Below are 576,716 nucleotides of genomic sequence, written 5' to 3'. Positions count from 1 at the left end.
TGGAGATATTGGGCACCCCGGATGGCTCAGTGGTTTAGTGCCGCTTTCAGCCCAGGGTGTGATCCTGGAGACCCCAGATGGAGTCCCATGTCGGGCTCCCTGCATGGAGCCAGCTTCTCCCTCTGCCTGTGTCTCTGCCTTTCTTTCTCTGTGTCCCTCATGAATAAATAAATAAAATCTTATATAAAAAAAAAACCTGGAGATATTTTATTTTATGAATAAGGTTCAATAGATTCCATTCAACTAAATACAAAGAAATTTACAGTGGCTTTGTTCTCTTAATGAACATACATATAAAATATGTCATCTGAACTGTAAAATCTACTGGCCTAAAGTTAGCTAGCTGTCTGTCTGATTTTAACCCAGGTAAGAAATGTACAAAATGTGTTGGCTACTCGTCGGTGTGTATTGTTTCATAATGAATGAGTGATCTCTGTTGTTTTAGAGAATATATTGGCCAAAGTCCATGCAGCTATTATCAATTAGAGCATAAGGCATTCAGTCTATATTTCTTGTTTCCTAAGACTTAATCATCATAAATTTGTAAATACTTGGTGACCATAGGACTTTCTGTGAGGACTAAAAGAAGTAAAAAAAGAACCTTCTCCCACATAAGAAATGATCTAGTGGTGGACTCAAGAGAAAGAGTGAAAATACATATGAAAGAATGCAGAATGCACACTGAGGTCAACCAAGGACAATGGTCAGACTATTAAATGTGGTCTGTTCTGTTCAGACCTGGAATGTAGTGACCCTGCTTATAAAGGTGGACCAGATGCTAAGTACCAAATGATTCTAGGGCTGGTGAAATAAAGAGAGGCATTACCCAAAGAAGTTCATGAGTTCACTGGAAAAATGAGGAAGTAAAACTATTATCGTGAATGGCTGGGGTCATAGCCAGAACAGATAGAATGTGCTCCAAGACTAAGGATAAAAACATAATTGTGATGGGCTGGGAGAGAAGCCAGGCCTGAAGCCAAGGGATGAAAAAAATAAATGAGGGGAAAGGTAATAAAAAAGTTCGGTGATTGAGGAAGCCAGGTCTGTGAACAAAGCATGTGTACCAAGTCCTTTCCTTCATGCAGTGCCCAGGGAAAGCTCTCTAGGGCTCGAGTGGCCTTTAAGGGCACCACTCTGCCAAGCTACACTGAGCTAAATGTAATTGTGCTGCTTTTTCCTTTGAGTGGGTGCCTTTGTGTACTGTTCATAATTCTCAACAGCTCAATCTTCTTGGTTCCATTCTTGAACTTTCAGTATTCTTATCAACAGGAACATGCCCCTTCCCTCCCTAGCCTCTTAGCATGGTGTCCCAACATTTTTTGCTGATTTTTAATACTTGATTTACAAACAAAATATCCATCCCAAGCTCCCCCTTCACTACCCACCAAATCAAAAAGCCAAAAATGCAGTATTTCTGAGTCCAAGGAATGTCACAGTTGTCACCCAAAAATGAGGACAATAAGCATACCAATTACAACTCTTTATTTTGAACACAAGTCTGATATTCTTGAACTCATTCAACAAATATTTATCAAGTATCCTCAGATGGTTTCTGTTTTGGGTACATGCCTTGTATAATACCTGTAAGCCTTCTGGGATGTGTGTCCCTCTTCTGTGGCCTTTGGTTGGGAGAGAACACCAAGCTTTTGATTATCCACTTCATGCCAGCTCCCCAAAGGATGTGCTGCAGGCATAGGGTGTGACTTTACTGATTACTTGCTACTTGTGATCCTGCCATTTTTCATTAATGGATATATTTCCATAAAAAGTTAGCATTCTTGAAATGATATTTTGTAGCTCTACTATGTAGTCTTTTTTTCTAATCCCTGATATCAGAAGTTTTTATAACTGACTTTTGAGCTATCCTGCATTCCTTTTTGTTTTCTGGAAATGAATGTGGATTCATTAGTAGACGTTAGGCAAGGGTTACCTCATAAGTCATTTCTGGACTTTCAAGGTGAAATAATACTCCTTTAACAGAGTCTTAGAAAGAAAGAATATTCTTCTCTTCTTTCTTATTCGAAGAGACTCACACTATATTTCATTATTGGTAGAGATTATTTAGTACAGCTGTACTGACCTTCCAATGCACCAAGAATATATGTTCATGGGTATTGGCTCTAGAGCAGTGCCTCTCAGACTTGAACGTGCATATAAATTGCCTGGGGATCTTGTGAACACACAAATTCTTCTATTCAGTAGGTCATTGGATTTTAATGAATTTGTGCAGCTCAAGAAGTCCTTTCCTGAATCCTGAACCCATGGATTATCGGTGTTACCAGGAATTTGTTAGAAATGCTGACTTTTAGGTACCACACAGATTTACTTCATCAGAATCTGCATTTAAACAAGTTCTCAAATAATTTGTACATTAAAGTCTGAGAAACACCCTGAAAATCACACAGAATTAGCTATGTAGTGGCAAAAACAAAAGTACAATTACTGTATCCTCTCTGATTATATCTTTACTGTGACCTTCTCAGATTAATCTCTAAGGATGTATCGGAATATGATATCATTCATATCAAGAGAAGCATCCTGTCCATTCCTTTGTGTAATAAATTTTGAAACATTAATGTCATGTCTACTACATATAAATCTATATACCAATGGTTGCAAATTGGTGTGTAAGGACTAGAATGAAGATATGTTTTGTTGGTCATTTTGTTTGTCCTGCACATGATTTAAAGGCAGTGTTACTGGGCAGATTAATACCTATATTCTTACATAGAACTCACATCTTACATAGGTAGCACACAATTGTCCCCCAGACATTTGAGTTTGGGATCCTTTAGAGCAATAATTCTCAGTATAAATTGCATAGAACAGTAGTTTGAGAACAATAAGCAAGTATTATTTGAAAAAAAAATGTCTCTGTGATCCATTAGGGTTTGATAAACAGAGTGAAACAAAAATTTTTTTTGAAAGACATTGCGGAGGCTTTAAGTTATCGTGTATAATTTTAATCTTTGCTGCAACATTTCTCAAACTTATATAGTCATGGAACACTTTGTCACAGAGGATCTCAAAGGAGTAAAATTCTATAGAATGTACTTTAGGCCAGGGGTTTGCCAACTATACCCTACAGACCAAATTCATGCCATCACCCATTTTTGTACTGCCTATGAGCTACTTAGGCAGTTAAAAACCAAAGAAAAGGGGCGCCTGAGTGGCTCAGTTGGTTGTGTCCAACTCTTGATTTCAGCTCAGCTCATCTCAGGGTTGTGAGATCAAGCCCCATGTTAGGCTCTGAGCTTAGCATGGCATTTGCTGAAGATTCTCTCTCACTCCCTCTCTTTGCCCCTCTGTGCCTCCCTCTCTGGAAAAACCAAAACCAAAACCAAACCCAAAGAAGAATAATATTTCCTGACAAGTGAACATTATGTGAAATTCAGATTTCAGTTTTCATAACTAAAGTTTTTCTGGGAACAACCACATTCATTTACATATTGCCTATGGCTGTTTTAATGCTACAGTAGCAGAACTGAGCAGTTGAGACAGAAACCACATGTTCTGCAATGATGAAAATGTTTGCAACCTGGCCTTTTTTGCAAAAAATTTGCCAACACCTGCTTTAGATGCTGCTGCTAAAAGGACCTAACCTCTTCATCTATAACAGTACTATATTTTGTTGATGAGTACAGTTGTGCTAAAGATAACATTCCATGGCAAGTCAGTGTTTTCTCACAGACTTTAAAATCAATGTAGACATGTTAAATACCCATTTTATTTAATTCATTTTTATTTTTGAAAGAATTTATTTATTTATTTATTTATTATTTATTTATTTATTTACTTATTATTTATAGAGTGCAACTGACTGAAAAACCCAGGTTTTAAGAATATTAAGAATTTTAATAAATTAATATTTTTTCCCTTGAGATGCCTGGGTGGCTCTGTCAGTGAAGTGTCTGATTTTTGAGTACAGCTCAGGTTATGATCTCAGGACTGTGACATCTGGCCCCTCATCAGGTTGGGCTCTGCACTGGGTGTGGAGCCTGCTTAGGATTCTTTCTCCCTCTCCCTGTGCCACTCCACCCTGCTCACATGCTTTCTCTCCCTCCCTCTCTCTAAAAATATAAAATGAAATAAAATAAAATATTTTCCTGAGGATTGCCAGGAATAACTTTCATTTTAAAATATATGTAGAGTTTAGATTTGAGAGCAAATGTGCAATATCCAGTTATTACAAACTTTACTGAGTATATTTTCAACTTACTTCTCTATTATAGCAGTTGTCAAATTTTTTGATCTGAGGTACACTCTTTACACTCTTAAAAGTAACTGAGGATCTCAAAGTTCTTTTATTTTATTTATTTATTTTTTTTAAAGATTTCATTTTTTTATCAAAGTTCTTTTATGATCGTGATTCACATTCATCAATAATTATCAGCTTAAATAAATGAAAACTGAGAAATTTAAAAATATTCATTTATTACTCATTTAAGAGTTAATATAAATAGCGCATGCTTAATGGAAAATAAAAGTTATTTCCAAAGAGTGCCATTGTTTGATATAATTTTGTAAATGTCTGTTTTAATAGGAAACAACTAGATTCTTTTCTATTTCTACATTCCTCTGTTGTGATAGCATAAGCCATTAAGCCTCTGGAAAACTTCACTGTATACACGTAAAAAAAAATGGGAGTTAAAAAGGTAAATAATGTCTTGGAATTATTATGAAAGTACATTTGACATCAAGGACTCTCTGAAGAGGTCACAGGGGCATCTAGGGTTCTCTGTGCCACACTTTAAAAGCTGTTACTCTTTTGTAACTGAGAATGAACAATTAGTCATCAGGCACACACATGACACACATTTAATAAAGAGGTAGCACCTATGGCTTCAAATGGTTCCTCTATTGTAGCAGTGATCAACCTTTTTGATCTGAGGAACCCATTATACTTTAAAAGTTATTGAGAATCTCAATACCCTGCACACAGGTTTACAGTGGTATAAATTATTGATGATCTCCAATTGTAGTATGTTTCAAAGTTTGTATATGAGCAATCTGATTACTTGTTGAACTCAATTGACTTGTACTAATAGTATTTCAGAATCAGTCTATTTGAAGTGTTAATGATTGTGTATGAAAATGTATCCAGAGTCCAAACCTGGATGACAGGAAATGACTTTTCTTGCTGACTAGCACTACTGTTGCAACTTCTGTCCCTGCATTACTCCTCACCAGCCCGGGAAATTTAGAATTTCTTCAGCTCTGACCAACTACTGGGGCTCCCCTGGCCTGGGGCCAGAAGCAGGAACATGATGAAAATAAGGACTTGGGGTAGGTGATCAGAAAAATGATTTTTCTTCTAAGAAATGCAGGAATTTCTTAAGCATTTTTTATCCTATTGCTTTTGGGTTTTGGATCAAACCTTGTCTTCTTGTTTTCTACAAAGCAGAACTCAATCTTACTGTTTTCTCCATATCCTCCTGTATTTCTTAAGCCTCTCACAACTCAAATTAGCTTAAAGAAAAGATAATTTATTGGTTCACATAACTTAAAAGGTATGAAAGGTAGAGCTGACTTCAGACATAATTAGATGTCATCAGAATTTCTTTTCTCTTTATCTCTCAACTCTACTTTCTCTGTGTTGGCATCATTCCTACTTAAACTGGTCCTTTCCATGCATTGAAAAAGTACTGCCACTAGCATGCATAGTCTTTCTAGAAGGAAAGAGGAGAGAGACTTGCTTTGTTGCCAATGCTAACATCAGTCCCAGATTAAAGGCTGCTAATGGGCCAGCCCAGTTCACATTCCCATCCCTTAGTGGAAAACTGGAGTCAGATTCAAAGCTCCCCTCAAACCTCATGCAGTGGGATGGAGGAAGTGCTAAAGGGATTCAGGGGACATAGAAGGGATAAAGTGTGCCCTGCACTTCTTGCTATTAGATGAAAGCAAGGATATTTTGAAGTTTTCTGAGTATCTTTGCAGTTTTTCTTTAAGATATTTATTTATTGGGGAGAGAGAGAGAGAGAGAGAGAGAGAGAGAGAGAGAGAGAGGGCAGCAAGAGGAGCAGGAGAGGGAGAATCTCAAGGAGGCTCCAGGCTCAGCATGGAGGACCTAGGGCTCATTCTATGACCCTGAGATCATGACATGAGCAGAAATCAGGAGTTGGCTGCTTAATCAACTGAGCCACCCAGGTACCCCTCTTTTCAGTTTTTAAATTGTAATTATTAAATTGAGTTTATTCACTATCATAATTAATTGCTTTGAAGAAAACTGAGAAATAAGACACCAAATGATAGGTAAGATATAGATTTTGAAATATCTCTCTCTATTCCTAATCCAGTATTCCTCACCCTGGGCTAGGCATGGCTTCATACTCTGGAAAACATGTCCATTCTGTCTTGATCCTTCCTGAGACTGCTGCTCCCCTGTGTTCTCTCAATGCAGAAACCATTATACCTTTTTTATTGAGGGGAAAACTGAGACGCAGTAAGGCTAAATAATTTGTCCAAGGTCCTGTAAATGGTAGAACTGAATCCTTCTTATCCCAAGCTAGCTATCTTTCCACCATTGGTGTTACCTCTTTACTAAACATCTTGCTACCCAAACAGTCCTAAATGTATTTATTCCTTCACCAGATATTTATTGGTAGACACTGTTCTGGATGCTGAGGATATACAGTGAGCAAAATAGACAAGTCTTTGCTCTCAAGGACTTAATATCCCAGGAGGTAGACAGAAAATAAATGATGTCACATGGCAACAAATACTGGAGAGAAAGTGATGGGAAAAGTGTACTTTTTAATTAGTGTGATGAGGAGCAACATCTCTGAGGTTACACTTGAGCAGGGACCTGAATGAAGCCAGGAAGCATGCCAGAGGGATACTGGAAGGAGGGGCGTCCCAGACAAGAGAACAGGAAGAACAAAGGTTTTTGAGTGTCAGTGTTCTTGGCATGTTTGTAGGGAACAGCAAAGAGGCTAGGGGCCTGGAACTAATTTTGGGTAGGGGTGGGTGCAGTAGGGAATTAGGTCAGAGAGGTAGCCAAAGGACACTTTAATCCAGAAAGATCAGAGAGATGGAAATTGTTCAACTATAAATTATCCTTTTCTGGAAGAAAAAAAATTATCATATTAAGGTGTTTACCTTGAGAAGATGAAAGATGAGAATTCTTCATCATTTCTGCCACCAATAAGCAAGTATTCAAGTTTGTATGTTACATCTTCTTACTCTTTTATTCTTTCAGTCAACATTTATTGCTCACTCACTACATTCTAGATTCTTTTGTTTAAAAGATTTTATTTATTTATTCATGAGAGACACAGACAGAGACAGAGAGAGGCAGAGACACAGGCAGAGGGAGAAGCAGGCTCCCCCACTCCCACCCCGGGGAGCCTGATGCGGGACTCCATCCCAGGGCCCTGGGATCACGCCCTCAACTGAAGGCAGATGTTCAGCTGCTGAGCCACCCAGGTGTTCCTGCATTCTAGATTCTGAGCCATATGTTGAAGTTGTGGAAAAGGAAAAAGGTAGTTTTCAGTTCTCCAGGACCTATTGTATGCCATACACAACAAGAAAATGATCAGGCTAACAAGAGCATCTTGCATTGCTGTCCACACATTTTTTTTTTCTCTCCAGAAAGTGGTTTCCACAAGAACTAACTGGAAGCCTGCCATTTACTGACATGTTGCTACAAATTTTTAAATTAAATGCTCTACTAGCAACGGAACCAGCATGGTAATGGATCCAGCTTACTACTGTTTTAGAAAGGTTTAAAATCATTTAATTTCCATGTCACATTCATTAAAAATGCATGATGTCATGCACTCTGGGGAGCAATCTGTTTCATAATGTGAAGTAGGACCAACAAAACATGACTCAAAAAGGAAACGAAGGTGACAAGGTACAGAATAACATTAAGTGGTATACATACACCTATCATGAACTTTCCTGGGATTAAGTGACCTGACAGAGAACAGAGAGCTTAATGGAAACAAACCAGAGAAACAAACTACATTCCATTTGCTCCAGGGAGAGAGAGAGAGAGAAAGAGAGAGAGAAGCGTAAATTAGAATTAAATAAAGATAATGTTATATGCAGAAAACATTTTTAGCATTGGTTTCCTCTGTACTGAAATGAGGAAAACAGCATAAGGAAGGCCAAGTGAGGGGACTGCATAATGAGCCGTGGGATTAGAGAGGATGCAGGTCTGTGGAGTGGCCTCTGCCTCTGCAGTCAGAAGTGCTGCTAGCCAGCTGGCACCCACCCTGCCCAAGGCTCTTTCATGTGCCTAGATTTCAGAACAAGAGAGGAGGTTTGTGGATATGCTCTCTCCCCAATATCCACTCCTCTTCCCTTCCATCTCCTTCCAACTCGTTTACATTTGTACTCACATATTTCATGTGGGTCATGAAAGATGGTTATGTACTATGGCGGCAGAGTACTACATTACATTTTTAAGGGCAGAAAAGGGCTATATGTTAAGCTGCCAAGTCAGATCCTTGCCAAAGTGGCCCAAGCTAATGAGAAGGTTTGTAAATTACAGCTAAATGGATGAACTATAGAAAATCAGGAATACCATGGAGAGCTAGCAGATGGAATCACTGGGGGTCACTGGCTCTTTCACTGACATTTCTTCAGCATGATCTTAGATTAATTATTTGAGAATTTAAGCCTTTATGTATTAATGTCTTAAGAATGCCTTTAAATTTCAAGCTGGAACTAGGTCAGCTGTTCTTTAAGCTAAAGGACCCATCACAATGTTTTGTGTAATACAATTGGTCAATAAACGACAAAATAAATAGGTAGGCAAATGGCAAATTGTAGAAGTAAGAAATCAGGGCAATTTTATCATTTGGGTCTGGGTTCCTGCCCTGCCTCATCCCCACAGTGAGGAGATTTTGTTAAATTTACAATTTTCCACACATCATGGTATGATTTAATTTTAGCTGGTGCTAACATTGTGTCAGCTGATTCACTGACCAGTTAATAGAAATCAACTAGTTTTTTAAAATTGTTTTTTCCTTCTTTCTGAAGTTTTTCAAAGTTTTGCTTGCTATGTATTTGCATTGGAGTCAAACAACATAAAAAAATCAAAATCATAGCTCTTTGAGTCTTTGGACTATTTTCAAGGCATAAAACCTTTCATTTCAAAGACTTTCCCATTTTTGCAACTGAAAGCAAGTGACTTTAAGGATCCCTTGCAAAGAAATCCTTAGGAGTGCCTGGTCAGAAAATTAAAGCGGAAAAAGAATTAATTTCTTGGTTATAGTCCTTATAATTGGTTGATCAGAATAAGGCAAAAAACCAATTTCTTCTAATTGGCCCAAAACATATTTTTACACATATTCATTAAAAAGCACAAAACATTTTTGTGATGGAATGAGTTTGATGAAATGAATGTACTTTTTAAACTAAGTTATTTCTTTAATAAAGGTAATTAGAATGGACAGGAGAATAAAAAACATTTTAGTCTTAATTTAAAATTAATTTTAAATGCAGGTTATGGTAACTGCTTGGGATTTACTGCACATCAGTAGCAAAATTAGACATAAAGTTAATTCCTCTTTCCTCTTGTCTTCTTCTGCTATTTAGTTATGCTCATTCTTAAAAAGAAATGAACTAAATATCTGTTAAATATCTAATGTATATGGAGTTATGCTGTGGTATCTACATTCCTTATTTTCAACAAGTCGAATTGAAAAGAAAGAAAAACAACCTGTTAGGTTACTTGGTAAAATGCAGTTAGTAAAAGCTTTAGTATTGATTTTGTGTTATATATATATATTTTTAATTGGTTGTTTTTGTGGCACTCATTATAAGGAATTTGTGTGACTGGGAATTAGTGGTAAGAATGGAATAGACTAAAAGACAAGGGAATAGGGAATAAAAGGAAAAAGAAAGGAAAAAAGGACTATGTTTCTGCATGATATGTGGTGGAGCTCAGTACAAAATGCTGTGGGGTTCCCTCTAAGGTAGGGTTGCCTTCACCTGTTGGAGTCAGGAATGGCATCCACAAAGAAAATGCACCCAAAATGAGTCCTGAGTAAGGGATAAGAGGTTACTAGGAAGACCATGGTGAGGGTGGGGAGAATGTTACATGCAGGCAGCAGTACTTCAAGGCCCAGAAGTGAGTGAACAACTCACTGGAGGATGTGCAGGTAGCGTACTCAGCAAACGTGTTGAGGGTTATTGGAAGATATTGGCTATAAGGAAAGCTGTGCCAGATGAGCCCCTCATAGATCATGCCAGAGACTCTGGAATATAACTAGGTGGTATTAGAAGCCACTGAAGAGTTTTGTGTAGGATGTGGGAGTGAAGTATTTGTGGCATAATCTATTTCCCTTAGAGAGATCCCTTCTGAGGTTTTGTATAAGATTGAAGCAGGGCCATCCTGAAGATGAAGAAACCAATCCGTAAGTGTTAGTCAGCATAAGTTAGGTTATAATGTGGTAGCAAACAATGTCAGTTGTTTAGTGAATTTAAAGGGTAATTTCCACTCTTTCTATAGGCCCTACACAAATCAGTGGGGGCTTTGTTCTACAGTGTCATTCAGCGACCCTGGCTCCACCATGTGTCAGTTGCATCATCTGAGACACATGGCTTTTTTTGTTACCAAAACAGGGAAAAAGACAACTGCATGGTTGTGCAATGGCTTTTTTATGTTTGGGGTTGAAAATGACACGTGTCATTTCTTCCTGCAGTCATAACTAGTTACATGGTTCAGCTTAAGCATGGGAGGTTGGGAAAATGGGGGAAAGCAGATGGAATGCTTGCTGAGCACCATGGTCTCTGCCACAGTAAGTTCAGGTAAGTAGATGAAAGCTGCTGTGGGCTGAAGAAGAGGCAGGCAGCTGTGAGAGGTCTTAGGTTGTTAGAAACAACAAATGATGAGGTAATGTGGTGGGGAGTGAGAGAGACTGGCACAAATGACTATTGGGTAAACACTAGGTGGTGCCAATATACACAGTTTAGTGAGTAAAACGGGCAGAGGAGTAGGTGTAGGGTAGAGAGTGATAAGAGGGTTCCTATTGGCCAGTACTGGTGTCTAGAGAGCCTAATAAAAAATGTCTAATGGTAACTGCAGGTCTGGAGCTCAAAACAGAGCCAGGTCTAACTATTGATATTTATATGCAATCAGACAAGTACAGCAAGAGATTGAAAATATGCAGATGGATGATTTTTGTAGAGAGAACATAGAATGAGAAGAGGTGAGATCGAAAAATGTTGAATTGTTTATGCAATCTGGAACCACAGCCATCATCCTCAAATTGATTCAGGAAATAGAGGGTCAGAATGTCTGCTTACACAAGACTATAATTAACTGGGTTTTGATGTATGGTAGCAGAGGCTAGAAACACACTGAGAGATTTATTGAGTGAAATATTTATTTGACACCTAAGGAAATAAAGCAAGTGTTCTTCTGAACTCCTGCAGAGATTTACCTTAGATAGTAAAGAGCAACTTGACATAGATTATTAGACACTGGAGGAGTTTATCAAATGAAACAGGTGGAAACACTGATTTTACCTCTCAAATCTCTTTCTCTGGTGCACTGGCTTTCAAACTCTTTCTCAGAGGGGCTTCAGGTGCAACTGGAAGGGCTGCAGGATGTGAGGCAGGAGGCACAGAGGGCCTGTGCTCAACCAGCTCACCCAGCTCTGCCATTACTTGTTTCATATCATAAGACTTCACTTGCGAATCAAAACTTCGCACTACAAACAAACGGAAACAAAAACATTTGTCTCCTCATCTACAATATTAAGAAGCCTTAGTCCTAAGAGGCTTTTATCATTTCTTGGTTGGATTATTTTATTGTTCCTCCCATCGATTCCCCCTGTCTCATCCTCCCTTTATAACCCACCCCCTACACTGCTCCCAAAGTGACCATTCTCAGGCATAAATCCAATCCTGGCGCTTGCTTCAACAGGCATTTATTGACTTCCTATCCCCTTTAGTGTAATGCTAAACTTCATAGAATGGCACTTAGAAAGCCTTCGTGATTGGCTCGTTCTTGCCTTTCCCCAGCTCTTTTGGCAGGATGTGTCCGTCTGTTTCATGCGCGTCAACCATAACAAATGATTTGTACTTGCAGTGTCCTGGAGGTCAGGAATGCCTTCTGCTTAGCTAATTCAACTTTTTAGTTGCAGCTTCAGCACAACTTCCCTTTAGAAGTCTCCCTGACACCTGCTAGTCTGGGAGGAGTCTTCCTTTGACACCCTGCAGCAGCAAAATACTTCTCTGATAGTGCCTACCCCACATTATAGTATTAATGGATGTGTTGGTTGTCTCCTCACAAGCACCTTGGGGAAAGGGACTGGCTCATCAATTCAGTTCCCTCAGACCTTGGCCTTATACTTGGTTCTTGGCTTTATTATTAACAAGTTAATGAATACCCCTTTGTGGAGATTGTGAAAAGCAGTAGACTTCTATTTATTTGATTCATTTGAAAATATTTGGTCAATGAATCCAGACCAGAGGACATCTTAAGGTTTCATTTGTATTTTTTAAAATTCTTTTTTCTTGTTGTTTTTTATATCTTTAGAATTTAATAGTTCTTGTAAATATAAATTTTAAAATAACATTTTAGAATGTTCGGGAAGACTTTTTAGCTCTTTATATATGATAAAATATATCATAAAAATGTTATAAAACAAAAATTTGGATAGAAAGCTCTTCTTTAATGGAAAATATCACTGCAGTCTTCCTGTTTCAAATACCTTAAAGCATAGCTTTAGCAGCCCAGCCACACATGTAATAGCACCCATTTTCTGCAAGACGAAGTTGAAACTCCTTAGTCTGATACCCAGATCTTTAGTAGTCTGACACTAAATGACTTTTTCAACCACATTTCTCACTAATCCTTGACACAATTCTTTTTGGCCTCACTTAGATCTTTTTCCCCTTATATTTCTATTTATTCTACTTGATTCTTGTTGGATATTTTCAATCTGAAGAGTTATATCTTCTTATTTCTAGAATGTTCTCCATATTTACATCTTAGAATGTTGTCTGTCCACTCTTGGCTCACACCTTTGGACTTTCTGTGAGGCAGATATTAGAGTTTCTGTAATTCCTAACTTCTTTTTTTATATTCTCCATTGCTTTGTCTTTCTCCACCATGATACAGATATATTCTGTTCTATCTTTGAATTTAAGTATGACTTGTTTTCTGTATAATCTGCTGAAATAAAAAAAAATAATGACTATAATTTTGTCTTTTTAGAACTTGTTCTGTAACTTCCTGTTTTTATTTTACAGGTGCAAATTATTCCTTTGTATTTTAAACATCCTTTATTATAAACTCCCTTTCATATTGTTCTATTATTGCTAGTTCCTCATGTCCTGTGAATGTCTTTTTCATGTTGAGTGTTCTATTTTAGGGTTTTTGTTTGTGAGGTTTTTTTCAGAGAAAATTGTTTTTTCTAGAGACCCAGATAACCACTCTGGGGAGATTTCCACTGGTGTGTCTATCAGTACCTTCAAGAAATACTCATTTTGAATTATTTTTTGTGTTTGTTTTTTAGCCTGGTATTTTCAGAGTGCATTGGTAATGAGAACTCAGTTCCTATTCCCGTGGACAGCTTAGTCTTAGGGTTCTAATATTACTGGAAGACTTTTTTACTCACGGGGTGGGGCTCTTGGCTCATTTCCAGTGGCTACCTTGGATACACAGGCACAGAGATGTTCTGAATCCTTTGTGGTTTGTGCAGTGGGGAGTTTCTGCTGATTTTGTACAGAGAACCTAGTTCTGATTCCTGCTGTGTACACAGAGACCCACACATGTTGCCCTCCTATCCTAGGTCCCAGCTTTGAATGGCCATGAAGACAACAGGCTTTGAGACTGTAATCTCTCCTGCATTCTCCCTATATTTCTAGCATGTGGGTATTTCCTTCTTTTGCTTTTGAGTTCCACTATATCTTAAAATTTGAAAACACATGTTGTCTTTATTTCTATATGTTTGGAAATGTTGTGTTTAATTGACTGGAAAACTATCTACTACTTTTTAGTATCCAAATGTTTACTCTTTGGTTTCTATTGTTCTCTCCACTTTGAACAATCTCTCCAGTTACCTCTGCCTGTTGCAAATTTCTTCTAACCTTCCAGGATTTGAGGGCTTGCTAGAGGTAAACTCTTCCATGTTTTTTGCCCTCCAAGGACCAAATTAACCCCAAATTAGTTCCTTATTGGAACTCCTTTGGCATCCATTTGATACTTAATCATATTCAGTTAAAATTGTTTTCAGGCTATTATTTGTATTCTAGTGAGATTATAAAATTTTTGAGATTTAGAGCCTTTTCTTAAGCTTCTTGGATTTCTCCATAGTGATGTATACATATCTGGACATTCAAATAAATACTTCCTAGCGGAAGAATGATCGAAAGAAAACATATGCTAGAATTAATAATAATCTTACAGTATTTTATATTAAAATGTGTAATTTAGATTAAAATAAAAAAGGATCCAAGCCAGTCAGGAAAACAAATAAGATTTTTTTGAATTTCATTTTCTGTTTTCTGCTTACTCATTTTATTCTTGACTCATGAATTTATAAGGCCAGAGAAATTTCATATAAGGTCCTAGGTTACTGAAAGGGAACAGAAAATTTTATTTCAAGCAGTATAAAATTAATATGATAGATAAAATCTGAAAGGAATGTGTTTGTGCCAACAAAAGAAGCTTCCTTAAACCAGTGGGGGGAAATTGGCAACTTTTGTGGATATCTGTTTAGAATTTGGTCCTGAGTAAATGAACTAACAAGCAGTTGATTCTGAGTTACTTTCACAGGGAAATGTTTCTGAGTTCCAGTTCATAGGAGCTCAGGAAGGTATGGGATGCAAATTACATTCCAACGGGAAGCGGCCAATCAAGCCTTGAACACTTTTGAGGTCTTTGGCTTTGCCTGTGAACATGGGAACACCCAAGGGCACCTTCAAATTAGAAATAACACACTGTTCTAAAGAGTCCTGGATGTGTAATTTGGTAGAAATTTAAGGGATATCTTTTTATAGTAACAAAGTCTATAAAGAAAATAAAATTCAGGTAAGGTTAAGTCCTTTCCAGTCATAAGTGTATGTAAATGAACTTCACCTCTAAATTCAAATACTTTGGGCATTTCCCAACTGCCCCTCCCTCATACTTTGTTGGTAAAATACATGGTACAATATTTTAATTCCAGCCTGATCTTTATAACCTATTGGATGATATCACATCAATAAAAATAATAGCTAACATTTACTGTATAATTGCCTTATGTCATACTATATTCTTATACTTCACAAATATCTCATTTAGTAACTAAATAACTCTATGATGTGGCTATAATTATTATCTTCCATTTGCAGGTGGGAAAACTGAGATACAGAAGGATTCATTAACTTACCCATGTCACAAAGTAGGTAGTCTTCAACTACTTTGGAATTCTTACTGGTCTCCTATCCATGTCACTACTGTAGAAAACATATTCGATTAGGATTCTCTTGGAGAATTTATACTTTATTGTAATTAGAGGGAAAAACTGCAGTGTTGGTTAACTCATTACCACTTATTGCCATCTAAACTCAGCCCCTTCCTTTTGTGTCATTGTTTGATTATAAATTTCCTTCTAAGACTCTCTGGAAACTTCATTATCACCATGAATCTTGGTTTTAAAAGGATGGGTGCCAGCTACCATCTGAAAGTGGACCTATCTAACTTGGATTAAATGTGAATTAAAACCTAATTACTCCAAAATACATCATTATCTGGCCCATCATACCTGTGTACTTTATGCTTTCTTCACCCCACACTCTAATCCAACTTGTCTTCTTGAAAGCCCTGATAGACCCTCTTGTTGGCTCTCTGGGGGCAGGCTACAATTATGCTGTGTGCCACCTGGAGTCCATGTTTGTAATTTTTTTCCTTAGAGAGTTGTATGCTTTAACATTGACTGGCAAAGAAATGAAGTTTGGAAACTATGACTTCTGAAATGTTTGTATTTTAATATTTAGAGCAGATTTGTTTAAGGGAAGGATATGGTCAATGCTCTCTTTCCCTGTTTTTAATAAAGGCCTAGATATTGGATTTTATGTTTGTTTAAAACAATATTTTAAACACAGAGAATTTTGGATACAAAAAAAAAGAAATGAGGTTAACATAAGTAAGCTGTTTTAAATTAAATTATCTTAGCTACAGAATATATTACTGGAAAAGATTTTGAAAACTTCTCTAAAGTTCCTTAAATTTTTTTCACCTGTACTCCTTAAGATGGGATGGTGGAAGTGAGATGAACTCTGCTATTTTAAGCTTCCTTTTAGCTTTCTGTTGCTGTTATTTATAATTCTACTCCAAATGGAAAATATAGGCCTTTCTAACATTGTATTAAGGGAAGAAGTAACTTTCTGATCTCTATAAATCCAAATATGTGACTATACTGGAAAAATTAAGGATGTTGGTGCCACCAATGCTCTATTCAAACTCTTAGATAAAAGAAGCAGGATACTACATTTTATTAAAATTTCTCAACTTTTGATAAATTAGACTTACCTTAAAGAGCTTATAAAAGTACAGATTTCTGGGTTTTCACTTTCTACCCTCCCTTTCTGCCCTGAGATTCTAAGTTTAATTGCTTTGGATGAGCCTGATGCATTACATTTTATTGAATATATGTTTACCACACAGCCACTTTGGAAGACAGTGTGGCAGTTTCTTACAAAACTAAACATACCCCTGCCATAAGTTTCAACAATCACCCTCCTTGGTGTTTACCCAAAGGAGTTGACAGCTTACATCAAAGACAAAAGCTGCAGACAGATGTGTATAGCAGCTTTCTTCATAATTGACAAAACTTGGAACCAATCACAATGGCCTTTCAGAAGGTTAATGGGTAAATGAACTGGTATATCCAGGCAATGAAATATTACTCTACTAAAAAGAAATGAACTATCAAGCCATGACAAGGCATGGTGTAAACCTAAATGCCTATGACTAAGTGAAAGCAGCCAAGCTGGAAAGGTTACATTCTATATGGTTTGCCTTCTAGAATAGGCAAAACTGTGGCGACAGTAAAAAGATCAGTAGCTGCCAGGAGTGAGGATGGGTGTGGGTAGGGATGAATACGCAGAGCGCAGAAAATTTTTAGGCTAGTGAAAAATACTGTATACTGTATGATACCATAAAATAGGGACATATCATTATACCGTTGTCCAAACCGATAGAATGTACAATACTAAGAGTGAACCCTAATCTAAACTATGATCTTTGGGTAATAAGAACATGTCAATATAGATTTATCAACTGTAACAAATGTATCACCCTGGGTGGGTGATGGTGATAATGGGGAGCAGCTACAGGAGCAGGAGGCATATGGGAAATCTCTGTACCTTATCTTAGCTTTACTGTGAACCTAAAACTGCTCTGAAAAATAGTCTTAAAAAGTCTTGGGCAGTTTGGTTGTGTCCAGTTTCTCCATTATTACTAAGACAGCAGAGAATATCCCAGGTCTTATTTGATTTCTGCCCTAAGCCACGTTCCTAAGTTGGGTCTCTAGAGGAAGGTGTCACATTCAAGGCACCCTATACATTCAGTCCTGACTCTCACCTGGTAACCGTTCATCTCCTTCAGCCTGAGCTTCAGCTCATTCTTCAGCTCCGCTGGCTTCTAGGTCTGGTGCACATAGAACAGCTACATCCTTACCTCCTTCCTCTTGGTGTCATTCACAGCCTATGGAGAGAAGGAGCAGAGAAAGTGCTTGGTAACCAGCCAGGATGTGACTCTGACTTTAACCCCAGCCTCCAGTCCCATCTTCTGGGCCCAGAAAAAGCCACCTGCAAACCAGGGCAGTCTTGTTAGCTGAGAATAATTTGTACCAGAATAAAGAGCATTTTAAATGAACTTAATTTTTAAAAACATGGGACGAAATTTCATAGTAAACTGTAGATTAAAAAATGTGTTTGATTGGAGCTATACTTTATTTTATTTTATTTTTTTGGAGCTATACTTTAAAAAATGAAATTGAGCAGCACCTGGGTGGCTCAGTTGGTTAAGTGGCTGACTCTTGATTTTGGCTCAGGTCATGATCTCAAGGTTGTGAGATCAAGCCCTGCCTTAGGCTCTGTGCTGAGCGTGGAGCCTGCTTCGGATTCTCTCTCTCCTTCTTCCGCTTCATGTCCCAAGCATACATGTGCACATGCGTGTGCTCTGTCAAAAAATATACACATATGAAATGAAATTTAATTTTGCAAAGTTTCTTATATTTAAAATATGGGTTCTAACTGCAACTACACACTAATAATTTGAACAAAGCAGTAAGCATAATTCTTTTAAAATAGTATGACAGCGTAATCAACATCCTTCACTTCATGTTGGATTTCACAGCAGATAGAATCCTCTTTGTGCTATGAGGGCCTTAATTCATTTTTAAGAAATATTTTTATCTTAAAATCTTGTCTTCCTGATTTTTTTTTCTACAATTAACTGACCTAAGCCTGCCAGATCCTAAGTTGTCAGTGGCATTCAGTACATAAAATCCTGCATCTTCTGCAAGACATGCAACTTTTCTCTGTAATCCATTTATACTGGGCTAAATTTACATTGACTTGCCTGCAAAAATCAGCAAAAACAGACCTTCTCTATGTACTGACTTACTGACTCATAGTTAGGATTAGATTTTGATGTTAATGAGAAATGTTTGAAAGGAAACTGATCTTTTTAAGTAGTCAGTTCATAGTAAACATTCCATGACCAATGATCTTAATGGGTGGCAATCTTGGAAAGAGCTCTGTGGTGGGAGCCCACACATGACATTATTATTCAGCTTTGCAACTAGCTCTGTGATCTTGGACCACTTACTTGTTCCACAAATATGTATCTGGTACCTACCGATAGGTATAATAGTAGAGATATAAGATGTATACCCTTAGTTCTATATACAAAAATCTGCCCTAATGATGGAGGGAGAGAGAGAGAGAGAGAGAGAGGATCCCACATCAGTACCAAGGCAAAATAGGAAGCAGTGTCTCCCTGGAGGAGGAAAGGAATAAGCTGAGAGACCCAAAGGATAGGCACTAAATAGACTAAAGGCATTATGGTAGTCACTAGCTATATGAAACTACTGAACCCTAGAAAAAGGCTAGTCTTGGGGTGCCTGGGTGGCTTAGTCGGTTAAGCATCCAACTCTTGATTTTGAGTCAGATCATGATCTCAGGGTCCTGAGACCCACATTGGGTTCTGTGCTCAGCAGGGAGTCTGCTTAAAGATTCTCTGTTCTCTCCCTCTGCCTCTCCCTCCACTCTCTGTCTCTTTTTCTCTCTCTCCGAAATAAAGAAATAGGGGGGCACCTGGGTCAGTTGAGCATGGGACTCTTGATTTTGGCTCAGGTCATTGGGTTCCATGCTGGCTGTAGAAGCTGCTTGAAATTTTCTCTCTCTCTCTCTGCCTCTGCCCCACCCCTTACTTGCACATGCACTCTCTCTCAAATAAATAAATTTTTAAAAATCTTAAAATAAATAAATAATTCTTTAAAAAAAAAAGAAAAATGGGTAAGCTGAATTGATATATGCTACATTTCAAAGAATCAGTACCAAAAAAGGAATGTAAAATATCTCAATTTTTATATTGAATGTGATTAAAATGATAATACTTTATGTATCTTAAGTTGAATAAAATACATTATAAACATTTAAAAACTATATTTTTATGAGATATGAGATATAATGAAATATAATATAGTAAATATAATATATCTAAAATCTATCACTTTATTTACTTGCAGTTGAAGATCACTGCTCACAAAGGTCATTTATTTAGTTGTTTTGTAATGTCAGACAAATTCATGAGAAAGTAATGATGGGATATGAAGGATGAAAAATGAGAACTGCTCGTTCTCTTCAAAATTTCCATCATTATATGTATTTTCACAAGAATTATAAATAACTAAAGGTAATCATTTTGCCTAAAATTCCCAATCAAGTTTAAGAAACTTTTTGTCTGAATTTCCTAATTCTTAATGGGAGGTTGAATATTCAAATGGACAATGGGCAGACCATTATGAAAATGGAACTTTGATCCCAGTACTCTGGGATCACAACCTGAGCAGAAGGCAGATGCTTAACCAACTGAGCCACCCCGGCAGCCTTAGAGGTCTATATTTCTGATACTTTCTGAGAGTTTAATCAATAACATTGAAGTGGAGCAGAGGAAATGCTCTTCTGTAGACCATATGAAGCACTCTAAAACTGAATTCCAAATGCTCATTCTTGACATTACTCAAATAATGTGCACATTTAACATTCATGATGTACTCAAGGAGCAAAACCCAAGTCATAACAATGATAGATCCGCTTTGTTGATATTGCTTTAGTCTTAGAAGAAAAGGTTTTGAGGCAATTTCTTTCTAAAGGCATTACTGAGTACCTATTATTTTCAATTCATTGCACTTAGCAATGAACATAACAGAGATGCAGAAGCTCTCTTCTTTCTACCAATTCTTCAAAGGAAAGAGCATTTTCATTTTAATCAGGTGACATGATGCATTGCTAATTGTTCATGCCAATTCTCTGATCATTTGTAGTTGCAATATGGAGTCATAAAAGGAATCACAAAACCTTGTGACTTCACTTTTTCTCCAGTTTTATAAGATACCTGCTATAAATGCAAATTAACTTCAAGTAACTCCTGTCTTTTAAAAATCAGATGCGAACTAGTACTTCCCACAACTCTGATAATTGGAATTCTTCCATATGGATTATATAACTTCAGTAATTAAGCACATTCTCAGGACACCTGGGTGGCTCGGCGGTTGAACGTTTGCCTTCAGCTCAGGGCGTGATCCTGGTCCTGGGATCCAGTCCCACATCAGGCTCCCTGCATGGAGCCTGCTTCTCCCTCTGCTTGTGTCTCTGCCTTTCTCCGTGAGTCTCTCATGAATAAATAAATAAAATAAAATCTTTAAAAAAATTAAGTACATTCTCATCTAGAATCTGTATAAAAAAAGAAACTTGTAGATATTTGGGTGGGGGTGGATTAGTGCATATTAGCACATTTTCTATGTCAATTAACTACTTTTAATGTAAATTTAAAAGTTATCAGATAAACAGAAACATTGAAAAGAGTAAATTGAGAGCATTGTGGGAAGAAGAATAATCTAGTTGATAATTCAAATTAGGATGCCCTTTGGAATCATTTGGAAAGTTTTAAAAATGTACTGATGCCTGGGTCTAACCCCCAGTGATTCTGACTTAGTTGGTCTGTAGTATGGCACAAGCCAGGTGATGCTAATATGCAGCAAAATTTGAGAACCATTGGTCTAGAATCTAGAATCAAGTTTATTACTACTTCGGAGTCATGCCCCTCCTCCAGGGTTTTGGACCCTTTTCTGATTTCATAGGCTTATTAAACAGTTTTGTGATGTTAACTTCATTTCCCAAGTAGGTATTCCTTCTAGGAAGAGATAGTATTGAGGTGGGAGAGCTTGGCTCTTATCTCATGGAGTAGAAGAATGAATCTCATAAAGGAGAGTGAGTAAAGCAATAGAAGTTTTATTAAGTGAGGATACAGAGAAAGCTCTCAGGTGAGAGGGGTCTGGACAGGGTTGCTAGTGTAGGCCCCCATTGACAGTCTTTTATTTAAAACTGACCAGGGAGCCTGTGGCCTTATCATTTTTGTGATGTCCTGGTTTGAGTAAGGACTGGTGATACCATCTTTAACAGCTTCCTTTTGGATCTGGTTAGTCTTTGTTGGTCACAGGTGGCTGTCATTAAAAAAAATCTTCCCTACTCATACCTAGGGCAGGGTGGTCTGGTTTGTTCCCTTATCTCTGGTTTCCTTACATCTCAGCATTTTTGGGATTTTGTTTTGTGCATCTGATTTCATGGCTCCCTACCTATCTCTCCCTACTATTATAAATGATTAATTGATTTTAAAGTCAAATCAGGGTGTCCCTGATGGTTTAATGGTTTAATGGTTTAATGGTTTAATGGGTGGCTTAATGGTTGAGCATCTGCCTTCAGCTTAGGGCTTAACCCCAGGTCCCGGGATGGAGTCCCACATCACACTCCCCACAGGGAGCCTGCTTCTCCCTCTGTCTATGTCTCTGCCTCTCTCTCTCTGTCTCTCATGAATAAATAAATAAAATCTTTAAAAATAAATAAATAAATAAAGTCAAATCAGTCTTTGGTGAGTCCAAGCTGTGTAAAGTAGTGACCTCCTCTCCTATATCCCCACACCCAAGCTGATTGGCTTTGAATATACCTATGATCATCAAGATTCCAGACCTCCTGAGCTAGCAGGCCAACCCTAGTAACAGAAAAGATAACTGCCACACAAAGTCCATTCCACTTGTCAATCTGCTCCCCCCAAAGTACTACATGCTTATTTCTTACATCTGCTTGATCATGCCCATAGTTCTCAATCCTGGTTGTATATTAGAATCACCTGGGAGAAGGATGCCTGGGTGGCTCAGTCTGTTAAGCAACGGAATCTTTATTTCAGCTCAGGTCATGATCTCAGGGTCCTTATATTAATCGATCCCCTGGATTCCATTCTAAGCCTGGAGCCTGCTTAAGAGTCTCTCTTTCCTCCCCACCCCACCACTTAAAAAAAAGACATTAACAGGAAAAGCCAACATGTATAGTTTCTGAATATAAGGGAGATACCCAGGAAAACTGAATAACTTTCTGAAACATCTCTAGCTAAATAGAGAAACAAGATGTTGGGGGTTTGGGGTAGGAGGAAAGAACGCCAATTATGAAAGTTTGAGGAAATGGGTGGCAAGAAGCAAGGGTAATATTGTCATGCAGATTTATGTTGTTGCTTTCTGCACTGATAAATTCTAGAGATTTAGAGTCATCCTTTTGGTACTGAGAGGGAGACACCCTTATAAATGTAAATATTTCTTATAAAAGGATAACTTTTATTATTTTCAGAGCTTCTACAATGTCTGCTGTTTCTTGAAAATAATCAGCTTAAAACAATCCTTATACCAAGAAACATATTTTGGAATGGCAAACATTGAGAACCAGTGTCTTAAGGTGTAATAGTCTCATATATTTACCTAAAACATTTATAAATTTGTGGTGTGTTGTTTGTTTTAGCTGATATGCTTAAGCTGCAGAAATGTGGATATGTATATCTTTTTAAACTTTAAGCCAAGTTGGTTCGTTTGATGACAGATATTATTCAAATTCTAAAAATATATATATTAAATAAAACTGCCTGGTAATATACTTACATAGCCCTTACTTTGGCCAGGAGCTCTTCCAACCATTGTCAATATAAATTGACTTATTTACTCTTTCCCCATTTTAGAGATGAGGGAACTTACCCAAGAGCACACACTTCGGGTTAAAGCCAAGATTCAAATGAACCACTCTGGCTCCAGAGTCAGTAAGCTTAACCACGGTGACCAATGGGTGGGGTTGTTACAACTGCCAGATGCAATGAGGTAGGTAATGTTCTTACACTTCTGTTTTATAGGTAAAGAACTGAGGTACAGAGAAACTTTCCCAGGGCCCACACCTCATAAGTGGCAGAGTTGGAATTTAAATCAAGCAGCTTGACCTTAAAGTTCATGCTTTGTCAGTAATCTAGACTTCTTTCACAAATATTCAACTGATGCAGCTTTTCAGAAACTTATGTTACTATATATTAGAATTTGATATTTCAAGTTTCGTATGTGCTTCTGGGCTTATTCCTAATATTTTACCCAGGATTTTTACTCTCCTACTACTGCACTAGAGATGCCAGTTATAAAGGATGATACAGCTGCTTTATCAATTTTAGCTCATGGTCTCAAAATTTCCTTGATTCATGCATATATTTGGCACCATAAGTTCATCAAAGCTTCATGTAAAAAGAAAAAAAGATTCTCCATGCCCCTTCCTAAATCTTTGCCAGTTTGCATATCCAAAAATCCTTTAATTTCTTTTATTAGTTTGGTATGTCCTTAATTTAGTATTAAAAATCCAGATATCTCCCAGCTATTGGACATTTTCCATTTCAAACTTTTAGAAACAAATTATTCAGAATTTTACAGCAATAACTATGTAAATAGGACAAATACATCTCAGCCCTTGGCAAATGGCAAGTGGCCTTGAGAATTGAAACAGTTTCACACTGTGGATTTCCATCAATGTTGTAAATTTATTGAGCCTAGTCTGTAAAATGAACCAATTCTAGATTTTAAGAGATGAATTTAGAAGTTCCCTATTTCACATTTTAATGTGCAAACAGATCACCAAAGGCTTGCTCTTGTTAAAAAAATGCAAAAATCTGATTTGGGAGGCAAGGGATGAGATGCTGGGTTCCATATTTCTAGCAAGCTCTCAAGTGATGTCGATGCTGCTGGTCTGTGAACCACATTTTGAATATCAAGGATGCTGTGCTAGTAAAGTGGCTTTCTAAAGGAGGAAAACACAGCTTTGATCTGTTGCTAATTTCCATGATATAAATTTTCCCACAATGGCCAAGTTCCATATCATTGAAAACTAAGTTGGGAAGAGACATGCAGCATAATATATACAATAGGCTCTTGAGAGCAGGCATAAGGTCGCTTTAGCACTCCACTGGGTGTATGTGACTTTAAGCATACTCTATAACAAGATTCAAAATAGTAAGGATGCTGTTCCATTCTGCAAAGGTTAGGGAAACAAAGAATGTTATAGGGAAAATGACTAGAGATTAGTTAAAAAGTGTTAAGAATAGGTACAAAGTAATCTAGTTCCAAGGCTTTGGAGCATGTTTAAAGAGTTAAAATCCATATGGGGCCAATACTGGAGACCTTGACGAAGATTTGATGGTTATAATTTCACATGCATGGATCAGGAGAACATTCATAGAAAATGAAGTGGGGTAAGAACTGGCAAAATGTCTGATGCAAAGAAGGTGAGGGAAACTTTGGCATTCCTGAAGAGTTGGGAATAGGATCATTTTTACAGGGGCTGAACAAAGGCCTCCTGCTTTCACAAATGTTTTATTTTCTGACATGTTTGGAGAATAAAATATTCAGATTAATCAAACATTCAAGTTAACAGAGAGTTGACATAGGTAGCATAAAGAGATATCAATGCTTAAAGAACAGAATACAGCAAGTATACAGAACCTAATTTCTTTGTTCTATGGTGGAGAAAGGACTTCTAGAACTGTCGTTTCATAGAGCTATCACTTTGAGCACTTTTGGTCTCTAATCTGGTAGAGCTGGAGATGAAGCATGGGAAGTTCCATTCCCCGTGTGCTCTAACAAGATCATGTTCTCATCCCCTTTCCCAAGGCTGCAGTGTAAAGCATCCTAGGAAAACTTATCCCATAGACAGAACTTCTAATTGGGAGAAAGGCTGTCCTTTGCAATACATTGAGTCTTTAGGAGTCCAGGTTCAGCTTCCGCAAAATGAAGATAATAATAACTACCTCAGGGATGCCTGGGTGGCTTAGCGGTTGAATGTCTGTCTTTGGCTCAGGGCCTGATCCCAGGGTTCCAGGATCAAGTCCCGCCAAGGGGCTCCCCGTGAGGAGCCTGTTTCTCCCTCTGCCTGTGTGTCTGCCTCTCTCTCTGTCTCTCATGAATAAATAAATAAAATCTTTTAAAAAAATAATAACTACCTCGTATGGGTTTTGTGAGGATTAAATAAAATATGGTCAAGACACGTTGGTGCTCAATAAATATAAATTTCTACATTCCAAATAAGTGTGAGCTGTTTGAATGTCTACGAACTTCCTTGCTTCCCCAGCAGAGGGCTTTCCCCAGACCCTCTGACCCCTGCTTTAGTCAGCCAACCAAATGTTAAGAGTGCCTTCTTACATTTCTGAGAGCTGAATATGGATTTATTTTGAAAAAAAAATTCTTTTCTTTCCTGTGTCTTGGAATAAATGTGCTATTTCATTTTCTTAATTTGTACTCTGTTAAGAACCAGAAGAGGGAACTTAAGGTCAGTCAGTCTCTCAGGTTGAGAAACTCTTAAGCTATAAGCCCCAGAATCTTGTCTTTGTCTCTGATTTCAAATGGGCTTGTGGGGAAAAGTGATATAACCATGAGATCACTGTGTTCTTTTAGATGATTTCCTGTTTCCTGTGTATTTAAATACACAGGGAATAATCCCGCTATTAAAATGAGACCCTGTATGTGTGTATGGGCAGAAGTTCAATGAAAAAGGATGAAAAATATGCTTGCCGAATACCAGATGTAGAATGCATAAATCCTGTCAGAACAAGTGGGGAATAGCTTTATGGCTGATTTGCAAGAAACCTAAGGGAACAGGGAAGTCAGATAGGCATGTGTCAAACAGACTTATTTAAATCATCCACTTCCTCAGCAAAATAAAAGTTTGAGAGGGTTCTGTTTTCTTTTGTGGTTTGAAATTACAGCTGTAGCCTCAGAGGTCCTGCTTGATTGAGGGCTTCTAAGCAAAGAAGTTACGCTACCAAGTTCAGCCTCCCAACAACAGTGGGATCGCCCAGTGCCTCTAACTGAGGTCTCCAACCTTACCCTGTTTGTACTTTCTGTTCCTTGTCATCTTAGAAACAAATTGCAGTGCAGCTGACCACTGTTTCATGGCCCTCCAGCTTGTTATAGCTAAAAGCTTTTGCCCCTGGAAGAGAATGGTGCCCACTGGTTTATTTCTCAGACAGACCTCAGGTGACATCCTGTAGATCCAGAGCACAGCCCTTAGGCCTGCAGCCTTGGAAACTAGGCAACTCTTTCTTTCCCCAGCCTCATCCTGCTCACAGTTCTTATATTGTCAATGACCCTATATGCTACCAGTTTGTGTTGAGACAAACAAACCTGATTTAAAAACTAGTAACTTGTATGTGCTCGGTTATAAGATCTATACTAATTTGTAGTAAGAGATAAAACTAGACACCAGTCACTTTCCAGGTATGATTTCCTAACAGGTAAGTTTTTAGGAGGCCACCTAATAGTTTGGTAGGGTTTTGGTGTGAGTAGATGCAAAAGCAAAGGTGTTTAAGTATTAACCATCTTCTTTGAGATAGGGTAGCTCCCTAAATTGTTTTTCTTGGGACATTTCTATTTTAAGATATCCTGGTGAATACATTATTCTGCCATGACTATAGTCAGTAGAATAAAAAAAAAATATGGTGCTGTTAAAAGGCCATCGGCTTTGTAGTCAAACAGACTACAGGACTACAGTAAATAGGACCCAGGTCCAAATTATTCCAACTCTACTACTTATGAATGTGTCAACTTGAACATGTGACTATACCATTCTTGAGCCTCAGTTTCTAAATCTTCCTGTGGAGCATACATATTTAAAGGGCATTTATATAGAACCTAACACAGTTTCTGCTACTTTGGGAAACCCTAGAAAACTCCTAATGCTCACCATTTATCCATCCATTCATCCATGCATTATTTCACTAAATGCCATTTGAACACTTTTTTGTGCCAGCCACCGTTTCTCTTGGTAGAGCTACTAATAAGAGTAAAGTGTGAGCTTTGACCTTAGGAAATAGTCTCACTGATTAAAATGGAGGCATGTACGTATTTAAAGGCATGCATCAGGCACAAAGATGATACGAGGGAAAGTTCAGTTCTCTCTAGTTAGAGTGTGAAGTGTCCGGAAAGCATTAGACGAGGACATGATTCATAAGCTGAGCCTTGAAGACTGAGTGAATTTCCCAGCTAAATGAGGTAGGGTTGGGAAGGATGGCAATGATGGCAAGGTTGAGCATTTCACAAAGTACAGAGTATGCAAAAGCCAAGAGACAGAGAAGAGTATGGTACCTTTTGAGAATTACAAATCATTCTGTGTTTAAAAGCATAGGTCCTGGTGGGTATAGGTGGGTATGAATGGCAAGAAAGATGAGTCAGAACCTATCATCAGAGGCCTAAGGAGGCATGAAGAGGCATAATCTTTTTGTGCTGTGAACAGTTGTGAGCTATGGAAACTTTGTGAGCAGATGCGTGCAGGTCACTCTCCTGCTGATAAAACATTACTACAATAGAAGTGTTTATTAATTAGATATGTATAATTATTTTTTATCTCTTTTGATGATATTTGGAAACATGCCTCATGTGAGAAACAATAAAACAATCAAGTAACATGAAGACACGCTTTGGCTTTCAAAGTTTTTTTCCAGGGAGGTGGTGGTGGCAGTGGAGGGCTTACATTGTTCTGGGCTCTTGTTTCACTAATGCAACAATCTTGTTTAAAGAGAATGTGCACTGCTTATATTTACTTCTATCTTCTTTACCTTCCTCTTTATTTCAAAAATCCCTTTCTTTAGCAAAACATCAAAAGGACAATAGGGAAAATGACTAAATTTTTGTGCCCAGTCTCTATGTGGAAGGATCACAAGAGGCAGTTTGGGTTTGGGTAAATATTGAGGTAATGGGAATTATGTTGGGTACAAAGCATGCTGGCAACTCAGTCACAGAACTTTGTGATGGGTGGGGAGAAACCCAGATTTGGGCAGATTCAAGAGCTAGGATCCCTGGATTGCCTCAGAGACTGGGCCTCTACTATGTTGCATCTGAAAGCAGGATGTCAAGAGCATAAGCATAAGCATTAGAACCAGCCTGATAGGAGGGCAAAATGTCCGGGAGAAGAATACCAGTTATGCAGCAGTAGGCATAATCCTCTTGGTTTATGGAATCAGTTTCTAATCATGCAGGTAAGAGTTCAAAGCAAGATTGGTGGTCTTGCTAGCAAAATAGTATCTTAGACACAGAAACTAGGCGAGAGCCCCAAAAGCATGGTGGATGGAAGGGAGTAGCAGTTTGGTGGCTATATGAGTGCAGCCTCATCTCTGGCACTCTGAATAAGGGCTCTATTGGCTTAGGTATGATTTCAAATCATAATGGCAGGAACAAGGTTGCTAGCTTCCTTCTTCTGTCAGGTGAAACAGCAACTGAACCAAAAGCAAATTATGATGTGTGGGTCTCAGCAGAAATTACACCTGGGGAGCATTGTTTTCTAGTAGTAAAAGGACTGGAAAAAAAAAGGTCTGTCACAGGGAATGATTCTAAAGTTCCATGCTTTCCTGTATGTTTCAGAATGGCCCTTAGCAGTATGAAATACATTTCTGTCAGTTTTGAACTTTAGAAAAACTTCTATAATTTTTTAAAAGTGCAGTTCCATTGAGGGACAAAGAATTTTTCAGAGTTAATACTACCAAATCACAAGATGGGGCTGGAGATGGGGGTGGTAAGTGGGCTGTGTGTGTGTGTGTGTGAGAGTTGAGGGGGAGAGAGAGCCAGAGATAGAGAGAGACAGAGAAAGAAAGGGAGAGGGAGAGAGAGAACATGAAGGCTTTATAAGGTAAAGTGTTGAATGCTACATATCCTGTTGGCTGTGGACCCCAGAATATGTATGGTGAAATTTATTGGAACAAAATTTACATATTTATGAAAAGGATGCAGTTTAGAAAAAAAATAGCTAGTTATGCTAGCATCCTTTTTCTTTGTTGATGTTGCAATGTTATATAAACCCTGAATCTCCCACATTTCCAGCTCTTATCTAAAAGTATGTACCACCTGTGTTGGGAGGAAGAAGATGAATGAAACTGAGGAAGTAAATGGTAGGAAGTATCCTGAAAGAAACCAACTAGATATGTTCAAGTCAGCAGGTTCCAAGAAAAGTTAATGTAGCAATTTGAGAATTGTGTAAGGAAAGTTCTGACATATTTTTTCTCGCATGTTTTTCCCTCTTCCACCAGAACCTATAGTGATTACATCACTTCTCTTGACCTCTTCCTCTTCTCCAACTTGTTGCTTTAGAGGCTATGTGAGTTCATTGTCCCTGCAGGTGGAGCCAACAGAAAAGCAAGCAGTGATTTTGTGGTGAGCTTAGAGATATATCTATACTCTGGGAAGTTGTGGGGTGGAAGGTGGGGAGGGGCAAAGGATATATGTATTAGCTATCCATTGCTTCATTATAAATATACCAAGGGCAGACTGGGTGGTCAGTGGTTTAGCACCTGCCTTTGGCCTGGGGCGTGATCCTGGAATCCCGGGATCAAGTCCCACATCGGGCTCCCTGCGTGGAGCCTGCTCCTCCCTCTGCCTGTGTCTCTGCCTCTCTCTCTGTCTCTCAAGAATAAATAAATAAAATCTAAAATAAATAAATAAATAAATCAAAATTTAGTAGCTTAAAACAAACATTTAAAATCTCTCACAATCTGATAGTCAGGAATGCAAGAACAGTTTAGATTGATTATCAAAGGATTAGAAGATAAAGCTAATTAATTTTATATGCCATTTTTACAACTTATTAATTACTGCTGCTAGTTATTTAATTTCTGCCTTCTGCTTTTCATTTGTAAAATGGAGTAATTATTTGTCTTACAGGATTGTAGTGATGACTACGTGATTTAATAATTTGAAAGACTTAGAACAGTGCTTGGTACAGAGTGTTAGATATTATTTTTTTTCTTTGCAGTTTTATACCTTTATTTGACAATCAGTGGCTAGTTCTTATCCACATTAATTGTAGATTTTTGAAAGTTGTGACAAATACATAGGTTAAAATATATGGAGCTCATTTGGTGAATCTTCATCCAATGTCTTTTGGACAACCACACACAGATATGGTATGGAACATTCCTTATTCCTTTGGGCCAATCACCAAGCACTCTTGTGCTGTTAACACACATGATTTTACCGCATCTTTACAATATCACTGGAGGATAAGTATTATTACTATTTTCATGCAGCAGATGAAGTTTGGTAAGAGGTCATATTTACATAGCTAATAAGATTAAGAGTCAAGATTTTTTTTAATTTTTTTAAATTTTTTAATTTATTTATGATAGTCACACACACACAGAGAGAGAGAGGCAGAGACATAGGCAGAGGGAGAAGCAGGCTCCATACACTGGGAGTCCCACGTGGGATTCCATCCCGGGTCTCCAGGATGGTGCCCTGGGCCAAAGGCAGGCACTAGACTGCTGCGCCACCCAGGGTTCCCAAGAGTCAAGATTTAAACCCAGGTCTCTGTAATTCTGGAATAGAGATTGGCAAATTAAGAATGTTTTTACACTTTTAGCTGTTAAAGAAAATGGAATAGGGACGCCTGGGTGGCTCAGTGGTTGAGCATCTGCCTTTGGCTCAGGGCGTGATCCCGGAGTCTCAGGATCGAGTACCACATGAGGTTTCCCTCGAGGAGCCTGATTCTCCCTCTGTCTATGTCTCTGTCTTTCTTTCTGTGTCTCACATGAATAAATAAATAAAATATTTTTAAAAATAAAAAATAAATAAAATGGGATAGGGACCGTATGTGACTTTCAAAGTTCTAATATTTACATCTCGGCCTTTACACGTGTTTGCTGACTGATACTTTAGAGCCACTTTTCCTTCTATATTCTCAAACCAGCTTGCCTCCTGGAAATTGGATGCCTATTTTAACTGATAGAATAATTCACTTTTTCATTTACTCAACAGATATTTATTGACCATTGGATATGTGTGAGGCATCTATATAGATGCTCGGTCAGAAAAATAAATGACATACGGATATTGTATTAAGAAACTTATAGTAACAGGGAATTCAGAGAGAACATTGATAATTGTGGGACATTATAACAGATATTCTAGTACAATATCACAGGGTTTTGTGAAAGCATGTAGAAAGGACCATGAATATAGTATTCAGGGCTCAGATATGCCTCCTAGAAGAACTAATAGTTAAGATAAGTTCTGACATTTTAGTTTAAAAGTGTGTGTATTGGGTTGCCTGGGTTGCCCAATGGTTAGCATCTACCTTCTGCTCAGGGCGTGATCCCAGGGTCCTGGGATGAGTTCCACATCAGGTTCCCTGCAGGGAGCCTGCTTTTCCCCTTGCCTATGTTTCAGCTTCTCTGTGTCTCTCATGATAAATAAATAATTTTTTAAGTGGGTATATTGTATTCTAGATAAATGGAGCAGCAAAAGGTATAAAGGCCCAAAGACAAAAAAAAAAAAAAAAAAAAAAGAAAGAAAAAGAAAAGAAAAAGAAAAAGAAAGGTGAGAATTTGAGAAGCTACAGCTATGGTTGAAGTTTACTGTATAAGGGGAAAAGATAGAGGGGGTGCATGGCTGGAGATAAGACTAGACAGGAAGGCAGGGTTTGAAGCACAAATATCTTCCATATTATACTAAAGTTTTTGGCACTTACCTGGGATTATGAACATGGTCAGGCTAAGGGACTGTTGGAAACTTTAAGCAGGAAAGGTATATTTAAATTTGCATTTTGGAATGATCCTTCTAAAAGCAGCATGGAAAATTTAGTTGAGGGAGTCAAGAGTGAAGGCAGGGCTTATAACCAGGAGTAAAAGAGACTCAATTTACCCTCCTACCTTAATCAGCTGTAAAACTGAACAAAACATATAAAAGTAATTCTTTTCAGACATTGTATAATAGTCAGCAAAAGACTGAATCCTTAAGGAAGGGAAATAAGGTGAGTCCTACAATTGCATAGGATTCCTTCCTGGAGGCACATTCCACACTACAAAGAAGAGAGGGAGATTCCAAGAAGGGAACAGTTATTACATAATTGAAGAGATAGAGCTTGATGTATAGGAAATTTGAAATGTCTTTAAATGGTCATTCAAACGTCTTCAGAGTAAGGAAATACATAGAAAAAGAGTGCCAGAAATATACAAAGTCCCAGAAGTCTTTGAAAATATTAAGACATGCATAAATAAGGTGAAACTTTATAAGGTTTGAGCAAAGAACAACTAGGAGATTGTGAGTGGAACAGGCTTCCATAAGTCACACAAGCCTGGGAATCATTTGCATTATCACCAAATAAAATGGAGAGCTCTTATTGATCACTTGGGGTATGTTGTAAAGACTCCAGAAACTGCTATACTTTACTACTAGTTTGCATTATTCCTGAAGTAAATTTTCCTCTAGACTTCCCCAAACAAAACTTTTTTTTCCCCAAACAAAACTTAAAACAAGCCTCAAAAATATCTAAATATATATATATTAGGAATGAAAAAAATATCAGTGATAAATTATCTAAGTTTATTAGAGTCTTCACTATAAGAAGCTAGAAAAAGTAGAGAAATTAAGGACAGGAAAATAATAAAAAAGGTAAGAGAAGAAATTAAAAAATACAAAGCAAGCAATGAGAAAATTCATGAAGTTCTAAGCTGGGTCTTTGACAACATCAATAAAATTGATAAATATCTAGCTAAGTTGATGAAGGAAAAAAAGGGAAGACACAAATTACCAATGTCAGGAATTAAAGAGTAGACATCACTACAGATCCTATAGACTTTAACTGAATGATAAGGGAACATTATTTTAAAAATTTATGATAGCAAAAATATATTGTTGTGGTAAGTATCCAGTAGCCATTTGACAAAAGCCAGCATAACAACAACACAAACAAATAATTTATTAAGGAATTTCATGTGTCAGGTCCTGGTTTGGCAAGATAGAAACAAATGGAGACCAACCAAATGAGAAAAACAGACTATTTATTCAGAGCTAGCTATACCAAGGGAGTCAGCCACTGTCAATTGCATTTTTTTAAGGGGCAGAGGGGCAGATGGAGAGGGAGAGAGAATCTTAAGTAGGCTCCATCCCAGCACAGAGCCCAACATGGGGTTTGATCTCACAACCCTGAGGTCATGACCTAAATTGAAATCAAGAGTCAGATGCTTAACGTCTAAGCCATCCGGGTGCCCCACTGTCAATGGTTTTGGCAGATACTCAGTTACAGGCAGAGGAGTGGGAAATCATTATAGATGAACTATTGGGACTTCATCAAGATAAGAAGCTTTTGCACAGCAAAGGATACAGTCAACAAAACTAAAACACAACCTACAGAATGGGAGAAGATATTTGCAAATGACGTATCAGATAAAGGGCTAGTTTCCAAGATCTATAAAGAATTTATTAAACTCAACACCAAAGAAACAAACAATCCAATCATGAAATGGGCAAAAGACATGAACAGAAATCTCACAGAGGAAGACAAAGACATGGCCAACATGCACATGAGAAAATGCTCTGCATCACTTGCCATCAGGGAAATACAAATCAAAACCACAATGAGATACCACCTGACACCAGTGAGAATGGGGAAAATTAACAAAGCAGAAAACCACAAATGTTGGAGAGGATGCAGAGAAAAGGGAACCCTCTTACACTGTTGGTGGGAATGTGAAATGGTGCAGCCACTCTGGAAAACTGTGTGGAGGTTCCTCAAAGAGTTAAAAATAGACCTGCCCTAAGATCCAGCAATTGCACTGTTGGGGATTTACCCCAAAGATACAGATGCAATGAAACGCCGGGACACCTGCACCCCGATGTTTACGGCAGCAATGTCCACAATAGCCAAACTGTGGAAGGAGCCTCAGTGTCCATTGAAAGATGAATGAATAAAGAAGATGTGGTTTATGTATACAATGGAATATTACTCAGCCATTAGAAATGACAAATACCCACCATTTGCTTCAACGTGGATGGAACTGGAGGGTATTATGCTGAGTGAAATGAGACAATCAGAGAAGGACAAACATTATATGGTCTCATTCATTAGGGGAATATAAATAATAGTGAAAGGGAATAGAAGGGAAGGGAGAAGGAATGGGTAGGAAATGTCAGAAAGGGAGACAGAACATGAAGACTCCTAACTCTGGGAAACGAACTAGGGGTGGTGGAAGGGGAGGGGGGGGGTGGGGGTAAATGGGTGACGGGCACTGAGGGGGGCGCTTGACGGGATGAGCACTGGGTGTTATTCTGTATGTTGGCAAGTTGAACACCAATAAAAAATAAATTTATTATTAAAAAAAAGAAAAAAGATTTTGCTTCATGTCCATCCTAATTGGAAGCAGTAGCCCGGCTACCTAGAAGCAGAGTATCTATGTGATTGGTTAGGAGTGCAAGTTTGGCTTTCTCTGGTTGGTCCTAAGTTAGAAGTAGTGACAAAAATAAAGGAAACTGTCAGTTATTGATCAAGTCCTGTCCATTTGGGGCTGGTTGTGAAGTAATTGTTTAACTTCCTGGATTATTACTAAAAACTTCCTACAAGTCTGAATTATAGCAGGCTCACTTCCTGGACTATTTATTATAGATAAGGGGGTTGGTTTTATAGCCAGGTTGTGGGTCAAAGTTCTGTTTTTATATATGATATGGCCATCATCTATATATTCAGTCTCTCAGTAATAAATAATATAGAGACACACCCTTCAATCTGATAGTATAATGAAAACAGTGATTAATCATAACTGGGAGTATCTGAAGAGGCTTTATAGTGATGGCATATTTGAGATTAATCTTGAAGCCTAAGTAAAAGGAAGATGAAATGAAATTGCTACCTGAGATTACAACATTTTCAAAGAAACAAGCAGATAGGGTATGATGAGTTCAGGAAGCAGTGACCTTTTAAAGAAGCTTGAGCATAAGAGGGTGGGGGCAGAAGATGAGCTAGGAAAGAACTGTTGGAACCAAAGTGTAATGGACTTTGAATGCTGTCCTAAACATAATCTTATGGACTCCTGGGGAGAGAGGAATGCTTTCAAGCCATAGTTATAAAATTAGATTTCAGTTTAAGTAATTTATGTATATTTCTGTTTTAGTAATTTATGTATATTTTCTGAAATATATAGGGGGTATGTCAGAAAATATACATGGCGTATGTGTATTATATATATATATATATGGGGTATGTATATATACATGTACAGAAAATATACATGGGGTATGTCAGGAAACTGGAAGTTTGTACACAAGCTAGGATGATATTTTATAAATTGGAAGAAATGGCCGTGAAGACCTTCAGCTGGGCGGGGGCAGACGATGTGTATAGCAGAGGGTATATAGAGATGACCAGGGCAGCATCTTGGACACAGAAAGAGTGCTCCATAATTGCATATGTTTTTGAGTGAATAGATGGAATATCTAGGAAGTAGAATGGATTGGAGATTTGGTGAATGTTTGGATGTTAAAACCTAAGGATAGAAAAGACTCAAGAACTATTAAAGTTTTTAGCTTCAATGCTGATTATGCAGCAATGCCATGGGCCAAAGTATAAAAAATAGGGAGCATGACACTTTGTGGGTGAAGATGCCAAGTTCAACTTTAGACACGCCTTTATAAACTTGGATAGTTATTGGCAATGTGGTGTGGAGGCAGGGGTGGGGGGTTGGGTCACTGGTAGCACATTAAGGAGTAGTTGCAATCATATGAAGAGGTATAATTGGTCAGAAAGACCTTTGAAAGCTGGAGAAGGAGATCTAATTCTTGAATAAATACACTGATTTTCAAGTAGTAGATAGAAGAGGAGGTATTAGTATTTGTCAACTATAAACTGTCCTTGTGCTCCTTCTTTGGTATTTTCCCTTTCAATTGCTTTATGCCGTTTATCTTTTTGGAGGTAGGATGATGAACAGAGCACTTTTAAGAAAAACTGCAGAAATCAGTTTATGTGGAGTGTACAGAATTCTGAGGATCAAACTCTGAAGCATGGACCTCATGTGGGCAAATGGTCTGTGGCATGAAGGGACCTAAGTTGGAAACTAAGCTCTCTTAATTTATGTGCCCTTAACTGTATTACTTCTTTGAGCCACATATAAAGGTTAATTACTGCCACCTTAAGGAGTTTTATGGTTAAATGAGATAATTCTGTATAATAAATGTAAGGTGCCTACTGATACCTAGCACATAGTTTGTGCTCAATAAATAAAAGGTGCTATGACTATAAAAAGAGCTAGAAGAGTAACACTAGAGAAAAGTTGTAAGTATAATTTGTATTTTGTAAACCAAATTGTTTATATCGTAGAGATAATTATGGGGACTTAATTTTTAGCTCTTCACACTTAAGGAAGAAGTATTTTGCGAGGCACCTGAGTGGCTCAGCTGTTAAGCATCCAACTTGATTTCTGCTCAGGTCATGATCTCAGGGTCATGACTCCACATTCAGTGCAGAGTCTGCTTGAGATTCTCTCTTTCCCTCTCCTCTACACCTTCCCCTGCTCTCTCTCCCTTTTCAAGTAAATAAATAAACTTTTTTTCTTTTAAATAAAGAAGTATTTTGCTTCAATAAAATCAATTTTGCTCTTTCCAAAGAAGGATGAAAAAAAAAACCTTCCAAAATAACATTTTATTATTTCTTTGGTTCAATATATATATATATATACTTATCGTCACTCAAAATTACTCTTAGGATTATCTCTTAATATGGCACTTCTAGATAACAAGAATTTATTGGATGTCCATCATGTATCAGGTACTGTGCTGGGCATCAGAATACAAAGATGAATAAGGCTGCCTTTCTTGAGAAATTCATTCATTCAATAAAATATTTATTTACCACCTGCTAATGGGCATGTGCTTATTTGATGGTGGAAATGCAGCAGAGAATAAAAACACACAGAGACTCCGAGCTTTGGCAGGCTACATTTAAGTGAAGGGAGAGGCAAGAAAACAATAAGCAGGTAAAGAAAGAAGATAAATGTCCATGGCACTTAATAAAGAAAAGAATAAAGAATAATAGGTACAGAGTGACTGGAAGAGGCATGTATGGCCCAATGGTCTCTTTGGGGCTAGGGTGGGGTGAAGTGGAGGAACATGACAGCAATAATAAAAAAATTACTGGATTATGAATTATTGAATTATGAAAGCAACTATTACAGTAGTTGGGGACAAGGGAAATACAGACATAACAACAACAACAAAAAAAACAGTCCAGAGTGAGGGGGAAGCTATAAATGCTTTAGAAATAAATTACTTTGGAATAAAATTTTAGTCATTTTAGGGGCTTTTATATGTTCATGTCTCTCATTTTACCCTCATTCTTCAACTGGGGTTAAAACTTAAAAGAGGAAAAAAATCAGCTTTCTTAGATTCTCCCAAATATTCACTTTCAGTAAGCATCTTTTTAAAATTTTCTTAATTTAATTAAGGGGAGGGGGCTTGAACTCTTGACCCTGAGATCAAAGCCTGAGATTGAGTCGAATGCTCAACCAACCAGCTACCCAGGCACCCCCACTTTGGGTAAACATCTTGATTGCAAATTAAACTCAGGGATATTGGATATAATTTTTGTTATAAGTAATATTTTTATAATAGTGAATCTCCAATTAAATAGGTTTTCATAATGTGTCTTTAAAGTCAAAGCTGAAGATCTTTAAGTTTCTTCATTATCTAAATAGCATGTAGAATCAAAGGCAGTACTTAAAGTCATAGGGCTTTGGAATTAGAAAGGACCATTTTGTCTAAGTCACTCTTATTTTGCAGAAGGTGGGCTTGAAAGAAGGAAAGGAATGTAAAATAAAAGAAATTAAAAATGAAAAAAAGGGTAATTGGCAGAACAAGAACAGAAACCATGGTTTCTGGATCACTGGATCACCAAATCCAGTGACTATATTTCCAATTTTCTTATCCATTTAATAACCAAGTGCTTCCAATGTGCCAGGCACTATATTAGGCTCTGGGTACCTAGATAAGTAACAAGCTCATTGCAGGAAATTATTCTCTCATTACCTAGGACTTTGTAGATTGCCAAAAGTTGTCTCAAGTAAGCAAATTATAAGTTATAACCTCTCAAATAAAATAGGCACTACAGAAAATGCCAAATTGATACATGAAAACAAGTCCTTGAACATGCTTATTCTTTATCCATCTGCATTAAGATTTTTTAAACTGTATTTTAATAGAGAAGGCTTTTGTATTGAGTTTAAATCTAGACTCAGAAACTTATAGTTTCTGACCTAGGAAAAGTTGCTGAGCTTTAGTTTCTAGTGGCAAATCATGACAAAACTCGCCAGCGCAATGCTAGGAACATATATTAGAGACTCAATGAACATTTTCCTTTTATTTTGCTTTGTAATTTTATAATTTCTCACAAGAAGAAAATATGCATATAGAAAAGTATTTTCAAGATAGAACTGTAGGATCTGATTTATTAATTCATGCAGTGACCTTTACTGAAAATGACTTAATCTGACATTTAATTTTTTGCAAATATTATTACTCAGTTATTTGGGTTAATATGGTGATAAATAACTTTCTGTTATTGGAAACTGACTGTATTTGATTGGTTTATCTGAATTCCTAAACTTCTTTTAACTTTACCAAACATGGACTAATATTATTTGTATTTCATCACTATTATGACTGTAAAGGCCAAGTAATAGCAGAACAAAAATTACATTCTTCATGTATTTCTTTTCTCTTTTACACTTTCTTTTATGGCCACAGAATATACTAAAAATAAGAACATTGATTTAATTATCTATGAAGCATTAGGTAGACATTTGCAATAGAAAATCTATTTTTAGGGGCATGTGGGTGGCTCAGTTCATGATCTCAAGGCTGTGAGACTGAGCCCTGCATAGGGCTCCATGCTCTTGGGGCATCTGTTTGGGATTCTCTCCCTCTCCCTTTGCCCCTCCTCTGTTGGCTGGCTTGCTCTCTCTCTCAAATAAATAAACAAAATCTTTTAAAAAAAGAAAGGAAAGAAAATCTGGCTTTTGATCTTAGTTCTTATCCTTATTAAATATCTTATTTTATACAAATGACTATATTGTTAGGCTTCAGTAGTCTCCTCTATAACATGTGGATATTAACACCTACCGTAGGATTGATAGGAGAATTAAATGAATAATATCTCTAAAGCATAGTAACTGGCATGTAGAAAGTATTTAATAACTGTTTTCTATTTTTTTACATCTCATTAGGTATTTGCTTCCTAAACAACTTTGTTTGATCTCCAAGAGTTAATTGTTACCTTCTGTTGATGTAGTTAAACTTTGATGAACATTTGAGATCCTATCTATCATTTATCACCTGGACAATGAGTATAGAGTAAGATTCAAATATTGTCCAGATTCTACATTTTATTTTATTTATTTCTTAAAAGATTTTATTTATGTATTTGAGAGAGAGTGTGTGAGTGCATGCATACAAGTTAGGGCAAGGGACAGCAGGAGAAGCAGACTCCGCAAGGAACAGGGAGCCCAATATGGGGCTCAATCCTGGGACCCTGGGGTCATGACCCAAGCTGGAGGCCGCTGCTTAACCGACTGAGTCACCCAGATTCTATATTTTAGAGGCTGTCAATTAAGAATCCCCTTATCTGCCACAGATTTAATACTTTTAAATGCCACATACCTTATGAGTGTTTGGTTTCTCTAAGGAACAATAAATTAATGAAGTATAAACCTTGACCTCAAAAGGAACAAAAACCACAATAATTAGAACACACATGGAAAGAATGATGCATATACCTCTTTTTCTTTCCCTATTTACCCTCCCATTCCCACTCCTGAAACTCTTCCACTCTGCCCTCTGAAGTTCACAGTCACTCATAAAAAAGTATTTTCTATATTCTCAATCTTTCTCTAATGGAAGCTTAGCTCTCATCTGACATGGCTTCCTCCACAGGCTTCTCAAGAGCAAACTCTTTTCTCTCTATATCCCTGGCCCATTGATCTTAATGCTAAGGAAGATATCCATTTTGCTTCTCATTGCCACACTGTCCAATATGTCAGCCACTAGTCACAAGTGGCTATTTAAATTTAAATTCATTAAAATTAAATAATATTAAAAATTCAGTTCCTCAGTTCTACTAGCCACATTTTTTTAAAGATTTATTTATTTTTGTTTTAGAGAGAGGGAGAGGAAGGGCAGAGGGAGAGGGAAAGAATCCTCAAGTAGATTTCCCACTGAATGTGGAAGCTGACATGGGGCTTAATCCCAGAATCCTGAGATTATGACCTGCGTCGAAATCAAGAGTCTGATGTTTAACCAACTGAGCCACACAGGCACCCCAACTAGTCACATTTCAAGTGCTCAATAGCCACTTGTGGCTAGTGGTTACTATATGGACAGAACAGATATAGGACATTTTCATCAATGCACAAAGTTGTATGGAAGCACTATTCTAGATTATTCTTTTAGCTTCCTTTCCCAAATCCCTAGCTTTTAATTTTATCAGCCTGTTCCATGCACTGCTCTAACCTTGTGACAGTCATCTACATGTTATTCATTCTTTTTTTAGGAGGCAGCCCTAGACACTTTAAGACTCTACCTAAATGATCCTCCCCGTGTGGTGGCATCTCAATTTCTTGATCTCGTCTCCCCCAAATATTTTACTTTTTTTTTCTAATTTAGTGACCCTATTCCCATGGTCACACCCTAGAATTTATGATTACCTGTAACCTTCCACCCATAATATCAGCTTTCAACATCTCATTCTCTAATATTGCAACTCATTCTCCTTATTTCCCCCTCTTTAAACAGCTTAGATTTCATGGCTCATCATTACATCCATTCCTTGTACATACTGTCAAGTTTCTTGCCCTGCTCTCACATTATATTATTCACCTGGTAAAACTCTACCCTGGAAAAATTCAATTCTGCCTCTTCTGAACCTATATTCTCCAAGATGAATACAGCTGAGGAATAACTACAATCCTGTTGACCAGTCTCACTTTAAATTTATTCACTATTCTTGGTCAATATTCCTTATCCTTTTACTAAACTCCTTCCCCATCCTCGTCCTCAGCGGGTGGCCTTCCGTCGTCTCTTACCATTGTGAAATCAATCAGAAGAGAACTTTCATATTCATCCAATTAAGAAAGAAATCCCTCCCCTGATCTCATTTCTCCTCTTCAACTATCTGCTCATTCTCTTAACAGATAAACATTATAAAACTCTCTGTATTCTTTCTTCCTTTTAGCCATTCCACTTCTCTCTTTCTCTCTAGAACCATCTCCAAACAGGTTTTTGTCTCTATCTTCTTACTAAAATTTCTTTTATCACTGTCACCATGAATACCATATTGCTAAATCTAATGGTAGAGTCCCAGTTCTCATCTGACTTATCAGTAACATTTGCAAAGCTCATTACTTCCTGCTTTTAAAAATACTTTCTTTTACTTGGTGTCTCAGAAACCACTTTCTTTGGGGTTTCTCCTACATCACTGGCTACTTCTACTCTGTCTCCTGTGCTTGTTCCTTCTCATCTGTCTAACTTCTGAATGCTCTAACATCCTTTAGTTAGGTGTTAGTCTGTATAGGGCTTCCTTTTAAAATTTACATTACCCTTAGTAATTTCTTCCAGCCTCCTGGTTTTACATGCTATCTATACTCTCTCTCATCTTCAGAACCAAACCTTCTCTCAAGCCCCAACTTTTCTAATTACTTACTTAATATCCTCACTTGGCATTTTAAAATTAATGCATTGCAAACTGACTTTCAGATTTCCTTCACCAGATGTCAACCTGTTGCCATCTCTCTACCTTACTAAATGCTGACTCCATTTTTTCAGGCACTTGGGTAAAAACTTTTATCCTTGATCTATTTCTTATACCTGACATTTAATCTATAAGCAAATCTTTTTTCCATTTTCAAAATATATTGGAATCTTTTTTTTTTTTCACCACCTTCACTGCTTCCAGGTAGTTTAGCATCATCTCTCGCTTAGATGGAATAATAGGCACATAATCAGTCTCCTACTTCTATACTTACCATTGTACTGTCTATTCTCAAAAGAGCAGTCAGAGTGATGGTAGTAAAACATAAGTCAAATCATATGTATTTTCTCTGCCCCCAAATTCTCATCTGGTTTCCCATCGTTCTCAGAGTAAAAGTCAAAGTCTTTATCGTGGTGTAAAATGTTCCCTAGAGTCTGTCCACTTAAACTCTTTGGTTGTACCTCCTGTTATTCTGTAACTCATACTGGCCACTTGCCATTTCTCTCACACACCAGGCAAGCTCCTTTCTGAGGGCCTTTGTACTTGCTGCTTCTTCTGCCTAAAATTGTTTTCTGTCACATGGATGCCAAGCTTACTCCTTCACCATTTTCATTGAAGGTTTCCTGACGACTTTATGTGAAATCGCAAAGTTCTCTCCAACCCCCAGCATCTTCCAATTTCCTTCTTTTTTTCTACATATTTTTCCTATATCTATCTATCTATCTATCTATCTATCTATCATCTATCATCTATATTTTCCCACTGAAAGAAAATGGAGTTTTTTCCTTTGCTTTACTAAGTGCCTGAAACATAGTGTGTATATATATATATATATATATATATATATATATATATATTTCATAGTATATATATTTCATAGTATATATATTTCATAGTATATATATTTCATAGTATATATATTTCATTTCATATATATTTATGTAGTGAATGAGAAGTGTTTTCTTTTTTTTTTTTTTATTTTATGATAGTCACAGAGAGAGAGAGAGAGAGAGAGAGAGAGGCAGAGACATAGGCAGAGGGAGAAGTAGGCTCCATGCACCGGGAGCCTGATGTGGGATTCGATCCTGGGTCTCCAGGATCGCGCCCTGGGCCAAAGGCAGGCGCCAAACCGCTGCGCCACCCAGGGATCCCGAGAAGTGTTTTCTATAGAACTTGTACAATGTATTTTTCTTTTAAAAAATTGAGATGTTTTGTTTCTTTCTAAGTCTTTTTCTTTTCTCCTATTTTTTAGTTTCATTTTTGTTTGTATTTAAATTCTAGTTAGTTAATATATAGTGTAATATAAGTTTCAAGAGTACAATTTAATATTTACTGTGCCTATTTCTTTTTAAACTCATTTTAATTATTTAGACAATAATAATAGAGTTATAAAGGTCAAAAATGGAGTGGGAAGATATATTTAAAACCACCTGTTACACCCCAAAAGCAAACAAAGAGCATACAGAATTATTTTTACTAATGTCAAAAACAAACCATTCTGCTAAGAAGAAAGAGGAAAATCACCTGAGGCTAGAGAAGAAAAAGTACATTAGAGTGGGAGCTAAAGCTATGTGCCTAATGAATGGCAAGCCAGCACCAAATTAGGCAATAAGGTCTGGGGTTTCAGTGTCTGCTCAGGAGGAGGAGCTGAATGTATGCTGGAGGAAGTAAAGGGCCAGAGGGGAACCACCAGGGTAAAGCTGGGGGTGGAGTGTTATAAGGAGGGGATTGCTGAATTAAATCCACTCAATGAAGAGGAAGAATCACCATGGACTGAAGCCTGGCCCACATCGCTTATATGGGGTTCAAAATTGCACAATTTGTGTCGAGCAGAATCCCCAAGGCTCTAATTTAAGCCCAAGTTTGGAGCCATGAAACCCAGAGGGCCAGACTGTGGCCCATCAAAATCATGGTAGTGGTTGCCTCTAGGGAGAGGGAGGTGGGAGGGTTGTGGTCGAAAAGAACTTCAACTGTATCTGTAGTATTTGTTGGAGGGGAGAAAAGCAAATATGAGAAAATGTTACCAATTTGCAGTTGCTGTTGAAAACATGGGTGATTTTCTTTTATTCTATATATATTTTAGTCATTATTTTAATATACATTTTTAAGGATTTTATTTATGTGTTTCAGAGAGAGAAAGCAGGAGCAGGGGGAGGACAGAGGAAGAGGGAGAGCAGGCTCCCCGCTGAGCAGGGAGATTGCTATAGGGTTTGTCCCAGGACCCCAAGATCCTGACCTGAGCTGAAGACAGCCACTTAACTGACTGAGCCATACAGGTGCCCCAATATAGTGTTTTTAATATAATTAGTTTTAAAAGGAAAAAGTTTTAAAAGAAGTTGAATAGCTTCTCTAGCCTTTTTATGATGATTCTAGTGGCTTAGCTCTGTTTCTTATACATTTCATTTGGTAGCATCAGAAGTGATTAAAGGAAAGAGTGAATTCCAACTTACACATATTTTTCTGTTTCTTGTAGGTTGTAAAAGTACTATTATTAAAAAAGTTATTAAAAGTATTAAAAAGTACTCTTAGGATAAAAGTAAAAAAAAAAAAGTATCAAATCGAATTGTTTCTTTTGGTTCCCTTGATCAATTGTGATAGCCCCAACTTGGAAGGAACTCAAACCCACAGGACTTCCCATGCAATTCACATCATATGGCATTTATAGTGAATGAGAATTGAAGCCAAAAGAAGCACTTAAATAGCCCTGGATGTTTACCTATGATTGTCAAGTAGACTTTATGTTGGATGTGTGTTTGTGTGTGTGTGTGTGTGTGTGTGTGTATGTGTTGCTTTAAGTTAAAAATTTTGAATACTTAGTTCAAGAAGTAATCCAAAATTTGTTCTTACTTAATGAAAGTTGCTCAAGTGCAAATCTAGAACATTTATTTGCTCTAAATCTTCCTGAAAATTTCGATTAGATATAATAATCTGTGTTGTTAATCCATATTAATATTCTGTACAAAAGGCAATATGTTTCTGATAGCAAATGGCCTCTCTGCTAACACTTCTGCATGAAAAGAGTCTTACACTTTTTTGAATGCTAACTTGGAATAAGAGCAGCTTTATTATTCTGCCTCATATATTCAGCCTCTGTGTGCTTTCAGATGGGACTCCTTAAATCTCACCTTAAAAGAAAAGAAAAGACCTTCTGGTCTTCAGAAGAAAAGAGTATCTCCTTTGAGAAATAATTCTACACTCAAAGTGTCATTTTAAAAAATATGATTTGAATCATCCTGTTGCATCCCTGTTCATTTTTTGTTTTGGCTCATGGTATATTTGAAAGCTGCTAAATAGATCTTACTCAAATTTTCCAAAAACAATTCTTTATTGGAAAAAGACCAAGAATCAGAAACATAAATATTTGGACTCAAAAACGTTCTTTAACATTTTAAGAATTTGATGAAACTAGATGTTTAAAATAAATTTTTTCTTTTATGGATTGAACTAACTTTCCATTATACTTACTTGACATATAATACATGTTTTAAAATGTTTAATTTTTATAAATATGACCTGCTTGGATCTTACATCCAATCTTGGAACCTGTGACCTGGGATGACAGTATGACAATACTCCTATTACTCTATCACTTACTACATTAAAATTATGTGAACATTAATGCCTGCAGAGCACTTTGAGATATTCAGAATAAAAGAAGTTCATTAATTCCAGATTTGTGATCAAAGATGGGAATCTTTTAGAAGGGAATGACAATCAGGAAAGCCAGGAGATAGAATTAAAAGAAGCATTTTAACCAAGGGGTGATGAAGGAAGTTATGAAAGTAGAAACATAGAGAAAAAAATATAAACAAAGATCTGAATCCAACATGATCCCTAGCATAGTATACCCAGGAGTAGTAATAACAGCTGATAACATTTTAAAATTCATATTCTTACCTGTCATAATTATGCTTGAAAATCATGCAAGGTACTAATAATACAGTACCAGTGACAGGCTTGAGGTATATGCCATTCTTCTAGAAATTTCAAAGGAAGAGTGTATAGCTTTCATGAGCGGAGGATGAGGCATGTATGCTAGTTTTCAGGCTGCCACGATTAAGCAAGATGGTTATATTAATGAATAAAGGACTCAATTAGAAATGAGCCCTTTGAGAGGAATTAAATCACCTTAATGAATATAATTAACTTTTGCACTGAATTAATCAAGGTTGAACTCTAACCTATAACCCCAGATGACTTGCTTGAATTCTGTCTTTGTCTGAAAACCAAATTTTGGAGCTTAGTTTTCGCATGGATCCATTATCCTTGTGTTCCCAAAACTTATCTAGTCAGCAGGAATGACTAGCTTAACGAAAAGATACAGCTTGGTGGCCTCTACCCCAGACCATGAACTCACAATCTCTAAAGTGGACTTTGGGAATCTGGCTTCCTTTTGTACTCTCCAAGTGTTCAAGAACCCTTATATGATGGAGATATGCCTCAAATATCAAAAAAAAATTTTCAGAACTTTACATAATTTATTAACAGTTGATATCTGAAATAGTAATAAAATATATCAATTATTTTGTATGTGCTGTGTGCCAGATACTGACGTGAATTTTTTTTCCATATGCATATTAACATTTCTAGGGGTCATTATCCCCATTTTACAAACTAGAAGTTAAATAGCAGAGCAGGTCTGTTGCTTGCCCAAGGTCTTAGAGGAAGTAAGACGCAGAGCTGGGATTCTAACTCCAGAACTTGTGAGCCTTTTAAAACAGCATGGATGTAATTTCTGATTCTCCATACATTGTCCTGACCTTGTGTATTAGATTTGGTTCTGGCATATTTAGTTAAGAAGAGTTTCATATTTATTTACAAAAAGTTCCAAAAATGTTTGAGAAGAAACATGGTATGTTTTTAGGAAGCTGATATTAAAGAAAATGTCCCAGTGGTAGACTTCTTTCTCTTTGCCTGCTTTCTACTCTTGTTTGCATGCCGGCTAGGTTTTGGTCCATACCCAACAGGGCAGATGGCTGTAGGAGGTATATCCTGACTATGGGAGAGCAAGTTCACTATAGATAATAACCACTTGGCCTTTTCCACAACTATCTAGAGCTCTGAAAATTGGGAGGTTTGAGACTTTCCTAGTTTCTGGCCCATACCTTTAGGTTTCTAGCAGCTCATTCCATGTTTGTGGCCCATGAGCCATTCTTATGTAAAGTACCTGCAAATTTGATGTAATCTATGTTGTATTGCAATGAACCACAACCCAAGAATTTCCTACTGTGGGTCTCTTATACAAAGGCAATGCTATGATTAAAAATCCTATAGGGGAGATCCCTGGGTGGCTCAGAGGTTTGGTGCCTGCCTTCAGCCCAGGGCGTGATCCTGGAGTCCCGGGATTGAGTCCCACATCGGGCTCCCTGCATGGAGCCTGCTTCTCCCACTGCCTGTGTCTCTGCCTCTCTCTCTCTCTCTCATGAATAAATAAAATCTTAAAAATAAATAAATAAATAAATAAATAAATAAATAAATAAATAAATATTAAAAATCCTATAGGAAATAAATCAGGCTGCATAGAAGCAAAAAAATATACTCATCTTTTAAATATAAATGTGTTAAAATATTAAAGCAGAAAGGGAAATAAAAAAAAATTCAGGGAGCACCTGGGTGGCTTAGTTAATTAAACATCTGCCTTCAGCTCTGGCTGTGATCCCAGGGTCCTGGGATCGAGCCAGGCATCGGATTCCTTGCTCACAGGAGAGACTGCTTCTTCCTCTCTCTCTGCCTACCACTTCCCCTGCTTGTTCTCTCTCTCTGTCAAATAAATAAGATATTTAAAAAGAAAAAAAGGAAAAATTCAGGAACATTGAAATGAATGAATGATGTTTGCTCACAAAGGAAGGTATTGGGATCCCTGGGTGGTGCAGCGGTTTAGCGCCTGCCTTTGGCCCAGGGCGCAATCCTGGAGACCCGGGATCGAATCCCACGTCGGGCTCCCGGTGCATGGAGCCTGCTTCTCCCTCTGCCTATGTCTCTGCCTCTCTCTCTCTCTCTCTCTGTGTGACTATCATAAAAATTAAAAAAAAAAAAAAAAGAATCTATTTAAAAAAAAAAAAGGAAAGGCATTGTTCTGTTTGCATCAGGCTTTTGGTTCCTAGGATCATCCTGCATATATGTTGAACTTCATTCTTTCTATTTTTATCTTTCTGCTGCATGCTGTGCACCCAGTAGAGATGGACAATTATGTGCATTAGTTTGGAGAATGAAGATGCTTTTCTGGCAACCTGGCCGAGTGCTGGGAGAGCATCTTTCAGATTCACTTGTGCCACTCTTGAAGTAGTCAAACAAATTGCATACAAGCTGGGTGTTTACAGTTTGAGGCCACAGACAAGGGAAAATATTTTGACTAATGTGTGCTGACGTCAATGGCTTAAGTCCCAGTCAGTTGAAGTACTCTTGTTGCTTAACAAACGCCTTCCCACTTTGTAGTTCAGCTTAGGAAATGCTGACAGTTGTCTTATAGGTTGTATTGGAAAGCAAGACTCTATCATAGAAGCAAAAAGTCTTTCTGAGAATAAGCACATTGTGTGTGGTTAACTTACATATGTCTTTTATGCAAATGTGTGTATGTATTTAAATACTTATGGAATATTGATATCACAAATATCTATGTGAGAGAGGAACAAAAGTAGCATTTAGATTGTAGCCTGGCTGTGGGGCATATATAAAATAGAGATTCACTTGACCTGCCTCCAAGCTATCAGTGCAAAGTTTGTTTTTCATAGTCAAATTTTTGTATCAAATAAAAGTTCAGTATTTGGAAAGAATAAAGAACGCTCCTTTCTCTGGCCTTCTTCCACATCCTGAACTAGTCTTTGGTAATAGTTCGTCTCTAGGGATCTGTACTCTGGCATCATTTGAATTGTAGAGCAGAACAATTCTGCTTAAAATGCCCAAGAATAGAATGATAAAGTTGAAAATGTCAACATTTCAGAAATAGATGCAAACATTCACTTCTCCACACTCATAGTTAAAATTAGCAAAATAAATGAAAACCGTTGGTTTTCATTTTGTTTCTTTTCAAGAAACTTAACCACTGCATAGGGATGCAAAGATGTTTAGAGATACATTTATAGTACAAGTCAAATATGATAAAAAATATAAAAATATTTAAGAATATATAATAGGGATTACAGAAGATAAATACCTTATCTTAGGAAGGCTCCATTTCCATACATAGGGTGGATGAGGTACTCTAGAAACTTTCCAACAATATACTGGAAAGCTGGATAGAATATGAAAAATTTCTTCTTAAATGCACAGTTGGTCATGCAAGAAAGTAAGGTAACTTTCCACAGAGCAAAAAATTAAAGAGGAAGTTTGAAATTAGAACGATAAACTGACACTCAACATACTTTCCTATGCTGGGAAAATAAACCAGTCTCAGTAACCCCAAAGTCTTGGATTTTGGATGCATATATGTAAGCAGTCAAGACTTTAGGACTGTGCAAGGCAAAAGGTATCCCTGCAGAAAGCCAAAATCCTCCAAAATCTGTGTATTGAGTCAGCAAAATGGTGGATTGCCAAAACAAAAACATTTGGACTATTAATAAAGGCAAAAGAGAAAGAAACTTGTTTGTCTTCACATGGAGTATGCATGGGTGAAAATCCCCTTCTAAAATTTGGTAAGAACAGGCTTGTTCTTGTCAGGCAATTTGGAAACCCCAAATGGAGGCATTTACTTTAGGCAGTACTTAGCCGGTAGTGTCCCAAAGTTTCTGATAGAAAAACAAAATCTAACCAGTTCTTGAAGAAATACACCTACAATTTAGGCCTCCCAGGATTCATTCATATAGATAAAAGCCCATAAAAACATGACTTAGCAATACAAAGGCAAGCTTACCCAGAGAAACAACCAACCTTGAGCTTGTTTAGCAAAATTTGACTCCAAAGACTTTGGATATTGTATTTACCATGTCTAAAATATAAATGTGTTAAAATACTTTAGTAAAAGATATAGGGATTTAATAACATTAGAAAGGAAAATGGTATGATAAAAAAGACTGACATATGTAAGAACCAAATAGAACTTCTAGAAATTAAAAAAAATAATTATTATTGAAATTAATTCTCCACTGAGTAGGTTAAACAGATAAGATCTAGTTGAAGAGAGAATTAATGAAATGTAAGATCAATTTAAATAGTTTTTCCAGCATGCACCAGAAAGAAATGGAGACATAGAAACCTTGGAAGAGAGATTAAGGGACACAAAAAAAATAAAATAATTTGGTGCAATAAACACCTCAGTATTTCAGAAAGTGGGAATTTAGGACAGGCAATGAGAGACATTAATCCTCAATTTAGGAAGCAGAACAAATCCTAAGAGGACAAGCTAAAAGAAGTGCATATATCTAAAAGTCATATCATACTGAATTATTATGATAAATTATGCAGAATATCAGAAACAAAAATAAAATCTTAGGCAGTCGGAAAGATAAGATAGATTGGGGCACCTGGGTGGCTCAGTCAGTTAAGTACCTGACTCATGGATGTGGCTCAGGTCCTGATCTCAGATTCCTGATCTCAAGGTTGTGAGATTGAGCCCCATGTCAGACACTGTGCTCAGTATAGAGTCTGCTTACGACATTCTCTCCCTCTGCCCCTCCCCTGCACGCTCTTTCTTTAAAATTAATAAATAAGTCTTAAAAAAAAAAGGAAAGACAAGAGATTATTTATAAAAGATTGACAATTAGACCAAGACCTGACTTCTCAATAGCAATAATGGAAGCCAGAAAATTGTGTAAAAATATCTTTCAACTTTTGAAAAGAAAAAGCTATCACCTTATATTAGTATGTTCAGAAAACTAACTTTCAGAATTGAAGGGCTGTCTATGACATTTTCAGATAAACTCAAACTGAAAGTTTATTACTAACAACTTCTTATAATTAACGTTTCTCTGAAAGAGGAAAAATAATTCCAGAGGAAAAGTCTAAGATGCAAGAAGAGGAAACAAAGAAATCTTCTAAACTTGTGGCAAGGCTAAATAAACATGTTCTAAAATATATAATTTTGGAAGGTAAGAAAAAGACAAGATAACTATGGTAGGCAGAACCCTTGAAAATGCCCATGTCCTAATATTCGGAAATGTTACATTATATGGCAAAGGGAGATTTAGGTTGCAGAAAGGATTAAGGTTTCTGATCAGCTGACTTTAAAAGAGATTATCCTGGATTACCTCTGTGGCCTAATGTAATCAGAAAAGTTTTTAAAGGTGAAAGAGAAAAAAAAAAGAAAAAAAAATAAAGGTGAAAGAGAAGAGAGTCCGTTTTGAGATGTAACTGTAGATAAAGAGTGAGAGTAATGCAGGACTTGGCCAGCCATTTCTAGCTTTGAACACAGGAAAGAGCCATGCACCAAGGAATAAAGAAAGGGTGGCCTCTAGAAGCTGAAAAAAGCAAAGAAAGGAAAGCCATTCACAGCCTATAGAGGGGGGATACATGTCTGCTGAAATCTTGATTTTAGTCTGATGGGATCTGTGTCAGACTTAATGCTCTATAGAATTTAAATGATATGATTTTGAGTAGGCTGCTAAGCTTGGGATAATTTGTTACAACAGCAATAGAAAACTAATACAGATACCAATATGTAAAGGAAGGGAGTAAGGCATTTGAAGCTAAACTATTTTAAAATGTCCTTTTTTGGGAGGAAAGTAGAAATACTGATTAATTTACTTAATGAACTGTGCATATTACACTTTTGTGAACACCACTGAATGAATAGATAGGATATATAACTTTCTAACCACAGAAGGAAAAATGTAATAAAAAATTCTACGAATTCTAAGAGATTATTGATAGAGAAAACAAAAACAGAAAAAAAGATGAAATGGAAATTACAAAATAAGGTGGTAGAAATAATTTCAAGTGCATCAGTAGTGATAATAAGAATATAAATAGATCAAACTCATCAGCTAAAAATGATTGCCAAATTGAATGAAAATGTAGAGTCTAGCTATAGCTATTTACAAGTGATGTATCTAAAGCATAAACAAAAAGATTGAGAATAGGACTCCTGGGTGGCTCAGCAGTTGAGCATCTGCCTTCGGCTCAGGGTGGCTCAGGGCGTGATCCTGGGGTCCTGGGATCGAGTCCTGCATTGGGCTCCCCACAGGGAGTCTGCTTCTCTCTCTGCCTGTGTCTCATGAATAAATAAATAAAATCTTTAAAAAAAATTAAGAATAAAATTAAAGAAAAAAGCATACTTTGAAAATACTAATAAAAGCATGTTGTTGGTTAGCTATATTAAAATCAGATCAAGCATCTGAAGGTAAAAAATTATTAGGTTCAAAGAGAATCACCACATAATGATTAAAAATATAATCTAAATAAATACATGATCATTTCAAGCTTTTACATACCTAACAACAAACCCTTGGAACCTCCAAAGCAAGCCTTGGCAAATTTCAAAGAAAAATGAACAACTTCATCATCATACTAGGAAGTTTTAACAGATTTCTTAATGATTGATAATTCAAACAGTAAAATTAAGTAACTTGAACGACATAGTTAATAAGCTTGATTTCTAGAAAAGCCAATAGTCCCCAATAAGGCAATACATATTATTCTCAATCACATCTTAGATATTTATAAGATGTTATCATTTACTTTCATTAATAAATCATAATAAATATAAAAGATTATATTACAGAGACTTGATTACCTAATCAATCAAATTGATAATCAATAATGGAGACAAATAAACCTATTCATTTGGAAACAAAAATTTAAGAATTTGTAATTAATTTGTGAGTTAAAAAACAGATCATAATGGAATTTAAGAAACATTTAGAACTGTACATTGTTATACCGCTAAATTATAAAAATTTTGAGAGCTAGAGAACTAAATGATTGCACTGGAAAAGAAGAAAGGCTGAATATTAATGAGATAAACATTTAAATTAAGAAATTTTATGGCAGCCGGGTGGCTCAGCGGTTTAGCGCCATCTTCAGCCCAGGGCCTGATCCTGGAGACCCTGGATGGAGTCCCACGCCTGCTACCTGCATGGAGCCTGCTTCTCCCTCTGCCTGTGTCTCTGTCTCCCTCTTTCTCTCTTTAGTATTTTTCATAAATAAATTTAAAAATAAAAAACCTTAAAAAAAAGAAATTTTAAAAAGACCAATGGAAATTACCAGGAGAAGTTGAATTAATAAAGGTAAGAACAGAAACCAATTCAGTATGTGACAAAGAATTGGAAAACAACACCAAAGCTCTTTTTGTAAAAAAGACTGATAAACAGACAAAACTGCAATAAATTTGAGCAAAGGAAAAAAGAAATAGAAGGCACAAATAAACAATATTAAAAATAAAAAGTGCAACATAACTGCAGAAATAGCAAAGATTTACCCTCTCATAATATGATACAACCTTATGTCAATGTTTAAGAATTAGAAAAAAATCCCTAGAAAGATAAAATTACAAAATCGACACCAGTATAAATGAAAGACCTAAATGGAATTAAAATTAATATAGAAACTGAAATCGCTCATGCAACAGAGATTCACTGAATACTCACTAGGCTGTTTTCTTTCCCTAGAAATACACCTGCCTTCCAGTTAGGTTGGAGCCACAAGTCTGGTTTAAGCAGTGGAATAAGGACAAGAATGAGTATAATCACAAGACTGTCCTTCAAAATCTTTTTTTAAGGTTCTCCTGGCTTGCTTTCACTTGCAGCTAAAGAAATTTTAGATGGTGTGCCATGCAATAGAAAAAAATGGAAGAAAGCTATCCAGGATAGGTACTAGACCAACCTCCAACTGCTTACACTAATGCTGAATAGAAGAAACCTATGAGGGAAGCATTTGAAATTTAGAGAATATTTTGAATAGTTGTTGTTATAATCCCCTCCATTGCAAAACACACATCCCAGATAATTACACAGGCAACTTCTACCAAATGTCAAGGGACACCTAATTCCAATCTTACATAAGTTATTCTAGAGAATAGAAAGAGGAAAAAAGGCTAAAATAACCTTAATACCAATACTTGATGAAAACAGTATGAGAAAGGAATAAGATTTATGAAACAGAGAAATGCTACATGAAATATTTGCAAATTGAATTCAACAAAAATAGATTTGTATTGTATACATATGCAAAAAAATCATTCATCATTTAGCAAATACTTTTGAGCTAATATGTAACAAGCAGCAACATAACAATTTTAGATACATCCGAGAATAGACAAAGATTTCTACACTTACAAGCTTACATTCTAACAGAAGAAAATAAATGAGAAGCTGTAAAAAATAGAGTCCCTAGTATCATCCTTGAATGAGACAGCGTTTGTCTTAATGCTGCTCAAGATTGCCTTAGTTTTGTAAAACTACATCTTACTAATGACTCATACTGAGTTATTATTAAAGGGAGTTCCCCCTCCTTTGTTTGTTTTGAATGAACTGTTATCACACCTCTTTACAATTAACTTATTATGACATATGTTGGATATATAAAGCATCAAAAAAGAATAAAATAGTGAATACCCAGATATCCACCCTCAGCTTAAAAAAATAGAGCTGTACATTCAATTGGACCACTTGTGTACTCTTCTCTCTCTGATTATGTTTCCTTCCCTGCACAGAGAGCTACCACTAACCTAAGTTTGTTTCCATTTTTGCTATGTTTATATGTATTTTTAAGCATTAGAAAGTATTGTTTTATAGCCTATATAAATGTTTGTGGGATGTAACAAATATTTATCTAAAGGGTTTAGCATTAGATGGTAGATAAATCTGGAAAAGTGATTCACAAATTTGGCAAAACCAAAAACAAAGGAATAGCAACTCTTTACTGCTTACAAAAAACACACCAAAAACAAGAGGACTTTATATATTTAATTGAAATCACAACCATCATAATATAATAAACATAATAGCAATTACCTGCAGAGTGCCCACTCAGGCCAGCATCTTCTCTAAACCCTTTGTGTGGATTCTTTTATTTAATCTTCACAATGATATTTGTCTTCTTAATGACTTGCAAAAGAGGTTTTTTGTCTTTGTTTTTTGTTTTTTTTGTTTGTTTGTTTTTGTTTTGTTTTGTTTTGTTTTTTGCAAATTAGTGAATTCTAAATTGTAAAGATCATGTAAAGATTTGTAGGTTCCTAAGTATTTTATAATTCATTAGGATAAATGACATTATTGTCTTTAACATTTCATTTTCTGTTGTTGTTGCTGATTTTTATTGATGTAATGGATTTCTCAACTGATTTATACCGCCATCTATTGAACTCTCTAACTAATTGTATTAATTCTGGTAATTCTTTGATAATTCTTGGGTTTTCTAAGAATATAAGTATATTTTCTGTAAAACTGGAAGTTATCGTTCTTTATAATCTGTACATTTTTCTTCTTTATTCTTACTGGGATGACTAGTACCTCTAGTTAAACATTTTTTTTAAGATGTATTTATTTATTATTTGAGAGACAGAGAGTATGATGGGGAGGGGCAGAAGGAGTGGGAAAGAGAATCTCAAGCAGACTCTCTGCTGAATGCAGAGCCAGTTTCCAGGCTCCATATCACGACTCTGAGCTCATAACCTCAATGAAATCGAGAGGTTGGATGCTTAACTGACTGAGCCACCCAGACACCTCTCCAGTTAAACTTTTAGTAGAAACAATGATAAGTATATTAGTTTGCTGGGGCTGCCATAACAAAGTACCACAAACAGAGTGGCTTAAAGAACAGAAATTTATTATCTTACATTTCTGAATGTCAGAAGTCTGAAATCAAGGCATTGACAAGGTTGGTTGTAAACCAAGATTCCAGTCTTCTCCCTCGTTTACATATCTGTCTCCAAATTTCCCCTTTTGATAAGCATATCAGTCATATTGGATTAGGATCTACCCCAATGGGCTCATTTTATTTTTATGTTTATTTATTTATTTATTTATTTATTTATTTTTTAAGTAGAACCATGCCCAGAGTGAAGCCCACTGTGAGCCTTGAACTCACAACCCTGAGATCAAGACCTGAGCTGAGATCACAAGTCAGATGCTTAAGCAGCTGAGCCCCTCCACAGAGGGCCCCCTTGTGGACTCATCTTAACTTCCTTCTGTAGGGACCCTATCTCTATATAAGGTCACATTCTGAAGTGCTGTAGGTTAAAAGTTCAATATATGGACTTTGGAGGGAAGAAGGAAACAATTCAGCTCTTAATAGACAGTAGCCTTGTCTTATTCCTGATTTTAAAAGGAATATCAGTAACATTCAATTTTAAGTACATTTTAAAAATAAATGTTATCAGGTTAAGGAAGTTCCCTTTATTCTTTTATTTATTAAGGCTTTTCCCCCATACACATTCTTTTACTTCCACCTCAGAGCCAGAATGTGAAAGTGGGTCACGGGACTCTAGCACTCTTGAGATGACCACTATCCTAGGCTGGATCTCTATGTTAAACCCCTAGTTGACTAAAAATTAAGGTTCAAGAGATATTTACCTGGGAAATACCAATAAGAAGCAGTGGTAGCGTTTTGAATTTTAGACAAAACAATCGGAGAAGGACAAAAATTATAGTCTCATTCATTTGGGGAATATAAAAAATAGAGAAAGGGAATAAAGGGTAAAGGAGAAAAAATAAGTGGGAAATATCAGAAAGGGAGACAGAACATGAAAGACTCCTAACTCTGGGAAACGAACTAGGGGTGGTGGAAGGGGTGGGGGTGGGGGTGACTGGGTGGCGGGCACTGAGGTGGGCACTTGACGGGATGAGCACTGGGTGTTATTCTGTATGTTGACAAATTGAACACCAATGAATTCTAGACAAAATAAAATGAAAGTAAACAGCACTAAAATGAGATAGAGAGTAATTTTATCATATCAAGTTATGACTCAGAATGATATAAATTATGAACTGTAATTTAGCATCAGACTATTAAACAAGTAGAAATTGAGAGAAACAAAATTGTTCAGCAGATTCTAACATACCTGTCTCAACTTTTGGCAGATTCAATAGAATATAGAATAACAGGGCATTTGAATAATTAATAAGTTTATATGATATATTGTTTCTGCAAGGCATATAGAAGATTAGTACCATTAACATCACAAACAAGGGCAATTTTGTTTCTCAGTAGCATACTTCTTTGATTACTATAAATTTGTAATATATCTTGAAATGTACTGACTATATAAAGGCCACATCACTACCAATGAGAAGAGATAAGATTATTTTATAAATGATTCTGGGAAGTTGCCTTTTAGAAAAAAATCAAATTGGACTCTCAACTTACATTACAAAACAAAATTTATTCCAGAATTGTTTAAAGACTTTAATGCAACAAACAAACAAACAAAATACAAACGGCAACAAATATGAGTGGCAAATGGTTAAACATGATATGGCAACAGTTTTACAAATTGATAAACCAAATATCCCACTAAAAACATAGATAATTCAAATAAGAAACACAAAATCCATTAAATAGAAAGGATCTAAGCTCACTAGTAAGAAAAATATGCATACAAAGTTCTATTTTTTTCCTCTGTCAGTATAAGAAATATGAGTAATACTTTTAATTCAGACAAGATTATAGTAACGTGACTATTTCTCACATTGCTGCCAGAAGTAGAAATTGTGCATCATTTCTAGAAAGCAAGCTTTTAAAAAGTCATACTTTTGACTCACTGTGAATCCAGCCCAAAGAAACAATTAAAAAACTATACCAAGAATTATCCATAAGACCTTTTTAAATTTTTATTTATAAATGAAAACTAGGAATAAACCTCTATTTGCAATAATAGAACAGCTGATAAGTACATTATAAAATCACACAATGGAACTTTTAGACTACTATTTAGTAACACAGAAAAATATTTACAAAATAGCATTTAGGGGATCCCTGGGTGGCTCAGTGGTTTAGCGCCTGCCTCTGGCCCAGGGCGTGATCCTGGAGTCCAGGGATCGAGTCCCACATAGGGCTCCCTGTATGGAGCCTGCTTCTCCCTCTGCCTGTGTCTCTGTGTCTCTGTCTCTCTCTGTGTCTCTCATGAATAAATAAATAAAACCTTTAAAAAAAATAGCATTTAGTGGAAGAAAAGCAGGATACACCTGATTTCTATGGTATATACAGTAGAACCTTGGCATTTAAAAATGGAGCATTTGATTATTTAACATTTGCCTATTTGTGATGGATTTCTACGGTTTGTGACGAGTATTATATTTTCACCTGGAGAAACTGCATATGAGAGATTGCAAATTCTTTTCTAGTCAATGTTTGTTTATATGTCTCTATATCCATCAATTCACTTTTTTTTATAGGACTCTAGAAAGACAGTCCTAAATTCTTTGATATCAGCATACTCGACATATGTGACTATTTAACAGATTTTGTTTTTCCTCAGGTCATTATCACCCATACCCACCATCCCTTTTCCCCATCCTTTACCCAACTATTTATTGGATCCTACAGGATAGAGGTACATGTGCTGAGTTGGGTACAGAGCACTAGATTGACAGAACTTGTTATGAATGTAAGAGGCCTCTGATGGCATTGTGCCCCAGCACCAGGTCAGTAAGGATGTGGCTAGTTGGGCTATAGGCAGGCAGCTGTCCCTGTAGAGTACACTATTTTAAAGCACAGCAACAAGAGGAATAAAAGAACACTCCAAAGCTAAGATTTCTTTGACTCATTATTCCAAATTCATTGTGGTTAATAGATCTCAGACTTGTATCAGAAAAACTTGTATCCATTATTTATAAATAATTGATTTGGATGAAATTGAGGTCAGAAACACTTTGAATGCTGCATGAGTACACAATCCCTACCAGCTAGCTAGCCTCCCTAACCCCCTCCTCATCTTTCAGGCCTTACTGGAATGGCATTTCCTCCGAAGAGCTTCCCTGGACACCCAAGAAAAGTTATTTTCCCTTCTCACTCTCTCTCATAGCACCCTATTCTTTATCACAACACTGATTTGGAGATCAAACAAATTGCATTCAAACCCTGTCCCATGGTGTGACTCCAGGCAAAATATTTGACTCTGTAAGCTTCAGCTTTCTGGCCTATAATACCTATCCCAGAGGGAAATTGGTAAGAATACATGAGATCATTTATTTAAAGTACTTGATATGATTCGTGGTGCCTGGTAAGCATTTAAGCAATGTAATCCATTCCTATAATAAGAATTTATAAATATGGGTTTACATGCACACTTATTTGCTTAAAATATTATCTCCATAAAGGCTGGGGTAATGTCAACTTTATTTTCTATTTTATACTCTCTGCACCTAGCATACTACTTAGCATCCCAGATGATACAAAATAAATGAGAGAATGAATGAGCCATATTGGAATGAAACTGCTTTAAATCCTAGGACAAACCATTTGTGTAAGATGAAATATTTCTTGTTTTTGTTCATGAGTTTTCAGGTTCATCTCTTACATCTCTTATGTCTTCATTCAGATGCAAAATGTGCATAAAATGAAGAAAGGGCCAGACATATTGTGATTACTTTTAGTGGTTCCTGGCTTCTGCCACGGTGTCTTGGACAGACCTATTCTGGGAATTTGAAGCTGGGATAGATATTTGGTCTTATGAATTCTGTCCATTTATAAGAATGTAAAACATGGGTTTTCTGAAAAATGACCCTAGGAGACATTAGGACTGAATGACTAGGAGGCATTAAAACCAAAAGAGCAACTGAACATAAGATTAACATTGTTAAAGTAGGGGCATAGAATGCACTTAAATATTTCGTTTGTATTTTTTCTCATGATCAACTTAATATAAACTCATTTAGAAAATATAGGAAGAATACACATGTAAAGAGAAAGATAATAGCACAGATACCCCCCTACCCAGAACCAACTAGTGTTCATCTTTTGGCATATTAATTTGCTTTATGTCTAGAAAAAAAGATGTTTAGCACTGAGAAAGGCCTTAAGATTCACCTAAGGCTCACTCTAAGTCAGGTTTCCTGTCTCCCTGCCTGTCAACATTTATTTCTCAGCATCATAGGAAGTTGAATTTGTAAAGAGTTTGAACCCCCGCCCCTCAATTAGAACCTACTAGTGGTTGGTTACATAATTCAAAATCCTAACCACTTATAGCAAACCAAAGCAAACCAACCTAACATCCTGCTCATCCTGCCATGCACTTTATGCATCAAAGTGATCCATGAGAATTGCTGCCCAATTTATATTATGTCTAAAATAGTAAATCTTTAGGTTAAAGCACTGCAGACAAATTTAGCTATATTCCTTCCTACAATTACATGATATTTCATGAATAAGTAACAAATACTTTGATTAAAACCCAGTGTTTAATAGGTTGGCAATTGGGACAAGATGATTTTATAAGATGTAAGATAAAGTGATTGTGGTAAATAAGCATGAGTAATACAGGAAATTATCCCCTCCCCCCTAAAGAAATTATTCCCATACCAGTAGTGATTACAGGAGTAAAAAATTAAAAATGATATTTTAAGAAATAAATAACTAATGTTTTATAATAAAAATTGGTTAAATAAATAATTGCATTTTGATAAAATGCAATGATGTTAATGAATATTTGATAGCATGGAGATATAATCATATTTAAATCAAAAAGCTATAATAATATATGTGCAGTATAATTCTATCTGTGGAAAAAAATATTTTTACTCATAAAAGAGACTGGAAGGGTATACAAATGTTAAGCAGGTTTATCCGTGGGTGATGGGATCATGGTGATTTTACCATTCACATGGATTCACATGGGATTATTTGTGCTTTTTAATATTAATATTTTCTAAATTTTCAACAATGAATATATATTTCAATAGATTATCCTATCTAGATAACCTGATTTTTTAAAAAAAGATTTTATTTATTTATTCATGAGAGACACAGAGAGAGAGGCGGAGCTGTAGGCAGAGGGAGAAGCAGGCTCCCTGTGAGGAGCCTGATGTGGTACTCAGTCCCAGGACCTCAGGATAATGACCTGAGCCAAAGGCAGACACTCAACCACTTAGCCACCTAAGTGCCCAGATAATCTGATATTTTGAACTCAGATAAACCATCAGACATTCTTAACCTGGAGTACTTGGGCTCCATGGGTAGGTGTCAAAGCATTTGTTAACCCCTTGAAACATTCTGTACAATGTTACATATTACATGTGTGTTTGTGTATATATTGTTCTTAGAAGAGGATCCATATCTTTCACCAAATTCTCACACTGTTATGTGGCTCCCAAGGCCTAAAGAAAACTACTTTCCAGTAACCTGCTTTGTTTTTTTTTAAATATATTTTATTTATTTATTCATGAGAGACACAGAGAGAGGCAGAGACATAGACAGATGGAGAAGCAGGCTCCATGCCAGGAGCCTGATGTGGGACTTGATCCCGGGACTCCAGGATCACACCCTGAGCCAAAGGCAGATGCTCAACCACTGAGCCACCCAGGCATCCCTCAGTAACCTGTTCTAAATCCTGTTCAAAGTAGATGTCTCCACAATTCTCATTTCAGAGATGCTGAATTTATATCAATTCTTTGCATTAGCAGGCCTTTAACATTAAATTTTAGTCTTCTATGTACATTTGGAACACAACAGAATATTCATGGGAGTAAATAAAATTAGCATCTGCTCAAAACTAAAGCAGAAAAGCTAAGTTATTTACTGTGTGATAAGACCTGTATCATACTATCAAAATTCTTTAATATAGTATACCCTGACCCCTCTAAATATAAGAATAGAAATTTCATATTATAGGTAAATAGTGTAATTACTTGTTCATTTATAAGTCCTTTTCATTAAATGCATTTTGAAGTACTACCTATTAAGGAAGAATTGAACTGTGCTGTTTCTTGATCCTTATTTAAATAATTACATGACATAGATTTTTTACTCTGTAAGTCTTCAAATGGTCTTTAGCCAAAAGCAATAAAATCCTAAACTGATCTTTAGAAATGTATTTATATTTTCCTCTTGTGAATGGAGATAGGGAGGTACTCATAACTGCTTGTGCTTTTTGCTCATGGAAACTAATATCTTATAGGGCAATGCCAACATGACCAGCATACTTGAAATGCTAAAGAATGTTAGTTTGGTTTTTATTCAAAAATTAAGTTTCTTGAAATATTTTTTCTCTTTGTTCCTACTCTTTCATTTTGTTTTTTTGTTTTGTTTTGTTTTTTTTATTTTTTTTTTATTTTTTTTTTTACTCTTTCATTTTGGATAACTGTATACACAGACTCACATTTCTTTCATTCATTAACTGAAGTATTACACTCTGGCTACAAAAACTACGTCAAAAATACTAAGTTATAAGGAGAAAGAAGTGGATTCATTTTTAATTTATTACTCAATAAAATTGTTATTTCTCATTTGGAACAGATAGAGAATTTGTGGCTCTTTTGAAATACCAGCCTGCAGCCTTACTTCTGTCCAGAGAACAGTACAGGCTTTTTGAGTTTGGTCCTATAAAGTGTTTTGTTTATTTGCTTTTTAATTCCAGGGTTGATTTTGCAGTCTTTATATATACTGTTTAATGGTGAGCATTGAAAATTTGGCTCCATAGTCTTTGGGGAAGAAGACTTTTGGTGGTTCTCCTTTTTAAAAAGTTCTTTACAATCCACAGCAGCCAGTTTGCATTTTGAAGACTTTTGCCTGAAACTGTGACATTTTGTGGATTTTTGAACATTGCAATGTCCCTGTTACTAACCCCCTGATAGAGGATGGTGCTGCCATGCTGTAGCACACTTATTTCTTGCTTCTTTTTGGTGATTGACCCAGACCTATCACATACACTACTGGAGTTTTTCTTATAAATCTTTACCAATTAAAGATTAAGAATTCAGTTATAAATGATGTCTTTCTAAGAAGTAGTCCCTCAGGTCTAAAATTAGGATTATTATTAGAGTATTCTAATTGGGCCACTTACATAGGAATAGTAAGGCACAAACCAAGGATCTGATAACATATATCAGAACAAGATACCTCTGGAAATTTTCGGTGTTTGAAGGAATAATATTTAAGAGTAAAAATAGTTCAATTTTCCAACTTTTTTATTTTTATTTTTTTTCCAACTTTTTTATTTTTAACTTTTCCCTAAACTTTAAACTATTGAAAATCTGAAACACAGGGAATGAGAATCAATGGATGGGAGAAGGCATCTATTTGGTTAACATGTCCCATTATACATTAACTATAGTTTTCAACTATTGATGTTCAGTAGATACAAAATTATTATTATGCTCACAATAAAATGGAATCAATATCATGTTATAATCAGAACAAATATCAATAATCAGTATCTTAATATTAACAAAATTGTTATAATGTTCAATATCATGCAATATCATAAAAATCTTCAAATAGAAACCTCTTGTCTCTTTTTTATAGACTCATGAACCATGGAAATGAGGTTTTTATGATCTTCATGAATACTTTGTCCCTCCACATCCTGAATATCCCAGACTTTTCTAAGTGAATTCCATCTAACATGAGGATATTTATCCTTGATTTTCACAATCAGTTGATTTCCCAGGAACCACCATTTCTCCATAGTTTCAATACAGAGCACATGCCCAATCTTCATTCATTTTGTTAACACAATGACTTCAATACTAGTCTCGGTTTTTCTTCCAACTCTCTAGTCTTACCTCTATGATCTTTATAAAAACCAAGTTCCATTTCCATTCACTTTAGCTATTCTATTTATAATCATAACTTAAATCTCATCATTTAAAACTACTTTGCTGCTAATATCTCAAACTCTAACATTTCCCTTTTGCCCTACAAATTTTATTTTCCTGCTCCATCTATTTCCTCACTTCTACTAATCAATCAGTATCTCTCTTTCCTACTTCAGGTTCCCAATGATCCTCCCATCTTCTAGCTTAGTGCCTCTCAAACTTTAAAATATATCAGAATCACTTTTTAAAAAAGGCTGTGGACATCCTCCTGGAGTTTCTGGTTCCATTGGTCTGAGACAGGGCCTGGGAATTTGGATTTATAACAAGTTCCTGATGATGCTGATGCTGTCAGTCTGGGAACTCATTGAACCACTGTTCCTGTTCAGTAACAAAACTCTTTTTCTATTAGAGAAATAAGTGGCTAAGAATCAGAATACCAATACAGCATTTTTCACAGAGCTAGAACAAACACTCCTAAAACTTTTATGGAACCATAAAAGGCTCTGAATAGCTAAAGTAACCTTGAAAAAGCAAAGCAAAGCTGAATGCATCACAATTCTGGGCTTTAAGTTATATTTCAAAGCTGTAGTGATCAAGAGTATGGTAATAATGGCATGAAAATAGACACATAGATCAAGAGAACAGAATAGAAAACGCAGAAGTGAACCAACAACTATATATAGCCAATTAATCTTCAGCAAATCAGGAAAGAACATCCGATGGGAAAAAAGACAGTCTTCAAACAAGTGGCATTGGAAAATTGGACAGCAACATGCAAAAGAGTGAAATTGAGCCACTTTCTTATACCAAACACAAAAATAAATTCAAAATGGATTAAAGACCTAAATGTGAGACCTGAAACCATAAAAATCCTAGAGAAGAACACAGGCAGTAACCTTTTTGACATTGGCTCTAGCAACTTCTTTCCAGATATGTCTCCTGAGGCAAGGTAAATAAAAACTATTGAGACTTCATCAAACCAAAAAGCTTTTGCATAGTGAAGGAAACAATCAACAATAGTAAAAGTCAACTGACAGAATGGGAGAAGATACTTGCAAATAACATATCTGATAAAGGATTGGTATCCAAAATATAAAAGAACTTATAAAACTCAACACCCAAAAAACAAATAATTCAATTAAACATGAGCAGAAAACATGAATAAACATTTTTCCAAAGAAGACATACATTTTTCGAAAGAGGCCAATAGATACGTGAAAATATGCTCAACATCACTTATTATAAGGGAAATACAAATCAAAACTACAATGAGATATCACCTCACACCCGTCAGAATGGCTAAAATCAGCAACACAAGAAACATCATGTGTTGGCAAGGATGCAGAGAAAGGGGAACCCTCTTGCGCTGTTGGTGGGAATGCAAACTGATGCAGCCACTTTGGAAAAAAGTATGGAGGTTCCTTAAAAAGTTCAAAATAGAACTACCTGGGTGGCTCAGTCAGTTAAGTGTCTGACTCTTTATTTTAGCTCAGGTCATGATCTCACAGTTGTGAGATCAAACCCCAAGATGGGCTCCACACTGGGCATTGAACCTGCTTAAGATTCTTTCTCCCTCTCCCTCTCCCTCTGTCCCTCACTCACCTCCCTGTCTCTAAAAAACAAACAAATGAGAAACCAAAAACTGCCCTATGATTCAGCCATAAAAAAGAATGAAATCTTGCCATTTGGAATGATGTGCTTAGAGCTAGAGAATATTATGCTAAGTGAAATAAGTCAGTCAGAAAAAGACAAATATCATATGATTTCACTCAATTGTGGAGTTTAAGAAACAAAACAAATGAGCAAATGAGGGAAAAAAGAGAGAGAGGCAAATCAAGAAATAGTTATCTTAACTACAGAGAGTTGATAGTTACCAGAGGGGAGATGGGTGGGGGAATGAGTTAAATAGGTGATGGGGATTAAGGAGTGCACTTGTTAACTTGACTTACCTTTTTTGTGTTATATTATGGTCTCATTCTACTTTGGCTCATTTCTTTGTTACATTCTAATCAAACTAGGATAATCAACTATTTCTGAATGTTGTCTTTATTCCTGATGTTTTCTCTATCTGGGATTCCTTCCATTTTTATTCATTGAAATCCTATGATTTACAGCCCATATCATCTGTCTTATTTTCTTGGAAGTCTTTTCTCATTCGCTCTGATTTGTCGTAATCTCTTCTACTTTTAAATCTCCATAGATACTGTTTGACTTCTGCTACTCTCATTGCATTTGTATGTATCAATGATAAAATTTTATTTTTAAAACTAGAACAGAGAAGAAGAATGACAATTCCTAATGTTGGCAAGGGTGAGGGAAGGGAAAGTCTCAAACACCGTTGGTAGGAATTTTCAGAGTATAATTTGGCAACATGTATCAAAACCTTAAAAAAAAAACCTTAAAAAGTCTTTGCATAACAATTTCCATTTCTATTATTTTTTTTCCCTAAGGAAACAGCCAGAAATATATATATATATATAATTATAATTATATATATTATATATATAATATCATGTATTACAGCATTTTTTACAAAACAAAAACACATTATAAAAACCTAAGTGTCTAGCAATATAGTTTTAGTTCAGCAAAATTTGGAATATCATAACAGAAGAGAATAAAGCCAAAAGAATCTCTTAAAAGAATATTTATGTAAGAAAATATTCTCAGTATGAAAAAAAGACACAAAACAATTTTTCCAGTATAATGCCATTATTTCAGAGAGTAAATATTCTAGAAAACACATGTGTTTAAAAAACATCACAAAGTTATGGACCAAAATGTTAACGGTGTTGTGGGATTGTGACTGATATAAATTTTTTAAATGTTGTGTTTCCTATATTTTCCAAATTTTATATTTTTTTAGTGTAAGGAAAATTGATGCTAACATTTAAAATAGACTGTGTGGTATGCCACCCAGATTCTTCTTCCTCTCCCAGTGGTCTCATCTATTAGGACCTAAGCTGTCATATCCCTGCTACTCAAGGAGCTCTAGGCTGTTTGCTCCCAGCTGAAAGCTTCCACTCCAGCAATTGCCCTTCACTGAAAAAAAAAGCTGCCACTGAAGAGAGTTGCCTCTACCAAGGTCACACCCCCTTGGGAAAGTATGCTTGCAATGACTGTAGATGTAGGGCTCCGTGGCCTTCCTCCCTTGTCCCAGCCTGAGAGAATGCTACAGGATGATCCAGCACCAGAGCTCCCTGTGTACTTAGCCAAGGCCTTTGTTGAAACTGTTCTGTAGCCCACCTTTTCCCTCTGCCCATTCCTGCTTCCTTTGCTCCCTCCACAGCTGTCAATTCTGAGAGCACACCATAATTAACTTTCTAGTTGGAAATTTTCATTTCAGGGTCTTCTTTCTAGGGAAACCAACCTAGAACATCTACTACTGTTCAATGGAGGCTTTACATCTATTACTCCCTGAAAGTCTTGCAATAAGAATTTTTGGGTAATTAATAGCAATATTTTGCAAAAAGAGAAAAATATGTTCAAAATATTTATGTAATTTGTGCAAAGGCACACTGTTACTAAATGTCATGGCCAAATTGAAAGCAGGTATGTTTGGGTATATGGGGCACCTGGGTGGCTCAATTGATTAAGCCACAGACTTTTGGTTTCTACTCAGATCATGATCTCAGGGTTGAGAGATGCGGGTCTGGCCTCTAGCTCCATGCTCAGAGTGGAGTCGTCCTAAGATGCCTTTCTCTGCCTCTCTGGCTGGTGCCCCCTCTCTCAAATAAATAAATCGAAAGAAAGAAAAGAAGGAAAGAAAGAAAGAAAGAAAGAAAGAAAGAAAGAAAGAAAGAAAGAAAGAAAGAAAGGAAGAAGAAAAGAAAGTTTGGGTGTAAAGACCATGCTTTTTGCAGTAAGCCAAATAGCTCTTTCTAGTCAGCCTTATGTTTCCTTATTTTTGTGCTTTTCTTGTTCTCTCTGGTAGATGGTAAATTCTTTAGCTGCAGGGATTTTGTCTTATCTTTGAATCCCCTGTAGGGTATTTCATGGTACCTTGCACATAATAAGTGCTCCATGTTTGTGAAATTGACTTGAGCTAGTCAAAGTTTAAAATGTAATTTTACTATTGTGCCCTAAAAAATGGATTCCCTTGGAGGAAAAGAAAATGGTAAGATATAATTGTAATTCAATTTGTTTCATGAAATAATTTCCCATAAAAAAGTGATGCCAATGTTTTTCTCCTCCTTCCTCAGTATTAGATAACAAAATTCTATTTTCCAGAACTTTGCTTTTAATTACCAAAGTAAGGAAATCAGTGACGTGTAATACACTTAGGTTGAACTTTGCTGGCAAATATCAGTTTTTACCTTATATCTCTGATTCAGACTTCTATAAAATCTAAGTTCTTTGGGAATAGAATCTACTAAAAGTAGAGAAATGTAACAAGAAAATTAGCTTGTTTTTAACACAAAACTTGAAAGTGTATTAACAGAATTGAAATTTGGGTAGCTGCAGACAGAAATGTTTAGATGAGGTTTCTGTATGGCATCTATTAGAATTTGCAATTGCAAGTTAAATGTTTCTTAAAAAGAAAATCTGCCAGATTTCTTATTTTTAAAATACAAATGAAGTGAATGTATCAATGATAGATTAAGTTTTTAAGAATAGATAGTATTAGATCCAGGTTTTGGTTTGGAAAAATAAACTGCAAATGCACAGTAGAGAAAGTTTTCCTATTGAATAAAGATTCTTGTTCTTATATTACTAGAGAATCCATATGACAGGGTATTTCTAACACAAAATAAAAGTCAATTAAGTTAAACATCATTAATGCTGTAGGGCTTAGCAAAAATCATAATGAATCTATAGAGTGCATTATTGGTGACTGATGCAAAATATTTTATAAAAGTGACCAATACAGCAGCCTGGATACTCTACTAGTAGATTAAATACACAGCTACATAGGTGGGATGATTTCAGGTGCCATCACAACCATGAGCGGTTCAAACACTGTGAGCCCTAAATGCTACAATTGAGAATTTGTCATTTGATTGACTACTCATTTTCTATTAAGATACATATCTCCCTAAGAGGATAATACTTAGCCATTCTTTAGTATTTTAATTTAGATTTACTCTAGATGTTCTCTAAAAGTTTCCCAATAAATATAAGCAACCATTTCTAAGCCTAGAAAATCACTATATTGATTGTATTTTCCCCTGGACTCCAATTCTACCTTTAGAATAGAAATATTTTGGTCTTTGAAAAAACCTCCATACCCTTTTCCCCCATTATAAAGTGCCAATAGGGGCCAAAAGGGGCCTTCTGAATACATAAGTATTTATGTTGAAATGATTTATGAGCTATTATTTACTAACAAACTCCAAATGCTTTCAAAGAACCATAATTTGATTGCCCCCATTCTGTTCCCAGCCACACCCTGATAGCAACTTTCTTTCTAGCTCTAAAATGAGATTGATGTCTTCTTGAAAAAGCTTATAAATTTTGAAATATCCATTTTATTACATCAGTGGAAACTTCATAAATTAGTGGACCATTTAGACTAATAAATGTGTTCTTGTAAGATTGCAAATATCATCCGTCAAGAATAATTTTATAAATCACTTTACCATCGCATAAATTATTTTCAGCAATTGGTTTATCTGAATTCCTACCTGAGATAATCCACTGAAAAAATGAGGTTCTAAATTTGAGAGAAAGAGACCACAGAGGATTGGAAGGCACAAAGATGTGGGAAATTCTTAGGGTAGCATGAAAACTGGGACTGGACTTGAGAAAAAAACACAAAGTGGTGGCACATCAGCCTCTTGTTTCAAAATTTTGTCTAAGATGGGTTTTAATTAAGGTGAGAGAAATTCCAACATTTATCTCTTCTTGCTCTTTGCTCTCTACTTTTTTCTGCCCCTTCCTATCCTTACCCAAGACAAGTGCTTCTACCAATAGGAGACTTGAACTAAGCCTACTTTTACTAGAAATAAATCTAAATTACATTACCGGTTCACTGATTTTTGCAACCTGGCTCACAGTTATGGTACCCACTTTTGAGAAGAGATATCTTCACAAATCTGAACAACAAACACCTAGGAAATATTTTCAACAAATTGATTTCTAAGTTAGACTCATAGTTACAGACACCATTTTAACTGGAGAAAGTACCTACTAAAGTCAGCTGCCCATCAGATGATTTACATAATTGTCTCTACTGAGCAAGTAGAAAAGAATGGTGAGCTCATCCATTTTATAGGCAGAGCATCCCCATGGGGCAGGGTGGGCCAAGTAAAGAGGAAAATGTGAGCTGTAAATATTTAGTAATTATTTAGTGTATAAAAACTTTAGCCATGGAGATATTTTCTCAACTTAAAATTGTGTCTTTTATTGGAGTTTCAATGATGGGTATGCATTTGGGGATAAAAGGCACAAAATGTACAGACAGAAAATGAAATGAAACAAGGAAAACATGGCTCAACACACTCAGAAAAGCTACTTGTCAGCATTCTGTGAACTTTAAAAAGTATGTTTTCTTCATTGACCTTGGTGGCTCTTTCACCTTGTTCCCTTGTCAATATCCCCCCCCCCCAAAGAAACCCTCCTTTTATTTTTCTTAGAAGGTTATTTTTCCTAAGAGAATTCTGTACTTTATTTCCTCATTCCAGCATCTTTCTAGGGAGGATAGAGCATAAGAATGGTGAGTTTTTTTCTATACAAGTCATTAACAGTATTAGAACGACAGCAGATAAAGTCAGTGGGAGTCTTCCTTTATGATATGAACTCTGTCAAGGTCATGATTTCAGGCAAAGTCTATGGTTAGTGCAGAGAGGTTCAGAAACTTAACCATGACACTATGGAGCATATGGAAACTGAAACTTCCGAAGGAAACTTTCCACTTCAATATTTGGCAAAGGAAATGAGACTGAGACAAGAACAAGAATTAGATCATGACACATGTTACTTGGCAAAAGAGGAAGTCAAAGAAAATACAATAAAGAAAAGCCTAAGAGACAAAATGTTGGCGTCACTTTTGTACCTAGGACTCCTCTTCTTTTAACTGGCTTCCAACCTAGTTTTTTTTTTTATTCTTCTTACATTCTTACTGTCTTTATGTTCTTCTATACTTCATAGTTAATGAAACTTGTGTTGAAAGCCAGTTAGTTATCTGTTTTTCTAGGGAGTTCTTTCCCCAATTGTAGAGCTCTGTCTGATATTCTTGTTACTTTTCATATTCTTATTTAGTGTTTTTTGATTTAAGAAATTGACTAGTTTCCTAAGGCAGTCTATTGTCTTATTTCCAGTTTTCAACTGTGCTCAATTTTTGGATTATTCAAAAGAAGGAATATTTTGTTTCCTTGTTGGCGCTTTTCAAAGTATATATAACAAATATCTAAAAACACCAAAAACTAATGTAACATGTAACATATTAGCTTGGTAAATCTGTAAGTAAGAAACTGGAATGCAAAGTCACACTGCTGTAGAGGAGCAGAACTGAGTTTTGAACCCAGGTGTTCTTATTTCCCTCATGTTCATCTTGGAAAACATTTACTGAGAATATGATAGGTACAAAATACTGTAGCATGTACACTAATAGCTGTAACAGCCAACAAAGTATTTGAAATGATGAACATGACCATGATCAATGAAGGTGAAGCTAGTATGCCCTTTAATTTTTTTTTTTTTTTTCAGTTAAAAATGTTTGGGGGAATGCTTGTGTGGCTCAGCCAGTTAAGTGTCTGACTCTTGGTTTTGGCTCAGGTCATGATCTCAAGGTTGTGAAATTGGGCTCTAGGTTGGGGGCTTGGAGTATGCTTAAGATTCTCTCTCCCTCTCCCTCTCCTTCTGCCCCTCCCCCATGCTCATGCATACTCTTTCTCTCTCTCAAATAAATAAATAACATCCTAAAAAATTTTTTTCATTATATTTAGTGGGGAAAGAAGAATTCTGATATAAATCTCGGAAACCCATTTGAGGGAGAGAAGTTTTGAATTGCTCTTTGCAGTCTGAAAAGGATAGTGACAAGCAGAGACTGGGGAAGGACATTCAGATGGGATAGCATAAGTAGAGGTCTGGAGGCTGAGACTGTGGGTGGAATAGGGCTAAAAGGTGAGATTTCCCACATACTTAAGATTGAGGATGTAGGAAGAAGGCAGGATTTAGAAAGAGATACATGCAGAAACATAACCTGTAGCCAGATGGTGGAGAGCCTTGAATGCTAAACCAAAGAGACTTGGATTCATTTCATATGCAGCCTGGACCTAGTAAAGATTATTAGACATATGTTATGTATCGGATGAATTATAGAATGAGATCTCTTGCAGCAAATTGTAGGATTACCTGGAGAGGAGGAAAAACCTTCGGGGAAAGCAAACCAGTTAGGAAACAAGTGGGAGTCTTTTACCTAAGAGAAAATATCTCCAAAATAGGGTCAACAAGCTTTGGCCAGTGATTTATTAAGGCAACAAATGGGAAGGAGAAATAAGAGATAAGCTCACATTTTGTAGTCTGAATAGTGGAGAAGGTGCCTTTCTTATTGAGAGGGGACACAGGAGAAAAGGTTTGAAAAGAAAGATGTGTTAAGATCAGGAGTTTTTGTGAAAACGTGGAGCCTATAATAAATTTCCTACTTTTCAATTGTAATAATCAGCTCCACACAGTTTGGGTCTCTTTATTATATATATATGAAATATATAATATTTTTATTTATTTTTTAATTTCACCATAATTAATGCACAGTATTAATTCCAGGTCTAAGGGAACCCTGGGTGGTGCAGCGGTTTAGTGCCTGCCTTTGGCCCAGGGTGCGATCCTGGAGGCCTGGGATCGAATCCCACGTTGGGCTCCCGGTGCATGGAGCCTGCTTCTCCCTCTGCCTGTGTCTCTGCCTCTCTCTCTCTCTCTCTCTCTCTCTCTCTGTGTGACTATCATAAATAAATAAAAAACATTAAAAAAATAATTCCAGGTCTAAGATACAGTGATTCAACAATTCTGTACATTACTCAGTGTTCATCATGATAAGTGTACTTTTACTCCCCTTCACCCATTTTTTCCATCCACCCACTCACCACCCCTTGGGCAACCACTGGTTTGTTCTCTATATTTAAGAGTCTTTTTTTTTCTTTTTTTCCCTTGTTTGTTTTGTTTCTTAGATTCCACGTATGAATGGAATCATACGGTATTTGTGTTTCTCTGATTGACTTATTTCATTTAGCCTTATACCCTCTAGATCCATCCATTTATTGCAAATAGTAAGATTTCATTCTTTTTTATGGCTAATATTCCATATATATATTTATATATAATCTTTTCTGAGATATATAATATTATATATTGTATTATTATTATTATAGCCCATATTATATAAGCCTTCATAATGTTTGTGTGAACTGGAGCTTTGGCTACCTGCTTAGCATGTAAATTTGCTCATCATTATATCAGAAATCTCTATGATAATCCAGATCATCTTTTGCTGTTTTCATTGATCATTCCATCATTTCTAAAATACAAGCAATATTTCTGTCAGGTATTAACATAAATTTGAAATTATTAATAAGTAAGATCAATAGTTGGATGATTTTGAAGTGTAATAACATTCTAGTATAAAGAAGATATTTTTAGATATGAAAGTTATATTTTACTTTCACATTAATCTTATGGAAGATCTAGTAACAGTTGTCTATGCATCATATATTACATCAAAAACTTTGCAGTTCTAGATTTAATGCTTTCTAACAAATAGATCTTTTGATTATGCTAGCAATATTCTATTCAAATGCTTCAGGGGATTTTATTTCTACATGTATGTCTGTATATTTTTGTACTTTTAATCATTTTTAAACTGTTGTTAATCTTGGAACTTCCTAAGATCTGGTCCATATTTTTGACATCTTTAAAGGACATGGCACACCATTTACAGAGTACATTTTTCCTTTAAAAATTTGTGATACAAGTTTTATAGATGTATTGAGTTTATTTCTTCCTATCTTGGTTTAAAATTATCCTGTAATTTAAAGCATATTTAGAGTCACACATCCCCTCCTTACCTAAGCTCAGTGGATGCCTGCCGTGTTGCTTCTCACCACAGCAGAAGTCTAGGGTTTTAGTCTCTGGAGAGGACTCTGAACTCCAGGATGCCATGCACATACACTGGCCTTAACTCTAACCCTAAATCTGATCCTAACTCTACCCCTATCCACCAACCTCTAACTCTAACCATTACCATAGCCCTATCCCTAAACCTAACGACTTGGAGAGATCTCTGACACAAGGCACATACTCTCACCCTAACTCTAACTCCAACTCTAACCCTAGATGTGAGAAAGAGAGTTCCTGAACACTCAATCAGAAAAGCTGAGAAACAGCCTAATTATCCTGGAGAAGATTCAATAAAATAAAATAAAATTTTCCTGTATTTATGTTTATATATATTTAGCTTATGATAATTATGATGCATTTATAATGTGTGTCATAGATCTTTTTTGCCAATGAGTCTTCAATAAGTTATTCTGTAAAAGGAACTTCATTTTTATGTCCTTTAAGATGCTATCTATCTTTATGTGTCTAACCGATCAAAAAACTGAATCCAAGACAAAGGAACATTCTCCAGGAAATTAGTCAGATAATCCTGGCAATTGTTTTATAGATTGTATTATTGTGGAAATAATGTGCCGCTTTTTCCTACCGGGTCTTTAACCTGGCTCTTCTCTAAGCCCCAAAATTATGCATCCTGCCCCATTGACTTCAGGTTTGGCAATATACTTTGAGTCAGTGAAATATATGTAGAAGTAATATGATACATTTCCAAGCAGAATCCTAGGAGTAATTGCCTGGTTATACCATCATTTTTGTCCTCTCCTCTTCTAGAATAGCATATTATAGAGGGGCTATACCTTCTGCCTTGACCTCAAAATAAAGTACTCTTGGAGCAAAAGTGAATGAAATATAAACCTGTATTTTGGGGAGCAACTGAGATTTGCGGGTTATTTGTTAACTACCATATACACCTTAAACTGACTAATACAAATAACTTTCTACATCCTGATTCTTATTATCTATTCTTCATTTTGGTGCTGTTGTTTCCTTCTACATGTTTCCTATGTAAATATTAGTATGTTTTTATTAAAAGGTATAATACTATGAAATAATTATAAATGTCAAAAATCCTTATTTTGTTTCACAGTGTATTGTGAACATTAAGCCAGATTGCTAAATATATATTTGTGTCTTTACTGATTAAATATTGTCCTCTTGATAGAAGGTAGTATAGAGTAGTGGTTAAGGATATGATACATTCTACAGGACAAAATTTTCTGGGTTCAGGTCACTAGCTGTTTGACTAAAGTAAGATATTTAATTTATTTGTGATCTAACATAACAGACTTATTTGCCTCATGATACAGTAAACCAATCTCTTACAATTGAATAATTTTTCAGTGTTTTTCTAAAAACATGTTGAATAGCATCGCTGGCACCATCTTTTCCCTCATCCTCACTTCTGTTTTACCCCAGTTTCTCACAAACCAGATTATTTTAGTTTTGAAATATCTCTTTTATTTTTCCTTATATCTAGTATTACTGATACCAAATTATATGATCATTTAAATGTATGTAAAAGAGCATGAAGCATTTTATAAGATAACAACTACTCTTGACTTAATAAAAACTCAGGAAATGAGTGAAAAGGGAAGCATTACTAACCTCAGGAAGACTCTGGCAACATATCTCCTACTTGTGAAACATTAATGATATTTTCATTAAAGTAAATGATGGATCAAAGGTACCATCTGTTATGCCAGTACTACATCTAAGAAGCACCTCTTTTGGAAAATAGGTAAATTCAACTGTCTGAAATACCCTGAGCTGTGAATAAAATGGTCTTCAGAGGGTTCTCAGAACTCCCTCCTGATATACTCCATTTTGCCCTTTATACTATCACTTAACCACTATAATGCCTTTTTGACTATATGATAATACTAGTTAAGTGATCCATTTACATTTAATGCCCCAAATCTGACTAGCCATTAAGGATTTTCTATACACCAATAAGCATGTGTTGGCTTGGTTTCCCTACCCCAGATGAGGAGGCTGGATTAAGTGAGCCATGCAACAAGGTTCCCTTGGCCCTAGAACAAAAGCAGAATTGCCTCTTGCCTACAGCTATGGATGTGTGGATTGAGGGGAGAGGAGAGGCAGTATCGAACTGAATCCCAGAGATGGGTCCAATGGTGGAAGCCAGGGAACCATGCTTGGATGTTCTTTACCTCTGCAAAGGCCCAGAGTTGCTGCATCAGTTGAGAGGAACACCAGGTAAAGAATGAAGGAGAGAAGGAGGGTTGCTGGAGTTTGCTACTTGGCCGAGGGGAGTCCAATCCAAGGCCAGTTCTTTTACAGGGCAATTTCAAATTCACTCAGTAGCTTTTCTGTGATTTCAAATGTACATGCATCTCAGATATACTCAGTCTTTTTGATTCATTGCTTGCCCATATTAAAATATTACAGGGAATATGAGTGAACACCAGAAAAGGTAATTAAAGAAATATTTTAGCTACTCTGATGGATATTTTGAAAGCAGGAAGATAAACATGCATTACTAATCAACATTTTCAGAAGTGTTGCCAGTGGAAAGATATGAAATTCAAAACAAAAATGGGATACTATTTGATGAGTCAAAGTAGAAATATTTTCTTAAATGTTACTTTGTGTAAGCAGAGAAATGTTAAGCCTGGTACTGTCATACAAATAACTTTGGCCTCGAAAAGCCAGACAGGCTTTGAAGATTTGAAGATATGTTGACTAGTGCTACAGATCCCATCATCACCTACATGTAGATCTTAGCGCCGAATCTCAAGGCGGGATGCCCAGTAGAGAATTTCTGGAACATGTGTCCATTGGTGCTGCAGCGATATTTTGTTATGTAACTCAGCTGGCATGATCAAGCACAGAGCATGGAGGTTTGCAGAGCAACAGTTCTATGCTTCTATGCTATGAACACTCCACGTCATTCAACCAATCAATCTACAGATAGATACGGAGCATCTGACATATGGATGGGGACTGAACTCATGCAGGTTTGCCTAATATAATGTTTTAAAGAAAAACAAAAATATAGCTTTAGGTTTTGAGATTGGACTGCAGATGGTAGGAAGAAAAGAAAATTGTTGGGAAGACACAGAGTTACAAATAGGAATAATTAACTCAACTTCTAACTAAATTATAATCTTTATATGCAAGTAATGTAGGAAGTACTTCAGATTCAATATGTAGGAAGTATTTGAGATTCAATATTGTAGATAGAGATCATATAAGTTCAAATAAAAAGAGCAATGGTTTAATTCCTTTTATTATACAATCAAGGGTCATTCTACATTTGCAAGATACAAAGCAATTTTATACTTTACATGAATCTTTTTAAAGACAGAATTTGGCTTGACTCTGTGTGTAATGTGATATTTTACAGTTCTGTCTTTGAACAGAACTAAATTTCTTAGGTGGCATGTTTGACTTAACTATGAGTACATTTGTTATAACTCTAGGGATCTTTTCCAAATCATTTTTCTTTAGTTCTTGTATTGAAGGTTCCTGTAGACTCAAAGGCCTAAACTCAGTTTAACTCAGTTCATCAGAGCCAAGGGAAATCTGCCACTAATAACACAGTAAACACAGGGCACCAGAAGGGATTCTGGCTGAGAATATTCCTCCCATGGGGGAGGACAGAGTCTATATCAATTATGATGGCAACTGTTTGTGAAAAAGCAACACTTTTATAATGTTACCATTTTAAAAAAATCAAATTTCATAGCTGTCTACACATTCTGGATTATTTATAGGACAGAGAAGATTTAGTAAACAGCCATCTAATCCCAAATCATAAACATGTATCAAATAATTCTACAAATTTCTTAACTGCCTTCTACAAGTTTTTCTGATTTATCTTTGAATTTGTTGGAAACTCAATATTGGAAAGAAACAATGTCAGACATCTCTTTATTTTTACTGTCCTAGAATTGCAAAACTTAGCAAACAAAAGGTATGTTCCTATTGCCTCAACACATCATACTAAAAAAATCCACTGAGAAATTGCCTATCACTAAGGAAAATCTTCTGTTTTCTTTTGCTTTACTTTAGGTTTTAAAATGTACCCAGGAATTTGGGGATGTCTAGATGGCTCAATCGGTTAATTGTCTGTTTTTGGCTTGTGTCATGATTTCTCAGGATCCTGGGATTGAGCCAGGTGTCATGCTCTGCTCATCAGGGAGTCTGCTTCTTCCTCTCCCTCTCCCTCTGTTCTCTCTCTCAAATAAATACATAAAAATAAAATATACCCAGGATTTTAATTTTTTTCAGGTATGCTGAGGCCAACAGATCAGTGCATGATTGTCATTGAAAAGATAGTTTGAAATGCACAGTTCCAGGAAGGTTCTGTGGGCACACCACTCCAAATACCAAGGGAAGAACCAAGTCAGGAGGCGGAAGTGAGGGGAAAGAAAGTATGAATGAGAGACTTTGCTGTGGTTTTTGCAGGAAGGAATGGAAGAAGCAGAGTAAAGCAAGCTGAGCAAGTTTAGAATTGGGTAGTTTGAATAATTTTAGCTAAACCTGAGCTACCGGGGTGGTTCCTAGTTGTCTAGTACTTTCAACCTGGAGGTGATTTACAGCAAGAGGCACCGTGCCCCAAACCCCAGGATTCTAACACAAGGAAGCAGGTGGGGGTATAAACTTGGGATTGGTTGGTTTGTATATCAAAGATATGCTCAAGTGTGTTATCTCTAAGAATTAGCTAGTCCTGGGAGGGGCAGTCTTTCCCCAGTCAGCAAGGCCCCGATTCCAGAGAATCAAGGATACAGAACATAAGAAAACATAGCTAATCTACCTCATTATCAGAGCAATGAGTAACCTATTAGGAGCTTCATCCCTTGAAAAATCCATTGATTAATATAAATAGAAAGTAGGTGCTAAATTCATTAATATAGTGGGATTTTTTTATATATTTAATTTTCTACTCATTGTGCTCGGTATGTTTAAAAAATAGAAATTCAATCCAGACAAGCCTTACCTGTTCAAGAGATATTCTCCTTATGTCACCACATCTCTGTGTCTTTCCTATAATTAGAGTTCTTCTCAAAACCATCTTTCTGATGACATTTAGTCAGTTATGGGCTAGACAGGTGTATTTAAGATTGTACTTCATCTCTTGATACATAATACAAGAGGAAACCAGATAAAGTTTTGAGAAAATAAAAAGTAGTCCTAGAACAACTTTAGGTAGCAAAAGTTTATAATACAGTTGAGAATCTCTCTTAGCCATCTCTAGGATTTTAATCTTATAATTTCACTGGGCTCCTTATGGGTACAGTAAGTTTAATGAAATTATGTGTATGACCAAAAAGAAGCAATTCATTCCCTCAAAGCTAATTTTTTACTTATGGCCAATTACTTTTTTATTTTTTATTTTATTTTATTTTTTATTTTCATTTTAATATTAAAAATTTCTCCAGAATCTTATTGTTCTGTTTCTGCTATACAAATCTGTCTTTCATTGCTAGTTGCCTTAAATTATTATTATTATTATCAATGTATTTATTTTTTAGTGAGAGAGAGACATGCAAGTAGAGGGGTGGAGAGGGGCAGAGGGAGAGAGAGAATCTCAAGCAGGCTTCATGCCTAGCATGAGCCCCTGGGAGGTAGAACTAGATCCCTTTTTTTGCACTATAGAGTTTGAGAAAATGTTAAGTCTCAGAGTAACTTTGAACATTTTAGTCTGTTGATCTTACCAAAAGCCATAAATTAATATTTTTATTTATTAAAAATATTAAAAGTATTCATTCTTAATTTTTAGACTTAAAATTTTAGAACAAAATCAAACTAATTTGGGGGCAATTGGAATGCAAAATATTAAGAATGTTTACTAAATAGATGGTTATACAATTTCCATTAAATTTATATGTGAGTTACTCTCTCATGCAAGTCAGCTTTTTAAAAATGCTGCTTAGGGATCCCTGGGTGGCGCAGCGGTTTGGCGCCTGCCTTTGGCCCAGGGTGCGATCCTGGAGACCCGGGATCGAGTCCCACATCAGGCTCCCGGTGCATGGAGCCTGCTTCTCCCTCCGCCTGTGTCTCTGCCTCTCTCTCTCTCTCTGTGACTATCATAAATAAATAAAAAATTAAAAAAAAATTTTTTTTTAAATAAAAATGCTGCTTAAAGCAAAATAAATAAATACAACTCTGTAATTCTTTTCCTATAAAGGAAAGAGTAAACGTAAATGAAGTGATGCTTTGTGCATGTGTTTGTCCTAGCAATTTTAAAATGTCATTGTATTTTGTTCATGAATGCCTATTGAAGCTGTAAATGTAAATCCCATTTTTCTGGGGAGAAGCAGTTGTCCAGGAAGCACAATGTTATTTTGTCACATGTTCTGACATAAAACTCATCACTTTTTCCCCATAACACAGGTCATAAAAATATTCTATGATTTTATGCAGCCTACTAGTGAAATTATTTTTCTTAAACTTATATTTGCTAAAGGTGAGCCTTTGTCTTGGGCAAGTTCTGTTAGGAATGTGCAAACACAAAGTGCAACCACTTAAAATGTCTAAGATGATAACTATGCTTGTAAAATTTTCTTGTCCTAAAAAGGAACAGTTACCATTTAAAGTATGTATCTTGAGCATTCTCTCTTTAAAGACTATCATTAGACATTTTATCTTAGGTGCCAGGAGATTAGAGCTTTTAATGATCTTTTCGCCAAATCCTCATGTGTCAAAATCTGAATTTAGGCATATATTGGGAACATAAATTGGTATTTTTAGACAAAGCTATAACTGATCCTTTTAATACTAACAATCTAGATATTTTGCTGTGCAGTTTGGGTCTTACATTTATGCTGTAGTTGATAAACACCTACCTGAAATTCATCCAGGAGTATGTAAACAATTGAGAATATTATTAATATGAATAATAACACAGTTCCTTCCATAAGAATTCAATATCCACATTTTTCAAAGAGTTGTTGCCTAATATGGGCTAGAATCTCCTTATAGAGTGCTTTCAGCACAAACAAAACCAGCAGCTCTCAAGGATTTCACAGTCTAGTGAGAGAAAACTTTCCCCATTAAAATAGCATACTTTTTGAGTACCTACTATATGCCAGTTATTATCATGAGTACCTCTAAATTTGCTCACCTGATCCTCACAATAACTTGACTTTGACTAGGGTTTTCCATTCCCTCAAACGAGCTTGCTCCTTTGGTCCTTGGAAACTCCCATTTATCCTTCAGAATCTTGCTGAGATGGTTCCTCTTGCATCTCTACATGTTTATCTATTACATAAATCATGTTGAACTAGAATTTCATGTTAATCTGTCTCTAGTGCAATGGTAAGATGCTTTGAGGAACAGGATTTTTCCTGTTTTGTTCAAGTAATACCCCACATTAGTGCACTGGATGAACCACTCAAATCTTCAAAGTTTAGCCAGCTGATATATTTCATATCTGTTTTCATCCTTACTGGCAGCACCTGAGTTCAACATCTAAACACACATTTCCTTCTAGGAAGCTTCTCTGATGTCCCAGGCTGATAACGATTTGCCTTTGTCTGTATCTTTCTTAATGTTTATTGCAATCTTCTGAAGTCACTCTTTTTGCTCTCTGCCTCCTCCACCAGACAGTAGGTTAAGAGCTAAATCTCATTCGACTGTCTCTAACTGGATACTAACCAAAACCTGTGGGCGCTCTATGAGAGCTTATCAACCGAAATCTTTCTTCTTACTCTACTCTACTTTAAAAAAAAAAAAGATTTTATTTATTTATTCATGAGAGACACAGAATGAGAGAGAGGGGCAGAGACACAGGCAGAGGAAGAAGCAGGCTCCATGAAGGGAGCCCAATGTGGGACTTGATTCCGGGTCTCCAGGATCAGGCCCTGGGCTGAAGGTGGCGCTAAACCGCTGAGCCACCAGGGCTGCCCATACTCTACTTTTGAAAAATAATGTTATTGAGGTATAATTTATATACAATAAAATTCATACATTTTATATGAACAGATATTTACTTTCGACAAGTATATGCCTCTGTGTACCCATCACCCAAATCAAGATATAGACTATTTCCACATACCCAGAAAGTTTCTTCGTGCCTTTTTATACTGTATCCACTACCTTTTGCTCCAAAACCAAAGATTTCCTTACTATAGAATAGTTTTACCTATTCTAGGCGTTCACATAAGTGAAATCATACAATATATACTCTTTTGTGCCTGGCTTCTTTTTAAATTTTTTTAAAGATTTTATTTATTTATTCATGAGAGACACACAGAGAGAGGCAGAGACACAGGCAGAGGGAGAAGCAGGCTCCATGCAGGGAGCCTGATGCAGGACTTGATCCCAGGACCCAGGATCACGCCCTGAGCTGAAGGCAGTGCTAAACCGCTGATACCCCCAGGCACCCCTGCCTGGCTTCTTTCACTCATTTTAATACCTATGAGATTCATCTATGTTTTCATATGTGGAAGTAGGACTTTGTATTGCTGGGTAGTTTTTCATTGTGTGAATATACCATAGTTTCTTTAATCACTCACCTACTGAGGATGTTTGTGTTTTATCATTGTGTATTTTGTCTTAAAGTCTACTTTGTCTGATACTAATATAGCCACATTTTAACTACTTTGTGAAAAGAAAGCCAACTTCATCTTTAGTGTTTATGCAGTTACTTATCCTTTTTGGGATGCTGCATTCTCTCTTTTAGATCCAAGTTTTATTGGGATATATTTTCTTTTGGCCTTATAATCATCCTTCAGAATTTCTGGCTATGCAGTTGGCTGGTGGAAAATTTGCTCAGCTTTCATTTATCTGAAAACATCTTTATTTCATCCTGTTTTTTTTTTTTAAGATTTTATTTATTTATTTATGAGAGACAGAGACATAGGCAGAGGGAGAAGCAGGCTCCTCATAGGGAGCTGGATGCGGGACTCTATCGCAAAACCCCGGGATCATGCCCCCACGTCGAAGACAAGCCTCAACCACTGAGTCACCCAGGCGTCCCTATTTCATCCTGTTTTGAAGAAAAGTTTCCCAGATATTGAATTCTCTATTGGCAGTTTTTTTCTTTTGGAACTTTGAAGATGTAATTTCATTGTTTTATGGGCTCCATTTTTTCTTAATGAAAATATGCAATAAACCTATCTCTGTCCACATGTAATGTGTCCTTTTTCCTCTGGCAGCTTTATTGGATAGTAAGCCAATTATTATTAATTATTTACCATATTTTCCTTTAATTTTTGAACATATTTGTAAAAGCAGCTTTAACTTTTTTATCAAGTTCATTATCTTGTTAGTCTTGGGTTAATTTCTGTCGTCTGTTTTTTTTTTCCCCCTTGATTATGGGTTACTGTTTCTTTGTATACCTTAGGAATTGTTTATTGAACACTGGACATTAGAAAGAAGTAATACACCTTAGATATTCTAGATTCTGTTCTTTTTTCTATGAAGAATGTTCATTGTTATATTAAACAGGAATTCACTCATTTTGAACTCACATAGGGTTTGGTTTAATTCTAAGCCTGTTTTGATACAGGCCAGACCTCCTTCAGGAACCTGCAGAGGACATCCACATAGAATTCTAAGATATTTCTTTCTTTTCCAATGTCAAACTTCATAGATTCCACCACTTACGCTGTTTCATTTTCTTAATTTGACTTCCTTGATTCCTGATGGGTTATGCTAGGACCTGGTGTAACAATTAAGAAATTATCCCTTAAGCAGAGATCCAGGGAAATAATGGGGCTGAGCCACCCAGGTGCCCCGATAACTTTTCTTTTAAAAGGGAAAATAATGAAGGATGGGAACAAGAAGGTAACAAAATCTACATAACTTGACAAAAAAGAAGTCTTTTGGGAGAGGAAGAATTAATATTTTCAACCTATGGAGCAAGTCGGAATCAGGTAAATTTATCAAATAAGAGATCCTTGTAGGAATTGTGTGCTCCAGGACTGGTAAAAGTGATTTGTAATTAACAAATAAATTATGTGTAAGTAAATTTATATTTTTAAATTTCTTAAAAGTACATAAATTGGTTTGTTTCAAATAATTAGAAGATCTATTTAAACATTTAAGATATTCTCTCAAATATCATTTTGTGTATGCCCTGTGTGTGTCTGTGTGTGTGTGTAAAGACCTTATTCTACAAAGAATGAAAAGGTACTGTGTAAGCAAGCAAGTTGTGTTGGGATTTTCTCTTATCTAAGAATAATGGGCCAAATGTTAAAAATGTAAAAATCATGAATATCACCCCTATTCCTAGACTGTAGACTCTCCCTATTCTATAATAGTGAAATAGAATATAGAATCTCTTCTCATTGAAGAAATATGTGTTCAAAACTCTTTTGAAGTGGCAAGAAATCTTCCTCTTACAGCATCCCCCAAGAAAAGTTTGGTATTCTTTGGACATAAGGAGAATTATTTAAAATTTTCAAGACACATGAAAACTCATGTTAGGAACATACAGATTTAGAGTGTGCCAATGGAAGTAATTTTATATTTGGAAATATTATTTAGTCCCTTTAGTGTTTTTTTCCCTGGCAACACATGAAAGCTAATATTAATATTCAGGCAATTCCTTAGTGGTTGGATAGCTAGTAATCACACTCAGAATGTTCTAAGTAGAAAAAAGTTCTATAGAAAGTTATTCATTGTAAATATTTTATTAGGAAGTTTTATTGGAAAATAATAGCCAATACTTGTTTCATTTTTGCACAAAATATTTTCACATACACTATTGCAATGAATCAGCATGCCAGGATGAGATTTTGTGGACTCATTTTGCATACTAAAACTTAAGTTAAATTGTCCATGATCAAATAAATAGTAAGAGTCTGAGCCAGAAACCACAGGCAGGTTTTCTGACTCCAATAGATAGGAATTCCAATTGGCAAAACAAACATATAAATAAAAACATAATGCTAACTATTAGCATATTCTTTAAGATTCTTCTTTCAAGCAGTGGACATTTTGGCCAAGTGGGAAAAAATAGGGAGAAATTTTATTTGGCCATGAAAGAAATGAAACATATTTATAAAAATAATTATATAGAATTTCTATAATTAAAAATAGCTGAAATGAAAAATACTCTGGATGGGCTATATACAAGGCATATTTCATCAGTTTTCAAAAACCAGTAATGTAGAGACTATCTTAAACAGAAAGAGGAAAAAGATATATTACATATAGGGGAACAAAAATAAGAGTAATCATGGAATAGAATATAAACCAGAAAGCTGCAGAGTAATATCTTTAATGTAATGAAAGAAAAAAGAAAATTGTCAGCCTAGAATTCTACATCTAGTTAAAATGCCCTTATTAGGCAACATAAAAGCATTTTAACACAAACAAAAGCTGAGAGAATGTGACACTCTTCTTCAGGTTAAGGAAGTGATACCAGATGGAAACTTGTATCTATAGAAAGGAATGAACCTCAGAAATATAAATATGTAAATAAATAATACCTACTTCCCTTTTCTTGCCTCCTTTAAAATGCAATGGACTGTTTACATTAAAAATAATAAATCTGTATTAGAGGTTAAGGTATATGAAAATAATACTACAAAGGACAAGAGGATAGAAACAGAAATATATCTCACATGGAGGGGTATAATATTTGATAGTAGATCATGAAAATCAAAGGTTGAATATTGTAATCTCTTGAATAACCACCTAAAAAATAAAACAGTGAAGTAGAGCTAATAATCTAATACAGGATAAAATGAAATACTGAAAATATTCAATTAATTGAAAATAGAAGGAACAAAGAAAAATGGGACCTTTGGCTAATAACCACACTAAAAGATGGTTTTCATTCTTAGTCATCAGGAGAATGTAAATTTTTTAAAAGACTTTTTATTTATTTATTCACGAGAGATGCAGAGAGAGAAGCAGAGACATAGGCAGAGAGAGAAGCAGGCTCCTCACAGGAAGCCCGATGTAGGACTTGATCCCCAGACCCTGAGATCATGCCCTGAGCTGAAGGTAGATGCTTAACCACTGAGCCACCCACGTGTCCCAGGAGAACGTAAATTAATATCACAATGACATACCACCACACATCCCCTGGAATGGCTAAAATTTAGGGGAAAAAATATCAACACAGATGTTTAAGAGATATGGCACAATCAGAACTCTCATTCATTACTGGTCTAAGTGTAAATTTTTACAACCACCTTGGAGAACTCTGGTAGTCTGTTATAAAGCTAAATAAAACCTGCTATATGACCACGTCAAAGTATTTACCCAAAACTTCAGTCTACTAAATGACTTATTTGAGAATATTCATAGCACTTTATTTACAATAGCCAAACTGGAAACAACTCAAATGTCTATCATTAGGGAAATGGATAAAGATTTTCTGGTATATTCATACAATGAAATAATTGCAATAAAAGCAGCCAACTTTGATACATGCAATAACGTGGATGAATCTTGAAGTCATTACAGTGAACCAAAGAGCCCAGATTCAAGAGTCTGTCTTCTGTGATTCCACTTAAATATAATTCTACCACAAGCAAAACTAGAGTGATAGGAAGCCTACCAGTTTTATCCTGGGGCTGAGAAAAGGGAGGTATGGAATTGAGTGCAAAATAGCAGGAGGGAACCCGGTGGTGTGATGGACATGTTCCATAATTTGGTTTGAGTAGTGTTACATGAATGCTACATTTGTCAAATTCATCAAGTGACACATAAATGAGCACATTTTATTGATATAAAAATTATACTTCAATAAAGTTGATTTTAAAAAATCATAATACAATAGAATGTTTCATAATAAAAATGTGTATAAATTAATATTCTGTATTAGCTAATATTGTCATTTATTATTTGACTCTCAAACTGCCTATCTGGAAGAAATCTACATTTATCTGAGGCAGTTAGTATCTTTAACTTTCTCTTTCCCTAGCAGTCCCTCACCAAAATACTAATGAATAAATATCTTTCAAAGTTTCATGTTAGTTACAAGTAAAGTCACCACTTTCCCCAAGGGTCTTGGATAGTGACAGTTACATGTTGTTGGGCCCAAGATTACGTATCCGAGAAACCACCAAGGAGCCAACACCAATGCAAGTACACGAGGGTTTCTTAACAAGCTGGAGCTTGGGTCCAAGTATGCCCGACACAGCGGAGCAGGGACTTGGACCCCGAGGCTAAGAAGCATAGCAGTTTTATAGGGGCCAGTGGCCAATGAGATTGTAACACACACAGAAAGCTGCACAGTCATGTCTGTCTACACACAGGTGGCCAATTGAATTACAATTTACCCTATAGTGACCCTTTGAACTAGCCTATCACTCTGGTCAGAATTGGCGTGCAGGTTTGGTGAGCAAAAGGCAGGGTTTACATTCTTATGAGCCGGTTTCCAGTAAGGGTGTGCTCAGTGGCTTGACTAGGGTGGGAGAGTCTTAAGCAATAACCAGGTCTGTAGGGGTCATACAGGAGATGGCAGGTGTAGCACAAAATGGAGTTAGTCCTGCTCTGCTTGTCCAGGGATAGGGGATTTTTGTTAAATTCCTTGGGTCCCACAATGTGTGGCATGAAGAAATTGTACTTACAATTGTCAACTTGCAGCTTTTCAGACTGTTGACATTGCATGGAGAGATGGCAATGAAATTTGCTGGAATTTGCCTTCTTGAGATAAGTCTGATCAGCTTCATGGTATATAGTAAGTATCATAATTGTTTGGCAGCTGAGTTTGAAATAGGACAGATGTAATGAATCAGTGAGGTATCAACAAGGCACCTTGGTGGCTCAGTGGTTGAGTATCTGCCTTCAGCCTAGGTCGTGATCCCAGGGTCCTGGGATTGAGTCCCATCATCAGGCTCCCCTTTTAGGGAGCCTGCTTCTCCCTCTGCTTGTGTCTCTGCCTCTCTCTATGTCTCTCATGAATAAATAAATAAAATCTTTAAAAAAAATTAGTCAGGTATAAAGAGGTTGCCCACATTTAATTCTAAAGTAAATTTAAAAAAATCGAATAGATCATTTTGTTTGCATGTGACTCTCTAGAAGTAAACATAGTTTGTTGTTGTAGACAACAGAGAAATACTAAAGGACCTGTTTGTAAGTATTTCTTATTTCTGCCCTCTGGTTTTGATTACTAATTAAGGGCCACTGAGTCTCATTATTTCGCTTCATTCCTCTCATCTGTATCAACAGGAAGCATGGAAAGTAGTGACTGAATTCATGTTTGAGAACAATAAAAATGTTTAACAATAAAAATGTTTAATTCATACTTGACAACAGTAAAGGAGTTTAATTGAAACTTTTCTCATCGGCACCAAACAAACAAGCTATTAGACTTGTGATCAAAGAGTGAAATTTAATCATCAGAAATTTATTTTGTTCCCTTTCACAGGCACTAAGTAAGAGGTACCAAAGAACCAGAGGTCAGTTCATGTATTTTCCTTTCTCTACTAACTATTCAAGTCTCTGACCCCTAAAATAGGTAGTTGATTTTATTCCTGAAGGACTTTCACTTTTATAATTCCTTGACTACATGAAATTGTTATGTAGAGTAGAAGAAAAGTAATACCAAAAGTATTACCACTTATTGAGCATCCAAAAGTATTTTCCACCCAGCAATTGCACTGCTGGGGATTTACCCCAAAGATACAGATGCAATGAAACGTCGGGACACCTGCACCCCGATGTTTATAGCAGCAATGTCCACAATAGCCAAACTGTGGAAGGAGCCTCGGTGTCCATCGAAAGATGAATGAATAAAGAAGATGTGGTTTATGTATACAATGGAATATTCCTCAGCCATTAGAAATGACAAATACCCACCATTTGCTTCAACGTGGATGGAACTGGAGGGTATTATGCTGAGTGAAATGAGTCAATCGGAGAAGGACAAACATTATATGGTCTCATTCATTTGAGGAATATAAATAATAGTGAAAGGGAATAGAAGGGAAGGGAGAAGAAATGGGTAGGAAATATCATAAAGGGAGACAGAACATGAAGACTCCTAACTCTAGGAAACGAACTAGGGGTGGTGGAAGGGGAGGAGGGTGGAGGGTGGGGGTGAATGGGTGACGGGCACTGAAGGAGGCACTTGACGGGATGAGCACTGGGTGTTATTCTGTATGTTGGCAAATTGAACACCAATAGAAAATAAATTTATTATTAAAAAAAACCAAAAGTATTTTCCAATATGTACATTTGATGCAAATTTACTTAGAGAATTTATTACATTATCTGAACAAATTTTATTCAGACATTTTAAAATATAGGTAGATAGTTAATTTGAATATCTAAAATGTGATCCATGACATTGTAATCATTTAAAACTAAGTTGATACTGATTACATTTTAGGGAAAAGCTAGCATATAGTTATAATAATTTCCATTAATACCATTGAATCATAGAAGAGTATGAAAAACATAGGCATGTTACTTTTGTTTTTATTTCAGAGCATACTTCTATACCATTGAGTAAATAATAATCTTATGTTTCTTTGTGGTAATCAGAAAAAAATGCAGACTACTCTTATTTATGCTGATTTAATTGCCATATTTACATATTTCCTTTTGATTGGCTCATACATCTGTTCTTAATGTTTCTATGAAAATTATATTAAAACCACAAAGTCAAGGTTTTGATGAGTAGCTCAGAAGCAACCCAAATACAATATAAACATTAGAACATAATGCTTCTCATGGCTAGTGATGGGCAGGGCCATTTTTCATGGGGGCTGCAGAGCCAAAGAAGCCAAAAATTAGAAATATGTCAGCCTCCAAGGTTAAGATTTTTTTAAAAAGCTAAATGCTTCCAAATGTGCAAGTTTACCCAAAGTTACTTTGATTTTATTCTGTTCCTATACTAGGAGTAAAAGCTTCCAAAGATGGATTAACACTTTCTTGTGAAAATTCTAAATCATCTTAGGAAATACCAGATCAAAAATCCTGTTTAAAAATATGGAGTGGTAATGATAATCTTGCGTGTGAGGAACGCAAAAATAAAAAGGCATCTAGTGAGCTATTCAATGAACACATAACAAACAACATGTTAGAAATCACGAATATATATTTCACCATATTTTGAATCTAGACTCATTTGAGTGGAATGTATAAATTTAAGAACCATTGAACAAAGGAAAGGTGTAAATCAGAAATTATAGATAGTACTGATTGTTTAATCAAGAATATAAATTTGTCATTTGTCTTTTTTGCAGTGGCTCAAGTACTTGTCCCATGTGGACATGAAAATGTTGTCCGTTAGCTTCTTTGGCCTTTGCCTTCACATCACTAATATGTAGCAACTCATATCACTAATATGCAGCAACTCAACTAGTCAGGCACAACGGACTCAAATACCATTATTCTATTATCCTGAGATATGTAATCTAAATAAGAAAAATGAACCAGATGACATCTCAATGTCACTTTCAATGATAAGATTCTTGGTCATTATTGTTTGATTTTGTTTTGTTTCAATATTGAGACCAAATCATAAGGAATGTAAGCACCAAATAGACAGAAAATTTAATATTCAATAGGAAGGCATTACTCCCTAGTCATATTTCTTCCATTCCTCTTCTTCAATAAGTTAAATCAAGTAAGAAAAGATAAAAGGGAAATAAAAGTCTTTCTTTTTCAGTTCTAACTGCCTCTCTTTTCCTATTTAACACGAGCAGTATTAGATAACTGAAATTTTTCAAAAATTCATAAAGAAAGATGTAGTTGTATAAAATGGCTCCACCACTTTGGAGAACACTTTGGCTTAATAGCAAATATCTCCAAAACATTACATTGAGGGGGAGAAAAAAGTGGCAGGGGGATACACTTGGTATGATATCATTTTTATGGTTGAAAAACATTTGAAGTTACATCATTTTTTTACTGGATACATACAGATATAAGAATAAAAATATGCATGTAACAATAAACATGAAATCAGAAGTGTTTATATTAGGGGAAGGAGGAAAAAGAATAATATCCAGAGACAGATGGACACAAAAATATTTGATTATATTGGTAACATTAATTTATTCTTTTTACTAATTGTAGGTTTGGGGATGTGTATTACAGTACCCTTTGCCCTTTGGCATTTCTGAAATATTCCACTATAAAGTTTAAAGAAAGCAAGATTACTCAGCTTGACACTAAAAAAGTGATTTGTTTTTTTATGTGGAGCATGAGAACCAGCTATTTTCTGCTTCTATAAACAGAATTGGAAATTTAGGTTAAATATAAGGCTAACTTTCTCAGGTTAATGAATTCTTAAATATTACCATAGATTGCAAAGAAAGGTTTATGTGGCTCCTTTTGATCTTCTTAATAGACTGGGCTTTTATCTCTCTCCAGGAGCTTGGGTGGCCCTGGCTTAAAGTGGACTCATCACTTACTTCCATCTGACTTTTCACTTCTTACTATAAGATGGTAATAGTTTAAGATGAAGAAGGAGAGAAGGGAGGAAGGAACATTTATGAGCGTACATATCAGAGATTAGAGCCCCCAAAGTAGGCCAAATAATAAACATCACAGAGAAATAGTTTCTCCTTTCATTTTTGTCCTTTTTGATTAGAAACAATTTCTAAGCAAATCAGACATATCTTCAGTATCTTTTCATTCAATATTTTAAATTAATCTTTTATTTGTATAGGGAGTCTCCTGGGAAAGGACCTTTAAAATATCTCCAAATATTTAGCCCAATGATGGAGTCATTTGGGAAGGTCTTGATCTTCTGGTCTTTCATTTCATTTATTTTCTTTTTTTCTTTTTCTTTGGGTGGGGCATGTAAAAGGTGGTTTTATTAAAGCATAGGGACAGGACCCATGGGCAGAAAGAGTTGCTGCCCCGAGGTTGTTAGGGGTGGCTGGTTATACACTTGGGAGTTGGGGTAAGTAAGGAAAAGGGAAGTTTCAAAAGGATTTTCATAAGTTAAAGTAGACTCACAGGATACTGGAGGCTTTGCTATTGTCAAGTTAAGGTCTTTTTAACTTCTAGCAAAGCATTAACATGAAGATAGTTGGGAGCTTCCTGGAGGAACATTACACTCTGTCCACTTCAACTATCTGTCAGTGGGCAGCAGGTTAATAAGGACACTTAATTGTATCTACATTTCCTTCTGGAAGCTAGGTTATTGATAAAAATGCTTTGTTCTTGTAAATAACTAAGATGTTTGTAAACTGAGGGAGACTCATGTCTCCCATTTCTATGTCCAACTAAAATTGTTGCAGACCGTGCATGATCATTACTTCCTTTATTGAGATGAGATTTAACATGATCCTACATCTGGAAATGGGACATAGATTGGACTTTTTACATTATGGTGTTTCTGGATGAGGGATGATATTCACAGACTCCATTTTCTAACTGTAGAAAGAATGAAGTTTTCTTCAATACTATTTATTAGTTGTTAGTGTTTAAATTTATGCTTTGCTGTGACATTCCTGAAACACTGCCACTTCTGCTCCATGTGCAGAAATCAATCTGCATGTTTACATAAATGGAGTGAAATTTGGTTTATTTCTTTCCTCCTGAATATTCCTTTCCTAGGGCTGCTAGGGAACCAGTTAGAAAAAATAGGAATCATGAGTCTAAAGCTTTTTACATTGATCCCTTACATAGACACACTTCCCAGAAAATCACCTTTGTCAACTTTGATCAAGAAACAATGCAAAGTCCATGACTACCAGGATTTTTGTCTGTTTTGTTCACTACTATATGCCTGGTGCCTAGAATACTACCTGGTACAGAGGTGGCATTCAAGACATATTTGTTGACTGAGTGAATGGATTATGATCATGTTTTCATGCATGAATTCTTTTTACAGATTCCGGGAGATTTCCTTATTTCTATAAGTGTAAGGAGTTTAATAGATCTTTTTATTCTCACTAAATATAGCAAAAGTAGTTTTGGCCTCTCATTAATAAATGTTGGTAGAATAAGTGTTTAACCTAAATGTTTTGTGGTGAATTTTTTTTTAATGTTGGTGGAATTTGGAGAATCCAGGATTGCTTGTCATATAATTCCAGTTATTGCTACGGTAGTATGAATTGCCATTTACATATGTATTACACACATACACACACACACACACACACCTGCTAGGGAGGAAAATAACATATACCTCCAGAATGGTTTACTCATCTATAAAACCTAGCTAACAATATCCATCCTGGCTCACTCCAAAGGCTGTGGTAAAAATCAAGTGGGATTATAAATTCTAAAATATGTAATTTTCTTTTGAAAATTGTAAAATATCAAGTGCTAGTCACTGTAACATACATTTTTATGTAATTTCATTGGGAAAGAGTTGTAAATAATGAGTTCACAAACTTTATTTAAAAAATTAAGCAAATAAATTTAATCATAATTTTTTGTTTGCCTTTATCATCATATGTTTTAAAAAATGACCCATTTCAATTATAATTAAAGAGATAACAAGCTTAATTTTTGACACCCAATTTGAATTTACTATAAGATGGTAATAGTTTAAGATGAAGAAGGAGAGAAGGGAGAGTGTGTGTGTGTCTTATTCATACTATTAAACCTATTCCACAGGTTGAAATAATGATCTTCACAAATTAGTTAAAATGTTCAGAAAAAGTCTATATGTTCCAAAGCCTGTGTATTCAAGGATTGTCTACTTTACTAACAAATACATATTTCCCTACAATGCATTGTCATCACAGATAAATTAAATTTATGGCTGACATACTTCTCAACTTAAACATTTTGCCTGACTCATTAGGGCACAATATATGTCTCTATTTCTGACTAGAAAATATGGGCATAATAATTCTGTTCAGTAAGGCTGGAATTTAATTTAACCAATGTTAATTGTTCTCAGGACACACACACAAATTTGTATTTGCAGGAGAGTTATGTTATATATGTATATTTATATATTATATAATATATATGTATAAATATATATAGATTTGCATCAAAATATTAGGTTTTTAGCTATTTATTTTGTCAAAATACCATTTTTAAAAATTGTATTTATTTATTTATTCATGAGAGACACACACACACACACACAGAGAGAGAGAGAGAGAGAGAGGGGCAGAAACATAGGCAGAGGGAGAAGCAGACTTCTCACAGGGAACCCAATGTGGGACTCGACCCCTGACCCCAAGATCATGCTCTGAGCCCAAGGCAGATACTCAACTGCTGAGCCGCCCAGACGTCCCAAAATAACATATTTTGAAGAGTACCTATCACTCTGCTAACTAATGCTTAAATATTCATTAGTGGAAAATCCTGTATAGCCTGTGTTTTTGTATTTGCATTTTAAAGCAATAATATTTGGTTGCAAAATAACTCAAACTATGAAACTCCACTAAGTATTCTCATTAATACATCCTCATATTTTGGACATAATAAATATAGTTAATTCTAAAATCATCCCAGTGCTGTTAACATTTGTTGAGCATACAGAACTAGGATTGGGAACTACTGACTTCTGCAAGCACAAGATGAGAAATTTGCTTTAGAAAATCTGTCTTCTATTTCTTTATTCAACCTGAATCAAAAGTATGGTAGCAAGACAAAGATTTTTTTTTTCCCCCCTGTGGTGATTTCATTGCAATTTTAATGTTTTAAAACTGTCTGAAACAATTTCCCTTGAAATTAATATAAATTGGCAAATGTGTAAAAATCTCTACATGTTTTGTTTTTTCTCCTTCAGAGCACAGTATTTCACAGCAGTTGAGTTCTTGGAATTGTAAAAAGTATATAATTCTTTTTAAAACAGTAAAAACAGAAGACTGTGTATACAGAAATGGTTCTACTAAACCCATTAAGAAACAGCGTTACCTTTTTCTCAGAACTAATAAACAAACTAGCTGTGATTACAATTACTGGATGTAATCTTGGCAGATTTGAAGACAAATATTTTCCCAAAAGCATAGAAATAAGCATACCCAAATGTTTTCTTTCCAGCAGGAAAGAATGAAAAAAAGCTACATTCTGTAAACTTAAGTATACAGTGTTCAACTAGATTAATGTGTATTTCAGAAAATAATCTTGAAGTAATTTTTTTATTATTTAAAATAATTCACTTCCATAAGTTGAATTTATTTATATCTTTTTATTTGTTTATTAAACATTAAAAGATTTCACGTTAACATTACCACAAATATTTAGCCAAGAATGCCAGATGCTGATTATAGGTCTATGACAGAAAATGTGGCATATTTCCAATCAGATGCCTCTACTGTATCCAAAACAGAGCATTTAAAAATATAGTGCTTCTCTGCTAAAGGATGGTTAAATCCCTAAATGAGCATACTTGAGAGAATGCAATCTACACATTGTCTCATTGTAGCTAAAGCACTAGACCAGGACATTAACACAAAATGGAAAAGCAAGGATGTCTCTGGATGATGTGGCATTATTGAAGACAAGAGAGCCTGTAGTCATACATATACAAACTCAACTACAACTCACATGCAGTATAACAATAGCTAACAGTTTTGAGTACTTACTCTGTCTAGGCTAAGTGATTTACATAGACTAGCACATTTAATCCTCACAATCCTATAAACCAGGAACTATTCTTATCACCATGTTAGAGATAAAAGGAAAAAACTGTGGCACACGAGGTAGCCCCATTATATGTCCAAAGTCTTAAAAGCATTTTGAGTTCTGAGCCCATGATTTTACATCCCCGTGTTATGCAATGCTATCTCACATACATACATATTCTGATACAGAGACTAAAGATTCCAGCCAGACAATCCTAACATCAGATTAGGCATATATTACTCAGGAAGCAACACATCAAATGTGATATCACAAAGTTGATTGAGTGGCCTTTGTCATAACCCCCTTTTTGTCTTTTGCTTAATCATTACTGTGCCTAGAGCTGGCATTTATCACGTATTTACTTTTACCTTCGATAGATAAAACCCCATGACTTCGGAGTCAGTTCCACCAAAAGAGTATCTAAGCAGGAATAGAAAGGAGGAGGAAGTTGGAGGAGAGAGGAGTATCTCAGGTAGACCATAGACACAAAGGATCTTAGAGAGAGAACATGACTTTTTTTAAAAAAAAACATTTTCAATTGTTTACTCATGTTACCAAAAGAACTGCAATCTGATTGATTTAAAAATGGGCAGAGGATTCAAATAGACATTTTTCCAAAGAAGACACACAAATGGCCAAGAGACACATGAGAAGATGTTCAAGGTCACTAAACACTAGGGAAATACAAGTCAAAACCACAGTGAGGTAGTACCTTATACCAGTTAGAATGGTGAAAATTAAAATGACAAGAGATAACAAGTGTTGGTGAGAATGTGGAGTAAACAAAACTCTTGTGCACTGTTGGTGGGAGTGTAAATTGGTGCAGTCCTTGTGGAAAACAGTGTATGGAGATTCCTCAAAAAATTAAAAATAGAAGTACAATATAATCCAATTTTTACTACTGGGTATTTACCCAAACAAACAATACAAAAACATGAATTCAAAAAGATAATGCATCCCTATGTTTATAGTAGCATTATTTACAATAGCCAAGATATGGAAACAACCTGAGTCCATCAATAGATGAATAGACAAGGAAAATCATATATATATATGATTTTAATATATATATAAGTATTATGCAGCTATTAAAGGGGTGAGATCATATTATTTGAAACAATGTGGATGTACCTAGAAGGTACATTTAACTAAGTCATAGAACTCAGACTGAGTTATAACTTATAAAGACAAATACCATATGATTTCACACATAAGTGAAATCTAAAAAAAAAAAAGAAAGAAGAAGAATAAATAAACAGCAGAATTAGACCTATAAATACAGAGAACAAACTGATGGTTGTCAGAGGGAAAGAAGGATGGGGATTGGGCAAAATGATTGAAGGAGAGAGGGAGATAGAGACTTTCAGTTATGGAATGAATTAGTGACGGGAATAAAAGGCAGATCATAAGGAATGCAGTCAATGACACTGTAAGAGCAATGTAACAGGACAGATGGTAGCTACACTTGTGGTGAATATAGCATGATGTGTGAACTTGTCAGATCACTAAGTCATACGCCTAAAATTAATATATCATTGTAAGTCAACTATATTCAAAAAGATTCAACTCTTCTTGCAAAACAAAAGCAAAAAAAAAATGTACCAGACACACATATCAACATTTTTCTTCTATGACTTCAGCCTACTTCCACTCCACCAAAGGAGAAAAAAAACAATTCTATCTGACTGGATTCACAGAAAATGACAGCATAACATACTATAAGACGGAAGGAGGTATCATCTTCTCTGTGCCCAAATATTTCTTCTCTATTTCTTGTATGAGACAAGCAACCATCATTGAACATGCCATGAACCAAATCAAAATATATGTTAGCTTACACTAGAAATGGCAAATATAGTAAAACTTGGATTTTTCCAGCAATATTTTTCTGTAAGTAATGGATATGTCCATTGGATCACATAATGAGAGAAGTAGTTTAGTGAGCAAAATCTAACAGGTAAGCAGAGGCCAGATCATGTAGGACCATGGAAATCATGATAAGGATAGACCTTTTTAAAAATCAGCAAAAAAATCACCATTTCACAACCTCTTAACATAATGCACCAAGGTCACTTTTGTGCTATTTCTGCCAAAAATGTATAACCTGAGTTTATGAGGAAACATCAGACAATGCCAAAGTGGGAGACATCCTGCAAAATAAATGACCTATATTCTTCAGAAGTAGCAAGATCACTAGAGCCATAAAAGACTAAGAAACTGTATGAGATTAAAGGCACAAACAACTAAATGTAAATTGTGGTTCTGGTTTGGATCCTGGATCCATACCTTTGGTGGTTATATAAAAGAATGTGCTTGTTTTTAAGAAACAGAATGAAGTATTTAGGAGCAAAGTGTCATTATTTCTGTAAGTTATTCACAAGTCAGAAAAATTATGCACACATACACGTACATACATGATAAAGTTCTGGAATATAGGTGAGGTCTGGAGCTGACAACCAAGAAAGAATTCTTGAGACGCCTTTGGTGCAAAATGGTGGTTTTATTAAAGCACGGGAACAGGACTCGTGGGCAGGAATCGCTGCTGCCCCAGGCCTGTGAGGGGTGGCTGATTATATACTTGGGAGGTGGGAGGGGTTTGAAGATAGAGCACTCTGTAAGGAATTTTGGAACCAAGGTTTCCAGGACCTTGAGGGGGCTGGTTATTGTTGGGAAAAGGTCACTTATTACCATCTAATAAAACCTGAGTCATAAGACCCTTCAGATGTATATTGGTGGGCCATGTGCTTGGATGATTATTGCCAACATGTATCTCAGGGGTTTAGAAATAAATGGAAATTTCTAAAGGAATTTTTATACGTTAAAGTAGACTTTCAGGCTCCCAGAGATCAGGCTAAGGTTGCCTTTTGCCCTTAGCAAAGTATGAACACCAAGGCAGTTGAGCCTGTAGAGGAAGGTCCCTCTGCCTGTTTCAAGGACTTGTCAATGTGCTGCCCCAAGCTTGTGCCTTGTCCTCAGCTAGCCGTGTTCCCCCATCATAGAGAGAAAGCAATATGATAAAATATTAATTTGGGGAATCTGAGTGAAAGTATAAGAGAATTCTTTGTTTTACTTTTGTGATTTTTCTTAAGATTCATGCTATTTATTTCAACCTAAATTGAGACCATCTTTAACACTACTTGTGTGGAGTGTGTGTGTGCGTTATTTTATTTATATATATTAATTTTTGAAATAAAAATTGAAAGAAAAGTTAAAACACAGATTAAATTTTCCTTTCCATCCTAGTGTCTCAGTTTTAGTTTTCTCTTTGGATTTTTTTTCCCCTCTAGGTTCTCTGTTATACAACATGACTTCACTCCATATCCTTTCCACAGAACTGAGTTGCCCTTGAAAATTCTCACGAAATAAACAAATACAAATGCAATCAAATAACCCTAATATCCATGAAAGACATACAATAGATCCACATTTTACATTGAGGCTAAAATTGAACTTGAATACATTATAGTCAAAACTATCCTAGAACAACCTTTAAATATCCTATTAAGTAGGGGCTCATTGATTCATATAGTCATTCTTATGCACGGTAAATTTTGACAACCACTGAGCTGAACAAAAGGAACAAAATAAAAATTTACATATAAATGAGCATTCGGATAACTCTGCCCTTGATTATCAAATCGTGAGCAGTCTGCGGGTGGGGAAGGGGGTGAAAGAACGATTTTAAGTGGTTCTGCTTGCTGTGGAGTTGATTCCATTTGGTTTCATGTTAAGCCTCTAAAAACATAATATATGCAAGTAGATTTGTTTGTTGTCAGGATTAAACAGGAGTAGAACAAATAAATTGTACTTCCAACTATGATGAAGGAGCTGGTATCAGTAGGCCTTTCACCATTAGCAACTAGAAAATGAGAAAATATATATGAAATCACTGCTTTTAGACATTGAAAAGAAAAGCAGTGCAAAACTGCAATCCCCGAGGAAAGGGAATAAATGAGCTGTGCAATTATACCAGCTTCCTGCCTGGTGTCATGCTCTAGACTGCGGCTCAGGGACAGGGAGCCTAGACAGAGCACACTAGTCTCCCTGAGCCAAGGAAACACAGGTGAGAATGGAGAGCCAGTAAGGTAGTTGGGATTTGTAGGGCAAATTGCTGGAGAGACATGAGCTGTGCCGAGAAGGAATTCCAGAAATCTGAATAGGAATCCCCTTGAATCTTTGGCTGAATAGCAAGCAGTGTAGATGCAGGTTGAAATTCTGAAGTGAGACAAAGCATAATACTAGGAAAGAACACATCCTAAAGAGTTGAGGACTGAACTCCTACCGCTAGAGGAGCAGGAAGACCTTTGTGTTCTGACCTGCCACATGAAAGCAATGCAGATTCAATAGAGAAGGGCTATGCCTTAGGAGTAGGGTACATCCAGTTCCAAAGAAAAGGTGACCTTTGACCTACCCAAGCAACAGGGCTGGAAAGAAACTCTACCACAAGTAATTTGACTGTCTATGGGAACAAACCCCAGCACTCTAGTAAGAAAGTCAGTAATATCCAGATAGTCAACAATGAAGCATCTATAATGTCCAGTGTATAATAAAAAAAATTACCAAATATAGGGAAATGTGGCCCATAACCAAAATAAAAATTATTCAATAAAAGTAGATGCAGAAATAACATGGATGACAAAATTAGTAGACTGTGTCTTTATGAAAGCTATTTTAAAATACTCAAAGATTTAAAGGGGGAAAAAAGAAGATAAAAGAAAATGATAAATCTCAATAGGGAAATGAAAGCTCAATAAAAAAAGAATATATTACAGATAAAAAAATTGCAATATCAAAAATTAAAACTCAGAGTGCCTAGGTGACTCAGTTGGTTAAGCATCTGCCTTTAGCTCAGGTCTTGATCCTGGGGTCCCTGGATCAAGCCCCTTATCGGGCTCAGTGGGGAGTCTGCTTCTGCCTCTGCCTCTCCCACCACTTGTGTTCTCTGTCTCCCTGCTCACTCTCTCTCAAATAAATAAATAAATAAATAAATAAATAAATAAAATCTTTTTAAGAATACAAAATAAATAAATAAAACATGTAAACCCTTCTACAAGTCAGTGATAATAAGATGAACAACCCAATAAAAACAGATAAATTACTTGAATTGGTACTTCATAGAGAAAGATACATGCGTGTAAAATTAATTTTTTAAAAGATTTTATTTATTTATTCATGAGAGACACAGAGAGAGAGAGGCAGAGACACAGGCATAGGGAGGAGCAGACTCCATGCTGGAAGCCCGATGTGGGACTCGATTCCGGAACTCCAGGATCACGCCCTGGGCTGAAGGCAGGTGCTCAACCGCTGAGCTACCCAAGCATCCCGCATGTAAAATTATAAGTACATGAAAAAGTCCTCAGTTTCACTAATTTTCAGTGCAGTAAAATAAAACCACAGTAAGAAACAGGAGAGCTAGGTTTTGTTCTCACAGAGTCGAAGCATGAATCTCACAAAGGAGAGTGAGTAAAGTTTGTTAAGCAAGGATACAGAAAAAGCTCTAGGGAATGAGAGGGGTCCCAACAGGGTTGCCACTGGGGACTTATAGAGTTGGTCTTTTATTGAAAGCTAACCAGGGAACCTAAGTCCTCTTAACATCTCTATTGATACCACCATTGAGTAAGGACTCAGAGGATTGCTTTGAGTAAGGAGACATTAAAGTGATAACACTTTCAATTGCTTATTTCCTTTTTGGTGTCCTGGTAATCTTTGTTGGTCACAAGTAGCTATTATAACAAGACCCCACCTCTGACATCTAGGGTAGGATGGTCTAGTTTGTTTATCTGGTTTTCTTTCCATCTCCACATTTTTGAGATTTTTGTGAACCTGATTCTCTGGCCCCTTACCTATCTCTCCCTACCCTGACTGTCTCTTACTCAGTTAGACACCACAATGAACCCACTGAAATGGTTAAAATTAAAAAGATGGATAATACCAAATGTTGGAGGAGGTGTGGAGTAACTGAAATTTTTGTACATGCTGGTACATGCTGTACATGCTGTGGTATTGTTCCACAAGCCCCCCCAGTTCTGACCCCTGGCACACATATTATAGCTCCTTCTGCTGATTTAGATAGAGGGAAGAGGCATGGGGGCCACATCAAACTTCCAGGAGGAATCTTTCAAACTATTCTCCCCACTCCTTCTATATCCAAGATTCCACAGTGATCTCTGGGATGTGTTCGTCATGCCCTATAGCCTACACATGGAATCATTGAGGCACTGAACATATGGTGCTCCTCAGAGGTGCCAAGGTTGGCATGACATTTAAAGCTGTGCACTTTGACAACCAGTCCTGGAGGCCAAGGTGCATGCTATCCTCCATAATCTCCCACACATGCTTTACTCCCTCTCTGACTCCCAGAGACACCCTTCTTCTCCTCTTACGGGCACTTCCTTCCAGAAGACTCCTGTATGGTAACAGGGGTCAGGCAAGAAGTTTCTTAACATAAGGTGAATTTAGGATCCTGCTAAAGAAATTTTTTGAATGTCATTAAAAGTAAAACAGTAGGAGATAATGTTTAGCCAGCTTAATAAAGCACACTCTTCAACCATGTTTATAATTACCACTGAAGTATGAACCATATATATAAAAAAAATGGTAAAATGGTAAAATGGCATATAACCAGTTTGGAAATGAATCTAGCAGTTTCTCATAAATTTAGTCATATATCTGCCCTATGACCCAGCAATCATACATTTGGACACTTGCCCAAGATACATGTTTTCTTGTGTGTATACAAAAAGATGTACAAAAATGTTCCAAGCAGATTAATTCATAAATAACTAAAAACTAGAAATAATACAAATACCCACATACAGAAGAAAGGATAAAGGAACTGGCGTATATTTATACAACATATTGATAGTAGCTCACCAATAAAAAGACCTAACTACTCATATATGCAACAATATGAATAAACTTCAAAAAATTATGCTGAACAAAAGAAGCCAGACATGAATACATACTGTATGATTCTGGTAGTCAATGACTGAGGGTATCAGAATAGTAGTACCTCTGGGTGAAATCACTGGGCTCTTGTGATTGACTATGTACTCAAGGGTTAAAGTTACTAAAATCCGAAAACTCAAAACTATCCATAGGATATTATGCATAACTATTACTCAAGTTCACCTGCATGTCAAGTTAAACTGTCTCCTACCAGGCTGAATTCCTAATATATCAAAAAAATTTTCATCACTTGCAAAAAGCTAAGCAAATCCGGGGGAGTTATCTAGCATGAATTCTCATTTGTTGGGCAGCTTTATGTATAGTAAGATTCCTCTTGTGGTGGTTGTATATTTGCCACTGAGAATTGGATTCAGAGCCTATCTCATGTTCTGCTTCCCTGGGCTACAATGTCCACCTGGTCTGTGAGGGGCTGATAGTGCTGTCAAACCTCGCAATCACTCATACTGCCTACAGGTGTCTGTAATGTCTGTTGAATTCATTATGAATGAATGACTTTACCATACATTCATTAATCAATGAATGAAATTGACTCCTAGGACAATAAACAAAAATTGCAGTGCCCCAATTAATTATAGCTAGAGAAAGAAAACAAAACAAAAAACCTCCAATTTTTAAAAGAACAAAAACAAACACAAAAAAAGGCAAAAAGAGAAAAAAAGAAAAAGCAAATAAAAAACCAGAAAGAGAAACAAGATAATGAGAAGGAAAATGCACAACCACTGGCATGCTTTATGAAGCATATAATATCCCCTCAATCTCTATTATTACAAGATGCCTTTGAACACAAGTTGCACTGATTTTTTTTAAAACCCGTAACTCTGTTATTCACATTAAGAAACAATTTAAGTCTTTGGAACACACTGCTTTCATTCAGAAAATTCTCTCAACGGCACAGGAAAATTCTCTCAATAGCACAGATCTTTCTGCAAAAAATCAAGTTAATTAATAATCTAGTGAGTTAAAAATATATTTAAATCATAGCTTTATGTCCTCTTTTAAGCTGTCTAGAAAGCCATGTTTTTTGGAGGTGGCTACAGCTGTGAATTTTTTTAAATTCTTGATTCAAACATTTAAATTGTTTGTAATATTTGTATATCCTGTAGCTACTCCACACAGTAACATGGAGAATATTCTTACAGAATGCCTTCTGACCAAACTTATTATGAACTGGGTATTTGCTATTTTATTTTATTTTTTTTTAATTTTTTTAAAGATTTATTTTTTTAGCATATGTGCTGCCGAAATGAGCACAAAGATTTATTTTTAAAGATTTTATTTCTTTATTCATGAGAGACAGAGAGAGAGGCAGAGACACAGGCAGAGGGAGAAGCAGGCTCCCTGTGCAGAGCCTGGCGTAGGACTCCATCCCAGGACCCCGGGATTACCCATTTAGCCAAAGGCAGCCGCTCAACCACTGAGGCACCCAGGTGTCCCTATTTATTTTAGAGAGAGGGGGAGAGAGAGAGAGATCAGAGGGGCAGAGAGAATCTTTAAGCTGACTCCCCACTAAGCAAGGAGGCTGCCTGGAGGCTCGGTACTGTGACCCTGAGATCACCACCTGTGCCAAAATGAAGCGTCCAACACTCAACCAGCTGAACTACCCAAGAGCTCCGGGTATTTCTTATGACCAAAAAAAAAAAAAAAAAAAAAAAAAAATAGACTGAATTTACTAAGTGGGATATTTCCTTTAGGAAAAAGGATAAATCACTTTCTGAAGGTCCTTGGTCCTTGTTGGTTGTTGTTTTGTTTTTTCACTTTCCGACATCCCAATGACCCTGAAGTGTGGTCTTCTTTCTGTTTTGTTCTGTTACTCACATTTACAACTTTATCTGGTAGTTTTGCATTCATTTATAGATCCACTTAGCTATCGATGCTCATACCTTCTCCCTTCCATTTGTTCATGAATCTGTCAAATAGTTACTGAGTGTTTACTGTTGTAAATACTGGTGACACAGCTGTGAACGAGACAGATGTAGTCCCACTCCGATGGAGCGTAGAGCATCTTGTCACACAAACAATTATACAAATGATGACTTAATTACAAAGAGGACCAATGTCATGAAGAAAAACCTGGTCGCATATGGAAATGTCATTAATCAAGTTCTCATCTAACGCCAGGAATTAGTTTAAATTTTACAGGTCTGCTATTTTCAGGTCTAGTTACTTTGTGACAGCAGTGTCATTTTTTTAGTCCCAGACCATCTGCTGGTGTTGAACAGTACTATAATGATTTGATACTTTTGCCCAAAGTAGAAATAGTTTGTATTGTTTGGATTACAAATATTGCAATTTGACTTAAAATTTCATCTATCATTTTTTAGGTTGTTTTTCCAATAATTAAGTACAAAGTTAATTCTTATTTTCTGAATCAAAAAAAGTCCACAGATAAAATACATGGTTATTAAATGCTAATGACATCTTGAAAGATAAGAAGTTTTGACCTTCTGAAAATTGTGTTTATTCATTCTTTAGGAGAAACAATGAAAAAACTTAGTGCTTTATTGTGCAAGATGCTAGGGATTGATATCATTCTGCATTCTATAACAATTAAATAATCTAAATGTTTCCTTATCAAACAAAATATTATTCTACCAAGTTTTGTTTGATTCTTTTAGCTACAATCTTACCAGCAGTGCAATTGTTACTTAATTTGCTTGACATTATTGACTTAGTCATATAACTATATTGCTAACCTATAATGCTATATAGCTGATACTCCTTAATTCAAAATAATTTAATAAATAAATATCAGAAAACAAGATTTTATTTAAAAAACTGTCTCAAACACATGAATATTTTTCTTTACTTTCAATATCTTAGCAATTTCTACAGATCTATATATGGCAATGAACTGTCTTGCTACACCTTATCTGAACATTCAAAACAATGACAAATCTTGAATGTCATTGCTGAGTTATGCCTATATTAGTTGTTTTAAGTTGGATTTAATAGATTTCAACAATCATGTTCACTATATCACTATATCACTTATATAGTGATATTTGAGAGAAAGACCTAAAGCCAAAAGTAATCCCAATTTTGAAGTACCCCAATATAGAAATTTATTTTGGAAAACTTAATAATGGCATTATCTTTATGTTGTACATTTCCTAATTGAAGAAAAACTAGCTAAGCTTTTTCAAGAAAATAAGTTAGTCATTGTATTAGTCTAGTTGGGCCACTATAACAAAATATCATAGACTGGGTGACTTAAACAACAAAAATTTATTTGTTCATAGTCCTAGAGAACAGAAATCTAAGCTCAAGGTGCCAGTTAGTGTTGGTGTCTGGTGAAGACTCCCCCCTTGACTTGCAGACAGCCACTTTCTTGCTAGGTGCTGTTCTTTGGCATGTGTAGTTGGAGAGAGAGTGAGCTCTTTGATGGCTCTTCTTTTAAGTACACTAATCCTGTTGGATCAGGGTCCCACTCCTATGACCTTGTATACCGTTAATCACTTCCTTAAAGGTTCCATCTCCAAATATAGCCACACTGGGAGTTAGGGCTCCCATATGTAAATTTGGGTGGATAAACATTTAGCTCATAGTAGTCATGAAAATGTCAGTTTCAATTAACTCCAAAATCAGTAATGCATTGCTTTACTTAACAAGAATGAAGCAACTTTTGATTCTCAAAGCTGGGGTTCTCATCAGCAACCCAGATTTGGATCAAACAAATAATTTCATGTTCAAGATGTTATCTAAAAATGATAGAAACTGTATATCAGAATAATATATCAGCAGAAGCTTATCTTGTTAGCAGTACTTATAAAAAGATATTTTAGTATCTTTCAGTGCAATACCCAATATATTAGGGATTGTTATTAGAGGAGGTATAATGATGTGATAGCAATAAACCATATTGTAATAGATATACTTCACTCACTGCTCTGTAGGAAATAAAACAAAAAAAATAAATAAAACATTAGCACTGCATAAAAAATTAGCATTTCTGGGACACTTGGGTGGTTCAGTGGCTGAGCATCTGCCTTCGGCTCAGGTCATGATCCCAGGATCTGGTGATCAAGATCCCAGGATCTTGGGATCCCATGTCAGGCTCCCCAAGGATCCTGCTTCTCCTTCTGTCTATGTCTCTGCCTCTTTCTTTGTATCCCTCATGAATGAATAAATAAAAAATTTTTTAAATAATAAAAATTAGCACTTCCAAAATGAAGGAGTGATTTGAAGCAATGTTATAGATATAGCAAAATAAAACTTGTTAAACTAGGAAACACAGGATTTGGCATGAATAGGTTTAGGTTGCTAATCATTTCCACTTTCACTTTAGCTACAGAGCTCTGGCATATCTGCCATGGGATACATCGCTGAGGATGCAGAGCCTCAAAAAGTGATGTCTAAACATGGACAACTCAGATGTCCAAACATGGAAGACATAAACAAGCCTGAAAAATACTGTCCTCAAAGAAATTAGAACTACAAAGAGATGCTTTCCAAAGTTGAATTTCTATGGTGGAATAAGCACCTCATTCATGGAAATGGTAACTTCTTAGAATGGATACAAAAAAAAAAAAAAAAAGAGCACTGTGTACATCTGGATGGCTGCTTGGTTTTCAGTGCAAAAGTTCTGATGTTTTTTGTTTTTTTTTTAACCAAGAGATCAGAAAGATCCTTTCAGTTCTGATGGAGCACTCACCTGTTTGTGTGTGTGCACATTCTATGTGTAGCTCGGTTCTATAACCTGACACAGAGTCATAGAGCTCTCTTGGAAGGCAGGAAGACAAGAAAAGATAAAAAGAGGAGCCAAGGAGAATGCCTTCTGACAAGTAGAACATCAGTCAAGGTGCCATTCAGTGGGATTTTACAGGGCATGTTGGCACAGGGCCAAATTAGGTGGATAATTTAGGCATCAAAGGGACAAAAATCACATGGATAAAGTAGTTAAAGTTGAGTTTAAAGAATGAGACAAGATGCTTGCTGATGAAATATTTTCTGATAGGTAAAACATATTAAGAATTGGGGCTTTAGGGTTTTGTTTGTTTATTGATACCCATTGTGAGGTGAAGTGTTTCTCATGATTTAGATCACTAATCTGATAAAATGTTAGTGTTTGGCTTTTTTTGGTTTGTTTTTTATTTTTATTTATTTTTTCAAGATTTTATTTATTTATTCATGAGAGAGAGAGAGAGAGAGAGAGAGAGAGAGGCAGAGATATAGGCAGAGGGAGAAGCAGGCACCCTGTGGGGAACCCGATGTGGGACTCAATCCTAGAACCCTGGGATCACGACCTGAGCCGAAGGCAGATGCTCAACCACTGAGCCACCCAGGTGCCCCCTGGTTTGTTTTTTCAGTGAGGTAGATCTGGAAAAATGAGAGCTGCAGCAAAGCCATTAGCAATTTAGCACCCAAATATCAGTTTTTGAGTAAAAGAAATAAAGTTCTAAACTTTATTTAATTATTAACCAAATTGTAAGTTATAAGAATTTTATTATACATGAAAAAGTGTCTCATTTTTCCTGACCAGAAAGTCATAAAAGTGAATAAATCCAAAGGAGTCTTACAAAAATACTCACTCATACTGCTTGCATGTCATTTAACATAATTTATTTAAAATTTTAGAATAGTTAACCTGGTTATGGAATGTTGCAAAGTTTATAAGAAACTCAGTAGGAAAGATGAAACTCATAAAACAAGGCAGATGTAAAGCAGCCACCTACACCATGCTTGTCACATAATAGTTTCCCTCTAAAGATTTGTTGACACATTGAATACCTGGCTTGAAGGCCATAAAATAGCACAGCATAAATTTTTTATGAGGGTGCTTTGTAAATATCTTGCATTTATCTTCAAAATGTAGCTTTTGCTATATTCTGTGACTATTTTGTTATAGCTAACAGGTATGACCTTGAGTTATTAACTTTGCTTTGCTTTGCTTTCTATATTTTGTGTTAAATCTTTATAAGGAATAACATGAGAATATAATGTTTACATTTGGCATCCTCTAATTCCATCCTACATTCAGAGAGTGGAGAAAGAGCAACAGAAAATTTCATGTAGTATGTCTCAGCTCAAAGACAGAACTTGATTGAGTTCAGAACTATGCTGGGGGTTGGGGGACACCTGGATGGCTCAGTGGTTGAATGTCTGTCTTTGGCTCAGGTTGCAACCCCGAGGTCCTGGGATTGAGTCCCATATCAGGGTCCCCACAGGGAGTCTGCTTCTCCCTCTGTCTGTGTCTCTGCCTCTCTCTGTGTGTCTCATGAATAAATAAATAAATAAATAAATAAATAAATAAATAAATAAAATCTTTTTTTTAAAAAAAGAACTATGCTGGGGGATGACAGAAAGGTCAAAGCTGGGTGGGAGGACAAATGAGAAAGAAATGTAATAGATTTGTAGATCTTCATGAAGAAACCTATAAGACCTCAGGCTTTAGGTCATGACTCTACCACTCTACCTAAATGAGCCTCAGTTTCTTCATTTATAAAGTGGGGTTGATAATTTGAAGATTAGAAGCAATGTGATTAAGTTCTAAAATACAGTAGGGGCTCAAAAAAGGTTACCATTATTCCAAAAACTTTTAGTTACATAAAAATATAATAAATGTCATTCAGGAATCTTAGAAGATTCTAGGTAGATTATAGTCTAAACGCTACACCCAAAGCCTATCCATGAGGAAATGCAATGGGGCCAAGGAACGTTGGGAACTGTTGAGGTCTTTAGCATTAAGGGAACAGTGAGGAATGTTCTCCCACAGGATTTGAGGAGCTTGAGAGAAAACTCTTGCCCCCAGTGCTGAGACTCCGATCCAAACAGATGGTTCCCTAGACCTGTGATATCAGCACCCACTCAACTGATTCTCACCTCAGTTTAGCAAGTCACTGCTACCTTCAGGCAGCCTAGTCCAGACCCCGCCTATGTTTTGCACTTTGGGGGCACGCCTTTCCACTGGGAAAGTGTGGAGCTGGGAAGAGTAGAGTACAGAATGTAGAGGCAGGTTCTCAGCCCTCTAGCATGCTTATTCTCCCAGTCCCACCATACCTGGCTTTCCCCACCCCCAAACTCCTCCTCCATGGACTGCAGAGCTCCTGAGTTTGTTGAAAAGACTCAGTAAAGATTCTCATTATTGGTGCCCTAAATCCCTCTTTGGCTGGCAGCCATCCTCTAACTCTGTGGAGTTGGAACATTTGCAGTCTCCATCTAGATGATTAGTATAAACATGGAAATTTGGTTAGGTGCCTGCTCCACAGATTTAGGCAGGACCCTTACCAATGGGTCAAGCCCACATTTCCACCTCCAGCGGATACGTGTAATGCTTGCTCCCTAATTTAGAAAACCTGAACTTTTAGTTTAAGTGGTTTGGTGGTAGGGCTGGAGCTGACTCATGGGCAGCCTGCTCTGGAGTCCACATTCCTATTTGGCCAGACCACTTCCCCTGGGTTGCGGGGGGAGGGGAAATAGGGGGGATGGGGCTAGAAATGTAGGTTAGAGTTGGATAGTATCAAGTCTTAAAGCTAAAATAGGGAATCTTACCATGTAAGCAGTGGAAAATCAGAGAGGTGAAACAAAGAAGCTTTTGAGGAAAATTAATCTGTAGACAAAATGCAAGACTGGCTAGAAGGAAGAGATTGAAAGACAGAGGGAATGCCTAGGAGAATATTACCTTAATCCAGGTGTAGCAGTGTGGGGACTCAGCCTGGGACATAATATCAGGAATGAAAAAAAAAGTGTTAGATGTCGGTCAGGAAACATTGACACAACCTGGTGACAGATTGAAAGCAAAAGCAATGATTCTGGTTTTGAGACTACATAATAAGAAGAATTAGTCAAAACAAATACACAAACAACAACAAAACCCCCAAAGGTAACTAAGAAGTCAGTTAATAAATCATTTGGTCAGAACCAAAATTTTATATTCCTCAACTTAAATGTCCTCTTTGCTTGTTGTCTTCAGTTTAAACATTGTTGTTTACACTTTATACTAAAAGATCCTGATATGATTGTTTCTCTCATTTTACCATTTCTCAAATATATATTTACATATAGGCTTATTAATGGGCAGACTTGGTGTGCTTGCACTGTCCGCCATCTCTCTGCAAGTAAAAGCACAAAAAGGGATTCTGGAGATTAAAATTAAGAACAAGAATTCTCCTTTATGAACTCTTATTATGTATCCACCTCTGTGCCAAGTTTCTTATATGTTTTATCTATTAAATACCCATAACAACTCTATGAGATAGGTTTCTTTATTATTCCATTCTATAGGGAAGAAGGCAGAGGTTTGGAAGGGCATAGGAACTTACTCAAGGTCATAGAGCCCGAAGTGGTAAGGCCAACATTGTATCTTTTGACTGTCTCCTCCAGAGCCCACACTCTTAGCCACTATTGATCATGGTGTTTAATAACTGATTCTAAATTCATTTGAAAAAAATATTCTAACTGGGAGGAGAAATGAGGAAAATTCTGACATTCTTTTTCACACACTGGCTTATTTATGCTATAATTTACCTGTCAAATAGGAATGTTTCCATGGTTTTCTTTAAGACTTATATGTGATCTGAAGACCATTACCACAATTTAATGCACTAGAACATGGCTACAACATATTTCCAAGAAAGAGAATTTGGTATGATTGAGAAAGTATTGAACTCCATCCAATGATTCATTATTTTTAATCCAGGTAAACACAAAGTAATTTCAAGGTGTAAACTCATGAACAGAAAGAATGTCAGTGTATTACAGTATACCTCATAAAGAGGTCTGACTGTATAAACAGTAAACAACTGTTTTATGCCAAATTAATGAGAGAAGAGGTTAAAAAATGGGCACATAAATCAGAAATTGAAGTGTCTAGTGGTCAGTAATTTTAGTATGTTCATATTTTATTTGTCAGTACTCTCCCATAAGTGATTTTCAAATAAGCAAACACACATTAAAGGAGAAGCTAATTTGATTCATTTGCGAGGCAGAGTCAGTGAATTTCCTTATGCTGGACCTTTTTGCACTTTCAGTGGAACAAACAGTGCAATTTTATCCCTTCTGTTTTTAGAGCAGCAGCTGTAAAAGTAATTAATGGCTAAAGAAACTCCAGCACGTCCTGCAGAAGGCCATTCTGCATTCAGCACAAGCTGTGGACCCAAAGTGGCCACCTCTTGTGCTTCTGGACCCCAAGGAAGTATCCTGGTACATGCTGGAAGACTCCTGCCTCAATCTGAGAGTTTTCTCTGCACCCCCATTAATTTTGGCCGTTGACACCTGTAAGAAAAACTTGTGTCAATAGATGTTTTCATACTACTTCAAATGATGACTTTGGTGGATAGTCAAAATTCTTTTAACCTCCTCAAGTTGACAATGATGACCACAGACTTCCTATATGTAATGAGTAAAGAAATGAGAGCAGTCATACATTTTACATAAGTAAGTGCATTTCCCCCTGATATTTTTTCACTTCCTTTTTCATCTCTACTTTTTTCATTTTGTTCTCCACCTTTCTTCCAAATACATTTGTGTAAAAAACATGCCTGTGGTTAGGTAATGTCAGGTATAATGAGGAAGCCTGCCATGTGTTCCATCTGCATAGTCAGTGGACGCTATGTGGGATTGAAACCAGATGAGCTGGCTTCCAGGTCTTGGCAAGGCTCTTGCTACCTGTGATCTCAAGTAAATTGCTTGACCCTCTGGATTCTCAGTTTTCTGATCTAAGAAATAAGGATAACAATACTTGCCTGGTTTACTTCACAGTGTCCTTGAGAGGTAATCAGTGTGAAAGCGCTTTTAAAGTACGATGGTTAAATACAAACATAAGAAATGATGGTGTTGATTTTGACAGACAAGGCTTTCCATAACAGTGGTGAGACTGAAGAGTTAGCCTGGGATTCCTTTGTTCCATCTCACTGAGTCACCTAAAAACACTGAGGCAAGGACGTCAGACTGTATTGTCCCTGGTGGGCTGGGAGAACACGGGTTTTTCCCTCCTGTTTCTGCCCCAGAGCTGAGCCATTCTGTATCTCCAGAGGATGTTATTGATCTTAAGAATGGTCAGGAGGCTCCCTTCATTCTGCCCAGCTTTGCTGCTGCTCCTCTGAAATGTTCTGCAAAGTGATGTTAAATTGTTATGGCTGTTGCCCCACCCTTGGGAGAATGCCCAGGGGATGTGGACCGCCCCCAGGCAGCCCACAGGAAGCTGGACCAGAAAGTGCAGAGTCACCGTGCACCCAAGCGCCAGCGCGCAGATCTTTTCTCCACTACGTGCATTTTCAGTGCACCCTCTTGCAAATGCCCGATATTGGACATTTCAAGAAGTTGGGAAAATGTCCTGTTAAGTCTTTTACTCACCATTAAGAAGGTAAGATAACATGTATCCACCTGGAACTGGATAAAACTGGTAGAAATTATGACTGGACTGTAGACCTGTAACCTAAGGTTATTCTGACCATGGCCAAATAAAAACATTAAAAATTGAAAATGGCATTTAAGATATTTGTGAAGATTCATTTTAGGTTTATTTTTCCCCCCTCTCTTACCCAGACTTGAGTATAAGAAGAATTAAAGAATTTTATAAAAACAATAAGAATACATCTGCTAAACTGATAAATGTGCTCATTTCACAAAAATGTCTTAATTTTTATGTTGAACCTAAAACAACAGTTCTCAAACTTCTTGGTCTCAGGACCTTTTTAAATTCATAAATTATTTGGGACCCCAAAGGGCTTTTGTTTACAGGGATTATATCAATAAACTATTTACTGTATTAAAAGAAGTTTTTTTTTTTTAAATGTTTATTTATTTTTGATAGTCACACAGAGAGAGAGAGAGAGAGGCAGAGACACAGGCAGAGGGAGAAGCAGGCTCCATGCACCGGGAGCCCGACGTGGGATTCGATCCCGGGTCTCCAGGATCGCGCCCTGGGCCAAAGGCAGGCGCCAAACCGCTGCACCACCCAGGGATCCCTAAAAGAAGTTTTTAAAATATTTATTAATTCAAAGTTAATAGAAACAGGTTCATTACTTGTTAATATCAAAGCAATGGTGTCATATGTCATATAGTTACTAAAGACCTAAATTGTTAATTCATGAGGAAGTGAAAGGAAGAAAGGCAAATCACCTCTTAAAATTGCTTTTTGATAACCACTTAGAGAACTTACTCTCCAATATTTTGATTTCCAAAAAAAGTGTAAGGATCTACAGTATGTTATTTGAAATTTTTAAAAGTTAGTTTCACCAATCTGAAAAAAAAATACATTTGTATTGTTAAAATTGTGGGCAATGAGTTTGAATCCTCATCCTGCCACTTACTGCTTGAATGACATTAGACAAGATATTTAAGCTTTCCATACTCAGGGACCTCATCTGTAAAATAAAGATGGTAAAAATATACCTAGTTGTGATGAACAAATGACCTTATACATGTGTATGAGTCACAATTTCCCAGAGAAACAGAACCAATAGTATGTATATGTATATATGTGTGTATAAGTCTAAAGGTGTGTATATATACATACATATTATTATATCTTATAATATGATAAATTATATTTAATAAAAACATGTTATATAATAGATAGTAGATAAATATTTTATATTATATTATAAAAAATATATTTTATATCAGGGGAGAGAGGGAGGGAAAGAAAGAGGGAGAGAAACTTATTTTAAGGAATTGGCTCAATGATTATGGAGGCTAGAGAATCCAAAATCTGCAGGGTGTACCAATAAGCTAGAGACTGAGGGAAGAACCACTGATGAAGTTCAAGTTTGAAGGCCATCTGCATTGAGGTGGTCAGACTTTTGTTCTACTCAGTCCTTCAGCTGATGGGATGAAGCCCACTCATGTTATAAAGGATGCTATGTTATTCAAAGTCCACCCACTTAAGTGTTGATTTAAAAAAAATGAATTCAAAAAACTCTCCAGGGATATCCAGAATAGTGTTTGCTCATATATTTAGCTAAGTACCATAGCCAGCCTAGCTGATGCATAAAATTAACCATTACAGTATATTAAGCACTTTGTTTTCTTTTCCTTTGTTTTGTTCCTTAAATTCTACAAAAGAGTGAAATCGTATGGTATTTGTCTTTCTCTAACTTATTTCACTTAGCATAATACCCTCCAGGTCCATCCATATTGTTAAAAATGGCAAGATCTCATTCTTTTATATGGCTGAGTAAAATTCCATTGTGTGTGTGTGTGTGTGTGTGTGTGTGTGTGTGTGTGTATGCTGCTTCTTCTTTATCCATTAATCTGTGGATGGACACTTTGCTTCCATATCTTGACTGTTGTAAATAATGCTGCAATAAACATAGAGAGGCATATGTCTTTTCAAATTAGTGCTTTTGTTTTCTCTTGGTAAATACCCAGTAGTAGAATTATTGAAGCATATGGCATTTCTATTTTTAGTTTTTTGAGGAATCTCCATACTGCTTTCTACAGCGGCTGCCCCAATTTGCATTCCCACCAAGAGTGCGCAAAAGTTCCTTTTTCTGTACATCTCCTCCAACACTTGTTATTTCTTGACTTTTTTATTTTAGCTATTCTGACAGGTGTAAGAATGTGATTTTGATTTGCATTTTCTTGATAATTAGTAATGTTGAACATCTTTTCATATGCATGTTGGCCATTTGTATATCTTCTTTGGGAAAATGTCTATTCAGGTCCTCTGCCTATTTTTTAATTGGACTATTTGGAATTTTTTTTATTTGACTTGTGTAAGTTCTTTATCTATTTTGGACATTAACCCCTTATTGGGTATAGCATTTGCAAATATCTTCTCCACTCAGTACATTGCCATTATTTTGTTGTAGTCATAATATCTTACTCATGCTTTTGTTTCCATTGCCCATGGATACATACCTAGAAAAATGTTTCTATGGCCAATATCAAAGAAATTACTGCCTGTGTTCTCTTCTAGGAGTTTTATGGTTTTTGGTCTCACATTTGGGTGTTTAATCCATTTTGAGTTTATTTATGTGTATGGTGTTAGAAAGTAGTCCAGTTTTATTCTTTTATATGTTGCTGTCCAGTTTTCCCAGCACCATTTATTGAAGAGACAGTCTTATTCCCACTATATATCCTTGCCTCCTTTGCCATAGATCAACTGCCCATATAAACTTGGATATATTTCTGGGCTCTCTATTCTATTGATCTTTGTGTCTATTTTTGGGTCAGTACTATACTGTTTTGATTATTACAACTTTGTAGTATATCTTGAAATGTGGGATTGTGATACCTCCAGCTCTCTTCCTCTGTACTGTATGTTGTACTCTGAAAAGTGCCTGACATAAACAAACTCTCAACAGATGTTAGCTACTATATATTGTTAATATTGTGTTGAATGTATTGTTTGATTTTAGATACTGTAGCATGAAAAATAAAGTAATGCATTAAAAAATTTTGTAAAGAGATGAAAAACCAAACTCATATGAGAATATATTTTTATGTCAGTGTACAAGAGGATTCAGAAAAATTAATGATATAAATATAAGTAGCCCAGAAATAGTGCTTAATATACATAGTGATATATGATAAAAGTTGACATCATAAATCATTATGGAAGTTGACTCAATTATTCAGTAAGTAGTGTTTAAAAGTTATTTAATTATTTGTTTAAAAATCACTCTGTATCATCATTTTATTCCAAATGCAACACAAATTTCAGGATTGGTTCCTAGGATTTAGAAATGAGATGCTGAAAACACACACACACACACACACACACACAAATTCAAGAAATAATACAGATTCATCTATAGATAAATATTTAGCTTATTCCTCAGTAGGAAGGACTTCCTTAGCTTAGAAATCATTAAAGAAATTACAAAACATCAATATTGATTACATTTAAATTCCCAGTGTTAAAGATAACTGAGAAATATAATATAATATTATATAACATATAATAGTATATTTCAAATATGATGAGCTTGTACAAATTAAGAGCAGTCTAAGACTCCAGGAGAAAAAAATAGCAAAGGGATCATATAATACTCTTAGCTTCTTTGGAGTCAGATGGATGAAAGAAGTACAAGTTACTTATTATACTGGAAAGATATGTAGGATTCCTGGGAATGTGAAGTTAAAGGAAAAAAATACAGTCCATTTGGATCTCACAATCCAAAATAGATTGAACTGAATTGAAATAGAGGCTTGGCTCCAAAACCAATTATAACAATTGTTCAGTTGGTGAAGGTACTTCATAAAAACCAAACCTGATTAGATGTTTTGGTAACACGACATGGGTTAAAGAAGTTGATTTATGGGAACACATTTTGAAGATTTATAACACCAATAAATAAAAAGTGGATTTGTTCTAGACTTTCTATTGTGTTAACTCCTTTGCAGTGACTTATTTAAAATGTTTCTTTTTTTAATAATAATAAATTTATTTTTTATTGGTGTTCAATTTGCCAACATACAGAATAACACCCAGTGCTCATCCTGTCAAGTGTTTCAACCCTAATTCTCCCTTCCCCTGCTTTGTGTGAGATTTTATGGTCTCTCAACTATGGTCCTTTTCAGGACCATGATCCCATGACTGATGAAGACTCACCTACAATGCCATGCCTCTCAAAAGTGCACCACACACCCCTATGTCTCAACAACCACAGAGAAGAGCAATTGCCTTGTAGGATTAATTGGTACTTTTTAAAAAGTGTTTGAAGATGGAGCCAAATTCCTGTTTCCAGAAGATGACTTGAACAGGTTGACTCTTATCTCTGGTTGCTCCAGACCAGCATAAAAAAACTCTGGCTTGATTCATGGAGATTGGCTTAGGCTGCTGGGCAAAAGAGCCAAGTCTTGATCCTGATCATTGCATAAGAGCCTGTGTGTGGTCTCATAGAGAGAACACTTGGCCAGCAGTCAGGAAATCAGAGATCTGCTCCTGGTCCAGTTTTGAGGACAAGTGGCAGGGCCAGCTTTGTTGGACTCTACTGGGGCTTGCATGCCTCTAGCCTTCAAATTTCAGTACTCTTTAAAAAAGCAAGACCTTTGAATTCACACATCTTTGGGGTTGAATTTCCAATCAACTATTAGATTTACCTCTCTGGATCTCAATTTTCTCATTGATAAAATGGAGAAACAACTTATACCATGCCACCTAAATGCTGACTGAAAGAAATAATGTACATAGCATTGTACCATATAGATATGGCACTGTGCTTTCCTTATAATAATCTCTCTCAGATTATTCTCTCTCCTTCCTCTTAGAGATTATTTTACCACCTTGTTTCCTAACAAGCCCACTTTTAATTAATTTTCAGAAAAGATCATGTAAATCCAACTTGTGTATTATTGGCTAATAAGACATAATAAGTGCTCCTCCTCAAGTATACTGGCATTTTGGAAAGGAAAAATGAGAAATTATAGCTGTAATAATCCTATCAAGGCAGCAAGGGGAGATCAATAGGGATAGTGTCCAGAGATTCAGAAGAAACTATCCAGGAAATCTTAACATAAAACATTTTGACTCAATCTTTTGTTTTAAACCTTCTAAAATTTAAATTGCCAGTATTTTGAAATAGGTAGTATATAAAGATCATTATCAGTCACATCTTACTGTGGTTTAGCTTTTCAGATCCCTTTTCAGAAGGGAAAACTTTAATCTGCCTGTGTTAGGGGGAGTAGGATGCAGGTCATATAACCTGGATATTTAAGGAATTAAGAAAGAAAAGATAAAGGACAGAAAACCTTCACATAATTCATACTTATACCCAGAATTGTAAGATATTACTAGTATAAATACGTACTTTTGCATAAAGTGGTTAAAAATGTTAATGTATGGTATTTTTATTTACTATTCTTTATTTTGAAATTTTCCATTCAAAGGTACATTTCAAATAATAGTCTTTATCATCATTATGGTCTCCCAGTAATTGTAAATACCCAGAGAAAGTCACATGTTTCCTTCCTGTTGAACTGTTACTCTACAAATCATAGTATTTTCCTAGGATTTTTACTGTGTAAAATTTCATTGCAGTATTTGTGGTAAACTCTATTGTGTATGATATTACATGATAACAGCAATGCCTAGTGCCTAAAAGTTATAATGACCAGCTATTCTGTGGTCAGTAGGAGGAAATTATATAACATTAGTTGCCAATATGCTGTTAAGGGAAAAGTCTTCACATTGCTCCAGCCTACCTCCTGCCCCTGTCATTTACCACTAATAGTAGGTTTTGCAAATAGGTTGAGGGTAAGTGGCCCCTGGAGTACTATTCTCTGTACCCCCAAACCATGCCCAACCCTTCTGCTTGGTTATTTCCACTTGGTTATAAATCAGTGGTGGGCAAGTTTTCGTGTTTTTAATTCCCACGCATTTACTCTGTTCTATCACAATCTAGGTGTGTCTAGTACTCTCAATCTAGGCACTTTCATTATTTCTTTATTTATATAAAGCATTTTTTAAAAGAATAATTTGACCTAAGATACAGGTCATCTTGGACTTTCTTATCGTGTTTGTTTTGTTAGTGGTGTTTTTGTTATTTTCCTTTTTCAAGTATTTGCTATCTAAATTAAAAGGGACAGCAGCAATGGTCACTACTTCCATGTCTCCTTGAGCTTTACCTTTCACATTCACTTCCCTTTCACAAGTAATTGGCTTTCAAATAGGGTCTCTACTAATCTTCAGTGTAGGAGGCAGCCACTCATCCAGGGAGACCAGGCCCAGTCCCTCCATCAGCCTGTGCTGGCCACGTGCTTGCCCTGACCCTGTGTCTGGCTTGGGTTGCCCATGATTATGGCTCTTGCTGGCAGCTCAGTGGCCCATGGGTCAGAAAGCAGAAAAGGAATTTAGAATTACAGGGGGAAATGATGCTTAAAAAGGCAACAGTTTACTGATGTCTATTTTTTTTCCACTCTAAGATATTTTCATACAGTTTGTCCTCTATTTCCATCAAGTATGGTTGGTTGCACTTCTTAAGGAACTTTATTTCATTATGTAGTGAGTCTTGGGGAAATAATCCAAGAAGACTCTAAGAGAAAATATATCCATAGCTTTCTTCACTAAACATGGGACAGAACAGATATTGAGGATGTGAATTTTGAAAAATTTTTTTAAATATAAGGAATAATATATTTTGCTTAGTTAATATATTATTAAGCACATTATATTATTCCTTTAGTTCATATTAATCAGTCATTTATATTCATTTTGTGTGTTCCTCTGAGTAGCGAATTTCTTCATGTTCAATGCTTGAAAGGCTACAAAATGAACAGTGACAAAATAATTATGCCCATTGTTTTTATCACTACTTGATTTTTTTAAAAACAGCCAATAATTTATCTAGTTTATACAATACCACATGTAATTATTGGATCTGATATTTCCAATAATGAAAACTTTAAAACAGAAATTCTGTCCTTTACACTCTTCAAAGTGAATTCTTCATTACCTTCCCTTTCCTCAAATATCAAGTTTTATCAGTAGTAATGCATTTTCTTGTGTGTTTCTTACCCTACCAGGCTTCATCCAGTCAGATTCACACACCTGAGATGAACCCCAGGCCCCCCACAGCTATGAAATCATTCAGGAATGTAGACTTATAAGTAAGCAATTAAAGCAGGCTCTGGAGTCCTCTAAGGCATGTGGCAGTCATACTGGGCAACAGGTGATATATTTTCCATCATTCCTTCCCCTTGTCCCAGATATCTTCTCTTAAAATAGATAACATGTTTTATTCTACCAAGTGTGTGTGTGTGTGTGTGTGTATACATATACATATATATACACATATATATATATATATTACCTCTTCTTTCCTAGTGCTTTAATAGACATAGGCAGGGAATAAACAATAACTACATAAGAAATTTTAACTACTCATTATAATACACCACTGATTATATAATTTTGTAATATAATTCCTATTTAGGCTCCTGTGGACTTTGGATCCCCTATTTCTCCAGCCCTTCTTCCTTCACGCTTTATGATGACTATTTACTCTATTATCTTTTTTTTCCTTCAGGCTTTCAAAGTATTTCTGTGTGGTCATTATCAAAACTCTGCATCAGAGCCACTTGTGTACTTGTTCAAAATGTTCCTGATCCTCATTCTCCACTCTCTGCCAACTGAATTGGATTCTCTGAAAGAGGGACCTAGAAATATGCCTTTTGAACAAGTACCTCTCTTCTCCCCAGGTGGTTCTAATGCATGTGAAAGTTAGAAAACAGGTCTTCTAGCATCACCTGCAACACAGTTATCTTTCAGTTATGACTCTTTTTTTTTTTTTTTTTTGGTATTTTCTTCTTTTTTTAGTGTCAATTCCTCCATTTTCTTTTTTCCCCTATTTATTGACTTATTTTTTTATTTAGGTATTTCATCTTTTCTCCTCCAAATTTTTATTTAGATTTTCATTAGTTAACGTATAGTGTAATATTAGTTTCGGGTGTAGAATTTAGTGATTCATCACTTGTATACAATACTCAATGCTCATCACAAGTGCCCTCCCTAATACCCATCACCTACTTAAACCATCCCACCACCCACCTCCCTTCCAGAAACCCTCAGTTCTCTATAGTTAAGAGTCTGTTTTATGGTTTGTCTTTCTTTTTTCACCCCATGTTCATCTGTTTTGTTTCTTAAATGTCACGTATGAGTGAAATCATGTGGTATTTGTCCTTCTCTGACTGGCTTATTTTGCTTAGCACAAGACTCTTTAGCTCTACCCACATCATTGCAAATAGTAAGATTTCATTTTTTTTTTATGAAAGGATGCTCAACACCATTCACCATCAAGGAAATACAAATCAAAACTACAATGAGATACCATCTCACACTAGTCAGAATGAACAACACAACAAACAACAGGTGTTGGTGAGGATGTGGAAAAAGGGGAAACCTCTCACACTATTGGTGGAAATGCAAACTGGTGCACCCACTCTGGAAAACAGTATTGAGGTTCCTTATAAAGTTAAAAATAGAGCTACACTACAATCCAGCAATTGCTCTATGAGGTATTTACCCAAAGGATATAAAAGTACTGATTTGAAGGGATACATGAACCCTGATGTCTATAGCAACATTATCAACAATAGCCAAATTATAGAAAGAGGCCAAGTGTCCATTGACTGATAAATGGATAAAGAAGATGAGTACATATATTCTATGGAATATTACTCAGCCAATTCCTCCATTTTCAAGAGGATTTATGAGCCAGTATGAAGCAGTATTGCTTCATTCTGCCCACCAAATCTATATCTAGCCCTAGACTTTATCAATATCAACTTTCTGATTCAACAGAAAGATCCAGATCTATCCTTCGTCACTTAATACCATTTTATCTTATTTTTTAAAAAAATATTTTCTTTATTCATGGGAGACACACAGAGAGAGGCAGAGACATAGGCAGAGGAAGAAGCAGACTCTCTGCAGGGAGCCTGATGTGGGACTCAATCCAGAGATTCTGGGATCACACCCTGAGCTGAAGGCAGACTCAACCGCTGAGCCACCCAGGTGTCCCATTTAATACCATTTTAAAGAAGGTTTCCAGTATTCCATGGCTAGTATCACACCATTGGGTAGATCATTCTTTAGCATCATGAAGGTCTAAGTCATGTTGTGACATTAAGTTGGGCATAACTGAAATAACAAAAACAACAAAAACCCAATTCATACTTGCCAAGTTTCTCCTTTTCATGTCCATTTCTAAATTCTCCAGGCCATACAAGAGCTCTACATTCTGTCCTATGTCCCTTTCTCACTCTGACTTTCTGACACTCTCTTCATTCTTGTATTATTCATACATAGGAAACAGAATAGTGTCACACACGTGAACTGTATTCTATTAATTTAGTTATTATCATTATTAATACACTTTAAAACTATATGCAAGTAATATCTTGGGTAATAGAGCATATTAGAGATGAAATGTGATAGCCCAAAACCTATTTAATTGATTTATTGACATGCTTGTCCTATCCTCTGGAGCTCTCTGGGGACCCTGGCTTAGGCTTAACACCCTAGGTATACTTAGTTCTCACAGCTTAAGGAGGATTTCCCTGACCTTTTTCCAATGTTTTAACCCAAACCCTGAGGGCTTCTTAAAAGAGAGGACCAAACATTGTATGTCCTTGTGAGTGTTTTCAGTCTAGTATGGCTAACCTCCTTGAGATCATGAAAACATTTTTTTTTCTTTGATTCATTTTATCTAAATGTCTTGGACAGTTCCATAAATGGGTTTGCTGACAATAACTGTGAACGTGTTTTCTTTTAAACTATCTCTGATGAGTGTCTGATGGCTTTAGAAATAGAAGTTTTTGCATATTAGTATGCGGTGTTAAAACCTGAAGGTTAAATGGATGAGTCTGACTTTGAATGACCTTACTGTAGTAACGTGTGTGAAAAGTCTTATGTTCAACAAAAGTTTTATATTTGATAGGTTCACAAAAAGACTTTTACCACCCAGGGCAAGCTTTTGGAAGGACACAGGCTTATATTTCCATAGTGTCAATCCCAAGTCCATAAAGTTTCCAGATTTTCCGAAAGGATAGATCTATATTTTAGAGGTGTTGGGTAGGTGTAGCAGAAGGGTCATGGTTTATCATATGACAGGGCAAGACTCTTTGGTATCTGGCCTGACCAAAAGTAATTTTTTAAAATATTTTTTTTATTTATTCTTGAGAGACACACAGAGAGAGGCAGAGGGAGAAGCAGGCTCCCTACAGGGAACCCGATGTGGGACTCAGTCCCTGGACTCAGGATCATGCCCTGAGCTGAAGGCAGATGCTCAACCACTGAGCCACCAAGGCATCCCCCAAAAATAATTTTTGAAGGGGACCTCTCTTTGCCATGTCACTTTTCAGTTTTTTCTCAAAACTATCTTTAAAGATTGCACTTTGTAGGCAACAAAGTGGGCTGCCAGTGAGGAGACCCCAGACCCTGAGCTGACTTCTGGCAGAAGAACTCAGAAAAGGAACACAATGATCCCTTGATCTGAAAGAGTTGGTAGAAGAATTTAGAGAGTGACAAGAACTACTTTTACCTAGGACAATCATCTGAGAACAATGATTAAGCCCCTGTGGACCTCACACAGTGAAGTGTACTTAATATTTACTCAATATGGTTTTCAAAAATAAATCAGCGACTGAATGAGCAATTTTGTTTATGTTAAATATCTGACCAGGACATAGGGCTCTATTCCTGAGCCAGACCAGGAGAGGAGGTTCTCAATCTGAGTTAGCAGCCTCACAATATTCAGGGTCTTTAAATACCATCTTGAGTTTGACCAACAATTCCAGGAAGTAACTAGTAAACATTTCCCTGCCCCACCCAGCACATTAACCATGCCAAGGACAGTTTTGTGAAGCAGTGTTGACTACAACCCCCAACTTCAGGCAGTCAGTGGAGAAGCCTGCAGCTGAAGCCCCAGATTCATCTGAATATGAGCTAAGATACTAGCCAGGGCCTTGCCTGTCTTGCCCTTGAAAACATACCCAAGAAACAACTTGGTTAGGAATGCTGCCACTTGGAGATGGGAGTGGGCTTGGTCCCAGTCTGAATTGAAGCTTTTCCTTAATGAGACGAAGGCCCACATCTTGAGGATGGGAGTCTTCTCTTCAGGTTGACAGAACAGCATTCTCAGTGCACTGTCCTTACTGTCCTTACAGAATTGCCTTAGGCTGTTTGTGCTTGTGAAGAAAGACGAGTCTTAGCAGTGGTTGAGAAAAGAGGCCTTATACCATCTCAAAGTTTCTACAAGACAATTTTCCTGAGGACAAGACGAGAGAAATTGGAGAGCTAGGCCTATGGTCCTTGACTACATTCTTAGAAGTGGAATCCATTCTATAATTGATGACTATAAAACATCAATGTTATATATTCCAATGACAAAAAGTCACCTTTCTGAGGAGTTTGGGGCATTTGGGATACTTCTGCCATGTGTTAACATTCCTCCCCTTCTAGTCTATTATTTCCAGGCTTACATATCAATGAATGAGTTTATTATTTAAGGTTCCAGTTGAAGTGGGAAGGCAGGAATGTAAATGGGTAAGGGAGGTGAAGAGCAATCAACAGCTATATGATCCTTTGGGGGTTGGTAGGAGCTGGACCACAGAATGGAATGGGAAGTATTGAATGAAGCTCGATCTTGTACACATCAGTTACTGTGAGAGGAAGCCAGGAAGTAGACAGCTAGCATGTAGGCTATCAGAGAAACCAGGTCTGCTGAGAAGACATGTCTAAGAGAAAACTATTGCTTTACCAGAAGCTTTGACCAGAAATGGATGCTGAGGTGTCAATGTAAAACGTACATGGAATCATTGGAGAATCTGTGGAAAGATCAGAATGAAAGAGGAGATTTTGGGAAGCTCCTTTGAGAGCTGGGAGTAGGAAACAGTTGATTGGTATAGAGATTTTTAAAAACATCTATTACCCCTTTCAAGAATTACTAATAATTGGGGCTCCTGGGTGGCTCAGTGATTGAGCATCTGCCTTTGGCTCAGGTTGTGATCCCAGGGTCCTGGGATTGAGTCCTGCATCGGGGTGCCCACAGGGAGCCTGCTTTTCCCTCTGCCTATGTCTCTTCCCCTCTCTCTGCCTCTCTTTCCGTATCTCTCATGAATAATTTTTTTAAAAAAGAATGACTAATAACTATTATATGAGGCGATGCTTGTGAACCATGCCATAACAAGAGTTGAAGAAACTGCCTGCTCAAAAGTCAAATGTCTAAAGTAAATATAATTTTGGAAAGAAAATGTTTTTGGGATGTCTGGGTTGCTCAGTGGTTGAGCGTCTGTCTTTGGCCAGGGTGGTGATCACTGGGTGCTGGGATTGAGTCTCACATCAGGCTCCCCGTGGGGAGCCTGCTTCTCCCTTTGCCTCCCTTTGTCTCTGCCTCTCTCTGTGTGTCTCTCATGAACAAATAAATAAATAAAATCTTTTTTTTAAAAAAAGAAAGAAATAAAATGTATTTTATGAAGAAAATACAAAGTATGTGTGTGTTTTTTTAAAACATTTATGAAATTAGCACTCCTCATAGACCTTTTTTCCTCACACTGACTTATCATACTTAACTATTTAAAATTCAAAAAGAAATAGGTATATTTTTGTGTGTACAACTACCTAGAGTTGCATCTCTAAGTACTCTCCCCAATCCCTAACACACAAACACATGACTAATAACAGAGTTATTGTTTTGTAAAAGTTTGATGGTTTTCACTTCTTGGAAATTGGGTGTTACCAGTTTGTTCATTGCCTTTCTGGGAAATGAGGTCCACCTTCTATAGATGGAAATACTGTCAAAGTATCTTTTACATCGCTAAAAGGCTCAAGGGAGAAAATATATTTTATAACTGACAAAAGGTTAGAATCAGTCCTTAGTGCTTGCTTGGTAGTTTAAATTAAAACTTAAAACAGGGACACCTGGTGGCTCGGTGGTTGAGCAACTGCCTTCAGCTCAGGGCATGATCCCAGAGTCCTGGGATCGAGTACCACACAGGAAGCTTGCTTCTCCCTCTGCCTGTGTCTCTGCCTCTCTGTATTTTTTCATGAATAAATAAATAAAATCTTAAAAAAAAACTTTAAAACTTAAAAAAATCTTAAAACATATCTAGTGACCATGTTGTTCTAATTAAAATACATTAACACTAATTCTAATTTCCACTGTGAATAGCCATACAAATGTAGCTCATCAAAAGAAGAGTATACGGATTCCACATAAATGTTGTCACTATCACCGTTTTTATTTTAAGTGGAAGATGCAGAATATAAGTGCAAATAAGATGCTATTTCTACTTTCAGCATCAATCCTTCTCAACATCGATATTTTTTCTAGAAACCCTTGAAGGACTCCTGTGTTTCTCCATCACTCTCCACACCATTCCTAATTAGCTCCTCTGAAGGTTGACCGTTCATTTCTCCCCAGCCACATTGTGGTAACTGCAGAGGCTACCAGATTAAAGGATCCTGTCTCTTCTTTGGCCCCTAGGGCAACCTAGGCTCTCCTTTGGTGTGTTGAGCTTGAATCCAAATAGAGTACAAGAAAAATCCTCTCATGGCAGAAGCTGTGGAATGTAATTTTGGAAGGTATAGGCAGCCATATTGTCTGCCATACATGGAAAACTCCTCGACAGTGGAAAAGATTAAGATTGGCATCCAAAGAAGAGCAAGGACAGGACATGGAGGAATAGTCCTATCAATATACAAGCTCCTGGCTCCACTTCTTTCTCTGGATCACTGCCTTTCCTGAGATTTGGTTACTTCAACTTTCTTGAGTTACCTAAAACAATAAATGCCACTTGTCCTACATGAGTATTGCTTGGGTTATTAGTCATTTAAATAAGGAGTCCTGAATAGATAATTTGGCCAACTCCTTGGTGTGAATATGGAAACAAGTCTTGGGACAGATTATCTGAAGGAACAGTAATGAGAAACACCAATCCATAGCCACATGTATCCATGGCATGATGGATAAATGGGTTATCCCCTTGGCCACAACCCTCAAATAGGGACTTTAAAATATGTTGCAAATTCTTTGACATTAAACTCTTCTTTCATAAGATGGGATACAATTTACTCTCCATTTGAATATAGACCCAACACAGTGACTTGTTTCTAACAAGTAAAATATGGCAGAATTGATGTTACATGACTTCTGAGATTAGGTCTTAAAATGAATATTTTCCACCTCACTTTCTCTTTTGTGGATCACTTCCTCTGGGAGAATGTAGACTCCATATTATGTATACAATCAACCAGTCCTGAAAGAGGCCCACATGGAGAGGGACTGCTGCCCATACCTGGTACCAACCTGCCAGCCACAAAAACAACCCATCTTCAAAATGGATCCCTCAGTGCCAGTTAAACCCTCAGATAACTACAGCTCTGATCAATGTCTTGACTGCAACCCTCATAGGAGACCTTGTACCAGAGCCACCCAGAGGAGCCATTTCTGAATTCTTTCTGATCCCACAAAGATAATAAAATGTTAAAAAAAAAAGATAATAAAATGTTTATTGTTGTTTTAAGTCATTACAGATATGGAAAATTTGTTACACAGCAATGGATAACTAATACTATGTCTAAGATTGAAGAGAATTCTTCTGTAGGGGTGAGTAAATCAGCTTCAATAGTAAGTGATGACAGAAGATCCCAAAATAGGTAACCCAGTCATAGAAATAAGCGGAGGTCATAATTTAGAAGTTGGGTCTCCTTAAATTAGGGTTCCTGGTAGAAAAATACAAAAATAGATCACCTACTATAAAAAAAATAAAGATAAAAAATTTTTTTAAATGGTAGTTCAAATGCATAGTTTTAAGGTCAAATATATTTAGATCCAAATCTTGGCTCCATTAGTTTCTGTTTGAAGCTATTATTTGTCCATATTTTTTAGGGTAGTTTCAGGCTTACAAAAATGTTACAAAAATTATCAAGACTTTCAGTGGATCCTTAAGCTAGCTTCCCCAAATGTTAACCTTTTAGTATTAAAAAACTAGCATAAGAACATAGCATAGTAAAAATAGAGCAGAACAAATTAGAAAAAAACTGTCCTAATATCAAATCTATCAATCATTTTTCTCATGACTGACTGGAATCTCAATTTATATTCATAAAATGTATGTATATTGTGCCAACTTGTTCTGCTCCTTCTTCTTTTTCTTGGTTCTACTTTTCCAGGGCATCTGGGTCTTTTTCTTCCTGCTGTGTCAAATTATTCTTTCCCAATGCAAATTAATGTATCCAAGCTTATTTCTCTCTTCAAAAGATGCAAGCATGAGCAAAGAAATCAGGGTGAAATTTCTCAATCTTAGTTTCTCAATATTTTAGCAAACAAATTTCCAAAATGAATGATTCTTGTCCACCACACCCACACCAAGAATATTTGAGAAACTGATCGTGAATTTCTCAGAAAAATAATCACTTAAGTAAAGTGCAAGATATCACAAATTATCAATATATGTATCTTTTCAAGAAAATATTCCGTTTCGTCTTATGACACAAAGGAATCTGTTTTTCAGAACTTGAACTTAACTAATTAGAGCAGAAAAACGAATCAATTAAGCTAAATCCAGCCATATTTGTATGTTGGGTTGTGCAGCTATCTTTTCCATCCTGAATGTCTGCTCCATGAAGACAGGAGCTATGTATAACTCCGTTCTGGGTCCTCTGTATCTCACATAGTGCCTGGCATAGGAACTTTAATATGATAGAGAAGTTTCCTCAAAGTTTTACATTTTTCAGCAATTGATTCAAAAGTTGAATACACATTCTCTAAGATATCTATCTCAGAAAGGAAAAAAATTCTTTATAAAGAGTCACTGAATATTCATAAGTAAAGCTCAGCTGTCAGGTACATGAGCAGACTTTTCTACCAATATGACAATGGGACCCCTTGGTGGCCCAGGCCATCCCCAGAAGCTCTTATCCTTCCATGTTACCTGAAGGCCCTGCGATGCAGCTTATCCCTGGGTAGCTGCTCTTCACAGCTGACTGCAGATTAGAACCTAGGCCACATCCCTGGAATTGCTGCACCAAAGGGGAGTTAATGGCTCTCTCTCTACTTAAAACAGAAATTCATGCTAATTATTGAGGAGAAATAAAAAGCAAACAACAGACCTAGCGACATGACAGTCACGGTCCAAATTCAGTTTCCCGAATTTGTGACTGAGAAAGAGCTTCTCGCACCTCCCAGCCTCCATTCCTGCTTGCACTGCACTCTGCTTGGTGGGTTCCTACCTAGGTTTGCACAGTATGGAATCCTACCTAGGTTTGCAAGGTATGGAAGTGCATTCCTGCTTAGCGGGCATAGCACAAGGCAGCATCCACAAGGAATAACGGTTTCATAAATCGTTGTTGAAATAGTAAATGAATGAACCATTTGGCTACTTTTTTTACCCGTCTGGCTGGGGGTGGTTGCCATAAAAACACAATTAGAGTAAAGGAGTGAAGTGGGGGGTAGGGTGCTAGGGAATAAATGTAGTTGGGAGGGAGCAGAGAAGGAGACACAAGGCCAATCACTGACACTGTAAATGCAAAACCTTCTCAGTGGGAGTCTGACTTTCCCACATAGTAATTATGTGCCATATTGTGTACATCCTCCATAGCTTATTTCTCAAAACATATTTGTGGCTACATTTTTGCCTATGCTATTTTCATAAGATGTGTTCTACATAAATGGCCAAGAGCAGCCAAAAGAAAACCCACCGATTCCTGTTTTGTTTGTTTTTCTCTTTGCTAATAAAGGCAAGACTTAAGATAACTAAACTACCTTTCCTATGTAGAAGAGAATGATTTTATAAATTCTTCAGCTAGTCTCCAAGTAATTTGCTTTGACTTCAGTGGAGTTAAAAGCCCGAAGAACGGTTCTATTTTGTATGTGTGTGGTTACTGCTTTCTTGGCACTCATGGAGGATATTTTTGACTCTCTCTTTGCTGACATGAGCTATAGAGTGCAGTTAAGAAAACCTTCTGAGTGAAAACAAACAAAAACTCACCAGAACAAATTAGGGACAGGGGAACTTGGAAGGAGAGCAAGAGTTGTGAAACCATCAGAACATCAGGATTTAGGATGCTCCTTTAAAGTTTCTAGAATTTCTGAGAACACTCTTCGGGAAGTGTTTTGTTTTCACAGGAAAGTTGCTCCATGCCTGACAGATCAGAGAAGGCCGTTGCGTGAAGACTGGAGACTGTGAAAACATTTTCAGCAAAAGCCAATCTGGTAGCAAAAGTCTAAAAATTGTACTTTCACAGTGAGTGCTGTCAGAATATGCAAAACTTTCTTGTCCTTATCTATCATATGAAGTTAGAAATTATTTAAGGCAATTGACGCTTCTATTTCCTCCCCCTCCCCCCAAAAAATCCATTTTGCAGAGTTCTGGTGTATCAGTGCATGATTGTTTCAGATTATCGTTTCAGCTGCAATATGCTGTCATAGCAAAGCTTGCCTGATTTTTGTTCATTCATTAGGTAAGTCTTTACTGAACTCTTATCAAAGAAGATAGCCATGGCCAACTTAATTAAGAGGCAGATTTATTTTTTTAATTGAGATATAATTGACATGTATAACATTGTATTAGTTTTAGGTATACAACATAACGCCTTGATAATTGTTTATATTTCAAAATGACTACCACAGTAAGTTTAGTTAACATCCATCACCACACACAGAAACAATGTTTTTGCGTGTTGAGAACTTTTAAGGTCGACTCTCTTATCAACTTTCAAACATATAATAGAGTTTTGTTAACTATAGTCACCATGCTGGACATTACACTCCCAGATTTAAATTTTTATCCACTAACCATAGTGTAGAAACTTAATGAAGCCTGTGCAACTCTAATTCCACCATTAATTTGTATCTGAAAGAACAAGCGGGATATATTTTAGTGTATCAGATAACCTGAGTATTAGCCATTTAGAATATGAAATAGGACTTACAGAAGTTGCAAAGATTTCGAAGTCACAGAGGGACACAATCAGATGTGTGAAAGCATATCTCGTATTTCTGGATTAGCTGCATTTTTATGCATGTCAGGTGAAATATCAGAGGAAAAGGAAAAAGAATTTCAGCCATCAGTTTACATGAATAGCAGGGTTCAACCAATCTAAGTAGTCCCTGTCAGGCTGGGCCAGAATGTCCTTAGATAATCAAGTGTGGCTTTTTGGTACAGAATTATTATCCCAAAGGGGACCTGTTGAAACAAGCCCATTTGTGCTGTTGCACAGCACAACCTTTGGTGCTTTAACTTTCCCTTTCTTCCCTTAGAAGGCAGATCTGTGGCATACTGGAAAGGGCACATGCTTTGTGGCCAGCCATGTCTGGATTTGAGTCCTGTTCTGATGCATACCAGCCAGTGTGTGATTTGTGTGTGTTTCATAGCTTCTGAGCCTCTGATTTCTACTGCATAAATGAGCCTGGTGATGCTCACTTCATGGAGTGAAAGGAGCTTAGATAACACACTAGCCGCAGAGCCAGGGTTTAATTCCTACTGGCTAATATTTTTGCAGAGACATCAAGGCCATTTCTTGTTAACCAAATGAACCAATTGGCGTCATGAGCCAGAGATCCCTCAGCAACTGGTTAGCACTAATTATAAACTCTTTTAAAATTAGTACTATCAGCATATAGTTAGGCAGTTACTAGCCACTAATTCTTTCCCACTTTCACATTTCATAACGGTGGTCTGTTTAGAGCAATGATTGAAAAACAAAAAGAACTTCAGAATTTGTAAAGAAGCTTTATGTTGCTTTATTGGTTTCAGAAAAGGACAGTGAGTACTGTTCTAAGAAAAAAACACAGACACTTTTGAAAGTACTAGAAGTGCACTGAGTAGGGAAAGGGTAGAAACACAGGAAAAAAGTACATTATTTTAAAATACTTTTAAATCATATTAAAAGCCACATGCTAAGCTTTGTGGTTGGTTGGTTTTTTTTGTTTGTTTGTTTTGTTTTGTTTTGTTTTTTTTGTCACTGTTTGCCACTGAGTGACTGCCAGGGTTTGTCTTTTCATTTGGTCCATGGAGACCCAGCTCCTGCCATTTTGGGAGTGAGGTGCATTGAGCTCCCATCTGTTGGATTCATTCTACCTCTTAAACTTAGGTAGATAACAGATGAAATATTTTGTAATCTAAAGTAACTCAGTGGAAATTCTGGGTAAGCATGACACTTGAAGCCCCCATTATCTCTAGCTGCTTCCCTCAGGCCATAAACATGCTAAATTCATCCTGTCCTAAGGTAACTTGATGATGACTTGGCATCCCCACTCAGTTGCTGCTGCTGCAGCCAAGAGCATGTAATCCTCTCTGACTGTACCCATTTTCTCCACTCTTATTCATATTCAACCTTCTGAACTTCCTGCCACTCTCTTGAAATTGTCCCTATCCAGCTAGAGGAAGGTGCTGCTTGCTTGGGGCTCATCATAGACTTAAGAGAGGGGACCATCCCAGAGCCCCCCACAGGGGTCTACCTTCTTCGAAGCTGACATTAACGGAACAGCCCTCTGCAAGCCCCACCAGTGGTCCCGCCATTACCAACCTTTTCCGGTGGAGGTGGGAAGCAGCAGGAGTTGAAGTGAGCTAGGGGATGGGGGCAGGAGTCATCCAAAGGACAAACGACCCATACCTGGAAGTCACTAGTTGCCATGATCAAAAACAAACAAACAAACAAAAAAACAAAAAACAAAAAACAAAACCACTGGCCATTTGTCATCAAAGTCTGTATTTCTTCTCTGGAAATTCATTTGTATTTTAAATGCTCTATTTAAAATACAGATTTCTCTGGGGCACCTGGGTAGCTCAGTAGGTGAGCATCTGCTTTAGGCTCAGGTCATGATCCTGGGGTCCTGGGATCAAGTCACACATGAGGCTCCCTATGGGGAGCCTGCTTCTCCCTCTGCTTATGTCTCTACCTCTCTCTGTATCTTTCATGAATAAATAAATGAAATCTTAAAAGAAAATAAAAATAAATGCTCTAAATCTCAAATTACCTGAGTTCCTTAAAGGTACAATGATCATATTCTCTTAGTTTCAATGAACAGATAAATCTGTTTGCTTTATGATGGCACTTGGGTTTTCGTTTGAAAAATTCAGAGGAAGAGCCCCTCTGACTTTCGTTCACTTCCTAATTACACTAATTTTATTTGATTGATAGATTAGGCTCTGGGGGAAAGAGAAAGCAGGGGCAGAGAGGCCACAATGCAATCCCTTATTCTCAGCTCCAGACAGCACAGGAAATCCTCAATTAAATTGTACCACTTCCCTCAGCACTCAATAAAACACATGCATTATATTTAGTATCTTTCAACTCATTTATAATAATGATTTTATGTGAAATGGTGCAACAAACTCATTCCTTCTAGACCTTCTTTTTATTATTATTGCAAAATAATGCGTGCTTCTTGCAAAAAAAATCAAAAGCGGAGGGGAATAAATCATTAAAATTTAAAGTTTCCTTCTGTCTCCCTAAGGTTTTCATTAGAAAGCTTCCTGAAACAGTTGCTTTCAGTTTCAGGAGGTAGATAAGAGAACATCTCCTTACTCACAGCAAGGAAACTATGCATTTCATATTGTGCTGGGGCTTCTTCTTGACACTATGAGAAAGGAAATAAGATTCCTCTGGCCCACGTAGGACACAGATGCAGCAGCGCAGCATCTCAGAGAGGGAGGAAATCTGGCTGTGGGTATGCTATAGAATTTTTTCTTCTGATGCAAGGTCTGACTGAGAACAATGTCTGCCTTGTACATACCCTCTCAGGAAGGGTTGACTGGACCCTGACAATTAGTAGCTTGGCACATAGCATTCTGAATTGGTGGCCCAATAAGGATCTGGAATGGGTTTTCCTTCTACCTCCACGCCCTGGCCTGGGCTGCCATAACGTTACAAGAGGAAGAACCCTTTGCTCTGGAAGGAGCTATCCACGGCCAAGCGGCACACCACCTAGAGGCCTGGTTGGAGCATAGTCATAGGGACTTGATTCTGTGGTGAGCATCTGAAAAGAACCATCTCCACCTCCAGGACCTGCTCAGCCTACTGTGAAGGGACAGACCAGTCCCATCTAGTTCCAGTGTTCTCTACCCTGACCTGGATCTAGGTGTATGATTCTTCTAGGACTGTGGGTGTCCCTGACACTCTGTCACAGGCAAAGATAGCAAGGCCTTCGGTTCTGTCATCAGCTAGCCCTGGTTTGCAGGCTTAGCTGCCAGCATTAAGTCTGTTCCCGTCCAGGTAGAGAAAGAGAACTTTCAGAGAGACTTAGGACAAAAAAGAAAAAAAAATGCAGAGATTCAGGGTAAAACTCTCTTCAGAGGTGCTATTTAATTTAGATGAATATTCTCTCCCTCAAAATGACAGATTGAGTTTTGGAAGGGTAGGATCCCTGACAAATACACCCACTTCATACATTGTCAAAACAGTCTTAGAGATTGTGTTCTAAGAAAACATCATAATTCTGTTATTTTCCATATTTCCTTGGTTATGCTTTATGATGAAACTGGAAGAAACTGGTTGACAGGACACTATTTCTCAAAATTCTGTAATCCTGATGGTTTCTAGTTGGATTTCAAGTAAGTAAGAAGAAACCAGTAAACATCAGCATCCAGGTATTCTAATGATTGAATAAAACTTTTAGATGTCTGGTAAACTTTTTTATAAATTTTCTGGAAAAAAAAAGCTTTTTAATTTTAATGGCAGTTTTCGTGTCAGAAGGCTATTTGGCTACAAAATTTGCTCAACAATCATTGTTGCACTTATAAAGATAATATGTTAGAACTAAATATAATTTATACTAATGAGAGAAAATTTCCACTAATTTTAGGATATATTATATCTGCCTGATGACTTTTTAAGATATTTGAAATACCTTAATCGTCTTTATGGTTTCTTATACACCGAGAATATTTTATCTATCATCCAGATCATTGACATCAGGCCTAAGCTGCCCATAGTAAAAGGCAGGAGAAATTTATCCTCTTGAACCCCTTTTATTTCAAATGTACCTGTACAAAGTGAGTGCTCAATAAATAGTTGATAAATTGGAAGGGACCACTTAAACTGCCAAGAGTTTAAATAGTTTTACAATCTGACTTGTTGGGGACTTAATCTTTATACTTTGCTTTTTTGCATTTAGAGAGGAAATAGAAAAAAAGATATGCTATTTGGGGAAAGTAACATTTGAGTCTAAATCCTAGCTCCTAGCCATGTGAATTTGGACAAGTTCATGTACTCTCTGGGGCTCTATGTGCTTATCCGTTAAAGGCAGATAATGATACTTTCTCAGAGTCAGAGGGATTGGTTAAGATTCCATATGAAAGCACCAGCTCAGGTTCTAAGTGTGTAGCAAATGCCATTTCCTTCTTTTTACCTTTATGTGGTCTAATCAACCTGTCCTCTACAGGTGTTAACAAAAAATTATAACAAATATTGAAGCAGTATGTTCTTTCTCTTAAGTTACAATAGGAGGGTAACATAGATAGATTTATTCACTCATACATTCTCCAGCTCATCCATTCAGCCTTTTAACAAACACTGAGTACCTAAATCTGCCAATCACGGTGCAAAGCAATGAGGTTTACAAAGAAATAAGACATGAATGACCCCTCCTTCCAAGAGCTTTTCAGTTGCCCCCACTGCAGTTCATCTGCTTTCCAACTGAGGAGAGAAAGGAGAAATCGATCAAAGAGTTGGGGGGAAATAAAAAGGTAAAAACAAAGAGAAAAATTTGTTCTTTTTACATTCTTAAAAACTGGTGTAAAGGGACATCTAGGTTGCTCAGCGGTTGGGCGCCTGCCTTCGGCTCAGGTCATGAGGATCCAGGGTCCAGGATCAAGTCCTGCATCCGGCTCCCTGTGGGGAGGCTGCTTCTCCTTCTGCCTGTCTCTTTGTCTCTTTCTGCATGTCTCTCATGAATAAATAAATAAATCTTTAAAAAAAAGCTGAAGTAAAAATGAAGAATTTATAAATAACAATTATTATTATTGTAGAACAAATTATGCTGTGTAGAGTGTACCAGAGAAAATTGTGCTATTATCTTCTGTTTGTAAGAGTCAAACCGAAATTAAGTTAACCTTTGGTGTATGGAATGTACTCTGAAGTTTTCATTGAAGTGAATAATATTTTGCTGTTTGTCTCATCCTATTTTTCTGAACGTTTCTTTGACTTGTTCTTTTCTGAGTTGACATATAATTTACAGGCTATAATTTGTTGATATCATCTGATTCATAAACTCTCCCTTTTCAAAAAATGTTCCCATCATTGAGGTGAGTAGCATTATGTTCCTTTACACTTACTTGGTGTGCTACTTTTGAAGCCAGGATGTGCCCAGAGTGATGGCTTCTGTAGTTCCCTTTACACATTTTTACTATCTTTTGAGAATATCTCTTTCCCCAGCTTTAAATTTCAGATCAGGAACAAAGCCTGTGTCTTTTTGGGGGCATAACAGTAGTGCTGATGTACTACTGAACAAGAAATATTTGTTTTCACCTGACGTGGAAGGAAGGGGGAAGAGGTACTCATTAGAGTTGTTTCACAGTGTTGAGGAAGATAGGGTAAGCAAGATGGCTTCCCAGGACTCCTTTCTGTTCTTTCTACCACCCCTACAATGCAGGAAGGAGCTTGATTCTCACAGCTATCTGCAGGGAGGAATCTTTAGGCATTCTCACCTGTAGTTATCTGTCACTATTGGTAGCATGATTTTTTAACATGGAAATAGGTGTTTTTTTAATGGAAAAAAACCTTTTTATCTCAAACTTAAGTACATGATTTAGTGAGAGAAAAGAAAGTCTGATAAGGTCCAATAATTAATATTGTTGGTGCTAGATTCTATTCTTGACTCTAGTACAATCTAAGCTCATTTCTAAAGAACATTCTGTACCCAGCAGGTTACTCTTCTTTCCTGGAAAGCCATTAGAGTCCTGCCAGGCAGTCCCAACTGGCCACACTCAGAGCATGGGAGCTGAGAAATAGCCTTGGCACCATGCTCAAGGTCACAACCGCCAGCAGCTCTGACAGCCTCTGTAGAGCACTCATCTCTTTGCCATCTTCAGCTTTAGTCTCTTGGGTACCCATGCTCCAGCACCTCAGTGTCCTGCCATGGGGTCTTTGAACAAGGGCAGTCATATCTGGCTCCTCACCCAAGGGTATGAGATCTACTATCTCTTCTTAAGTTCAAAACAAGCAAATAGCTAAGATGAAAATATGTCAGAAATTAGCTTTAGTGTATCTGCTGCTCTTAGGCAAGTTTAGGCATTAAAAGAGAACATGCAAACCAACAAACAAGCAAAACATTAGGTAGAACAGTTTTCTCAATCATTTTTTTAGAATCAGGATCTTTTCCTTTTCGTTCATGGATACTACAGTGTTGCAAGATTTCATCTGCAAAGAAGACTGCATGCTACATTAATTAAGTTTGACTTCCTACTCAGGCTTCTCTTCATATCACATAAATATGTCCCCTTTTATTATAGTAATAAACATGTTTTCTGTTTTTATTATTTAAGGATGCAAGTAACAATCCACCAGAGCTTTAAGCAATACAAGGTGGTAAACGGATTTGCTAAGTTCTTGATGTTCCAACCAAAAATGAAGAGTTTTGACAATGTTGTTGGACTGTGAGGGCTTATCATTTTAATTTAGCTTTTTAAAGATGTAAAAAGAAAATTGCTCCAGGATTCTCACCCCTCTGCAATTACTGTTCTTACTGAACCCCAGTTTTCTGAACTTCTCAAGCTGGGTATCCCTGGTTAGAGTTTGTCAAAAATAGACTTAGGCTTTGACCTCCCCATTTCCTGTGGGTAGCTTCAGTTTCTGTGGGTTGATGTTCATGGAGCAGTCAAAATGATACAAACATGATGTTCTGTCCTCCTAAAAGAAGAGTTTTCTATCGCATGAGGTGTGCTAGGATTCTTACCGTACATAACGTCGGATGGAAAATGTAGGAGAAAAAGGGACCAGGAAGGTAAGGACCTGAGTTGAAAGAACGAGCAAAATTCAGTTCTCCTTATAGATTTTTTCACTCTAAGTGCCATTCATAGAGATTTGGTATCCATGGAGACGAGTGCAGGGCATGCTAAGGTTACATATTCTCTGCAGATACAGAAAGCTAGCTCTCCAATCTGATGCTACGTTTAGGAGTAGCAGAGGGAAAGCATTTAGGAAAAGTGTTGAATAATTAATTGAGCACCTAACATGTGCAGGGAACATGATTTGCAAAATGAAGATACAAAATATACAATGAATGAGGATAAATATGGAATCAATTATTTCCATGTAGGAGTCTCGGCAATCTTTAGCATTCTGGCTTTTCTTAAATTCATCAAATTACCTATAAAAATATGAGAAAATGGTCCTGCCATAAATTTACATTTCACCTGCTGCTTTGGGAGAAAATAAAATATTATCAAATATAAGCAGAAATTTCCCTGAAAGTTATTTTATAATTGAATGATAAACAAGGAAGCAAGGATTCCCAGAAACTGAAGAAGATCGTAACAGCCTTGTGTTGCAGGATAGTGACCAGAAATGAGGCAAAGCTGGGGAGAAGGGAAAATAATTGAGAGAAGCCAGCGTTCAACAGAATGACAATTTAATCAGAGGTGAAAGAGCTGTCACCACAGAGTGCGTTTGGAGGAAGAGAGAGTGAGGAACAGTCTGGAAAGAAGGACCCATTCAAGGAAGTTGATGTAGGTTATGACCAGGAATGGGAAGTTCATGGAGCTTGCTGTGAAAGTCAGAGAGGAAGCACCCCTTGGGATGATAGGAATTCACTGGGCTACAACTCTGCCTGAACTCAAGGATAAATCATAGAGAAGCCAGCTAGAAAGAACTCTGCTTTCTTAACTATCAGTGGAATTGGGCAAGAGCGTTCTGGCATAGAAGAATGCCGGAAGAATAAGCCTGGGTGTCTAGAGAATGAGGAAAATGAATTAAAAGCTTAACATTGTTCAAATTGCACTTAGGGAATGATATATACAGATCAATTTTATAACCTTTTAAGAAACTAGAAAGTTTCTGGCTCCTGGTGCTTATTTATTGGTCAGTCCATGTGTGAGATACGGGTGTTTCTTTAATCTCTAGCAAACATGGAGAAAGTGGTAAAGTCAGTATTGATTTGAGATCATGCAGCACAGAAAATGTGGGGTTGCTTGTGCCATGGCAACAAGCAGACATGGGAGATAATAGGGAGAAAAAAATTGACCACTCTAGAGAAAAATGTATCCATATTTTCAGTCTCTTGCTGAAATATGTCCCTAGCCATTTTTTTAAACCTAAGAAGGAAGAATATTTTCCTGTTGCCAAATATCTACCTCAATAAATAAAACTGCCCTACAAGGCATTTAAGAGGCTGTATGCACATGTCTGCATGTTCACATACTAAACATTTGAAATAAATTTCATGTTACAAAAATAATTTTACATGTGATTTATTTAACACTATTTGACTTAAACATTTTTTCCCTAAATTCTACTTAACACATCAGTTAAAACCAACATAGCAGATTCATACTGTGCCAGGCATCTGCACTTGCTCCTCTCTTGAGATAAATGTCCAAAGTTGTGATTGTGATGGTATGTCTGAAGAGGAAAGTCATTACATAGCTCTGGGGTCTTTTATAGAGGGATTCTGTAGTATATGTGGTAAATGCTTAGCCATATCTACATTGATGCAATAATTGTAAAAGTTGGCTATTGCGCCAACCGGGAAGCTGCCAGATACATACACTTGTTCTATTTCTTGTTTCTTAAGATTGGTTAAAGAAATTTAATGACATTGGGATAAGAGACCTGAGGTGAATTAAATCAGCCCCTCTTTAATAAAAGGATCTGTTTCTCAGGGAATATCTGACTTGCCATCATTAAGAGGCATCTCCTTCTCATTTCACTGTTTATATCCACATTGTATATACCAGTTCTGCATGTATCTTTGTTGTTCTCCTGTGGTTCCCCAAATAAACGTCAAGGTGGAGTTTCCTGCTGTTTGCAACCCTTCCTGAGACATAATTTCGTATAGCTCTTCTTTAATGCTAGGTGAAATATCTGCTCTACTGCCCTGACCACTCACATCTTTGTCCTTCTGCAAAATAACCTCATGCCTTGATCACTCAATAAAATATCCAACTTCTTTCCCCTGGGTTCACATAATCCAGATTCCCAATACAGTTTAAATGCTTTTGGCTTCCAGCATAGTTGTGTTGTTGTAAGGACGTCCTTACAGTCGTTTTGAATTACATCCTTTGACTCACATAATACTTCAGCCACTCCCATTTGCTTATCAATTTAGTCATTAATGGCTACAAACTGATGACTTACTGAATGTCGGGCACTGTGCTAGGTGCTGAGAACACATTACACAGCTAATTAGATCCAGTCTGCTTACTACCTACTGGTGGTATATCACTGACTTAAGAAAGGCATGTGTGTGCTTCCCCAAAATACAAGTAAAATATTTTCCTACTCCCTAGTTGGTTCCTCTAAGATAACATGTGAGTTGAGCCCTTGTTAATTGGAATTCAAGTTTTAAATGCCCTCATGCATGTAAATCTTATAAAAGTTATTAAGGAATCCTGTAAAGATAATAATCAAACTTTAATTTTTATTATGAATTTTAACTTTTGCAATGATAATTTTCTTAACATTGATCAATTTTACAATAACTCAAAAATTAAAGCATTTAAAAAGGCAAAAAACTAATCTTTGCAAATGGAATCTATTTTAAATGCACAAAGGGTCATTGTTATTTAAAAGAATCTTGATATAACATTGCAAAGGAAGTTAGCTATAAACTTATTTGTAATAAATTAAGATTTTTAAAGAAAGCAAAACCTTTAGCAATGTAAAAAAATTAATCGACAAAAAACCGGAACATAAATTAGAGGCACAAATACACATTGATATTATGAAAAGAAACACAGAAGCAATCCAACACACAAAACCCTTTACCTCTTATGTTCTAAAGAAGCAACTTTCCCCAGAGTCTTTGCCTTAGGATCTAAGCTCTAGTGTGTATTGGTCTGCTCTGGCTGCTGTAACAAAATGCCACAGATGGAGTGGCTTAAACAACAGAAATGAATTTCCTCTTAGTTCTGAAGGTTGGAAGCCCAAGATCGAGATGTCATAGGGTTGATTTTATTCTATGTCCTCTCTCCTCAGCTTGTAGATGAATGTTTTCTCCTTTTGTCTTCAGATGGTCTTCCCTTTGTACCCATTTGTGTCCTAATTTCTTCTTATAAGGACACAGGTTAAAAAAAAAAAAAAAAAGGACACGAGTTACATTGTATTAGTGCCCATGCTGCTGACCTCCCTTTAACTCAATCACCTCTTTAAAGGCCATTTCTCCAAATAAGGTCAGATTCCAAGGTACTGGGAAGTTAGGACTTCAACATATGATTTTGGGGACACACAATTCAGCCTATAACATGGCATGTCTCTAGATGAGAAAACTCCAGTGTGAAAGTAAATAGCCATTGGAGTCATGACGCAACCTTTTTTTTTTTCCTTCTATAAAAAAACATTCATGTGGCTTAGGTTATCAGATAACTGACATGTTCAGAATAGGCACTTACTAAAGATTTGCTATTGACATAATAACAGCTCCACCTTAGACAATAGAGAATAGAGGAATGGAAAATGGATCCACAAAATGGGTGGAAAATGAGTGAAGAATGAGGCTAGAAAATGCTGCTAAGGAGCTGCCTTCTAGAAGCTATGTGCACAGGGAGCTAGATGAAGAAGGTGGTAGCTGCAGAGAAAAGATTCCTGGTACCAGTGGGCTGATGGAGAGTCCAGTCACACATAAGAAAGGGAATTATCAGGGCACCTGGGTGACACAGTTGGTTAAGCACTTGACTCTTGATTTTTGGCTCAGGTCATGATCTCAGAGTTGTGAGATTGATTTCTGCATTGGGTTCTGTGATGATATGGAGACTGTTTAAGATTCTCTCTTTCCTTCTCCCTTTGTCCCCACTCTCTCCCTCTCAAATAAAATAAAATAAATTTTAAAAAGGAGGTAACCAAAGCTAAATTGTGATTCACAGATTTGCTCTGATGGATAATGGTTGATGATAGGCATTAAATGATAGAGTTTAGAGGGTTTTTTGCTTCTTGCCTCCAATTGTGCTTTCTATTTGATATTTTTGCTGTAATTCTAAGCTAAATTAGCACTTTGGAAACATGGTCTCCAAAGGTAGTCTGTTGATTTGGGAAACAGTTTTGCTGAAAGAAAATTAGTGGTAGAAGCAAAAGAGAAAATAATTTGAAATGGGAACTTTTAAATTCAGAGAAAGAAAATCCAATAGTAGGGCAAATATTTCTCTCTTGTCAAGATTTAAGTAATTCATTTGTAATGAACTGTGCTGCTGATGATATAAGCTTCCAGCTCATAATAGGCACTCAGTAAGTATCTGTAAATATCATTTACTTTATGCTTGACAAAAACTTTCCTATGAAGAAGTAAAAATTCCTTTTTAAAAATTTTTTTTTAAATTTTTATTTATTTATGATAGTCACAGAGAGATAGAGAGAGAGGCAGAGACACAGGCAGAGGGAGAAGCAGACTCCATGCACCGGGAGCCCGATGTGGGACTCGATCCCGGGTCCCCAGGATCGCGCCCTGGGCCAAAGGCAGGCGCCAAACCGCTGCGCCACCCAGGTGCTCTTATGCATTGTTATTCTATCACCAACAGGAAGGAGGACACAAATTGGCAGATGAGGTTATGGTGAAAAAGAAAGGAGAAGGTGGTATGATGAAATTTACATCAATTGACAGAAATGTGGAGATGATAGATGAGAAAGGGTAGCGCACCAGAGGGTCAGTGCAGGACTCTGGTGAGGAGAACACTAAGCTTGAGGGCTCTATACCAGCTGAGAAGGGCTGAGAGAGAGGGTAATAGCCTGCCCCAGACTCCATGGAGGTTGTTAGAGATTATATCCATCTTAACTTTCAAAAGAAAATTTCTAAATTTTAAAACTCTGTTTACCTTTCTTGAAAGAAAATTTTCCTTGAATTCTACATTTGTCCTTTTTTTTTTTTTTAAGAGAGATGGGGCAGGGGAGGAGAGGAACAATGGGAGATGGAGAGAGAAAATCCCAAGCAGGCTCCACACTCAGTGAAGGGCTCCACACAAGGCTCCATCTCACGACCCTGAGATCATGACCTGGGTAAGCAAGAGTTACTTGCTTAACCAACTTACCCACGCAGGTACCCCTCTTTGTCCATATTTTTAAAGGCTTCTCTTCATTTGTCTAGCCCCTTCAACATTGGTGTTCCTTTTGGCTTTTTTCCCCTGGCCTTCTCTGTTTTATAAATCTGATGGAGACTTATTTACTAATGTGTAGTAATGTATATGTGTTTATATAGGTTGAAAATACCTTTATTTATAATGTATTTGATCATACAGCAGACTCTAACTTTGGCATAAGATGTTCTATCAATGTTCTTTGTTGTGGCTTTGGCTTTTTAAAGGTCTTTCCTACTTTGAGGTCATTATATATCCAGACATTTTTTCTGGCCACTTTATAGTTTTGGCTTTTCATGTTCAAGTGTTTATATTTGTAATTGGATTTTGGAATGAATCTAAGTTTAACTTACTTGGATCAGACAAGGGAGGGAGGGCACATTGTCTACGACCATCTTCCTACTCCCAGGGTGTCAGATGAATCAGAAGTGAAGAACATGTGAGAATTTAGGAAATTTTGTGTGCTTACATGTTTGTCAAGAAGGACATTATGGACATTTGAGGCATTTGAGAAGGACACATGAGGACATTATGAGGCAATTGAGGAGACTAATGAAAATATTTACACAATCTCACAATTATAAAGTTTCCTTTCCCTCTCCATCTTGGGGAGCGATGATACTAGTAAATGTATGTGTGTTTTTTGCAGTTCACAGGGTATTAATATGTTGGAGTACTATGTAAATGTAAAGAAGTCATAAAAACATTTATTATGTTGGTATATAAAAAAATGGCTAGCCTTGTCCCCACCTAGTTTCTGAAGTAGTCCATTCCTTCTTCACTCACTCAAAACACCACCTTTATCATATGTTAAACTTGGTATACATGTTGATTCACTTTTAGGCTTTGTCTGTTATATTGATTTATTTTTCTATTTATTTACACCTACATCAATAACCTGATGTTTTAATTTCATAGCAGTTTAGCAGCTATAAAAGATTTTGTTTTGTTTTCCTCTCAGCAGATATAGCATTATTAACTATATTTTACATCTTGAAACACAATTTTCCTTAGATTCTATGGATACCACATCCTCCTTTCTTTTTATGTTGCCACTTTTTGTCCATATTTTTATAGGTTTCTCTTCCTTTGTCTAGCTCTTAAATATTGTGCTCCTTTTGGTTTCTTTTCAGATCCTTTTCTATTCTCATGCTAGGCACACTTTGAGTGATTCCATCAGTACATATGGCTTATTTCAACAGTATAATGGTACTCAAAACTGTTCTCCTGACCTACGTTTTTCTGCTGAGTTATATAACAACATATCCATCTTCACTTTGATATTGAGTTCCAAACTGAACTTATCATGTTCCCTGCCAAACCTAATTCAGTAAATGGCACCCATTTTCCATGGCTGAAACTTGAGTCTTGTCCTTGATTGTCTTGTTCCTTATTCTCATCCCATAGTAAGCCTTTCAGGTTTCACCTTCAAGCCATCAGCAAATCCAAACAACATTAAATCTTCTCATATCTCTCCATCCACATTACCATCACCCTCATCCAAGCTACTATACTTCCCTCCTGGACCTCCTGTCTCCAGACTTCCCTCACCTAATCTCTACATAATTGCCAAAGTCCTGTTTCAAAATATGAATTTCATCATGTCCTTTATTGTTTGAAAGTTTTCAGTATATCCCCATTTCTTTTAGAACACAGACCCAATTTCTTATATGACTAAAAAACCCCATACTGTCTTCACTTCTTTTATTTTTACTTTTTATTTATTTATTTGAGAGAAACAGAGAGTGTGCCTGCATACACGAGAGTGGGGAAAGGGCCAGAGGGAAAGAATCTCAAGCAGACTCCCCACTGAGTGCAGAGCTTGTCATGGGGCTGGATCTCAAGACCCTGAGATCATGACCTGAGCCAAAGTCAGATTGAGCCACCCAGGTGCCCCCTGTCTTTACTCCTTATCACTCCAGCCAAACTGAACTTGCTCGGGTCTCAGCAATACTCATCTTCACCTGTCCATGTTTGTGTCATTTCATCACACAATACTTTTGTCCCCTCCCTTTTTATTGGAGCAGCCTCTATTCATTTCAGGTATCCCTCCCTTTTACCAAAGTACCTTTTACTTATCCTTTAGAATTCATCTCAGATGTCATTATTTTCAGGAAGAAGCCTTTATTGAGTTAAAAATCTGGTGTTGGTTTTTCTCCCATATACTCCCAAATCACCCTGAACTTCCCCTATCACATTACTTACTCCATTGTATTGTAATCACATGTTTGTCTGTACTCAGCACTAGACCATTCAGCTCATAGGAATACACTACTGCTCATTTTAATTCCCTACTTGCAAACCTTTGATAATTCCTCATTCCCTAATGAGTAAAATTCAAATTTTAGATTGAACTTTCTATAATTTTTCACTACCATGTTGGTAGATCACTACCTACCATATGTTGAGTTCACAATATAGCACTCCCTTCCCATATTCTATACTCTCATATCCTTATACTTAACCTACAGGTCAGTCTCTCAACATAACATGTCTTCCGGGTTCGGGACAAATGGAATCTCAGACATTACGCAAAGTCTTCCCCTTGTGAGAAATAATCTCCCCTTTCTTTGAATTTCCATTATGTCTTTTCCATCTTTAGAGCCGTTATTGCATCTTTCCTCTTATTATTATTATAAAAACATGTATATTACCCTTAAAGCCAAGTATATGACTTTTAAAGGTAGAGATCACATTTGTTGATCCCTGTCAACCCCAGTAGTATGTTGAACATATATCACTGGGTTCTGCCAATAATTTATACTCAATAAGTACTCTTTGAACAAATTTAATATCTGTAAGATCACTGTGAAATTTATCTTTCTTGAGATGCAGCAGAAGAAGAATCATATTGTCTATTCCATTAATGGAGAAAATAGAGAGTTAAATTAAAAAGGAAAGAAAATGGCTAAGAGTGGTCATTTCTATGAGTCATGAGCTATTTAAAAAGGGAATTTGGGAAGAAAATGAAGATGCTGAAGTAAGGTGGCTTACTGGATTATTTTTATAACTAATAAATTGCAGAAAATGTGGTCACTTCAAATGTTATGCTTCAAAGAACACTCCAAAATCTATGTTAAACAATGGTGCCTCAGAAAACCAGTTAGTATTTTAAACACAGTAGTCTTAGATAAATATTACTGTGTTTGGTGGAGATGATCAGATAGATATAGGCACAGACCTAGATATATACTTAAAGCCTTTCAAGCTGCAAGTGGTGAAATATTTATATGAGGGAGAGGAGAGTTGACAGTCACCTCTAGGAAACATTGACATTGTATATTGAATTTGTTAGAACTCTTCCTGTTATAAGGAACAGAAAGCTAACTGAAATGATTGCAAGCAGAAAATGAGAATTCATGACTCAGGTAGCTGTATTAGTCCATTCAGTTGCATAACAAAGTATCATGTCTGGGTACCTAAACAATAGAAATTTATTTTCTCACAGTTCAGGAGATTGGAAGACCAAGATCAAAGTGCTAGCAGAGTTAGTTTTTGGTGAGAGCTCTCTTTGTGGCTTGCAGAAGCTGCCCTTTGGCTCTGTTCTCTCATGCTGGAGACAGAGCTCTGCTATCTCTTCCTCTCTAAGGGCATCAAACCTATTGGATTAGGTTTCCACCTTTATGACCTCATTTAACCTTAAGTACCTCCCTATAGGTCCTATCTCCAATTACAGCCATTTTGTGGATTAGGGCTTTAACATATGAACTGCTGTGTGTGCTGGGGGTAGGGTAGGAACAATTCAGTCCACACCACCGACTGTTGGAACTTGACTTCTGAGAGGCCACTATCTTGGCGGTGTGTATCTCCATGGCCACTCCTTTCTGGTCTCCTTTGCTAGATCATCCTCAATTTCCCAAAACCTAAATATTGGAAGATCCCAGAGTCTAGAATTTGAGTCTATTCTCATTCACTAAATGATGTCATGCCTTCCCATAGCTTTCAATAGCATTTAATTTGCCATTAGCTCCCCAGGATTATATCCAAACTGCCCATATATAACATTTCTCTTTGGATGTCTCATGGGTATTGTAAAGGTAACATGCTTTCTGGTATCACTTTAATTCATAACAACTAAACTCAAATAAGCCCCTAGTGCTCCAGGCCATCATATTATACTTCTGTGATGACCTGTGCTTTTATTCTTTTGGATGACTATTTCACATCGTCTCTCCTCAAACCTTCACCACTCTTTCCATCCTTTCTCTTAGCCAATAGTCCTAATTCCTACTTTACTGAGAAATCAGAAATCACAGAGAACTTTCACAATCTTGCACTTCCACCAATGGTGAGCAATACCTCTACTGTTTACTCTGCCTTCTCTTCTGTGGATGACTCTGTGGATCCAGAGTTCTGGATGACTCATCCATGCTGCTTTCTAAAGCCAATCACTGTATACTGGTGTTCCATCATTGCTGTAACAGACTAACACAAACTCTATTAGTTCATAGACCTGTAGGTGGCTTGGCTAGGCACTCTGTTTAGTCTGAAAAGGCTGAAAAGAAGGTGTCATCAGGGCTGTGTTTCTTTCTTGAGGTTCTAGGGAAGAATTCATTTCAAGTTGTTCTTTCAGGTTGTTGACAGAATCCAATTCCTCCCAACTGTGGAACTAAGGTGATTGTTCCTTGCTGCTAGCCAGCGGGGGACAGCCCTTAGCTCTCTCTCTGGTCCTTGCACAGGGTCCTACACCTGAGAACCAGTAACAGTGTGTGGAATACTTCTGATACTTGGAACTTCTCTAACTTCTTCTGCTACTTCTCTCTTCTGCTTCCAGCCAGAGAAAGTTCTCTGCTTTTAAGGGCTTGTGTGATTAGATTTAGTGCACCAGATAATTTAAGACAACCTCCTTCTTTTAAGATCCATCACCTCCATTATATCTGCAAAATACCCTTTTGTCATGTAATATAGCATACACACAGATTCCAGGGATTGGGCATCTTTGGAGAGCAATTCTGCCTATGACACACACTTCATGTGTTCCAACCATTTTCCCTCTCTCTTCTGCATCTTTCTTACTACCACATACAAAATGCTGACTTTTCTCCCATGTTAAAAAGACCTTCTTGACTCCACTCTCCCTTCCAATTAGTGCCCCATTTCTCTGCTCTCTGTGGGGAAAAACACCTTGAAAGAATTGGCTATACTACCTGTCCACACTTTTTCTCTTTATATTCTCTCTTGACCTTTCACCCTTTCTAGTACTGAACCTTATCTTGTCAAGTGCACAAATGATTACACATTCTAAATTCAAGGGTCAATTTTCAGTCTTCAACTAACTTTCATTTTACAAAACTGGCATTGAAAATTTCATTTGTCTTCCAAGATATCACTCTTGTGGGGTTTTTTCTCACCTCTTAGAGGTTGCTTCCCAGTCTCATCCACTGGTTCTTTCTCATATTCCTGACTACTTAATCTTGGACTGCCTGGGGCTTTTCCATCTGTACTCATTCCCTTGGTAATTTCATCCAGTCTCATGGCTTTAAATACCTTGAATATACATTGACTTCAAAATTCATATCTATAGCCCTGAACTGAACTCCAGGCTTATATATTTAAGAATCCCCTACTTCATATATCCTATTCAATCTTTTACTTTATTGTTATGATCCGACTCCTTTCAGAAAAATCTAAGTTTCACGAGGGCAAGGGCCTTTGTGTTTGTTTGTTTGTTTTCTCTACTTCATTTCCAGAACTTAAAATAGTACTTAGAACTTAAAAAAAGTAAATAGAACTTAAAATAGTAAAGTGCATGATCAATAAATATTTGCTGCTGTTGAATGAAGGCCCAGAACCACTTTTTATTTCAGCTCAAAACCAGGTCTTCTTCCAGTTACCGTCATATCAGTAAGTGGCAACTCTATTCTGGCTTGCTCAAGAGAGGATCCTGGGAGTTATACTTTTTTTCTTTTTTTTTTTAGATTTTATTTATTTATTTATAAGAGACACACAGAGAGAGAGAGAGAGAGAGAGAGAGGCAGAGACACAGGCAGAGGGAAAAGCAGGCTCCTTGGAGGGAGCCCGATGTGGGACTCTTGGGACTCGATCCTGGATCTCCAGGATCACGCCCTGGGCCGAATGTGGCACTAAACTGCTGAGCCACCCAGGCTCCCCCCCCCTCCCCCCGGGAGTTATTCTTGATTCCTTTCTTGCTCTTACATCCCACATCTTGAAATTCTGCTAATTCTATACGCATACACATACACACACACGTACACACCCTTCCAGACTGTGGCCCCCTCACCTTCCCCACCTTCACTCAACATCAAGCTATTATTGCAATGGCCTAATTATTGGTCTCTCTACTTCTACCCTTACTTTTCTAGAGTCTATCTTCCACATAGAAGAAAGAGGAAATTCCTTTAGAATTTATGTTGATTATAGGCACACCTTAGTTCAAAACAGTCTAATAGGTTTTCCATCTTAGAATAAAGTCTAAATACTTTAAGTGGACTGTAAGATACTTCCTGATCCTGCCCTAGACATATCTAAACCCATTTCTTCCTTTTGCTTACTCTCTTCCAGCCACTCTATTTCGCTTGTTCTTTGAATATGCCAAGCATTCACCTGTCTTGGGACTCTACACAGCTTCCTTTGCCTGGAATGCACAGATGATCTGCTTCTTCATTTCATTCTGGTCTCTGCTCCAAGTTGCCTTATCATAGTGCTTCTGTGATCATTATCACAGAATAGCAAGTACACACATACACACACACTACTTTTTGCCCTTTCCTTTATTTCAAAGCCCTATTACCAACGGATATTATATATTTACCTATTTTTATTGCCTATCTTCGTCCTTCCCCCAAATGTAAACTACATGAAGGCAGATACTATCTGTTTTGTTCGTTGCTGCATCTTCGACATCAAAGATGAACCCTGACAATTACAGGCTTATTTAACCCAACCACATAGGCTCTTAGAGAGATATAAATACTTCCTTTCTCAAAGAATCAGTATTAATATTTGAAAAAAGACTCTGGCCCTTCTTGAGTGATGTGCCTACCCCTAAAACATTTTTTGTGTCTAGTGCAATGGCAAAACCTAATTGGTCAGTCTGGATCGTATGCCCCTTTTTGGTCTCTTCTAGGGTGGGAGTTGAGGGGTGGGGAGTGGGGGTGAGGGAGGCTATGCAATCCATAGAGAAAAGAAAATTTCCGAAAGAAAAATAGAGGTTCTATTAGCAGAATGGGGCAGGGGGAGAAGGGAGAGAATATGGGGGAGGCAGAAACAACAGATGGCCACCACTGAGATTTTCCAGAGTAGGAAGAGAAATACAGGGATAAGCTGGGGCCCCTGGTATAAGAAGTATCCTTAAATAACTGTCCCTTCACACACTTTGAGAGAGGACATGCTGAAACCCCAGGTATGCCTGTATGGGATCAGTGTGCATTGCTTCTTGAATGACTCCCTGTAGGGAGTTGGAGGAAGGATCTCCCTAGCATGAATAATCCTGACACTTTACCACAGAAGCTGGAGGGAAGATAGAAAAATCAGGGATCAGCAGCAGAAACACGATTTCTGTTCTTCACTGCACATAATGTTGCTCACCAGCTCATTGGCAGAACTCTGCATCCATGACTATAAAGATCAACTAACAACTCATTTTAGGTAAGGTTGACAATGAGTTAGTTTGAAAATAAGCAACAGCTGGGAAGTGGGCATATGTACATAGACTCACATTTGGAAAAAAAAAAAAAGTAGAAATCCTGCCATTATTATTTAGCTTAAGGCTTTTTGTCTATGTTTGTTTGTTTTCCATACACCCAACCATAAGGTATTTTAAATGTTTAAAATTTATTCCTGAATATAGAAAATGTTTCCTGGGTTCTCCTGAGAGTGGGGTGCCCTGGCTAACCACAGGCACACACACGTTCTTCCCATAGTACAGTACTTTAAAATTAATAGCACATGCAGAGGAAAAACTAAACCCTTTGACGTCACTCTTGAAATGAGGAAACATAAACAGAAAAGGCTCCACTCCAGTAAGCTGCCAGAGTTGAAGCCGATTGGTCTCTGCTTTTCCTTGCCTGTGGCAACTGACAGCACCTCCCAGCCTAGCAGGCCGGCTGCCTGCCTGCTCCCCGAGCCAGTCGGTGGGTCTGGGCACTGCAGCAGGCTCGGCTCTGTCCCAGCGCTTGCCTGGGAGAAAAGTGGTGGACTCACCCAGAGAGAATCTTTCTCCCTTCTTTCTCTCTCAATCTCTCTGTGTGCTTTTGTGTTTCTTTCTTTTCTTTTTCTTTTTTCTTTTTTTTTTTTCTTGTTTTTACTTAATTATATTTCTAATCCTGGATGAAGTTGCTGGATTCTGCAGCACAAGTCTTCATGAACAAGCCGCACCGCTCAGAGATTTCACGGCATTCAAAGGTCACAGAACTGCCACTATGGTTAAATGTCTTGTTTAATGGTTGAGGTAGGTACAACAAATTTAAGCGGCAAGCTCATTTTTCTTGAGAGAACAGAATCACAGAGAGATGGCAGGAGTTTTATTTAAAATGAACCTGTACATATATATTTTTTGGTCTGTGATTGTTACTACAGCAACCAGCTTTTGAATTTCCTTCCTTTTTCTAAGCGAACTGACTAAACATTATCACTTACCCTGAATTAACCATTTCATTCCAACCAGCCTAATGAGAGACTCTGGGATTTTCACTGCACTTTGAGCCCTCATGGAGGAGGTCTCCTTTTTTTTTTTTTCTTTTTAAGTGAATGTAGTATTTCTTCTTCAGCATAAATCTTAGAGTTGGATCATTTTGCTTTTCTTTTCGGTGGAGGCAAAATAGGAAAATATTGGTACAGAGATTGGGGAGAGTTGCAGGACAGGGAAAAAGAAAATGAGTTTTTTTTTTTTTTTCCCTTAAGTTTGTCATGTTGGTTGATAGCAGACTTCAAGATGAAGACATTAGTAGGAAGAGAGGAATAAGGTGGTAGTAAAGTTGAAGGTAGAAAAAGGTAGAAAAATGAATTCCTGAGGAAAATGCATTTTATCATCTTGTTGCATTTTCAAAAAATATTCTGGACTTGGAAGTCAGCAGAGGAGGTGCAGGCACTGAGTTAGATGACCAATGGTTTAGAGCTATTATTTATAAAGGAAACTAAAAAGTTCTTTATTCACACTGTGAATTTGCTAATTATCTTTTCCTACAATAGTTAAAAGCTGAGTGAGATATTTAATTAGGGACTTTAGTGATTGAGCCTGGACTCTAATTAATCATCCATAGATTCTGTTCTTCATGTGCTTTAGCCAGAGTGACTGTTTAAGTAAACCTCTTTGCACCAGAAGGCAGGCAGATACAGTAAACACACTAAATGCTGCAGGAAGCAGGGCAAATAACACAGAGTTAATGCTGTTTTCAATGGCACATTATTATTGTGCATTGAGGGGGACCTCTGCTAAAAATCATTTCTGTCCAAAGAGTCCATTTTTGCAAAAGCAATTCAAGTAACACATGGTTAACATGGATTTCCTTATTATCCTACTCAAAGTTATGCAATAGCAAGTAAGACAGGATTATTTGAAACCATAACTCTGTTTCCAAAATTTCTTACTTGATTTTTTTTAAAGGATTTCTAGTCCCCCCCCCCCTCGAGAAATAGAGATTTTAAAAACGAGGTCACATTAGCAGAAATATTCAGCAAGGTATCAAGGATATAGTGCATTTCAAAGGGTTAACAAATTTAACTGCATAAGACTCTAATGTACTAAGTTAAGAACTGCAAAAATCTTAGCTCAAATGCAGAGGATGTGCTGAGAATGGACAATTGCTTTTCTGCAGCGCCTAGTGGGAAAACAAGGACTTTGTGTGTTGCAAATGCGGCTCCTCCATTTCCTCTGCTTTATCTAGTATTACCGGCTGGGGAAACAAAGATGGGTGTCAGTAGTTGCGTCTTGATTGACATTTTCTCTAATAAAATAAAGTCGCTTTTTGTTTCAAGTAGAAGCCCAAAGTTAACTAGTTGCAACTCCAAAGACTGGATATCCTCTTTATAAGGATTTTTACCTGACTCTGTAAGCTGTCCAATTTCAGACTAGTACTGACTCAGTTAAACAACAGGAGACAAAATCAGTGGTGACTATATGTCAGCAAATTAGCTGGGAGAAACTCTTTTTTGAATCAAGTTACTCAGGGTGAGAATGGAAAAATCCAGGATGTGTGAGGAGCAGACATCGACTTAGGGAAAATAATTGTACCAGTACATCTTTTGGTGCTTTACATGGTGTTCAGCACAAAGCTACTTATTGTCAGTTCTCAATAAATATCTGGTTAAAATGTTTGTGAGCATTTACTACCGTTCACATGTTGTAAATTGTTTAAATGATTTTAAAATATGGCATTTTCGACTGTCTTTGAAAAAAGCTTTTGGTGTTAGTCCAGCCTGATTTATAATCTAGAAATCAACACATCAATAGTACAGAGGAGGGCATTCCAAACGTTGACTTGTGTGATTTTCAGCCAAAGGACATCCTACTACAAACAGATGTAAAAGTAAATTGACCAGGTTTCCTCAAAGTGGGAATGTACCACGTTGAAAATGTGTCTGCCTAGTAATTAGTCTTCCAAAGTCTAATTTGTTATTAGCTGGGCTCAGAGCACAAGGGGAAGCTGCTTGTCAACTTACAGAACATAGTGTTGGAAGGGATTTTTTAAGCAGTAAACAAATCTCAAGCAAGATGAAGATGGCTCATTATATTAAAGAGAACTATCAAAATTAAGAATTAGGATAGATTTAAGAACATCTAAACGTAGCTAACAGGTATTCAAGTGTTCAACTCACACTGACTTTGGCGGGACAACTTATTGGGGAAAGTGATAACTAACTGGGGACCCTCAACGTACAGAATGCCTTAGTCAAAAACTCCACCGTCCTATGGTGGATACACATGTGGTACTTCGCACATGTATCCCAAAGTAGCCTACAGACAGGTGGGAATCCCTCCTCTAGGAGATACATCTGGCTGAGGAAGAAGTGATTTGGCATTTGGACATGCAATGAGGCTCTCTCTAATAGTGCTTTCTCAAGGTGGCATCTCCATGAACCCTAATGATGTGCCTTGGGGAGCACTTCCCTCATTCACTTAGGAGCAGCCTTGTGATTGGTACCATTGGCTTCTGCAAGCATCCTAGGTGGATTTGTTGACATACTAATTTTGATGCATGAGATGATGCATACTTGACATATTAGCAATCTATAAAGTGATTGATGTGGAAATTTGGGGGAGTAAGGGAAAAGGGTTGTAGAAACCCAAACTGACTATCTGCTATATACAGGTATTGTTAGAGATTTGAATACAGAGAGTGAAGTGTGTCAAAGTTGTAGTATGTAACCAAGGTATTTATACTTTCCCAAGAATCATTTAGGTATCTAAATGATTTAATTTGTACCTAGAAAGTGGCTGTATGGAATACAGTAAAAAGACCAACAGGCAGAGATGGGACCAGGGTGGGCATCGTCATACAGGTTCTGACTAGCTCGGTGACTCTGAGCTGCATGCTTACTCTTGACCTTGGTGTCATTATCTGTAAAGGAAACTGATTGTATTATGTTTCTAACAGTCCTTTTTAGATGAAACTTTTTATAGCGTTCTTCATTTGGAGTTTAAAAATAATATATATATATAAAAGTGAAAATATCAAACCTTTGTTCAAAAAACATCACCATGTGTTTTCAACGTCAAGTGAATGAACATAAAGATAGATAAGTAATGATTTTCACCTTTGGGATATTTATATTTTGTTTATACATATAAAGGAATAGCAGAGTCTGTGTAGAGAAATGGAAGAACAATGGAGAGTTTGGAGGGATCTGGCAATGAAGAAAAATGAAGCAGAGGCGCTTTGGGTGGCTCAGTCGGTTAAGCATTGTCTTTGGCTCAGGTTGTGATCCTGGGGTCCTGGGATCAAGCCTTATATTGGGCTCTCTGCTCAGTGAGGAGTCTGCTTCTCCCTTTCTCTCTCTGCCTGCCACTCCATCTGCTTGCTCTCTCTCTCTCTCTCTTGCTCTCTCTCTCCCTTTGTCAAATAAATAAATAAAATCTTTTTTTAAAAAGGGAAAAAAGAAAAATGAAACAGAACAGGTGACTATATGTAAACTGGAATTTAAGAAGAAAATTCAATTTCCTATCTATGTACTTATTTCTATTATTGTGATCTTTAGTATGATCAATTGAAAGCATTGACATTCTTCTGAACGAATACATGTAAAGATGGTCTTAAAAAAAATTTAACATTAAAGACAGCCAAAGTTTACCCCATTGGCTGAATTAAGTTACTACCCAGGCTGGAAATGGTAAATTAAATGAGTGAACTAAATCAATGGTGATGATTATGTCTTCTCTATCATCGCTTGAACTTGGAACCCTTAAGAGTCATAGAGAGCAGGAGTCCTTTGAGAACTTTAACAGAGCCTCAGATGCCAGCAGCCACTTGGTAGAAGCAAGGAATGGGTCACAAGCTATGATGGGCTTAAATATTGATGTAATGCGGGGGTGTTCTGGGAAATGACCTTACATGGTGGCTCAGGACTTCCACACATGACCCATGCGAGTCGGCACATCAAATCCTTTGATGGCTGCTTTGTACATTTATTTGCGTGTTGTATAGGAGTAAGGAAATAATAGCCTTAGCCAATATGCCAGTAAAGAAAGTTTATTTCATATACTGAACCTTCCTCCTTCCCTCTCTTCCTTGTCTCCTCCTTTTGTTACCTAGTATGGAAAAAATTAAGATTGGTAGTGAGATGTTGATGGAGTTTCCTTTTGTAAAATTTGGTGTAATGTTTGTTTTAGTTGGTAAATTCATACAAGATTTTTCTATTAAAATTCCTGCTCAAATTGTTTTTTTTATTAATACCTTTTGTGTTTTACATTGTCATAATTAACATATAAATAAGAAATACATAAAATATCTTTTCAATGCAATGAAATTTATCATTACCTACCCACTGCTTCAGACATAAAAAGGAAAGATTCTGTTCAAAAGAAGAGTTATACAAGACTTAAATATACTGAACAATATTTCAGAGTTTTAAGGTCTGAGAATATGGCTCCCTTTCCGTGGGATGGGAGGTCAGGTCCATGGTCAGTCTGGAGTTGGAGCTGTTTCCATGGGTCCAGGTGTAGACATGAGGAGTTAATATATGTCTGATTTGGTCAGAATTTGGTATCAAAAGATATCAAATGGTTGATTACTTACATATTCTTTGACTTTAGTAAATCTAAGAACATACCAAATTGTATTTATCTTTATATTGTTTATAATATTTAAAAAATTAGAAGCTTCCTGAACCCAATCATAGGTGAGTTGTTGAATATGCTACTTTAAATCTATGCAATAGAAAACCATATAGTTATTTAAAAGAATGTGCTAGATCCACATGCACAAATCCAGAATGATTTTTAAGATGTATTAAGTAAAAAAAAGTCCGCATTAACATTTCCACAACTATATATATATATACATATTCATATACATATGAATACATACACATATTCACAGGAATATATATTCATATAAATATACATATATAGGAACTAACAAAAATTTCTAGAAATTCAAATAAAAATCTTAACAATGGATGCTTCTGAAAGAAGTTGGAATATGGGATAGGTATAAGACTTACTTTTCACACATATACTTTAGGATTGTTCAATGTTTCTCTCCTTTAGTTTATTACCTCTACAATGGGGGAAATGACAGATATTTATTTATTATTGTGTGATATTTAAAGTTGAGAAAACAGAAAGTAAAAGAAAAGTTTTATTTTTAAAAGGCTTATTAGCTTCTTCCTTCAATTTTGTTGAGTTTTTTCTGTGTACCTTTGGCATGGTGAGGGAGGACAGCATGACCAGGAATAATAGTCCTGAAGTGAGGAGACAGGCCATCACTCCCGCTTAAGTAACTTTGGGCCAAACATCACTCTGAGTACCAGTTTCCTCGTGGACAAAACAAGGGGCTTAGTAAAGGTCAAAGCTCCTTCTAGCATTCACAGTTGTCTTAAGAATACTTTTTGGGGCAGCACAAGTGGCTCAGTGGTTTAGTGCCAACTTCAGCCTAGGGTGTGATCCTGGAGTCCCGGGATCGAGTCCCGCGTCAGGCTCCCTGCAAGGAGCCTGCTTTCTCCCTCTGCCTGTGTTTCTGCCTCTTTCTCTCCCTGTGTCTCTTATGAATAAATAAACAAAATCTTAAAAAAAAAAGAAAACTTTTTGGCCTGTTGCATTTGAGATTTTTCTCCATAAATGGAATATACATATTTTACTGTATGTATTGTATTGGTTTGAACATTTTACCTAAGTTTTCTACTTCCTAGTTTGTCAGTTTCATTTAATTTTTCAAATTAATTTAAACACACAAAATTTATATTTATCCAAATAATGTTTAAGGAAACCACTCATCTTTGATAGACCCTTAAAATGAAAATATACTATAACATCATTTATTCACAAAACAGTAGAAAACACTTTGTATAAAGATGTGTAGTTCATGTATAATACAAGCAAGTAGTGCTTCAGTTTGAATATGATTTATATATTTTTCAATTTTCCAGGAGGAAAGAAAAAGACTTTCATTTCCCTTTCTCATTATACCACTTGCCAGCTGTGTCCAGTCAGATGAAAGAACTCAGTCATTCACAAAGTGTAGAAGCATTCTCATAAAAGGAGATGCTGCAGTAATACAAAGGTCTAAAGAATGCCTTGATTTAGGAAAGGTCATTAAATTCAAGAAAAAAGTTGTTTTCCATGTAATAGAAATACAGTATATTTCTATGTCTTTAGTGTTCTTGTTTTTTTCAATTAAATGAAAACAATCTCAATTTGGTTTTCAATTTGATTGGGAAAATATAAGTTATTTTAGTCAATACTTCTTATTTTGTATTTTTCTAGGCTTTTATTATTATGTTTGGAGTAGAGTCATCTTTAAGTAAAATAAAATGAAAGGGGTAGACATAAAACCGATAAGAATTTGTGTGATAGCAGTTTTTGAATGACCAGAACCAACATTCTAAACTTTTCTCCCTCTCTCTAAACTTTTTAATTATTAAAAAAATAATTAATCACTTAAAATAATTCGTTGGCTTACAAATAAAACAATTAAGAAATACTGTCCTCTTTTTTATTAATATATTGCCCCCAAGTGCCTAGATGTGAGTTCATGAGAGAGAGGACTCATGCATGAAGGCAAGGACTTTCTCAAACTTGAAGACAAATGTATATAAAAGCTTTTTATGTGGTTATTCATGTCAAGAAGATGAGTTAGAGAATATATCTTATTGTAACTATCCCCTTTAATTCTTTTTTAAAAAAGGCAATAAACACATTTATTAAATTAAGAGGTAATAATGATAATTTTTTAAAAATTCAGTTTACATATTTTATGTGATGGAAGAGAAGGGACAGCAAGGGAGAAAAAAAATGAGATTCAAATAATTTCAAAGGGAATAAACTTGTAACCTAAAGCCCTGAGTTCAAGTTCCAGATGCTCATCTTTCTGGGAGTAATATCTCCAGCAAGTTATTTAGGAATTTTGACTTTTGAGTTTCTGAAATGTAAATTTAAAGTGAGGTAACTTTAGGTTCTAAGATTTATATATTGTGCATGGCTTTTATACATAATTAGTCACTCCGTTATAGCATAAGTGTCAAGTCACTTCATTCCTGAAACATTCCTGTCGGGAGAATGTAACTTCACAGAAGTTACAGCTAATAGAATTGGTGTACAGTCCCAGCTTTTTTATGACAATTGTTTTTATTGTTTTTATATGTTTAAAATGCTTTAGTTTAAAATTAATTTTTAGTCATTCTAAGCATGAGTTGAAAAATTTACGCAAAACCTAAAAATATCTGTTTCAAATGTTAAAGCAATCTACTCAATATATTTATTTACAGGATGTTCCAATATATAAAGGAACAACACTATTTCACTTTAAATACATTCACAATGGATGAATCTGACACTTTAAATTTCAGAAGTTTGACTATGAGAGGCAGTATCGTGTAATGGTGGGTGGTGTAGAATCTGTGGTTTGCTTATTAGCAAATATGATCCAGAGAAAGTTACTTAATCTCTTTGGGTCTCACCCGACTTACTTATAAAATAAAGGAGTTTATAATTGCCTTATAAGATTCCTGAAGAGATCAAATGAGTTTTACCTGTAAAATGCTTAGAACAACGTGTGAAAGACAATAAGCACCATGTGTGTATGAGTTGGTACTATTTTCTTACAAACTATAAAAATTATTTCATGAACTTGTAACTATTTTGTGCATACTGCTGTTGGGTGCTTTAAACAGTTAAGAGAATTATAGCTTTTTTATTTTTTTAACTTTCTACATTAAACAATAGTGTGTATACCAAAAAATGCCCATCATATAATATATGTAATGATTCACTTATTATAAATGAACTTGTGCAACCCTTACCAAGCCAAGAACTAGAACATTATTACATTATTACCACCTCAGAAATCCATCATTAGTCCTCCATTCTTCCTTTCACCATTAGAGTGAGACTCATTCGTTTGTTGCATATGGCTGTATTTTGTTTATTTTCATTATTCCATAATGTTTAATTATCCGAATATGCAAGGATTCGTTTGTCTATTCAACTGTGGAAAAACATTTGAGTTGTATCTAGTTTTAATTTAATTTAATTTTTATTTTTATTTTATTTACATTCAATTTGCCACCATTTATTTTATTTACATTCAATTTGCCACCAAAGTATATAATGCTCATCTCATCAGTGTCTAGTTTTTAACATTATAAAAAATACTGGCTTGAGTATTCTTGTACATTTTTGGTGACTACAGGTTGTGTACCTGTAGTCCTATTGAATGTATACTTAGGAATAAGTCACTGGCCAACCGAGAATATTAATGTTCAACCTTAGTAGAAAATTCAAAATTGCTCAAAGTGGTTCAAATAATTTACATTCCCACCAACCATGTAAGATGGATCACTTCCTTACTAACCTTACTTACTAGCATTTAGTAGGTGTGTAATGATAGCTTATCATGGTTTTAATTTGCATTTTCCTAATTATTAATTAATTTGAGCACTTTTTCACATATGTACTAGTCATGTAAACACCCTCTGTCAAATTTTTAAACAAGTCATTTAGATATTAATTTATAAGAATTTTTTATATATTTTAATACATTTGGTTGCTATATATGTTACAAATATTTTCTTCCATTGGTAAAATATTCTGTTTTCTTCTTCAAGATTATTTTGGTCATTCTTGGTTCTCTGCAATTCCATGTAAATTGTAGAGTTAATATAAGATTCCTCCCTATGAAATTAAACACTGTTGAGATATAGATCAATTTGGGAAGATTGACATCTTTCCTGACTTCAAATTTATAACCTAGTATATGCCTCGATTTATTTAGGTCTCTATTAATTCTCTCAATAATGCCTTCTAGCTTATTTTATGGCCATTTTACACATTTCTTGCTAGATGTATTACTAAGCACTTAGTACTTTGATATTCTAAATGTGTCTTCAATTTCAATTTTAACTTTTTGTTACTGACACATAGAAAAACAAATTTTTAAGTATCAAGCTATCAACCTTGCTAAACTCACTTATGAATTCTAATACTTTATTCTGTAGATTCCTTTCATTTTCTAGGTAGGCAATCTTACTATCTCAAAATAGTGACAATTATATATCTTTTTTTTTTTTTAAAAAAAAGATTTATTTATTTATGAGAGACACAGAGAGAGAGAGAGACAGAGACACAGGCAGAGGGAGAAGCAGGCTGCTTCATGCAGGAAGCCCGATGCAGGACTCAATCCCAGGACTCTGGGATCACGCCCTGACCCGAAGGCAGTCGCTTAACCGCTGAGCCACCCGCGCATCCCATATCTTCTTTTTCAATACTGAAACTTGTCTTGTACTGGCTAGAATTTTCAGTAAATTGTTGAATAAAGTATTGTTTCAACTCTCAGGAGAGTTTTCAATATATTTTTTACACTAAGTATAATAGTCTTTATAATATTTAGAAGTTCCTATTTCTAGTTTGCTAGTTGTTATGAACAAATATTTATCAAATGTTTTTTTCTGATCCCTATCATATGATTTTTCTATATCATTCTATTGTGATGGTGATTGATTTTACAATGTCAAATCAAACTTGAAGTCCTAGAATAATTGTAATTTGGTTATGATATATTCTGCTTTTTTTTTTCTAAATTGTTGTTATCTTGTTTCTAGATTGCAACTAATTTTCAGGATTTTGAAACTGTGTTAATGAGAAAGATTAGCCTAAAATGATCCATTTTGGTAAGAACCTTAACAAAGTTCCACTGACCTCATAAAATTATAAATTTGAAAACCCTACAATTAATGCCTTAACTATTTTAATACCTCTCTAGAATTATATGCTGTCTTTAGGTATTTGATTTTATATAATTTAAGTTTAATGATAATTATCATTATTATGTTTTTATACATTACTTCCTGAATTTTTGAGCTTCCATATGGGATTTTTTTTAGTCTAGTGATAATTTGGTTCAGGTTTTCTTTGTCTGAAATGACTTTATTTTGCCTTTTTTAAATGTGCATGTTTCTTGGGAACAAAATCCTAGATTGGTAATTTTCTTTCCCCACTTCAAGACATTATTATATTGCCTTATAACGTTCACTGTTTCTGTTGATGTCAGTAAACAGTATTTAAAAGCAATATCACAATCTCTCCTTTTTACAAAAATTTTCTTGACAATTTATAATTCTTTATGCCTTCGGTTCCCAGTAGTATTGCCATTACTGCTTAGTCAGTAACAACCGTTTCTTGTGGTTCTCTTTGCATTTATTCCTACGAAGATTTATATGATTTAAGTGTGCACCTTGATATCTTTCAATAATTTGGAAAATTACCATTAGTTATTTTTTTAATATTGTTTCTGCCTCATTTCCTCACACTGTTCTTAATGGGACTCCAATTACATATATGCTTATCCTTGAATACTTCTACTCTCATTGTTTACCTTTGGTCTCTTTGTTTTTCATTTTGGACATTTTCTTTTGACCAGTATTTTATTTTCCTAATTCTTTCTTCAACTGTATCTGATCTCTCACTTAATCCATTAAATGAGTTGACAACTTCTATTATGATATCTTTCAGTTCTAGAATTTTTAGCATTATTTTTTGTAGTTTCTAGATGTCTTTCAAAATTCTTAGTCTTGTCTTTCATATCCTTGAATATATTATACATACAATTTTAAAGTCTTTGTAACTGCTTTATTTATATCTTTTGAGTGTCAACATCTATTATCTTCTAGTACTCCTGGTTGGATCAAATTGTCTTGCCTCTCAAATGCCTGGTTCTTTTTGGTGGAGTACTGGATATTGTGTATTAAAAATATGGGGATAACTTGAGGCTTGGTGTGATATTCTCTTTCTCCCGATAAGATTTACATTTGCTTCTGTCATGTTACCAGTGCCAGTAATAAACTTGATTGCCTTAATCTCATTTTGTGTTGAATGAAAAACAGTGGCTGGCACAAAATAAGTACTGCACACTACTTTTTTTTCCGCAACCATTCATTGTTTTCTCTAATGGTTGTGAAAAAAGAGAAAGGGAAGAAAGTATTAAGGATAATTTATACAGCATTATATGCACCAGGAGTAGATTCTCACTTTTTAAAAATTTTATTGCTTTTCTCTTATATTTGCAATAAATTTAAAAATGAGAAGTTGTATTCATCAAAATCATAAACTAAATAGATAAAAATTAGTATGTGATCACCTTCCATATTTCACTATAGCCTTATAACCATTATGCAAAAGTTTAAAGAAAAACAGGAATTATAATCTCAACAGTGTAATCATTTTATTATATAATTATTATTTGCGAGTAGCACTGTGACAAACATTAACATTTTGAATATTGTTAAAACCCTAATGAGATCTTGGGTTAAAGAACTATTTGTAATAGGCAGATTTTCATATGCACTTCACATTTCCGATTGAAGATACCTGCAGAACAGTATTATTTAATTCTTGATTTATGGTTTTTGTGTTTTTGTGCCTGGAGGCTAATGTTTTAGATAGTAGCTGATATAAATTAGCTACAATGAGCTATTAGCAACTTTCTTTATTCAAATAGTTTTACAATTTATACTTTCATACACACATATCTAATGTCATTGAATAAAAATGATACTCCATATATGTTATATACACTCAAAAATTTTTATTATTAATACACTAGCTTGTCCTGTGGAATAAGCAAATTAATTATTTAGATAGTTGCAAACAAAATATTCCTGAGAATAATATGCTTAGATGTGCTATAATTACATTCTGGCCTAGTTATGTAAAACCAGATTTTTTGTGTTCTGTATTTATCTATTGCCTTTGGCAGTTTGTTGACTTTTCTTGGTTGTTTGTGTCTTCCTTCCTAGTGCTACTCTATGCAGGTTTTTCCAGGGCTGGGATATCTTTGAGCATAGGTGAACTTGATGTCAAAGCTAATAAGTGCAAAATATACCATGTCCCTAACCTAGACTCTAATCACTAATTATTAATGAGCAATTTTCAAATAGCTTGAAAATACATATTTTTAGAAAAAAATCAAGAAGTTAAGAAAAATGAACTTTATATATTCTCCTCTCTTGGTATTCTCTTTAAACAATGTATATTTTTATTTTTCATACCTTGTATGAAATTTTCTTTTCAAAATAGAGATGAAAAAAATTGGAACTTATAAATAATCAATGCTCAATAATTTCAAATATATTACTAAGTATATATTAAGACATAAATTAAAACCATTAATAAGAGGTAAGTTTTATAAATGTTACTATTTTAAAATGATAATATTCTGCCTCACAGTAATAAAAAATAAGGGAAACTGACTTAATATTTAAGCCAAATAACTAAGTTTCAAGTGTTACTCCACGAATTTGTAAACTGAGAAAACATTTTCAGCTTTAGCACATTATAGAGGAATACCAAAGAGCTATTTTAAACTATTAAGTAACTAAATAGCAGTTATGCAGGTTTTAATTGCCACTGCCTCAAGTTCTTCAGAAAAGGTACATGAGTTGTTTGTTCTGTTTAAACAGAACAAATATTTAATGTCTCTTCCTTAAAGAAATGCAAGAAGGAATCCATACATGAATATTTAAGCTAATTTAATGTGCTAATTTAAAATTTACAAACCTGGTAATTTTGACCTGCATTTAGGTTATTCATGCACTCTTGAGTAAGCAAGATGATTTCAATTATTTTCTAACTGTGAAATGGGCCTAAACACTTATGTCATCTATCTCCAAAGAGGTTTGATATCATAGCTTTTTTTTTTTTTTAGTTTTAGGCTGGGAAAATTTTTTCCATGTGGCTGCGTTTCAAGTTCTACATAGCTAAGGATTCTTTGTCCTGGGCTCTTGTCATAGAACAGGGACAGATATAGACTTCTGATTGTGAAACTCTTTCAATATTTGTACATATGACAAACTATTAATCTGTCCAAATTTTCAACATATCATATTCGTAAGCACTATCTTCTTAAGGAAAATTCTAATTTCTGATTAAATCTCTCAAATCTCCTCAGAAAATATCTAATATATAGGTGCAATTGTCTCCTTTTGGGCAGCAAAGTCAGACTTTCATTGATTAAGAAATTAGTCTAGGGATGCTTGGGTGGCTCAGTGGTTGAACATCTGCCTTTGGCTCAGCCGTGATCCTGCATTCCTCGAATCAAGTCCTACGTTGGGCTCCCTGCGTAGAGCCTGCTTCTGCTCAGCCTGTGTCTGTCTCTCTCTTTGTGTCTCTCATGAATAAATAAATAAAATCTTAAAAAAAAAAGTCATCTGAAGTCACTACACTGGGTACTCTGGGACCTAATATTATATAGAATATATATCCATATATATATTATATGGGGTTATGAATATAGAAAAAAACATCCATATATATATTATATGGGGTTATGAATATAGAAAAAAATATCCATATATATTATATGGGGTTATGAATATAGAAAAAAACAAAGTCCAATACCCACAGAGCTTGCATTCCAGTGAAGAAGATTGGCAGTCAACACGTAAACAAGTAGATAACACAGATCATTTCAGATATGGCTAAATGCCATGAAGAAAATAAAGCACAGTAGTGAGACAGCTTGGCTGCTGGCTACAGATATGTGGATGTGTGTTGGTAGGTCAGTGGAGTCTTCTCTGCACTCAGAGAAGAGACAGAGGAAAGAGCAAAGCTCTGAGGGAGTGAGTTCACTGTTGTAGAGACAGAAAGGGCCAGTGCTGCTGCAACAAAATGAGATGGAAGGAAGGATGGAGATAAGTGGGCCTAAACTATGTGGTTTGAATCTTACTTCACAGGGCATGGTTTGAATCTTACTGTCTCACTGTGAATGAAGCACTGAAGCCAAGTAGAGAAGGGACACCAACTGACTTATTACCCTGTGTGGAACATGGGTTGTTCAGCCCAGGGTACAGTGGCCATCATAGGGAGCTGCTGGCTATGGTGGATTGCAGCAGAGACCATGGAATGGTGATCAGTGTTCATATGTTGAGAATCTGACAGTAGATAGATGAGACTGGATGATAGATAGAATGTGAAGGAGAGAACAATACATAGTGCTTATGATCCCAGGTTCTAGAGCCACGCTCCCTGGGCTCATATTCTGGCTCAGCCTCCCATCAGATTTGTAACCTTGGACAAGTAACCTGTTCTCCAATATGTAAAACTGGAGTAGGATACTAATTATGCCTGCATTATAAGATTGATATACAGACAGTGTGTGTGTGTGTGTACACTTAACAGTGGGTTCAGTAGTATGTACTTTGTGTATTGTGTCTGTGTTCGTTACATATAATAAATTTGAGAACAATCTGTGCATTCTAGATTTTTAACTCACATCCCTACAAATACCATTGACAAGATGGGGAAGTTGGAAGAAGGATGAGGTTGGAGAAGGGGGTGTGCAGAGAGAAGTTAGGAATTCTGTTCAGGATGCATCTAGTTTGAGATGCATTGTTCAGGAAAGAGATCAGAACTGAAGTTAGATTTATCAATGCATATGCTATTTAAACCCTTGGCACCTGATGAGATCACCTAGAAAGACAACGTAAATAGGAAGAGGGTGGAGGACCAAATCTTCCACCAGCATCCAGGGGTCAGGAGAGGAGGAGGAGCCAGGAAATGATTCAGATGCATACACATCTGGTTTTTACATGGTGCTGCCTATATTACTGGAGTGTTGCCAGAGCTCATGCTTCAGAAGACTCTATAGACATGAAAGCCTCTTTATACATTTCTAGTTGCGAGGGGCCAAGGCTTCCGGCTTGGACTCTGACGGCAGGAATTTTCCAAACATACTCGAGAGCAGCACAAAGAAACTGTGGTATAAATATGCTGTTCCATGTTTACTCGTAGATGTTTTTTTAGCACAATCATACTTAAATGTGGCCCCTGATGAGAGTTCAGTTGCTTTGCATGAGCTCAGATTTCTTCACACAAAAATATGGGCATCTCCAATTTACAAAGATTTTTGTTTCGATACAAAAGTCTAGAACTGAAAAAGAATCATCCCATAGATGCTATATTATTTATGACAGTTTGATTTCCAGTCAGCCCACCAAAGCCTATGTAACCCACAAAGAAATGAAATCCAAGTGCAAAGAATATGTAGACCCTAAACAACACATGTGACAGGGTTTATGGAAATATCATAAGATAACAGGAACACATTTTCTTCTCCTCTTGTTGGGCCTAGCAAAGCAAGGATAAGAGAATTTCCTTTTGGGTAGGGATGGTTGGCATCAGAGGAAGGTGCTCACGTGGCCATGGTCATTAACATATATGATTGTGGAAAACATAGGTATATGAATTGAGGAAAAGAATTCTCGGGAAAGATAGGAAACTTGAAATCTAGCTTTGGCTTTGACATTCACATCTGTTATAATACCAAGAAAGTTGCAAACTGTTATGTAGCTCAGTTTCCATTCCTTTCCTATTATAATAATCCCTCACAGTGTTGTTGTAAGAATAGATTGATAACATAAATATGTGTGTGTGTATGTGTGTATGTGATATATATATATAATATGTTGAGATATATATGTAAAGTATGTATTCGCTGTGGCAGTGTGAATGGTGAAAAGACCTAGGTAACTAATTACTACTATTCATCTTTAGTGTTCTTTGATTTTTATTTTAATAAGTGATTTTTAGGAAAATATGAATGCCTGGATTTTAATCATGTGGAACAATAATAGCAGAAATGAAATTTGAAAGAAAACTAATTCAAACAATTCAGAATAGCTTCTATTTATAATAACATTGTGCTTAGGTCACCTCATTAGCTTCTCCAATTTTTCCTAACAGATGCTTCAGTGAGTTGTCAAAAATGATCTAATTCCAGCTTTCTTAAGAGCCTGAGCGCTTGCAGAGAAGATTTCAGTTGCCTTAGCAAAATCATCCTCATAATTTACCACCAGCAGGGGACCTAAAAATTCATTACAAATCATTATTTTCTATTTTAGTGCCACTTTGTGTGCAAAACCAGGAAGAATGCCTGTTTAGGATTTCATGATTTTATCAATGACTTCCCAGTAGCATGTCACTATTGAATGAACATGCTGTTTCTCAGTTTTTCATGTCTAGCTCTTTCACTTACATTGTGGTTTTGAAAACCTTTTTGAACACCAGCAGATTACCAATATCTTGGGCTGGATGAGAATTTTCTCAGTTTATATTTTATTATACAAAGAGAATGGGTTCTATGTAACAGAGCAATTTTTGTGTCTTGGTGTTTTGTCTAATGCTTTAGTGTCTTGATTATTGATTTCAATCAATATTTTGTAATTATTTTTGTGTTAATGAATTAATTCTACACGTATGAAAAAAACTTCACTCTGGTAACTATCTGTGTATCCAATCACTCCCTAAAATGAAGTTGTCTGATTATTATACTTACATGGAAGATGGAGAGTCAGAGCTGCAAGAAAAACTGATCTAGTGCTCTATCCATAAGTGGCAATTGTTTAACTTCATTCTTCTGTACCACAAACTTATAAATTTCCCCCATCAGAAAACACATCTGAATTCCTCATCCATCCACAAACATCAAATGGCACAATATAAGAAAATATCTAAAAATGGGAGCAAAGATGTCTTTCCCAAACATGTTGTCGAGTGTCCTTTTGTCTCCAAGTTTTTAAACCAGAAATTTGAATCCAAGAATATTCTCCATAATGTTCTCACTGAAAGAATACAGGGTCCTGTGAGTATATTTGTTATGGAGGGTTTTTTTGCCTAAATTATTTTTGAAGGATTTTTATTTTTATTTATTTATTTTATTTATTTTTTGAAGGATTTTTAAATGATCTTTCATACAGATCTTTAATATAGAGTGATATAGTTCTGGGAACTTCTAAAAAATAATAGGTGATTTAAAACAATAATAGAATTTACTGAATATGTGAACTAAGCTGTATATGATTTATTTTGATGAGCATTATTTTTATCTTTGTTGTGATTATAAAACAACATAAACATGTTGTAAGCAATTGGAAAACATAAAATATAAATACTGGTAATCATTGTTAATACTTTGACTTCTATTCATATATGAATTTTTAGTTTAAAATGTTTGCATTTTTTTGAGAGAGAGAGAGAGAGAGCATGCATGCATATGTGATGGGGGAGGTGAGGGGGGGAGGCAGGGAGAGAATCTTAAGCAGGCTCCATACCCAGTATGGAGCCCACAGAGGGGCTCCATCTCATGACCCGAGATCATGACCTGAGCCAAAACCGAGAATCACAGGCTTAACCAACTGAGCCACCCAGGTGCCCCAAAGTTTGCATTTTTAATTGTAAATATATCCAATGTACAGAAAACTATAGAAAACCTTATGACAGACATATGTGTACTCACTACTTCTGTAGCTATAAAATCATTTATTCAACAAATAGTCTTGAAAACTACTAAACTAGACACTGTTCCAAGTGCCTGCATGTTCAGCAGGAAGCAAAACAGGAGGAGGAGACACAGACAGTACGTTAAATGCATATGTAAAAGATAATAGTGTTAATTACTATACAGGGGGAAAAAGCAGGAAAAATGGTTAGAGAAGGTCAGGTTGGGTGGGGCTTGAAATTGTTTTTTAAACAGAGTGGTTGGGAGGCATCCCTCAGCAGGTGACTTTGTAAAAAAGACTTGGGGAGCAGAGAGAGTGAACAATGCAGATACCTGGAGAAAAAATGTCCCAGGGCACAGCAAGTGCAAATGCCCAGAGGTGGGAGTGGTGCCTGAAATATGGATCCTCTCTATTTTTTTTTTCATATCTGTTTCATTAATTTCTCTCAATGGGTTTTTTCTTCTACTGACTTTGGTTTACTCTACTGCTTAGTTTTTTTTTTTAAAGCAATTTTCTTTTTTTAAAATTTGTGATAGTCACACAGAGAGAGAGAGAGAGAGAGAGAGGCAGAGACATAGGCAGAGGGAGAAGCAGGCTCCATGCACTGGGAGCCCGACGTGGGATTTGATCCCGGGTCTCCAGGATCGCGCCCTGGGCCAAAGGCAGGCGCCAAACCGCTGCACCACCCAGGGATCCCCTACTGCTTAGTTTTGAACTTTCTTTCTTTCTAATTTATATATTTCACATTGTAAATCTCCCTCCCAGTACCTTTTTAGCTGAATGTCATAATCTTTAAAATATGATATATTCACTGTGGCTCATTTCTAAATGCTTTGTAAATTCTGTGATTTTTTTTCCCTATTCAATAATTACTTAGAAGTGGTTATTTAAATTCCTATGTGTGGGAGGTGGTAAGGAGATTGCTTTCTTTTGTTATTGATCTCTAAATTTGAGGCATTGTATTGAGGGAATGCTGCTTATGTAAAAAGATTCTTAAATATTTTTGAGAATTGCTTTGTAGTTTAAATCACTAATTTTTGTTAAAGAAAAAAAAGTCCAGGTAAAAAAGAAAAGAAGATATTTTCTGTAATTGTTAGAAATAGTGTTTATATATAGTCCCCAGCTCAAGCTTAACTATGTTGTCAAAATCATCTATTCTCTTACTAGCTTGACAACCAGATCAAAGAGTGCAAGAAGTATGTTAAAATTTCCTGCTCTAATTATAGATTTGAGAATTTCTCCTTGTAATACTGTCCGTTTTTGCTTTGTATACCGCAAGGTTTTCCTGATAAGAGAATGCAAATTAAGCCTGATTATCTTCCTGCTGTTACTTTTATATCTGTTATGTAATCTATTCCATCTTTTAATAATATTTTAATATAAAACCTGCTATTCTGGTTCTTTTCTGATTGTTATTTTCCTGATGTATCTTTCTTTTAATCCCCATACTTTCAACATTTCTGTGGGTACATATTCTTGGTGTGTCTTTTTAGATAACAGAGCTGGGATTTAATTTTTTATTATATTAAAGACTCTGTCTTTTAACTGTCAAGCTAAATCCGTATATATGTTAAAATTTATTTATTCAGTTTTAATGTTGCTTTTCTAATCATCATACTTTTTTGTTATTTCTTATTTACTCTTTTTCAGCTTTCTATTGGATGGATTTGGGCCTTTATTTTTATTTCCTCTCCATTAATTTGGAGATTAGGCATTTCATTTTTTATGATTTTAATGATTACCCTTAAATAATGTTTAACATTCACACTAGAAATAAGATATAAAAAAATATATCACCTTATCACCTTAAATCAGGTTCTGTCCACCCTCCAAACCATGTTGTTATTCTCTTTGAGCTCTACCTCATTTTTAAATCCTGAACTATTATCTTTTTAAAATTTTTATAGTAAATGCTTATTTAAATTTACTGTTAGTTTCCAACATCACTCAACATTGTTTCCTACATCTCATTCCTTCTTTTTTAGATCCATGTTCTTTCTTTGAGGTCCATAAGTAATTAATACTTTCCATAGTTAGACTGGAAAATGTCTTTTTTTTTTTCAAAGATTTTATTTATTTATTCATGAGAGACACACAGAGAGAGGCAGAGACATAGGCAGAGGGAGAAATAGGCTCCATGCCGGGAGCCCGATGTGGGACTCCATCCCTGAACTCCAAGATCATGCCCTGAGCCAAAAGCAGGTGCCCCCAAGATGTCCTTTTTAAACTTTGTTCTTGAAAGATAATTTAACAGGATATAGAATTCTCTAAGTTTCATTCATTTTCTCACAACATTTTGAGAATAATATTCACTTCTGTTTTGGTCTTTATTGTTGCTGATGAATTTTTTTCCGTGAGTCTAATTGTTACTTTGTGGCACACTCTTTTCTAGTTGCTTTTCAGGTTTTCTATGTTCAGCATCTCTGCAAAGTACATCTGGAGACAAAGGTAGAAACACAAAGGATTTCTTGGGGGAAATGACCTGTGGAGGAGCCTTCACAAAGGGATCAGGGCTGGGCTATCCTTGATCCCACAGAGAAGGTCCGACTTTGAGAAAGGAGAGAAAAGGAAAGGAGTCTGGGGTAGGAAGGCTGAGCCTGCAGAGCGGCTCTGAGAGCCTGAGCCAGGCTCCTGGGGATCTCCCAAGCACAACTGCCTGTTAGAAGAGTTTGGCGTTGGGCCAGAAGGGCTCTGCTCTCCTACCCTAACCATGCCCAGCCCTGGGTTGGAGCAATCTGGGAAAAGTGGCCTCCATGTGAACACTATTGTAGATCCTGAGGGAGCAGCTAGAGCCCTCAACTGATGCTCTTTTTCTGGCAGGTCCTCTCTTGAGAGCTGAAGACTGCCACCCTCTCTCTCATGTTCCACAGGCTCACTGAAATATCTAGATTTACCTTTATTTGTCCTGCTCTGTCATCTCATATCTCTTCAATGCTTCACACATTTCATAAAATCTAGTAAAATTTCAACCACACTTTCTCTGAAAATTGCATCTAATACCTTTTCTCACTTTCTTGAACATCTGTTAAGTATGTACAGTTGTCATTCTCCTTCCATGATTCATTTTTCATAAACATTCTTTCATATTTACCGTATCTTTATTTCACTGTACTTCATTTGAAAGTTTTTCTTAGGTTTCTCTTCCAGTGCTGTAATCCCTTGAGCTATGTCTAGTCTAAAAGTTGTTCAATCCATATTTGCGTTTTCATCTTTAATTACTCTTATTTCTTAATTCTCATTTCTAGAAGATATATTTATTATTGCCCATTGCTATGTCAGTGTCCTGTTCTTTCCCTATAATTTTGAACCTCTTTTTTATTTCCAATAATGTTTAACCTACTGTTTTGTGGATTCCTTCAAGTTGTAATAATAACTTGTATTCTAATTCTCCCGACTGTTGGCTCTTTCTTGATGAATTTGCTCTTTTTTTATTGTATTTTTTAAATTGCTTAGCTTATATTAAGTAGAGATTTACTTTTCTCAGATCTTATATGTTTTGTATTTTCTTCCAAAGAGTATCCTAGGAATTTTGCCATTTTAGAAGCAGTTCATAAATTTATTTTTTATGCTTCACATTCCTATATCATTTTAGTGCCAGGTTCAGGTCATGGTTTTCAATTTCTCATGTGAGGTTTTTTTCCTCTGTATGACAGAAAGAGAAACTGTCTTGCCATTTCCCTGGAATGATGAGTGAAGACCTTTATTTCTCCTTTCTGTGAGGTAGAGCCCAAGGTTATGCTAATGTAAACCTCTTGGCTCCAGTTTCCTTCACTTTGGCTTCTCAATCAATGCTAAAATCTCAATCCTATACTTACAACTGATTAACATCTGTCTTAGTTTGGGTTCTCCCAAAAGTCAATCCTGAGACAAGAACTCAAGAGCATATAGATTTTTGATGGGCTACTCAGAAACCTACTAAGACAGAGGGGTAAGTGAGTGGTAGAGAGGTGAAGGAAACCCCTGGGAAGTGTGTATGTAAGCCAGCTGTGTCAGTGCACAATTAAAGTGGGAAACTCTGCGAAATGGTGCAAAACACATGCCTCATAATTAACCTACCACAAAGGTTTATATAAACCATATCTAGGGAATCATTGGTTGAGGCTTACTAGCGTGGGGGGAGAAGGAGAAATTTTTCTCTGGCATTTCCAACATGCCACATGCAGTCAGAGCAGCCTTCCAGAGTTGTGGGCAAAGAAAGCTCGGAGTTACAAAGATGTAGATCCTGGCAACTTAAAATCAGCAGAAACACCCTAAACAGTTCAAGGGGTATGGACAGGAAACTCCCAGCGTCTGCTATAACATTCTGTTAGTTGCACAGATCTCTCTTGACCAGAACACCTGGATTCAGGTTCCCTGTTTGTTCTGGTTCTTAGGGACTTTCTATTTTTTGTTTTATGCTTAATAAGATATTCACAACTTCTGTTACAGTCTTATCAAACCATTATTTTTAATGTGAGTTTATAGGTGGAAAGAGGTCTACCTAAATCAGTCCTCATGTGGCTAGAATGAGTATTCCAAGATATTCCAAGGTATACTTTAATTTTATAAAATAAGATCATACTAAATATGCCTCATAACTTGATTTTATACTTAAAATAACATTTTTTTTCATAACCAGACATGAACATAGGTCTAACTCATTCTTTTAAATTTATTTTTCCAAATTCTTTTAGATAGATAACTGTTTACAAGATATCGCTATTCAAAGAATGCAATAAACATTATTTCATCTTTGCCCTTACATATTTATTGCTAGTATATTTCTGGAATAAAATCCTAGTAATAGAATTTATGGGTCAAAACTTTTAGCAGTTAAATTTTAAAAGATTTTACCAACTTTATCTAAGGGTTTTTAAAAAATCATTTATTTTCTTATCCATAGCAAATAAGGGTATCTTTTTCCCTTGTCCTTACCAAAAATATTAATACCAATCATTTGATTCTTTGATAATTTGATGAGTGAAAAGTGATGGGTTACTTAATTTGTTTTACCTAATTATTGGTGAAGATAATTTCATTTGTTCCTGGTCATCGGTAATCATTTGTATCACTTTGGCTCCTATTTTTATTGACTTGCTTATTTTTTATATTTGACTCATGAGAGCTTTTTTATATTATGCACACTAGCCCTTTGTCATATGTCTTGAATATATTTTTGAAGTTTATATTTCCTTTTTTGAATTTGTTTATTGTGTTTTCTTACCCATGTAAAATTTTATGTAACCGATTTCATACATTTTTTACTTTGTGGTTTCTCATTTTCATATCATGCTTTTAAAGGGCCTTATATAATTATTAATTATAAAAAGCATTTAAGTAGTTATTGGATACTTACTATGAACGGGGTATACTATGGCACGAGGGGGAAGGGACAACGATGAATAAGAAGCCTTTTATTGCTTCAAAAAGTATCATATTAAATATAAAATATTTTGTTCTGTAAAAGGAATGAAGTAAATAGACCTTTTCCCCTCTACAAACAAACAAGGGAACAGATAACAATTCTCCAAACTTGTATATTTTTTTAAAGAAAAACTCAAACCAGTCAAAACATCAACACCTATAGTAAATAATAATATTTAGAGCTGATCAGCAAGGAAACCAAGCCTAGAACTCAAGGTCTGTTTACATACAGATACTGTGAGGCTGTCAAACAGTGCCACTTCTTTATTAGCTGAGGCGAATTCTGCAGGACCTACAAAAAGAGAAGGTTTTTTTTTTTTTTTAATGCACTTTTTTAAAAACAAAATGTTTAACCAGGACTCATCTCAGTAGCATTTTTAGACACCTCCTATAAAGACCAGATTTTGCTCAGTGTTGATATAAGAGAATATTGGTTAAGACACAACCCCTGCCCTTAGGAAAATATAGTAGGAGAGAGAAAATAGGCATAAATGAGACAAATAATAACTTGAAGGCAAGTAGGGTGGGATATTCCCTGTGTATAAATGCACACATTTTGACAATTTAGGGAAAGCTTGCCCAGTGACCCAGCAAATATTCATACCTTCTCAATGTAGAGATTCCCTAAGTTGTAAGCTTGTAGATCATATTGACATTTGCTAATATAAATGACTTTTGGACAGTGAGAGAGATATAAACATAAATAGATTTCTGTATGTATAAAGATGTAAATACCAAAAAATTAAAGAAATAGGGGCAACGAACAAGTCTTGACTTTTTCTGTTACTGTAGTGGGGCAGAACAGTGTGGAAGCCTTGAAGGCAGATGCTTTAAAAAATTCACCTTTGTTTTCATACACATTCGAAAACTTCACCCATGAATTATATACTAATGTTGCTGACACTCATCCCTCCTACAGATGCGCAGCCAGACCCTCTTTGATGCCTAGCAACAAAATGGGGTTCAGAAGGAAAATCAAAAGGAAAAAATATTGGACTATAGATAAGCCACCGAGCAGAAAATCTACTCCGGGAAGTCTCTGCTCTGATCCACATATTTTGGAGGCAGAAATATCGGCTTATAGCTTGAAGTTCTCATGAGTTTATTCATCTATCAAATACTTACTGAATATACATCATGAACCAAGCACCAAATGTTTGAATGGATGGAATCAAAAGTCACTTTTTAACCAATTAGAGAAGGAAAATCTTAGGCAAGAGTATGATAAGTTGGATGGTGAATTCAACATGTACAACTAGGGAAAACACTGCAGACAATATAACGGCTAGAAGGAGGTTTCAGATGGATGTGGGAAAACTGAAAGTATAACAAGGTTGAAAGTGAGGTGTGGGAGCACCATCCTGAGTATTAAGAAATAAATTTGTCTTTATTCCTCTATCCTGGAATATAAGAAAAAGAGAATTTGGAACTGATCATCCACTGGGCCCCGAAGTTGAGAAAGGCAAAGAAAGTTAAAACCAAGCTTCTTACATAAAAGAAATCCTTCAACAAAGGGGATTTCTAACAGCTTAGCTAAATACTGTCCATTTGGGGCTGGTAAAGAGAGAAAAAGTTACATTTAGGGAGTGAAGCTGGCAGGAAGAAAGCAGTTGCCTGGATGCTTTCTCTACAACCTAGATTATATTAGAGTTCAGCAAATGATTATAACAAAATTCTAAATTTGCTAATAGTTCCAATCCCAGAGATGCCGAAAAAGGAAAAAAAAAAATCTTTTCCAGGCAAGAGTCATGTCAGGGTAAATCTCAAATCAGGTTTGGTGTTTGCACATTTCCCTCAGTATATTTTGGAGCCTGGGAAGTACAGAGGCCCCACAGGGAGGGTACGCGTCATTTGCTTTTATTGCATTTAAGTCTTAAAATGTGCAAGTGGCCTGTTTTATCAGACTACTTGGCGGGGGGTGGGGCGCATATCTTTGACAGAGCCTGTATCAGAGTAACAATGTTGTAAAAAAGAAATACTAAGTTCAGTGCTGGACTCTGCACATTAATATATCCAGGTCCAGCAATATGTTTTTACTAACAAATATCTCCTATAATGCCCTATAAATCTAGAGAAGCTGTAGGTATGAAGAAGGTAAGAGGCAATATGCCAATAAAGCCACAGTTTATTGTAGGAAAGGCAAAGTTGCCCAGACACTAGAAGGGAATCTGTTAGCAGCACCTCTGGACTTTTCCCCTTACTTGCTCTACAATACAGAGAAATTTACTTTAGAGAAACTCAGAATACTCTAGAAAAATGCGTTTGAAATAACTGCATGTGTAATTGAAAGAGTTATGCAATTCTTTTTGTTATACATTGTTTTAAAATGTTTAAAAATGTGTTGGAAACAAAGTTGAAGGAAGATTTGTTTCCCTCTCTCATCCTCCACTGGCTATCATTTGTGAAAAGGTTTAGAGTAAGTGCCCACTCTTTATTATGTAGACGTAAAATTCTTCTTCTGTATTTTTAATAAAATACTCTGGAACCATTCTTGAAATCAGATTTAAATTTGCAAGTGATTAAGGTTTGGGATGAAAAGTGAGGCAGCTGGCCTGATTTGCCTAGGGGAATCACTCAAAGTTGAAGTGTGAGATTTGTGGCGAATTCTCCTCTCCTCGTGGATATCCGTAACACACTGGGTTCTTGTTTATTAGCATGCCCTGTGATCACCTGAAAACAAAGACTGTTGCTCAATTATCTCCGCTTCCCTGAGTTCCTTATAGTGCGGACTACAATGTGCTATGTAATTCAAGACAAAACGCATTCAGCTGAGAAAAGATTATGTGCAACTTTGTTTCCCTCTGTGTTTCTCCTGCTTCCTGACCCAGTTTTTGTTTGTTGGCTTCTCCTCAACATCAAATCATCTCCCACAATGTTTCTTTCAGTTTGAATATTCTCAGTTTCTCCCTTTCCATTGATCAACCCTTCTGCCACTTTTTAAGTATTTCCTCCATTTAAACCTTATTGAGTAATAACTCTACTTCGCAGACTGAACAGATGAATGATATCACTTTTTCCCTAAGATTTCCATGTATAGCAATTTTCACTTCTCTAACAAAATAATGATGATGGATATGAAAGCGTTCAATCTTTTCAGAGTGTCTGTGCAGGTTTTTAAAGCAGTTTTTGCACTGTGTGCACCATGCAACTTCGGAAGGCAGTCTCTTTGCCACCTTTGATTTGTAATTTTTATTTCGATAACTGGATTGTTTGTATAGTGAGAATGAAGATGATAATCTTTCTTTAATACACGTTCTTTTTTAGAGTAATTTTTCAATTTGTAATTTTTTGAATATAGTTGACACTGAATGTTATGCTAGTTTCAAGTGTACAACATAGGGATTCAACATCTCTATACATTATGCTGTGCTCACCACAAGTGTAGCTAACAACTGTCACCATACAACACTGTTACAATATCACTGACTATATCCTCTATGCTGTACCTTTTATTTATTATTGTGACTTTTCATTCATAACTAGAAGGCTGTACTTGATACTCCCTATCACCCATTTTATCCATCCCCCATGCCCTTCCCCCCAGCAATGATCAGTTTGCTTTCTGTACTTACAGGTCTGGTTCTGCTTTTTGTTTGCTTATTCATTTGTTTTGTTTTTTCGATTCCACGTATGAGTGAAGTCATATGGTATTTATCTTCCTTAGCCTGACTCACTTCACAGAGCACAACACCCTCGAGGTCCATCCATGTTGTCACAGATGGCAAGCTGTCACCCTTTTATATGACTATGTAATGTCCAGCATGTCAAGTGTGTGTGTGCATGTGTGTACCATATCCTCTTTATCCATTCATATATCAATGGACATTTAGATTACTTCTAAATCTTGGCTATTGTAAATAATGCTTCAATAAAAATAGGAGTGCATATAGCTTTTCAAATTAGTGTTTTTGTTTTCTCTGAGTAAATACCCAGTAGTGGAATTATTGGATCACGTGGTAGTTCTATTTTTAATTTTTTGAGGAACCTCCATTTTGTTTTCCAGAGTGGCTGCACCAATTCACATTCCCACCAACAGTTCCTCTGTCACCATATCCTCAACCAACATTTGTTATTTCTTGTTTCTTTTATTTTTATCATTCTGACAAGTGTAAGGTAATGTCTCATTGTGGTTTGATTTGCATTTTCCTAGTGATTAGTGAAGTTGAACACCTTTTTATGTGTCCATGGGTCATCTGTATATCATCTTTGGAAAAAATGTCTATTTAGGTCCACTGGATTGTTTATTTTTTTGGTGTTGAATTGTATAAGTTATTTATGTATTTTGGTTAGTAATCCTTTATCAGAAATATATTTTTAAATATCTTTTCCCATTCAATTGGTTGCTTTTATTTTGATGTGGTACCAATAGTTTATTTTAGCTTTTGTTTCCCTTGCCTTGAGACATATCTGGAAAAATGTTGCTCACTGCTGATGTCAGAGAAATTACTGCCTGTGTTCTCTTCTAGGATTTTTATGGTTTTGGGTCTCACATTTAGGTCTTTAATCCATTTTGAGTTTATTTTTGTGTCTAGTGTGAGAAAGTGGGCAAGTTTCATCCTTTCCGTGTAACTGTCCAGTTTTCCCAACACCATTTGTTGAAGAAACTGTATTTTTCCCAGTGTCAAATCTTGCCTCCTTTGTCACAGATTAATTGACATATAAGCATTTGTTTACTTCTGTGCTCATTATCCTGTTCCATTGATCTATGTGTCTATTTTTGTGCCAGTACCATACTGTTTGGTGACTACAGCTTTGTAGTATGTCTTAAAATCTCAAATTGTGATACCTCCAGCTTTATTCTTTCTCAAGATTGCTTTGGCTCTTTGGAGTCTTTTGTTTCATACAAATTTTAGTATTATTTGTTCTGGTTCTGTGAAAACTGCTGTAGATATTTTGATGAGATAGCATTAATCTATAGATTGCTTTGGGTAGCATGGACATTGTAACAAGTCTAATTCTTCCAATCCATGAGCATGGAATATCTTTCCATGTGTTTGTGTCATCCTCAATTTCTTTTCTCAATGTTTTATAGTTTTTGAAGTACAGATCTTTCACCTCCTTGGTTAAGTTTATTATTAGGTATTTTATTCTTTTTTTTGTGACAGTAAATGGAATGGTTTTCTTGATTCTTCTTTCTGCTACTTTGTTATTAGTGTATAGAAACCATTTCTGTATATTAATTTTGTATCCTGCAAATTTACTGAATTCATTTATTACTTCTAGTCATTTTTGGTGGAATCTTTAGGGTTTTTTATGTAATCATATACTATCTATCTTTATTTGAAACTTTCAATGACTGATTGAGACCTTAATATTTCACTAGATAGTCAGTAGTTTGACATTTCCCGTCAATATAAAGTTTTCTGTTATACTGAAACCCATGTTTAACTTTTACTATTAGTACAACAGAGAACAAATGTACTCTCCCTTTCACAAGGCAAACTATGAATCACTGGAAGACAAATCTCTCACTCTTCAGACTAAACATCCTCGATGACCCCAGGCATTCCTCAAATGTCAAGGTGTCCAGTCCCCTAGTGTTCATGGCTTTCTTTTACTGATATACTCTAATTTGTCAAGTTTCCTACTTAAATCTTGTCATTGATTTGGGAGGATGAATTGGTCATGTGTAATTTATGACCATCATTAAAATATTAATGTATATCCTAAAGATATACATGTCCATGATAGGACATTTTCCCTAAGACCTGTTAAACACATGGCCCAAGAACATAGGCCACTATCAGCTAAAGAAGATGTGGCATCAGTTGGACATACACCTGTTGTCCTAATAGCTCCGCTGAAGGCAATGACACCCAACCCTCATGAAAAGTCCTTGAAAACTGCCCAGTCCACATATGCTTGTTTTCTACTACTCAAATAATAGTAATTCACCACAGCTAAGTCATACACAGTGTCTTTTGATGTCTAATATTTTTCTTTTTTTTAAGAGAAGGGGAGGAGCAGAGGAAGGGGAAAAAGAGAATCTTAAGCAGTCTCCACACCCAGCATAGATCCAGATGCAGAACTCGATCTCACAACCTTGAGATCAGATCTGAGCCAAAATCAAGAGTCAGATGCTTAACTAACTGAACCATCCAGGTGCCCCTTGTTGTCTAATCCTTATTGATAAGATAATTAATCCTCCTAGGCCATCAAGTCATAGGAAAATAAATTTCTTTGAAAGTGATTTCTAATTATGTCTGCAAAATCTGATGATGATTGTTGCTTGAAAAATGAGTCTGTAATAAACAATGCTTTAATCAATGCAATACTTATAGTGAAGGACTTTTGTCAATGATATCAATGAGAAACCTATATCATTTATTCAGAGAACTTTCATCAAGTGCTCACATGTGCCAGCCACTGACCTAGGCTGTGTTCTCAGCCCTTGATCCAGACTCTTTCAGAGTTTTAAATATGGGTCAGAATAAACAAGGAACATCCACATAGTCCTATGCCACCAAATGTCTTCCACTGAAACCAAAGGCATTTGTTTCAGGGCTTCCCTGACAGTTCTGAGGTCCCCTCCCAACAGGGTCCTACAGCACAGCACCCTCAGAACACCAGTAAAGGGAGGTGGTTTTTCATCAGGTTCTACCTCAACCCATGCTGCTGTCTTTTGAGCTCTTCCCATGTTCTTGTCACCTATGACATTCCCTTTTCTTTACATATCAGTCCAGGCAGGCACTACTTCAGGATGCCACTCCTGAATCTCTGAAACCACTTTAGAGACTAGAGACTCTAGACTCTCAGAAATTACTTATTATTATTATTATTATTATTATTACCACAGCAACCTTTTTTATTTGTCTCCCTTCCATTTGTGTTTATGCTGCATTCAATATCTTGTATGCAAGATAAAATGATGAAAATATAGGCATACCTTGGAGATATTGTCAGTTTGGTCCCAAACTAGCATAATAAAGCAAAAAAATCACACACACAAAAAAAAGACATGACTAAGTTTGCATGGTTGATTTTTCCATCAGCAAAGTAATTTGCTTTGTATTTTCTAATAAGAACTACAGAGAACATTAATACAGAGAAAATTATTTTGTAATGCTTTAGAAAAATCTCTGAATCTTAGTATATATCAACAAATCCTTACCCATTTTGAATCTTAGCAGCTCAAATCCCACACATTCACAAAATTTGGGTGTCAGTACTGTCCATGTGGAATAAATATAGGAATACCTCTATATATTTTATGGGGTCACACTAGCATAATATTTTACTTAAATCTCTATATATTTTATGGGATGCCCAAGTGGCTCAGTGGTCGAGCATCTGCCTTTGGCTCAGGTCCTGATCCCAGAGTCACAGGATCAAGTCCTGCAACGGACTCCCTATGCGGAGCCTGATCTCCCTCTGCTTATGTCTCTGTCTCTCTCTCTCTCCTTGTCTCTTATAAATAAATAAATAAATAAATAAATAAATAAATAAATAAATAAATAAAATCTTTAAAAAAACAATAGATATGATTTAAATGTCTGTATTATATTGTAGTATTTATTGACTTTTCATCATTTTCATATTTCTCCTGATCACAGAAATGCTCCCCATGTTCTCTGGGTCTACCACGCTCAAATGGGACCTTTCTTGTACTCTTCCTTGGCCACCATGCTTGGATTTCATGTCAAAATCTGTACCCTGGTCCTGATATCTTCTTAAGGCCACTGGCATCCTATACACCAAATCCAGGAACCCTTGTTGGGTCTTATTCTCTTTTACTCACTGTGGCAGTTAATACGGCTGGCGATAGCATTTTCCCCCCCTGGAACTCTCTCTTCCCTTGTTCTTGGGAATACTCTATATTTCTAATCTTATTGATTAGTCAATAGATACCTATTGAACACTAGAATCCTAAGTCATGCATATCTTTTTCATTGTCTTCTGCTGCTGCTCTTTTCATGATTTCCAAACTCATATCTATTCTTTATCTTTTACTCTGCTTCTGGTCTGTCTGCCTGAGTCAAATTAGTAAAATTATAGAAATTCTGAGTTAGAAGGGACTATGGTGACCAGTTAACCCAAGTAGCATTCTACAGATTAGGAGCTTACTCAAAGTAAATTAAAGGTGTCCCTTATGATCTTGCAGCTGGTTAGTGGCAGAGCCCACATGAACTCGCGTAAAAGCCAGGAAGATTTCCATACTGGCTCTTTAATGTATATGGAATCTCCTTCTGGATCTTCTGAAACTCTAGATCCAACTGATTTTCTATACTGTCATCACATTTCTATTCCTCTCTATTTTAGAGACTGGTTTAGTCATGTTTGACATCTCCCAATTTCTCACTTCCCTCAACCCTTACAGCCAAATATTCACAATGTCCTGTGGAGCCTTTCTTCATGATCCCTTGAGAATTTGCTTTGTTTTCCCCTTTCACTACCATCCCCTTGGCTTAAACAGTGAAGCCATATACTCGTAAACATCTTTTCAATGGTTTTCTAGCTGCTTCCATCTCTCCATAATCAGTCAAATCTATATTTCAGTTTTTGAAATATCACTTTTCCTACATCAACCTGGCAAAAAGCCAGTGCTTCTCTCCATTTATAAATATTTCTTTTTAAAGGTTTTTAAATATTGGAGGAAATAAAAGACAGCCCTTTGGAGAGGCAAAATCTGTGACAAATGGACCTCTATGGAACAGTAACAATATTGTTAAAGAGTATTTTCTTCCTTTTTTTTCTTTCCTTCCTATCTTCTTTCTCTTAGCCAGTATTTGCAAGTATGTGCTGAGAATTTGTATTGGGCAAAGCTTCACGCTAGGTCCTTGAAATATAATATGAAATCTTGCTCTGAGATATTTTACAGTTTCTTTGCAAATTCATTGCAAGAAAAAATAATTCTTCCTTACACTGTGGTCCCATGAGAAAAAAGTAAGAGAATATGAAAGGATCTGCTTAGGTTAGGAAAGAGAATATACCAATTAGATTAAGTAAAGATGACAATGTGGTATTGACATACTAAATATACACTTAGGTGTTGGTATTTATTTAAATGTTTGTACTACATTCTGCTTTCAAAATTGTTAAGCAAAAGCTTATACTTAGTAATTAACCAGTATTTATAAAGGCTATTTTAATTAAGGGCTTTCTTTTCTTGAAAAGGCTTAATTGGTTATGCTGATCTATACCCTCACAATTATTCACATTTGGAAAAGTTTAGTTAGTTGCTCCAAATAAGCATAACTTCTAGAAGCTTCTGGTAGCCAAGTCTAAACTTATAAACTAAAAAGTCTCATATATTCCTTTCTCAATATATTCTCATTGTTTTTACACCAAATTCAATCTTTTAGCCTTATGTTTAGATTCCTCCATACTCTGGTCACAAGCTACCTTATGACAGTTCATCTCCCACTACTCTTCAATTATTTATTCCATTATGTTTAGGATTTCCCTGGATATTGCTTTGTGTTTACTTACATCATTTCTTCTTGGGAATGTTATCACTTAATTCTCTCCATCTCTAATGTTATTCACATTGAATTTTTACCACATGTCAGCTACTGCACTGAGTGCTTTTTTAAAAAACATTTTATTTATTTATTCATGAGAGACACAGAGGGAGAAGCAGAGACATAGACAGAGGGAGAAGCAGGCTCCTCACAGGGAGCCTGATGCGGGACTAGATCCCAGGACCCCAGGATCACATCCTGAGCTGAAAGCAGATGCTCAACCGCTGAGCCACCCAAGTATCCTACACTGAGTGCTTTACCTGTTATCTTATGTAATCCTAATAATAACCTATGATCCCAATGAGTCTCATCATAAAAATTAAAAATATTGTGGATTAGAAGGACTAAATAATCTACCCAAGGCCACTCAATTAGTAAATGATAAGCAAAACTTGAATTAGATCTATCCAGTTGCAAAGTATAGGTGTATAATTCTGAATACCCAGAAGATAAATGTGATTAACACAATCTACCCCAAAGAACATACACTTAAGGAAAACATACAGGTATTATAAATATATCTAAAGTTGTTCCAGGTTTCTGGAAGTTAGAAGTGAATTTTTAAAAATACTCAATACAGATGATTTTTCCAATTATTCAACACTCTTAGTTAGAGAAAATATGTCTGGGAATAGTCTCAGTAATCTCAAAGACAACTTCAAATCATTAATTTACTTGCTACTCATTTAAACAAATACTATTCATTACCAAGTGTTTTGAGCTTGCTCTTCTCCTAGACTCAGGAGATACAATGATGAAAAAACAGAATTCTTATTTTCATAGATTTGAGAATCTGAGGATTAAGCATTATATCAAAAATCATGCAAATAATTGTTTACAACTGGGGTAAGTGCTTTAGGGAAGCATATGTTATGCTGGAGTGCTTAAGTAGGGGGATGAATACTAGGTAAATCCAAAAGAACTGGAATTTAATCTACCTTCAATACTAGGTAAATTAAGAGACAATTAAATAAATGCAAACGCTGTATAGAAGTTGATCAGCTGAAGCAAGTTGGGGAGAGGTTTTGCTGACAGAGGAAATAGCACATATCCGACTTTAGAAGAGAAAGAGAAGGCCATTATGGTGGGACTTCAGAAAAGCAGAGCAAGAAGACTCTGAAGTGGCTCTAGACAAGGCTTGTGTTATGGCCTTCCAGGTTATGTTATGTTGTTCAGATTTTTGTCTTAAAGAAATGGGAAGCGATTACCAGATTTTAAGTGTGTGTGTATGTGTGTGCGTGTTAAAGGAGGAAACATGGTCAGATTTTTTATTCTAAAGATATTTCTCTGACTAGTATGTGGAGAATTGTGTGTGTGTGTGTGTGTGTGTATGTGTGTGTGTGTGTGTGTGTGTGTGTGTTAAAGGAGGCAACATGACCAGATTTTTATTTTGAACATACTTCCTTGACTAGTATGTGAAGAATAAATATATAGGGAGATTCTTGCACTCTGCCCCAGAAATGGTGACTGTACTAAGGTGAAGGGGAAAGGAGATGAAAAATAATTGACATATTTGATACATATTGTGAAAGTAGAGTTAGCAGGGATTAATGAAAATTCAAATGTGGACTATGACAAAGAAAAGGTAACAAATGATTCCCAGGTTTATGGCTGGAGTAGCTGAGCATATGATATCATTACTTTGATGGAGAATACTGGAGAAAAATGAGGAGGAAGAGTAGGAGGTATACAGAAAGGGAGAGAGGGTTGGGGGAAAGAGATAGAATGGGAGAAATGGAGGAAGGAAAAAAGAAAGGAAAGAAGGAAGGAAGGAAGGAAGGAAGGAAGGAAGGAAGGAAGGAAGATGGATGAGAAGCTCTTACAGGGAAGATTATTGTTCCATCCTGGCCATGATTCAGAATTTAGGATATCTATGAGCTATCAAAGTGAAGTTTTCATGGAGGCAGTCAGAATATTGATTACAACTCTGAAGAGAAGACAGTTACGGATATAAATTTAGAAATTAACATCATGTTTACTCTGACATTTAAAGTAAAATGATATGAATGAGAAAACAATAAAATGAGAAGTAAAGGGAATCTAAAAACCAAATCCTGAGAAACACCAACTTTTAAAAGTCAAGTGGAAGAGAGGTATCAACAAAGAAGACTGATAATGAGTGGCCAGAGAGAGGATGAGAAGCATAAGTCCATAGTGCCTAGAAGACAAAATTAGAGAACATTTCAAGATGGAGAAGATGGGTGGGACATCCAGCTAAAGTGACATAAAGAGGTCAGTAAATTCTCTCTCCAGTACATAAGATTTACAAATAGCTAATATGCAAGTGAAAACATGCTCAGTATCACTAGTTATTGAAGAGCTGAAAATTACAATCACAATGAGATACCATTACATGCCCACTAGAAATGGCTATCTTCCAAAAATCTGACAATACAAAATGTCAGTGGATTAGAGAAACTGGAAGTCTAGTATTTTTCTGATGGGAATGTAAAATGGTACACTCACTTTAGAAAACCAGCTTAACAGTATTTTTTTTAATCATGTTTGCTTACCATATGGCCCAGCAATTCCACTCCTTGGTATTGATGCAAGAAAAATTAAAACATATGTTCACACTAAGACTTGTGTGAATGTTCATACAAGCTTTATTCACAATAGTCAGTAACTGGAAAAAATTAAAATATTAATTAGTTGGTGAATGGATAAACAAAATGTGGACAATCCACTCAATTGAATGCTCTTCATCAATTGGATAAACCTTTAAAACATGATGCTAAGTGAAATAAACCAGACAGGAGACCATCTATTACATGATGCCAGTTATATGAAATGTCTCTTAAAAGACCAGTTTATGGGGACAGAACAGATGAGTACCTGCTGAGGCTGGAAGGCAGAATGGGGACTCACAACAAACTGAGCAACAGGAAATCTAGAGCACGATGGAAATGTTCTAAAAGTGGATTGGAGATGGTTGTACGAGTGGGTAAACAGAATCATAGAACTTTAGACTTACAGCGAGTGAATTTTATGGTAATAAATTATACCTCAATAAAGCTTTAAAAAAAACTGAAATGGTACTCCTTGACTAACCCACAATGAAGCAGTCTCTATAAGCCTTCCTCCCTTCTCTCTAAATTTTACTATTTATTTAAAATCTTCCTTTACTATGGTAGCAATCTATTCCACTGTTTTTTATTTTTATTTTTTTTAAAAGATTTATTTATTTATTTATTCATGAGAAACACACACACAGAGAGAGAGGCAGAGACACAGGCAGAGGGAGAAGCAGGCTCCATGCAAGGAGCCTGATGTGGGACTCAATCCCAGGTCTCCAGGGTCACACCCTGGGCTGCAGGTGGTGCTAAACCCTTGCACCACCGGGGCTGCCCTCCACTTGTTTTCTAATAGAACTTCAGTATGGAGGAGAATTTCTTTTCTAGAGTTTACCTGAGAATATAAATGGAATCTCTTCACTCAGCAGTTTGATCTCCATGGGTCATGCCAATTTGTAGGCTCTTATGAATGTCTTAAAATTTCCTTCAGGAAACTGGTTCATTCTGGAGTCCTGAGGTTTGGATAATATGATCTACAATAGAAGCCCCAGGCCTATATTAGAGTATAGGTCTAAACCAATTCAGGCTCTTGCTGAACCGTGGCCAGTTTGACCTGGGAGGACCCTGGCTCTGAGCCCACTCTGTCCAGCTTGCACCAGCTTGAAGATCTTATTTCTTTTTCACATCAGCCTCAGAGTGTGAATAAGGCAGGGATATGAAAAGCAGTTATATTCTTTTTTACTTTGTAGTATACATGACTCACAATAATTAACAAAGTTGCTCTGATAAAATGATGACATTTTCAAAGAAGAAGTTCTATTATCAGAGATTTCTAAAGAAACATAATTTTGAAATATGGTAGACAAGTCACAACTGTTCTCGAGTCTCTGATTTATTAATATAGTAAATTCACTGGACAGGTTCTAGGCATTCCCTGTGGTATTTGGAGTTGTGGATCTTCTGTGCATTCAAACAGGCCAAAGTGGCAAATGAGAACACTGCTATTGATTTGTTTCTCTCTTGAATATAAATAATTTGTGTTCAGCAAAGTAGAATTTGTCCTACTAGAGATGAAACAGAAGGAAGAAATGTGCACAGCTTCAAAGATGCAGCTTAACTCCACTAAGTAACCCAGAATGGCCATCAGTATGTTTGGCATTTTTAAGTGGGCATGAGAACTCTCCAAGAAGTCAGCATCATCATCCTCGAGATCACTATAGGTCTATAAAAATGAGTAGAAGACAGTGTGGAGAGGGATCAAAAGAGGCAGCAACTATAGCCTCACCTCTTTTTGGTGTTGTGAGACAAATTGCATTAAGTTCACAAAGCAGACAGACACTTTTTGAAGTCCATGGAGGAAAATGTGAAAATTGCTAATGTGAAAATGTCCCTGATTAACTGAGTGCTGTGATATTTTGGGTGTCCCTGCTCTATGCATAGTTCTCTACTCATGAGCAACCCATCCTCCAAAAAAAAAACTACTGAAAGTTGAAGAGTTTATTCATTTATTATTTTCTAAACCAGTAGTAAAATAGAAAGGCATAGATTCCTTTCTTGAAACTGAAAGCTACATGCCAACAAAGTCTTTGTTTCACCTGCTTGCAGGATTTAGAGGGTTTCTGCTGCAAATGGGCTTTGGTTGCACATCTTCATGGAGTATCATGCACTTTGACTTTACTGTGTCACACTCCACAGATGATGCTGCATTTATAGGTACAATATATTTTCTCCTAGCCTAAGCCAAAGAGCAGAGACATTCCCACTTTCTCTGACAAGATCTAAACTTATAATGTTGTGCTGTTAGGAAAATTAGATTTCAAGGCAGAAGCAATACTTAATAGTTTCAAGATGAGACCCCAAGAATAATAGAAAATGGTAGATGTGAAAAGAATCTGAGAGAGTGACACTCATTAAAATAAAAATCCTTGCGGAGATGAGTGCACATAAAGTCATAGATAATTAGGACCAAAGGAAGAATGTATATGCTAGAAATTACACCTGCCAGTTAATTTGATCTTTTCTTACCATAGGTTCAGAATTCCATCCGCATGTCTCATTAGTAATATTTAGAAAAGCAAGGCAACCTTTAGAGCATCATTAAAGTTACAAATGCATACTGTGAAGTCATAGCAAAACTGAGGCAAGAGATTCAAATGACTTCTAGACTTAGTTCTTAACCAGAGGTCCATGCCAGAATCATCTGGAGAAAGCATTTCATGCCAGGGTTCCACTGCCAGTCATTTTCATTCATTTGAGTCTGGAGCGAAAGTCAGGCATATGAATTTTGACACACACACACACACCCGTGATTTTTATAATAACCTTATTAAGAAAAGAAAGCATTTTCTACTCTGTATATATATGTTTAAATATATATGATAGAATACTACTCAGCCATAAAAAAGAATGAAATTTTGCCATTTGCAACAATAGAGATAGACCTTGAGGGTATTTTGTAAGTGAAATAAGTCAGACAGAGAAAAACAAATACTTGTATGATTTCATTTATATGTAAAATCTTAAAAACAAAACACAGGAGCAAACAAAACAGAAAAAAACTCACAGATACAGAGAACAGACTGGTGGTTGCCAGAGGAGAGGTAGAGTGGAGGGTGTATGAAATGCGTTAAGGGTGTCAAGAGGTACAAACTACTAGTTACAAAATAAATAAACAATGAGGGTGTAATATACATCATACTGACTACAGTCAGGAATATCATATTACATATTTAAAAGCTGCTAAGAAAGTCTCAAAAGTTATCACAAGAAAAAATTGTATCTTTGTATGGTGACAGATGGTAACTAGAATCATTGCAGTGATCATTTTGCAATGTATACTATGTGATCACTACATAGTCACTGTGCTGTATCCCTAAAATTACATTGTGTATCAATCATATTTCAATTTAAAAACTGAATGCTAGGAATTTCATTTTATACATATGGATTTAAATTGATCATTCTCTTTTCTGTTATTATTGTCCTTGTGGATTCTCAAATGTTGTTGAATGAACATATTAAGTTTTGAAGTTTAAACAGAAGTTATTTTAAGGGGATTTTGAGTGGTAATTGTAGAAATCAGTCTCATTACTTTATATTCATTCATGTTCTTTTTGGGCTTCTATAAAATACATCTTTGATTTTTTACCAGGTTTGGTGAGAACAGCTCAATTGTACTTGCTTACAGAAAATTGGGAATCAAAAAACTACCTGAAGTAACAAAACAAGCAAATACAGCTGATTCTATTACTTCAAGTACCTTCCCAAATGGCATTATTAATGGATCTCACCTCATAGGACTGCATAAGACTTTATTTTCATAACTGAGGTATCAAAAAGCTATTTGAACCATTGATTTCTAAGGTCTTATAATCCTAATTCTATTTTGAGGAGATACTTGCATGTTCTAGTGAAGTATATGAAAAGAAATAAAAGCAGTTCTGATCATTGATTAATTACTACAATCAATACAGACATAATATTAGATAAGGAGATGTATTGTAATAGCCTACTTCTTCCATGTTATTCAATTCACTGATATATCGAAATAACTAGGAATAATAGAATTGATTGGTATCAGATATGGGTTGTTATTCAAGACCATCATCCAATTTTATATATAGAAGATATGATTTGAAATGTTCAATTAAGGGCACCTGGGTAACTCAGTCTGTAAGGAGCCAGACTCTTGATATTGGCTCAGGTTTCTATCTCAGAGTCATGAGATTGAGCCCCTATAGGGCTCCACGCTGGGTGTGGAGCTTGCTTTAGATTATTTCTCTCCCTCTCCCTCTGCCCCCCCCCCACTTGCTCACTTTCTCTCCCTTGGTAAAAGAAAAGAAATGTTCAGCTAGTCCAGCTAGTCACCTTCATATGAATTATAACAAGCTGAATATTTCTCAGTATCTTTATTAAGGATACTTATGCTCTAGGTAAAGTTTATTTATTTATTTTTTCATTATGTACATCTCAATTTAATGATCCATGAATAACAGAGTTTACATATGAAGATACTTTCTTTTTTTTAATAATAAATTTATTTTTATTGGTGTTCAATTTGCCAACATATAGAATAACACCCAGTGTTCATCCCATCAAGTGCCCCACTCAGTGCCCGTCACCCATTCACCCCCACCCTCCGCCCTCCTCCCCTTCCACTACCCCTAGTTCGTTTCCCAGTCAGGAGTCTTTATGTAGGTAAAGTTTATTTGCAATAGCTGGAAATGTGTAAGTGGAATATGTGCTTTGTTTTTATCTTCACTATTTAATGTATATTCTATAAAGTTCTTTCTGTCCCCCTTCTGTCTGTCATCTTGCCTCTCTTTGAACCCATATGTATTGATTTTGTAGCTCACTCACACACACTTACCTTGCTGACTTCTTTTAGGCACTTTACCAAATTGTAAACACCTGTGGGGATGAGACATTTTTATTCATCCAGTGTCTCCTGCCATGACAAGCAGATAGCAAGCACACAATCATAGACTCTTTGAATTGATCATCTGTTATCTAGAAATTAAATATGACGATATCTTCATAATTCCAAGAATAATTATACCATTGTCACTAAAGTAAAAAGAGAACATTCAACTTCAAAATTTGAAGTCTTTTAAAAATAGATGTTATAAGCTGATTTAAAGTGGATCTTTTAAGCTGTCACCAAAGTCATTTATTCTAATTAAAAACCTGATCCATTTTTATATTCATGCATAATTTATATCTCACCTACTTCCAAAAATTAATTGAAGGAGCCATTAAGATGATGACAACTATGGGGGCCCCTGGGTGGCTCAGTCGTTGAGTGTCTGACTCTTGTTTTTTTTTTTTTCTTGTCTTCTTTTTTTTTTTTCTTTTACATTTGTTTTTATTTAAGTTTGATTTGTCAATGACTCTTGGTTTTCATGCAGGTCGTGAGCTCATGGGTAGTGAGATCAAGCCCTGTGTCAGGGTCCCCACTCACAAGGAGTCTGCTTGAAGATTCTCTCTCACTGCCCCTCCCCATCATGCTCTCTCTCTCTCTTTTTCTCTCCGTCTCCCTCTCAAATAATAAATAAATCTGTTTTTAAGAAAATGATGCCAAATATGAAAACTATAAAAATACCTACAATAAAACGAATCACATAAAGTATTATTCTCAAACCATCTTGGTATTTTTAAATGTTTTAGGTCAAAATATTAACTACACCTACATGCATCATCTCTACACCAAATAGAGTTTGGGGAGGTTTATTGTTAAATATTTTAAGGTAGTTACCAGTTTATTCTATTTCAAGTATTTTTCTTTTAATCTATTCCATTAATTTATGCTGCTATTTAAAATAGTATGAACTTTAGAGTGAATAGAATACACACACACACACACACACACATTCAGGTGAAAAATATTTAGCTCTTGGCTTCAGATGAGTTTAAATATGGAGAATTCCAAATGGTTGAAAAATCAAACACTTTAAAGTCTCGGTAAAGCCACAATAACAAAAATTATAATGTATTCCCATTTTCCTTAAAAGATGATATGAGGAAACAAGACAGTCTACTCCAAGAAAGAAACCTGAGGCAAATGGAGACATAAGAAGAGAGAACACCCCAAGGACAAAAACCTTCCATATTCCCACCCTAAATATGCTTACCAAATTACACAATTCCAATGAGCTCTGCACAATTAACCTGTCCCGAGGAGTTGTGTGGCAGCCATTCAACTTCCCACTCAGCTATACTAAAACATACGATACATCTTGAACATGTCATTTAAATTGAAAATGAAACATTTGGACATGTCAATATAAGATGGGTCCTGCTAAATATGAGAACATATTTACCCAGGCGGATTCAATCATAATTCCTACTCTGTGAATAAAATTTTGATCTAGCTTGCAAAACTAAAAATCGTAATTTTAGAGGTTTTTTTTTAAAAGAAAATTTTCTCAGAAAAAGAATTGTAGCTTAATTTTAAATATTGGATAATTTGATTTCATGCCTTTCTATTTGAGATGGGACTACAATAAAAACCTATGAATGAATTCTTATAAATATATATGCATATATATAAATATGTTTTTGAATGAATATATATGAAAATTCATATATATATTTGACTGCATATATATGAATGTATATTTCATATATAATTAATATATAATTATATATATAATTTCATATATATGAAATTTCATATATATTCATTCATTTATATATATGTAGTCAAATCAGGTAGACAAATTCTGTTTATTCAATAAAGGCAATCATGTGAGAGAACAAAAAAAAGCAATTAGATAAAACTTTTTTGAGGTTTAGTCTCTGAATTGATCATAATATGAAGGTTGGCCCTCGGTATCCAGGAGGCACATATGCAATAAAGAACTTTATATCATCCAGAAAGAAACCATGAGTAGAAATCTATTAATGATAATGAGCAGTAAAAGCTAAGGACTGTATGTCCAAAAATTGATGCTGTTTAATGATGCCCTGGGGAACAAACTCAAGTTTACTTCTAACACACCAGATGAAGTTGCTGCCAAATGTAAGGAGTCTTGATAACCTGCATCAGGAAGCAAAATAATCTGCTTAAGGACTAGAAAGAGATCTGATATCCTAATAGCTCTCTCTGATAACTGCCAATGTTGCTGGGCCCATGGGTAATTCAGTTACACTAGTTATGTCCATTCTTGACTCAGAAAGAAGTCCTTTATCCAACATACCTTAAATTCAATGCTGATCTGCCTGTAAGAATTTTAACAAAGATCAGAGTGAAATGTGGTTGTAGACTCCTGCAGGGCTCTGATGAGCAAGAACACTTTGGGAATATTGGCTAAAAAGCACACTCACTATAGCCTAGGAATGGAAATAAGGCCTCATGGAAACAATTGAAACATTAGAACCAGGCAAAGCTTTCTACTTGTAAATAAAGGCTTCTGTTGCATACTGACAGGGCTTGCTAAGCCATTAGTATTCGTGTTCTTGGGGGTGCCACGGGAAAAAGGTAGAAAATAAAAAGAACACAAGGAAGATTTTGGCAGAAAAGACTCAGCCTTGCTTTTTGTATGTCTTTGTCAGCTAGTTCTGGCTCCATCAGCTTCCAGGTCTCATCCCAGGGTCTACTGAATCTGTCCCTAATGTTCCTTTTCTTCAGTTGTACCAATCTTATTTCCTGAGAAACCAACATCTTGAGAATGTTTCACCCTTTTCCACATGTCTTCCTCTGTATCTGATATATTTCTTTGTGACTAGCTACAAAAGTTGGTGCCACATACAAGAAGTTTAACTGTTGAACAAAGAGAAGACGATTTTTGTAGGGGCCAGGCCTAGAATGTGCCAAGTGATGGATATATGAGAAAGCGGGGAAAGGTCACTTCATTCTCCTTGCACTGATGAATTCCCAATTGGATGAAGAACAGGAGAAGAGGGGGGCAATTAGAGCTAGGAGTGGAGCTACCCTTTGAGACTTGCTTCAGATGCAACAGTTCATACCTGAATAGATTGACCCCGGCACTTGGGCCACAGACAGAAAAACTGTCGTTGGGGCTCAAGATAACTACTCTACACCATTGCTCTGTAAAATTGGCCCAACCAATTTCTAAGCCCTTTTTTGGCCTTGTGACCTTAGTACTCACATCTGTGGCCCTAATTTCTTATTGTACACCTGTTCAAAATTGACCAAGTCAATTTTCTGCTTTAAAACCTTCAGTTATGGTCACTGCTACCTTGTATGGATACCTACTATATGCTTGGTAATGTGTTAGGGACTTTACATATATTTGCCATAATCCTTGCAACGTAACTACTATGATTGGCGCTGCTGTAAATCATATATAGCTATCCTCATTTTGCAGATGAGTGAAAGTAGACATGAAGACTTAAAAGAATTTGCTCAGGGATGCCTGGGTGCCTCAGCAGTTGAGCGTCTGCCTTTGGCTTAGGACATGATCCTGGAGTCCTGCATTGGGATCCCCCTGCTTTGGGAGCCTGCTTTGCCTTCTTCCTATGTCTCTGCCTCTCTCTCTCTCTCTGTCTCTCATGAATAAATAAATAAAATATTTTTTAATAAAAAATAAAAGAATTTGCTCAGGAGTGAAAAAATGGTGATATACCTGAGAATCAAACCAAATTAAGTCTGGCTCCAAAATCAATGCTCATTGCTCTAGAACTCATACCATTCAACAGTTCCTCAGCTTGCTTTCCTCCACCATCCTGCTGCCGGCTCCATTCTCGCTCCTTCTCTGGCCCTCCTTTCATTCCACTTAATGCTACAGCAATAGTTAAATGCTTCTAATCCACCTCCTCCCCTCCTCTTCAGTGTGTATTCATGATCTTTCCTCTGCTTGAAATACTTCTCTCCAATCTAGCTTAGCATCCCCAATCTTTCTAGATGTGGGTTCCCTCAAGAAGGACTCCCAGGTGCCTCCCTCATGTACACAGCACCCTACACCCATCCTTGTTGGAACACTTGCAGTAGTGTGCTGTCACAGTGATCATTTTTAGATATGTTTCACCTACACAGTAAACCTCATGAGATAACAAACATGTCTTTTTTACCTTCACATCGAGAAAACCCAGGGCAGTGCTTGGCACAAGCAGGAACTCTGAGAGTGTTTGTTGAATGAAACTGTTTTGAAGCTTTAGAAGTGCTTTCCCATTAGGGTGTGTGTGTGTGTGTGTGTGTGTGTGTAGAGAGAGAGAGAGAGAGAGAGAGAGAGAGAGAGAGAGAAAGAGAGAGAGAGAGGGAGGGAGGGAGAGAGAGGGAGAGAGAGAGGGGGGAGGGAGAGAGAGGGAGAGACACAGACACACACACATTCACAAGACAGAGATAGAGAACAGAAGTGTGTGTTTTAATCTTCTCAACTGATTTCATGTTTTGAAGGTTAGGGGCAATGTCTTCTATTTTTATTAGTGTTCTCTTTCAAAGCTGCTTGCCTGCTGAAGACAACAGAATGAATGACCCTGTTCATGTCAGTGTTGAATACACCCACGAAGGTGAACTACGCAGAAGAGAAAAGCAGTGAGGACAGATGGCAACAGAGAAAAGTACACATATACTTTGTATGTGAATTTTGCCAACTTGCTAAAGGATTTAAGATTCTAATGAAATCAAGCAATATAAAGCCAGGCAATTAGGAATAAATGTTGAACTGAGACAACATAAAGGGAAGAGAAAATTGACACTTGAATGACTTACTTCAATTTGGGCACTTAATTTAGCAATGCTTCCTGACAATTAGAAATCACAAAGCATTTAGTACCATGGATTATCAGTATTCATTTGGCTACAAATAATAGGAAACCTGACTTACATATAGGGTTATTCTTCTCACAGAGGCCCGACATGGCAGCCAGCTCTGATTCAACAGCTGGGTTAGGTCAAGGTCACCATCTCTGCAAGCCTCAGTCTTTTCCTCAGGTTTCTCATCTGTTATGGTTGCAAGATTTCTGCTGCTGTTCCAGGCATCGCATCCAGGTTTAAGGCATATGGAAGAGAGGGAGACAACAAAGCATGCCTGCGGCTTATATCAGGAAAATCAAAACCTTTCCAGGCTCCTTCTTAAGTTTTATTGAACAGAGCATGTCAAATGGTTACTTATAGCTGGAAGAAAGTTTTAAAAAAGCAATATGTATTGGATAGACAACTCACACTGGTTACAGATTATAGATTTCGTTGATTGCCAATAAATAGCATAGAAACTCCAGAAGAAATTTGTCACACACTTAGTTTTTTGATAAATGAATAAGCACACATTAGATCCCCCTAACAGAACTTTCAGGAAAAAAAACCCACAAACTTAATTTTTCTGCTTATAAAGTGAAAATTTTAGAAAATATGTGAAATTATATGATTTAGGTATCTAGGCAGCATTCAACTAGAATATGCATGTTAGATTGATGCAAAATTTTTATTCTCAATATCGGGTTCTTTGCCACCATGAATCTGAATGCCCTTGGTTCTTCTAAAAGTCTTACCAACTCTTTTTCCCCAAAGACTTTTGGATGCCATAGTCTTTGTGGCACCAATGGCTACAGTGGGGAAAATAAGATCTTGGAAGCACTTTTAGGACTGCTAGGAATCTGACAACCATCACAGACATTTATCAAAGGAACTAAAGTGGCAACAATTGCTAGTGTATTCAAGTTATACAGCATAGACGAGATCCCTCACTGCCAATAAAGAATGGTGCTCTTTAACAAGAAACAGAATAAAGCAAAGCAGAAATGAGAAAACTCTACATTCATACAAAGCTTCTGTGGATTTAAACTTACAAGTCTAGTTAAATAATAGGCAATAAGCCATACCCAGGAGCAAAATAAATCTATATATTCTCCTATGTATGTGAGATGGATTGAGTCAGGTCAACTTCAGAAATTAGCTTTAATGTTTATGTGGGATCTTTTATTAGGTGGGAGAAATAGTAATTATCCCGTGTTTATTAAGTGATCCTTAAAGTTTGGATTTAAAAATGTTTTCAATAGCTGGAAATTTGCAGCCTAGTTCATGGTGAATATGCAATAAATATTTTTTAAATAAATGAATAAATGAGTATTGAAAGAATAAGGCTGAAAGGAATGGGATCTGAAGTGGAGTTGGGGCTACTCTCTTCTTCCTATCCCCAAGGGGTGGCCTCTCAGAACTATCTGCAGTAGTGTACATGGATGTGAGAAGGCCCAGGTGAAAGGAACAAGCTCCATATTGATACCCAGCAGCACAGCAGGGAGCAGCTGTACCCAGGAGCTTTTTTTGAATCTCCAATTGTCGTTATGCTTATCCAATTCCAACACACCATGCTTAGTTTATCTCAGCAATTGGTAGCTTCTATAGTACACAAAAACCCTTCTTTTCAAAAACAATTATTTCAGTGCTTGGGGTTTATGTAACAAGAGATTAGTGTGGAGCAATATTGATTATTATACTTCTAATTGTCCTGAAGTGTGTAGGAACTAGAAAGCAGAATGTCTGAATTCTAATCCTGTCTTGGACCCTGTCTGACCTTGGAAACATTTCTGAATCTCTCTGACTTTCAGTTTCCATCTCTTGAAAATGGAGGAATTGAGCAAGATCATCTCTAAAGACACTTTGGCTATAATATTCTCCAATTCCTTTTTCAGATGGAGGGGATGCTGTTCTCTTTACTGGACATTAGAGAAGGTTTATTCTGTGAATGTGGCTTTCAGAGTTCTATAGGTGTTTGTTTAGCTGTAAACAGGAAAATTGCTTATGTTGCTTCTACCCCCTACTGTAGTTTGAGATTAAAAGGGTGCATTTTTTTCAATATGTTCAGTTTTCAAAAGACATGCTGGAGGAAGTCAGCCAGTTTCTGCCCACACAACTTCTAAGTGACGTCAATGGAAGCAGAGCACACAGATCTCTAGGCAAGTTTTGGCTCATTATGTGAGAGGGTTTTTTTTTTCTTTTTTTTTAAAGAACAACTGCAAAAATGATTTCTCTCAACTCAAATTACACAATTTGTTCATCTTTGTGCCCTGAGTCAGCAATAGGCAAATGTGGAAAATAAAGCAAGATCTCCTTTTACACGTCAACTAAAACAGGACATGGTTATGTGAAACATGGGAAGTTTGAGATTCCGGAACACTCTAGGCAATCAATATTCCTCTTGCCATGGGTTGATAAATGATCATCAGATGGACAACAGAAAAACATACTTCGCTATTGTTATTTTGATTCTAGATTTGATCTCCAATCCTGCTATTAATGTTACATATCTTGGGTTCATGGCTTAAACCTTGCATTTTGTCTTCAGCTCAGCTTTACACAATAAAGTCAATAGATCTGGTAATCATAGTCTACCTAATATAAATATGACTATAAGAAAAAGAGTAGTTAACAGTCATGTAACTCTTAATATGTGTTAAGCACAGCCTGGTTCAATCCTTATGGCAAATGTGTAGGGTTGGTATTGTTATTTTGCTGATTTTATGAATTAGGAAACTGAGGATCAGAGAAGTTAGGTAATTTGCCCAAAGTCACACAGCTGAGCAAGTGGCATTAAGATCCCAAATCATTCAGTCTGGCTTCAAAATCTAACCACTATGCTACCCAGACAATAATTTGTTTATTTTCCCATTCAAAAAGCATTTACTGGTACCTAATTATTCTAGGTTCCTAGTATGGTTAGTTACTAGATAATGTGGAATAATGACCAAACACCAGAATAAATAGATGGGGAGGGAATTCAGATTTTTTTTTGCACCTATATTGTACCAGACCCTATACTAGACAACTCACATCTATAAAATCTAAGGGAAAACTGTATGAATAAAGCTGTGTAGTGATGTTTTATTGATGAAGAAACTGAGTTTTAGGGAGGTTGTCACTTGCCAAAGATTACACATCTGCTAAAGGCTTGAATTTTAACCAGATTCTGTGTGTTTCTACCACTGGCACTTGCTTCACTACCCTGTGCTGCCTCCATGAGCATGAGTATTGTCTTAGCTAGAACAGAGGACATATATAGGTGACCCCAGTATTTGGGAAGATTTTAGAGTTACTTTAGAGGTGATAATACCAAAGGGAATTTCTAGATTTTGGAACTTTCTTTTTCTGCATTCCACTATAGTCTGCATGGCCCAAATAATATTGGGAGGACTACGTTCAAGTGTAAACCCAAAATGGTCCATGGCCAAACTGGAACATAATTTTAATTAATAGTATATATTTGACCTAAAACAGCATCAAAACATTAAATTTCTTATTAAAGCAATTACAAGTGAATTTCATGTTTTTTATATGTAAACTCTGGCATTTTTAGAGGAACTAATAGAAATTTTTGAATGAAATTGCAGTTTTTCATGAGTATGTGCAGAAAGGAAAATTGGTATCCTGTATATGATATGTCCTAGAAGGACCATTCTATAAATATTAAAAAAAGAAACATCTGAGAAATATTAAGGAAGTACTTTAAGTCTTTCAAAATCAAAATGTAATATAAACTTAAGGTTATTTTATTATTCCCTTCTTTTTTGAATAGAACACTTTTCCTCAAAAAGATTACCAATTAAATAAGAGGCAGTTGCGGTTTAAATTGTCCTCCTTTCAAAGTTTGTTCACATCACACCAAATGTCTTATTTATATTTAAATACCACAGGGAATGGGCAAGAAATTGTATGTTTAAACTGGACTTTTTCAAGGCTTTTAAGGCCAGAATATTTGCTTTGCCAAAGACCAAATTATTGCAAAGTGGAGAAAGGACCTGATCTTGTGGTGAGTCAGAATAAGTAAATATCTCCACCTGGAAGTGGAAACAAATGCTCCCAAGAAAACAGGGGCACCCATCCGTTAGCCTGGTGACAGCTGTCCACTTGTTGGTGGCTTGGCCTGATTATACAGATTGAGAGTAGAGATCCCCCAGTGAACTTGTCTCCGTAACACACAGCCCACATCTTTTATGCACTTGCTTTTGCAAACTTTAGCATCTTGAAAATCCAGAAACACTTACGGGTAACAGATCACTTCAATCTATACCTTCACCTCATTTACATAGACATTTTAAGACAGACACTTTACAACATTTCTAACTAATTTTCAGCCCCAAAAGTTTCAAAAAACTGTTTTCCCAATCATGTCACAGTCTTCTGATAATATGATATTAGCTGTATTATAATACTACATGAAATACGATGATGTAAAGTAACTGTGTCATGTATGGGGACATGTGTGGGGACACTTTTAATCACAGTATCGGCACTACTTTGATACATTTTTTAACTTTTCCATCCTTCCTGGGATATATGGGGATCTCTAAATAGATCTGTGTATACTGAGATTGGCTGTTCCTATCACTCTTGCATGAGTAACACAAGATATGACTTAGTGTTGTGCATGAACCTCAAAGAGTTAATTTACCTTCTGTAGATGCAAAATTTCTTTTTCCTTTGTAAATCGGGTTATAGAACTTTTAGCTCCTGAAAGTCATATTCAGGTCTGGATCCTGCACATAGGACTCTGTGCAGTTGCATTGTATTTTCGTTTTGTACTAGGATCTGCAAATTATATAGCCAATCCTGGTCACATTATTTTGCTAATGTAGCAAATACAAAAGTAAAAGTATAAGAATTAAATGAAAAATTGACCTAAGTGCCACTAACACATTTGAGAGTTTTTTTTTTTTATAAGATGTTCCATTTAGTAAATATATCTGGATTTTTTTGGGGAGATAAAGTAATCCTATTTGCTAAACTGATCTAATTCTCAGTATATTGTGATACATGCACACATGTTTATCTGTGTGTATTTATAGGCCTTGGGCAATGAATACTTTGCTTTTACATAGTTGTAAATAAGTTGAGCAGAAAGCAGTGAAAAAAGAAAGAAAGACCAACTAGATTCCATACTCTCTTAGTTTAGTTGTGGCTAAACACTTAAAACATTCAATACTGTTACCTGTCACTATAATCATTACATTGCTTCCTCCTCTTTCAGAGAATTCATAATCCTCTCATTTGTTTTTGGATTATTGTTTATAAAAAATGTAAATGTCACCAAAGTTGAGATTGAACATGGCCAAAGCCTGGAAGCCTTGAGCCCGAACGCCTTGATAACAGGCAGAGAGTACAGCCAGTCTTACCATGTGTGGGTGCAAGGGCGTAGGGAGTGGGCCAACATGATGTTAAATGCTCTATGCAAAAGCCAGCATGAATCCCAGGCCTTTTTGTGGACAGAAAGGACTGATTGTGTTGTGAGCAGCTGGAATGCATGCCGGTCACTGTTTGGAGTGGTATTAGCAGGCATCGTTTTGCTGGATTGTTCAAGGGAGTGACAGAACAAGGACAGAAGGCAAGGCTCCTTCTCTGTACTTCTGTGGCCCTGCAATTTTCCTCTCCTTTGTTCAAATTATAAAGAAGAATTCCATACATCTAGAATTCTTCAACCCTGATTTCTCAATTGGATACCGGTGCTACAAAAGTGCAACCCTTTTCTGACTGCTTGGAAGCAAACTGTTCAGAAAGTGTGCCCAGAATGACAGGTGTTAGGGTTTTTGGCAGAACAGGCCTGTAGTGCAGACTCAGAGGACATTTTAGTAAGGGTTTGTGGATAAGGCCTGAGGTGGCAAGTAAAATGCTGGTAACAAATAGCATTTTAGAAAACTTCTCTGTATAGAATGGTAAGGCAGAAAGCCAGAAATTTTTTCATGGCATTTTTTAGTTTATTAAACAATTCCTTCAAAATCTTCCACAAAATAACCAGAGCTCTACCCATGGACTACCTACAGATCTACTGGCTATAGTTTCACAAAGTTGGAGAATGCCTAAGCTCTTCTTATGTCCTGATGTTTGATACCTAGCCATTATTTGGTGTATCCAGGCCTCAGTCCTCTGAACATCTGTCCTGCCCACTTCCACCAAAACTTACAGCTGCTGCATATCCAGTCCCATCTGCTGAGCAACAGACATGAAATGTAAAATCTTATAAGAGAAGGAGATTCCAAACATCTTCCCTATTTTGCTATTTTTGTAGGATTTTATTCAACTTAAAATAAGAGAGAGTTAAAGTCCTTGATTATGTATAATCTCTGCAGGCAGATAGAATAAATTGTATGAACATACTGCACACGGTGTCCTCCCGTAATGAATCACACACATATTTTCAATAATATGAAAACATACATTTATTATTTTGACTTGGGTTTTGATTAGACTTTTAAAATATCCTCTGGAAAAAAAAAATAAATAAAAATAAAATATCCTCTGGGCTTGGTATCCCTGGGTGGCTCAGCGGTTGAGCGTCTGCCTTCCACCCAGGGCATGATCCTGGAGTCCCGAGATCGAGTCCCGCATCCGGGTCCCCGCAGGGAGCCTGCTTCTCCCTCTTCCTGTGTCCCTGCCTGTGTGTGTGTGTGTGTGTGTGTGTGTGTGTGTGTGTGTGTGTCTCATGAATAAATAAATAAAATCTTTAAAAAAAAAATTCCTCTGGGCTTTTCCTGGGACGTCAGTTTGGAAATGTAGTTAATGAGATTTACTTGAGTCGCATGCATTTTTGGCTTTCATATTTCCTAGGTAGCCCAACTGAATCAGTTAAATGGATATTCATTCCCCACCCCACCTATTCTTCCTAGCTCATGAAAAGCTCTTGAGTAGCTTGGTAAGGTAAGAGGAAATTAACTGATGAAGGCATGTACATGGTGAAGGCAAACTCCATCTCCCTGCACCAGGAAATCTGTGCTAAAAATCTCTGCTCAGTTTTAGGTTGGCCTCCTGCCTGTGGCTTTCTGCTGCTTTCTGTAGGCTTCTTGGACACCCTTCTTGCACATGCGTAACTTTAGAGTCAGTCAGCAATTTAAGAGCAATTTGTGTAGAGATTTTAGGGTTCCTCTCATATGGTGTTCCTCTCTTTGGAAATTCCTTCTCTTTCCAACTCTTCTTGTAGCCCGAAACTCTGACCTCTGATTCCTTAAGCCAATAAATGTATGCTTTTCCATGTATGCCCTCTTTTCTGGCACCCCAAAGAAATTTTGAGCTCGCCTTTCTTTTGAGGATCATTCTCCTTCCAGTTTCTGCTAGCTTTGATTGCTGGGCAGTGCCTTCAGTAATTGTTTGTTTACATTTTATCTAACTTTTATAGTTGTTATCAGAAGGAGGGTTCTATCTAGTACAAGCTATTGTGCCACACTTAGACCTGAAACTCCTGGATTACTACAATTAGTAAGAGAGTATTAACAATTTGCTGGCTAAAAATAGAATATATAAAATCAATTGCATTTCTATACATCTGGGAAAAAACAGTTGAACAATGTAATTTTAATTTAGTTTGCATTTACAATTTGATAGAAGGATATAAAGCACCTAACAGCTAATCCTACAAAAGATGTGCAAGACATTTTACACAAAAATTGTAAGACTTATTGAATAAACAGTTTGGAATATTTTAACTATTACCTTAATAAAGATATATGTATCTCATTCTTTCCATTCATGGAAAAAAATTAATTTTCCCATAAGGGAAAAATGGACAAAAGATTGGAAAGGAAACAAAATAGCTCATAAAATTTGGAAAGATGCTCAATCTTGCTGGAAATCCAGAAAATGCAAAATTAAGTTCCTAGGAAATACTATTCTACACTTACCAAATTGGCAAAAAATTTAAAAATCAGATAATACTGGGCAGCCCTGGTGGCTCAGTGGTTTAGCACCGCCTTCAGCCCAGGGTGTGATCCTGGAGACCCGGGATCGAATCCCGCATCGGGTTCGCTGCATGGAGCCTGCTTCTCCCTCTGCCTGAGTCTCTGACTCTCTCTGTGTGTGTCTCTCATGAATAAATAAATAAAATCTAAAAATAAAATAAAAAATCAGATAATATCAAGTATTGTGGAGAGACAGAAGGCCTGTCAAACTCTTCTTAGAGATGTAAATTTGTCCAATGTCCTTAGAAAATCCTGACATTATCTATTTTACTCCTAGATATTTATCTGAAGAAACTTTTAGACATATGTATGTATGAAGTGTTCATAAGACTATTATTACTAATAGTAAAAAAACAAAACACAAAAACCTTGAACAACCAAATATCTATCTATCAACAGCAGAATGGATATAAATATATTGTGGCAGTAGAGTACCATGCCACAGTAATAATGAATAAAATACAGCTACATATGGGAACATGAAGGAAGCGTGAGAATGTAAGTTTGAAAGAAGGAAGAGCAGGTATCCAAAACATTCAGTTCTAATTGCATAAAATTCAAAACCAAATAGCATGTAATAACATATTTCTTTGGGGATACCCATACAGATGGGCCTAGTAAGGCAGAAAAGGAAGAGTGTGATAAATTTCAGAATGGGCATTTCCGCTGGGTAGATGTGGAAATGTGAGTGGGGAAAGAAACAAAATGATCTCAAATGTATGATGCTATAATGTTGTCTTTCCCATGCTGGCAGTGGGTACATGGGTGCTCTATTCCCATTTTTTGAATTGAGCATAAATATTTACACATTTTTCTCTGTGTGTATTTCACAACAATATATATTATTTTGTATATATTTTTATCTTATCTATATAGATTTTTAAGAAAGCTGTCTGGAATTGCTGTGGAAGATAAGATGTCTGGGCCACAAGGGCCTGTAAAAGGGTGGGGTACAGAGCCCAGGGCTGGTGAAGACAAGAGTGCAAGGTGTGGTATTTGAAGGTCAGAACCTGGAGTGTTGGGATTCTCAGCGAATGGGCAGGTGTTATCTTAGGAATGGTTCTAGGCTTAATAGCCCAAATTTAGCACTCCATCGCTCTACCAGTTATTCTTATTGGAAGCATCCTCAACTGTTTATAATAAACCAAAGCATGCTCCCGTTGCTTGCAACCCAAATCCCTAAGTGGTGTATTGTATTTGCAGTGTCTGTGGGAACAGGTGAAGATATTCAATTAGGCCATTAGAAATACAAGTGTGAAATTTAGGAATGATATCTAATACTGGCATATAGGTGTTCCAATATACAGTCAAACTGACTACAGATGAGTTCACTAGGGAAAGTATGAAGCATGAACCCCACAAAGGACCTCCCACAACACCCATTGCTCCCATTTCTCATCTACTGACACTTCGTGCTGAGAGGACTTTGGGGCAATCTTGACATCCATGGATCCCACTCCTCTACAAACCAAGATTGCAGTCACTACTTGAGAATCCTAGGTACCATGTAAGGATATACCAGAATACTTATTAAGCAGATTTTTAAACTTTCTTTGGTGACATGACTTCCACATAGTCAAGGATATTATTTCATTAAATGAAGAAAATTTCTAAGTGACCTCATACTCTTAGAACAAATAAGAGCATTACTCTGCATAAGTACCTACATTCTAGTGTCAGAAGCCAGACTAAGAATCAAAAAAATAGATTATTCACTAATAGGTTATTATATAATAACTATATCATATAATTGTGTGATTTTATATATGTAATTATATATTATATATTGTATAATATTATATATAATGTGATACTACTAGTGGTAGTAATTGTATAGTTGATAGCACAAAACTCTATTCTGCATACATAAATCTTTCAGGGGAGATAAAATATTTGAAATGTTAGAATAAAAGGAAAATGTTAAAACATTTAACTATGAAAAAAGGATTCAGTAATTAAAGTGAACATCTCATTAAACATAGTCTTTATTTGCAGGAAGACTGGAGAACTCTAATTAAGTCTTAGCTGTCCCTATGAGTAATTAACTGTGGCAGGAAAATTCTAGGTGGTCCATTAAATCTTTCTACCCACAGCTGTTCAAGGAAAAATATAAGCAAACCCGACATGTGCCCTGATTTTGAATGGGTGGTGAATTTTCTCTAATGGTTTATTGCATGGCCTTGTCCACCATAGGTCATGCATATCCAGAGCTGGTATTTTAAAAAGTAAAATATTTCATGAATAATTTTATATTCGTTATATGTTGAAATGGTAACATTTTGACTGCTAGCAATATTTGACTACTAGAAATTTTAAAATGTTATATAGGTAGCTTACATTTGTAGTTTGCATATATTTATATTGGATGGCACTTTGGATTTGTGGGCCAAAAGCACATATGGGAATATTTTCAAAGAGAAGTCAAAGGGTCCTAGAGCCACAGAATTTCCTAGCCAGAAGAGACTTTCAAGAGTGAATAATGCAAAAGTGCTTATATGTTCTCAACATAGTCCTCATTTTCCACAACACATGCTCACACAAGTTTCCATGTATCTAAAACTGTGATCATGTAAGTAAGGAGTTGTTATGGCAGGTTGTGATGTCCCTATAAAGAATGTCCTGCCTGGTGTTCTAAATATTCTATGAGCACGTAAGTCGGAGAGTCAGAAGAATATAACTGAGACTGAGCGTGAGAGATTATGGACAAAGAAGAGAAAAGAAAGTAGAAGGGCATTTGAAAAAGAAAAATAAAATGAGCCGAAGCTGGAAGGAAAAAATAATTGTGACTCTCTACAATAGTGACAAAGTGATATTGATAATAATCAATATCTAGCTTTTAGACTACAAAGATTTCTCCTCAAGCATTGTTTCAGTTTATCATCATAGAAATCTGTTGTTATCATTACAATTTTACAGATAAAAAATTTAAGAAACTTGCCCAAGATCACAGTAGCCCCAGAAGCACCAGAACTTGGGGGATCGATGATCCTGTTTGCCCAGAACTGGGGTTTCACAGCACACAGGACCATCAGTGCTAGAAGCAGGAATGTCTGAGGCAAACCATACACTTAAACTCGTATCTTCTGACTCTAAATCCTACTTTGCATTAATAACACTGATATTTAGGGATCCCTGGGTGGCGCAGCGGTTTGGCGCCTGCCTTTGGCCCAGGGCGCGATCCTGGAGACCTGGGATCAAATCCCACGTCGGGCTCCCTGCATGGAGCCTGCTTCTCCCTCTGCCTGTGTCTCTGCCTCTCTCTCTATCTCTCTGTGACTATCATAAATAAATAAAAATTAAAAAAAAATAACACTGATATTTATTGAATACTTTCTATGTGCCATGGACTATACCATAAGGGTCTCACATAATTATCCTTTAAATCTACAAACAACCCCATGAGTTAACTTGATTTTTCTCTTCATAATAGTCCAGATAAAGACAATTAAAGTCTCAGATCATTGGTAACTTAACCAAAGTAACACAGCTGATGAGTGTCTGGATTCAGGCTAAGGCTCTCCCAGTCCAGGTCTCACACCGCTGCCCAGCATGTGGGAGGCTCAGGACTGTTTGATAATGTAACTTAACTGAAATTACCACCCAGCTTCTACTGAGGCTACTCTTTCCTACATAAAACATTCCTCCCTGCCTATATCCACCAGTCTCCATTTTGACATAACCAACACATCTCCTTTCTACTCTGTCTTGATTCAAGAAGTGTTCTTAGGAAATAAAAAAAAAAAAAGTCTTTCTTTTCATTCAACATGTTCCAACAAGAGTTGCCAGACAACTGGTCCTTAAAATTGCAAGCAATTATATTTGCTCTAGTAAACTCCTACTTTTTCTTGTCATGTACAATATTCCTTGCTCCTAAAAAAAATGTTTCCTGAAAGAATATGCATTATTTACATAGAACAGAACTTCTTGACACCACTGAAGGCCTGAAAACAGATACATAAGTGTATCCATGACCCTATTTTTTATAATGTGTGTTAAGATTAAATTCCTAGATGACAATGACCATGTCACTTTCTTTCTCTGTAACCCATCCATCATGGACACAGTGATCGACAGAGTTTTCCAGAAATGTAGAATTGGGTGGATTATAGTGTCAGCCAGTGATCTTGCTGGCCAGAGCTGAGGCCAGAGGATTTATTTGATGCTCATTGCCTCTGGCTTTAAGCCTGTCACTTCTTTGTCCTGGTACCTTAGCTTTTGAGAGCTGCACCTCCTAATTAGTGTTGGGATATAGCTGCCACTTCAAAAAGAAAAGCTGATGTTGAATGGTTGAATTATTTACCCTCATATTTATTTTATTGAATTATTTATTAACTTATTTTTTATTAGGGTATAATTTACATATTCTAAAATTCACCCTTTTTGAACTCATAATTTTGAAAAATAAACTGTGCATATAACACAATCAGAATATAGAACATTTCCATCACTTCAAAAATAAAAAAACCTGTCCTCCTTTGTGTTGTCATTTCCACTCACTGCTCTGAGCCCCTGGCACCAGTGATCTTCCTAGACCTATAGATCTGCTTCTCTGATCCTGCAGTAGGTAAACTTTTAAACTGACTTCTTTTAGTTTATACAGTGCTTTTAAGATTTATCCGTCTTGCTGCATACATCAGCATTTGCCTCCCCCCACCTTTTTTTTTTTTTTGCTAATTATTATTCCAAGGTATGGATATACCAAAATTTAATTATCCATTCCTCAGTTTATGGACATTTGGGGTTTTGTCTGCCTGTTACAAATAAAGCTGCTATAAACAGTGTACAGGTCTTGGTGTGGATGTATGTTTTCATTTCTTTTGAAGACATATGTAGGGGTGCTCAGAGGATGGGTGTATGTTTACCTTCATAAGAAACTGCCAAACTGTTTTCCAAAGTCGTTATAAAACTTTGTGTTCCCATTAGCAGTATAGGCGAATTCTAGGTACTCCACATCCGTGCCAATACTTGGTATCATTGGTCTTTTTAATTTTAGCTACTCTTGATGTATCTCATTGTGATTTTAATTTGCATTTCTAGTAGATCTCTCTCTTTTGTATCATTTGTACACATTGGAATGATTTTACATGTTACAGTTGATGAGTTTTGACAGATGCACACGCCTTACAGCACCCACACCACATGTAGGTAGAGACCATTGCCAAGCCCCAGAAATCCCCCTGTGCCCTGTTCAATCACTTCTCTCCCACCGCAAACAACCACTGTTAGGATTTTTTTCCACCATAGAAGACTTTTGCCTGTTATAGAGCTTCATATATATATATATATATATATATATATATATATGTGATTATATAGAAGGTACTTTTTTTGTGGATGGCTTCTTTCATCCAGCTTGATGTGTTTTGAAGGGCGTCCAAGTGGCAGTGCATGTCTTTCATGAAGTTCCTTTGTGACTGAGTAGTGTTGCATTGTATGGATAAACCAAAATGTGTTTATTTACTCTTGCTGGTAGACATTTCAGTTGTTTTCCGTTGTTGTCTACTGTGATAACAGCTTCTATAAATATTTGCTCAAGTGTTTTTGTGAAGACATTTTTAAACTTTTCTTCAGTAAATAATTTAGCTAGAGGAGTGTAAGTGCTGGGTCGTAGAGTAGATATATGTTTACCTTTATAAGAAGTTGCCAAACTCTTGTTCAAAGTGTTTTTCAACTTTGCATTTCCACCTGCACAGTATGAGTTTCAGTTGGCTTACATCCTTGTCAAAATTTTTTTCAGCTTTTCTTTTTAAAGTTTAGCCATTCTAATGGATATGTGGTTATATCTCACTGAAGTGATATTGCATCTCCCTAATAACTGTGTGCTTATTGCCCATATGTATATCTTCCTTCGTGAAGTGTCTTCCCAAGTCTTTTTGCTTTTTTTGCCGGGTTATCTGTTTATTACCAACCTATAGTCAGTTGATTGAGTTATAATTTTTTAATATATTTTGTATATAATTACTTTGTCACATATATGTTTCTTTTTGTGTGTGGCTTGGAAGAAGTATAATAAAATATAAGTATATTTAATATACTACACATAATATCTTCATAATATATTTATAATGTATTTAATATACTCTATTTTAATGAACATATTTTATAAAATACAAATGTTAAAAGTGCAGACATTTTAATTTGATGAAGTCTAGTTTATCAAAAATGTGTTTTTCCAGTTTTATTGACAAGTAACTTACATATATCACTGTATAAGTGATGGTTTGATTTACATATGTGGTGAAATAATTATCACAATAAGTTTATCTATCATCTGTCATCTCTTATAGATACAATATGAAAAAAAGAAGAAATTCTGCTGTATTGAGAACTCTTAGGATTTATTCTCTTAACAATTTCCCTATACATCATGCAGCAATGTTAGCTATACATTGTGTGTGTGTGTGTGTGTGCACAGCGATGTTAGCTTCATGTTGTACATTACATTCCTATTACTTATTTATCTTGTTATTGGAAATTTGTACCTTTGACCACTTTCTTCCAATTCTCCCTCTTCTTATCCTCCACCTCTGATGACCACATGTCTGATCTCTTTTACCATGAGTTTGTTTTTTCTCTTGTTTTTAGATTCCACATATAGGTGATATCATCCAGTTTTTGTCTTCTGATTTCTGACTTATTTCACTTAGCAGAATGCCTTCAAGATCAATTCACACTGTCAGGAATGGTGGGATTTCCTTGTTTTTCATTGCTGAATAATATTATATTGTGTATATATACCATGGCTTCTTTATCCCTTCATTCATCATTGGATACTTAGGGTGTTTCCATGTCATGGCTATTGTTAAAAATACTGCTATGATCATGGAAATGTAGATATCTTTTTGAGTTAGTGTTTTCATTTCCTTTGGATATATTCCCAGGAGTGGAATTGCTAGATCACATAATAGTTCTATTTTTAATTTTTTTGAGGAAACTCCATACTGTTTTCCATAGTGGCTGTACCAATTTACATTCCCACCAACAGTGCACAAGAGTTCCATTTTCTCCACATCCGTATCAGCATTTGTTATCTCTGGTCTTTTTCATGATGGCGACTCCAACAGGTGTCAGGTGATATCTCATTGTGGCTTTAAGTTGCATTTCCCTGATGAGGAATGATGTGGGGCATCTTTTCATGGCTCTTGGCTTGAGTTTGGGTTTTTTGCTGATGAGTTATATGAGTTCTTTATATACTCTGCATATTAACCTCATATAAGATATGTGCAAATACTTTTTTCCATTCCATGGTTTGTCTTTTCATTTCTTGACAGTTTCTTTTACTGTACAGAAGGTTTACAGTTTGATGTAGTCCCACTTGTTTATCTTTCATTTTGTTGTTTGTTCTTTAGTTGTAATATCCAAAAAATTATTCTCAAGGCCATGTCAAAGAGCTTTAATCCTATGCTTTCCTCTAGGAGTTCCATGGTTTCAGATCTTATGTTCAAGTCTGTAATCCATTTTGAGGTAATTTTGTAAGAGGAGAGTCCAGTTTCATTCTTTAACATGTGAATATATAATTATCCCAGCACCACTTACTGAAGAGACTGTCTTTTCTCCGTTGAGTATTCTTGGCTATGTCAAGTATTAGTTGACTAATATGCTTGGGTTTATTTCTAAGATCTTCATTCAGTTTTATCAGTCTGTTCTTCTATTTTTATTCCATACCATACTGTTTTGATGACTATAGTTTCATAGTATAACTTGAAATGAGGAAGTGTGATATCTCCTGCTTTGTTCTTTTTTCTCAGGATTTCTTTGGCTTTTTAGTCTTCTGTGGCTCATAATTGGTTTTATGAGTGTTTTTTCCTACATCTGTAAAAAAATGTCATTGGAATCTTGATAGGGAATACATTAAATCTATAGGTGGCTTTCAGTATTATTGACATTCTAACAAATTAATTCTCTCAATCTATGAACATCAGGATACCTTCTATTTATTTGTGTCTTCTTCAATTTCATTCATCAATGTCTTACAGTTTTCAGAGTAGAGATTTTTCACCTCCTAGGTTAAATTTACTCCTACATAATTTGCTGCTTTTGATGCTACTGCAAATGAGACAAATTTCTTTATTTCATTTCATTTTCAGAAAACTTATTGTTAATGTATAAAAATGATACTGATTATTGCATATTAATTTTGTATCTTGCAACTTTACTAAATTCATTGATTATATCTAATGGTTATTTTGAGTCTTTAGGATTTTCTATATATAAAATTATGTCATTTTTAATAAAGACAATTTTACTTTCTTTTCAATTCTGATATTGTTTATTTCTTTTTCTTGCCTGATGCTGTAACTAGGAGTTCCAGTGTTTTGTTGAATAGGAATGGTGAGAATGGGCACCTTGTATTCCTGGCAAGGTTTCAACCTTTCATCACTGAGTATATGATGTTAGCTATTGGCTTGTCATATAAGGCCTTTATTATGTTAAGATATATTCCTTCTATGCCTAATTTGCTAGGTTCTTATCATGAATGAATTTTGAATTTGGTCAAATGTTTTTTCTTATTTTTTGTAATGATCTTATGATTATTTTCTTTCATTCTATTAATATGATGTATCACATTGACTGATTTGTGTATGGTGCATCATTTTTGTACCCCAGGGATGAATGCCACTTAATCATGGTAAATGATCCTTTAATGTGCTGCTGAATTCTGTTTGCTAATATTTTACTGAGAATTTTTACATCTAGATTCAGTAGAGATTTTGGCCTATAGTTTTCTTTTCTAGTAGTATCCTCTTCTAGTTTTGATATCAGGATAATGTAGGCTTTATAAAATGAGTTTGGAAGTATTCCCTCATCTTTAATTTTTTAAAAAGTTTGAGAAAGCTTGGTGTTAATTCTTTAAATGCTTGGTAAAATTCATCATGAAACCATCTGCTCCTGGGCTTTTCTTAGTTGGAATATTTTTGATTACTGATTCAATCTCCTTACTAGTAATTGGTCTTTTCAGATTTTCTATTTCTCCTCGTTCTGTCTTGATAAATTGTATGTTTCTAAGAATTTTTTCATTTCTTCTAGGTCGTTTAACTTGTTGACATATAGTTGTTCATGGTAGCCTCTTATGATCCTTTAAATTTCTGTAATATTTATTGTAATTTCTCCTTTTTCATTTATAATTTTGTTGATTTGGGTCCTCTCTCTTTTTTTCTTAGTTAGCCTAGCTAAGTGTTTGGCACATTTGTTTATCCTTTCCAAGAACCAACTCTTAGTTTTGTTACTTTTTTATATTGTTTTTTTTCTATTTTATTTATTTCTTCTCTAATCTTTGTTATTTGCTTTCCTCTGCCAACTTTGGACTCAATTTCTTCTTCTTTTTCTATTTCCTTAAGATGTAGAATTAGGTTGTTTATTTGGGGTTTTCTTGTTTCTTTTTTTAAAAAGTTATTTATTCATTCATTCATTCATTCGAGACACAGAGGCAGATGTGCCTCAACCACTGTGCCACCCAGATGCCCCTTTTAAAATTTTCTTTGAAACTTCCTCTTGGAATTGCTTGTGTTGCATCTATAAGTTTTGGTATTTTGTGTTTCCTTTTTCATCTGCCTCAAGAGAATTTTATTTCCCCTTTAATTCCTTCTATGATCAGTTGGTTTTTCATAAGAGTGTTGTTTACTTTCTATTTGTGATTTTTCCAGTTTTCCTCCTGTTATTGATTTATAGTTTCATACGATTGTGGTCAGAGATAATACTTGGTATGATTTCAATCTTGTGAATTTGTTGAGTCTTGTCTTGTGGCCTAAATGTGGTTTATCATAGAAAATGTTCCATATGTACTTGAGAAGAATGTGTATTCTGCTGTACTCAGATAGAATAATCTGTACATGTCTATGAGATCCATTTGGTCTCTGTTGGGGTAATCTATCCATTGTTGAGAGTGAAGTATTAAAGTCTCCAACTATTATTGTATTACTGTTTATTTCACTTTTTTTTAGCTCTGTTAGTTTTTTTATATATATATTTAGGTGCTCTAATCTTAGGCATATAAATATTTTCAATTGTTATATCTTCATTTCTGATAAATAGCTACCCCAGATATAATATTTTTGGTTGACAGTGTTTTTTTCTTTCAATAGTTAAATTATGTCATTCCATTCTTCCTTGTCCTGAAATGTTTCCTTTTTTTAAGATTTTATTTATTTATCCATGAGAGACATAGAAAGACATAGGCAGAGACATAGAGGGAGAAGCAGGCTCCCACAGTGAGCCTGATACAGGACATGATCCCAAAATCCTGGGATCATGACCTGAGCCAAAGGCAGACACTCAACCACTGAGCCACCCAGGTGCCTGCCTGAAATATTTCTATTGAGAAATCCACCAATAATCTTATGGTGGTTCCCTTATATGTAACTTCTCTCTTTCCTCTTGTTGCTTTTAAAATTCTCTTTTGCCTCTGACATTTGACAGTAAATTATAATGCCTCTCAATATAGACCTATTCAAGTTCAATCTTTTCAGAATCGTTTGGATCTCAGGGATCTGAATGTCCATTTCTCTCCCCGAGTTAGGGAAGTTTTCAGTCATTATTTAGTTATTTTTATTCAAGTATAACTAACATACAGTATTATATTAGTTCCAGATATAAATATAACAGCCATTATTGTTTTAAATGTACTTTCTGCCCTTCTCTTTTTCTTCTCTTCCTAGAATTCTCACATGTGAACATTGTTTCTTTTCATTGCATTTTATAAGTCTTTCACTCTTTTTAATTCTTTCTCCTCTTTGCTTCTCTGATTGGATAATTTCTAACATCCTCCAGGTCACTAATTCTTTCTTCTGCATAGTCGAGTTTGCTTTTGAAACTATTGAATTCTTCAGTTTGGTGGGAGTCTCTAGAATTCTGTTTGTCACTTTCATTGTTGTGTTGATAGTCTTTATTGCTTTGCCAATCTTTTGTTGAGAATTGTTTTTATAATTTCATTTCATTGTCTTTGTATTCGTGTAGTTCATTTAACTTTTTTAAGAGGAATATTCTGAATTCTCTGCCTGAAGTTTCATAGATCTCCATTTCTTTAAGATCAGTTAGTAGTTGCATTAGTTTCTTTCGGTGGTGCCATATTTACCCAGTGCTTTGTAATACTTGATTCCTTATGTTGCTATCTGCACATTTGAGTAATCAGTTTCTTCTTCAGACTTTACAGGTCTGCATTGGCAGAGACAGTTATTTTCCAGTTGGCTCAGTTTGGGTTTCTGAGTGCATCTGCTGGTAATGGTTCAGGGCAGTGTGGCCTACTATTATGGTCTAATTTGAAGTAAAACAACTTTCTGAATTCTGAGATTGGGGGGTAGGGCTGTGTCACTGGTTCTGAATAGTTGGGTAGGATTGCTGGTAGCCACATGAGTCTATCAGATGGGCTCCATGGTTGCCTGGATTCTCTGGTCAGGCTTACAAGATAGTTGGGACTGGGTATGTGTTGCAGATGGGGCTATTAATCAGCTTTCCTGCCCTGGCAGAGCAGCATGACGGGTCCCAGAGCCTGTACAGCTTTTGTTGTTTGGGCATCCAAATCAGGCAAGAGAGTGTAGTAAATTCCCTGGTCAGGTGAGGCCATTGGTTTTGCTCTGCAGATTAGGAAAGCCACACCTTGTGCTCTCTATTCCAGTGTCACTGTCAGCAGGACTGTTGGATGGCCTACACAGTTTCCCATATGTTCTGATTAGGTTCCCTGGTCAGGCTGGCTGGAGACTATATTCAGTAATAAGCAAGGCTATGAATTAGTTTCCTAGTCTGGGTGCAGTGGGAGAAGTAGCTCTAAGGCTGGTAAAAACTCACTGTTATCTTAACTCAAGGTAACCCACCCCAAGGTTCCCTGACTTTGCTCTGCAAACTATTAGCTGTCTCTCCTTTCAAATCAAGTGCCACTTGGTCACACAGTTTCCAGGCATTCTCACCAGCTCTTCTGGTTAGATTGGGCCAGAAGCCACAGTAGGTAGGTGGAGCTTTGTCTCAACTCCATTGCCTAAGCAGGAAAGGGAGGGTCCATTCCAGGCAACTCCAAATTTCCTAAACAAAGTCTTCATTTGAGAGGGGTCAGGAGCTACACCCAGCCCTGGCTATAAATTAATTTCCCCTGCACAGGAATGTTCCGCTGCTGGTACTGGCTTTGCTTCGGAGGTGATCAGTTTTGCCTGCCTGCCTCTCTACTCAAGTACTGCCAGGCCACACAGCTTTCAGGTGTTTCCACCAGCAACTCTAGTCAGATGTCACTGGGAGACACGCTCCACAATGGGAGGAGCTGTGACTCAATTCCTTGCCTCAATGGGGCAAACCAGGCTCTAGGACTGGCAAAGCTTTTCATTTGACTCTCCAAATCAAGCAGATCTGCACCCCACTGAGTTCCTTGTTCAGAGTGCATTGCACACTCAGTTCTGCACCTCTCAGCATGGCCTGGGAGAGTGACAATGAAGTCAATGTGTAGCTGCTTCTCTTACCCTTCTAATGCTGTTTGTTTTAGTCTCTGTGGCACAGGGGGTAAAGCTCTACTCCTGTGTTTTGGGATTCTCTCAGTGATACCTTGTTCTTGAATAGTTGTGAGTTATTCTTGTGAGTGAGAGTGAAGTCAGGAATGACCTATGTCACCGTCTTGGTGATGTCACTCTCGAAGGGATTTTTTTATAATGGAATTGTTTTCTTAATTTTATTTTGGATTGTTCATTGGTGGTGTATTGAAACACAACTAATTTTATATGTTGATATTGCACCTTTGATGAATTTGTTTTTTGGCTCTGGTAGCTTTCTTTGGGGGGGGGGTGAAATCTTTGAGATTTTCTATATCCAAGATCATGTCATTTGTGATTAGAGATAGTTTTACTTTTTCAGAAAAAAAAAGTTTTTATAGTTAGTTCTTTATTCTATGTAAGAAGTCTATGCCTATCATAACATAAGGTTGCAAATATATTCTATGTTTTCTTCCAGCAACTTTTACATTTTAGTCTAAGATACATAAATTTATCTTTGGTGTGCATATGGTTTAATAATACAACATTATCATGATTATTGCTGCTTTATAGCAAATCTTAAAATCAAATTGTCTTCAATATTGTTTTTTTTTTTTCAGGATTGTTCATCAATTCTAGGTCCTTCGCATTTTCACGTACTTTTTAAAAATTGTAAATTTTTACAAAATCTGCAGGAATTTTTTTAACCTTTTTTCTTTTGTGCCGCAAGTTTGTATAGTTTTTGTTTTCCAGTTTTCAGTGTTTTTTCTGCCTGTGTATCAAATCTGTTCTTAAGCCACACCAAGTGAATTTTTCATTTAGAATATTGTATTCTTCAATTCTAAAAGTTTTAATTGGTTGCCTTTTACAGTTTCTAGTTTTCCACTAAGACTTGTTATCTTTTACTCATTGTATTAATCTTTTTCCTTTGAATTCAAAACATGGTGATAATAGCTATTTTATTTTGATTTTTTTAACATAGTAAACTGTTATACTGAGGCTAAGCCCTGAGCTTTTGATGGCTTCTGCTGAGCAGGCTACTGGAAATAGATTATATGGCCCCTGCCTTCAGAAAGCTTACTATGCATTTAAGTAGAGCAGATCTATTACACCAAGGTGGAAGGCTTACTGTGCAAACCACCTCTCTAAAGCCAAACCCTTCAAGATTAAGTAAGATTTAGGTACACAAAAGAGGTAGTGTCAGGGTATTGGCTTGTCTGCTAAGCCCAACATCTTTGTCATTTCAGAGGCAGCTCTGTTTTCTTCTGGTTACAGATTAAATTTTTTTATTCCTTTGTACATCTAGTAAATTTGGGGAGTTGTGCTAGATATTGTGAACCTTAACATGTTGAGAGTCTAGATTTTATTGTCTTCCTTGAACAATTGTTAGATTTTGTTCTAGCAGGAAGTTAATTTACTTATATATCGGTTGACTCTTTCAGGCTTGTTACTGAAATTTGTTAGGGCCCTTTGCACTACACTGGCCTTCTTCCTCAAGTGTGGTGATTTCAGATCAGTTGTATGCCCTGAGTGTCAGTGAAGCCTCTCCACTGTGGCTGGTCAGGATGCCTGCTTGCTCTAGCTCTGTGTACCCCTGGCGTCTTCAGTCCACTTTCAGGTCCCTAGTAGCCCCACTCTACTATACCTCATAGAGTCTTAATTTGGACATGAACAGGTTAGTATTTGGCCAAAATCTTAAAAGATCTTTTAAGCAGATTTCTATAGTTTCTTCTCTATTCAGTCTACCTTTCTCTTCTCTCTAGGAGCCTGTTCCAAAATTTTAGTCACTCCATCAGTCCCAAACTCAGGTATCTGCTTCCTCGGGTCACCAAGACTAATAGGCATTAGTCTTTGACTCTACCTCTCTCTTTGCCTGGGGAGAGATCTGGGATACTCAGGGAGGTCCTTCCATGTAATTCCTTTTTCTAAGTGGCTACGGTTCTGTGTCTTTAAGTGTCTTTCAATATCTGAAAGCAGTTGCTTCAGATATTTTGCCATTTTTTGAATTGTTTATGGTCAGAGGAGCTCATCACTACCAGAGACTTCATTGTGGCTGGAAGTGGAAGCTACCCATATCATTTTTTAAAAATATGGCAACAAAGTATGTTAAGCCTTAGGCTTCAGACATTTTCTTCATGTTTCACATTTGGTGTCATCTTTGAAACCAGAATTTCAATTTTGTTTCTTCACTGCTACTAATACATGTGCAGTTCTGAAGCAACGTAAAAGTATCTGCAAAGGATAACATATGTCTTGCGAAAGCATTATCTTCCTATAAGATGTAATTCTAATGTTAAGATGCATTTTATAGGAGAACTTTGAAAAAATATTTGGAATTTCAATTGTATTTAAAGCAAGTTCATGTTTTTATCATAGGTAGTTCCTCTGTGTGATTTGTACAGATGACACAAAGGTGTTCATTTAAGTAGAAATACAGTATCTATGGCATTTAAGGCATTCCATTTCTGCTTTGGCAAAAAGTACAGATTCCTATCATGTTTGAAATACAGCGTCTAACATTTTACAATGAATTAAATATTCCATCAGATAATTTCTGTAAGTCTGCTGGTGTGTCTTAACATGAGGATTATTTTGTGTTATGTGTATTTCCACTATGGTCTTATAGGAACTTTTTAAAGCTGTCTTGTGTGCTAATTTAAAACACTCCTTAAATTATTATTCCTAATGGGGGAAATATGAAAACATCAAGATATCACATCACATTTTCAGGTCAGCTGCATATGGGAGTCACTCTTCAGGGTGAATGTGTGTTCTGGTTGTGGAAAGAATCACAAATGTTTTCTCAAAATAAAAGAACTCCTCTGGCTATAATATGAGAGGATAACAATCTGAGCAGATCTTTCCACTTATGCCATCAAACACCTCCTTTTTTGAAAGTCTCTTACTTCAGTTTCTGTTGAAAATTAAAGGCAACAGATAATGCTTTATTCAGTTTGACCTAACAAGGAGCCTTTTAGGAGCCTCACCTAAGGATCCAGTCTTCCAGATGTTTAATCTTTAATCTTTAACTTTCTGGCTTATTACGACTTCCTGAATATTGCCATGAAAAAAGAAATCTAAGATACAGCCACCTAATAAAATGTTATTGAAGATTATGTGATTTATACATGTAAGTAATCATAACCTTGCTGTGAATTGGTCTATCACTTCCTACAAATACTTATAGACTTATTTTTTTCTCAACATGACAGTGGTACATCCCTGCTGTGATTGCATAAGCTCCATTAGAGTACTTGTGCTGTATTTATTACATTGGCAGTCTTTAAGCAAAACACACTGTATTTTTTTTCCTGATATTTTGGTGTATACTTTACAGTAGAAGTAACTCCAAAAGCAGGAGACTCAAGTTTAAATTCAGACTCTGCCACTTAATAACCAAATGACCTGCAAACTATTTAACCTTTCTAGGACTCACTTTTCAAACCTTTTGTAGCTTGGCCTCCTGAAAGACTAGTCTGTCTCTGGGACTATTTTTGTGTGTTCTCCATGTAATAGGCTCCTCAAACTTTTTTTCTTTCCCATTGCAAGGCTCCACTACTCAAAGGAACTTTAAGAAGGAGATTCACTGAAGTATTGGTAATTATAGTTAACTTATCAACCCATACAAAAATAATCAGAGCACATGAAGTTCTTTTGAGATCCTTTTAAGTACTGATTTAGACTTGGTCTGTGATTTAGGTTACTTTCCACTTCTTTTAAAAGCTAAACATAACCTAGGAAAGGAAAGGTCTTTGAAGTGAGAGCTGGTTGACCATTCATTTCCTGCAGAGTGTCCAAACCAGTTGAAAATGTCCTGGAAATGTCTCCAGATTCATCAGCAAGTGCTGGGGGAAGACGTCACTGTGGGATTTCTACCGAACTTTATGTTCTGATAAACAATGTGATGCTGGTCATCACCACTGGTAAATTCTTTTCTCTTGGGAGGAGCCAGCCAACTTCCTTATTCATTTTCAACCTTTATTTAAAGGGCAACAGAGACTAAGACAGAAAGAGCCTGAGAGCGGTCAAATGCCAAGGAGGACCACCTATTAAAATCAGTGAGTGCTAAGGGCGATATTGGAGTTTCGTTCTACACCTCTTTCAGTGTGACCTAAGTAAATAAATGGAGTTTCTTGGAAAATAGCTATTTTGAACTAACCACCACTTATGTCCTGTTCTAGTCTCCATCCTAACACTTTGTGGTAGAATCCAGATGGCAAAGGTTATCTTGGAATTAGTGCTTCTCTTAGATGAATGGCTGTATTCAGGAGGCTGATAGGGTGACATACTGGTGGTGAAAGCAGCTCCAGCAGCAATAACAATGAAAAAAACCCGACAGGCAGTTTTGCAAGCTCTACCCCTGAATGAAAGTCAAGAGAATATATTGCTTGTCACCAAATTCAGAATAAAAATAATACTAGAATGTTCACAGAAATGAGCACATGAAAATGCCCTGCTTGTAAGCTGTTTCTATTATGATGTGGTTCCTCATATTAAAATTTTCAGGGTGGAATGCACCCTATCATCTGGGCTTTCTAAAGGATTTCATTTTATTTTTCAAAGAAAATTACCTAAGTAATTGTTGTTTATAGAAAAGGATTTTTATTTTTTTCAAGAAACAAGGCTTATGTGCCAATAAAAATAAATAAATAAAAAGGAGCTCACCATTGTATTCAAATACCTTTAGAGAATTAATCTAGGCTACAAGTAAGTAGGTCATGAGAACTTCGGAATTTGGAAGAATATTATCAAACCTCAAATAACAACAACCAGAGTCTCTTTCTAACCTGATCTCCATGTCCCTTACAATGACCAAAAAGAAAAATAAATAAATAAAGCTTTGAATTCCCCCTTATAGTCTCATCCCAGCCTCTCATTTCAATGTTCACCCCCTCTCCGACCCTTACTCAAAGCAGCTACAAAACAATGAAAAATAAAATTCACTGAGTCTGGCTGAGAAGAAATGGTTTACAGCTTTCTGTCTCCTACAGTTCAACATCCATAAAATAAGCATCAGCGTTAGAACTCAATTCATGAAGTTTATTTTCACTATAGTTTCTATTAGGTAAAGCTCGAATCCAAGTTTCTACTGACTGACATTGTTCACTGTAGTTCCTATTTCCATTTTCTCTCCTGCTAGATGTCACTCTAAGATCCCTCACATCAGAAGTCTTTATTTCCTCTTTTACAACTCTGGATAATGTAAGAGGAAATACCAGCCCAGGGTGGTATGATTCAGTAAGGTGCTCCTGTGTCCCAAATAGCATGGGAACCAGGGAATCATTTGAAGTTGCAAGTTTCTATAGTGAAACTCTATAGCTTTCTAGGCTCAGCTGCCTGTCTTCCTAACTTGGTTTGATGTACTGTGAATTCCCAAGGGGATAAGTCACTCTCTCATTCATATGTGAGTACAGGAACCACTCCAAAACAAAAATCAGTTGGAGTTTATCTGTGATTTTAAATGCCTTCTACCACTCGATTATGCAGAACATCCAGAGCTAACTCTCAGCAAATGTTTACCATATTGGAGAGGAATTATATGACAGTGTTTCATCTTTTGAGATATTAACTTTATGACCACGAATATTCACTATGATAAGATTGCCAGGGGATTTCTTTTTCTGCTCTAAGAATGTTTCACTGAATGTGAAACCAATAACATGAAGAGAAAAAAAAGTTAAAAGAGTTGATTACAAAATATCTTAATAAACAGGGTGTTATGTCTAGTCTATGAAATAGAATTATTATATATCTCTCTTGTTACTTACAAGCTTACCAGAACATCATAAATTACCTTGCTTTATAGGATTTGATGGGGCAGAAAGATCTTCCCTGTCGGTCATCAAATTAAGATATAGTATGACTTTACACCTTGTTCCATCTCAGACTTTGGCTGTGTTCTAACTTTGTGATTTCCCAGAGCCAACCACTTCAGGTTGTTTGAGTCTCTGCCAGTGGCTATGACACAGATGCTTTTAATAAAGGGATCCAACCACCTTCTGGAAGATCTCCTTGCTTTATTAGAACTTTCAAGAGATATCAATCCTTGTTTTGTTAGTGTTTATTTAAAAAGAAAGAAAATATTAAAGTAGCCAACACGGTCTATGTAGTCTGCTTTGTTTTCCTTCTCTTATTGCATCAAATAGAACACTTATCATAAAAAAATTTCATGTGGTTCACAACTGTATGCTGAATGGCTATTGTGGGTCAAACTTTGCACTTGGCAAAATAAATATAGACAAGATGCATGACCTTGTCCTGAAGGAGCTACACATACATAATGTTATTTTTTAAAAAAAACTTAATCAATCAGAATTAATCTGTAATATGTGTAGAGATATTTGTATAATGTCATATTTGGTAGAATATTTAAAAGTATATAAAAGTGAGGTTAAGTGACTTTGTTATATATGAAATAACATAGTGTGTGATGAATAAGGCTTCACAATAATGAGAAAGTAATAGATTATTCAATGAATGGTATAGGGAAAACTGACTATAAAAAAATATAAATGATACCAACCTCAAACAGAACACCAAAAAAAGGTAGATTAATGGTTAATTGTATTAAAGACATATAAAGTTGAAGGAAATGTTGTATATATGTAATGATCTTAGGATAGGGAAGAAGTTTCTAGGTCTAAGTCATGGAGGAGAGAACAAATGTGAAATTTGATAACACAAAAATGTAGAAGTATAGAAACTTTCTAAAATTAAAACACAAGTGATAAACTTGATAAAATACTTGCAAAATACGGCAACTAATAAATACCCCTAATAATTGAATATTTCATTTGAATCAACTAATATTGCTAGCTATACAGTGGAAAAATAATAAATGAGATAGAAATACATGGTAAATGAAATTCAAAGAAGTGATGAGTGTGAATATATATATATATATATATATATATGTATTTAAGGATTTTATTTATCCATTCATGAGAGACACACAGAGAGAGAGAGAGAGAGAGAGGCAGAGACACAGGCAGAGGGAGAAGCAGGCTCCACGAAGGGTGCACGATGTGGAACTCCATCCCAGGACTCCAGGATCATGCCCTGGGTGGAAGACAGACGCTCAACTACTCAACCACCCAAAGCGTCCCAAGTGTGAACATATATTAAACTTTATTGGTAATCAAAGAAATCTAATTAAAACAGCAATAATAAATAAATTTTTACCTATCATATTGACAGATATTTTTAATATAATAATAATAATACTATGAAAGTTCATAAGCAATCCCATTCAATTCTAGTTGATACTAGAACAAATTTTCTGGAAATCTGTTTAATATTAAGTATTACAAAAAATTTTAAAATTATTGCTCTTTGATCTAATAATGCCAGTTCTAGAAAACTGTCCAAAACTAGTAACAAAATATTTATATAAAAATATGTGCATCACAGTGTTTATTATTTTCAAAATTGGAAGAGACTTAATTTTTCTGTTTTAGGAAAATCAACACCTTGTAGCCTATCTATAGGATAGAATTACTTTTTTTCAAAATAACTTCATGATAGGAGGGAAAGTTTTTGAAATACTGATAAGTGAAAAATCTTACGTACACTAAAATAATTTTAAAAATTCATGTCTTCATTCAACAGATAAAATTAAACATATACTACATGACAAGCAATGTTCTAAATGTTTTATGCACTTTATTTCTTTAAAATTCACGTAAGTCCTATGAGGTAGGTACTATTTGTATCCTGGTCTTAAAGAGGGAAACAAATAATGCACTTGCTTAAAAACTTGCTTGAGGTTGTCATATTTGGAAACAGCAAGGTCCCTATTCTCATACAGCCTACAGTCTAAAAGGAGAGAAAGATATTAATCAAAGGTATCAAAATAAATGTGAAATTATAGCAGTGATAATTACTCATAGAGTAGAGGTCAATTCTAGAGGGATTGACTTAGTCTAAGAGATGAGAAATGCTTGCTTCAGGAGACAATGATTTAGCTGACAATTTAAGCAAAAGTAAAGTGTTAACTGGAAAGAGAAAAATATTCCAGGAGGAGGGAACAGCATGCACAAAACCTTTCTGGCAGGAAGTTGCATGGCACGATGACGAGAATAAAGCTAAGACAGAGTTGGAGGCAAGAGAGGAGAGAATATGATGTGAAACAACCTTTAGAGCATAACCAGGGATCCAAGATGCTCATTTATAGGTGAGCAATTCAGGAGCTTGAGCGGCAGGATGACTGGCCCAAAGTTACACCATCTACCTGGTGACAATCTGAAATCAAACACAAGTCTTCTGGACCAGAAGTTGTTCTACTACATTATGTTTGCTTTAAAGCAGACGTTTTCAAACTTTTTGAGTAGCAGAATCTTACACAAAATTTCCAGTAAAGGAAAGAGATCAAAACATTGTAGTAATATAAATATAGTTTTTTTTATTTCAAAGTATAATTTTTACTTGTGAAGTCAGTCAGTGAAAAGAATGGAAACTGTTATAATAACACAAACGTGAAGAATGAGTGATGGGTGATATTTGCAGTTTTATACTAAACTCAGCATACATTGTATTTCTGTATTTTTTTCTGTAATATGGGGAAAACCCTGTTCCAACTGATTAAGCAGCTGAAATGGTAACAGTTTTAACAGTTGTGTGGCAAACTTAGAAGAGTTTCAATTAAAGTGTAACTGAAGCTGAAAAGAAAGTAGAAATTCTTCTATTTTAAAAGTAAATTGTTAAAAATATCTAACAAATATTATATTCCTTCATTGCCAAGAGTTCAGCTTGGAGAATGTCAATAACAGATTCCTCAGATCTTCAGTGAACCCCGGTGAATGTCATTTTAGTTTGTGCAAGCTGCTATAACAAAAATACCATAGACTGGGTGGCTTAAACAAATTTATCTTTCACATTTCTGGAGGCTGGGAAGTTCAAGACTAGCACCCCAGCAGATTTAGTGTCTGGTAAGGCCTGTTTGCTGGTTCATAGTTGGTCATCTTCTCACTGTGTCTTCACTTGGGAGAGGGGGGACAAGGGAGCTCTCTGGGGTCTCTTTTTTTCAAAGCACTAATCCCATTCATGAGGGCTCCACCCCCATGACCTAATCACCTCCCAAAAGTCCCACGTTGTAATACCATCATATTTGGAGGTTAGGTTTTAACATATGAATTTAGGGTGACACAGATTTAGTCTATAGCAAGTGTTATAACATTATGAGGCATTCAAGATGTCATTAAAAAAAAACCCTCAGATTATCCAGGAATAAGATCTCTCACTCTCTGCCTTAGATAGATAGTCACATGTGTTTCCAGTCAAATGCATTTCATTGCTGACACTTTCTCTGTGGTTTTAAGCATTACTGTAATGTGATCCAGCACTGCCAAATTGAGCTTGTAATGTTGCTACAAAAAAAGTCAGCAAGGTATGCAAACCAGTGAAACAAACTTTTGAAAGATATCCCACTAGAGGAAATTTTGAAAAAATGAATTCTTATCAGCATCTTTCCATAAAACACCCAAGGAAATTTGGTATGAATAAATCGAGAACTAACACTGCACATATTGACATCTCCCTACCAAAAGCCCTGTGATTTTAAAGACAATGTCTTAATAGTATTCACAATTAGAATGATCTTAGTGTTGCCTTGACAGATCTTTTTAGCAGTGTATGTTCTCCTATGACACATATATAGCTTTTCAGAAATAGCTTTATGCAAGGCACAAGACACTGTTTTTCCCAACATTCTTTTTATGCCACCTCTATAGCTTTTCTAAAAAAACTCTTATTATTTTACTTTTTTGTCATTTTGTTTGTTGGTATGTGAAAAACCAATCTACTCTTTCAGCCTAACCATTTCTTCTGTGTGACAAGTGTTTAATAAAATACCATATTTTTCCAGTAAAAACCTACTGAACAAAGAAAGAAAAGGAAAATCAGTGGTAGTGATGTCTTGAAATGTTGAATTTATAAATATTATACATAATCTTAGTCTTTAAATAAATTTATTACTTTTGTTGTATTCATGTTCTTGGACTATTTTCTGAGTTATAACATTATGGTGCTAATTGTCTAATTGCCTTTACAATAGCAGCCTACTCATCTATTATACTTGTTAGCACACGGTTTAATGAGCATTCTCTGGAGAAAACTGTATCTTCCCCACATACTATATAATATTTTTTGTCATTGCTCCAATTTTTTCCTGTAATATTTATGCTAAATTAACCTAAGAATCTTATTTTTATGCTTACAATGTTTTGTTTTAAAATAACACTGTAAGTTGACAGAAAACATAGAACCACTGTGCAAAAATTTCACAGCCTAAAAAACCTTGAGGACTTGGGTGATTTCTATCTCTGCAAAAAGTGAATCCTGTAATTAGTAACACTCAATGCAAGTTCCAAATGGTTCTCTGGGAGATTCTTGTGCATATTTCTTTCATTTTATTCACAGTGTGGTGACAAAATCCATTGATGTTGGTATATCAAGTTATTGTGTGATTTCTATGCTCTTGTCTAATCCACTGTCGTTCTCTTTCCAAATTTCTGGTTTTAAAAGGTGATCTATTTCTAATTTAAAAGTTCTTGTTATATCATATTTTTAAAAAATGATAAATATAAAACTTGACTCAAGAGTACATAAAACTTACAATGCGATTACGGGAAATTCAAATTAAGACATAAAAACACCTACTAGTTCACATATGAGTGTTGTCTCTAACTGTGCTGTCCACATGTGGCTCCTGATTGAGATTTTCTGTAAGCATGAAATATGCACTGGATTGGGTACAAAAAATTTGAAATATTTCATCATTAATTTAATGCTGAAATAATATTTTTGATATCTTGGGTTAAGTGAAATATACTAATTAACTTCACTGCTTCATTTTCCTTTTTTGTTTCAGTTTTGGTTTTTCCTATTTTCCTTTTTATAAAGTGAGCATTGCTATAAAACTTAAAATTACAGATGTAGTTTGAATTATAGTTCTAATGCACAGCACTGGTCTTTAATATATCGTTAGTATTCGGTCACTTACTCTGCCATGCCAAGAGCATGTGTTGAGCAAATGTGCCTGAATTTACCTGGCATTAAACTGAGTGAGGTACACAGGGGCTATAGTAATGTACCTGCTGGGTTAACTTCATATGAGCAGACACACACCAGTCTGCAAGAACCATCATTGTTCTAGTAAAGGAGACACTCATGAGAAGTTCAATTATAACACGAGAGATGGCAGGAGACACTATTCCTGACCTTACAAGTAGCTTGACAGTGATCTATGTTTTATAGAAATTGTTAAAGAACTGTTTAATTATGCATATTTTTATTACATTTTTAACTACTTAAAAGTATTTTAATTGAAATCTTTGTCAAGTAATTGGTACTATACCTGAAATGAAATACATCTGAAAGCCACATGGTTCCACAAGACCTATTTGAAATTTACTGCTTTAGAAAAATCGTCATGTGTAGTTTATTAGTCAAATACATGTATCAATCTCACTTTAGCTTTGTTTCCTCTCTCTTTGATTTAGATTAATAGTGTTTAGACTCTTGTGTGCAAGACAGTGTAGAGATTAATTCAGCAGGTCTATGGACATGCAGGGTGGGATCTGAAATGTTAATAAGCTTCCACTCTGATTCAATTAGTCTACCTAATGAGAAAACCATTGAGGCCAGTGTTGACAGCCATCATTGAGGTCAAAGTCTTATTTATCTTTAATATCTCTCAAAATGCTGCCTTTGAAGTCATTAAGTGGGATCCTGAGATAGATTGCTGGGTCTGAGAAACAATGGCCAACAATTCTTACAAAAAAAGCAACAGATGTTCCTTTTGTTATTGTTCAGAGTAAATTACTTAGATTTTTTTAATTGACTTGTGAATTTTGGAATTGAGTGCACAAGTCATAAATCCTAGTGCATGCAGAAAGCCATTGTGAGATAATGAATGAAAAGTGCAGGAGAGTATCTGTCATAGAGAAAGCCCTGCCTCTCTCTTTTTCCTTGTATGTGGTGTGTGTGTGTGTTGTGTGTGTGCATGTGTATTCAGAAGAGAGATTCTTTGTAAATAGTACTCTTTTAACAGATATGTATAGAAACTAAAAAGTTCCTATCTTGAAGTAGAATAAGGTTTTAATTCTAGACTATTTCTCGAGGCTACAATCTATAGTACAAAGTACTAACATGAGCCACATTATATTTGTAAACAACTCTTTGTATATTTATAAAAGTATAGTAATTCCTGTGGTTTATAAGGTTAGTTATGTTTGTTTATATTTATCTTGGGAGGAGAAAATTTAGTTGATAGTATATTTTGACTATTTTTCTGAAGCATAAAAGCTGACAAGTTGAGAAAAGCCTTACAGAATTATTGGGAAATTCTCTTTTTGCTAAAGATATATGAACTCTGCAGATTATAAATCTGGCCATTACAAAGTAACAATTCAAATTCGTTTTCCTAATCTCAATGATTTTTCTTAAATAGGGTTATTGTTAAGAAATAAGTCAGAGGGGGATCCCTGGGTGGCTCAGCGGTTTAGCACCTGCCTTCGGCCCGGGGCATGGTCCTGGAGTTCTGGGATTGAGTCCCGCATTGGGCTCCCTGCATGGAACCTGCTTCTCTCTCTGACTGTGTCTCTGCTTCTCTCTCTCTCCCTCTCTGTCTATCATGAATAAGTAAATAAAAAATCTTAAAAAAAAGAAATAAGTCAGAATACATAGTCAATAAGGGGCTTAATCCTTAGAGAATTAGTATCCTTCTAGCCTGACAGCCCTTCTATAACCTTGACTTACTTTGCTTGTGGCCAAGTCTATAAAGGGAAGTACACAAGAACTATAGGAATAAATTCAAACAATTTTGAGATGTAAGGATGTTCAGTTGTGAGAAACCTGCCTAAGGTCATCAAGCTGGACCTGGAATACAGAGTACCCTGGCACTTGGGGCAGATTGGAAGTGTACTCTCTGCTCATTACTAGACTATGTTTGGAAGAAAATCACAAAAGAAAAAAAATTAGGACCAGAAGAAGTTGAGAAACATCTAGTCCAACTCTCCTGTTTTCCAAGGAAACACTAAAGGGCACTAGTATCAGCATCATCAGGGGGTGGTTCTTAAGTGTTTAAATCCCTTGGTCCCACTATTTTTTTCACTCTCATAGTAGGGGACTGTCCATTTCAACAGACACATCAAGTAACTTTTATACCAACTAGAATTTAAGAATCAATGCATCCTACATATCATACTTTTAAAGAAAAATGCAGATTATGTTTATATACAAAAATATAGAAAATATATATTGAGACAGGCAAATTGGAAAACTGATCCAAATTGAGAGATTAATTATAAGAGCCTTCTTGGAGGAAGGCAGGTTAGCCAGTGAAATGTGCAATGGTCCTTCTTTATTGAGGTTTGATGAAGTAAGAGTTCATCTTGGATAAAAGCACAGAAGTGGGTATGAATAAGTACCCCCCACACACATATGGAGAATATTACATCAGTGGGATCTAGGAATCATACTGGGAAGTGAGAGAAAAATAAGGCTGCATGAAAGGGATTTTCACAAAATAACTGTTTGCCAAGTTTTCATGCTTCTAGACGCCTTAGAATTGCACAATTGTTTGTTATTGGTAATGAAGCGAAATACACAATAGCAAAACAAATACATGTTTCCTATTTCTCTTTGTCAGAGCTTTAATTTAAGAATTAATTGTGTTATCTAGGTCATGCTGGGGATTAAAGAGGAGAAATATTTCCATCCTGTTAAAAGCTTAAAATCTAAACAGGAATGGTGAATCTTAATATAAAAATATCACTTATAATATAAGACAGGCAATGCTAACTATAGAAGGATGTAAATTGGCACAAGGATTTGGAGAAGGGGGATATCACATATAGCAAGCAAAGCAGTGTGGTGGGGGTGGGGATGATTCACAGGAAGGTGGTCTTTAAGCTGGATCTGGGTGGGCAGGTGAAATTTATTTATATGCATTGGCCACTGTCACTGCTTAAAATTGAATTTGGGTCTTAAATTTCAGCCATTTTAAATGAACTTGCCTTGAACAGAAAGTGTTTATTTTTTTTTTAATTAAATTTGTTTTTCCAAAACAAATAAAATTTCCCTAACTGATGGGTTGGGAGTAAGCAAGAAAATAAAGCTCAGTTCAAAAACTATAACCATAAAATTAGCATAATAATTATCAATATTAAAAACGTGCAAAGGATTAGATCTTTCTTCTCATAAACATTTTTAATGTCTTGTACGATTTTTCAGCGATACGTTTGTTACATATAATATGGGCCCCAAAATATATTAGTATGTTGATACACAGAAAGGAGGCATTTGGGCAGCCCCGGTGGCTCAGCGGTTTAGCGCCGCCTTCAGCCCAGGGTGTGATCCTTGAGGCCAGGGATCAAGTCCCACATCGGGCTCCCTGCATGGAACCTGCTTCTCCCTCTGCCTGTGTCTCTGCCTCTCTCTCTGTCTCTCTCTCTCTCTCTCTCTCTCTCATGAATAAATAAGTAAAATCTTTTTTAAAAAAAGAAAGAAATGAGGCATTTAATCTTGAAATTTGATTGTGAGGTTTTTTTTCTTTGATACATCTAAACTTCAGAATGCCAAGAGATCATGAAGATTATGTCTCCCCATTTACACAAAAGCAGAGGTCCAAGAATAAAACCAATCCTCCTACATCAGATTCTGCTCTTTTCCAATAACACTCTTTTGTGCTAATGACAAACAAGAAGTATGCAATGCATCTGCCTTACTTCACCCCAAAAGTCTTTGTCCTCTAACAATTCTAAAACTATGGTATCAAAAGAATGTCAAGGATTTTTATGGTTTGTTTGATTGTTGTTTGAATCCAGGTTTTCTCATACTTTGGATATCCAGCACTGTTTTTACTTACTCTTGGATGACTACGTAGACTTTTGTGGGGGGGTCTCTTTTGTTCTATTAGAATTACATGTCCTTTTATCCCTGTTTCCTTCTTTGCTATCTTTCTTCATTCAACAAATATTTATTAAGTACCAATTGAGTATGAGACACTGTAGCTGGAGATAAATTAGGGGACTTATCTGCCTTTTAGTCTAGGGAACTACGTCAGTGTGATTCATGCTTCTATAAAGGTCTATCTTGTGTGCTGCCATGGTATTCAGAAGAGGCACTCACCAGAAGTTTGGAGGTTGAAGAAGGCCTCCTGGATGTCCTAGCTGTAAGCTGAAAGACAGATAAGGAGGAGCTCCCTGGCAAAGATGCAGAGACCTACAGGTACACAGAATAGTGAAGCTTTGGGAGGGTAGCTCGGTAAGCCCACAGCAATGTATGACTGGGGAGCAAGAACCAGAAGCTGCATGACTTTTCTGGGCCAGACTAAGGATTTAGGGTTATTTAGAGGGGAAATGTAACCATAGAAAGCCTCTGAGCAGGGAAATGACCAACTCAGACTGTAGACCATTCTGGCTGCTATGTGACGATTAGACTAGTAAGAAGGGAAGATTTATTAGGCAGCTGTGCAGAAATCTAAGTGCATGATGAGAGCGCTGTGGAACTGGGTGCTGGCAGTGGGAAAGATGGATTTGAGTTGAAGCAAAAGGACTTGAAAAGTCATTAAATTGTTTTCAGGCTGAGGGAAGTAAGAGTGGAAAGAGAAAAGGAAGAAATCAAAGAAGACACTGAGGATTCTGGCCTGTGCAACTGAGCAAGAAAACAAGGGAGAAATCAGAAATGTCATAAGAATTATTTTCAGGATATTTGCCTTCCATATACATTAGTTGTGCATGCATGATCAAGACTTTAATTTACATTTACTTTATCATCCACCAAATCATTTCTGGGGCCACTTGGAGTTACATGTGTAATTGAAAGTTTGCACTATATTTCACTTTTTTAAAAGTATCATTTGCCAGGGCTCTTTGGCTTCCTTACCCTGATCATCAAAATAGTTTCCTTATGCAGAAGCATTTTTGCCAACTCACCTAACCACATGTTTGAAACATCGGTTGTTAATAGGTTGGCTGGTATTTTATCTTCCTTAAAATTTGCCTTACATTAATGGTTTTGCACGTTAAAGGTCAGAAAAGATATTACTTTTCCTTTTTTAGGCAGTACAAGGCACTAAAATCTGAAAATAAAATAAAAACTTAGTAATTATTTTACATAACTAACATGTACACCCAGTGAATAGTTCACATAAAGATACTCAACATCAGATCCTGGTTTCAGAACTTTATTTTGAGACAAATTCTATAATTTCACTTCTTTATACATCAGTTTCAACTAAGCGCTCTCTTAAAAGAATAATCTTCTACGATCTGATATGGACAATAGTGTATGAAGTGCTGATGGCCTGCTTGTGGAGATGAAATCAAGAATGCTGTCCAACATCAAGATTTCCATTTTGAAAACAAATCAAAAAAAGGAATTACTCTTGGGGTTTAGATGAAGAAATGTTTCACTAACAAAGAGCTAGCTCTAAAAGAACATTGGCACAGTGAATGTGAAAGGTATGAATGGTGGCAGGCCAAGAAAGCAACTGAATATTACTTCCTTGATTCCAAACATTGAATATTTTCATTTGTAATAACTGAGTAACACTGATCAAATTTTTTCCCTGAAATCACAGCAACAAAATGTATTACAGGAAATATCATAAGAGAATGTCTCTCTTAATAACTTCAAAGTAAACAAGAGATTTCAACACAAAGAACTTTATTCTGCAATGAGGTTATTAGCACTGTGAATTAAGTGTTATTTTTTGGAATATTCTGAGCTTTCAGTCCAGACTTTAAGATAGGGGTAATACCCTTTGCAATGTATGTGTGTGTGTAGGTGTGTGTATTGGGGTAGTGATTTGCATATAAAGATGCACATATGTGCACAAAAAGAAATCTACATCTACCTCCAAATCTTTGTACAATAGGGCAGGGTCATAACAAGATTTTAAAAACAGATGCTTCTTAAATATTTTTCATGACCACACTCTCAGACACACACACGTATACTATTGCAGAGGCTGAAAGGGATATATATGGAATATATAAAGCAGATCTGGATTCAGGCCTTAAAGACCTCATGGTCTAATAGACTAAGTAATAAAAATGTGAACAAGAAAAAGGAAAGCAGCTACAAGGATTATAAGAAATTCAAGAAAGAGAAAGATTAACTTATGCTCAAAAGTATCAGGAAAGCTTCATAAAGGATCACCATGTTATCTGGGCCTTGAAGAATATGAACAATTTGAACATATAGAAAAGAGAAGGTAGATACTAAATGGAGAAGTGGTTACAAAGCTACGTTGGTGCCTATGTACATATAATAGCACCCTGGAGCCAGGAATTTACCAATCATGTCTAATCCTCAGGTCCTGAGAACACGTGGCTGGTAAATGCCACCCACGAGCTGCTGGACTCCATAGACCAAGCTCTCTGCCACTCCCTCTTTGCACTTCCTCAAACATACAGAATTTGTGGGACAAACAAAGGGTATAGCAAAAATTCACTTTGATTGTAGGGCAAGGTGGAAATGTCCATGGTGGAAACTAAGACTTTTTCCTTTTCTGTTTTCTTGACTGTGGTGAAGGTTGGAGTGTAAAGGTATAATAGTTACAGAGGCGTACACTGTCCACTTCCCCTTATGTACTGGGCACTGCACTAACTTTGCGTGGGTTACCTCATTTGATCTCTTAACACCTCATTGTCTCAATTTTTCAGGTGAGGAAACAGAAGCTTTGAGATAAAGAATAAGCCATTTCCCAAGGTCAAAGTGCTGGGAAATGGTAGGGCTGGGATTCAAACTCATGGTTAATGAGACTGCAGACAAGAACCTGAACTCTTAACCACCAAACTACAGCACAGTAGACAGCAGTGTGATAAGCATCGTGTGTGTGTGTGTGTGTGCACGTGCGTGTGTGTAAGGATGTTATACACATTTCATGCTAAGAATGATATCCAGAAAGTCTTGTATTGACATGTTTGAGTTTAGTAGAGTTTGTTTAACTGATTATCAGAACTTCAGTATGTGATATTTTCTTCATTTGGCCATGCATGAAAGCATTTATTAGGCATTTGCTTTGTGCCAAACATCCTGCTTGATACCAGAATCCAAAGCTAAGACACAGCCCCTATTCTTAAATAGCCCAGCCTTTTGAATTTAAGACTAGTGAATTAATACAGTGACTCTATAAGCATTGTTTTACTTCTAAGGTCATTTGCTATTTTGTGTTCAATTTCTTTCTTGCTTTGCTGAAAACACACAGAGAAAAGAGTTTTATGTCATTAGGTTAAAAAAACTCAGTAGAAGCAAAACTCTGCTAGTTCGCTAAGTGTTAGTGAATTAATGAGCATTATTAGTAGATGAATTCATGTCTTATTTGCAATGTCAGCTACACAGGCTGATTTACCGAGGAGTTGATGAAGCATGATCTTCAGGATTCCTGGAGTTCACTGACACTAACAATGAAATCTCAAATCAATCACCTCTACTTTTAAGAAGGCTGAAGACTGTCTTGAGGCAATAAAGTAATTAGAATGAGAATTAGAAACCATCAACAACACAGCACTTACTACCCCAAGTAATCCCCAAGTGACCTTTATACAACTTTTCTCCTTCAACACTTGAAACACTAGGCTGGTTTAACCATTCAAACATATACTAATGAGATGGCATATAGATATTACTTCTATTTCTTGATTCAAACTCTGACCGGATTATTTATTTTTTTAAGATTGTATTTATTTATTCATGAGAGACAGAGAGAGGCAGAGACACAGGCAGAGGGAGAAGCAGGATCCCTGCAGGGAGCCCAATGTGGGACTCAATCCCTGGGATCCAGGATCACACCCTGAGCCAAAGGCAGATGCTCAACTGCTGAGCCACCCAAGCGTCCCTGACCAAGATGATTTAAAAACAAATTTTGATTGTTTTATTACTTAATTTTAGTAACATTTATCAGTGGAAAGAGCTGCTGGTTGAAAAACAAAGTGTTTATGATTCTTGCTTTTCAAGGAAAATTATGCTTCAAAAATATAATTCTTGGAGAAATCTTTGCCTTTGGGTTGGACTCCACTTAAAGCATTCATGGTAGATGCACTGCGCCACCCCAGATGCCAACTTCTTAATGGAGTGATGCCATCAAAACTTGCAATATGAGCTTCTTTAAATTTTATATACAATTTTACTCACTTTTCTTCTCTATTTTTATTTGAAATTCCACCATCTCACAGACTTTTGACTGGACTGCCATATAGTAATGAGTGGATTGGGTATATTTTTGCCCCAAATCATTTGTTCATTCTTTGTTCAAACAATATTTATTGACAGCCTAGGATATGACAAATGATCTAGGTGCTGGGGAATAGCAGTGAACTAGACAGAGTCTCTACCTTCATGAAATGAGGAGGTGACTTTTTAATACTGTTCCTATTAAAGTATGTTGTAGGGTGTAGAAGCTATATCAAAGCAGAATATAGCTGTTTGCAAAATACACACTAGTTTCATTCTCACTAGTAGCTTATAAAGCGTGTCAGTTATTTCTCCAAGACATTGAATTTTTCAGCTCTAGCTTGGAGTTCCTATTGATTGCCAATAGAACTTACAGAGATCCCCTTCCTGAAGCCAAATCCATGCCTCAGAGCTGTCTATATGGAGATGGCCAATACAATTTGACCAGTAATAGTTTTTTGATTGTCTGTGGGAACATCTGGATCTTTGACCTCACAAGTAGTTATACAACAAGTCCTTATCCCTGTGGAAAAGTGTTTGTTCCTTTGTGGCTCAGAGGCCCTGTGTTTGCATGTTAGGCTTCATCAAGTCATTTTCTGGAAGTCCTTTTCCCTAGCACTGGGGTTATTTAATTCCAAGGACTGGTTTGTATTTCTTTTAAAACTATAAGTGTATAGGATTACATTTAATTGTTGGTTTATGTACAGGAACATTACTGCACTGAGCTGCAGGAAGCACATTTTAAGTACTCCTCTCCTTTGTCCTGTGTCAATATTCACTCAGTTATAGTCTGGATGAGGTCCCATAATCTCTGAATCATGATGCCTGGCCAATGATTTTGAGGTATTCCTGATATTATCTATGAAGCTTTTGCTGTTTATAGGGTCATATAAAGTAGCTGGGAAATTGCACTGTAAATCAAGAAACCCAATGTCTAAAGCTTGGACGCTTCTTCCAGATGGCTGGAGTTTAGCGATTATGAGTACATATTATTGGCAACACACAGGTCAGACAAAAAGGTGGTTGTTACAAGAGCTCACAGTGTCGGCCTTCCAGGGGCAGCAGGGGGACAGGCCGCATGTTGTGGCAGCCTGAAGAGCAGAAACATGGTGTCCTGTGCTGGTTCAATTTTTACTCTGAAGGTGACAGCGGAATAAAGGAATGATTTTCTTTGAGTGCAGCATGCTTTCCCAGTAGTGTCTAGGAGGAGATTTGCATCTCAAGTACTGAGAAGGACTTTGGTCCCACCATCTTCTGGATCCATGGATTTGACTGCTAATCCCCCCTTCACTGTGATCTCAGTCTACACCATATGTGTGACTTCAAAGATCCTGCTCTTTATAATATATTCTTGCTAGATTTGGAAATTTGACAAGCCACATTCTTAGTTGCATGATCTACCCTTTGTAAAGGCCCTATGGATTACACTAAATCTAAAGAAATCTGTGAACACCCTATGTGTGGGAATGCTAGAGAGTCAGAAAAAGTGAACAGTTCCAGTGGTATTCCTTAACTTCGTTGATTGCCAAAACTATGACTATTAGGGGTAACAAAGATAATGTCATCAAGTATCAGGTGGTGTCTCACATAGCAGAACTCTTTTCTCACCTGAAAATACTGTCAATTATAACAAAAAAAATACTGCCAAATATGGTGAAGAGTGACATCAGTCAGCAAACATGGCTGCAGTACCATATTCCCATCACAAAAGCTTTCCAAACACTTTTGGGATTCCTCTACTGCCTTGAACAGATGGCCTGTGACCTGCAGTGACTTCGTTCAGATCCGTGGCCTACCCAGGCTCATGTCCAATCACTAAATGGAGTCCTACGGGGCCATGTGCAATCTGGTCCCTGCCAACTTCCCCAGCCTCGTGTCTCTCCCCCACCAGTTCTCCTAATTATCTGAGCCCCATCCCTTTCTAGATATTCCTAACTTAGCCATTCCTAATTTCCTTTATTTCCTCAATCACTTTTAGGTTTTTGCACCCACAGTTTATTACCCAGAACAAACACCTTTCTAGCTTATCTCATACCTTTAAGTCTCACTGAGGACTTGTTCAATATTAGTTTCTCTCTTGCTTATCCAATCAGAATACATTATTCAGGAACTCTTCTATACCCATCAGAATGTGGCCAGGGTATCTGGGCACCTATGAGAAATTTCTTTCCCAAACCCATGTGGGTTCCTCCCCCTGCCTCAATGCCAAGGACAGGAGTACATCAGGCACAGTTAGTCTCTGGGCACCAAATGATCTATAGAAAATTCCTAGAGTCAACATGTCCACTATACAAAAATTCTGCTTGACCTTTTTTAATTAGGACTTTAAACACACAAATTATTTGAAAATAATATAATCAAAATAGAGATAGCTTCCACTGAATTTAATGAATATGCAGCAGAAACAGCTAAATATAGATAATTACCTCTGCTGTATTGGAAAGCCCTCTGTGAAGTTTTGCTGAATGAATATTTTGAATGAAATATTCAACAAAAGTGAGATTTTAGACCTTGAAGTCCTTCCCTTATAGCAACTGGAGATAATTGTCTAGGAAGGATTAGTCCTGTGTGCAATCTGCTCTTTGCCCTCTGATTTCCCATTCATTCTTTAAACAAACACTTTTTGCCCACTCCCATCTAACAGATGGTGCAGGAGTCTGTCCCTTTATGCATCCTTCAGGAGCTTGAGGTTACTCAATGTCCAAATTAAGGAGATAACATGGAGTAACATTGGATGGCAGTTGGAAAAGCCATGGTTTTCACGGCTTTTCTGCTTACAAATAATTGTATGTTCCTGAAAGTAATAATTTGTTTGGTACTTACTTTCACCAGGCACTATTCTAGGTTCTTTACAGATAAAGCATCTCCTCAAGTGATCCTCATGATGAACCCATGGTATAGGCAGTAATGATATCTTCCTATGACATATGAGGAAATTGAGGCAAAGAAGTACTGAGTAACTTGCCCAGGGTGATGCATCTAGTAAATGTTTTTTTTTTTAAATATTTTTTAAAGTGTATTTTCATTTATTTATGCATGAGAGACAAAGAGACAGAAAGAGGCAGAGACACAGGCAGAGGGAGAAGCAGGCTCCATGCAGGGAGCCTGATGTGGGACTCGATCCTGGGTCTCCAGGATCACGCCCTGGGCTGAAGGTGGGCACTAAACCTCTGAGCCACCCGGGCTGCCCCCTAGTAAATGTTAATCATCATGAGACCTCGAAATGCAAAGACACCTAACTCCATTAGACTTGTTTGTTACATCTAGAAAGTGACTTGCTTGGCCTCGATGGTCTCTCAGATCCCTCCCAGATTAGCAGTGCCTGTTTCTGGTACTGGAGCTGCCTTGCCCAAGCCTCAGAGCTGTGCACAGTCAGTCCCCTCTTCTTTTTCCTGACTTCTTTCAGATCTCCACCTTATACGAGACTCTGTTTCCTCTCTTTTCTAATGTGTTCTCAAAGGCTGCTACTCTACCCGGCCTGGGCTTACCACCGCAATCCTGCCCTGCCCATCTCTGTTCTCAAAACGACTCTGGCTTTGCAGGTTATCCTGTGAGAGAATGGTGCTCTCCATCATGGATGGAGGAGGAACATTTTTCTCCTCACAAAATCCCATGACTTATGCAGGAGAACTATGCTTGATATCTTGTATGCAGCCCCACCAAAAACCCTCTCCACCTTCCACCTCCTTCCTTCCACAAAACAATGTACACACTAGGCCGCATTACAGGTTTCATACATATACATTAATTCTTTCATTAAAGGGGGAGAGCAGTGTTACTTCCTCTCCTCTACAAGGAGGTTCAAACAGATAAGTGGTAATATGCCTAAGATCACACAGCTAGGAAGGGGTACATTTGGAAGTCCCTCTAACTTCTTCCCACTAAGAACACCAATCTCTTCTCTTTCTGTATTGCTTGCTGCTTTCTCTGACACAGAGTCTATGGACTTCATCTTTAAAAACTCACTATGTAAAAGTTAAATATTTATGCCATCACAGAAATGCCCTTCTGGAAAATAGCTGTAGTTGCCTGTCAACACCTGGGGTTCTGAGAAAGAAAATAGAAGATGAAATTATATTGCAAAATTTTGACATAATTTTTGCTCTCTTTATCAAGATTCATGGCATAGGTTTTTGTGTCCGGATATACAGAATTCTCAGAGCCCATACCAAAATTATTCCCCAACTGCCTTGGAGCAAGATGTCCACTTTGTTGCTCTAACTGGGTCATTAGAGAGATACCCTAGTTACATTCCACATACCATCAGCCTTGACAGGTCCAGATTCTGCTAAAATTGTGCTTGACCTGAAGCTATAGCCATTGCTTTGCACAATGAAAAATGTGATCTTCGAAATGCATTTCAGTATGTGCAATGGAAGTCAAGAATAAAAGTGCATGGAGAAAGTCTGCAAATACTGGGGAACAAGACATAACACAAGGCACCTCTGAACCTGTGCATCATCTGACCCCAGGATCTCCTTAAAGGGGCGGGGGTGGGGGTGTGTGGTACAGGGCAGGTGGGATCAGGAGAGGGTGTCCAACAAGATGTTAGACATATAACCTTTCTAGTGCCCTCTACTGTCCATGGCTGAAATGACATGTTCTTAGTTAGACATGCAGACTTAGTTCTGCATTCTGGATGTTTAATTAATAACAACAATAAAAAATTACTCTTGGGCTGAAACCAGGTTTTCCAAGTTTTGGTTCATAATAAGCAGTTTTTAAACATTTAAAAATAGGAGTGTATAATAAAATGCTGAGAGACTCTCTGGAGATTGCTGCTGGCACTTCTCTAATAGAAAGCATACGCCATTGAGCTAACATTTTGTTCTTTGACTGGAGAAAACAAAGCTGTTAAAAGCTTGGTAGGCTCATTTTCCAATAGCAATAGCATTAATATCTTTCAAGTCACTCCTAACCATAGCTAATTAGAGGTTTATGAGGGATGGCCCTGCCTGAAGGGTCACCTCAGTTTATGTAGCCCATAGATTTGCTGTTGACTGTTGGCAACAATGGATTTGTAAAGAGTTTCTGCTCAGCTCGAGGTGATTATCTTTTTTCCCTTTTGCTGGTGTGTCTCCTATTTTGACTGGCTGAAGTTGGATTGGACAACGAGGCCCCAATTCAAAGACAGTGCCAGATTGGTGCTGGAGACCTACACTGACAGATTGTTGAAAATTTATTAATCTGACGTTTTAACAGCCTGCAATGGGATGGAAATCTGCCCTTTCACTGGAAAAAGTCAGAAAGGAAAACATGAGCTTGAGCTGAAATCAACCCCTGTTCCAAATCTGCCTCCTCTGGCACCAGAGAGTCAAGGGCTGCCACGGTGTTAGAGATTAAGGCCTGGCTATGCCACCCATACGGTAGATGGGACTTGTACCACTGTCAAGTAGGAGATTCTGGAAATGCACCCTCTGGGAGCTGGGGAAATTGTGATGTCGTCAATGCTAGGTGCTAATGGCTTCAGCAGTAGCAACAGTCAGCCTCACATGAGACTTCAACTGATTGGTTAGGGACTGTTCTTTTGGCTGTAACCATTGTGTGTAGTAATTCAAGAAAAGAGAATAAGGAACACCACAGGCTTGGTACCCTCTTGGAAATGGGAAGGGACAAACAATTGCAATCAATACTGTTGGTGAGAGATATCTAGGACTGCAATATTGCAATGATCTGTTACAATACAAAAAGAATTGATTACGCATCCTGGCTCTTCAAAAGCCAACTCGGCCTCTCTAACCAAGCTCAGAATTTTTTAATCCCTGCTTATCTACTGTCTTGCCTATGACTACCACTTTAATTAAGCCCTCTATTCTCCACCACAGCTTTGCTCTCCTCCCAGGCAGCTACTGAAAGGGTCCCAACAGAGTTTCAGGACTTTGCACTGGCAGCTACTCCTGTCTTTTCCTTTGCCAGCCAACTCTTTCCTATCAGACCTGTGGTTATCTCTTTTTGGAAGTGGTCAGTGATAGCCCTGGGCAGCACTGGGGGACGCACTGAGGGTGCTCATAGTCTCCTATGTTCTGACTTCAGACTGAGCTATAAACTTTCTGAGAACATTTAGCATTCCTAAAACTCATCTGTATTCTAGACCCATTTGTATTCACACTCATGGTACAGTGTCTACACAGAGTAGGCACTCAATAATGTCTTTTTGAATGTTTGTTCATTCATTCATTCATTCACTTATTTGATAGACAATGGAGTCCCAAATTCCCATGCCTTCGTTAGACTTTGGGAGTTCAGTTTCTTAACAGAAGCTATCTTTTATGATCTACAAACCTAAATCCTTTTCTCTCCAGGCCTGTTTTCTGAAGTCTGGTTTTGATTAGCAATATTCTGTTTATTGTGGGGGGAAAATGTGAGATAAGAAGTGACCAAGATATTATGAAATGTCTTCTTTTTTTTTTTTTTTTTTTTTTTAGAGTAGGGTTGCCCTTCACCTAACAGTAAGAATGGTCTTTATTTTTTTTTTAAGATTTTATTTATTTATTCATGAGAAACACATACACAGAGAGAGGCAGAGACACAGGCAGAGGGAGAACAGGCTCAATGCCGGGAGCCCGAAGTGGGACTCGATCCCAGGTTTCCAGGATCATGCCCTGGGCTGAAGGCAGCGCTAAACTGCTGAGCCACCCGGGCTGCCCTGAAATTTCTTCTCAATGTCATGTTTCCCCCTTAATCACCCTATGCAGCCCCCCATTGTGTGGCTGCATCTAATGGCAACACTTACTAATTGTATGTATTAAAGTCCAGAAAAATTTTCTTTTTCATCCTATCCCAGATAATCTCAAATTTCAAGTATGTCCCACAGAATTACAGGCAAGAAATATTCATTCATTCATTCACTTAATTAACACCAGGAGTGCCCACAATGCACTAGTCATCATGCTAGACACTTAGAGGTTCAGAGGTGAACAAATAAAACAGATGCATCATCATACAGGCATTTGCCTTGTTTACTGAAAACCTCACTAGAGAAATTCCTGGTTGGCAAACTTACAGAATCAGAGTACTCTGAGATGGGTGAAGGTGGGGGTGAAGACAGCCTGTGCTGAGGCCTGGCCTACTCTCGGTTGGCTCTGTTGTTTCTAGTGCAGAGGAAATGTGCTTCATTTTCTATCAAAAAGCAACCATGGTTAGCGTTTCTTCAGCTCAGGAAACTTTTTTTTTCCCAAAATAGGTCTACGCCAGGGCTCTTTTTGTTTTATTTTGTTTCGTTTTAATGATCTATCAAGCATAGTCATGGGCATATTGGATTTTTCTGCATTTCTGCAGTAGCCTCTAGCATTCAATCCCTAGCTCCATGGGTATCAAAAGGCAGTCATGCCAATAGATTTCTAATCTTTGGATCATGGCCATGGTGGTGTGCTCTTGAGGCTAACAATTCCAATGATGCCTCTTGCTTCTCCACTTTCCCAGTTGTGGTCCACCATCAGTTCTTCTCATGAGCCAATTCTGCATTTTTGAGACTCATTTCTAGTGGCCCAGCCTATAGTCTGCTCCTCCAATGAGTTTATAGCCACCCAATTTCAAGTTTTAAATGCCTTTCTCCTTAAAAAAATAGCTATAATGATGAGAAGAAAATAATCAAAGAAGAACAGCATGTTAATTATTTGCCGATAGCATTTAATATTACCTACCTCCTGAAAACAGCTATTGTCTCAGTTGGCAATGGGGCAAACCACCCCAAGCAATGAGGAGCTCTGTTTTGGGTTTTGTTTGCTAATGTTTCCTCCCATCCAAAGATATTAAGACATTTGCCTTAAAAAGATTAATTGAGGGGCGCCTGGGTGGCTCAGTGATCTAAGCATTTGCCTTCAGCTCAAGTCCTGATCACAGGGTGCCGGGATCAAGCCCCACATTGGGCTCTCTGCTCAGCAGGGAGCCTGCTTCTCCCTCTGCTCCCCACTCATGCTCTCTGTTGTATCTCTGTCTCTCTCTCAAATAAATAAAATCTTTAAAAAATTAATTGCTGGAGGCCCGCTGAGAGACTAATATATTCAAGTGATAGGAAATGTTCAGAAAAATAAAAAAGTATCAAATCTTATTTGAAGCAAGAAAAATATTAACTGATTTAAGAATGCTAGAAGTGCTTGCTGCCACTTGAATTTCATTATCTTTAATGTTTTTTATATCTTTTTCCGAGTGTTTTTTTTATTTTTTCGAGTATAATAGTTGCTGTTATTAATATTTAAATATTTTCATTTCAGATATAAATTTCCCTTAAGAAAAGAAGTTACTGAATATTTAGTGTGATTTTTAAAAATTATACTTAATATCAATTTTTCATGACTAATTTTATTATGAAAGTAATGAAAAAATATAGTTTACTTAAGAGAAATATATTTTATTTATATTTTGCAGAAACATTTAACTAATGGAAATTAATTTTTTAATTAAAAATACTAAGAATGATATAGTATTTTATATATTTATATTATATATATTCTATATATCATCCACCTTTTTCTTACTAACAGGAAAATTTTAGATTTAACATAGAAAAATTTTAATAGGGACACCTGGCTGGCTCAGCAGTTGAGCATCTGCCTTCAGCTCAGGGCATGATCTTGGTCGGGGGATTGAGTCTCACACTGGGCTCCCTACGAGGAGCCTGTTTCTCCTTCTATCTCTCTACCTCTCTGTGTGTGTTTCTCAGGAATAAATAAATAAATAAATCTTTAAAAAAAATTTTTTTAAAAAGAAAAATTTAAATATATAGGAATTAGCAACCAAATTGTGAAATATTCTGATTTTTTAAATTAGAAGTATTTCTTCATTTTAAATCCTCAACAATATGAGAATCAAAATATAATTTAATGAATAGGTTAGATTTATTAATTTTTATTTTTGTATTACAACCTCATCTATAGTAATTTAAATTAGTACATTCTTGTTTACAATGAATTAAAACTAAGCATAATAATACTAAGATGTAGACAATATTGCCTTGTTTTACAAATGAGAAAGAAAATTGGACAAAACTAAATAAATTGTCCATGATAGTATAATTGGGAAGTGAAGGCAGTAATAGGATTTGAACTTAGATCAATCTAATACAAAGCCTGTGCTCTGATAGGTTGAAACTCAGATAAACAGCCAGTGCCTAATGAGTGAGGGAAGAGGATGTCTGTCAATGGACATAGTCTACTAGACCAAGACAATGAGGAGACCAATAATAACCCATATTTAAGCATCTGTATATACTATTCAAGCATTAGGTAAGCTTTCATTCTCTCACTCACTGGAGGGGAGTACTCTGTACTGAGTGGTACTCTGTGCCTCAATTTTCTACTCTCTTTCAAAGAGTATAATGAAAGTATAAAATAGTAGATATGCAGAACTTAGATATGCTTTCTTAGTTCATAGTATGGTCTGAATCAATGTTAGCTAGTACACTAAAAAAGCTAGCCTTTTTTAAAGACCTGGCAAGTATAAGGCATCAGGATTATAATAATGAGGCATGTTAGAAGCACTAACAATGAAAATGGTTTGATTCTTCATGTCTCTGAGGGCAACAGGCATTACATCCATGAGTTCACATGCAGCAAATCCTCTTGTGCTATAGAAGAAGAACATGTGCCAGGATGATCTGTTGCTAGCAGGGTTCTAGCCACTTGGATGGAGATTCCTATAATTATGCCCTATTGTTTGGGGGCAATGTTGGCTCAGAGAGATGGACAGGAACAAGGAGAGTAGTATATTAATACATATGAGGCACAGAAGCAAAGATGGAGATCTGTGGAAAAATGGGATTTTGAGAAGTAGGCAAAGCCTGGTGATCAGAACCAGGTCAAAGTCAGGATCATCCAGTATCAGAGAGCTTAGATGGGAAATCCCAGCATGCATGACCAGGTAGAGCCATGAGGAGACAGCTGCACAACCTGAAAACCCAACAGGGCACAAGATCTTCCCCCATGGAAGGTCTAACAGTTTTCTGAGACTCAGATCCTGTGGTTTAGCCCAATTAATCTCTTAAACTGGGTCATTGCCCTAGGTTGCACAGCAAGTATAAGCTTGGCAGCCAAGGCCCTATAAACCCTGGTATCAATGAGAAAAAGCCCTGGAAAGAATCTGGTTTCTTTCAAGTCCTGAGAACAATCAGATGCCTTTCTGGGCATTGCTTAAAAATCTCTTACCATCATTAGGTAACTTTTCAAAGCAGAGCAAATAAAGAACTGGTTAGAGGTGCCTCAGCCATTTCCCAGATGACCAGGGAGGTGAAGACAAAGAAGGGGACTGTCTCATGGTCATCAGAAGAGCTACCACACTTGCTCTTGCTGCTCAGTCACTAGCTTGTGTGGTCAATGAGCCCAGGCAGGCCATACTATTAATGAATGCATGTTTCAGGAGTTACAGAAACTTATCCCGGATTTGTTTATGTCTAGAAAAGATAGTAAGACCCCATGGCACCACCCACACCTGCAATCACACCCATCTGCCTCTTTAGGGACATATATAAGGTTGCCCTTGGGTTTGGGTAGCCATTGAAAGTCATGCAACCTCCACCAACCATCTGCTTCCAGCTCCTGTAATGAAAGAATGAAAGCTCTTCTATCCCAGAACATGTATGGCTTTGCCATAAGCAAAGGATAAAGAAGCACTCCAGAGTTGTTTCCTTATAGGACCCACAATACAGATTGATAGAGCTCTTTAGCACTTTGGTTTTAGCCAAGAAGTTAAAAACATTTTAGAAACCTCTAATCTTGGGATGCCTGGGTGGCTCAGCAGTTGAACGCCTGCCTTGGGCCCAGGGCATGATCCCAGGGTCCAAGGACTGAGTCCCACATTGGGCTCCCTGCATGCAGCCTGCTTCTCTTTCTGCCTATGTCTCTGCCTCTCTCATGAATAAATAAATAAAATCTTTAAAAAAAATAAACCTCTAATCTTTCCTTTAAAAATAATTATTAACTCTTTCAGGTAATAAAAATACCACTTAAAAACCGGGTAATGCGGAAATGGATCCTAGTAATTTGAATGAGTTTAACCTTTGCCAAACCACAAACAAAACTGGAACAGACAGACCAGACTCCACGGGTTGTTAATCCTCACATTTGCTCTCCAATCTGACTTTGTGGCATATATTAGCATCCCCATGTTACTTACAGAGAAATGAAGCATGAAGAGATTAAATAGTATGATAAATATCACATGATATTTAGGTCAGCAGAGTAGCCAAGGAAAAAAACACTCACGATACAAACTTTCCTCCTGATATTCATTGCCATCTTGCAAACTTCAGGCACATCCAACCTTCCTGCTCTGCCCTCCATTCTTTTGATTCACTAGAGCAGCTTGCTTCCCTTTCTGGGCCCTGAGCCAAATGTCCATCTCTCTGTGCATGGCATAGGTCATTCCAGAAAATGGATTGGCTTGAATGTATGTGATCAAATTGTCCTTTCCCCTCTTAACCTGCCCTTCTTTGTACCATAAGATTTCATAATTATGAGTGATGACATACATCCCCTGTGCATTGTTCCCCTACTTTGAATTTGATGTTTATTATTCATTGACTATTTTTATGCTTTTTCTATAAATTAATATATCTACAAATAATATGTACTATTTTTAGATATCTTCAACTTCATATAAAATGGAGACAGTTTTGGGCAGCCTGGGTGGCCCAGCAGTTTAGCACTGCCTTCGGCCCAGGGTGTGATCCTAGAGACCTGGGATTGAGTCCCACATCAGGCTCCCTGCATGGAGCCTGCTTCTCCCTCTGTCTGTGTCTCTGCCTCTCTCTCTCTCTCTCTCTCTCTCATATGTGTGTGTTTCTCATGAATAAATAAATTTTTTTAAAAAAATTGAGACAGTTTTTATGTTTTATATGATTTGAAAATTATATGTATTTGCATGATTTGAACACTACAAATTTCACAATTTGATTATTTTGTATTTACATGTACATGTTACACATATATAATTTATGTTTTTAAAGTATGCATAACAATAATTCATTCATTTTAACTACTGTGTAACATTCTAGTGTCTGGACGATACATTTATCTGTTTTGTAGCTGGATGTTAAATTGTTTGAGTAAATTTCTCCAGTCATCAGTCTAGAAGATGACTTGCTATGTCATAGGATGTGCACATTTCAACTTTACTAGATTTTGCAAATTTTTTCTACAAAGTGATTCTATTTTATATTCCAACCTCCAGTATGTGAGAGTACTCTTTTCCCTACATTTTTGATAACAGTTGTTCTTAACAGACTCCTAAGTTTTGCAACAGATGAATTCAAAATAGACCTCATTTTATCTTTAATTTGCTGGTTCTTGGTTATTAGTGTGGTTGAATTTATTCTCTGTGTTTGTTGACCATAAGATCCCCCCTTCCATGCATTGCTTGTTCCTTGATCCATTTTTCTAATGGGGTATTTGCTATTTTCTTTTTGATTTTGGAGGATTTATTTATATATTCAGGTACTAACCATTTGTCAGTCATATACAGATATGTAGTCCTTTCTTAATAGCTGATTGTTATCTTCAGAGTTTACCTTGCACAAAACTTTTAACAAGCAAGTTAAAACTGAGATATAGATAAGAAAGTTGCTATTTCCATGAGTCTGTGAGTTCGGGAAGAGCATAAAGAGGGCCACTTTTTCATGTTCTTATTTGTTTCCTTCAGGTTTAGAGAGTTCATTATAGGCCACCTAGTTTTGTGCTTACAATGCTTGATTGCAGAGTGGGTAGTTTAGAATAATTTCAGTCTGAATAAGGACCAATTTTGAGAATGATTGACCCCAGATTATTAGATCTAAAGATTACAGATCTCCTACTGAAAGAAAAACATCAGACACCCAATGCATGTCTGGCTACGACTCCTCAGAAGAGCACACAAAATAGGTCCCAGGTAGAGAGAGGCATGCGGCATGAAGGAACAATCTATCCCAACTTACTTCCCAGATATTTTACTACCAGGAAAATCTCTACTCATGACACGAATCCTTAGACTCAACCAAGCAAAATATGAAAAATAGACTGAAGTTATGGTGATGTCTGGTTGCATAGACACATTACCTTGGTAACACTGATATAAAATCTTAAAGTAACTATGACTTTCTCTCTCTTTCAGAGGTGTGGCGAAATCTTGTTTGAAAACCCTGATCAGAATGTCAAATGTGTTTGCATGCTAGGTAAGAAGGCTTCTCATTTTAGATATGTTAAGTATATTGATGTAATGTGGACTTTCTGTTGTTCTGTTGCCTTCCTGACAGTCTCTTGTTGCATATTACAGAGGCATACAGGCTTTTTTTTAGATGTATAGACAGGTATAATACATTCATATGTGGAACACTTGAAGATTTTATCTTCAAGAGATTTTGATTTTATTAACTGTCAGAAAGTCAGGAACCATGCTTCTGAGTCTGTCAGAATTATTCTCGAGTCGTCAGCATACATAGAATTGGGTGCTTTGTATTGAGGCAAATGTGATGAAAAAGTAAGAATTGCACTGTAGTTCCTAAACTAGAAATGATAAGTTAGGTAAGTAAACTATTAAGTATTTACATCATAGCACAAAACTCTCACAGTGCATGGGAGAAATATACACACGAACTAATTTATAGTTAGCACAATTACTCACATTGCATTTGTAACAAAATTGCAACATTGTAATGAAAAATCATTTGTTCTTGTAGGATTATGTATCATCAATGCCTTTTACAAACCCTTTAATATATAATATTCTGTTTAGAAATGAAGTTAATATGATTTTCCTCATTTTATAGCTTAGAAAACAAGTACAGAGAATATAAGTGATGCACTTCACCTCAAAGTGAAAAATTGTCCAAATCATGACATGAGTGTTTTTAAACAGTAAAGTTTTAGGTACAATATTTAGATCTTATTTAAATCACTAAGCTATGTCCAATAAGCTTTCAGTTAATTATTAAAATAGAATAAAACAGTAGCTTGGATAAATAAAAGTAATCCTTCAATATGACTTTCACCAAAATACCCTTAACCATTCCAATCTTGAACAGTCTCATTAGCAAAGAACAAAAAGATTCATTCTAGCTTCTTCCATTTTCTCTGGCTAACTCATATGTTGGCAGCCTACATTATTGGTGAGATGATTCAAAAGCAGTCATCAAGATAGAGGCATGGGAAGGTCTTGGTAATGTGTAATCGGAGATAATTGGGTAATAGTAACCGAAGATTGCTCATGGCTTGAAAAACAACCAAAAACACAAAAGCAAAAAACCAACAAATAAAAACAGATACCATATTTTCCCAACCTCCTGATGTTCTTCATTTCCTTGTACTAGTGTTTAAAATCTCTTTGTTGCACTTCTTATGTTTTCATTCTTAATTTGCCAATTAAGGTAGTGGCTAAACAGTAACATATCCTTTGGAAAATTAGTATCTTACTGGAAGTGTTTAACAATGAACATAGCATAGTATTCATACAACCATTTCAAATATTCAGTATTCGTATCCATTAAGCATGAAAATGGCTCAAAAATGCTGATGAAATTGGTGATATATAAGCAGAAAATATTCATTTGTCCAGCCACATTATGTCTCAACATTAGGTTTGGGAAGACATCTCACCACCACATCAAATCTATTCATCAGTTAACTCATTTAATTTTTGTAATAGTAAGATGCAGTTGGTACCATTATTATCCTCATTTTTTAGATAATAAAATTGAGGTAAATGGTCAAACAGGGTACCTTAATACTATTAAAATACTATATGATTATAGCTTCTACATAACCTAGTCATTTCAATCAATTTTTTTTAACTCATAATGATTTTAAGCCCGTGAGCATATCATCTATTTTGCATGAATTTTCCTTTGTACTGGTTCCCCTATGAGTTACTTGTTTAGTTTACAGCTAGGACAAGGACAGCAGCAGATTGTCTACTACTGCCTATAGACTTGTCTTCCCTTAAAGTAAAGCCAATCATCCTCTCATCTCTTCTAGATTATATAGAACTGTTTATATAGCTGCCGGATCACATTCCTGTCCACAAAATGCGTCTGCAGTAAATCTGCCTGATTACGCAATATTCAAATATTAAAAGCATATTTTATTAATCAGTTCTGTATTACTCTTACTGTCATAACAATTATAATTAATTGAGCACTTGAATATATGACAGGTGGAGTCGAACCTAAACACCTTACATAATTAGATGATTTATTCTAAGCAAATTAAAGCATGATCTCTCTTGCAAAATATGAATATCCTTGACAATAGAGTATATTATTAAGCTTGTAGATTTCATTAGTTTATTAGATTTCTATTGTGTTGTAGAACTAAATAATAAAAAGTAATTGTGAGAATGGAAGTTTTTATTAATTTGAGAACACAGGGAAAGTAGACAAACTGGGAAGAACACTTGTGCATTTTACCTTTAAAATAGACGGTAGAGGAGATCCCTGGGTGGCGCAGTGGTTTGGCGCCTGCCTTTGGCCCAGGGCGCAATCCTGGAGACCCGGGATCGAATCCCATGTCGGGCTCCCGGTGCATGGAGCCTGCTTCTCCCTCTGCCTGTGTCTCTGCCTCTTTCTCTCTGTGTGTGTGTGACTACCATAAATAAATAAAGAAAAAAATATTTTAAAAAATAAATAAATAAAATAGACGGTAGATATTTATTTATGTGGTGTCAAAAAAAAAAAAAAAAATACCATGCCTAGAGAGCTTGATTTATTCACTGTTTCACATAGTGAAAATTGTGCCCTCAAGGAGCTTACATCTAAGAAGGCTTAGACTTTTTTCCTACTTATCTTTTTAAGAGGATTGCTTCAAAATTTAATTGAAATGTTTACAAAGTCCTTTGAAATCTTAGATGAAAGACAGCACCAAAAAAATAAAATAAAATAAAATAAAATAAAATAAAATAAAATAAAATAAAAGCACCAAAATGAAATTGTTAAAGTATTATGGATACCAGTACACATGGAGCCACCCACCATTAGCAGATGTCCACCTGAAGCCCAGAGGCCACCGTTTCATATCAATACTGGCAAGACAATAAGAAAAGAAGTGAAGTAAAATGGTTTATTCCCTTAAAACAAGAGAAAAATCAAGTTATGAACCTGTAACTCACTGTAAATGAGACCATATATTATATTTCATCAGGAAAAGACATTTATATTCATACAACAAAACAGCTCTTCACCATTGTCTGAAGTATTTGTTGCTTCCTTTGAGAGGAACCTGTGATCATGCATTATGACCTCCTAAAAGCATTTCTTTTACAGTATATTTCCAACAGCAAAGGATATACTCTGATATTAAGGGAATATTAAGTTTTCTAAGTGTTGCCAAGTATGATCATAGTTAGTATTTTTGCAGGTAATGTTATAACATTTTTGTGAATAAATCAACATTTCCAAACAAGAAAACCAAACCAAACATCTCCAAACCTTTACTTCTGGTCTTTTTAACTGCAATACCTAAGGAAGGCCAACCTGAGACATCCGCGGTTTTAAATGGTGAAGTTTGAAGCTCACTTTAACACCCAAGATCCCCCTCTTTTCCCACTCACATACCATGTCTGGGGTGTCTGTCCAGCTCCCAGCTGTGCTCTGGTTTCCACACAGTTGAGACAGAATATGGAAGAGGGTCATTAGCCAGGGACACCATTTGCCATTCTCTTCTCTCCTACTGGCATGTCCCCAGATCATTATGAAAAATATTTTGAGTATATGTGTTAAGGTGTGTAGCTCCTGACTTCCATACCTAAGCCATCCTCACCCAAGGTTATGCTTCTGGATCATTACATTAAATGAGACATAAGTGTAAAATTCACCTTGAGTTACTCTGAAATACGAATTCAATGCAGTGTTAAGTGGGAGCAAACTTCTGTCATGTATAGGTCTTACAGGGAATCATTTCTGGTTTCAGGGGAATGGTTTGTGTTGGATATGAAAGTAAATAAAGATGCACTGCAAGGGTGGCTACACTATTAAGTATTCATTCCTTAGAATTCCCTCAGAGAGGGCAAAAGCGCGCAATTGAGTAAAGCACCAAATTGTAATAAATGTTGCTTCTTTTATTCCTTCATCCATAGGGCATGTGTGAAACTCCAACATCCCCATGTTCCTCCTTTTTTTTTAAGTGTAGCCATAAGATTTCTCTTAAGCACAAACTGACCTCAGAAGCTCATATAACTATATCAAAGGGTATATAGCAAGACTTTGTACCTTAATTAGGTATAATGAACTGATACCAAAGGGAAAAGGGAGTGGAAGAGAATTTAGCTTTCATTGCCCAAGTAATGTATAAAGTATGATGAGTTACTAAAATGATTTTACATTTTAAATATAATGAATTAAACTGATTCACAAAGAGCCAAGTGTATTTTTTAAAATTACATAAAATAAGCAATGTTGAATCACTTCTTAGTCCACTTGCTAACTTCATTCCATGAAATGATAAATCTTGGGAAAAGAAACTTTCAAAAAAGAATTCCCCATCAGACTTGATGCCTCTTATAACTACTTCTTCCTCCTTATTCTTAGAGGGAGATTCTCTTAAATAGCCAAGTAGTCTTAATTTGTTGTCTTTGGGGTGGGGAGTGGTTCTAATATCTTTAAATTATTTTATTTTAGTATTCTGACACACAATGTTACATTCATTTCAGGTGTATAACACAATGATTCAACTTCTCTATACATTATGCTCTGCTCACCACAAGTGTAGCTACCATCTGCCATCATATATCATCATTACAATATCACTGACTGTTTTCCCTAGGCTGTGCCTTTTATTCCTGTGACATTCATTCCATAATTGGATGTCTTTATGCCCATTTTATCTATCCCTCCACCCCGCGCCTCTGGCAACCATCAGTTTGCTCTCTGTATTTATAGGCCTGATTCTGCTTTTTGTTTGTCTTTTTATTCATTTGTTTTGTTTTTTAGATTCCACACCTGAGTGGAAATCATATGGTGTATTTCTCAATCTGACTTACTTAGTCTAATACCCTCTAGGTTCAGCCACATTGTTGCAAACGGCACAAATTCATTCTTTTTTATGGCTGAGTAATAGTGCATGAGTATGTATGTACACCTCATCTTCCTTATCCATTCACCTATGGATGGACACTTAAGTTGCTTCCATATCTTGGCTATTGTAAATAATCCTGCAATAAATCTTTTTTAATTAGTGTTTTCATTTTCTTTGGGTAAATATCCAGTAGTGGAATTATGGGATCATATGGTATTTCTATTTTTAATTTTTTGAGAAACCTTCCTACTGTTTTCCACAGTGGCTGCACCTGTTTACATTCCCACCAACAGTGCATGAGAGTTCCTTTTTCTCTACATCCTCGCCAACACTTGTTATTGCTTGTCTTTTTTATTTTAGCTATTCTGACAAGCATAAGGTAATATCTCATAGTGGTTTTGATTTGTATTTCCTTTAATCTGTAACTTAAGGGTTTTTTGTTGGCTCAATTTTTCCAACCTTTTTATCAAGGTTTAATTTTACAGTTTGAAATTTTCAGTGATCTTGCTTTTCTTACATGCTTTTTTTTTCATGCTAATTGGTGTCTTATCGTCTGAACATAAAATATGCACTTTTTTACCCACCATAGCTTAGAAAAGGGTGTTCATATTGTCAGGCTTTTTGGTTGAAGTTTATTATAAATCAATTAAAGAAGTTGCCAGCTTCAAAGCAATAAAATACCATAAAATCAATGTTATATTATCATTTGACATAAGCATAGAGAGACTTGCTTTCTAGTCCCACTAAAAAATTAACTATGTACACATAGAAAGTGTTTTGTCTTTTAGGCTTTAATTTATAGTTTTTCTGCAAAGTAGAAATAAAAACATCTGTTTTTCCTAGTCGAGGGGTTATTCTGGTGATTGAATAAAATGTTCCATGAGGAGACATTGCCTCCTGTAATGTTCTAAACATTGTTTATGCATCAATAAATTGATAAATAAATAATAAACAATTGAAAATAAATTGATGACAATAAAAAACAAATAAATTATCTATTGATGACACTAAGATGTTTAGAAAAGCAACTGAAAAGCTGAAACAGTATATAAATGTGAGAACAATTGTTTAAAGTATCAAATACAGGGAAGCCTGGATGGCTCAGTGGCATCTGCCTTTGGCTCAGGATGTGATCCCTGGTCCTGGGATCGAGTCCCACATCAGGCTTCCCACAGGGAGCCTGCTTCTCCCTCTGCCTATGTCTCTGCTTCTCTCTCTGTGTCTCTCATGAATAAATAAACAAGATCTTAAAAAAAAAAAAGTATCGAATATATTCTTCAAAACTATGAGGTTGCTCAAAGGCATTCATTCAATACTCATTCAACAAATATTCATTGACTACCTATTAGATGCGAGGTATCGTACTGGGCACTAGGAATGTACAGCCAATGGGACTTGGGTCTGGCCTTCAGAGGGTTTACGGTCCAGGAAGAGTTCCAAACCCTGAACACCCAAATCTGCAGCATCAGCTTGAAAGGACATATGATACAAAAAAAAAAAAAAATAGTAATAGTAAAAATGAAGCATTAGGGGATTTCAGAAGATGAGGAGGGTACATACTGTTGGGATATGAAGACATGTAGATTTAAATATACAGAGATTTAGATATGCTGAGAAAAAGACAGCATTGTAGGTGAATGCAAGGCCATATTCAAAAGCCCAGATAAAAGAAAGCTAGGGAATAGGAGGGAGCAGGAAGTGTTCAGGCCACAAAGATGATGAAAAGATAAATTGAAAAGGAATTCGAGGCCTTACTGTGGATAGTTTACTGCTGTCATTGGCTCTGGAAAGAGCTGTAGTATCAGATAAGAAAGACTTCTGGTCTTTTATTTAGAGAGTGCTTCTTTAGTTATAAAATTTTATGGAATACTCTATAAACAAATTTCTACTAGCTAGTTGTTAAATACAGCCATTCACCGGATCCCTGTGAAATTATATAATTTTAACTGAACGTATATTTGAACCTGATGACCTGAATTCTAGGTTTGATATTTTTAAAATATGTTAATTTAATCTTTTCCATTTGATATTAAATCATAATATCTTATTTAAGAAGTAAAACAGCATTGCCATCTTTTATACTAGAGAAAATTGATATTTTTTTTCACTTTTTGGAACTTTGTCATCTAATAAAATGGTAAGTTTTTTATATTAAAAGTTTGCTTTTGTCACTAGCATCAGCCTATGATTTTTGTATGTAGACAATTTTGAGGTCCATAAATTTTTTCTTAAAATTAATACACAATCTGTTTTAGAGCAAAATAATATTTGATATCAAAGTGGGCCACTGTGGTATAGTAGAAAGATCAGAGTGTTTAAAGATTCGGTACCAGCTAAAAACTCTGTGGCAATAGGCAAGTTACTTAAGGGTTGTAAACTACAGTTTACTCTTCCCTAGAAAGGAATAATAAATAATAATAATAATATTATGTACCTTATCAGATTTGTTGAAGATCAAATAACAGAAATATTAAAGCACTCTGTAAACTTTTAGAAGTAGTAGAAATATAAGTATTATTTGTATTAAACACGAATAATTTATTTGTTCTAAGTACTTCCATCTCATCTGATATTAGTAGTACTTCATATATGCAAACTGGCAGCTTTGATATAATGCAAATATTAAACTATCTCAATTTGGCAGTGTCTTTGTGACTTAATCAGTTAAGCTTCCCACTCTTGGTTTCCACTCAGGTCATGATCTCAGGGTCATGATATAGAGCCCTGTGTCACTAGCCCCATGGGAGTCAAGCAGACTCCCACACTCTGCTTCTCCTGCTCATGCTTTCTCTCTCTCTCAAATAAATAAATCTGTAAACTATCTCAATTTTGGCTCAAGTGAATAGATATTTTCTAATTTTTTATTTTTTTATTTATTTATTTGTTTATTTATTTATTTATTTATGATAATCACACACGGAGAGAGAGAGAGAGAGAGAGAGAGGCAGAGACACAGGCAGAGGGAGAAGCAGGCTCCATGCACCGGGAGCCTGATGTGGGATTCGATCCCGGGTCTCCAGGATCGCGCCCTGGGCCAAAGGCAGGCGCCAAACCGCTGCACCACCCAGGGATCCCTGAATAGATATTTTCAAATGCATATTTGCAATCTAGAAATAAGCATATTATTCTCGTAGGTTATTAAAGAAAGTTTATTGTAAGAGCTATTTTATGTGTACTTGACCTTAAAAGTGAAGGCCTATGTTTAAAAACAAAAGTTTCTAGTTGCTGAACTTTGATTTATGAAGATTAAAATGCCTCAGGAATTTAAATTAACTTTACACTTGCAAAGCACTTCATTCATATCATATGGACAAATCAATTCGCTTTTCCTATATGCCTGTTAGTTGATGGTTTTCTACCTTTCAAAAGAGAGCAAATTGAGACCTGGATATTTCCATTAAAAAGCAGTGGGGGCATTATCCCCATCACTTACTCAGGTCTACCTGGTTTTACTCTTCATTGCACTTATCACCAAATGTCATATTTTACATTTCTCTGTTTCTTAATTGCTGTGCTCTAGCATCACCCTACCATGCAGAATATGAATATCATGAGAACAAGGATTTAGCTTTATTCACTGCTGAGTGTCCAACATCTAGAACAGTGTCTGGCCACCTAGCCTGTGATAGGAACCCAATATTTGCTGAATGTATACGTCGATGCATTTGTGAGAGAAGCATTACCATCTGCAGAGTGCAGCCCAGATGTATCAAAAACTGATTGGTGTAGCATGTAAAACTGCTCCCTCAGCTGAGTGACAGGTCAGCTCCTACAGGACTAACTGGCAGTTTCCCAAGCATAGTCCTCTAGGTTACAGGATGATAAATATGTAGTTCTCCTAAAACAGGCAGTTAGAATCTAGCCTAAGGATCAGGTGATCAACAAATATTTCTTAAGCCCTCCACATGCTCAGCCCTCCACTGGGGTACTCTGAGAGTTGATTTAATGAGCAAGTTAGAATCCCTATCGTGACAGTTTATTCCTCTGCAAATGGAACATTGTGTTGAGAAAACAGGAGGAGGCCCATTATTTTGTCTACTCTATGTTTAGAGGAATATACAGAAAATTATTTTACCCTGAGGTTTATGATTTAAAAGTTTTTCTACATCATCTTACTGACTTTTAAATTTTTTATTTGGAAGTCATTATTGCCTTGCCTAAGAAAAATAAGTCTCCTAGTTTCATGGCTGCCTCCTGCAGAATGATGTGGCATCTCCACAGCAACAAAAGACCACACTTCTGAATGCAGCTGGGAGCCACAGCTCAGATAAGAGCTATCTAAGAATAACAATGCAAGCAAAGGGCATAGCAGAACTGAAGTTATCAAACGCCCAAGAGATAGAAGTGTCAGTCTTGTATTAGTTTCATTTTCTCTCTGAAAGCAGAGATCCTTCATCCAAAGCTACACTTCAAAAAATGTTCAATCAACAAATATTTATAGATCCCTATGTGCCATCATAGGGATGTGAAGATATTGAAGTTCTGGTGCCTGCCCTCAGGAAGCTTCCAATCTAGGGGGGCACAGAGGACTACATAGACAGAACAATATAGGGTGATAGACCATAAAAAGGATGGGCCAGGGTCTGGTGGAAGGGGTGGGAGGGAGTCATGTCAGAATGGCCAATGCGAGAGGAGATAAGGAAGTGAGTATCAAAGAGAAGAAGCAGACAGCCCTGTGAGGCTGGGAAGGAGCAGGCTGCTGGAAATGACATTGGCATGTCTAGGCAGAAGGAGCAGCCGGTGTGCTTAATAAGACCACATAGAGAAACTCTAAGTCATTATCCCCAAAGAATAGAGTCAGAGGAAAGAAATGATAAAATAATCAAGGTGGAAAGGAAGGTGAGGCAGATTTAGAGGACCTTATAACAGGACAAGCAACCATTTAGGGATGTTCAAGCCAAGGAGCTGCAGTGTGAGACACATGTTTCAGGTGGATCCCTGGGTTAGCTCGGGAATGCCCTGGAGGAGGACAAGACTGGAAAAAGAGAGGCCAGTTTAGGAAATCGCAGTAATAATCTGGTGAAAAATGATGAGTCCTGCCCAAACTGAGACAACATCAATGAGGAGGGCTGACACAAAATTCAGGAGACTTTGAAAGGGACTGATAGAACTTTAGAATGGATTGAGTATAGGAAATGTAGTTAAATAGAGGTGCTATTTCACCCACTCCCAGACAACCTTCCCCAGTGGACAGTACAAGAAAATCAGATTTGCAACCAGGAGAAATGATGAGTTAAATTTTGGAAGAGCAAATCTGAGATGTTGAAGGAACTCTCAGATATAGTGGAGTGTCAAGCTCAGAACAGTGATCTGAGGGAAGGAATTGGTGACAATGTATCAGTGGTGATGCCACCAGGGAAAGGTGAAAAGGAAGATGGAGGTGCACCTCAGAATGCCTGGAAGCAACGCAGGATAGTATCAAAAGGAATCTCAAGAAGCTTAAATAGGTTGGAAGTTAAGGAGTGGGCAGAGAGACGGAAAACAAGTGAGAATGGCATGGTTTTAGCCATAAGGAAAGAGTTTCAAAAGGAAGATCATGATAATGTGAAGTACAGTAGAAGTCAAATGAGAACAAGCTTAAAAGGCATTCATGGGACTTAACAACCTCAAGGTAGTGTCAGCAAAAATATAACTAGTAGAAGGTCAAAGGTGAGGAAGGTGGTGGTATGGAGTCAATGAGCCATTGAACCAAGGAGGGGCACTAATCTGTCAGGAAATTTGTCTGAGAATGGAAGGTGAGAATAATGACTGCACCTGAAAAGAGTTCTTAAGATGAGAATGATTTGAGAATGTCTTGATTCAGAGGAGAAAGAGCAAGTAGAGGAAGAAGCTGAATATTTCTGATGATAAAGGGAGGAACTGTGAGCTATGTCTTCCCATTGCACAGTGCTTTAAGGAGGCTCTTTTCAGAGCTGTCTCGGCCTAAAAAGAAATGACCTCACATCCACCTCCCAATAGTCAAGGAGACCAGAGATGCTAAGTCATTTGAGCTCTGAAAGTACTATTGTCTCCTGAGCTGGGCCCGCCTCTGGCCTCTTCAGGCACTCCTCCACTGGTTGGTTTCCCTTGATTAAAATTTTTATTCAAGGCTTTGCTCTCAGAATGAGCTCACCTAGGGATCCTTGTATACATCAGACATATTTTTACAATGTTCCAGAGAGAGCATCATTTCTGTTTGACCCCAAAATTATGTTGGACTTCTTATTGAAAGGAATACAGATTTTAATTGTATTTCATTGTGAATTTATATCTTTCTAAACAAATTATTCATGTAGACTTGTTATTCAAGGTCCTAAACCGTCAATCTCAAACCACCTTCCTTGCTAGCTATAAGTTTATAATCTTTTCTAATGTGCATAAGTAATAAACATGCACAAAACAGAAGAATTTTCAAAGACTGAGACAAAGTGATTATTAAAAAATACACAAAAAGATAATCTTAAAGTAATGAAAAAAAATGTATGTGCTGCCGAAGGAACTCTCAGTACAGGAAAATAATGAAAAAAAATAAATACTTGTTCCCATTGTATCAATTGCCTGTTTGCACTGCATCATTTCTTTGTTGAGAAGAAATAATACCAAAAGATATTTTATTAACTTTCCAGGAGATCTATTCCAAAGAGGTGGCTAACTGGTGGTCTAGAAAGTTCAGTTTGCATAAGCGGCAAAGTTTCACATCTGGCAGATTAATGAAAATTTTTAACTTTTGTGAAGCTAGTTTAGGCACTACCAAAATCACTGATTTTAAAGACAAGTCTAAAAGTAGTTTTTATGTAACAATAAGCAAATGCAAAAAATTTGCTTTTTCCTATTTTAAGGTAGTCAAACACAAATGATTTTAGTACACTTGGTTTACAGTAAATATTTTAAAAATTTGTGACTTATAACTTAATGAGATAGTAACATTATATGCTTGTCTTGGCCTAAATTCTAGTCTGAGGGCTCTCATCCCATGCGGCACAGTAGAAAATTGGAGGTTTCATTCTGAAAACAGCCCTCACATTCCTAAATATAAAAGAATTAAGCCAGAAATGCTAATAGGATGTGGAAATCCATAATACTGGTGAACAACAGTATTTATGTTGTTCAGTGATAATCATATACCACAGATTAAGAATTTTTGCGGGATCCCTGGGTGGCGCAGCGGTTTGGCGCCTGCCTTTGGCCCAGGGCGCGATCCTGGAGACCCGGGATCGAATCCCACATCGGGCTCCCGGTGCATGGAGCCTGCATCTCCCTCCGCCTGTGTCTCTGCCTCTCTCTCTCTCTCTGTGACTATCATAAAAAAAAAAATAAAAAATAAAAAAAAAAATTAAAAAGAATTTTTGCAATATATGTAGTAATTGATGAAAAGAGTTATCATGCCAATCTGTTTTCTAAAATGTGTATTGCAATGTCAAGAAAATGCATTACAATATTTCTAACTTCTTTTAGACAATCAAATCTTTGGGAAATGTAGTTGAACATTGTGTAAGTACATATTGAATTCAAAAATACATTTTCCACATTTCTTAGGAAAAGTTTAGCATCTTATTCCTTAATTACTACATCCTTTATAGGTTTGTTAATAATAATTAACTCCACTAGGTAGCCTGTGTGATATCTTATCCTATCTGCTATTTCAATTTATCTGTCAGTGAAAGTCTTCTTTCAGGGATCTCATTTATAAAATGGTTGACTAACAAAATGCCAAGATGACTCTGGGTAACATGATTGTGATTTGGATAACTAGCAGACATTTAGAACTTATTTATCTCAGAGTCTTAAGCAAACCTCTCAAAATTTGAAGGGATTTAGTTCTTTCAGATGTTGCTTTCATAGGACTTTAAAGTTGGAAACAGCTTTGATGGTCAAGTAGAAAACTGCCTAATCCACCTGCCTGACCTCTAGAAGTTCAGAGTCAGATTTCAGATGTGTGACCACACAGAACCGTGTAAATTTTTAGGCAATTCCAATAAATAAAGGATTTTCCCTCTATAGCAATTGTACTGCTGAAAATGGAAGCGTAGTCGATTTAAAAAAAAAAAAAAACCACAAAACTGTGTGACTGTGCATGTCTATTTTCTTTACTTTCCTGAAGGGAAAGTATCTTGGAAAATTGGATTCAAATGTTAGCATCTTTGAAAGAGCAAATTTTCAGTTAATATATTTAACATTAGTTAAACATAAACTAATATGTGTACATGTGTCTAAGTTTATATTTATGAGTAACCTGATATTCCCTAACAGTTGAAATTATAGCTCACATATTTATTGGCCCTTCTAATTCTCCTACTATTAGTCTATTTAGTTATTAGTTTATTTAGATAGAAGAATTTTCTTACTGTTTTACTGAAGTACAATTTGAATTCTGAGAAGTAGCCAGTTTTTAAGTGTATAGTTCAATGAATTCTTACAAAGTTAATATATCCATGTGAAACCACACAAATCGATATAGTTTCTGTCATACCTCCTCCAACACATTACCTCCCCAAAATTCCATACTGGCTCATTGACTTCTATCACCATCTCCTAATTTGGAAATTTATATAAATAGAATCAAAGAGCATTTTCTATTTTCAATCTATCTTCTTTAAGTCAACGTTGTCTATGAGATTCATCCCTGTTGTTTCACAAAGCTACAGTTCATTCTTTTCTTGTTTATTTCACTGTAGAGCAGATATCCGCAAATTATAGCCCAGGGGCTAAATGTGGCCTTTCATCTGTTTGTGTAAATAAAGTTTTATTAGAACATACATATGCCCATTAATTTCTATATTGCTTATCGTTGTCTCCACACTACATTGGCAGAGTTGAATAATTGTAATAGAGACCATATGACTCCCCAAACTTATCATTTTACAGAAGAAGACTGCTGACCATTGCTATAGAGTATTCATGTGTGTGTGTTTCTTTCTTTCTTGCTTTCTTGCTTTCTTTCTTTCTTTCTTTCTTTCTTTCTTTCTTTCTCTTTCTTTCTTTATTCTAGTGGTAAGGAACATTTACCTAGTTTTGAATTGTTACAAATAATCTCTAGTTTCGGAGTATTAAAAATGATACTGCTATGAATGCTCTTGTAAGTCTTTTTGTGTACAAATACACACATCTTCTCTTAAGTATTTATCTAGAATCACAACTGTTGGGAAATAGGATGTGTATGTGTTCATACACATTCATTCTGCTAAATTGTTTTCTAAAGTGGCTGTACCAATTGACCCTCCCCATGTATGAAAGTCCAGTAAATAATTGAACACTTGATAATTATCTCTGAGTAAAAGTTAGAATGCCCAATTCATCGTTCAACTCCATACAAACAACATTGCATGCAATAACCTCTAATGAGATCATGTGTCGTTTACATAAACAAACATCAAGTTTATAATGGTAGTAGTAAAACATGTATACTTAATTGGCTGATTAACAATATTAAAGGGTTGGAGTTTGTTGCATAAACCAAACTAGTAGTTATTTTTCATTGAACACTTGGAAATAACTGTCCCACAAATGATCCTAATAAGTGTTTCTCACCCAGGGTTTCAAACCCTGGTTCCTAAATAAAAATTCTTTTGTGCTGAGATAATGAATTTCCACTTTTTCTTTTACTACAAAATACAAAATTAACCAATTTTGAGGTTATAGTTATGAGGTTATAATATGAAAATTATAGTTAAGGTATCTAATTCTGAAAAATCAATGGTCTAGTCACTAGCAGAGTGATCCTATAAAATCACACAGCAGAGTGATTCTAAACTTACCTGTCACATGTTGTTTCGTGGATTTTATTCACACTTGTTTTACGAATAAAGCAGCAAAATATTTTCATTTTCCCTTTTTACCAATTTCTCTTAATTTGGGTATCTCCAGGCAGAGCTAGAAAAGCAACCTTTAGCCAATATTACAACTGAGAGGAATGAGAGGATTATAATTTCCCAGTATTCAAGATGTTTTCAGCTTCGTGGATGGTCGGATTACATGTGATCTTTATCTTCTTTTTCTAAATTTCTCTAAATTTTCTAAGTGTTCAGCAATGGGTAATTATTGGTTTTATAATAAGAGAGATTTTAGGTTGTTTTTCTGATTTCTAAAGGTCCAAAGCTTGTTTCTTATAGTTTGTTTGCTTTACTAAAACCTATACCTGACAAGTGTCAAAACTTTAAGAACTTATTCTAGTGGTGAAATGGGGACCTAGATGGGGGAGGTGTTGGTAATATGAACTGTGCCTTGGGGTAACCAGTAGTTTGGTTGCTACATCTTGGGGAGAAGTTGTGGCTTTTATTAAATTCTCTCTCACAAAGTCAATTTCCCCCAAAACAAATGGACTTTCCGAGGTCAGCCATTCCGTTTGCAGAGTGCATGTAATCCCAGCAATCCTCTGCCTTGTGTCATAGCTAAAAGCCCATGAAATAGCACAGAAGTTACAAAACAATATGAAAGTCAAGGAACTGAGGTTTGTGGTTCCACAGCAAATGGAAGCCTTCCAGAACAAACATGCGCAGAGTCTGTTGCACCAGGGATGGGAGAGGGCTCATTGTACAAATGCTATGAAACAATATGGAACAAAACCTGTGTGAATTCCTTAGGTTCTCAGAATTGTAGCATGCATACAGAGTCGGCCTGCCTCTGCCTCTGTCTCAGACACCCTCTTAAGGCGTTACCAGTCCTTACTTAATTATGCCAGGAGAATTTGTGACTTTCATTAGGCAAAAAAGCAAACAGGAGACAATGCTCCTTTCCAAGTTCAAGGTCTGCATTTCATTCCTTTCTTCTCAACTGGGACCCAAAAAGCACAAGGTTTTTGTCTAAGTGAATAAAGGTATGCATGCAGTTATTTTACACAACAGTTATTTTAGTTTCTGTATTCAGAGAGGAAACAAGGAGAGATGTTTAATGGCTCTGCATGTCCTGAAGTCTGTCTCAAATATAGGAAGATCCTGCTGACATAAAACTTATAAATATCTACATATGTACCAGGATTTTCCAAACATGTACGGTTGTATATATGCATGTATATTTATATAATCTTTAGTGGTAGGAAAAAAATTAACTTTATTTGATTCGTCATATTTTTTCTATATTTTATAGCTTTCCTACCATCCGCATCTATTTGTTACTTTTAGAGTAGGAAAAAAAGCATAAAAAAGAAAAGACCTTTGGCAGTGAAATTGCTGTGTGTTACTATCATGGTGGATTCATGTCATTACACATTTGTCCAAACTCGCTGAATGTATGACACCAAGAGTGAACCCTGATGTAAAGTGGAATTTTGAGTGATAATGTGTCCATGTAGGGTCATCGGTTGTCACAAATGTACCAGTCTGGAGGGGGATGGTAATAATAGGAAGGTCTGTGCACATGTAGGGACGGGGGATATATGGGAAATATCTGTGTTTTCTGCTCAATTTTGCTGTAAACTTAAAAATGTTCTTTTAAAAAAGTCTGTTTAGAATGGAAGGAAGGAAGGACAGACTTGCTGACAACTTAAAAAAAGAAAAAAACCTTAAAGAGAAATAAAAAGAAATGGGGGAAAGCTGAAAGCAGTGTCCAGTTGTGGTCCAGTGTGCTCTGGAGAAACTCTTGAGAGGTTGTTCAGGGACAGGACCCTGATGGAGAACTTTCCTGAGAACTGAGAGACAGACGAGCCTTTGTTCCGGGCTCTATCATCTAGTTTATTGTTTTCTCACAGGAAAATTAAAATGTGTTGTGACCCCTTTAGCAATCCATCTGTTTTTCAAATAAAAAGGTTTTTTTGAGTCTATTTTTAAAGTAAGCCTTCCACTGGAAAGAAATTCAGTGGCTTCTCTAAAATATATAGCTTTTAAATTGTATCCATAACCATGGTCATTACAAAGATTTCAAATGTACAATTATAAATTAATAACAAGAGAAGGAAGATATTGTTCTGTACGATATTTTGCTGATAATATGAGCCCAGTTAATCCAGAGCTCATATCACATAGAGCCCTATGGCTGCATGATCCAATAATGCTGACTCATCCAACAAAAATAGGCTATTGAGTACCTACCAACTCTTCTAGAAAGGGGGAAGCAGCAGCAAATAAAGCAAAAAACAAAATTCCTGTTCTCGTGGAGCCTAGATTTTAGTGGGACAAGGACACTAAACAAGATAGATAAGTGATTTAGAGACTACAAGGATGACAATGGAAGACATTCTACTAGGAAAGAACTAAGGCAGAGGTGCCTATGAGAAATGGTATAATGATTATAGGGCTGGGAGGTACAGATTTTAACTAGAATGGTCACAGTTTTCCCTGAGAAGGTGAGCATAAGCCAGTTCTGCAGCAGGGGGTCCTATGTAGAAAAAATAAGACGTGCCAAAGCCCTAAGGAGGAGTGAGCCTGCAGTACCCCAGGAGCAGAAAAACACATGCATGCTGAAGGCCAGGAATGAGGACGAGGAGCTGAGAGGTCCTGGGAGCCAGATCACATGAGTCACTATGAGGACTCTGGATTTATTCTGCAGGAGATTAGGAGCCATCGGAAATTTTTGAGCATGGGTGTCATGTTTTATAATTTCTTTTTTTTTTTAAGACTTTATTTATTTATTCATGAGAGACCCAGAGAGAGAGGTAGAGACACAGGCAGAGGGAGAAGCAGGCTCCCTGCAGGGAGCCCAATGTGGGACTCGATCCTGGACCCCGGAATCATGCCCTGGGCTGAAGGCAGACAACCGCTGAGCCACCCAGGCATCCCAGGTGTCATGTATTAAAACATTGGATACATTATGTCTATTTTTCAAATTAGCCAAATAAGAAAAGAGTGCTTGCATTATGGTTTTAGAGACGCATATTCCCATTGTCCTCAAATGGGTACTGAAAAGATGTATTTGGGGAAATAATAAACAGATTTAGTGCCATGTGTTATATATGTTTCAGATAAATATACGGTTAATGTTCATCCAACCTAGAAAATTGTACTCGGGAAACTATCACTCTATGGTGGTTAAGACTTAGAAAGAAAAAATGACTGACAATCTCATCTTTAAAAAGTTTTTCTTACTGAGGAAGTTACTTGATTTGCCTTCAGAGAGGCCTGTTTCTCATTCAATTTTAATAGAGGGGGCCAGCTCTGTTTTAGTAGTTCCCCCCTTTGACTCTTTGCCTAAATCATAGCTTTAGAATCATAGTTAATGGTCTACTCAGGAAACTGGTTTCACTAAAACGCAAAAGAAAGAAACTTCTCCTTTTTCTATCATCTTTAAAAGTAAGTGTTTGCAAATATTAACAGAGTTAAGCAGGCTCCCAGAGTCTTATTATGGCAAACAGCAGGGACTTTGGATTCTTGGAAGGCTATGCACACACAACCCCTGTAAGCCAGTGCCTAGACTACAATGTGCCTGCTGCCCCTTGGAGTTGCAGAAAGCTCTCCAATGGATAGATACAATTGAGAGTCAGAGGCCTGATTTCCTGTCCTGTCTTTTCTCCTAAAATCTATTTCACCATCTCTCTCTGTCTCTGATTCTGCATCAGTTGTGCCCAACAACCCCATAAAAACTCCTCTTTTACACTGCTTCTGAATTTGAAGATAAAATAAGGTAGGATGAGTAAAGTATATGGCGGGAAAAATAGCCATCTAGGCCAACACCAGCTGAATGAAAAGTATGGTCACTTTTTATCTGGAAACCATGGTAGCTGAGTGAACATGCTTTTGCTTTAGTTTGCTTTTGGTGAAACACGACTAACTGAATAGAATTGCTCTCACCAAAATTTCGGCCTTCAACAAACTAGGATAATGCTCTGAACGGGGTAGTCTTGGGATCAGAAGTAACAAACTCTCTGCTATAAGGCACCAGTAGCAGACTTGCTCAGCAAATACACCTGAAATTAATGTCCTTTAGGGTCCATTTCCATATGTGATGTTTTTAAAAAGCAGTGATGGTTAATTTTATATTAGACTAACTGATTTGGCTTATCTTCATTCCCAAAAAACTCATTGTAACACTGTAGGAAAGCTTTGGGCAGAATGAGCCTGAGGTACAGAGGAGACAACAAGAAGTTGTGGGAGAAGGGACATACCTGATAACTATCAGGGAGCCAGGGCCACTTGCATAGGACCTGACAGGCCACTGAGACTGCAGAATCCCAGGCCAAGGTAGCTGAGGAAAGAGAAAGTTAATGGCTCCCGAGGAAGTATTCTCTTCAGAAGACTTGGCAAGAATGTGGTGGCTTTTGAAAAAAAGGCCTGCTTTTGGCCTCACTGAAACAGATTCAAATTCACATCGAAACAAATGACTGAAGAATTTCTTAAATATAAAAGAGTTTCTTAATATATATCAGATACCTATATTAAAATATACATTCTTCCAGGGACAGTTTTGAAAAGAGCCTTCCCTGTGATGAAGAAGTAATCAGAACTCATTGACAATCATATTTCAGAATCTTCCTTGGCTCATTAGAGAGCAAAAATGTCTTACAGATCAAGAGATATGTTCACTGTTTTGTAAACAAAGCTTGAAATGTTGCAGCCATCTGTGCTCAGTCTATTGCCAAGATTTTACACTAAGGTTGCAGTTTTCAAATTGCCTTTGATTTCAAAATCTTCAAGTCCAGAAGCTCCAGCCAGCACCTGCCATACAGTAAAATCATTATTAAGCCTGTATTATTTCATGTTGCTTTGCAAGTGCAGTAGAAATTGCCTGTTGCATGACTCCTGGCCATTTCTATGGTATTGTGTCATGGAAAAGAACCCCATGGCTGTTCCAGTGAAGAAGAAGGAAGATAGGATGAGAAAGGAAGGAAATAACACGAGTGGGAGAATCATGAAGAGTGGCGATTTAGTAAAACACCATGCTCGAATCAACAATATCTTGAGAGTGTTTTACTAGAGAAAATAATTAATCGAATCATCAAACCAAAAAATGATCTTATCCTGTAACAAAACGGGAGATACTTACTTTTTCAGCAGATACTTATTGGAAACCTACCAGGTACCAGTCATTCTTCTCTGCTGAGGAGGAAATAGCAGTGAATAAAAGAAGATCTCTGATCTCACGAAGTTTACATTTCACTGGTTGAAGTAAACGAAGTTCAGGTAAATACATATGATTTTAGGCAGTGATAAAGACCATGCAGAAAACAAAGTAACAGCCTAGAGGACCAGGGGGTGCTTTTCCAGATAGGATAGTCTCTAAGAGGGCATTCTGGACAGACAGAGACACAAAGGGTGGGAGAGAGCCAGAAGGGGAGTTGGAATGACATGGACAAGAGTGAGCATGAGAGTGGTGGAAAGGAGCTGAGTTCAAAGACACAGGTAGAAAGACATCCTACACGTTTCTCCAGGCCAGTGTTTCTCAAACTTTAAAATGCACACAAATCACCTGAACGGATTGTTAAAATGCCATTTTGATTCTGTAAGTCTGCAATATAGGGCCCAAGAGTCTGTCTGGGTAGCAAGTTCCCACATGGTTAACCCAGTTGCTGATCTTGCTGATCACCAGACTTCATTTTAAATATCAAGTCCCAAATCCATGGCAAAGAGTTCAGATTTTACCATAAATTCAGTGTTTTGAACAGAGAGTATCATAACATAACTTATGTTTTAAAGAGATCACACTTGTTTCCATGCAGAAAATAGATTCTGAGTGGGTACTGGGGGCAATATGAATGGACTGTGACATTAGTCCGAGCAGGACATTAGTGGTTTGGACTAAGAAGCCCATAGTGGTGAGAAGTTTAACTTCAGGCAATATTTTGAAGGTAGGTAAGGAAGGCTGATAAAACTTACTGATGAATTAAATATAGTGAGCAGAAGGAAAGAGGAAATTGTGAATAGTTGGCCCAAGCAACTAGGTTAATGGTGATGCCATTAACTGAGATGAGGAGCAGGAAGATAAGGAATGGAGACTAGCCTGACAGTAGAAGAGGTGGGTACTATAGATCAAGTTGTGCCCCAGCCTCCCTAGGCATTCATATGCCTTCCCCCCTGCCCCCAGTATCTCTGAATGTGACCTTACTTGGAGAGAAGGTCTTTATGGAGGTAATAAGTGAGAGGCAATAAGTGAGATCATTAGAATGGACCCTACTTGGAATAACAACACTGGTGTCCTTATAAAAGAAAGAAATTTGAACACACAGACACACATACAAGGAGAGGGTCATGTGAACATGAAGATGGATACACACACACACACACACACACACACACACACACTAAGGAGAGGGGCCTGAAACAGATCTTGCCCACCCCACTCCAAGGAATCAACCCTACCATTCAGGGAGGAGCCCAGCCTCCATCAAGGGGGGCTGCACTTGCCTAGAAGAACCCCATCTCATTCAGGAATCTAACCTGATTTTGGACTTTAGGCCTCCAGGACTGTGAGACAATAAGTCTTTATTGTTTATATGACTCAGTGGTATGCTGTTTCAGCAGCACCAAATGGAGGTGGGTGTGTTGCTCTTTTAGGCAGACCCTTTCTGCCGAGTCCAATGATCTGGGAAGGAGCATTTCAGGAAGAGAGAACATCTTGTGAGCATGTATAAAACCTCTGATAACGAAATAGGTGGTACCAAAATCAAAATTTTATTTTGGATTCCAGAAGGTAGTAACACTTTTTTTAAAGATTTATTTATTTATTTATTTATTTATTTATTTATTTATTTATTTATGATAGACAGAGAGAGAGAGAGAGAAGCAGAGACACAGGAGGAGGGAGAAGCAGGCTCCATGCAGGGAGCCCCACGCGGGACTCGATCCCGGGACCCCAGGATCACGCCCTGGGCCAAAGGCAGGCGCTAAACCCCCGAGCCACCCAGGGATCCCCAGGTAGTAACACTATTGAGTTGTATCACCAAATTTGAATTCAAAAGATGTTGATGTGACCTCTAACTCTGCCGCTTATTAGTTGTACTGTTGAGCATGTCCCTTTAACTTCTGAGCCTTAGTTTCTTCATCATAAATGGAAACAACAGTGCTCATGCACCTGTCCCACCAGGCTGCTAGAAGATCCAAATAAGACAAAAATGCAAGTGAAAGTAGCTCACTAAGTACAAAATGTTATGTAAATGTTAGTTGTGGCAGTTTTTTTGTGGTTGTTCCTGTTGTGATTGTTCCCACCCCAGTGGAGAACGTGCTAGACTGCTATAATGAATGGATGTAAGCACCCCTCAGACATGTAACTTGAGGGCCATGTGCCTTGATATTATGAGGATGCTCCATGTGTCTCTTGGCAGCCATCAAGTCATCCATCATATTTTTAGAAGCTAAAAATTCAAGTTCATATGATTTTAATTATAACCATATTTTTATTTAAGTGGGAAGTGACGGAAGATTGCGGTAGCATAAATCACAAGTCATCTAATCTCATTTAGGTTCCATGAAAACAAGATGGAAATCTTTGAAGTCAGTGTGTTTATTTGCTAATCCATCCCCCTCCAAAACAAACCCAAAAAATCACATTATGTTTCTTAGAACTGTTTGAAGGGGAAGTACTTTTTTTTTTGCAGGAATTTCTATTTAAAAATAATCTGTTCAGTGTCTATGCTATAAATCGGTACTAGGTTGAAAGTGAACTATCTTAGCTACCACTGTTGCATCGAATTGTGCAGCTCATTGAAATAACCAAGAGGTTTTCTGAGTTTTAGTGAACAAAACAGATAAGAAATCCAAGGCAGATACTGATAAGATGGTGTTCTTGATACAGTTAAGATGGAATGGGAGTGGGTATGGGGAGAAGAATGTGCAGAGATTGAGTATAAAACAATCTTCCACTCCCCCCCAAAAAAAGTCTTGGGGCTTAGTCTAATGCACTTAATATTGTCCTTTATTTTCTGTGATAGACTATGTTTCATTAGAAGATGCCCAGGTTATGCCCAGGTTATCTCTCTGTGTGTCTCTCATGAATAAATAAATAAATAAATAATCTAAAAAAAAAAAAAGAAGATGCCAGGTTAGTTGCCTCATGAGAAGCAGTTACCAAACTGAGGCACCCCCAGCTACTTATGCTGTCATGTTTGTGTCCCCCCAGTAGGAGCAGGAAGACTCTTCAGGTTCCATGCTCAAGGGCCCTTGGCTCCTGTGCCGAGACTCAAAAATTACAAACTGGAGAGTGACACTAGTCAACGGGCAAGACGGAATCATTCTTAACATCTTGATAATATGGTGTTCAAAATACGTTCTTTTCAGATAAAGCTAATCACTTGCTATCAATTATTACTTGATTATTTATAACAATTTATAACAATTTATAACATGTACCGGGCACTTTTAGAAGCCAGGCTGTGTTATGTGCTTTCTATGCATTATTTCATTAATCCTCAAAATAACCTTGCAATATTTTTTTAACAATTTTTCTTTAATTTTTATTTATTTTATGATAGTCACAGAGAGAGAGAGAGAGGCAGAGACATAGGCAGAGGGAGAAGCAGGCTCCATGCACCGGGAGCCCAATGTGGGATTCGATCCCGAGTCTCCAGGATCGCGCCCTGGGCCAAAGGCAGGCGCCAAACCACTGCGCCACCCAGGGATCCCCAACCTTGCAATATTTTAAATATTATCTTCTCACTCAAATTTAAATATACATATTTCATCCTCTTTATCTTTAAAATACAGGACTCTCCTTACTTTTGTTCTTTTAATATATTCCTTTTTTAAAAGATTTTATTTATTTATTAGCAACAGAGAGAGAGAGAGAGAGAAAGGCAGAGACACAGGCAGAGGGAGAAGCAGGCTCCATGCAGGGAGCCTGATGTGGGACTCGATCCCTGGACCCCAGGATCACGCCTTGGGCAGAAGGCAAGCGCCAAACCGCTAAGCCACTGGGGCTGCCCTTACTTTTGTTCTTATGAATATTTGCAATGTTCCCTAAGACAGTGACCCTGAGATAATAGGCAATTACACAGATGAAAATTGTAGCGATTTATATTCAAAGATGAAATGTTATAATATGTAGCAGTTTAAGGTGGAAAAAAAAAAGAGAGTAGATGATTCCTCTCCAAATGGCTTAAATCGAACAAACTATATGCAGTTCTCTGGCTCTCTTTTACAGGATGGGTGTTTGTGAAGAATGTGTCATTTCTTAGAAGCATCCCTGATAAAATCACTCGGCATTTAAATCCCAGAAAGTGTATTCTCAATATGTCAGGAATATGTGACAGACACTTCTCATACTTAAACTAAATCAAGGTTTATAGCTATCTTTAATAACAGCAACACAATCACTGCAAGACTACAGTCCTCCTGCTGTAATCTTTTCTAATCCAAAGATTCAAAGTCACATCAATTCAATAAGCATGTGTCGAGTCTTTATTGTCTTCAAGACATGGTACTGGTGATTTTAGGAGTAGATTTGCAGACCTCCAACATCCCTCTCTAGATATTCTCCCAGAGTTCACACATTCAGATGCCTCCAGAGGCTGGGGGGTGGGGTTGGGGGTGCGCAGGGGTAGGGATATGTATGAGAGTGAAGTTGTGTTCAATGTAAGACACAGTGGTGGTGCTGAGGCCACCCAGAGAGCAAATGCCCCCCACCAAGCATGTTGTTGTTCAGCTTCTGCCACACAATGCCATGAGGGAATGCAGAATCCATGTAGCCATTTCCACACCTTTTTTTTTTTTTTTTTTTTTAGAAAATTCAGTTATGGTTGTAAATGTCCTGGCTTGAGGATCCCTGGGTGGCTCAGCTGTTTAGCGCCTGCTTTTGGCCCAAGGCATGATCCTGGAGTCCCGGGATCAAGTCCCATGTTGGGCTCCCTGAGTGGAGCCTGCTTCTCCATCTGCCTGTGTCTCTGCTTCTCTCTCTCTCTCTCTCTCTCTCTCTCTCTCTATCTCAAATAAATAAATAAATAAATCGTTAAAAAGTGTCCTGGCTTGTAAATATTGGCAGCTAATATAATTTTCCTTCCTTTAAATGCAGGGCAGCCAGGTTCACTAGGCTACCTCTTTACAGCTTCTCTTTAAAGGTTCTCAAGTGGGGAAGAGATGTGTCAAAATATTCCTACCCCACTCCACTCAGCAGCTTTTCCCCTCTGCCCTCTCACACTGAGAGGGATGCCATAAGCAGTGCCTCCTTTCATCCAGTAAGTAGGGTATGAGCTTTGGGGAAAGTGAAAAATAAGTCCTTGAAAGAAGTTTGCACTTCCCCTTCCCTCCTGCCTTTGGCTAGAGCTGCAGGTACTGTGACACCATCACAGACAAGAATGCATGCACATTTGAATTTCTCCACAGTAGGAGGGCTCTATATTTTTCGGAGGCCCTTGCACATCACTCTGGGACCTCTGACTGAGGGAAGGAAGTCAGAAGAGTGAAGAAAAAGATGTCCTTGTTTTCAAAATATTGGGTTCAGTGGAATAGTAACACTTCCACATTAAACTACTTAAGAGATTTAGAGTAGATTTTAAATGAGGACCCTGACTAAAAATTGTAGATTTGGAGGCTATGGGAATAGAACAATTAAGTCACAAGAACTGATATCATTCCTAATGGAATTACCAAATATGACATCATGGGCAGGCCTGGCAGGATTAAGAAACAGACCTGCACTGGACCCACCTACAATAGTGAGATATTACAGTGAGCTATAGAGGACATCTCCAACCAGGCAAAGGAGTGAATGGCAACAGAAAACAGGATTGGTTAACTTTGGGAACCTCTGAATGAAGATTTCTTATAGAAAAGCAAAGCCTAGGGAAGCCAGAAATAGTGGTGTTTCGGTATCCAGACTGCAGCAGACAGCAGAGAAATCTATTTATAGTGGGCCCTTACAAATAGACTATTAATTAGATCCCAGAAAATCAAACTAGTTAAAAATGAGTTGGTATACTCAGAGAAGGCAGGGAACTATGTGATCTCTTTAGAATGATTTTTACCAAGAATGATTAAACTGAAAATGATTTCCTTCTGAACATTTACTCTTTATTCCTCCACTAGGATTCTCTACAGTTCAACTTTTGCTTCTCTGGGTCACTTGGGGGAGAAGAGGGAGCAGAGGGAGCTATGAGGGTCCCCAGGTCATTGTCGCAGTAAGGTTCTCAGCTCTCATAATATTCTTCAGGGACCAATTTTACTGTTTCCCCAGTGACCACTTCTGGGAGCTCTGTTTTTTTTTTTTTCCTCCATCTGGCTAACCCAAGACAGCCTCCTGGGCAGGGACAGAGGTATTCAAAGGCATAGGTCCCAGTGCAAGACCTGGCCACCCCTGCTCCTTCCCCACGGAGCCCTGGGCTCCCATATCTCTCCCAGAGAAGACACCTGTTAGCAGAGCAGAGAGGAAGCAAATACAACAGAGCTCAAGGATGATGTAGGACAGCTTTTCATGCTTTCTTTCAGGTCTCTAGAGTTTGTTATATCTTTCTCTGGATCATCTTATGGAAAGCCATCTAGAGTGCTTAAATTGTAAAATATGGAAGATCTCTTCACTCATCTTTTAAGCAGCAGCAAATGCCAAGAAATATTTTAGAGGTTCTATGTAATTTTTTTAGAGAGAAAAAGAGGGAGAATTGAAGAGGGAGAAGGGGACAGAGAATCTTAAGCAGGCTCCAGGAATGGCTCAATCTCATGACCCTGAGATCATGACCTGACCAAAATCATGAGTTGGGAGTTTAACCGACTGAGCCACCCAGGCATCCCTCTAGGTGATTTCTTTACCCGGGGTTCCATCCTAGGGCTACTTTCTCTAATTTGTTTTTTTGTTTTTTTGTTTGTTTTTGTTTTGTTTTGTTTTGCTTTGCTTTGGCAGTCAAATTCCTTATGATGCCCCAAAAAAGTCTGTGTTATCCAAATAATATAGATGTGACTTTAGAGATGTCATCCTTGACCTTCTATTGGTTTGAGCTTCTTCCTGTTTCACCCAGGCTGTATCAGGTCCTGAAATCACATAGACCCCTTCATTACCTCCAGGTTTCCACATATAAGCACTAGATAATGGTCATTGTGACTTTACCTAGCATTGGATCTCTATGAGTATGTCCAAATATGGGGAGAGAAAAATCCATACCTTGAATTCTGTGTATTCAAAGAGAGCTTAAGGCCAACGTGTTACAGCTACCAATATTATGGCTAACATGAAGAGAAAAAGTGAGCTGAGACCAGCTGGAGCAGAAAGTCGGGCCCCATATAGAAGATGCCAATAGTCTATATCATCTGGTCCAAAGAGATGGAGTCATCTTGCTTCTGGTGAATCTAGTGGTAGTAGCCAACTCATAGGAATAGATGAGCAATCTGAAGTATAGAAGAAGGACTTCTGGGAGACTCACAGTGTCAGTGATGGCAATGGGATCATAGATCTGGAGATCCAGACTGCTCCTGTGAACATGGGTGGACACATTACCCAGCTCCAAAAACATGGGCTTGAAAGAATTTGATGAGGGGCCAGGATCCTTTTGCCATTTGCTGGAATTCAGATTAGGCTCCAGCTCCACCAAGAGAACCAAAGACCCAAGGAGAACAGTTGTCAAACAGACTGGCTTCTCTTAGCATTAAGGATACCACTTCCCATTCACTCCCAGACCCTAATGGTTATTATTTCTTCTGGCTCACCAAAAAGGACGTAGCAACAGAGTAGCTTCCAGACTCTAGCCAAAGCTGGAGATGGGTCTTCTAACCTGTCAGATTTAGCTCTCATTGGACCAAGGTGGGGACAGAGACCAATTCATTATCACTAAGAGTTGATGAGGCCAGCAACAGAAGCAATGAACAGGATGAGCCAGGAAAGGGAGAGAAAAGAAGGGTAAATGGTGGGTAGTATTAAAAAACACTGGCCAACTCAGATGACTCTCTCCCAAGTGCTCCCAATTGGCAGTGAGATTGCCTGAAACTAGCATAAAAGTATACTCCAAAAGATTCAGAACAATGCTTCAGTTCATTAGATCAGAAGGTCTGAGGAGCATTCACACATAATGAGTATATTATTACTTATGCCTGTTCAGGGGAAATCAGGCAAATCTGTAGCTATATTTTGCCCTCTACCTGCCTCCCCTTTCTAGATCCAGCTCAGGTTCATGCCATTTGCATTTGTTAGGGCTCTTGGTCCTGAGTACCAAATATAAAGTCAAGCTAGCTTAAATACAAAGTGAAGGGATTATTATAAGGGCCCAGGGGTGTTTTGTGGAACTTAAGTTTACTAAACCTCTTGTCCAGACTTGGGACAGAAAGGGAAGTAGGAATTAGAGAGCCAGTGTCTGTTTCTCTGAACATCTGCTTCATTTCTCAATCTCTCTCTCCCTTTCTCTCTCTCCAAACAGGCTTTCTCTGACTCTGAGGTGGTCCATCCACATATTATTAGTCCCCTTCTCCCTCTCCTTTTCCCCCTTCTTCCTTTCCCTTCCTCCCTTTCTCTTTGTCCCTCTTCCTCTCCCTTTCTTTTCTCTGCAAGTGAACCTAACTGGCCCAATGTAAATCCAGCGTACATCTCTTGTCCAATCAAGACTTCCTAAGAGGGGGCTCATGTAATACACCTTAACTCAGAGAGATCTGATCTTAGAGACCTGTGCTTTTCAAACTTCAGTGTGAATATGAATCACATGGCCATCTTGTTTAAATGTAAATTCCGATTAAGTTTGGGATGGGGCTTGAGATTCTACATTTTTCAAAGGTCCCCTATAAATCAGCCTGTAAATCACATGCAGCAAAGTTCTAGAAGATGGGCTGGCAAATTCCCAATGCAGTATGACCATTGGTTTTCTTGTGCAAAATGCAGCACATACATTCTTATGTCCTTCTTCTGGCCCCTGGATGTTCATTCCCTTTTGTCATGATGTTGGGTATATGCAGGTGTGCTTGTCCTTTCTGAGAAAACCTAGTCCTTTAAATATTTTTTCTATCACGCTCTTCTAATAACTGACCTGATCAAAATTGCTAATCACCATTTGTTCTTATCTAGTCTTCATGGAGAAAAGTGATCTGATGAGCAAACCCATATCACCGAGAGTAGTTTAATTTGCAAAGTATTAATTAAATAAAAAATATTTATGAGGGGGCACCTGGGTGGCTCAGGGGTTGAGCATCTGCCTTTGGCTCAGGGTGTGATCCCAGGTCCTGGGACTGAGTCCCACATTGGGCTCTTCGCAGGGATCCTGCTTCTCCCTCTGCCTATGTCTCTGCTTCTCTCTCTCTGTATCTCATGAATAAATAAATAAAATCCTTTTTTTAAAAAAAGTGCACAAACTTCAGTTGGAGACTACAGAATCCATGGATTCTGGTGGTCATGCTGGGCTATTGCTGGTTCATCAATACATACAGTGGTCTGAAGCAGCTTCAGAGCCATTAGTAGTAACCAAAGAGATCTGGCTATATCCCAGCTAGGTTATTCAGGTTATTTATGCAAAATCTATTTTTTATGTTAGAAATTGTATTTTGCTGTGAATGATATCAGCAGAGCATTTTCATAAAGAAAACTACCTACATTATATAAGCAAGTAGTCCACAGATGAGTAGGGCAGGGCAATGCTGCGCACCTGAATTCTGAGTCAATGTAGGGTTTTGGAAGTGTCCTAACTAATTATTGAATTCGTCTTAAAGCCTATAAATAATTTCTCTTTTTAATCCAAGGTTAAACGAGTTGGTCATAACATGAAACCTTTCTAAATAGGAATTGTTTTCTTTTTCCTGTCTCATATCTGAGCATTTTAATAAAAATAGTTCTGAAATATCCTATAGGCATTTCTCTCAGCCTGCCTAAACAAGAGATTCTCTGCAGACTATGTGAGATTTCATTGATTCTTAAAGATAAAAATGAATTGGTCTTATATATAAACACCTAGAATCCATTGCAAAATGCTGCAGGGAGGGTGTTGCCTTTTGCACCCAGGGACCTAAAAACCTTGGAAGATGGTGGTTGCTGCCAGCAAGGCTCTATGTTTACTCAGAGTTCCTCATTTCCCATACGTATGTTCTTGCATGCCAAGCCAGGAGCATTTACTCCCATCATTAGCAACTTCTTGCAAAGCTGTCTTTCTCAATATAGTACAAATTCTAAAGGAATAAGAAATGAAGCCAATAAGGCTGATGTATTTTTCTCCAGAACCAGATGCTCCTGCAGTGTGTTTTTTGGCAATTCTTTCATCCACCTATTAGACCAGCTGGAATAGGGAAAAGAGGCATGCTTTGAGTAAAAATACAACAATTGCAGGAAGATTTTTCATCAGCCAGGATTGTTGATGAAACAGTCAGCTTGAGGTAAGAAGTGACGCATATTGGAGTCCCTGCCTAAGACATCAAGGTTACTCATCAGAGGACCTAAAGTAAATTGTAGTCTCCCAATTTTTTTTAAAAGCTAATGTCATGCAGATGCTAACACACAGCACACAGTCAGGAATGATAGTGCCTGGTTTCTGCTAGCTTAGAACCTTTCATACCATATTTCCATTAATCTTTCAAAATATTTTTCTCTAATTTGATATAGACATTTTCAGTTTGAGCAGTTTATTTCCCCTAACCACAGAAATTGGTTGACAAATGTTTAATTTTCTAATTGAAGGGGTAAATTGGATGACTGACCAGTGGTATCCCACATGGCATGTGGTGGCTTTTATACAGATCCAATCCAGGACTATTCCAGGCTCACAAATATATTGAATTTTCATACAGAAAATAAGATTTAGACTGGGGCTTAATATGAGAAAAACGAAAAGAGTAAAGATGATTCTTTATTGTGGTAGTTATAGAACTGGGTTCTAGAATCAGACATGAACTTGAATTCTGAAAACAGAAGTTCCTTATCTGTACCGTGCTAGGTTCCTCACCTACAGTTGTGGAAATAGTCACTGTAGGGATACACTGAGATCACGTGGGAGATATATATACAGAGTATGCACTTGAGAAGAGCTCGAAGCCACTAATGCTGGCACTACACATCTTTGATACCTTCTTCCCAGCTCCACTCAATCTTCATCAGTCCCAAGGAAAAGAGAACACAAATAAACAAACAAAAATGCAAAGGTTACATGGGAGAGAGGCTGGGAGGAAATTTGGAGAACTTTCTAGAATCACTGCCATCCCCATAAGTAATGGCATGAAATTAAAGCCTTGCATAAGCAAACTGGGCACCACCATCCTTTTCCCCTCTTTTTGCTACCAGGCTAACCCTGTTTAAGCACCAGACTTTATACTTCAACTATTTGCATTCCTTTCTCCTTGACTCTCTAGAAAGGAAGGAAAGTGTCATGTTACTGTATTTTCCATAAATTCAGGGGAAAAACCAATGGGAAAAGAACAAAACTCTCCAAATAGCTCTATTTCCCCTATTCAGCCGCACTGCCCTGTAATGCCATCCACCTTGTAGCTGAGCTGAACCGAGGTAGTGGACTCCTAGGTTGTAGCTTTCTGTGATTGGATGGGATGAGATGACTAGAGGTCTTCAGACTATACCAGAAGTGTCACTTGTCTGGGGGGCCCAAAGTTTTCCATCATTTTTTTCTAGATAGGTAGAAAAATGAAAATAGATAGGGAAGGGGACTGGGGAGGAGCAGGAAGATTAGCCCAAAGATTATATTTCTCATCTTAAAAGGGAATGATTTCCTTGGACATAGACTCCATGCTAGCAAAGTTGCTGCATTAAAATCAAAACTAAAGCTACTGTGGACAACCTTAGTTCCTTTAACCATATTTCTTGCATACACACAAAAGATAAGACAGGTAAACATAGTTTAGAGTACCCAAAAGTATTTCTGCTCCCTGGGAGGATTTGGACTATAGGGAAAATGGGGCCAGTTATCTCTTAGCTAGCTCAAGCTGGACTTAATTCCAAGAATTTCATATTCAGAGCAACTGGAAGCTCCTCGATGCACTGGCAAAGTTATGCCTTAGAGAAGCACTGGCCATGGTAGTCCTGAGCAAGGTAGCAGTGTACAGGAGCCACTGAGCCCTTGAGAACAGTTTTTCCATCTTCAGATCCCCTACAGCCAGGGTGTTTGGGAGACTCGTTGCTCAGACACCCAGATGATACTCTCAACTCCCCTCCCATCCCACTGCTAATAAAACTCCTGGGATCCAATTATAATGTAGCTACTGCTCTAGCAGGGATTTTTAGCTCTGTGTTTTATAGAAGGTCCCCATACTGCTCACCAGAGACCCTAGCATCAAAGCTCTGTTCAGTGTCTGCCCGTATTCGCTGCAGCTCTCACATTCTGTAAAGAACACAAACCTAACTTTCTTCGAGTATAGGCAGATAAGGTTGGTTGATGACAGCAGGAGCTGCCTTGACTTGTTTACCAAAATATTTCTAAAATGAGAGTAATTTCAGTAACTGTGGAGATGACATTTTCCTTTGAGCCCTCTACCCTCAATGCATTGTGTGAAAATGTCTAAACAAACGAAAATGTTGTTCCTGAGCATTGCAAAATGGTGGACTTAAGAACAACTTATTAATATTGTTTACTTAAGGGAAAACACTTACGAAAGTGTAACAGCCACCTAGCTAAGCAAGCTTTTTATAAACTGGATACAAAAGAAAATCAAGCTTTGCTTACAGAAGAGGAACAGATTAGTGGTTAAGTTAAAATATAGTTATGTTTTCAGTGTGGGCATCCTCACTTGATGGCTCACAGCAACATGTTCACATTTCAATGCTAACTATGACCTGGACAGCTCCATCTGCCAGATCTGAAGAACACAGGATTGAGAAAGGGGAACAATACAATTACAGCTCTTTACCTGCTGATCTCCTTTATATGATAAGTCTGCATTAGTGTCACTTTCTTGGAGAAGCTCTTTTCAGAAAAGGATATTATGAAGGAAACAAATTCTGAATGTTGATGTTCCAGTTTTATTTATAAAACATAAATAATATGTTTTATATTATTTACCAAAGTTCTAATTATTAGGAGAGTCTATTTTTTTTTCTTCCTAAGCTCCAGTCTATATCAGACCAAGAATCTGATGAGATTAGTCACGCCATTTTAGGGAAAGAGATTAAATGATCAGCCTCATCTTACATAAAATTTTGTTATACCTAAACCACAAGAAGAGAGAAAAGAAATGAGATTGTTTGTACAATATTGAACTCTTGAAATACTCTTGAAACTTCTCCTAGGAGAAAACTATGATAATCCTGTAAACTTTCTGCTCTAAATAATTGAAGGAGGTTATGTGTAGACCTAATAACTTGAAAACCATATTTTTAATCCACAGTAAATTATCTTCACAAGTAACTATAACTTTCCCCCAAATAACACCGTGATCCTTATTTAAATGATAAAATGGAGACAAACACTATATATCAAAGCAACCTATATTTACAGTCATAGAAATTCTTGCTTAACTAAGATATTGATTTTTTTCACATAAAATTCCAATTTTAAGTCTTATAATCTTAAAAAGTGAAAATTCATTAAGCCAGTAGATTTTCAAGGTATTTGTATATTTTTAAAATCCACAGTGATTATATAAAATATTCAAAATTATATTTTCCTCCTTTTACTAACTCCATTCATGCTGTCTAGTCTGCTCAGGCTGCATAATGAAAAATTGTGGGTTAAGCGGCTTAAACAACAGAAATTTATTTTCTGTTTTGGAGACTGAACATGTAAGATCATGGTGCCAGTGTGGTTGGGTTCTGGTGAGGACCTGTTTGCTGAAGATACCCCTGCTTGCAGAAGGTCGCCTTGCACAGACCTCTCGGCTATGCAGAAAGGAAGAGAGAGCAATCTCTGTGGTGTCTCTTTTTGTTAGGGCAACAATTTATGAGAGCCTCCCCACCCCCCCATGACCTCATCTAACCTAATTACCTCTCAAAGATCCCATCTCCAAATACCATCACACTGAGGTATGAATTGGGGCGGGACCCAAACAATCAGCCCATGACCCATGCATATTACAGTTATGAATTTTCACAAAATCCCAAGAGGTACTATTCCCTGTATTATGTCCAATCTAAGTATGATAGATCATGTGGAATAATGGAAAGCAGGACTGTATCTAGAAGAAAGAAATTAACAAGTCAAAGTCTTAGGAACCTTTGAGTTGAAGAACCAGAGTTGAGGGAACCAGAATTCCTTGAAATTAAGAAGGGAAAACTAAGGGAGGACCTCACCGACAAGTACTTTTTGACTTCTTTGTAGTTTCAGAGTGTGAAATAAGTGGAGGATAGAAGGAGGTAGATTTTAGGAAAACATAAGGCAGAACCTCCTAAGAAAGAGAGCTGTCCCAAATTATAAAGTGGTAACATCTTCAGCACTGAACTCATTTCAGACCAACAGTCTTCTTTCGGGAATGTTCTAATGGAATGTCTGAATTCGGCAGAACTTGAGACCAAATCTCTTCACAGTCCATTCTGACTCTTAGACGCTTTGACTAATGACAATTAGTCTTTAAATGATTCATATAGGAATAGGAGAAAGAATTTAAAGACCAAAGTAACACACAATATTATCTGGGGTTAAATAAAGGGTAGAAAAGGGTACCCAAAATGTGTTCTTCCTTAGAGATGTATTTAGGATAAAGTATTAAAGGAAATAGAATGTTCTGTTCAAGTGCCTAAAGAGAATTATAAACCTAACAATTGGCTTATAATTAGGAAATCTCACCTTAAGAGAATTATGAGCCAAGAGTTTTGTTGTCATTATTACTTTATGTTGTTTATTTTAAGGGCTACTTTTTGTTTATTTCATAGACTGTACATTTCCTATGGAAAGGACAGACTTACAGATGTTTGTGACCTATAAATAGTTACTAAGCCTGTTGCAAGAAAAATTAATTTTAGTTAATCTAAAACAAGATTGGTTTCAGTCAGTTATCTGCCATTACTAAGGAAATGTATCCTTTACATAATCTCACTTGCTTTAACATAGTCAGCGTTCTAGAATAAAGCACTCTGTCTCTCCTTTTTTATGTCAGAAATATGTAATATTCACTTCCTTTTTTTAAGACTCATGTCTTCTAACAAAGATACCTGTTTCAGATTAATTCACTTTGTCTTCTGAAATATTCAGTCTTGTTTAATTAAACCAACTGAAAAATCCAACCCACCTAATGGATATCAATCAGAAGAACCTGGTAAAACGCATGTGATTTTAACAATTGACTATACTTACTAGAACTTGAGATAATGAAGGCAGAACAATACCTATCTTATCCACCACTGTATTCTTTCTTGCCCTTAATGGTGCCTGCCACCAAGAGGTTTTCAATAAAAATCAAATTAATAAAACATTATTTTTAGAGAGCTAATTATTCTATCGATGAGATATATGAAAACGTCAATAAACTCTCAACAAGAGAGTTGCTTCAATTACCGTGGACCATGTCGATTTCTCAAGAGCTAAACTAACTACTTGATGTATCACCCAGGGCCTCTGGTTTCTTTTTTTCCTCCTCCTGTTTGCTCCTTCATTATTGCACGAGCAACAGATATTTAAAAAGATGTCAAGTTCAAATTAGATTTGAATATTGGTTTTGCCTCTTCTAAAAAGTTCAGTCAGTAAGGTTCTAGACTTAGGGGGAGATTTACTAACTAATTCCATTAATAGAAATTTTGCTTTGATGAAATCCTTATGGATCAGACACAAAGGCTGTATAAAGCAAGCATAAATAATGTGGATTATATAAGGAGTTCATTGCTGCAGACTATGGTCATGGTCTGAAAAACAGTTGAAATAAAAAAAAGTAAACTTGGATGCCTTGAGATGAGAGAATGGAATGTACAGTTTCATTACACAGAGGTAGAGAATTTACTCTGGAAAAAAACTGACCTAGGAATTAGGGAACCTTAGTTTTTCATCAGGATATTTGACATCATTTTGCACAGAAGGTAAGTCTAAAGCAATGGTTCTCCAATTGTTTTCCTTCAGTATTACTTAAGAATTTGTTAGAAATGCAAATTCTCTGGCTCAAGATAGGACCTATCAAATCAGAAACTCTGGAACTGTAATCTGTTCTAGCATTGCTCCTTGTGATTTTGATTTACATTAAATTTTGAGAACTATGAGCTTCGAGTTCCCTTGGAAACCTGTGGTGAGGGCTTTAGAGGCTCTCTGTTCCCCTCTACTCCAAACAGCTCTTGAGACAAGGCCTCCTACAACCTGGGCAGTAGCATCTGGCTGGCCAGGAGTTGAGGTTAGACATGAAGAAATTAAGGGTGCCTGGGTGGCTCAGTCAATTAAGTGTCTGCCTTCATTCAGCTCAGGTCATGATCCTGGGGTCCTGGGATCAAGCCCAGTGTCAGTCTCCTTGCTCAGTGGGGAGCCTGCTTCTCCCTCTCCTCCCTGCTCATGGTCTCTCTTGCTATCTCCTTGTCTCCTCTCTCTCTCTCTCTCTCTCTCTCAAATAAATAAATAAAATCTTTAAAATAAAAAGAAAAAAAGGAAATTAAGAGTCCTTCTTCACTGCTCTCTACTTCGATGCCCTACTCTTCTGCTCCCTACACTCCTATTCACCAGTGCAACCAAATTGTCCCCAAGGGGCTACTCACTTCCTGCTTGCTCACCCCTGAAATTCCTTCAGCTAGGAGAAAAGCCTTTGGATCCACAATGAGATGAATATTTTTATGTCTTAATATGCTGGTAATATATTGACAATATACTAGTAATATTATGTACTATAATAATAGATTAAAACAACTCCAGATTGAGATAATACTTTCCATGAATGCTTTTTAGTTGTGCATAACAAATCAACTTCCAAGTGTGATGACAGGCAAGAGAATAGCAGCTGGGTGGTTCCAAAGATGGGGGTGACCAGGAATTATAAGAAAAAAGAGGCTGTGAACTTTTGAGACTACAACCATGCCTTGAGGTACCTTCAACATGCATATTCCTTGAGAAGACCTTCATGAGAATAGATTTTTTTCCCTATAGCTACCAAATCAAGCTGCTCTCTTTCATGTGATTCTTGAGGATTTCTAGTTTGTTTTGGTAGTTGTTGTTAATTCACAAAGAATTTGTGAAATTTGGCAATGAGTTTGCCAAAGAATTTGTTAATCAAAATGCCAGCATATAGTTTATTCATCATCATAACTATGACAAATTTAAGCAAAAATTGAAGGTGGCTGTCTCTCAATTCCTTCCAACAAATGTTAGCCTAGAAATTTTAACCAGAGCAGTCTCTTAGTTCCATTTCACTAGAGTTCTGTTCATTTTTGGTTTCAAATATGTATCATTTATTTGCACTTCAGATTATTTTTTAGTTTATAATCTTTTAAAGTTCATATTAAGCCTGGATTGCACAATACCTAACATATAGTCATGGGCAGTAAACATTTAATAACATTTGTGACAATACTTCAGGTTTTCTCTGTTCTAGTCTTTAAACAGGTCATATTTCCTTTTTACTTAATTATTCCCTGTAGCTAGATTTCGTAGATGGTTTATCATCTGGATAAATGATAACAAATGAAGGAAAATATGATGCAAAATATTAGCTACATATCTATTTGTGTTTCATCTACAGATATTAAATTACAGGTATTTTCTAGTGTTTAGTCCATGGAAAGAACACGTTTAAGATACTTTGAAATAACAGTTACACAAGTGGCAATACTCTCTTCTATGAAGTGTGAACTTTAAAGGTTTATAAAGTGCTTTCAAGTACACAATCTCATGTGACACTCCCAATAGCCTTGTGACATAGGTGTGAGATTATTACGTTTTATTTGCTTGACTAGAAAAAAAGGGTCTGGGAAGATTCGATGACTTGCCCAATGTCACACAGTGAGTTGTGAAACCAGTTATGATTCCAGACGCTCCTGTCATCCATACTCAGTTACCTTTTCCATCATCATCATTAACTGAGCTCCCTCTCTCCTCCCAGAGTTTGGTCAGTTCCAGATGCATTGACCAGGTCATATTTCAGTAGGTGACATAAGAGGAAACTCTAATGGATTCATGCTTGGTTGGAGGGAGGTGGAGGCTATCCTGTATCTGACTCTGAAAGTAGACATTAAAAATCTAGTCTTAGTTAACATCTCAGCATGCCACAGTAGAGTTGAAAATATCAACTATATCATCTTTCAGAGGATTGTATATCTTCTTGCTCTAAAGCTCAGTGGTTTTAAATCCTGGCTAATCCTTAGAATCACCTGGGAAGATTTTTTAAAGCTCAGATACTCCAGCCTCACACCCCACCTCCATGAATCTCCATGAATCTAGGATGGGGCTCAAGCACTGATAGTTTTGAAAGTTTCCCAGGTGACTCTAATATGTAGCCAGGATTGAGATGCAATGATATAGTTGAAATGGAAGCAAGACTGTTACAAACTAGCACAGAAGCAGCCTTTTTCCCTCCTCAATTTAGGTAAAAAAGAGTATGTCTGTTGACATTCCCAACCATTTCCATGTGGAGGCCTTGTATGATTTCCAAACAAGCCAGAAGGTTGTGTCTATGAGGGAATTCCTGTGGGCTATTATTGAAGGACTTATGGTCAACTGATGGGCTGAATTAATAGTGAGCATTAAGGCAGATTGAACCTCAAAATTTGGGCAGATTAACAAAGTGACCAATATGAAGGTCCAGATTTCAAGTTTAACATTGAGTTTCCTATCTCTCACAAGACAAGCACTAGTGGTAATAAAAAGAATGCTTTCTTTCCTTAATGGGTCAAGTGTGCATGGACCAGCCCTTGTAAAAACTTGAGTCTATCCAGATAGACATAGGAGGAGGGCTATAATTACCTCGAGTAAGCAAAGTAATAAAGAACAGCCAGAAAAACAACTAGAAATCTAAGAGGGACCTAGGGTCTATCCTTAAACTACCTCTTCAATAATCTCCTGTACAAGGAAACCAGTAGAAATTATATTAATAACTAAAGATTCTTCTCCCTGTATTGGATCCAGTTTTGAGTGTAAGGGCTGGGGGCAGAGGTCTCACTGAGGAAACACTTAAGAATAAATAAACTTGTAAAAGTGGATGAGTTAGTAAGAAATAATGCATTTCAAATAAAAAAATGAGATGAGTGTATCGTACAAAGTTACATTACTAGAGTAAAAATTGGATGGTGCTCTCCTTAACGGGATTGAATATACAAATAGTACATAAGGTTTCTGTTTCACCAAAGATACATTTGACCCCATCCTACCTAGAGTAAAAGGATGTATAATTATTCATTGATCTTTTGCAGCTAAGCGCATGTATATAAATGGATTCATAATCAGAAAACCATTAAGTCATCCAAAACCAACTTAAATGTTTCCTCCACAGTTTATATAAGTCAAGGGTACACATAAACCCGTAATTCACACAGAAAAATAATCGAGATATTTTAAATTCAGAAACTTGCCTTTATTATATTAGAACAGTTTCTTTAAAATCTCATTTATCCATTTGTATTTAATAAGTACTTCTTGAGGATCTGTCATGGGTTTGGCATTGTTGAGAGTAAAAATAATATAGTACTTCCTCACAATAACCATAAAACACATATTAAATGGGTAGAAAATGCTACTAAATAAAACAGAACTATTACATAAGACTTCATATATTAAAGTTCTCATTTAAATATATGTTGTTATCAGAAAAGAAACATGGAATAGAAAAGGTAAGTAGTGGCAGCAGTTGGAAGAATAAAAAACAAAGTTGATCAGAACCATAGGCTGTTTAAGTCCTCATTCCAGCAAATCTTCATAAAACAGCACTTTCATCAGTAGAAACTATTGGCTGCCCATTCCCATTAAGTCAGGTCTAATTTCTTCACTCCACAATCAAGGATGATTCAGAACTGGACCCATCCATCCTGACTTTTTTTGGGGTCCCCTCCCAACTCTGCATTCTTTTGTTGCTCAGACCATGTCCCTTCAACTGTTTTGTAGCCCTTCTATCCTGACTTTAATCACATTGGCCCTTCCTCCAGGTCCTCAGGCCACCCGACTCCCCTTCCCAAACCTTAACTCCCTTGCTCACCTCCCTTCTCCCCAGTGCCCCTGGTTTCCACTTGTCCATCAAAATCAAGCCAAAAGCATGAAAGTTTTGCTGACAAATCCAGGAAAAAGAAGCCTTTTATATCAATGGAAATGTGTCTGACTCCCTGTATCTTGAAAACATCAAAGATTCCAAGAGTTTTTTTTTAAGTTTCACTTCTGAAAGAGCTGCAAATAGTACTTTTTTGTCAAAACTGATCTCTGATTCCTGCTTAATCAGCCAATAAGGACACTCCCTGTGAGCCAGTTGAGAGGTGACTGTGGAAAAGGAACACCATTGTATACAAATGGAAATTCTGTCTTTTCTGAGGAGCACAGAAATTGTTCCCCACTGTTAGAAAAGATAGGCATGGTGAAGTTCTTGAAGGTGTGTAGAGTGCCTATAATCCCTGCACAGACAAAACAAGGTACTTTCTGTTCTGATAAGCTGATTGGTCTGAGAAAGACAATCTTACCAGCCCAGGGACACCAGTTCAAAGACCTGGCCATATCTATTACATGTAAAAGTATCTTACTATAAAACAATCTGAGTGAGATAAAAAGAAATATTCTAGTTAACATATTTGTCAGGGAATAATTAGGAATACATGAAAATAAAAAGTAGTGAAAAGAGAATCAAAATAATCCTAGAAGTTTGTTCTCTTTAAGAGCCTATTGTATTGAAATTGTTTTTAAAATGTAATTGTTAACACTAATTTCCCAGTTTTCTTTAAATAAAGAGATAAACACAGAAAGATTTTCTTAATGTTTCTTCAAGTTCATTAACTCTCATTTAAAGCTCATCCTTAACTAAGAAAAACACCTCTATCTGAAGGTGACATTACTTAGATACAGGAACCTTCCCATGAGGACATAAATTCCTTAGTATCAAACATACAAATCTAAATATATATGTTGAGAAAAATAGCACAGAATTTTCTAATTTCAAAATCATGACTTTACAATTTGGCATAATTATTGTCTAGCTTATAAACAAGCATGTCTTTCAAACTAATTTTTCTAGATTTCTAGATTTATTCAAATAGATTAAACAAAGATACTTGCTCTTATTTAGATCATAAATATTTTTGAGCCAAAAAAAATCATATCACTCAGAAGCCCACTGATCTACCAGATGATCCAGCAACTAGCTGTTTTATACAATATATTATTTTGATTTCCTTTTAATTAAATATTATACAGACTCCCCAAAACTTAGAAGAAAGTAATAACACAGTTTTCTACCACTACAAAGGGCAGGAAAATGACAGAGACAGAAGTACAGATTTTTATCAATATAGGACAAGGAGGAGCATTTTGTAACTTCATTCTCTGTCAATTTAACCCATTTAAACAATCTAGCTTTGTTGCAGAGAGGAGTGTCCTCTCTTCCTTTTAACTCATTCTCAGTCCCATTCTGGAATGTTAAACAGTAGAAATATATTCATTTGACCCAAAATGTAGTCTTTAATCTTAGCCCAGTTGTTTTGATCCAATGCTGAGGAGAAAAATCCATCTGGTTACCCTAATTCTTTTCCAGTGTGCACAGCACATGTATAAGTAAATCTGAAGGACCCCAGGATGAATACAGTAAATATGTTTTTTGGTGTTTTCCCTCGTTGACAAATAACAACCCCCACTTAGAGCAGAACGGTGCTGTGAGAATTAGTGACAGTAAATTCCAACCACAGTTCCTTGGAAATATACTGCGGCTAAATATTAAGGCTGTTAAGAAACAGCCCATTCCCCAATCTTCAACTGGCACTTTAGCAACCAGGTCCAGAAGGAAGCTGGAAGTCATCATCCTCTTCAAGCTTGTGACTTTATTTCTGAGCTCATCTGTGGTGGTGGTGGTGGTGCTTGTTTACTGACTATGTGGTAATTTCAAGAAGCAGAGGAAGTAGTTCATGTGGTAGAGAGAACATGCACACGTTTGTTTCTTTTCTGTAATTCTACTACTAAGAATCGCTCCTAAGAAAATAATCTGAAATACAGAAAAAAACGCTTTTTGTACAGAGATGTTTTGATAGCATTATTTATAAAAGATAAAATTTAGTAATAATCTACATGCCTAAAAACTGGGGAGAAATGAATTTGTCATAGAAACATATGTTGAAACATCATACAGCCATTAAACACTATGTTTGCAAAAAATTATAATGACAAGAATATTTATCTACATTAAGTGAAAAAGAACACAAAATGATGTAAGGCCAGCTATTATGTATACATAATATATAATATATGAGGTATGCATCTGTATAAGACTATTCCAAATAGAGGGGTAACAGGAAATGTTAGCAATGTCAGTAGGCAGGGATTATACATGATTCTTCCCTTCTTAGTATTGTCCTTTTATTCTCCTCTTACTACAAGAAGCATTTCTCACATTTTACAAAATACACACACACGCACACACACACACAACCACTGAAAATGGAGCCAGAAAACTTATTTTCCAAACTATCTTACCATTGTAGACTATGTGACATTTGGCAAAACACTACCCATGCTTCATTCATAGACTCTTGCAATTTTATCTCATAAACTGTGCTAGACTTAACTGATAAAGTATATTTTAAATCACTTTAAGAATAAAAGTTCTATATAATTACGTAACAATGTTTCATGGAAGTAGAGAAAGAAGACCTTCCACAGTCATTCCAGGTCAACCTATATAGTGAGGAGAGAGTTTTGCCATCATTCCTTCTGCCACTGGTTGGAATTTTGACCACATGAAGGAAACGGTGTAGCCTGTGGTGAAACCTAGTTCCTATAGACTAAGCAAAAAATACATAGTGTAAGTTATTTATCATAATAAACAATATGTTTCAGTTTAAATATACAATATGATATGTATTTTGAATTATTTTTTAACCCTGCCTTAAAATTCACAGCCATAACTTTAAAACTCTAAAATGTGATGCTAGGATATTATAATTCTCATTCTTTTTCTATTTCTGATCCAAATAGTGGAAGTAATGAAGGAAAGAAAGGAGGAAAAAATAGAAAGAACTCAAAAATACAGCTCCAAAATCTACTGCAAGGGGGGGTTGAAAAATATAATTTTCCTATGTACTAAGGAAGAAGAAGAAAAAGAACAGTGAGCATATCATCTTTTCTCTGCCACACACTCGTAGGTGAAGAGAGAGATAGATTCCTCAGAGCCAGAAGCATCAGAGGACTTTAGCCAATAAGTTGTCTGCAGTTCAGTACAGTTTGGGAAGAGTGCGAATATTGTATAACCTGAGGGATACTTCATAATCAGATGATATATTTTAAAAAAAGAAATCACAGGGTTCAAAAACTATGGAATCTTTTATTGTTTTTTGAAGTCAACCTTTAAACATTCTTTACCAGGGTTTAGGAACTTCCACCCCACAGGAGCATGGGTAGGCATTGGACCTGATTCCATTCCTAGACCCTCGTTTATTTCAGTTCACATTCTGGTTTTTCTCTTATCTCCTAAAAGAAGAATATTTTGTCCCAGGCTTAGCAGATACTGTGACAAAGCTAAAAAGATCTGAAGTCAGTTTCTAGTATGCAAGCCAAGTTGAAGAAAGCAAGAAGCTGCAAATGGAAAGGAAAGTCAGAAACACAGTAATGAAAACTGGATTCCATACCTGGGATCACAGAGACATAAGAGGTCAGGGTCAAGAGGTTAGGGGAAAACATCAAAGTCCTGGAAATAGGGCTAGAGCAAGATCAGTTCAGACAAACAAGTCCAAAAGTCTAGCCCCTGATGACCTGGTAAGGGTACACATGGAGCTTCCAGATTTCCTGCGAGGGAGGTTCATTCACTTGTAATTCTATCTATGCCATGTGCTGAGCAGCCCACCTCTCAGTCAAATGTTAACATTACCAAGACCCTTTGCCTTGGAAATTATGCTTCACACACATCTCAGACTCAATCACAAAACTGGGATTTGTCTGTTTTACTCTCACAGATGGTTGATAGAGAAAGAGATTCATCCTAATAGTGATTTTTCACTTCTAACAGCAAGAAAAAGGGGAAAAAAAGTTTTTTTTATTTTCCTTTTTCTTTCTTTACAGCAGAAATATGTATAGAATCTGCCCTGGATCCCTGGGTGGCTCAGCAGTTTAGCACCTTCCTTTGACCCAAGGTGTGATCCTGGAGTCCGGGATCGAGTCCCGCATCGGGCTCCCTGCATGAAGCCTGCTTCTCCCTCTGCCTGTGTCTCTGCCTCTCTCTCTCTCTGTCTCTCATGAATAAATAAATAAAATCTTAAAAAAAAAAAAAAAAAAAGAATCTGCCCTGGATTCTCAGGCTGCTCTGTTAGCAATATTCTATGGCTCCCAGTATGTAGTCACCTCCCTTCTCAAGGGCATATTATATAGAAAGAGCGTCTTTCTTCTCAGAGTGAGACTGATTTTAGGTCACCAAGCATCTGTTTATCACTACTTATTTGGAAATACTACAGGATATGAATCATATAGCCAAAGTATGGTAAATACAATTATTTCATAATAGAAATATTTATTAATAGTTGCTGTGTTGACCAACCTTGGAATCACTCTTTCGCATGATTGCTCTATCTCTTTGTCCAAATGTGGATCTTGGTCTTTTGGATATTCTCTTTTTTTACCCAAATTTGTCTGTCTTTGCTAACCAAAGGCTTGCTGTGGACTGATCAGAGTAGGGAAGCATTAGAGTATGTGTATATTTCTAAGTGTCTGAATTAACAAGGGATAAACACTATGGATAGTGACTAATGTAATGAACAGGCTCAATTAGGTCCTCACCTCTGACAAAATCCAAGCTTGGAATTATAGGATATGTAGACAGCTGTCATCAGGTTTCTGTTTTCATTTTTTTCTTTAAAAAGGAAGTTGAAGAGTGTAAATTTTATTGGATTGGGGGAATTGAAGTTCTTGAGAAATTATAATGATTTAGAATATGGTTTATGTGTCTGCCTTGGATGAGAATTTAAGGTCTTTGTTTTGTGTATATCTCTATCGTAAGGTAGAAAAACCAACTCCAGGCTAATAACGCATTTGCAACAATTTGATAAAGGAAAAATAAACCAACAAAAAAGCACTTGAGCAACCCCTTTGACTTCCCCAATTTAACAGCTTTAGCTAAAAATATGCCACATCTCCCCTCTCTCAACTCATCTTACTCCCATGGGGTACCCACTTCCTTCCCAGCCCATTGTCTACAGTCACTTTCCCATCTTCTGATTGCTCAGGAGGAACCACTACCAGCAAAACGAGGCCTTTAGGACTCACTTTTTCCTGAGACACTGTGTACTCTTGATCTGTTGATGGTCCCCACACTGTGAATTGTAGGTCCTCCTCCTCGTCAGCAATGTCCAGAGAATGAGAGAAATCAAGATGCCTGCAGAGACTGACATGCAGTCTTAGCCTAGAGTCTTAGCCAAGCTGATGTCAGTAACTTTATTTTGTCCCAACGAACTCATTTTATGAATGTCTATTCACAAATAGTTTCAGAGTCATAATATGGAAAAGTTAGGGAGTGAGCAATGTGTGTTTAATGTCTTTTCCATTTTTTTGTGGAGTACTCATGGAGCCAAGTTTCAAAAATACAAGGTTTTCAGCAATTCAGTCATTTTAGCTGGGAATTGAGAAAGGGGTGTGTGAAAGTCTATATACAGACTATGTATTAGTTAAATATATAAGAAAAAGAAGGTTATAATTCTTTTGGTTAAAAACAGTACCCTGACAATTAAGCTATAGTATGAAATTAAGTTTCTCCATTTTCATTAAGAGCCAATTAACATCTATTTTCTAGTATTAACTTTTTTTCCCACATTCTCTTCGCTGTGGAGAGTAAAATTAGCTCCATTCTACAGTTAGGAAAATGGAGATACATAAAATATTTTCAAGGGTCTCATCCAGTAATAGAAGAGCCAGACAAAAGCTAATGACTTACAGATGTAGGATATTTTTCAAAGAAGAAGTGACAAATCATGTTATCTTTGATGTAACATGTGTAGAACTAACACAAATGTTTGCCGTTGAAACTTACCATAGTCAGAGGGGGAAAAAAAATCTTTTTCATCCTTTTTATTTTAAAATTCCTTTGTGTATGTAGTCACTTCTCTAAGACTAAGCCAAGTTATTTTTTAATGGATAACTAAGTTATGCAGCAAGTTAAATTAAAATTTCCTTGTAATAAATCTTAAAAATTTCTTTCTCTTTTTCACCAATTCTTTCATGGGAGAAAAACTTAGGCATGCTAAGTGGCCAATACTAAAGTCTTCTTCTTTCTCCACAAACAATAGACAGGAAGATTTGTTGAACTGAGGAAGTCAGCCCTCTGGTGAATCACACTTACTGTGCACCAGGCACAAAAGTTTCTGCCTCCAAATGGCTTTCAGACTAGAGGTGGTGGATAAGACAAGTGTGGTCTTAGGAGTGAACATGGACAGCCACAGGAGCATATGTAAAGCCTTCAGATTTGGTCTGGGGACCAGGATATGATCTGTGAAGAAGTGAGAGCCAACTAAAATATGTGTAAGAATTAGCCTGGTAAAGGAATGTGCCTGGTGAAGGATTGTGGGTAACATTTCGGAAAGGTGGAACCAGAATGTGAAAAGACCCAGAAGGAAGAGAGCCTGTAGCATTGTAGAAGAACCTAAAGAAATCCAGTGTGACAGGAGTGATGGCGAGTGGGAATAATTTACCTATTGGGATATCCTTTTTACACTTTATGAATATATTAAACTTATGGACACTCAGTAGTGTGCTAGGTTGAACAGATAAAATTAGATCTAACTGCTGACATACCACAGAAACTTGCATAAATAGAGAGACTTTGGATATGGCCAAAGATTTGAGTGTTTTCCTTTAATGATAGATTTTCCTTGAGCTTCCTATTGTAAACTGGGTCCAAACCCAAGTACTATAATTTTTATAGAACTTTAAGTACTGTATAGTACTTTTATAGTACTTAAATAATTCAATGGATTTTTTTTCTTAAAAGCTTGTTTGCATTCTGAGAAATTTCCTTCTTGTCCAGTTAATTTTTATAAATATATCTATTGAGATCATTTTCCTGATTTTGGAAGTGCTACAAATTCATTCCAGGAAACTTGGAATATATAAGAAAGCTATGTATATATAATATATACAAGAAAATAAACTTACCCAAAATACCACCAATGCTGATAACCGCTATCAATATTAACTTCTATAGAATATTCATTATTATTTTCTAAGCTTTTCTGTAACTATATTTTTCACAATTTGAGTGTATTCCTCCTTTTTGTGTATACATATACATATGATATATAGTCCATTCATTTTAAAATTAATTTAATTACATAATTTACAAATATATTCTTCTTTTGCATGCTTTTATAGAATTCTATATCCAGGGTGTAACTTTTAGCTCGGTTGAAATTAATTTGTAAGCTATAAAGCTATTGTATTTCAAAGAGATTGGGGATCATGCAGACCTCTATTCATTGGTTTTAAGACACCACTAGGAAATGAAGTAGGTGGCAAGTATTATTATCACTATTTCGCTGATGGGGCATCCAGAGCAAACAGTGGTTGCAAAACCAGGACAGGGCTAGAAATAAACAGGTTATTTTGAAAGTAGGTAGCGTATAAACTGTAAGTGAAGCTTAAAAATGATGATGTGTATTTCTATTGAAAAACTCATCTCTTTGAAATAATAATGCATAAAACATACTAGCCCTCTGTTACTTTTCCATAAATTAAGACTCAAACCTGACTTTGGGAAGTCTACATGGATATCAATGGAAAGTGAAGCCAATTGCATGAAGTTGCATTGCCAGAACCTTGCCTGAAAGCTTACACAGTATATTAGAGCTTCTAAAAGATTAAGTTGAATACAGATGCTGAAGTTAAAATACACATAAATGCATGTACATGCAAACTCACAGACATACACAGAGAGAGAATTTTAAGACCAAAAGTAGCACCAGAGCCAATTCCATGATATTTTTATTAGCAATCTTTACTTGGGCACAATTTTGCTTGAAGCTGGTGGGATTCTTTTTCCGGAGTCAAGCCGGCAGAATCAAGCCTGTTGGGAGTCAGCAAACCACAATAGACGTCATCAGATCTCTGGTGCTTCAGGATATACATACTGATCACTGCAGGGGTCAGGGAAAGATTTTTTTTTTTTTTTGGCTTGCGTAAGCTTGCAAAATTATCAGCGGATATAACCCTTGCCTTTCTTTGAAGTGTGAGCTATCAAAAACTAAATAAACCAGATGGAGCTGTTTTCTGATTCAAGGTGACAGAGCAAACCAATGCCTGAATGACATTTATTTTTAAAGATGGAAATAGAATTACAAATTTATTACATCTAATTTGCACCTTCCTTTGAAAACGTGAAGCCCCAAAAGAAATTTTCTCAGGTGTCCTTCCTCCTGAGGATAAGTAATAAAATTGAAAATAAGAGAAAGGTAGGATGATTGACCACACAATACATGAAGTTAGCCAGAGCATGAGGGGAAATTAGCCACCCAGGAAAGAAAGTGACAAACACTGAGTGGGTGGCATTCAGATAACTCCTATTCTCCCTGTGACCAGATAAATATACATTCTTGATTCCCAAATTCCTTCCATTCTTGGTGCAATACTTGAAAAAATTTTGACCAGGTTTTTGGCATTTTCATCTTTTCTGGGAATACTTCTAAATGACCTAGGGGAAATTTTCTAAACCAAAGAACAGTTTTGGCAGCAAAAATAAGCCTCAGTATGTTTTATGATTGAGACGAAGTAATTTAGCCTTTTACTCATGCAAGAATCTATGAGAACTTCTATTTAGGATGAATAAAGTGAATTTGATATTATGGAAAAATGTTTTACATTATATTATTTTAACTGCATAAATGAAAATGATGATTGATGATTCGGTAATAAACAAGAAGAAAGTAACTAGATTATTAATATCATATCAGTGTTGTAATTTACTCTGATAGAATTAAGTTCCCGACTTTATTCTATTTGTTCTATTTATTTTGCTAGCTCTGTTAGCATGTAAAAAAAGTATAAAATAACCCCACTGGGCTTTGTTTTTCTCATCTGCACAATGGGGATAATAGGTCCTATTCCAAAGGGTTGCTGAGATGATCAGATAATATAATATAAGTAAAATGTCTAACTCCATGGCTGTACATAGTAGATTCTTTCCGATTCATCTCTTTCTACCTTCTTGTTATTTTCTATGGCATTTGAGAAAAGTGTATGAGGACTTCAGTGGATTAATTGTGTAAAGTCCAACTAGCAAGAGCACAAAGTCAAGTCTAAAGGAGCTGCCATTTAGGGGTGCTAACTACGTACCTGGCACATAATAAATATTCTATAAATATTAGTTATCATACCACACACTTCATTTTATCCTCACAATAACTCTGGGAAGTGTTTATTTTCATTCTCATTTTCCAGCTGATGACACTGAGGCTTGAGAGGTAAAGTAACTTGCCCAACATCACACAGCAGATTATGACAGAGCCAGAATTGCAGCTGAAATCTGCTCCAGAGCTCCTGGCCTCTCCACTAGAACCACGCCACAGCTACTGGAATATTGGGCAGGAAGGCCTAGGGCAAATTTAATCATCTCTGGAACAGAACAGAGAAACCAGAAGTAAGCCAAAAAGACCTCTGGAAATAAAAGGCAAAGTAGCTGAATTCTCATCTATGCATTCTAAGAGAAATTATCAGTAGCTAACTGTAATCCTCCTTATTTACAAGACACTTAACCAGCTGGTTTTGCAGCCTCTAAGATGGTTTAAAGCAATAGAACTGAAGGTAGGGGACAAGTTACTATAGCCAATCATCTTAAAAACAATAAAAATGACTTCTAAAAACCTGTCAAGTGTTGACCCAAAACTTTTAAAAACCATAATAGCCCGAGCCATTTATCATAGGAGCAAACGACCTGAAAACACCAAAAAAGTCCTTGAAGTATAATTGATATTCATCATAAAGTCATTTAAATTATTAAATTGTTAAAGTAGAACAGAAATGTATCACATATTTCATATTTTAAAAAGACAAATTTTAAGGTACCTGGGTGGCTCAGTTCAAGTGGCTGCCTTCCACTCAGGCAAGATATCAGGGCCCTAGGATCAGCCTCTGCACTCAGCAAGAAGCCTACTTCTTCCTCTCCCTCTCCCTCTCCCTCCTGCTTGTGCTTGCTGTTTCTCACTCTTTCTCAAATAAATAAATAAATAAAATATTTAAAAAAAATTTCATCCAAATATATTTTTTTAAGGTCAGGGGCTTAAATAGGAAATACCAGTAAAGATTAAATACACCTCCTCTGATGACAGTATTAGCTAGAGGGCTATGACAAAATTAATTTTTTCATCATTAACTCAGAAAACTTAACAACACAAACTTTAATCTTCAGCTTTACTGGACACTCTTGCATCATATATAAATTTTTGAATTGTGTGATCAAAGTTGTGATCAAGTCTTACATCAGGCAATATACAAACACCTCTGACTAGTATGGTAAATGAGTTCTTGCATGGTTTAAGAAAGAGTTGGAAAAAAAAAAAGGAGTTGGTAACTTTTAATCTCACCACTAATATTTTAACATAAAATGTAGTCAGAAAGAAAATGAATACATTTTCTGGAAATACACAAACTCCTAAACATGCTTACCTTAGGCATTTTTTACTGAACCTGTTACATTTCAACATCTTTACGTTACTTCCATTGCACTAGATGGTTAAGGACTATGATGGATACTATCGGGAGTTAAACTTTCAGTGGTATTAAACAGTGACCTGAGATTTTGAAAGGCACAGTTATCTTTTGACTCTTATCTGTAACTCTTCAGACATCTTGATCATTTGGGACAAATCATTTGATCACCAGAGGAATCCCAATCTCAGCATGACTGGTGAGACAGAATATATTCAGCCCCACATTGCAGATCACTGAATCCAACATAAGTCAGGGAGACACACTCCCACCCCCAGAATCCTTGGGAAACCCATAAATGAGACAAAACAGCATTTGAGATAAGGACTGATTTTTCTTTCACCTGTTTCTTCATTGAGAGCATCACTTCTGTACATTCTCTATTTAGTCTCAGACTCGTATTATGTAATCTTCTTTCACGGTAGCTCCATATAGATGGGATCAATATGTGACCATTCTGGGACCATATTCTTCACCTGAAGACTTTAGGTCCTTCTCCTAAGTGGTATTGGACAAGCATGGAGATATCATACTTAGCATGAGTATGGACTTAGCATATGAGCATTATGGTCAACCTGACTAACTACAATTAATTCCTCATCATCACAAATAATCTTGAATCCAATCCAGTCAGAAAAAGAAGGCCATCTCTTGGCATGAATCTAGACTATCATGCTATTGAGTCAAATGAAAACCTTTGAATACTCTAAGCAACGAAAAGAACATGGTGCCTTCAAAACAAAACAATATGAAATCCTAAATTGCCTTAAATAAGTCCAATAACGTTCTGATGTTTCTTAAGATATTTCCATACTTTAAAAATATATGTATTGAAAAACACTCCGGGGTGCCTGGGTGGCTCAGTCAGTTAAGCGTCTGCCTTCAGCTCACGTCATGATCCTGGGGTCCTGGGATCAAGCCCCACATCAGATTCCCTACCCAGTGGAGTCTGCTTCTCCCTTTCTCCCTCTGCCTACCCCCCTGCTCCTGCTCATGCTCATGCTCTCTCTCTCCCACTTTCTTTCTCTCTCTCAAATAAATAAATAAGTAAATAAATAAAATCTTTTAAAAAAGAAAAACATTCTCATTATAAAAAAAAAATGTTGGTGATTCTGTTTCACTGATCATTTAGGACTTAGCCTATCTATTAACTGATTTTTGTGACCAAGCGTCTCTCACCTTCAGTGGCACATGCCTGGGTTTCCCCCTTCCCTCGGTAGACCCAGAAATGCTTCATGGCCACCCACTCATCTTAGTCTCTATTTTTACAAAAATATAGCCTCTAGTCTCTGCTTGTGTCCACTTCATGAAGTCTTTATATATCTTACTAAGTGAATTCTTTCAAATACAATCATAGAAGTAAATACTACAGAAATACAAAGTATTATTCTTAAATTGACTTACTTATGAGGTTAATAAATGATTCTCTGGGAATAAAGTGCTCAACCAAGTAAGAAGTATAAAGTTAAGGGCAGTCTAGGACTATTTAGCCTATATTCTTCTAGTATACAGTGTGCCTTGCAAGAATGTCATTGTTTATACGATTCAGAAATTAATTCCCAGAAAACAAATTTTTCCATATTAATTAATTAATTAGTTAATTTTTGTTTATGGTAGCACATAACCACTGAATATCTTCTTGTTAATGTATTTGTGTGCTTGTGTATTTACTTTCTGGCTCTTCGTACTGGAATGTAAAATCTGACTTGTTCAAAGCTTCGCGTCATGCCTAGATGAGGGCTGCCTTCTGTGGAAGGTGCTTAATAAATATTATTCAGCACTGTCAAATTTACTTTCCTGTCTTCGCTATTGACAAGCACAAGAAGAATGAAGTCTTGTGGCTCTGAGACCACCTAGAAAAACTTTGTCACCTAGGGTCACACTCTCATAAGAAATCTCAGAGTTCTTTCATTATGGGCACCATCTCATGGCAAAAAAAAAAAAAAAAAAAAAAATTAATAGAAGATTTTGAAATTGCTTCATTTTTTTTCAGGCCATGGGGATATCATTTAGAAAAGTGCTACTTTGGGACGTCTGGGTGGCTCAGTATTTGAGTGTCTGCCTTTGGCTCAGGGCATGATCCTGGGGTCCCACCCGGGATCAAGTACCACATTGGGGTCCCTGTGTGGAGCCTGCTTCTCCCTCTGCCGGTGTCTCTGCTTCTCTGTGTCTCTCCTGAATAAATAAAATCTTTTTTTAAAAAAAAGAAAAGTGCTACTTTAATGGCCTTAATGATGTTCCTAAGGCCTAAATAGGTAAAGGAATTTCCAGAGTGTTTTATCTATCTACCAGCCAAGGACATGCTTCTTACAATGTCCTAAGGGACTGACTTATAGGTGACAATGCCTTACCAAGAAAGTCTTTGATAATTCAGTAACTACAGTAACTTTGGTAATTTAGTAACTAACTCCTTTGATGGAGAGTGAGGAAAGAATGATATCTGAAAAATTCTCCTCTAGGAACAAATTATACTACAGTGGGTTTCAAGAGATTTAGGAAGAAACTAGTTCAGCATTTGATGTTTATGGCTATCTATACAGATCAAACTAAAAACATTTATTTTAACCCATTTTATAGAATTAGATCTGAAGAATCTTCCAGATGATCTGAAACACATACTAGAAGTTAGAACATGAAGGATAAAATGACAGCAGACCAATATTAAAATGAAGGGCCCAGTGCCAATAACCTCCAAGGTGTTGGAGTATCCTTTAAGATCATTGCTAGTGAAAACCTGTAAGTTTTTTCTTTTAACTTAATTTTTTTTATCTTTATCTTCTTTTCCCCCTATCTCATTGACTGCTCCACACTAAACACATAATCTCTATTTTTCCTTATTTTACCTCTTCTATCTTTTTTTCTTCATATATCACGTTCTGGGTCTCTTGATGGCACCAGGGCTTACTGGTGCCAGGACCACAGAGAAGAGAGCAGATAATTTGAAGGAAATGATAATATCTGGCTTTTGTGGAGTGCCAACTTTGTGCCTGGCCTTGTTCTATATACTTTCCATAAATATTTTCATTTAAGCCTCTCAATTGACACAAAAACTCAGTCTAATCTTTCCAACACCCTGGTTCTATTGGAGAATAGAGGCTATTTTGTTTAGTTTCTGAAAACTCTGTCTTCAAAGGTTCCAAAGGAAAACTCCCAAGAAATGGCAACTTGAAGAAAACAGATATAGTGGCACATTTGGCGAATAGTTTCGAGATGAGAAAGATGCAACAGTTAGGGGAATCTTAAGTGAAATCTCAAGTATTTTTCTATAACACATCTTCTTCTCTTTCTTTTTTTTTTTTTAGAGAGAGAGAGAGCACATGAGTGGAGGGTAGAGGAGCAGAGGGAGAGAGAGAATCTTAAGCAGGCCCTATGCCCAGCACAGAGCCTGAATCAGAGCTCAATCTCACAACCCTGAGATCATGATCTGAGCCGAAATTAAGAGTCAGATGTTTAACTAACTGAGCCACTCAAGTGCCTCTATAACCCATCCCTTTTATTTATACATTTGTGTTCTTGAAGGAAAACATGACTTTACTAACCATGTTAATGGGGTGAAAGTTCTAACCCTGAGGTAATTTCAAGAAAACCAATATATAGTTTAGGTCAAAAAGAGTACTTGATTTTGCAACACCAAGTATCCTTTCTGAGGTTTCCCAAAAATGCTGTGGCTGTCCCACACAGAACGTTCTCCATATTTTCCACAGAAACAACAGTGCTATTTCAGCATTCATTGGGATCGAGACCACTTTGGGAGGCACTCTAAGGAAGCTATCAAAGAAATAAACACCTGTACTCCTATGACCTAATGTGTCATAAACATTAAAAGCAAATTTTACATGAAAAATAGACCTAGAGGCAAATGCTAGATAAAATAAGGCATCAATTATAATGTGTAAAAAGACGTGTAAGAATTAGGTTTAATTGAATTTAGTCAGGCAAAAATTTGGAGTATTTACTGTTTTTTTTTTTTTCCAAATAAGTGAATGAATTTGTTAATTATTACTGGGTCCAGAAAAGGGGGAATACTGAAAGTAGTTGAGCATCCTGAAGGTCAGAATGATTTGCCCAGGGTTCATACTTTCTTTTTTTTGGAATGTTTCTGAAGAGCCAAGCCCTTCTGTCACTTTGCAATGCTTTTATAAAAGAAGGTGCGACTGTTGGGGATTTACCCCAAAGATTCAGATGCAATGAAACGTCGGGACACCTGCACCCCGATGTTTCTAGCAGCAATGGCCACAATAGACAAACTGTGGAAGGAGCCTCGGTGTCCATCGAAAGATGAATGGATAAAGAAGATGTGGTTTATGTATACAATGGAATATTACTCAGCAATTAGAAACGACAAATACCCACCATTTGCTTCAACGTGGATGGAACTGGAGGGTATTATGCTGAGTGAAGTAAGTCAATCGGAGAAGGACAAACAGTGTATGTTCTCATTCATTTGGTGAATATAAATAATAGTGAAAGGGAATATAAAGGAAGGGAAAAGAAATGTTGGGAAATATCAGGAAGGGAGACAGAACATAAAGACTCCTACCTCTGGGAAACGAACTAGGGGTGGTGGAAGGGGAGGAGGGCGGGTGTTGGAGGGGAATGGGTGACAGGCACTGAGGTGGACACTTGACGGGATGAGCACTGGGTGTTTTTCTGTATGTTGGTAAATTGAACACCAATAAAAATTAATTTAAAAAAATAAAAAAATAAAAAAAAAATAAAAGAAGGTGCGAAATGGGCACTCAACTCTACAGTCAACTGATATTTGACAAAGCAGAAAAAGGATATCCACGGAAAAAGGACAGTCTCTTCAATAAATGGTGCTGGGAAAATTGGACATCCATGTGCAGAAGAATGAAACTAGACCATTCTCTTACACCAGACACAAAGATAAACTCAAAATGTGTAAAGATCTAAATGTGAGACAAGAATACATCAAAATCCTAGAGGAGAATACAGGCAAAACCCTTTTTGAACTTGGCCACAGCAACTTCTTGCAAGATACATATATGAAAGCAAAAGAAACAAAAGCAAAAATGAACTATTAGGACTTAACCAGGATAAAAATCTTCTGCACAGCAAAAGAAACAGTCAACAAAACTAAAAGACAACCTACCGAATGGGAGAAGATATTTGTAAATGACGTATCAGAAAAATGGCTAGTATCCAAGATCTATAAAGAACTTATTAAACTCAACACCCAAAAAACAGAAAACCCAATTATGAAATGGGCAGAAGACATGAACATAAATTTCACCAAAGAAGACATAAACATGGCCAACAAGCACATGAGAAAATGCTCCGCATCACTTGCTATCAGGGAAATACAAATCAAAACCACAATGAGATACCACTTCAGACCAGTAAGAATGGAAAAACTAACAAGACAGAAAACAACAAATGTTGGAGAGGATGTGGAGAAAGGGGAACCCTCTTGCACTGTTGGGGGAATGCAAGCTGGTGCAGCCACTCTGGAAAACTGTGTGGAGGTTCCTCAAAGAGTTAAAAATAGACCTGCCCTACGACCCAGCAATTGCCCTGCTGGGTATTTACCCCAAAGATACAGATGTAGTGAAATGCTGGGACTCCTGCACCCCGATGTTTATAGCAGCAATATCCACAATAGCCAAACTATGGAGGGAGCCTCGGTGTCCATCGAAAGATGAATGGATAAAGAAGATGTGGTTTATGTATACAATGGAATATTCCTCAGCCATTAGAAACGACAAATACTCACCATTTGCTTCAATGTGGATGGAACTGGAGGGTGTTATGCTGAGTGAAGGAAGTTAATAGGGAAAGGACAATCATCATATAGTTTTATTTATATGGGGAATGTAAGAAATAGTGAAAGGGATTATAAGGGAAAGGAGAGGAACTGAGTGAGAAAAATTAGAGAGGGAGACAAACCATGAGAGACTCCTAACTCTGGGAAACAAAGGGTAGTGGAAGGGGAGGTAGGTGGGGTGATGGAGCAACTGGATGACGGGCACTGAGGAGGGCACTTGATGGGATGAGCACCGGGTGTTATACTATATGCTGGCAAATTGAACTTCAATAAAAACAAAAATTTTTTTTTAAAGAAGGTGCTATGTAAAGATGATGTGAAGTTTATAGGCTTACATTTCCTAGCAGAAGGACTGTGAATATAAATGACTAAATAACCACATTTACCATGTGGAAGTGAAGCTAAGGAAAGGAACTGAGGCAGAAAACAGAAGATCCCTGGTCTGCTGGAAACATGGCTGTCCTCAGCTTCCTCCCTGGTCCAGTACTCCAGGATAGAAATCAGCTGGACCAGCTTTGAATTTCCCACATGTATCATCATCCATGCAAAAAGTGACCCAAGTTATTTCCTTAACACTCGGAAACACTTAAGGCTCCTTCCTCCCTCCCCATTTTCTGGCCAAGCTGTCTAGCAAACACAGATGCAGCTGGCATAGTGATACTGGAAGAAGCCTTGCTAAATAGCCCCCAAAGGGAAATATCTCTCCGGCCTTGGATAAATCTAGTGGATTCCATTCACCAATTCCACATCATCATTCTCTAGTTCTGCTGCAGTTATGTTTAAACGACATAGAAACTCCTCCGATCGTCTTTCATCACTACTCCCAGATAGTTCCAGTGCATGGCAATGGCAATCACAAGGGGTAAATCAAGTCACTTTTCATAGGGAATAGAGTTACTTTAGTAGTGTAGGGTTTGATTTGAAGAAACCACCCCATTTGGGGAGGAACATTCATCTAAATTTTTAAAAATGTTCATGTGCATTATGTTCTTTCTCCCTGGTCATACTGAGGAAGCAGGACTTTCTTCAGCACTTCCTGGACACAGGTGTAGCAGAGATCTAAAGAAAGCCCAACCTGATAGTGACAGTCATGACCGCATGGCAGTGAATATGGCTTGAGGAACACAAGATGCAAACCTGCCATGAAGAATAGCTATAGAAATAGGTGCAGGGGTCATAATTATTTTTTCTTTCCTTCTGCCTTTCTTCACTTAAGTGTTTATTGTGATACAGCCAGACATAGTTACAGTCTATGAATCAAACAGAGTTCCTACTGCTTTATCCAATACCTTAGCCACACAGGTAGTATAGCACAGTGTTAAGAGGGAGTGCTCTATAATCAGCCTGCTGTGGTTCAAATCATCCTTCTAAAGCTTGATAGCAGATGAATTTTGAGCAAATTACTTCCATGGGGGGGGGGGGAGAGGTTCATGATAGTACCTACCTCATCTGGGTTCTCATAAGGAGAAAATAAGGCATTTCACTTAAATGCTTAGTACTGTGACCAAGTCCATAAGCACTCAGAGGAAATGGCTGTGCTCAGGTCTGTGGGAATCCAGGGCTTAAAGTATCTGGGTAATGCTTCATGATTGGTAAAACTAGAAAATGATCTGCTATGGACTGAATGTTTGTGTCTTGCCAAAATTCATATGTTAAAACCCTAATTCAGTAGGATGGTATTAGGAGATAGGGCCTGGGGGAGGTATCTATGTCATGAGAATAATCCCTTATGAATGGGATTAGTGTCCTTATAAGAAAAGACTCGAGAAAGGTGACATCTCTCTCTTCTATGAGAGTACAGTAAACAGCAGTCCCAGGAGGAGGACCCTCACCAGAACTTGACCATGATTTCAGACTTCTAGACTCCAGGGCTTTGAGAAATAAATTTATGCTGTTTAAGCCACCCAGTCTGTGGTATTTTACTATAGCAACTGAAGCTAAGACATAATCTAATTGAAATTGTTAATTTGTTTCTAAAGTCCCTTAAAACCCTAACGCTGCGTGATTTGTCTTTCTTTGCTCTCTTAAAATAAGAACTACCATTAAGCTACCATTTTGCTAGCAACATGGTATCAACTCACCAGAGGAAAGTAGTAAAATTATTCTTGAAATTTTAAAATCATTGCAGCTAAACTTCTGAAAATTCTATCAGCAAATAAAAAATAATCAGCAAAAATATAACCAACCACTCATGTTTTCCTGGCTAGATACAAACTCTGTATTATACAGTTCACAATTTTTTAAAGTTTTATATAGATTCCTACAGCTTGTCTTCACTGTCAAGATATGGAAAAAATGTACTGAAAATAGTTGTTCGACATCATTCTAATAACAAACACAAATTGTGACTGTTGTGTCCACATTTACATTGTAGCCCTACAATTCATTGTGCTTTATAGTCATATGTGTATGTGTTTCTCCATTAAATTTGTAATTAATTTTAAGTATAGGATCCAAGTTTGTATATATCAATCACTTAGCATGGGGCACTCAGTAAATTGAGAACCACTCAGATAAATGCCCTGAATGAATCAATAGATAAATGAAGAGTATATCACGAGGACTGTACGTCTCAAAGTATGAAATAATGGTCCCTTCTGTCTAAATTGCAAGACAAGACAGAGCATCAGAGGCAAATAGTGATACATATGAAGTTATCTTGCAGATCAATAAAATGGTTAAGAGGTGCCTGCTTTGTTTAAACAGAGAGGTGATCTGAAATGGAGCACAAAGCTTTCATAAGGAAAAGGAGACTTTTTCTGAAGCTGATGAATGGAAAAGTCTTTCCCAACAAAGTGAGCGACGATGTATTTGTTTCCTAAGGCTCCTGTAACAAATCACCACACATTTAGTGGCTTAAAACAACATATGTGTCTTATAGTTTTGAAGATGAAAAGTTTGGAATGGGTCTCACTGGGCCAAAATGAAGGTGTCCACAGGTCTTCATAACCTTCTGGAGGCTCCAAGAGGGAATCTGGTGTTTGCCTTTTTTTCTTTTAGAAGCTGCGCTCATTACTTTTCTAGAGGGCTCCTTTCTGTCTTCAAAGCCATCAATGCCCAGTGAGTCTTATATCTCACCACTGTGACACTGACCCTCCTGCTTCCCTCTTTCACATTTAGGGACCCTTGTGGTTTTACTGGGCCTGTCTGATAATCCAGAAGTGTTTCCCTATTTTAATTAATGTCAGCATCGGCTGACATAGTCATTGCATCAGCTACCTTTATTCCTTTCTGCCATGTGACCTAACATATTCACAGGTTCTAGGCATTAGGAAGTAGATATCATTGGGAGGCCAATATTCTACTTACCATACAAAATATAACAGCACCTCTGGCATGTCTGGACAGCAGTATAATTTTCACAGAAATTTTGTGTGTCAAATGTAAGCTCAGTGAGTTTACAGAACTAAGTGAACGGGGAACCTATTTTTGAAAGCATTAAATGCCCCATATAGGGATTTGGACTATATGTATAAGACTATATGTATCATATTGTGTCAGATTAATATTAATATTTTCATCGCTTTTCATTTGTTACATATTTGAAAATGACAAGATCATAAAATACGTCCAATTCACAATGCTGCAACCATTAAAGATAAATAAGACTTCACTGAGTTTTTTTTTTAATGGTTAATGAGAGGTTTGAAAAACACATTTTAATAGTAGCTCAAATCAATTGATTCCTCAAAGTTTGAAAGCAGAAAAAAAGTAATAACAGCATTGAAAAGGCATTTATTAAAAGGTGATTCTGGAGTTGACCCCTTATATGCTAATCAAAATACACAGATGTAAGAGTAGCAAGGTATGTGAACATACACAAGTCAAAGTTAAGCACATTTTACCTTGCACTTAAAAGAGGCAACAAAACATTAACCTCAAAAGCAATGGTGGATCGGAGAACAAAGAATGCAAGAAGTCTCATTATCAGACTGTGGAATGCATTCAGGAAGGTGGTCATGGAGAAGAGAGTAAGAGGACTCAAGGGTTCAGGTAAGAAAATAGGATGAAACCAGTTAGTAACCATATGCTGTGGGCAGAAGGATATGCAATCATTTTAGATAACGTATGGAATGGAAGAAGCAAATGTAGTTAGCATTTGAATGTGGGCTGGAAAAGAAAGTTGCCAAAAGGAAACTCTTAAAGAATCTTTTCACGATGAAGACCTGATCCATACATCAAAGTTTCAGATATTCTAGGGTGCTAGACTTTCTTTCCTCGATAATGGTGCTGCCATTATTCTTCCAGCAATGCTACATATCAAGAGGGAGGGGCGGGAGAGAATGCCCGTATTGTTCTATACAGCGAATGCCTTACACATGGTCTGTATGCTGTCTACTAAGTGGCCTCACCTTACTTGATTCTCCTTCCAATGCAGAGGAAAACAGGGTCCCAAATCATCTAAAATAATAACCATGATATATATCAGTTTTAATCTACTATCTTCCATCTTTCTCTTCCCTGTTTTTTTCAGTTACCCCCTGGGAACAACAGGAAATATAGGTGTTCATAACCATAGCAAAGCACTTAGCCTGAGAAAGAAGAAGGAAAGACAATGGAAAAACAAAACAAAACAAAACCACCAAACTGTGTTTCCAATTACCAGCAGATGCTTTCATTTATTCTAAGTGTTCTTATTTAGTTAACTGTACAATTTTTTTTAACTGTACAAATTTTTAATTATGTAGAAGTGGTGGTGTTCTAGCCTCGTGCTCTTGATTACCCTTGTCTTCCAGTTGATTTCACATGCCTCTTGCCTCTGGCACCACTTTCCCACAAATATCACGCCTGGAGCTGCATAAATTCTGAGCAATACCTGATAAAGAGTGCAGCCTGTTGCAGAGTTTATCTTATTTATCTCTTGTGTTTTGCGTTTTGCTGTGGTTGTGACATTGCAGTCTATTTCTCTGAGTCAGCAGCACCATGGCTGTAGTGCTGTGAATGCCTACTTTTTTTTTTTCCATCTTTGCTTAGTGGAATCATCTGGCCACCATTCACTTGTGCCTGGAATATCACAGTGGGAAAGATTACCAGGCTTCATCCAAAGACCACTTTACATAGATGCCTAATAAGTCAGATGAAGGAGCAGGTCTTGGTGAGAGTATCGCTAATGATGGAGATCAAAGACCCGATGACTTTCCTGTATATTCTGATTATTCTGAACATAGCAATAGGAGACCAACAAAATATTGGAAAGAAGGAAGAATGGCAAAATTGGCCTAAGCAGATTTTGTTTCACATTTGGTGAGAAAAGATCTTCAAAAATAGCCATTTGCTTTGAAGTTAAGAGTCCACCATATATATTATTCATCACAGTGACTTATACTGGACCTTGAACCATATTTTTATAGCTAATTCATAGGGGGAAAGAAATGAATGAATGAAACAAAATTTAAAAGCCAAGTAGTTGTTCAATGTCATGAATGTCACTGAACACAGTCCTGCTCTTACACTGTGGTTCTGGTTGCTTATTTCCAATTGAGAGTGTTTGACTTGAGCCAGTATTGATTGTTTTCAAGAGTCCTAATATGTGTATCTGTAAAGATTAGGACTCCAGCTGCATATTCTTTCATAAATAACTAATATGGAAGAGGCAGAAAGTATCTGCTACATGATAGCCCTCTAGCCTTGGGACTGAGAGTGTGGTCCACCACCAGCAGCTTTGTCAACCCCAGGGAGTCTGATACAAATGCAGAGTCTTAGGTTCCCACCCAGAGCTGCCCAATCAGACTCTGCACTTAATAGGATCTCCAGATGATTTGTATGCACACTAAGCACTTGAAAAGCATTGCTCTGCAATAGCACCTGAGAGACACCTGCAGGCATAGATATTTTATGTAATTCATAACCACCAGGAGGTAATAAGTGATAGGGGAAAAAAATAAAGAATACTTTGAAGAGGCAGTAAGATTATACTCCCTACACCTGTAGTGGTTGAAATTTCCTTCTTCCGAATTGACTTCGAACTCCATAAACATAAGCGTTAATGAATGTCATAGGAACCAAAAGCTCCTGTTAGAAGATTTTGTTTTTTTACCACCTTCTCGTTTTCCTTTTATGTTATGTTATATTGATAATTTCTCTATGTGTTATTAGTGGTCTAGCTTTTATTGTTATTATTATATTAAGAGAGAAAAAAACCTCACTCAGGCATTCCTCAGCATTTCTTTGAGGGCTGTCTAGATCATCTGTCCTCCAGCCTCCTTGAGGTCTACTCAGCCTGGCCTAATTCTTGAGAGCTTCCAAAATTCATAGCTCCCACCGGCAAAAAAAAAAAAAAAAAAAGGTAGAAATGTATTTCTGACTTTGCTTAGGCCACTTTTTAAACATTATATTTGGTTTTACACACTACACTTCTTTTAAAAGCACATCAATTAAATGGAGACTAGCAAGGAGCAATCAAAATTATAAAAATGTGAGGCTCCTGGGTGTCACAGTTAGTTGAGTGTCTGACTCTTGGTTTTAGCTCAGGTCATGATCCCAGGGTCGTGAGATCGAGCCCAATGTTGGGCTCCACACTCAGCACAGAGTCTGCTTGAGTTTTTCTCTCCCTCTCCTCTGCTCACTCTCTCTCTCTCTCTCCCTCTGTCTCTCTAAAATAAACATATAAAATCTTTAAAAAAAATTATAGGGGCACCTGCATGGCTCAATTGGTTAAGCACCTGCTTTTGGCTCTGGTCATGTTATTGGGGTCCTGAGACTGAGTTCCCCTTCCGGCTCCCTGCTTCTCCCCCTCTCTCTGCTCCTTCCCCACACTCATGGTCTCTCTCTCTCTCTCTCTCTCTCTCTCACTCTCTCTCTCAAATAAATAAACAAAATCTTGAAAAAATTTGTAAAAATGTTTGAGGCATACAGACTCCCAAGCAAAAAATGTGAGGCCTACTTGAATTAGTGTAGGGAAATGAGGCCAGTGGAAGGCCTAAACACAAATGTTCACAACCACAGCATATGACAGAGCTGTACAGCTCATGAACATCAAATATGCTATTAGTCATTATGGGCAGAAATTGAAATTCCCAAGCAAGAGAACCTATACAGTACTAACCAGAGCACTAAACAATAATGATGCAGGCTGACACTGTAGGTATGATTCATGGGCTGTTTTAACACCTCCAGAAGGCAGGTACAATATTTATTCTATGAAGACACTTCTTTTTTACCACTTATTTTGTCCTTTGTCTATCTATTCTCATCCATGCTTCAATCATTTTGCCTACTTTACCCCACCTTTGTACATTAAATCCCTCACTACCTGTCCAGTGCTCTGATACCCCCTCCCCACCTTTGATTTACGCTGCTTCTGCATTCTCTTGGGGAACACAAATTTCCAAAGTAGGACCTACTACAACAGTTGGGTGGTTGACTTTTCTGCTTTCTAATAAATCCCAGGAAAACATGGCTAAAATTTGAGTTTAGGTAAATTGTCAATTATAATATCTTATAGCTTAAAACTAATCATTTAAAAAAATTCATAGCCCATTACAATTTTAAATTAACTCACAGGTTAGTCTTATTTTACTTTTACAATATCCCAGTGTGACAGGTAAGGTAGTTATTGGCATCATACCCATTTATGGAGAAGTCACTAAGTTTGAGGCAAAGTTCAGTGGTGAGTTGAGATCGAAACATACTTTTTGTAATCCTAAGTAGTCTTAGAAGGCTGTTGTTTTGGATATTCCATTGCTGTAGCTATTTATTCAGAAGTTGATGCACTAGGATATGAAATTATGAAAAGTATACTCCACTTACAATCTTCCACAATTGGAAATAAGTTCTGAAATCCTAGAAAGGTTTAAGTCAGAGGAGCATTGTCACACAGCAAAACAACAGGTTGTTCAGTAATGGAGAGAATAGCAGGGTATGGAGGAGTTGTTTATTTGTTTTGAGGTGTTTTTTTGGGGGGGAGGGGTTGTAACTACAAAATAATGTCTTTTTAAATGTATGGGTTTTCAACAGCAGGGAGGAGGAACAAAGTGGAGAAAACCAAGTCTTCCTGCCATTGTGTTCTCAACCTCTGTCTTATTGGACTAGTTTGTTGTAGGTTAACTACATTAATTAAGCATTAATTAAGATGTCTGAGATCCACGCTCCGGGGTGGCTCAGTCGGTTAAGCATTAAAAGTCTGCATTCAGTTCAGGTCATGATCCCAGGGTCCTAGGATCGAGTCCTGCCTCTGGCTCCCTGCTGCTAAGGAGTCTGCTTCTCCCTCTACCCCTTTGCGATGCTTTGCTCTCTCTCTCACCCGTACTCTCTCTCAAACAAATAAATAAAATTTAAAATAATAATAATAATAAGATGTCTGAGAGCCAAGATAGAGATCTCATGTTAGCTAAAACCCTGGTTTCTCTCTTTAAATGTGTAAAGCAAAGAAACAGAAGAAGCAGTAACTCACAGTGAAATCCAGAACCTGGGTTGAGGAAGCCAGGCAGGTCCCCGGTGTCTGAAAATGGTTAGACAAGAGGCTCTCCCTTCTGCTCTCTCTTTCATTATTAATACATATCTGGAAAGTGAATAAGAGAAGCCTTGGTCGTAGTTTAAACACCTGTTATGAAATCAAACTGTGAATCTATTTTTCCTACCTCATCTTGCCCCATCTACTCTCCTCCCTTTCCATGTGACAGTGGAGATGTGCGCTGCCTTATGTGGTTGGTCTGCAGACCAAGTCTCTCTCCCTATTTGCTGGCACCGTTCCTTGAGATTAGTTAAGGCTGAAGTTATTACATTTCTATTTCTTTTGAAGGTCACTGTAAATTGTTTGAACTTCTTCTACTTAGACTATATTAAACAAAGTTGAAAGACCTGGTTTTTCCCTCCTCACTCATTTTGAACTTCATTTGAATTGCATTTGTGAAACCAAGGTGGTTTTACGTGTGTGTACGCGTGTGTGTGTTTACATCTGTATTTTAACTGATGGAGAGGAAAGCCAGGACAAAATTAATAAACTCTCTCAACAGTTTGAAACTTTTCTTTAAAGATAGAGGTAGGGCAGCCCGGGAGGCTCAGCGGTGTAGCTCCACCTTCAGCCCAGGGCCTGATCCTGGAGACCTGGGATCGAGTCCCACGTCGGGCTCCCTGCATGGAGCCTGCTTCTCCCTCTGCCTGTGTCTCTGCCTCTCTCTCTCTCTCTCTGTGACTATCATAAATAAATAAAAATTTAAAATAAATAAATAAATAAATAAATACATTAATTAATTAAAGATAGAAGCAGAATGGGGTTTAATAAGTGTATAAAGTATTGCCAAAATATCTAAGTGAGAAGATGTCTTTTAAAAGGAAGTTTTGTGAAAATCTGTTAAAAAATTCGAAATTATAAAAAATCAAAATAAGTATATATGTCCAAGTTTCTGTTTAAAAATATATTTCTTGGGGCACCTGGATGGCTCACTCCCTTAAACTAGGGATCCCTGATTTTGGTTCAGGTCATGACAGGGAGTCCCTTAAAGAACCTCTCCCTCTGCCCCTCCCCCCACTTGCAGGCACGCATTCTCTTTCTCTCTCTCCCCCTCTCTCTCAAATAAATAAATAAATCTTTAAAATACATATTTCTTAAAATGCTTAGAAATTTAATATTGTTAATATCTCTTTTTAAAAATCACATATAGGGACGCCTGGATGGCTCAGCAGTTGAGCATCTGCCTTTGGCTCAGAGCGTGATCCCAGTTCCGGGATCGAGTCCCACATCAGGCTCCCTGTGAGGAGCCTGCTTCTCCCTCTGCCTGTGTCTCTGCCTCTCTCTCTCTCTCTCTCTCTCTCTCTCTCTGTGTGTCTCTCATGAATAAATAAATAAAATATTTTTTAAATAAAAATCACATATAATAATGACTTATCTGCTTAATGACTAGAACACCCACAAATCTACAAGACTTTTACATAGCCCCAGAACACTAGAAATTCTTCAAAACAATCTAGGTTCTAAATCACTATGTCTCTGAATCTTTGTTCTTGGCCATACACTTTAATATTGTGGTTACGAATTCTTTCCTTTATAGCTACAAACACATAGCAAAGTATTTTTGGTAGAATTAGGTATCCATTGGAACAAACTGTCTTTGATTTGGTTAGTTCTCATTACATCTCTTTTACACAAGAAAAGAACTATCCTATTTGCCTTTTAATGGAAAGTTAGGTTGGCTCCCAATGCCTGAAATTAAAAATGAGATTATTTTGGAAGTTTAAAATGTCCTCTCTGTAGCACAATAAATCCAGATATTAGGATTTATAAGAATCCTTGAAAGTCACATAGATGAGATCTCTTTGCTCTATGACTCCGTTGGATACAGAACCTTATCACCAGTCCCTTTTCCCCATCCCCAGTGATCCGAACTTCTGGCTACGGGTCCTATCTCAAGTAACTGATGTTCACTAAGGAAGGTTAAAATCATAGGTTTATAGGCATGCTCTTCCAAAGTCACTACCTGAAGGAGCAATAAAATCACAGCCTATACTAGATATGAAATGTAACAAAACCACCTGTTAGAGAATGTATGTGGCATAATTTTAGTCTGAGTACCAGCATCTTGTCAGTTTATCCCAATGTCTTGAGCCTACAATTGAGCCAAAAATCTCCTGAGCCAAGCTTTCCCGCAAGATTTCCTGTACTTCCTGTTTCTATGTGAGACAGAAATACCATGAGAATGACCTTTCTTGTGGTATTTTTGCACTTCTACCCTGGGATGAAGATAATCCCATATTGGGGAGAATTTTTTTTTTTTAATTCTGCAACCTTTTCCATTTTCAAATCTTCAAACAAAGTAGATTCCTTCTTGAGAATGAAAATTTGAGATGGTGTTTGCTTGGCCTTAACTCATCTCCACTAGGAAGTATTCATGTTCAATGATCCAACATTTTGTAACTTCTCTAAGATATTTTTTCAAGAAAATATTGTAAAACAATACAGAGAATATAGTGGAAATTTATATGCTTGGATTTTTAAAATGTCATTCTTAAAGAAATGTTCCATGAAGAGTTGTATTCTTAATACATTAGTGTCTGTGACATATTATATCATATATTTGTTTTCTTTGTTCTTAACCCCTTTGTTCCAAGGGTCAGGATATCCTGATGTTAAGTGCTATTGCAAAATAACTGAACAAAAATAAAAATAGTCGAACACTTAGGAAACCCTTCAGTTGTTATGTCAAGGAAGTTTGTGACTGAGGAGTGAGTTTAAGACATTATTCAGGAAATATGCTAATGGAGTGCAACAGCCTACATGTGCTTATTAAATAAAATCATTTCAAATCTAGAGAGCCTTTATGCCCCAGTCTGATAGAAGTGTCAGATAAGAACTGGAAGGGCTGTCAAAAGTGGTGGAAGTGTCACACTGATGCTTAAATCCCTTCATCCCTTAACAAAGAGGGAAGCTCAAAAAAACAAAAAGGAGACGCGTCTTTCTTTCTCATAAGTGGATCACTGATTATCCCCTAATTGGGTTGAGTGGATATCTGGCTGTTACAAGAGGAGCTGCTTGATCAATATTCCAATAATGAAATTCACCAACAGTAGTGTCTTCAACATCTTTTATTGTTTGATACCCTCAAAGGATGTTGACACTTCTTCACCTATTAGGAAAGAGAGTAGACTTACCAGTGTATTTTTCCATCTAGAAAAAGAGAAAAGCCACTTAACTCAGTGTGGAAGGCTAAACTTACTAACCACAGGCTTCAAGGAATGATAATAACAACAAAATTACAGTAGCCTTCACTGGTTTCAATTTGTAAAGAATGAGGTGAGGACCGTGAAAATAAAACACACCTTGTGGCAGTCTTTTTCCTTTTCCCAAAGTATCCCCTCCCCTGATGAAACATCAAATGAGTGTGTGATAAAGCTGCCCCACAAGGAATGTAGAGCAGAAGCAACAGATTGTACATCAGCAAAACAAAATGCCAAGCAAAATAAAGCACTTTGCAATGCGGAGATGTGAAGAGGAAGAAAAGGTTGGGCTTGTTGCGATGGCCTCCAAGAAAACAGGAGCTATCCGCGTGAATTTTCGAGTTCAAATTGTTCCTACAAACCCAATTTGCTGACAAAAGTGCCAAACACAATACCACCCCACTTTCATTTATGCCTGGGGCTTTTCACAGAAGCTACAGGGGGCACCCCCTTTGGTTGAATGGGTTCTGACTTCCAGGGTTGGGGTCTCCACCTCTGCGCCCAGCGACCCAACTGCGCGGCGCGTGATTGTCCTCAACTGAACCACGCACGGGCAAGGGCGCAGCAGCCAGGGGCCCACAGATGAAGCCCAGGGCGCTCGGTGGCTGTGGAGCGGACAGGCAACGCTCTCTCCTTTCTTTCAGGGCCATGTATGCACCCCCACACGCATAGCCTTTAAAGTGATCCTTGTTTTCCTCCGAAATGGGCGTTTAAGGGTCCCAGAGTACGCGTCCAGGCGACGCAACCCCGCCGCACGTTCCCAGGAGGGTCTCGGTGCTTCCCTGATTCACCCCTTTCAGAGTCAGCTTTGGAATGTGATTCAGTGTTATTTCCCCTCCAGCTGAAGGGCAGCTGAGGTTACGAAGGGATTTGACTAATAGGCCAAAACCCAGTTAGGTTTGCTGAGAACCAAACGACAGCAGAGGGGGCGGGGGGCGAGGGAGGAGGGGGGCGAGAGCGAGCGCTGGTGCCAGGACCCCTCGCGCAGCCTTCGGCCTCGGCCATCCCGGGGCCGACCCAGCGGGCAGCGAGGTGGCCCCCGGCCAGACCTTCCAGAGAGCGGCAGCTGCACATTGGTTCTGCTGGGATTCGGTTTCCCGTTTTCCGAGAGCTCCCTGGAACCTTCTAGGCTTCCTGCACCCCGGGGGCGGGGGCGGGGGGGGGCCTCACCTGACCCCTTCAGAGAAGCGGCCCCTGGGGCACCCCTGCGAGAGGCTGGCAGAGGGGAGCCCCGCTTCCTCGCCCCAGGATCCATCCTACGCGCTAGGCAAGGCCCTCGAGAAACTTGGAGAACTGGGTACAAATGGGTCCGCGGAGGAGAGGCAAGTGCTAAGCGCCGCCGGCTGTGCCCCCCGCCGCCGGCCCCGCCGCAGCCCGGGATCCGCTACGCGCCGCGCAGCCGGTGCCCGAGAGGCGGGCGGGCGAGGGCTGGTCCCCCGGGAGGGCGCCCGGCACGCTCGTCGCCGCGCCCGCAGCGGTTCCTGGGCCGGGGCGCAGGCGGGCAGGGCCAGGCTGGAGGACGCTTGCCTGTCCCGAGCCCGAGCAGACTTCGCGGGGCGCAGCGTCCGCCTGCCCGGGAGGCCGGTCCCCGGCGGCGGCGGCGGCGGCGGCGGCTCGGCGGCGGGGGCCCCGGGCAGGATGCCCGTGCTGGAGCGCTACTTCCCCTCGGCGGAGCCGGCCAGGAGGGGCACGGCCCCCGAAGGTGCGCGGCCGGCCCCGGCCCGCGGCCGCCGGGGGTGCCAGCAGGGGCCGCTGCCCTGGGACTTGCCCGAGATGATCAGGATGGTAAAGCTGGTTTGGAAATCCAGAAGCGAGCTGCAGGCGACCAGACAGCGGGGCCTCCTGGAGCACGAAGATGCTCTCCACGGCGTCGCAGGTAACCCGACTGGGAGGTGCGAGAGGCGAGCCGGGCGCAGGCCGGCGGCTGCGGGTCCCTTCCCTGCAGAGCCCAGCGGAAAACCGGGAGGAGGGGGGTCTACCAACTGCAGCTCGGGGGCCGAGGGCTGTGGTTAAGGAACGTTTGATTTATTGCAGAAATGCATCTTAAAATTAAGAAGGACGTGGTAGGAGGAGCACTAGTAGACCGGGGATCGAGTAGCCTGGGCTCTGGGCTCAGCTCACACTTGATTGCTCAGAGGCTTAAACAAGTGAAATCTCCTGAACTTCAGTCCTCGGAAAAGGTGGGGGTGGAACTGGCTGTTCTTTAACGGCAGTCCTACCTCTGCAGTTCCTTATTGACAAACCAGAGTTCTGAGACAATATTCTTCTTGGGCTGCTACTTATAATGCTTTTTATAAAGTAAAACACATTTTCCGACTTTTAACTATGAGGCTAGGGTGTGTGTCCTGTTCCCAGGACCGGGTTGGCCTGGAAGCTCTATATGCCCTGGGAAGGTTGGCAGACTTCCTTGCCTCGGTTTCCCTTTTGGACACAACAGCCAATAATACAGATTCCCCCATTGACACCAGGAAAAATCAACTCCCTCACAAATGTGGAAATGATGACTCACAGGGACTTCGTCATGTTATAAGAATGTACTGTGCTTAGGACAGTTGTGGAGAACCTTGCCATGTCTCTGACAGCCAGCCACACAACCACAAAGACACCTAGGGTGGAAGGTTCTGATAGAACCAGAAACTAAGAAAGTATAACTGGCCACGGGGTGCTCTTTTCCTTTAGGGAATGTGTTGGTAGATATTTCAGAAAGTGGTCACTCACTTTAGGAGAACAAATATGAGCATGTGTGTTTATGCATTTGAAGTCTTGGCCAGCCCTGTGCAGTGGAATCCTGACATACCATTGGTGGTGAGAGGTGGGAGCCCAGTCGGGAAAGATAGACCAAAAATGACCTCTCTCTTCCCTTGTGGAAAGGGACCGAGAACAAAAAAGATTTGAAGGGAAGGGAAAAACACAGTGTTGGTCTCTAGTAAACAATGAGTACTTTGGAATGAGAAGAAAACCAATAAGACTGAGGTTTATGTGGCAAGTAGGAGATGGATGCCCCGGGAAATGGGTCTTGGTCAGAAGAAATGAGGTAATGCCAAAGCCGTCCCGTATTTCATGTGAGTAGTGCAAGAAAAGTGGAAAAACCCACCTGGACAGAAAACTTAACCATGACACTACAACTATTACCACTCTTGGTTTGTTTTAGTAAATTAAGTAATTGAAATTCATATCTCAAATTATGCCTTTGATAGAACTGCCTAATTCAACAGACATTAGCACGTGTTGGGGATAGATTTCTGTTATTATTTATATTATATGTCAGTGGGGGGTCTAGTTCTTGAAAAAGCAACACTATAGACATAAAATAGAACTCCTGTAACTTCTTATCATTTAAAGGGACAGTTGACTAGAGGACTCTTAATTGATCCCTGGGCCACTGCCTCACTCTGTGGAATCTCTCAGCAGCCCCTCTGGGGCCCAGACAGGCTGCTCCCTGGTCTGCTGTCCCCCTTTATCTTGCCTGCGGGGAGGCAGATTCTACTTCAACACCCGCTCAAAGGCCCTCTGCCTCCTCTTCTTCCCGCCCTGCCTTCATATTCTCAAGGAGATGAGGGGTTCACACTTTCTGGCATGGGCATGAAAACTTCTCATCCACAGATGCAGCAGCACGGCCCATAGGATGCAGCCCCACTTCCAAATTGTCCTGTAGTTCCTCTCATCTTGTCTCTGATACTGCAGCTCCTCCTCATCTCAGGTGCTCTGTGCCTTTCTATCCAGAATAGCCTGATGGTGAGAGCCTCGGGAACACTTAGAAAATAGTTCCAAAAATCTGGCATGCATTCATTTTTAGAAAGAGATGGTTTAAGCTGTGTTCAATTAGTGTACAGGGTTTTATGGTAGAAAGATTGTCAAAAAAAAAAAAAAAGGAAAAAAACAAAAGCACCAAGACACACGGTGATCTCATGCTCACACTCACTAACTCTCTTTCTCCCTTTCTCTTCCCCTCTTTTTCCATCTCCTTTTCTCTCTCTCTCCCTCTCTCTTAAATCTGACCCTTGTCTCAGAACCCTCAAACAATTCATGCTTTGGCAATGCTAAACAACTTCCTGTTCCTCAAAATGCATCAAGTGGTGCCCTACCTCTGAGCCTTGCCTGATGCTCTGAATGTCTTTCTTTGACTTAGCCAACTAAAAAATCTTTATTCAAACTACAAATTCCAGCTCAGGCATCTTTTTCTTTGTAATGACTTGCCTGATCTCCACCCCTGTGTCCCCGAATTGTCCCCCAAAGTCATTTACTTCCTCTTCTCTGCTATCTTGACTTGTATAGATGTTACATTTATCGCACACAACATGTTTGCCACGTCATAACTGCACATGAGAAAACTAAAACTATAAAATTATTAACAATTTATAAATTTAAAAATCATAGTATTCCATGTATATTTTGACTGCTTGTGATAACAGATAAATAGGTTTACGTCTTTTAAAACCATGAAATTGCAGAAATTCTGAATTGAGCCAACAGTCTTGAGGACTTTAGAGATGGGTGTCACTGTTTCTTAATGGGTTGAATATAATCTTAAAAGTTGCAGCTTTTCTTTTCCTTAGTGAGGAGCATAATAATTTTCTCTCATACTTCTCAGACAAGACTGATACTTTCTCACAAGTGAAATGGAAAAGTGTTCTGAGACTTTGCTTAAGTAATAAAAGGAAGGAGCAAAAGAATGTATGGGAAAATAAATGTATAAATATGTATTTGTGAAAGGTTTTAAGATAAGATTTACTGAACTGTGAGTAATGGCAGACAGAGGGGAACAGTGTTTCCTGAAGAGAACAAGGACATACTAGGGAGGACGTTACACATGTGAACATCTTCCTGCCACCTTCATATGAGCCTTGGCTGGAGACTAACGGTGGCTATCATGGCAACAGACTCAAGGAGAGAATCGGGGATGACAGGAGGAAGTGGGGCTCATCGTCTTCACATGTCAGGATGCCTGCATCTGGGCTTTGGTAAAGGCACTATTTGCCTTGGAGAGAGCTCTGGAAATTAGCAGCATGCCCAAAGTTGGAGCACCAACTTGGTTCATTGGATTGTACTCAATTATTTAATTTTTTAATACATCATTTGCCCTTTATGAAACAAAGAATGGTCTAATTATCTAGTTAATCCAAAAAGGTGAATGGTACACTAGAGACTAAACAATTTGTCCAGGGTCGCACACAAACACTGTGTTAGAACCAGATCAGCATCTCCATCACCCAGCTGTAGATCATAGAACTGGCATAATCAAGCCACATGCTGGGTAATTTAAATTTAAACCCTGACATCGAAAAAAAAAAAAAAAAACCCAGACATTGATTGAGGCGATCGGGGTGCCTGGGTGGCTAAGCGGCAAAGCATCTGCCTTTGGCTCAGGTCATGATCCCAGGGTTCTGGGCTCTTGCTTCCCCCTCTGCCATTCTCTCTCTCTCTCTCTCTCTCTTTCCCATTAATAAATAAATAAAGTCTTTAAAAAAAAAAAACTTTAAACCAAGACATTGCTTTATTGATATAGAGGGACAAACATAGAAACTCATGATATAGTATAAATATTGGTCAAACCAGAAAAATTATATTACCATGTAAAATAAGTCAGGTGATTGGGCCTTAACATTTTTCTAATTATTCTTTGGGTTTTAGTTTAGCTTCAAGTGCTAGGAAGGCCCAGGGGAAGATTCTCCATCTGTTATCAAAAGTAAGTAAGCTTTAAAGCATGGTGGTGGGAGCATCCTTGGGAATGGGGGCAGGCTGGGGAGGCGATAGAAGGACAGGAGATAAATAGGCAGTTTCTCAAATGCTGTGAGTGCAAATATTAATCTCATTGTGATTCTAGGCAGCATCCTAAGGCTACACATCCTCTAACATAACTCATTCTTAATTGAATAAATAATTTTATTTTGGAATTCAACCAAATAGCTACAAACTCTGTAGCCATAGAATTTGCCTTTCTTTTGGTGTCTCTGGTCTAAATTTTACATTGGATTTTACTTATTTATTAAGCTTGTTCCCGTTTCAATAGCCTTTGGCTTCAGAAAAACATAAAAAAAACACCTACCTCCCTTTAAAAAATTATTTTCCCAGTAGCCATTATAACTTGTCCAGCCTTTCCAGGGAATAAAATATCAGAAATTTGCTTTATACATAGCTCTAAAAATCAAACCACTTCAGAAGAGAAGATCTCCAAAAGGATTCTTTGATTCCAGAACTCCGCAATTCAAAGTGACATTCAAAGTGCTATTTTAAAATATCTCAAGTATCAAGCATAATATAAATTAAGTATATTTAAGATTGAAGGTTCCATTTATTATAATTCAAGGAACATTACTGGATGCCTAGTGTATGCTAATGACTGCCCTAGGCACCAGGGATTCCGGGAGGAACCAAATGCTTATTGAGAGAAGAACAATTATAAATTGGTGAATCAGAGTTCCAACTTCAGCGAGAAAACCAGATTTTGTGAGTTTAAACCTGTCAATTCAGAATATTAACTATCAGACCAAATTCAAAAACATTTGTAAAAATTCAAACACATCTTCAAGCATTCATCAATATGAATGATATAGCAGGACAAATTGCTGTGATCAAAGAATCAATGAATCTTAACATTAGATACCTTGACATTAATGCATAACATTTTTCTAAAACCACTTTTTGTAGACATTAGCCTGCACTCAATCTGTAGCTATACTGGATAATAACCATTGACCCTTTAATCTGTTCTTAATGTGAGTGCACTGTTGAGTGAAAACTGGAACACATCATCTCACCTTCATGAAATCTGGTCCTTCACCTGGTTGCTTTGTTTTCATAAACGACATGACCCCTGCAGAAACCCAAGTTCAAAACCATTCTCTCTAACTGTCCAATTCCAAAATCCACAGTATAGATCAAGAGTTCCAGAGTGTTGTTGCAGTGCTGAGATGTTCACAGTCTTAAGTCCTATGCTCTCTGTTACTGAACTGTGTGAACCTGGGCAAATTACTCCACCTCTCTGTACCTGTTTCCTCTTCTATAAAAAAGGAATAACAATAGCACCTTCACAGGAGGTGAAGATTAAGTGAGATAATTAAAAAGTGCCTAGAAAAAGCCCTGGTACATCCTCAGTAAATGTTCACTAGTATAACTATTGGTCCTGCAACTATTTTCTCACTAAGTACCTCACTCTTATCACCTACTTTTCCTTTGGTCCCATGGCCCTTGGCCAAGTTTCACATTTTGTCTATTATCTAGTGATAGCTTCTGACCCCAGTACTCTCTCTACCCCCTCATCTGTGATTTAGATCAATAACATCAAAAGAAAAATCAGAATATGTCTCACCCCTCTTAAGATTCCTTCAGGGATTCTCCACTGTCTACAGAAAAAATCTAAATTCTTTTTTCCTGAATTTAAAGCTCTCCACATGCTAGAACTAGTTCACTTTTTCCCTATCTGATTTGTCATTATTGCCCCAAAAGCACTTACATTGGACCCAGACAGGGCAAGCAACCCACACCTACACCTCTGCTTTCTGTTTATCCTTTCCAGTGCCTAAAGTGACTTCCCTACAAGTTCTCGACTTCTACCATTCCTTAAGACGCCATTCATATGCCACTCCGTACATAAAGCCTTCCTGAGCTTACTGAGGGTGTTTTTCTCCTCCGAAGTCTCGTAGAACTTTCTCTGTATTTGTTTTGTAAGCAAATCACTTTGCTATAATTAATGTACATTTTCTTCCTTCCCTGCTGGATGTTCAGCTTTTTGAGAACCTGGAGAACATTCTATTTTCTTTGTGTTCTTCCTAGCATCTTTTGCACATCAGCCACTCAATACACTTTGATAAGTGAAAAAAAGGAAATTATCAGAAAGAACAAAATAGCTTACAATTTGCCATTAAATGCATGAATGAACATTTTTTTCTAAGCACAGATTACTCAAGAAATAGGAATTTTAGTTATTCCTTTTAATGGAATCATTTTTAAATTTATATTCTGGTAGAGGATCAGGATTAATCATTATAGCTTTTAAAGTAAAAGAAAAAATATACAAGAGTAAATTTCAAAACTATTAAAAAGGTATAAAGTATGTGCAAAACTAATATGAGACAGCTCCCTTTTCATACAGAGAAGTTGAAATGTACTGATAATTATAAAACTTTAGAGCAAATGCATACAAATTATGAATGCTTTTATATACTTTTAAAATAATTACTCTGTTCATGCATTTTGGAACATTTTATATCAATTAAAGTTTTAAAAGTTGCTTTTTTTTTTTACAGATAAGAGTCTGTATATTCCTCAACGTAATTTCAAAAATAGAATACGGAAGGTGTGTGTTTACCCTACACATGAGCTTTTGAGGGAATGGAGTTGAATGGAGGATGTTATTTCCACGTGCTCTGCTCTTTGCCTGGAAACAGTTTCTTTTTTCTTTATCTTTATCTTTTTTATTTTTCTTAAACCAGGCTGGTTAACTGAACAGCAAAATATTGACTTTTATATCTGACTAATTTCTAAAAGAAAACATTAGAAGCTTTATTGTAAAAAGACCAAAAGCTCCAAATTATTTTTTCAACTCACAGAAGCAACATGAAGGAGTGTATGCTCTTTTCTACTATCTGATTTTTCTCATTCTTTAATTATCAGTACACTTCATGGTACATAGTAGGTATATATCAGCATATCAAAAAGAGTAAGCAAAGCTCAAAGTACTTGTGATTTAATACAATGCCCTAACCTAGATCTGTACACAGTGTAGACATTCTTTATTTTTCTATTTATCTCTCTCTCTGCCTTCCCATAAATGCCTCTTTAGAATTGACTTCAATATCTAAAATTCTAGGAGACCATCCAAGAGGAGAGCTTTATATCTTTACATTTGTCTTAAATTTCCTCAAACTACAACATTATTAAAGATCCTCCCTTCAGAGTACTCCCCCTCACCTAAAAAATCCACCTGGCATACTGTGTTAGAGATTATAAACCAAGCCTCTGTTCTGAGCATTTTGTTACTTCCTCAGCTCTCACACACATGCTAAGGGAATACTGAAGAAGAGCCTGTAGGTCATGGTCCTTATCATTAGTAACAAGATAAAACTTAAAAGTTGGCCTTGTATGTAATTGGAAAGCATAGTTGACAAAGACAAAGCAAGATTTAGTTGTGTATGGCCTTAAAAGTGAGTCCAAGGGGCCAGGCTTACTGCAGAAAAATAAAATCCCCAGAGAGAAAAGGATAAACTTCAAGAGAGACTGAGTAGCAGTTGGTATGTATTTGGCAGTAGAAATTGAAAAGTAGAAAACCATAAAATGGTAAAATAAAATCAAGGTGAGAAATAAATATAAATAAAAAGAAATAAATGTAATGTAATGATAAATGTAATAAATGCAATGAAATAAATATAAATCTTAGGTATTGAAAAGGAAAATTAAATAACCAAAAGTATTAAGACATGTATAATGCGATAATTAGAACTTTTCCCATTGCATCCTCCGATGTTCCTTACTTCTAGAATTAAAGCAGAAGCACAAGATTCTTTTCTTGCTTCCTTCTGCATCTCTTTTTGGATGGCACCCAAATATCTCACACAAATCTATACAACCCTGATGAGAATTTCTGAAAACCAAAAGGCGTATTTGTTTAGAGGATCTGTGACAAAAATTCACTGAAAAAAAAGTTGATAGATTTTGCTGAAGAAAATGATTTAGAAAGAGAAGAAAAAGGGAAAAGTAAGGAGCCAACCATGGAGTACCAAGGTAAAGGAAGTGAGATGAGATCACTACAGAGAAAATGGATTCAAGTATAAGAAGTATAATCAAAAACATATGTAGAAATGAAAAGGAAACAGTCACTGTTAAAAATAATTGTAACATGTCTGTTACAATCTCAAATGTCCCCTCTCAAATGTGCAATAAAATCTCGCCTGTTTCTCTTCTCCAACTAATCCACTTTAGCTCACTCTAATGGGATAAGAAAATTTATATTTTCTAATCATCATGGTAGAGGTCAATCTTTTCCAGATTAAATTTTTTTTTTTGGATGAATACTCCCCCTACCCTCACCCCCACCCCTTGCTCTTCCACAACATGGTTCTAGGTGAACATGTACCTTGGGTTCCCACACGCCTACCTGAATGTGCCTACTGCACACAATGCAAAATGCCAGCCTGAGATGGGGGAGCCAGGGCAAGTCCTCTGGCCGCTGGGTTCTGCCTTTGACTCTCTCCCACAATTCTCCAGGGTGTCAGGGGTAGATGGCCTTACCTTGTGCCCTATTCTCCTCCCCAGGAGAAAACCTCAATGTGGATGGGGCAAGAAACCATATCTTCAGGCCTAACTCTCAATGTTAATGGGATCTAATGGAAGAATGTAGAGTCCCTTTATCTTTCCATAAAGACCAGTTTTCAAGTGCATTGCTCTGCTGCAAACTCATACGCACAACCAACAAATGAACCAAAACAACACACAAAATGTAAAGCAAACACCCTCTCACTCTGCAGGTCAAATGATGAATACTGATTCTCTCTTCAAAGAACATTACCTCCATTATACACTGATTAATCTATCCTGCTGGGCCCTGTACTTGAGTATGCATGCTCAATGTTATTTATTTTAGTTACATTCCTATGCATATGCTGAACCCAATTATTCTACCCTATTACCTCTCTCTCCTTCTCTTAAAATATTCACATGCATTTCAGCAACATCTCAGGATTTTGACACTGAAAAGTTCAACTGAATGACTGTCATGCATGGAACACAATGTGCACAAGTCCCACCTTTCTGATTGGTTCCCACATCAAAAGCTAAAGTTTTATATCCAATACAAATTGGAATTGTCATCATAAACATGCAGTGCATTGTACTCTGCCCAGGTCTGATACGTTTTCATTGCTTGAACGTACTCACCAGAAATTTCTGGGACTTATTCTCCTTTCTGTGCACTCTATCTCCTAGAAAGAAGGGGTGGGAGACACCAGAGGAAGTGAGGATGACGAGCAGTAAGACCGTTGGTGCTGTAACTGGGATCAAGATAGTTTTCTTCTAGCGTTGTAACAGGAACCATTATTACATCTTCCATGGTAGCTGATATGAAGAAACTGCTGCCTCTTCCATGTCCTTCACTCTATAACTCATTCGAGGTTTAGATACATCAATCTTTTTGCTCTCACTTTCACCTCTGAATATTAGTTGAGTTACATAGTGCTTTTCTCGGTTCAATCTCCAATTCTACAGTAGGACAAAAGAAAAGATTTCCTTGTCAATTAAATTGGTATATAAAAATCAAGAATTGTGAATTCACCAGAGTTCATAAAGCAATTTATGAAAAGCAATTTCTACCCTCTTTAGCCCTAAATGTCATATTGTTTGATCTGGTGATAAATGATTGTAGATCGTAAACAGACAAAATTGAACTAAAAAATTTTTGTTTTGAAAAAATGTTTGGATGTCCCAACCCTCCAAAAATAATTAGAAACACTCTAGGGGGTCACAGAATGGAAAATGATGTTTTAATCTTACAAATATTGAGCATCTTCTACTACACAATAAGTATCAATTGAAAAAGGACTTATCCCCAACTTAGAAATAGAAAAACTTGAGGCCTACATTTACTGGTTATTTATTCGAAATATTCAGAAAGGAAAATAATTCAAATTTTTAGGGTTTTCTTGCAAAGCAATTCAATTGAAGAATTACATTCTGTCTACTCAGTGCATAGCATTGTGCTATGTGCCTAGGAAGAAAGCAGAAGGAAAAGAGGTTATGACCTGTTAGAAGAAACAGATGTATAAACAACTCACTGATATCAAGGCAGAAGGGCATATGTCTCATGATACAGTAGAAATAATACTCTGTCAGAACATTGGGAAAAGACAAAGACTGCTTATTCAAATAAGTTTATTTATTGGTTATGGTGTACCAGATACTATCTTGATTCCTTAGGGAAAAAACATTCATGAACCAGGAAAGTTGAGGTAGATGGATGGATGGAAGATGATTGATAGATTGATAGATAGATAGATAGATAGATAGATAGATAGATAGATAGAGCAAATAAATGAGTGAGTCAGTGAGTCAGTGAGTGAGTGAGCAAGCTAGGCAAGTGACATGCTGCACAAGAAGCACATACACAAAGCCTGTGCCAACACCCAAGAGTGTAATTCTGTATGTGTGATGAGTGTTAAAGGGTTTTCAGAGAGGAGGTGATTTTTGAGGTACCATTCAATGTAGGTTGCATTTCTCCAAATGAAAAAGAGATGGAGGACAATGCAGGAAGAAGAAACAGTGGGACCAAATGCAAGAAATTTTGGTGAATGCCATGTCCCAAGGTAGGAAGTATATCAAAAGGAGGGCTAGAGAGGAGACTAGAGAGATAATCTGGAGGTCAGATTGCCCAGGGCCCCATATGGCTGTCTAAAGAGTATATCTTCCAGATAATGAGAAGGCTTCAAATAATTTTAGTGGGAAGTCACATGATAAATTTAGATTTTATAAGAATTGCCCTAAAGGTGGTGTGTTAGACTTGAGGTAAGGATACTAATGGATTTCTAATTGGTGTTCGTTGACCATTATTTAGTAAATATCAAGAATTTCAATACTTTCGCTTTAACTTAGCATTATAGCACTTTGGAAAAGTTGGTTTCCCAAAGTGCTGTAGTATTTTATACAGAACCACAAGAAATAATATATAAATCATCAAGTCGAAGCCCTTTAACACTTGATAACAACCTGTCCTGAAGGATTTATATTCCTCATGTTCTTCCATCCAGACCTCTCATTCCAGCTGTGCTCATCACTTCCCCAAATTCAAGAGCTGACACTACTCATCCTCACCGTTTCAAAATAGTCTATCCCCCCTACTTTGCCAAGTCATATTTATTCCTTTCTTCAGGATGCCATTTTTTTAATTAATTATTTCAAGGTTAAGTGCTACAGCATGGATGAGAAAATGTATAAGAAAAATACAGTCTTTATAATGTAGTGAGTCTATAGCTTATAATGTAGTTAGTTAGATAAAAATCACATACTCAAATACAAACCAAATATGTGGGGTGCCTGAGGGGGGTCAGTCTGTTAAGTGTCAACCCTTGATTTCAGCTCAGGTCATGATCTCAGGGTCATGAAATAGAGCCCCTCATTGGGCTCTGTGCTGGGCATGGAACCTGCTTATAATTCTCTCTCTCTGTCTGTCTCTGGGGCACCTGGGTGGCTCAGTCAGTTAAGTGTCGGACTTTGGCTCAGGTCATGGTCTCAGGGTCCTGGGATTAAGCCCTGCGTCAGGCTCCCTGCTCAGTGAGGAGTCTGCTTCTCCCTCTGCCACTCCCCCTGCTCATGTTCTCTCTCTCTCTCTCTCTCTCTCTCTCTCAAATAAATAAATAAATAAATACATAAAATATTTTTTTAAAAAAGATTCTCTCTCTCTCTCTCTCTCTCTCTCTCTCTCTCTCCCTCTGCCTATTCCCCAGCCACCCACCCCATCCCTGCCACTTGCATGCTCTCTCTCTCTAAGCCAACCAAACAAACAAACAAACCAAGTGTGGTAGATACTCCATGAGATCTCATTTCAACTCATCCCTCTCTAGAAGAACCAAGGAAGGCTTAGTGTGACTGGTCATTGCAGCTCTATGTCTTTAAGATCATTAGATCTCAGCAGGATATGACAAAGTGACCTTCCTGGTGAAGGAATTAACATGACTGTAGGTACAAAGGCAGAAAAGCAGAAAAAAAATGATGGAGAAATGGGAGATTAGTCGAGTTAGCTTGGTATGATGTTTGGAGTAAAAAAAAAAAAAAGAGTGGGAAACAGAGAACTAATGGGACTGGGTTGCACTTGGATAAGAACCCTTAACTTTTGTAGAACCACTGAAAAATTTTAAATGGAAGAGTAGCAAGGTCTTTAAATTTTATAACGAAAGTACCTTTAAGTTAAACCACTCCACTTTTTTTAGATGAGAAAACTGAGACCCCACAGAAGTTACACAACATACCTGGAGCCAATTCCAGGTCCCTCAATGCCTCCATGTTGTTGATTCAGTAATGCTGCTGGCTATGGTCAAACTCCAAAAATGCCTGTCTACCTGATTGCTCTCTATATCTCATTTTCTGTCCCTTTCACTTTCAAGCACTGTGATTGCATTGTATGGGTGACATCTGTCTTACACAAGCAAGATATATATGTGTACCCATAAATGCAGACCTGTAAGTGTATACTCATATTTTTCTTGTTCCCAAACTTAGATTATAGATTGTTCTGGGCAAGCCATCTCTTTGTGAATTTCTCCATCCAGAGTGCCTGCAATGTAGATGGGTAGTTGTTCACCAGAAAAGAATACCAGATGTAAGAATTTAAACAGAACTGTGAGGTTAAAGGGGGTTATGTATGAGATAAATAGACACAGTAGCTGCAGGCTGCTATGACCATCATAAATCAAATGTTACCGTCATCCTATGTAATAGTTCTGTTTCTTCCTGCATTGTTGTCTGGAGGTAGAGTGGGCCAGAGAGGGCCAGTGCATGTGACTGTTGAAAGCTTGGGTCTTACCTCTACACCACTGAGGATTAACCCCTTAACCTCTCAGGCTCTCTTTGCAAACATAGTGCTGAGCTCAGAAAGTATGTTGAACATTTAGCAATATTTAGGCAAGATTTGTAAAGCATCCACTTTTTTTTTCCTTTCCTGTTTCTGTAAGGTGTTTGTATTCCCAAAAGAAAAGTATAGCCTTTGGTGCCCAGTTTTCTTCCTTTTTGCTCTGAAACTATATCCCCTCCTCTCAAAAACCTTCTTAGCTGCCTGAATTATGCTGTTCACAGCCTGCCTACTTATTACCACCCAAATAAGGTAATAGTCAGAAATACAATTGAAGTGGCTTCTTCTTTTTAATGAACAATAGATATGTTCCATTAAAAATAAGACCCTGCTCTGAACCATTACAGACACGTTTTTTGATGTTAGAAAGAAAATGTCAGTGACTGCGAAGGGGTGGGGGTGTTGGGGGCCGACAGAGCTTTCTGATGTTATTCTTAATTATTTTTACTTCATGCCTCCTGTACCTCTGGCTCTAGCTGAGGGAGAAACGGTGAAATGCCATAAAATAACCCTCTCTCGAAGTATATTTGGCCTGACAGGAAACAGGAAATACCAGAAAAGATCACAAGAAAAGCTGTAATCATAAGATTTCTAGCCTAATTCTTTTGACGTCAGCAGTTTAGATAAGTCAGATAAGCAATCACAAGCATCCGTGAGCTCCAGAGTGCCAATCCAAATACCCAAAGTGCATCTTCACCCCTTTGAACTTGCACATTGTTGTTTTGTCCCTCTTCCCCTTCTACTCTCTTCCCCACAAGAAGCATATCCTGAAATTGTGAATTATGAATTTGGTGTCAACATTAAGGTATTTGGAGACGTTACACAGAGCTTCTAAATTGGTCTTAAAGCAAATTTAGCTGGCTTCATGCATGATAAACTCTGGATGAAGATGACTGTTGATAAGACATGAGAAAACTAACTCTGGCTTGCCTCAAAAGGAGTTTGCTTCCTAAAGTTTAACTGCCAATCTGGACAACGAAGCGATAGCTATGATTTGTCTTGATAATACGGAAAGAGCTCCATTACCATCTCCAGAATTTACTAAAGTTTTCAGTAACCCTAACTGTCATTATTATCAACTTTCTTGGCCACCATCACCTCCATTGCCCATCGAAACAATATATTTTTGTATTGTTTAGTTATAAATGGTATGGGGCATACAGTCCTGTCTGAGAAGGTTTCATAACTTCAAAACCAGAACTATAGAACTTGACCATTAGATAATACACAGTGACATATGGATAGGCTGTTCAGAGGATTACAGAAGAGATTAAATCAATATTACATGTAAATTGAAAAAAAAAAAGAAAAGCTTTAAGGGTAAGAACTTACACAACATCTACCTGTTTCTAAAATGATTTGTAAGTCTATAAAAAAGCCACAATAAAACAGAAGAACATGAAGACATAAAACCACTCTGTCAAGATTAAAGACAAAACTGCATAGTAAAGTAGGAGGGAAGGAGAAAATTGAGCAAAACTGAGATCTAAGTTTCTTATCAGACAGACCAAATGGGGGGAAACAATAATTATAGCACTCATGATCTCCAAGAAAATTGCCTGGGAAGAAAACCATTTTTCCCCAGCTTTGGGTATGTAAATAGGGCTCTCTTATCATGATGATGATGATGATGATAATGATGATGATGATATGATGTGATATTTATAATGCAAGATGATAACGGTATTATATAGATGATATGATATGGATAATAGAGGGTGATATGGTACAATGTGGATGACATGGTGTTATAATGGAGGGTGTCCTTCCAAGGTCTTTAAGCAGATATGAAGAAGTGTGCCACCTAGGGACAATTTTACAGACAGTGAAAGAGGCGGTCATACAGTTCAATTGGGAGCCAAACGTGAGATGACCCCTGGTTGTGGCTTCGGAGTGGTCTCACATAATGAGGAGTCAAGAACATGTACACAATCACAGGGAATGGGGATAGAAGAGTCCAGCCTCATGAGGGAAGTGAAAGCCTCCATAGAGGTCTGCTCTTGTGAATGTAAAAAGATCACAGGCCCCCAGACAATGGAGTTCACACAGGTCTACTAATTTCACAGTGGGCATTCCTACCCTTATAATCTTTAAAATAGGAAGAGTAAAATTAAGAAACAAATGCCTCCTCTTAGATGGTAGGAATATTTTTATATTTGCCCTTGATTGTGCCAGACATTTGATCCTAATTAAATACACTTGGACGAAGTGTCCCAATTAGCTCATAGGGCTCCTTCTGTTTTCTGTTTATTTGTTTGTTGTTTGTTTTTACCTGCTATTCTGTCTTGAATTATACAGCTAAGCCCTTTACTTCATCCATGTTTCTTCAGTGTATGAACATACGCAGGCGCTCAAAAAATATGTTACATTAAATGTTCAGGATAAATAATATCTGAACGTATTATCATTTTATTTGAATCCATCTCCCACATTCCGCCTAATATTCTGTTCGGTGAAAACCATCATCAGATTTCCCAAAGATTCAAAAAATTTGGAAGAGTATATGTATTTAGATTAAAAGATAAATATTATATTTAAGAAAGCCCGGTAAGTATGAAAACAAGCAGATTTCTTCCTATTTAGTACAAAAGCAATGGGAAGCTGGGTACTAAGTGTATCCAAAAAAACTTATCAAGGATCGTTTCCAGTTGGGTGGAGGTGGTGCTAAAGGAAACAGATTACTGACAGAAAGAAAACATGTCCTTGCTTTGTCTATCATGCACTAGACAACGATCTTGCAAAGTAAGTAAGGAAAGGAGTGGAAGACTAAAAAGATGAGAGGAGACACAATTGGGCAGAGTAATACCTGCTTTCTGCAAAAAACAGTGGAGTCTAGAAAGGAAAGAGAAAGCCTGAGCCAGATAATGCCAAAGGTGGCTCAGAGAGTAGGAGGAGGTGTCTGGACAGAGGGGAAAGACTTGTGACATATTGTATCTTCTGGCCTCTTAGAGCTGAGCTGCTCTTCCTGACAGCTCACCAAGGTCAAGTTGAGGTTTTAACTGTCAATAGTTGCTATGCATTTGTATCATCAGTCTTCGTCAGACTAGCCAAGTTGAATAACCTTGTCCTTTAATTGGAAACCAAGCATGAACTAAGGATCAACCAAGAAACATGTGAACACAGTCATGCTGTATATTTGCTACCATAAAATTACTTTGAATCACGTTAATGTGCTTCAAAGGCTTCTGGGGCCACCAGAGGTTACTGAGTTCTTTCTAGTGTCGTCGTTATTTGCTATTGCCCTGCAAAGCTGAAAAGTTAAATGATATAAAGAACTGCACTTCTCAGGAAGCCTACAATTCTCAGCTCTTTTGGAAAAACTGTATCCATTTTTATAAATTTTGTGGTTCTGATTTATGTTCTTTTTTAAAATTTTATGAAAAATTAATAACTTCCTACTTTCCTGTGCCCCTCCCCCTTTAGCCCTATCACTGGGGATACTTCTTTTTTTTTTTTTTTAACTTTTTTTTTTTTTTAATTTTTATTTATTTATGATAGTCACAGAGAGAGAGAGAGAGACGCAGAGACACAGGCAGAGGGAGAAGCAGGCTCCATGCACCGGGAGCCCGACGTGGGATTCGATCCCGGGTCTCCAGGATCGCGCCCTGGGCCAAAGGCAGGCGCCAAACCGCTGCGCCACCCAGGGATCCCCGGGATACTTCTTTTTAATTCAGAATTGGTAAATGACAGGCTCTGGAGTCAGACTTTGCATCTTTACTAAACTCTTTGACCCTCAGTTTTCTCATCTGTAAAATGGAAACAATGATGGAACCTCCGTTATGGTACAACTTCTAGAATTAAGTCCTATGATCCACGTAGCATGCTGCTAGTGCTAATGATTATTATCTCACATTTGTCTTGTTTCTAATAATTACTCAAAAATATTAAGTTGCCTTTTTATCTTGAAGAGCAAGGAGTGCTTACTCAATTCACATTCCCTCTTTCAAGGTTCCTTACTCTGAGTTAAAAATAAAAAGAAGAAAAGTCATAGAAAGTCATTGAAATTTTGACTTAACTGTATTTGCAATTCTAGTGATGCAGTCTAGGAAGTAGTCTACTTCTAATTTGTAATCCAACTTTCGCCCATTATCCATCAGTATGTACAGTGAAAGCCTAGTACTTCTAATCATATAATTGCCAAAATGTTCAAATTGGTTTGGAGTGAAAATACAGAGTTGAAGGCTTGGTTGAGTAAAGTATATGCAAAAGTAATTTCTAAAAGGATGTTGAATTTGCCAGTATTGGTTGTCAACTAAACTCTTTGTTAAAATAAGTTAAAATAGGAGAGGCTTGTATTCTCATTTTTGAGAAATCAATTGTTTATGGTATGAATGGCCACCTAATGTCAAAAACCTAGTCACCAAGAGTTTTTGTGATTTGAATCCAGTCTCTAGATTACCATTTTGTTGAGATGATATCTGCCCTGGCTTTTTAATGCAGAAAGCCAATTCATAACATGTTGCCATTAGAATTCCAGCCACAGCTTTTTAGGAATCAAGATTGATCACTCTTGACAAGCAGCAGACTTTTCCAAAGCACCACAGGGAGAGAAACTTCTCAGAAACCAGGGATTTTGTAAGGAGATCGACATAATAACTTATTTCCTAATGAAACTGGCAGGAGCTGATGTTATGTTTAAGAAAACCATTAGATTTCCTCATGAGATTTCAAAGTTTGGATGACCTTCAATTGGAGACAAAGGACAACCTGAAAACACACATCTGCTCATCCCAATGTCCAAAGAATGTCCATAGAAAACTGAAATTATTCAGAACTACCAGCCTGTTTGCTGAATAAAAACCATCTCACCTCCAACATCTATTTCCTGGGAACTCAGAAGAAAGGTAGAAATAGCAGTCAAAGGGAATTTTTAAAAGACTATCTGGTTAATTGCTTTTAAAGGAATAGAGCAAGTCAAAAGTATCCCACTTTGGAATGTACTACCCATTAGCAGTCCTAATATATGATATTCCAGTGTTATAAGCAATAATAGGTTCAGGAAGCTTAGGTACCTCACTTCTTATCAACTCAGGTGTTGGTTGGTGACCTCTCAGGCTAAACAATATGTAGATTTGGGAAAGATGAAAGGGAGGGAATGTGGGCTGGGGGTAGGCGGCATTTTAGAGAATTTAGGAAAAGATGTACCATAGTACATCTCATTTATTTTATGTGTCATTAGACCTCAAAGGAATTCCTTTAAGAACACTGATTTGAAAGAAGAAACGTGATTTATATAAAGAATAGTCTAATAGAACATAAGGCTTTTAGATTCTGCCATGAAAATATCACAAATAGTTTTGGAAGTCAGCAATCTAAAGACACACAATCCACTTTCCAATTGCATGATTTATGAGCAAGCTACTCTAAGCAGTTGTTCAGCATGAGCAGTGCTGACATGTCAACTTGACCTGTGCTTTGGATCAAGGATGGTCTAATAGCAACTTTAGAGGGCATGAGTTAAAAGTGACTCGTTCCTGAGGCAGACAGAAGGCAAAATGAATGCAGGGACGCCTGGGTGGCTCAGATGGTTAAGTGTCCGCCTTTGTCTCAGGTCACAATCCCAGGTCCCAGGATGGAGCCCCACATCGGGCTGCCTGGTCAGGGGGGCTTCTCCCTCTGCCTTCTGCGTCTCCCTCTGACTCGCCCCCTGCTTGTGCTCTCTGTCTCCCTCTCTCTCAAATGAACAAATAAAATCTTTAAAAAAAAAAAAAAAGAAGAAGAATGGATGGATGGATGGATGGATGGATGGATGGATGAATGAATGAATGAATGCAGACTCCATCCTTGGCTCCAATCTCTCAGTAGTTCCTTAATGCAATTATACAGAAATAGTCAATCCCTGGACACAGAATCAAGAGGCTAGGCAGATGTAAACTTTCTCTCTCTGCACCAGAGCCAAAGTGTGAGCCATGGGGATCTGAGCCTTGATGGAGCCATGCCGGGAGGGCACAGTCACTTGAAACAGAGCCCATGTTTGATTTAAGCTAAGAATGACAACTTTGGCAAGAGCGGGTAATGGCTTTGCTGCATTTGAGCAGGAAAAGCCTAGACGCTAGGCATAAATTTCTAAGTTTTAATTATGCAAACCCAAGAACTTAGTGGCTGTTTGAATACTATCCTAAAGTCCACTTGATTAATCTTTCCAATATCATGCCATTCTGTTTTCAAGACTAGTTCACATTCCAGATTTTATCTCTCACCTCCTCATAGTTGAAATAAATCAACTGCTTCCATATATAAAAAGCTAATCCTACATTTTAATTAAGAAAATAGTGATGCTGGTAGGAATATCAGACATCACTCTACAGAAAGTGTTTGCCATAAATTGACCATTCCATCCATCAGAACTCAGACATCAGCCAAGCTTAGAGAAGGATATGGAGAAATCTAGAACAAGTTACAACCTCTTCAAAATTTACAACCCAGCTTGGAATCAAAGAATCAAGCAGGAAAATTAGCTAACAGTCCAAAACCTTATATTGTGATGTCAAATATTAGCTAAAAAGTTAGAATACATCTGAATCAAAATAGATATTAATTTTAAATCTAGTTGATAAAAATAAATATCTAATATATCCCTCTTTTTCTTTCTCTTAGCTAATCACTATTTGCAGAGCTTTTTCCCTGAATAAGGATTATATCTAAATCTGGGTCACAATCCCAGACCTTCACCTTGTCCCTGACTAATGGAGGAAGTACGGATTCTTTTGCTTCCTTTTGATTTATGTCATTTTTCTTTCTGTGTTTTCTTCCCTGCTGTGTCTCCTTTTCCCTTTCTTCTTCACTGCCCACTTTAAGAAAACTTAATACATTAAAATTCATATTTATAAGAAAAAAGCCAAATTAGAGTAGATATTGGCTTCATAGAAGAAGCATGTAAATAAGAGCCTAAAATCATCTTATTAGCAGAATAAGAAACACAATAAATCAGAAAAAAGTATAAATTACAAGAAAATCTAAGCTGTAGTTATAAAAACAGGTTTGACATAAAATTTTAGAGCATATATATATATATATATATATATATATATCCAAACATCATGTACATCTTAAATATATAAAATTTTTACATGTCAATGAAATCTCAATAAAGCTATTTTAAAAATTAAAAATATTAAGAATAAATGAGTAGGCTCTGCACAATACCTGCCACTGAGTATGTGCTCAGTAAATTCTAAATTTTACTACTGTGAAACAGAGCTGAGATTATAACCCTCTGCTTCTGATTATAAGTCTAAAGTTCTTTTCACTTTATACATATCCACTTCTTTAAAAAAAGAAGTCCATTGAATTACTTTGGTTACTCTTTCAGAGCAAACCGTGGCAGGAAGATTTTTGTACTATTTTCTAGAATATTGTGCTATGCCTGGTGGCTGCTATACAGATGCACAGTAATGATTTCTCAAATGCATGAATTCATGTATATGAATTAGACACATGCCATGAAGTTGACTGCCACCCTCTGTTTTATTTTACTCTTAAATAAATTCAGTTATTAGCTAGTAGCATAACAAACAGCTTTACTTTTTAATGAACCAATATTAGTGTTAATAGCATTGTTTACAGTAAAGTCTACTTAGAGTTTATAAAAAAATTCTGCACTAATTCAAGGGTAGTTGTCCTGGATAGAAACCCTGAGAACGAGTCTGGGATCAGGAACTTTTGAGCAATTAACTTAACCTTAATGACCCACCTCCTGTCTCCCTCCCTTATGTAAGGAAAAAGGATAAAGTTATCTGCCTAATCTGAAAGTCACAGAGATGTAAAATTGGGAAGGCAGTACCCCGCAAAGCTTTCAGTTTCTTAACACTACACCACATAGGTCATATAAAATGTGTTCAAACTCAACAACCCGTGGGGTAAAATCCACCAAACCCATCCATCAAGCATTAAATGAGCATCTAATCCAGGCTGGGCATTGCACCAGGCCCGGGGTGGTACAAGATGACCACGATTAAGATACAACAGGATGGTGATCAAGACAGCAACTCAATATACCTGGCTTTGAGTCCTGGTCTGTTGCTTACTAGGTATGTGATTTTTGGCAGACGAACCTCTCAGACCTCAGTCTTCTCATTTGTAAAGGAGCACTGTTCCTGCTAACATTGTTAGCCCTCAAACATGAGATATTAGCATTATTGTACTGGCTCAGTCAAGTCAAAAGAGAAAAATGGAAACAATAAAATACTGTCTGTTTATTTAACAAAAAATACTATGTTAGAGTAGGGCAGAGTTCTGTGAGAACTCTGGATGGGGACTGGAGGCCTAAGGGTATAGACTGGTTAGGAACTGCATGGTGTTCTCATGCTTTCTGGGTGATCCTTACACCATCGTCATGAGGTAAGTCCTGTTACAGTTGCCCATGGGGGATGCATTCCAAGATCCCCAGTGGATCCCTGAAATACTGAACCCTACATACACTATGCTTTTGCCTGTATCTACCTACCTATGATAAGCTTAATTTATAAATTAGACACAATAAGAGATTAATAATAATAATAAAATAGAACAATTATAACAATATGCTATAATAAAAGTTATGTGAATGTAGTCTCTCTCAAAATATCACACTGTACTCATCCTTCTCCTTGTGATGATGAGAGATGATAAAATGCCTATGAGGCAAAATGAAGTGGAGTGGTGTAGGCACTGTGACGTAGTATTAAGTTACTATTGACTTTCTGACAGTGCATCAGAAGGAAGATCACCTGCTTCCTGACCATGGATAACTGAAACAATAGAAAGTAAAACAATAAATAAAAGGGGTTATTGTATCCTATTTTGTCTAAAAATCACACAGCTAGAGAGGCCGAATTTGAACTCACATCGGGGATCTCCAGAACACACACTATTAGTCAACATGGCGCACACCCTCTTTTCATGGAGGCTTTTCAGATCAGAGAATCACCAAGCAAACAAAAGAGGAGAAGTCCATTTCAGACCTAAGAATGGCAGCTCTGGGGTCCTGAGAGATTCCCTTCCCTTCTTATCACCCCTTTCACTCCACCTCCAATGCCCGGTTACGCTCTGACCCAACCTAAACATCCAAATCCCTCTCTAAAATGGATCTGAAGTTGTGTCCAGGGTCTTGGGTTGACCTGAAGGCTGAGTTGTGCTAGGAATGCACAGAATCTACCGTTGATTCTAAGCCATCTTGAATTCTTGGTAGGGAGGAGGAATGGAGAAGAGAAGCAAGGGAGCGGAGACTGATCACACTTACCTGAGTTTGGATTAAATTCCCTACTGTTATTCTAGATTCTCAAGACCTTAGTAAGGTCAAAATTGAGGCAGGTTGAGAGACAACAACAACAAAAAAATGAAACAAACCTTCAATAGATTCTTTGTTATGGCCCTGGCAGTTTTTCTGTAAAAATAAAAACAAAACAAACAAAACAAAAAACTAATACTAACTACCCTAACTACAAAAAGAAGGTTCTAGAAGGGGCAGTATATGTGAAAATGAATTTCAAGTAAATATGTGGAAATAATAACGAAAGAACTTACAGGATTGTTGCCAATGGCCTAAAGAGTAAGCAGAGTTGAGCTAATGCCATATGATCCACCTAGGGGCACATGGAGAATTGGCTCACTAACTGATAAAACTCATAGATGCCACCTTAAAACCACAATTGATACTTTTAGATTAAAAAATAAACCAGAAAAAATGTCACAAAAATCAAAGCAGTTATGTACAGCCGTTACTCTATCCCATCCATATCCTCCTGCTGTTTCTTACACCACGCTGGGAAGTCACAACCTCCCTATTTCAGACAATCCATTGCAAGCATCTCCTGAGTGCCCTGTTTTCAACATTTCCTAAAGGTAAATCCATACTAAACAGGTTACTCTTTCCAAAGCATAGCTCTGCTTATGCCAATCTCCTAAAAATCTTCCAGTGCTCCCACCAACCTGGCATCTAAGACCAACCATGAGCTGTCCCCATCCTTTAGTTTCCACTTCTCTGCCTCACTTTCCCTGAACACCAACAAAACAGGACATGTTTGTTTGTTTCTCTTACTATTATTTCCCGCCTCTGAACATTTGCTCAGAGTTGTCCCCCATGGACATTCATGACTCATCCCCAACCCTCTCATTTCCAAATTCCCTTATCCTTCAAGAATCAACCCAATTACCACTTTCATATAGCCTTCCCTGATATTTCAGTAATCAACAGCCCTGTACCTGCAACCCACAGCATCTCTAGCTAATGCTGTAGTTACTGTTTCATATCTCCTGACTGCATAATGCATTTCTCTCTAATGTGCATTTGCCCAGGTAGGTTCTTATTAAAGTGCATTTCATTAATTAACAATATTTAATACAATGTGTGAAATATCATCTGCTTTAGGATTCTGTTAACATGTGAGAAAACTATGAAAATAGTCACAACTCCTTGATTGTATATCTTTTTACTCTGGGATTCTTCTTAGTGTGCAGCAGAAGACTATTAGTAGCTAAAACTGTTCTGAAAGTGCAGCTGTATTAACATTGCAGCTGTAAAGAAAAGCACAAACAGGTCAAACATATGCTGTGAAAGAAGAAAAACAAGACAAATTATAATTATTTCTGTCTGTGCCTGAGGAGCCAAAAATCATCAAACAATAGGCAAAAAAACTACTTCGGCTTTCTATCTCATAAATGCAACACCTACCCACTTGCTTCTCTGTTGGTGGGGAATTCATTGAATAAGAGGCTAAGGACAAAGGTCTCAAAAAGGAGGAATCAACAAGAGGCCACCTGTTCCCTTAAATGTGGGTCCTTAATAGACACAGTTCTCTTCTTGAATCTGTGAGGGTCTCAAGCTGAGTCCTGTCTGGTTTGCTTGCCTGGTCCCAACTCACTTCTCAACTGTCTCATGTAATTATCTCCACCTTCAAATCTGGAACCTTCACCAAGAATTTTATAATGCAGATAAGACAACCAGCTCCATTAATCTCCTTTCCTTCTAAAAAGGAGTCAGTTCACATGACCCATAAAACATTGTTTTCATTGTCTTTGGCTTATTTATCACTCTTTTCATCCTTTCCTGGTGCCCCTAATAGATTAGGCCCTTAGTACATGCTCATATTGTATGTACACTTCATTCTCTTTCACGACCCTCAACATTATATGTTTAGTTTCTACCTTTTTCCTGAAACTACAAGGCCCTTACAAGCAGAAACAGTACTGTCATTTCTTATGCCCGGCCCATGGTAGATGCTCAACAAATACTTGTTGTAAACGAGTGAATAAACAAATCCAAGTAACAGAGAATTCAGTGGCTTGTAAGTTTATGAGAGTGGCACGTGTTTGTGTGTGTGTAAGGATGTTTATACCTCATCCTTACAGATGACCCATAGCCCAAGTACCACAAAGCACAATTTCACACATGCCTAGAAGTGAGTGAAGGAGATACCTACTTGGACTCATCTGGGAACAGGAGGACTTGGCAACAACTACCTGGGAACACTGCCAAAACCTGAGCTTATAGAGTGTTCTCAGTTTACTTTGAGGACGTAATATCATCATGTGATTAACTATTTCTCTGACACAACTATTTATAAATAAACTTACCAAATTAAACATTCACTTCACAAAACTACCTTTGAGACTGTGACGGGAGGGCAATGGTTTGAAGAACTGAAATTGTCAAGTCTTTTCTCTCATATGAGGAGCCCTGCAGATGCTTATGAGTGCGAGCTAACTTAAAGAAGAGAGCTGGGGCTTGGTCTGATGATTTTGTGAGTCCATTGCTTCTACTGTAGCTAATGGTGGTGATCTTCAGTAAGCATCCAAGTTACTCTCATGGCTTCAGGAGCATTGCTCTTTTAACTCCAGTTTAGGGAACACTGCAGGATCCTGTTCAGAATCTTCCCATTCCTTGCACACATCCTAAGGCCTTACAGGTTGCCTTCCAGAAGGACCAGACTAAACCCAAATAGCAAACAGGGGATCCAGGGTACAGAAATGTATGCTAAATAATATTATTAAGTTATACAGTGCAGTATACCTGATTTGATTTAATGGTGTTTATGTGATGTTCTCTTCTAAATATTTTGTTCTGGATTAAAAAAATGTCTGATTAGGCATAAATTTCAGAAAGATCAGTTTTCTAGAATAGTAGCTGTCATTGAACAGTTAATATTTTAGATTCAAGTGCTAAGCTATGCTCTCTTTTTTTCAGTTCTTATAATATGAAAATAGTATTTCCCCTATGATTTTCAGAGTTCTAACTAGTGGTTTACAATCAGGTCATGGATTTCACACATCACTGCCACAAGGGCTTCCTCAAAGCTTCTCACATTCCAATGTTTCCATAAAAGTTTCTCTTTCCTTTTTTTTTTTAAGTCTTATCCAAGTATGTCTACATGTAGCTCTTACCTTATTTTTAGTCAGTCTTATTTAGTTACAATCCAGAAGTAAGTGACTGCAAGTCAACACAGCCTTCCCCTATGCCCGTTACACAGTGGCTGAGTACCACACCCTGGATTTTATCCTGGCTCCCCCAGGATGACTCAGTAAGCTCTAAGAGCGTATGCCCTGGATTCCTTGTTTGCTCTTCGAGTTTCATTGGTCCTTCTCCAAGGCCATACAGGTGTATGGTCAGAGTATGTGGGATGATTCTGAACTCAATCCATAACAGAAATGAAACCTCATAGCTACTCATTTGCAAAGCCACCACCTTCTTATTGGAGCATCTCTAGCTTGTGAGAAATGCAAAGCCCTCACAGAGTGTGACATTTTGTACAAATCAGTGGAATAATCCTGGCCTGGGCTGCAGACAAAGAATAGCTCTCTCACTGTGCAGATGCAAACCAATTATAGGAACAGGTATCTAAAGTAAAAGAAAAGTTTTTAAAAAATGTCAGGTTTGTAGTGTATTCTGTTACATAAAGTACCACGATAAATATTCTTTAAAAAGGAAAAAAAAAAAAAAGTAACACAGCATCACTTAGCAACCGAAGTGGAAGAGATGGGGAGATAGAGCATGAATCTGAAGTCAGAGAAATATGAATTCTGATTGCATCTTTGTAGATGATTCCCTGAGTACTCCTCTGCACAACCACTTCTGATCTCTGTAGGAATTCCTTTGCATGATGGAAATAATATATCTTCCTCCCTTTTGCACAGAAATGTTCTAGGTAATGAGATACGCATATAAAATTTTTCAGCTTAAAACCTCTTTAATAGTAACAGTTTACCTTTTTTTCCTCCAGACTAAATGATCCCAGTGCTGAGACCACATGAAGTTCATTCTATTTCTAAATGCTAGTCATATATACCTCTTTTGTTTTCCACCACCACCCCCTCAGCTAGGCTACACACTCTGTGAAGAGCTGCACACCAATGCTATTAATATCTGTGATTGAAGTCAATGAAAGAAAGGTGAACATTACTTAAATTATAAAACCTAGGGATGCCTGGGTGGCTCAGTGGTTGAGTGTCTGCCTTTGGCTCAGATCATGATCCTGGAGTCCTGGGATTGAGTCCCACGTAGGGCTCCCTGCAAGGAACCTGCTTCTCCCTCTGCCTGTGTCTCTGCTGCTCTCTCTCTCTCTGTGTCTGTCTCTCTCTCTCTGTCTCTGTCTCTTATGAATAAATAAATAAAATCTTTTAAAAAATTATAAAACCTAAAGCTCTATGGGACATTCTAATTAAGACTTGAATAGAATAGCAGTATGTAAGGATTTCTATGCACAAAGCACAACTAGAATTAAGGTGTTTTACTTCTTTGGTTGTTCGTTTTATTTGCTTTCTATTTCAACTATCGTAGATGTGACTTCAATCAGGATTTCATGTTGATATAGATGTGGCTTCACATTTAAGCAAAGAAGGTGTTTTTCAAGTTGTTGGAAGAGAGCTGCCCAGTATTTCCCACACATTGAGCCCTGTTTTTTCAACACCTTGTGGATCACTAATTAGAGTTTGCATAATCTACCGCTAAATTGCAAGCATTCCTTTGAAATGAGTGCAGCTCACACTTCCCTTTCAGAGTCAATGAAAAGAGAAGGTCAGGAAGAGGAAAAGCAGCAAACAATGATCTCTTAATTAATTTAGAACTGAATTTCTGGTTCTTGATTCTCTTCAGGAGAAGAAAAAATAGAAATGCAATCTGAAAAGAAGTTTGTGGTTTATGTTTTAATCCTAAAAACAGTTCAATGGTTAGCTTCCCACATCGTATTACTCCACATAGCAGAGGAAAAACAATTTTGAAATGACTTGAAAATGTACTCTCTATGAAACTTTAAAGGCAGAGAAGCTGGAAGCCAAAAGGAGGCAGGAACAAATCATGAGAGAGAAAATGCTCTGTGCATGCAGGGAAATAACCTTTAAACTATTTGAAAGCCTGTGTGTGACTGCACATGCATGTGTAAATACGGACATGTGAAGTCATGTTAGATTGCAGTCATGATGGAATTAGAAAATAATCAGCAGTGAATGCATCCTCAGACAGAAAGTCATGATTTTCCCCTCAACTCCAGTTCTTGAAATAGAACAGTTTAAAACTGTCTCAGAAATGCAAGACTGTTATTTAAAAAGCATTTGACTGTATAAATGTGCAGAATTTTACAGGCGTTCAAGAAAGCAACTGTTAATATACTATCTTAAATGGTTTAAATTAATATCTAGCCAATTAAAATAAACTGGGTCTTTTGAATGAATCATTTCCAGCGTTTTCAAAAACTTAGTTTTTAAATATACAATTATAAAATATGAAAAATGATTTTAAATTTGTGTTTGTTTCTTGTGCTTATTACTGTTTTATAAAATCATGAAATCTTCATCAGGAAATAACTCAGAGATGAATTGCCGTGATAAAAATATCACAAAAATAAATGTTAAAAAATAAATCCAGAATGGTAAATATAATGCTAAAATATTCAGTTAGAGAGGTAGCATATCTTTCTCTCTACCTGTCTATTGATCCATTGACCGATCATCTATCTCTCCTCTGAATCGACATTAAAGAAAAAGTGTCCAACAGCAAATCTAAGCTAAAATGAACACAAAAGACCTCAGCCTTTAAAGAATATTAAACTGATAAATAGCAAAAATTAGAAATCTCCCCCTCCTCACTCTACCCAGTGGTCAACTCTTTCTGAGCATACATATTACATTACAGGCAATGGAGCTATCAGTTGAATACACTGCACTGTATTTTAAAGAATCACAGCTTAAAAAGCAAAAGCAAGATTTTAAACCAACTTTAAGAAACAGCTACCTTAACTCAAAAACAGTTGATAACATATCATTTTGATGTGACACACAGATTTTAATTAGAAATGGATTGAGTCTTTAAATTCTGAGCAGGAGAAAAAGTCCATCACATTTTAATTCATTTGGATTAGAATCAGTAAATTAAGCCAAATTATTTATTTCACAATGATATCCAGGTAGAATATTTATTAAGTTCTATGAATACCCACTCAATTTGTGTTCATTTTATGTGATTATATTCATATGAAATTCTCAAATCATTAATATAGGCATAATCAAGTCTCATGAATGACACATTATTCAAAGAAAAAAATTTAAGTGTACTCTAACTTATTTTATTTTAAAAGTTCAGTAATTGAACTAGATGGGATAGCATTTTATATATTTCATTTATGCCATAAATCATTTTAATTTTAAAAAACTCTATTTTTTTATACTTTAAAACGCTAACACATATATCCTCTTTCCCTCTCTCTGTTTCTCTCTCTCTCTCTCTCATTATGTAGAATGTCACTTTTTGCCTTTTTCTAAAAGTTTGCAAAACACTGACTTTTTATTATCATCAAACTAAAATACTACCATGGACTGATTTTCCTATGTGATCATATTACTTGAACACTTACAATTTAAATCCAAAAATCTAAAGTCAGTAGAAAACAAGTTATTTAGGCTTACATAGGAATCAAACCCAAACTCTTGCCCAAATGAACAATTGAAATTCCTGTTGAGGTTTGAAAAAGTCTCCACAACCCCCTCAAGTGTCCTACTTTTCATGAAGCTCAGCACTTCCCAACCGAGCCAGAATGAGGAGCCCTGAGATCCCTGTGGTCGGCTGTTTCCCAAGTATTCCAAACCCACGCCTGAACCAAGAAGCTCCAGGAATCTCATCAGAAGCTTTGACCCCAGGAGGTTTCTAACTCTATTTCCAAACCAGAGAGGTTTGGAAAAGATCTCATTGAACCTTCGACCCACCCATGACTTGCCCATCAGTATTTCTTTTTCAAGAGCTCACCTAGGAGTACTGACTACTTTGACTATAGCTGTCTAGTTAATGTGCCATTTGCACTAGAGAAAACTTGGCTGGAGACAGTCAACATGGTTCAGTTTAACAACCTAATAAATATATTGAAAATAACCAATGAAAACAAAATTACAGAGACTGTCTTGTAGCTAAGCTGCCATAGTCTCTGCAGCCAACCTCAGCCTTCACTCAGCATTGCTCAAAGTTTAAAATCACTAACGCATCAGAAAGGTTGAACAATAGGAAAAATAAACTAGAAAAAAAAAGCCATACATAATATATAAAAATTGAATTTCAAAATATTGGGAATTTTATTTTCGAAGTGCTAAAGAGGGGAACAGAGAGAGATTTCTCAAGAAGTACAGAAACACCGAGATATGATACTTCTCTGGGCCTTGGTTTTCTCAGCAGAAAAATGGTGTTCAGAATACATCATTCTAATGTTTTGAGAATCAAATGAGATGAGCCTATGACAGCACCTTTTAAGGTGCACAACAGGATAAAAACTGAATAAACATTAGCTTGTTTCCTGGGTTTCTACTGACATTTTTCATTAATGCAATGATTCAAAAATATTTATTGAGCATCTATTAAATGGCAAGCATTAAAATTGGCTCTAAACATACAATGGTGAATACCACGAAGATAGTTCCAGCCCTCACAAAGACTACAATCTAATGGGGGGAAACAGCAAGTAAATACTGAGGGAGGTAGAAGGGGGGAGGACCGGCCGGCAGATAAAAATTGTCATTACTGTTATGAAGAACTGAACAAATTTCAGTGATAAGAAATATTAAAGGGGAAGCACCTGGTAAGACAGATGTTTGAATTTTGTTTCTTTTCCTGTTGATTTTAATAAAGAACAAATGCCTTCTAATAATCATATTTTAGGGATCCCTGGGTGGCTCAGCAGTTTGGCACCTGCCTTCAGCCCAGGGAGTGATCCTGAAGTCCCAGGATCGAGTCCCACATTGGGGTCCCTGCATGTAGCCTGCTTCTCCCTCTGCCTGTGTCTCTGCCCCCCCCCCTCCGTGTGTGTGTCATAAATAAATAAATAAATAAATAAATAAATAAATAAATAAATCTTTCTAAAAAATCATATTTTACCTTCATCATTTTAGCATAAGTTTCACAGTGTCACATTACCCTTTAAAAAGATCGTCCACCTTGTAGGACAGAGTATTTTAGACAGAGACTGTACCAATGAAGACTTTTCTGAACATGGATGGTCAGGCTAACTTTCATTTTGTCATTACTTTTCCTTTCTGAGAAAGGTCATAGGAGAGGTTCTGACAGAGTGATGCTGTTGATATTTAGAATCCTGACTTTCTGGCTGCTTGTCAGTTGAGCTGTAGACCAGCACGTGCAATGGAAACTGGCCTAGTTGCTATGGTGGATAATGTCTTGACAACAGACATGGGTCAGGTGTCCGTTTTGGATCTTTCAGCCTTGTCAGCAGCTCTTGAGAAAGTTGATTGTGTGGTTTTTATTGGCTCACCTATACATTCTGGTGGGAAGGGCTAAGAGTCACTCAGTGCATCCTTCTCTTTTTGGAGAAGCCCCAGGGAGTAATGTTGCTTATGGCTGGTCTGCTCTGAGAATGTGGCTGGTTCTTATGTTGTTTTGGCTTCCTTTCCTGGTTAAAATGTGTTGATGGAATATCTGAGTTAGCAATGTCAACAGAGGTGGCTGCACTTGAGTCTGCCTTCTGTTTCACAACCCAGGTCACTGTTGCCTTGTTTCCGTACAGCAGTATCACTCAACTAGGGCCCCAACCAAGGACCCCCTCCTGAATGACGTTAAGGGGAGTGTGCATAACTCAACATGTACTGCTGAGCTTTCTATGTGTCAGCTACTGTGATAGGTCTTAGGGCAACAGATATTAAAAACATGCCACTCATTTTATGTAAAGAAAGTGATTGGGTTAAATAGAGGTGAAATCTATCTTCATCACAAAATTAAGGGCATCTGTATTAGTTTGCTAGGACTGCCATAACAAAGTATCACAGACAAGCTGGCTTAAACCAGAGAAATCTATTTTCTTACAGTTCTGGAGGGTAAAAGTCCAAACTCAAAGTCTCAGTAGCTTTGCTCTCTTCTGAAGCCTCTCTTCTAATGGCTTATAAGTGGCCAACTTCTCCCTCTGTCTTCACATGGTTTTCCTTCTATACCTATCTTTAATCCAAATTTCCTCTTCTTAGGAAGACACTAGTCATACTGGAATAGAGGCCACCCTAATGTCCTCACTGTGACTTAATTACCTTTTCAAAGACACTCTGTGCAAATGCAGTCAGTCATATTCTGAGATACGAGGGCCTAGGATTTTAACATATGAATTTGGGCAATAGGGGCATGATTCAGCTCATAACAGCATCTGTATAACCACATATAGTATAAATCCAGAAATATATCATCAAAGTGCATCAAAGTATAAGTAGCCATGGGTAATGATAATCTGTATCTTTCCAGCTGAGAATCTCAACATACTTTATGAAAACCTGTTATGAAAGTAAAATGCAAATAAAAAATGATATTTCACCATAAGTCTTATATCTGAATCAAATGAGCATTATAGTTCTCAAATGCTACCCAAAAGACATAATTCTTTGATGGAGAATTCATTCCCACCCCATTCCTAATGCAAAAAAGAAATTGGGAAACAAGACAATAGGAAGAGCTAAAAGCCACTCAGAAATCAAAGTTTAGAATCACTAAGTCTTCATAAAGGTTGGACAAGAGGAAGCGTAAACTAGAAAAAAAAAGCCATATATAACATATAAAAGTTTAATTTCAAAATATTGAGAATTTTATTTTCAAAGTTCAAAAAAGGGGAAGAGAGAAATCACTCACTCCACAATAATGACACAAGATCATTCAGTTGTTTCCTCTAATGAGGAAAAAGCTCTGAAATAAGCTCACTACATTAAAGATTTTGGTTGACATTTGTTAATGAATAAAAGGTTTTCAAGACACCACCTTCTGTCTATGTCTCTGACTATTTCTCCTTTCTGAGTACTTTCCCTTAGCCGCAGCAAAAGCATATGTTAGACTCTTTTAAACTGGAATTGTTGAAAGCATTAAAAGAGAAAGAAATCAGAAAATTATCTTCATGTATCTGGCAGCTGTGATCATGTAGATTATTATAACTGATGTACCAGCATTACCAAGTGTTAGGCAAAAGTCCCCCCCACCCCCTCCAGATTCTCACAAAAAGGAAAGCATGTTGAACTGTCCTGCTTAGAGCTGTGGATGACTTCCTCTCTTGGTACATAGTAAATGAGATGTCACAGAGCTGGCACAGTAGCTGGGACACATGATCATGATGCTCTTCACTTTCCTGCCTATTAAAACGAGGACAAGCCGTGTGCTATCTCTACCCCATCTGTATGGGGGCTTATGTGCTCTAATGTGCAATGGCAGCACTGTATCATTTAAAGACCTAATTCCGGGTGAAGTGTGGTTACATATTGCAATTCATGCTTATTGCTTGATGGCCTTTTTTTCTCCCTAATTGCCCCTTTCCTTTCACCCTTTTCCCTTTCCTTGGAGCACCTCCTATTAGAGTGGTCCCTGCAAATGGTACTCACTATTGAGAAGAATTACAGGGGTTGCATAACAAACCCTCACAGACAATGCCTCAAGAAGAAGCACACTTGTCAGAGGTAGGAAAACAAATTCTAGCCTTAACACCATGACTTGTTTATTTAGTATTTTGATTATGTATCTTATTATCTGTGTCTCAGTTTCTGCATCTATGCAATGATATCATGTTTTGTCTTTATTTTTTATAGGGTAGATAAATGTGGTAGATTGAACATGCCCGTTTATCCCAAAAACCTATGATAGGGCAGCAATTAAAAATTAATAAACCCTCAAGGACAGAGTAGAAAAGGAAACCTCAGTTAACAAAAGATACACTTGGAGGACAGAAAGTGGATGAGTGGGTAGTGACTGAGCTGTGTCTACCTCTTTGTACCACTAGGAGCCTGCAGAATTGGGAAACGTGGATAAGATAAGCTGACTGGGTCCTCAAACCTTTGAAAAGCTCAGGAATTGAAGACATCAGGGAACTGTAAAAATAGGCAGCAAAAAAGAAAGGAGAGTACTAAAACTAAAAGAATTCATTTAAAATCCATATAAGTTGCAGTTAGACCCTTCGATCTTATCCCCTACCTCACGTGCCCAAGCTAATACTCCTCTCCTACCCTGGTGGAAGACTAGGGTCTGTTCTCCTAGGATATTAGGTCAGAGGTTCCTAAACAACAGAACATGGCAACACCTGGGGAAGAAGTAGGGCATCATTGTAAGATCATGGGAACAAAGTCAAAGCATGTCTACTAAATGGCAGCACTAGATTCTTTCAGTGTGGATAGTGACCCAGCCAAAAAAAAAAAGACCTAAAATTATTCACATTTGGCGGGGAAGGGTCCCCTGGGAAAAAAAAGTCAAGTTCCTCTTGATCCCTGAGCATGAATGAAGATGGAATAAACTATATGCAGATATGTAAGATGTCAACTATTTTCTTCTTATGTACCCTTTGTCAGAGATCTTCAAGATGATGTGTTCCCCCAAAGTGAGGATATAAACAGGAGGGAGTGAGGGTAAAAAGTAGAGAATCCAACACAGGAAAGAAAGAAAGGAAATGACCAGGAGGACACTGACAAATGCCACACAAAGGAAGCCTACAGGCAGAACCAATGAGATAAGAAAAGTCTCATACCTATTGTGCTGCACAGTTTTAATGTGTTTTATCATGATTTCAAATACACAGAAGACAAAGTAATCTTTAAGAGGAGGTATACAACAACAAAAAAAAAACCCATAATACTCAATATGGCTCAGTTGTGAAAAATTAAAACTATAATAATGGATATGATTTAATCCAAATTGGAATGATAAGAGAAGAGAAAGTAGGGGCGGGTGGTAGACAGGGATGAAAGAAGAATGTGTAAGAGAACTAATTCCTAATTGTCTCTGATGTCCAAATCTGAAAAATCAAGTGATAGTACTATAAATATATTATTTAGAAACACAGAGGTAGGGGATCCCTGGGTGGCGCAGCGGTTTGGCGCCTGCCTTTGGCCCAGGGCGCGATCCTGGAGACCCGGGATCGAATCCCACATCAGGCTCCCGGTGCATGGAGCCTGCTTCTCCCTCCGCCTGTGTCTCTGCCTCTCTCTCTCTCTCTGTGACTATCATAAAATAAATAAAAAATTTTAAAAAAATTAAAAAAAAAGAAACACAGAGGTAAATGCCACAAGTAAAACTCTGAAACTGTTGAAAGTAACTGTCAGTGAGGTGTGTAACTGGGGACTGAGAAGTGGTGAGAAAGAAGATTGTTCTTTGGTTGTTGTAGGCTTCATAGTATTGACTTTTTAAACTATGTACAGTATTCCTCATATAAAGGTTAAAATTAAATTTAAAATATTAAGTTAGTTAGCCCATATGAAGTATGTATTTCAACCTGTATTTTTAAATTAATGAGCATTTTAATGAATATTAACCTTAAAGGCTTTTGAGGGGTCTTCCAAAAAGCAGAATTTTATAAATGTAAACTTCTTCCCACTATTTTTGCATTATGTGATATTCCCGCAACTAGGCTTGTGAAAGAGGTTCCATCAATCCTGGATTCTTATTTTTCATATGTACAGTATATTTTCTTTGTTGTTTATTCAAAAGCTGAGCTACTTAATAATGAGCACAAATGTGTTCCAGTGTGTCTCACATAGAGGCACACAGGCTTCCATGATTATTTTAAATCCTATGGAGTCATCCATTGCTCATTCAAATCTGGCCAGAATTCCTGATTCTAATCTCATCTCAGGGTGAATTGGGGTTAGCTGCTAGATGAAATGCTCAGTTCAGTTGAATGTGAGCCTAGCGCCAAGCTACATATCAACTGAGTGCTTCAAGGTGCCAGGTGATAAATGGAGAAAAGAAAGATCACAGGAGGCTGATATTTTGACATGTGCACATGGTCTTCTGCAGGAATATGGAGCAGGGTTGTGGCTCAAGGTACAAAGAGGATATGGCTTTGCACTATAAAAGGCAGCTCTCAAAGGACTGATTAGGAAAAAAAAAATGCCAATGAGGGCTAATGTTAGGTATGCTCATCTTTGGATAGTTGTCTGATGAGTAACTGTATTCTTGGAGTGCCTTTCCAACATTTAGCCAAGGCTAATCATTCACAACATATTTAACGTAAGGAAAATGGATGATTGCGCATCTGACAACTTAGATGATCAGACATTGCCTCCTTTCCCCCTCACCCTTGCAGGACCCATTCTAGGCCACACCTAATTGATTCCCTAAAAAACTTCATTGTTAAATTGGGGTCAGATTTGGATGTCTGAGCATCCTAGGTCCACATGAGTGATAAGACCACAAGGGTATCTCAGAGTGCCCGTGGTGATGAAAAACTTTAAATACCCTGGAAAAAAAAATAGCTGGTATCTAAAGGAGAAAAAAAGGAAAAAGTAACTCTTTGGATTATCTGATTAGCGAGAGTTATACACAAATTTCTGTGCAAAATCCCACCCCAACTCCCAAATATTCTTGTCTTAGGCAGTATGGATTATATCATAGGGGTAGCTGAAATTATATATATTATATATATTTATATTATATAATTATATGCATATATATTTAGAGTAAATAATGTTGAAAATGTACACTATAGACTCACAAAATAGCCTTAAGGTTTAAAAAAACTATACATGATTATTGAAAATATTAAAAACAAACAGTGGGATCCCTGGGTGGCTGAGCGGTTGAGCGTCTGCCTTCAGCTCAGGGCATGATCCCGTGGTCCTGGGATCGAGTCCCACATCGGGTTCCCTGCATGGAGGCTGCTTCTCCCTCTGTCTCTGCCTCTCTCTGTGTGTCTCTCATGAACAAATAAGTAAAGTATTTTTTAAAAATTAAAAAAAAAATAAAAACAAACAAAAGTGAAAAGTGGCCCAAATCCTATCACCCAGGAAAAAATCTGTTTTGTGTATACCTTTTAGGCATCTCTGTATGGACATATATGCAATCTTATAAATATAGGAGGTCATGCCTTTCCTACTGGAGAACTATGTATTCTTAATGAGTAGTACCTTGGCTTTGTTGTCTCCTTAAAGATCACCACTTTTCTAGCTCAGTATATCTGTTTACACATTAAGACCACATCTTGAAACTATGCTGTCCAATATAGTATAGTCATTAGCCGTGTGTGACTTTTTAAATTTAAGTTCATGAAAATTGAAAAAAAATTAAAAATTCAGTTCTTCAGTTGCAGTTCAAGGGCTCAACAGCCACATATAGCAGATGACAACACTATTGGACAACACAGAATTGTTTCATTGCAGAAAGTTCTACTGAACAGTACTCTTAGAGCCAGATTTTCTTTAGACACAGACCACTTAGATGTTGGGGTCTTATTTATACACATGAACTTTCCAAGCATTTTGACTTTTAATTAACTCTTGCCAACATAAGGTTATATCCCAACTTTAGCTGCCACAAATCACAACTCAAAGACAAAACATTTGGATGAAGAAGGCAAAGAGAAAGACTTTGCTATCGTTTCTAAATATTTCTCAAAGATCATGGCTTCCAACTGTTCTGGTGACCAGAACAACACTCTTCATAAGAATCTGGTTCACTGAGACATCATGGCTCTTACTCAGTCAGAATGAATGTGAAAATTTGGGGGTAGGTCCTCTGGGGTAGATTGGGATCCATCCTACTTCAGCATGAGAAAGTCACTCCAAATATCAGAATATAAATAAAACAAGGACAATTAATGAGCAGCAGGGTCTGGGAACTGGATCCAAACCAACCACCCACCTGCACTTCTTCTAGATCTTATGCTACAATGATGAGAAAAAAACTGGAAGGAAAAAAAAAAAAACTTGTATTCAGTATCATGTTCTTAAGCTGAGCAAATAACTCCTCCCCTATAGGTGTATAGAACATAACACAAAATTAAATTCTAGGCTTGTGCCAATAATTTGAGAAGATAGACATTCAAATTTTTATAATTTATGTTCAACTTAATAAACACCTAAATTACATGCTTTGCAGTCTGATACAAACTCCTCCTCCCATACTCAAATCTCTGGAGGCTGAAAGTTTGGCAGTGAGAACAAACATTCTCACAGAAGATTTCTTATCCTTCCTCTTTCCATTTCAACTTTAACTTCCTCAAAATGACCTTTGGGGTTTCATTTCAACACATTTTCCCCCAGTCCTAGTAGGAGTATGGAAATATGAGGAGAAATAACAGCATGAAAAGAGATTTACAATTTCTGTAGGTTTCCAATTTGGTTCAGTTGGAGGTCTGTGGGAAGACTTGGAGTCAGTTTTCATTTAATGTGAACTGTCTTATCTGTACTCACGAGCCATTTTTGCTTAGTAGATACTCATCTGACATGAAGATCTTTCTCAACTCTACCCTCAGGAGTAGCTTTTGGAAGGACTACTATTCTATACTTATTAATTCATTCTTCCCTTTGCTTAATCAACATTTATTGAGCAGCTGCTGTGTACCCAGGAAAAGAGTCAAGTGTCATGTTTACATACATTAGTAAGAAATGGCTCCTGTCCTTGAGAAGCTTTAAGGAGAGGGAGAAGCCAGATGTGACGAACGTTAGGATGGAGTGCTGCACAGAGTGGGGACACCCGATGCAAAATTGGGGAGGGGGGATGTGGCCTAAGAAAGTTTTCTCCAGGAGGAGAAATTTGAACTCAATTTTAAAGCATAGCTATGAGTTAACCACACAGTGAAGGTGGGTAGGAATATTCCAGCACAGTGAAAGGGGAGAATGGCACAATGTTTACAGAGGACAAGCAAATTGGTGAGGTAGATACAGTAAACCAGGCAGGCAAAAAGCCTGGAGAATTAAGCAGGGTCAGATAGTGAGAGGCCCTCTGTTTCATTTTGAGGGTAATATAGAACCATTGAAGGGTGTTAAATGTGACAATGACCAGAGAGTCACAATTTCGGGGCAATTAATGTAGCCTATTTGTAAGGGATGGATTATAGAGAGTGACATGTGGAAAGAGAGAGACAGAGCCGCCAAATAGATGTGACCTCAGACAAGACTGGATGCTTCAGGTAAAGGCATATTGGAGAAAGTACCCAATGAAATAAATTCAATAAAGTGTAGAAGGTAAAATTTTCAGGATCTGATAACCAGGCAGACAAATGGAAGACAGCTAGAATGGTTTCAGGGGCAACTGAGTACTTAAAAAATAAACTAGTCCGGTAAGACTTGTTTTGAGGGAGGGCTGGTTATTATCAGAAGATCTACAAGCATTCTGAAGACAAGATTAAGAAGAAGAGCACTTTTGGGCTTTTCTATGCACATCACAACTAATTCTTTTTATCCTAGAAAGCTTTGCCTCTCAGATCACTGTCCTATTTTTCTAGACTTCAATAACTCTCTCAAACACAAATAAGCAAAGAAACCTAAGACATCATTTGTTTTTGGAATATTTTGAATTTTGGCATCAGCCTATATAAGACCCTTTCAGTCATTTAGTCAACAATGTTTACTGAGATTTATTCTGTGCTACACATTGCAAATATAAAATGAGACAGACCTATTCAAATTGCTCTTTATCCCATTTTATTGCATATTTATGTATTTGGGGTTTTTTTACTTATATCTAAATATCCTCATCAAATAGTAGAGCAGTGGCCTTCAAACTGTGGCATGAATAAGAATCATGTGAAGAGCTCGTTAAACTAGTTTCCTGGGCTTTAATCTCAGAGATTATAATTCTGTAGTGGGTCAGAGTAGGCCCATGAATTTACATGTCTAGTAATTTTATAGCTGTTGCCAGTGTCGTTGGTCCAAGGACCACACTCTGAGACCTGTTAGTTCACAGTTTTGAGAGTAATTCTGACTTGTGGAACAATGTAAGGTTTTTTCCTGTGTCCTAAAGTATCCATAACATGGCATTGACGTCAATGGGAATTACATAGGCCACAAAGGTGTCACACTGAGCTATTAAGTGTTTATGACCAGCCCCTCACCACTAGCTCTTGCCTCCTGTTTTTCAGCTGCATTTCCCACTGGGCATTGCTGTTGCTCTTGGTCTGTAAGTTGCTGCAGTTACGGCTCTTGATGATGTCAAACAGTCCCAGCTGGAGAGACTTGAGAAATGAGAGTAAATGTTCCTCTGTCTGAACTTCTTTTATCCTATCTGAACTTAAAAGTCAAAGATTAATAACCTGATCACCTAATGACCTGGAGAAGGTGGTGAGATTTCCAAATATTACCAGACACTGGAAAGGCTCTGATGGTCAGCTCAGGGACAGTCATGCAGTTAGCGTGGATCACAAAAAAGATAAATGGGTAAGAACCTGTCTTACTATAGCATTATGAATTTAATGGCTTGCCAGTGGCCTTGGCTATGAATTCATTTTCTTGTGAGTGGTTTCAAGTTGCCTATCTTTCCTAGGTGGAGTTGAGTCTCTTCTGTTTATTTATATTTGGGAGCTTTTCTTGTCTTTGCCTTCAGATATATATTTCTCGATCTCACATACAGAAAAATAAAGCAGGAAATTATTGAGTAATTCAGGTATCAAGTGAAGAGAGAGCAATGGGAGTGGGACTAAGGGACAAATGTAAAAGATATTGTAAAGCAAATGGTAAAAGACTTGTCTTCTCCAACAGGGATGTAGGGGATGAGAAGAAGTATATGAAATTAACTACCAACTCTTTTGACTAGGAGAAGGATGGCATAAGTTACATAAATATGGAGATTAAAGAGGGACTTGTTCAGGTAAAAGTGCTGAGTTCTGTTTTGGACAGCTGGGTGACAGGGGGAGTGGAAGTGTTTTGAAAAAGTTGGAAATCTGGAGTTCTAAAAAGTTGGAACTGGCGTTCACAGGAGAACAGTAACTTGCTTGGGGAATAGCATTGGGACACCCTTACTTAGAAGTGAAAACTGAAGCCCTGTCAATAAGGAATTCATTGAGAGCGGTCCATAATGGGATAGTCAGAGGATTCAGGACCGAACCCTAACAGTCCCTCCAGAAAGATTCCAAATAAGTTCTCCTTGGATTTGATACTTTTGTGTCTTTGCAGTTAGTGTTTTGGTTAAAATGTAAGTAGTATTTATGGAACACAGTATAGAGTTACCAGTGGAGAGATACCCCGTGTGCCCAAGGATGTGCACATGTCCAGTTCGCATATGTCTACCTGTATAGAAAATATGGCTCAATTTGCATGGTTTAGAGTTGAACTGGAGGGCATAATAGACTTAAAAGGCATAATAAAATAGTCTGAAATGGCATGCTAACTAGCAAAATGTCTCTAACTTTTCTCCCTTTTTTCCATATCATTCATACCACATGATACTGATGTGGGGATACTTTCCAGCCACATTTGAAAAGCCTCCCCTGAAGTTGAAAACCCAATGGTTTGGAAGAGATATTTCAAATAACTCAAAATATACAATGTAAACAAACTGGCCTTTTAGTATGAAGTGTACTGAATTAAAGAAACCAGATGCTTTGGTTGGCTTGGAACAACTGGATTATGATTGGCTCTCCTTCACTAACCATTTTCTTTGGAGTCTCTTCACCTCCTCATCTCCCCCCCCCCCCCCCGCCCCACTCGTCACCCTCTTCCTCTCACTTTCTCCCTCCTCCCCCAGCCTTCCTATTCTGTCTGATTTTTGTTTTCAGGCAGCCATAAGCTCATCAAATATAGGAGACATATCTCCCAGATATCACATGGTTTCTGAAAATAGAGTTGTTAATTTAAATCGTTTGCCTGTACTCATAAAAACTTGCTTACTGGAAACCTGGTGTGAGCATCTGAATTACACCTTTTTCATAAAAAAAGGACTTTTTTTATGTAGCAACTTTATTTGACTTGAAAATTAAACGTTAAAATATTCCTCTTTCAATACTATAACTGGAACATTTTATAGGGATCCATAAATCTCTAAGTTATTCATCCATATAAAATCATGAAGCTTCACAACCCTCTGAGAAAGGGGTCCAGACCCAAATATCCCAGTTCATTAAAAGTTAGATGAACCTCGATGAAATTGAGTGGCTTTTCCTGATACACAGAAGCTTTTACTGGCCAAATCTACACTATCTCAAATCACTGATACCATGGGAGATTATTCAGCACATGTGGAGTGAAATCCACTTTCACACAAAATATCTAGAGAATTTTACCAGAAATTTGTGTTCAGCTTGAACCATAGGGATAAGATCCCAAGAAAAGGAAAGAAAGAAAGGAAAGGATAGGGAAGAAAACTTTCACACAGCCTGAAAGGTAGACACTGTTGTCTCAATAAGTTTTTGTTCTTATTATTTTTTAAAAAATAGACTTTATTTTGAGGGCACCTGGGCAGCTCAGTTAAGCATCTGACTCTTAATTTCAACTTAGGTTATGGTCTTGGAGTTGTGAGATCGAGCCCCACATGGGGTTCCACACTGGGCATGGAGCCTATTTGGGATTCTCTCTCTCTCTCTCTCTCTTTTCCTGTGCCCCTCCCTCCACACCCTCCCCCTCTCTCTCAGATAAAAAAAAAATGTTTAAAAAAAATAAATAAATAAAATACTAGACTTTAATTTTTAGAGAAGTTTTAGGTTTACAGCAAAATTGATCAGAAAGCACAGTGAGTTCCCATATATCCTACCCCCTCACCCTCAGCTTTACTTACTTATTGACATCTTGCACAAGAGTGGTTACATTTGTTATAATGAATGAACTTACATTCACAAATTATTATCACCCAAAGTCTATAGTTTGCTTCGGAGTTTACTCTTGGTGTACATTCTTTGGGTTTTGACAAATATAGAGTGACACGTATTCATCATTGTAAGCCTTGATGATTAATACACCATATATTTGGAGGCAATTTTGTATTTCTGTGATTTAAGATAGACACCAGTAGTCTCTGTCAGAAGGCTTAATTATGGCTTAGCTAATAAAGGTGGTCATGAAAGACTTTGCCAGTATAAAGTGTTCTATAAGTATTGGGTATAAAAAGCAATTGCCAAACGCCACCTCACAACTGTGAATCATATTGTATTTCAAATGGAATAAAGGAATCTTGTTGTAGGGCTAGGGCATCTAAAATGCACAAGTATCTATGTTCTCCCTTTAGGAGGAGATTTTTGTTGTGCTTTAGCAAGTCAAAGCCTAGGAATGGCACTGGTTCCAGACAATTGGGAAAGTGGGTGGTAATTTTATTTCATTTCAAGGAGGTGGAAAAAACACTCCAGAAAATCTCCACAGCCTCTTTTTGGCTCCAAAATACCCATCACTACCACCCTTTCTTTCCACTCTTCTTTCCCTTCTGGGGTTCAGCTCCAGGCCAATGGCTGGCCACTCTGGCTTTTTTCTGGCACTTGCTAGAGAGTTGGGTCAAATGAGCAGGGCACATTCTGGATATGATAGTTCCAGTGCTCTTACCACCCCAGTTGAGCTCGGCAATAAATCTTTTCAAAAATGCACTATTGCATTAGACACTTTTTAGAGGGTCTTAAAGCAGTTACTAGTGCCTCAGAGACATGGGACCTTTTTGTTGGCTAGCCTTTCATTTCTCAGTTCTGGAACAGGAACAGAAAGTGAGGCCTACTGCTCTCCCCTGCAGTACCACTCTCTCCTCAGAAGCAGGAGAAAAAGAATTATTCTTTTCAGAGAAACTACACTTCCAAGGAATGAGTCAGGAAATTCTTTTTTGTGCCTTGACTTTGCATACTTGGGCTAACAGTGCTGTCCTGGTACTAGTCTGTTTTGATATTTGGGGGATTTGCAAAAAAACAAAGACACTGGGTGTTTTTCTGTATGTTGGTAAATTGAACACCAATAAAAGTTAATTAAAAAAAAAAAAAAAAACAAAGACAAAAGCTTCTGAGCTGGTAGCTCAGTTTGTCTTGCTTCTGTAATACACTGGGACACAGGGTGTTCAGAGAAACAGCTCATGCCTGACTGACTTCGGGGTGATAGCATCAGTTGACATCCCCAGGCACATATGGACTCTTAATTTTCATCAGTAGGATGCTGGCTCTCCAGGGGATGCAGGGCTAAACGCAAGGAGTTGAGGGAAAACAGCAAAGTCAACACTGAAGAGTAAAAAAAATTTCCCAAGGTCTCATCCTTTTTCCAGGACAGCTTACTTTTGCTTTATCAGCTGGGTTTTGCCATCTCCTGCCAGGCTGTCACTGCTTCCTTTTTACATAGGTATTTTTTTAGCATTTGCCCAACAGATAGTTATTCTGCAGCACCAACAGGCCCAAAATGCATTTTTATCAAAAGAGAACTTTTCCCATTATTTTGTTTTCTGTGTTTGGATTATGTCTCTGGGTAACTGGAGTTATACCTCTGTGTGTGGGGAATATCCTAGTACTCTGCACCATTCTGAATATTCTGTACCTTTTTTTTTTTTTGCATCTACTCCTACATGAGTATTCCTTTCATGTCTACTATGATGCTACTCACACTTTCGTCCTCTAGTTCTTTTTTTAATGACTTTTAAATAGTATATGCTATCTGCTTTTTTCCTTTGCTCACTCTACTTTTATTCCACCTTGGTCCTGTCTTGAAGCTTTTCCAAAAGGGACACATCATAATATTGATAGATGCGGGAATCCAATGTCTTTTCCCAACCAACGCATCCATGATAATTTACAAAAACATTGACACCAAGTTGACTATTAGCACATTTCATCCTAAAGTGAATTTTTGTTGCATCTCCTTTGACCATGGATTAAAGATGCAATTACTTAGAATTTAAAAACGTGAAAAAGAAAAGTACTGTTATAGGAGATACTCGGCAAGAGTTTGAGAATGTCAGCAACCGAAACTGTGCAAACAGCGCCAAGGTGGATGGAGCAGCCGCTTTGGAAGAATATTGAGAAGCCAGCTGTTATTCCCAATGGCACAGGAATGTGCCAATCACCACCCAAACTGCAGGAAGCCTTGGCCAGATTCTGGGAGAAAGAGCACCTTCACATGCCAACTAGAAAAGAGCTGTGATGTTTCTGTGTGTTAAATATTACATCTGTGGTGACTTATGTACTTTATCTCTATAACCAACCATTCTCCCAGCATAGGTTAGAATGAGAAAGAAAGCATATTGAGGGTGGAAACATCTTTCTCTTCCATCTTATGTCGTCTTAACAAATAATTTTATGATTTAAATGTTGATGATGGCATGGCGGGGCATCTTATGTTGATTAATGGTGCAAGCATAAACAAATGCAAATGAATTTCAGAGGGTGAAATGTCCATGTGGATCAGTCAATTTTCCCAGGCTTGCTATGGGGAACCAGGAATTTGGGCTGACAAAAATCAGTACTTCAAAATTCCCCTAGGAAAATTTTTACCAAAGCAGAAAGAGAAAAAACATTTCCAAGTTTGTTTACCAGAAAGTATGAAGAACAAGACAGGTTTCCCCAAAAATTTATTCTGACTTGGAATTTAAGTCAATTCCATAAAAATGAGGCCTAGTTAACTTTCACTTTGACTGTATGTAAACAGATTTTTGAGACCTGAGCTATTAACTTAGACAAGCAATCAGGAATAATTTCGCGTCCTACTTTTTAATATGTGTGAGGCATGCAAAATTTCCTATTGAACAGCAGAGTCTTCTCTATTCAAAGAGAGGCAAAAAAAAAAAGGCATCATTCACATATATATATATATATATATATCCATACTTTGAAGACTATATATACAAATATATATACATATATATTTCTAATTTGAGAGCAACTTGTTCTCATATGTTTAGAGGTTGTAATGTAATATAGCTATGTAGCCAAGTTATGTTCTACTACTGAAACTGATAAATCTTTTACTCTTAGAACTCCCCCAGAAATTCAAGTAAAAAAAAATGCAAATGATTTGATTTTCCATAGTTTCAAAAAGTCAATCCTGGTGGGAGAAAGTCTTTTCTGTAAATCACACAAGGAAGAGTGGACAACCAGCGGGAATTCTGTGGGGAGATCCATCCCAATACCAGTACACCAGTTCAATATTACCCTCTAATGGAAAAAGGAGACTGCTACAGAGCATTTCTGAAAATTGGACAGAAGAGAAAGAGGACAGATGGAGATGGATGTAGTAAGACTCAGGGCAGAAAATGCGCTGTACATGTACTACAATTGTAACATGTTATGCCAGAGGGGAAAGAGAAGAGACTATGATATGGGAGCAAAGCAGTGTGACCTTCTTTAGAGAGATGCTACAGACACCTACTCTTGGCATTAAAAGAGAAAAGAGAAATTAGTTCAAAATTCACAAACACTAATTGAAGGTATGCTGTCTATATTATACTATGGTATGTTCTCCTGACTCAAGGAGGAAGGCCAGAAACACACTAAAAGTTTTCAAAGCACAATGGAAGATGTCACAACCAAAATGTCATAAGGCAAAATGAGATTAAAATCCCATTGAACAAAAGACCACCAAATGTATGACTACATTTATATGAAATATCTAGAATAGGGAAATCTACAAAGACAGAAAATAAACTAGTGGTTCCTGACCCAGGAGTGTAGGATGGGGACCTAGGAAGGTGAGAACTAAAAGGTATGGGGTTTCTTTCTGAGGTGATGAAAATGTTCTAAAGTTGACTTATGGTAACAGTTGCACAAATCTGTGACTATACTAAAATCCAATGAGATATACACTCAAATTGGTGAATTATATGGTCTGTAAATGATAGCTCAATAAAGCCATTATTTTAAAAATGTAAGGTCAAGGGACACCTGGGTGGCTCATCGGTTGAGCACCTGCCTTCAGCCCAGGGCGTGATCCTGGAGTCCCGGGATCGAGTCCCACTTAAGCCTCCCTGCATGGAGCCTGCTTCTCCCTCTATGTTTCTCCCTCTCTCTATGTGTCTCTCATGAATAAATATAAGTGTAAGATCATAAAAAATAGGGAAAAAGAAAAGCTAAGAAAATGGAAGGAGAAATAAGTACTCCTAGGAGCAGGGTCTCCTTCCTCAGTACCCCTGCCCTAGCCCATACTCCTTTACCAGCTACAAACAGGGAACAAAATGGCGGGAACGCTGAAATATTCTTGCTTATCTGGAAACCCTGAGACACAGGTAAAACTCTTCAGAAAACACAGGAGCCTTATTTTCTCCCACAATTAAAGCCCACTTAAATGCAAGGCTTGATGGGGTCCCAATTCTGTCCTAGGAGAACTGTGAGCTTGTGATTATTGTCCAACTTCTTTTCCAGATAAAGGCGCTTTAGCACAACAACACAAACTCTTGGATTAAAAAAAAAAAAAAAGTAGGCATTCAAACTCTCTGAGGCCCTCTCATAAATAACAAAAAAGACTGGCACCAGGTCGGTTGTACCAGAGACTACAGCTTTTACAAAGTTCTTCTATTTGAATTTATTTCAAGCAGTCAATAAATAAATGGTTCCATGCTATTAAATATGGAGAAAAGAGAAGACTACAAACATGTGCTTCTACCTCCTGCAATTTGGTCCACTTCCCCAGCTCCCTTCTCAGAGAAAGATGCAATTGTTCATTTGATGACCCTGGTACCTAGCATATTTTCTTTGGGGCCATCTTTTGAATATTATTTTTGTTTAAAGCCAAGTAAATGAATGGGGAAGTTGAAAAACATAATCAGAATGTTATATTGACACTGTTGTAGATTTTCCGAATACCAAAAAACAAGAAATGAAGGGAAATGAGTTTGCCAAAGAGAACATTTTATGCATCTTTATATAGGGCATATTCCCAAGTGGGAAAAAAGTACACTTGGATAAAATAAAATAACAAAATATTTATTGAATATTTTAAATTTATGACATATATTTGTCATATTGAGACAGAACACTCACCCTCAGGGACTTAAATTCTAACCATTTATTTCTTTGCGTGTGTCTTTTTCTTTCTTCCTTATTTGTATCTCTAGTGCTCAGAAGGCACTTTTAGCTACTTGGTAGGAGCTACAGATATTCTGCCCAACTATAGGCATATAATTCCCCTGGAACCATCTCTCTTTCCAAACTCTCTGTCTTGATGACACACCCAGTGATGGCCAGTGGTTGTGTAGGCCCTCGGAGATAGTCTAAGACACCAAGTGAAACATTTAAACTGACTCAACCAGTCTTCCTATATTACCATTAGCCTTGAGTGACCCCGAAATGACTGTTCATTTTGTACCATAGCAATTACCGTCAGGGATAACATCCTTCCATTGGCAGAGTAGCATGGGCCCTTTACATAGCCACGAGAAAGGCTGGCCATGTATAGAACATCAAGGTGTGGAGAAAAAAGTTGTGCTGAACATTTTAGAAAAGACCCAGAAATAAGTCCTCAATAAAATTGGTGGTGAGTTATTACTAAAGGCCTATTACAAACCTAAAATTCCTCATTTAGGAATTTGGAGACTTTGTGCTTCTAGTTGAAGAGATTACAGGGATATAATACTGCTTCCCCGATGTTATATAATAGGTTTTGTATCATTACCTGTATTTTTCTTCAGAATTTGAATTGCAACTTCCATATACTAAACAATTTGAAATATATCTATATCTTTTTTATTATTATTATTAATTTTTTGGCCCCCATGAGCCCTGCAGAAGGTATTCCTGGGCTCAGGCCTCGAACTCAGTGGTCCAAAGGCCAGTCAATCCTATTGGCTCCCTGCCTCCTTGGCGTCCTCAAGCCAGCACCAGGCACATGGTATAAAGCACATGGAAAGTAGCTGATACAATAAGATACCTATATCTTATTGTGCTTTTTTTTAAGATTTTATTTATTTATTCATAGAGACACAGAGAGAGAGAGAGAGAGAGAGGCAGAGACACAGGCAAAGGGAGAAGCAGGCTCCATGCGGGAGCCCATCACGGGACTCCATCCCGGGTCTCCAGGATCACAACCTGGGCTGCGGGTGGCGCTAAACCGCTGCGCCACCGGGGCAGCCCTCTTATTGTGCTTTTATGCTTGTCAGTAAATATTTTTCAAAGATGATCCATTGTATTATTTTTGTTATACTTTCGCCTTGAGTATGAATAGATGGTTGTTGACAAAGTCCTTCCTTAGCTCTGATCCTTCCTTAGCTCTGATTGCCCGATTCAAGGAAAAAATGTTACCCTTCTGAGTCTGAACCAGGCCATACACAGGGTGCTCTAATTTTTGCTCAACAGCCAAGCTTCTCATTGCAGGGCCAAGAGTCTATCTTTCATTCCTCCACTCCAATCTCACCCCAAGTCCCCTTTCACCAAATAACCACTCCACCACTATTCTCCATTTGCTGCTCTGACCCTTCTTTTTGCCAATCTATGAATTCATACTCTATGCTTCCACTACCTTTTTCTTTTCAAGATGTTCTACAAATCAGTTGTTCCACAAAATTTCTCCTCGCTCACCAGAGCAGTGTAAATACATTTCTCCAACTGAAGTGTCCAAATGCCAACAAGACACAATTCAGAAATACCCAAAGATGATGCATGTTATAAATATTTGCTTTCTGTATGATTTTCTTTTGCCTCATGTCTCATCTTTATTTTGCTAAACAACTGTGCTTTGCCAGTGTATCCTTTCACATGTGTGTTCAGTTACAGAATGGGATATTCATCAGTGGTTTTCAACAATGTCTCTCTGGGAATCTTTGTAAAAACACCTATACCCAGACTCACTCCGGACCAATTAAATCAGAGTATCTGATTGAGAACAGCTGCTCTTACAAGGTTGTAAAACAGGAGAATGTTAGTCTAATTTTTCCCTCACATCCTGGGATAAAGAGAGAAAATCCTGACCAGTTTGAAATTATAATGGGAAAAAAGAGAGAGAGAGAGAGAGAGAGAAAGAGAGACAGAGGCAGAGAAAGTGTTCTGTTGAATCATACGATGAGAAAGTTAAAGGTAAGCAAGAGCTTATCTTTTTCCTGGTCACTATCTTATAAAATTAATAGGCAACTTGTGTGAATGAAGTAGCCACATGGCCCTGTGCCATTATCCATTTTGGGTGAAGCCAGAAGAATATTTATTGTGGTTTAGCACTCTTGTATAGAGAGGCCCTGCACACCCAGGCCCTAGGACAGCACCTGGTCCCCTGCTGAGTGATAAAACCACCCATGGGGATAGGGAAGACAGGAAGTGCATACAGTGACAGGGCTGTAGTGACTGACTGGATTTGCCATAACCAGGACACCAGACAGGACTTGGGTTGTTGCGAAAGACAGCACATTCATTTTGGGATCTGTTAAACATGTAAGTCTCCCCAATAGCCTATTCTCAACAGAGCAGAGAGTGCAATCCTTTAAAAACATTAGATCATATCGCTGTCATTCAAAGCCTTCTGTGTCTCCCTGTTTCCCTCTGAGGCCCTAAACTGTCTACCACTCCCCTCCAGCCCAGCTTTTCCTGCCTTTATCTCGTCCTGTTCTCCTTTCACTCCCTCTGCTCCAGGCTGCTGGCCTCCTGGGCCATTTCTAGAACATGCCTAGAGTGTTCTTTGCAGTTCCCCCGGCCTGAAATGCTCCCCCCAGATGGCCTTAGACTCTTCCCCACTTCATTCAAGCCTTTGCTTCAAGTCACTTCAGAACAGTCTTCTTAGACCCTCCTCTATAAACTGCAGCCCACACCCACCCACCCAGACCATCCAGCATTCCTTCACCCCCTCCTTTCCCTGCTTCATTTTACCCCACAGCATCTATATCATGTCTCTAGGTAATTTATTTGTTGATTTAGTCTGTTGTCTGCCTCTTCCCAGTAGAAACTTAAGCCCCACAAAAGCAGCTGCGCTTTGTCTGTTTTGTTCACTGATATATTCCCAGGCTCTGTAACATAGCCAGGCACATAGTAAGCAATCAAAAACATTTTTTAAATTAAATTTTCTTAAGTATAGGGATGCCTAGGTGGCTCAGCAGTTGAGCGCTTACCTTTGGCCCAGGGCGTGATCCTGGAGTCCGGGATCGAGTCCCACATTGAGCTCACTGCATGGAGCCTGCTTCTGTCTCTGCCTGTGTTGCCTCTCTCCCTCTCTGTGTCTCTCATGAATATATAAATAAAATCTTTTTTAAAAAATAAACAAATAGATAGATAAATAAATAAATAACTTTTCCTCAGTGTAGTTGACACACAATGTTAAACTAGTTTCAGGTGTACAACATAGTGATTCAACATCTTTATATGTTATGCTATGTTCACTACAAGTGTAGCTAGCAACTGTCACCATACAACACTGTTACAGCACCATTGACTATATTCCCTGTGTGATACCTTTTATTCTTATAACTTATTCATTCCATAACTAGGAGCCTTTATCTCAACTCCCTTTTACCCATTTTGCCCATTCCCCCACACTCCACCCCTCTGGCAACTATCCCAGTTTGTTCTCTGTATTTATAGGTCGGATTCTGCTTTTTGTTTGTTTATTCATTTTTTGTGTCTTCTAGATTCTATATATAAATGAAATCATATGTTATTTGCCTTTCTCAGTCTGACTTAAATCACTTACAGAATACCCTCTAGGTCCATTCACATTGTAGCAAATGGCAAGATCTCATCTTTTTTTAAGGCTGAATAATGTACCTCAAAGATATTTTTGAGGAATGAATGAATAACTATTCAGCTGATCTATAGCCTAAAAAAAATTGGAACCAAACGTGTGGATTTTGTCATGCAGGATGAAAATTAAAGAGGTAATGGTACCTGATTAAGGAAGTCGATGACTTCTAAGGTCCTGACAGTGCTAAGACTTTGAGCTTAGTATTATACACACACATACATACACATCCCATGTAGAGCAAAATATACCCAATTATTTTCCTCAAAACAGTTATCTGAGAAGACACTTAAAAAACATGTTCTGTGGATAAATGTGTTTGGGAAATGCTGTGTGATTTCACCCTCTTGGATAATTCACAGAGAACAAATATATTGAAGAACCTGAAAAATCTTGCATGTATTAGTCAGGGTTCTCCAGAGAAATAGAACCCTGACTAATACGAATTTAGGTACCAAGAGTGGTTCCAGAGGAGCAGAATAAGGATGAGTTTCTACATTGGTCCTGAGTTCTCTGGAATTGGATCTCTAATTTGATTAGATTTAAAGATGCTAATTAATCTTTTTCCAGTAATAAATAAAGCACTGATAATGCATGTTGTGATGTGACAATAGACATGAAAAATATCGACTTTGGATATCCCTAATCAGACACGTAACAAGAGACAAGTTTCTGGGTAACTAACTATATGTAAGATTCATTTGAACATTTTTGTCGAACTAACAAGTATAATGAGATTGGCTCGTTGTTCCTAATGCTGCTGGACAAAGTGGGGAAAGAAAAAGAGGAGCTGAGGGTTTAAAATTTCCAGCTCAAGCATCACATAAATGACCCACAAGCTTCTATATCTGCTCTGAAAAAGACTTATTTCCTATTGTTGTGGAGCTGAGATTCCTGAAAACTAAACCCAAAATCTCATCATGATAGTGGCTGAATTACAGAATAAACTGAATTCCCACATTGCAGGGTGTCTACTATTAAAGTGAGGACTTTGACTGGGAAGGAATGGGATCCTGGAAATTAGAATGGGGACATATGGGAAGCCCCTGATGAAGCTGGGACTGAACACCTAAATTCTGATGAGTTTTCTTTGCCAGTAGCAGCAGCCTCTTCACCCTGTCATTACAAAATACAATAGACTAGGTATCTTAAACAGCAGAAATTTTTCTCACAGTTCTAAAGGTTAGAAGTCCAGGATCAAAGTGTCAGCATGTTTGGTTTCTTCTGAGGCCTCTCTTCGTGGCTTGCAGATGGCCACCTTCTTCCTGAATCTCACATGGTCTTTCCTCTATATTCATCAGATTAATTAGGTCCCACTCTAACACCCTCATGTTAACTTGATCACTGTTTTATTTTTTTTTTAAAGATTTTATTTATTCATTCATGAGAGACACAGAGAAATAGAGGCAGAGACACAGGCAGAGGGAGAAGCAGGCTCCATGCAGGGAGCCCGAGGTGGAACTCAATCCTGGGTCTCCAGGGTCACGCCCTGGGCCAAAGGCAGCACCGCTGAGCCACCTGGGCTGCCCTTGATCACTGTTTTTAAGGCCCTAACTCCAAATATGGTTACACTCTGAGGTACTGAGTGTTAGGACTTCAACATATACATGGCGGGGGGGGGGGGGGGAAGCACACACAATTTAGTACATAACATTGCCATCTTTTAAAAGATTTTTTCTATTTATTTGAGAGAGAGAGTACAGAAGAAGAGGGAGAAGCAGACTCCCCACTGAACAGAAAGCTCCACATGAGACTTGATCCCAGGACCCTGTGATCATGACCTAAGCCAAAGTCAGACACTTAACCAAATGAGTCACCCACGTGCCCCTATAACACTGCAATTTTTTTTAAAGTTTAAGTTTGTTAAAACTCTGCTTCCCAAGAGTCTTTGACAATAGCACTCTTAATACATATGTTCAATTCCATATATGAATGAATGATGTCCTCACTTTGAATATACTTTAACACTGACCCAGATTTAGATAGCAATACCAATAATACTATTTAAACAATTAAAGTATAATAATACAATATAGAATTTATATGTCTTTTAAATATATTTAATGTTTATATATCAACATCAATAATAATATTCTTAATAATAAAAGTTCATTACAAAGTGACAGAGAACTTTTATCCATGTGATTTCATTTGATTAGATATACAGGGTAGATATTATTATCTTTACTTAATGAAACAAAAGATCTCATAAAGAGATCTAAGACTTACCAAGATCTTAGAGGTAGTAAATAGCTTCTCACACTACTGATTTCTTTACTTTGTAATACGGTTTTTAAATACTACATAACACCCATCCTCCCTTACCAATATATCATGGATCTCACTACAGATCAAGACATACTTGAATGGGGATGGTACCATATTAGTTAAGAGCACTTGCTTTGGAGCCAGTCACCCTAATTTCAAAACTGCCTTCACACTCACTGGGCCATGTCATCATGGAAAAGTCATTTAATACCTCTGGCCTTGAGGTATGATACTGATAATAATACTTATCTAAGAGAATTATTAAAAGGATTACTTAATTCATGAAAAATACTTCAAATATTACCTTGCACATACTAAATGCTAATAAATGTTAGCTATTACTACAGAGATGAGAGCTATTACTGGCTTAAATAGCAAAATAGTATCCAATAACATGGATTTAATATAATCAAGTCAATCATTTCCTATTGAGTCCATTTTTGTCATGTTTCACTTCTGAAAAAAAACAAAAAATGAACAATGCTTGAAGATTAAAAGAATCCTAAGTGTCATCTTGAAACAGAAATGAGTGAAGAACTCCCAAATACCGCCTGGCCCTGAGCAGATTTCAACAGGGATTGTGTGGCCCGATGGACCTTCTGAGATCAGCAGACTTAGTGTGGAAGTCTCTTAAGAACATGCTATCTCGTGGGACTTTGAGTATTTCCTGGCCCTGATCAGCAACATCTTTTCTTGCAGTATTTTGGCAGGTTTGTCCTTGTTCCCAACCAGATTCAGGAAGTTCAGAAGCACATGAAAACAAACAACACATTAAAATGCTTCTCTCAAATTATTCAAAGTTCAAAAAAACAAGAAATTATTCAGCAATATTGGGACTTAGCCAATATTTTATCTTATTAATTATATTTATTCATTCTCAATGGATATGCCCATCGTTTTCTTCGCAACAATTACTTTTCTTTGCAATGATTTTCATTAAACATTTTTCTTGAAGTATATTTAAGTATAGGAAGTGACTAGACAGGGTATCAATGTATTTTGCAAAAATTTACAAGCATTTTCATGACTTGGACTGTTTTGTCCTTTGTGCAACTTTCAAATTATGCTTGCTTTGTTATTAAGATCATTTTTAGTGATTACTATTGTTCTGAAGATCATCATGATTTTTTTCCTAAAAATCCATTCCCTTGATTTCAATTATCATAGTTGGATGAATCACAAGCCAACAATGTAACATGCCTTTTTCCAAATTTTACTTCTCATTTAAGATCTGTCTAAATATCTGCTCCTTAATATAAAAAAATCCTTCCCAATTTCCCAACTCCACATGATATCCAAACTAATTGGCTTCTATTTCTTATTATAGTCACTTGACTAAATTCAATGGATGTGTTTCAATCATCATTTCACTTACCCTTTCAGGACGATTTAATTGAAAACCATTCCCTCCCTCTTGAATTACTATCTTCTGTGACACAACAAGTTTCTGGATTTCCTCTTACCTCCATGGCTTCCCCTTCTCCTTGTAAACTCCTCTTCTAACCAGATATTAAATGTTATAGTTGCTTAAGGCTGGCTGTTGGACTCTATTCATTTCTCACTTCACTTCCTGGACAACTTCTTACATGCCCATAGTTTTATTTGACTTATAAATTTATATCTCCATCCCAGACATTCAGACCCATGTATCTAGCAGTGTACTTGACATTTTTGCTTTGAAATCTCAGGAACACATACACTCAATGTGACCAAAGTTGAGCACATGAACTTCTCCCCAAATCTGGTCCTTCTGGAATTCCCTTTTTCTGTGATAAACACAATCAGTCATCCAGTTATGCAAGCCTGAAATCTAGGAATTATCCTTGATATTTCCTTCTCCCTCAGCCCTCATATGCTATTCCTCATCATGTGTCAATTTTACCTACTAAATATCCCTAAAATCTATTCATCTCTCTACCAATACCACCACTCTACTCCAAGCTACCATCCTTTCTCACTTAGACTATTATAATGATCTCTTAACTTACCATTCTTGCTCCTCCCAATCCATTCTGCATAAGTTGTTTTTTCAGAGTGCAAATCTGATAACATCATCTTCCCCTTAAACTCATCCATGACTTCCTAATTCTCCTGGAATAAAATCAAACTCCTCAGCCTCCTTTGCCCTACAAAGTCCTGACACCTGTCCAACCTCAATTTACACCATGCCCCATCACACCCACTTTGGTCTTTTTGCTGTGATACACTTGGTCTTGTTAGGGTACCACAGATATGCCATCCTCCTGCCATGGAACCTTTGGAATTTCCATCTGCCTGGATTGCTGCACTCGGGGTGATCATGTAAGATCCAGTCACAATACTTCTGAGTGTGAAAGGGGTACTATTACTAATTACTCCAGGCAAAAACAACAGGTGTAAAACAAGCTTTTCCAGGTAAAACCAGGACATATGTTCACCTGAAATTAACTTGCATTCATTCAACAGGTCCCAGATCAAATGTCACCTTCTCAGGGAAGATCAAAATAACCTCCTTGGCAAGGTGAAGTCCATTTTAAGTTTCTTAACACAACATCTCTCTTTTTTGTTCCACTATCTGAAGTTGAAACTTTACACTTACGTGCATAATTGTTCTTTGATGTCCTCTCCAGTAGACTAAACTCCATGAGACCAAGACTATTCCTAAGGTTCTTCACTATTGGATTGTTTGCCAAAATTACCATGTATCATAAATATCACATACATTAAATATCATTTCTCAAATGAAGAACATAAAATGATGCTTCTTTGATAATTTCCTTTTTTCTGTGATTGGCACAACCAACCATTCAGTGATGCAATGCAGAAATTTAGGAACTATCCTTGACACCTTCCTCTCCCTCAACCCCAGAATTCAATTTCTGCTCATGTCCAGTTTCTCTGTACCCTCCTCTCTCTTCTCTTTGGCCTCTGCCTCTCTCTCTCTCCTCTGCACCTCTCCTGCTGTGTTTGTATACATATATTCTTTTTTCCAGAAAGTTAACACACTCATCAGATACAAAGGACATCTCTTCAGAAACAAGGGGTTTCTGAAACTAGCGCTGTTCATTTAGGTCTCTTGTCTGTAAGAAACTTGCTCACTGGAGACCTGGTATAAGAGTCTAAATCACTCTTTCAACCAGGGTCCTAAAATGTGAAGGGCCTTTCAATGTAAAAAATTATATTTAATTACACTTATCATAAGCACTGAATAATATATAGAATTGTTGAATCACTACCTTATACACCTGAAACTCATATAAAACTGTATGTTAACAATACTGAAATTCAAATTTTTTAAAAATTTTAAGATGGTATTTAATTTAAAAATTAAACATTAAATATCTTTCAATTTTATCAACTAAAACATTGCTAGGAAGCCATTCGAGGCATAAAAAATTTCAAGTTACTTACCTATATAAAATCATAAATCCTACAATGCTTCTGAGAGAAGGATCCACATCCAAATATTCCAGTACCATCAAATGTTAGACTCCTCTAGCATGTACCGTATTTGCTCATTTCTGTGACTCTCTTCTAGATGATTAATTATCTGAGTGCCAAGATGACATCCTATGGACCTTTGTATTTCCCTTTTTCTCACGTACTTTCTAACACTTTGTAATGTTATGAATGAGCATTTGTTGAAATGAACTGAATTAATCTAGGGTCTCCTCAGAACCTGCCCTAGAATTGGCCCTTTTGCTGACTCACTTACTCAAAAGTTTTACTGACCTGCAAGAATCCTAGATCTCCAGGAGGGTCTGGAATTCCTGTGGTCTAACCTGCACCAGTGGGGACTCATGGGCTCCCACATCATGGGTCACATCATTCCTGTCATACTGGGCTTCAATGCTCCCATGAAAAAGCACCAGGATAAACATTTGTCTTTCCTCAGGACATTGCTTTGGTACTCACTTTTATAACTCTAAACTACCCAGCAGACAGAGGAGAAATAGCTTGGGAGATCAAAGGAAACCATGAATAATGTCATGAGTGATTGCACTGGTCACTGCTGTGGAAAATAGAGATAGTGACCCCGTATAGCAGTGGTTAGAGACCAAGTGCTCCTGAGGCCACCTGGCTTCTAATTCCAATTCAGTCACTTGCAAGCAAGCTCTTTGCATTCCTGGATACAAGGAGGGATAATACACACACCTCCTTCAGGAGAACTGTCATAAGGACTAGACAAGCTCATACATGTACAGTCCTTAAAATAGTTCCTGGGATGCCTGGGTGGCTCAGTGGTTGAGCATCTGCCTTCAGCTCAGGGCTTGATCCTGGGGTTCCAGGATCCTCTCCCTCTGCCTCTGCCTGTGCCTCTACCTCTCTCTGTATGTCTCTCATGAATAAATAAGTCAATTTAAAAAAAAAAAAAAAAGCTTTAAAACAGTTCCTGACTTAGAAATCCTCCTAAATAATACCGACTATCGTGGGAGGGGGAAAAGAGGGAACAGGAACCTCAAACGAACAATACCTAAGTAAGAATAATAGTTACTATTTTTTGAGTGCCTACTTTGTGCCAGGCATGATGAAGAGGCGGAGATGAGCAGGTGCAGATCTACATGTATAGCTGTAGCTCTACCACTTATTTAAAAACGACAAACTTTGCTTTGATGAGATTCTAGAATTAAAGAGCATTATCCCAGGAATAAGTGAATAATGTGCAAGCTTACAGTGGTGTTTTCATTACTTAAACAGACCCAGATCACATATTCCCTAAAATGACTCTGCAGATTATTCCCTTCATTCTTAATCTTTCTAAGAAGACATGTTCTTTGTTTTCTTTCATAGCTTCTTGGAATTCTCTTCAGGCATTTCTGCTGCTGCTTGTTCAATATCTGTTTTTATTAGACTCCTGTGTTCCTGGTGATTGTAACTTTTTCCCCCCTCACCTTTTTTTTCCTCATATTCGCTCTGTAAAACCATCAAGATGAAGAACATCTAGTCTGAGTTGAAACCTACCTCACCTACTTTAGAAAATAAAGGCACTGTTATTTCTATATTCACTTTTGTAACATTTGGGTCCCGAGATGCACCTTCATCATAAAGTATTTAATAATTCTAAGCTAAAGTTGCAAGGCAGTATTATTACTGCCTATTACTATTATTCGGGCACTCCAACTTGGTGAGATTTCTCTTTTCTCTAATTTTGATATAAAGATCAAGGTTTTTAAAAAGAAAAGAAAGAACTTTTTTTTTCACAGGCAAGGAAAACTTTATTTTGTTCCCTTTGCCAAAAGTGTGGTTTTGGACAAGTAACTCCTGGTTTGTCTCTTTACTACACGTGAAGAAGCCCTCTCAGCAACCCGTGGATGCACAGTTAGTGCAACAGATCAATAGACAGGAAGCCTCAAACTCAGCCAGTTCAACACATAGTCCTTAGTGACCAGACAGGTCCAGCCTTACTCAAAAAAGAAAAGCAGAAGATTGAAGCCCCAAATGGGAAGCCTTGCCTAATCAGCCATCCTGGATCTCCTGCAAGCTCACAACACTCTGAGCAGTCATCTCTGCCTGAGTTATCTAACCTGGCTGCCTGTACTGTCCCATAAATCTACAGAGCGATCAAATTGCACAGCCTTCCTCCTCCTTGGCTAGATAAACATCTCAGGAGGAATAACTCACTTTGCTAATTGAGAGTAGTCATCTGAAATATGTGAAGCCACCAGCTGAAGCAGTGCAGCCTGGTGAAAGCTCCTGGCTAAGATTTGGGGGTCTGGGTTGTCTCTGCCTTCATTTTGCAAGTTTATTGTAGTGTCATGAATTAGTGCTGTCTAAGGAAGCTCAGAGGAACACCTTTCATGAGAGCCTCTCCTCTCCCACCATATTTGGGCCACTTCATGGTGGCATCTTTCTCACACCACCACCAGCTCATCTTCCTCGTTCACAGGGGCACTCCTGCTGTGACTGTCCCTCTGTGTTTCCTGCAGCTGTTATCATTGCCTTCCTCATCATCTCAGATGCAAGAGGAGCACAGTAGCCACTGCTCTATTCCCTTCCTACCCCTTTTCCCCACCCTGAAATGACCTCGACCCCACGCCTGGGGCTAGCGTCTGGTTCTCGTCCTGTGGCCCGTGCCTCAGCCACTGGAGGTTGTCATCGCTGCCAGAGCCTCCACCATCTTCGCCACTTACATAAGAGGCCACATAACGTCTGCTCCCAGCGCAAACTTTTATTAAGCAGAGACAGCCCGAGACGCCAAGTGGGCAAGAGGTCCACCCCGGAACCACGGCCCCTGGAGGGGGAGTGGCTGTCTCCGGGTCTTGGCTCCCACAGGCACCCAGCTCAGCTCTCTGCCTGTGTTTACAGCCTTAAAGACTCGAGGACGACATGTTATGTTTTCGGCCTGAAGAGGCAAAAGAGAAGCAGCCCTTTCAAACTAAGAATTCGCCTGCTGTTTGTTTCATTTTGGAACACAATAAGGACAGGCTGAGGACAGGACTCTGAGCTGTCAACACTTCCGACCCAGCTTCCATAGCACCTTTCACTTGCCAGAAAAAAAGTTGCTTAAGTTAAACGAGGGCCTAATGAATAGTCAAAATAATTGTTTAGCTTGGATATAAGGCCTTAGGTAAACAGATGATTGCCTGAGACCATAGGCCAGAAAAAGCAGTTCAGCAGGACGCCACTTGTTCTGTTTTTCGGACGTCAGCCCAGTGGCCTCTGCTTCTCCGGGGACGGTTGTTACTGAATTATTTCTCTCTTCCCACGAGCATATTGAAGCAATTTAGTATCAGAAGGGGCTCATAAAAGCAGAGAGCAAGGAAGAGAACTTTCAAACATGAATTTCACCTCAGGAGAGTCTCCAATAAATAGATGGCTCAAAATATGGAATGTTTGGCTTGTCTGAATTTAAATTTTCATGTTGAAAAGTTTCTAAAATGTTTTGTTAGCCCACTTGCCATTGTCCTGCCTCCTGCCTCACTAGTATTTTTAACATGATTTCATCCTTTTTAAACACTATTATTTACTACACCTAAAGACCATCATTAGGTTTATGAGTAATCCACTTCCAAGACTGTAATTGTAGCTATAGACAGAGTAAGCATTGAAAAGGAACCTTTCAGGTATAGGTTTTGCAGTTTGTTGTTGTTACTGTTGATTTGTTTGGTTTTGTTTGTTTAAGTATCTTTGCTCTCAACTTGCTTCACTGCTTCTTTTTCCTCAAAATGGTGTTACATCATGAAAATTTTATTTAATTAAGAGCTTGATGAGATTAGTTGCTAGGTAATTTCAGTTCTACTGAATAATATTTTTAATAATTGCTTCCCATCTTTTACTTGAAAATAATAGATGCCTTGTTGATCCAGAACAGGATTTGGTTGTCTTACTCTTCGTGCCCATTTCCGCTGCACTGCTATTCAAATAAACAACATCTATCTGATTGAATCTCAAATTCATCAAGGGGGTGGATCCCCCTGGCATTCAGGTTCCAGGAATCATGATGAATATATCGTTGGTTTATTGGCAAATAGCAATCAGAGCATACACTGGACAATAAAAAAGTGAATGCTTAACTATTTGTACAATTTTTTACCCTGATAATATAGGAGAGGGGTTAAGAACACGGGATTTATGGGTGGCTCAGTGGTTGAGTGTGTGCCCTCCACTCAGGTCCATACCAGGGTCCTGGGCTCGAGTCCCACATCGGGCTCCCTGCATGGAGTCTGCTTCTCCCTTTGCCTGTGTCTCCGCCTCTCTCACTATGTCTCTCATGAATAAATAAATAAATAAATAAATAAATAAATAAATAAATAAATACTTTAAAAAAAGAACACAGGGTTTAAGAGTCAATTTTGAATTTGAGCACAAGCTCCACACTTACTAGTTTTGTGAGCTCAAACAAATTGTAAAATTTCCACTGGCTTGAGTTTTCTCATCTGCAAAATCGTCCAATAAGAACACCTACTTCCCTAGGTTGTTGGGCAGATGATATTCAATAATGCATCTGAAACGCTCAGTACAGTGTAAGGATTCAATAACCGTAACCCATCATGGTATTTTCATGCATTGTAATTTTCTCATAACAACCCTCTGAGGTAAGCAAAGCTGCTGTCATTATGCTAATTAACTTAAATATTAGAAAACCAGACCTCCAAGTGGTTATTGATTTGCTAACAACCACCCAAGATGGTGAAATATTGATCCTCTCAGTAACAGGAGTCTAAATTACTCAAGCATTGTCTTCCCTTTATCCATTCTGCCATGTGGTGCTGTCTCCTCGAGGTTTCCCTAAACCCCTAAAGCCTTATAAGATAATGGGCATCCTCTGCCTTAGACTGTCAGACGGACAAACAGTATAAATTTTGGCAGATGCTTTAAAACCTCTATTGATATTACAGACATTTTCTGAGGAAATGATACCTTCTGAACTGCAAAATCATAAAGAATGCTTTGCTAATACTGAGGAAAAAAAATCCCTACTGGACAAGGGATTTCCAATTGGTGAGCCTGAAACCCCTCAGAGAAGTCCTCAGGGATGACACAACTGGTCAACAAACCTAAAGCCTAGCCAATTTTGTAAACCAAATGAATACAGTCTCATCCATGCATAAGTTTTGAAGTATATGTCTATCTTACTGTCATTTATAAAATATACATCATTTAGACAGTGCTCAATTTATTATATCATTTTGACATGCTGTATTTTCTCAATGGCTGCTAAATTTCACCTTCTATCATATGGGGGTCTGTGATTTATAAAAGAAAACAGATGTGCACACTCCTTAAGGTTAGAAACCAATGGTATTAGGGAGAGAGCTCTGCATTAAAGTTTAGCAACCTAGATTGAAGGACCAGCCCTACTAATTCTAAGCTTAAAGGACCATAAACTCAGGCAGTCAGTTAAAGGCAATAGTTAGCTACTGAGTGCCTTTAAATATTTATTTATTTATTTATTTATTTATTTATTTATTTATTTATTTGAGGGGGAGGGGCAGAGGGAGAGAATCTTCAAGTCTATTCCCCACTGAGTGCAAAGCCTGGTATGAGGCTTGATCCTGGGACCCTGAGATCATGACCTGAGTCCAAACCAAGGGTTGAATGCTTACCCAACTGAGCCACCCAGGCATCACAAATGAATGCCTTTAAAGAGTCTGAGCCCTGAGCTGGAAAAGGGTAGGTGAATAACAGTTCTTTGCTTTCTTCCCTGAGCCCCCTTTGTCTCACCTATAAAGTAAGGAGAACACAAGACTATTGTGAGGATCCAACGAGATACACAAGAAAACAAATATCCTGTGATGTTTATGAAAGTGCTTTGTAAACTCTCTGGAGTGTTATAAACATGGGGTGTTCAAGACAAGCTGCTGAAGACAGAAAAACTCTTCAACTCTCCCCAGTGGCTTTCCTATAACTGCTGGCCATCCACCCCAGGAACTTGCCAAATGCAAACAGCGTTCTCTTCTTTAATGTCAGATGATTTTCATACTTATAAAAATATTTTTCTATCTCTTTCCTCCTCTTCCCACTTTGCTTTATTCCATAAATTGTAACATTCTTTAATATCAGGATGGCACTATAATATCCGATTATATAGAGCATTAAATAAAGTACCAATAAAAGATTCAAAGCACAGAATAGCCTGGGGGCTCATAGCTTGCAGTCTGTAAGCCCAAATACACACAACATCCATCTGTCAGGGATATTTTAAACACTGCCGATGGTGTGGGTTACTGCTGAGGGGAATCTCACCCAAGCCTGCCTAACTCCAGGAGGTAGGAATGGAGGAGAGAAGACTCTCTCCTCTACTCATAGGCTGACGCCCCATGGCCACCTCGCATCGGGGAAAGAGTGGTTTATGGGAGTGGACTCATTACTCATGGACCTGAAACCTTCTCTGATTCAGTTCTTCCAGAAATAGAGCAAATCTCATGTATTTTTACCTCTCCTCTAATTCCATATTTTATGTACCAATTGGCAAATCTTGTCTTTATATTTATTTATTCTTGCCAACAGAAGACATTCCCTTAGAGTCTGCTATGTGCCATACAATTTACAAAGCACTACGGAAAAACACAAAACACAAAAATATGCATGATCCTTGCTTTGCAGGAGTTTAGAAAGAAGTAAACACAACATTTATTGCAAGGTAGTAGCAAGTGTTATTTTAGATTCTCCAACAAATGACACTTTAAGAGAGGCAGCTGAGGCTAGGAGAAATAAATTTCCCAGGATCGTACAGGTAGCATATTACCCACGGTCTGTTTCATTCTAAAGTTGGTGTTTTTTCCATTCAACTTCTTTACCTCCCTTGATCGGGAAGGCAGAGGACACATCACAAAGGAAAGTGAGTGCAGACATTAAGGGAAACCTACGAATGAATGAGTTCTACAAAACCCTACTGACTTGTTATGTACACGGGTGACAAAGTGTCTGAAGTCCCTGGAGCTGGGCTGGCCTTCACCGAGCGGATTCTAAAGCAGATCAGTGGTACAGCCTGAGGAACAGGACGGTGGACACCAGTCAGAAAACAACTGTGCTAGAACATTCTAGTAAGAATTAACACTATCATCCCAGGACACCATTTGTCCTCCCACATTCAGATGTCTCATCTCTGTGGCCCTCAGACTATGGAAATTTTGTAGATTGCTAAAATTTTCACAGATCTATCTTCCAGGCAAATCTAAAAGGGAGCAGGGTGCTGCTTTGCTCGATAGAGTATTGCCAATTCCATTACACTCAGCATTCATTAAATATCCCTTCTCATAGCTCTCTCTCATGCAAGGTAAATGGAAATCATTTTCCTCCTGACATTTGGTGTCGGTTCCAGTGACCTAAGTGGGTAAGAGCATTTACAGAGGAAAAGTGAATACGCTTGGCAACGTTTTTAAACATTTGTTTGGATTTTCTGTTTTTTAGGAGATGTACGACTAAAGGGTCAGACGGGGGTTCCTGCTGAACGCCGTGGCTCCTACCCATTCATTGACTTCCGCCTACTTAACAGTGAGTAATCAAGTGTACCTGGAAAGGAACAAACGTTTTCTTAAAAAAAAAAAAAAAAAAAAAAAAATCTCACTTCCTTCTGAACTTCAAAACCCTCGGAGGTCTGCCTTCCTTCCTCCAGGTCTCCCCTCCCAAATGGAACTTAACCCTTTGTCTTTAGATTTCCTCCCTAGTGAAGTGATTCTGGCACTGCCAGACTTCCAGCCTTTTAGTGAGAATCAAATGAGATCATGTAAGCTTTAAAAATGTAAGTCTTATGTTAACTAATTAGAATTTAAATAAAAATTGGGGGGGGGAATGAAGTTTAATAGAGTGGGGAAAAAATAAAATTAAAAAATTTAAGTCTTAAGAACTGTGAAGCCCTATACAAGGAAGCTTATTCCTTTCATTAACCAGCACCTTCTTTCCACCCTCATCCAAGATTAGACCAGATGAGATTCTATTTTATTGTTAAAATCCTACAGGGAAACCTATTCTATAGCTCTTGTCAGATTCTCACCTTCCTTATCTAACCGAGGTCCCTGAAAGGTGGTTCTCACGTCTCTGTGCTTGCTGCTTCATCCATTACAAATACCTCAGAAAGTCATTAATTTGTACCTTTCCCCTTCATATACTACTCCTTATTTGGAGTTTTGCTCAACCTCCAGTTCATAATTCTGTTAATCTCAAATTCCTTTGGAAACCCAAACCAGTGACCAGTCACCCTGCCTGCTTTCATGTCTTCTAACTATGGCAACCATCGGCACTTTGGACTTAAAGGGCCGATGGAGGGAAAAAGTGGATAAATTTCACAGTTTGCTCCAGATTTTCAGTGTTTGGTTCTCACATCGCTTCCCATCTATAAATTTCAAACTGCTGGCTTGCACTCACATAGCATTACTCTCCTTTGGAAGAAGCAAGTTCAGCAAAAGAACTAATTTGACTTACTTTGACCCCTAAAAATTACTAGGAGAAGTCAAAACTTGCTATCTTTAGATCCTCAAAAGCTCAGTAGGGACTGGAGATGCTTATACTCTCCCTCGCTCATTAAACTTCCATATCAATGTGCAATATCTATTTTCTCAGCGCTTTCTGGGACACAGAGACTTGGAGAAACCTTTCCATACTAGAGATAACCTCCTCAACCCAGCCCCAAACAATACATTCTAGGAGACACAGTTGATTTGCTAAACCAATGCAATATTGGCTATATTGGGGAGATATAGTGGGGAGCTCTGATGGTATCTGTTACCGTTCCTTATAACCTCCAATAGGCTGTTCCAACTACCCATGGAAGTTACTCCTTTGACAGTCACTAGACTGTACTGATTTCCAGTTCCCAGGCATATCGTTCCACCAAACAAGATGGGGATGAGCAAAGGGTCCGTTTTGTTCACTGTCTCACAGACACCAGGACTCTCTAATGGCTTCACCCACTAAGTGTGAGATGGGGAAAATAACCCAAAAAGCCTCTTTCAATATTAGATGAGATGTTATATCATCAAATATAAGGTTTCAAATATAAGGCATGAACAAATTAGGAATATAGGAGATACTTCTCTTTATAATTCCAAGGTTCCAATCTATATAATCTGTTTCTAAATTATCCTGGTTAATAAGCAAGATCAGCTAATAGCAGTCATCTTTGCAAGTGGGATTATGAAATATTTTACATCATAGTTTTCTGTAACGCTTGGATTTTGGGTTTTTTACAATTATTTGTTTTACTTTTGTAACATTTGCTTTACTTTCATAGCATTTTTTAAAAACGGGAAAAAATATTAAAAATTTAAAGAGAAAACCAATGCAGATAATGTTTCACTACTATATTATTCACTATTTAACAAATAACTTACAAGCAGGTGCCATTCTGTCACCCACCTTCTGTAGGTCCAGCAGAAACTTCCTGTACTCATGCCCAGCCTCCTTCTCCTGGCATGAGATGCTCTCTGCCCCTCCACCCCCATCTGTTGCTCATGACCCTCCACACATTAAGTGACAGTGTTAGACATGCATTCTGAATTTCCCCTTCTCCTCTGCTCAGCACACCACTCTAGATAACTCTAGATAGTGCCTTCACTCATGTCTCTTCATCAGTAAAACATGCTAAGGCAATATCAATTTACCTTCATTGTATTTTGCTTTATAGTGGACTCAATTTTTTCCTAGATGTATAAAACACATCCCCAGATAGACTATAAGATCCCAAAGAACTGACTTCTCAGTAACTTTTGTTAACTTACCAATTAGGTCAAAAGATCCCCTCAAAAAGATGATATTAAATAATTATAAATGTCAGTCAGCCTCCATATTTTGCTCAACAGCTCAGATAGGAGTGAAGGTCTCTGATATTTTTCCTTATTTGTGGTACTGTCCATTCCATTGTCAAATGCCTGGTATACCTGGTTAGTGGGTTTAAAACAGAATCAATAACATTACTGTGGTGACTCTCCAATTTTTCTAGATTAGGCTGCAATCACAGCAGCTTATCACCAGGTAGCACCAGGTGGGTGGCTATCTGTGTTCCATACAGTCACTTAAGATGTAATATTTATGTCATATCTTTCTATATAACCTATTTAATTCTCTTTAATGTCATTCGTGTTCTGTTGACGTTTGCCAGACTGAGTTGTTAGTGTGTGCTTTCTGCCTAAAAGGAAACATTTTAAATACAATTCTATAAAAATGTAAAAATAAACTCCAAAGGAACATTTTTGGGACTTCCTCCTAAAATTTTTATTTTTACCAACTGATTCCAATTCTACACAGTAAGTACCAGACTAGCTTAAAGTGAGTTTTTGTATCACTTACCTTAATTTTGAGTCACTTTTTTCCAAGTTTAGGCAGAGACTGAAGACTTTATTTTCCTCAAGTGCTTGCAGTTTTGCTCTCTCTGCCAGGAGGATGGGGCCATTTTTAAAAGACCATTTATAGGAAAAACCAAATCGCCAGAGCCTCTATCCTCTGTGTCTGCATCCCAGCAGCCTTTCTTCTATAATGCTTAATGAGACCTACATGGCTGCCACTCCCTGTCCAAAGTGTCACTGGAGGTTTACCTTCTACCACCCACTTCAACATATGTCTTGAATGGCTGAAACATGCGTAACAGAAATGTGCATTAAATGGTAAGGCCCACTGCATTTCTCCACTGGCTTCACCAGGTACTGCCCCAACCTGCTATAGTGGAACAAGATGTCAGAATTAACATCTAAAATAACTTTTCTTCTTTCAAAACAAAGTTTCTAGACATTGAAATAGATAACCAGAATGAGATTGTGCCGGTCACAATCATTGCAGTAAATCTATGCTCCCACCCATGCCTGTCTCATAAATAAGATTTTATTGGAACCCAGCCATGTCCTTCATTTATATTTCAACTATAGCTACTTTCCAGCCGAGACCATACGGCCCACAAAGCCAAAAATATTTACTGTATGGCCCTTTACAGAAAAAAGTGACTATTCCTTAAGTTGGATTTTTAAACAAGATTAAAAGGGTATATGATGACATCTCCATAGGTACATTCAGCCTGGTCTATTTTCTTTCGTTAGGGTCATTTTTTTCTTTTCAATCCCCTCCCCTCCCCCAGTGCTATCACTTCACTTTCATGAGTGGACTCACATTGACTCAATTTACATGAGATAGAAGTATAAACAGCAAGGAAACTTTCTTGAGGATCCAGATATTAAATTCCACAGTTACAACTTCTAATTGCACAAACATCGTTCTGGGGGCAGTCTTCCTTTCTCCCTATTTCTTGAAGACATTGTACTACTATGCCTACATACTTGTCTACATATAAGGTGACGATATATACCTAGTTTGCTTGGCATAGTCAAATCTGCACCTGTTGTCTAGGCAAACTTATTAATATAGTTTCTCACTCCCTCAGTATTCTGGTTTAGACAATAATTACAAGGCCAGTGGATTTTTATAGGTTTTCCTACCAAAAAAGTTTCCTTCAAGAGAACACCTCTTAAATGTCACTTTCAGTCCAAGAATGAAGATCAGAAAATCATCCTCACAAGAGGCGTATTCAGATCCATACATCTCTCTATTGAGAAATACGTAAGACAAAGTTACCTGTTGACAGCCAGTTTATATTTTATACAATTTAGAGGCATTTGTACGAATTTTGAGAAGTTTTCTGGATAATAGCAGAAAAATGTGGCTTCAGCATCATTGTGGGGGACTCAGGAATCACAGACCTTTAAAGAAGAGGATTATCTTTACGCCTAAGCATGGAGGGGCAGAACAGAGTGAGAGCAGAGTGACAATTTATTTTTATTCTACATGAGGTACAAAAACAGAGACCTGGAAGAGGGCAGGAGGAATGGGAATGTAATGACTCCATTATCCCAATGCCAGCGGCCTGGAGATTTGTGTCATTCACCACCTCTGTTTGGAGGGAAGCAAGAGAAGAGAAAATGGGGAGACAGTGTTCTGAGAAATGTTGGCCACAGAGGCGAAAATGTCGCAGAAGCAATCACAATTTTCTGCAGAACAGGTGGCTACAGCGCCCCTTGCACATTCCGCCTCCTGGTTTAATATAATCAGTAGGCTGAGTAGATAATGACTAGGTGGAGATGTTCCCATGGCAACCATTTCAGAGCAACACAATGTGATTTCCACACTCGCTCTGCAAAGGAAGTGACATACAAAGCAAACATTCCCAGTGACTGTGGAGCTTGAAGGAACGAGGCAGCTTCGGCTGGAAGGTTTAGGGCAGCATGTTTCAGCTGCCACAGAGAGCCTGGAGCTCCAGACCAGCTCCGGGGCTTTGCAGTAGTAGGTTAATTGGCTATTTGGCTTTTCCTGCTGGTTAATTTGCTAATCTTGATCTTTAAAGTTCTATTCCTCCAGATATGCCTCTCCAGGCAGGGCCATTTTAACTGCACAAGTGTGAGGTAATTTTAGCAGAGCTACAAAAAAGATTTTCCTTTGCTCATTATTTTTGAAATTGAACTAATAAATACTGTATATTTGTATCTGACATATAAATATATATGTATAATATATACATATATTAAATTATATATTATGTTTATTCTATATATTTACAACATAAATATAAAATAATACATAAATATAACATAAAAATATATATTATGATTTTTTTGTACAAGGAGAAATGACCAGAGACTCAAATGCTTTTTTAAAAGCTGCCGTCTAAAAAATAAATAATAATAATAATAAATAAATAAATAAATAAAAGCTGCCGTCTAGGGGATCCCTGGTGCCTGCTTTTGGCCCAGGGCGCCATCCTGGAGTCCCAGGATCGAGTCCCGCATCGGGCTCTCGGCATGGAGCCTGTTTCTCCCTCCTCCCGTGTCTCTGCCTCTGTGTGTGTGTGTGTGTGTGTCTATCATAAATAATAAATAAGTAAATAAATCTTTAAAAAATAAAAATAAATAAAAGCTGCCATCTAAAACATTACACCCTGCAGAAATACAAAATATGTTCATAGAAAAACTGTCAATCAAAAGGCACCCAGCATGTAACAAACCATCTGGTACTAAGTGATGCCCCCCCTCTTAAAGAGGAACAATTTGCTTACAAAGTCAGTTTTCTAAGAAAGAATTCCTGGCAGATGGTGACAGCCTGTCAGTCATCTTCTTAAAGGTAATTCTTAATGTTACCAATGAGAAACATACAAAATGTAAAGAACCTAAACTAAAATGTTACAGGGTGAGATATTGTTTAAAGGGTACAAGCCTGTAACTAGTAGATAGATAAGTCTTGGAAATCCAATGCACAGCACAGTGATTATAGTCAACAGTACTGTATTATAAACTTCAAAGTTGTTAAGAGACGACATCTTAATTACTCTTACCGCAGTAATTAAATGATGATTATATGACCTAATAGAGGTGTTAGCTAACACTGTGGTAATCATACTGCAGTATATAAATGTATCAAATCAAACACCTTATACATTCAAGCTTACACATGTTACATGTCAATTATATCTCAATTAAAAAGTAGAAAGAGAGAGAAAATAAAACAGCCTTTAAAAAATGTTACGAGATGGTCTGAAAGAAGTCATGTTCAGAAGATGATATCCAATTCTCCCCAAAATTCAGGCCCTCAGCCCTGTGCCTTGCAAACAAAGAAGGGAGGTGACAGCTGAGACAAGCTCAAACTTCTTGTGAGTGCCAGGGTAACCCTCCACAATGTCAAAGTTCAATATTGATCTTCCCCTAGAAGAAAGACAAGACACTGACTGAGGTCATGGTTCCTTTCTGACTCACCTGGATCATGCTCCATGATGTGTACCCACCCACGGGTTTCTGGCTACAAGCTCCCCAGTACTTCACACGCAGAAGTGCCAAACCAGTAGGATGGTTAGCCAGTGAAATGCCATTGCATTGCAGAAGACACAGTTGATGTTGTCCTCACTGTTTTACTCGTTCCCTGTCACGATTCATCAGTGACCATCAGTGGAGCACCTCCCGGGGTAGGCAGTGAGCCAGGTGCTAGAGATGCAAAGATAATGAGACATAGCCACTGTCTTTGAGGAATTTATAGAGACATAAGCCTATACATTTTTGATGTGGTCTGATGCATTTAATAATACATGCGTGTACAATTAAAGTATACATAATATGATAAGCATGTTTGTGTATTCAGGATTCAGAGGAGAGCATGATTACCTTCGGGGAAGTTGGGGAAGGGAGCCATTAACTCAGCCTTGGGAGAATAGAGAAGGTGTTCTGGAGGAACTAAAACATGAACAGTAATGTTGCAACAGTGAAGTGAAGGAGGGCTGTACACCAAGGCCAACCATTTTAAAGCCGTTCTAAGATGTGCTTCAAGACCTAAGGAACCAGAAAAGAGTCATCAACAACTGTACTCAACCAGATATAAATTTTATTGGGAGATGGGGTATTCAAGTAGAAGCCAAAGAAGCCAGGATAGATCATTCAATATACCTGACTTTCTGGGGAAACCATAATCAAAGAGAAACAGCTTTCACCTTCTAAAGCTAAAACTGAAGACAGCCATTGCCTTTTGTTAACCTGGCTGACATCATTTAATGGATTTATTGTTTTTTATATGAGTGATGAAAATAAAAATTGAAATAGGGAGCCCAGTATTTCCTCTAGGTTGTCATTCACTCATTCAACAAATAGAACATCTACTCTATGCCAAGCAGGCCACGAGGCCAGGGTGGCCTGAGCCACATCAGTAACCACGGGACTGGGACAGCTCCTCTCTCAGACAGCCATGGGACTGGAGTCTGCCAAAGACACCAAACACAATATTGGAACAATTTCCTTTGAGTCAACAAGAACTGTAGATAGTAGGGTGGCACTTACTACATTCTACACCTGGGCTGAGGATTCTGAACACTCAAAAGGAAACCCTCAGATATTATTTTACCCTTAAAGACCTAACAATCTCATTATACAGGCAAGACAAACATACATTAAAAACAAAGACTATACAGAAGCATAAATTATCTAGTTCTAAAAGAATTGACTAAGACAATAAGTCAGACAAAAGAAGGCAGAGATGACTGAAGTGCTCTGAGCAGGAAAAGAGGGCTTTATGGTCTTGTGCTGAACTCTGAGAGATAAGATAGAGCGGTGTCTAGTTAAGCAATTGCCTAAAAGTAAGACCAAGCTGACATATGGGAGACATTAAGTCATTAAGTAGGAGAAGGTCCAGAAAGTAGTAAAGTATGTTGACTAGAGAGAAAACGAAAGGCTTAGAATGCCAAGATAAAGAATTTGAACTTGACTCATTAAGCAAAGAGGGTCACTAGAGAATTTTGAGAAAAACATAGACAGCATAAAATAGTGTTTAAGAAAATTAATTAACACTCATATATAGGTGGGTCAGACTCAGGAAATCAAGAGAAACATGACCAGGCAGCAGACTATGATGGAAGTATAAATAAGGTATAAATCCAGAGATGATGTGGAGAAGAGGATAAAACCTGATGATATTGAATGCTGGGAAATCCCAGGGTTGGTCTGGCCACCTGAAGAGGAGACCAGCCATGAACAAAGTTGGAGGGTGAGTTGGGGAAAGACAGTGAGCTCAGGGACAGTTGTTTGTAAGAATGAAATAGAAATGTCCGAGAGAGCTTCAAATAAAGGACTGCAGTGCAAGTCAGAAAGGCCTGTTTTGGAAGTTCCACTTGGGAATCACAATCATCCATGAGCCATATGGCCAGAACAGGGATCCACAACTTCATTCAAGAGCCCCTATAATTGTAGTGTATAATAAGTTTGATTTAGCGAAGTGTAGGACTACTGATAATAAAACCCACAAAGAATTCTGTCTCACCAGCAATTTCTTTACCTCTGTGAGAAACTCTTTAGACACCACAATTCAGACACCACCCTACCTCACATCATGGACTCGGGTTTCGTACGGACGTGGTTGCTTGTGTCAGAGCACAGTGGGTTTGCTAACTCGCTTGAGTGTTAGCACAGAGCAATGACAATTTTTCTACCACAGCACTTCCATGAGTAAAACCCTGACCCCTTCAGAATATTTCTGGTATAGTGGCTTCTCCGGATTTCTGGAGAGAGTCAAATATAGAGGGAAGCAGGAGAAAATTAAGTTCCTTTTGACTGAAGTCACTGAGCTAGAATGAGTTGTTCGTTAAATAAAATTAAATTCAACCTCCTACCCAGAAGGAAGCATGGCCTATCTCTTGTGACTTCATTAATAAACAAAACGAAGGGTTATGTCCTATCATTGCCACTCCACCTTCAAAGTCTGGGAAGATTTAAATGACTTACCATGGTCCATATTTAACTATACACAGGAAAAAATAGAAAGTGTTCCACGCTTAGAATCTTTGGTGTGTTTCCAAACTGAGATCTCAGGGTTAACACACAAGATCAAGAAGATGGTTTTCTTCCTTAACTAGCAAACTAAATTGCCTTGAGGCACCTGGGTGGTTTATTACTCATAAGTAAATCTAAGAGTGGAGGACAGTAGAACTGGTGGCAGCAATTACTGAGGAAAGTCCCCACGGGGAACTGGCCGGTACTATGACACCTAACAACAGCCACCTCAACAGGTTTAAGGTGGGAAGTGCTCAATGCCAGGTACAGGATGCAGGAGGCCAGGTGGAAATATCCCCCAGGCGAGGCATCCCAGGGCTATATAGATCCTCTGAAGGCCTAGAAGCTAAGAGGGCTGCTGTGAACACCTGAACGAGCAGAGGTCCTTCCCACCTAACCACAGGCTGCTTCTCGGCCTGGGACCCCATGGTTGCCCCGCCCAGAGCCCCACGCACACTGCACTCCCACTGCTATGCACAAGCTCTAAACCATGGTCAACAGAGGAAGCTGGCAGAAAGACAGACAGCTTTGAAGTTGGACCTGGGTTTGAATCCTACTTCGTTTGTGAGTGTGGAAAAAGTGCACAATTACTGTCCGCACATATGGAAGGAGATTGTAACACCAGGCTCCCTAGGTTGAGGTGAGAAGTAGATGAGATTAGTGTGTCCAGCAGCCTATCTTGCTCATAATAGGTCCTTAGCAGATGTAGTTGAACTTTGGATGTACCTTCTTCCTCTACTGAGTACACCTCTCCCCAGCCACCTCTTCTCCTAAGAAGTTTCTATTCATCACTCAAGCCCTCTCCCAGCATTATGACCTCTGTGATGCCTCCTTCAAACCTCTCAGTAGACCAATTACTCTTTCCCTCCTCTGAACTCCCACATCTCTGCAAAAGCATCCATCACACTGTAACTGGAAACTTTTTGAACCTGAATCTCTGGAGAGTATTTTGCAAAACCTGATGCAGCCAGCCTGGCTCTGGACCTTCCATGAGTCTTAGGGGACCACTGATATAGGTGAATTATGCCACACACATATTATATCATATAATAATAATAATGATAATGATAATAATAGCTAATATGTGTGGAGCTCTTAGGTTCTAGACATTGCTTTACATGCTTTGCCCAAGACTGATGCATCTAATCCCACAAGATCCCTAGGAAGTAAGCGCTGTTATTTCAGATGAGGAAGTAAGGCCCAAAGAAAAGAAATAACTCACCCAAGAAATAATTTTTAAGTCCGAGTTCAAAGCCCAAAAATCCAAAACCAGAGCACAAGCTCCTAACCATAAGGTACTATAATTCCTTTTTAAAGATGAATGTTCATGTTCAAAGGCAATACATGTATGCAATATGTTCCTTTTCTATGACTTTTATGTAATTACTCATATTAAATATTTTTCTCACATTATAGTAGTTATTTTCTTTTTATAGTACATTTAGACTCTTTCTTTGGTATAAAGATGCCTCAATATCTTTGAACAAATATTTCTATAACTTAAAGAGAAAATGTATACTCAACACATCAGACCTTAGATTTTGCAACTTTTTGAATATATATATTCCTTCTGTTCTGGTGGAAGGTGCCAAATGACAAATTGCTCAGTTCACTATCTGACCTTGTATTCTTTGATAAGAAGAAGAGTGTGGTGGTGACAACAGAGGACACTTGTACACCCTCCCTTAAGAAGACGGAAATGGAATTGCTATTGGGACGAAGTCAGATTGGAGGCTGTCACTGGTTGCTTTAATTTTTCTCAAGGGGAAGTTGGTTATTTCCTGTCACATACTGTGCATCACCGAAAGAAAGCTTCTTAAAATGTTTATAATATATTAAGTAAAAAGAAACAGGAATCTCAAAGATCTCAGTTATGTTTTTTTAAAATACATAAAAATCTTAATAGGTGTTGTTTTGAGATGATTATTATTTCTTTCACCCTGCTATTCTATTTTTTTCTACCAAAAAATGTATCCCTCTTATAGTCAGAACAAAGGGGATTTTATTCAAAAGAAAAAGCAATGTCAATCTGAAATGGGATCTTTATTTTTTTTCTAACTAAGATAATATCAAGATGCAGAAAATTAAGCTGCAGCGATGGGCCAAAATCTTTATTTACAAGGCCACCTTGGAAAAAATTATTGGAAATTGTGAAGCTACGTACTTATAAAAGCTATGTATGATACTCACAGTGATGGTTTGTCATTTAAAGGTGAAATTTAGTCCAAAAAGCATGAAATCAAAGTTCTAATCCATGTTTAAAGAGCACCTTACATTTAACAAAACTTTTAAGAGGGCAGTCAAGTGATCTTTTAACACAGTTTCTCAGTTTTACAAGCAAAAAAACTAACTAATTAAATAAATAAATAAATAAATAAATAAATAAATAAATAAGAAAACAGAGATGCCAAGTGACTTACTGCTAAGTAATGAAAGAGTTAAGATCTAAGGATTCAGGTCTTTCGACATTCCGTTTTTCCACTCAACCATAGGCCTTCCTTATTTAAACTTTACCTTAAATATGTAAAATTGATTTTACCACTTGCAATGAAAGAAAGAATCAGCCAAGGACTTCCCCTGGTGGTGGTGGGCATTGGTTCCAGAACAGTTGCCTGGATCTGGATTCTGGCAGCAGGGACTGTCCTGACCTCTCTGTCCTCCATACCTCTCAGGGCCATCATGAAAGGCACTAAGTAGAGTGTGTATAAAGTGCTAGCACAGCACCTATCACGGTGTAAATTCTCCATAAATGTGGACTGTTATTATCACTGGCATCTCTCTATTTCCATTTCTCTATGGCCATATGTAGAAGTACTTAGGAGATTATGTAATACATAACAGTACAGGCACTTGACTCATGTTGAAGAAGAGAATGATTTATTCCCTTTTCAGTTTACCATTCTTTCAGTGACTCATCCTTTCAACAAATCTTTATTGAGCTCCCTCTACAATGCCAGATGCATCTCTTTCCCAAGTATGGTTGTAAATACAGTGGTAGAGAGAATATGGGGCAGGGGAGTCTTGCTGGTCTTGTTTTTTTTGCAAAACATTTAAGCATGCTGAAATTATGGTGAGAAAGATCCAGTTGAGAAAGAACAACCAGCCCTATGGGACAGGGAAGTCACAACTGAGAGTATAGTGTCCTGAAAGGTGAGAGGGAGACTGGTCTTTCAAAAGGAGGCAGATTTTCTAATAGAACAGGTAAAAAGAAGGAAAGAATGGCTTTGTGGTGGGAAGTTTTATAGGTTTTGTAGCAGAAAAGTAAGGAATTTCCTACCTAATGCCTTCTAGTTTCTCCCTGAAGTAGGACGCAAGGTGGGGGGATCATGGAGGCAGGGCAATGGAGGACCCTTTGAGTTTGAGGGTCGTGTATCTGTTGCCCAGAGAGCTAGTTCTGTGCTCCACCTGGCCTCCAGCCCTCAGCAACAGAGCTCCCACAGCTGTGGTACCACTAAAAGACAAATTCCTGCAACAACATGGTGGCCTGGCCCCACCTTTGTTGGCTAAGTGCATGTCCCATTACTTTCCCTTATTCTCACCATGTGAGCCATTATAGAAGCCCATCGCTATTTCTGCCCTACCCCACACTCACATCTCCCTGACATACAAAGCAGCAAAGAAAAAAGAGAGAGAGAGAGAGAGAGAGAGAGAGAGAAACCTCATGACAGAGACTCCTCTCTCACCTGTGCTTATTTGTGCCCTTGGGTAATATAATCTATAAGGAATGTGTAGCCATGAAAATAAGTTTTACCTCCATATCCCCGTGCCTCTGTCACACACACCTACCCCACTACCATCCAGAGGTGATGCATTGCATGAAGACAGCTGTGGCTGTTGCCATTTTTGTTCTAGACAGAGGCTGGGCAGTGTTCTCTCCTTGCTCTTCTTTCCCCATTGGCTCTGGTTCCCATTAGCAATGGAAAGACTTTTAGCACCATTTTTCCCAAGTTGCCAAGAAATGAGTCAAGTAGAATGTACTTACCTTAGGTTAGATTATCAGCCCTTTATTCCCCTTCCCTCTCTCACTATTTGTTGACAATCCTTGCCATGTGAAGAAGGAAAATCCTCCATCTCTTTTCTTATTCTTTTCTCATTCTTTCATTTTTGTGCCTTACCACATTAGCTCTATTTTCTATTTTGGAGACAATTCTGGTAAAGACCAGAGAGCCAAAAATCTCCTTGGAAGACCTAGATTTATTCCAGGTCTTATTCTTTTTTTGAAAAGAAGAAAAAATGAATTAGATCAAACAATATTTATTGAGCAACTACTGTATGCTAGACTATGAGTTATAAGAGATGCAGGATGGGGGAAAAACATTTTAGGAAATGCTGGCACACAACTCATAAACACCAGATACACTGACAGGTGCCAAGGAAGTTCCAATGAAAAGATCACTGGAAGTATGCCCAGGTGGCTCAGACAGTTAAGTGTCTGCCTTCAGCTCAAGTCATGATCCCAGGGTCCTGAGATGGAGCCCCACACCTGGCTCCTTATTCAGCCTCCTTCTCCCTCTGCCTGCTGCTTCCCCTGCTTGTGCTCTCACCCTCTCTCTGACAAATAAATAAATAAATAAAATCTTAAAAAAAAAGAAAAAGACAAAAGATTACTGGACATTCTAGGGAAGGACTTCATGGAATGATTAGCATTGGCACTTGGACAATGATTGAATTTTTTTTAAGTGCGATTTTTTTAAGTGCATGCAAATTAAGATCGGGGGTGAAAAAATGTTGGGTACATTCAAAGAGTAAGTGCCTTCAGGTCCTAGAATGAACATAATGATTAAGGGAGGGAGTTGCAGTTTTGGGAGGAAAGTAATGAGGATTGATGTTAAAACTAGTTTGAAACTTTTACTACATAATAAGGATTGGTTAGAACAAGAACAGGGGGATGCCTGGGTGGCTCAGCGGTTGAGGGCGTGATCCTAGAGTCCCGGGATTGAGTCCCACATCGGGCTCCCTGCATGGAGCCTGCTTCTCCTTCTACCTATCTCTCTGTCTCTCTCACTCTGTGTCTCTCATGAATAAGTAAATAAAATCTTTAAAAAAAAAAAAGTACAAGAATAGGGACCTTCTTAAATGGAAGTTTGTCATTTACTCTGTAAAATGTAAAATGGAGAATCACTGAAGACTTGTGAGTAAAGAAAAATACATTTTCTCTCCCTTGTATCTTGCTTAGCAAGTGATTGTTTCTTGCTAATACTAAAACTAAATTTCAGAAACATGGTTCATTATTCCTGGATGTGCAATGAAAATGCATTCTCTATCACATCAACACCTTTAGTTCAACCTTCTATATCTTAGATGGAGACTTCTTTATCAACATGCTTCATAAAAACAAGATACACTGGTCTCAGGGCTCAATTCTATTTCATATTTCTTACATAGAAAAGTCCAGGATCTCAAGCCAATATCAATACACAATCTGTAACGGTAACTCTAAAATTAGCTGATATTTATTGAAGTATAATTGAAAATATATTGAAATTTATTGAATATATTGAAATATATATTGAAAATATATATATTGAAGTATATTGAAAAAGTATTGGGATACTTTTTCATTTGTTTACTCACCGAATAGATATTTATTGAGAACCTATTATGTGCCAGGCACTGTAATAGTAGCTTAGCTCTTGCAATAAGAAAGAAGCAAAGTCCTTTCTTTGAAGGACCTCTTTTCTTAAAGTGTTCTCTCTACCACATTTATCCCTCCAGATTATAGCAGTAATTATTCTTTAAGGGTCAATATTAGGTTTCCAAAGTGTCAATATTGTTCTTGATACCATTGCTAAAATGTTTAGTACCCATGTTAAAAAAAAAAAAAAAATCAGAGGCAAAGAGACTCTAACACCTGATAGGGAAATCTCTCGAAAGATTAGAATTGATTAATATATTGAAAGATGAGCATTATCTAGTCAGTCAAACATTTTCTTGACTCAGAATTGCCAAATATGGACAACCTGTTTTGAAAGAATTATAACATAACCAAAAACTCCTAACACAAAAGCTATTTGAGGGTTTAACTTAATTTTTCTTCAGTGACTCATGACTTCTCAGAATCTTGGAATTCTTTAGAGCCAATTATTTTAAACAGCAATTATTAACTGGAACTTCAAAGCAATCTTTGTGAAGAGTTCAGCTTTCTTATTTTAAAAATTTCCATTAGCTGAACCTATAAAGGCCAATCGTGCCACCTGAGATTTTGAAAATAATCTAAAACACTGGGGTTTTATTCAGTTGTTTGGAAATGACTAACAGGGTAATACAATGGATGAATTTCATCAAACATTCATAGCTGGATAAGTAAGAAACACCCACTATATGGAAATTAACAATAAGACATGTCACCAGAGTCTTATGACAAGAATGTTCTCTCTGAGTATTGTGAGCTATTAAATAGCTCTCGCTGCCTTAAATCACCTTTAGTATTATTTTTTAAGTGTCTTAAATACAGAACATTTAAAAGAATGAACAACTTATACTCCTTTAAATGATAAGAACCACTGGTAACGATTAACCAATGATATTAATGGCATGAATAATAGAAAAGTGTGACTCAAGGTGACTTAAGGACAATTTTAAGTTACATATGAAAAATGAGAACTTGGGCTGAAGTATCAGCAAATTCTAAATTCCATTCCTTAAATTGTGGAATAGAATTTTAAACGGTCCCAAGAAATATGTGCAAAGCATCAACAAAATAGTATACTGTGAGACAAGCTATACAAACAAATAAAAAAAACATTAAAATTAATTTGCTAGACAAAATGAAAAGCCAAGGACAGTATCTTGTGTGCACATCCTCCGATGCCAAGCTTGGGCCATCTGATTGATCTGGAGTTTAATGCTGTATTGCTATCTATTTTCTTCTTGAGACTAATGGAAATTATTTTTGCCTTTATTCTCATCTTACATTAATGAAATATAAGCTCACAATGAAAGAAAACTCTATTTTGTTCACCGCTAGTCCTAGTGCCTAGAACAATGTTTTGTACATAGTAAGGGCTTGACAAATTCAGTGAAAAACAAATTATTGGGCAGCCCAGGTGGCTCAGCGGTTTAGCACCACCTTCGGCCCAGGGCCTGATCCTGGAGATCTGGGATCGAGTCCCACGTCGGGCTCCCTGCATGGGGCCTGCTTCTCCCTCTGCCTGTGTCTCTGCCTCTCTTTCTCTCTCTCTCTCTCTCTCTCTCTCTCTCTCTTTCTGTGTGTGTGTGTGTGTGTGTGTCTCATGAATAAATAAAATCTTTTTTAAAAATTATTTAAGGTGCTTATTCAGAAAGACTTGTTGCTATGGATGGCATATTCTATTCTGACTAAAGTTAAATTATACATAATATGCTTATAGCAGCAGCTGGAGAGTTTGCCCTATTACAAGGAATTTTTGAAATGAGTTTAGTAAAGAGTATCTTCACAAAGATTATCAATATTACTTGGTAATTGACTTTAAATAATGTTTTCCAAGCCAGTAATCTTCATTACTGTATATCCGTTATAGCACTGGTTCCCAAAGTGCACGAAGCATACAGAAGGGTGTACCAGATGATCTTTTTGTTACAAAAAAAAAAAAAAAAAACCTTCTTTCTTTCACTTTTATAGCTACACACTTATTTTTTTAAGATTTTTTATTTATTTATTCATGAGAGACACAGAGAGAGAGAGAGAGAGAGAGAGAGAGAGGCAGAGACACAGGCAGAGGGAGAAGCAAGTTCCATACAGGGAGCCTGACATGGGACTCGATTCCAGGTCTCCCGGATCATGCCCTGAGCTGAAGGCAGGCGCTAAACCGCTGAGCCACCTGGGCTGCCCATACACATTTATTTTTATGTATAATAGGAAAAAATGTAATAAGCACATCCAATCTGGTTTTTATTGGTACCAAATTTATAAAAGATATAGGTAGGTAAAAAGGAACTTATTTGATTTAAAGAAAGATATTAAATAAATGGTGGTGTAGGCAGGTATTGTAAAAACTATAATAGTGGCATGTAGATGACTAAGTTGGGAAAACTCTGATCTTGGTTCCTGCTTGGAGCAGTAAGGCTCAGATGGCAAATCCTGTGTTCTTGTAAGGATCTTCCTGTGCTGATAGGAATCTGTTACTTTACCACCTTTATCAGCTAGGGTTTTATCTAATAGAACAGCTTTTAGCCCTCTCAGATCCAGTGTCTCCTTTTTATAGCAAATATTTTTTAAGGTCCTTCTCTACTATCTTAAAAGGGTATCCAAAGCCTCCCTCACTCATGTTCCAAAAAAAAAAAAAAAAAATCAATCTAAGGTCCTAGCTGTATTATAAAACAGAATTACAAGAAAAGCCATCTGTGACTTAAATCAGTTTTCAATATTTAAGTGCTTGGACATAAGCACCTCAGAAGGCCCAAGGATGTAGTCACATACCGCGCCTCTATGCCAAATCATTGTGAGTGTGACGGCTGCTAATGCAGTCGACACAGGTGTGTAATATTGGTAACACAATCAGATATCATAAGCAGTCTTGCCACTGGTGGTTTTCTAAACTAGTCCTGGAAAATCCTATCCACCACCCCTCCCTGCCAAAATGACATCCCTCCCTTAACCTGCATATTAGTTGCAGTCCTGAAGAGGGAAAACTGAAATTGCACAAAAGAATATTTTGTACTTAAGGAGGGCACTTGATGGGATGAGCACTGGGTATTATATGTTGGCAAATTGAATTTAAATAAAATATTAATAAATTAAATAAATAACAGTCCCGTAAGCAACATCAAAAAAAGAATACTTTGTGCCTATATGTAAAGCAGAGGAATAGGTTAGGTTCCAGGTTCAGATCATTATAAAAACGCTTTCCACCTACATGAATACCCGATCAGCCGTTGAAAAGTTGAATGAGATACAGGACGACCACTTGATGTGTAGAATTGTCCCACACACTTCAGGACATCTAACATTCCTGGCTCCCTTCCACCATCCAGTAGGGCCCTTTCCATCATTATGACAACCAAAAATGCCCCCAAACACTTCCCAAAGGCCTCCCACACTGATCTCATAAATCTAATAGCACTCTTGGGGTTGTTTCTTAAGCTCCTCATTACTAACTAATGTACAGTTTATTAATCCACTTTGGGCTTTTTATTTATCAACGGAAGCTTTTGGTTCTAAAGTATCTTAAAAGATTAGCTCTATGACTTCTAAAGCTATTATAAGGATATTCCATTTTATTATTATTATAGAAGTTTTATTGTTTTATGGCTTGTTAGATGTAAAATTTCTCTTTGGCTTAAAGTTGGTAAAGAAATAGTATTTTTCTTTTTTGTTTTTAGTTAGAAACATTTTTTATTACATTCTTGTTAAACTCTGCACTACATGCCTTATAGAATGGGTAAGAAGATTTAAGAATTTAAGAATACTCTAGGGATGCCTGGGTGGCTCAGTGGTTGAGCATCTGCCTTTGGATCAGACTGTGACCCCAGAGTCCCGAGATCGAGTCCTACATCAGGCTCCCTGCATGGAGTCTGCTTCTCCCTCTGCCTATGTCTCTGCCTCTCTCTGTCTGTGTCTCTCGTCAATAAATATGTAAAATCTTAAAAAAAAAAAAAAACTTAAATTAAAAAAAAAGAATTTAAGAATACTCCAAAGGAGGAGTATTCTTAAAGCAAATTTCAGAAACTTTGGTTGCTTTTAAGGAAAAATATTTCAGAGTTGGGGCTCCTGAAAGAATATGAAATTCAATATAGCTAGAAATCTGGTTACTGAAAATCAGATACTTCTTGAATTATCTAAGCTTCCCAGGGCTGCAAATTTTGACAGCATAACTTCCAAAGCAGATTCTTGGCATGATTTTGAGTGAGCTTTGACCAAGTCATGCTAAGAAATTTGCAACTGCAGCATTCATTGGGGTGTATAAGAAAGAGAAAAAAAATAATGAAAACTTTCCAGGGTGAAAGACCTTAAACTTAACTGAACTTCTGAACTTTACACCCTGTTGTGATTTTTCTGACACTTTGAAGAATTGTTCTGGAGAGCCTCCAAATAGCACACTCCTCACTCCATTCTTAAACAGTGTGAAATCTGTCAACCCAACCAGGTCATCAAAAGGACAGGCTGTGACTTGTCTTTACTGAGAGGGATATTCTCTAGGACACTGAAGAAGATGGGCAGATTTTGCTCTTTACCAAGAGGTAGAGCCTGGTATTTAGAGAAAGACTCGTTCCCACTCATTCAGAAAGCTGGCTTAGCGTGTGGGTTTGATTCAAATATGCCCTATGCAAGTTACCAAAGTGATGACTTTGACATCTATCCTCTTAAATCTTACCAGAAAGCTGATCTTTGAAAATAACTGACAGAGTTTTATTTGCAAAGATGGAAAGTTTAAAACACTTGCCTCAGCTCAAGATAGAACCTGATTTTTTAAAATTAATTCTATTGTGTGCGACAAAGAAACAATATCAGTTAATGAAAGGCGTGGGAACTCTTTTGATTCCTGTTCTACATTTTAAGTTTTTTCTACCGAGTTCCTTAACCTTTTGTTACTGTTTCACTGCTTATAAACCTGGGACAATGATAGGTATTATTAGCTCAAGCTATTTTGTTCAGAGAACTGGGACCCCTGGGCAAAATTACCAAGTCAATGTTTTTCTTTGACTTTTATACCTTCTTTCACTCATTCCAATGTGCTAAGTGTTAGGGATTAACAGGTAAGTAAGGCATAGTCCCTGTCCTCAGGGAACTAACAGTTAAGTGGGTGAGAAGTAAATATGCCAATTCTGAGATACATGAATAACTGTTTTGATGAATATAAATTGGGGGCGGAGTAGCTGTGGGAACCCAGCACAGAACATCAGCAACCACTGGGAAAAACAGGGAAGACTTTGCACCCAACTACCTTCTTTCTCCTCTTTCTGCCTCTCCACCCCACCTTCCCACCCTCCCTAGAGCAGAGCCTTCCCCATGACTTCCCTTCTAAGCCTTCCCTTGACTTCCCCAAGTTTTAGACTGTCCTTTCTGCCTTCTTCCATCAGAATTAACCTACTGAAAGATATTAAGTATCAAATCGCAAACTAATTCAAGCTGAGGTATTCACGGGTTGGTTAAGTGAACCCTTTCCAGATATTTGCCTTCTGACTGGGGCTGTCTTTATACATTCTACCAATCTTTATTGACCATGCACGGTATAGGTAAATTTCAATTCTTTTCCCTAAGACTGATGAGTGGAAGAACCAAGACTTGAACCTGGTGGTCTCATGCTAGGCTAAGGGACCTTTCCTTGGAATGACACTTTTTTATCCCTTCTAATTATAGTGTGCAGGCTCTACCTACCTTGACAGCCCTACTGGCTGAGACTGGGTGAAACGGTAGGATGGTGGGCTAAACATGGCTCACCTAAGTGAAGATGCAACAGATACCAGGGAGAATGGCATCTCTACCATGGAGTCACAGCTGCTCCTGGAGATCCAAACCCCATGAAGGCACTGCCTGCCTACTAGACCTGTTGCACAACCTGTCTACTAGAAGGGCAGCTGAAGGACTGATGAGAGTGCAGATACACCCCCCTACACACACTCATTCTCAGGATAACTGTTTTCAGCTATGTTTCAGCCATGAAAGAATAGGAGTAAGTTCCCTCTTGACAGGGAACTCTCTGGGAGGAGGTGTTTCTGCATCATTGTTCACCACCAGCACTGCCCAGTGTCTGGACCACAGTAAACATTTAGTTAATGTTTGAAGAAGGAAAGAAAGGAAGGAGGGAATAATGAGAAAGGAAGAGAAGGAAAGGGAAGGAATGGGAAGGGAATTAAGGACAATTCTCTTTGATCATTCCACAAGTCCTGTAATTGCCAAATCTCTACCAGCTTTTCCGCCCTAGCCCCTCCTTCAGACACAGCAATTAAACTCTTCGTTCTGAACAATCCAATGCTAATGATCTAGGGCAAAAGAAACCTCAGTACAAATACCTCATATGTTTCTTGGTGCATTTCAATTCCACCCCACCTTCACTCCCTGCCATTTCATCCCCATAGCTCCTACTTGAATAAGACTCTCTACAGCTTTAGTAGGTTTTGTATATATTAATTTTTTTCCAAAACAGGCTTTTATAAGCTTGTTTTTAGAGCTCTATGGTCTCTATGTCCTAAGAATAGGAATGTATTTCTGACTAACTACTTTACCCCTGCCATTAGGTTTCACCTCATCTGGACAGTCATGCAAGACCCCATCCATAACCAGAAAGAACACAACCTCACTGATGGCAAATCTCAAATCCATGTGGGATTCAGAGGGTAGTGTAAAAAAGTCCTCACATTTTTGTCTCAGATTGGCTTTTATTGGTAAAGAGTCCACCTCCAATGGATGCTTGTATGCCCCTTCTCTTTTTTGATATCTCCTCTTCATTCCTTTTCTCCTGTCCTGTCTTCTGAGCCTCTCCACCCTTCCACATCCCCTCCATATATGCCAGGAGCCATCTTGCCTCTATCCCTGGTGGGATATTTGACTCCTCCAAGGGCAAGGGGCAAAGTGAATCATCACATTCTTGAGTGGAACCCACTAAACAGAAAACCTTCCTCTTGCTCATATTTCCCACTTCATGTGATAATCTCTAGGCATTTTTATACCAAAATATCCCTTATCCATCACAGCTAAAGCAGAAATGAAAGTAGTGAAGACAATACAAAGGTCCATTCCACCACCTTCCTCTGGATATTTGACATCAGAAAGACTGTCTGGAAAATGTTGTATATTCCAGTACCTAGCACAGAGTCAGTGCTCAGTAAATATTTGTAGGTGGAATCTAACCAGTGCTTACCACACTGCTTATATCTACTCACTGAGACTCAGAAAGAACAAATAGCCAACTCATGGTTAAAGGGCTTCCATTTCATTCCTTGACAGCTACCAAAGAATATTACATGTTTATTAAATATCTGTTCCTGAGTAGAATGTCATTTCACATTATAAAAGTAATTAGAAATATTAGGAAACACATAAAAGCCATATATGTTTTCTGGGGGAAGGAAGGAGGGAGAGAAGAGAATGCCCGGGAGCACATCAAACAGGGAACATCAAGTCCTCAGACCACATCTCTGTCAGCAGATGTCCTTCAGGTAAAACCTTAGGTGACCTGAAAGCCTGGTTCTGAAGTGGTTAAACCAGAGGCCTGTGTGCATCCTGTCACGATTTTATTTTGAGCAGCCTGTTTGCCCGAGTGCCTCCCACTCTTTCCCTTCCCCAGAAACTGCAGCTCTGTTCTATGTCCACAACAAAAATGTTTGTCTTTTCCAAAGCTTGAGGCACTAACCAAGGCCTGCAAATTTCTTTGTGTAATAACATAATAATCAAATCACATTAAGTCAGCGTCAGTAATGCATGTGTTTTCAATTTGAAAGCTCACAAGTGATTTATTATTCACCTCCTAATATTCCATTTGTATGTTTAGTGAGAGGAACGGGAAAGTTACATACATAGAATCACTACCAAGATCTGCTATGAAGCTATTTCTCTGACAGTTCTGTGGTTATTTTACAAGTTTCCTTTCAGTATTTCTCACTGTGACATTCCTGTTCAATGATACAGATTCTAATCTTCAACTTTTAAACTTCGTGGATTTTAAAACACGTGTGCTTGTGAATTATATTAACATTTCCTTTTATTGCTTTTGTTTTACTAACTATGCTTTTTTAAAGGAAATGAATCTAGATATTAATCTTTGACTGTACCCCAAGGAAATAGGGTCCTATGCTGGACTCTCTCATGTCCCCTACTCTTCGTCTGTTCCTGTAAGGAGTAGAATATTAGGAACTCTAAAGCCAAATCCATGGCTTCATCTGTAAAATATACCTATTACTATCAACTTTACAATACCTACTTTTATGAAAATTAATGGAGTGACAAATGCATACTACCTAGTAGGTGCTCAGTATTTCCTAGTTCTATCGCTCTTAGCCTCAAGCCCTATTCATGCTATGGATAGAATCAGTGGAAGAGGAGGCCAGTTGCATTTGTTCTAGATGAAATACATCAGTTATACCTTTGGAAATAGTTTAGGTACCCATGAAGATAGACACTGCAGTAGTCATCTAAAACAATTATTTCTTCCCTCTGATTTAACCCCATGTGGGAAAAAAAAAGCTTTCTATGGCCTGAATTAATGGTATAAGTCTTAATGGAAGCTTATTCCTTCGTTAAGAGCCTGTTTCACCAAGAGTTATAGATGTGATTACATCTAAGGTCCTACTTTTAGCCGTAGAGAGCCATGGACCATAAGAGACAAATCTCAACGTGCATATAAATATCTCAAGTTCCTACTGAACTAGGGTAGACATCTACATTTAAAGAGTTATACTCCAACCACTTCTGATACCCACTTGATTCAATCCATTAAATTAAAGGATTCACGCAGGTAAAATATAATCAAGTAATCTTTTTAACCTTTGAAGAAAAAGGACTTCACTTAAAATGCACCAAGGAACAAAATATAAAGGATCCTTTTCTGGTCATTTTTCAAGATACAGGTTCCTATCCAGGCCTCTACCAATGGAAAAACTTAGCACTAATCTACCACCCTTCTCAAGATGCTCTTATAATCATCACAGAAAATCCAACAAAGGCAGAAAAGAACTAGAAGTTCAAGTTCTTCTGAACAGGGGAACAGCCCTGTTATCTGTTGTGTTAGATGAATGAATCTTTCCTGTTCTGGATAATTCATTCAGTTCTATAATCCTATGGTGGTGCCAATTGGGAGTAAGGTAACGTGCTGCGATAAGACAGGAAAAATCAAAATCTTACACCTCAATCGACAATCACCTCATCCTTTCATTCCTTCATTCAAACTGTCTTAGCCAGGAACCCAGATATATTAGATATTTCCATCCCATGACAGGGCTTCCAATCGCATGCACAGCATCTGCCATACCAACTGCAGTGCATTAGGAGGACTCCCAGAAGAATCTGAAGGCCCCTGACTGAGGAGTGAGGAGGAAGTATTTGAGGTGGGCTATTGAGCGGTGGACGGCATTTCAACAGGTGAAGATAGTACTCTATGGAAAAGGAATGTACAATTGGTACAGAAGTAGAAAACCATGGGGGATCTGGGAGGAGGGACCAGGAAGGTCCGAGACCTATTTATCTGCAAGGGGACTGGGAGGAGATAAAAATGGAAAAATAAGTTGGCATCACATTTAGAGAGCCATGAATACCAGAATAAATAATATGAACTTAACTAAGTAGACATCGGGGGGCCATTGAAGAATTTGGAGCAGAGGGCTGACATGGCTGGGGTTGTGCTTAAGGCATAAATCTGTCCGTGGGATGGAAGATAGATTGGAGGGGACAACTGGAGGTGATCAGAGGGTTTGTCCAATATCCTGGGATAGGAGAGTGAAGAACTAGCAGACTGCGTGAAAGCAGAGGAGCAGATGCACATTACCACATACATCTGGTATTTTTGTAGTGAAATGGAACAGTTCAAACACATCTCTCCAGATAAAAGACCACACTTACTTTAAATACATGCTGAGAACGAGGGAGTTAATGCAGCAGTTTTTAACCTCTGGAGACAGAATCAACTGCAGTTCGGTCACTTCAATTTGCTCACCACAAACCATCGCCCTCAAAATTCAAGATTTACTAAACATTTCAAACTCTGAGAAGCGGAAGGTTCAATAAAACCACATTGTGCCTGGCGCGTACTCCTTCTTTCGGACTGAGGAAATTTGATCCGCTTCTTACTAATTCATTTAAATTTCATTCAAACCGAGATTTTGAAAAACCTCTCTATTGCCCAAAGAAGTCTTAAGAACTTGTTTTTAAGGCCTTCCCCCCCCCCCCCCCGCCCCTTACAAAAAGGAAATCATAGTTTTCCAACCATCCTTGAACCCTGGAAGTTAGAGATTCGTGATCCTTGGGTTGGAATGGACTCTACAGTAGGCAAAGCACATTTTGCCAAACACCAGTGTGTTGTGTGGCTGAGGACAAGCTTTTGACCCTCAGGAATACTTTCTGGGCACATTTCATGGCGCTGCGGCAGCAGCAGGTGTGGGGACAGGGAAGTGGGGAAGAAGTTCATTCTGTTCTGTGACTCCTGTCAGCCATGCTGGTGTCCTCTTCAATGTCAAGAACATAAAAGAGAAATGGCAGTTGAAAAAATAAACATGTTAAAAAGTGCAACTAGAGAAACAATTTACCCTGTCTTGAAGAAGACTTTCCTCTTCCGCCTCCTCCTCCCACTCCATGGCAGTGTTGAAGCAAAGCTCTTCTTCTAGTGACAGCCATCAAGAAGTCGTGAGTTTTCATTGTATATAGAAGAGCTAACAACATCGGGCTTGGATACGCCTCTATTCGAGACCTGATTTTAGAGAACTTAAAATAACTTCCTAGCTGCTTTTAAGTCAAATTGATTTCCCAACTCCAAGTTACATTTTACAGTGATGGTGTACTTTGGTTTGAGTTTCTTTTCTTTTCCCTTCTTTCCCTTCGTTCCCACAGTGTTTTGTTATTGCTGTTGTGGAGGTCTATTATATGCATTCTTGTTTATTAGCTTTTTGATATCATAACTGGTTTTCTTAGTTTCCTATTAAAGACTAAGCCTAGAAAATGCCCTAGATGTTAAGGAATTTAATTTGTATTTTATTTCAATCCAACTGTTCAGGATTTCAAAGGTAATTTGCAATGACTGCGTCTTAAAAACACGTCCCTTCATGTGAGCGCAGTCTCCACATGTGATGTTACAGTCCAGGTAATACCGTGGGCTGTCATCAGCTCCTGCCCCACATTCTCTGAGTGCTGGGAATGTATACAGGAAGAAATAAACAAATATGGCCATTTATGCCCACTGACAATTTTCAAAAGACTAGGATAGAAATAGTAACATATTTTATAAGGCTTTTGGGGCAGCTGTTTCTTTTTATGAATAAATGCAGACTTCGATGTCAGAGATGCTAAACTCTGAAAGGTGGAATTTGAGTGCTAAAGTCATTACAGCCAAGTCTAAATTATGAAATTTGCTAAAAAGCACATGAAAATGAATCGAAGTATTTAATACATTGAAAGGAGCACTAGTCTTATTCAGAGGCTGGTATCTTTAGCACCTCATCAAGAAGACTCTAAGTCCATATTGTACATTTTAGAAATTCATCGATATTATGTTTTATATATGACATCTTTAGTTTTTTCACCTTTTAAAGTAGTCTACTTAAAATTGTATCTACAGAGCAACTGCATCTTAGAGTAAGTTGTTTCACTCTTAAAATCTCACTTTTTTTTTAAGAAAATTGCCATCCTGGGCAACTCTACTGTTTCCAACTTTGCAGGAAACCTGTACCCTGAATAGTAGAATTCATAGCAAGGGAGAAAGAGCTGTGCTATAAATCTGCAATTTGTGCTTCAGAACACCTAAAATCAAATGAATTAACTTTTTCTCACCTTTTAAAAGCTACACATTTAAAACTAGAATTTCAATCTTATTTCTTCAAGACTTCTTGAACTGGGAACTACAGCACAGACACAAGAAAGTTTTTCATTTCATCATCATGTATTTACCATCTAAATGACTTGCAGGATATTGTCAAAATTCAAAGAAAACGAGGAATCTGGCCTCCACATCTTTACAACCTGATTAAAGCATCAGATGTGTAAATAAGAATGAATTTGAAATCATACAGACAGAGCACAGTTGAGTGTTAGAGTGGGAGTCAATCAGCAGGTAGTGGTGGCAGAAGGATCTGGGCCCTGGAACTCCATTTGAGGGTTGAGAAAGTGATTTAAAAACTAATGTAAGTTTTAGCATCTTTGGACTTTATAAATTGACTTATTGGAGCCCCTGCGTGGCTCAAGGGTTGAGCATATGCCTTTGGCTCAGGGCGTGATCTCGGAGTCCCGAGATCAAGTCCCACATTGGGCTCCCTGCAGGCAGCCTGCTTCTCCCTCTGCCTATGTCTCTGCCTCTCTCTCTCTCTCTGTGTCTCTCATGAATAAATAAATAAAATCTTTTAAAAAATAAAAATAAATTGACTTATTATTTAAAAATGGCATTTGATGGTGATATTTCTGTAGACTGAGATAATTTATTCAAGTTAAATCAACAAATTTTGCATGGAATTTCCATTATGTGCAGGGTTATGCACTGAATACAAGGGATTTACTGTTGTGTGCCAGTCTCAGTCTATCAATAACTAATGTCGTGGCTGAACCAACACTTGTGGTTCTTATTATGATTGCAAGACACCCTTCAGCAATAACCATCAAGAAACTTTGAAAAAATAAAGGCTTATTACTTACGGGACCTGGAAATTGCACGGCATAACTGGGACCACACAGCCAAGTCATAGGTAGAGAGTGTGTGAGCGTGGCTGGGGTTCTTTTATGGGGGTCGGGGGTGGGGACCTAGGGTTTAGCAGACTCACTCTTTATTGGTGAATTTAAAACATAAGAGTGGAAATTTAAAGCACAGGAAAAGAAAAAACAACTCTCCAAATGGTTAGTTATCGAAATCAACCAAGATCTCTAAAACAAAGGAACCTCAGTGGGAGAGAGGTGACCCGGCTCTTTATTTAGTAGTAAGGCTGGCAATGTGTTTGTTTGGAATAGCCTTCTTTGAAGCAGATGCCCCTTTGAAGTAGATGCCCTGCCCAGCAAGCAAAGTTTAAGTCAGGCACTTGCATTACCAAAACAAAATTTAAAAAGTTATCAGGGCTTACACTACAATTACAGAATTTGATCAGATGATTTCTGACCTTGGAGGTTAATATGTTATTTATACCAATAATTCTATAGTACAAGAATGTGAAAAATTCTCTAAAGGAAGAATAAACAAAGCAACGAATATCCACCACCCTGCAAAGAATTTCATTATAATTATTATATAATTATAGGTATTATAATAATTAGAAGTACAATGATTTATTTGCATTTATTAGTAACACATTATTTAAAAGATTCAGGTAGACTGGGGCAACTGGGTGGCTCATTTAGTTAAGTGTCTGACTGGTTCAGGTCATGATCTTGGGGTCCTGGGAATAAAGCCCTGCATCTGGCTCCGTGCTCTGCGGGGAGTCTGCTTCTCCCTCTCCCTCTTCCTCTCCCCCCAGATCATGCACTCTCTGTCTCTCTCAAATAAAAAAAAATGAAATCTTTTTAAAAAAAATTTTTTTAAAGATTCAGGTGGATTAATGCTCTGAAAGTATTGATATTAGGTTTATGGAGTTGGGTCTCCATGTTTGCTTGAGGCAAGTTCTGCTCTCTAAAATATAAAGGCATTCTTTGTTCTTAGTATCACCTGCACTACTTCTGCACCAATTACTAACCATTGAAATTCAGGAAACAGTTGCTACAGACCTTGCTGAAGGAATCAGGTATACAGTTGACAGAAACAGCCTCATCATAGTAGGTATGCTCATAGATTTTTTTCCCTAGCTATTTATTCTGGGTTTAAGGTTTCTCCTAGTACCAAAATTTATCAGCCCCTATAAAGAGAATATGCCATAAAGAAGGTACTCGAAATGAAAATAATTTTTATTAACATTTTTTGTATTTAAGCCAACCGCAACTTGTGAAATTTAAGAATTACCATATCAGCAGTGCCAATATAAACTTCATAACCCTAAATTAGTGCCTACATAGTGCAGAAATGTGTTAATATATACATATTTGTGAAATTTATAAAAGAGCAAGTGAGCAGAAAATGAATTTCATAGTCCAGGTCAATGCACACATAGATTAGGCAATTAAACTGTTCTGTAGCACCATTTTATAACTGTTGTAAGTGAAAATTCAGGGACTGAAAGGCCATAAACAATAAAATCCAATCAAAAAGTACCATTAAGATAACGGTGAATGGCTTAAAATAATGACTTTTTAATTACATAAAGATATTAAATAAACAGCATTTAATTATTAGGCACATTGCTAAAATTTTCACAAGCTGAATTTAAGTGAACTATCTCTAAAATGTAGTTTAGCTAATCATTTAAATTTCTATCCAGACAGACGTATCACTATACCCCTAGTTATCAAAGTAAACATACTAGTTACTCACTGAGAGTCCCTTTGGAAACACATGTATCCAATCTTATTCACTAATTGTATAACACATTTCAACACTTCCAAAAGCAGTGCCTGGGACTAGCATACAGCATGGCAATTTATTCATGAATTGTTCCTTATATGGATTTTTTTCTCCCAACTATACCTCCAGCTTGTATCCTAGTTTGTCATATCTTCACATAGCACAAAGTGCTCCGTAAATGGCAGTGATAAATAAGCTATTAACATTGTTTTAAATAAATTTCTTTTACTTGCTCTATTGAATGTTCTTCCCCTTTAAAGTGCTAGCTTGAGAATTTTTTCATTTAGCTTTATGTATGTCTTCAAATAAGAAAATTAAACATTGTTTTCATAAATAGCCATGCAACATCAATTCTGAAATATTTTCTTTTCAATTAAAGAATAACCCAGATAAAATTGCTAAATGGTATAGTCATGGCTTGCCTTGGTATTTTAGAAAATATTGGCCACCTGCCTTGGCAATTATCTGGCCATCACAGTAAGTTTGAAATTGCACAAAAAAAAGTAATATACCTCATGATAACCGATTTGTTCCAAAACTTTGAAAATCCTCACCATGAATAATATTAGATGCTACCATTTTTTTAAACTACACACACTACCATAAAAAATGAACTGTGAGAAGTTTCATTATCTAGATTTACTTTAATATTGAACATTTTTTACATTATCTGAGTTTATGCACCTAAGATGCAAGACAGGGTGGGAACTAGGGCAGTGAGGCACTTACTGCATACTCCGAATTTGAGAGGGTGCCAAATAACTCAGTGATCAAGGTATACCATATTTTAAAGCAATATTCTTTAGGTAAAAATTAAGGCCAAAAATATCAAAAATTTAAATAAAGATCAAAAGAGATCTACATTCTGGCATATTGGTGGACTGTTACCTGTTTGACCATAAGGTGAAGAAAGTAGATGGGGAAGAAGGGGATTTGCTGTTTTCTTCTTTGGTTTAAGGGTAGAATGGATCTAAATTAAAACTTAATACCTCCAGGGACACTTGGGTGGTTCAGTCAGTTAAGCTGCTGGACCCTTGGTTTCTGCTCAGGGAGAGGGTCTCTCCCTCCCTAGGAAGTAAGTAAGTAAATAAATAAATACATACATACATGCATACATACATACATACATACATACATACATACATACATAAATAATCTGCAAGCAAGCAGATCATGATCTCAGGGTTGTGAGATCCAGGCCCCCTGTCCCTTTGTCCACCCAATGTGGAGCCTGCTTAAGATTCTCTGTCTTCCTCCCCCTCTGCCCTGCTCACTGAAGCACACAGGCTCACTCTCTCTCACTATCTCTCAAAAACAAGCAAAAAGAACAAAAACAAACAAAACAAAAAACCATATAATACCTGCAGCTCAAAGCATCCTTAGATTAGCAATATTTTAGTCAATCTGGTAACTTTAATGAATAGAAACCCTTATCTCCTATCATCTATATTTATTGTATGTAACTTAAGTGTCATTTTCTTATAACACTTGAATATTTGAATCTATTTGGGGGAGAAGACTTGGTTAGAGATACACATCTGGGAGTTGTCAGAGATTACCTAGGGAAGGAGTATTTATGCAGATGTGAAAAGCATCAGAGTCTGAGTTCTGCAGTGTTTCAACTTTGAAAGTAGAGAGAAAAGCAGAGAAAATCAAAAGAGACAGGGGTATTTGAATCTATGAATCTATTTGAAATATTACATCACTTGGAAAGCTGAATGGAAGTTTACAAAGGAATACAGTTGATACTTGAACAACCCAAGTTTGAACTTCGTAAGTCCACTAACATGCAGATTTCTCTCAATAAATACAGTACAGTACTGTAAATGCATTATCTCTTCCTTGTGACTTTCTCATTATCATTCTTTTCTCTACTTATTGTAAGAATATAGTATGTAAATACACATAACATACAGCATACATGTTAATTGGCTATGTTATCAATAAGGGTTCTAGTCAACTGTATGCTATTCACAGTTAAGTTTTGAGGTGTCCAAAGTTATACGCAGATTTTCAACTGTGCAGTGGGTATATACCCCCAGCTCTCACACTGTTCAAGGGTCCACTGTAATTCATAATTTGAATTTTCTATATTTGTGGCATATTTCCATCATTCAGGCTTACCTTGTTTACTTCTGATTCTGTTATGTAAATACTTTCAGCTGCATAGGAGATTTTTTTTAGTACTTTAGAATGGGGAAATTTTCATAGAAAGCTAAGACAGGAATAGACCATTGTATGGCTATTTCCTATTAGATTTCTACACAACATAACTCATTTCATTTACGTATTGATACAGTCAATTTCATCCTATATAATTCTACATAGAAACATGCAGTAAACTCCTTGGGTTGTCTACACTTGATACTGTTGCCTGACATGTCTCTTATCACTCTCTCTATTCTTAAACTCTTTATTATAACATACCTTCAAATTTATAGAAAAATGTTAAGGATAGAACTTTCATATACCCTTTACCCAGAGGAATTAAGTATTATTTTAACCTGTTTGTCTTTGCTATATATTTTTTTCATAACCGCTTGAGAATTTGTTGTACATTCCTTTATCCCTAAGTATCTCAGCATTTATTATTTTATCTTATTTTATTTTATATTATTTTATTTTATTTTTTAGGAAAAAAAGAGAACCTCTCTTAAGCCCAAGTCAGACACTTAATCAACTGAGCCACCCAGGTACCCCTCAGCACGTGCTTTCTAAGGACAGGAGTCTTCTTTGGCATAACTATAGTTCAATTATCAAATTCAAGAAATACATAAATAGAATTTGACTATCTCATATACATGTCCATATCCAAATTTCACAAATTATCCTAAAAAAGTAAATTTTGGAAATTTTCTTCTGATCCTGGATCCCATTTAGAGTCATGCAAATGCATTTAGAGTACTATATCTGGTATCCGTTATCCTAAAACAATACTGGAGGCTATCTCTGTCTTTTGCGATGTTGACATTTTTTAAGAATACAGGCTGATTATTTTGTAGAGTATCTTTCAACTTGGATTCTTCTGATGTTTCCTTTTTCTGGGGGTTGGCTGTGCACTTGGAGCAAGAACATAACATAGGCAGTGCTGTGTCCTCAGTGCACTCCACCAGAAGCATGTAACGTCAGCTTCTCCCATTATTGGGGTTGTGAACTTTGATAAGTGAAGGCAGTGCCCCCTCTACATTTGTCCACTAAAAAACTATGCAGTTTTCCTTTCCAATTAGTACCTCTATGGGGCGATATTTTGATGCTATAAATTGTCCTGTAGTTTTTTAAACTTTCACTGAATAATTTTAGTGTCCATGTATGATTTTGGCCCAAAGCAGTTATCACCACCATAAAAGTTGCAAAGTGGTGGGACGCCTGGATGGTTCAGTCGGTTAAGTGTCCGACTTCTGATTTTTGGCTCAGGTTGTCATCTCAGGGTGGTGAGATTGAGCCCCGTGTCAGGCTCTGTGCTTGGTATGGAGTCGGTTTAGGATTCTCTCTTCTCCCTTTCCCTCTGCCCCTCCCCCTGCTTCTGTCAAAAAAAAAAGAAGAAAGAAAGAAGAAGAAAGAAAGAAAGAAAGAAAGAAAGAAAGAAAGAAAGAAAGAAAGAAAAGAAAAGAAAAGAAAAGAAAAGAAAAGAAAAGAAAAGAAAAGAAAAAAAAAGTTGCAAAATGCTAATTTTCTAACTCTATTAGTTCTCCTACATTATGAGTTGACACTCTACAAGGAAGATCTTTCCCTTCTCATTTATTTACTTACTTGCTTACTTACCATCAGTGTGGATTCCTGGACTCTTCTTTCTGTCAGTGTTATAATCAACTCTACCATTATTCATGTTGATGCTCACAGATTCCCATATCGTCTCAGAGGGACCCTCTGCAAGTCATCGCTTCTGCCATTTTTAATGACCCCATCATTTCTCCAGCTCTCCCTCCTGCTCCAGCACGACAAGAAGTTGCAGTCCTTCTTGTACTTTGCTCATCCCAGTCCTGGACTTGGTCATTTCACTGAGATGGTCTGGGGTATTTTATGAGAAATTGTGTTTTAAAAACAAAATCTGGGGGCTAGATATGTGACTCGGGTATTGTTGCTTTTAGCATAGAATAAAATGTGCTCTATCAAGAGCATAATTCAGTGAATTTTGACAAATTTATATACCCCTGGTCAATTTTCAGTCTTTGTTGTTCTTGTTCTATTAGCAGTATTCGATACTGAGGATCTCACCTTCCTCCTGGCAACATTGTCTTCACTAGGCTTCTGGGAAATGATGGTTTTTCCTCAGCCCCACTGAATATCCCTCAGTGTCTTTTGATTTTCTCTGCTTTTCTCTCTATCCCTTTCAAAGTTGAAATGCTGCAGAACTCAGACTTCTGATGCTTTTCACATCTGCATAAATACTCCTTCCCTAGGTAATCTCATCTGACAACTCCCAGATGTGTATCTCTAACCAAGTCTTCTCCCTCAAGCTCTAGGTTTTATATCCACTTATTTCTAGCTAACATCTCTGCCCAAATTTCCAATAGACATCCAACATGTACACAATTGAAATCCACCCCGCACTGGCTTTCCCATCTCAGGGGATGGATGGCAGCTTCATTCTCCCAGTTATCTGGGCAAAAACTTCAAGGCACCCAAAATATGCTCCAGATGCCTCCCTCCACTTTCTGGTCCCTTCATTGATCCCCCCATAGTCTGAGCAGTCATCATCTCTCGCCCGGATTATTTCAATGGCCTCATAGCAGGTTTCACTACATCAGAGCTCTCTCTTACAATCTGCTGCTCAACACAGGATGACCCTTTTTAAATGTGTGATCACATCACTCTTTGCTCAAAACTTTGCAGTGGAAGGGCACCTGGGTGGCTTAGCTGGTTAAGCATCTGACTTGGGCTCAGGTCATGATCTTGGGGCCTAGGATAGAGCTCTGAGCTACTGAGCAAGGAGTCTGCTTGTCCCTCTCCCTCTGCCCCTTCCCCCACTCAGGCTCTCAGGGTCTCTGTCTCTCTCTCAAATAAATAAATTAAACCTGTAAAAAAAAAAAAAAAAAAAAAAAAAAACAGCAACAACTTTGCAGTGGCTCCTTATTTCATTGAGAGTAGAGCCCAAGCTGTTACAATGGCCTACCAGGATGCTGTATAATTCTCAAGCCTTCCTTTGCTCTGAGACCTCATCTCTTACTTCTCCCTCTTCCTGTCCTTCCCACTCACATGGAATTCCTGCTGCTCCTCCCACACAGCAGCCTGCCAGCCAGGCTCCCACTCTAAGGGCATTCAAGCCAGTCCCTCTGTAAGGAAGGTATTTCCCCAGATATCTGCGCGGCCAGCTTCCTCATCTCCACCACTTGATCAAATTGTACCTTCCAATGAGGCCAACCCTGACTATCCAAACACGGAATTCCTGATCCCTCATTTTAGCTTTCCTTGCTTTTCCCCATTGTACTTACCACTTTGTAACACCTTTTTATAAATTACTTCTGTTTTGTTTGTTGGTTATTGCATGTTTCCTTGTGCTGGAACATAAACTTCAAATGCAGGGATCTATTTTGCTCTCTGAAGGATCTAGAACCAAAGGATCTCACTGTACATCTGTTTTAAATAAGTGAATGAACCACCTTATCCTGAATTTTGACTTGATACATTGATAGAGATGTATAAGAACACACCAGTAGAATTGAGTCCACATAGACCATTTTTAATTTGGATGTGTGTCTAACACCCAACTTCAGTTATACTCCTCTCTCTGAATAAATATGTTTGCCTCTTTCTACACATGAAATCTATATCCATTTTAAAAATAGAAAGCATTTCAGTCAGGTGGGATTTCCAGAGAACAGTGGGTTTTGCCTGCCCTGAAGTAAGACTTTGCATGCATAATACAGCCTAGGTAACAAACTGCCCATATCCCTTATGGTCCTACATTGCCCACTTTCCTCTGCTTCTCTATCCACTGTGATTCTGAGTTCCCTAGAGTGGAAGAGGTGATGGGAGGAGACATGAAAGAATCCAAAATTTCTTTATATATGAACTGTACATTTTCCTAGTAGACTGTTCAATTGACTCTGGATTCAAAAAATGGGTAGCAGATGTCATTTATATGGCCCTGGAGTGATTCATAGAATTTCAGCTGAGGTAAGACATACCTTGACAAGCATTCAAATATGTGCCTGGGGTATTTCTGGACAATTACCATGATGTCAACAGTCAAGTTTTGAAAGACTCATGTGACATGAGTATTAAAATATCTCTACTGACAGGATCAGACTTTCCTGGCCACTAGTAAAAAAGAATATACTCCATTAGAAAGTACACTCTCTCTCTGCTTCTTGTCAGGAAAATCTAGGTCACCTTTGTACTGAGATTTTTGATTCTCTTGCCACTGATATTCCTGGGACATTAGAAAACATTTTCCCCATGTCTAAGCTAGTGTTTTCTCAGCCCTTTTAATTCAGAGAGTGTAGGATGAGAACCTGGTTTAAATTTTGGAGGCTTGGTTTTAATATCACAGAAAAAAACCATAAATGTTCCTTTCAAATGTATGCAAAAGTATGTGGATTTCACTTACTAAGCGTACTAGCACCATTAATAAGAAAATGAAGATTTTAATTTGTGTGTTTCATGTCTTCTAAAATTACATTCAGAAATACCTTGACATTTTAATGAATGTAATATAGAAGAAAGGTTATTTTTGTTCTAAGACAACTTCAAATGTAGAGTTAAATAGACTGTATGTAAGAAAGCACTGAGAGTGTATTTTAAATTTATCTGCCTTATTATACATTGTGTTTTTACATAGTGGAGAAAACAGGGCTTTTTAAATATACGATTTCTGTATTTGATTGCCTTCCGCAGATACAACACACTCAGGGGAAATTGGCACTAAAAAAAAGGTGAAAAGACTGTTAAGCTTTCAAAGATACTTCCATGCATCGAGGTTGCTTCGTGGAATTATACCACAGGCCCCTCTCCACCTGCTGGATGAAGACTACCTTGGACAAGCAAGGGTGAGTTAGTTTCCCCTCTCTCAGCTCCTAGGAGGTCAGTGGCCTCAGCTGATAGTACCTGGATTGGAGTCCAGCTTCTGCCACTGAGATGCTCTGTAACTAATCAACAAATCTGGACTTTTTCCTCAAATATGAAATAAAGTTAATAGAAGCACCCACCTCATAGGGGTGATGCAGAGATTACATGAGGTGAATCATGCTCACATGTTTCATATATTCATGCCTAGCACATGCTAGCTATTTTTATTCTTATACACGAACAAAACATATTTGCATAGCACTAAGTAAAGCAAAATTTTGGACTGATTGATTACCAGTGAGAGAATGACTAAATTTTAAACCCATTGAATAATCTCGTTGAAATAACTATGCTGAAATTAACCCAATAATTACCAACTCTGAATTTCACTTCTGTCTACTAATATGGTACCTCGTCCTTTTTATCATTTTTTATTGTATTTAAACAATTTTCACTAATTTTACAATTATTTTTGCAACTCGTTGATCAAAAGTTGAAATGAACATGTGACAATCCAAAAAAAAACAGTTCACAGGTTATCTCTAGCCCAAACTGTCACAGGAGTTTAAATTTTGAGTAAACTGCTATAGTTTAAACAGAAGTCAGAAGTAGTGTCTTAGAGTTTACATGCTAAGTAATATTGTGCTATCTATATACTACTAAGAAATATATACTATTAATGTACAGTATTAATAACTAAGCAACAAGTGATATCAGAAGAACAAATTCTCAACTTTTGGCCTAAAAAAGGAAGAAAAAAAATTACTCCTAACAACCCAAGGCCTGAGATTGAGCGAATGTTTCTTTGTTTGTTTATTCATTTGAATGGTTGGTTGGTTGGTTGGCTGGCTGGTTGGTTGAAGAAAGAAGAACAAGACTCAGTTCCCAGCGCTGGGGCACCAGTGATAGAGCACTCCTGCTGGGTCCACTCTCCAAGAGAGGTGGCTCTAAGATATAGAAAGAACTCACAAGTCAGGATATCAGAGATCAAGTCTTGATTCTGCTTTAGTATTTGAATTGGATAAAATGGTCACTCCTACTAGATCTCACAGGTGACCTATGATTCCTTCATTTTTCTGATAATGCTGTGAAGGTTTTTGTGTGCTATGACAAGGCCCTTTACTGTAAGATGCAAGGAAGACATTTAAGGACAGGAAGAAGAGAGCGAGCTTGTACTTACTGAAAGCAGTGGCTTTGAGAGGAGAGGAAGGCCAGTCGCAGAAGCCATAGTGAGGATAAAATCAGTGACCACAGCTTTGCATCTGAGAGTTAAAGACCATCTAATTCTAAGCATGGCATATTTTAAGAAGAAAAATGGAATAATAAGCCCACGTTAGACAGTAGACCTTTAAATTACCCAACATTTTCACTTGCCCACTCTAGTTTCCTGTCCGTTAGAGTGGTTCATGTCACGTTTCATCCACATTGAGCAGAGTAATGTACCCAGCAATCATCTTGACTTCATTTTTTAAAAATTTGCTGTAAATTCTCCTTAAGTATAGAGTAGTTTGCGATGTAGAGACTTTACTGAACCACAATTATAACAGATACCAAATTTTATGTGTGCTTATTACACACAAACACTGTCCTAAGCACTCCACATATATTACCTCTTTTAATCCTCGCAAAAATCCTCTGAGGTAGACAATATTATCAGCCATATTTTCCAAACAGGAAACTGAGGTACAGAGAGTTAAAGGGATTTGGCCAAGCTCTCACAGCTGACATGTGGCTGACCCTGAACCAGATAGTCTGATTCCAGGACCTGTCCCTTTAACACTGTTGTTATTAGAACATAGAACAAAAGATTTGTTTTCCCAGAAACCAGACAGCAATATGCTACTATTTTCAACTTTTTAATTGTTTAATTCACTGTCTCAAAGTAAATGTTTGAGTCTCCGATATGATTCATTGGAGTGCTGTTTCTCGTTGCCTTTTCAGCATATGCTCTCCAAAGTGGGAATGTGGGATTTTGACATTTTCTTATTTGATCGCTTGACAAATGGTAAGTCACCCAAAAGATTTCTGTTTCCAAACACTGTTATTCTCTTTCTCTTCTTTTTCCACTTTCCTGAGTCTACAGCCACTCAAGAAGGTCCAGGGCAAAGGAAAATTAATTTAGATGAAAAGGAGGGGCTGAATTTGGCCTTAGAATCCTAAGACCATTTCCTTCTGGCCTTGATGGTCCCAAAGGAATTTGGAAAGCACAGATTAGATTCTTTTCCTCGCAGAATATTTTGCCCACATCCAAATGGAGGAGGTTCATTGTCAGTCAGCAAAAACTAGAAACACTGAAGCTCATCTGAGTAGTCCTGACCTATACAGGGCAAGTGTCTGTTCATATTTATTGAGTGATCTGGTCTCCTTCAGATATGCTCCACATCATCAGCTGATGACAGAGTGTAAAGGTGTAGGCTGCAGCTGAAAGGGAAAGTAGACATTCCCACTGGTTTCACTTTTAAAATCTTGGTGTCTATAAAGACTTTCCTTAAGAAAAAAATACAATTTGGTTATATATCCATCTACGTATTAAACAAATGCTGATAGGTTTAGGGGAGCCAATGAAAGACATTATATCTGATGCTGACTTTCACATGTCCCACAATATACCAGGCTTGTACTTTAAGTAATTAAGTGATGGTTTTCTCACCATTCAGTTACTTGGCAAATAACATACAGTTAAGATATACAGCTCATGGAGCCGAGCTTTACACTGTGGAAAACTAAATTAGACCACATAGGGAAGGATCCCACAATCTTGTATTTCATTTTGCTTGAATTGACTGAGAAGTGGGTACCAGTAATGAATGAAAGTAGCTTTGAGTAAAAAGATTTGTTCCAAAGAGAGTATAATCATGACTCTCACAGGAATATGAAATGAGCATGAGCCAAAGATTTAACTCAGTATAATTAGAGATCCAGTAAGATGCTACAACTAGTTCAAGGGAAAATTCAAAGAATGACACATATATAAACAGTAAGAAATGCTTAAGTGAATTTATTAATAACTGTAAAACTGGGAAAAGGAAGTCCACTGTATTTTCACCTGAGTGAGTTTGTTTTTATGCTGTGGACAAGAATCACTTGCAATGCTATCAGTTATCTACAACTTTGGGAGTTGTAAAATAGTTCAAAGACAATGGAATCTGCATAAACACAGAATCAGGTGCCCCGGAAAAGTGTGCTTAGGCAATACTTAGTTTTCCACATAAGACATCCAGTCATCATCTTGGTCCATTTCAAAGTCTTTCATAAATTTTCTAATGCTTTTAAAATTCAAAATCATTATTCTTTTAGTGAATAATATTTCCTAAATGCTTACTAGTCATTATTGCTTCCATTTTGCATCTCTTTTGGCTTAAGTTCTAAACTAGCTCATGGTCAGATCTCATCTTGGGTGATTTTGCATGGGAAGAATAAGCTTGAACTCTTAAGGAGTGTAGTGACTTAGATACCTCTGTAAATGTGAGGATCAATTGGAAGCAATTAAAGCACATTGCAAGTGACCACTAAACTGTGTCTTTAAAAAATACACAGAAACATACACACCCACCAACATGTATACCCTGGTACTACAATAGGTAGACTCAATCTAACTGTTAATGCTTTCATTACCCTTGGTACAGAGAAAGGTCTCACCTAGCTTGTTTCACTTGTACAATATGAGAAAACCTAAGACCAAACCACAGTAATAATATCCTTTATGATTGAAAAAATTCAAATCTAACAGGGCAAATGAGACCTTTCATTACAGAAACTTTAGATCCTTTTGTGAATCTTGATATTTTAATGGTGATAAAAATGAGTTAAAGCAGGTGACTATTTTCCTATAGGAAACAGCCTGGTAACACTGTTGTGCCACCTCTTCAACACTCATGGACTCATTCACCATTTCAAGTTAGATATGGTGACCTTGCACAGGTTTTTGGGTAAGTCTTCGTTTCCATATTTCTACCTCTTTTCCCCTGAATAATGGTAGTCTATAATATTCTTTAACATAAAATGACAAGAATGATAGCAGAGAAAATGAAGATCTCAAGTTAATCTTAAATTATTTCATCTTAACTTTAAAATATGGTTTACAAATTTTAATTAGTGAAAAAAATATTTAATTGATTATTATGTTTACAGTAGATAAAAACTATATAAAGAAAACCACCAAGAGCATATAAAGAAATTACTGATCTGCTTACATATCAGCAAAATCCCAGTAATGTATGCCTCAAATAATTCCAATCTGGACATGAATTGTTAAAAATCTTCAATAATCTTCATACACACACGTATATATATATGACAAACTACCATTTACATAGTGCCCACTCCATGCAAGATGCTCTCAATATTTGATTTCTAACTGTTTCAACAACTCTGCAAGTTGGGTGTTGTCACCATTGTTTGGCTCACAGTTACGGAAAAGTAGATAGAGTTTTTGTAAGTTGCTCAAGGTCAACAACTTATAATTGGCAGAGCCTCAGTCCAAGCCCAGGTCTATCTTATTTGAAAGGCCCCATGTTTCCACTCAACTCTGCTCCATCGCTCTCTATCAAAAACAGCCCCGGTTCTTACTGAACTGTTATGCACATGCTTATTTATCTGTCAAATTCTCTAGGGCACATTTTTCATCACCATATAACTTCCTGCTGTCACTTAGCATATGTCTGGCTTCTGTGATGTGCCCTATGGCTGTGCTTTGAATTTGGAAGCCAACTTGGTGCTTCCAGAGTAAAGCAACAGTGACATGAGAGCAACAGCACTAATGACAACCAGGCCTAAATGGTGCTTAAATATGTTGGGACTAAGGACTTGCAAATATTAACACAGTTCATCCTTACAGCAGCTTTTTGAAATTGGAGCTATTGCTATCCCCATTTCATAGAGAAGAAAACTGAGGGAACTTACGCTTAAGTAATTTGCCCAACACAACAAATAAGTGATAGCATCAGAGTTTAAATATAACTGTTTTTAGAAACCACAAAATAATATGTGACACAAAAGAAATTTTTGAAACCAGCTACAGCACACGGCTCAGTTACATAAACACAAATAACCTCAGGCTAATTGAATTTAGATTTCTTGAGCGAAGTAATGGCCACAAATGGGTCAAATAATTTTAATTTGTCTAAAGAAGGAGAACACAGATACTTTGGATATGTGTGTGCCTGCAGAACAATGTTAAGAATGAGAAGATCTGATGACAGAAATGACACCAGAATTCAGAGCTAACCTCGTAAAATGGGCTGACAAAATATGGCCACACTTGCAAATTGGTACATTCTATACGCACTGAATATATTACATCCTAAGCCATGGCTATTAGCTAAAGCAGGTTAATGGTTTCAGTAATTAGTGAGACAAAATCGCCTTGCTTATGTCTCTGTTCGGTTCCAAGCACACACTGGTCCTTACATTGGAAGGGCATGAGAGATGCTAGCTTCATCTGAATAAGATAGAAATAAAACCAAGGAGTTCTCCATTGGATCAACACAGTATTTTGAGTTTCTGCCTGAAGAAGTCTCAGATTTGCTTTGGTCAGTCTTTGCTATCAAGGACTAAACCAATTTTTGGATATCAGGGATCTGATGCTACTAGGGCTCTTTAAAAGGAAACCTCTTTTATGGCATATTATTCATAAATGGCAGCAAACTTAAATAATTAAACTATAGTGTGAAAGAAAGTTGTCCTTTTTCTACATATTTATTTTTCCTATGAATGAAAGCCTTGATGAATGCCAGAAAGGGCTGATTTATGAAGGTGGTGAGCAATCCCAAGGGCCTCACAAATCCTTTTAGCCTTTATCCCGTCTGCCCTCCCCCTCCTCTCCACTAAAAACAGCCCAGGAGAACTGCCAAGCTTGCAAACCACGTTTATTTTTAAAGGATCCCCAGGCTGCACATTTTGGAGACGCTGATATTTTTAAGCAAAAGGGATCTTCAATAGATCTGAGCTAGTCTGCCCTTCCTGTTTTGGTTTTAGCTGATTGAGTTATCTGTTTGCCTCCTAGTCATGGTTCAAGAAGATTACCACAGCCAAAACCCATACCACAATGCTGTCCATGCAGCCGATGTCACCCAGGCCATGCACTGCTACCTGAAGGAGCCAAAGGTAAAGCAAGACCCAGCTGCCACCTCGGCCATCTGGAAATGCCAAGCAAACCGCCTGCCAAGTCCCAAATCACCCAACCTATCAGGATAACTGTGTATGGGTCATTCACAATATGAATACAAATTATTTCTATGAAAGTTCCAGTATCAGCTCTTGAAGTTATATAATACACCTGAAAGGAGATGTAAATTTCCTGAGGGTTTTCTTTTTTCCTGTAATTTCTGTACTTTTCAAGGCTACATTAGGACAAAAACAACCCTCTCTGTGACAATCTACATCTTAGATAGCTTCCGAAGCCTCAAGCAATAAATTGTTTTGCCTTGGACCTCTGCCACAAATGGTACCAGCAGTGAAACCCTCTGGAAAAAGTCTCCCACCTCATGGTTTATGATTGACAAATAGAATCAAAACTCCCCAAGGCTTAAGCTCCATTTCCTACTAAGCCAACGGTGCATCCTGATTCAGGCCCAAGAAAACTTGTGAACATTAAAGACCTCAGAGCAAGTGTGCTCTGATTCAACAAACCAATCCAAAACTAATAATAATGATAATAATAATAATAATAATAATAATAAATACTCATTACTTGAAATTTAAGCATTTCTTAACCATATAAAACTGAATTGGTTTAACATTACAGAATGCGTTTTCTTACATTTTTTCAAAAAGAAAAAAATAGCCTAGCCCAAGTCTCTGTTTAGTTCAATCACTTTAATATCAGTCACTGAACATACAGATGCCAGACAGGCATTCCCAAGAGAAAACTGGATAGATGCCTCATCCTGATAAAATATCCCTTTAAACGTTGTGTTTTTTAATTTGCAAATTGTCTGAAAGTTGTAATATATCACACAGTAATAATTACCATTCTCCTGCTTGTTTTCATAGCTAACCAAAAAAAAAAAAAAGACAGATTCTTACACATTCCCACATTCCCCCACTATTATGACACATTGAAAAAATATGCAAATTTTGTAATTCAACCCACTCTTGATTCTGTATCAAAGTGGCAATGATAGAGTGGATGGTTGAAATACACAAATGATTTTTTTTTAGTGTGTCCATAACTTTGGCTTTAAGATTTTCCTTCATTCACTGCTTTCTCTAGGAGCAAGGCTGACGTCAGGCTCTGCATTGTCCTGCTTACCAGAGAGCAGTCTTGCCAACAGGCAATAATACCACCATACCAAGAAAAAGAAACGAGAGCAGTAGGAAGAGGAGGGTAGTCGAATGAATGATACAGAAACATTTGACTTGTGTAATTACTTTCCACACTGTCCTTTTATTCCCCTGCAATTCCATGTGGCTATCACTTCACTGACTGCTGCTTCAAGAGGGTAAAGGTCAGGATGAAAAGCCTGAAAAATATTGTCATAATTCATACCATTTGACTTAGCCAAAACAAGTGCTAACCTGTGTGGGGAGACACCAAGCAATCTTCTGATTTGATTTTTTTAACAGCTCGCCAGCTTCCTCACACCTCTGGACATCATGCTTGGACTGCTGGCTGCAGCAGCACACGATGTTGACCATCCAGGAGTGAACCAGCCATTTTTGATCAAAACTAACCACCATCTCGCCAACCTATACCAGGTAAGGGAGCCCAACGTTGAGTCAAGTTCAGCCAATTGGCTTAGGCCCAGTGCCAGAGCCTGTGTCTCACCTTTAGCGATAGCCTTCCTTCAAGGTCAGCCTCAATGATGACCACAGCCAAAGAGCATGGATTTGAAATAGGTCCAGGATATTCTCCAAGGAAGATTAAATTTGAGTACAAAGGTATCCAAGGAATTCAGTTCTCTCCAAAGCAGATTTGAAATTGTGCAAAGTAAAACAGGATCTCTGAGCCTACCCTCTCAGGATCTGAGGATATCCATCTCCCTGGACAACATCTCATATATAATGGCCAGCTGAAGCCAGTCTTTGTAGGACTTCTGTATACGATGTTTCCCAGGTGCAATCCTAATTCAGATTTATGTCTCTAAGACTATTTCTGAACTGGACTGGCCTCTAGGTAGGAGGTATGTTATCAAAGACAATAGGCATATTTTGTTGTTCTAAAATAGTTCAGCAGCATGAGTAGGTTGACCTAGAGATCTTTTATTTCTGATGTTATTTAAGATCGTAAACCTCATATCATAAATGAATAACTCCCAGAATTTTCAGTGTGGTACTTTGGAGACCTTTGGTTGTCATTCACAAAATCATTGCATACATGGTAGTCATTGATCTCAATTTTAGTAAATCTTTTGAAAAAACACAATGCTAAAAAATTCCTCACAGATCTCCATAAAACACCTGCATTAGGGATCCCTGGGTGGCGCAGCGGTTTGGCGCCTGCCTTTGGCCCAGGGCGCGATCCTGGAGACCCGGGATCGAATCCCACATCGGGCTCCCGGTGCATGGAGCCTGCTTCTCCCTCTGCCTGTGTCTCTGCCTCTCTCTCTATCTCTCTGTGACTATCATAAATAAATAATAAAAATTAAAATTAAAAAAAAAAAACACCTGCATTATACAAGATGTTACAGCTTGAGGATGCAAGTATCTCCAATAAAGCACAATTAGAACATGAGAAAAAGCCTTTCTCCAGCCAGTTGATTAGCTTTTAGTGTAGGTAGGAACTGGCATTCCAACATTTCTGATCCACCTGGTATGTTTCCAGCACTGGGCTCTGTTGAGCTGCCAGCCAGCACCAGGAGCCAAGACAGATGTAGCCACATTGAGGGGACAAGATGACAAAACTAAGAAAGCCTTTGATGATGAGCTACAAACTAAACAAAGAAAAATAAAAACTACAGCTAAACTTTCTAAAACACCTAAGAAAAGCTAAATTTAATTCTTGAAAAAAACATAGACATGCATAACTGGACTGAATGCCCTCAGAGAGATTTTCTATTCCTGTCGATTCTGATTTTTTTCAAATGTCTTTTATTAGACAAAGGAAATCAGTCAACAAAATTGGCTATTTGATCCATTCCCATATAAAGTAAGTGCTTACATAATTCTAATTTCTTGTCATCAAATAAATCATGTTAGTGAGGTTTAAGAGAGTTTCTGCTGCTACTAACCAATTTGTACATAAAATAAGAATCATAAAAGTGTACTTTGACATATAGTATGTATAAACATATAATGGATTCACATTAAAAAGAAATATGCCAGATGTTAAAAACAAGAAGGTCATTGTAGAATTTCATAAGAATTAAGTATTCATTGCTAATTAACAAAAATTGATTCTCAAAATAAAAACACTCTAGTCTACCTTGTTCAGATATTAGAACTGTTCTCAAAAAAATTGATTCCTTACTCAAACATTTGAAATGCAGTTAATTTTAATAGTTTTTATTTTAATCTCTTTGTTAAAAATAAATATTTCAATATTGTGGTGCTTGGTGGCTCAGTCAGTTGAGCATCTGACGTTTGGTTTTGGCTCAGGTCATGATCTCAGGGTCATGAGATTGAGCCCTGCATCAGGCTCTGCACACAGCACGAATCTGCTTGAGATTCACTCTCTCTCTCTCTCTCTCTGTCTCTCTCCCTCTTTCTTTGCCCCTCCCCCACTTGCAAACACACACTTCTAAAATAATTAAATAAAATCTTTTAAAAAAAATAAAAGATAAACATCCCAATATAACCAAATTCTGCAGCCTTTTCAGTACAACATATAGTCTCATATATTTTTAACCAGCAATGATTTATTGCATATATCATATGATATGCTAAGATCTAGGAGTACAAAGATAAATAAAATATAATCTATGCCCTCAAACATTTGTTCAAACTCAGATGCTCAAAATGTACAAAGTCTAAAAAGACTTAACCTCAGTTTGAAAAGCTTTGGAGAGTTAGCTAAAGATATAGATATAGATATAATTTTTTAACTCTTTAAAGAATAAGGACCTGTTCTGTTCTTTGTATTCAAAAGTGTTACTATAATAATATGGGGTATTATTTTTTCTAGCAGTGAATTTATCCATTTGAACTGTCTGGCCTGATTCTTGATAGAAAAGACAAGGATCCTTTTGATAATAACTAGAAAGAAGTTGGGATATGGGACTTGAAAATCACGTGCAGGTTAATATTTCCATCAGTCTCCTGCTCAACTGGTCTTAGGAACTCTTGAAAGCTAGATAGAGACCCTTATCTTTAGGTTTTAGAAAGAGTCTTTTTTAAAAAAAGGAAAAGAAATAGTGTTGAAGATAAACCAGGATCACACACTATCATAAAGATATTTCTACCTTAGAGCTCTCTAGGATAAAAGCTGAAATTTTTATCACCCAAATTGGGACATAACATGTTAAAATTATTATGAGGGCCTGAAAATATAAGATTTCAATTCTGTCCAAAAAAATTCTGATGCCTTTTATATTTTGCTATATACTATCATTTATTAACTATCAAAGGGGATTTCAAAAAAATCAAGAAAATTCTATGTAAAATACAGTTCAACAAATTATATGACTTACCTTTATTCAATGCTTACTGTGACTTAAAAACTGTGCCAAGTGCTTTTGATGGATCATATGATTTACTCTGCACAATAGTCCCATTAGGCAGGTACATGATATCATTATACCAATTTTGCAAAAAGGGGAAAATTGATACTTGGGAAATTTGAGTGTTTTTTCTGAAAATAAATAGCTAATTAATGGCAAAGCTGGAGTAAGTCTTTTGTCTCCAAAGCAGAAGTGACTTAGCACTATCCACACCGCCCCTCAACTTCCCATGGATCACCTACTTTCTATCTGCCAGACAGTAAGGGCTCTCCACCAGGTTCCTATTGCAGGGAGAGAGACAAAGGGGTTAGAGCCTAGTGGCTTCAAATGGGAGGGACTCTGTGAAATACTCTTTAGGGCATAGCTACAAAGTGTGATGGGAAGACAGAACTGATTCAGCAGATGGCTTGAGGGGAGGGGGCCTCTTGGAGGAATGGTCAACTGGGTCTTGACACTGAATGTTTAGGGTAGTAAAGCTGAAGGATGACACTAGAGGCGCCGCGAGCTGGTGCACTTTGGGATTAAAACCTCCAAGTCCAGAAGAGCTGAAAACAGACTGTCTCTGTGGCCGTTAGCTGGGCACGGGTGTGTCATCACCGTCCTCCTGCTCTCAGATCAGTGTCTGGGGTGTATTTTCATTAAGCAGATAGTCTCTCTTTTGTAGAAACTTCTTCTGTAGAATAGCTACCTAGAAAGTGACCTGGGTCAGAAAAAGTCTCTGCTGTGCATCAAGTTGTAGATGAGGAACTAGTATCACTTCAGGTTTTCAACTTCAAGAAAACAAGATTATGTTACATAATATATAAACTGATCAAGACCTCTAACAACACATTATATTTAAAACCTTTGCAAAAAAAAAAAAAAAAAAAAAAAACCTTTGCAAATGTAGACTTTCAGCCTACCAAGAACCTGTTGGTCAAGACAAAAACTTTCAAGAAACTATGTGCAGATTTTCAGAGGATATACCTCTGCACTTCTTTCTGGAGTAAGGGCCCATAACTTACACTCCAATTTTAAAAACAAGTTATAGATTCTGAAAATATTAAGAACCATGGTAATCAGTAAAAAATATATATGTATATATATACACACAACATATTGTGTAATATATATATATTTTTTGTGTATATGTGTATATATATATATATATATATATACACACAGACACACACACAATGTATACACACCCATGATACACATTTGGTTAATGAGAATCCAGTAGAGAAAATGTTCCAGGAATTATGTGGGCTGAGAACATACTGTGTGTGACTTTGCTACAATCTAGCCTTACTATAAATGAGATAAAATGGAAGAGAGCTTCTTCTCCCTCCTTTTGTTGGCTGTGCTCTTTTAAGTAAGTAAGATCACTGCAGAACACCCAGCCTGGAGATAAAGAGAGAGCCCGGGCAGCTGGAGTGAAGGCCAGGTCAGAGGGCTCCTTCCCATTGTCTGCTGTCTGGACGGGACTCACTAGCTGAACTGCCAACTCAAATTCGACATGAAGGTGATAAAAGCACTTCCACCTGGCCCCTCCTCTCATCAGACTGGAAGTCATTCAGATGTCCCTGGTGGACTGATAGAGAAAGGAAATGTGAAATATGGAATCGAGCATTTATCTGCTATCCCTCTACCCTGCCACCCCACACACACAGGCTCAGCAACTGGGCAAAATAAGCATTAAATCATGATAGGATATTGGTTATTACAGCAGAAAAAGGGATCACTTTCAGCTCAATTTCAAATTTAATTCCTTTTGATAGAGTCTACATCTTAACTAGTGACAGAGCAACCTAATGAATAAAATCATTAGTCATTGTTCCTTAACAGCGTAATATAATGTTTTGTAATATTAAATTCTATACTGTCTTACCGGTTTGTAATCACTTTTCTTAGTCACTTATCACAAGCACTTAGAGCAGATTAGCATTTTTAACCATTTTTTGTTCTTAATGACTCTGAGCCATAAATAGGAAGTTGACAGAGCCAGAAGAAATATTCCTGCCACATGGCCCTATGACCCCTCCTCAAACAAGCAATAGCAAAGATTATACATAACCTCATAATTCCTGCAGTAGAAAAGGTGTTTTTGGTTTTTTTTGTTTTTGTTTTTTTTTAAAGAATTATTTATTTATTTATTTATTCATGAGAAACACGGGGCGGGGGTGGGGGGGCAGCAGAGACACAGGCAGAGGGAGGAGCAGGCTCCATGCAAGGAGCCTGATGTGGGACTCGATCCCAGGTCTCCAGGATCACACCCTGGGCTGCCGGCAGCGCTAAACCGCTGCGCCACCCGGGCTGCCCAGAAAAGGTGTTTTTGGCAAGGAGTGTGAAATTTGTATGAAGGAGTCTCAGATTGGATTTTTTGTTTCATAAAGTTTCTGCTGTTCACAGTGAGGTAGCTGGCATGTGGCCTGTCCGTGGGCCCTCATCTGCACTCGGGCCTGCCCCTACAGACAGGTTCCTTGGTCTCAGAGCAGGGTCTTGGGCAGATGCAGATCACACAAGGGAAAGCTGTCTTCCAGCAAGCAGGCAGTACAGGTGGCAGTGCTATTGCTTAATCAAGAGTGGAATGTTTAGAACTCAGGGAGCCTCTGAGCCCCCCTGGGCTGGGGTGCTTGCAGCATTACATAGGGGACCACCTGGCTTGTTAGGAAAGAGCCCAGGAACTCCATGATCTCCTAGAGTCTTGCTTCCCAGTGTCAGGATCAAGTAAGAATGAAAACACACACTATGCTCCTATTGTTTTTCTTCCTGTAACCTCTGTTTTAAAAGGTGTCATTAACTGACTCTTGTGGTACACCAGACTCAATTTATCAACGTATTTTAATCAAAGAGAGTGTCTGATAAATAGCGGGGAAACAACTTAAAGTTGCCTTGCATGATAGCAAATCTGCTCTGCCAGATTCTCTTTGACAAGCAGACTCTTGATTTAATTTGAAAACCTGTGTTGGTGGTTTATTAAATGCTCAATGTGATATTATTCAGGAACAAAGGGATTGTTTTGTTCTCAGAATGGATAGTACTTGATAGCATCAGGGGAAACAGGTTTTTCCACAGGGGTTTTAAGAGTTTTATTTTTTCCAAATTAAAAGTCTAATAAGTTATGTTGCCACAAAGGTGCATATGTACTCTTTCAGCCTTAAGGTAAAGATTACCTTTAAAACTACAAATATAAAGAGTTTGGGGACATGAGAACACACTGTCAGTGGGATAATGCAAAAGTGCTGAGCCGATGCTTCTTCAAGGTAGACAGATGTGGTACCTAATGTGGGATTCCAAGCAAGGCAGGGATTTCAGTGGATATTAAAGTGGTATCATCCTATGTGTGATCTTTAACCAGCATTTAGGATGATTTTCATCTTCTTTCAATCTACCTTTTTCTGCTATTGGTTTTTGAGCCACTATGAAAGCCAGATGAGCCTGTTGGAGCAGAGCCATCCCTCTGCTACTGAGGTCACAGATAACTCTGGCCAATTCCAATGAAGCCCCAGGATGTCCCCAGGATGCTCACTGCAGCCTTTCCGCACCAACATTATCCTCTTGTCTACACACAGCCTTGCCCGGCTCTAACCCTTCTTCCACTGTGCAGCCAAGATGAGTTTCCTGAAACTCAAATATGACCCCATAGGTGACTGCTTAAAACCCCATTGCCCTCAGGATCAAGTCCAAATGCCTTAACACAATTTACAAACCCTGTTGGGATCTGGCCCTGCTAAACTTCCCAGCTTTGCTCTCTGCTATTACTCACCTAGGCCTCTATGCTTCACCCAGTCTGAACTACTTTTCAATTCCCAAACATATCACTCATTCTTTTATTCATTCAATAAATATTCATTAAGAGCTTGATACATATCAGGTACTGGGAAAATAAAAGATGAACAAAACAAATAAAAAATCCCCACTTTCTACTGGGCGGGGAAATAACTGAGTAAAATATGTAGTGATTAGAAAGTGATAATTTTTAAAGATTTTATTTATTTATTTATTTGAGAGATGGGAAGAAAGGGAGAAAGAGCATGGAAGGAGAAGGAGAACCAGACTCCTTGCTGAGCAGAGAGCCCAATGTGGGGCTCGATTCCCAGAACCCCGAGATTGTGACCTGAGCTAAAGGCAGATGCTTAACCAACTGAGACATCCCAGCGCCCCAGAAAGTGATAATTTTTAATGATAATAACTAAAACAGGGAAGGAGAATATAAAATATCCCTCTTGCTTACAGGTTTTTGCACACATGCTCTTCCATGTGCTGATTTTAGTGAAATATATTCCTCTCCACTGACTGTACTCTGATTCCTCTCTACCTCATATCATTTTCCTGAAAGCTTTCTTTTTCTTTAAAAGTCCATTTTCCCTGCTCCTTCTATAAAATTTCTCAGCTCTGGGGTGCCTGGTTGGTGCCTGGGTGGTTCAGTAGGTTAAGCACCTGCCTTTGGTTCAGGTCATGATCCTGGAGTCCTAGGATCAAGCCCTGCCTGCCACACCCCCAATCCTCCTCACTCCCACCCAGGCTCCCTGCTCAGCAGGGAGTCTGCTTCTCCCTCTCTCTCTACTCCCTCCCCCTGCTTGTGCTCATGTGCACACACTCTATCTCTCTCTTTCAAATAAATAAGTAAATAATCTTAAAAAAAAAAAAAAGATTTCACAGGCCTTCATTACTTACCCTGTCTTAGACACAGTGTTCATGTGTCTAAATTACCATTGCCTGGTTGGATTTCCATACACAGCCCCCCACATCGTCTGCAAGCTTCTGGTACCTACCTCCTTCAGGGCTGTATCCTCAGCATCTGGCACAGTCCTGGTGTCAGTGAATATTTGTTGAGGAGTAGGAGGCCTGCTAGAGGAGTAAGTAGGAGGATGGACTGATGGAGGAACAAACTGGATGCATGCAGCAAGAAAGACAGAACCTGAGTAATACTGAGAGATCAGGAATATTGGCAACAGCAAGGACATACAGAGACTCTGAGTGGAGATCTGCCAAGCAGAGGCAAGGGGGTTCGCCAAACTAAGGCATGTGCTTCCACTGTCCTCTTCCTGTTGGTTAATCCTTACTACACGAAGAATGAAAAGCAATGATTGAAAAATTCTTTATAATCATCTTGTTTATCTTGGAACTGACTAATGCTATCTGATAAATGTTTTTCCTGGAATCATTTACTTGATCCTGGCTATCTGCAAATGAGTAGTGGGAAAGAGCCCATCACTGTAATAATTTTAAAAATCTCTTTGGCTTCCACCTAAATCTAAGGATTTCCCAAAAGAAGACCCCAAGTCTGGCTTCCTTTGGATATGCCAAAAAAAAATTAACAGAACTCTTTTCTTTTTACAGTTATTTAAGCTACTGAAATTTTAGGATTCAGAAATTAATTAGCCAGTATCCATTCAACTAATATTTACTTGTTTAAGTGGCACTTATATATCCTGGGGCACAAAGATAAATAAGATATGCTCCCTGTTCTCAATAGCCATCATGTATGGCAGGAGTTTTCAGACTAGACCTGAGCACCCATGGGGATACATGAAGATTTTCCATGGGGTACACAGGCATGAATAGTGCTAACAGAATCCATTTTGAGGTCCTTAAACCAACCTGCCTGAATGTGCTTGCAGGGCAGTCAAGCCAGTTCTATGTTTCTCTTATTCTCACTTTGCAAAAGAAGAACATATCTCTTACCCATTCTGTAGACTTCATATGACCTCAACTGTACCAATATTGCATGTTGTCCACAAAGGAGCAACTAAAAATATTAAAGAAAGTCTCCTATAATTGAGATATTATAACTTTCCCAGCCAACACATAAATTGATGTATTGCCAGAAAATATTTATTCTTAAGCACGATTTTTTTTCCAAGTTTGCAATTTACATGTATTTTGATCAGTTATTACTAATAACAATTGCATTGTAAGCTCGGCTGGGAAAATATTTACTACTCAGAGCCCGATGTTAGAAATATTTGTTAAATTAAATACACAAATACAAATACAAAATACAAATTAAAATTTCAATTTGTGGACTTATTTTGGTGGCAGAGAAACATGATAAGATGACAATAAGAGAATTTTACACACAAAAATACATAAAATCAAATTCTGTGGGGAAATAGAATGGGAATATAAGTTCTAGAAGAAAAAGAATCAATTTAAAATTCTAACTCAAAGAATAAATTATTCAGATCAAAACACTGAAAAGGTCTTTCATTAACTTTTCCTAGGTGATATGGAAGACAATAAACTAACTTTAAATTACTTGGTGTCGGGACGCCTTGGTGTCGGGACACCAACTCAGCAGTTGAGCGTCTACCTTTGGCTCAGGGCGTGATCCTAGGGTCCTGAGATGGACCACATTGGGCTCCATGCGTGGAGCCTGCATCTCCCTCTGCCTATGTCTCTGCCTCTCTCTGTGTGTTTCTCATGAATAAATAAATAAAATCTTTTTTAAAAAATTACTTGGTGTATTAGCGACTGAAGTACAGAAGTTTATCTCTATTCTCCATCAAAGAAGTCTGGAGATTGGTAGTTCAGAGCAGGCACAGGTGCCTCACAAAATTAAGAATGAGAGGACCAAAGATCCCTTTAGTTCTCGCAGCCACCATCACTAGGGTGTGACACTTGTCCTCATTGGCCAAGATGGCTGCCGGAGCTCTAGCTATTCCTCCTGCATTCCAAGCAGTAAGACGGAAGAATGGGAAACAACAAAAGAGGCCTTTGTCAGAGAAGTCGGTTCCCTTTAAACAGGCTTCCAAGAAATCCCCCACACAATATTTCTGCTTATATTTATTTAATGAGTCAGAATTTAGCCAACTGATCCCACCTAATTATAAAGGAGGCTGGAAAATGTTCTCTTTGAGACAGCCATGAGACCATCTAAAAACTGAGGCTCTATGGATAAGGAGAAACGGAAAACAGATTGAGGGGATGAACACCCAGGAGTCTCTGCTACACCTTATGTTTTTTACAGCGGAGACCACCAGAATGACTAATTCACATGGTCTTTCCTTTTATGTAACATCCTCTTTCCAGTCTGTGATTACTACGACACTCATGCGACTTTTTTATTTTCCTTTTGTTGTTGTTATTTGGCTATTTGATATCTCCACTATGATGTCCATGTGTCCAACAGATATCTCGAACTCAACATGTCCAAACTGAGCTCCTGTAAACCCGCTCCACCTGCAGCCTGCCCTTCCAGGTGCTCAGGCCAAAAACATTGCAGTCATCCTTACAGATCCAGGTTGCCCATTCCCACCACTTCTACCTCCACGATCCAAGCCTCCATTAGCTATTGCCTGGATTGCCTGGATGACTGCTTTTACCCCCAAATGGCCTGCTACACCTGCTTCTACACTTACTCCCAACCAAAGTTCACTTTCAACATAGCAGCCTAAGTTACCTTATTTGAGTCTTATTTCCTTCCTCCCAAACTCCTAAATTCTTAGGCTCCCAAACTCCTAAATTCTTAGGCACACACACAAGGGGTGTGTGCCGTGGCTCCTTATTTCTCTGAGTAAAATCAAAATCTTTATAATGGCCAGAAGGCCATACATGATCTGGTCTCTCATTGTCTGTCCAACTTCTTATCCTAATACTTCCCCTTTCACACTCCCTTCTACCTCCAAGCCTTTGTTTAAATCTCACCCAATTACCTTAGCAGCCCCACTTCCAAAATCTCTCAAATTCCCACTATTCTGCTCTATTTTTTCTTCTTTCCATGCATTGACTGTGGATGATGGATGCATTTTTTCAGAATTAAAGTTTTTATTCTGTTTATTATTTTTTATCTGTCCCTTCCCATCCCTGCCACCACTAGTTCCTTGTCTGTTCTGTTTGTTAATATATTCAGTGCCTAGAACATAGTAAGTGCTCCTTATATTTGTTAAATGAAATCAAATAATTTGTTCAGCAACTTATTTTGCAAATTAATAGAAAGCACTTTCTCTGTGCAAGGCTTAGAGTGGAGTAGCTACAAAAGGAACAAGACAGGTTTTCTACTCACATGTAGCATATAATCTGGTAAGTGCATGAATAACTTTAATATACCTCAATGGCACTGAATGTTACAGGACTCAGGACTTGAAGAATGCCCAGAAAAAGAGCTACAGTACTCAGAGCAAACCAAGTTTGCCTCTTACTGGAATGATTCCAGTGGCTTTGTGGATGGAGTATTTGAAGTGGACTTTGAAAGACAGGTGATAGTTTGATAAGTAAACACAGAGAAATTGGTGTTTGAGGATTCTAAGCCACCTTGAAAGACATGAAACTAACAAAAGAACACTGAAAAGAGGGCAGCCCCAGTGGTGCAGCAGTTTAGCACCGCCTGCAGCCCAGGGTCTGATCCTGGAGTCCTGGGATTGAGTCCCACCTTGGACTCCCTGCATGGAGCCTGCTTCTCCCTCTGCCTCTCTCTCTCTCTCTTGTTCTATGTGTCTTTATGAATAAATAAATTAAAAATCTTTAAAAAAAAACACTGAAAAGACAATCATATATTAATAATTTCGTAATTATGTCAATAATACATTACCCTCTTATCAATGTGGCATCATTTATTTGGACTATAAGAACTTTATAGGAAAGGAAAGATAATGATATTCATTTGTCTCAAATGTGTAGGAACGGGATGCCAGTTGAGACAATTTTCTGAGAACATTGAATGCTGAGTTAAGGAGTTAGGGTTAATTTATCTGATAAAGAATTCATGTAGAGTTTGGAGCAGGGCATGAGAGAAAACAGATGGCATAATCATACTGAAGTTAGGTGAACTCCTTGAATGAAGGGCAGCAATTTTGTCTTATTAGTCTTTCATCATAGCACCTGGTATATTAGTAGGTGCTCAAAAAATATTAGTTTATATTTCAACCAATTATTTGACGAGATGGTTAAAAAAAAAAAAGTCAAGTGAACAAGTCCCATTCTGGCCACTGTAGGAAGGATGGATTGAAAGAGGTTTGAATTAAGGATAATAAAGCACTGAAATAGGTTCACTTCAGTGAAAGGAAAGGATGGGCATAAGTGACGCCATGCTAGAAGAATAGGTCTCATCAGATCTGCAGGCTAAAAGTGGCTGAGAGATTAATTCTTCCCCAACACAACTTAAATCTACTCAACTCTCAACATTCCAACTACAGGATTTTTTGCAGTGAAACCAAATTTAACGGTAAATGCAAAGATTCCAATGTGGGGTTAGAAACTAACATCTCATTAAAACAATCAACCATAGACTTTTAAAGCAGCAACTTACAGGTAATTTTTGGAAAATTAAGCATAATTGCAGGCATTCATCAGTTTATAAATGTCAAGCTTCTGAATGCTTGGATGTGGCCACACAGAGGAAATTCTTAGGAGGCAGCAAGGGGTGTGTGCAAAGCTTCGGCCTTGAGAACTGGCAGGCTTGGGCTTAAGGCCTCCCTTAACCACTCACTAGCTGTGTGGCCCTGCAGAGAAACCTGAGATTATAGTATCTGTGAGTTAATGATAAAAATAGCAGAGAGTTATGTGAGGATTGAATGAGATCATGTAAATGCCTGGCACAGAGTAGGTGCTTCATAAATGTTCATCCCTTCTGCCTTCCTTCTCTTATTCTCTGGAATCTCTGGAACTACCCCTACTTTCAACACAGTTCTGGCCAAAATATACTTTTATTTATAATGACTGCTCGATGAAAATTTGTGTTTGTAATCATGTGTTCTATTGTCTTTTATTCTGTGCCAGCTTCCAGGCTCACTCAGTTTCCTTTCCCAGAGCTCAACTCCAAATATGGTTTCACCAGCAAATTTCCCAAGTATCCTTTTATCCTGTCTTCAGGAAGATTATTAATGAAGGTGTAAAATCAGGCTGGCATGAGTAACAATGCTTAAGGCAATCCTCCAGACACTTTTGTCCTACTCAACAGGGATATGGTGTCATTTATCATTAGGTCTTGTTACAATTTTCTGGCCCCTTGAAAAACTTATTCATGTCCACATCTGCAGGAATGAATCTTGTAAGTGAAGGCTTATGAGCAACTGGATTAAATGTCATGACAGTATAGGACATCTGTTATATCACACTAACCTATCACTCTCTGCTCTCATAAATCTTTACAATCAAAACAAATTAGTCTGGCACGTTATTTCTAATAAACATTCTCTTTTGTTGTGTGTGGCTCATGCCCAAAAGGAGATAACAGACTAGTTGATAAAAGTCACCAAATCTCATCACCAGTTCAAGCATGGTCAAGTGGTGAATAAAGAATAAATAATTCCTTGGCAAGGAGAGAAATAAGAGCAACAGAGCAGCCTATACAAGATGCTGCCTGTGAAACTCATTCTACAAAGTCTTGGAGGGAAATCATTATCTGGTTTTAAAACCAAGAACAGTTGAGGTTTTCTTGAACTTGCTTTTTCCTAATGACCCTAGACTATATCACTCATGGGGCGGACGGCGTGGGGGGGGGGGGTTTCTCTGCTCCCATCTGCTGAAGAAGAGCATTGCATGTTACAGTAGGGCATTGGGAACACAATGAAGGAATAGTTTCCAATCTCTCTCCTGGTTCCATTTAGTCTCTATATTCCTTGCTTCTTTCCTCTCAATTTTTGTTTAAATTGTGGCAAAATGAACATAATATAAAAGTTCACTCTCTTAACCATTTTTAAGTGTCCAATCAATGGTATTAAGTACATCGCCACTGTCCATCTCTAGAACTCTTCATCTTGCAAAACTGAAACTTTGTGCTCATTACATAATAATTCCCTATTCCCCCAGCCCTGGCAACCACTCTTCTTTCTGTCTCTATGAATTTGACTGCTCTGTACCTCATAAGCAGAATCATACAATACCCTATCATTTTTAACAAATGCTATCTTCCTATATTTTGTGGAAGTTTATAACCCCATTTGAAACAAAATGGAGAATAAATAAATAAGAAAAAAAGAGCAAAAATATTTCCTGGGGACTAGAAGGGTTCAATTCTATAACCCATCGAGTCAGTGGCAAGGTCATAATGCTTGCTAGTTAGAATAAAACACAATGAATTGTAAGAAGTAATTGTCATTTAAACAGTTAGCTAATGTGTACACAAGCAGCATATTTAAGATAACAATAAAGTCAAAGGAGAGATGGAACATGGTAGAGGTTCCCATGAAGGAAGAAATTTCAAGATCATTGAACAAGGAAGTAACTGTGGATTGAAACTCATACCTAGGGGTGCCTGGGTCACTCAGTTAGTTTAGCGTCTGCCTTCAGCTCAGGTCATGATCCCAGAGTACTGAGATCAAGTCCCATGTCAGGTTCCCTGCTGAGTGAAGAGTCTACTTCTCCCTCTCCCTCTGCCTCTCCCCCAGTTTGTGTTCTCTCTGTCACTCACTCACTCTCTCTCAAATAAATAAATAAAATCTTGAAGACAGAAAAGAAAAGAAACTCATACCTCAAAGGCTAACTGCAATATACTGATTAGGTTATTGATAAAGCTGCTTCCATGACAGTGGTTCTCAAATTACAGTTAACAAAAATCACTCACCACAAACCTACCAAATCAAAACTGTATTGACTGGGACTCAGGAATCTGAATATGCACCAGCTGCCTGACTGGTTCAGACACAGAAGGTTCTTACCAGCATTGAGAAACAGCAGTGAGTGCAGTAGACCAGAGGCCTGCCTTAGTTCAGTAAAGTAGTATAATCTTCGATTATGTTATCCATATAGCTGCATGGTATCCATTACTACCTATTCTTACCTGCTTCACTTTTTTCTCCTACAGTGAGTGCTACCTGACTGAGCTACCAAAAATGGGGATGGTGGCCTAAGAGAATGACCCACCAGGGTCAGCAAGCACCAGCCCTGACACTGTCCCACCTCCCACCACCATTATAAGCCTGTGGTTGTCTTGTATTTTTCTCATCTGCATCTTTGTCACCAGCTACAAACTGGCTGGAGGGAAAATAATAGCCTCAATGAAACTGTGTTCGGTGTGGAAGATCAGACTCTGACTTCACTCTCATTTATAGCTTTAATTTTCTTTCTTTCTAGAATATGTCTGTGCTGGAGAATCACCACTGGCGATCTACAATCGGCATGCTTCGAGAATCAAGGCTTCTTGCTCACTTGCCAAAGGAAATGACGTAAGTGGTGCAGAGATGAAACGTACTAAAGTCCACGCGTTAGAGATAAGCCACTTTCTCTAGGGCATGCTCGAGACCCCAGGGTTAATGGCAGGGAGCCAGCCGGCTGGGCTTCCGGCCTGCGCCTGCTTGTCGATCAGAGGAGATTCAGTGTCAGTTACCGCAACCCAGAATCTGAATCTCTCTGTGAGCTGTGAAAGGCCCTTGGATAGTCGTCTGTGGCCTAACATCAGAAAGAAGGATAATAAACAGCTCTCAGCTTTCACACTCTTCAGCATCAATGCTCTGCTTTGTCAAATTCCTGTCTTTTATGTTAGCAACATTGTCCTTCCATGAAGCTCCAAATAATAAATATTTATCAAGAAGGAACACAGGAGATCTCAAGCTAGATTTAAGACTAGTTCAATAAAGTTTGTTTTGTAATGGCCACTCTTAGCAAAAGTAAAAGTCAGAAATTCTTTTCTGAAATGTCTTTTGTTAAGTAACTGAATTGGCCCCAGCCTTTTTTTGGCCATTAATATATCTATGTCTCTTGCATTTTAAACAGAAGGGGAAGTACTAGTTTCCTGGTCCACTCTTCGTTAGCCCAGGGATTTAGGCCAAGTCCTATTAAATCCAAGGCCAGTACCCCATTTTCCACATGGCCCCTCGTTAACTGCTGTAACATCTTCCAAGGCCACCACTAATTTTGAGTTCAATTAAATGCGCAGAACCCAAGATAGCTAGAGGGGAGTAGATAGATAGATGCCTGCACCTTCTTTCCGAAGGGTGCATCAGTTAAAGTCAAGTGCTAAATTGCATCTCCACGGAAGAGGCAGTATAGTATGCCCTGGGCTCCTACATTTATTCCTGGCCCTGTGATACTATCTGGTGCTGTTTCCAAGCACCCAGAGTAATGTGACATCTGCAGGAAGAATTTCAGTTCTGATAGCGTTTTTACCTCCTAGAATGCAATAAAACCAATCATCATGCGTGGATTAAAAACCCGTGCCCTTTGCTAGGACTGTTGCAAAGAGCAAAAGAACTAAATACAGAAGAACTAAAAACTCGAATAAGAAATCAAGTAAGAAGGAGAAGAAAGGAGGAGGCTAAGTGACAGGGACAGCTAAAGAAAGAAAGAAAAGAAGGGAAAGAAGGAGAGAGAGGAGAGAGAAAAGAACAAACCTAAAGGACAAAAGAAAGGAAGGACTCAGGACCGGATTTGTCTCTGTAATACTGCCTTAATCCTGCTGGTTGCTCAGTTATCTTCATAACCTGAGATTGCCTACTCATCCCTATGGATTCCAAATAAAAATGCCATGTTTGTTACGTCTTTGTGGGATGCAGCATTATAAATCGCTTTTGTAGGAAAAATAATTGTTATGTAATAATATGAAAATGGATGGGGGGGGGGATGGTGCAGGGGTCAGCCCTTGCACTCAGCTGCCTGTACATTCGTGTTCTCAACCTGGCTGGGGACTACAAATATTTACTTTATGCCTATTCATTAAACTCTGTGTGCTCTATGCACTCTACAGAATAAAAAGGTAGAAAGTATGACACCATATACCTAAAATGTGGGGAGCAGAGGACTAAAGAATAGGTTCATACCCAAGCAACCATCAACTTCATATAGACTGCTATCTGCAGAAGATGTTATATACCAACCTAAGTATATTTAATTTTTAAAGATTAATTTTCAAAATAGTTATAGATCTTTTCTACCGATTACTTTCTATGTGTGAGGTAAAGCTCTAGTTTGCTTATTTTTCCAAAATATCTCACCTGCCCTATTCCATTTGTCAAGTAATATATTGCTTGTGCACTGGTTTTTAATGGAGCCTTCATTACCCATTATTCTTTTTTAAGTTCCAGTATCTGTCTCCGACCTGTTTTGTTCCATTGGTGGATCTTTCCATGCCGTAGGATCAGTCACTATATTGTCTTCCTTATTATTACTGTCACTATACCCTTTCTCTCCCTATGCCAATCTGAATGTTTGAGCTGGTTTCAACTCTTTAAAAGCACAACCCAAACTCCTGTGATTCTATCAGTCTTATTGCATCCCACTGAAAGCATGCATTTCTAGTTGATTTTCAGTTTTCAAACCCAAAGTTACCATGGAAACGTATAAACTATCACCATTTTGTACACCTAAGGCTTCAATCACACCGTACAATTATTAGCACACCTCCTGTCCAAAGACAGAAGTAACAGTGGGTGAGAGACTCCTCCTTGGGCTCAGAGGGACAAGACTCTGTGAAACAAACAGAATCAAAGGCAGAGATGAGATTACAAGCTACTTGATGGTGGCAGAAGCAATCACTCTCCTCAAAAGGATTTGCTTTGTGTGTGTGTTTTCTCTTTCCCTCTTGTGGATGCAGACAGGATATTGAACAGCAGCTGGGCTCCTTGATCTTGGCAACAGACATCAACAGGCAGAATGAATTTTTGACCAGATTGAAAACTCACCTCCACAATAAAGATTTAAGACTGGAGGATGTACACGACAGGCACTTTATGCTTCAGGTAATCAACAGCCACTACAGAGGTGCCATCTTCGCTGAGTAAAAAATTCTTAGGGGCATGACCAGTCATTTTAGCACACATGAAAAGGAGTATCCCCATGGTAAAAGTTAGAGCCATGGCCTAATTTATCAAAAGCTCTGAGACACATGAAATTTTTCCATGGTTTCCAAGCAAGCAAAATGGGGGTTTTGTGTTATTATGTTCCTGATGTATCACTTTTCCTTGTCTGGTAGCTGCTTTACCACAAAGTTGCCCCACTGGGCAATTGTATGTGGTAAGAATCTACCACCGTCTATGGTTTGATATAATAAAAGTGGTCACTGTGATACCTGGGCGATTTTAGAAATACTGTTTCTGGGACACAAAATTAGATGATGTTAACCAGAGTAGGAACAAAATTGAAAAACAAGTAACCTTCCTTCATGTAAAACCTATTTAATCGAACCCTGCTTTACTTTCTTTTACTCCTGAACTCATATGCTTACCAGCATGTTTATCTCATCTTACCAATTTTCGACGCCAATCAGTAAGTTCTGTTAAGCTTAATTGAATGAACTGAATCGTATCGGGCGCAACTCTTCCTGCTTCATTGCACGGCAAGAAGCCCCTTGGAACATGAGAACAAGAGGACGAGTGAACCTCAGAAGTGGGAGTCTGACCTGATGTCCAAACCAGAGCCTTTTTCTCAATCTTGTATCTTGTCTTGTCTTTTTTCTTTCCTTTTGGCACAAAAGACTGGATGGATGGACCCTGGATTCATCTAGATAGAGCAACAGTGTTTTGTGTTTCATGCTTTCATGGTGCCCTCCGTAGCTGCCCAGAGTGCTCCATCCTTCCTAGGAAATTCCTCCCTCCCAGCTGTAGCACCATATGTCTCGCTCCTTCTTTTTTTCCAAACTAGTCTTCTAGTCTCTGAGTGCCACAGAGATCCAGGTATCTGGTTTTCATGACTCCAGCCAAGTTAGGAGAGGCTGAAAGAATTGGCCCAAACACTTGAATTTCAGAAGGAAAGTTCACTGAGGCCAATGAATTCCCGACGGGCAGAGCCTGGAGGGGACTTCTGCCCCTTACCCACTCCAACACGTACTGGCATCTCCATCAACCAGGAAGTCAAGAAACAATGATATTTGTAACTTAATATGATTGGGGCTTTCCCAGATGCTAGCACTGCCAGTGATTCTGTGATGCCAAAGAACAGGGATCAAAACAAACAGACACGGCTGGTAGTAGGTGGGGCCCAGTACCAGGAGCCAATCACAGCAGTTGGTGGCTAAGGGAGAGAATCTACTTTTCTGGGAATTCAAGGTTCACCCTCTAAGAGTCAGCATTATTAACAAGAGCTAGCATCCCACACTCAGGACAGCAGGAGGGAAGCTTTCAATTTGCCTTGCGAACAACACACCCCAAGATTTGGTGTGACTTAGCTCCCTGGCTGGTGGTCTGAGCTTGCTTCTGCTCAGACACAGGCACGAGAGCACACACATGACTGAAGTGATATCCAGAGTCTGTCAGTGTGGCCACTGTGAGTGAGGTCCAAGTGATCTCACTTGAGCCTGGCTGGGGCCCCTGCGGCTTCCCTGCCCACCAGGGGTGGAGCGATGGAAGGAGCCAGGCCACGGCTTTCCTTGGCCTGCCCACTGCAAGCCTCCTCCAGGAAGCTGTGTGTCCTTGGACGGTGGCTCTTCACTCCTCAAAGCTATAAAGTGGGAATTCTGAATGAAGGTTTTGTGCAGTGGTGAGTAAGGGCTGTTTCCTGCAGAGGCGCTCTGTCAATGCGGGCTTGGTACCATGGGGCGACTGGCGGGTGGGATGACAGCCCCGGGAGCTGAGGGGGCATTTGCTGCTGAAGGATCGTCCTCTGATCATCTCTCCCCGCCCTGTCTTTCTCAGATTGCCTTGAAGTGCGCTGACATTTGCAATCCTTGTAGAATTTGGGAGATGAGCAAGCAGTGGAGTGAAAGGGTCTGTGAAGAATTCTACAGGCAAGGTTAGTAGTGACCTGACAGCTGAGTTTTCACTGCCCCTCTTCCTGTTAGGCATTTATCCTAAACAAACAGGAAATGGCTAATCTAGGGTGACATTTGTTCTTTCATCAACTCTTATTATCCTAACCTTTCTCTTTAACTCTCTTACAAACCAGCCAGCCCTTTTCTGGAAATTATTTAAAAATAAATAACACTGTCTTACTCTGAAAACAGGTAGTAATGAGCAAAAGTGGGAGATAAATGTGTGTGTGTGTGTGTGTGTGTGCGCGCGCACGCATAAAATTTTTTAATGGCTTCCCTCTGTGGATATAAGAATGTGAGGGACAGCTCGATTTGTACTCTTTCATTTTAATGAGTTTAATGCAGCCGAAATGCTAAATGCCATTTGAGGTCAATGTTTTCTGCTCTGATGGGCCTTAGACTCCTCCCATATTTCGTCCCCTGGCTTTCTTAAATAAAGTGAATAATGAAACAGAACACAGCTGACCAAGAATTGAGCTCATCCTCTCAAACATATTCAGTGAGAAGAGAAATGGCCCCCAGTGAGGGTATAACTTTTAAGAGATTAACTTCATTCAGAAATAAGGCTATGAATGAGTGAACAGGATCTTGATGCTGGGTGGGATATGGGCCTTTAAACATAGCCTTGTTTCTTCAGGCCTGGTTTCAATGCTCAGGATGTTTGTGCAGGCACAACAGTGCCCTGATGTTAGTGACAGGATCAGGTTTGAGAGTCTAAGGACAAAATAAAGCCTGAAGTGTCCCACATACCAGCTCTGTGAGGAGGTCAAATCGCAACAGTGAGCCTTTTTGGAGAAGCTTCCATCGAAAGATGTGTCAGTGACATCGAGATGGTCCCAAAGACAGAAGACAAAGCAGAACTGATTGGGTTCATGTAGGGCCAGAAGGATCTGCTCACCCTCTCTATTGCTCGGAGCAAAAGTGCTCACGGAGTGCCCACAGCTCTATATGACTTCACTTCAGTTGAGTGTGAATGGTTAAAAGTCAAAAGATCAGTTCTTATTGCCCATGATATAAAATCTCCACCGAGAGAAAACAAAAGGAAATATGATGAAATTGGGACAGGAAGCTTAGATCAGATAAGTATTTTCTTTGTGATCTAGAAAATATTGAAATAGCAGCATGAGAGAAAGGCTAAGATCCTCATGCTTGGAAATCAAACGATGGGACAGAAAAGAGATTCTACTCTGTCCCTCTTGGTTTTGACTCAACCATGTGCTCCTCTTGGCACTGATTGCAATTTAACCCTTTCCTTTTCTTAACATCCTATTTGAATTATGAGCCACTTGAGGCCGGGGCTGTGTCACATGGGCAGATAGAAAGGCCCATGGAGCTGGCGAATTGAAGTTATCAACTACATGGAGTGAATAGGATCACCCAAGAAAGGGAATCCATAAGATCTCTTTACCAAAACTGGTTGTTGTCCCAACAATACATGCATGTGCTCCATTATAAGACAGAACAACCTAGAACATATGTAACTCTGACCACAAAAGGTGAGCCTCCATGCACTTTGCCCTGGCATGTCTCCTGGCAGAGAAAGGAATACAGAGAGGGTATGTCAAGTCCTTTTTATTTAATAGCATTATGGTTGAGCAGAAGTTCTGTCTGTTTAAAAGGAGAAAGAAAGACTGGATTGGTCAAACTGCCTATCCTCTCTACTGAATTAGTTATTTTTAATTTTATAAGCACAATTTGTATCATTTTGGTTCATCTTGTTCGGGCTTTCAGTTTAGGATATGGGTTTCCAAAGACTGCTCATAGTCTTAGCCAAAGTATCTTTAATGATTCATGTTGCTGAGCAAAGGAAAACCTTTAAAATTAAGGGTGAAGACTTAGGGAGAAAGGAAGATGACATCCCATGAATTAGGAAAATAGCATTAAATTCTGGGACCTAAATTATGATTCTGAACATCATCCAACTCCCTCCCCTCCTTGTTTTAAGGAATTAGAATCTCTGTCCTGTTGTAACCACCAATTGATATCTTCTCAATCAAGATTCCCCAAAATTTTATTGAACATCTGCTTCCAGCCTTGTCTAAACTTTAGCAAAACTGTTAATTTTCCTGTGTACAAAGGCCCATGGGTTGGGGGGGGGGGGGAGTTGTGAAAGATAAAAAGAAGTATCATTTCATAACCTCATAATAGGTTTATTTTATTGAACATCTAAGATTCCCAAAAATTTTATTGAACATCTGCTTCCAGCCTTGTCTAAACTTTAGCAAAACTGTTAATTTTCCTGTGTACAAAGGCCCATGGGTTGGGGGGGGGGGTTGTGAAAGATAAAAAGAAGTATCATTTCATAACCTTATAATAACCTCACAGTAGAGTAGCCTGAGGGGCTCAGTGGTTGAGCATCTGCCTTTGGCTCAGATCGTGGTCCCAGGATCCTGGGATCAAGTCCCACATTGGGTTTCCCATGGGAAGCCTGCTTCTCCCTCTGCCTATGTCTCTGCTTCTCTCTGTATCTCTCTCATGAATAAATAAAAATGGAATCTTTAAAAAAAATAACCTCAAAATTTACTAGGCAGTAAATTTCCTGGAGGAGCAAAACAATGCAAATTTCCTCTTTTTATTCTCTACATTGATTCAACAAAGAATCGGAAATGTACAGTGCTTTATAAGTATGTGTTGCATAAGTAAATGAATAAATGATTTAATTGGATGATCTTTCATGGTGGAGGTCACAGAAGAAGATCTGGTGCTGAGGACATAGAATCTGAACTGAATGAGTTGGAAGATGTGCAGTGTCTTATATTTTCCAATAGGATAGCCATGAAGCACATGTGACTAGTTAAATTTAAAATAATTAAATATAATTAAATTTAAATTTTAGTTCCTCGGCGGGCGCGGGGGCGGGTAGCTGCTTGGTCGGCCCCACCTCCCCGCGCCAAATAAATAAATAAATAAATAAATAAATAAATAAATAAATAAGAAAAAAAATAAAATAAATTTTAGTTCCTCAATTTTATTGATCATATTGCAAAAAGCTACTATGGTTGGCAGTGCAGAGAACATTTCCATCATTGCAGAGTCCTGTTGGACCCTGCTGGTCTGCAAAGGGAAGAGTAGAAATGGACAAAGGCATTGAAATGGGGACCTACTTCAGAGAGCAGCCTGGACCATAGAAAGTGAGAATGGAGGATTTGTGGATTTGTACAACAACCAGGCTCAAGTAGAGAACATGACAATGACAGTCATCTTAGAAAGTGCAATTGAGGCAGCATATATAATTGAAGTAGAAGAAATACTGAAGGAAGAAAACTAGCTAAGAAGCAAACACTAAAAGTGAGTTATTAATAAGCTAGAATGGAGTCAGGCAGAGTGTTAGTAGGGGATAAAAGACACCCCAAGAGAGGAATAAACAGGATTTGATGCCTCAATATGGAGGCTAAAGGGAAGGAAGTAATCAAAGACAATTCCTCCAAAGTGTCAAGCCTCACTGAAAAATCACAATTAACAGAATTATGGAGGTAAGAAGTAAAACTCATTTTAATATTAGAACTTATTTTAATATTAAATGTTGTCATGCCCTGTTCTCAGAAAGCTATCATCATCTGGCTTCTCTGAATTCCTCAGGTTAAGCTGGACTGATGTCCTCACCTCAGTCTTGAAAATAAACCAGGGTCCAAGGGTCCAAGGGACCACAGGAGGCGTGACCACAGGCTTAAAGCAAATGACAGAGGGTAGCATCTCATAGGTTCTAGCTCAGCTGTTAAGTGCAGACACTTTGGAGCTGGACTTTGTAGGTTGGAATCCAGGCTCCCCCCCTTTACTAGCAGTGTGACAACTTGGGTCAAAATATTTACCTTCCCTTCATCTCAATTTCTTCATCTGTAAAATGGGTTTTACAATGAAGATGTTATGGGGAGGAAATTAATTAACATATGTAAAATGCTTAGACTAGTCCCTGGCACACACTAGGCACCATATAAATGTTATATTTATATCTCCTCTAGTTGAGAGGTATATATTCACAACTGTGAACTTAACTAATGTTTCTGAGCACCAGCTTCTCTACTGATTAATCAGACTGTTTGTCCCAATGCAAAATTTACCCATAATTTTTCACCCCTGAAGGAATGACAAAATATTCTGATAAAGCTTTACATGGTACATTTCTTCTTTGGTCTTCTAGCTGGCAAAGGCATCAAAGAGAAATATTTTCCTGACTTTTATACTTTTTTTAAACTTTAGTTACATGAGGTGCAGCCAAGTCAGATTAAAGGTAATAACCGTTATTTCTGCTCAATACTATAGCTACAGATGGAGATGTTCCTCAAGCGAGATTTTCTAACACCTCACCCCCACTTCCTCCCTACTTACTATTCCTGGTTGTCCAGAGGAAACCAGACCAGGCTCAGGCAGAGTGAAAGGCAGGGGGAGCACAAAGAGAACAAAATCAGTTCTCTTAACCTGTAATTTAAAGCCAGAACTTCCATTTCATGTAGGAAATTGTTCATTACTTGTATCCTTGCTTTTATTGATCTTGGTCAAAAGTTTATTCTAGCTCCAGAGCATGCCTATTTACAATGAGCCTATTGTAAATGGTCATTGACAGTCATATTTTTAAATCTTCATGGGAGCTACCAGAGCAAGCAGGTGCTAGGGAGTTCCTCATGATAAAAGGCAGTGAACGGTAATTCCCAGAATAACTTCTTTGAACTAGATCGCTAAAACTAGCAACACTCATTTTAACAAATTCTAGATTATCAGTGTGTCTTCTTCTTTCTCCTTAGGGGACCTTGAACAGAAATTTGAACTGGAAATCAGTCCACTTTGTAATCAACAGAAAGATTCAATCCCTAGCATACAAATTGGTGAGTTGAATTCAGTTTTAATTTGTTTTTCAGTTTTAGTTTAACATAAATACTTTTGGCACCTCTGCCAGAGTCACAAAGAAAAGAAGATCTACACACAGCCTTTGAAAAATCCAAACTGGAGGTTTAACGAATGACTGAGTCCAAATAAACACCCTAATCATCCCTAATCTACTAGGTCATTGCCAACTGAGAAATTATGAAAAATGGAGTAAAAGCTTTGTTACAGACTCTTAACTAGTCTGTGTTAACTTGGTAGTTCAGAATCTAATCAAAACCCAATAGAGTAGAAGGGAAGTAATAAGAATCAACTCTTTGCTGCTGAGGAACAGATAAGTTCAACTCTGTTTAGGACTTGAAGAGTAGGAAATTGGCAGAATCAACCTTTGGGACCCTTCCAATCTGCCCCACTACCCTTCGTCCCCAATGCAATTCCAAGGGCCCATGCTCGGCAAGCCATGCTGTCCCTGGTGGTCCCAGGGGCCCCATGCTTCTCGACTCTCCACTTCAAAACTTACTTTCAATCTTATTCTCAAATGTCAGTTGCAGTAAACTATTTAATTGTGGTGCCAATGCATCCAAAGTAATGATTACTCTAAGTTACGAGTCAGATCATTAAACAAATCAGACTATGGAAATTTTAGGCACATAGGAAATATTTTTGATCTAGCAAGAATTTCTATCAGTTCTTAAAACACTCTACCAATTCCATCTCCATTAAAAGCGAGTCATTCATTTCCTTGCAGCTCCTTCCAATTAAAACCAAACTCAGAACTTTAATTCTTTTACTCATAAATTATAGCCCTGACATGTACCAGTTCCCACAGATCTCAGAGAGCTTAATGCACTCACAGGGCTGCAGACCTCTGCTAGGCTACAGCTGAAAGCCTCTACGTGGGAGGGAATGGGGCATTGGAAAAAAATAAGCTGAAAAGTAAGAAAAGCAGAGCAAGTTAGTCAAATAATAATATGTTTATAATCCCTAAGAGCCAAATCTAATCCACAAAAGAGTCCTAAAGTCATCCCAGGAAAGAGAAACAAAATTAACCTAGTTACAACGATTTGAATGACGTATGCAAATATTCAAATAGATACGTTCAAATTATGGGATTACTGGACATCTATTTTTTTCCAAATTGCCCTTAGTATTGTTATGTTGTTTTTACAATCACACTGATTCTTCTGCTCAAAAAAGGAAAGGGTGGGACTGTTATTAAAAAAACAACAGCAACAACAACAAGAAGCCAGGAAGAATCCGTGCGATGACATGGCTACAGGATCCTTGGGGCCGCGGGGGACTGGGAGCAAGGAGAACAGGAATTCAGCCTTGGGCTCCCTGGAGCCGGTTCCTCCCTCTCGGGGTGCTTTAGATGTGGGGGTTCTGCAGATGCCACTGCCAGGAAAACACCCTGACCGAAGTCCTGGCCCTGGGGCCCCTTTTGTTAAGCTCTGGCCAGGCTCCTGTTAAAGACATTTTGTGAAAAGCATTCACATTGTTAAGCACACAACCTGGATTTGCAAGGCAAACCTGATTTTAGAGACCCTACCCTGTTGTTGTCATGAGAACACACTTATTTTGTCAGATCATATGTCCTGGTTTTCAGCACAGGAAAATGCGGTTACCATAGATACCTGTTTTTACAATGGGGTGGGGATTGAGTGACTAGGAAAGTCTCAGGGATCCTACACCTGCACAGCAATAATGAAGAGAAAGAGAAGGTGATTATAAAACAACCTGCGCACATAAATCGTCCTCTGTCTCTGTCCCCCACCTCCCAGCTCTGTAGGGGCAGGTGGGGAGGTGTGGCATGAGGGGGTACATCAGGCTAACCTGGAAAAATCCATAGATAAACGCAGTCTGATGGGAGCTGCCAGCTTCAGCCTCCCGGCCAAGGTTTTTGCCAGTGGGTCCTAAGTGATACGGCTATTTCCTTTGCCCTGATTCCTCTGGAACCAAAACTGTCCCCTCTCTATTTCCTGTCCCATCCCCAGTCAGAATATCCCGAGTGCTGTCTCAGGTTTAGATCTGGTCTTCTGTTTAAGTCATTCATGTTAACCCAAGTGGAAGTGGGATTTAAAATCCCCTTCCCGGGTGGCTCAGTGGTTGAGCGTTTGCCTTCAGCTCAGGTCATGATCCAGGAGTCCTGGGATCGAGTCCTGCATGGGGCTCTCTGCTCAGCAAGAAGCCTGCTTCTCCCTCTCCCTCTGCCTGCCGCTCCCCCAGCTTGTGTTCTCTCTCTGTCAAATAAATAAGTAAAATCTAAAATAAATAAATAAATAATAAAATAAAATCCCTTTCCCTATCTCCACCAAATTCTGCATTTTAGAAAGAAGATGTTAAATCGAATGACTCTCTAATTGGTGAAATCTGTAGAAAGAGGAGGAGAAAGAGGCTTGCCTTCAATCCTTCTTTGCTGAGGCCACCATGTCTCCCTTCCCCCACTCCTAACCCTCCAGGAGGTCAAAATCTAAGCAGTCAGTCCGTTGCTTGAATAGAAGAGAGAGCTTGGCGTAATGCCCCAGGAACGGATGGAACAGGTTCCCAAATGTGATCACGCACAAGCCACTTTCATTTGAAAAACTACCTCCTGGTGTCGATGCAGACTTCAAAATGGCCTTTCCTATCCACTATAAGAGGTCTTTATATCAGACAAGCAGAAATATACAGAGGAATAATTCCCCCAGTAACGTCAGGAAGATTATGAGTTGATTTTTAAGTGTTGGATTTGTAGCTTTTTTATATCAAAGGTAAACTTGACCAACATTCACACTTTAAACATTAGTATAATTTTGTGAACTATCTTTTTAATATCAAATCTCTCTTATAGTAAAGGATATTAGAAATTAGATATAGAGGTTACGAAAGAAGTGAAGAAAATTCAGGAATAGCAAACAAGAAAATTCAATGAAATCCTTACTTGCTGACTCCCTATATAACCTAATCATTGGCTTAAACTTTCCTCCTCAGGTTTGGGTGATCTAAAAGGATCTCATAATACTTAAGTCATAATTAACATACAATGAGATAATGCAGAAATGTGAAATATCATTTTGCATGATATTTTGCATCCTTTTTCCATCTCTGTAGCATTCTCAAAAGCCAAGTATCTGCTGTTTGTTCAATAAAAAGATAATCAAATCAAGCCTTATGATCCACAGCCTTGTAAACATAAAGTGTCAGTTATTGGAAAATTCATTATACTGAAAAACACTTGTCTTTTCTCTTCCACACCTATGTTTCAATAAAACCTAAATATGTTCAAGTTTGTGATGATGTCAAAAATTCCAGCCTAGACTGAAAGTCGTCCTGGCTTTAATAAATCATATTTAGAGACACCTGGGTGGCTCAATGTTTGAGTCTCTGCCTTTGGCTCAGGTTGTGATCTCAGGGTCCTGAGATCGAGTCCCACATCAGGGGAGCCTGCTTCTCCCTCTGCCTATGTCTCTGCCTCTCTGTGTCTCTCATGAATAAATAAACCTTTAAAAATAAATAAATACATCATATTTAATATGGAAAACACGCTAACACTGAAATATGATTAGAACACAAAGAGTCTAAAATAATTAAGAGAACAGACATATCTAACATCAACCAATCTTATCTGGTCATTTAAGTGGGGATTTCATGCCCGTAAAAACCCGTATTGAAGATGAGTGAACTTTTATTTACCTACATTTAGTTGTTTAATGTAACTAAGAGTAAGACAAAACTGTGAATCAACACTGTTGAAGAAATATCCTATAGGGTGGACATATGCATTCCTCAGATGAGTCTAAATCAGCCCTGTGCCCCTTCCTCATATCATTCACCCCTTCCTGCCCTCCTCCAGCCCCCTCCCTAGCTCCAACACACTTTCCTATCTTCCTGTTTACATGTCTTTCTCCCTCAGCAAATAATAACATGTATTGAGGGTTTGCTATGTTCTAGGAACTTTCTGAGCATTTCACCTGTGTGAAGTTATTTCCTTGTCCTAACAACCCTGTGGGTTTGGTACTCTTCCTAGCTCCTTTTCACAAATGAGGAAACTGAGGCCCGTGGGTTAAGAAACAACCCAAGGCGACATACCTGGTGCTCTTAAACTGTGGGTGGGGACCACCTCATCTTCTGCCTCCACATCTCTGGGTCGGGCACAAGGTGGGGTTCCCAATGGATCTGGGAGGGGGGGCCACATAGGTTTGACCGCCTTCATGCTGCTGAGCTTGGCCTTGCGTGTCCTAGGTTTCATGACCTACATCGTGGAGCCACTTTTCCGGGAGTGGGCCCGTTTCACTGGGAACAGCGCCCTGTCTGAGAACATGCTACGCCATCTGTCACACAACAAAGCCCAGTGGAAGAGCCTGTTGCCCAAGCAGCAGAGAAGCAGCAGCGGAGGTGGTGGCGGTGGCGGCGAGGACCAGGCAGGCCAAGGGACGGAGAACGAGGAGCAGACTGGGACCATAGGCGACGCCCCGTAGTCCTGGCCAGCCTGCCCCTGCTCTGCGCAGAGAGAGAACCTCCTGGAGCAGAGGCCTCCTGAGGGGGTGGCAGCTCCGGGGGGGGCGGTTCTGGCCGACGAGCCCAGGCACTTGCTGGGCTTTGTCCGGGGGGTCTCTGGAATGCCACCCTCCTTCCACTTACCTGCCTCCCCTCCTTTTTCCAAGTGTACAGAAGCCATCCGTCACCTCAGCATTAGCTGCCGAAATGAGCAACTCCGTTCAGGAACGTGGGAGCTGATTCTCGGGGCAGGGTCGCCCCTCAAGGAGAAGATCCGGGGAGTAAGAAAGAGGTGCTCCTGCCATGCCCCCCTCGGGCCCTGGGTCACACTACTGTGACAGGCAACCAGTGGCTAAGTCCAGAGCATTTTAGCATTTGCCCTCTGACTGCTGATCTGCATGACAAAAACACCAGCATAATCGGAACTCCAAGGAGATTGGTCTTCAGTGCAAGAGCACAAGCGAGAGCGTGAGAGAGAGGACCTTCTATTTTAATAATAATTATTATTATAAAAATAATAATAAATCTTTTTAACTTTTCTATTTTATGCACTAGACAATGGATCTAAAACTTTGGATTAAGATTTCTCAATGTACCCAAACTTGAACAGGGGGTTCATTGTTTTGTTACTGACTTTTTGCCACTTTGGGTCAGAGATTTGGCATCTGCTCAACTTAAGAAACCACGTTTCCTATCCGATCCGAGGGGAAGGTGCTTGTACGGTTCATTCCTTTGCACCATTAGCCAATCTGTCTTTTATCAATAACTCAGATTCAGTGACATGTTTGTATGCACACATGTACATTTCCTGTAAATACCAAGCGCTACTGATTCCCATGCCAAAATACATGAGTATTATGGGATTGCTACCTGTATAAACAATGGCACTGTGAACAGAATACTGTTAGTTTTAATACAAGAGAATGCGTTTGTAAATCTGGTATAGAGTTTATTAATATACTATTGTTTGCAGATAAAGGCCTTAACTTTAAACATTTTTCATCTTCTGAGAGCTGCCCGACTTAAATCCTCACAGGTATCCTTCTGAACTGCCTTCCCATGTCCATCTTTGTGCTTTCCAGCTAAAGTCGAAAGCCAAAACTGAATAAAGTCTTTGAGGAAATATTCTGGAAACTTCACACGCATTCCACTTGAGACCATAGTGTTTAATCTATGGCACCAAGCACTGTTTCCTCAGATTAATGAGACCTTTCAACAAGCCTGAAGTCACTTTTCAACACAGTGCTGTTGCACACTCTGTTTTAACAAGCCAGCTGATAAGCTTGTGTTTATGTGACTCTTGTCTTGGACCATGGCGATGTGTCAACCTTGCAGGAGACACAGCAGGTCTCACAAACTTTTATGACCCTGTCATCTAACCATCAGGGAACTCCCTGCTCTCCCACCACACTTTTGTCTGTTATGGCTACAGTACCAAAGCACCTTTGGTTTATGGTTGGCGTGCACTTCTTTGGTGTTAATAGTTAACTGGATTTTTCTTTTTCCTTAATTTCATGTAAACAACTACTCAATTATTTAGCTGAAGTTAACTCTATTTAAGTAGAGAAAACATTTCAGTTTTTTGACCGAATTCACCTTTCTGGCAGGTCATCGTGGTTAATTATGGTTCTAGCTAACAGAGTCACCTTGGAATCTGGCTGCCATTTTTTCCGCAGACGCTTGGTCAGAAAATCAGTTTGTCCACAGCATCCTTCTCTAGTGACTAAACTCTGCATTCAACCGTTTCCTCAAAAGTTCTAGCATAAGCAATGTTATGTGAAGATTGGCATGTCCCTTTCTTCTCACCTTAAATAATGTTGTAGTGGGAGGACGATAATATCATTTCTGCCTCTATCAAGCTACTTTGCAAGGTGACAAACCAACAGCTAACTCTCATTTCCTACATGCAACTCTTGTGGGGGTTTTTTCCCTCCTAATATACCAATGAAATGTTAGAAACTTGACTGGTTTATAATAAGTTTCTGTAGAGAGACTGAGGTTTGCAGAGTTAGGGTTTAAGGGAAATTTTGGAAAGTTGGTTATATTTTCATTAAAGTGGGAAAGATTGTCAGATGGTACTAAAGAAAGTTTGAAAACCTCATGAAATGGGTGGATGATAAGTTGAAATTGTTGATCTGGGTAAGAGAGAAGTTGTGAAATCTTAACACTAACTTTTTTTTCTCTGTAATAACTATGAACTGACACATGATTCTTTATTGCTTTAATCCTCTGAAGCTCTCATCTTGATGAGGTCCCAACAGAGAATATGTTGAATGTATTCCTGCTTCCAAATCTCTCTTACTTTGGTCTGATGATGCAGAGAGAGCTTTTGAGTGGTCTGTGTTTAATGTTCATGAGATTGAACGAAGGAAAGCAATTGCCAAGGATGATACAGTGGAGAAAAGAGAGAAGATGCTATTTCAGCAAATGGGGCCTCTACCTTGGGTTTAGGAAATGGACTTTGTTTAAATTATATTTATATTGTAACTTAAATAAATGAGATTGGAGGCATTTTTAGTAGTTCCAAGTTTCTAGGACAAAAGTCTATGTTACAATTAGGTCTTGAAGAAACGCTCTCAGAGAAAACCACCAAATATCCTACAGTTAAGTCTATGAAGCAGCTACCAGTACAATCAAAATTTGAAGTCAAATGAGACATGATGCATAAACGAGATGCATTTTTGTCCTTCTTTCAACCATCCAGAGTTTTCTTGAGTTTCTTGCTTTTTGGCAAAAATAAAGAAGAAGAAAGAGAGAAGAAGAAGAAGAAGAAGAAGAAGAAGAAGAAGAAGAAGAAGAAGAAGAAGAAGGAGAAAGGGAATGTGAAAGCTTTTTTTTTTTCTTGCCTGCTAGTGGCTCTCTTTCAAAAGAAGAGTTCAATTGCTAGTTGAGACCTAGCTATTGGATCATCCATGGATTTTATCTTTATATTCTTCTCCTGGTCCATGGACCACCAATAGCTGATTTACCAAGTTTAATTCTGTCATCACTTGAGAAGAAAGGAACCAAAGGGCTATTTTTAGTAAGCAAAATAGAGTTCAGATCAAATTAAGAGAGAGAGAATATATATCACTGCCAGGCCTGATCGTCAAAGCCTGCTTCTCTTTTAACAGCATCTGTGAATAGTCAGAAACTTGTTCATGAAGCCCTGACCTACCCATAACTCCTCTATGCCGAATAAAACTCCCGCTCTGTTTCTACCTGCATAAGGCTTCCCACAAAGGCATTTGGAATGTGTCCAGCAACACTGTCTTCAGATAGTGCTTCCTACAAAACACAGACTTGTTTTGTAATCTTTTCTCATGTTGAATCAATCAGATCTGCTCACTGGTTTGAATTTGGTTATGAGCTTGTGTCTCACTGTATTTCTTATGCTTTGTTCTTTTAAGCAAACCCTTAAAATTGTGTTGTTTTGTGTACACATGTGAGATTTAGAGAAAAAAAAACACCTTGTGAGTTTTGCTCAAAATGTGGCCTAAATATCCATTGGCATGCCTAGATGAACAATTGAAAATAAAGATAATTTCTTAAAAACATCAAAGTATAAAAATATACTGATTTTCACCAGGTAACATGTTACCAGCAAACCAATCAGATTCAACAAAAAAAGCCCACTGCTCAAGAGAAGAAACTTTCAAGGGAAAAATGCATAGATACAGACATGGTCTCCATGTGAGTCATTCTACTTGGGGCTACAGAAATAGCCATGTCCCTGAAGGCAACACTTGCCATTTAGCCCCAAGTTAGGGAAAGAGGGCTCACTTTCTCGCACAAGTCAGTTCTACACTTCCCCCGACTCCTGATATTTTTCTGTTTCACATTTGTCAAACTCATATATGAGTGAGAATGAGGTAGAGTGGTTTAGATTATTATTAAGACAAAGCAGACTGCATTCAGTAATTACCTGTGAAAAATATAATCTTGCATTTCAGGACCGGAAACCATCAAGAACAATAGAATAATTCAGGCAGGACAACTAAATGTCTTAAACCCATCTGGAAATAGATGAGAAAAAAAACCCCACCACCTTTTGTTTTCCAGAAATAACCTTGTATCTCCATAGTCTCTTCATGTCCCATTTATTAAAACTGGATTCAGAATCTTACAGATTCCTTCATGTTTCACTACACCTGAATACAAAGCCATGTTTGCATTTGTGGATGCTCGATATCATAAAATCAAAATCAAAATTGAGATGCCAGAGGTTTTCCCAGTGAAAGTGAGATGTGATTTTTAAATGTACCTGGGAACCTAGCTGAGACATTGTGAAATAAGTCAAGCCTATGTGAGCAATTGAATTTCTATTAAACAAATATTGATTGAGGATCTACTATGTTCCAAAGGGTGCACTAGGCACTTGGAATATAAAAAGGCTCCATTTCCCCAGGAGCATTCAGACTGCATCAGAGACGGGCACTGCCAGTGAATGCTTCTTAGAGAATCTGTGAGAACATCTGTAAAGGCTCAACCACAGCTAAAGCCTCTCTCCTGGAGTATAACATAACAGAATGCAGATAAGCTTTGGAGACTGTAGGGGCCAAGGGCAGGCTGCCCCAAGGTGTACCACTTGGCCATATTGATTATTTTTTTTTAATTTTTATTTATTTATGATAGTCATCAGAGAGAGAGAGAGAGAGAGGCAGAGACAGAGGGAGAAGCAGGCTCCATGCACCGGGAGCCCGACATATTGATTATTTTAAATAAAAGTTACTTGAGTGACAGCCTCTGTAAGAAGGACCCTCAGACCCTCCTCTGTCCCCCTGAATGCAGGAAATAACTCTTCCATGTGAAAAGTACCCATCCTGTCTCAGGAGGTGAAGACATCCCTGTCACCAGAGATGGGAAATTTAGAGCCAAGAAGGCTGTATAGACAACCTTTCTCACTTTTTTCTAATTTACTACCCCAGGCCAAATTCTGTTTAGCGTTTTTTACTAATTGAAGCTCCCAAAGTTTTCTTCATCCTGTCAATTCCTTATAGATCTATTACCTTAGTCTAATCAGTATAAAATTACCAGCCTTGATCATTTCTTTAGGTCTCAATTTCATTATTGGGCCTCCAGGTGCACATAATAAAACTTTGGGTTTTTCTCCTGCTAATCTGTGTCATGTAAATTTAATTCTTAGTTCATCTAGAAGAACCTGGGACTAAGGAAAATCTCTTCCTCTCCTTCAAAACAAAACTGGGTTCCAATCTTGATTCTGTCACTGAATTTTTCTATGACTTCAGGAAAATTACTGAACATCTATAAAATTATTATTTCCAGAAGGGGCACCTGGGTGGCTCAGCCGGTTGAGTGTCCCACTCTTGGTCTCGGCTGAGGCCCTGATTTCATGTTGGGCTTCATGCTGGGTGTGGAGCCTACTTTTAAAAAACTTTTTTTTTTCAGATAATAATATCTTTTATAGCATTGCTGTGGCAATTAAAAGAGACTGCATACAAAAAGCACCAAGCATTCTGTGTGGTATGTGGTAGGCTTTCAAGAGATGCAAGAAGTTTGGCAAACCACCATTCACACGTGGGTAAGAATGTGAAGAAAAATGAGGGGGAAATTCAGTGAAGAAACACTGGTGAGGGGGATCCCTGGGTGGCATAGTGGTTTGGCGCCTGCCTTTGGTCCAGGGCACGATCCTGGAGACCCGGGATCGAATCCCACGTCGGGCTCCCGGTGCGTGGAGCCTGCTTCTCCCTCTGCCTGTGTCTCTGCCTCTCTCTCTCTCTCTCTCTGTGTGTGTGTGTGTGTGTGTGTGACTATCATAAATAAATAAAAATTTAAAAAAAAGAAAAAGAAAAAAAAGAAACACTGGTGAGTTTATATTAGGAAGTAAATTCATTTTTACATTTTTAAAAACAGATTGGTTAACTTAGGTACTTATGTATTTTCAAGGTTGGATAAAAAGATTACCCCTTTAATACGTTGCTCCAAAAAAGCGCTGCCCCGGTTATCCGTGATGTTTGCTTAGCCTTCTATACTCTAGACTGGAAAATAGCATATCTTCTGTTTGCTGCTCTGTCAGAAATTTCTGTGAAGGAACCAGCTCCTAAAACCCAAATAAGAATCATTTCTCTCCCTTGCATCTCTGCCCCCAAAGCCCTAATTCTGGCTGATGATGGCTCTGTTCCCCTATGTCAGGCCCTGAATGGTTTGCTGGGCTTTCCCAGGCTCCATCGTGGACATGAGTTGGTGCCTCCTGCATGCACACTACCAGACACGTTCTCAGCCAGGGCTCACCGTCTGTCATAGAGCAGGTCAGAAAGCAGAGGCCCTTCTCAAGTAACGTCCTGCCACAGAAGGGAGAAGACTGTCTTGCCTCCATGAGAATGTAATGGATGTGGAGTTATGATTACACAAGGAGATTTCAGCTACAAAAAGCCCATGATGGGATTGTTTTTTTTCTTTTTTTTCAATTAAACCAGAGAGACTACTAGAAAAATTTTAAATTTCAGCAGATAGGATCTGAAGATGCATTATTGCCTTGTCTAGGTCATCTAGGCAACGATGTATCTTTGATTCAATTGCCTGAAATGTTAAATTCTAGTACTACAAGATGTAATCTTTAGTAATTTTCCCCCTTTTAAGGAAGCAATGCATAGAGTTTTAAAAATGTGGACTTTGGTGTCAGACAGACAGGATTCAAATCCCTCATCATCACTTGCTGCTTAACCCCAGGCACATAATTTAATCTCTCTGAGCCTCCATTTCCTCACATGCAAAATGAGAGTAACACCTATCTTCCAGGGTGGTTGTGACATCAAAATTAGAAAACATGCATAAAACACATAGCATGGTTTCTGGCGGGGGTGGGGGGTCCTCAACAAATGTAAACTCCTACATTGTTTAAAACAAATCTACAGGGCACCTGGGTGGCTCAGTGGTTGAGCATCTGCCTTTGGCTCAGGGTGTGATCCTGGCGTCCCAGGATCGAGTCCCACATCATGCTCCCCACAGGGAGCCTGCTTCTCCCCCTGCCTGTGTCTCTGCCTCTCTCCCTGTGTCTCTCATGAATAAATATATAAAAATCTTTTAAAAATTAAAAAAAAAACAAATCTACTAAGTGAGAGTGGGATAGATCTTTTGCCTTCTCTAGGCTGTACAGTTTTTGTGCAAAAGAAAACAAGAACCATTAATAAACATTGGGCACGATTATATCTATAGGTGACCAGCTTGACCATGAAACAATCCTTAGAAAATACGGACAAAATATTTTCAAAGAATTTACAAAATATTGTAAAAATGGCTATAAAAGAAGACAGTGTTCTTGGTGCACTAAGGATACACCAGTAAGACCAGGCAATATAAGGAATTGTCTTTTCTGATTATAAAGTAAATACTCTTCAGCCCAGCCAGAAACGACCATCTGTTTAACCTAAGCCCTTCCTAGAGTTGATGATGATACAATCCTGGCTGGAGAGGAGGATTAGGTAGCAGACAAAAGTTGATAACTTGTCAAGTTTGAGGAACAACAGTTTAAACACACAGGTTTCTCTTCTGCGAGCTCCTCAGAGCCTCCCATATGCCAATGGGCATCTCCAACAAGATGGTTTGGATGATATGGTTTGTTTAGATCTAATATTGATGTCATATCATGAAGTCTTCTTAGACCACACCAACCCAGGATGATCTCCCCATTTGTCATTTTACTGCACCAGTATTGTTAGTGACTATTAATTATTTGTTACTAATGATGTGTGTGTGTGTGTGTGTGTGTGTGTGTGCATATGTATCCTGCCTAATTTCAGACGTACTATATAATTGTGGTTAGCTTGCCTGGATTTGTGGCATGATTTTGCCACTTACTAGATGTCTGACCTGAGGCAAGTTTCCCAACTTTTCATGTCTCGGCTTTTGCATTGGGAAAATGATAATAAAAATGTGACCTATTTCATAGAGTTTCTGATGATTAAAAGAGTTCATGGATGCAATGAACTCTAGACAGTGCCTAGCTCATAGAAAGCACTCAGTATTGACAAAAACCAACATCTCCCTTGCCCCTGCATCACTCCCTCAAAGCACAGGAGATCCTAAATAAATAATTCTTAAATGAAAGAATATATTTTGATTGATAAGTTGAGAATAATATCAGAATAATAGGTTAACATTTAAACCCAAGCAAATAAGTTCCAATTGCAACAATAAATGTCCTAGTAATTTGAATATAGAGGTCATTTTTCAGCAACACAGATTACTACCTGGCAGACTTTTATTCTTTCCAAGAACACAGTTCAGGAAAAAAAAAGAAAAAAAGGTTTTTCTCCTCCTAGTATATGAGTCTACTTTTCTGAGTGATGAGGACAAAGATCAAGTCCTACAGGTTTGAGGTCCGAAGACCTCTAAGTTTTTCCCATCCAACTGGAGAAGCAGCCTATGGAAGGAACACTAAGGAATTTCCTCTGCAGGGAAAACAGAAGTCCCCTACTGTATCACACAATCCAAGAGAGACAAATCCCAGTCCTCACCTTTGAAAAGGAACATGCAACTAGCAGATGAATCTATTTTATCCTTGAGACTACACATGGCCAACCCTTGCTCTTCTTCCCAGGAAGCAATCACACATGCATTTGAAAAGTTGTCAGCAGAGTAAGTTAATGAGCTAAAGTGAAGGGTCAGCTTTTTCTAATTATTTATTTTTTCCTACTTCTCACTGCTCTATTTTGTTTGGAACTGTCTAACAGGAGAGTCAGACTTTACACTTCAATGGGCTTTCACGCACACACACACACACAAAAATATAAACAAAAACAAAATATTGATCATGTCATAGACTAGCATAAGGGAGAAGCACATTCTGTAATTACAGACCGATTTTCTAGTGTTAACCTGACTTAGATGGGAAACAACAAGTTCCAACAGATCTTTCAATACTTTGGTTATGTAACCTGCTATGAAATATTTCCTAGACGCTTCCACTGACTTTAGCTTTTAAAAATGTATTATCATCCCACGAAAAGCTTCTCAAAAAAATATCCTTTTGAAATGAAGTTTTCTTACCTTAAACTCTAACAAGAAGGTTCAGATTTTTCTTCATGCTCATCCACTTCTTTTTTGAACAGCAGTTTTCCAGTCCTTAGGCATGATGGAAGAAATGTCCAGCCCCACCAACAACCTGCATAAGTGGCAGGCAGGCACGCCATTGCCACCATGTTGGTTGTCAGGCCCTCATCGCACAGACGGTGAAGCCCAGGGCACCACCGCCAGCCTCTGAGCAGCATCAGTCATCTGGAAATATTTCAGAGAAGAGCCTTTAGTGGGGCAGGTGGTCTACAAAGCAAGGGCTGTATGCCACAGCCTCCGTCTGCTGCCAGCTTGGGTATATACAAGTATCATGTTAAATTGTCTTGGGGTTGTGGGCGAAAGGGAGAACACCTGACTTGAACATCTAACATGTTTACTGCATGTTAATAAAGTTATGTCCGGGCTAGCAAAGAAACCAGAGATCAAGCAATGACTGAGCATGATTGTTTCTTCTTTATCATATTCACAGCTAAGTGTTTTTAGGGATACTTGAATGTTTTTTACACATGATTGGGAAAGGCTCTGGCCAGATGTCCAAGTATGTCATTACACTTTGTCCAGAGAGATCACAGCACTTGTAAGAAGTGACCTCTGAGACTTAATTTCATTTCTGAAACAGTAATAATACAGCCTACTTTGCAAATCTGTAATGAGGATTTGGGCTGACGAATGTGGAGCACCTGCAACAGTGTCTTACCTACTCTGTCGCTTAGTAAAGAGAAGGAATCATCAACCAAAAGTGACGGTGGTGCTGTTTTCCATTTGCTGCAAGAGATTATTTAATTCTTCTTCTAACTCAGATGAAACTGTCAGTGGATATAGGAGGCAAGGAAGAGACGGTGACAAGGGGAGTAAGTGTATATTGGTTTTCCTTTAACAGACGGGGGGAATAAGCATCAGGAAAGAATAATAACCAAGAGGAAACAAAATTACTACTCTCCTTGTGTATTGGTTTCCTAGGGCTGCTATAACAAAGCACCGCAAACTGGAAGCACTTAACACAAGTTTATTCTCTCACAGTTCTGGAGGGTAGAAATCTGAAACCAAGGTGACAGCAGAGCCATGCTGTCTCTGAAGACTCTACAGAAGATCCTTTGTCACCTCTTCTAGCATCTGGTGGTTGCCAGCAATCTTTGATGCTTCCGGGCTTGTGGCAGCACACCTCCAGTTTCTACCTACATCTTCATAGGGCTCGCTTCCTAGTATCTGTCTGTCTTCTCATCTTGTGAAGACACCAGTCTCAGGATTAGGGCCCAGTCTCATCCAGCTTAACCCCATCTTAACTCATTACATCTACAAAGACCTTATTTCCAAATAAGGTCCCATTCTGAGCTTCTGGTTGGACATGAATATTTCCCCTTCTGGCGGGGAGTGGGCTGCTATTCAGGCCAGTACACCTCGACATTCCTCAGTCATCCCCTCCCTACTTTGCCTCCCATCTCCTGCGCACACACTCCCCATCTACACAACAGGCACGTCTTCCAGATTTCTCCTGAATGATGCTATGGAGACAGATTTCTTCAGGTTTGAGATAAGATTGTTTCTACAATTCCATTCCACTTTGTCCTCTGGGGCTCCAAGTCCAGCAATCCTACCGCCATAGATTCTGTGTGCAGTCTGGAGGCAGTAATAGAGTCTGTAACTAACAGTTTTCAAGCCTCCCTTGTACTGTGTCCCTAAAGGTCAACCGAGAGCCTAGGCAGCTGGCTGTGACAGGGAGTGCTAACAGGCCAACATGTCCGTTTTCTGGATGAAATGGAAACACATAAGTTTGGAAAAATAGAAAGAAATTTATCCCTAACCAATTAAATGGGCCATTCTTTAATGATGGAGAACACCATGGAGGAGCAGAGGCCCATGCAGGGACTGAAAGGTAAAGGATTTTTTAGTAAAGATTTTCAATTACACACTGGAGATGCAAGCAAGTGTCCTATAAAGTATAAATCAAGAATATCCAATTTTAATCTAAGTTCAAGGTCTGTGTTCAGGGAAAAGAGGGAGTGCCAGAAAACAGCTAAAAAAAGGGGGGGCTCCACTCAAGCCCCTTTCCATTGGACCAGAGTTGGCTCCCAAAAAGCAATGGAGAACATGAAGAAAAAAGAGATCATTCGACAGCATCCCCATTGCACAATAATTTCTTATTAACATTTAATTTAAGAAATAGACCATTCTCAGAATTTGAGAAGTTGCTAGAAAATTAAATATCTCTTTTTCCCTGAAAGTGACCTTGCTGTCTAGAAGCCTCCAGCCTTCCTGGAATTTTTATTTAGAATTCCAGAGAGTGCCATAAAAATTTTCAAATGCAACCACATCTTCTACTAACATTATATGCAGGGGGCTTCTTCCTCCCAAAATCACAGGGTATGTAATCCAATATTCCCTAGAAATAAAAGTTAAATGCAGTAATTCTACTATGAACAGCAAGCACCAATTTCAACCAGTTTAATTTCTAAATCAAGACCCAAGTCAGCAGTCGTTGTGCTAAAACATACAATGTACTGAAGTTATTCGAGCACATTGGGTTAGTCCAGAAAGATTTGCAAGAAAAGTAGAGAATAGCCTGATTTGGATGGTTACTAAAACTTCTGGAAGACTTTTCACCAAAAGAATTCAACATTTAGGATGTTACTATCTACCCGCCCACCACCCCTCTCATACAATTAACCAGCAGTTGTCCACCAAGCAGTTGTCCACTAGCAATAATTTCTAGCAGCAGCATAGAGGGATGGTTACAGATTGCCTCAAATTGAATTCTGGCTTAGTCACTTACTAGCTGTTCATCCTTTGGCTGGTTTCTTTATTTCTTTTTTTTTTTTTTTTAAGATTTTATTTACTTACTTATTTACTGGAGACAAAGATTAGGGAGAGGGAAAGGGAAAGGATCCCAAGCAGTAGGATAAGGGGATTCCACTTGATAAGGGCTTGATAAGTTTTTTACATGTTTAAGTGGTCATATGAACAGGAAACATGGAAACATGCTTTCCTGACCTTCTCACCTTGCTCAGAACTCAAGAAAGGAGGGTAACTGTTTGCAATATTTCCTTTTTTTTAATTTTTTTTTATTTATTTATGATAGTCACAGAGAGAGAGAGAGAGAGAGAGGCAGAGACATAGGCAGAGGGAGAAGCAGGCTCCATGCACCAGGAGCCCGACGAGGGATTCGATCCTGGGTCTCCAGGATCGCTCCCTGGGCCAAAGGCAGGCGCTAAACCGCTGTGCCACCCAGGGTTCCCTGTTTGCAATATTTCCAGTATGTAATTTTCATATGTATTTCAGTATGTGCCCAGAGGTGCTTAGAAGTGTTTTTGCTCCCGTGGTAGGTGTTGCCCTAGTAGCCTTATAATTTTAGAGTTGATGTTCCCAGATACAGTCTTCTATAAAACAGTCTAATTCATCTTTTCAAGGCTAGGATAGATCACAGCGCCTAGCTGAAAACAGGTCCTCCACAAATGATTGTTCAACCAAACTAAACCTCAGACAAAATATTTCTAAAAGCCTTAATTAAAGGATATCAAAAGGAGACAAAGTTCAAAGAATGGGAATATCCAAGAGTGTCAAACCGACATCTGGACAGAATGGCCTGTAAAATAACACCTGGGAGTAGAAGTGCAACTCCAACTCCTCCTAGCAGCGTCTTCTAGTTGACCATGCTCCATACATCATCATTGGTCCATGCTGGGAAACCACGCCAATAACTAAGCTTATTAGAACAGAGCCATGGAAGCTACCAGGAATAATTAAGGCAGATTTGAATGTCTTGGTGACATGTGGGCAGAAGCACATTTGGAAGAATCCCAAACAAGCCATAGACAGCAACTACAAAGGAAAATGGAGCCCTCTCTGTCTTCACTTCAGAAAGTTCTAAGCAAACTGCCAGCCACCTCATGCTCTTCTCTGATTTTTTCCCATTTCCTATGATATTTATATGCCTGTTTTTTCTGTCTCCAGAGCTCTGACAACTCAATCCTAGGGTCGCTCATTTTCCAATCATGTAGAAAACATGTAAAGGAAGAATAACCATCAGAAGCTTGCACAATTTGTGGAGGGGAGAATAAAAAAGAACTGCTTCCTTAACCAGACTAGAAAAATGGCTCACTCCAGAGCAAACTGGAATGAGCGGTCACCCTACTTTTCAATCTCCTTTGAAAACCTTATGTCTTCCACTTGCTACTGAAATGTCAGCGTCCCAAGCGCTCCATCATTGGCTTTCTGTCTTTTCACTGTATAAAGTCTCCTTGGTGGCTTTATCCAACTCAAGGCTTTGAAAACCACTGATATCTTTGTGAAATGGTTATCAAATCTATATTTTCTCAAAACCCAAACTGCCCAGATTGCTTAATGCATCAAAAGAGAACACATCTTCTCCACAAAGCTTGCTTCTTATTTCCTATCTTGGAAAGTGACTGAAACATCTGTCCAGCTTGTCAGCCAAACCAAAACAAATCAGAAGTTGTCCTTAATTCCTTTCTCTCTCACTGCTATTGATCCCACCCCCTAAATATTCACCCTCTTGTTCTCATTCCTCACATACAACTTTTGTTCAGGCTTCATAATTCCCCACATGAAATATCACAATCCACTCTGCCAACCCAATAAACTCTCTAAAATGCTAACTTAATTAACCTTTTTGCAATCATTTAATGGTTCTCCCTGTGGCTTTTCTGAGTAAAATTGAACTCCTTCGCTTAGAACCCTAAGATCATAATCTGGACCCTGCCCATGACTAGTAGCTTTCTCTCATCCACTCACCCCTTTTATTACCCCCCTTCACTCCAAGTTTTCGGTCTAGTCATTGAAAACACTTGCAGACCTCTGAAGCTCACAAGCTAGTTTCCACCTGTGAGCCTTTCCCTGCAGTTCTCTCCTCTGGGAATGCTCCTCTTCAACTCACCCTTCCTGGACACTTCCAATTCAAATAATGGTACCTGTCTGATTGGTGACAGAAGGTCCTTCATACAACCAAAGTACCTTTGTCCGACGAGCATCTATTGTTTAGTATTCCCATCCTTGCTTATGTGCATTTTCTCTGACTGATTTTGACCAACTTGAAAATATAATCCATGTGTTACCTGCTGTTGGAAACCCAATACCTCAAACAACAGTGCTAGTTAAAATCAGTCCAATGAAAGAATGAAGAATAACCCATGGGCAAATAATTTAATACCTGAAACATTACAAACTTGCTTACACGGTTTCATGAGATTTATTCCTTAAAGTTGGTATTTGCCACATTTCCTCAAAATTGTAGAAGCTAGAGAAGTTTCCAGAGTATGAAAATGAAGCCATTTTCCCACTGATGAGAAAGAGTATGTGAAAGGAACCTGGTTAAAAGTATCCATGAATTCATAAATCAATAAAGCAATCCTTGTATGGCTGCCTTTGACCCTATGTCAGCTAAGGAAGTGAGCACACACCAGGAAATGTTCTGTAGACAGGGAAGAGTAAGACATAATCCTCGCCTTCCGGGAGCTCACTGCTGTTTGAGAAACAAGGCATACAAATACACAATATGTGAGATAGCATTTGATAAGGACTTCACCAAAGAGAGACTTGTTGCTTTGGTCCAGGTCAGAAAAGATTCTATAGAGGATAAGGTCCTTTAACTGACTTTGAGAGGGAATCTAAATGAGGTTAACAATGAGAAAGAAGAGATATACATCAGAGGGTAGAAAACAGCCTCACCACAAAGAAGGGCCAGAATTTGCCACCATGCTCACCTGGTGAGGAATGCATCATCCAAATGAAGCTAAAAGTAAGAATGAGCAGGATTGGCCAGCCAGCCTGCCAGCCAAAAGGCCACAATAGACCCAATTGTGCTGTGCCTTGAATGTCTACCTAGAGTCAAGGGACACGGTCCTGCTGGAGTGGTGAGGACAGAAGAGAAATGGTGTTGACTCAGCAAGTGGCCCTCAAACCTCCTGAACAATAAATAAAGAAATATCTTTATTTCTGTTTCTGTAGTACTGTAAGAACTGGCAAGGGGAATTGGAATGCTTTGTCTACTAGGAGCCCTCTTTGATAGGAATGTCTTAGCAGTGGGTGAAAGAGGATGGGGTATCAGAGCAGAGGAAATATCCAAGCAGAAGAAATCCAAATTCTCCATAAGAAGAGTCCATATTTATGGAAGACATTCTTGTAAAAGAGAGAATGCATTATCATATAATCAAGAGAATGAGACCGAGTTAGTAATAATGAAAACATAAAAACTACAGAAGTTACCAGGTAGCAACAAAGGGGGACTTTGATGCCATACGAGGATGGACGCAGAGCTGAGCTCTCCAAATAGAAAACATGAGCGCGTCACTGCCATTGTCGGGTACTATGAACGGCTGGTCCCTGGGGCAGAACTCTTCCTCCCAGGGCATCTGGCAAATCAGCAAAGCCTGAGTGGTGCAAAGGCAAATCCACAGAGATGAGACAAGAAAACTTAGGCTCCTGCCTTAAGCTTAAGCACACAGAAAGTTTATTTCAAAGTGCAAAATACTACGGCCATACCACCCTGATCTCGTCAAAGTGCAAAATGAGTAAATTCATATTTCCTTGTGCTTGCTTTCACATACATTATTTCACCAGAGTTTCAAAATGACTCTGTCATGTAGATTGGGTGGGAATCATTATCCCCATTTTATGGCCAAAGAACCTAGGACTCAACATTAATAAATTACTTCCCCAAGTCCCACAGAAAGTAAAATATAGATATAGAGCTAGATCTAGACTCCAAATTTCAAGTTCAGTTCTCTTTCTCCTTTAACAGTGGCCTCTCTGATTCAAGCCTCACCCTAGAAAAACAAAAAATAAGAGCCAATGAGGGGTGAGGGGGAAGGCCTGCAGGGTTGGAGCTCAGGACCCTATGCAAGAAGACAGGGACAGTTAGGGCAGTGTGACCCAGGGAGAGTCCTGGAAGAAGACCAGCAACCTCGGCCAGGTGTCCTTCGGGGTGATAGAGTGGCAGGGTGATCAACACAGTCTGGTTTTAAAATGGGAAATCCTGCATCCCGGGGAAGTTCCCTCCCCCTTCTCAGGCAGACCCAGATGGTTGGTGGCCCCTAATAAAACAGAAGCTCTAGCATCAGGAAGAAGGGCAGGGATTCAGACTGTGCTCTGTCACTTAACAGCCTGGGTGACCTTGGGTACATCACTTAACTCTCTGAGTTTCAGTATGGAAATGGAGTGGTCATTAGTACATGGTTTTTCTGTTGAGTAAAGCCTTTTGAGATTGATCTTTTTTTTTTTTTTTTTCATCAAAAAGGGCCATGTATCATTACTACACATTTACCTAACTGTACTCAGAAGTATTAGGTAATAGTATTAGGTATACTTTAGAGTACAGTTAGTAGGACAGAGGAGATTGTATCTATGAAAATGCTTGGTAAACAGTAAAGAGCTTATAAATATGAGTCATTTTTATTGCTATTATTACTATAAAATGACCCTTTATTTTCTTTTTTTTTTATAAAGATTTTATTTATTTATTCACGAGAGACACATAGAGAGATGAGAGAGGCAGAGACACAGGCAGAGGGAGAAGCAGGCTCAATGCAGGGAGCCTGACATGGGACTCGATCCCGGGTCTCCAGGATCACACCCTGGGCTGAAGGCAGTGCTAAACCACTGGGCCACCAGAGCTGCCCCAGACCCTTTATTTCCAATAACTAAGTGTACAAAGGCTTTATTACATGGGGAACCCTTTTTGTTTTGTAATATTTTTTAAACTTCCAAGAAAATTACTACTCTTTTAAATTTTCTTGTGTAAAATTTTTTCCTGCCCATTAATGGTCATCCTGAAGTCCACCAGATAATCGGAGAGCAAACCAACAAAGCCAAAAGATTTTTTTTTAAGATTTGGTTATTTACTTGAGAGAGATTGAGAGAACACGAGCAGGTGGGGCAGAGGGAGAGGGAGAGAGAATCTCAAGCAGACTCCACGCTAAGCACAGAGCTGGACACAGGGCTTGATCCCATGACCCCGAGATCATGACCTGAGACAAAACCAAAAGCTGGACTCTTAACCAACTGTACGACCCAAAGCCAAAGATTTTTGACATCTGGTTTCCCCTTAAAACAAGAACATTTTTCTAAAATTGTTCTCTTAGATATGTATCACAATGGAAATAAATAAATATATTCATGAAAGGATGGAAGCCAGAAGTAAACTGCAGAGCTGATGCTACGTGGCTCACTGGGAAACGTTTTAGGAAGTAGAAAGGAGACCTCCGATTGCTGGAGACTATGTTAACCTTCTGCCATCCAGAAATATGTGTGTAATTAATTGAGGGGGAAATGTCTCAGGACTGCTTTGATGTCATATACACCCAACAGGTGTGCAGAATCACAGACAGTGCCCTATTCCTTAAGAGAAAAAGTAAGGAGCAAGAAATGAAAGTTCCACAGAAAGGGCACAGTCTATCTTCTGGGCCAGACATGAGCTCAGTCAGGGAGAGTGATTTAGAGCTATTGAAATAGGCCCCTTTGGCCAAAGGCAGCTCTGTGAACTTTCTCTGAATTCACAAAACACAGGCTGTCTATAACAAGTACACAGCTTCTAGAAAATCTGACTGCTTCAAACACCCGCATTGATTTTGCAAAAATGACATAAACAAAAACTACAAACAGAAGCCCAGGGCCCCCAGCGAGTGGTGTTGCCAGCCACGCTGTAATGAGAAGGCAGCTACCATCCCCAAGGCCTCCATGTAGAGTAGAAAACTGACCATACTCACACAGCTCGCATCTGCTCTTTGAATTATATTTATGTGACTCAGTACTGATGTGTTAATTCGCAAATAATGTCTTTGTTCCCTTTGTAACATTGAAAATTGTCATCGCCTTTAGGAAAAGAAATTTTTCTAAGCTGTGATGGAGCGGCAAACCGGTTTATACACATGCAACATTTAACTAACTTTGAGAGTTAATACTTCTGCCAAAACTGTTTCATGGTTTTCCTTGTGGAAAATGAGGTCTAGAGCCAGGCCAATTAGTCAGTAAGTGGAGACACCTCCTCCTCCTTCCCACCACTCGTTTGCCAGTAGCAGCACCCTGGGAAAGTCTCTGCAACTGGCCCCCAGCTAGGACTGTCCAGGAAATGAGGCAGACAGCTCCAGTCACCCCACTGTAGGATGGTGAACTATCCACACCACTGGCGTCTTTCTAAAGGCAGAAAAGGAGTCCCTCCTGGAGAGAAGCAATAGTACAAGCCCAAGGGAGTCTCAAATTTTGGAAGCTAATCAGTGGCAAGCTGTAACAGGAAGCATAATGAGACCTCATCCCGAATACTGGTCCTAACTGAAATCCAGGGACCTGAGGACCTAAATCAAAGGATCTACATGGTTAAAGTTTCTCAGGCCTCCCTAAGGTTCTCCGAAGTCATGTGATGATGGTGACAATGATAGCAGCTAGCATTTTATTAAGTACTTATGAAGGCATTGTTTTAAGGGCTCTGCACGAACTACAAACTACAAACCCTGTGAACTGAGTCCTAGGATTTCTTCTAGTGTCCATTAGAAAACCGAGAACCAGAGGGTTGGATCCATGAACCAGGCCAGCTGGCTCCAGAGCCTGCCAGTATTGGGGGTCTTGCAAATGCTCCCTTAAGCGTCCCCTCTGCTTGAATACCTCCAGAGCAGGCAACTCTTCCTATTACCAGCCAGCTCTGGTCAGTAACTTCATCTGCATGAGTGTGCACCAGTGCGCACACCCTTTTTATCAGCAGTTGCATTTCCAGGAATTTAATACACAAATGTTCGTGCAGTTATTTATCAGTGTGTCGTTGAGGTTTAAACAAGTAATAACCCAAATTTCCATCAAGAGGTAACTAAATACATTATGATATAGCTACCCAGGGCGCTAGTCTGTAAAGCTGGCTCCTCTGCTCGGTCCTCCTGCAGCCTTGCAGGCACTTGGCTTAGCAAGTGGGTAGCACCCTGGTAGGAAGTAGACCATGCCTTTCCTCCCAGCGGAAGCATTCCACTTGCACGGACTGCAGGACACTTGCACAGACCACACTGCACATGGCAGCCTCTCCAACCCACACTGAATCACTACCCAATTGCAAAAAAAAAAAAAAAAAAAAAAAAAGAGGCACACCTACATACCTACATCCACACATAGACTATGCCTAGACCATCCCTGGAAAACTCACAGAACCCAGTGATCATACTCAGCTCCCAAGAGGGCACCTGGAGAACTGCGTGTTGGGGTGATGCACTTCTTACTTGTAAGTCTTTTGGTCATGTTTGCATTTTTACAGCCAAGCATACCTTAAAACAACTAAAATTTAAAATAAACTGCTGATGGGGCACCTGAGTGGCTCAGTCCATTAAGCATCTGCCTTTGGCCTCAGATCATGATCCCAGGGTCCTGGGATCAAGCCCCAAGTCGGGCTCCCTACTCAGTGGAAAGTCTGCTTCTCCCTCTCCCTCTGCCCCTCCCCCACCCCAGCTCATGCTTGCTTAAATAAATAAATAAAATCTTTTAAAAATAAGCAAACCAATGAAAAATAACATATCTGGTATGACGATCACAAACAAAATACTAGAAAAAACACTCCAAGTCTCCAGCAATGTGGGGAATGGATAAGTACTTCAGCAGCCACCTGTTCAGTAAATTATTACACAGTCATTAAAACCTGAGGACGTAGCAGCCACGTAGCAAAAAGGAAGAACACGTGGATGATATTAATCAAAGAGCAAAGTACCACATCACCTGTGCAGTGTGATTGCAATCACAATAATAGGAAGAGAATTCTCTCCTCTTAGCAGCTGGAATGAGCATTTCTCCTAAGGGTGGGGAGGGGGGACACACCTTTGTTGGAAAGATGGAAAAGGACACACCTTTGTTGGAAACACACCTTTGTTGGAAAGGTGTGTTAGACACACCTTTGTTGGAATAAGCTCTTTGGGGCAGAAGCGGAGCCCTTACAGCTTCTCCAAATCCCCAGGGAAAGTGTCAGTAATTTCTACTTCACTCCCCAATGACATTTTAAAATGAATGAATTCTTTCCGCAAAGACCACGTAGGCAGCCAACCCTCATTATCCTACAAAGTACAAAAAAAAAAAAAGGGGAGAGGGAACTAAAATAAGCTAGGGGAAACTGCTAAGTAGTCATATTAGCAAAGGGTTCCCCAAATTCTCTTTCTTTCCTAATTTGGAGTAATAGGATTTTATTGCCTCTCTACTTTTAAAAATTCAGTGCTTAGGAGTCTACAGGAAGAAGCAATGAGAAGCAGCCCCTTCCCAAGCTGTCAAAGGCAGTTGGAAGTCATGCAGAGATTAACAGGAAGCCCTAGCAATGAAATCTCCATCTTTCTCAGATCCCAGGGGTTTAGGTTCCTTCTGCCCTCTCAGTCAAAAGGGAGTCTGAGCTGCGGGGAGACAGGGCAGGCAAACAGGAGGCGACACCTCACAAGCAACGACTGATGCTTTTGCTTAGTTTTTGAAAACAACTTGCCCTCGGAATGCATCTCAGATAGATAACTCACATGATGCCCTGAAACAAAATAAGTTTCAGTAAAGGAACAACAGGATTTCCTGAGAATGGGCCGTAGAGTATATACCACGATGGTCTGGAGGCTGATAACCCTGAGAACACGCTGTACGGTCCCATCTGACATCTAAGTAGGTGGGTCACTAAGCTGATAGTAGGTGAGAAGCCATGTCTTTAATCCTCTTGCCTCCGGTACTCTCCTTCATCCTCAGCCTGCAGCCGATCATGGGGTTTGCAGGCAACATGTGAGCCCCAAGCCGGCTGCGGAACATACCGTGACCTCCCACATTACGTGAGCTCTCTAAGCCTAAGAATCAGCATCCATAAAATGGGAATGATAACAGTCCCTGCCCTTCAAAGTTCTTTCAGACATTAAATGAGATGATGGATGTGCAGAGACCCCTTAGCATATTTTAATCTTATCCGAAGTGAGCAAAGTTTATACTGTTCCAGAAAATACAGAATAATTTCCCTCAAGTAATGTAAATGAATAAAACACACAGTTTGGGGATATCATGTCATTTTAAAGCATTACAGTTTAAATGCTGTTAATAAACTTCAGACTATAGATTGCCTTCGCATTTTTCTTTTATTTCCATGTGTACTTATAAATAGAATCAGCATAAAGGCAAATGGGTTCATTTGATTGCCTCTTTTGTTAAGGCCCCTTAACAAGTAAAAAGTAAATACATACATATACATACATACATACATACATACATACATACATACATAAATGTCCTTTGAAAGAAAGTCTGTATAAAAAGGAGGGTAGGGGATTCCTGGGTGGCTCAGTGGTTTAGCACCTGCCTTTGGCCCAGCGCGTGATCCTAGAGTCCCAGGATTGAGTCCCACATCAGGCTCCCTGCATGGAGCCTGCTTCTCCCTCTGCCGGTGTGTCTCTCTCTCTCTCTCTCTCTTTCATGAATAAATAAATAAATAAAATCTTTTTTTTAAAAAAAAAAAAAGGAGGGTAATGTCACTTTCTTGAAGTCACCTTCCCAAATGTGGCAGTGCTGCAGTCTGCAGCCTGAATTTAATAAATAAGTCAGTGATAGCTGCCTGAAAGGCTCACGTAGCTTAATCAGAATATTTCCCCTGGTTCTTTAGCTGATTTTTCCAGGTAAAAATGTTCTAAGCTCACCTTTCTTTTTCATTAGGTTGACTACCAGTGCATGCACAGTATGAAATAATAAGCCACTGTGTCCTTATCATTACTGTAAATAAACATGCCAATCAATTGAAAGTGAATATTCTGAATGAAGTGCACCTTGACGTCAAAGCCAGGTCCTAGAGCCATCAGGCACAGCCTGTCAGAGAGGCCCAGATGGGGAGCTCGGGGCCTCACAGCATCAGATTGTATGAGCTCCTCCTTCTAAAATAGACATCCTACTCCCTCAGCATCCCAGTCAAACTCCTCTGGATGGAATATAGGGGGACAATTATCCCCCATGGATATGTTATTCCCAGCATCCTCTAAATGTTCAGTGGATCTTTCTTTATGAGCAGATATTACTTCTATTGTTTGAAATTTTTTTTAAGATTTTATTTATTTATTCATAGAGACAGAGAGAGAGAGAGAAAGAGAGAGAGGCAGAGACATAGGCAGAGCTCCATGCCAGAAGCCCAATGTGGGACTTGATCCCGAGACTTCATGATCATGCCCTGAGTGGAAGGCAGACACTCAACCGCTGAGCCACCCAGGCATCCCAGTTTGTAACTTAATTTACATACATTTTATTGTTTGTTTATTTTGAGTGGAAAAGATTTAAAAATCTTAATCTCCTGAATCTAATTATTAAGTATCTTCAAAAAGTAGGGGCACCTGGCTGGCTCAGTCAGTAGAACACGTGACTCTTGATCTCGGAGTTGTGAGTTCAAGCCCCAAGTTGGGCGTGGAACCCACTTTAGAAAAAAAAAAAAGGAAACCACAAATCTCTACAAAGAGCAGGAGACCTCTAAAAAATTCTATGCAGGGGATCCCTGGGTGGCTCAGTGGTTTAGCGCCTGCCTTTGGCCCAGGGCACTATCCTGGGGTCCCAGGATCAAGTCCTGCGTCAGGCTCCCGGCATGGAGCCTGCTTCTCCCTCTGCCTGTGTCTCTGCCTCTCTCTCTCTCTATGTCTATCATAAATAAATAAGTAGATCTTTGAAAAAAAAAATTCTATGCAGTGAAAGCTAGGATGATCTTCCAAATATATTAGTTAAATGTCTTGGAAATAGATCAGCTGGGCTGGATAGAGCTTAAGTAAGAAAACTACTTCAGCTAAATTTACGACTACGTTAAGCTAAGCAAGAGTTGCAGTTGGTGTGAGTTTTCAAGTCTTTTATTCTGTCACAAGGACCTGGCATATGGCAGGCATTTGGGGATTGATCAGATGGTATTCTAGATGCCAGGGTTATACCTTTGAATAAAACAGGACAAAACTCCCTACATTTGTAGGAGGTAACTTCTGCACACCCACTTGTAAGTATGTATATGGTGGTAATATGTTTCAATAAATCAACAAAAACAAAAATGCAGAAACTTATGGTCCCTCCCACATCTCATCCAAAAGAACAAAGCAGCGTGATTATGATTTTAGAGGCACGATCACGAAACAGAAATGCTTCATAGTTCATTTCCCTTAAGGGATCATTGATGTGCTATGATTTAACTAGGTAGGAGAAAATATTTCAGGCCTTCAAATAAAATAAATATAAGAATGAAAATCTCATCTTGGACTTGTCTATGTAACTAAATGGGGTCAGCATACTTGGTCATTTGTTCTACTACAGTGATAGTTAAATGATATAGCCTTTTAAAATACACATTTTGTAGTCTCTAAATATTTAGTCATAGGGTTTTCTGCAAAGTCTTCATTTTAAAAAGAAGGAAATCGAGGTCAAAAGATGTTAAACCACTTGGCTAATACAATGCAATAAATTAGGATCGCAGGGCTAACTGGAGCTCTCCAGGCCCCAAAGCCCAGACTCTCTAGTCCCAATTTCTCTCTGTCACGTCTGGACTGAGGGAAAGGGGGGTGAACCGTTATGATGGAATGCACAGGAGCCGGTTTTAATATGCTTTCCTAAAACTCGAGACCTGAAATCAGCTTGAAAGCGGCAAAAGCTGGAATTCTTACAAAATAAAGCTTGCACTAAGACCTATGCAACTCCTACTGCACACAGCATGTAGTAGGTGAAATGCTCAGAGACGAGCAGAATTCAACACGATGCTGTTTTCATTCGCTTCAAACTGATTATCATCCGTGTCAACGATTTATGAGGTTAGAGATTCCCAGCAGCAGGCATATGCCATCAAAGGAAAAGAAATTAGCATGTGTGATATTTCACCTTCCATCTACTTTTTTAATGACTAAATTTGGTCATAACTTTCAGCTCCAATAGAGAAGAGCTGATAGGTAGAAAAGTCCCACGTATATCACAAAGAAATAGAGGAAAACAGGTGTATTTATGATGTAATACTTCAGCAGATTTTGTCAAAACTAACCTGCTTTTGACTTACAGAAACAAGAATATTTTCATCTCCATCCAAAATTTTACTCTATCACCTGCTAAAACTAACTTTTAAAATCTTGGATCCGGGATCCCTGGGTGGCGCAGCGGTTTGGCGCCTGCCTTTGGTCCAGGGCGCGATCCTGGAGACCCGGGATCGAATCCCACATCAGGCTCCCGGTGCATGGAGCCTGCTTCTCCCTCTGCCTGTGTCTCTGCCCCCCCCCCTCTCTCTGTGACTATCATAAATAAATAAATAAAATAAAATCTTGGATCCAAGACCCTGACCAGACAATATCAATCAGAAAATGTATTGATGATGTAAAAGTCCTATGACTGATTTACTGACACTTCTACCAGAAATTCTATATTTAAAAAGCGGATTGTCCTCCCAAATGTCATCCTGGGTAACACAGCCTGTGTAGCCATTTCTCAAAATGTTTTTGGAACCAGTGTTTAGGAAATGCCTTCAGAGCCAGAATACAATCCTGGCAAGAGAATGGCTTGAATTGCTTGAAAGTCGTACCTCACTGTGACCAATTGTGATATCACCCAGCTTGGTCACCCACTCATTCATCAGATATAGCACTTATTTGGCTATTTCCAGAAATCCAATTCATCCTTAAGGAAGAAACAGTTACTCTTGCTGAAGTAGTTTTCCAAAGACTCTGAGCCAAGTCTTGGGCAGGCTGTTTTTTGACACATGCCGAGACAGAAGTTACAGAATGGGAGGAAAATCTGGACTGGGCAGAGAGACCTGCTCACTGGGGGCCCACGGTGCGGTGTGGTAAGCAGGCCCCCGAGGCTGGTGGTCCCGTGAGAACCGAACCCCACCCCCCCTCCACCCACTGCGGCCCCACGGATGGTTTGGGCAGTCAGTGGTTTCCTGACCCATCTGGCCCGGGAGCCCTGGCCTTAGAAAAATCTTTCCCTCCAAACATGGGCCACACAGACTGGGAGCAACAGCCCTTGGCTTCAGTAGCCCTGGGTTAAATCCCAGCTCGGAAGTCTTCTAGCTGTGTAAATTTGAGCCGTTAGCCTGCATTATTTTTTGTACTTTTGGATAAAGTCTGTTACAAAATAATAGGTGTAGCTTTCACTACATAAATTGACATCAAGGCCACATTTAAATAAGTAAACAAATAAATTGACATCAAGTCTATTTTTTTTTTATCACGTTTGCCAATGGAGAACCCAGCGTCTCCTAGCGCCACACATATGCTCTGAAGTCAGACGGATCCGGGTTCAATCCCAGCCCTTGCACTAAGCAGCAGCTGACCTCAGACAAGCTACTGGAGTTCCAGAAGCTCTGTTCTCATCATCTATAAAAAGGAGATAAAAAGATCTCTCTTGAATGGTGTGATTAAATGAGATGGCCTATATACTTAATGTCGTTCTAAACACATCAAAGTGCCCACTAATTAACATAATAATGTAACAAAGTGATCATTGTTTATATGTAGGAGGAAATGAATAACACCAGCTTCTACCCTCAAGTTGTTCGAAAGAGCCCAGAGGACTTGGGGAGAGACAGACTGGGAAGCAATTATAACTACAACAAATCCAGCAGCAAAGAGAAGCGCACGGTTCTGTGTGAACCAAAGTGGGAAACACCTGGAAGGGTTGGGGGAAGGACAGTCAGAAGAGGCTTCTGAGGAAAATGCTCTTTAAACTGTGTCTTGAGGGGCACCTGGGTGGCTTAGTGGTTGAGCGTCTGCCTTCAGCTCAGGCCATGATCCCGGGGTCCTGAGATTGAGTCCTGCATTGGGCTCCCCCAAGGAGTCTGCTTCTCCCTCTGCCTGTGTCTCTGCCTCTCTCTGTGTGTCTCTCATGAATAAATAAACAAAGTCTTAAAAAAATAAAAATAAAAGTAAAAAATAAACTGTCTGGAAGGATGAGCAGAAACAACCGCGTGATGGAAGCGGTAAATGCCGAGGTACAGAATTAGGGCAGCATAGTGCTCTGGGGACCAGACGAAGCTGCATGTTGCTTCTGGAAGTCAGATAAGGTGGTGTTGATATCCGTGGGGAGGGGCTGGCTTATGAGTCAAGGGCTGAGACTCTGGAACCCCGAGTTTGAATCCTGGCTTCACAGAGTAGTATGACCTTGGGTAAGGTCCCTCTTCCTCAGTTTCTCCATCTGTAAGAAGGGAGTATGACTTAAACTACTGTGTGTAAGGTGCCTAGTGCAGTGGCCAGAACAAAGTAGGTTTCCAAAACGAGTTGAGCTACGGTGGGTGCCATCATTACCCGTCATAGGCAGGCAGCGCCAGGAGCCAATGGAGGAAGCATTAGCACAGTCCCCCTGGCCAGCAGCCGCAGGGGAGGCTGGAAACCTGCCCACGGGGGACCAACTGAAGAGCCGTTAAAGCCTGGGGGCGCCGGGCAGAGACCTAGCGAAAGGCCAAGAATCAGGTGGGACAGACGGCGCCACCCCACTCGGGGCGCATCCTCCTGAGCGCCGCGCGCCCCCCCGCGCAACAGCATCCGCGTACCCCTCTCTCGAGGGGCTCCTGACACAGCTCATCTCAACTGCAGGAAGATGTAGGACTAACACAGGAGGGAGGGAAAAATGAAAGCAGGAGCATCTTTTAGACCATGACAGTACTTGCCAGCGCCGCTTATGGGGTACATTATAGATTCCACCGTGTTAAAATACCAATCTGGACCGGAACAAGCCCAAACTGTGATCCTATTATTTATAATAAACCTTGAGCTTTCCTCTGGTAGTGAAACAATAGCTGTACTCAAACTGCAAAACTTAAAAAAAAAAATCTCACTGCAGTTTTTAAGCTTAACAATTAAGCAATATTATCTCGTGTTTTTATCGTTGAATTTTATAGAATATTCTTTGTTGGGAAAAGAGTTAATTAGCCTTATGACATCAGTCATCTCAAAGACATGGCCATTTAGAACTCATCAAACATCCTTTAAATAAATCTTCTTTTGCAAATGATACTAAATCTAATTTCGTTTTGTCCATAACTTTTCAAAAATCTGATACCCGAGTGTGGCGGTAGCAGGTTTAATATCAGCCTGCGCGCTCTCCGGGCTTATACTGCCCTCTTGTGGTGAATATGGAAAACTGCAGCCTGAAGGTTTTTTTCCTGAGTTTCTGGTTACGTTATCCTACCTTTTTTTTTTTTTTTTTTTAAGATTTTATGTATTCATTTGACCCAGAGAGAGAGAGAGAGAGAGAGAGAGCATGAGCAGAGGAAGCAGCAGAGGAAGAGGGAGAAGCAGGCTCTCCGGTGACCAGGGAGCCCGGGATCATGACCTGAGCCCAAGGCTGGAGCTCAATTGACTGAGCCAACCAGGTGCCCTGGCCTGACTGCATGTTCTCGTCCAATGCCTTAAATACTTTCTGGAGTAAGGCAAACTCTAAATAATAGGTGAACAAATTTACAAGATGGGTAGTGTTGCCTAGGGGTTAAAAACATGTGAAAACACGTTAAAAACATCTGCTTAGGCTCAAATAAATTCCAGCTGGGACACTTACAGACGAGAAAACCATGGAGGGTTACTTAGGCTCTGCAGCTAGCTCCTCATCTACAAAATGAGGATAACCATAGTGGCCAGTGCTGTTACAAGGACTAAACGAATCAATATATGGGATCACTAAGAACAGGAGCTGATAGATGATGACAAGTGCCCCTAAACATGAAAGCCACTGCCCTCACTTAATAGGTAAGTTACAGCCCACTCCCACTCCAGGGTAACAGAAGTTCCCAGTGATCCACAGGCCACCTCCCCACCCAGTCTAACTCAGGACCACGTCCCCCAGGTAAGAATATTTAGCACAGGAGTGCAGAAATGAAACTGGCAGCCACATTGGGCTACCATTCTGTCTCTTTTCCCCAGCAGCAAGTAAGTCACAGAATGTGAACATGTGTACTGGACCTTGGCACACTCCACTTAGCCACTTCATTTGCCAGCTGGGGAGCTCGACCCCCAGATAAGGAGGTTTTCCTGGCACATTTCCAGCACTCCTTCCATTGGCCCCCAAACCATGAGATGTGATAACTGCTTAATGCCTCTGGCTCCTTGTCAACAGAAGTAATATCCATGAAAAGGCCAAAGCGGTGACTGACCAACCACAGGTTCCCGACACAGAAACCCGGAGGACAGAAGGGCGGTGGATCTTTGGGGACAGACAGGCTATCTCACCCCTACTCCCCGAATTTTAAAATGCAAATATTTCCTTGAAAGTAAGGATAAGCACCAAGCCAGTGAGGATGTCAGGGCTCAGAGCCCCCTCCGGCCCCCCTGCCCCCTTGCTCCCCTGCCCCCTTGCTCCCCTGTCCCCCTCCTGCCTCCCTGCCCCTCCTGTCCTCCCCCACCCCCCTGCCCCTCTGGACCCCTGCCCCCCTACTGCCCCCCCCCCGCCCTCCTCCTGACTCCCCTGCCCTCTGCCCCCCTGCCCCTCCTGCTCCCCCTGCCCCCGCTTCTCCCCTCCTTCCTCCCTGCCCCTTCTGCCCCCGCTGCCCCCTCCTGCCCCTCTGGCACCCCTGGCCCTCTCCTCTTCCCCCCCACCGCCCCTCCTGCCCCCCCCTGCTCCTCCTGCCCCTCCGGCCCCCCTGCACACCATCCCTGCAGGGTCTTGCCCAGAGCAGCCCCAGGACAGCTTCCTGCACGGGAAACTCAGGGGCCGCTTCCCAGGGCTCTCGCAACAGCCCTTTTTTTGATACAAAAATCCTACACTTCGTTCCCCTGCCCAGTGTTTTTTTTTTTTTTTTTTTCCCTGCCCAGTGTTTTTGTTTTCCGTTTGAATCAAACCCAATTGCTTACTCAGCCTCTCCAATCTAAGGAGCGTCTGCGTTTAATATCCAGCAAAACCTATTTAAAACTCCTCTTTCCCCAGGACGCCTGGGTGGCTCTGCGGTTGAGCATCTGCCCTCAGCTCAGGGTGTGATCCCGGATCTGGGATCGAGTCCAGCATCGGGCTCCCCATAGGGAGCCTGCTTCTCCCTCTGCGTATGTCTCTGCCTCTGTGTCTCTCATGAAGAAATCAATAAAATCTTTAAAAAAAAAAAAAATCCTCTTTCCCCATTGCTATCATATAAATGGCTGCATCTCCCCATCAACCTAATTCCTATTTAAATTTCATAATTAAAACACAAATATATTGTCCCTATAAAAGCAAGGCTCTTGGGTACCCCCTACCCACATGGTCCCATACTTTCTATTTGGGGCCACAGATTCTAGAGCACACCCTTAGGAAGCCTCTCCCCTCACCTAGTGTGCAACCACCACTGGCCTCCTAGACACGTCTCAAATAGTCAAGACTCTGAGCATTAACTTCCTGTGGTCTCTATTATAAAACCAATACTTGCTCTTCATTTTCCATATTAAAATCTTTCTTCAAATACCCTTGCTCAGAGAGGCCTTAGTTTATAGGGACTAACTAGCCGCCAATCGGGAAGAAAGCAACCTCGTTGAAGGCATCTGAGGTGAAGAGAGGGGTCTCTTCTAGGGCGGGTGGGAGAATACGTAACATTTAGTGTTAGACCATGCGCTACAGGTTGCTGAAGGCCCCCACGGAGTCCCTAAGCCTCGGGAGCTCCATGGTAAACCCCACAGTCGCCCGGACACTGGCTCTTTGGGAGGCTCCCTGAAGAATTTCAGGGCATGTGGTCGCATCTCCCAGGGCACCAGAAGTCATGCTTCTAAACAGAGGGGAGCCCGAGGCCAGCTCAATCCCCATGTGTCTTGGTGCTGAAAAGGCAGGAAACTCATTCTAACTTAAACAGAAAAGCCCCCCATACAATCAGCTTGAAGTCTGTCAAGAAACATACTTTACTTGGCCAAGGATGGCATCTTCCGGTTGTTGAAGAGGGATTGTTCGTTATGCACTTTTGAAAAAGGAAGCTATAAAACTGAAAATGCAAGACTTCCTTGGGGGTTAAAAAGCCATTATTTCAGATGGAGGAAACCTCTAATGACGAGGACAATGGAGGAGAAAAGGCAGGTGTGGGGAGAGGATATACAGGAGCGGCAGGAACAACAGCAAGAACAGAGTTGAGAACCAGGTAAGGAGTATCAGAAAACTACACAGAAGGAGTAACGGGCAGGTACCGAAGCTACACTGCCACCCGTGCTGTGTCTTATGAATGCTGACAGCTCAAGTCACAGAAAACCCAGAAAATCCTCATGGTCACAAGATGGCTGCTGCTTGGCCATGGCAGCAAGGGTGGCCAAGGAAGGTGGCTGGGGAGACAAGGGTGGGGAATGAAGGCAAGCCAGGCAACCGAATCTAGCACAGCAACAAAAAAAAACTGTTGGCTTTTCTGAAAGGGGAAGAATCTGGCAAAACAGGTGGGTGCTGAGTCCATCCAGATGGTCACAGAGGCTGAAGGATCTAGGGGAACATGTAAATTCCCACGTGACATTAGAATATGGGCAAAACATGCAGAAGAATGAAACTAGACCCCTCTCTTTCACCATACACAAAGATAAACTCAAAATGGATGAAAGATCTAAATGTGAGACATGGTTCCATCAAAATCCTAGAGGAGAACACAGGCAACACCTTTTTTGAACTCAGCCACAGTAACTTCTTGCAAGATACATCCACGAAGGCAAAAGAAACAAAAGCAAAAATGAACTATTGGGATTTCATCAAGATAAGAAGCTTTTGTACAGCAAAGGATACAGTCAACAAAACTAAAAGACAACCTACAGGATGGGAGAAGATATTTGCAAATGACGTGTCAGATAAAGGGCTAGTTTCCAAGATCTACAAAGAACTTATTAAACTCAACAGCAAAGAAACAAACAATCCAATCATGAAATGGGCAAAAGACATGAACAGAAATCTCACAGAGGAAGACATAGACATGGCCAACAAGCACATGAGAAAATGCTCCGCATCACTTGCCATCAGGGAAATACAAATCAAAACCACAATGAGATACCACCTGACACCAGTGAGAATGGGGAACATTAACAAGGCAGGAAACCACAAATGTTGGAGAGGATGCGGAGAAAAGGGAACCCTCTTGCACTGTTGGTGGGAATGTGAACTGGTGCAGCCACTCTGGAAAACTGTGTGGAGGTTCCTCAAAGAGTTAAAAATAGACCTGCCCTATGACCCAGCAATTGCACTGTTGGGGATTTGCCCCAAAGATACAGATGCAATGAAACGCCGGGACACCTGCACCCCGATGTTTCTAGCAGCAATGTCTAGCAGTTCATTGTCCTGTGAAATGTGACGCCCAAACTGAAATAAAGCAAAAGGTTTACCCAGAAATGATGCTCATGTAAAAGAATTTAACACAACGACCTAACAACCCCTGAAGGTTTAATTCAGTCAACAATAAATAGGTCTCTGAGACTGTGTGTCAGGCATCATGGCCAGGCTGAAGACACAAACTGGCTGAGCTCCCAGTCAGCTACAACTTGAGTCCTCGTGTGTCCAGTCTTAAGCACGGTGCCTTACAATACACAAAAAGAAAGGATTCTTTCTCTAAAGTGCTTGTGGTTGGTTGGAGATAAAATGCTGAGGAGTGAGCAGTGTAAGACAACCTGCTTAGGTAGTAACTAACTACATAGTTACTACATAGTAACTCCCCCATTCATCTACCATCATTGGGAGTATGTCCCTCACAAGCAACTTACCTAACCGAAGGTTTTCAGACATCCTAACATTTTAATAAACCAAGCTCCAGTCACTGCTCTCCCAATGAGATGTGGGGTTCCAGGCAGATTCCGTCAGCGCTGAGGCCCACTTCCTCAGGCGTGAGACAGGTAATATGGACTTATTTTTCTTATTTATTTTTAGGATATTGCTGAGAAGATCAAACGAGGTGAGCAAAAAGGTACTGCGTGTTATATATTTCTACACAAATGTTAAACATTTCTTTTTAGGCACATCTGTGCCTTCTAATGGTAAAGATTCTAAAGTAAAAACTATCCTTTTTTGCCTTCTTCGAGTTAGGAATTTCAAGAGTCAACAAGATTAACATCAGAGGCTGCGCACGCAGCTGAGAGTACTCGGAGACTACAGATGCTGGCAGGTGAGTGGGGCTGTTCCTCCCTTGGAGTTGGCTCCCTGCTTCATTGTTGTCCCATCTCCTCCTCTGCTGACTGTTCCCCTATGCCATGCAATTCATGTTACACGCCTCCCTCTTTCTCGGTCCTCTTGCTCCCAAGGCTTATTCGTATGTGCTACTACCTCAGGTCAGCTGTGAGATGCCAAAACCACCCCCAAAGTAAAGTGAAATTAAAGAAAATTAAATTAAAGAAAAGAGACTTCAAATAAAAGGTAATCTCAAGAGTTGTGTGTCCTTCTAAACAACCAAGAAGCATTGTCATTGAAGATCGTTGCAATCTCACTTGCTTTTTTAAAAGCGCTGTTCACATTCTATTTAACTAAATAATCCAGTCTTTATATTTGAGAAAAATACTGGGAATATTCATTTAACCGTTGAGGTTGAATTTGTCACCATCCTTCTCTGGCCCCTCCAACTTTCAGACATCCCTTCCAACTGCAGACAGCAACACCACGTTAGCCCCTGTCCAGGATAAACCTTTACAAACTCATCATGCACAAGTATTTTTCAAATTAAGTGTTTTATTTCAAAAAACTTCATAGTAAGTCAAAAGCAAAAAGGAATGTGTGAAAGTTAACAGAAACAACAGAAACATTAGCGGTACCAGCAACAACTGTATAGCCCGTTCTGCACAGGTACTTTAAGAGAACTTGAAGGCAAAGATATATCATGAACAATACACTTTAAAAAAAAAAATCAAAACATTAACTTCACATTATTATAGCTCACTCTTGAAGTTTCTGGACTAGAAAATGGAGAAGATTCCCACGACCTATTTTCTTTCTCAAAGGAATCATCTTCTTGGAAAGCAAACTTCTCCTTAAGTGCATGGGATATTAAAGACACTGGATCCCAATGTGAATCTTGTCTTTTCCGCTTATGAATGGGTTTACCACCAGGTGACCTATTTAAAAAATTTTTTTTTAAATTAAACTCTTGTGCAATTTATGTTCCTTGTTGACAAACATACCAGAAATATAAGCATAATATATTACAATCTAATTATTCTTCAAGAGAGTGAAAATTTTAGATGAAGAATAAGGAATCTGAAGGCACAATGAACTAGGAATCAGAAAACCAAGAAACCATGGGGGTAGGACTCCACCACAACTTCGTTATGAGCTGAGATTATCAAATATCTTGGGGATCGAAGATCTTTATTTTTAATTTTCCAATTTTCCAGCAGAATACTTAAAGAAATATTTAAGAACCTTTAAGGGGACTATCAAATTCATGAAAAGTAAACCACTGGCTAATCATTCATTCAGTCTTCACTTAATGCCTACTATTATGCCAGGCTCCATTTTACACTTTGAGAGTAGAGCCGTATCCTAACCTCATGGAACATTCTGGTGACAGGAAATCAATGACCAAGTGAGATCACTGCAGAGAGCAATGCATGCTAAGAATAAAATTAAGTAGGTAATGTGACAGTGATTGGGACAACAGGACCTTAGGTGAGATGACCGGGAAAAGTAAAGAGGTTGCATCCTCTTATAGATGACTCAGAGTTGGTGTCAGTATTAACAAACAGGAAGGAGTTTGGCATGTGTGAGAAAAAAGAAAAAAACGGTACAGCTGGAATGCACAAAGTGACATGGGAAGTAGGACATGAAGTCAGAGAGAGAAGCAAGGGCTGGATCCTGGGGTCACTAAAGAAGCCACAATAGGTGTCTGGATTATGTTCTAAGCACAATGGAAAACCCCCAAAAGGGTTTTAAGCAGGAAATGGACAGATCGGACTTCAAATTTTATTCTTTCGTTTTCAAAGATCTATTTTTAAGTAATCTCGACACTCAGCATGGGGATTGAATTTACAATCCCAAGATTAAGTCGTATGCTCCACCAACTAAACCAGCCAAATGCCCCTGGACTTCAATTTTTAAAGGATCACCCTGATTACTATATGGAGAAAAGATAAGGAAGCAAGGACACCGAGAGACGAATTAGAAGGCTACTGCAAATCCAAGCTAAAGATGGTGGCTTAGACTGGCGGTGGCAGCTAGATCATGAGGGTACATACATTTGAGCTGTATGTTGATAGAAAAAAAAAATGAGAAGGAAAAGGATGATTCTAGATGTCTGGACTCAACAGACAACTGGGTGATGAACTGGGTGATGGTGCTGCCATTTACTGAGATGCCTAAGACTTGCAGCAGAACAGGTTTTCAAGGTGGAGGAAGTGGACAGGTAGGAAGGAACACTTCTGTTTTGGACAGGTGAAGCCTGAGACAACTGTGAGACAGGCAAAGGATGTCAGGCAGGCAATGCGTCAGGTAGGCATGGGGTGCGGAGGAGAGAGATCAGGGATAGAAAAATAAGGGTGAAGGTCATTAGTGTATCACTGGTGTGCACAGCCATAGGACTCGGTGAGATCACCAAAGGAAACAATGTGGATATAGAAGCAAAGGGGCTGAGACCTGGGCTTCGCACATGCCGACATGCAGAGACCAGGCCCAGAACAAAGAGTAAGCAAAGGAATAAAGAGTGGACGGTGAAGTTGGAGGAAAACCAAGTGTGATTTCCTTGAAACCAAAGAGTGTTCCAAGGAGGAGGGAACCACAAACTGTATCAAATACTGCCAAGACATCAGGTAAGAGGAATAAGAATTGACCACTGGGTTTAATTTAGCCAGAGAGTCACTGGTGACCTTGACAAATGGCAGTTTTCAGAGGAGTGACAGGGACAGAGACCATATGACAGCTGGTAGAAGAGGACAGTGAGAGATGCAAACAAACAATTGACAAGAATTTATACCAGGAAGAGGAGCAGAGAAACAATGGCTGGGGATATAATGTGTTTTGAAGATAAGAAATAATCAGGTGTAAGGAAAATAGAGAAGGACAATTTGATGATGTAGAAGACACAAGGGATAGTTTTAAGTATAATCCTTGAGAAGGTAATAGAAGGGGAACCAGTGACCCAGGGGAGAACCTGGACATGAACAATTTCATTCACAGTGACAAGATAGAAGGCAGAGAATATGAATAGTGATTCTGTAAAGATGGAGGAAGTCTCATCTGATTCTGCAGTAATGTATAATACAAGGTTAGCTGTAGAAAAATAAGAGTTTGGGGGTGGAGGGGAGAGTCTACTGGCCTCCTTGCTGTGTCTCAAGTCATGGTAACAGAGTCACCATGTGACACTGACTGGGCCCAATGATACCAGTCAGCCCTCTTGCTGGAACAAGTGTGCACATCTAGCCACATTTTACTCTGTACCAGGTGCCTCATACAAGGATCAAATCATAACCTCATTAATAATGAAATGATGTATCTTCCCTAACACTATTACATGGAAAATATATTTACTTTCTCACTAAAAACCTCACTGAAGGACTTTCAGATGAACACGGCAGCTCTCTGGGAAATCCTACTAAAAGCATAGTGAAGGGACACCTGGGTGGCTCAGCAGTTGAGCATCTGCCTTTGGCTCAAGGCGTGATCCCAGGGTCCCCAGATCGAATCCCACATGGGCTCCTAGCTGGAGCCCACTTCTTCCTCTCCCTGTGTCTCTGCCTCTCTTTCTGTGTCTCTCATGAATAAATAAGTAAAATCTTAAAACAAAACGAAACAAACATCATTAATAGAATTTTGGTTCATTTCTCAAGTTATGCTAACATACCGTTCAATAGCCCGAAGCTTAACCTTATTCAAGTCCTTTAGAACATCCAACATGTTTGGAACATCTTGATTTTCCTGGTTTTTGGAACGACTGTAATTGGTCTTACTGTTGTCACCTGGGTGCTGTTTTTTCATTTCATTGGCTGCATTATCCGAGTCACATGTATTTTTCAACCCTGACTGTGTGAGAGAACACAGAGGCTGTGGAGAAAAAAGCTGAGGGGGCAGTGGAGGAGGAGGCGGAGGAGGAGGGAAAAGCATTGAACTCGAAAATGGATCCGGCTGGGCACCCAGTTCAGCAGTCCCTGGTGATGGCTGTTGTCCCAAACTGCTAGGCTCGTCATTTAAGTCAAAGAAGCCTAAAAACAAAGCAGTCTGTTGAAAAATCATGCAAAGTTCTCTTCAACATAACACATAACACTAACTAGAGAACCAAAACAGGAACAATTTCTGTAAGGCTACTAAAATAATGATATGGTGGCCAGGAAAGAGAAGCAATCCCATCTGCTTAGTAATTTTTTTTTATGAGTCAAACCGAAGAATAAACTTAATTTTAATCCAATTAGGATTGTCTGTATAGGCCTTTAAAGGGAGGAAGGGTGACAATGTCTTTTAAAAAAATAGAAAAAAATAAAAAATAAAAAAAAAATAAAAAGAAAATAGAAAGTGTTTTTTCAGTAATTAACATATAATCTGAATTTCATCCTCTATTAAAAAAAAAAAAAACTAAAGCATAATCAACAACTTGTAGCTAGAAATACTCAAACTGGCATATTCTCTTTATGATGACACTGTAGAAACAAATTATTTCCTAGGCAAGAGCCTAGGATGGGTACTGAGTATTTAACTTTTCCACAACAGATTTGTTCCCAAAAGACTTGTGCTCTTTAACATGACTGCTAAAAAAAAAAATGTATGTGTGTATATCTCAAATTGCTATTTTTATTAATATGTATTATATAATATTTTATATATAAATATACTATATAAACATTCCATGTATATGAATTATGTGTGTGTATAAGGATATGTATAGATGCATGTATATATTATGTGTGTATTATGTAAAACAAGTCATATCTCTAAAAATTTAGAAAAGGATCATCTGGACACATTATTCAACCTGAATTTGAAGGACAGTAGTAATAACTTCAAACTACAAATACACAAAGCCTCAAATTTACACTCTTCTTTCAAATCAATACATCTTTTGTCATAAACTGCAATGCTTTTCTGAAGAGATAGAAAAGCTTCCTTAGAAAACAGTCTTTTGGGGGTGCCTGCGGGGCTAGGTGGGTTAAGCCTCAGCCTTCTGCTCAGGTCAAGATCCCAGCCCCCTGGAGGGCTCTCTGCTCAGCAGGGGAGTCTGCTTCTCCCTCTTTCCCCCCTTGCTGGAGCTATCTCTCACTCTCTCTCTCTCTCTCAAATAAATAAATAAATAAATATCTTAAAAAACAACCACAGCCTTTTTAATAAAAAAGCACAATCTTCAGTTGTATAGCTGGAACCAAAGCCTTCCGCCTCATCACAAATGTGTCTTAATTTATTCTAAATAAAAACCATGCATAGTAATTTCACATCCCGACTTCCTAGATTTATGGAACGTCATTCACAAGATGCATTCGCATAGACACTCCCCTTGGGAAAAGCACAGACGGAACTGCCAGCCCAGCACCAAGCACTGAGCACCAAGCACTGAGCACTGTGAACCATCTGAAACAAACAAGGGCAAGCGACTCACTCTCATGTACACTGGTTTTGGGTCCCCGCCTCCCCACGATTGCAGCAATCTGGGTGCGGAGAAAAGTGAGCTCCTCTTCCAGGGCAGCTATCTTTTTAAAGGCAGCTTCACCTACAGACCCATCATTTTTCATTTGTTTACTCTGTCTGAGAGCAGGTGACAGTGGATTCCAGACTGGTTGCAAAGAATGGAAAAATTCAGTTTTCTGTTCTTCTTCATGTTTCCATATATTATTTCTGTGGATGGAAGGAGGAAGTAGACAGTGATGGTCAGAGAGAGGGAGAGAGAGAGAAATGGAGAGAAATTTTCCAAGAGAAATAAATTCTTTCAGTCAAAGAGGAATAAAGACACAAAACCAAAAATCAGAGTACCTCTCTTTATCCCACAATTGTCTCTCCATTGGCTGAGACAAGCACATCTTATGTAACTTTGTATTTTCAATATTAGAACACAACGGTTGCCTTTACGGCCACCAATAAGTGGTAAGTGAATAAAGGAAGAAATCTTGCTTTTTGACCATTAAACAAAAATAATTATCCTGGGGGCACCTGGGTGGCTCGGTGGTTGAGCACCTGCCTTCAGCTCAGGTCATGATCCTGGAGTCCTGGGATTGAATCCCGTATCAGGTTCCCCACAGGAGCCTGCTTCTCCCTCTGCCTATGCCTCTGCCTCTCTCTTTGGGTCTCTCATGAATAAATAAATAAAATCTTTAAAAAAAAATTATCCTCTAACTGTTCTACCTATTAGGTTTAAACACAGTACAAACTGATTTATTTAGAAATAAAATTAAAAAAAAAAAGAAATAAAATTGATTCACTTAGAAATTCTACATATCCTGAAAACAAGGTACTACAGGGCCTAATATAAAGTTTTATGTTAGGAGTAAGTTTATGGCATTCTAACTTCTTTTAAATAGATAAACTAGGGCAGCCCGGGTGCTCAGCGGTTTAGCGCTGCCTTCAGCCCAGGGCCTGATCCTGGAGACCTGGGATCGAGTCCCACATCAGGCTCCCTGCATGGAGCCTGCTTCTCCCTCTGCCTGTTTCTCTGCGTCTCTCTCTCTCTCTCTCATATGAATAAATAAATAAAATCTTTAAAAAAAAAAAGTAAAAAATAAATAGATAAACTAGTCTGACACATAATAAATTTAACCAGAATATTTGAGTAATTGACTCTTTTTGTGCTTAGAGCTTATTAGAGCTTAATACTAACACATAAGTTGGTACTCCCAAGCAGTAGTATTTCCTAATTTAAAAATATATTTAACATCATTGCCTGGCACATAGTAAATATAAGTTTTGGTTATATATTTTAAGTAAATAAATAAATATAGTATCCAGTGTGGGAAACACCTTTCTTCTAAAAATGGACATACTGATTCTGACATCCTTTTAATATCATTCCTTCCTAGGCCTACATTATGAGAAATGGGAAATAAATGTGAGAGACACCCAGTCATCCATATTAGGAAAATATTAATTAGTAAGACACAGGGCAGTAGAGACAAAAGGCTCAATTAGTATGATCAAAATGCAACATGTACAAGAATTCAGATTACAGCCCATACCCATTTTCCACAGTTAAGTATATAAAATTACCGAAATCTGAAATAACTGGCTTCTTCATCATTTGCCACACACAAAGTATCAGCAAAAGATGGAACTACAGATCCACAGTTACCAGAGTCTACAGAGTTCAACAGTGGGATCCACTAAAGGAAAAAAGGCAAAAAAAAAAAAAAGAAAGAAAAAGAAAATGTCAGAGCCCTGCAGGAGTCGGGGGCAGGAGTAGGACACGTGCACATCCATTAAGATTATATAAATTAAAAATCCAAGGGTGAAAAGGAAAAAGGATATTCAATACAAAAACATGCACCTGTTAGCAAAAAGCAATACTGAGGAAAATGTTGTTCTTAAAGTCTATAGCAATATTCTCTACCCTGGTTAATGTCATCTATCATAAAACACAAACCAGAAGAATAAAATAAGGTATTCAGGTGTTGCTTTGGACCTGCCCAACTGTGAATATAATTACTTAAAGAAGTAAACACAAAAACATATAAGAAATTACTTGTTTCCATGAATAAGCTAAAGGTTTTTTGGCTTGCAGGAAACATTTCTTCTTCTTCTGTTCTACTCTATCTCTAGGAGTACCTACGATTATTTTATGCATAAACAATGCATGTTGACAGACTTACCTCAAAATTAGGCCTGGGACAAGGTTCTAGAGGAAGAATTTTCCCGATGATACGAACAATACTTCGAGCTGATCCATAGTCTTTATTTTCTCTAATCTGCAAAACCTATTTACAACATAGAATGTTGTTTAAAAAGTACTCTGTTAAAACATGTTTATCTATGAAGAAAAGCAGATGTAAAAGATGCACTCTTATTTTGTTTTTTTGTTTTGTTTTGTTTTGTTTTTTTTAAAAGATTTTACTTATTCATGAGACACACACAGAGAGAGAGAGACAGAGACACAGGCAGAGGGAGAAGCAGGCTCCATGCAGGAAGCCCGACGCAGGACTCAATCCCAGGATCCTGGGATCACCACCTGAGCTGAAGGCAGACGCTCAACTGCTGAGCCACCCACGTGTCCCACTAATTCTTATTTTGAAAGAGAAAATAGAGAGTGAAATACTCAAAGTATTTCCTTCAAAGATTAAACTTTATTCATATTTGTCTTTAATTTTTAAAAAAAGGGCTCTTCCTTGGCGCTGCCTGTGGAGGTGGCAGCCATCTATTGCTGGGCAACACAGCTGCCCTCAGACCTCTGGTGAAGCCCAAGATTGTTAAAAAGAGGACCAAGAAGTTCATCCGGCACCAGTCAGACTGATATGTCAAAATTAAGCAGAACTGGCAGAAACCCAGAGGCATTGACAATAGGGTACACTGAAGATTCAAGGGCCAGATCTTGATGCCCAGCATTGGTTATGGGAGCAACAAGAAAACAAAGCACATGCTGCTCAGTGGCCTCCGGAAGTTCCTAGTCCACAATGTCTAGGAGCTTGAAGTGCTTCTGGTGTGCAACAAATCTTATTGTGCAGAGATTGTTCACAATGTATCCTCCAAGAACTGCAAAGCCATTGTGGAAAGAGCAGCCCGGCTGGCCATCAGAGTCACCAATCCCAATGCCAGGCTGCGTAGCGAAGAAACAGAAGACACAGCTTATGTGCATGTCATTTGTGTCAATAAAACCATAAAACTACAAAAAAACACTTTTTTTTAAAAGGGATGGGAGTTAATCTATATAATATTCCAGGAAGAAATTTCTTTTAAGAAAGCACCACAAATTCCTATTTGTCCTATTTCTGATAATGGCAAAATACCTTTGGGAACTTTATTCAGAAACGCTGCCTCCCCTCCTCCCAGCTAAACATATCTTTTGGCCCAATTAAAAGTGGACAATTTCAGTTTCTCAAGTAATGAGGCAGTAGAGAGTAAACTCATGTAATTCCCTTTAAAGGTGAGATAAAGAGGGGAATAAATTAATCAGGCACTAGACAATTTAAGAATTCTTTACTTACAGTGCAATATATCTGCTAGAAAGCAATTCTTAAAAAGATGATAGAAATGAAATGTGCTACTATAATCAAATACCACTCTGTCTTTTGGCTCGGCCTTTTCCAGACAGATTCAAACTATTCCCAAAAGAACCTCCCCCCAAAATATGATGTAACATTTCTGCTCTTGGCAGAGATTTCAACATAAAGAAAAGACCTTCTCTCTTTAAAAAGCATTAAAACTGGGATCTCTGGGTGGCTTAACGGTTTAGCGCCTGCCTTCCACCCCGGGGCGTGATTCTGGAGTCCAGGATCAAGTCCCATGTTGGGCTCCTTGCACGGAGCCTGCTTCTCCCTCTGCCTGTGTCTCTGCCTCTCTCTCTCTCTGTGTCTCTCATGTATGAATAAATAAAATCTTAAAAAAAAAAAAAAGCATTAAAACTTGGACTTTTCATTTTTCCTAAGATCCTATAACAAGGACAAAGTTTATCACAAGAAACAGAAATAGATAGCATCCTATCAGCATCTTTTTAGAAATACCCACCCAATAAGCAGATGGATATATAGTTCTAGAACTCAAGGGGAAAAAATCTGGGATTTAGATGGATTTGGGAATCATCAGCAGACAGAATATAGGATAGGTGAAAATGGAAGCCATTTGACTAGTTGAGAAAAACTAGGGCTAGCGAGGAAAATCCAGAAACTATCAGCACACAGAATGCCATTTCTCTGTTTTTAAATAGTAAGAGTTTTAAATGTATCTGATCACATCCAAACCCCTAAGTCTAGCATTCCATACTGATTCCATCAACTAGCCTCACAACCATCCAGCAGTTCTGCTATCTCAGTCTCCAAGACGTCCTCCATGAGTTCTGTATTCATTCTCCGCTCACCCTTAAAGGTCCTCTGCCACCTGGCCCTGTTTTATCTATCTGACTGAATTATCCACTCACTATTCATTAACAAGAACACAAGTTCTTTTGGATTAAGGGATTTCCCTCATCATCTCAAAAACAAACCGATATTCCTCTAACTCCTAAGCACTAACCCATGTGTCCAGAGGGCTCTGTTCTAACTTAAGCCCTGGCACCAGCTTTTCTCACCTTTTGGGTTTTTTTTTTTTTTTTTTAAGATTTTATTTATTTATTCATGAGAGACACAGAGACAGACAGAGACACAGGCAAAAGGAGAAGCAGGCTCTGTGCAAGGAGCCCAATGTGGGACTCGATCCTGGGACTCCAGGGTCACGCCCTGAGCCAAAGGCAGACAGACACTCAACCACTGAGCCACCCAGGCGTCCCTGCTCACCTGTCTTTTAAAGCCAAATTCACATTCCTCTACACATTTCATTTTCTCTGCTCTCAGGAGCTGCCTAGGCTCTGAATTCCTAAACTTAGTTCCAAAGGAGTACCATACAATAGGACACCTGACTACATATAACTTTGTTTCATTTGCAGTTTTCTCTTTGCTCCATTAGATTGCAGCAATCTTTACGGGCAGAGACAGGTCTGTGTTGCTTTTCAAATCTACAGGGTAGTTAGTACTTGTAAACCACAGGTATACTAGTATCACCTTGTAAGGTGGTTTCCAAAAGAAATGAAACACAAACCACATATGTAAAATAAATTTTCTAGTAGCTACATCTGAAAAGGTAGAGACAGGTAAAATTAATTTTCTTAATATACTTTATTTAATTCAATACTCAATATATATATTGTTATTTCAACATGCAATCAATATTTTTTAAATGATGGCATTATTTTACATTCTTATTTTCATACTAGGTCTTCAAAACCCATCATACATTTCACACCTATGGTAGATCTTAATTCTGACATTTCAAGATGATATCTGGCCAGTGGCTACAATACTGACTAGCACAAGCCTAACGTATACAGATCATGGACCTACTAACACTAGAATTTCTCCCTGCCTGAGCAGTTATATTTAAAGTGTTCTCTAGACTACTCATATGCACTCTTCCTACAGGCCTAGAGGTTTTGCTGCAGTGAGGGCTACTCACTGTACATAAATAGCCACCCATGTCTTGGTTAACTTGGATGGTACCTTCCTGCCTTACTCCACAAGTTCCACCCTGACAAACTCTCTGTCTCTCTCATCCCTTCATTGCCATTGACCATCTTCACCATCCTGATGCTTTCTCCTCCTTCTATTCTTGATCCAGGGCCCCGATTTTTACTTTACTGATGTGCTTATCCTACCAAGCAGAGAATTTCAAGTTAACTGTTTCAGTGAAATGCACATTACCACTCAAAAACTACTCATCCTTCAGATATCACGTGTTCTCATATTACTAATGGATAAACTACCCAAATTACTCTTAGCAGGAGAAAAGAAAGCACATATTTCAAAAGACTACAAATCCATGCTGACTTGAGTGGGGTATTCTGCACAGGTATCCTGCAACCCCGTCAGAACATGTTTTGTTCTCTACTGTGTTGCCCAAAACAATAGCCAGTCTCGGGCCCCTGGGTGGCTCAGGGGTTGAGCATCTGCCTTCGGTTCAGGGTGTGATTCCGGGCTCTGGGATCGAGTCCCACATTGAGCTCCCTGCATGGAGCCTGCTTCTCCCTCTGTCTATGTCTCTGCATCTCTCTCTCTTTCTGTGTCTCTCATGAATAGATAAATAAAATCTTTAAAAAAAGAAATCTCCAATCTCTGAAATCTCCAATACCACCATTTCTGTTACCTGCCAGTGGCCCTGACTTTACCCTTAACTGAGAAAACCAAGAATGCCAATTTGACATACCTCAACTTTCATTTCTCTTCATTCAAAACCTCTCCACCATCTCTCACTTTTATCCTACTCAACCTATCCATCTTCTTTCCAAGTCTTATTTATTTATATTCCTTGCCCAACTATCACTTGCTATTTCATTTGAATCTTAAATTTTTGTCTTGCCTATGAGGTTCTTCCCCAATGCTTGCAAACATGAAGTTATCTCTAACATTGGCAAGAAAACAAAATTTCTTTTTTTTTGTAAATTTATTTTTATTGGTGTTCAATTAGCCAACATATAGAATAATACCCAGTGCTCATCCCATCCAGTGAGGGGGCTCAGTGTCCGTCACCCAGTCGCCCCCACCCCCTGCCCACCACCCCTTCCCCCACCCCTAGTTCGTTTCCCAGAGTTAGGAGTCTCTCATGTCCTGTCTCCCTTTCTGATATTTCCCACTCATTTTTTCTCCTTTCCCCTTTACTCCCTGTCACTATTTTTTATATTCCCCAAATGAATGAGCAAAATTTCAATTTGATGGTCACTCTTGACCTCTTTTCAAAAACTTTTCAAAAGAAGGTGCTGATGCTACCTCCCTTCTTCAATCATTCTTCAAAATACAAGGCAGCTGCCACTCTCCACCTATAGAAACCCCTAAAGGCTTCAGTAATTTAACAATAAGCAAATCCTCAACTATTACTCAGTGGCCATTATCTTCGATCCCATTATTTCTGAAATTCAAAATGCATCCGTAACATCCAACAACACCTTCCATTACGTCATCAAAGTCCATGAATTCAAATATCAAAAGAATGTAGACAACTCCAAATTTGAATCTCTTTTTCCTACATTCTAGAACCATTTATCTATCTGCTGGATATTTGTATATAATCCAACAGCACAGCTAGCTCATCCTATCTCTCCAAACTAGTTCCTATACTGAATTGCCCATTTATAATAATATTTATAATATAATAATTGCCTATTTAGAATTTATAACCACTCTTCAGCTTACTTTTGCTTAAAATCTTGAAAGAATCCTTGACTATTATTCTCTTCTAACTCACAACAGCAATGATTTGCCCATTCTGTAAACCCAACTATCCTCTTTCTTATATTCAATCTTGTATTATAGTTATCTCATATTATAAGCATCATGAATACAAGAACCATGTACCGCTACTCTGTATCACTTGCAGAACCAAGCATATTGTCTTAGAAGTAGTAATGCTCCCTAAATAGAGAAAACTGGATTTGCTTATAATTTTCAGACCTATGTCATCCTCTGTCAAGATTTATTCTGAATTTGTTGAGCTATAACTTGCCATTATATATCCAAATACCAAACTTAAATTACATTAAATAAAACCACTAGCTAATTAAAATATTTTTTATCTATGAAGGTCATATCTATATTTTGCTGCATTTGCACCTTTTGCTCACATTTGACCTATCTGGTAAATAAGTTCCTAATAATCTTACCTTTTTTTTTTTTTTAAGTAAACTCTACCTCCAACATGGGGCTGGGACTCACAAGCCAGAGGTCAAGCAAGAGTCGCATGCTCTACCAACTGAGCCAGCAGGTGCTCCTAATCTTATCCTTTTTTTAGCTCAAACTACCAAAGGTATTCTATTGCAAACTCACCCTTTGTTATACCCAAAAGGAGGAACAACCTCACCTTAAATGTTTACATATAGATCATTTTCCAAATAAGACCCAACAACAAATACAATAGGTTGATTCAAATCCATTAAAAGACATTTACCTGATCTATGGGAACACCAAAATATTCCAGCATTTCTCTTAAGATATTCCATATGAGTGACATTGATGAAACAAATACATAAGCGAATTCAGGGAAACATTCTCAGTGTCTTGGTACCTTCAGGAAAAATAATTCAGAAAATATTACTCTCAACAAAAGCATAAAATGACTGCCACAAAACTGTATTAAGTAACCTGGAGGAATCCCTTCGTTCCACATTACACCATCAACTAATTTCTTTTGGCCAGTAGTATTTTGAAGGAAGTCAAAGATGAGGGGGAAGGGCTGGTAAGGGAAACTTCAATTCACCAGTTAAATTGCATTAAAAGTTCATAGGATGTTTAAGCCTTCATTAATGAATCTCAACCAACAAGAGATGGGCAGTTGGCAGGAAAGCCTTTTAGGTTAGTTGCGACCGCGAGGTCCCCGCTCTCCTGAAAGCTCTGGGCTGTGGCGAGGGAGTTCGGCTCAGCCTTGAAAGAAAAGGAGGCAGAGGGCCGGCTCAAGGCTTCTAACAAGTGAACAGCAGCTCTTCCTCTCACACGATCGGGGCACCATCCATCCTCCTCGTTCGTTTACGAGATAAGGAATATGAACCCCAGATATACGATGTGCTTAGTCACCAACTAGTGAGTAAGAGGCCGAGACTAGCGCCCCGCCGTGCCACTCGCTTGGGCCGCAAGCCTCCTCAGGGTCTCTCCTAACCCAGCGTGATCGCCTTGCTCACCCTCCTCCGAAGTCGAGCCTGCAGCCAACCACCGGAACATCAAGCTGCCTCGAGTCCGCAGTCTACGAAGCTGGTAGTGCGCTCGTCCGGCACAGGAGCCTCCGGACGTCAGCCCGTGTCTGCCCACGCGCCTGTTTGCAGCCCACAGACGGTAACGACGCCCCCACCGACCAGGGGCCGGGCACTGGAGCCCCCTCACTCAACCCGGGGGCTTCCGCAGCGGGCGCGGCCCCCAACTCGCGCTTCCCACCCACCCTGCCGCTGGCCCCCAGGACTGACGCCAGCTTCCGCGTTCCTGGACGAAAATCAAACTCCGCGGGCCAACCCCGTGCCCGACCTCATTGGGCAAGCCTGAAAACCGCTGCCTGTGATTGGCTGCGGAATGACGTCAGGCTAGTTACGGTCTTTAGGACGGGCTACTGGGATTTTTCCCGTCATCTTCTGGAGGGCGGTCCTCCCGCGAGGCAGCCAATAGAAGCCCAGAAGCAGCTGGTGGGCGGGGCGGGGCGGGGCGCGCGAGGTGATGGCGACGCACGCGCAAGACGCGTCCTTCGGTTCCTCCAGGCTGAGCTGCGCGTAGACCTTCCGGCGCTTACGAGCCCTTACGGGTTTTGAGCCAAGCGGTCAGTCCGGAGTTCGTGCCAGTTCGCAGAGAAAGTGTATCGTCCCTTCCACCCAGACCCTAAGCGGGGCCGCTCTCCCAAGTCCTCTTGCCGTGGGGTCGCTATCTTACCGTTTGATCGTTGCATTCAACGAACATCTATTACGTGCTTACGGGACTAGCAGAAGCTAATAAGCAGGCCTCGGGGAAGCCGTAGCTTCCCAGTACTTAGAACGTTCACTACCCAAACGCTCCTGGCTATCGAGGCTACCAGATAGGTGCCACACATTAACTGGGCCCAGCCAGAGGATACCAAAAGGGAAGCTGAGGGTATCCCCTGATCCGGGGAGGATATTCAATTTCTAAAATTCTGACCTGGGATTACTGGCTTCATAAAAGCTTCCCTTTTTTATGTATTTCAGGGAGGAATGCAATGAAGTGACGTAAAATTCAGTCAATTGCGCCCAGGGCAGTATTTTTAAACTAATTTCTCTATGGCCCACATTTATTCAACACTGAATGTCTGTTAAATGTGCCAGGCACACAAGGAACACAAAATGGGGAAGACCGGTAAGGTCCTTGCCCTGCATCCTGGTGGAGACGTTAGGCTCTCCCGGAGATACCTTTTTAAAATAATATCTCTCTCGGCACTTATTGCCATGTATATCCATGCTCCCCCCTATCGCCAAAACTAGAATGTAAACTCCACAAGTTACTTTTAGACCCATGTGGTTTCTATAGCGCTTTAGAAATACCTATGTATGGCAGCGCGGGTCTGGCTTAGTGGGGCATGCAAGTCCTCATCTCATGAAAGGTCATGAATGAGTTGGGCCTCTGCCTTGGTGTAGAGCTTACTTAAAAAAAAAAAAAAAGTAACAAAACACTCAGAAGAGTGGCTAGTATATACAATGGGCAATCAATACTTGGTTGAATAAAGTAACTGGATAGGAGATGAGGGAAAACAGACACCAGAAATGACTTTTAACTACAATTGGCAGACTACCTCTATGGTCCAAACTAGATTAAAGGATGAAATTAGGAGAAGGCTGTTGGACACTGTGTAAGTAGAAGGCAATTAGATTACAATCCTACATGCAATCAGTAAATTGCAATTTTCTCAAGTTCCTTGTTCTTCCCTTTTGCCCTCGTTAAGTAAATAAATCATGATCTTGTAACCTCTTCCCTTTCCAGTCTTATCAAACAGCACCTAATTAAGGCCAGAACACTTCCCTTGAGAACATCAGAATAGGAACAAGCACTAAAGCTGCCTTCACCCCTCCCCTTCACATTCAATTCTGATTTTGGTAGAAAGATGGGCCCCGGTCAGGCAGCTCAGGTGGCTCAGTGGTTTAGCACTGTCTTCAGCCCAGGGCGTGATCCTGGAGACCCAGGATCGAGTCCCACGTCAGGCTCCCTGCATGGAGCCTGCTTCTCTCTCTGCCTGTGTCTGTGTCTCTCTCATGAATAAATAAATCCATTTTTAAAGGTTAAAAAAAAAAAAAAAAAAAAAGATGGGCCCAGGTCAAACGCTACACCTTCTATGAATGCTTTGCTGACGATCCAAACATTATTCAGAGAGCTTCATTTTGTTTACTAAGCATTCATACATACTACATCTTGATAACCTTTACTAAGACTTGACATTAATATTTTTCAATTGCTCACATTTACATGAAAATTATTTTCTTGGCCATTTAGAAGGATGTTAGATTGAAGAAAACTTTAGTTACCTTTTCTGTGGTTTTCGAGTAGTATTCAGAAATATGGTGGCTTGCTTTCTAAGATTTTCCTGGTTGTGTTCCCCACCTCTAGTTTGACCTAGGCCCTCTCCTACTGTCTCTACCCTATTCAATGACTACTTCCACTTTCAGTACGTTCTCAGTGTGGGGTCCTGTCCTTAAAAAGGTAATCTTGTCTTGACAGGTCTGTTTTGAGATTTCACTGGGGTAAACTCCAATCTCTTCGATCCTTACTATGGGTACTTTGCATTGACCTACGGAGAGGACAAAAGTCCAATTGAGTACTTTGAGATTCTGCTTTTCCCAAGTCATTCAGATGCTACTGCAGTTCTTCCTTCTATTCATGTAAAAACTGTTACTAGGCAGACTGGTGGTTTCCCCAGCTGCTATTTGGAGGTTTCATCACCTAGTTTAACTGCAAATGATATCCAAAGGTATTTGGTTTTTGCCATCCAAATGTATTTTTCCAAAACTACTAGTACATTATAGTTAATCATCATACTATGTTCTGGATCCCTAACACCAAGAATTTTTTAATCATCTTTACACCCAATGTGTGAATAAATGAAAGGAAAGAGGCTGCAGCTGATTTGGACAATGACTAGAAAGTTATGTGTACCCAATCTTGCCACTTGCCCAGCAGAGCCCCATTAGCTTGTGCCACAAGCCTAATTTTCTGGTGACAGGCAAACTCAATTATCTTAAGTAGTGGGACAGAATACAAGTTAACATTCTATCAAAGTAGGAAATAGCTTCTCCAACATCAACGATAGGGTCTCATGAAAATGTGATGTCCGAATTGGGATGTACCTGCTCAGAAAGTTCATTTAAATAATACATTTCAAAAAGAAAAATATTCAGGCCATTTTCCTTTTGTTCTGCCTATGCTGAAAGCCCCTCCTTAGAGGTAGTACTAAAGCAGTACATTAAACCAACCAGTGCTATTTAAAAGATGACACACCTTTTAAAATTAATCAAACCTTTACAATTATTTATTCAAACATTTTAAATATTGAGAGCAATTAAGACCAAGATTTTCCTTGATATTAAAATATTTTAAATTAAACTCTCCTGAAAATCCCGTTTTGTATTGACAGAATGTAATAGGAGTTAAGACCTACTAACTGTATTTCAATGTCTACTATATATCTATATTAATATCTACACTATAAATTGCTATTTGCTTGCAGTGATATAAAGTCTAAGTTAAATTTAGTCTAAAAGCAAGATTTCTTTTTATTTCAACCTTTAATTTATTTGAAAGATCTAGGTTATGCTTAGTATTTGAATCCAAAAGTCTTAAGCAGACCTCTTTACTCATTCCACTTTTGAACAAAAATAACTACAGCTAGACTTCTCTAAAAGCATAATGGTGAACTGCTGCTTGATTTTTCTGGTTCCCTTTTTTTAGAAGATTCATATGACTTCATAGATTCTGTAATCTGTTTTCTGATACAATGTTCACAAGTAGGTAAGCCTTGACTTGTCAATGACTTAAAAAGAGTTGGGTAAAACCTAGAACACAGAAAAAATAGTTAAAGGATGACCTTCCAGTCTTAGTCCACTTCTGAATCACCCTGTCAGCTATACATCAATGCTCTTTGCATTTAGCCCTTTTCATTTTTAGCAATAATCAACTCATAATTTTCAATACTGTCATGGCCCCAGTAATTGGAATAAAAATATTCTAAGTCAAAAATTCCAAGTGACTGATTTGGAGTACAGCTAATCAATTACAGCTCTAACAAGCTATTTGCCTTCCAAAGACTTGATATATATCATAAAGAAAATGGCATAAGTCTTAAAAAAACAAAAAGTCTGGTAACTACATTCCTATCACATCACTGAGGAAATGTAGCAATATGCAGTATTTCTTTTTAATTATCACTGGTAACTTTAGGTGATAACAATTTAATAAAGCAAGCACCTGAGAGTTAAAAGGTAGCTCTTAATCTTAAGTAACCCAGAGAACCAGGAAAAAAAGTTCAGTTTCAGGCAGCACAGCATTCCTGACAAGAGATCCAGATTCTCTATACTTCTATAAGCAGAAACCTTGCTTTCAGAAGCTAGCTAATCTACTTGTCAGGGCACCTAGGTAGCTCAAGCAATAAAGGTTAAGCATCCAACTCTTGATTTTAGCTCAGGTCATGATCTCAGGGTCAAGAGATTGAGCCTGGTGTGGGGCTCCATGCTCAGCAGGAAGTCTGCCTGAGATTCTCTTTCCCTCTCTGCCCTTCCCCCAACCCGTGCACACATGCTTTCTCTCAAATAAATAAAACATCTCTTTAAAAAAAGAAAACCTAATTGTCAAATATTAACTCATTGAGTTAATGTAAGTCTATACACCTATGGCTCTGGTTCTATCCTCTAAATATGGAACATGCTAAAATGATATGGCTGGACAAAGCAATATAAAAGGTTCTTCCTGGTCCTAGAGAATTTCAATTTCAATTTCAACTCTATTTCCTCTTTTAAGGGAAACCCCTTTAACTACTTGAGGACTGCTATCCAGGACCCATCTCTCTCATCATTGCTCTATACTATAGTAAATAAACCTTCTCCATCAAGAACCCATCTCAGTGACCATTTCTCTAAACATTCCTTTTCCAACTATTGACATGACACTATCTTAGACCTCAGGCTCCTGGTTCACCTTCCTTTAAACATACTCTTTACTCTTAAAAACATGGTACTCCAGGGCAGCCCGGGTGGCTCAGCGGTTTAGCACCGCCTTCAGCCCAGGGTGTGATCCTGGAGACCCAGGTTCAAGTCCCACGTCGGGCTCCCTTGCAAGGAGCCTGCTTCTCCCTCTGTGTCTCTGCCTCTCTCTGTGTGTGTGTGCCTCTCATGAATAAATCTTTAAAAAAAATAAAAATAAATTTTAAAAAACATGGTACTCCAAAACAATACATAAGAGTGACAAGAGCCATGTATAAAAATATAAGTGATCTAACTCTTCTGTTCACTGCAATCTGAAATCTCTTCCATTCATATTTTAAGGCAGCTTAGACTGTATTAGACTTTAGCAGCAGCCATAAAATAAGTTGGCTTATATCAATCAAACCTCTATATGTACACAATTATATCAGGCTTTTATTATATATTCAGTATATATGTATGTATAAATTCATACATTTATTTCATATTTATAGTATGTATGCCATACATGATGCACAATGCTAAGCGCTAAACATTTATTCTGGGAAAGGAAGACATTTAAATCAAGTAAGCTGCTAGCCTCAAAGAATGTGCTATATATTCAATGAGGACCAAAAAAAAAAAAAAAAAGTTTAGAATTTTTGGTAACGTGTAAGATTTGAAGACAGGTAAGTGAACAAGGGGTAGGTAAAGCACAAAGACAAAAGACCAGCTCATGTTGTTCATCCTAACAGTTTAGCAATCGGAAGACACTGAAGGGTTTTAGCTTAAAATGACATTAATTTTACAAATGGAAAACATCCCACAGATGGCAACTAAAGGTTGAAATCGAAAGGTCAAGGAGTTCAAGTTAGAGTCTACTGACTGCAGCAGTTGAAGTATCTTCACCACAGTATTATATGGGTCAAAAGCAGACAATACTTTGATTCTGATATATGAGTATCATCACTAAATGTATGCACAGACTATAACTACATATAACATTAATCAGTTAAGTGTTGTCTTTTATTGTAACTCTTATCATGCTTACACTTGGTGATGATATTCAATTTCTTTCAAAAAATTCAAAGTATACTTAACACTTCCCTCAAGGCAGCTTTAGAAGTACCCCAATAAAATATTTAGTTTTCTGTTTTTGGTACATTATTATGACCTTCTATAGTCAAGGGCTAGATAAAATTAACAAGTAAACAACTATTTTGGAGGATGAGAATGGTATTCTTTTTCTGTGGCTTTATACATTCCCTGAAATTCACCATGACTATGATAGTACCACAAAGTTATCATTGCGAAATACACAGGTCCTGCTGTGAATTTAAGTCCTTCCATGCCACCTAATTTTAAGGTGTACTTAATTATCATCCACTTTTACTAAAAGGGATGCTCACCAAGAAGCGGGCAAAGCCAAAAGATTACTACTAAGAAAAATCAGATTCTGATTCTTAGAAGAAGAGCATTAAAATCCACTTGCCCAACCCTCTTCTACTTGGCAAGAATCAAGATTATCTTCCATATTTTATGGGTGATATAAAATCAGTTCACTGTGGTAAACCATCTAAAATGTCTGCCAGAAAAATATTTTTCTTATGCAGAGATTATAATTAAGGCACATTACTTGAGATTTTTTTTCATAGTAGTGGTAAAACACCATCCTAACACCTGCATTCCTTTTTTAACCAGTAGGATCCATTTTTAAGATCTAGAGTATTAGGTTACATAACAATAGAGAACTAGAAAACTTAAGTATATGTACAACTTTGGCTTTGCTTGCATGGTCAACACATACTAATCATTACTGAATGTTTCAGAAGCGTGAGAAACAGCTCATAAATCTACACAATCTCTAAGGCTCTTGAGGAAGACAATGGAATATAACTACTTTCCATATATTCCTGGATTCTAAAAAATTGATAACAAATCTTGTTGACTTGGGGTCCCTGGGTGGCACAGCAGTTTAGCGCCTGCCTTTGGCCCAGGGCGCGGTCCTGGAGACCTGGGATCGAATCCCACGTCGGGCTCCCGGTGCATGGAGCCTGCTTCTCCCTCTGCCTATGTCTCTGCCTCTCTCTCTCTCTCTGTGTGTGTGACTATCATAAATAAATAAAAATTAAAAAAAAAAAAAGTTAAAAAAAAATCTTGTTGACTTAAAACTCATTAGCATACACTCTTAATTTGTAATATCAACCTCAGTGAACTGAACATTTAGAAATTAGATCCTTAACATTCAGATTTAACAATGGTTTCAACTATTTGAAACCCCAAATATATGGTAACATAATATTCTAAAAGTTTGTCGAAGGACATATCAGGATCTACTATTCAGAGTAGACTAAGTCTAGTCAAATAAAATCCCAGGATAATTTGTCCCGGGACAAATTTGACAATTTTCAAATTTTATTTCTCCAACTGCCTTCCCTATTTAGCAACTTCAAAAACTGAAACAGGTCTCTCTACTTCTGTGTGAAAGGAATACTGTTCCACATAGAAACAAACTACTCCCAAAAGGATTCCAATTGAAACCCAAAGAGAAAAAGAAAAAAAACTAAATTAAGCCATAGAGCAAAAAAAGTAAAAAGGTCCCTAATAAATAAGCATACTTTATTTAATGTAAGAAAGTGATATATAACATTAAAATAATCTACCATGGTTAACACAAAAAATATGTTTGTCACATATTTCTGCTCTTGTTTAAAGTTGACAAAAATGGTCCATTTTATGTTTCAAATAATTTCTAAGAGGGGCATGGTAAGAATTATACCAGATCTTACTCAAAATGAACAAGTCTAACAAACAAAAACCCAATCTCTTTTTAGTTAATGAAAACTAGTTTTTTAAAAGAAGAGAATAATACTGATTCTTTGTAATATTATGGCTAAGAAGTTCCTGTGTTAACACAAGAACTGGAGGACTAGACTAGAAACCTCGAATTTCTGTATTCTCTAATAATAGCTTGGAATCATCTACCATATAATTTCCCATTTCCAGGAAAAACAAAAAAATAAATGGGATTTGAGGAGTTTTATAAAGTATTTATCAACCCCCCAAAAAGCCACAACATACTAGTAACTTTAGCAAGAGGAGATGGTAGTCTAAACTCTATGAATAGGCCATAGAAGTCAGTTGTATAGAACAGACACAAAAATAGTCCCCAAATCAGGTAAACAAACAACAGCTATTACCACTTACGACATTTTATTGGCATATGACAATTTACAAGGGTCCCTGTTGCAATTTACATCACACTGAGTAAGAATCGTTTAGCCATCTACATTCATTCGTATTGGGTAATATTTTTACTCAAATTATAATTCCCAACACTTGATTTTAACTGTGACAAAAGGGAACAAATAGTAATTCCTTAAAGTCAAATTCAATTGGAAAAGCATATTTTGCTATTTTATATTAAAATTCCTAGGATGTTGAAAGGCATACACACCTAAGGACTGAGTCATGGCCTTCTTAAACAGCTTTCTTAATTCTTTCTGGAAATATCCTTTGGTTCATTTTTATTTTCCTTCTCTGGGCAAAAGGAAGTCTGTTAATGCAGGTATTAAAGAGTTATTTTCTGGCATTTGTTAACAAATATCCTTATCAAGAGGAACCATTCAGCTTTATAACACGTTGTGAGGTGTGGAGTTAAATCGTGGCTTAAAAAAAAAACACAACAAAGTCTTTCATATGCTTGGCTCTGAAAAAGAAAACATCCACAATAGCATCCTATTGCAGAGTTCTATCACCCTTCCTACTAAATTCTGGTATAATCCTTTTCTCAATTTTGTTTAATAGAAGTAACCAAATTAATAGAAGTATTTATTTAGGTTAAAAGCAAAACATTTGCATTTAAAATGTAACTTGCTGATAGGACTTAAGGAGCTTTATTCCCACTTTCTATTAAATAATTTCTTGGCAAATTCCTGTTCTCCTATTGTCTTAAGTGGAAAAACAAAACTGCACATTTACAGTCATGCACAGACTCAGTATCTAACCAAATAATAACTGTTAAAATAAATGCTAAATTTACTTGTATAAAATAAAATGGTTGTGAAAAGTCTCCTGGTGTTGAAGATTAAATCCATGTTGCTTTTTAGCATGTGATTAAGTATTGTTCTGACTAGGAAAATATTAGCTGTGTCCTGATTAATGCAATTACAAACTTGCTTTGACAGTATTTCCTCTGCTCTGTAACAATTTCAGAAAAGTCAAAATAGGAGAAATCATGCAATCACTAAGGATCCTAGGGCCATACATTACATATACTGGAATTTTGTTTTCGTATTTTTCCCTCTTACAGTTCTTAGCAAATGCCCTTGGCTGCAATCAAGGTGCTAGCAGCACTGCAAATCAGCAAGTGAGGATGAAAGATTCATGTACTTAAGATCTTTGAAAGTTTACATTAACAGAATAAGCATTACCTCCTTTTAATGCAAACATATACAACTAATTTGGTTGCTGAATTAACAAATAAAATTTAACTACTTTTATATATGCTCATAGAGCAGACAAACTTAACAGTGAAAATGACTATTTTGGATTTTCATCTTAGCTAACAGCATAAACATAAAGGTAATTCACATCTGAAAGATTATCTACCTGAAGAATAGAACCTTTGGGAAGAAAAAAGAAAAAGCCATTTTATAGACTGCAACTGAAATAGGGAAAAAAGTAAAACCAAGTTAGACCAATGCTGCAACAAACTTCCTGTCAAAACTTTTTATTGAAAAACAAGTTACTTAAAATACTACTAATTAACAGTATGTTTTGTTTCCCTATTTTTCCTTATAGTTAGACTACAAACTAATGTTACAGCTGTCCAGAAGCTCAAATAAATATGTTTAAGATATGAAATCAGGTACATCTTTCTAATATATCAAGTTATTCTGCAGGATAATCCTCTTCCATACCAAGACCAGGATAATAGGTTTTGTTCTGTTTCATTTTTTTAAAGTAATACATTTGGTAGGAATGGATTTTTAATTGCATTATCACAGACCAGTTCCTCTGTCAAAAAGATTAGCTAATATCTAAGACCATGACTCAAACTTTCAAATAAAAATAGAAAGAGAACATTGAATTTTGAGCCCAAAAAGTAAAGGATCCTAAGAATGGTTTTCATAGGCCACTGCTTAATTTCAATTAAAAAAAAAAATTCTCATACTTTTGGATCTTTAAATAGCTTTTACATTTTAGCTACTGGTAAAGCTTTTTTTCTGTTCTTAAACATCTGCTGACATGTTAAACTAGCTTAGTTTACCAAAGTAAAAACCTTTTCTGTGGTACACCTCAAAAGTTAGTCACCCTACAACGTAGTGTGTTTGAATTAAGGAGAATGTTAAACAGATGTATACAGTTAAAATAATTAGTGTGGTCTCTATAAACAACCTCTGTTCAGGGATTCGTATGTAGAGATAACGTTTACTTCAGAATAAACATTAACAAACAGGGAAGGAAGAGAATCAGAACTTTCACAGAGCTGTACTTGACCATATCTTATAGACAAAGCGAATTACAATGCATGTAACAAAAACAGTAAAAGTATTTTTTAAAAGTTGATAGTTACAAATATGGTACGTAACAATTCTCTACTTTATTTCAGTACAATTTTCAACATACAGTCTACTATTTTTCAAGATATTTGAAGACTTAAAACAAAATTTCTATTGACTACTTGCAAACAGTAAAATTTAAGTAAAATGCTTACATTCTTATTTGAAAACAAAAATCAGGTAAAAAATGGTGGGTGCAAGTTCTGCTCTCTGTTGCAATCTCACTTCAGATTTACTATTCCTAAAAAAACAAAGAGGAAAAAAAGGATTAGCAAAAACGTGGAAAGTGAAAATGATCCATAATAATTAACTAATTGGCCCACCAAACCTATACTGAAGAAAATGTGTCAGAATCACTAACAAGTTGAAATTTGTACCTTTTCTTCTTTGCGTCTGTCCTTCTTTTCTTCATTATTTTCCATGGTCTCTTCTTCATCTTCAACAATCCCGTCCCCTTGGTATTTGTCATGAGTCCATTTTGGACTGCTACCTGATTTTTTGAAGTTAAAGCGCCCTCTGCCACGTTGAAAAGTACCACGACCTCTTCCTCTTTTGGCCCAATAATCCACACCATCATCTCTGTCATCATGCTACAGAGAGGTTAAAAACAATCATCACTAAAATGTCTTTCAAGGAAAATGATCATATTCCCCAATCATACATCATGGTACAAATCTTTGGAAGACTAGGGTTATGTGAGATAGTAACGTTCTAAAACACATTAAAACAAAGCCAATAACACTGCGGTTTTGGCTAAAATATATTCCATTATGAAAGCAAATAATTACATCTTACTGCTTTATAATAAGCACTGAGAGTTGTCCAGACAATTTTTTGGACTATATCAACTGCTAAATTACCGCCAACTTTCAAAATTTTGACTTTTTGCAAAATTTCCATTATTTTAAATGTAAGTCCACTTATTAATATACTGCATGTCAATGAGGTAAAATAACCAATAATTTTCCCAAAAAATTACTAGTCATAAAGGCATTACAAAGTCATAAAAATATAACACTATAAAATTTATTAAGTGGCATGAATTATACCTTACATACAGGAACAGATTTTAAAATCCCCACTGAGACTTAAAACTAAATCAATGTATATTACACCACATCAATTTTCTAGGCTAGAGAATTTCACATGCCAATTCATGAGAGCATGGTCCCTAGAGTGATATCTCAACTTATTTCTTCTTCACCAACATTAACTACTGCAGCTTTTTATTACTTTTAATTAGCTATTATTTTAGCCTTAACTTTTCATTAACTATATCCAAATACAGATATTCCCCAAATTACGAACTGCTCCATTAATCAAAATAATCTGCAAACTTGAAAAGCACTTTACTTTGTGGATAAGTGGATGAGTACCACACCCGAAAACAAAAAAGCCAACATTCTCCTGTAATTTAATTAATTGCTGACCACCTCAAACTTAGTCTCAAGTTTGTCACCTATAAAAAATGGAAAATAAGGCAAAATAATGTCCCTTAATGAGACAATAAGTATAACGTAAACAATGTTGCATAATCTATGCAACACCTGACCAGCTATCCAAAAGTCACTAAACAAAATTTTCAAGTATTACATGATATAAGCACCTTTTCCAAAACACAAAATGTGCCTTTGTGCAAAATTCATGTAATACAGATCACCCTCCTGGCATGAATCGCAAAGCTCAGTTCCACAAGAAACATACCATGCAGAAAAGCCAATTCTATTACCAATTTCTATTCTTCTATCTTTACAAAACCAATGAAATAGGACTAGCTAGAGTTTGTCTGGCTCCATAAAAATGAATTTAGGAACTGTCAAAGTGTAGATTACAGAACGTCACAAAGTTTAATTAGAAACCTGAAATAAAATATTTTAAAATACTCTGCCACTCGAAATGATACCCACACAACTACATAATTTCAGACTCCCTTTTGGTATCAAAACAAGCAATTCTAGAGTTTGTGGCATTTACACAGCATTCCATGCATTTGTGGGAAGCAAACAGGTAAACAAAAGCTCTGTGGCTTTGCTTCCTCATTTTAAAAATGGGAGATAGCCATGAAGGAACACAGATATCTGGAATAATTGCCCAGCCCAGTGTATGACAAGCAAATACTCAAAACAGTGGTAATAATGTTTACTAAGAGTAAGACACTGTTCTAAGCACTTACCATGTATTTATACTCATCTAACCCTATAAAATACTGTTAACTAATCCCCCTTTAGATATAAAGCAATTGAGGCACAGAGAAACTAAGTTACTTGCCCAAGGCCACAAAGCTAGTCCTTTACACTACTGTTTAGGATCATCACCCATAGAATACATTTTCCAAATATCTTGGTGGCAAGAAATAATTATATGGTAACCATATAAGGCAGCTAAGTTCCAGAAATAGAAAAAAGAGGCAAAGCCAACACTAGAGTTAAACTAGCCATTATCCTTAAATATCCAATGATCTGAAACCACATAAAGAAAACAGCAGCTAAATTAAATTGTATCTCTCAGAAGATATCCTGGCAGCTATGGAAGTAACACTCTGATACTAAGCATAGTGAGATCATAGTATCTTAATCCTCAAATTCTAATTTCTGAGATTTTAGTCCTGCCTATAATTTTTAAAAATTAATTACTTCATATGATAAAGGGTCAGAGAAGTGAGGCAGTTATAATGCACAAAACAAAGGAGGCCATATTAGAACAAGACCTTCTGGGGGCAGCTGGGTGGCTCAGTCGGTTAAGCGTCTGACTTTTGATTTTGGCTCAGGTCATCATCTCAGTCCTGCACCTGGCCCAGCGCTCAGTGGGGAGTTTGATCAAGATTCTCTCTCCTCCAGCCACCCCTCTCCTCTTATATGTGCCCTCCCTTTGTTTTCTCAAATAAATAATCTTAAAAAAAAAAAAAAAAAAAAGACCTTTTGAATCCTCTTATCTCTTCCCCACAGAATGATCAAGTTTCAAAAGGTTAACTGATCAAACCTCCTACCTCCTACCCTAAAGCTCCTTCCCCACCATGGATTTTTCTCTTCCTCAGAAGACATCAACTCAACACTGAGAACCTATCCCACTTTAGTACTTTCCACTTGTTCCAACTCTTCACATATCCACCCCTCCACAGAATTTCAGGTTCTAAGATAGACTATCTTTCCTGGAGTACTTATTATTAAAAACATTACCAAATCTTTGCATATATCCAAGTTGAAAGATGAGAAATTTGAGAAAAGAACAAATGTTACTATTATCCAATAATGGAGAAGGAATGATAGAGTGCTTTCAGAACTCTGAGTCTGGAGACCAAGGCATGGGTTCAAATTCAAAGTCCTGTTCTACTAGCCATATAACTTTGGTCAAGCTGCTCAATCTCTGTAATCCAGTGTTTTTCTTCTGTAAAAGTGGAATAAAGGACTCATCTCAAAATGATTTTTTATACTCATGAATTAAGCTTATATTTGTAAAACACTTAGACACCTAGCAGAGTACATATGCTCAATAAATGTTATTAGAAGTTCCATGCCAATTATTCTGAAAGAACCTAAGGGAGCATCTACAGGTTTTCAACCTCATTTCTCCTGAATATTTTTTTTGCATGAATGTTTTTATTTATATTTATATTCTCAACAGTAGCTATCTATAAAATACCTTGCAAAGGTATTTTAAAAAAAGTAAAATCTAAAAAAAAAAAAAAAGTAAAATCTTTTAAATTTTAAATATCCATGTAGAACTCAGAGCTGTCATTTAAGCGGTTTATTAATTAAGAACCAAAATAATTAACTGTGGGAACTGATAAGAAAAAATGATTAATATTTTAATTTTACTTCTAATGAAGTCTCTGACAAATGCATGTTTTATATAGAAATGAAGGTTTTTAAGATCTAGCCCAGAATAGCAACATATAAAGAGGTTACTATTTATTAAGTTGCTAAATTCTTAAAGTAACTTTCTTCTTCTTAATCAGTAAAACTACCACCTAAATGCCAAACTGAAACGTTCCAATGTAAGATAAAAGTTACACCACCAGATTCTGAAAAAATGCCATTAAAAAAAAAAAAAATGTAGGTCTGACCTTAATTTAGTATTTGAAAACATTCAAAATACTAAATAATTACCATCTATCTAATTCACCTTTCATTTCCCTCTTAACTTTCTGACTTTTAAAACTTAAGTCTACTTCTCTGGCATTCTTTTTTAAATGAATAGTGTGCATTTTTATTATCACTAACTCCTCACCCCACCTTTGACAGAAGGGCCTTTTTCTCTGACTAGGTGATTTTATCAAGGCTTTTAATTGTGTTCTTGAAGATGAGGGCTCCTAAATTTTTTTCTCTATAGATCTGCCTTAGCAACAATACATTGCATTATCTGCACTTAATTTCTCCTAAGCACTTGAAGAACAGAACACTTAATTTTCTCCTCAAATTGGATTCTTACCCCTGTATCCCCTATCTTAGATCCCTTCATCTCACTACCAACACCCAACTAGAGAGTCCTTGAGTAAGTCCTCATAAATGTTAACTTTTTTAGTATCTAACCCCTTAGTTCTGATATTCAAAAACTCTCAGATCTATACAACCTTGGTTTTTCTAAACTCTGGTTAAGATCCAAATTTACTAAAATATTATACGCTTCTACAACCTGGCTCCTACTTTTTTCTTAATTTTACCAAACTTACACCAACCATGTAGCCACAGAGTTCTCAGATGTTTTACTCCTGCAATCTGTAGTACACCTGGCCTTTCTTTTACGCTCAAGATTCAAGCCTAGTTCCTCTATATAGGGTCTCCTTATCAGTCTCTCCTTTGAAACAACCCTCCATTTCCTGCTTGGAAGGAAATCCACCACATGTATTTAGAATTTATTTCTAAATTTGCTCCAGCCAAGAACTAAAATACTTGTTTTTTGCATTCATAGTACCTAACATAAACAAAACAGCAGTCTGTAAATACATAAATTCTTAGATCAAAAAGCAGAACTTTTAAATTTCCTATGACTGAATAAAATGCCTTTCACGGTCCACACAGCCAACTCAAGCAATTCAAACAAGCATAAATTTCCCCTTATAGGAGCATATATTGCATAAACATTATGCATAATACACTTTAAAATCTTTTTCAGACTTTGGTCGTTAAAGTACCCAAGACTGTCATACAGAAATTAATTTTTGATTGCCCATTCTTCAAACAATAAAGATCTACTTCAGCATATAGCTCTTTCTAATCAGATAGGTTTTAGAAATTCAGATGTATTCAAGTATATTCATAAAAAAGGAAAATAAAAGAAAATTCTGTAAATCTAGTATTATCTTCCTTCTTGCTTCTGCAAAACAACTAGTCCTCAGAACCAGTCTCTGAAACATGACTTCTCTGAAAAGCTGTAAGAATAAATACTTCTGGTAATAGCTTTGGTATTTTCCTAAGTGTCTATAATGCTGAACCCTTTTCTCCCATACCAAACTACAGAAAATTTCCACCATTAATTACGCTATAAACTCTTTCAGGACCCATCTCCTCTACCTTCCATTTGTTAGAAAACTACTTCAAAGGGAATTATATCATAAAGAAGCACCAAATTAGTGTTGCTAGCAACTTTTCCATGTGATTTTTCATCTTTTATTCCAATGGAAGTAATCATAATCAGCCTTCCTGAGATCCTTAATTGTGTTACTGTGAAAGAATTTTCTTTGTCCTTCATTTAAACAGACAGCTGTGATGATGGAAGTTAATGAAAAGTTTCTATAACTGTTGTCTTATAGACAGATATGAAACATACGTTAATGTTCTACTCTGAATATGGCTATCAAATCAGGTACATTTTTAGTTTACCTGATCAGCCTATAGGTGCTATCAATGAAGTATAAACAGGACCAAAGGGACCCACATTTTCAAAACTTCAAATCATCTGGGTAATGAATTTTAAAAGGTTTCCTGCATTATGGTGAAAACTTCTCATAGTAGTGGATACCTGTACTCAAATGTATTCACCCAGTATGCTTTGAAAATTAATGCAAACCAAATAAACACAGATTTCTAACACCCACCAAGAAGTACTTCTTGCTCTTTGGGGTATATTCTGGATCCCATTCCTCTTCCTTCGGTCTCTTTTGAAAAGTAGTATTTGAGTTGTTTGGACCAGTATTTGTCCCAGCAAAAACTCCTCTGGCTCTTCCTCTGCCTCTAATTCGAAACTGATTAACATTAACAAAGTTGTTTAGTAATGCAATCAAAAGGTATTTAGTTACATGCAAACTCTAATTTTACTGCAGTAACAAAAAACATATTCCCTAATTTCCTTCCTAAATCTCTAACTTCATAGCCACTGAGGATGGAAAGGGTGGCTATTTTATATTACAGGCAAAAAAAATAAAATAAAATAAAATAAAAATCTGCCTACTGAAAGTTAAATAGGTTAAGAAGAAATGCAGTCAATCTAAATATTAATATACTGACTGCATTTCATGGCATGGACTAGTATTTTTAAATAATGAAGTTGGTTCTTTTCCCCTTTTACTAGCCAAAAGAGTTGTCTAATTCTTTGAATTATCAAAGGAGTCCCAAGTGTTCAACTACACCTATTACCATTTAAGCAAACCTCTTCTCTTTCCCAAATAATCTAATTAATAAAACCCTAATAATTGAATACTCGCTTACGGTTGGAATCTGAATATAGAAATTGAAGAGTCAAGAAGATGCACTACTGTGAAGTCATTAAATTAATAATTACAAAAATTTATGCAAATATGGGGATAATATGTGTGCTATGTAAAATAAAAAAAAAGTTGTATGATTTCTATGATTATACACATATAAACAATTACTGGAAAGCAAAACAGGCAAGGTACAAATCGTTATAATACAGAGATTAGAATGTTTCTTCTTTTTAACGTTTTTAGGTATTTTTTCAAAAACTAAGTGATTAAAGAACTGGATTTCAATCACTAACTTTACTTGACTCTTGGGTCTTTATATACTAGGTACAGTTACTGTTTCCGAAATTTAGAAAGTATCTAATTTATATATATGTGTTTTTTTTAATTAGACAAAAACACTTATTTTTACTCTGTATATAAAGAAAGCATCATCCCAGCTCCAGCCCCTCCTCCCAACTCCTAAATGCATTTCTTAATGAAGATAAATACCATTTCACTTTCCAAGACTAATTCTGACTGTAGGAGTAATGACTCACAACAGGGTCTAAATCATGTATTTTTAACTTTCCTTATGCACAGTGCTCTAAAGTCCTACCAATAATCAAGGTATTTCTATTACTTACAAAGGTTCCTCGCGGTCGGCTAACTCCTCCAAAGCCTGAGTATTCTTTCAGTTCATGGTGAGTTTTAAATTCTTCTTCTCTTTCCTTCTTACTCTCCTTTTCTTCTCGAGAACTGGGAGAAGAAGGTGATGCTGAAGAGGATGAAGATCGAGAATGATCTTGCTCTCTACTTTTATGTTTACTGCAAAATAAACAAAGAAAACAAAAAAATATGTGCTATTTTAAAAAAGATAAAGACCCTGTTGAATCTTACAATAAAAGGGATATTTTCAAGTCAAAAAAAAAAAAAAAAAACTATCCCCTATTAAAATTATCATATAACTAAAACAATTGGGTGTTAAAATTTGACACAGTCTGTTTCCATTCTCCTTCAGTTATTTTTTTTTACATGACTAATGAAAAACATGCTATGGCCTGCTAGTTAAAAACTAGCAGTCTGGAAACTTCAAGAATAAGGTTCAGTTCTTCAATATTTTTAACTTTTTTGATGTAGTTATTTTAGGAAAGAAAAGAAGAGTAGGAAAAAGTAAGAATGTTCTTAAGGCCAAGTTTCAAAATGACTGCAGTTTGTACACCCTGGGTGAGAAGAGTTCGTACAATTTGGGCCATAACTCCATTATAGAAATAAAAAGCAATGTGACATACAAATACCAGTCATAAGTTAAAAAAAAAAACACGAGTAAAATCCACCATTTACCTAATGAATACCAAGAAAACGATTATCTATGATACTGAGTATTCCTACTATTTATTTGACTCTATGATGATCAATTTTAACATGGTTCTAATGCAACACCCGAAAAGGTCATACCTGAGATAACTCTTACCACTGCTAACAGTATCCATGGAAACATTACTTTGAAAGATTAATACACATTGCTATTTCATAAAAACTAGTCCTTCCTCCCCCCCATCTTCCCATGTTAAACCACTAGATATCAGTTTAAAATTCTTGTACTCTGGGTGTTATGAGTTGAAAAAGTGCGGAATCAAGCATAACGAACCAAAGTTCTTACACAAACTGTTTCTAGAAATGCACTGCATTGAAGTCCAACCTCCTGATGTAGCCTGGATAATAGGACACATTAATTTGTCATTTTTTTTTTCAGTGTTAGCTTGCTATTCCAAAGTTTTTGTCCTCATCCACCATAAGCCGTGTAAAAGACAAATACATTTTTGCTGTAAAACAAATAATTTTAATTGTTTAAATTTAAACATTCGATTACACAGTCAAAATTGAAAGCAATTAAGCTGACAATTATTAAAGGCTAATTAGAAGCTAAAACCTAACTCACACAGTTTTAACAATTACCTGTCATCTTTGTAAGATTTGTATTCCTTGTAATCTTTTGGAGTTTTTTCCTGCTTTCTTGATCCACTGGATTCCCTGGAGCCCTTGGAATCCCCCCGTTCTTTACTTCTTTCTTTTCTCCGACGATCAATGTCATGCCGAAGATCAGCAGAATCACACCTTAATTTTTTATCTCCCTGTAAGAGACAAACGTAAAATACAGAATTCAGGAGACAGATAAGAAAAAAAAAAAAAAAAAAAAAAAAAATATATATATATATATATAGCCAAATTCTATGCCAGTGTCTAAACTGGCATTTTAGTATCAGAAAAGAGTGGACCATAACATACTACTTCCAAACTTAGTTTTAGTTGTTAAAAAATATGCTTGGTTGTTTTAACATTTGTATACACAGTGCAATGGGACTAGGGAAGTTATGAAAAGCTAATTATCTTGAAAATGTCAAAGGATTTTTGTTCAAAGAAATCCATAATAAACTTTGTATAGTAAGAAGGACATAATTATTTTTCCACTCAGCTGATCCTCATTGTCATTTACTCATCCTTTTCAAAGGGTTTTCTTTTTTTTTTTTTAAATAGTTGAACAGTGATAGAGGTTATACTCTATCTGTAGTTGTGATACAGCCATCTACCTATAAAGTTAAGGGTTTCTAAAAGTAATGGTTCTCATTATTCAAGCCTCATTATCAAAAGTCTTCCCAATAAGTTGAACAACCCAATAAAAACCACTTCAAAAAGAAGAACTGTGTAATTTCCATAACATGCAAAGTGGAGTATGATTAATAAAACCAAGTAAGGTTGAATAAGGGTAGAAACAAAGCCAGAAAGAGATTATTCCCAATCCTGTACTCAGTATCTCGGGCCATATACTGCCCTTTCTCAATTCAGGTATTGCAACGGACATTAGTTTAACTGGGTCACAATTCACCTCCTTCTTGTTCCATTGCTTTTTCAAATACTATATAATTTAGGAAGATGGAAAGAGGCATCTAGGAATGAAGAAAAATTATACATCAGTAAGATGCTAAGCAATGTGGACATCCTTGCTAGTATTCAACAATAAGTAGTACTTACTCTGGGAAATCTAGCTATAATATTCAAAAGCATTAATAAAGCTTGAGAGTATAAATGTATCTCCAAATGAGAACTACTCACCTACTTGCTCCCTGGGTAACAAAGTCTAATTAAGAACAAAAACCTTCCTTATTCACCGAGGAATTACCAAGCCCACAAGTAACACGATAATTTAAGTAAAACTACTTTGTAAACTCCAAAACTAGAAATACGTTAAATAGTAACACATTATTCAGATCAGAAGATGAAAGATAAAAAGCAATGTCATATCTTCCTGTCCATCTTTAAGTAATCACTATTTCCTATTCTCCACATGAAAAACTGGTGAGTAATGAGGAAAGAAATAAGATACTCACTCTTTCAGAGCACAAAGATAGACTAAATTGTTGGCAAAACAAAAGTAACCAACACTGAACCCAAGATATTGAAAGGAAAAGTCAAGATTAGTATTTGCTTCTTAGGATCTGTTTTTCCAAGACAAGTATGCCCCATACAAAGAGACCATTTTCTTTTAAGCTCTAAATTTCATACCTAGTAAGTTAATAGCATGCCCTATTAAAATATTTGTACAATACAATTATTCCATCAATAACAGCTTCTGGTAATGAAAGTGCCAATGTTTTCATAATAGCTCAACTATTCAGCTCTGCAAAACACACAGTCTCATTTTTCTGATTAGAAAACCTATGTTCAAGAGGCTAATTATCTTGCCAAATATTACAAAGTAATACTTGGCTATACCCAAAACTTGGATATACCCAAAACTGGAACCAAGCAGCATTTCCAAGTCCCCTAACCTTGTTATTACAATGGACGGTTGGTCCCTTTCTACTTGTCCCCACATTTCTACTAGACCCATGTGGCATGCCATATGGGCTAGTCTGCCTAGAAAATGTAAATTTCAAATCAGAATATATCACAGTCCCCTTAATAAATGCATTCCATTCTTACAGATCTCTCCCCCAATATTCACAGGTTCTTCTCATGATTAAAAGCATTCCTCCCCTAACCCACAAAAATTCTAATAGTGACAGTTTTTATTCCAAATGTTCTTTTATAAATCAGTTCTTAGAATGCTTATCTCTTAGTTCAGATCAAAAATGCCCAGTAGCATGGGGATTACTTCTTGTTCTTGCTGTGAAAAACCTAGATATATCAATTTAGCCACATATAAATCAAGGAGTATCTATTCTGGCTCATCTATTGAAACTCAAAACTTCATAGAAAACTATAAATCTACCTTCGCTTTTATAGTTTTCCTTTGTCTACTTCTTGATTCTTTACCCTTTACTTTGAACTAATTTCTTCATTTTTAAAAATTACTTTTGGTTTTACTTGGGTACACAGTGTAGTGTCAGTTTAATTTCTTTTAGGAAATAACACTGTATGTACTACCATAAATACATTTACTTACAAGTTAAAAATAGATGCCCTTTGCAAACATTTTGTCCACACAAACTATACTTAGTATATAATACCACTAACTAAGTTGAACTTAACATTAAAAAAAAGCCCATTCAAAACATACCTTTTGATTTTCTTCTTTAAAAACTCTCTCTTCCCCTGCTAACCGAGTATGCTTCCTCAGGGCACTTGGAGAGATGTCAATTCTCCTTAACATAAAAAAAAAGTCTATTTGTAGTCACATTAATTTAGGGTTCAAAAAATTCTTCAGAACTGTCCATTTTTATAAAGGAAAATTACTAAACAGTAATTCTAGTAATTTCTCCCCCAGTATACTTAAGCATTGATAAGATTATTAATCTAATTCCAAATAGACTAAGAAAGACTATATCCACTAAAATTAAAATGCTTCAAGTATCTTTATATATAAAGTCTAGCCTTTTAAAACAATCATAAAGAACTCATTTTGATTAAATTCAGTATTATTGTCAACCATCATACAATTATACTTCCAAATCTTCAATGAACACATATATACCATTATTTCTTCCTAAGTATATCCAGTATTTTTACACATTCAGTGGATCTTTAATTTTATGCTGTGCCTTTCCTTGCCTTTTTAAGCTAGTGTCATTTGCAACTTTTCAGAGCTTCAGTAGTCACCACCAAAACCCTACCTACTGTGTACTATGTACTGAGATACTTTATAACCAATACTAATTGTCACCATCACCCTGCAAGAGGCACCGTTGTCCTTTTTTAGTAGATAGAAAAAAACTAATGTTCAGAGATAACTAATTTGTTCATCACAATGAAGTTACAGAACCAGGATGTCAACATAACTGTTGTTGACTTAACATTTATATTCTGATTATGAAAAAACAGTTCTGTCATAAAACATTTTTATTTTACAAACTTACTGGAAGTAAATTAAATTAAAGGCATCCAACTTCCTCCCAAAAAACAAATGTGTTATCTACTGAATTCCTTACTGGGGGGTGATTAAGGAGTATTTTAAATTCTAAGAACCTGTTTAGACCAAATGAACTGAAAATTTTAAAAACTATAAATTACAAACTTTTCAAGGCTGGAATACACTTATTTAAGGTATGAATCAGAAATAAAACCAAAGCTCATTTTGTATCATGATAGCATAGTTCCAATATGATATTGTTTAAACAGTGTCTTCCTATCAAAACGTTTTTATGCCCATTCAATAGTGCACATACCTGTGTATCTCAGGGCTCTTTTGCCTGGTACTATGTTCTTCGGTGGCTTTCTGATACGAAGTGAATCTCTCGTTTAGGGTCATTGCAGCTGATTTGAAGTATTGCTCTGTTGATTTAGGAGAAATACTGTCCAATTAGTTATCTTTACTTCAAAGGAAATTTTCATTTGTGACAGAAGGGCATTTGGCGTGAAAGGAAAATAAAAATATTCAAGAAACCTAGCAGAAGAGAATCAAGTGTTACAAAGACCTCCTACTCTGTCCCTTTTAACTTCTTGTACCTCAACAGGTAACAGATACAAAATTCCTCAGAAGGCCCTGTCGATACTACATATAATCCAAGAACAATAAACAGATGGAGAATCTCTAACTAGTTTTCAATAATGCACTTCTTCCTCAAACAACAAAAAGGAACAATAATGTGTGTACATCCTTATACCTTACCGATATGAACCAATGAAGTTATTACTTCAAGTAATCATTTGCAGAAAACAAAAAATACTGAAATAACTACACAGTTGGTTTTAGTAAACTAATACAATTATTTCATCAAGAACTATGTTGACAACAAAAAAAACTGATTTAAGAAAAAACGGAGTACTACCATTTCAATTGAAAAAATATTTTTCAATTAACAATAATTACACCAAAAATCTGGCATCTTGGCAAACCTGACAGCATATTTGCTATTATTCTCTTGTCCTTCTTTTAAATTTTAAAATCAGTAATATCAATACTAGTTTTTAAGTCATTCAAGATATGCTGTAAATGTAAAATAGAAAGACGTATAAAGTCATGAAATGTTACATTACGAAGCAAGCTATCTGCTTAACAGGTCAACATACATCTGTGTCAACTTACCGCCCAATATCCAGCACATGTCTCATAACCAATCATTAAAACTTGAAACGGCCACTACAAGGGTAGTGCCTCAATCATAATTCCATGAAACCCAGGAATTTGAGCTAGCAACTCAGTTTTTATGCCATTTTTGCCAGGAAGACAGAAGATTCAACTTTGCCTGTATCTTTCAACAGCTATTTTACTTTGAAACATGGATTTTGCCATTTCAAAACATATTCCAGGACCTAGTTACAATGAAAAAGAAAACATCACTGGGCATTTTCAGCTCTAAATTAAGAAAGAGCTGTTCAGATCGGTTGCAACAATACCAATAATGAAACATAACTACAGTTCTTTAAAAAAAAAAAAAAAAAAGAAAAAGAAAATGAAAAAGGAAAAGAAAAAATTTTATCAAAACTTGATCTCAAAATTCAGCAATAAATTGTAAAATGTGGAGACAGGTCAAAAAAGGTAAAAAAAGAAAAAAATGTTAAGGTTTCGTATTTTATGTACCACAATAATATGGTCATAAACTGGTTCACAAACCTAGTTATAGCCAAATAACAAAACTCTTGTTACCATGTTTAAATAATTACAGTCAAAAAGAAATGCATTAACTATTCACTGTTTTGAAACATCAACTGTACAAAAGAATTGACTAGTGACAGGTTTCAGCTATTACAATGAGTTGTTCTCACACAAAAAGAAACTTTAAAAAATGGCATTTAAGACCAACAACCACAGAGCTTCCTGGGTAAGAACCTACTTCACAGTAAGCTGCCTTTTAAACACAAAAAGAAAGTAACAAAAACAAAACAACCTAATTGCCCAAAAAGTCATACCCTAAAACCTTTGACAATTACTAGTAACTTTGATTTACATACTGGTGAAAGCAGAGGATCATTACTTTAGCTGAAATGAACACCCTTATCTTCAAGACTAACGAATTGTCATTATTATCCTAATTAGTAACTATTCATATAATCACTACTCATCTAACATATTAAATTTCTTGAACTTTTTTCCTTATAGAATTCCAATAAACTCTTCTCCAATTTATCATTTAAAAAAACTAAGTATTGCAACAAATTAAGTAACAAAAATATAGACAAAATCAATACTGCTTTTCTGCTGGTTTCAGGTGTCTTTAAAAATGGAAAAGAAGTTCTTAATAGTACTCAGTAATAATACAGCCTCACTTTATTATAAATTTATGCAAGAGTGCATTATATGGCATATTCATGCAATGAGAAAACATCTGTAAGCATTCTGCCCTTCAGGTCAACGATACATTTCAAAGACTCCTCATTAAATAAGTAAATATCAATTTTCTCATTATATACATTTTTAGAGTGTGTTTCAACTCTACCTGGTATTTCAATCACTTTTTATTAAGTATCTCCATGGGTCTTAATGTCAGCAAGACTGATGGCTCTTTCATGAAACTATTTCTCCAAATTTCTAATGGTCCCTATGTGTACTTGCTAGCCCTAGAGTACCTTATTAAAAGTACCTATTCATTTTCATTTGCAAGAAAAATTTCATTCACAATAGTAAACATACCTTTTACATGATGAACCAAGGACACAATGTGTTGAATAAAAGACTCTGAAGTGCTTTTGCTGGCCTGTGGCAACTTAATGTGGTCAAAGATGGATCGGAATTCTTGTTCCTTCTTGACAGAATGGACAAGTGTACTAGCAAGTAGCCTGTCTTTAGTCAAGGAAGCAGGTCTGGAGCATATCGGTAACAAACACACACATAACAAACAAAATATACCATTGGTTTGAATATGAAATGGGAGTATGTTCAGAAAGTAAGATAATTAACTAGGATATTAAGTAAACCACACAGATTATTTCCTGGGCATCAGTGTGGAATTACCTGTTAGAATCATCAAGAGGAACAGGTGCCATTTTGAGTTTAACTTCCGGACGATGCGAATCACTGGCTATCATTTTGATCCTAAGTGGGCTCTCCTCTCGGAAGGTAGACTTTTCTCGTGCATCCAGATTCTTGTGTAGAGGGGGACTGTAATCAAAGAGGTCTTTGAGCTTTTCAGACTTTACCTGCTCAGGTGATTGAGTTTCTTTCTTTACTGTTATTCTCTCAGAATTTTTGTCGTCTTCCTTGTGCTTATCTTTTGCAGTGCTAGGCCTTTCCACTACGTAGCCAGTCTCTTTAAGTTTATAATTTTTTTCTTCTCTAAATCCGTCACTTTCTCTATTGCCTTTCAGTGAAACTTTGGACTTGTACTTGGATCCTTCCTCCTCAGTATTCCGGTGAGATGTAGTAGCAAAATTTTTACCCTGATCTGCAAGGACTGACTTTCTGAACTGTCTATAATCCTCTGTCTCCTCTGTGTCATCCCCTTCTGAATCGTTAAACTTTTGTTTTCCAGACTCTTTATCACTAAAGTAATCTAGTGCTTCCTGATCTTCCCATTCTCCCTCTGCCCTCCCTTTCTCTGATCCTTTCTCCTTTGGAGCCTCTTTATCCCTGGTATTACCCCTATCAAGCAGGAATACTCTAGACTCTTCATCTGTGAACCTGTGAATAAGCAGAGAAGAGAATGGTAACTCTGGATTGCATTCACTGTGGATCACTTGCATACTTATATGTGCTGCCCAATACAGTAGAGCCAGTAATAGAGGAAAAAAAAAAAAAAAAAACTCTACTGAAAAGTATTTTCTTCAGATTCCACTTTTAAAAAACATCAAAAGCATCCATACAGCACTTATGTACTGAATTTTTAAATACATTTACATACTAAACCCTTTCTCAAAAACCTTTTCTAGTCCTAGGTCACAATTCTGCACTAACAAATCCAATTATCCAGAACTTCTATAACCTGCAACAGTTTAATTTTTAAAGCTAAAGAAAACCCATAAGCAACATATTTCTCTATCAGAATTCTACTTATAATTATACTCAAAATTTCAGACTATTATATTCATCTACCAAAAATAGTTCACAAGTGACTTTAAATTAATATTATTTAATACTCTGAATCACAAAATATTTCATATATACTCTGCTGCAGAAAATGGTTTCTGGGAATATTGAATACTTTATCAGTTCAACAAGAAATTTAAATGTAGTTTGTACAGCACTACCCCATAAATATTTGCCTACCTGTTCTATTTTCTCAGAGTCAAACTACATTAGAACCAAATTTTCACTGAGTTTTTTGGCAATTCTAGCAATGCTTGAAATCAGAATTTAAACAAAGTATGTTTCAAATGTTACTAGAATAAGAAACACCATTATCTTTTTATAGTCATATTTCTTAATAATTGGCAGCTGCATGTATAATACCACACAAGAACATGCACTATAACTACATTATTTACGTAGGATACATTATAATGATGAAGGAAACAAGCTTTCAGTGCTAATACAAAATTTATCTCTGCAAGTTCTTACAAGTTTACCATCAGTTATGCTTTATGCTACTCAATTTCTTGTCTACAATAATTCTTGGCTGAGAGTAAAATTAAAAAGAAAAATACAAATTAGCTTCTATTAAAACACTTAATTTGCAAAGTTAACCAGATACAGTATAAACAACTTAGAATTATAAAGTCTTGAGTAACAGCTAATACACATCATAGTGCAATGTTAAGTCTTAAAAATCGAAAGAGAATTCAAAATTAAGAGTATTAATATTATTATCTAAATATTTTAGTGCTTACCTTTTTAAGAATTTTCCTGTCTTTGCAGATTCCTGATCTCCACCATCAGGATAAAATGAAGAACGTCCCCTAGCGTCATCTCTTGGAGCATTCTGTGGTGTGATTGTCTTTGCAGGGCTTCTTCGTGAAGGGATATGATGAATTGGACTATTCTGAGAAGGACTGTACCGACTAGATCCATTTCCAACAGAACCAGACCCAGACCTTTCAGGACTATGCTGAATGGAATGTGAATGCTGAGAGGGGGTGTTTTTTGCAGAGTGGACTGTACTGAGCATGGGGGCATCAGAGCAAGATGAACTCTGACTAGGTGGTGTAGCAATCGGTGAAGGACTATGAGGTGATCTGGGACTATTATCATAAGCTGAAAGGCCAGGCCAAATATCACCAGATGTGGCTGATGATTTGTTAAACTCATCAATAGATTCAGACGGGTCATGTTCAAATGTATCTTTCGGCTCCTCCTGTGATTTACTTTTCAAAGGACTCTCTTCTTGGGGCTCCCCTTCAGCTTTTTTGGTTTGTTTTTCCTGAGACCCTCGTCTTTTAGAGACAGGAGATTTGCTATATGGGGATGAAGAACGAGAAGAGGATGATCTTGGAGACCTAGAAGATCTATATGACCGGCGAGATCTGCTTCGGGATCTTTGAGAAGAAACGGATCTTCTTTTTGGACTCCTGGAACGTGAACGACCTCGTCTAGGACTCCTAGAGTGTCTTCTATTCCAGACAGGTCTATAACCACCTCGATGATATCTACCTCCTCCTCCTTGATAATACCCTCTGCCCCTTCCTCTGTACCCATAAGGTCGTCTCATTCCTCTATTATTTCTGTAATCTCGGCGATAATCTCTAGAATAAATACGATCTCTACTACGAGATCTTGAATATGTCCTGGAACGAGACCTAGAACTAAAAATGAAATAAATATCAATACAAGAAAAATAAACTATTCCATTCTATCCTCCTAAATACTCCTGGTTGAATTTAACAGGTCAACAGTCAAAATCAAAAGTGTACATTTGAAAAACAAAACCTCTCATTTATATAAAAGTAAAGTTTACTGTTTTAAAAGTCTCACTTCTGAGATAAATATTCAGAGAATAAAGTAAAGGCCTTAGGAACAAAGGCATAGAAAACGGGAAAATATCCAACAGGACATACTAACAAATTAATAAAGTTATAAAGGCACTTAAAGTAGCAGAGTAAAAGAATATTTTACGGCATAGAAGAATATTCATTAATGAAATACTACTGGCTAAAGGCATCAGAAACAATGAGAAACTGAAATAATATGCAAAGATAGTTTACAGTCATATTATTCTCACTATCCAAGTTATCTCAACATAAATTCAAAGAAATTCACTATACAAAAGCACAGTATGGTAAGAATCTGAGATCTGAAGTCACATTAACTGAACTCAAACTTAAGCTCTGACATTTACTAACTTGCAACTTGAACAATTCTCAATTTCCCCAACTCTAAAATGAAGGCAAGAATATATCCACTTCACAAGGCTGACAAAATATACTGAGTTTAGGATTGTAGCTAAATATAGTAAGCACTCTATAATCAATCATTAGCTGATTAAAAGCACAGTAATTCACCTGTATCTCTTCTTCCTAGAATGCGATCTTGATCTTGATCGAGAACTAGACTGTGATCTAGACTTTGATCTTGAAGAATGTGATCTAGAATTGGAGCGACCCATTTCTTTCTCCTAGTTAATGAGAGCAAAAGTAAAAAATTACAATTCAATGAAAGACGTTTCACATCTGTATATATATGTTGTAAAACTACATTTTACGAGACTTAAGTTTCTTTTTTTTTTATTTTAATTTTTTTTTTTTTAATTTATGATAGTCACACAGAGAGAGAGGCAGAGACACAGGCAGAGGGAGAAGCAAGCTCTATGCACCGGGAGCCTGACGTGGGATTCGATCCCGGGTCTCCAGGATCGCGCCCTGGGCCAAAGGCAGGCACCAAACCACTGCGCCACCCAGGGATCCCCAAGACTTAAGTTTCTTAAAGGATATTACTTATCACCATTTTCTTTTTAAGTTCTTTTTTTTTTTTTTTAATTTTTTTTTTTAATTTTTATTTATTTATGATAGTCATAGAGAGAGAGAGAGAGGCAGAGACACAGGCAGAGGGAGAAGCAGGCTCCATGCACCGGGAGCCCGACGTGGGATTCGATCCCGGGTCTCCAGGATCGCGCCCCGGGCCAAAGACAAGCGCCAAACCGCTGCGCCACCCAGGGATCCCACTTATCACCATTTTCAAATGAACACTAAGACAATTATCCCTAACTATTTATCTTCACCTGCATGACAGGTACTGTATATTGCAGATAGAAGATTTCTACGGACTATACTATCTATGTACCTCAATTCAAAAAGGCAGCAGCTGCAGAAGCCAGAAAGAGCAATCTAAGACTACAGTAGTATGTTAGATGTTATTCCATGCCCAATATAAATGCCTACCTCTCCTGTAAAAAAGACAAAAAAAAAAAAAAAAAAAAAATAGCAGAGCAATAATATCAGATAAGGAACCTGAAACAAAAAAAATACAAGTGGCATAATACTAAAAATAATAATAGTAAACCTAGCAGACTATCATCCTAAATGTTTATGGCCTTAAAATGGGGCTAAATTAACCACTCCACGTATACAACACTGCATGATCACACACACAAAAAAAATGGACGTATGTTTAAAAAAAAAAAAAAAAGGCCTTATGTGAACAATGCTAGTTCATCCTGTAGCTTTTGGGTAAGTAGAAGTAAAAGGATAAAAAACAAACAAGAAAGATTACTGCAAGAAAGATACTGGAAGTACAAGAAAAAAAAAGTTGGGTGCCAATATTCAAACTTTTCTCAACACTACTTAATATCTAGTGCAATAATTAAACCTCACTGGGTACAAAAATCATTAACAGGACTAAATAATTTAGAAAACCTATATGCGCCTCCCTACGTTTATTTCTGCTGTAACTATTTCCAAATTTCCACTAACTTATTACCAAAATAAGCTACTTCCATAAAAATGGGCTTAATGAACTTCTAATATCCTGTTAACTGCCACAGAAACAATTTCTCCTACAACCAAATATTTTTGAAAGCTTTTATTTTTACCTACCTAAGCACTGCTCCATATTATGAAAATAGTACTTAAAAGTACTACAATTGAGTTCAATTACAGAAGCAACACAATGTCCATACATATTTCATCAAAACCATAAATGACAAATTTAAGGTTTCACATTTCAAAATAAAACTATCCTCATAAAGACAAATATCAGCTCTATCTTCTCGTAAATAATATATAAAGACAGAATCTTCCTGAGAGTTGTAGTGAAGACTAAACGAGTTGATACATGTAATACAATCAACTTTAATTACCTTAATAGCGATTTAAGGGTGTTAAAAAAGCTAAGTTACAGAATTCCTCTTATATGCATAAAGAGAGAGAAGTTATTGTCCTGCATCTAAGTTGATGTGTTTATAAAAGTGGAAGGAGACACAAAACAGAGAAGCAGGAGAGAAAAGAATCTTTTTCCTAAAACTTCTAAATCTAGCTTATTTAATATAAGCCACCAAAATGCAAAAAAAATAATAATAAAAATTTTTTAAAAAGCTTCAAACTTACGACTTTCAATCACTCAAATTCATGAATTAAGTAGTCACATTTTCTCAAATAAACCAAAACTGAAAAGTAGAAAAATGAATGCTATTTACCTTGGGTTTTATGCAGGAATAAGCAGTCAAGTGAAGTCTTTGAGATACTGTAAAATTCTTCCTGGAGAAAATGTTCTGAGAACTTAAACTCAATTCAAATTCCTAGCAAAGATAAAAAAATACACATATATGAGTTTGATTTATGGTAAATATCCAAAAGTTAGCACTGAAGTAAACTCTTAATAAAGGTACTAATGATTTCAGGGAAAGGGAACCTGTTTTAGGAAATAAAACTTTTAACCATAAAAGCTTAAGAAATTTTTTTGCTTTTATCAGAATGTAGAAGTGCACCATGAAGCTGACAGCATTTTATTTTTTTTTTTATAATTTTTTTTATTTATTTATGATAGTCACAAAGAGAGAGAGAGAGAGAGGCAGAGACACAGGCAGAGGGAGAAGCAGGCTCCATGCACCGGGAGCCTGACGTGGGATTTGATCCCGGGTCTCCAGGATTGCACCCTGGGCCAAAGGCAGGCACTAAACCGCTGCGCCACCTAGGGATTCCTGCATTTTATTTTTTAATTTAAATACTTGAATTCTCATTTTAGCAATTTGGACTTTAGAAAACAACTTATGCTGCTATCCTATCAGAAAATTTTCAAATGGCTAATATAATGCCAAATACGGTATTCTTGGAATATCAAAACAGGTCATCTACTAGTAATTATTCATAATGCTACAATTATACCTTAGCTAAAGTATGAATTTATCTTTAAGGCTTTGCTACTTATCTTATTCTTTATTCTCTCTTGGCCACTTCCTTTGTACAGTTCAGTTTCATCTGAAACTGGTCTTTAGGATTCTTATTAAGAGCTATCACAGTGAGCTCTGTGCCTAAAATCATTTTGATACATGTAGACATTCCAATAAAAGCCTATAAATCAAAATACCTAATGAAAACCAACAGTCTTCCTAATTTACTATTACAATGCAAATAAATTTAAATTTTGCACAAAATATTAAGCAGTTATCAATAAAGGTTATTAGCCTCAAAGTAACAATCAGTGATTACCAATTACATGCAAAGAACAGTCAAAAAATACTAGGAGAGCAGAAACTAAATAGAAGATTAAAACATGCCTAACAAGGAATTCACAGACCACTTTAAATGAAAAAAATACATATAAATATGAAAATCTGTGGATCTTACCAAAGATCCAATAAAAAAAATGCAACAAAATTGGAAATACAAAAGAAACGTTAAGATTAAACTGGTGAATCAAGAACATTGTTCCCCTATATACCAATGGCCCTACAGTTGAGGAGATAAAAAGATTTGAAGTTCAAATTAGGAAGAATAAGAACTAATACTTAGGGGAAACATACTAAAATAAAAAATAAAAACAAAAGACAAAAAAAATTAAATAAATAAATAAATAAATAACAAAAGACCATAGATACAGAAACAAAAGGATTTCTAAAGTGTATGCATGTTTAGTTTTAAAAATATCAAATCCCCCAAAGGAGGCAGAGAGAAACTAATCATCTAAACTGATGCTTGTTATGAAACTTTATTCTGGACCTAGAAGTCCAATACTATACTGATTCACTCCTGGAAGTGATACAAGGCTCATTTTAACTAATACTTCCCCTCTAAACAATTCGAGAAGGCTAATTTTAATTTCTACATATCTGAAGGAAAACCAACTGCCAAATCCCTCTTTATGCCAGATCATGACTTTTGAAATTCCAAGAAAATATACACTAGAAATAACAAAGGCAGGAGGGGCTGTAGGCTGTTTTACTAGTAGATAAGCATTCTTGTTCCAACCTATAAATATATTCAAGTATCCATAAAAGAACTCCAAGATATGTGAAGTATGATGCATATTTAATGCAAAATATAAACATTTAGTAACAATATTTAATAGTACAAAAACCATAATCAGTTCAGCTAACAATTTTTTAAATTAAAGTCTATGTACAAAGCATTATGCTAGGTTTTACAGGAAATGGGAGTATGGAAGAAGTGCCTGTTCTCCAAAAACCAACTAAAGAGGAACAGAAATCAACAATTCATCGCAAAAAAACATCTGAATACCAACCACGTGCTAAATAAAATCATCTAATTCTCATAAACTACACGTTAACTCGTCTCTCAAATGACAAGAATTCAAAGTTTTCAGAATTCATCTTAATTTACAAGGTGCCTATTACATGCTAGGCATTATTATTGTAGCACTGGAAATACTGTACTTCAAGTGAGACATTAAATTTCCTACTCTCTCGGAGCTTATGTTAAAGGGAGGAAAATTAAAAAAAAAAAAACCTACTAGCTGATGTATTAAGAAGTGGAGAGGACCACAAAGGTGGGTTATTGGGCCCTCTTTAAGAACATTAAAGCTAAAGACAAGGAACACTGCAAAGTTACACAGAAACAAGAGCATTCTAGGCAGAAGACACAAACTTGGTAAATTCAGGACAGAAAGACCACTAAGATAATTAACACACTCTGATCATGGGGAGGGTATGAGATAAGGTGGAAGAGGTAGGAAAAGACCAGATCAAATTGCATCTAGAAAGCAGGCCAGATTGGATTTTATTCTAACTGCAATGGGAAGGCTCTGCAATTAGGAAGAGTCACACCATCAGATTTACATTTAAAATGGCTACTGTGAACAGCATGAGCAATACAGAGAGAACAAGGAGACTAATTAGAAGGTGAAATTCAATATAATGGTTACTTGGAAAAGGTGGTGGCAATAAAGTTGGGAAAAAAAGGCAAAGTCAGAATCTGGGTTTGGAATAGTTGTCAACAGTACTTGCTCATAGGTTGGTGTGGAGCAGAGAGAATGACGGGAAAAATTCAACGTGCTCGTTAATTCTCAGTTTTGAGCTTAAACACCTATGGTGATGTGCAAGTTTAGGAGGGTAAACAAGATTTCTTTGCCTTTCTAGGTTGCCCATGGTCATAGAGTATAATCGGTTAATCCAGAATTTGACCCAGATCTCCTGATTCCAACTCTTGCACTCTCTCCAATATCCTGACAGGTGCTTGATGTGGCCATAACCTATATATAGACTTCAAAATGCCAAATCAATCTTCCCTTTATTACAACTAAGATCACTTACTAACAGACTGTAAAAAAAGAGAGGGAATAAATTGCCTTATGTATTTTTATACAACTGATTCATCAACCAGTGAGGAATATAAGAGAATAAATCAGGCTTTTATAAATAAAGTTCTTAAATACCTTAACAAAGTCTATCTTTTATGAAATAATACATTATGATCAACTAGAACACAAGTGATGAAAAAAGAGCAGACAATTGAGTTCAACAAAATACTCAAGCTGAAACCCCCCTGAAAGGGGTCCTTTAGATTACTCTATCAAGCTACTTGAGTCAAGTTTTCATTTTAGTAAATTCAGGAGTTTGGCTTCCAAATTTCTGTAAACAAAGTATTGCTATTCATATCTTTAATCCTAAAACTATTATTATTACAATAAACTAGGTTCAGGACGAGACGGTTAAGCATCTGCCTGCCTTCAGCTCAGAGCTGACCCCAAGTCCGGGGATTAAGTCTCACATCCAGCTCCCTGCGAGGAGCCTGCTTCTCCCTCTGTCTCTCTTGTGAATAAATAAAATCTTGAAAATCCTAACTTGACATTAACTAGATGCTCAATACTAGAAAAGTTACCTTAATCTCTTTCAGCTTCAATTTCCACAGGTATAAAAGGTATAAATAAGGCTAACAATAATGGTACTCACTCACAAGTTTAAGGTTTCATAAACTAATGAATGTAAACAGTGTAACATTTGACACACAGAATACACTCAAACATCAGCTATCAGGGGAGGCCTGGGTGGCTCAGCGGTTGAGCTTGAGCATCTGCCTTCCGCAGGGTGTGATTCTGGAGTCATCCGGCTACCTGCATGGAGCCTGCTTCTCTCTCTGCCTGTATCTCTGCCTTTCTCTGTGTGTGTCTCTCATAAATAAATGGAATCTTCAAAAAAAAAAAAAAAATTCAGCTATCATTATTGGTAACCGGTTTATAATGGTTTCTCCTGAAGGTTATCTACTGATTTTGCTTCAAATAGTTCTTTTAAAGAATACCCTTAATATTTTTTGATATAACATTAATCAGCATTATAAATGCATAATAAAATGGCTGGAATTTTGCTTTAATATCCTCTCAAAAAAGTACATAAATAATAATAAAATTGGTAAATGCTAACAATTACTAAACCTAGGTGAGAGGAGTATGGGAGTTTACTATTTTCTCTACTTTTGTGCTTGAAAATTTCCATAATTAGAAGTTTGTGAAAAAAGATACATTTAGTCACAAGTTTTTCTTTGTCCAACTTGTCATCTTGCTTTAAAAAAAAAAAAAAAAAAAAAAAAAAAAAAAACAGCAAATACTGGACCAAGTTTGAAAACTCCACAACATATTACACAAATATAGGCTAGAATTATTACTACCTTAATGTCTGTAATTTTTTTTTCAGTCCTGGAAACAAAACATTAAGCTTAAGATTCTGAGATAACACTAATGATCAACTGTCTAAGAAGCTGGATGTGAAAATGGAACAAATTCATAACCTAAAAGTAGAACCTATTATTTATACTTGCTACCCAAAGATCTACTGGGCTTCTTGAGTCCCTTTATCCACTTCTTTGTTGATTAATAAATCACTATAAATTACACAGGATAATTCAGCTAGTGTTCAACTAAGGATTTTGAATGTAGTTTCTGGAAACTCACAATCCAAAGCTCTATGTATAACTTGAAAAGACTTTTACCTATTTCTACCAGTTTTCTCATCACACAGTTAAATCTAATACAGCTAGCTGAATTCAATTAACTCAACCAGACTTGAGCCTATCAAATAGTTTTTAGAGATCTGTCTCCGAGTCCTAAAATACTATTGTTCTTACAAGAATCAGCTCTAGCTAAAAAATCTCCTATGCTATCATTTTAATTCTGAAAGGGGATTCCAATGTTTATCACCATGTTACAGTGAAAACATGGTATCCATAAAACAAGATGACTATAAGCCATCGGTACATAAACTTTGGGTTTTTTACCGTGAGTTATTTTAGATACATAATCCTTCTCATAAAATTACTTCTTTTGAATTGGCTAGAATCACATAAAAATGGAAATAAAGTTGTAGCGGTTTTACGTTGACTTCTTTTGTCTAAACAGTAACCCAACTATTCCAACTAGAGGGTCCAACCGGAATGAGAATTTACACGATTAAGGAATTCTGATCTTTAATACCCAAGAAAAATTAAAAGGCGCTGCTGCAAAAAGATGTGTCTATCTAAAGTAATCTCTTTACATCAGTTTTAGTCAAATCTGCCTTCAACTTTAGTCATAATTTTTTTCAATCTAAAACGTTAAAAAAAAATTGACGTAGAAAATTTTGCCAACTAATATCGGCAATATTAGTTGCCAATACTGCTACTTGATTGTAATAAGGTGAATCTTAAACGTGAAGAAGGCCAAGTTATGGACTTAAAACGAGGGCAAAATCCCTAACTTCAACTCCCCACTACCCATTACCCCAGCTGACTACCCATCATGGTTGCAGTATTTCTGACTCGTTATAGAGACCTGCATCACATGGCGAAAGGTGACGGTGTCGCTCGTACTACTGGAGAACCGCCTTTAGGGTCCGCGGTCCTGGCCCGGGGGGTGGGGAGAAAGGGCCACTCTTCCATCTACCAGCTGAGGCCTGCTCCCCACGCTGGGAAATGGTAACTAGGCACCAACTCTTGAAGAGTCAAGAGTGCGCACGTTCGCTTCAAAAGAGAGTGGGCTGCCGGGGGATCCGGCATTAACCACCTCGGAGAAAACTGTCCCGCGACACCGAGGGCCGGGGGCGGACGCCGGTGTCAGACACGAGAGACCGCAAAACATGTTGCTAAGACAGAAACAAAAAAAAGCGAGGCGTAAACCGACGGGTAGAGTGAAGGCGGGGAAAAAGGAGTTTAAAGACGACGCGAAAATGGGTCAACCTACCCAGCGCACTTTTGCTGCAGGTCACAGTTGTTTTACCAAAGCCCCAAAACCTGGAAGAAAGGTGGCGCTACCAGCCAATGAGAAGCGAACACAAGCAGCACCTCCAGCGGTCTCAGGAGCCGTAGGCGGAGAAAAGGAGGAAGCGCGCGTGCGCCGGGAGATTTCAGCCGGGCGCGCGCAAGGGTCCGGGCCGAGGAAATGGGGGAAGGGTGGAAGAGGGAGATATGCGCACGCGCACGGGAAGGCCGCGCGGTCTCTGGGTTTAGAGCCAGGTTCGTAACCGCGCGCGCGCGCATCTTTCTCACTACTCACGCCACCCCCCACCTTTTCGACCAGTAAAGCCTCGAAAACCTGAGGGGATCTGATGGAGAAACGCATAAATAACGGCGAAGCGTCTCGTCGGTCCTCCTGTAGCCGCCAACGCCTCACTCCCCACAAAAGATTCAAAAATATTCACTCGTCGTCGGCATTTACTGCGCCTTGAGTGATTTGAATGAAGCACGGGGCCTACCTGAAACGCGGAAAGCACGGTTCCCGGGACTTATCTCCGTTGTAACTACACAGCGGCCATTTCCCGACTCAAGAACGGGAGGAAAACCATAGAGCTATCTTCGACGCGCTAGCTCGTCTCCGTCACTTCCGATTTGGGGCGTGGCTGCCAGTGCCGCTAAATATCTGGGCTAGCCCCGCCCACCCTTCCGCTCTGAACCGGCTCCCAAGCTATTAAGATGTTTGCCTGAGGCTTTCTGGGAAGTCGCGTGGCTAGTCTCGCGCGAGGACCTGGCGGCTCCGCCCTCCGGCCTTGGGCTGCCGCCTCACCCCGGGTGACGGTAGGCAGTGGGCGGGGTGTTTTGTTAGGCGGTGAGGTCTTGCTGGCCACATGGTGGAATTTGCGGGAGTCTCGACTCTCTTTGAGGGTGCGCTTTGGACCTCTCTGTCGATCCCACTTTTTGCTTGTTTGGTCTGTTCTTTCTGTGGCGCTGCCTCAGACCGGAACAAAAACCCAGTCTCACGCGGAGGAAAAAGACGGGGAGGCTAGCGGGCTGTGTGTGAACGCACACCGAGTCCCCGGTGGCCAGTGAGCGCCGAGTTTCTTCTCAGACGTCTTAACTGCAAGTGTCGCTTTCGCTTTGCTGTGAAATGTGCCGAACGCACTTCTGTGGTAGAAAAATGGCCATGAGCTATGTCCCTTTCCAGAGTGGCGTCAGACCAACTCCGCTACCCCTAACGGAGCTTGCGCCGCCGCGTTCCTCGGCTCGGGCTGTCTGTCTGTCCGGCTTTGCGTCAGAGGGTGGTGCCGCTTTCATCGCCGCGCTGCTAGAGAGCATCGCCGCTTAGGCGCCTCGGAGCGTTGGCACCGGCGTAAAAATAATGCAGAATACGAAGCACAATGATCGTTTGTGCCGGCCGAGAAACAGCCCAGTATAGCTTGGTCCGCCAGAAATGTAAGTCAGATTATAAATAGGCGAACCGCGTTTGATTTGGACAATTTCAAATAAGAGCCGTACTGCATTCTCTGTTAATACTTATCTGGGCTGCACTTTCTTCCTAAGGGCCTAAAACCCTTATTACTTTGATGTTTGGGGACATAAACTACCTTAAAGGCTCTCAAAGTTGTAATTAGCAACCAGTCTTGTGTCCGTTAAAAGCCAGTGTTGGGCCCCAGTTGTGAATGTAACGTTGGGCTCAGGGCATTCTCTCCTCACAGTATGATTTACCAGCTCAACTAGGAAAAGATACCTCATTTGCATGGGATAAAATCTCAGTTTTCTCTCACTGTGCAGCCTGCCCCTCACCCCACCACCACTACCACCACCATCTGAATATGGAAGTAGTAATCTTTGGTCTATGTGGTACACTGGTAAGTCCCAAGCATTTAGTAAGTGCTCAGTAAGTATTTGTTGAATGGATGAGCTATATATTAAAAGAAAAAAACCCTAACCATTGATAGCTCAGTCCAGCACGACTGTTCTGCATGTATGGGGAGTAGAAAGTTGTTTAAAGGTTTTAATCATAGGTATGACATCGATTTGAAAAAAATTTTTAAGTTGCTGTGTGAGAAATAGTTGACATTGGGCAGCGAGATCAGTTAGGATGTTCTTTTAATAGTTTAAGTGATGTAATGATGATTGTGGTGAGAAAAAGAATTGTAAATATATTTTAGAAATGAGATTGATAGGTCTTCCTGAGGGATGTTAAGAGTTTAGAGAAAGGGAGGAAATAGTGTTGCTGCCTAGGTTATGGCTTTGATTAACTGGGTGGATTTTGGCATGTTTTAATAATTGGGAAGATGGAAGAGAATGATAGGAAAGGGAAGAATGAATAGGTTGGGAAATAGAAAGGAAATCAGGGATTCCATTTTTTTAAGAGTTACTTATTTAGAGAGAGACCATGCACAGGAGCAAGGTGAGGGGCAGAGGGAGAAGGAAAGGGAGAGAATCTCAAGCAGATACCTTGTAGAGCCAGAAGCAGGGCTTGATCTCTTGACCCTGAGGTAACAATGTAAGCCAAACCAAGAAGCCAGATGCTTAACTGACTGAGCCACCCAGGCACCCCATTTTCAATATGTTAGGTATGAGATGTGTGTGAAACATGAAAGTAAAGAGGCAAGGTATGGAGTTAAGCATGTGGGTTTGCAATTCAAAGGAATGTTCTAGCTTGGAGATGAAATATAAAATGATACTTAAAATCACAGGATAAAAGATGTAGAGAGATAAGAGATGTCCTGGGACTGAACCCTAAAGAATCCCAACATGTAGAGATTTGTTAAAAGAGGAGGAGGAGAAAAAACAACTAGTGATGGGATACCTGGGTAGCAGTCAGTTGAGCAATAGACTCTTGGTTTCAGCTTAGGTCGTGATCTCAGGGTCATGGAACCAGGCTCTACGCTAAACTTAGGGTTTTCTCTGCCTCTCCCACTCATCTCTCTCTGTCTAAAATAAATCTTTTAAAAAGGAAAAAAGAACAGTTGGTGAAATAGGAAATAAGTGAAATCAAGTGTACTGGTTATCTGTTGCTGCATAACAAATGACCCCAACATCTAGTAGCTTAAAACATTTATTTTTTTCACAGTGCCTGTGGGTCAAGAATATGGGAGAGGTCATCTGGATGGTACTGGCTTAAGGTCTCTCATAAGGTTGCAGTTAATCTATCAGGTGAGACTGCGGTCATCTGAAGTCTCTGGATTCACTCCAAGATCACTCAGGGTTGTTGGCAGGAGACCTCAATTCCTTGTCACATGGACTTCTCCATGGGATGCCCAGTGTCCCCTTACATGATAGATGGTGCCCACCCAGAGTAAATGATCCAAGCAAGGACTAGCCCAAGACAGAAGCTGCAGTCTATTATAACCTAATCTCAGAAGTGACACACCATCACTCTGCTGTATTTCACATGGACCAGCCCCTGGTACAGTGTGGAAGGAGAATACACAAAGGTGTGAATACCAGCAGGTAGAGATAATTGGGGACCATCTTGGAGGCTGACTACCACATGAGGAGAGACAAGTGCTTCAAGTGTGTGAGGTAAAAAAAAAAAAGACAAAGGACAAAATATCCTTATGTGCAATTTTGCCTGCAGGAAACACTGAGAGAATATAGTAACTACGCCCGCCTGAACTGAGCCAGGTAGGCATACTGACAGAAGCACTTCATAGATCTACCAGCTACTTCAATTTGTGCCCATCTACTTCTCATGTTACAACAGTCCATTTGATTTTAGAAACTCTCCTACCACTTCAAAATAAGCTTCCTGACACCCACTTCCACAAGTAAACTTTAGGTAATTTTAAGATAAAATACTATACTAATTATAGTACTTCTGTATTTCTTAGCCATCTTCACTCCTATTTTTATTAGATTCCTTTTTTTTTTTCATGTGTAACTGATTAAATTTTTGAGTGTCATATCCCAATCCTATTTTTCCACAAATCTTATGGTATTTGTCTTGTGATTTTGCATAGCACAGTGATTTTTATGAACACGTATGTTACATTAAAGCAAAACTGTAATATTCAGTGTATAGTCCTAATTTTAACAGGAAATTGAAGCTTAGAGAGGTAGAGTATCTTGCCAAAAGTCACATGCCTGTTAAGTGGGGAATTCAGATTTTATCAAAGATCTATCTGGCTCTAAAAACCACCTTGTTTCCACAGCAGTATTTACCTACATGAACAGTTAAAATAGGGGAAGGGAAGGAAAAATAAAATAAGATGAAAATAGAGAGGGAGGCGAACCATGAGAGATGCTGAACTCTAGGAAATAAACAGGGTTGCTGGAGGGGAAGTAGGTGACAGGGATAATTGGGTGATGGGCATTAAACGGAGGGCACTTGAGGGGCACCTGGGTGGCTCTGTGTTGACCATCTGCCTTTGGCTCAGGTTGTGATCCCAGAATCCTGGGATCAAGTCCCACAGCAGCCTCCCTGCAGGTAACCTGCTTCTCCCTCTGCCTATCTCTCTCTCTCTCTCTCTCTCTCTCTGTCTCTCATGAATAAATAAATAAAATCTTTAAAAAATAAAAATAAACATATGAATTACCTGCACAGAAAGCATATGCACGTCAACTTTCCAGAGATAAACAATTGTGTTAAACATTTTCTTTTTTCTTTTTAAGATTGATTGATTGATTGATTGATTTATGATAGACATAGAGAGAGAGAGAGAGGCAGAGGCACAGGCAGAGCAAGAAGCAGGCTCCATGCCGGGAGCCCGACGTGGGACTTGATCCCAGGGATCCCCAACAATTGTGTTAATGTCAAAAATGATTGAATTTTGAAAAGTAGATAAAGTCAGCTTGATGAACTGTGATGCCATATTTCAGTTTGTTAATCCCATTTTTAATCAAGATAGGGATTAAATGATCGGTGCCACAACTGAACCTTCTGTGTGCCTCCAAACATTTAGTCATGATCAATTTAGAGAAATGCCTGACTCTTGCTTCATGAAACTGAAAGGATTTAAAGACCACATATGTGGGAAGGGGACAAATCTTAGTCAAGTATTTAAGTTTCTGGGAGTCCTGAAATAAAGTCACATCATGAACAAAATTCTAGCTATCTTTGCAAATGACTTGTGCCTTCCAGTATACGTTAGTAAAATGATTTTACCTTGAATCCATTTACCATAGATGTGCTATAAGCATTATTAGAGACCCAACAATTTTACTCTCCATCCTTTAGTCATTATAAAGAAAATGCATTCAGATTTTCTTTTACAATGAACTAGTGAAAAATTTTATAATGAGAATATAAATCTATAATCACTTTGCAACTGATCTCAATACAGCATGAAATTTTTTTCTTTTTTTTTTTTTCATGGAAAGGACAAGGCCTTCCCTTAACTATTTTTTAAGATTTTATTTATTTATTCATGAGAGACAGAGAGAGGCAGAGACATAGGCAGAGGGAGAAGCAGACTCCCTCCAAGGAGCCTGATGCAGGACTCAATCCAGGGACCCCAGAATCATGCCCTGACTCAAAGGCAGACACTCAACCACTGAACCACCCACCCAGACGTCCCTCCCTTAAACACTTTATTTTCTAATAAAGTCTTATATTCAACAGCTCTTGTTTACCTTAGGAACAAAATACTATGCTTTGTTTGTAAAAAAAAAAATGTTTATTAGCATTTTTATCAAAGCTGAAAAACCAGCTGTAAGATGCACTATTATTTTAGTACCAGTAAGAAAGAAAAAAATCCTGCTCATTAATAGTGTTCATCAGTTATTGTATACATCTCAGTTTGGGTTGTTAAAATATGCAAAAATATGCATCATAAAAGTAATGTAATATGGTATTTGATTATATCATAAAGTTAAATTTTTAGTGTTCATATAACTATAGCAATTACAGATGAAACATACTCCTCACAAATTTGTCATGAGTTTATTTCAATTTATATATTTCTTTGATTCAGAACAAGTTTTCTACGTAAGTTAAAATATAAAGAACCAGGCAGCCCGGGTGGCTCAGCGGTTTAGCGCCGCCTTCAGCCCAGGGTGTGATCTTGGAGACTGGGAATTGAGTCCCGCGTCATGCTTCCTGCATGAAGCCTGTTTCTCCCTCTGCCTGTGTCTCTGCCTGTGTGTGTGTGTGTGTGTGTGTGTGTGTGTGTGTGTGTGTGATGAATAAATAAAATATTTAAAAATATATATATATAAAACCTTCTAAGAATTCATAATTCTTTACTAAATGCTATCTAAAGAAGAAAATGTGAAAGGAGCCAAGTTTTTGAAAAACTGCATGAATTGTGGAAACAAAGCCACAAGTGAATAAGTTAAAATAGAGTAACCAGAAATCAACTCGTTCTATACCCTGGAAATGGTAAAGGAGTTAAAAACAAAACAAAATAAAAAGCTACAAAAGTAAGAAAACCGATCCTATGGAAATGACTAAAAAGAAGAGGGGGAGAGAGAAAGAGAGAGAAAAACTCTTAAGCCAAAGATACAATTGGGGAAGTTACTTAAAAATATTTGAAGAAATCTGGCTAGGTAGCTAGCTTTCTTTGCTTCTCTAAAAAAGTGAAAAGGGATCAATTTGAATAGCAAATAGACTTATTCTTGGCATTAAGGATTGAGGATGGGTTGGTGGAAATGGAAAACATGTATAAAGTACTATGCACCACATACTGTGATAGTAATTAATGTTCAATATTCACAAACAACGCTCCAAGAAATGTATTAGCACTCCATTGTATTTATGAGGAAACTGAACTTTTTCAGGATTAAAAATTCATCCAATAGCTAACAAATTGAAGAGCCAGCATTTTAACTCAAAGTTAAGTTTAACTCAAAGTCTGTGTCCTTTCTACTACTTTTTGGCTGAGAATTTGCAACATTGGAGTGGGAGATTGTAAACTCCATTCTTGTGGATGTGTTGGAGATTTTTTTTTTTTTTTTGAAAACTCAAACAAGGTCTTTATTTATTTATTTTTTAAGATTTTATTTCTTTATCCATGAGAGACACAGAGAGGCCGAGACACAGGTAGAGGAGAAGCAGGCTCATACAGGGAGCCTGACGCAGGACGGGACTTGATCCTGGATCTCCTGGACCACGCTCTGGGCTGAAGGCGGTTGTTAAACCGCTGCGCCACCCAGGAATCCGATGTGTTTGAGATTAAGTCAAAAGCACTTTGGGGAAATATTTTGTGAGCAATTATGCTTAGAAGCAGTATAAATAGATGTCTTCCAAATTACTAAGAAGTTCTAACCTTTCAGAAAGCTAGCCTGTTCTTTGTCCCTATATTTGAGTAGTTTAGGAGAAAGATGGGTTGAGCCAAAGAGGCCTGGATTTTTCCCTTGTTTAATATTATATGCTCACTTATCATTTCGTTTTTGAAAATGGCCTGTCTTCTAAAAGCAAGGTCAGTATTTGCTAGTTTTTAGATAGAGGTTTTCATCATGTTTATTTAGCCCTGTACTCTACAACATCAACATCCTGATTAATAAAATGAAGCAATGAGAGGAGCCCAACTCTAAAACAGCAAAGGTTTTATGGCTGCTCAGCACCTAGAGGAAAATAATCACTGAACTTCAGAGCAAAAATAATATGGGCTTCGTCCCTGTGAAAATTGATGTGGGAAACAAAAGCAGAAGAGAAACTGTTAAATTTCCTTATTCCCTACAGCCCATTGACAAGTCATTAAAACAAGCAAAGTGACATTCCTCTAGGGACTTAACTGCCTCGATGTTAAAACTTTGCTAAGGGCAAAAGGCAATCTTAGCCCAATCCCCAGGATCCTGTAAATCTTCTTTAACATATAAAAATTGCTTTAGAAATTTCCTTTATGCTATATGTTGGCAAATTGAACTCCAATTAAAAAAATTAAAAAAAAAAAAAGAAATTTCCTTTATCTCTAAACCCCACAAGATACGTGTTGGCAATCATCCCCCAAGCATATGTATATTCTCTGAAGGGTCTCATGACTCAGGTTTTATTACACAGTAGTAAATGACTTTTTCCCAACAATAGCTAACATCCTCAAGGTCCTGCAAACGTTGCTTCCAAAAATTAATTAGAGATTTACGCTATCCCTAACCCCCTCCTACCTTGAGAGTGTATATAAAGAGGCCACCCCTCATGACCCCAGTGCAACTCTTCCTGTGCAGAGGTCCTGTCCCCATGCTTTAATAAAATCATCTTCTCAAGAATTATTTATTGGCTGTCAGCTTTGAACCCTTTTTTTCCTACATCAAAAATTACAAAGAGAATACAATAAAAACAAAGCTTCTGGGATCCCTGGGTGGCGCAGCGGTTTGGCGCCTGCCTTTGGCCCGGGGCGCGATCCTGGAGACCCGGGATCGAATCCCACGTCGGGCTCCCGGTGCATGGAGCCTGTTTCTCCCTCTGCCTGTCTCTGCCTCTCTCTCTCTCTCTCTCTCTGTGACTATCATGAATAAATAAATAAAAAATCTTAAAAAAAAAAAAAAAAAAAAAACAAAGCTTCTTTGGGGGCAGCCCGGGTGGCTCAGCGGTTTAGCGCCGCCTACAGCCCAGGGTGTGATCCTGGAGACCCCGGATCGAGTCCCACATCAGGCTCCCTGCATGGAGCCTGCTTCTCCCTCTGCCTGTGTCTCTGTCTCTCTCTCGATTAAATAAATAAAACCTTTAAAAAGGAAAAAAAAAAGCTTCTTTGGAAAACTTCAAGAAGACAAGGTTGTCTTTTTTATCTGTTAATCCTAGCAAGAATTGCTAAAGAAGAAGAAAAGAAAGAAAGAAAGAAAGAAAGAAAGAAAGAAAGAAAGAAAGAAAGAAAATAAAAGAAAGAGAAAGAAAGAGAAAGAAAGAAAGAAAGAAAGAAAGAAAGAAAGAAAGAAAGAAAAAGAAAAGAAAGAAAAAGAAAAAAAAATCCTTAAAAAAAAAATCTTGTTAAAAAAAGTTATGTGGGATGCCTGGGTGGCTCAGCGGTTGAGCATCTGCCTTCAGCCCAGGGCATGATCCTGGAGTCCCAGGGTCGAGTCCCATATCGGGCTCCCTGCATGGAGCCTGCTTCTCCCTCTGCCTATGTCTCTGCCTCTGTCTCTGTGTGTCTTTCATGAATAAGTAAATCAATAAAAATCTTAAAAATTATGTGTATTTGTTTAAAAATAGACTACAGGAATTAACCTCAAAATACCATATTTCTACTTGGGTTGGCGACATTATAGGTTATTTTTAAACAATTTTTCCCTTTGCTTTTCTGCATTTAATAAAATTTCTACAATAAGCATTACTTTTAAAATGAACTTTAAAATTTAGATTACTTAATTTTATTTAAATTATAGAAGATCTTGAAGAGTTAAGAACTAAGCAAAGATGTTTTTTGTATGTGGTACTTATAAATCATGTCAAAGCTCCAACAAAGAAGTACAAAATGCCTGTTACTAAATCATGTTCTTTAATAAATCTAATCCTAAATTACTGTGAGGGAGATATTTGCTTCCAGAAAGAATTTTTAAGTTTGTTTCTTTTTTTTTTTTTTTCCTGGTTGCCCTACAGTCTTCTGTTTTCCTACATGAATCTTCTCTTGAGCAATGAAGGAAAATACTGTAGTTCAGTGAGAAAACATGTTAAATTGTTTGCTTCCATTTAAGAGGAATTTATAGGGACACCTGGGTGGCACAGTCAGGTAAGTGACCCACTCTTGATTTCAGTTCAGATCATGATCTCAGAGTCCTGAGATTGAGCCCTGCATGGAGCTCTGCATTGGGCTTCCTGCTCAGTGGGGAGTCTGCTCAAGATTCTCTCTCTCCCTCCTCCTCTGCCCCTCCCCACTCTCCAAAAAGCAAATAAATAAATCTTTTAAAAGGATCTTATATCCTGAATTCCAACCAGCCATGATAGATAGGCCTAAAAATTGCTTGATCTTTTGCAAGACAATTATTTTTAAAATTCATTTTGTCACAGTGGAATCTGTTTAGTTAGGTTAAAAGTTAACACTACTGACTCATTTTTAAATTCAATTTTAGAAAAGATTGTAAAATCATAGACTTGACCTTTTCTTGTGTTTGACTTAGAGGGAGGTCTCTGCGGCTTGTAGGCCTAGATCAAATAAGACAGAGGCAGGTCCAGGGGCCTCCAGGACAGAAAGCACCTGGGCCACCGAGGCAGCTTGTGGGAAAGCTAGCCCAGGGTGGTGGAAGGAGACCCAAACAAAGGAACTGCTGTGGATTTCAAACATGCACTCCCACAAGAGGATAGGAACCCCAAGTTCAATGAACACTCTCAAGGGTAAGGGGTAGGGGTTAAATAAGGAGACAGGTGAGACATGTTTTTATGTCCATGACAAAAAAAAAAAAAAAAAAAGAGTTTAATGTTATACTGTAGCTAGGTTAATTTCTGCCAACACAAACCTATCCAGTAGCTTTGCCTAAACACACAATGTCTAAGGAGGTATTTCATGGAGATTTCAGGGAGATATTTCTGGCAACCGCATATGAGATGATCTGTTGCCCCCACAATGAGATGCTCATTGTTTGAAAATAAGTCCATTAACATGCTTAAAAATCATTCAGGAGCAGGAGCCATACATATATTTATCATTATTGGTCATTTGAAATTTATGCATAGGGATCCAGCTGGCAACCATCTGGTGTATAAAATTGAAGACTGAAGGGGAAAAAAATCAAGTAAAAGTCACAGAAAAAATATAATTTAGTCTCCATATGTCTTTAATACATATTAAGTTTGTGAGTTAGTTGTTAGTGAAATGAGACAGATGCTCCATAATAGCAGAAACATATGTGGAATTTAACACAAAGGAAAGTCGAAATTTTACTCAAAAGCATATGTTGAAGGACAAAATGAAGAAAGTAACAATATCATGATTGACAAATATACTAGGGAGTATAGGCTAGGCTGTAGTAACAAATGACTCTGAAATACATCATGGCTCATATGCAGTAGAAGCTTTTTCTCAATTTTAAGGCAATTAGGACAGGTTAATAGATATTTCCTTAAGCAGTGATTCAGCGTCCTCAGCGATGTTGTGGCTCCTTCAAGTCATAGAGCCCATGGATTAATTTCAAGGACACACAGGCCTCCGGATCCATGAGTAGAATTCAGAGCTGTCAGTATACTTGTATGGGGAAAATTACATCCCTTTTAACTCTGAACCAGAATTTATCATTTCCTTTAGTTATGAATGTAGGCCAAAACCTCAGAAGTATTAGCAGAACTTGTAACTTTGTGGCGAATAGAAATCGCAGATATTTTTTGTTATCAAGCTTCCAGATGATTGCTGTCACCTTGAATGCAGACTTTTGAAAGATGCTGAGCCAGAATCACCCAGCTAAGCTTCTTCTGACCCACAGAAACCAGGAGATAATATATGTCTTAGGAGTTAAGTTTTGGAGTAATTTCTTCTGTAGCACGAGATTATAAATATACCCATATATTATCATATTACTAATTTTATAAATTTTTTTTTTTATCTATGATAGTCACAGAGAGAGAGAGAGGCAGACACAGGCAGAGGGAGAAGCAGGCCCCATGCACCGGAAGCCTGACATGGGACTCGATCCCGGGTCTCCAGGATCGCCCTGGGCCAAAGGCAAGCGCCAAACCGCTGCGCCACCCGGGGATCCCCTAAATATTTTGAAAATTGGTTTCAATGTAGTTTATTTACTTTATAATTATACTATTTTATTGTATGTATTTTTAAAAAAACATGCTTGATGCAGTGGTGGCTGGTGATGTAGTCCTTGGTGAACAATATTTGCTAGCCATTGTTCCATACAGGGAGAGGATATATTTTAATAGTGCCAGAGCAAATGCCCAAATATTAAGAAAAGCAGTAAAAACAATATCTGCTAGAATAAAATCTCGTAAAGCTAATTTGAAAAACATAAATGAAAGAAGCAGCTAGTAATGACAAACCATATTCTGTGAATTGATTTTTATTCCAAGCGATAAGACATCTATAGATCTGAAGATGTAGAGAACTAATTTGAGTCCAGCATCTAGATCGGTAAATCAGAAGTGAAATCTTTCTTTGGTTGTCCTTAAGAATAAATTTTGCAGGTCATGAAACATAGAGTTTTAATTTTTCTGAAAAATAGGATGGAATCGTTGGTGTTCATTTATTCATTCAGTAAATATTTGCTGAGAGCCTACCATGTAACAGAGACTATAGTAAGAACTGGGGAAATGAGTTTGCCAAAAGTAAGACCTCTGCTCCCAGAGCTAATGCTGAGTGAAATGGCTTAGCCAAACTAAATCTATACCGTGTTCTCTGCGGAGTACTGGGGCATACATAACCACGGGGTGCTGACAGCAGAATTATTCACAATTATTTATTGCAACATGCCTTGGGCCAAAAACATGATATTAAATTGGAATGTCAGGCTCCAGTTGTTAAACAGAGTAAGATTTCTTTGGGATCATTTATGGGGCCCCTGCCGGGATCCCTGAATCCAGAGTAAAACCATCCTTCAACATTCACAGAAAGCTTTCAAAAAAGTTTCCAGTCCTCTGCTGATGGGGGAGTGGTGAGGAAGAATTCTTACAGGTCCACCATAAGGTCCCATACTTGTAGTATCCTGTGAAAAATCAGCTATCCTGTGTTCCAGTATTTGTAAGCTGATGGGTGAGTCATGACTCCTGGAGAAAAGTCAGGACACAGGAAAACTGGGCTGGCATTAGCTCGTCAGGGATCTTATTTAAGAAGATTAGGCAAGCCTATTTGTCCCTTGGACTGTGTCAGCCCCATACTCAGTTACATTTGATATGCAGGTAAGCAGAGTGAAGGTTGGTTCTCCGGCCCATTTGAACCTGAGGCTACACATTCCAAAGCAGACAATAATTTGTATGACCATCAGTCACAAGCAGAGGCCCCGCTGGAAGTTCCTTCGTAAAGTAGCACCTCTCTCCCCACTACACTCTCCTTCTGATCACCTGTCACTTTGTTATTTCTCCCCCTCAGCAGCTCAGAGTTTCTAGTGCCATGTCTTCTCTCCCTAGTTAGCCAACAGGATTATGCAAGAATTATATTCAGCTTTATAATGTTGAATATTCATCATTCAATATTTATTGATAAACTGTTCCTTGGGTGAAGTATATACTTAAATAAATGATAGGAAATGAATTATCTCATTTAACCGAAGTAACTTCACATCAACAAACTTCTACAGTCCATATTTCATTGAATCGTCACTCTTTGTCATTGCATATATCAGAAAAAATAAGGGGGTGAGTGATTATCTCAGTCTAATGAAAGAAACATTTGATTTTTAAGAGCTCTTCAAAAGGATCTGACTCATAGAAAGATACTAATACTGGCATCCTGCCAGTTGATAGTATTTTGCTTCTGTGATAGGTAACCTATACCCTCCCTTCAATTAATAGTTTAAAGCCATGCTCCTCAAGTCTAGTGTCAACACTCTGGTGAGTTGCATTCAGAATGTAACTTTCTTATCAGTAACGTCATGATATGAACTGAGATATTCCTTCCTCCTTCTACCAGAGAAATGTGTCACCGTTCATCTCAGGTGATTCTAATAGAGCAAATGGTCCAGGGACCACCAGCAGCCGACTCACCTGGTAACTTCTTTTTGAAATTCAAATTCTTGGGTGCCTGGCTGCTAAGTGGTTGAGCATCTGCCTTTGGTTTAGGGGTGATTGGGGTCTTGGGATGGAGTCCCACATAGGGCTCCCCATAGGGAGCCTGCTTCTCCCTCTGCCTGTGTCTCTGCTTCTCTTTCTCTGTGTCTCAGGAATACATAAAATCTTTAAAAAAGAAAAAAAGAAATGCAAATTCTCAAGTCCCACTACAGAACTACTGAATCAGAAACTCTGGGATGAGGCCCAGCAAGCCATGGTTCAACAAACCCCCCAGGTGATTGTAATGTACTTTCAGATTTGAGAACACTGTAATAAATTCATTCCCAGTTGATCAAATGATCCTTGTACTGTAAATAAGCTCGGGAAAAAATAAAATGCTCCCTAACACAATGGGCTAGTGCTATTATTTCAAAGGTAGAATAAAAGTCATGTTAATAGGAGAAATATAACAAGTCTGGAGAATGGAGGAGGCAGAGGCAGTTGTATGTGCCCCTAAGTACCTTGAGACAGGGAGGGAGGATTGGCTGTAGCCCTCACTGGTGTAAAGATTGAATTAAAACCTGTGCCATCTGCCCCCTGCAACATCTACATGGGACCCGAGCTCTCCCCTCTTTCTTTCAGAGCCAGAGAAACATGGAAAAAGGGAAATCAGTCTCAGCATCTATCAAGGTTTACAGTTAATGGCATAAGAAGAAATCTATTCTAGAAAGTTCTCCGGTAAGGACGGGCAGAGGGAGGGGGTGAGTATAGCAGATAGCAGAGCATGAGAAGGAGTTACAAGCAAAGGTGGGGTGAGAATGGGGACGGGTTGGCAGTAAAAGGTTTCTGAAGCAAATTAGAAATTCCTCAAAGATCTGAGGGATTTTTAACTATCTGTAAAGTCACAGATTCCAGTTCATTCTAATTAAATTACTTTAGGAATGATTTTACAGTAGAGACAAACTACTTAGAATGCCATTGTTCATTGTGAGAAGACAGGTGAGATTGTACTCCCTCTGGGAAGACAGTTCCAATTCTGATCATAGGCAGGGCTTTCTCACTTTCACACTCCAAGCTGAAAATTCAGCAGCTAATAACCCAAAGGGTTAACCCAATAGACTGTTGCCCCTGACTGACCATTGTGACCAGCAATGTCTCTTTGTTTTCTGTGAAGAAAATGGAATAAATGGAGCGCTACCCCCAAGATCCTTGTGCAGCTGACTACTCACTTGTCCTGCTGTCTCAGAACACAGCATCTCCCTCTACAGAGAGCAGTGTGCTCCAGAAGCCAGTAACAGCCCAACATGGGACTGGGTACCCTGGAAAGGGGGTATGTTCTTCTTGTCAGATCAGTCTTACTTAGGCCTAGAATAAAGTGAAAGATAATGGCAATGCCAAAAAAAAAGATAATATTCATACACAAGTCTTTTTTTTTTAGTTCAGTTAGCCAATATATAGTTGGCTTATCAAGAATCCATCAGTTGTGTATAACACCCAGTGCTCATCACATCACGTGCCCTTTTTTTTTAAGATTTATTTTTACTTATTTATGATAGAGAGAGAGAGGCAAAGACACAGGCAGAGGGAGAAACAGGCTCCATGCAGGGAGCCCGACACGGGACTCGATCCCGGGACCCCAGGATCACGCCCCGGGCCAAAGGCAGGCCCGAAACCGCTGAGCCACCCAGGGATCCCCTCACGTGCCCTTCTTAATGCCCATCACCCAGTTACCCCATCCCCCTACCCACCTTCCCGCCTGCAATCCTCAGTTTGTTTCCTAGAATTAAGAGTCTCTCATGATTTGTCTCCCTCTCTGATAACTTCCCAGTTTTCCCTCCCTTCCCCTATGACTCCCTGCATTGTTTCTTATATTCTACATATGAGTGAAACCATGATAATTGTCTTTCTCTGACTTATTTTGTTCAGTATAATACACTCCAGTTCCATCCATGTCAATGTATATGGTAGGTATTCATCCTTTCTGATGGTTGAGTAATATTCCATTGTATATATTCATAGAGAAGTCTAATTCTAGACTAGATGTTCCTTAAACCAGGAGTGGGCCAGCTGAGGCTCATAGGCCAAATTGAACCCTCATTCTGTTCTACAATAGCAGAGCCGAGTAGTTGTAATAAAGAATATACAGCCCATCTTAGGCCTAAAATATTTACTATGTAGCCCTTTCCAGAAAGAATTTGCTGGTTCTGCCTTAGATTCAATTCTAACTCTTGGGTGTTGGAAGTCACCACAGTTCTGCACTCAGAAGGCTTACTCAATGCAAGAACCTTGGTTACCTTTACTGATGTTTACCTACTAGGTGATCCCTACATTTTTACCAAAATAGAATAGCTGCCTCTCCTTGCCCATTTTTCTCTTTTCTTTGCTTCTCTTCAAAATTACATTTGATGTTCAGTTTCCAAAATAAAGGTTTTTGCTACTCCTTTGTCTCTTTCCAACAGTGACTCTTCCTTCTGTTTGGCAGCTTTTTTCCCATCAATTGATGGTTTCTTACAATGGGTACTAAGTGCTCATTTTTGTGTCCACTCCTGGATAACCCTCTCATTTTCCTTATCTCCAGCCACTGACAATCAAAATATTTTTAAAAGCAGTGGCCTGTGGCACCAACTAACCACACTATGGATCTGAACGTCCTCCAGTCCTCCACTTTGAAACCAAAGCTGTGGATCAGCCTACTTAACATAAGCATAACTGTATCCCTGTGTGCCCAAACACACATTTACATGTAGTCTGCTTTCTTTTTTTTTTTGTGAGGCCAAATTTTTCCAGTCAATATGAAGTATGCCTTATTACTCCACATATTTGAGGGCTTAAATTCTTATTAGCTGGAAAATGCTAGAAACTCTGAAAATACTGTATTGTAGCCATTTATTTCCTTTATTATGGACACTCAAGCTAGCAGGATAAATAAATAGGATTCATACCTCCTGTGTGTTTTTCACATACGTTTTTGATGTTCCTACTATGTATCAGATATTCAAAATGTTTGACAAATAATTTTTAAGAAGGCATGCCTTTTTAGAATGACCCTTTGTATAGGTAACATAGTAAGATGATGTTGTAGAAAGTTCCAGATCATTGCTTTCCTAGAGGACTTCAGATCCAAGAGAACTATTTCTATACTTTCTTGCTTATGCAATAAGCCTATAGCTCTCCACCAAAAATATGAAAATACTTTGTACTTTGCTAAAATGTAATGTAATAGAGATTCTTCAGAGGCCATTTTTGCCTCTAGTCAAATTCTTGCTAAGTAAAGTCATTATGAAATGGCAGATTCATTTATCCTTTCTACATTAAGATCTGTAGTACAAAAAGAAAATCTATATCATATTGGTGATATAAGAAAATGTCTTTTTGCTTAGGAAATGCATTCCAAAAGATTTAGGGATAAAGAAGTAGGATATCTGCAATGCACTCCCCTATGGGTAGAATAGCACTGTTCAACAGAACTATAATTTCAGCATGTAACTAATATTTTTAAATTATCAATGAAAGATTTTATATTCTTTTTTTCCCCACACTTAGTCTTTGAAATACGGTGTATATTTTATGCTTACAGCACATCTCAATTTGGGAGCTAAGTTTTTGACAGAAATACTCAGTCTTTATTTAGATGTCATAAAATTAACATATTGAAAAAGTAGATTCTCATAACCAAATAGTTCAAACATAAAATTTTCTCCAACAACTGAATCAATTGGCACTTTAAAAATTTATATTTAAGTTAAGCTCAATTAAAAATTCAATTTCTTGGTGACACTAGCCATATTTTAAGTGCTCAATAGTCGGAAGTGGCTTGCACAAAATAAAAAAGGAAGAAAATGATCAACTCAATGTAACAGTTGTAAAATGTTGAGTTGTTGAATCTTAAAGATTCAAAAGCCCTTTGTACAATCATTTAAACTTTACTATTAAGATTTATTTCAAAACTTAAAAAAAATTTATATCCACTATACAAATTATTGATTCTTGGGATGCCTGGGTGGCTCAGTGGTTGAGCGTCTGCCTTTGGCTCAGGGCGTGATCCCGGCCCCAGGATCGAGTCCCACATTAGGCTCCCTGCAAAGAGCCTGTTTCTCCTTCTGCCTGTGTCTCTACCTCTTTCTCTGTGTCTCTCATGAATAAATAAATAAAATATTTAAAAAGAACAAAAAAACATAAATGATTGATTCTCCCCCAAAACAAATATGTTCAATCAGGATTTTTGAAAGTAAGTTATATGGGCTATTTTACAAATAGAATTTTATAAGCAGTTCTTATCTTTCTGGTCCAAATTATATAGTAATTCTGAAGCACCTCAAATCCTGGGCACCCTGCAAAAGGTTTCATGCAGACTCTACTAATTTATCAGGATACCTTTTATTACAGGTAGCAGAAAAACAAAACTAGCCTAAATAGAAAGGTAACCTGTTGGCTCATGTATTTGAGAATACTTGGTTAGTTCCCAGGACTGAAGAGAAATCTCCGAATAACACATATTCAATACCACGGGAGTTGACCTTTACCTGTCTGTGTATTTCCCATTTCTGCATGTTGTCATTCTGCAGATAGGCTGACTTTGAGATGTAGAGAAGATGACTATTGACAACCCCAGATTCATAACTTGTCAGCTGAGCAAACCAGCTGTTTCTTCCTCCCAAGTTTATAGATAAATACCAGGGAAAGATTCTGATTGGTCCAAATTAAGTCACATGCCTACTCATGGACAAATTAATGTGGGATCTATCATTGACCCGGCTGAAGTCACATGCTCACCTGATGGTCAGGGTGTCTAGACAAGGGAGATAGTATATTTAGTAAATTGAAATTGAGATTGCTCACAGAATTATCCTGCTATCTCATTTCAAAGTCTTCAGCAACTCCTGTGATCTTTTTCAGGAATATACCTCCATATTCAGCCCATTCCTGTGTCCTCTATGTCCTCAGTTTAACAGAGTTTGTCTTAGCAAAGAAAGAAAATATAGCATAATAGTTTCCAGTGTTCACTCTACAACCAGGGTACTAAGATTTCAACTCATGCTCCATCAGTTAATGACGGTGTGATCTTGAGTAAGCTCCTTAAACTTTTGAGGCTTCAGTTTCATCATCCATAAAAATGGGGAAACACAACACTACTCTCAAGAGCTAGAAGTACATTAACCCATTCAGTTCTCACAATTAACACAATGAAGAGAGAGAAGAGAAAAATTTGAGTAGCCACTCAAACTAATGTCATTCCTAGGGAAATTCTGACTGTCTAGCCATTGTGACATGCCTATCCCTGGGAAGGGGACTGTGGGGACATCTTGAATGACACTTGCCACATAAAGAGTGGGGGTGGGAAAGCATGCTGGGAAGACAACAGCCAGACACCTGTACTCTATAATGCTGCCAACAATTAAGAGAAAAATACTAAGAAAGGGGTTCTATTTTCACCAGTCAATTGTGAGCCAAAGAGTTTGGATTAACCCTTCCATTAATGATAACTAAAATATTGGATGAATACTTTCTTTTTTTTTGCTTAAGGCACTGAAAAAGTAAAAAGATAAGAAGGGCTGTTTGGCCAAGATCTGGAGAAGATGATGGACAAGGAAATTAGCCAGGCATTGTTACCTGAATAATTTTACCTGAGGGGTATTTGTGGAATCTGAAGGAGGTGGCTAAGATGCTGAAAGGTGCTTTTGACAGCCTCTCAGGGAAAGTGATTAGAGTCAAGAGTTCGCCCAGAAGGACAGGCCTTACTTTGGGTTGGGAACCAAGAAGCCTTTACCAACCACTAAGCATGAATCAGAAGTAGATTGGCCCTGGGACTACAGCTCAGCTTGAGGCATCATTCTTTTATTGAAAGAAGGAAGTAGCCAAAATGGGCTAGCTTTTCCAAGTATTCCACAGGTCTGGTCCCCTAAGACTTTTGATAGAAGCAAACAAATCTTCTGGCAAGGAAGATATTGTCCTAAGTCTCAGATTGTTTTTGATAACAATTTTACATACATAGTGTCTGACATTCAATCTCAAACAGCTAGGCATATGAGAAACAAAACAACATAAGAAAGCCAGCAAAAGGGGATCCCTGGGTGGCGCAGCAGTTTAGCCCCTGCCTTTGGCCCCAGGCGTGATCCTGGAGACCCGGGATTGAATCCCACGACGGGCTCCCGGTGCATGGAGCCTGCTTCTCCCTCTACCTATGTCTTTGCCTCTCTCTCTGTGTGTGTGCCTATCATAAATAAAATTTTAAAAAAAATTAAAAAAAAAAAGCCAGCAAAAAGGGGTGGGGGGAGAGAAATTGAGAGACAGAATGGCTTCTATGTGTTCTGGATACTGAAGTTATCATGCAGATATTTTATTTATTCCAGTCAGGGTGATAAAAGGCAAAATTGAAAATTTTGGCAGAAATTTGGAATCAATGGTAAGAAATAAATAAAATCTCTTTAAAAATAAAAAAATAATGCAAAATTAAAGAAAACCCCACTAAGACACACCTATAATCAAACTGCTAAAAAAACAAACAAAGGGAAATCTTGAAAGCAGAGGGGGAAAAAGATACATTACCTCAAGAGAAATCATCATATAAATAACAGCTAACTTCTCTTCAAAACCAATCGAAAGCAGAAGACAAAATGGTAAATACTAGGTCAGAAGGTAAATTCTGGTGTAGCTTTATTAAATACTCCCAAATCCCCACAAGAGGACTGTAAGGATGTGAAGCCCTCTCAGCAACTTTAGAGTGTGTATTTCCCCAAAGGTTTGCTGCAAGAGTATATCGTTACACTGTTTGCAATCTGATGAGTGAGAAAGTATTTCAATGTGTTTTTAATTTGACTTCTTTTGTTATGAGCAAGGTCAAACATCCTTTTACATGTTTAAGGGTCATTTTTTTGTGTGGGCTATTATTTTTTTAAGTTTTATTTTAATTCCAGTGTAGCTAATACCCAGTGTTATATTAGTTTCAGGTGTACAATATAGTGATTCAACAGTTCCATACATTACTCAGTGCTCATTATGGGAATGCATTCTTTAATCCTCACCACCTGTTTCACCCATCCCCTCACCCACATTCCCTCTGGTAACCATCAGTTTGTTCTCTGTAGTTAAGTCTGTTTTTGGTTTTGTTTGTTTTTGGTTTGTCTCTTTTTTTCTTTGTTTGCTTTTGTTTCTTAAATTCCATGAGCGAAATCATATAGTATTTGTCTTTCTCTGACTGATGTATTTCACTTAGTATAATACTCTGGATCCAACTATGATATTGCAAATGGCAAGATGTCATTCTTTTTATGGTTGAGTCATATTCCTGTATATTCATATTTTCTTTATTGATCCACCTATTGATAGACACTTGGGCTACTTCCATAATTTGGCTATTGTAAATAAGGCTGCAATAAACATAAGGCTGCATGGATCTTTTTACATTACTGTTTTAGTTTTCTTTGGGTAAATACTCAGTACTAGAATTACTGGATCATATGGTAATTCTAATTTTTAATTTTTTGAGGAATCCGCATACTATTTTCTACAGTGGCTGCACCAGTTTGCATTCCCATCAACAGTGCATGTAGGTGCCTTTCTCTCCACATCCTTGCCAACATTTGTTTTTGCCTGTGTTTTTTATTTTAGCCATTTGACAGGTGTGAGGTGATATCCCACACTAATTTTGATTTTGATTTCCCTGATGATGAGTGATATTGAGCATCTTTTCATGTGTCTGTTGGCTATCTGTATGTCCTTTTTTGGATAAATGTCTATTCATGTCTTTTACCCATTTTTAATTGGATTGTTTTTCTTTTGGTGTTAACCTGTGTATGTTCTTTATGTATTTTGGATTCTAACCCTTTATTGGGTATGTCATTTGCAAATATCTTATATTCAGTAGGTTATCTATAGTTTTGTTGATTATTTCCTTTATTACATAGAAGCTTTTAATTTTGATGTAGTCCCAATAGTTTATTTTTGCTCTTGTTTTTCTTGCCTCAAGAAACATATCTAGGAAAGATATTGCTACAGCCAATATCAGAGAAATTACTGCCTGTGCTCTTTTCTAGGATTTTTATGGTGTTAAGTCTCACATTTATATTCTTAATCCATTTTGAGTTTATTTTTATGTATGATGTAAAAAAAAAAATAGTCCTGCTTCATTCTCTTGAATGTAGCTGTCCAGTTTTCCCAATACCATTTGTTGAAGAAACTGTCTTTTTCCCATTTTATATTCTGGCCTCCTTTGTTAAATATTAATTGACTATTAAAGTGTGGGTTCATTTCTGGACTCTCCATTCTGTTCTACTGATCTATGTGTTGGTTTTTATGCCAGTACTATACTCTTTTGATTATTAGAGCTTTGTAATGTATCTTGAAATCTGGGATTGTGATACCTCCAGGGTTTTTGTTTTTCCAAGATTGCTTTAGCTATTCAGGGTCTTTGGGGTTCCATACAAATTTTAGGATTGTTCCTTCTACTTCTTAAAAAATGGTGTTAGTATTTTGATAAAGATGGCATTAAATCTGTAGATTCTTTTGGGCTCTACAGACATTTTAATAGTATTTATTCTTCCAATTTATGAGCATGGAATATTTTTCCATTTGTTTGTGTCATTTTCAATTTCTTTCATCAGTGTTAAAAGTATAGGTCTTTTGCCTCCATGGTTAAGATTATTCCTAGGTGTTTTATTATTTTTGGTGCAATTGTAAATGGGATTGTTTTCTTAATTTCTCTTTCTGTTACTTCGTTATTAGTGTATAGAAATGCAATAGATTTCTGTATATTCATTTTGTATCTTGCAACTTTACTGAATTAAGTTATCAATTTTAGTAGTTTTCTGGTGGAGTCTTTAGGGTTTTATATATATTGTATCATGTCAACTGCAAATAGTGAAGGTTTTACTTCTTCCTTACATATTTGTATGCCTTCTCTTTCTTTTTCTTGTCTGATTGCTGTGGCTAGGACTTCCAGTACTATGTTGAATAAAAGTGGTAAGAGTGGACATCTTTGTTCCTGATCTTAAGAGAAAAGCTTACAGTTTTTTACCATTGAATATAATGCTGTGGGTTTTTTAATACATGGCCTTTTTTATGTTGAGGTATGTTCTCTCTAAACCTACATCATTGAGGGGTTTTTATCATGAATGGATGTTTTACTTCATTAAATGCTTTTTCTGCATCTATTGAAATGATCATATGATTTTTATCCTTTCTCTTGCTGATGTGATATATCATACTGCTTGATTTTGAATATTGAACTACACTTGTATCCCAGGACTAAATCCCACTTGATTGTGGGAGTGGTTTTTTAAATGTATTGTTGGATTTGGTTTGCTAATGTTTCATTGAGGATTTTTGTGTCTATGTTCATCAGAGTTATTGGCCTGTAGTTCTCTCTCTCTCTCTCTCTCTCTCTCTCTTTTTGTAGTGTCTTCATCTGGTTTTGGTATCAAGAAAATGCTGGCCTCACAGAATGAATTTGGAAGCTTTCCTTCCTCTTCTATTTTTTGTAATAATTTGAGAAGAATAGATCTTAACTCTTCTTTAAATATTTCATAGAATTCACCTGTGAAGCCATCTAGTACTGGACTTTCTTTTGGGGGGAGCATTTTGATTATTGATTCAATATCCATGCTGGTAATTGGTTTGTTCAAATTTTCTATTTATTCCTAATTCAGTCTTTGGAGATTATATATTTCTAAGAATTTATCCATTTCTTCTAAGTTGTAGAATTTGTTGGCATATATTTTTTTCATAATATTCTCTTCCAATCCTTTGTATTTCTGTGGTGTTGATTGTTATTTCTCCTCTTTGATTTCTGATTTTGTTAATTTGAGTCTTCTCTCTCTTTCTTAAGGTTTTATTTTTAAGTAATCTCTACACCCAATGTGGGGCTTGAAGTTACAGCCTCTAGATCAAGAGTCACATGCTCTACTGACTGAGCAAGCCAGGCACTTCTCTCTCTCTCTTTTGATAAGTCTGGCTAATATTTTTCAATTTTGTTGATCTTTTCAAAGAAATAGCCCCTAGTTTCTTTGATCTGTTCTGTTGTTTTTTTGTTTTGTTTTGTTTCTATTTATTTATTTCTGCTCTGATCTTTATTTCCATCCTTCTATGATTTGGGGTTTTGTTTCTTTTTTTATGAATTTTAAAAATTCTAATATCTTTCACTCAAGTCTTTTTCTCCTCTCTTAAAAAAATTATATTAAGCATATTGGACCTTTAACTATGATATGTATTACAAATATTTCGCCCCAGCTTACCAGCCTGACTTTGACTTTGATTATGGTATTTTTGTCATGAAAACGGTTTTGATTTTTATATATAATGAAATGTGTCAGTTTTTCTTTTGCTGCAATCTGGACTTCAGTCATAGTTAGAAAGTCTTCTCACCCAAGATAAAGATAATTTCACTCAAGTTTCCCTCCCGTACTTGTATACTTTTATCATTCACATTTAGGTCACTGATCCATTTGGAGTTTATTCCTATATATGGTGTGACATAAAAAATCTAATTTTATTTTTTTCCAAATGGCCAACCAGTTGTCCTAGCACCATTTATTAAAATTCCATCTTACTCCCAGTAACTTGAAATGTCACCTTTATTATATATTGAAGTTTCATATTCACACAAACTTGGATCTATTTCTAGACTTTTTCTACTTCTACTACTTCTATTGAATTCTATATACAGGTATTCCTGTATATTCACATGTGTACTACAGTTTTAATTCTAGAGTCTTTATAATATGTTTTGAATATGGAGGGCTAGGGGGCTACTCCTCTATCATAAATGTTTTTGTTTTAGTATTTATCTGACTGTTCTTATTATGGTTTTCCATATGATGTTAACTATCAACTTGCCTAGCTTCATGAAAATGCTAGAATTTATTAGGATGGGGACTGAGTTAAATTTATAAAAAAGTTTAGGGAGAACTGACATCTTTATGATGGGAGTTATCCTATCCCAATATGAGATATGTCCTTTTATCAAAATTACTTTTGGGGCACCTAGGTGGCTCAGTTGGTTAAGCTTCTATCTTTGGCTCAGGTCATGATCCTGGGGTCCTGGAATTAAGCCCCACATCTGGCTCCCTGCTCAGTGGGGAGCCTGCTTCTCCCTCTCCCTCCAGGTGCCTTTCCCTTGCTTGTGCTCTCTCTCTCTGTCAAATAAATAAATAAAATCTTTTTTATTTTTTTTTATTTTTTAATTTTTATTTATGATAGTCACAGAGAGAGAGAGAGGCAGAGACACAGGCAGAGGGAGAAGCAGGCTCCATGCAAGGAGCCCGATGTGGGACTCCATCCCAGGTTCCCAGGATCACACCCTGGGCTGCAGGTGGCGCTAAACCACTGCGCCACCGGGGCTGCCCTAGTCATAGTTTTATTGTCTGAAAAAAAAAAAATCATTCTGTAGGTCCACAACTCCTTATCTGTGATTCCAAAGTCCAAAATTGAAAACCACTCATTTCTTTCTAAACTTTTTGGTGCCAAAATCCAACCTCACCTAATTTACATGGCCACAAACCTAATCTGAAATGACTTGACACTATATATGTAGCCTCTATGTAATCTACTATATTCATATACTAAGTTGCAAATGTATGCATTTATTTCCTTACAAGTTATTACTCAGACCCTGCTGATTGTGTTCCATTCTACATAGTACCTACAATATATTACTTTACCAAAATTCAAAATGTTCCGATTTCAGGCATACATATGAATGGGATAATACATATAAAGAGGTTAGTATATTGTTTGGCACAGAGTTACTCCTCGGTATATTTTACCTACTACTACTGCTGCTGCTGCTACTATAACCATCACCACCACTGTTATTATTACTATTGTGAATTGTAGGAGTAGCTGTAAAGGTGATTAAACATTTAAAAGGAATTAATAAAAAAAAAATAATGAGAGAGGTTTATTTTTGTTTTTTTTGTTTTGTTTTGTTTTGTTTTGTTTTGTTTTTAACGAGGGAGGTTTAAAGGAGTGTTCAGTGTCTGTAAGTGAGTCCACTCTCTTTGGCATCCCCAGAGAGGTGGCATTGGTGGTTCAACAGAGATCCTCATGAGGAAAACATGAAACAAAGCCCAGTGCCCCTGAACAAACACCTGTGTCCCTTAGCAAACCCAGCTGGAGATTCTCTGTGCACTGCTTATTCTGTTTTATTTTGAAATTATTATTATTTTTTGCACTGCTCATTTTAGAGAGTCTGAAGAGATCAGAAGAGGTGGCCAGTTTCCTGATACAGTACAGTCAGGAAAAGGTTGTTACCGTTGAAAAAGCATTTACTTTTCAAGGAGAGAAGGAAGGGAAAGAGCAGAGAAAAATAAATACAGGAGAAAGACTAGGGAAGTAAAGGAGAAAAGCGAGTGCCCAAGAGGACAGCTCTTTTCCAGAAACACCTTCTTTTCTTGGGCCAATTCTAAGAGTGAGTCATGACCAATGATTATAATTATGGGAACGTCAAGGTCCAATGAAAAACTTTAAGAAATGGGATGTCTGGGTGGCTCATGAGTTGAGTGTTTGGCTCAGGGCATGATCCCGAACTCCTGGGATTGAGTCCCACATTGGGCTTCCTGCATAGAGCCTGCTTCTCCCTCTGCCTATGTCTCTGCCTCTCTCTCTCTCTCTCTCTCTCTCTCTCTCTCTGTCTCTCATGAATAAATAGATAATTCTTTAAAAAAAATAAACAACTTTAAGAAAAAGTAAACCGTAACAAAAGTGTTAAAGTTACTGTCCCAGAACACTAGAAAAAGTAGATGCCTTGTATTTTGCAGAGTTTAGTGAACTAAATAAACTCGGTTAGCCATAGTGTGATTACAATTCTATTTTAAAAGGATGTTTAAAAAAAAAATAAAAGGATGTCTGAAAGTAGGTAGGAGAGAGAAAAAATCTCTTTGTTCTGAGTAATAAGGGCCCTGATAAAGGAATCCTCCAGGTTCAGGACAGATGGCATAAGACAGAAATAGGCTTAGACACACAGCAGAGGATCAGAGAAGAAAAGATGCAGAGGAGCAGGAATGAATGTGTCAGTTGTCTTCACTGGGGCTCCCTGCCTTCATCACCCCCTTCTGTGACTCACCCTACAGCCTTTGCAGTTAGTTGTCTTAGGGACTAAATGTTTGTGTCCTCTCTCTCCCACCAGATTCACATATTGAAGCTCAAACCCTGATGGTATTTGGAGAGGCCTGAGGCAGATAGATAATTAGGGTTAGATGAGGTCATGAGAATGAAGCATGTGAGGCAATTAGTTAGGAAGAGAGCACTCACCAGGAATGAGTCGCTGGCCACCTAGGACTGCTCAGCCTCTAGAACCCTGGAAAGATAAACCTGCAGTAGTTGAAGCCATCCACCCTCCCGGCATTTTGTTACAGCAGCCGGAGCAGACTGAGACAGTGCGGACCAAAGCACTCACATCTGTTTACTCATTCCCGGAGATGCGATCAGTCATTTCAGATGAATTCTATTGTCACTAGTCCGAAACTAAAGACCCTTCCCCGTATTTTAAAACTTGTATGAATTGAGTGATCCCTGAGTATTACAACCCAGTGAGATCATGCCCAGGGAGATCAAACCAGGGAAGCAGCACCCCTTACATGATGCTGCTTTAGTGAGGATTATTTCTGCCTGGGAGTGCTACAAATTAAACAACTGAATGAGGATACAATAGCTACAGATAGGCTGACTTTTCTACACATTGCAAATTATTAACGGATGTCGCGAAGGCAGAAACCGATTAGGCTGAAATCTTCTTAGTGGCTCGCTGCCTCCACCTTCTGGTGATTTGGAGACATAGCAGGACGGTGGATTAGGGTTTTTTCCCTTAATTCCTTATCACCATTCTTTTTTCTTTTTAATTTTATTTATTTATTTATGATAGTCACACAGAGAGAGAGAGAGAGAGAGAGAGAGAGAGAGAGAGAGAGAGAGAGGCAGAGACACAGGCAGAGGGAGAAGGCAGGCTCCATGCACCGGGAACCTGATGTGGGATTCGATCCTGGGTCTCCAGGATCGCGCCCTGGGCCAAAGGCCGGTGCCAAACCGCTGCGCCACCCAGGGATCCCCTTATCACCATTCTTATTACTGAAAATTAATGTCAGCATAAAAACAACCAAAATCTTACCATGTCATGATATTGTATTTGAAAACTTTAAAAATTCCACACTCTTTTTAATGTCATTTTTTTAATATCTAGGAAAACAGATAATTGGGTATATAGTCTCTTTCCCTGCTCACACAGCCTGTTTGGTTCAGAATTTTTTTTTTTTTTTTTTTTTTTAGATTTTATTTATTTATTCATGAGAGACACACAGAGAGAGGCAGATACATAGGCAGAGGGATAAACAGGCTCCATGCAGGAAGCCCAATGTGGGACTCAATCCAGGACTCCGGGATTATGCCCTGAGTCAAAGGCAGATGTTCAACCACTGAGCCACTCAGGTGTCCCCAGAATTTTTTTTTTTATTAAGTGAGCTTTATGCCTAACGTAGGGCTTGAACTCATGACCCCGAAATCAAGATTTGCATGCTCTACCGACTGAGCCACCAGGCACCCCTAGAATAGATATTTTGTGATCAGCAGTCTATTCCATTTTAAAGTAAAGATCAAGTCAAAAAGCATCTTTTTTCTCACACACAGGACTCACTATTGTAGATCATTATGAATTCAAGGCCTATGTCTTGCAAATATATTTAAAATAATGTAGCATCCAATCATGATGAAACCTTTAGTAGGCAATAGGAGAAAACTTCCTTTATGTGATAAAATCTATTTTAAAAAACCTACAGCAAACATCATTCTTAACTGTGACATGAAAGTTTTTGCTTTGTGTCCAGAACAAGCTGCCACCTAAGGCTAATCCTATTCCACCTTGTATTGGAGGTTTTTGCCAATGCATATGGCAAGAAAAAGGACAAAAAGTCATATGCATTGAGAAGGAATAAATAGAAGTTGTTCCTCACAGATTATCTGATTGTATACATAAGAAAAAATTAAGTTACAGATAAATTATTAGACTACTAAGATAGTTTACTAACAGTGGAATGTGAGATAAATTTTAAAAAATCAGTTGTATGTCTGAATAATCGTTAGAATAGAAAATCTTAATCCATTTACAGCACTATCAAAAGACTAGATATTATAAATGGATCAGTTCTCTTCAAATGTATCTCCAGATTAAGTGCAAAACTCAAAAGTTCTACAGATTTTTGAAATGAAATCAGTTCTGAAGTTTCTATGGAAATACAGAGGTCTGAGAGCCACTTGATGAAAAAGGAGGACTCACTTCACCTGAATATTGTTATATCAGGTGGTTTTGGCTCAAGGCTAGACTATGGGATACAGTAGAGAAAACTGACACATTGAGACATACAATGGACATTTGGTTTATGACAAAAGTGGTTACTGCAGAGGAGTTGCTAAAGGGCAGGTTATCAACAAATACTACTGGGGCAGTTAGTTACCTGGAAGAGAAAATACATATTTTCTCTTTTATTTATTTATTTGAGAGAGTGCATGAGAGAGAGAAAAAGAGAGAGAGGGGGGCAGAGAGAGAGGGAGAAGCAGACTCCTTGCAGAGTAGAGATCCTGCCATGTGACTTGATCCCAGGACATTGGGATCATGACTTGAGTGGAAAGCAGATGCTTAACTGACTGAGCCACCCCAGGTGTCCTGTTAGTCATCTATTTTAATATTTTCTCTTCTAGGGAGCCTCCTTCTCCCTCTCCCCTCGCTCATGCTCTCTCTCTCACTATCATAAATAAATAAATAAATAAATAAATAAATAAATAAATAAATAAATAAATATTAAAAGTAAAATAGATGGCTAACAGAAATGAATTCCCAGCGTAAGACTGAACTTTGAACTGAATGTCTGTGTCTCCCTCCAAAATCATGTATTGAAACCCTTAACCCCCAATGTGATGGTATTTGGAGGTGGGGTTTGGAGGAAGTAATTAGGTATAGATGAGGTCATGAAAGTAGGGTCCCCATGATGGGATTAGTGTGTCTAGAGCTCTTGTGTTTTCTCTCCCATCTGAGGACACAGCAAAAAAAAATTGTCGTTTGCAAGTTAGGAAGAGGGATCCCACCAGGAATTGAGTGCCAGCACACTCAGTTCACACTGACCTTGGCTATCCCAGCCTCTGGGATTATGAGCAATCCATGTCTGTTAAGCCAACCCAGTCTCAGTGTCTTGCTATGGCGACCTGAGCTGACTAAGACAAAGAACTTCTTGAGAAAAGTAAAGAAATAAAGATTTTTAAAGACAATGTAGGGTACCCTCATGACCTCAGTGTTGGGGAAGTTTCTAAAATTTTTTTTTAATTTTTATTTATTTATGATAGTCACAGAGAGATTGAGAGAGAGAGAGGCAGAGACACAGGCAGAGGGAGAAGCAGGCTCCATGCACCGGAAGCCCGACGTGGGATTCGATCCCGGGTCTCCAGGATCGCGCCCTGGGCCAAAGGCAGGCGCCAAACCGCTGCGCCACCCAGGGATCCCCATGGGGAAGTTTTTAAAACAGGACACACAAAAGAAAAACCATAAAGGAATAGATGATAACTATTAATTTAAAATTAAGAACTTTTATTCATTAAAAGATCCTATTAAGAGGGTGAACACGCAAGCCTAAATTGGGAGAAAGCATTTCCACAAGCAATAACAAATTGCATGCAGACTATATTAAGAACTTCTACCAATCAATAAAGACAAAACCCAGAAGAAAAAATGAACAAGAGACATGCATCTCCAAATGGCCAATAAAAATTGAAAAAGTGCTCAACCTCATTAATAATCCATGGAATGCAATGGGATACCACTGGAATGGATAACATTTAAAAGTCTAACAAGACCAATTTGGAGGGTAATGTGTAGTAAGCAGAGGGCTCATCGCTGTTGGTTAGGGTGTAAAGTGGTACATTTATCCTAGAAAACAACTTGGCATCATCAACTAAATTTGAACATTTGAATTTCTGTCACCAAACGATGCCACTCTAGATGCACCCCAAAGCACATGTTCAAAAGTATGTGTAGCAGCAATATTTTTAAAAATCCAAACTGGAAACAACACTAGTATCATCAAGAGCAGAAATAATATATATAGATTATGGCATACTCATATAGTGGAATGAGAAAATAAATAAAACATGGAATCTTAAAAATGTGATGTCAAGGCACACCTGGGTGGCTCAGTGGGTGAGCGTCTGCCTTTAGCTCAGGTCGTGATCCCCACAGGGAGCCTGCTTCTCCCTCTGCCTACATCTCTACCTCTCTGTGTGTCTCTCATGAATAAATAAAATCTTTTAAAAAAATGTGATGTCGATCAGAGGAAACCAGACATAAAAGAATACACGCTGTATAATTCCATTTATATCTGCTGTAAAGAGACAGCAAAAGCACAGTGTAGTGTTTAGGTATGCTTAGGTTAAAGGCATAAAGAGAGCAAAATAAGTGTTGATTGTATTCAAATAAGAATAGTGGTTACTTTTGAGGAGGAAGGAATTTGTGTTTTGGAAAGGGCATGCAGAGGTTTTGGGGGTTCTGGTAAGGTTCTCTTACCTGAGAGATTTACATGGGCATTAGGTTTCAAATAATTTTTTAAGCTCTAATTTATATTTTACCTATGTTTCTGCATGTATATGTTATAATACAAAAAGGTTTTATATATGTGTGTGTGTGTGTGTGTGTGTGTGTGTGTATGTAAAATTTTTTAAATCCTAGGCAAGACCATCAGGTATGTACGCTTTGCCCGAGCTAATGATCTTTGCAAAACACTCTCACAAATTCAGACACCATAGCTCCAGGCCTGGCACAATAGTTTCAGTCTTCCCTTTGTTGCCCTGATACAGTAATAGAGCAAAAATAATAGCAGCTAATATTTATGCCAAGCCCTATTATTTGCTCTCCACATCTTATTTCATTAGACCTTATTCACCCTAGGAGGTAGGTACTCTTTTTTTTTTAAGATTTTATTTATTTATTTGAGAGAAAGTGAGAGCGTGAGTGAAAGGGAGAGAGAATCTGAAGTAGACTCCGCACTGAGCACTGAGCCCGACTCAGGGCTTCGTCCCACAGTGGCGAGGTTGTGACCTGAGCCAAAACCAAGAAACCAAGAGGCAGATGCTTAACCGACTGAGTCACCCAGGCACCCAGGTACTAATTATAAGTACTCTTATTATGCCCATTTTACGAATGAGAAGACAGGGACAGAGACGTTAGCAGATGGCTCATGAGAGGCACAGTCAGAATTCAAATACCAAGATCAGAACTCCAGATCCTGCACTTTTAATTATGACATGATAGCATCAGCCCCTTCTGTTGCCCCAACATCCTATAGGATGCTTATTCCTGCCCATGTGATTCTAGGTTTGGAGATCTTGTAGATGGGCAGCATTAAGGACAGAGACGGCTCTGAGGTCATCCTGCTGAGCTGCTTTGGTCTCATTTGGATGTGCGTTGCTGGTCCAGATGGAGTGATATCTGCTAGTGAGAATTAAAAGCAATAAGTCTTCCCAGGTCTTAATAAGATTGTGCCCTGGCCAGCATAGAACAAACCATTTAGAGTTTGTAAGGCTTACATTTAAGTCCTCAGTGAACAAAAGCTTGGATTTTCTTTTGAGGTGAAATGCATTGTATCCTTCTCACTCCATAATAAGGCTCATTCTCTTTGTGGATTTTAAAAAATTGCTTAGCAGTGAATTCTGAAAGTGTTTACAATTGGGCTAGATGTCATGCCTTTCCCTCTCTGAAGTGAGATTAACATTTGTACTAATTAAAAATATTTTTTTTAGTTAGCCTACAGAAAATCTCAACCAGATATTCATTTATGAGGACATATGTAAATGGAGGGAGATGGTACAAGGCCACAAACTTATAATTGATAAATATTAACTACATGGAATGAAGGAGTTTAATAAAATTTGAGGTGGGGGGGGGAGAAAAGGGAGGAGGAAAGGGAGCAGGAAGAGGAGGAGAAGAAAGATGATGATATGGGTGTAGAATAAAGGACACAGATTCTTCATTTGAAATCACCCTTAGAAAGCACCACATATTTCAAGTGACAAGCCACCTCACAGAATTGCTGAGAAATATTGGACTGGCTTTTGGTGCTATGGAGTCCTATTAATGACTAGAATGAAATTGTGCTTATTTAAAAGTCTTATAGGTCCTCTGAATAGTACAGTTCTGGTCTTTGAAAACACACACTGACATGGTACATAATTGGGAACAGTCAGTATTTACCTGATTTAACAGTGGAGGCTTTGGTTCTTTTCATTTAGGCTGTTTCATTCATTCAAAGTTCATTCATTAAAGCTTGAATAATACATTTAGCCAATTTATACTCTTTCTTTCTCATTCTGCCCTTTGTTACACATTTTCTGAGAGGATAAATCCCAGTGTAAGAAGGTGCCATGATGACAAGTCTTTATGAAGTACTGTATGCTGTGTTTGAAAAATGCCCAGTGTTGAAGTGAAGGTTAGAAAGGATTTCTTTGCTGTCTGTGTTTTCTTCAGTCCTCATTTTCTGTGGCCTTGAGCTTGGAGAGAGGCATACAAGGAGGTATGGGCTAGAGGGAAAAGTAAGGCAGTGAACCTGTGGGTGCCAGTATTTTCCAGATTTGCTCTTTCAGCTTGCCATGAGGAGACTTTCAATCTTATGGAGCTGCAATGTTAAAATATCATTAAGTCAGCGGAAATTTCTAGTACAAGTTAGGTTCCTCCCCCTGATGGAAGGGGACTAAAGTTTTGTTTCACTCCTATTTTGCATCAGGCATTTTATTATATTAAAAGAAAATCTTTTCAGTCTATTCCCTTTAAACATACCTGATTTTAGGGTTTAGAAGAAACATTTCCACTCCTTATTCACCATGTTTCTTATGCTCTGGATGCCTAAGTAGAACAGTTGAGTGGCAGCATGGAGTAGTAGAAAAATAATAATGTTTCAAATGAGACATGCCTCGTTCCAATCTTTCCTCTGTATTTACCAAAAGTGAGACTTCAATAGGTTCCAATGATTTTAAAGATCATTTTCATTTGTTTGAGAGAGAGCGCGCACACATGAGCGAGCAGGGGGAAGAAGAGAGGATCCTCAAGCAAACTCCCTGCTGAGCATAGAGCCCGGCGTGGGGCTTGATCTCAAGACCTTGAGATCATGACTTGAGCTAAAATCAAGAGTCAGACTCTGCACCTACTGAGCCACCCAGGCGCCCTGATAGGGTCCTTAATTTATGCGGAGTCCAGTTTCTACATCTGTGAAATGGTAAATGACTCTACTATTGCTTGCCTTGCAGGAGTGTTGTAAGGATTCAGTGAGAACTGCAAATGAATAACTCAAGAATCTGCTTGTGGTAGTCACAGTATTTAACAAGTAGAAGCTATGATTATTGTTGATTTTCCTGTTTAATATACTTATATATGAGATGAGGACTAAACTTTGATTCTCACTTTCTTTCTAATGTTAAGGTAATTTATCTTATTAGCAAGCCAAAGAAGGGGAGGTAGGAAGCTCAATCAAAGATTCATTAAAGTCTTCCTTGGGGGCACCTGGGTGGCTCAGTTGGTTTGGCATTCAACTCTTGATTTGGTTCAGGTCATGATCTCAGGGTTGTGAGATCAAGTCCTGCGTTGGGCTTGGTGCTGAGTGCGGAGCCTGCTAGAGATTCTCTTTCCCTCTGCTCCTTGCCCCTCACACTCCTTCACCCCTGCTCATGTATGTTCATGCATACATGTGCTCTCTCTCTCTGTGTGTGTCTCAAAAAAAAAAAAAAAAAAGTCTTTGTAGACCTAGAAGGACAAGAGGGAAAAAAAAAAAAAAGAGGAACCAAAAAGCAAAATGAAGACAGGAATGAGTTCTTGTTTTTTTTCTTCTTTTTCATTTTTTCAAGATAATTCAATTTAACTTTTACTTAACATTATCATTAGGTTTTGCCTTTGAATACTAATGTGCTTAGCTATTTTTCACTCAATAATTTTTCATGCACTGAGTATTGACCCTTTGAAGGACAGCAATTTATTTTTTTTTATCTAAACTTTCCGCCATACCTATCTTGAGAAACAAGTAAAATCTAGTGCCAGAATGGTCAAATTAGAAACCCCATCTGAAAGAAAACATGACCCCCCCCCAAAAAAAAGAAAGAAAACATGAGGCAGCGTTTGGTGGCACATTCAATCACATTTTACTTGTCTGAAGGTGATTTCCATTTTCAAGAGTCACTGTCGTTTGCAGGGAATGGAATGTATCTCATTACAAAAATGGCAGCATAAGGGGCACCTGGGGGGCTCAGTTAAGCTCGGGTCATGATCCTGGGATTCAGGGATCAAGCCCACGTTGGGCTCCTACTTGATGGGGAGCCTCCTTCTCCTTCTGTCCGCTGTTCCCCCTTGTGCTGTCTTTTTAAACAAATAAAATCTTTAAACAAAATAAAAAAATAAAATGGCAGCATACATGTTTTAATTAAGCAAGCGCCCAGACTGGGTGTGGAGTGTCCAATTAGCCCCCCCCCCACCCCCCATCAGCGCTGTCTCCCTGCTGAGGGACGGTTCCTAGCCCCGAGGGACGAGCTTTGCTGGGAGGGGCGCCTGCCGCTGCCCACAGTCGGCCATCATAGCGGTTTCTTTTTCTTCCTGAGAATGTTTGCAAACGGAGAAGCATTTTACTGAGTCCATATTTCATCACAAAATCCATCCCGCTGTGAGTTTGTAGTGAAAACGAGAGAGGGAGAGAGAATAAGACGGAAATGGTGTGAGTCTGCAGGCCAGGCTTGCAGGTTTGCACAGGCCTGTCTCTCCTGGGGTCCCTCCAAGCCCTCTTGGTCCTATCCCCAGGGCCGAGAGCCCCTCACATAAATTGAGGGGCTGTGTCTCCATGGAAACAGCTGGGAGAGAACAAAATGGAGAATAAAGTTCATGTTTATAGCTCATAACTGTCAATTTTATTTGCTGGCTTTATCCATTAAGTTATCTCAGGGCTGCAGTGAGTACAGGAGTCCCATGGGTGCCCTAGTTCCCAAATCCATTTTTTTTCCTTTCTGTTCCCCCAATCCACCCCTAAAATGTCAAGCACAAGTAGTTAGAGTTATTAGCCGTATAGTTTATTTGCACAACCCTCCTTGGGCTGTGTTTGGTGGATGGAACAGGCTTTGAAGCCACGATGACAAGGAATCAGATCCTGAGTCCGGCGCCAGTCTCCGTTTCTCCATCTCTAAAGTAGGACTGATGATACTTCTACCAGCTGTTGGAGGGATTCAAAATATGTGCACATAAGTCCCCAACCTGGCGCAGATGGGCCCTTAACAAATGATGACTATTATTTATCCTGTTACTGACCTTCTGCTTACTTAAATGTTTCTTGTCACGTTCTGATTAACAGAGAAAGAAAGCAGGGATAAGGAACAGAAAGAAGTAAAAAGTATACTCTTTAGCAGAGTTCAATGTTAGCGGCAGAGCCTATATCTCGAATTAGAAGAAAATGTTTTATAATTAAACATCTGGATTCTTCACGCCTAAGAAGCATAAGTAAATGATCCTGTTTTCCAGGAATTACTGCCTCAATGTAGGTTTTTAAAGCATCTTGTGTTGCCTGTGACTTCTCTATTTTACTGTCACATCCAGGCTGTCACCCAGGCTCTCCCCGGAGGGCCAGATACAGAGGACACGCCCCCACCCCCACCCCCACGCACAAAAGCCTCTGCCCGCACAGCCCGTCTGCTTTGCCCCGCGGGGTGGGGAGGACGTGTGAGGAGGTCCGGGAGCCCCGAGCGCCGTGTGAGCCGCAGGACGAGAGGATTATGCCTCCGTCACACGGCAGCGCACGAGGCGCGCAGGCTTCCCGCGAACAGGGCGAACAGGCGGACGCCGTCTCCGACGAGGGAAGAACTGGGTTCGGAAGTGCGACATTCGAGCACAGTCTGCGCGGTTCGAGGGGAAGGCCCGAGGCTCCCGGGGCCGGCCGGCAGCTCCGTACCGGCGTGGGGTGAAGCTCCCCGTGGCCTTAAGTCTTGGGCCTCGGGGCGGAGCCCGGCGAGGCTTGCACGCGGCCAAGGGGCGCCCGCGGCGCGCACCCGGGGAGGCGCCGGAGTCGGGGCGGAGTCGGGGCTGCAGCCCGCCGGCTTCCCGCGGGAGCGGCTCCGCTGGGCGCCAGAGCGCGGCGCCACGGGGAGCGCGGCCCAGAGCACGCAGCGGCTCGCGGCTGGGTGTGACGTCACAACGGCCGGCCCCGGCGGCGGCGACGCTGCGCGCACGCACGACCCCGGGCCCGACGCCGGCTGGGACTCGGTCGCCAGGAGAGAGCCGAGGCGGCGCTTACGGTGCGGCGCTAGGAGGCGGCGGCGCGGCGCGGCCCGGCCTCGGTCCCGGACGCCGCCGCGGGACGGCAGCTTCCTGCGCGGGAGGGGCCCTTCCCCGGCCGAAGCGCGGGAGCGCGGCTGGCTCCTGGCACGGCGGGGACCGAACCCGCAAACCAGGTCATAGTTGTCATTAGATCTCCCATGCGCATGGCAGGCAGAGGGAACGGGATCCCTCCCGTCTTGTGCACATGCAGGAATGGTCTCAGATTCCAGAGAAATTACAGGATAACAAGGATCCGCCACACACTGCACGCAGATCCCCCGGTGACCTTCCTGTGCGCCCCCCGGCGGCTCTCGCTCACACACACCCCCGGTCCCATGCATACCGCGCGTTTCCCCTCTAGGCCGGGAGAACAGGCGCGCGCCCACGTGCCTGCCACCGTTACTACCCCAGCACCGGGCCCAACAGCGGAGCGCAATCTGGAGATCGACGTCCATGCGTTACTTCCAGTCATTTCTCAGAGCCGTTCATTCTGCTTATTGTTCCAATGTTGTCTTCTACAGACAGAGGAGGCAGCCCAGGGGTACGTGTTGCATTTAGTTCTGATGTTTTCTTTTCAGGCTCCCTCCATCTGGAAAGGTTTCCGATTTTCCTTATCTTTCACGGCCTTAACATCTTGAAGAGTACAAGCTCGCTACTTTGTAGATGCTCTTTATTTGGGGATTGTTGGATGTTTGATCGCTATTGAATTCAGGAGATGCATTTTTGCCAGGAATACAAATACGCTATGTTTTCTCAGTGGATCATCACAGGGATTTGTCCCGTGACTAGGACTAGGGTTTTCAGTGTTGGAGTAACATATTTGCCAGGTTCCTCTACTTTAAAGTTAATAAGCATTTTATCCTCTTAAAATTTAATGAATATTAGGTGCTTTGTGAAGAAAATCCTTTAAGACTATATATATGCCGCACCTCATCAGTTTTCCCTTATTTGTAGCATTCATTGCTGACTATTGCCTGAATCAATAATAATTGCAAAACGTTGGCCTTAAAATTCCATACTCTTTCTCTATTTATGACCTGAAATTCAACTGTAAGTTAGAACATAGAGGCAAACTCAAGGAATAGGCAGACAAAAAACTCAGAATACCATTCTGTTGGTTTCCTATCCTACTGGCCCATGGGATGGTCAGATTAAGGGAGGCTTCAAGGTCCGGAGACAGCCAGGGCTGAACGTGGTCTCCTGAGGCAAAGGTGCTTCAGCAGTGGCATGCAGCTGCAAGAGCCAGCAGGAAACAGAGTAGAAGGGGTTTGTAGAAAGCTTCCCAACAGTGAAACTTGGAGACTGAATGTGGGCTGGAAAATAAAAAAGAAACATGGGATGTTTTAAGCCTGGATGGCCAGGATGGTGGTAAGATAAGAGACCGGGATGCTAAAAGGTGCTGGGAGCACAACGGGGCTAACTTCAGGTAGGTTGAGTGGGAAGTGCTGGCAGGGCGTACAGGGGGTGTATCCTCTGCAGCAGGTGGGCCAAGACAACAACCTCAGGAGGGAAGTGGGAAACGAAGACTTGTGACTTCTGTTACTCAACAGACCTGGAGTAGGAAATGGATGCGGGTGAGATCACTATTTGGGCCAGTTTGGGAGAAAAAGATGGGCAAGGGCAGAATCATAGTGACTGAGGTGGGTGCTGGAAAGAGAAGGCGGCTCGCTGGGGAGGGTGGAGTTGGGGCCCAGGAGGACCAGGACGGGCAGAGCCACAGGGGCCCAGCAGGATGCTGTGCGCCAACTCGCTCGACCTTCTGATCCATCCAGAATCTAGAATGTCTTTCTGTCCCGTTGAGTCTGGGAGGCTGAAAACTACATTTCTATGATTTCCTTGCAGCTGGAGGTTCTGGATGTGATTTAGGTTTTGGGAATCAGGCGCATTTGAGTGAGACTTGAAAGATCCAGATAGCACTTGGGGCTGCGTCTGCTGTTCTGCAGGCGATGGTCATGGAACTGTCAGATTTTTTCTCTCACGGTGTTCAGCAGCCAGGTGCTAGCCTCATGAGGGACAAGAGGCAAAGATCTGGGAATCCATGTTTTGCTTGTGTAGTGCTAGCAGAAAGTTTAGATCTCTGGATCTCGGCTAAGGCAAAATACATCCCTGAGGTCCAGGGACAGCTTTCTGATTTCTCATCTTCCTGATGCCGGAGTGATAGCATATCTCCCAGTGGGTCAGATCTGCTGTGATCTGGGAGTCGTTCCTGAAGGCCCCGTCCAGAACATCTCTTCCAGTCCTTCCAACAATTTAAAAAGCATTTAAATCCCCTTCAGCTGAAAATATTGGGGTACTTTCTCTTTTCTGAAACTGAACTCTGCTTGATACAAAACCCAATGGAGAAAGGATATTCAAGAATAAAGGGCTAATCAGAATCACTATACTGTACAACCCTGAAAGTAACAGAACACTGTACGCTTGTTATACTCGAATTAAAACAATTTTTTAACAAAGCTGCCAAAAAGTTAAGATGATTTCATTCATCCCTCTCAATTCATTAAAACAGTTATCATTAAGTCCATAACGTGTACCAGGTATGATGCTGGACATTGGGAGTATGCACGGAGGTGGACAAAACAAAGTCTTTTTAAAAAAGATTTTATTTATTTATTCATGAGACATACACACACACACACACACACACACAGGCAGAGACACGCAGAGGGAGAAGCAGGCTCCATGCAGGGAGCCAGACGTGGGACTCAATCCCAGGACCCTGGGATCACAACCTGAGCCAAATGCAGACGCTCAACGGCTGAGCCACCCAGGGGCACCAAAGTCTTCCTTCAAGTCTTCTGTCTAGTAGGGGGGAGAATCACACACATCCATGGACCACAC

General features: G+C 37.8%; 4 protein-coding genes, 2 long non-coding RNA genes and 1 pseudogene across 17 annotated transcripts; 3 read left to right on the top strand and 4 right to left on the bottom strand.

Annotated features, from left to right (window-relative positions):
- The first annotated feature begins 150,715 nt into the window (after positions 1-150,715).
- On the top strand, positions 150,716-457,393 carry PDE7B (phosphodiesterase 7B). 3 transcript variants are annotated; one of them, XM_025997876.2, is made up of 13 exons: positions 150,716-151,149; positions 248,328-248,388; positions 381,455-381,538; positions 417,192-417,343; positions 419,304-419,367; positions 421,196-421,291; positions 423,367-423,467; positions 424,929-425,060; positions 439,958-440,049; positions 442,413-442,557; positions 444,448-444,544; positions 449,303-449,383; positions 453,603-457,393. In XM_025997876.2, exons 1-13 carry the CDS (start codon positions 151,129-151,131, stop codon positions 453,836-453,838), a joined length of 1,362 nt encoding a protein of 453 aa, XP_025853661.1. In that variant the 5' UTR covers positions 150,716-151,128; the 3' UTR covers positions 453,839-457,393. The 3 variants fall into 3 exon arrangements, with proteins under 3 accessions (XP_025853661.1, XP_025853662.1, XP_025853660.1); XM_025997877.2 differs by lacking the exon at positions 150,716-151,149 and having other exon boundaries at positions 248,307-248,388; positions 453,603-454,300; XM_025997875.2 differs by lacking the exons at positions 150,716-151,149; positions 248,328-248,388 and adding an exon at positions 317,113-317,956 and having other exon boundaries at positions 453,603-454,300.
- LOC140593902 (uncharacterized) lies at positions 296,098-312,892 on the bottom strand. Its single transcript, XR_011994318.1, has 3 exons — positions 312,821-312,892; positions 298,987-299,141; positions 296,098-297,551 (listed from the first exon to the last, which is right to left on the bottom strand). It is a non-coding gene; the product is annotated as an uncharacterized lncRNA (long non-coding RNA).
- Positions 457,394-486,398: 29,005 nt separating the features above from the next.
- Positions 486,399-500,336, bottom strand: MTFR2 (mitochondrial fission regulator 2). Of its 2 annotated transcripts, XM_025997879.2 has the most exons (7): positions 499,993-500,336; positions 499,266-499,382; positions 493,457-493,561; positions 492,858-492,970; positions 491,260-491,495; positions 489,520-489,877; positions 486,399-486,799 (listed from the first exon to the last, which is right to left on the bottom strand). In XM_025997879.2, exons 2-7 carry the CDS (start codon positions 499,326-499,328, stop codon positions 486,592-486,594), a joined length of 1,083 nt encoding a protein of 360 aa, XP_025853664.1. In that variant the 5' UTR covers positions 499,329-499,382; positions 499,993-500,336; the 3' UTR covers positions 486,399-486,591. The 2 variants fall into 2 exon arrangements, with proteins under 2 accessions (XP_025853664.1, XP_025853663.1); XM_025997878.2 differs by lacking the exon at positions 499,993-500,336 and having other exon boundaries at positions 499,266-499,436.
- Positions 493,617-494,487, top strand: LOC112919370 (large ribosomal subunit protein eL32-like; annotated as a pseudogene).
- Positions 500,337-508,165: 7,829 nt separating the features above from the next.
- BCLAF1 (BCL2 associated transcription factor 1) lies at positions 508,166-537,809 on the bottom strand. 8 transcript variants are annotated; one of them, XR_011994285.1, is made up of 14 exons: positions 537,573-537,708; positions 531,093-531,194; positions 528,964-529,076; positions 527,356-528,267; positions 525,545-526,210; positions 525,224-525,393; positions 522,819-522,924; positions 521,714-521,798; positions 519,112-519,287; positions 518,816-518,978; positions 517,800-517,980; positions 516,568-516,714; positions 510,911-511,123; positions 508,166-510,774 (listed from the first exon to the last, which is right to left on the bottom strand). XR_011994285.1 is itself a non-coding variant. In XM_025997880.2 (13 exons), exons 3-13 carry the CDS (start codon positions 529,065-529,067, stop codon positions 510,769-510,771), a joined length of 2,766 nt encoding a protein of 921 aa, XP_025853665.1. In that variant the 5' UTR covers positions 529,068-529,076; positions 531,093-531,194; positions 537,573-537,809; the 3' UTR covers positions 508,166-510,768. The 8 variants fall into 8 exon arrangements, 4 of the variants coding, with proteins under 4 accessions (XP_025853665.1, XP_072576212.1, XP_025853667.1 ...); XR_011994287.1 differs by having other exon boundaries at positions 527,356-528,261; XR_011994286.1 differs by lacking the exon at positions 516,568-516,714.
- An 88-nt stretch (positions 537,810-537,897) lies between these two features.
- On the top strand, positions 537,898-542,932 carry LOC112919463 (uncharacterized). Its single transcript, XR_003234907.2, has 2 exons — positions 537,898-538,506; positions 540,134-542,932. It is a non-coding gene; the product is annotated as an uncharacterized lncRNA (long non-coding RNA).
- A 29,521-nt stretch (positions 542,933-572,453) lies between these two features.
- LOC112919464 (uncharacterized) lies at positions 572,454-574,333 on the bottom strand. Of its 2 annotated transcripts, none has more exons than XM_072720241.1 (2): positions 573,514-574,333; positions 572,454-572,781 (listed from the first exon to the last, which is right to left on the bottom strand). In XM_072720241.1, exons 1-2 carry the CDS (start codon positions 574,331-574,333, stop codon positions 572,642-572,644), a joined length of 960 nt encoding a protein of 319 aa, XP_072576342.1. In that variant the 3' UTR covers positions 572,454-572,641. The 2 variants fall into 2 exon arrangements, 1 of the variants encoding a protein (XP_072576342.1); XR_011994309.1 differs by lacking the exon at positions 573,514-574,333 and adding an exon at positions 572,877-572,961 and having other exon boundaries at positions 572,723-572,781.
- Between the last annotated feature and the right edge of the window lie 2,383 nt (positions 574,334-576,716).

Source organism: Vulpes vulpes, chromosome 1 (genome assembly GCF_048418805.1).
Source record: "Vulpes vulpes isolate BD-2025 chromosome 1, VulVul3, whole genome shotgun sequence".
In the NCBI taxonomy this organism is placed as follows: domain Eukaryota; kingdom Metazoa; phylum Chordata; class Mammalia; order Carnivora; family Canidae; genus Vulpes; species Vulpes vulpes.
Note: the sequence above shows the minus strand (reverse complement) of the source record. Positions and strands in the feature narration are given on the sequence as shown.

Coding starts and splice junctions, on each gene's coding strand:
- PDE7B (XM_025997875.2), top strand. CDS start 317,719: ATGCCCGTGCTGGAGCGCTACTTCCCCTCGGCGGAGCCGGCCAGGAGG. Junction 419,368..421,195: donor ATTTGATCGCTTGACAAATG/GTAAGTCACCCA, acceptor ATTTTCCTATAG/GAAACAGCCTGGTAACACTG. Junction 444,545..449,302: donor TGAAGAATTCTACAGGCAAG/GTTAGTAGTGAC, acceptor CTTTCTCCTTAG/GGGACCTTGAACAGAAATTT.
- MTFR2 (XM_025997879.2), bottom strand. CDS start 499,328: ATGTCACTCATATGGAATATCTTAAGAGAAATGCTGGAATATTTTGGT. Junction 493,562..499,265: donor TTGGTGTTCCCATAGATCAG/GTAAATGTCTTT, acceptor TGTTGTAAATAG/GTTTTGCAGATTAGAGAAAA. Junction 486,800..489,519: donor AAGCTTCGGGCTATTGAACG/GTATGTTAGCAT, acceptor TTTTTTAAATAG/GTCACCTGGTGGTAAACCCA.
- BCLAF1 (XM_025997880.2), bottom strand. CDS start 529,067: ATGGGTCGCTCCAATTCTAGATCACATTCTTCAAGATCAAAGTCTAGA. Junction 525,394..525,544: donor CCTCTTGATGATTCTAACAG/GTAATTCCACAC, acceptor GATATGCTCCAG/ACCTGCTTCCTTGACTAAAG. Junction 519,288..521,713: donor TTAAAGAAGAAAATCAAAAG/GTATGTTTTGAA, acceptor TGTCTCTTACAG/GGAGATAAAAAATTAAGGTG.
- LOC112919464 (XM_072720241.1), bottom strand. CDS start 574,333: ATGGACGTCGATCTCCAGATTGCGCTCCGCTGTTGGGCCCGGTGCTGG. Junction 572,782..573,513: donor GGGAGCTTCACCCCACGCCG/GTACGGAGCTGC, acceptor TCCCTCCAACAG/CTGGTAGAAGTATCATCAGT.